Source organism: Girardinichthys multiradiatus, chromosome 20, assembly GCF_021462225.1.
Source record: "Girardinichthys multiradiatus isolate DD_20200921_A chromosome 20, DD_fGirMul_XY1, whole genome shotgun sequence".
Classification (NCBI taxonomy): Eukaryota; Metazoa; Chordata; class Actinopteri; order Cyprinodontiformes; family Goodeidae; genus Girardinichthys; species Girardinichthys multiradiatus.
In genome coordinates this window covers 49,715,603-50,229,704 of record NC_061812.1, presented here as the reverse complement: position 1 = coordinate 50,229,704, position 514,102 = coordinate 49,715,603, and the positions used below count along the sequence as shown (strand labels likewise).

Below are 514,102 nucleotides of genomic sequence, written 5' to 3'. Positions count from 1 at the left end.
GTTTAGAGTATCTCCGCAGTGTGATTTTTCCTTATTAATTGGAAATGACACCGTTCATGAGGTGTGGGGGCAGCTCGGCATTTTCAAAAGTGATGAGATACAAAACTTGATGCTTTAAATTTAAATGCAACATAATTGGTAAATCTCCCTAGCAAAGTATAGAAACAAGGAAAGTTTAGAATATAAAAAATTATGTTTGTCCAGGAGCAACTTCAGCAAATACAGTTTTGGTGTGACTGGATAAGGCTGGTCCATAAAACTGTCATGTTCTTGTTTACTTTCCTGACCTACATGCAGAATCAATGTAGGACACTAGACTGCAAATAAGTTCAAATGATTTACAGAGGAAAGGTGAATCAGGAAAGAACTAAAGAAAAAGACTGCAGCAATGGGTCCCAACTGCATCTGTAAGAACGTATAACTTATGAGGTTGAGAAAGCTGGTTGGATGGATGTTCTAGATTACTGTTTAGTGAGAAGGTGGTCTGCTCAGAAGGATTAGGATGATTCTAGTGGTAGGCTGAAGGCTTGCTCAGAGGCGGTTTGCTTCCAGAGAGCGTGTCCAGCGTAACAGAGTTGTTTGGGGTTTGAGATCCAAAGGAAGGCTGGGTGAAGGGCTTCAGAGAGCAGGGAGGCAGAGGCTTGAAGGTGGTAGAAAGACTGCGAAGGATTGCTGTGAATGCGATTCTGGAAGCTTAATAACATGGAGCTTTCAGGTATAGTCAGGAACCAATGAGGGGACTTGAACCTAGGAGGGACACGAAAAGTAGGAAGGGAACCCAAGAGTAAAACACGCAAAAATTGATCTTCTCAAAGAAGTCAAACATCCAACAAAGGACTTCCAGATGGCCTGGTTCTACTGGATAGGTTGGGCATCAGATGAAGACTGGTTGTCAAACAGCTCCTTAAATCTCCAGAAATCGGATGAATCGGACACACCTGCAGGTGTGTCCTCACAGCCAGCGGTCTCCCCAAGAAAGATCTTCTATAGGACAGAAATCACATACACGAACAATTCATACTAATATCCACCAGGATCGGGACAACAAGCTTCAGGAAACTGTAGGTATGTAGTTTCCCAGAGGCCTTTCCGATCTAAACAGAGAAAACTAATATGCCAAAATAACTGAGCATTCCAATACAAAACAAATAAAGGCTAAATTATGTAGAATATCTGTTTAACGCAGGATATAACAATAATAATATTTCTTTAATATATGTATAGTATACTATATGTTTCTACTTGTACTGGATATATATGAGAATGACCTATTGAGATCTATTGATTCTTCATACATTCATTTGGAAGACAGTGTGACATTGGTCCCATGTTGAGTTTGCAAGAAGCCATGTGGTGGGATCAGTGAACTCTCATTTTTAACTGACTAGAGGATGCTCGAGCAACTGCCTGTAGTACATTGCTCTACTTGTGATGCCCCCACTTGTGGGTACCTGTTATAAATATTCCAGTGTCTTGAATGATTTGCAGAAGGTATTCACAAAATGTTTTAACAACAAACTTTAATGTATTTGTTTGGGGTATTGAGCAAGACAAAGAACTGTATCACTGTGAAGCGGAACCAAAGAGATAGATCGTTTTCATGTTTTTTCATCTCAAAAGTCGCATGCATTTCTACATTGCCTCCGTTACTCACATGCCCCTAAATAATTCAGGTTTAAGGGTTGTGAATAATTCCTGTGAAACAGTGTATATTTCTGGTCTGTTTGTTTATCAAATTAGGTCCAAATTGGACCATATTCACTGGCTGCTTTTCTTAGAGTGTAGAGATTGTATACCTTGATCTCAGGTTTTGGCATGCCTCCTCTCCCAGGTAAAGATGTTGAAACCGCAAAAGCAACTATAGCAAAGAGTAACGGACCTCTGCGGGAGAAACTCATAAAGCCCAGAGTTGCTATCACACTGAATGGTGTTTGTTGCCAGGAAACACATCCAAAATGGACCTTATACTATTTGGCCAGTGGCAAAAATTTACAAAGAAAATGACATCAAAGTAATGATGATCTACTGCATGGTAACAGATGTACGAATACAAGTAATACTGCTCAGTTATAGCCATACACTCTACTGTTGAATCATACTAATGTTGTAACAGATTGTGAGGACATGGCATGGAGAAAAGCAGTGGGTTTACTCGTCCAAGACTTCTCTGTCAGAATCAGCAAGCGCATGGTGATCGGTCTTCTCCGGAGGATCAGGTGAAAGGAAATGGAAGAAATGAGCTTCTCAACTAAGCCAGCTACAAGAGACTCCGAGCAATCAGAATGCTTCAGGAGCTACTGGATAATTTTGCAGACCTGTATGATGACCCGAGACCCAAATGTCCTCATTCTGTAGACATGAACTTAGATCCAGCTATGTAAACATAGGGTTTTGACCCAAATGTCATCAGAAAGATAGACTCTTCCTCTGTTGAAATCAGTCCTGTATGTTTGGTGGCAGGTAGTCAACCTTCCAGATAATGTTGTTGGCTGATTGATGTAACTTTTAGGACTGAAGCATTGCTTTTTGGGAAATGTTCCCACCCCCTTAAGTTTTCCACATTTTGTCACCCTACAACAAACCTCAGTGTATTTTGATGGAATTTTATGTGATGGACCAACACATGATAATGCATCATTGTAAAGTGGATGAATAATGATTCACAGTTTTCAACATTTCTTACTAAATACAATGTGAAAGGTGGGGTGCCGCGTTCTTCTTTGTGATCGGCTCAAGCTTAGTCAGATTGGATAAAGAGCATCTGTAAACATTGGTTTTCAAGTCTTGCCACAGGTTGTCAGTTAATGACTTTTTAAGACACAATGGAAATCCTGAACATTTACCTGTGTGTAAAATCGGTGTAAGAATGTTTTTAATAGCAGGCTGGGATGATAACTGGGGGTAAAAATGAAGAAAGGTATTTCTGTTCATGTAGACAGGAAACTTTCACATTACCTGACTGACAGTGTTTCGATCCAGCTTGGATCTTCATCAAGTTATATTGCAAACAATAAGTAATAATTTCTCAGTTTCAGAAAACCTTAGTTTTACATATAGAACACAATCAAACAAAAAAGCAACAGTTCTGCTAAAGTAATACAACACAATGATAACTGCAGTTATAATCCTTTCGGTAAGATTTATTCATTATTTTGATTGTAATACATAGACAAAATAAAAAAAGTGCTCCCTGCACAGCATTAACCCAAAGAAGACCATTATTGACGCCTGCCAACAGGTCTTGCAGCTTTCCAGGTGTTTTCAGACTCTCAGGAAAACCCACCTGCAATAAACAGTTTACTTTTCACATCTGTTATTTAAATAAGATAATAAGGGCAATTAAATAACTAATTAAACAATCTAAAATTTCATGTCATCTGTGAATGAAATCTGTTTGCTGTTGCTTTGTTTCTGGCTGAAGGGGAGACCTCACTGAATAAGTGCTTCACCGCTGGTTCAGCTAGAGTGTTTGAGGTCCTGTGGAGCATCATTCTGGACAAACGATTACTGTCAGACCAGCTAAAGGCTGAACTTAATCCACCTGTCATTACTGTTATATCAGCCACATCAGTAACTTCTGTCCCAATGTCTTTTGGCACCATCCAAGTAGGATTTCCATCTGAACAAATCTACTGTGGTGTAAGTTATGGGTTTTGGGTCTTTCTATGGTCTATTTTACTCTAAGCACCAGCTCATGTTTGTATATTGCCAGTATAAGTTTCAGGATTTAAAGGTACACAGGACAAACTGGCTTGATGAACTATGTGGAGTTCCTGGAGTTCCTCTGTGGTCCACCTCTGGAGACAGAAGTTCATCATTACCATCACATAAAGTTAGAGGAAGCCCTGAAAACAAGAGTGAATGCCTCTTAATCAAACATTTTGGTGTTGCATGCTTAGATCTTTCTGGGCTGTTATTGGGGAGAAAGAGTATAAATATGCACTTAGCAATCAATGCTGCTCCCAAGCCCCACTGCTGGAGAGGGAGCAGAGAGCTCAGAAGAGGAAGATGATGAACAAAACAGTGAGCAGAGAGCCCATGCAACAAGGACATTATTATAATGTGAAGTCTCAACTAACAGTCTGGGTGGAGACATCTTCTCCACTCACTGTTCGGAAAAACAGCTGTGACCTGGAATCCTCTAATGGTCCCTTTGGGTGCATCATCTACTTATTTGGATGCAAACATCTTCCTGTGTAGTCTAAGCTGAGATGTGAAGTTATCCTGATCAATGCAGCAGCTTTCCATCTCTAAATGAAAAACACAGAAACAGCCCTATAAAATTACAGGATGGGTTTGAGCATCCAGAAAGCAAAGATCTGAAAAAATCCTCAAATCTATGTTAAAGAAATGGTCTCTCTACCCTGGTTCCACACTGTGTCAACGTGATCAGAACAGAACCGTGTATGGGCCTTGTCACCACCTGTAGGACTAAGTGCAAGTATTTTTTCATTAAATGGTGTGCATCTGTAGTCATCCTTCTTGGAGTGAATACTCTGTAGAAGCACCTTTGTGTGCAGGTCTTCTGGCGAATGTCTCTACCAGCTTTGATCTGCAGACTGAAACTTTTGCTCATTCTTCTCTGTAAAACAGTGCAAGCTCAGTCAGATTGGATGGAGAACATCTGTCAAGGTTTCTCTGTTGGATTTAAGTCAGGACTTTGACTGGACCATTCTAACACACATCTAGGCTTTGATCTAAACCCTTCCATTGTAGCCCCTGGTTGTATGTTTAGAGTCGTCTAGCTAGAAGGTGAACCTCTGACTGAATCTTTCCCAGGTTTGCCCTGAGTTTAGCTTCCATGAACTTTGACTACTTGTTGCAATCTCAACAGATTCTCCCACCTGAGCTGTGGAGCTCTGCAGCTCCTCCAGAATTACCATGGGCCTCTTGGCTGCTTCTCAGATTAATGCTCTCCTCACCTCGCCTGTCAGTTTAGGTGGACCTCCATGTCTTGGTTGGCCTGCAGTTGGTTCATCCTACAATGTAGGCAAAGCATAAACGTATTGTGCCAGAATAATTTTTTCAGGTTTTACCTGTATGTCTGTATGTGTGTGTGTCTATGTGTGTGTGTGTGTTGATGTTTGGCTCATGTTTCTGTGCTGGTTCTGTGAAATGCTGGCAAACAGTCTTGTCTCTATCATGTTGGATGACTGCTGGGACAGTACAGGGACAACCCTGGATAAACTGGATAAAACGGATCTGAAAATAAATGCAGAAACAGTGTGTGACAAACTCATTCTACCTGTACTACTTCCATATAACTGGCAGACGTCTGACTGGCAGAATATCAGCCTGTCTGGGCAGTTTTCTGATTTTGGAGCATTTGGGAATGTGACAGACAGCAGTGATCTTAGAGAAGCTGTACTGTGACCTGGAAGACTGGAAACAATTAGAAGTCATACAGAATAACAGAACATAGCCATTTATGATTTATCCGTCCGTCCGTCCGTGGGACGGGAAGCCATCAGACTGATAATTGGGAAACATCACAATGACCCCTAACTGCAGCAAATCTGCAGCCACAAAGCTGATACAAAATCAAGATGTAAACGCACAAACTTAAAAGGTTAGGCTGAGATTTAAGATTCAAGTCGGTGAAACTACTTAACAAAGAAAATATATATATAATAAATATCTAAATATATTCTTTTGATTGTAGGAAAAGAATTAAATTTAGATGTTTGTCCAGCTTCCATTAAGGCCATTTATCAGTCACAACTTAAGGGTTTAGGTAAAGATTTAGTTCAGCATGGGTCTGGAGTTCCCCTCAGACAACCAGATGAAGCACATCTGGAGGAACTTTGCGAGGTATTCGCTCTGTTTGTCTGCATGTAGTATACATTTTCACAGTAGCAGGGATGTTCCTGGCAAAGAATATCCATCTCATAGCTGCTGTCTTTCTCTGGCTTCATTCACTCAAACACCCTCAGGGTCTTACAAAGGTTCTCATGTTTATGTGGATTTTATGTGATAGACCAACAGAAAGTAGTGCATCATCGTGAAGTGGATGTTTTACCAGATATAGTCTCTTTGGGATATATTTCTACCAGCTTTGCATATCAGCAGACTAAGGTTTTTTCTAATTCTTTACATAATAGCTCAACATAAGTTTTCAAATCTTTCCGCAGATTCTCAGTTGGATTTAGGTCTGAACTTTGAGTAGGTTATTTGAACAATTAATTTACTTTGATCTAAACCATTCCATTGTAGCTTTGGCTGTATGTTTCGGGTGGCTGTCCTGCTTGAAGGGACAGCTCCATCCATCTTCCCATCAACTCTGGCCAGCTTCCCTGTCCCTGCTGAATCCAGAAGCATGATGCTGCCACCATCATGCTTTACCTTGGGTATGGGTATGGTGCAGTTCTCTGCCACAAATAGAGTTCAGTTTTGATTTCCTCTGACCAGAGCAACTTCTTACCTGTTTGCTGTGTCTCTTACATGGATTACAAAAATAACTTCTCTGGGTCTCTTTCAACAATGGATTTCTTCTTACCACTTTACCATGAAGACCAGGGGTTTCATTTATAAATGTGGTGTACGCACAAAACGGGGCCTAAAACTGGCGTACATCACTTTCCACGCAATGGTTGTGATCTATAAAAAACAAACCTGACAGGAGACTGTGTACACAAACTCAGACCAAAGCATACACTTTTGGAAACGGGGAAACTGGTGACGCAGATGAAGAGGTGGGGGATTGAAGCCATACTGCATCATGATTCCTCACAGACATTCAGTTTCACCCCACATCAAACTTTAATCATAGATTGATGTCATCATATCCATTCAAAGTGTTATTTATACTAATGCTGATGAGCCATAACTACACATAAGGACATTTCACATAAATAAAAATGTCTATAAGCCAACTTAAATCTTAAATCAAGGTCTGTGCAACAGTTTATCAAAGTTTTACCACCATCCTCTCCCCAGTAATCACCAGGGTGATGTGTACCATAGATTAACTACGGTGGCCGGGGGGTGCAAAACACTTTTACAAGTACTGAAACAAATTTACATTTGACAAAATCAACCGGAAAGGGAATGTACCAACGCCGAGGATGACCCGGAAGTCAGCCTCAGGGGCTGCATCCTTCGAAGGCCGTATTTGTAGGCCGATTACGTCACAGCGCGGCGACGAAGGCTGTCCCAATTCATGAATCATGACTCCCTCAAATGCGGCCGACAAATGTGTCCTTATTTTGCCCGATTTGAAGGATGGGTCGTGAGTATCCTTCGCGGCCCATCATTTCCCATCATTCATTGCGGGTCGAAGCGGATTGGTCAAGCAGGGGAAGCCATGGCGGACCATAGCAACAAAAGCTATGGTCTAAATAAAGTTTTACTGCTTACACCACAGCTCACTATCTGAAGCACATGTGTTGTTTTCTGCTCCAGCAGAGTAATGAGTCAATCTCAAATTGCAATAAAGTGGTTCTCATCTGTGTAAAACCTTTTTGAAATGCTTCAACCACTCCATGTCGTGCCTCTTAAAACTAACAAAGTTAAAACCAAACAAATTAGTTACAGTGTCTTCAAACAGTATCTTTGAACTTCTTCCCAATTTTGTTTCATTGCATCCACAAACTGCAATGTATTTTATGTTGTAGATCAACTCAAAGTAGTGCATAATTGTGAAGCTGAAGAACATGATTTGTGGTTTTCTTTACGTATGAAATCTGAAAAGTGTGATGTGCATTTGTATTCAGTACTTACTAGAACCATTCTTCTCTGCAGGTCTTGTCCCTTATGGTAACTCTGGAGGAGCTCCAGACATCCACAGCTCAGGTGGGACAATCTGTCAACAGAACTATTAATCGTGCATTCTACAAATCTGGGATCTAATTTGTGAAACATTGTGTAGGATCTATAATAAAAGTGTACATACACCCAAAAGCCAAAAACGTTGTATCCCTATGAAAATCCAGACTTATAAAACTATGCGCACGCACACCAGCAAGCCATTTCCCCTTAATGAATCACAGCTATGTCTTAACGTTTAGGTACAGGTTCTGCCTCATGTTCTGCCCTTCACATGCCCACATTCAACCATAAATGGTGAATGCAAAGCAGCTCATGAATGTCAACGTGTATTTAAATGAGCTAGCTGATCAATGTTATTCTATGGTTAACGATGGCAACCACGGAGAAAAGAGTAAAGAAAGGCAATTTCACAGAGGCAGAAATCAAGGTGTTGATGAGTGAGGTGGAGAGTCAAAAAATTATGTTTGGCACCCATGGTGGAGGGAAGTCTGATGTATGGACTGGTCATATTAACAACGCCATCCAGGACGGCAGGTATTATTGCACTTAGTGCTGACTGCGATATCCCAAACCTATGGATAATTTTATAGAATTATGTTGTTCCTAAAGTGGCTTCAGGCAGAGTGTTAATTAATTGATCATTAAGTTAAACACACAGCTGTGGGCTAATTGGTGCTGGTAAAAGCCAGTTACCAGGAACGTCAATGTGGTTAACACCTGTATCTGAACAGGGATGGTGTGGTTCCAGCGGGTCGGTCTCTCCAATACTGGACACAGTTCAGCACATAGATCCAAGAGCAATGCTCTAGGGAATCTAAATCAGCAAATTATCCAGTCATCATCATGGGTCAGCAAATCTTGGTGATCCCTGAAAACGCGTTCACTCCTAATTCTTCCATTTGCAAGGTCTTCCAGCAGTGCAAGTGCATCCATCACACAGCATTACGCACGAGTGTCACCATGGTATTTAAATGTTTACAGCAATCAGGGTTATTGCCTCACACCTTATGTGTTAATTACGGTGGCCGGGGGGCGCAAAGCACTTTTACAAGTACCAAAACAAATTTACATTTGACAAAATCAACCGGAAAGGGAATGTACCAACGCCGAGGATGACCCGGAAGTCAGCCTCAGGGGCTGCATCCTTCGAAGGCCGTATTTGTTGGCCGATTACGTCACAGCGCGGCGACGAAGGCTGTCCCAATTCATGAATCATGACTCCCTCAAATGCGGCCGACAAATGTGTCCTTATTTTGCCCGATTTGAAGGATGGGTCGTGAGTATCCTTCGCGGCCCATCATTTCCCATCATTCATTGCGGGTCGAAGCGGATTGGTCAAGCAGGGGAAGCCATGGCGGACCATAGCAACAAAAGCTGTGAGTAAATTGTGGAAAATTACACTTTCTGTGACACAAATTAACTTCTACAATATTTTTAGTGCGGGAATATAACTATGTAGACGTGAAATATCTGCTTGATTTATCAAGACATCGCTTAATTTCAAACGTGCTCCGACGTGTTCGGAGTTTTCCGTTCCCACCGTAGTAACTGGCTCGCCTCGCCAGCCCTACCGGCGGTGAGGTGAGCTAAACTCGGAGAAATCTGACCGGACTATCGGCACTAAGCTCCCGCTGGCAGTCATCACAGTGAACGTTTAACACAAGTGATTTCTAACAGTTTATGTTATTATTTTAATTGTTACTGAAAATCTATTTAACATTTCAGGTGATATTAAAGTTAACCAAAATAAATGGACAGTTTTATGTAATCCAACTGTATCGCTGGAGAGTGATTGAGAATAAATAAACTTTTCAATATTAATTTTTAATGAAGAAACGTGCTATATGTTTTAAAAGTTTATTTATAATTCAGTTAGCATTATAATTTCTGATTCCAGGTACAATCCAGAGACAATCATGTTCAGGTAAAAAATAAGTTTGATTTAACTAGCCAATAAACAAATACAGGTCCTTCTCAAAATATTAGGATATTGTGATAAAGTTCATTATTTTCCATAATGTAATGATGAAAATTTAACATTCATATATTTTAGATTCATTGCACACTAACTGAAATATTTCAGGTCTTATATTGTCTTAATACGGATGATTTTGGCATACAGCTCATGAAAACCCAAAATTCCTATCTCACAAAATTAGCATATCATTAAAAGGGTCTCTAAACGAGCTATGAACCTAATCATCTGAATCAACGAGTTAACTCTAAACACCTGCAAATGATTCCTGAGGCCTTTAAAACTCCCAGCCTGGTTCATCACTCAAAACCCCAATCATGGGTAAGACTGCCGACCTGACTGCTGTCCAGAAGGCCACTATTGACACCCTCAAGCAAGAGGGTAAGACACAGAAAGACATTTCTGAACGAATAGGCTGTTCCCAGAGTGCTGTATCAAGGCACCTCAGTGGGAAGTCTGTGGGAAGGAAAAAGTGCTGCAGAAAATGCTGCACAACGAGAAGAGGTGACCGGACCCTGAGGAAGATTGTGGAGAAGGGCCGATTCCAGACATTGGGGGACCTGCGGAAGCAGTGGACTGAGTCTGGAGTAGAAACATCCAGAGCCACCGTGCACAGGCGTGTGCAGGAAATGGGCTACAGGTGCCGCATTCCCCAGGTCAAGCCACTTTTGAACCAGAAACAGCGGCAGAAGCGCCTGACCTGGGCTACAGAGAAGCAGCACTGGACTGTTGCTCAGTGGTCCAAAGTACTTTTTTCGGATGAAAGCAAATTCTGCATGTCATTCGGATATCAAGGTGCCAGAGTCTGGAGGAAGACTGGGGAGAAGGAAATGCCAAAATGCCAGACGTCCAGTGTCAAGTACCCACAGTCAGTGATGGTCTGGGGTGCCGTGTCAGCTGCTGGTGTTGGTCCACTGTGTTTTATCAAGGGCAGGGTCAATGCAGCTAGCTATCAGGAGATTTTGGAGCACTTCATGCTTCCATCTGCTGAAAAGCTTTATGGAGATGAAGATTTCATTTTTCAGCACGACCTGGCACCTGCTCACAGTGCCAAAACCACTGGTAAATGGTTTACTGACCATGGTATCACTGTGCTCAATTGGCCTGCCAACTCTCCTGACCTGAACCCCATAGAGAATCTGTGGGATATTGTGAAGAGAACGTTGAGAGACTCAAGACCCAACACTCTGGATGAGCTAAAGGCCGCTATCGAAGCATCCTGGGCCTCCATAAGACCTCAGCAGTGCCACAGGCTGATTGCCTCCATGCCACGCCGCATTGAAGCAGTCATTTCTGCCAAAGGATTCCCGACCAAGTATTGAGTGCATAACTGTACATGATTATTTGAAGGTTGACGTTTTTTGTATTAAAAACACTTTTCTTTTATTGGACCGACCCGCTGGAACCACACCATCCCTGTTCAGATACAGGTGTTAACCACATTGACGTTCCTGGTAACTGGCTTTTACCAGCACCAATTAGCCCACAGCTGTGTGTTTAACTTAATGATCAATTAATTAACACTCTGCCTGAAGCCACTTTAGGAACAACATAATTCTATAAAATTATCCATAGGTTTGGGATATCGCAGTCAGCACTAAGTGCAATAATACCTGCCGTCCTGGATGGCGTTGTTAATATGACCAGTCCATACATCAGACTTCCCTCCACCATGGGTGCCAAACATAATTTTTTGACTCTCCACCTCACTCATCAACACCTTGATTTCTGCCTCTGTGAAATTGCCTTTCTTTACTCTTTTCTCCGTGGTTGCCATCGTTAACCATAGAATAACATTGATCAGCTAGCTCATTTAAATACACGTTGACATTCATGAGCTGCTTTGCATTCACCATTTATGGTTGAATGTGGGCATGTGAAGGGCAGAACATGAGGCAGAACCTGTACCTAAACGTTAAGACATAGCTGTGATTCATTAAGGGGAAATGGCTTGCTGGTGTGCGTGCGCATAGTTTTATAAGTCTGGATTTTCATAGGGATACAACGTTTTTGGCTTTTGGGTGTATGTACACTTTTATTATAGATCCTACACAATGTTTCACAAATTAGATCCCAGATTTGTAGAATGCACGATTAATAGTTCTGTTGACAGATTGTCCCACCTGAGCTGTGGATGTCTGGAGCTCCTCCAGAGTTACCATAAGGGACAAGACCTGCAGAGAAGAATGGTTCTAGTAAGTACTGAATACAAATGCACATCACACTTTTCAGATTTCATACGTAAAGAAAACCACAAATCATGTTCTTCAGCTTCACAATTATGCACTACTTTGAGTTGATCTACAACATAAAATACATTGCAGTTTGTGGATGCAATGAAACAAAATTGGGAAGAAGTTCAAAGATACTGTTTGAATTCAATTCAATTCAATTCAAAAATACTTTATTAATCCCAAAGGGAAATTAAATGTTGTTATAGCTCATATTATGAAGGTTTCCTCAAAGAGCCGTTGTAGATGCTGATGGTTGTGGGCAGGAAGGATCTCCTGTAGCTCTCCGTCTTACAGCAGATCTGAAGAAGCCTCTGACTGAAGACACTCTGTTGTTGTAGGACAGTCTCATGAAGAGGATGCTCAGGATTCTCCATAATGTTCTTCATTTTATGAAGAATCCTTCTTTCCACAATGATCTCCAGAGGTTCCAGAGGAGTCCCCAGAACAGAGCCAGCCTTCTTTATCAGCTTGTTGAGCTTTTTTAAGTCCCTGGTTCTGATGCTGCTTCCCCAGCAGATGATGGCAGAAGAGATCAGACTCTCCACAACAGACTTATAGAAGATATGCAGCATCTTGCTGCAAACACCAAAGGACCTAAGCTTCCTCAAGAAGTACAGTCTGCTCTTGTAGTCCCTTCTTGTAGATGGCTTCACAGTTGCATCTCCACTCTAGTCTGTTGTCCAGGTGAACACCGAGGTATTTATACTCCTCCACCACCTCCACTTCTTCTTCCACGATAGAAATAGTTTTTGACTTATTCCTGTTTCTCTTAAAATCTACAATCATCTCCTTTGTTTTAGTCACATTCAAAATGAGATGATTGTTTCCACACCATGCCACAAAGTGGTCCACCACTTTCCTGTACTCAGCTTCTTGTCCATCTCTGATCCACCCAACGACTGCAGAATCATCTGAGTATTTCTGCAGATGACAGGAGTCTGTCTTGTACTGGAAGTCTGAGGTGTACAGAGTGAAAAGGAATGGTGAGAGTACCGTCCCCTGTGGTGCTCCTGTGCTGCTGACTACCTGGTTAGACTCATAACCCTTCAGTCTCAGAAACTGTGGTCTGTTTGTCAGGTAGTCTTTGATCCAGGAGATTGTTGAGGCCTCCACCTGAGTCTTCTGGAGTTTCTGACAAAGCAAATCAGGTTGGATTGTATTAAATGCACTGGAGAAATTAAAGAACATGATCCTCACAGTGCTGCTGGCTTTGTCCAGATGACAGTGGGTTTGTTGAAGCAGGTGTATGATGGCATCTTCAACTCCAACTCCACAGTGATAAGCAAACTGAAGGGGGTCCTGATAGTTTACTGTTTGCTTACTCAGGTGGGCCAACAGGAGTCTCTCTAGGACCTTCATGATGTGAGATGTCAGGGCAACAGGTCTATAGTCATTGAGGACTGATGGTTGAGTTTTCTTTGGTACCGGAACAAGACAGGAGGTCTTCCACAACACCAGAACCTTCTTCTGGGCCAGGCTAAGGTTGAAGAGGTGCTGCAGAATCCCACAGAGCTGCTCTGCACAGGCCTTCAGGACTCTAGGGCTGACATGATCTGGACCTGCAGCCTTATTCCTATTCAGTCTCTCCAGTTGCATCTTCACTTGACTTCTTGAGACACACAGGTGGAAGGGGGAAGCAAAGGAAGCATCAGCATCTTCTGATATGGTTGAAGGCAAACATGTAGAAGCAGAAGGGTCTAGGGCTGAGGTGGAAGATAAAAAATGTGAGTTGTTACTGGACAGCTGTGGGTCCTGTGTGTGAAAGGAAGGTGGAATGTGTGTTTGGCTGTGAGCAGGAGTGGAGGATGCGAAGCTTGTTTCTGAACTGAACCTATCGAAGAATATGTTAAGTTCATTGGCTCTGTCCAGACCTTCATCAGTCTGATCATCCTTCTGCTTGAAGCCTGTGATCTTCTTCATCCCTGTCCACACATCTCTGATATAGTTTTGCTGGAGCTTGCTCTCCAGCTTCTTCTTGTACACCTCCTTGCTGTCTCTTATCTTGACTTTAAGTTGCTTCTGTAAACTCCTCAATAATTCTCTGTTTCCCTCTCTGAAGGCTCTTTTTTTCTTGTTAAGCAGGTCCTTCAGGTCACTGGTGATCCAAGGTTTGTTATTGGGGAAGCATCTCACGGTTCTGGTGGGGATGATGTTATCCACACAGAAGTTTATATAGTCGGTTACACACTCAGTCATGGCATTGATGTCCTCTCCATGTGGCTGGCACAGTGCGTCCCAGTCTGTAGCCTCAAAGCAACCTTGCAGAGCTTCTTCAGCTTCCTGTAACCATTTTCTCACTGTCCTCTTTGTTACAGGTGGCCTCTGAACAAGGGGCTTATATTTTGAGCAGAGAAAAACAAGATTGTGATTTGATTTGCCAAGAGGAGGTCTTGCTGTAGAGATGCACGAGTCCTTGACATTTGCATAAAACAAATCCAATGTTTTGTTTTCTCTGGTAGAGCAGCTGACAAACTGTTGAAACGTTGGAAGTGTAGCAGAGATTGAAGCGTGGTTAAAATCACCAGAAATTGCCACAAAAGCATTGGGGTTTTGTGTCTGTAGCTTAGCAACAACTGAGCTGATGGCATCACATGCAGTGTCAGCAACAGCGGAAGGTGGAATGTAAACTGTTGCCAAAATAACACTGGTGAACTCTCTAGGTAAATAATATGAACGAAAACTTACTGCCAACAGTTCAATATCTGGACTGCAGAGATGACACTTCACAGTAACATGTCCTGGATTACACCATCTGTTGTTCACAAGTATTGCCAGTCCACCTCCTTTACATTTGCCGCTCCTCTTTAAATCTCTGTCTGCTCGTATGGTTAAAAAGCCCGTCAGAGAGACGCTGGAGTCGGGGATATGATCCTGCAGCCATGTCTCAGTAAAACACATGATACTGCATGCCCGGTACTCTGGCTGGGTCCTTTGTAGGGCTTGGAGTTCATCCAACTTGTTTCCCAACGATCTCACATTGCCCATCAAAATCGACGGAAGAGATGGTTTGAACTTCCTCCTTCTCTCTCTTCTCTTAGCTCCTGCTCTGCATCCACGGCGTCTCCTTTTCAACTCATCAGGGATTTGGGGTTGTAGCTGAAGTATTATTTGAGCTTTTGAGATATTAATCAGCTGCTCCCGGTTGTAAGAAACAACCCCGTTGCCATGGCAATGCATCATAACAAATGTCCAAAAATAGAAATTATTAAGAAAAATCCTCCAAGCTGCACAGCATCCGACACTGGAGTGGACAGTTGTCCAAAAAAAATCAACTGTATCCACCACAAGAGGCATAGTTCCCAAAAAAGAATAAATCAGAATCAAAAGTAACAGAGCTACTCCAACCTGCTGCCACCTTGAGCGGTGCAATTCTAGAAGACACTGTAACTAATTTGTTTGGTTTTAACTTAGTTAGTTTTAAGAGGCACGACATGGAGTGGTTGAAGCATTTCAAAAAGGTTTTACACAGATGAGAACCACTTTATTGCAATTTGAGATTGACTCATTACTCTGCTGGAGCAGAAAACAACACATGTGCTTCAGATAGTGAGCTGTGGTGTAAGCAGTAAAACTTTATTTAGACTTTCTCAATATAAAGCTGCCTGTAAACTATCTCATTGAGACCTCTTATCATATGAACCATCAAATACAGACATTATCCTGCTGAAGAAGTTCTGCTAGATACATTTTTCATATTTAAAAGCCCATGAAAAAATCCTGTAATCCATCATTGCCACGTAAAAAAATTGCAATACGGTATAAAAACCAGCTAAATCCAACTCATCTGGCTAAAATGAACTTTGTGGTGGTTCTTCTTCTATGGCTTTGCTGTGTTTGGTTCAAATGGTTCTTAAAGACAGGATAAACGTAGTTTTAAAAGCTACTAGATACAAAGTTCTAGCTCTATGCAAGAAGTATCTGTCCAAACAGTGAATATTTTCCTAGGAGTGTGTGGGCGGGGCTGGAAGCTTTTTCCCAGTGCTGAAGGGCCTTATTGACATATTTTGATGGAAGCTCCAGATGGTGAAATATCTGCCAGTTTGCATAAAATAGCCCTCTCCCACACAACACTGGAAAGAGCTTTGCTCAGGAAGAAATGAACTCTCTTATTATATCTGTTAGGTTTAGTCTTGCTGTGTTTGTCTCAGCCCATCTCTTCTGTAAACAGGATGAAGCCCTACAGGCTCGGAGCTAAGGGTGAGCACTCCTCAGGTGACGGTCTGTAGCAGGAACTGCTCCAAACAACCAGAACTCAGTCCTGTCACTAGCTGAAGAGGCGGTTTCCTGATGTCAGTAACAACGACCCACCAGGAAATGGTCCTGACCCACAGTTCAAGTGGGACATGAGGAGAAACACAGTGAAAACTCAAGATTCCTTTACAGAGGAGCTGAAGAAGCCCTGACATGACGGTGAAGGTACAGATGATCAGCCCTCCCTCTGGGTTTCCTTTACATTTCTGTAGGAACATGCATTATAACAACAATACAAGCTCATATTTACATAGTGGACCTAAAACAGCATTCTACAGTTAGTGGTTAATGGATAACAAGTGTTGTTCTTGGTTATTGTAGCCTAAATATAATAAACTATTGCCTGTTTAAACTGCTGTGCTTAAAATAACAGCAGTGTGTTTAAAAAGGTGAGTAAAGCTCAAAATCCTGATAAAAGCTTTTATACAAACCCAAATGCATTGGGAACACTGCAGTCCCTAATCCGAATGAAAACATGATCCGATGTGTTCAGTCTACAGGAAGTGAGGAAAACGGAATATTATGCTGTTGTTTTCTCTCCAAACGTTTACTGTCGTCCTCTGAATTCTCGGGTTTACCTCAGAACAAAATGTTTGATGTCACCCCACAGGTTTCTGTACCCCAAAAGTTCTCTAACACAAACACGCAGGATGGTTCAAAAGAGTGACGTTATTCTCCTGGAAGAAGTCCTTTTCTCAGGCAGGCATTGTGAACTGCAGCATTGTCCTGTTGAAAAATCCAGTAATTACTAAGCAAACAAGGGCCCTCAATCATAAGACATACCTGCTGCAACACCTGCACAACCTGAAACTCCAGTGTTCCATTGAAAGAAAAAGGCTACCAAATTAATCCTGTCCTTCGTAGTAAACATCTCAGGTGGGATCTCCTTGTCTTGACGGTAACGTTGGAAGCCATCAGAACCATGAAGGTTAGAATAAAATTTACTTTAACCTTCCAATGTCCCATGCTGGGTGCTCACCGCGTAAAGTCCAAACAGGCATTTCTGTGGTGTTGAAGGAAACATGGCCTTTGAAGAAGTTCTTTGTTTTTGAAGCCCTTCCCTCACTGATGTTGTCTGATGGTTATTGTGCTCAGTCAGCACCAGTACTGGCCTTAATTTGGGTTACGTATCGTCCTGTGTCTTAATGGACAGACAAAATGATTGTCTTACTACACTAACCCCAGCAGCGATGGGAGAGGCTTTGCTTATGTAGCTTAACAATCCAGCTACGTTCAAAGACAGTGAGCTTTTTCACCTGTGCCAACAGGAAGCCTTGACAGTGTGAATACTTGACAGGAAATGACAGGGAATCCATATTTTTGGTAGATTTTGGCCAAAGGCTGTGGTCAGCCTGACAGAACATGTTTGAGTTGAATACAATTCAATTCAGTTTTATTTATATAGCGCCAATTCACAACATATGTCGTCTCAAGGCACTTCACAACAGTCAGGTTCATACATTCCAATTAATTCTAACCATTGAACAGTGCAGTCAGATTCAGTTATTTATTCAAATTGGATAAAAAGTTTTTCTGTCTAAGGAAACCCAGCAGATTGCATCCAGTCAGTGACTTGCAGCATTCACTCCTCCTGGATGAGCATGTAGAGACAGTGGACAGTCAATGGCGTTGACTTTGCAGCAATCCCTCATACTGAGCATGCATGTAGCGACAGTGGAGAGGAAAAACTCCCTTTTAACAGGAAGAAACCTCCAGCAGAACCAGAACCAGGCTCAGTGTGAGCGGCCATCTGCCACGACCGACTGGAGGTTTGAGAGAACAGAGCAGAGACACAAAGAGAACAAAGAAGCACTGATCCAGGAGTACTTTCTATGGAAAGGAAAAGTAAATGTTAATGGATGTAGCTCCTTTAGTCGTTTCATCTAGAAAGAAAGAACAGATAAACTCTGAGCCAGTTTTCAAGGTTAGAGTCTGAAAGAGAGCACATATAATTAGTTACAGTAAAAGCTCAGTCAGTAGCCATGTCTAGGAGAGAGAAAGGGTTAAACACTGAAAGACAGGGCCATGTGGATCATCTGTAGAGGGTGAGCATTAAGTTGTTGCCAGCAGAAGCTCGGACGATTCCCCTCTCCAGAAAGGTGTCACAGGTAGACACAGAGTCAGGCCGGGTGTAGCTTCTAGGAAGAGAAAAGAGCAAAAACATAAAGTTAAAAACTGAAATAACAGAAAATAGTGCAAAATTGGCGAGTAGTATGAGAATGTAGCGAAGAGGGTGAAAGTGGTCATTATGTCCTCCAGCAGCCTAAGCCTATAGCAGCATAACTACAGAGATAGTTCAGGATAACCTAAGCCACTCTAACTATAAGCTTTATCAAAAGGAAAGTTTGAAGCCTAGCCTTAAAAGTAGACAGGGTGTCTGCCTCACAGACGATTCTATTCTGGATTTAACAGGGAGCCAATGAAGGGAAGCTAAAATAGGAGAAATATCATCTCTCTTTTTAATTTTCATCAGAACTCTTGCTGCAGCATTTTGAATCAGCTGAAAGCTTTTAACTGCCTTTTTGTTGACATCCTGATAGTAAATAATTACAATAGTCCAGCCTTGAAGTAACAAATGCATGGACTAGTTTTTCAGCGTCACTCCTAGATAGGATATTTCTACTTCTGGCAATGTTCGGGAGGTGAAAGAAGGAAATACTAGAAACTTGTTTAATATAGGATTTAAATGACATGTCCTGGTCAAAAATAACACCAAGATTTTTTACTTTATTACTGGAGGTCAATTTAATGCCATCCAGGTTAAGTGATTGACTAAGAAGTTTCTTTTTTAAAGACTCCGGTCCAAAGACGACAACCTCTGTCTTGTCTGAATTTAGAAGAAGAAAATTTGAAGTCATCCAAGTTTTTATGTCTTCAAGACATGCTTGTAGTCTATCTAACTGGTTGGGCAATGCAGTTGTTAATAAATTATCTGCTCCCATTCCTTCTTTTAATGCTGTGAAACTCTACTTCTGATGTTCTTGAGGTCGAACAACGGAAAATGCAAATACTTAACATTTTTTAACTGGTCTTAAGAATTTGATCAGGAGTTTATCTTTTCTTTCTCCGACCAACTGTTCTTCTGAGGAACGCCTGCAACAACCCATTTTACTCAGGTTTTCAGAGAGGAATCCACTACAATCAGCATGTCCAACATCTGCTGAATTCGTCCTTCAACAAGTCCTTTGACAAGCTAGTGGACATTTTGTTATCGGATCTGATGTGTTGGAAACAGGAAAGCTGAGAAAGGAAGGATATGAGAAACATTCTTAAGGCTAGAAGACGGTCTCCAAAACTGCATCTCATGTGGAGGGTTCCTGGTCAGCATCTGTCAAGAAGTGATTCAAGGATGGTTGGCCAAGGTTTCCTAATGACTGTGAGATGTGAAGGTGGGCCTGGTGGTCCAATTCAACAGACAAGCTTAAACTACTGAAGAGGTTAATGATGGTGCATATGTTGCTGCATAGTTACAGACAGCCTGGGGTGGATACAGTAGAGCCTCCTTCAGCAGGATAATGCTCCACGCTGCAGACCAGGAAGGGTTCAGGAATGGGTCGGGTGTTGACTTGGCCTTCAAATTCCCCAGATCGTATCCAGCAGAGCATCTGTGGGATAAGCTGGACAAACAAGTCCAATCCACGGAACAACCTGAAGGACTTAATGGATCTGCTGCATGTCTTGGTGCCAGGTTCTAGAAGAATCCATGTCTCTTTGGGTCAGGCCCGTTTTCACAGCAAAATTTGGACCAACACTATTTTAGGTAGGTGGTCATAATGTTATGAACCAACCACGCATTTGCATACATGATTCTGCTTTTTTACGTGAAAATAAGCCACCGCCTGTTAACTTCAACAATCCCAGCATGCACTGTGGGATTAGCAGCAGAAACAATGTAGTTCCCAGATCCAGTAAAAACCACAGATAATTAATTCAAATTACACATTTTATTCTAAAAGGTTCAAAACCTCACAGATGCAACAACCTTTCACTAGAACTGTAGATGAGCATCACAATTCCTTCCTGGAGCAGCAGGCTCCTTGGTTCCGACTGATGAGAACACCAGCTTTACTTTCTAGGAGACTTAATCCAACTTGGAGAAACACACGTGATCAGATTTTGAACATGTTACACTGAGCAGATTACAAGAAAACCGGACTTTCTCTACCAAACTGGCTTATTTTTTTTTTACATTTTCTTCACTGACAGATTGTTAAAGAACACTTAGGATCGTTTCCTTTCACTAAAAGCTTGATCTCATGTTTTCTCTCCAGCCACATTTGACAAAATGTAGTAAGTCTGATATGCTTAGAAAGACACGTCTAATGTCAGAGGAGAGAACTCAGTATGATCTTTCAAGAGGATGTGAGCAGATATAAGATCTGTTCTCCAAGACTGCCTTAGCGATCTTCTTGATGCTGGCATCGTTGTTTTCTGGAGCATCTGGAGAAAACACAGAATGAAAAAAGAGACAGTTTAGTCTGGATTGGGTCACAGATTACAGAGCTTTGAAAAAATATTTACACCCTTTGAACCTTTTGACATTTGTTCTCATTCATTTATTAACAGATCAACACAAAGTAAAGCATCACTGTAATGTGGAGCGAAAATGATCATTTTACAAATAAAAATGTGGCATTTTTTATTCAGCCTCCTTTGCTTAAAATAAAATCCAGGGCAGCCACCTGCCTTCAGAAAGAACCTGATCAGTAAACAGAATCTAGCTGTGAGTATAAATGCAGCTCTTCTGTTTCTGGCCTCAGAGGTTCTTTAGAGAACATTAGAGAACAATCAGCATCATGAAGACCAAGGAACCTAGCAGACAGGTTCAGGGAGAAGGTTGTGAAGAAGTTTACAGCAGGATTCGGTTCAACAACAACATCCCAAACTTTGAACATCTTCCAGAGCTCTGTTCAATCCATCATCTGAACATGGAAAGAGGATGGACCTGCAGACCTACCAAGACATGGAGGTCCACCTAAACTGACAGGCTGGGTTAGGAGAGCATTAATCAGAGAAGCAGCCAGGAGGCCCACTGTAACACTGGAGGAGCTGCAGAGATCCATAGGTTCGGGGAAGAGTTTGTTGACAGGAGAACTATTAGTCATTCACTCCACAAATCTGGTCTTTAAGGAAGAACGGCAAGAAGAAAGCCAGACAATGTTCTGTTTGCAATTTGCCACAAGCCATGTAGGAGACACAGCGAACATGTGGAAGAAGCTGTTCTGCTCAATAAGACCAAATCTGAACTTTTTGGGCAACATGTAAAACACTATGTGGAGGAAAACTAACAATATGCACCACCCTAAACACACCATGTCCCCTATGAAACATGGTGGTGGCAGCATCATGTTGTGGGAGTGCTTTTTTCTTCAGCGAAAACAGGGAAGCTGGTCAGAGCTGATGGGAAGATGGATGGAGCTAAATCCAGGACAATTCTGGAAGTAAACCTATCAGAGGCTGCAGAAGACCTGAGACAAGGGTGGAGGTTCATCTTCCAGCAGGACAACCACCCTAAACACACAACCGGATTAAAACAATGGAAAATAAGGATTAATTAAAATATATATATATATCCATCTGTTTTTATTTACATTTTATGAAAAATGTCATGTTGAAAATGATTTATAGCCTTTTCAATAATCAGTGGACACATTTTTCGTCATACTCCAACAACCAAGCCCTTCTTCTAATAGCGGAGCAAAGTTTTGCACGTTTCTTCTGGTATTTTGATGGATTATCTTTGGTGATGAGTTCCAGTTCTTTCAGGTGGCAAGGTCTCCTTCCCATCACTTTAATCGTTAGCTCCCTCCACAGATTATCAGGTTCAGGACTTGGTTCTGGCTGGGCTGCTCTAAAACATTAATATTTCTCCCAGTCAGAAGAAACATGTTGGGTACATTCAGATGAAAACCGATTTATAACCTCCACCCTCCAGGTTCCTCTGGTCAGTGTTTTGTCTCTTCTCCTGCTAATCAGTGAATCCATCATCAGACACAAAAAGTCCAGAGTATCCACCACATACTGTTTTCCTGGAGCCAAGGTCCTGGGTATGGTCCAACAGATCCTGGCCTTTCTAAATAATAGTTCTGCACATTGGAACAATCAACACAACTAAGTGTGAGGTTTTAAGACCTGGTCTTATCAGGCTTTAGGACATCTCCCGTCTTATCTTTACCTTTGAGCGGGACATAATCTGTTCTAGCAGACTGCCCCTGACTTATCCCATGGCTTCAGTCAGCCTGCTCCCCTCACAAAACAGTTTTATTGTTTATTTTAGCCTTTTCTTGGAGTAAGCATAGTTTTTACATCCTTTTGTAATTGGCATGCGTGTCTACACTCAACCATCAATCCTGAACTGTATGGCTGCTTGAACATGACACTTTTAAATGTAAGACTGCTTTTAAACACGGCCTTTCTTATAAATCAGCTGATCTTGGACAACAAACCAGACCTTATGTGTCTCGGCACAGATGCTCTGATCTCACTCAGTGAAGCTACACCAGCAGACATTACATCAACAATGAAAGGGTGAGGGGGATGAGGGACATCCATAACACTATCAGCAGCTCCGGCTCTGAAGAACATCCCCTTAGATGGATCGTCTTCTCATAGTTTTAGCAATACTTCCACTTCCAGCAGGATAGTCTACAGACCACCTAAGTAACGCAATTTCACAACACATGTCGTCTCCAGGCACTTTACAAAAGAAGTCGATTCAATCCAATCATCCAGATTCCAGAATCTCTGATCACTTCTGTATATTTTTACTGTAAATGATTTTACTGTACGAGACATCCTGAGACATCCAGCTTACAGTCAGCCATGCAGTTACCTGAAACCTGCCGTTTCATTGTTGACAATCACCACTAAATCACTATGGTACATGTGAAAAAATTGAATATCGTGACAAAGTTCAATATTTTTTGTACCTCATTTCAGAAAGTTAAACTCACTATATAGATTTATAACACAGAGTGAAATATTTCAAGCCTTTATATCTTGTAATTTAGATGATAATGGCTTACAGATAATGAAAACCCAAAATTCAGCATCTCAAAAAATTTGAATATCATGAAAAAGTTATATATTGAAAACTCATGTTGTCCTGATCAGCTAATTAACTCCAAACACATGCAAAGGTTTCCTGAGCCTCTCATTGGTCTCTCAGTCTGGATGAGGTCAGTAGGTGACACAATCATGGGGAAGACTGCCAACTGGACAGATGATTCATTGACACTCTCCACAAGGAGGAGAAGCCACAAGAGGTCATTGCTTAAGAAGCTGGTTGTTCACTGAGTGCTGTATCCAAGCATATTCATAGAAAGTTAAGTGGATGGAAAAGGTGCACCAGCAACAGGGATAACTGCAACCTTGAGAGGATTTCTAAATTTATAGAAGACAGAAGTTGTCGTCTTTGAATGACCGACTAAGCAGTTTCTTTTTTTAAGATGTTCTGGTCCAACCAGTTTATAATTAAATTGGCCTCTCATAGTAAAGTTAATAACCTTTATGTTTTTTTTTTTTTTTTTTACAGGTTTCTAGAATTTCCTTCGTTCACCCCTGGATAATTGCAAGGCAGAATAGCAGAAAAGCAGAATGGGACACAGATATTTTATGCCCCATTTTCCACTAGTCCCTGCTCAGAACAGTTTGGAACGGCTCTACTCACGTTTTAGGCTTTTCCATTAGTAACGATTATGTGGAACTGTAACTATTTTTAGTACCTGCTTGCTTGCAGTTCCAAGCGATCTGACCCATGCTGAAAACACGAAGTCAGAAGACTGTCGTTCACTGATTGACTAGGGGGCGGCATCACTAGTCACAGCATATTTTAATAACTAATATCTTCAACCGTTAAATCGTTGTACGCAGGGCTTATTCTGTATATGACCACTAAAGCAAGCTAGAATTAGGTAGCGTTAGCTTACCCTCATCTGTTCTCTGGCTCTTCTTTCACTCAGAGTCTGACAACAGCCGCAGACTGAGCAGCAGGTTCTCCATTGCTGTTTTGTTTGGGTCACATCGCATTACTTTTTGGACTGTGGGGCCACCTTGCTGAACTGAAGCCATATACCAGAAGGGACAGAGCAGACTGTACTTCTTGAGGAAGCTTAGGTCCTTTGGTGTTTGCAGCAAGATGCTGCATATCTTCTATAAGTCTGTTGTGGAGAGTGTGATCTCTTCTACCATCATCTGCTGGGGAAGCAGCATCAGAACCAGGGACTTAAAAAAGCTCAACAAGCTGATAAAGAAGGCTGGTTCTGTTCTGGGGACTCCTCTGGAACCTCTGGAGATCATTGTGGAAAGAAGGATTCTTCATAAAATGAAGAACATTATGGAGAACCCTGAGCATCCTCTTCATGAGACTGTCCTACAACAACAGAGTGTCTTCAGTCAGAGGCTTCTTCAGATCTGCTGTAAGACGGAGCGCTACAGGAGATCCTTCCTGCCCACAGCCATCAGCATCTACAACGACTCTTTGAGGAAACCTTCATAATATGAGCTATAACAACATTTAATTTCCCTTTGGGATAAATAAAGTATTTTTGTATTGAATTGAATTGCTATTGATGAGGCTGCCCACAACGGCTGAGCTACTGTGGCTAACAATTTCACGTTCTCCTACAGATTAGACGCTGTCCTTCAGTGTTAAACCCCGTCTCTCTCCTAGATGTAGCTAGGTGCTCTCTTTCACACCCTAGACTTGAAAACTGGCTCAGATTTAATCTGCTTGGGTGTTTTTCTCTCCTAGACGAAGCCACTGAAGGAACCACTACTGCCTTTAACGTTTTACTTTTCTTCCACATAGAAAGTACACCTAGATCAGTGCTTCTGTGTTTCTTTGTGTGTATGCTATGTTCTCTCCATCGTCCTGTTGGTCATGGCAGATGGCTGCTCACACTGAGCCTGGTTCCTTTCCACTGTCTCGACATGCTCATCTAGGAGGAGTGAATGCTGCAAGTCACTGACTCGATGCAATCTGCTGGGTTTCCTTGAATTTTAGAAAAACTCATTTTTAATCAATGAAATCACTAAATGACTTTTTAAGATAACAGTAGTTCTTAGGACTATCAGTCTGGATTCAGGGCTAACCGCTGTCCAGAGACAGCACTGGTAAAAGTTAGAAAGATCTTAGATGTAACCTTGATCTAGGTTATGCCTTTGATACATACTACCATACTACCAGGTAGACTTCACACCAGAGGCACCCAAGTCCAGCTCTCCAGACCTTCTATTCTGCAACTTTTCAATGCATCTCCTTTCCAAAATATCTGAATCAAATGAAATCCACTGCTATTCCACCCATTAAGTGTTGTAAAGAATCTTGGAGTTATTTTTAACAATGGAACAAAGATAGCATTTCTTCCCTTAAAGAACATAGCCAATATACTATTGTAATGGTCCTCACTCTGCTCTTCCAAATAAGCACCCGTTATCTCTTCAATGAATCCAAAACTTAGCTGCACATCTTCTTGAGAGGACCAGAATGAGAGCTGCATTGGCTTTCTGAGTCTTTCAGGTTTGATTTTAAGATGTTTTTGTTGGTTTTTTTAAGCTTTAAATGGTCCTTAGTATTTCTCTGAATTGTTCATCTATAAGCCTTCCAGACTGGGCTTTGCTGTGGAAATTCCACAGCATATACAGGTCCTTCTCAAAATATTAGCATATTGTGATAAAGTTCATTATTTTCCATAATGTCATGATGAAAATTTAACATTCATATATTTTAGATTCATTGCACACCAACTGAAATATTTCAGGTCTTTTATTGTCTTAATACGGATGATTTTGGCATACAGCTCATGAAAACCCAAAATTCCTATCTCACAAAATTAGCATATTTCATCCGACCAATAAAAGAAAAGTGTTTTTAATACAAAAAACGTCAACCTTCAAATAATCATGTACAGTTATGTACTCAATACTTGGTCGGGAATCCTTTTGCAGAAATGACTGCTTCAATGCGGCGTGGCATGGAGGCAATCAGCCTGTGGCACTGCTGAGGTCTTATGGAGGCCCAGGATGCTTCGATAGCAGCCTTTAGCTCACCCAGAGTGTTGGGTCTTGAGTCTCTCAACGTTCTCTTCACAATATCCCACAGATTCTCTATGGGGTTCAGGTCAGGAGAGTTGGCAGGCCAATTGAGCACAGTGACACCATGGTCAGTAAACCATTTACCAGTGGTTTTGGCACTGTGAGCAGGTGCCAGGTCGTGCTGAAAAATGAAATCTTCATCTCCATAAAGCTTTTCAGCAGATGGAAGCATGAAGTGCTCCAAAATCTCCTGATAGCTAGCTGCATTGACCCTGCCCTTGATAAAACACAGTGGACCAACACCAGCAGCTGACACGGCACCCCAGACCATCACTGACTGTGGGTACTTGACACTGGACTTCTGGCATTTTGGCATTTCCTTCTCCCCAGTCTTCCTCCAGACTCTGGGACCTTGATTTCCGAAGGACATGCAGAATTTGCTTTCATCCGAAAAAAGTAATTTGGACCACTGAGCAACAGTCCAGTGCTGCTTCTCTGTAGCCCAGGACTGGGGAATGCGGCACCTGTAGCCCATTTTCTGCACACGCCTGTGCACGGTGGCTCTGGATGTTTCTACTCCAGACTCAGTCCACTGCTTCCGCAGGTCCCCCAAGGTCTGGAATCGGCCCTTCTCCACAATCTTCCTCAGGGTCCGGTCACCTCTTCTCGTTGTGCAGCGTTTTCTGCCACACTTTTTCCTTCCCACAGACTTCCCACTGAGGTGCCTTGATACAGCACTCTGGGAACAGCCTATTCGTTCAGAAATTTCTTTCTGTGTCTTACCCTCTTGCTTGAGGGTGTCAATAGTGGCCTTCTGGACAGCAGTCAGGTCGGCAGTCTTACCCATGATTGGGGTTTTGAGTGATGAACCAGGCTGGGAGTTTTAAAGGCCTCAGGAATCTTTTGCAGGTGTTTAGAGTTAACTCGTTGATTCAGATGATTAGGTTCATAGCTCGTTTAGAGACCCTTTTAATGATATGCTAATTTTGTGAGATAGGAATTTTGGGTTTTCATGAGCTGTATGCCAAAATCATCCGTATTAAGACAATAAAAGACCTGAAATATTTCAGTTAGTGTGGAATGAATCTAAAATATATGAATGTTAAATTTTCATCATGACATTATGGAAAATAATGAACTTTATCACAATATGCTAATATTTTGAGAAGGACCAGTACAAGGCTATTGAGCTACCATGTTGCACAGGACTGTTCTCACATAGTGTTTCACCTACGTTTCTGCAGCTGAACTATGAAGTAATTGTTCTTGAAGAAGGTGTCGTTGCAGAATGTGTTTGCGAGCAGCACCTGGAAGAAACAGCATCACAGCAGGGTTCATGAAAAAATGCAGTGGGTCAGACTGGAAAACACCACAGTTCTATATGTTCATGAAAACACCACAGATTCACTGACATTAAATGAAGAAGTTCGTGGAACAGTTTCTTCTCCTGTTTGTGCTGTGTTTACACAGTTTGGGTTTAAAAAACAAGGTGTTGATTATCTGCCTTGGATGAAGCAGAAACTGGATTAGAGAATTTACGTGCCCTGAGCTTCAGGCTTGTTCCTGCAGGGGAACTGCTCAGAGCAGCTAGAACCAACATGTGCTGGAGGAGACCCAAAGCCCTGTTCTGCATTTCTGGTTCTGATTTGTCCTTTCATCCTGCATCCTTCACTTAAACCTCTGCTGAAACTAGCCCAGGAAGACAGCCCAGCAGAGTGGGGTAAGAGGCAGAAACTGGACAGAAATACAAATGAGCTCCTTCTGCAGCTTTTAACTTGTCCACAGTATTAAACTAAAGTGATTCTGGAACACAATGGACCTGCTGTGGATCTTCAAACCTCATGACCAGGTCTAGAAAATTTTCATTCCAAAAAACACATGACAAGTTGGTCTCAGGAGGCTGAGAAGGTCTGAGAAGTTCTCACTGTCTGGATTTCCTGCTTTTCCTTTGTGTTCATTTTAAAATATTAAATATTAAAGTTTGCTTTAATCTTATGGAAGATATTTCCACAAAAGTGAACAATATTAAATATGGAACCTTGAAACCAGGAATTAGTAGGACTGAAGGAAGTTTTGTTTAGAGAGCTGTTTGCCTTTACTCAATGAAATCATGTTATCTTTGACATTAAAATCTGTTTGATGCTCTGAAACATTTAAGTGGGTCAAAAAGATAGAAACAACAGAAAGCTGTAAGGGGTGTAAATACAGGGGTTGGACAATGAAACTGAAACTGTGTATTGGTGCATTGTCATCCTGATACACGGCACCGCCTTCAGGATACAATGTTTGAACCATTGGATGCACATGGTCCTCAAGAATGGTTCTGTAGTCCTTAGCAGCGACGCGCTCATCTAGCACAAGTATTGGGCCAAGGGAATGCCATGATATGGCAGCCCAAAGCATCACTGATCCACCCCCATGCTTCACTCTGGGCATGCAACAGTCTGGGTGGTACGCTTCTTTGGGGCTTCTCCACACCGTAACTCTCCTGGATGTGGGGAAAACAGTAAAGGTGGACTCATCAGAGAACAATACATGTTTCACATTGTCCACAGCCCAGGATTTGCGCTCCTTGCACCATTGAAACCAACGTTTGGCATTGGCATGAATGACCAAAGTTTTGGCTATATATATATATATATATATATATTCCTCTTGCGTCCACAGTTAATCCTGTTGGATGTGGTTCGTCCTTCTTGGTGGTATGCTGACATTACCCTGGATACCGTGGCTCTTGATACATCACAAAGACTTGCTGTCTTGGTCACAGATGCGCCAGCAAGATGTGCACCAACAATTTGTCCTCTTTTGAACTCTGGTATGTCACGCATAGTGTTGTGTCCATTTCAATATTTTGAGCCAAACTGTGCTCTTACCCTGCTAATTGAACCTTCACACTCTGTTCTTACTGGTACAATGTGCAATCAATGAAGACTGGCTACCAGACTGGTCCAATTTAGCCATGAAACCTCCCACACTAAAATGACAGGTGTTTCAGTTTCATTGTCCAACCCCTGTATTTTCTTACAGCTCTGTGTCTAAACTAAAGAAAAACATAATTACTGTTGATCTGTTTCTAAAGCGGGGGAGGGGAACTCAAGTCCTCAGGGGTCGGTGTCCCTGGTCCAACACACCTGAATCAAACGTATGGCTCAGTGCTGGGCCTGTGCAGAACCTGATCAAGAACAATTCTAAGATGAAGGACATTGGCCCTCCAGTCCTGGAGTTGCCCACCCCTGTTCTAATGCATCCTCACAGCTTTATACAATAGCTTGTAAAAGTATTCATACCCCTTGAACCATTCCACATATTGTCACATTATAACCACAAACATAAATATATTTTATTGGAATTTTATGTGAAAGACCAAACACAATTGTTCGGTGGAACAGAAATTATACATGATTTATTTTTTTTACAAGTAAAAAACTGAAAAGGGCATTGTGCAAAAGTATTCAGCCCCCCTGATTCAATACTTTGTGGAACCACCTTTTGCTGCAATTACAGCTGCAAGTCTTTTAGGGTATGTCTCTACCAGCTTTGCACGTCTAGTCTACTGAAATTCTTGCCCATTCTTCTTTGTAAAACAGCTCAAGCTCAGCCAGATTAGATGGAGAGCGTTTCTTAACAGCAGCTTTCAGGTCTTGCCATGAATTCTCGATTGGGTTTACTTCTGGACTTTGACTGGGCCATTCTAACACATGAATATGTTTTGTTTTAAACCATTCCATTGTAGCCCTGGCTTTACAGGTCCTTCTCAAAATATTAGCATATTATGATATAGTTAATTATTTTCCATAATGTAATGATGAAAATTTAACATTCATATATTTTAGATTCATTGCACACTAACTGAAATATTTCAGGTCTTTTATTGTCTTAATACGGATGATTTTGGCATACAGCTCATGAAAACCCAAAATTCCTATCTCACCAAATTAGCATATCATTAAAAGGGTCTCTAAACGAGCTATGAACCTAATCATCTGAATCAACGAGTTAACTCTAAACACCTGCAAAAGATTCCTGAGGCCTTTAAAACTCCCAGCCTGGTTCATCACTCAAAACCCCAATCATGGGTAAGACTGCCGACCTGACTGCTGTCCAGAAGGCCACTATTGACACCCTCAAGCAAGAGGGTAAGACACAGAAATACATTTCTGAACGAATAGGCTGTTCCCAGAGTGCTGTATCAAGGCACCTCAGTGGGAAGTCTGTGGGAAGGAAAAAGTGTGGCAGAAAACGCTGCACAACGAGAAGAGGTGACCGGACCCTGAGGAAGATTGTGGAGAAGGGCCGATTCCAGACCTTGGGGGACCTGCGGAAGCAGTGGACTGAGTCTGGAGTAGAAACATCCAGAGCCACCGTGCACAGGCGTGTGCAGGAAATGGGCTACAGGTGCCGCATTCCCCAGGTCAAGCCACTTTTGAACCAGAAACAGCGGCAGAAGCGCCTGACCTGGGCTACAGAGAAGCAGCACTGGACTGTTGCTCAGTGGTCCAAAGTACTTTTTTCGGATGAAAGCAAATTCTGCATGTCATTCAGAAATCAAGGTGCCAGAGTCTGGAGGAAGACTGGGGAGAAAGAAATGCCAAAATGCCAGAAGTCCAGTGTCAAGTACCCACAGTCAGTGATGGTCTGGGGTGCCGTGTCAGCTGCTGGTGTTGGTCCACTGTGTTTTATCAAGGGCAGGGTCAATGCAGCTAGCTATCAGGAGATTTTGGAGCACTTCATGCTTCCATCTGCTGAAAAGCTTTATGGAGATGAAGATTTCATTTTTCAGCACGACCTGGCACCTGCTCACAGTGCCAAAACCACTGATAAATGGTTTACTGACCATGGTATCACTGTGCTCAATTGGCCTGCCAACTCTCCTGACCTGAACCCCATAGAGAATCTGTGGGATATTGTGAAGAGAACGTTGAGAGACTCAAGACCCAACACTCTGGATGAGCTAAAGGCCGCTATCGAAGCATCCTGGGCCTCCATAAGACCTCAGCAGTGCCACAGGCTGATTGCCTCCATGCCACGCCGCATTGAAGCAATCATTTCTGCAAAAGGATTCCCAACCACGTTTTGAGTGCATAACTGTACATGATTATTTGAAGGTTGACGTTAAAAACACTTTTCTTTTATTGGTCGGATGAAATATGCTAATTTTGTGAGATAGGAATTTTGGGTTTTCATGAGCTGTATGCCAAAATCATCCGTTTTAAGACAATAAAAGACCTGAAATATTTCAGTTGGTGTGCAATGAATCTAAAATATATGAATGTTAAATTTTCATCATGACATTATGGAAAATAATGAACTTTATCACAATATGCTAATATTTTGAGAAGGACCTGTATGTTGCTTAAGTGTTCCCTTTATTTTTTTTTGAGCAGTGTACGTTTATGTTTGTAGTTGTAATATGGAAAAGTTCAAGAGACCCATCTACAGCTGATGTTACCTGCTCATAAGATCTACATAGAGCCCCACTTTAAAAAGAATCCAGATGAAAGCTGTCATTTAGCCGATCTCCTGTGTAACACACACACCTCATGGTCGTGATTCCTGAGGCCAATGCTGATGGAGCGGCTGGCTCTGGACAGGACAGCCGTCATGGCGTAGAGGTTGATCAGTATGTCTGCTACCCTCTTCAGGACCAGCTGTTCATCCACTATGCTCTGACATGAGGAGGGGGGGTAAAGAAACAGTATTACTGTGAGGCACTGTTGTATTTGATCCTATTCCTGTATACTTTAACACTAGGAAACCCAGAGGGAGCTGGGTGGTAAAACACTGCATGACAGACCTCAGCAGCAACATTCCAAACCTGGACCATGTATGTGAGTAGCTACTGTCTGCTTCTCTTCTGGCTCTAGGTTTTAGGCATCATGGAGCAGTATTGAACTTACGCCAGGTCTCAAGAAACGTTTCGATTGTTGGACTACAAGATTTTCCAACAGCATATCTCCCTGAATGTACAACGGATCATCACAGCTGAGACCCATCACATGGTCTCTACTGGCAACGCAGTTTTAACACAGTCCACTTGGAGCCTATGAAGAAGAACACTACTTGCTCTTTGCTTGGGGCAGTGACAGACTGTCCTCGTCAATGACCAGCCCATTAAAAGCCAATGCAAATCATACAGGCCTACTGAAGACAATACAGTCCTATAAATAAATGACACATGAAGGTTCCACATGACTGTGCCCACATTCACCCCCTCCTAATCACACTGGTTAGCAGTGCTTAAAGGCCACATATAGTTTAGAGCCAGAAAATCTAACAGGGGTATGTCAAACGGACAGGTTGCCGCTAGTTAGCAACTCAGAAAAGGACCAAGAGCACCAAGATCCGATATGCAGAAATATTTAATGAGCTTCAGGCTTAGGAAATGGGGAGAAGATAGATTTTGTCCGCTCACACCAAAAACAAGGAATAAGTCGAGGTTCAGGGATGACGATGCATCAGAAAATGCGTAACGTAACTCGTATGTTTCCGAGGCAGAGAGGAACCTTCAAGGCTTTCAGAGAAGTCTCCACATGTTGATTTATGTTTAAGAAATCTTACATTCAATGTGCTAATTTTTCTCTTCTTCTCTTTTTAGTCTAAGCTATTTACATTTTCTATGTAAGTCCCTTTAAAATGAATCAGGAAAGCAGTTTGTCCCTGGAGATCCATTTGTCTCTGACCCAGTCATTGGTTAGAAGCAAGGAAGAGCTACCCCAAAAACTTCCATAGACTGACTGTTTTAAAAGTGACCAATTGCATTTTGACAAAAACTGGGCGGGCCTTAACGAAGCCAAGTGGTGGGAGCCCATGTTTTGCTCTGTTATTGTATGCAAAGCAGCCACCTTTTATAGAGGACCCACTCCACCACTGGAGCTGGTGTTGAACGGCTTTTAGGACCAACAACATCCAGCGAGGCCTTTAAGTGACTGTAAGAAAACAAAAAGGCTGTGTTGGTTGAACATGTTGACCTGGGCATTAGTTAGTCTCACTAATCTGCATCTGCAGACTACAGTCAACCAAAAAACCTCTGGGCAACAACAGAGAAGACCTTCACCTGGATGAGCAGCAACACAACCAGATTCTGGAGCACAAAAACAAGGTCCAGCAGATCCAGGAGATGCTAAAGTCTCATCAATGTTGTTGAAGCATTTAGAGGATGGAAAGGATTCTCAGAGTGAAGGGAACTACTTGGAGATGCTGGATTTTTACCCCTCACTGCCACCTTGAAGTTCCCTGGCACCTCGAGCCTAATCCAGAAAGATCTGATGTAGCAGTTGCAGATGTAATGATTGAAGTTTGTGTCTGTTTGAGTTTAATGAGACAACAGACAGCAGTCCTCTGCAGACTGCACAATCTCTGACTCTGGTCATGTAACAAGGAACAGATAGAACCAGGGAGTGTCTGTCGTCTCGGTGATCCAGCTGCTTTCTTCCAAAAAATCAGCAAAATGTCGGAAACTGCTGGATGAGACTAGTCAGTGAAGACTAGTGAGAGTAGATCCAAGATGGTGGTACTTCTCATCATGTTGGGATAAACTACGCGTGACCACAGAGGAGAATTCCTGGAGCACCACAATGACGTTAGAGACGTTCATGGTCCAGACGGATAGAGAACGCTGATGATGAGCTCTGAGTTCTTCTTGTTGCCCTTAATACACTTCCTGCCTGTTCAGGACTGTTAGTTTGTAGGGATGCTACAAAATAAAGAGTTGGATGCAGTTTTGTTTAAGCATAAGTGATTTGTGTAGCACCACAGATAGACAACTCCATCTATGAGGACTCTGTGAAATCAGACCACCCAGCAAGTGAAAAGTACAGAAGCATGGAGATGTCCATTCTGAGTTTCAGCAGCTAAACACTGAAATCCTGGACAACGTTCTCACACAACACCAAGATGAGTGTGCTGTACTGCTGTTTCAGTGACCCCTTGACCCCAAACACTTCAGCACACAGAAACAAGTTTCTATGGTCTGACTATAAAAGTCTTCAGGGAAACTGGGGATTTTTCTTCAGTCTGCATCAGCTTAACATGGAACTCAGAGTCATCTACAACATGTCCAAAAGGAGCTGACAGAGCATGCAGCAACTTCATCTTCTCAGCTGTTTGATTGTCACTGCTACCTTGTCCACATCACCTGTTAAGGACACGTTCTCTGGTCTGAAGCCGTCAAGATGCACACCTGAAACAACTGGATCAACCATTGCAAATCATTAGCGCCTAGGTTTAGGTCCTAGACTCTGAAGACCCTTTTCATGTCAAGCAAATGACCAGATTAGAAGCAGAAATGGGGAGGCGAGGTTGTGAAAGCTGATAGTTTCTACAAATAGACCGGAGCAATTGTCTAACAGCTGATGCTGAGAGGAACAGGAAACAACTCATTCGTTCATCCATTTAAAACAATAAGGAAATCATCTCAAAAGCACAAGAATCCTGAGGAGAGCTGCTTTCCAGCAATCCGCCACGTTACCTTTCCATATCTGTACAGGAGGCTCTCCACTGTTGACCCAAAAAGGCTTACATTCTGCTCAAGCTTCTTGGCACTTTCCTTAAAACAGAGACAGATCATTAGTGAAGTTCTGGAAACCAAGAAATGAGCAGAAAACCAGCTTTTTACCTCTAAGCTGGGGTGCACCACTCCATCCTTTCCTGTCAGGCCAAGGTCCACTGATGCTCCCAGTGAGGTCCTCAGCTTCTTCCCAGCCATGTTCATGGCCAGAAATATATTTCCTTTCTTCATTTCCCTGCAAGGCAGGAAAAAAACAAAGCCTCTAATTTAAATCCTAATGACTTTACAACCTGGTGGACCATTACAGAGGAGCATGATAACACACACACACACACACACACACACACACAGGTATGAAGGACATGTGAGTATAGAGGTACATCTAAAAATAATGAATATTGTGAAAACGTTCAACATTTTTCTGTCGCTCATTTCAGAAAATTAAATATGTTAAACAATGAGTGAAATATTTCAAGCCTTTATTTCTTGTAATATTTCTTCGCTGATTATGGCTTACAAATAACAAAAATCCAAAATCATAAGGAAGACTGCTGGCTGAACAAATGTCCAGAAGACAGTACTGACATCCTCCACAAGGAGGCTAAGCCACAAAAGGTCATTGCTCACAAAGCTGGTTGTTCACACAGTGCTGTACCCAAGCATAATCAATGGAAAGTTCAGTGGAAGAAAAAAGTGTGGTAGGAAAATGTGCAACAGCAATAGGGAGAACCACAGCCTTGAAAGGATTGTGCAGCGAAATCCATTCAAGGATTTGGGAGGTCTTCACAAGAAGTGGACTGAGGCTGGAGCCAGAGACAATGTCAGAACCATCTTTACCAGGTTAAGGAGAAACAGAACTGGACTGTTGATCAGAGGTCCAAAGTCATATTTAGACCTGTTCAGGTCTGAATATGAAACACAGTCAGAGAGACTGAGAGAATCTGTTGCAGTTGATCCTGCAGCTGTGATTCAGCCCAACAGCAGTCAGCTGAAACAATGTTTTTAAATGGACTGAAGACATTAAAACAGGACATAAAGAGAAGAAGAACCGTAAACTGCTCCATGTCTCATTATTTTTAAACACATACAAGCAAAATGAATGTATTCCAAGAGTGAGAGATCCTTACTTTCAACCAAGGCTTGGATATTTATAAGTCACCCAAGATTATTCATACCACTGGCAGAACTAGATGAAAATGAATTTTTATTCAACCAAGCAGTTTGTTTCTGAGTGGAGATGAGACAGATTTATGATCAGTTCACAGATATGTTTCATTTCTTTAACAAAAACTAGCATATTAAAAAAAATATAAGATCTTTATCAACAATCCAATCCTTCTTCTAACTGCTGAGCTGCTGTTTACGTCTTTATCTTTAGTGATGAGCTGCAAGTCCTTGATGCTGGAAGGCCTCCTTACCACCACCCTAATCTTTGGCTCCCTCCATAGATGTTCTAATAGATTCAGGTTAAGTCATTTATATTACTTCCAGTCAGAACAAACATGCTGGTCAGATTAAAAGATAAGTTTAAACCTAAATCTGCCAGGGCTATGAATACTTAAGAACCCCACTGTGACATTACATACGTACTTTATTTTTCCAGTGAGCACTTTCCCAGCGTACTGCATTCCAGTGAGAGCGACATACATCCTCAGGATTTCATTCGTCCCCTGGACACAAACAGCAGCTTTACTGGGTTTATTGTTTAGAACAGACCCAGTGAGAAACAGCAGTGTGTGGGTGGCTGTGTACTGGGATAGAGAGCAATTCAGATGTTTCTGGCAGCTTAGAAATACATGCAACACATTCTAGAAAATATTTTAAAATTTAATGAACAAACATGTAAGAGCTTCATGTTACAAAGTCAGTAGTGCCACCTGCTGGTCACTTACAGCAACAACTTAACGCTCACCTACAGATGATTCACTTGGCCCTGTCTCTCCTAGATATACAGTACAGACCAAAGGTTTGGACACACCTTCTCATTCAAAGATTTGTCTTTATTTTCATGACTATGAATATTGTAGCTTCACACTGAAGGCATCAAAACTATGAATGAACACATGTGGAATTATATACTGAACAAAAAAGTGTGAAACAACTGAAAATATGTCTTATATTCTAGGTTCTTGAAAGTAGCCACCTTTTGCTTTGATTACTGCTCTCTTGGCATTCTGTTGATGAGCTTCAAGAGGTAGTCAACTGAAATGGTTTTCACTTCACAGGTGTGCCCTGTCAGGTAAGTGGAATTTCAAGCCTTATAAATGGGGTTGGGACGATCAGTTGTGTCGTGCAGGAGGTGACACAGCTGATAGTCCTACTGAATAGACTGTTAGAATTTGTATTATGGCAAGAAAAAAGCAGCTAAGTAAAGAAAAACGAGTGGCCATCATTACTTTAAGAAATGAAGGTCAGTCAGTCCGAACAATTCGGAAAACTTTGAAAGTGTCCCCAAGTGCAGTCGCAAAAACCATCAAGCGCTACAAAGAAACTGGCTCACATGAGGACCGCCCCAGGAAAGGAAGACCAAGAGTCACCTCTGCTGCGGACGATAAGTTCATCCGAGTCACCAGCCTCAGAAATCGCAGGTTAACAGCAGCTCAGATTAGAGAACAGATCAATGCCACACAGAGTTCTAGCAGCAGACACATCTCTAGAACAACTGTTAAGAGGAGACTGTGTGAATCAGGCCTTCATGGTAAAATAGCTGCTAGGAAACCACTGCTGAGGACAGGCAACGAGCAGAAGAGACTTGTTTGGGCTAAAGAACACAAGGAATGGACATTAGACCAGTGGAAATCTGTGCATTGGTATGATGAGTCCAAGTTTGAGATCTTTGGTTCCAACCACCGTGTCTTTGTGCGGCGCAGAAGAGGTGAACGGATGGACTCTACATGCCTGGTTCCCACCGTGAAGCATGGAGGAGGAGGTGTGATGGTGTGGGGGTGCTTTGCTGGTGACACTGTTGGGGATTTATTCAAAATTGAAGGCATACTGAACCAGCATGGCTACCACAGCATCTTGCAGCGTCATGCTATTCCATCCGGTTTGGGTTTAGTTGGACCATCATTTATTTTTCAACAGGACAATGACCCCAAACACACCTCCAGGCTGTGTAAGGGCTATTTGACCAAGAAGGAGAGTGATGGGTTGCTGCGCCAGATGATCTGGACTCCAGAGTTACCGGACCTGAACCCCATCGAGATGGTTTGGGGTGAGCTGGACCACAGAATGAAGGCAAAAGGGCCAACAAGTGCTAAGCATCTCTGAGAACTCCTTCAAGACTGTTGGAAAACCATTTCAGGTGACTAACTCTTGAAGCTCATCAACAGAATGCCAAGAGTGTGTGGAGCAGTAATCAAAGCAAAAGGTGGCTACTTTGAAGAACCTAGAATATAAGACATATTTTCAGTTGTTTCACACTTTTTTCTTCAGTATATAATTCCACATGTGTTAATTCATAGTTTTGATGCCTTCAGTGTGAAGCTACAATATTCATAGTCATGAAAATAAAGAAAACTCTTTGAATGAGAAGGTGTGTCCAAACTTTTGGTCTGTACTGTAGCTGTGCTCTCTTTCATACTCTAGACTTGAAAACTGGCTCTGAGTTCATCTGCTTAGCTGTCTTTCTCTCCGAGATGAAGCCTCTAAAGGACCTATAACCTTTAACATTTACTTTTCCTTCCCATAGAAAGGACTCCTGGATCAGTGCTTCTTTGTTCTCTTTGTGTCTCTGCTCTGTTCTCTCTAACCTCCAGTCGGTCGTGGCAGATGGCCGCTCACACTGAGCCTGGTTCTGGTTCTGCTGGAGGTTTCTTCCTGTTAAAAGGGAGTTTTCCTCTCCACTGTCGCTACATACAGGGGCGTTTTTAGGGTCTCGAAACATTGGGGGCTTTAGCCCAAATCCAAAATATTTAGATTTCAATAAGACTATTTATAGGTCATTTAAAGTTAAAATAATATGGGACATATTGTACCAGTTCTCTGTCTCATTTGGTTTTAGACTGAATGTAAATGATTGTGAATCAAACAAAAAAGGTTTACAATAATTTTACTTTTTATTTTTGTTAGAAGCTGAATGAAGGACAAGAAGAAACAGAGTTTAGGCCTGATGAAAAACCATTTTGCTGAAGCAAATAATGACACATTTTGAGGTATTTAGAAAAGAACTTAATCTGAATTTTTGCTGACTTGGAATCTGCAGAATTTGATTGAATTGACTTTGTAAAGTGCCTTGAGACGACATGTGTTGTGAAATGGCGCTGTATAAATAAACCGAATTGAATAGAACAGACCAAGTAAACCAACAGTTCCATTTTTTAGTAAAACATTAAAAGATCATTTTAGTATACTATAAAGAAGTGTAGCAACAGTCAGTGAGCAGAGGGGCTGATAGTGCTAGAAACAGCTCATGTTATCACTACCATGAAGCCTCCTGTAGAGAAATGGAAGGATCTAACGCTGCAGTTTTCCTGAAATATTCTTCCATGTTCCAGTTTTCCTGGTAAACAGGAGCTGCTGTTCAGCAGTGCAGGGAATCTTCATGCTCTCACAGCCTCAACTGTGAGGAATATTTGGCTTACTTTCTACCTCTGTTTTGTCATGACGGTAATGTTCATCTTCATTGAGAGAAAACAGTCAAATACTCTGTGATTGGTCAGGTTTTGTGCAACACAAAAAAACTTCCCAACCAATTTGACAGATTGGAGATTGATCCAATTATCCCAGTTCCACAGTGGGTCATCAAAATTATTTTTGAAGCACACTGAAACAACATCTTCACTCTAAGTGGTCCACCTCACAATCAATCCACCTACAAGTGATCCAGAGCTGGGGCAGTCCTGTGCACACAGCCTGAGACAACCGTGTTTAACACCCCACTGACACCACATGTTGTATCTGATCAACTCAGGGGGACCTGATGACCTCTGATCCCAGCAGCTCCTAGTGCCCACACAGTTCAGGCTTCAGTCGGCACAAGTCGCATCATTCATTGAAGTATTTGGTGGATAAGGAAAGAAAAAACGACATGGCATGGAGAACATTTCCCTGTCCGCCCATCCTGAACTTTTGGTTTTATGCTTTATAAAAATAGATAAATATGTATTGGGAAATCTGCTACTATGGGAGTGGAAAAGAATTGAATTTGGATATGAGGAACACGTAGGAACTCTTCTTAGAAAAAACATCTAAACATCATCTAAAGGATACAATCTTCTCCTTGGGGTGGTAGGTTAGCTAGTTGTCTCATCAGAAACATCAATAAAGAAACAAACATCTTGTTAGCCAACGTACCTCAAAGATGGGCAGGATGCGACAGTCCCGGACGTAGCGCTCAAAGGGGTAGTTCTTAGTATAACCCAGACCTCCAAGGACCTGCAGAGCCTCACTGCAACAAATCCAGCCTCCCTCTGAGCTGAACACCTGCACACAGTCCACACAGCACACACTGTGATGCCTTTGGCTATCATTGCTTTTAACATGAACAACTTTTGGCTGTCCAACCTTGACCATGGCGGCCTCTAACGAACAATCTGGAACTCCTGGTCGATCCATCATCCCCGCAGTCAGGTACGCCATGCTCTCCATTACAAAGGCATTAATGGCCATCAGGGCAAACTTCTCCTGCAGAAACAAGTAAAAGCATGCTGTTTAAACCTCAGCTACTGGAAGCACCAGGAGATACTAAGGTAAGACTCAGCCATACCTGGATCATCCCAAATTCACTCAGGCTTTTATTAAACTGCTTCCTGGTTGCGGCGTACTCAGAGGTCAACTCTACAGGAAGCCAGAAAAAAAAAAAAAAAGCTCTTACAAAACAAGTGTAATCACACACCGCTTCTGTTGAAAGCATACATCCTTTTTACCCATCAGCTTTTTGATCATTCCAGCACAAGAACTGCCCATACTGAACCTCCCTGAGTTCAGGATGTTCATGGCCACCTGTCCAACAAGGGCAGAAATTCATCACAACTGGAAAAAAACAAAGAAAAGTTGACCTGAAAACAGAGCAGAGTTTACCTTGAATCCACCTCCGACCTCTCCGATCACGTTTTCCACTGGAACAGGAACGTTGTCAAAGGAAACTTCACAGGCTTAAAAACAAGTAGAACATTACGTTAACCTCTACTCCACTGCGGACCTGAGGAACTTTAGTGGTGCAGGATAAAAGACACATGATGCAGACATGAAAGATTGTGACTCAATTTAACATCAAAACCACGTTTTGAGGAACACAAACATGGAACTGAAGTGTGTAGGTGTGACACCAGGACAGTTTATGGTGAACACATAAGACCACCTACATCCTGCACCCTCTGCATCAATGTGAAAATGACTTGGACAAGAGACTCGCCTCATTAACTCTGTTCAACTCAAAGGAAAGATTTTAACACACAAACATGAGGAACCATTTTTCATGGTTCCACTGAACTAAAAAAGCTGATCTTATCTGCCTCCGTAAACCAGAGGACCACTGAGCTAGTGATGTCAAACGTCTCCTTAAATCAGACAGGTTTATTACAACTGTTACTAAGAAGGATCTGCCACCAAGAGTCCCTCACAATCTGGGTTTTTGCACGATGGAGTTTTCTTTGGATACAACATCCCACCTCAAAGATATTTTACTGAAGCCCATTTACTACAATGACACCGAAACAAAGTGATGCCAGGACCATACTGCCGCAGCATTACTGACAGCGCGTTAGCGTGTTGGGTTCACCGCAGTGAAATAAAGCCCCACAGGTGTAGATATGAAAGGGCTTGATTAAAATGTAGCAGAGAGAAGGGTTTAGTTTTAGTCACAGTGAAGTCAGAGATGTTTAACTCATGAAGTTCTACATAAGGTCAAAGGTTAGATATAGTCCTCTCTGCTCATACTGATGAGTCAAATAACTTCCCACTAGAGCCACATTCACCCACTATCAGCCATACACACACACACACACACACACACACACAGATACACTGGTTAAATGCCTTGCCCAGGGGCACATTGACATGTGGCAGGAGGAAGCTGGAATTTAACCCACAACTTTCCTATTGATGACAACGCTTCCCATGGCGCCAGTTGTTTTAATCCAGAACTGTGTGAGGTGGAGATCAGTGGGGCCGTTAAAGGAAGGTTTTCCATCCAGGTTCTGTGGTTTTTAACATCTCTGCTAAACCTCTGGAGAATGTGACGCATTTTTCTTTGAAATGAGCAGCAGCAGTTTTTTCCGTACAGGAGCAGATCCAGCTTGATTAATCTAAACCTGAAATGTTGCATCAAAAACCTTTGCAAAAGTGTTGAAACCCCTCCAGGTTTTTACAGCTTGTCATGTTACAACCACAAACTTGCAAATTTTATTTGGATTTTAATAGTGCATAATTATGAAGAAGAAGGAAACTGATGCGTAGTATGCTCAGGGTGATGTTCACTGATTCTATTCCTCCACACAAAGCATTTCAGATTTGGCCAAAAAGTTTCACTTTGCTCCCTTCTGACTAGAAGAAGCTTCTTCCACAGGTTTATGGTAACTCCTTGTGGCAAACTGCAAACAGGACTTCTGATCAAATCGAGGAGACCTCATGACACTGATGGCTTTCTATTTACCACTTGTCCATGAAAGTCAGATTATTGGAGAGGACAACTAATAGTTGTCATGGCAACAGATTCTCCTACCAGAGCTATGGATCTCTGCAGCTTCTTTTGAAAACCATATATCATTTTCCTTTCCCTTCATAAATATGCACCACTTGTGCTGGTCTATCATATAAAGACTCTTGATGGTTGTCATTTTAACTTGACAAAATGTCGATATTTTCCAGAGGTGTGAATACTTTTGCAAATCTCAGAATCTGCATGCTTTCATTGAGACTCTTTCTGACCGAGGGTAGTTAGCTTCCTTCCATGTAAAAGCCCCAAATGTAACAGAAACCATTGGCAGGTATGCTGGGAAGGCTTACTGTAGGAACCCCTGATGCCCAGTTTGTCCTCAGGTTTGCCGCTGGAGATGCCCCCAAAAGCCTTCTCAACGATAAAAGCAGTAATCTTGTCTTTCTTTGCACCATCTACCTCTACCTCAGTCCGAGCAAACACTGTCATGATGTCTGCAAAGCCTCCATTAGAAATCCAAATCTGAAAATCCAAAAGAGAAGATTCAGGATCTCAGAGTCAGACCCTGGAAATAAGAACAAGCTGGGAGAGTGTTAGGATTCTGTAAGCTTGGTGTGTGTTACCTTGGAGCCACTGATCAGGTAATGTTTCCCATCTTCAGACAGGGTCGCCCGCGTCTGAATGGAAGCTGCATCGCTTCCACTGAAGGGAATTAAAACATGTGAGGCACGCCATGAGCCATCTACTGGTAAATTCTCTTTATAAAAGGTGTGAAGATCATATTTTAATTATCAAACACAAGCCCAAAATTATTCATACACCTGGCAGATGGAAAAGGTAGATCAAGCATGTTTCCACTGGTTTTAGGTGACTTATTTTTGGTGAGTCTTGGAAGGCCATCTTACCATCACCCTAATCTTTAGCTGCCTTCTCAGATTCTCAATCAGATTTAGGTCAGGACTCCAAAAACGAAAGAAGAAACATGTTGGTAACATTAACAGATTACTCTGAGCCCAAATCTGCCAGGGGGATAAACTATTTTGGACTAAATTGGAGATCATTCATAACTCTGTTGACCTAAGATTACTTCTCAGCTGTTTAGTAATATTAAAGTACACTTTTCAGACAATACAAGCGCTTTAAAGAGCTCCCCCTCTGTCGAATGAAAAGACAGCACATATATAGATGATCACATGCTGTCTGAAATCACAGAGAGGCTGTAGATCATTGTAAACATGATACAAATAGCATTCTGGATTAAAAAAAAGGCATTTCTAACAGAAATATAGTAAGGGTGCACAATATATATATATAAGGGATTGCTGCAAAGTCAACGCCAGTGACTGTCCACTGTCTCTACATGTTCATCCAGGAGGAGTGAATGCTGCAAGTCACTGACTGGATGCAATCTGCTGGGTTTCCTTAGATAGAAAAACTTTTTATCCAACTCTGACTGCACTGTTCAATGATTAGGATTAATAGGAATGTATGAACCTGACTGTTGTGAAGTGCCTTGAGAAAACATGTGTTGTGAATTGGCGCTATATAAATAAAACTGAATTGAATTGAATATAATGATGTCATCATCACTCTAAGCAGCATATTCCAAAGATCTGCCTGGACTAGAACTAATGTTAACTCATTCATTAAGCACCGAGCATCCAGGCTCCGTCTTTAATATATCTGGTGACACTTGTTGTTTAATGCAGCATAAAAACATTTTAGAAGGTTAAGAAGTGGAAAGGTCATTAATTAACTATGTTGTTTCAAAGCCTAAACATCAGACCTCAGCTGGAAGAAACTTCTCCACCACCTGAACTAATCCTGATTGGTTCGTGGTCTAACCAAGTGATTCACTGGCTGAGTGTTTCGCTTTATTTTAACAGCTGACAGGTTGGACAGTTTTCATTCTAGCTCCAGTGTGGGTTTACAAAAGTAAACCAATGTTCTCCATAACATTTATTAATCAGAGACTTAGTTGTCAAAAAAAAATCTTCTAAAGTTTGGAGGTCACTATGTTCGTCTGCCCAGATTCTCTATACACAAATGCAGATTTCTTAACATTACTCCCATTTTTATATACTCATATTTTGAATAAAAAAATGATGCTTGAAGGGTTTCTAAAAGCCAGCTTCTGCACAATCAGATCAATTATTCGCTAAATCAGTTATCTCTTGCTTTGCTGTTTTGGGTTTTTGTTTTTTATTTTATTCTTTTTTTTACTGTTACATAGTTATTTATATTTGTATACAACCCTGATTCCAATGAAGCGGGGATATTGTGTAAAACGTAAAGAAAAACGGAGTAAAAAGTTTAGCAGATTCTGTTCAAACTACATCCAGTTATCCACGACAAAGGCAAGATATTTAATGTTCAAACTGCTAAAACGTTGTTACTTTTTTTTTTCTGCAAACATTCACTAATTTTGAATTTGATGCTTGCAACATGTTCCAACAACACTGGGAAAGGGGAATGTTTACCTCTGTGTTCCATCACCTTTCCTTTTAACAACTCTTAGTAAGCATTTAAGAACTGAGGACATTAATTGTTGAAGGTTTGTAGGTGAAATTCTTCAGTTGCTCAACAGTCCAGGGTCTCCATTGTTGTATTTTGCGCTTCATAATGCTCAAGACATTTTCAGTGGTTGACAGGTCTGGACTGCAGGCAGGTCAGACTAGTGCCAGAACTCACTACATATGACACGATATGAAGCCACGCTGTTGGAACACGTGCAGAATGTGGCTTTGCATAGTCTTGCTGAAAGACGCGGGGATGTTCCTGAAGAAGACATTGCTTGGATGGCAGCAGATGTTGCTCCAAATCCTGCATGTACCTTTCAGCATTAATGGTCCCTTCACAGATGTGCAAGTTACCGACCAACACACCCCCATACCAGGTGTTGTTGGTATATGGCTTTCGCTCTGCATGGTTGAGTTTTAACTTCTAGATGTAGCGATGAACTGTGTTAACTGACAATGATTTCAGAGTTTCTGAGCTACGTAATCCTAAATTGAAAGGTATATCTTAAATATCATAAAATAACGTCTGGCAAGTATTTGTTAGGCCTTACCTTGTGAAAACTAAAACCAGAACTGAAACACTTGTGTAAATACAAAATAAATGTTACATACTTACTATGGCACAGCACCATCACCAGCAGGTGGCATGTTTAACACTTTGAAGCATATTTAACAGTATTGATTAGAAACCACAAGCCTTCTTACTTTTTGGGCTCCATACATCCACCACTCACTCTCCACTGCTGCTACATATCTAAAAACCAAACTTCCTTAATCCCCTGAAGTGTTTCACACTGCTGCATAAACACCTAAGCAGTTCTCCAAGTTCCTGTGCATCATTGCTTTGGTGTGGAGTGCTTAGGACAATATGCCCATCTACTCATTTTCTGTTGTGTGATTTAACAGAAAAGCAACACAAACAAATTGGTTCTGGATGAGGGTGTTGAATAACTGTCACTAGTGTATCTTTGCCTGAATGCAAACACATGACACAAGAACAGCCACAGAAGTTAAACACATTGTTGTTACACAGTAGTTACACTCTTTAACTAGTCCCTTCATGTATCTCAGTACAACTGTTATCCATGGTCAGGGTGTCTTTTTCCTTTTTTAAAGGCCAGTTTGGGGTTGTGAAGGTTAAAGAGGATAATGAAGAAAGAACAGGAACCTAAGTCCTCAGCATTTACAGAATACAGAGAACTGACAAACGGTTGTTGATAAGGTCCAAAATTATAAAAAACTCTGTGTGTTCAGGGTAGAAGTTCTCTGCTTGGAGAAGCCTTTTAATTAATCCATATGACTCGTTTTAATTACAGTACATTTGTACCAGGGATCAAAAAATCTCCATTTTTACTTACTAAACTATCTCAAGTATGCAACTAAAAAAGCTTCAGACAAAATATTGAACCAGGTCATGAATGAGGTGTCAGGATCCATACCTGCCAGGTTCTGTAAGACAGAACGCAGCGATGTGTTCTCCTGAAGCCAGTTTGGGGAGATATTTCTTCTTCTGGGCTTCATTCCCAGCAATCAGAATCCCCTGAAACCACACAGCTTTTAGCACATCACAGCCAACAAAAATTGGTCCAGTTTGATGATACAACCTGCTTTAGCGTTTAACATCTAACCTTCAGACCAATGGCTTGGTGTGCGGCCAGAGTGACAGCAATAGAGCCGTCTAACGCGATGATCTCGTTCAGCCGGGCATACATGGTGTGGGACAATCCCAGACCACCTGGGAATAAAAAGAAAGAGAAGGTTGGAACACAGTCCAGCTGCGTAGAAACCCATCCAGTACCAGGATGAACTCAGGCTGACTCCATGGTTTTAGAGACCAGTCGTTAGGAGAGCGAAAGAATGACGAGCCCACTGGGCTGAAGGGTCTCATGTGAGAAAATGGGAAACATTAATGTTGCTCTGCATTAAGACTACAGATTTCAATAGGTGCAGCATCTCATTGTGGTTAAGGATCATCCGTCTATTCTTCTGCTATAATTTGCTTAAGGGAAATTGTAGGTTTCTGTCCTGTGGGCCCAAACCATCAGTCCTCCACCACCATGATTTACAGCATGTAAAATCTGTTTCTCACAGCATGTTGCTGTTAAAAATTGCTGAAATTCTCCATGTTGTTATGGTCTGTCTAAATGACCCTGATGCACTACCACAATCGTCTTCAGCAAAAGAGATTTAACTTTAAAATTAGCTGAAAAATGGAAAAAAGTTTTTATTTGTTTTGCTATTTATTGTTTTGATGAAAGCGTCTCACCGTACTCTTCAGGGATCATGATTCCAAACAAGCCCAGCTCCTTCAGGCCATTCAGAGTCTCTGCTGGGATTGTTGCTTCTTTATCTATTTTTGCTGAATCAACTGGAGGGAACAAAGCAGACAAACACTCAACTGAGAAAATGATTCCAGTTCAGCTGATTCCCACACCACAGAATCTCCTTTCTCACCTTCCTCACTGAAGAACTTCTCTACTGGCGCAACAAACTGCTGAATCTCCTCCAGCTCCTCCTTTCCAATCTCTGGATAAGGGAAGACCTCAGCCTGGAGGATAAAAACAGGATGTTCTTGATGTTCTAGAGTGTAGATGCTGTCTGACATTAAAAGACTGAATAACAGTTGTGTTGTTGAAGTTTTATTATGGTTTCTAATAGTGCTGAATAGTTTCTACTGGACGATTATTTACTGACACAACATGGGCGAAACAGTGAGCTGTTGCAGGCAGTCACTACTGTACTGGTGGCAGACTGGCTTCCAGTCCTTACAGAAGGATTTAGAAGCCCTCCACAGGAGGTTAGTCAAACTCCAGTCAACCAACAACAAAACTGAGAGGCTGGATCTGAGTGAGTCGAATAGCGGCATCCACAAACTATATAATTTATAAAAACAAACATAAATACCAAAAGGGAGAGCACTCAGCCGCTGCGTCTAACATCTCGCTCCGATCTTAAAAACAATCAAGAGGCCAGATCTGCCTAACTGGGATCTATCCAGGCTGAGACTGCACTGGAGACCACAGCCTTGACCAACATTTGTCTTCTCCAGCCTCTAAGAGGTTTTCTTCCAGGATTGTCCTGGATTGAGCTCCAACCATCTTCCCATCATCTCTGACCAGCTTCTCTGTTCCTGCAGAAGACAAGCAGCCCCACAGCATGATGCTGCCACCACCATGTTTTATTGTGGGGGCATTGTGTTCAGGATGATGTGCAGTGTCAGTTTTCCTCCACAAATAGCGTTTTGGATACAAGTCCAAAAGTCCAGTGTTGGTCTACTGTGATCAGACTATCTTCTTCCAGATGTTGGTCATTTCTCCTACTTGGTTTGTGGCAAACAGGACAGAACTTCTTCAGACTTCCTTTTAACAATAACCTACCTACATGTACCTACACAGATTATCCTACTGGATCTGTGGCTAACTGCTGGTTCTCCAGAGTTGCTTCTCTGATTAATGCTCTCCTTGCCCAGCCTGTCAGTTTAGGTGGACGTCCATGTACTGCAACTTAACATACACATATAGTGTTACCTCCTCTATGAGCCTTGCATTAGACAATGTAATGCAAGGCCACCCTCTGAAAATTGGTAATTATTTATAGGAGGCTCCCTGTTTCAAATCAGTGCAATTCTGGGAAATTAGAGAGAAAACAGCCCTGAAATAGTCCTACTTCATCTGGAAACACTGTGTACCGTTACATCTTATTACAGCTTATTCCTCACCATTAATAGAAGGGAATAAGAATAATCCCAGGTTTCTTTTTAGTACAGTTGCCAACCTTCCACAGAGTCTCTTGTTGAGCCATCCATTTCCTTAGCTCTCAGCAGTAATTACTTTATGGGATTCTTTGTAAATAAAATTGATTCTATTCAAAATAAAATCATTGGCATCCTCCAGAACATGATTACTTCATCCTCAGTAAGTGAGACAGCATTGGAGTTAACTGTAGAACCTGGTGTCTGTTTGGACTGTTCCGATCCAGTTCAGCTGAAGGCAATTGATGTCTCAGGGTTATTAGAGGGACTGAACACAAAGCATAGCAGTCTCGCATAAACTCCCCGTAAATTCATTGAACTGTGATGGACTTCAGGAAGTGTGAATACTTTTGTAAGGTTCTTCATTCATAAAACGCCGCCATTGTTCATTGTTAGCTTCATCTGTTACCTTGTTGATCTGACCCAGGAACAGATCCTTGGCATAGGCTAGACTCCTTGAATGACTTCTGAAAGTCCTCCGCTGCTGTGCACGTAGAGCCTGTTTCCCCTGGTGCCACGCGTGACAGGCGAGCGTGTATTTTCCGCGTGGAAAAGCTCTGGACAAGGCGAGGAAACTGTTCACGTTCATTATGTTTTGGAGCACACAAACCTTTAACTAACCTGGGTGTGATCGGCTTTACAAAACACAGGCAAACGACCTTTTACCCCTTTCTGGCGCGTGTTGATGACGTGCGTATTTACCCTGGAGACGCCTTCAATGTCCCTCGTAAAGCACAAATGGGCCTAAAATAAACACAAAAGGAGGCACAAGTTTTTAAACAGTGTTCTAACGTATAGCCATTACTAAAGAGACATTTTAGGTTTTATGTAGTTCGATATATCATCTCACTTTCGACACTAGAAACAAAATGACAGTATCGCGATGTCGCCACTAGATGGCCCAATTTGCAATATAAAACATTACTAAGGTTGGAAAGCATCTAAACAAAGAACGAAATCGACCTTCATCTATTAAAATTAAGCAGTTTTTTTCTGCCCTTGTTTAGAATGTTTATAAAAAGAAGGAACATGTTTTACATCAGAACATCATCCACATTTTATGTAGTTATTTGAATGCACATCATGCTTAGTTGTCTGGGGAGATGAAGCCTCCCTCCTCCCAGCTGGATGATGACGTTACTGATTCTGGATGTGACCCTGAAAAGCCTGGATCTATTTTTAGCTTCGGCCATAAGGGCCAGACTGACATACAGAACTGTCATCAAGACCACCTGACACAATCAGGCAGGCTGGCTTCTCACAGCTGATGACTTCATCAGTTGTTGCAACTCCCAGAAAATTCTGTTCACTCTAATAGCTACACGCAGCTCAGTGTCCCTGCTGGCCACTAGGGTGGCCTTCAGTATCTTATTGAGATATGCTGTCTATCAGGTCATCTATATTGAGTTGGGATGTTAAAGGAGAACTACATGAATCTTAGGCATGAAGGCCAGCACAGTTATCATGTCGTACAACACAAAATTACAGAAATATAGAGCTGCCACCCAGGCAAAAGAAAAGGAGAGATATATCATGTTATCATGTGAAATCTTTATTGTTCTAACAATAAGTTCACATTTAAACAATATATCACCTTATTACAATATTCATAGGATATACAATATATAAAGGATGAAATGCTCTAACGTTTTGTTTAGCATTCAGTCATGTACAAATACTCAGTAGGCCGTCAATGAGGTCCTATTGTTAGGGGAGTCTAATCTGTACGTGTGTTTAGATGTGTAGAACGGCATATCCCTAACTGCTTAAAAGTTTGGAACTTCTCCCTCAATAGCTTCGAATTGAGAAAGCCTTTCACATAAGGAGCAAAATGTTTAAAACCTCGAGATTGAAGTCCAGTTGTTTTGTTGTTTCATCTTTATTGGATGTACCATGTCCTGGATGACTAAGTATCTTCACCAGCGTGAGAACAATGCCAATATTGTTTACACATTTTCTTAGCAGTTGAAACTTCAAGTAGCTTTATGTGTTTAAAGGGCTGTTGTACCAGACACAGTAAAGACATACAGTGGACTTTTAAGGATTTTGGTGAAAATCAAATTTGTAGGACTGCAAGTGGAAATTGTAAAGTTTAAGAGGGGGCAATCCACCTTTCTCCAGTCGAGAACCACGGTGTCATCCCATCCACTACACACACTGCAAACTGCTGCAAACTGCTTCAGTGCACTATGGAGGTTATGGCCTGAAGAAGCCAACATCATTTGCGAGCAGCAAAAAACACCCTCCCCTCCACCACGACACCTTAAGATCCTGTCCATTAACACCACAAACCAAGTGACAAGAATGCGGACACAGCTCCTTGCTTTGGGCATACAAGGATCGGGCAGCCCTTAAGAGCCTCCTATATACAACCTCATACTCCCACAACACCCCTCACAAAATACCTCAGTGGACACTGCCAAAGGCCTTCTCCAGATCCACAAAGCACATGTAGACCGGAGAGGCATTCTCCCTCACCAAGTCTGCGATGGTAAAGATCTCGTCCACTATTCCATGGCCAGGACGAGAGATACATTGCTCCTCTTGGATCAGTGAGAGTCTCCTGTCCTGGTTGTGCTGTATGGGTGCTCGGTCAACTGGTGGGTCCCATTCTGTTGCCTCCTAAGGGTGTGTTGGGTTGCCACGGCTATGCTGGTCTCTAGTGGGGTCTGGGGGACTGGCCTCCAAGGGTGAAATACAATGTGCCCCTCCTACCTTGGTCCCTCTGGGTCCCGACTGCTGCGGAGAACTGTTGCCTCCCTGATGTGTTGCAGGTTGGGTATGAACCAAACCACAAGCTTCTGAACATTCCTCGTCTGATATAGTTTCTCCCAAATTTGTTTCCAATGCTTGTAGAATATTAATCGGGGATTCTTTACATTTGTCAACTAATAAGTAAAAAAAAAAAAGACACCTGTCCTCTAGCATCCATGTGGTTAATAGTAATGTCTTCTAATGAAGACAAAGAAGGTACATCAAGATTATTTTGCTGCTTGGACAAAATGAAACTACAATCCTGAAGATATTTGTAGAAATGTTTTGTAGGAATGTCATATTTGTATTTAAGTTCTTCAAATGACAGAAATACCTTCCCTGTATAGAGATCAGACACCTTTGTAGACACCTTGGTAGACCAGAGTTTAAAAACTCAGTCTGCTCTACCTGGTCGAAAATCGTTGACAAGAATTTGTGTGAATTGGGATAATTGTTGTTTTTCCTCCAAGTAATCATGTGTTTTTTGCCCAACTACCAATGTATTTTTCAGGAAAGGATTTTTATTTTGTTAAATTAGCTTTTTCGTGTCCGATGAGTACATGTGTAAGTTTATAGGAAAAGAAATGAATTGTGACTCAACTGTTACCCATGCTGAGGGCTGGGTGGTAGTAAAGTACTATAACAGATTTGGCAGTTTTAAGCAAAACAGAATTATATCATCTACGTTCAGGACTACACGATGTTCCGTAGTTCCTATTTTTATACCAGTTATATTGATATGCTTGCGAATTGCCATAGCTAATGACTCAATGGCCAGAGTGAACAAAACACAGAAACACTTATTACAACACATATGTTGATCCACGGACAACCCACACACACAAGCATGCACCAACACACAATTACTCAAAATGGTTGAAGGTCATACAAATACAGGTTACTATAACATCATTGTGGCCTGCCTACTTTGATGCTGGATTGAATCTGGGATTAATACATTTAATCTCGCAATTAGGACATTGTCTTGACATATCCTTCTTGTAGAGCAAATCTGCCCTGGCACATGTAGGCAACTTGCTCTATATGACAGAGGCTGCGCTAGACTTTTTTGTTGACAGTCATTTCAACTAACAAGGTAAAAAGAAATCTGGTCATAATCTATTTTTACCCATCACATGATAATAATAAAAAATTCAGTAGCATTTATGTTCATGCATTTTAATGAATATTTCGTCTGAACAAGCTGAACAGAGAATCCACATCAACCAGACGAATACATGTAACGTTTTCGCCACAGTGACAAAAAACACTGATTGTAGTCCCAGTAACTATGTATAATCAATGAAATTAAACAATTGCTCAATAATATGAACAGATCACTTGTGACCTAAACGCACAGTCCCGCAACTTCCATCTGGTCTGCATGGACCTGAATTGTGAACTTGTATGTGGCGTAATCAAATGTCGGGAGTGGGATTGCTGCAGACGCTATGTGTCATGATGTTTTGGACTTTTGCCTCGGACAGACGACTTCTTGTGGCTGTTTTGATGTTTTTCTGGAGGATGAATCTGCGCTATGGTGCCGCACTAGAGACGAGAAATACAAGCTCCACTTCAGCCAACATTTTGATATCATGGAACATTTCTCCAATTGAAGTGATCAGAGGTTGGCAAGACTGTTTGAACAAGAAGTTTTCTGATCCGACAAGGACTCGGGGAAACAGCTAATTAATTTGCTAAGTCGCTATCAAGTGGTCAGGGGTATGAATTACAATATGTCAAAATGACTGATGGCCTTCAGATTTCCATCATGTTTAAAAAAACCTGTCAAAAATGGAAAATATTTGGTTAACGCGACCCCTGCTATACCCCTGGTATTACTAAAATGCAGCGACAGGTCATAAAAAAAAAAAAGAAATCAACCAAATCTCCAATTAATTCTAAAGTGGCCACTTCTTATTTCTTTCTCTTGATAGAAGGGTCCGAAAACATACTGAACAGTGACTTTAAGCCCAAAGTATGTACTGAACTAGTAGTTTTACCGTTATGACTCCAGTTCTTTCCTTAGACCACTTGTGATAGACTCAGACTACTGCAGACCAGGAGCAACTCACAGCAGCTGCAAGTTTGGAGTTACTGGAGTCCTCTAAGCAACACAGTTTAGTCTCTTTCAAACTTCATCAAATCATAATGCTGCTTATTGTTTCTACATCTAACATCAACTCTGGGGACAAAATGTTTACGAGCAGCCTGACATATCTCACTCACTAACAGGTGCCACAGTGATGAGATAATCAGTGTTGTTTTCATTGGTCATACAGTGTTTGATTTAAGGACAGTTTTTAGGAAGAAAGGCCTCTAAAAGTATGTGTAGAGAAACAGTATGTCACTATCTGCATTTTGCAGAAATTGTATTTGCTAAATTGTGACAATGAATGTGTTTCTAAACAAGTCAGACTGATGACATCTGTTTCCAGTAGTATTCAGACACGTCTCCGGTGAAATGAAATTGTATGTATTTTGGCTTGGATGTCATATTACTGCAAATAAAAAGAAAATACCACAATTTCAGAGCATCCCTGTATGTAGACAGTGATGCTGTGTACACAAACATTTGAAACTAAAATGTAAAACATAATATAAAAGCTTTAATCTAAAACAGAAAAGCAACAATTATTCCTACACTGATAAAAATTAATTATTTTCATAGTTATAAGTAAATTATTTTTAACATTTATTTTTTATTGTTTTGCCCTTTATATAGTTACACAAGTATGAGCTTATTTTAGCTGCTTAATTAGTTGTAGCCAGCCTGCAGTCTGCTGCTTGACAGACATCCTGCTTGTCAACTGTACTTTTAGACAAAGTTACCTTAAAAACAGTTATTTCTAGAAATTTCTTAAGATTCTACACTGTGATTGTCTATCTTTCTTTTTAGGTGAAAATGTAATATTCCTCTTTAAGCCAGCTGACTGACAGTTCACAGCAGTTGGTTGGTTAAAGGAAGCTTTGTGTTGCTCTATTCACTCCAACACGTATATAAATAAAAGAACTTCAGACCACTGAAACACAATGATGGAAGATCTTTGTGGTTTTGAAACTGTAACTTTTTAAAACCTTGGTAGACCTTGATGGTGGTAACTGGCCAATGTCTTGTGGCCGCTGGTCCAAATAAAGGTCAGTACCTATGTTAACACTTCAATCATAAATAGAATCAGAGGCATTTCAGCTTATACAATGTATCATTTTATTCTGTCTTCTAAACATTGTCACAGTACTAGCTTTACATCAATAGGGATTTTGTCTATTTGAAAACAGAATGCATATTGAAATAACAGCACTCCTGCCTTCCCTTTGACTTTAGAAGTGGTCTGTAAGAGTTAGAGAATGAGCAAACATCAGAAGTATGAAGACCATGTAATGTTCCTGATCCTATGATAATTCAGTCTTTTCAGAGGCAGAGAGAAGCAGCTTTATGATCATGTGAAAACCAGAGGAAGCAGGAATGTACCTTCAATATACCAAAAGAGATTGATAACAGTTATACCTAATTATAATAAGAATAATTTACAGAGTATGTACAAATGATTCCTTACTACCAACCATAAAAATATGCCATCTATTTCCAAATCGTTCTATGTCATACACTTACATGAAATATTGTTTTTTACAGTCAGTATCTTGCAATATGCACATCATTTACAGTGGAAACAGGAACACGTCGGAGTGAAATGACTGGCGTACACATCAGAAATCATGTAAACAAGCAACAGAGAGATAAATCAAAGTGATGTCATCAGATGGTTTAGTCAGAAATGCTGCTTGATAGAAATGATTAAAAAAGGACAGATCAAAGAAACAGTAGGCATCAGTGGCATGCAACAAAGCGCCTTGCCTGGAATCTGGATGGGCTGCTGGGATTGGGTCTGAAACACTTTAATTAGCTTAGCTAGAGGCAGCATGAAGGGGACTGAACAAAGCTACTTCCAGTCTGCACTGTTGTTCCAAAACTGCTCTGTGGGTGGTCAGCTTTGTGGTTTCAAATCAGTTTCAATATTTTCATACTGAGTAACTGGGTAATCATCTTCATGAAGATGTTTGAACATGAAGATGCTTGTTTCTGGGTTTTCACCAGGAACATGGACATATTTTCCACCAGGGTTTTTAAATTGTATCAGTTGTGGTGTGACAGCACATTGGCCTCCTCCCAGTATTTAAGCTTTATTGCATACGTAGAAGCATGTAAGTGCTGTCAGTGAAGGGTCTAGTTGTCAGGCCCAGATTCACTATAAAAACCCAGCAAGGAGCTGATGGAGGCCATTTATATCATGTCCGCAGGAAGCTGCTTGTTTCCACCAGAATGCATCATGTGACATGTGGACACACCTTAGGCAGGGAGGCTTTATTATATTTTTGTAAACAACTGAGTGTAAATCATTGGACCAATGTGAAAAACCTGAATGTGTTTTACTTGAAATGAAGCAAGGAACAGACCAACTCTAGGAAACTTTAAGACACTGAGCTTTAAAAAATGACTTTCTCCTTGTCTCAATTGTGTTTAAATAAAGCTTTTCAGCAGTTTAGTTGATGGAATAATGCGGACTTAGTACAACTGTCGTCATGCTGTCATCTTTCCAGGCATGTTGGCTATAGGGGTGGAAATGTTTACCACCCATTCTCCAAATTCCAATTTCTTCCTCCAAATTCTGTTTTTCAAGTTCCGGTTTTTCTGACATTCACCTCAAAAGTTTCTATAATCATTTGGTCTAAAAATAAAATGTCAGTAGTTCAAAATAAATTAAAGATGACCAGGATCAATTTAATATTGTTATCTCCGCTGTTAGATTGCAAATCTGCCTTTGTGGCGTATGGACGGATCAAAATGTACATGTATCTGGCCAGTAGCTGGTGCAAACTTCACCCTGAGCCTGGTTCTGGTTCTGCTGGAGGGTTCTTCCTGTTAAAATAAGTTTTCCTTTCCACTGTGACTACATACATGCTTGGAATGAGGGACTGATGCAAAGTCGCAATGTGTGTGCTTGACTTGGAATCTGTCTACATGACTCAAATGAATTTCCCTTTTTCATTGTAAAGTGCCTTGAGATGGAATGTGTTGTGAACTGGTGCTATATGAACAAACTGAACTGCAGTGAAGCTTTCACACCTGGTTGGCATAGCTAAAATGTCATGTCTATACTCATGTTACGTGTGTCTAAATGTGAGGAAATTAGGTTGCAGATTCGTTTTGTAGTTGTGTGCACTGGCATGAAAGGTGAAAATTTCAGTGTTCTATTGTTTCACTACCATGTCACAACCTAGTTAATATTTTTTGTGTGTAATGATCTGAAAATGAGAACTCAGTACTATTTTTGTGAGATTTTTCTCACACAGGTCACGATGGGTCCCAAACTGCCATGAGAGAGACACCACTCTGATCCAGAATCGGGTGCACATGTGTTTTATTGCTTTTGTGCTAGGACAGAAAATAAGTAGATGAAGAATGTAACTAAAGCACTCCACACCAAAGCAATGACAAATGACTGGTAACAATGACATTAAGGAGCTTGTTTTGAAATGAGCAGTGAGAAGGCGTTTCCTGTTCCAATTGATCTGCAGCAGCAGAGAACAAGAGGTGGATCATATGGAAAGTTACAAGTTAGATTTTCATGCTCTTTGCAACACTGAATTTACACAATGGTGTACATGCAGATGTCTGAATGGTGAAAGTTTATTGTTTTTGGCCTGTTTGTATTTTCAAATTAAGAGAAATTCCTCATTTCAGTTTAAGCTTTTTGGTTCTGTTAAGCATTTTTTTTTTTTTTTACATAAAATAAAACCTTGCCTTCATTTTTGTATTTGCTTTAGGACAGAATCTAACCATTGCTTTGACATATGGTCAATGTATAGCTCAGACTGGATGAACATTTTTCAAATGTGTTTTAATTTAAAGTGTGGTTTCATCAGGTTTCTGTTTAAAAGAAGTGAAAACCAACCTGAGCAGTTCATTATGTCACTTTGTTTTTTTTCTCATTGAACTGAACCATGACCTCAAAACTAAGGTACAAACTGTAACATCACTGAACTGTGACCAGCGTCACATTCCAGTCCAATATGTATTGTAAAATACTTATTTCACAGTCGATTAAATTCACTTCTTATTCGCCCTTGGTACAAATGTGCGAGGGTGACTTACTAAGAATCCTGAAGACGGAAGAAATTCCAACAACAGACGGAACAATCTTAATGTGTGCCAGTGATAAATGTTAGAATACCATTTGAAATGCTAAATTAATGCTCTGATTTACATGTGGGCAAGTGCATATGAAGCTATTACAATCTGAAGTGTGTGTGGAGGTCTGTATTTAACTACAGTTAAACAGTCTGATCCAGAAAGTTTGGAAGTAGGCAACTGGAATTCAGTTCTTTATACTTTAAGATATACACTGCCTTAGATTAGAGGAGACCTAAACTGAATATTTGGCCTACATGCAGAACACTGAATACATACCATCAACATACCATCCCCTCTGCGAAACATGGTAAAAAAAATGCTTTACCATGTACACAGTATCATGCTGTGGACTTTTTTCAGCAGGGACAGAAAGCTGTTCAGAGAAGATGGGTAGATGGATGGAGCTAAATAAAGGACCTAGATCCTAGAAGAAAACCTGTTAGAGGCTGCAGAAGACTTGAAACTTGATGTTCAGACACACTCCTTCCAAATGGACTGAGCCAGAGCTAAAAATGAGCAAAACGTTGCAGTCTGTAGATAAGCTGGAAGAAACCACAAAAGACCTGCAGTGAAAGGGGTGTCATTTTCCTTCCCGTTCACAATTATGCCCTGCTTTATGTAGGTTCATCATAAAATGCCTTGCATCACCTCTTCTACATTTCTGAAGCCCAGTTTCTTTCAGTCCAAGCACCAATGGTTTCCTGTGTCAATGATGACTGCGAACCTGCAATAGTGATGACTAATATGCATTCTACGTAAATCAGGGAAAACGTGTGATTTTGCTCTGGAGTAAAAAGTAAACTATAGGCAACCGCAGTAAGCTCTGCTCTGGCGTTCATTTTCTTAATCAACTGTGACGTGGAGGGGTCCACCAGATCCAAAACCATGTTGATACTAACTTCACGAAAACAGTGAGGAGGATATGACAGAGGACACTGTAGGACAAAAAGACAAAATTCAACATGAACAAATATCCTTAGACAAAATAAGTCAAATAAGAAAAGAAAATTCATATTGCACATAAAAATGACTAACTTGATCTATCGATATTCAAACATAATACTTCAAACAGAAAGTGCCACTGCTTCAGCTTTGCCCACTCCACCCATACTGTGGATGCAACTAGCCATCCCATAATATGTTAGCTGGATCATTGATATAAACTGCTATTTGTGTTGAGAAAAGCACGAGTGCCACCACGATCACACCATGATAGTGACTCAGTGGGGCTCACAGAGAAGAGTTGGACAGTTGGACATGACTTGAGTGAACCTGAACACAAACTGTGGAAGTTTTCACTGTGGAACCGTCACAGTGCTGGTTCCCTGCTACACACTCCACACACACATCTCCTCCATCTGCATGTTGAAAGAGCAAAATACATCTTCCTGTGGATGCTGAGAAAACTTAGAGAACCACAACCCTTCCAGGATGCAGAACAACACAGAACTCTGACTTGTTTAGCTTGTATGACTTGAGAAAATAAAAGCAGAGCAGTTTACAGCCAGTAGTGAATAACAGACATTTCACTAGCCTGCTGTGGCACCATTTCCCAAAACAGGAGAGCAAACTCCAAGCCCAAGGAATAGGTGTACAACTGTAACTGAGTCCTAACTCCAACCAACCATCCATGCTCCAGCTTCAGACGGCCTAACTAATACAAGCTTGGTATTGGTTCCTAACTATGGCGTCTCGTGTGCAGCTATACTGAGAGTTTAACTGATGCCATTTGTTTGGCAATAATTAGAATAGTAACAGCTGATATTTTTATTTTACAAAATATTATGCACAATAGACATTAAGCAATTTTTAGTGGTTACCTCAATAAATTTACATTTACAACTGCTACCAGAGATATTACAGTGCACTGTGAACTACTGCTACATTAAATAATCAGCTACAGCTTCGGCTGTCTTTGTGACACAATCCGGTTGCTTCACTGTTTAGCTTTTCTGTTAAATACATGGAGGATTTTTGATCTCGTTCCTTTTATTAACTCGAGACAAACACTACTTGTGGTCTCTGTGCATGCATGTAAATCCTTGTCTGTTGCTCCTGAAGCAGGCAGACAGGTCCTGAAATGAAATGGGAAAAGTGAGCAGAAACACAATGGTGAACAAAGTCCAGGCTCAAGTCTGGCTTCATATCTGCAGACCAGAGAAACACAGTGTGACGATCTCATCGGGTAAGAGTCTCTAAAGAAACAGTTCACTGTGATCCCCTCACACCACTGTGCTAATGCCGCTGTGCTTGGGCTTCGTGCTGCTGGGAACCTGAGATGGTGGTGGCGGCTGGCCATGGAGGTGGGGGCTGTGAGCTGAGTGGTTCCCGTGGCTGTGCTGCGGGTGAGGCGGGTAGGGCGGCTGCTGGCTGTGAGATGGGGGTGGGTGGTATTGGGGCGGGTGCTGCAGATGGGGTGGCGGGTGGTAGTGATGGTGGTGGTGGTAAGGCGGGGGATTCTGGGTCACATGGCAGAACTGGGCGTGGTGAGGATGCAAGGGGACTGGTGTGTCCGTCTCCACTCGGGCTGTGTGGTGCAGGTTGACTGGGTGCGGAGTGTGGGAGATCAGGGTGGGGTGTGGAGTCTGAGGGGTGGGGCTGGGGGACTTCACCCGCCTGGTGCCAAACAGAGATCCGAGCAGGGAGGAGGAGCTGGGCAGGGACTGTCCACTGTGGCGGGACGGGCAGTCTCGACCGGAGGGGGTCCTGTGCCGTATGTGTGGACTGCTAATGATGGAGCCCTGCAAGAGAGAAAACAATCATAAAAAACCCGGAAACATCGAGGATAAACAGTACACACCAAACAGCAAAAACATCTTCCATAACCACACAGACGCAGCTGGTGAACCAAACCACAGATAAAAAAGTATAAAAATCATGCAACATGTTGGTTTAAAAATAACCATAAAAAACAAGTTTGACACAAAATTGTTATTCAGAGGCAGCGCATTCTGGCTGCTGAAAACTATATTAATTATTGCATTTTTTACATTTGACATGTTTTAATTTGGATTTCTCAAACAAATACCCTAACCAATAAATATGGAAATATGTCCTATAGACTTTAAAAAGAGTTGTTGGACAATGTAATGTAAATCTGAAACTGTAGCAGTTTCTAAACATGTTAATTAATTTATTCATTCATTCATTCATCTTCTATACCGCTTATTTCATAATGGATCATGGGAGGAGCTGGTGCCTATCTCCAGCAGTTTATGGGCTGGAGGCAGGGTACACCCTGGACAGGTCACCAATCCATCGCAGGGCAACACAAAGACATACAGGACAAACCACCATGCACACACTCATCCACCCCTAAGGGCAATTTTAGAGAGACCAATTAACCTAACAGTCTTGTTTTGGACTGTGGGAGGAAGCTGGAGTACCCAGAGAGAAGCCACGCATGCACGGGGAGAACATGTAAACTCCACCCGCATGGTGCCAATCATAGATCCGAGCAGGGGAGAGGAGCTGGGCAGGGACTGTCTGCTGTGGCTGGACGGGCAACTGAAAACTTTGTATTTATTCATTATTCTATATGATTTTCCTCTGGGCTGGTTGGGGATGGGGGTGTGTTGGGGGGTGGGGTAGCTGTAGTGTGTTTCCTAAATGTTAAACGTAGGTCCTGCTCTATTAGTTCCTATTAGCTTAATTCCATAATAGTTCTTCCTGAATTTACTCCTTTTATTCATCAACTGAGTGACAAGGCCATGACACAGCCCAGGTCTCAATCTGATTGGTCAGAACACTCCTAGACACTCCTTCTTCCTGCAATACTAATCCTTCAACTGATAGAGAAAAATAATTTTGGTTTTCATAACACAGTAAACCAGGATGAACAACAAGCTGCTAATCTGACTTCCTGATTCAGTATTTTTTTCAATTCAATTCAGTTTTATTTATATAGCGCCAATTCACAACACATGTCGTCTCAAGGCACTTCACAACAGTCAGGTCCATACATTCCAATTAATCCTAACAATTGAACAGTTCAGTCGGAGTTAGCTTTTTATTCAATGTGGATAAAATGTTTTTCTATCTAAGGAAACCCAGCAGATTGCATCCAGCCAGTGACTTGCAGCATTCACTCCTCCTGGATGAGCATGTAGAGACAGTGGACAGTCACTGGCGTTGACTTTGCAGCAATCCCTCATACTGAGCATATTTTTTCCATCCTTAATCTAAAAAAACACCCTTAGTTATACATATAGAAAATAGCTTCATGTTATTTTTATGTTTCTGATGGAACAGCTTCCAAGAGAACTGACTGCACATATTAACCCAGCTTTTTATTGCTTTATTGTTCCAATTTAGGCAGCTTTATCCAAACAAAAGATATCTCACCATAAAACAACCAGCAAGAGCTGACCTCTAATCTTCCATGATTGCTTCATGAAAAACCTGTCCATTGCCTTTTTGCGCTTCACTGCTTTTGTGTATCCATGCTAACATCGCATGGTGGCATCTCTCTCAAAGGTCTGGAGGTGCATTGGATGGAGCTTATCAGATCCTGTTAGCCAGCTCTGTATGTGTGTCTGTGTGTAGGAGCAACTGAGGGCATTCATATTTTTCAAAATTAATATCTGATTATAAAAGCAATCAAAGAACCTTGTTTTCAAAATTTGACAGAGTAAACAAACCAGATCCCCAGTTCCCACCAGTATGGAAAGCATTTGCAGCCGACTTCAGGGGTAAAATAGAACATATTAGATCTAATTTAGTTTAATGCCAGCGTAGAAAGTCATTGTTGGTTGGGGAGGAAACACCTCATGAGTTTTGTCCTGATTGATGCTGAAACTAAACACCTGAACTCTTATTTAAACTCTTAAGAGCTTTCTAAAAAAACACTGTCTGGTTGTACACCCAATCATAGCACTACTAAAGATTTTAAACAACCTCAGATGTAATGTGGATCAGAACAGACCTTCAGTACCGGTATTACTGGACCTCAGTGCAGCATTTGATACTGTTGACCACACTATCCTACCATACAGGCTTGGACATATTGGACTTTCAAGAACTGCCCTGAAATGGTTCAGCTCCTATTTCAGCAATGAAAAGTTCTTTGTAATATGAACAGTGTTCATCAGAATGTTATAATCTAAACTGTGTTCAAAAGGCTCAATTTTAGGCCCCACTCTTTTAATATATGCACTTTTAGATGGTGTTATAAGGAGACATGGCATTAATTTCCATAGTTATGCTGATGACACACAGTTCTATATTGCTGTGTCTCCTGATGACCCCAGACCCACTCATGGATGTTTTGACTGTATTTTAGATTTTAAGCCAAGGATGCCACATAATTCTGTTGGGCTAAATCAAGGCAAAACTGAGGTTTTCATTTTTGACACATACATTCAGAGAGAAGCACTCACAACCCAACTTCAAACACTGGTAAAGAATCCTTCAGATCAGGTCAGAAACTTCATATCTGATTCAAACTTAAGGCTCCCACATAGTCAGGTGTACTGTAAGCAGCACAGATTCCGTGATGTGTGGATGGATACTGAAATATCAATACCTCTGATACCAGATCTTTATGCTCTAAAATCAATTCTCAAATCACAATATGGATCATTTTGATACTTCAGTCATTAGAGGTAATGTATATCATTACAGGAACAGAGTGGAAAGAAACTAAACTATTGGGATCTTGTCTAAATGATCCTGTTGGTGGGAAATACTTTTCCTTCCACCGAGGTAAGTATGTCAACAGCGTGCTGTCAGTCACTCAGACAAGATGGCAGAGCATAAACAGAGTCATGTGTGGAGCCATTTCATGTTTGTGGAAAAACAATGAGGAGTTGTGGGAACACAACAGACCTTGTGAAACACCTCACATTAAACCACTACACAGAATATGAAGCATTTATGGTTTTTCTTCTCAGTTCACCTCTTTGCCGCTTTGGGAGCTCTGAGCAGCTCCTTCAGCAGCAGGTTGCGGCTGCTGAGCGCAGGAAGGAACGCTTCAGAAGGTCCTCTGTCCGTTGGCAATAAGACTCAATAAAATCCTAGAAATGTACAATACTGCCAACACATATATGTTTCACCACATATATATCTGTTATTTCTATGTATTTAGTGTGCATAACTTTATTTTAGATATAGCGTTTATTTCTTTGTTTCTTTGCTGGCACGATTTGCTTTTATTAATCGTTTTCTTTAAATGATATTCCTAGATGTGAACTTCTTTATTCTGTCTTGCTGTTGCAACTATTCAATGTACTGCTTGGTGGATGAATAAAGTATTACCTTAATTTAATAATTTCTCTCACTTGTAATTTGGATTTTTATACCAATAATTATTTGTTTTATCTGTTTACTTGATTGATCATTTTGTTTTTAACCTCTTTAAAGTGCTTAGTGGTACAACTGACTGTATGAAACGTGCTCTATCAATAAAGTTTGAGTTCGATAACTGCTCATAGTTCATAAGTCTACCTCGTTATTATTTGTCATAATTTTTATTATCACTACCACTAAAGTAGTAGTTCAGTAGCAGCTCAATAAACTGTCCCCACACAGGCACTGGATGTTTTCACATCGCTTCAGTGTAAAAACCATGCAGAATGAGGAAGTTGTGGCAGGTTCTTAATGCAGTGTTCTGGGATATATTAAGCAGTCAGTGGCCCCACCGTTACTGCTGGCGAGATAGAGCATCACAGTTCCCCCAAGCGGTTTGAGCATGCAAAAACGTCCAAGCAAGGTCATGGGGGTTTATAATGGTAGCGGCATATCGGGGGTCCTGGGTGGCACATGAAGGCTGCATATTCATGATGTGGGGACCAACACGTCTTCTTTGATGAGAATTTAAAGCAGGACTGGCCTCAGGACTAGGCAACATAATACCCATGACAGTAGCTTTGTGCCAACATTTGGTTGGATCGTTGTTGGAAGGTGCTGCTATGAGGTGCGGAGATGATGGTGGAGTATGTGAAGGGAAAATAGTTGGCAATAATTGAGGGTGTAGTTCCACAGCATCTTCATTGCCTTCACACTAAAGGAAGCTTTCTAAATCAGCCCTGTTCTACTGGGTTGTACAGGTCATGAAGTGTGTAGCTGTGTTTTCATGTGGTGTGAAGGCGCCATTAGTCTATTTAAAGATACCCAAACTATGGTGTTAACGTTGCAGATAGCATGTTACATTAGATTTTCTGTTTGCAGGTAGAACAAATCTGGACTGACAAAACTCTAGCATAAGTTATATCATCCAACACTGTGATGTTCAGAAGCCTTTATGTCCAAATCCCTCAAAACATGCTGCATTAAAGGGAACGAACATCAGGAGGGACATTCCACCCCATCAAATTTTGCCTGTCTATTGGTGCCTTACTTCATTGAAAGTGTCATACTGAAGTGGACTGAGACCAACAAACAGATTGCCAGATTTCAGCTGTGGATGGTTTTATTAAATGAGGCAATGCTTCTGAAAAGAAGAGGTTTGAGAAAGATTGTGGGGCTCCACCAAGCCTAGAAGTATTGGCAAGAGAAAATTGGAGAGAAAAGTTGTGAAAGAAATTGGATATATTGCACATTCTGTGAAACAACTGAACTTTTACAATGTTTTTAGACGAGAATGTAGTTGTGTAAACCTAAAATATCTTATCAGTTTATCAAGATATCGCTTAATTAAACAAATGCGCCGATGTGTTCGTCCGCTGCCCCAGCAGCCGCTTGCCTCGCCAGCTGTCAGCTGACCGGGTGGTCGAGGTGCGATGAACCCCGAGAGAACAGCTGACTCCCGGCACATTGTTTTCAAAATCCCGCTGGGTTTCCCCAATGGGTGGAAGTTAAACAGATAGAATTCAGTCAGATGAAATCTAATATTAATATTTGGTTTATTTATTATAATAATTATTATTATTATGCTCTGCAAATAAACTGATTTAAACTTTGTTCCTAAAGTTAATGTTAGTGTTTAAGTTGTTGAAAGCTTTACAAATAAATAAAACAAATGGTATTTGTCATCAGTGTATTTTATCTACTGTTAGATTTTTATATCTATGAACATAAACAATATTTTCAACATTTTAAATGGCTGAATAATGAACAAGATCATAAAACAATATCATTTTAAACAAAACAGCATTATAAGCCATCAGCAATATGCAAAAGGGTTAATAAAAACCATGTAGTTATTTACAGTAGAGACAGCGTTATTAACCGTCAGTTTCCATGTGTTCGGCTTCACAGCTCTGCGCTTCACGCTAACACGGTTGCTAGGAAACAGAAGTTACACTGAGGTAAGGGCGGGAAACGCAACACCAGCGGCACACTATGCTAATCTGGCATGTTTAGCTAACAGCTAAACAGCTAAGTGTTACTGTTTGACCATCATTTGTTTACATGACTTCTTATAGAAGCTCATTTGACCTGGTGATTAACATCCGCCAAGCTCATGTAGCTGCACTGCTGCTGTAAAGGAAGTTTAACCTGATGTGAAACTTAAATTGTTGAATCTGCGTTTGATTAATCTGTGCCTATCCTCAAGGACCTGAATGTTCGACACAAAAAACTGAATTTTGGAACTGAAATTGAATAACAGATCTGAAAGTGAAAGTAGTCAAAACTGAATTTTTAATACAACAAAATACATTTTAAAAGCAAATGAATTCAGTTTCAAACCATAAAATTCAGTTTCTGTTTATTGAAATTAGTTTTCAAACCAATGCATTTGCTTCTTTTCCTGCTCTCGGTGGAGGTGGACGCTTTTTCTCTGTCTCCCGCACCCCTCCCATATCTGCCCTGCTTCAGCTCTGTGTCTTGTCTTTTTTGGAGCCGCTTTTTGCACATCTCCCAAATTCTTCCAAAATATGGATTTGGTCAGCTGGTTTCTCAATGCAATTGATCAAATTTTCTCCATGAGAAGACAGGGGTCGGGAGAGCCCACTTGCCCAGACGGGACATTTTTCTCCGGATACATGATGGACTCCTGGCAGAAGTGGAGGATTGTGTTTCTGTCGATAATGTCAGTCGAGGATGTGGAAGATGTGTATATAATTGGATGTTTGATATCAGGATTTCTGCTTTTTGGAGTCAGTGGTTACCTGGCATATCGAGAAATTTGGAGAATGTCAGCAGCTGTTCTGGCTATTGTAAGGCTGCCTGGCATGTGTGATGGGATCTTCAGAGCGATCAACACTCAGACTGAGATGTTACGTGAGCTGAATCGCAGACTGGATGTGATCCTTAGGATCGCAGGCAGGTTGCGGTTCCTGGACTCAGGGGTGAAATGGGATAAATCTTGGAGAAAGTTGTTCGCTCGGATCTGGCAGAAAGACCAGGAATTTGGCTGTTTGGATTCACCTTTGAGAAGCACCAGCAAGATTCTCAAGGCTGATGGAAAATTAAGAGTCAGCCTAACCCAAATAATTATTGTTTTTCTGAATCTGGCTCCCCTGCACGGCCTTGATGGCTGGCTATCTTCAACTTCTCCTGGAAGTTATGTAAACATGACGCTCTGCTCCTTCTGCCCCCTCCCTTCCCTGAGGACATCTGTGGACCTGCTCAGAACTTTGTGGCCGGTTGATGTACAATCCAACGAACCATCAAGGACAATGGCCTCTGTGACAGTGCTTCATGGACTTACTTGCACACACTCACTTGCACACACACACATTCTCAAGATAAACATATGCACCCCTCACACCACCTTCACCGTTCCCGGCATGATGTTGTTTTGTCAACTTGTTGCTTCTTTGTGCTGAGGTTTTTTGCAATCTCAAACTGTATCCTGCTGAGGATAAAGTGTGAAATATGATTTTTTTTCCCCCTACTTTCCTAATGTGGCCTCTTATCTAGCAAGGGCAGCGCCTGTGAGTGGGCAGCAAAGCCTCGGTGACCCGTCTCCCCCTTGTCTTGTGTCATGATGTACAGGTCCTTCTCAAAATATTAGCATATTGTGATAAAGTTCATTATTTTCCATAATGTAATGATGAAAATTTAACATTAATATATTTTAGATTCATTGCACACTAACTGAAATATTTCAGGTTTTTTATTGTCTTAATACGGATGATTTTGGCATACAGCTCATGAAAACCCAAAATTCCTATCTCACAGAATTAGCATATTTCATCCGACCAATAAAAGAAAAGTGTTTTTAATACAAAAAACATCAACCTTTAAATAATCATGTACAGTTATGCACTCAATACTTGGTCGCGAATCGTTTGGCAGAAATGACTGCTTCAATGCTTCTGCCGCTGTTTCTGGTTCAAAAATGGCTTGACCTGGGGAATGCGGCACCTGTAGCCCATTACCTGCACACGTCTGTGCACGGTGGCTCTGGATGCCTATTCATTCAGAAATTTCTTTCTGTGTCTTACCCTCTTGCTTGAGGGGGTCAATAGTGGCCTAATGGACAGCAGTCAGGTCGGCAGTCTTACCCATGATTGGGGTTTTGAGTGATGAACCAGGCTGGGAGTTTTAAAGGCGTCAGGAATCTTTTGCAGGTGTTTAGAGTTAACTCGTTGATTCAGATGATTAGGTTCATAGCTCGTTTAGAGATCCTTTTAATGATATGCTAATTTTGTGAGATAGGAATTTTGGGTTTTCATGAGCTGTATGCCAAAATCATCCGTATTAAGACAATAAAAGACCTGAAATATTTCAGTTAGTGTGCAATGAATCTAAAATATATGAATGTTAAATTTTCATCATGACATTATGGAAAATAATGAACTTTATCACAATATGCTAATATTTTGAGAAGGACCTGTATGTTTGGATGGGTTGTACTGGAATTCTAATTTCCCCTCGAGGATCAATAAAGTATCTTTGAATTGAATTTGAATTCAATTCAATTTCAAATTACACAAATACAAATTCAGTCAGAGCAACTCAAATTCAGTTTCTGATGGCACAAGTTTCTTCCCATACAACAGAAACCCTGATGAAAAAAGTCTGTCTTCTTCGTCGAGATTTTTTTCTTCTTGATCTTTGCAACACTGGGGCAATACTGCCTCTGAAACAATCCGTTGCATCTGCATGGCTTTGTTTGGTTCGGTCCACAAAATCTCTGTGTGAAAGCAAACGGTGCCAACTTAAGGTGTGAATGTTTCACTACTAATCCCTGGACCGGACCAGCAGTGAGAATGCACCCGTAGTCTAGGTAGCACATTCACCTTAATATTGACACTTGTCCAGGGAATATAGGTCTTATCAAAGATAGATGGATAAAGTAATTGATATCAGTACTAGATATTTTATTGACTTCCTGTTTAACTTAAACTTACATGTTTTAGACATGTTTGCCGGATGTTGGTAATTTATTGAAAGAGTGTTTTGTATAGGTTTATTTTGTATTCAGAGAGAGGCCTAAATTCTTTGAGTAAAATTAATAATTTAAGTCTACTTCTATCAGTGAGGATTTGTAGGATGTCATCATCATACAAGCCAGTTTTATATTCTTTGTCCCCTATTATGACATTTGCTATTTCCTTACTTTCCCTAATTGTCTGTGCCAAAGGCTTAATAAAAAGAGACAACAATAAAATACTTAAAGGACATCCCCGACGACATCCTCGTTCATGCAGTGCTGCTGTAGATAAACTCCCATTCATTTTAGTTTTGGTTGTTGGGGAACAATGTAAGGATTTCAGAGACTTAATCACTCTGTTGTCAAACCCAAAACCCTAAAACTGGGTATAGGTAGTCCCATCAAACTGTGTCAAGCATCTTTTCGGCATCCAGACTGAGAACTACTGCTTCAGTGTTGTACATATGTAGTAAATAGGTAATGACATGAAGAGCTCATCTGACATTATCATGAGTTTGCCTGCCTCACCTCATGCTCCTCTACAGTGAGGGTGAAGCTGCCATGAGCTGTAGTGTGTAGTGCAGCTGCCTGTGGTGGCACCACCTCAAAGCGGGCAAAGAAGAGATTCAGCTCCTCTGCCAGAAAGGCATTACCATCGGCAGCTCTGGGGTTTGTCTTGTCGGTGAGCTGCTGGATCCCCTTCCATACCTGCCAGCTGTTGTTGCTGTCCAGGTGGTCCTCGATCCTCCTCCTATAGTCTTACTTTGCCTTTCCCATGCCTCTCTTCAGGTTTGCTCGGGCTGTTCTGTAGAGACCCTTATTGCCCGACTTGAAGGCATTTCTCTCAATCAGCATTTTCGGGACCTCAATGGTCCAGGGCAAGAAGCCCTGGATGACCAACCATGGATGGTGTAGACCCTGGATGTGTTTTTTCCACAGTAACAATGTCTATGGAGGTCTTGATGCAAGTGTGGTAGTGGCCTAGCATTGTAAACCAGCTTGATGTTGCTCTATACTTCGTCGAGTATGTTAGCTTCTCTGATGGCACACTTTACATGCTGGTTGAGTTTGGGGAGCACTACCTTTAAGTCTGCATGATCGAAGTCCTGCGCTATAATGTGCACTGTGTCAGGGTGCTTGCTCTACTGGTTGCTGCTGCTGCTATATAGAAATCCAACAGTGGAGGTAGCATTAGCATCTGGTGGGATGCAAACAACAGTTACCAATACTATGGTGAAGTCTCTCAGAAGATAGACGGGCCTGCAATTAAAAGTCATATACATCAGGTCCGAGGAGCAGTGGCCGTTTACAGTAACTGGTGCACCAGCTGTTATTAATGTACACACAGAGCCCCCCTCCTCTGCTGTTACTGGAGTCCTGCGTCCTGTCCTGGCGCTGCACAGTGTAGCCTGCTAGCTCAATAGCAGAATCCAGGATGGATGAGTCTAACCAGGTCTCTGTGACCAACAGAATGCAACGGTCTCTCACAATGTTGTTTGTAGCTGCCTGTAATCTCAGTTCATCCATCTTTTTGGTAATGGATCAGGCGTTGATGAGAAAAAGGGTGGGAAGTGGTGGTCTATGTGGCGGTCTCCTCAGCCTAGCTAGTGTGCCAGCTCTACGAGCTCACTTCTGCTTCTGCTCACGGCGCCAACTTTGTTTCCGTTCCCAGGGGATGGTAATCCACAGAGATCCAGAGATCTGACACATTCCAAACAGGACGATTGAATCTTCAATCGTCCCGTTTGGTGTGTGTCAGTTAATTCTAGTAAAATACCTTCAATACGTTTCGCTAAGATTAAGTCATATAATCTGTAATCAATATTGAATTTTTAAATAGGTATGCAAGAACCGCGTTCTAGCCAGTCTTTTCCTGGTTTCGGAATTACAGATATCACTGCTTCCACCGTGAGGATGATATTTCACCTCCATGGTTAAAACAATTTCTCAATAATAGTAATATGTTCTCTCTAAAGATTTTGCATCATTCTGAGGGGGACCCATCCATGCCCGGTATTTTGTCTACCTTCAGTCTTGTCGATTTTACTTTTTGTAATTTCAGGTTATATTGTCTTATTATGTGTGGTTCCTATAGCTCGTAGGTTTAATGATGACAAAACCTTTCCTCAGCAAAAGGTTCAATTCCTTGAGGTTGGGTGGAGAGTTTGTTGTAATCATTGTACAATAACAGGTTAAATATCTGTCTAATGGTGGCACAAATTTTGAGTTGAGGGATGGTTTATTTGGTATATACTGTAGATCTTTCTGCCTCTTGTTTCTGTATTCTCCATGCCAAGTTTGTCTTATTAGCTTACTTTTCTATTCTATTTTTTCTTCATATTTTTGTGTTGCACTTGAAATGTGTCTCGAGTTTTCATATGTGTGCATTTCAAAAGGTCTATTTTTTCTGCCAAATCAGTAATCTGCACCTCTTTTTCTTTCTTTTTCTGATATGTCCGTTATATTAGTTTACTTCTAATGACAGCCTATCCCAGAGTATACCGGAAGATGCAGAACCGTCATTGTTATCAGTCATGTAATCTTTAAGATCATCTCATATTGCTGACAGAAAGGGTTATTCGGTTTCCACAGACGTCTCTGGGTATATTATCTAAATACAGTGTAAACATACTGCTGCATAATCAGAAACATCTGCAACTCCAGAGTCACAGTTTATTATCCTGTATCTTCCTTTGTGAAAGATAAAGAAATAATCAATCCTGGTTGTGCAGAATAAGGAAGTGAAAAGTAGTAAAATACTTGTCCTTAGAATGTAATTCTCTCCAAATGTCTATCAAACCTATCTCTCTAATTAGTTTTAATACAATGTTTTACAGTAGCTATCTTTTTGGTTTTATTTGAAGAATCCAGGAGAGTGTTCCAATCTCCACCACATATTAACACTCCTTATGTTTCATACATTGAATATCATTCACTGGTAGTCAAAAAATATTAAATAAGATGAGTTCTTTTTGATCTATAAAACCTTTCACCATCACATGGCTTTCTGACACCTTATGTATGTCTTATTTGAGAAGTAAACTGAAAATATACCGTGTTTGAAATTAGTATTGCAACTCATCTAGTATTTCCCTTGTAGGACAAATAATAAATGTTTCTGAATCCCATGTTTCTCACGTTCTGTTTTGGTTACGACTTTGTATTTCGGATAAGTCGCAGCATCTACAATTCCAAGGTAGCCAAAAACAAATCTCTGTTTCCGAAACCATTAAAAAATGATCTTAACATACAATTACAACAAGGTTGACTTCCAAGTCAGATCAATAATTTTTTCATTTCAAAGGTGGGAAGGGAAGTCATTGAACCCAAAGAGGCCCTTTCAGTGTAAAGTTACTTGACTGAGTAGCAGCATCAGATCAGTGTGCAGTTCCTTTAAGAACTACTTCTATTTCCTCTTTTCATATTACAAAAATCCACTTTTACTCTTCAAAAACTAGTTTTTATTAGAATCAGAATCAGAAAGCTTTATTGCCAAGTACGTTTTTGGACATACAAGGAATTTGTTTTGGCGTTGTCGGTGCAATACAATACAAATTAAACAGTATAAACATATCTACAATATAATATAAATATATGTGCACAGTTTTAAGTGAGTGAGAGTAAATATAGAGCAGTATTGGGTGCGAGAGCAGTACAACAGTGCAGGTGATCATTGTGCAAGTATGGCAGTGCAAGTAGAGCAGGAGTCCAAGCTGAGCGTTAATGTAACGCATGGAGTTGCAAGTTACAGGTGTCCTGTCAGCAAAAAAGGAGGGGTGTGGGGGAAAGGGAGAGTGTCAGGGTGGTTTCCGGGCTTTGTTAACAAGGCTGGTGGCAGATGGGAAAAAACTGTTCTTGTTGCGTGAGGTTTTGGTCCAGGTGGACCGCAGCCTCCTGCCAGAGGGGAGAGTTTCAAAGAGTCTGTGACCGGGGTGGGAGGGATCAGCCAGAATCTTCCCTGCCTGCTTCAGGGTCCTGGAGGTGTACAGTTCCTGGAGCGACAGTAGACTGCAGCCAATCACCTTCTCAGCAGACCGCATGACACGCTGCAGCCTGCCCTTATCCTTGGCTGTAGCAGCGGCGTACCAGATGGTGATGGAGGAGGTGAGGATGGACTCAATGATGGCTGTGTAGAAGTGCACCATCATAGTCTTTGGCAGGTTGAATTTCTTCAGCTGCCGCAGGAAGAACATCCTCTGCTGGGCTTTCTTGATGAGGGAGCTGATGTTTGGCTCCCACTTGAGATCCTGGGAGATGATGGTTCCCAGGAAGCGGAAAGATTCCACAGTGTCAATTGTGGAGTCACAGAGGGTGATGGGGGCAGGTGGGGTTGGGTCCTGCCTGAAGTCCACAACCATCTCTACTGTCTTTAGAGCGTTGAGCTCAAGGTTGTTCTGGCTGCACCAGTCCAACAGATGGTCCACCTCCCATCTGTACGCGGACTTGTCACCATCAGAGATGAGTCCGATCACAGTGGTGTCGTCCGCCAACTTCAGAAGCTTGACAGACTGGTGACTGGAGGTGCAGCTATTGGTGTACAGGGAGAAGAGCAGAGGAGAGAAAACACAGCTGATGGTCAGGGAGTCAGAGACGTGCTTCCCCAGCCTCACGCGCTGCTTCCTGTCAGACATGAAGTCAGTGATCCACCTGCAGGTGGAGTCGGGCACACTCAGCTGGGAGAGCTTCTCCTGTAGCAGAACTGGGGCGATGATGTTGAAGGCAGAGCTGAAATCCACAAACAGGATCCTGGCATAGGTTCCTGTGGTGTCCAGGTGCCGGAGGATGAAGTGAAGGGCTAAGTTGACTGCATCATCTACAGACCTTTTGGCTCTGTAGGCAAATTGCAGGGGTCCAGGAGGGGGTCGGTGATGTCTTTTAGGTGTGAGAGCACAAGGCGCTCAAAGGACTTCATCACCACAGAGGTCAGGGCGACGGGTCTGAAGTCATTAAGCCCTGTGGTCCTTGGCTTCTTGGGAACAGGGACGATGGTGGAGGACTTGAAGCAGGCTGGCACATGACATGTCTCCAGTGAGGTGTTAAAAATGTCTGTGAAGACTGGAGACAGCTGATCAGCGCAGTGCTTCAGGCTGGCTGGTGAGACAGAATCCGGACCAGCAGCTTTCCGGGGGTTCTGTCTCCTGAAGAGTTTGTTGACGTCCCTCTCCTGGATGGAAAGAGCCGTCCTCGGCGTAGGTAGGGGGCTGGTGGGGGGGAACTTCAGGGTGGGGGTCAGAGGTGCCAAGGCCCCTCTTGAGGTTGGGGAGGTGGGGGTGGTGGATTGTGGCTGCAGGTGTTGGGGGGTGTCGTGGGAGATGGTTGCAGGACTGTCCCTTTGTCTTTCAAAGCGGCAGTAGAACTCGTTCAGGTCGTTGACGAGGCGTCGGTCGTTGATGGAGTGGGGGGCTTTCGGCTTGTCGTTGGTGATCTGCCTGAGCCCTTTCCACACAGACGCAGAGTCGTTGGCTGAGAACTGGTTTTGGAGCTTCTCAGAGTACAGTCGTTTGGTCTCTTTCACTGCCTTGCCAAACTTGTACTTCGCCTCTCTGTATATGTCTTTGTCCCCACTCCTGAAGGCCTCTTCCTTATCCAGTCTTAACCTTCTGAGTTTGGCTGTGAACCAGGGTTTGTTGTTGTTGTAACTCACCCTGGTGCATGATGGTACACAGCTGTCCTCACAGAAGCTGATGTAGGAAGTCACAGCCTCTGTGTACTCGTCCAGACTGTTGGTAGTAGTCCTGAACACATCCCAGTCTGTACAGTCTAAACACGCCTGGAGATTCTCCACAGCCTCACTGCTCCACTTCCTTGTTGTCCTCACAACAGGTTTGCAGAGCTTTAGTTTCTGCCTGTATGCAGGAATCAGGTGGACCATGATGTGGTCGGATTGGCCCAGTGCAGCACGTGGGACGGCGTGATAAGCGTCTTTGATGGTGGTGTAACGATCCAGATCCAGAATGTTGTCCTCTCTGGTCGGACATTTTATAAACTGTCTATATTTGGGGAGTTCATGGGTGAGATTACCTTTGTTAAAGTCGTCAACGACGGTAACTAAGGAGTCCGGGTTGGTCCGCTCCACACCCAGTATCTGGTCGCCGAGCATGCGCTGTGCGACCTGCACGTTAGCTTGCGGCGGGATGTAAACACCGACCAGGATGAACGAAGCGAACTCACGGGGGGAATAGAAAGGCTTACAGTTTATGATGAAATATTAGATGAACATGAGACCTCTTACAGAGCTTTACATCTATGCATCCATCCGGATTGGTGCTATACCGGAAGCCCATACCAGTCTGTTTGAATAAAAAACCTTTAAGTGTCCGCTAAAACACTGAGATTTTATTTTGTCAGCATCACACTGAGTCCAAGTATACCTCGAAATGAACAAATGACTTTACCAGTTGGAAATTTAAGGTTTGGACCAATCCAGCTTTCAGAATTAAATCAGAAAATGTGTGGGTCACTGGAAGAGGGCTGTGGAAAAGAGAGGTCCTCACAATCTGACAGATTTGGAAAACATATTCCAGGTAAGGTGGTCACCAAGTCAAGAAGTGGAAAGCTGATAGACCAGTAAACAAGAATGAAGCAAGAAACCTCATCAGAAGAAGTTCAACACAGTATTAGTCTAGTGGTGTACTCTTGGATGCAGACATGTTCTTGCAGCTTTTTACTTTTTAGATATTTCCTTCTAACAGTTTGATTTGTTTTTCAGATGAGTTGCACAGAACAAATGTTGCATTAAATGTGGAAAATGCAACAATAAATATTAACCAATCAGAAGACTGATTGATCTGCACAGTCTTTCATTAGGCTATGAAGTTGTTGAATGCTGAGGCATGTTGAAGTTGCTCATGGATTGCTGTCTGAATGTATTTCTAACCATCATATAGTTCTGTGGTAAGTTCTTGTAAGGACCGGGTCTAACAGCCATTTAATTACCCTCTGGAATCTATCAAGTTTTCTGTTTCTGAGTTTATAAATGAGTTATCATGGTCTCTTCTTTACATGATAAATCTAAGTGTTAATGAACATATTTTGTGTTATTAATCTAAAGCTATAAATTAACTTTCAACTAAAGTTATGCAATAAAGATGGTAGAGTAAACATAGCAATATTTGTAATGAAATATGCAAATGATGTAAAAACATAGAAAAGAGAGAACATGTTGATGAGCACACAACTTATCAACGCAACTACGCACTTACACATATCCAATATGGAAAGTTGTAAGAGTAAAAGAGTCTAGGCTTGAGGGTTAGTGAGAAGATACAGTGTGTTGGTCACTTGGTCCTGAAAACATACAGCAGCTGCAACTAACAGGGCACAGTCACCTTCCACAGGTGGATTCAAAGGTCTGAGTCTAAGGTCAACAGAGCAGCACAAGGACAGGAGTCTAAACTACAGTTAGTCTAGTCATGCAGTGTGCGACCGAGCTTAATACAACAGCCACAGCATCATTTCCATTCAGCATAATGCATGCACAGTGTTCAGGTGCAGCAAACAAAAAGAGCTGCGAAACAAAAAAGCACACAGCACACAGAAACAATAAATCTAATAAAACCTGGATGTTCTTAGAGAACAACACAAATGCAGACGGAGGACAGCTCGGCAGCAGGTGCTTCCTACTTACTTCCAGATTGCTGTCTAGTGATCCTGCACTGCTGCGTCTCCCACGCTTTCCTGCCCGGAACATGTGACATGACAGATTAGACATGCCTGGTAAAAACATGGAGGTGCACACATCCCTTCTGTCTACAGCGGGAAGATGCAAACACAATTAAGAGCCACATGACTAGCTAAGCAACCGACCTTTGTCGTGCCAGTGGGAAGCTAAAGGTCAGGGAGACAATTTCTGAAAACTAACGCCAGCCATTTGGGGTATTTGAGAAGAAACGGTTTGTTTAGGTGTCAAATGGTGAGTTGAAGCGCTGCTGGCAGGAGACTCTTAACAACAAATAGGCCTGACTGAGCACTGAAGGGAGAGCAGTTAAGCATTTCATTTTCATTAGAGAGAAAGACTCCCAGCTGAGACAGAAAAATGAAACAACCCAGGTTAAGATATTGTTAATTACAGCCCTGAGTGGGATAAATGATACAGTATTAAATTCTTCAATGCTCTCAATGCAACTAAGACTATATTTAGTTATTGATCTTTATCCAGCAAGTAAATGGCTAAAACCTGAAACTGTGATGACAATTTGTATTCTGCTCCCTGAACCAGTACACTGTAGAACCATCTTTGGCTACAGGTCGAGCTGCAGGTCTTTTGGTTTATGTCTCTACCAGCTTTAACATCTACAGGCTGAAATGTTCACAAATTCTACTTTTTAAAACAGTCCAATCTCAGTCAGATTGGATGAAGATAATCTGTCATCCATTTTAATTGTTCCCTGACTCTAGTTGGATTAAGGTCTAGACTTTGACTGGGCCATTCTAACATAAGCATATGTTCTGATCTAAACCATCCCATTGTATCTCTGTTTGTCTGTTTAGGGTGGCTGTCCTGGTGGTGGAGGAACTTCTACACCAGTCCCTAGTCTTCTGCAACCTCTAACAGGGTTTGTTCATTCAATCTTTCCACTAACTCTGACAAGCTTTGCAGTTACTTCTTAAGAACTGCATCCAAACATCATGATGCTGCCACCAACATGTTGTGGTGGGAAATGTGGGGATGCTGTGTTCAGGGTCATGTGCAATGCTTGTTATCAGCCATACATAGTGTTTTGCATGTAGGTCAGAAAGCTGAACGGTACATTTTAGTCTGACCAGAGCACCTTTTGTTGCTCTTCCAAAAAAATCAGGTTTGTAGAATACACGACTAGATGTTGTCCTGGGGACAGGTTGTTCCACCTGAGATGTGGATCTCTGTACCTCCTCTAGAGTTAGCATGGATCTGTTGTCTGCTTCTCTGATGCTCTCCTTGCCTAGTCGGACAGTCATATTGTGGTAGGTTTGTAGCTGTGTAATTACACACAGCTGAAGTCAAATTACTAAAAAGGTGGCTTTTATAGCCAATTGCCTGCCCTGAATTTTATTAATAGGCATAAAATAAACACATTTCCTTCCACATCAGTTATGCACTGCTTAAAGTGGTCTGTCAAATAAAATCCCAATAAATTAGAACTCTGTATAGGGAACATGCAATAGAAAATTCAAAAGCAGGTAACAAAAAGCTCAATCCAGTTTTTTATGCAGCTGTACAATTGTACTGGCGACCATCTGTCTTTGTGCATGGCTTTTCTGCGGTGTTGCATCCTCTGCTGTATAATCTACATGAATGAACTGGAGAATTTTAATCCCTCTTTCTGCTAAGACGCTTGGATTGATCACAGTGACCTACAAAGCAGTATTCCTCCTTCCTGCTAGTGACAGAGTATTAGTAGTGGGTAGCCTCCAACAATGTACACCTAACTGTCTCAGCAATCCCATCAATCTCAATCTCTGTTTCACTGGCTCCTAGACTCTGTACTGACAGTCCGATTGTTGTGGGAACCATCCAAACCATCCTTTTCCCACGTCCAAAGAACTGAAGTGAAAAGTGTCATGCCAGCATCCAGCTTGCTCTTTTCCAGCTAAAAAGCAGAAGAGGATAGGAGACAGGGCACTATCTGACTTTACCTGCATCTGAGAGATCCCGCAGGGAGCTGCTGAGTGCGCTCCTCTTCAGTCCCTCACCAATGGCATAGCTGTCATCTAGGCTGGCTCGGCTCAGGTTGCCATTTCCAGTTTCCTTTTTTAACCCCGAACACTGGGAGATACTGGGCCTCACCACACCCTTCTGTTTCTCAAGCTCAGCTGTGCGTCAAACAAATATGCAACATCAGAGCTTGTTGTTTGGAGCACATATTTAAAATAAACAAAAATATAAAGGGAGACAATAGATAAGTTCTGCTTACACTCTATCCGGTACTTTTCCATCTCTTGGACTTCGGCAATAGATTCTCGCAAATCATCAGTAAATTTTTTGCGATCCTGAGGATTGGGGGCATTGAAATTGATGAGGACCTTGATGTCTGCTCCAGGAATGGCTGAGGTCAGGCGCACGCCATTGGGATAATCTAAAAATAGACAAAACCAAATGTCATGACAAAAGGCTGCTGAAGACAGAGGTAATAGCTGATTCTCCATGGGTCAAACATCTTCATCTATGAAAGGTACATCCTAGCTGTAAGGCTCCTAAATCTAGACATCCATACACACACACACACACACACACACACACACTTATATACACTAACAAACACACAAACACTCACCAGCCAGTTTAATGGTACACCCATTCAAATGCTGGCTAACACAAATAGTGAATCAACCGATCACATGGCAGAAACTCCATGCATATAGATATCTGGATGTTGATAAAGGACTTAAGTAAACTGAGAATTAGAATAGGTGGGACAGTGGATTTAAGTAAATTTCAATGCACCATAGTTGTGCCACATAAGATGGTCTGAGTTAAGGAGAATGGGCTAAAAAGAGAAAATACCTATTGAGTGGCAGTTGTGTGGATGAAAATGATTAGTTAATGTCAGTGGAGAATGGGTGGACTGGTTTCTGAACATAGAAAGGCAATAGTAGCTCCAATAACCACTGGTTACAATCAGCATGCGCTGAATACTCTCTTAGAATGTACAACACATGACAACCTGAAGCAGGTGGGCAGCAGAACCCACCGGGTGCCACTCCTGTCAGCGAAGAACAAAAAACTGAGGCTACAATTCACACTGCCTTACCAAAACTGGATAATACCTTTGCTCAGATGGTAGGGTCAATATTTGGTGTAAACAAAATTAAATCATGGATCCATCCTGCATTGTCTCAACAGTTCAGGGTGTTAGCGGTGGTGTCATGGGGTGGGGCATGGCACAAAGCAAGGACTTTGTATCTTTGTCACGTAATCCATACAGTTATGACATCGCTTGTGTAAGGTTTCAGTTTGGTGGTATGCTTTACATAGACCAGGTCTCCTATGTTGTAACTGTATTGTGGACTTTGCTGAGTACATATCAAGGTCATCAACATATTCCAAGGTTTTTTTTTTACAGTGTATTTGTACTGCCACACCAAGTGTGATTGATGTCTTTCTGAACCTTTATCGACAGCATTAGCGTGAAAAACCAGTCCAAGAATTCTCTTGTCAGATGGGAGAGATGTTCATCCCAGGTTTTCCTATTTTAGTTTTAGTCAACATAGCAGCAAATCACCTGCAAAAGAGTATGATTAAATCATTTCACCTGACCATTTAAATCTGGGTGGTATGGTGTGGTCCTGGTCTTGGAGCGTAGGAGGAGGCCGAGTCTGAAGACTCTAGAGAATGCTATTCCGTCATTGCAACAGAGGTCGCTGAGTTAGTAAAAAAGCTCCCAGGTGGCAGGCGCCAGGTATGTATGAGGGTTTACCTAAGAGGCTGAAGTTTGTGGACAATGTGGAGCTGTCATGATTGGCACACCTCTTTAATGTTGCATGGAGGACTCTGACAGCACAGTTGGAGTGTCAAACTGGCATGGTGGTCCAAAGTTTTTGGAAAAGCTATGAAAGGCGGTGTTCCAAATATTGAGGGATCACACTTCTCAGCCTCCATAGGGAATCTTACTCTGGGGTGTTTGAGAGGAGGCTACGAATGAGGTGGATCCAGCAGGAGTAATGTCGATATGGAACAGTGGACCAGATCTTTACCTTCGTGCAATTGCTGAGGTGGTCATGAGAGTCTGCTTGGCCTTTAAGGACTATCTGATCCTTGTACGTCTAACGCAACAGCTGTGTCTGCATTCTTGGCACAAAGTTGAGCCTGTTCCTTGTGCGTGTTGGACTCTGCCAGGTCTGCCCCTCATCACCAATCCTGTTTGTGGTGTTGATGGAAAGGATCTCAATGTGTAGTTGCAGAGAGTAGGTAAACCAGTTTGGGAACCTCATAGTCTAATCCTTGCTTTAAACAGATGTTGTGGTTCTCTTGGTTTTTTAAAGACACAACCTCCAGCGGGTACTGGTGTGGTTTACAGCTGACTTTGAAGCAGCCAGGATGAGGGTCAGCTCCTGTAAGTCTGACATCAAGCAGTGGAGTTTAAATATCTATGAGTCTTGTTCATGAGTGATGGTGAGTATGCCTGGGTAATGATACTGATCCAATGAGTCCCATTTATAGCACATGATAGGCCATTTTAAAAGAGGGAGCAATTATGCTGGCCTGAAAAAATGGATCATAATAGAAAGTCCATGGTTTCTTGTCTTTAGTGTGGTGACAGTGAAATTGGAACAGAACTGCAACTATACTTCGAAAACAAAATCAAAAATATAAAGATACTTACACTGATTTTCAAATAGCATCACTTGCATGCCGTAGAGTGAGAAGGACTGCCGAAAGCTGTATGTCACAGAATTCTTTTTCTTCTGAAAAATTTTGGTAACCTAAGAAAAAAGAGATGCACCCTGATTAGATTTATTTCAAAGTGTGTCCACCCACAGTCTCACTGTACTGGAAGAGTACTGTTTGCCATACCACTAGCAGGTCATTAAAGAGGAAGATCTCCCTTTGGTGCAGGCCTAGCTTCTGTGGTTTGTTGGGATCAGGTACTTCAAACAGTCTGCAGTAACACACCAGCCTTCTGTGGGGGAGTGATAGCACCTGCACATAATACATAATCATTTTAGAGTCAATTTGCCCCAATGCTATGAAAGATTTTTCCAATTGATACAGACAGAGCATTCCAAAAGTGTTCATACACCTTAAACCTTTTCACATATTTACCGGCTATAACCACAAACTTCAGTGAATTTTACTGGGATTTTATGCAACATACCAATGAAAAGTAGTCCAGAATTTTGAAACTAAAAGATTTATAGATGGTTTCAACATTTTCTTAAATGTGAAATGTTTGCTGTGTGTTGACATTTAGTCAGTAAATCCACCAGTTTCTGCAAAAATTATGATGTCAATGGACGCTTTTAACAAAGCAGTTTCTGTTCAATACAGTTTAATAAAAACAGATTGGTATTTATCAAATGTTTTGCAATGATTCAGAAAAGAATTCTGGTGGTCAGCCACAACTTGGTCTAACATTTGTTAAGTAAAAATGTAATTTAGAGATGGGCTTGTAATTATTTTGCTGAGAATAGTCCAAGCTGGGTTCGATAACAGCATCTTTAGAAGGGGTGGTGACAGAGCGGGTTCGGAGGGACAGATTAATAACCTCCACCATGCAAGACCCAATCAGATCAAACCCTTACAGAGAAAAACAGGTTTGGAGGATATCTACAGGGCTCAAGGGTTTCATGTGTTTTTAGAATTATGTTGATGTACTGATAATTTACAAGTGTGAAGAAAGACTGTAATTAGGAAGAAGATGGAGGACAGGAAAAATATGGAATGTGTGAAACATTAGCCCTGAAATTCCTAATTTTGCTCTCAAGGGATGTCAGAAAGTTGTTACAGCCAGACTTTGAAAAAACAGGTATGAGAGGAGCACAAATAAAAGGTTGTGGAGAAGCTTTAATCAGGGTTGGGTTTGTTAGGAATAACCTTGCTTACTATTACTTATTGATGAGCTTCTACACACAGACCAGAATGATAAAGTATGAATGCTAATGTTTTCACTTTTTTTAGGATAGGATGAGAATCCTCACTGACGCACATTATAAGGAAACATGACCTATAGTTTCACATAAAGTTTAGTGCATTGGGTTGATAATGGAGCACTCTGTAACCGGTCTGTCTACTTCTACATGTACATGAACTTTGATGACATCCTATTCTTAATCTATAAGGCCTGGTTTGTTGATGGAACCAAACATCTTCCACACGGTTTAGGAGTGTGTTCATAGTTAGATGAGAAAACCAGAATTGCAGCCTCCACTCTAATTCCTCCCAAAGGTGTTTAAAAAGGTGGGGGTCAGGACTCTGTGGGAGCCAGTCACATTATACACCTGCAGCCATGGAAGTGACTGGAACACTAGAATTCATTGATCTAGTGTGACCCAATACTGTTGGCATTATAGTGTTTGTACACAGAACAATGAGAGCAATACTTACACAGCCAATACCTTGGTGTAAAGAGCCAATCTGCAGTTGGAAAGATACAATAAAAAGACATTTTAAGGTTAATGAACACATATGGGAATTTCTGTGATAGATGTAAGAAAATAACACAAGTTAATGTTCTACTGATAGTATTGATCAGATTTACAAATCACAGCAAACTTCCCAGTATCTTTTCCAGCTCTTGTTGCTGCTAGAAGGCCATGCTCATGTTAGCATGGCCTTTAGAGCTTACAGTCAAGTTAAAATGTGTATTTCAGTAATTTAGCATGAAGGGTCCAGGCTCTGCAGAACTGATGTGTCACACTTTGAGAAAAATAGCTTCAGATAAAGAATGCTTTTCAGAGAACGCTGGCCATGGATAAGCCAGGAACGCTATGTGGCTGCTCTGGCAGATGTGGTTTTGAACACTGCTGCTCCCTTCACCTCTTGAATGGAGTACAAGATAATATGGTCACACTCTACATGCAGTAGCCCAAAGGCAAACTTACAGGCTTTTTCCCAACTATCAGTTTTTCCACTTTCTGAACCTGGGACACATGATCTTCATTAGTCCTGAGTTCTCGTTTTCGAATCCGCTCATATATCCCCACCAGCATCTCACGGGGAATGTCCTCCCCATCGTCAACCCCTGTCACAGGATGAGGAGGAGGAGAGAGGAAGGTTTAATGATTCTTTAACAGCTTTATGGATGCAAACGAACCCCTGAATTTAAATGAATTCTGCTGTTCTTTTCAATCTCAGAGTGCAAAACGAAAGTTACCTATGTAACTACGGTTCTATGAATCCTGGATGACTGCCAGAGGGTGGTGCTGAAAGCAATGAATGTTCCCTTCGCGCATGCGCAGTTCGAGTAATCATACCAACAGAGTCACACCTGTGACACACCAGATGACCAGAGGCTATATATGCCTTCGTCATCCGAGGCTCTGTTCCTACAGAATCTTGTCGCGGAAGCAAGGATTCTGAGTGACAGAATCTCTGGCGGTCTTTCGGGATTCATAGAACCGTAGTCACATACGTAACTTTTGTTCTATTTCATCCCTACTGACCGCCAGAGGGCGGTGCTGAAAGCACTGAATGACTAATACCAACCATGTTACGAGGAATCCTGAGCACATACCTCACTGAGAGGGTCCAGCGGAGCCTCGCAAAAGAACCTGGCCCAGGGGATGAGGGGCGGCCACATTAACATTGTAGAACCTGGCAAACGTGCTTGGGAAAGAACATGATGCAGCAGCACATATGGCCTCCAGCAGAACCCCCTCTGTTAAGGAATAGCACAGGGGGCAATGAGTTGACTCCTCTGTGGCAAACAGATCCACCTCCGCCTGACCAAAGCGGTCCCAGATCATGTGCACCACATCACAGTGAAGGGACCACTCTCCCGGAGCAGGGGCCTGGCGAAAGAGATAGTCCGCGACCTGATTGCGCTCCCCAGGTAAATACATCGCTCGTAGGGTGGACAGATGAAGAGAGGCCCACTCCAGAAGATCCCTGGACACCCCTAGAAAGCGTGCCGATCTGGTGCCTCACTGATGGTTGATGTGGTAAAAGACAGAGGTGTTGTCTGTTCAAACTAGCACATGCTGTCCCTCTAGGTGGGGCAGAAAGCGCCTGAGAGCCATGTGTACAGCCCGCAACTCCAGCACGTTTATGTGTTCGGAGCGCTCCCGCTGACGCCAGAGACCCTGGACCGCTCTCAAAGGAGCCAGTTGTCCAGATACGGAAGAATCCTGACTCCGGAGGCCTGCAGAGGAGAGAGGGCCGCTTTCAAGCACCGAGTAAACACCCTTGGGGAAAGGGAGATGCCGAAAGGGAGTACCCGGAATTGCCAATGGCGACCCCAATAAGCAAACCTGAGAAAACGGCAATGTTCCGCCGCAATAGGCACACAAAAGTAGGCGTCCGTCAGATCTATTGACGTAAACCAGTCTCCCTTCGCAACAGCCTGAAGAACTTCTGACGAAGCACCCTCAGGAACTGATTGAGTCCCCTCAGATCTACAATGGGGCAAAAACTGCCTGTTTCTTTGGCATGACAAAGTACATCGAATAATAGCCCCTGGGTTGCCGCAGAAGGTCTACAGCCTCGATTGCACCCTTGGCCAGGAGGGCGGAAAGCTCCTGGTCCAGTGCTTGGGATCTTACCGGGTCGGCGATACCGGTCAATTTGACCCGGCGTGAAAAGGGGGGCCGCCGTTGGAACTGTAGCCTGAAACCATGGGTCAAAGTGGCAACCACCCACGGATCCACAGTATGAGCAGCCCAGAAACTGAGCTGCTGATGGGAAAAATGTCCCGACGGCCGACTCGGTGGCATCATCTTCGACCCCCACTGCCCCTGGGAGCCCTGGGGTGGGGGCGACCAGGATTACCGGGTCTGTCTAACTGGGCGGCGGACTGGCTGACTAAAGTCCCTGCCGGGTCTCTGCCGCACCTCTCGATGATAGAAAGCCACAGATCTATCACCAGGCTTAGGTGGCAGCCGAGCACTTGGGCTAACGGAAGGACGGCTCGAGCGCTGAGGAGGGGGCATACTCCTGCGGAGGCCAGAAAGCTGCTGGCTAGTCTGGCGCGCCTGAACAGTTCGCTCCAGCGCCTCCACAGCTGCTGATCCAAACAACTCCCCCGGCACGACTGGAACACCCCTGAGGGTCCGACGGCATGCTTCGGTCAGAGGAGACTGCACCAGCCAGACCTGTCAACGAGCTTGGACGAGAAAAGACATGACACGGCCGAGCTCTCTGGTCATCAGAGCAAAGGCCTGCAATGCTGTGTCGCTAAACCCAACTACCGCAGTTGCACCACCAGCGTCCTGAAGGGATGCAGAGAGGGCAAACATGAAATGTGCCATGGAATTGCCAAGGCGGCCAGGTCTTGCTCCTGCATTGTATGCTTTACACAGGAGATCATCTGTCACACGACATTGAGTACGTGGGCATCAGACATCAGGATGTAGGGCTTCATCTGGTGACACGATCAGTGAAGTAACAGCGGGTTCAACTGCTGGCATACGGTCCAGGCCTGCCTTGACTGACTCGTGCATGGCAGCCAACACTCGGCCATCTATGGAGAGACGTGACAACGCTCTTGGGTCCCGCCAACAGGCGTGCAACTCCCTCAGGTATTCCTCTGACGGAGGGACAGGAAAGGGAGTAGGAGCCCGTCCACGCCTGACAAAGGCACTTCCGGAAGCAGACACCTCTCCTATCGGGAGTTCCAGCTGCAGCTGCCTCAAGGCCATACACATGACCTCCCGCATAGAGCCGTCACTAGGCTCACTGACTGCACTTTGCGAAGAAAATGAGCCAGTCTCAGAGGCTTGGGAGGACTGCACCTCCTCCTCATCTCTATATTGAGAGGCCAACGCGGCCAGAGACAAAACATCCTCCTCCACAGACAAATCAGGCATGGGTGGGGAAGAGAGCCCAGCGGTTGGAGGTGAGGCATCAGAATGACGCATTTGCAACAACGACTTCATCTCTGCCAACTCTGTCGACAACTGCTCAACCCTTGTGGCCAGGCCCTGGTCAGACTTGGTTCGCTTCCTCTGGGGCACAGATAATGTGGTCTCACCATGGAGCTTTGAACGTCTGAGGGGGGCCACGTGCCCAGAGGGCAGGAGGTCAGCATCATCCTGAGGGCACAACTGGGCCAACCGAGCCACTCTCAACCTCAACGCACGGGGCATGGGAACGTTCACTGCTTTCAGCACCGATGTCTGGCGGTCAGTAGGGATGAAATAGAACTGTCCTTCAGGCCTCTCAAATGAAAAGTAAGTCTCTAAAAGTTCATATTGTCCTTTATTTTAAAGCCTAATCAACAGGAAAAAATTTTGCCATGCTGTACCTCCTTACTGCTAAGACCTGTGAAATCTCTATACTCTGTTCATTGTGACTAAAAAGTGCTTCGCTGGAAAAGAGAGGCATGAAAAAACAAAATAGCTTATTGATATCAAGGTAAAACTGATCTACGTAAAACTCAGACATGCACACATTTGAAAAAGGATTACTGCTTCCTAGATTATTTTATGTTACAACCACCAACTTAAGTGCTTTTTATGTGATAAACAACACAGTAGTGCATAACAGTAAAATGGGTACATAAAATACAATTCTAATACAAAATGTAATAGTTTTTGGCTTTAATGTGGCAAAAGGCACAAGTCAAGATAAGACTTAAGGTTACGGTGAGTTTACTGTTGAAGAATGATTCCTATTAGGTAGGACACTGATTTTGTGACAGTGAGCTGGAAGCTGTGAGTGGAGAGGAAGCAAAGCACCTCGAAGGTTTTTTACAAAGTCCTCCAGTTTCATCTTCCTCTCAGGCTTCACGTTGGGGCTGTACATGTCAGTGTTGAGGAGGATGATGGCAAAAGCGAGGATGAAGATGGTGTCCGGGTTCCTGAATTGTCGCACTACACCAGGATTGCAGATGCAGTAGCGCTGGCTAGGTATGAGTAACAGAAACACACACAGAGAAAGGCAAAATGTTTTCAAATGCCAAGTAATCACAGAGAAGTCCCAACCCAGCATCTGTATGCATGAAAGAATAATGACTATCACAATGTTTGATAGGGTGGGACTGAGTCAGACCTGATGATGTTCCGACATTTAATTATTTCGGTTGAGATTAAGACTAAATCTGACTCTAATGAACATTTTGTAGCAGGTGGTTCTGTTTTTAATAAAAATTTAGCCGCTTTTCAGCTGTTTTACTGAGGGTCCCATATGAATTTAAGCCCAGTTCTACAATGCCATGCTGTAAAGTAGTGTTTAAATTGATCCACAAGAGTTAGTGTTTAGACTCTTTAAAGTTGACATGTTGATTTACCCGTTTTGATCTGAGTCTCATTCCTTAAATTTAGAAAGTAGAACTTGTTTTTTCCTTGGTAAAGTGTGGGGGACCACCATTTTGACAAGAGACAGAATGTGGAGCTAAGAATTTTGTGCAATTACTTTGATTTAATACTTTTTATAGACTTCACATTGAAGAACAAAAAACCCCCACAAATGACCAGGTTTTTGTGTAATTATAGTGTAAAGTAACAAGTGGTTTGTTTAAATTTGTAAAATGCCACATGACTATAAAAGTCAAACTTTTTGATTAATTTAAAGCTAACCTGGTTATAGGGTAAAGTTTCTGGTGTATTTCAGGAATGCTTAACAATTTAATCTCATCCTGCTTAAAAGGGAATGTTAATGTTATAGTTTTACACAGAATTTATTTGCACCTTTTGGTTGTAAATAATTATTTTTGTCTTGTAACAACAAGCCTTCCATTGTTCTGTAACCAGAGAATTATGTTATTTTAGTCAGCTGCAATACACATTTATTAAGTATTTTGAGGCAAGGTTTGGTATTTTCTATCTTTATCTTTTGCCATTATTGACTCACTTTTGGTTTGTATTTCGGATTGAAGAGGAGTCCCATAGACTCACACTGAAACCACTTCAGTCCACATTCCTAACCTGTTTACTCAGTGTTTCCGGGACCAGAACTAAACTAGGTGAGGCATCATTTAGTTTCTCTGCTCCTCAGCTCTGGAACAAACTCTCTGAAAAATGTATATGAAACTGGTGGTGCCTTTAAAGTAGGACAGAAAACATTTTTATTGATTGCAGCTTTTTGTCAAAGAATCTAACAAATGAAACATTTGACACATTTCTCTTTTATGCTTTTAAGAGTTGTATTTTAACATGGGTTTCTTTAATGCAATGTTGTTATGCTTTGTTGCTTCCTTTCTGTCTTTCCTTTGATGTCCTTTAAAGCACTGTGGATTGGCTTGTGTATGAATGGTGGTATATAACTAAACTTGCCTTGCCTTTGGAGTAATGTTGGTAAGTCAGCCACTCCTGGTACTGTTCACCACTGTTCCATGTTTTCTCTATTAGTGGACAATGTCTCTCATAACACTTTGTTGGTAGGTGCAGTTTTGTTTAGCCGAATGACATCCATGTTTCTGTGTGAAGTCAGGATGATTGAGCCTGTCAGCTGTATCAATTTACCAGACCAGCTATGGCTAAACGGTCCACTTCACCTCCACCAAGAACATGGTAAACATCTGGATTATGCATCAGACTGTCAGCCCTGTCTTTCAGTGTTTGACTCTGTCTCTCCCTGACATAGCTACTTGCTGAGCTACTACTACAACTAACTGTATGTGCTCTTTCATCCTATAGACTTGAATACTGGCTCAGAGCTCCTCTGCTTAGCTGTGTTTTTCTCTTAGATGAAGCTAATGGAGCTACTATTGCCATAAATGTATTTTACTTCTCTTCAACTCCTGGATCAGTGCTTCTGTGTTTTTGTGTTTATGGTCTGTCGTCTCAAACCCCCAGTTGTGGCAGATGGCCGCTCACACTGAGCCTGGTTGTGGCTCTGCAGGAGGTTTCTTCCTGTTAAAGGGGAGTTTTACATTTTAACTGTGACCTGAGCACAGCCCAAGCCCCACCGAGCTGCTTGTACCTCCATACATGTGGAAGCTCAGCTGTTGCTGTGAGGAGCAGCAATGCAAATGCTCCCACAGAAAAACATTTTATGTCAAAAAGTTGAGTTAAATTTGGAGCTAATTAACCACTGATCTGGCAAGCTCAAAAACAGAGGTAGCCAAAAAGATCATGTTACAATCCTGACTTCTGATGGAAATCGGTTGGAACTACAAGTGCAGTTCTGTGGAAACAGAGCTGGTTGATACTAGTCAGAAGAGAAGCTGCCAAAAAACCTGCTATTACCATAAAGTACACCACATTCAGAAAATAATTCAATTCAAAGTATCGCCAGTGGAAGTGACATATGTCATGACATTCTCTGCAAATAACATATCAGTTTAATCTATCAGTACATCCAACAGCCAACAAATAGGCCATTTTTGTGATGGAATCAGGACCGGGCTTCAGAGAGGTAGTTTTCCTGGACAGCAGTGCTTAGTGAGGCTGAAATGTCCTTTCTCACAGCTGATCTAGGTGAATTATCTTAGGTTAGAGATAGGGAAAGTAAATGAGGTGTGAATAATACCCAAAAGCAGGGAATATTTTCCTCAGCATTTCTCTGAGAGGTTAAGTGTTGGAATGAAAGTAAGCGGTGACCTTTAAGCGTTTTTTCTGTGTTACAGAACAATGGTGTTTGAAATGGGGCTAAAAGCTAGTTTGTTATATTTATAAATCATAACTGTACTGAAATATTATTTCTAGTTTTTAACCACTGTATTATTCCTTACCGTAGGCTTTCCTGAGCTGGTAAGAGACATTCGTTTGTCCCCTACGTCTTACAGATGTTTCTTACCTGTACGCCTCTATCAGCCGCTCAACCTTCTGTGCCTCTCCCTGCACTCTGATATGTGCCTGGAATTTTCGAAGCCCTTCATCCAGCTCCATCCCAGAGAAGTCCATTTCATCTACCACACAACTGGAAAAAAGAGACACAGATAAAATGATCAGTAATAACAACTGTCTGTAAAACTTTATCTTCAAGCTTTTTCTAGAGATGCACTGTAGAATCGGCTTGTCACTCGATTGGTAATAATTAGTGATTGCCTGGTCACAAACTAAATTTCCAATATTTTTCCAACCCCAGTTAAGCACTACCAGGCATCCAAACAGCACTCTTCAGTGTGAAAGACATTACTGAAGGAAGAAGACACAGCTGTCTTCTGGATCAGTGAGGTGTTTGAAAATGAAGTCAGGGGGACACAGATGTTCTACAAAGAAAATTCTATTTTCTAGATGCATGTCAGCTGTTTGTTCAGGCTGCTACGACAGGAAGTAAGTCACCCAAATCACAGGAAGCTGATCAGGTTACATCAGTTTTCTGTTTTATCCTTTTGAAGAATCTGATTCTGTCATTGAATATGCTGGACTTTAGGCAGTCTTTAGGGACATCTCACAGATGAGGTACGGGTCCACTAATGCTTTATATATTCATAGACTGATTTACAGTTTACAGTTAGTACTGTTCAGTCTGCTGAATGCTGAAGACGACTTAAACACCTTATTACTGTCATACAGCTCTGCTGTTAAAGCAGAGAAAGATAAAATGATCACCACTTTAATTGTTTTATTCATGCATTTTGAAATGAGTGAAATTCTGTCTACCAGCAGAGCTGTGTAACACAGATGGCTCTTTCTCACAAATACTGTGATGTCACCTTTGCTTCTAATATAAATAATTAGCTAAAGAATGCTGCTTAAGAATCCACATGCATAACACTCCCAAAGTATTGGGTCACCCCCGAATCATTGAATTCAGGTCTTCCAATCACTTCCATGACCACAAGTGTGTAAAATCTAGCACCCAGGCATGCACACTGCTGCTACTAACATTAGTGAAAGAACGGGTCCCTCCCAGGAGCTCAGTGAATTCCAGTATGGTACCATGAGAGGATGCCACTTGTGAAAAAGTCCATTGGTTCAATTCCTTGCTACTATATTCCACTTTCAAATGTTTATGGTCCTATAACAAAAAGGAAGCAACTAGGAGCAATTGCAACTGTGGCAGGCCATGTAAAACCACAGAGTTCAGAGGTCACCATCAGATTAGCTCAAGAATAGTGCCTAGAGGGCTTCATGAAATAGGTTTCCAAGGCCCAGCAACAGCATCCAGGACTTCCATCACTAAGAACAATCCAAAGGTTCAGATGCAGTGGAGTAAAGCATCCCACCACTGGACTCTAGAGCAGTGGACACATGTTCCCTGGAGAGGTAAATCATGCGTCTCTCTGTCTGGCAATCCAACAGACCAGTCTGAGTCTGGAAGCTGCTAGGGGAACAGCACTTCCCTGACTGCATTATGTCCAGTATAATGTTTGGTGGAGGGAGTATTATGGTCTGGGGCTGTTTTACAAGAGTTCTGCTCAGTCATTCCAGTGAGGAAGTCTCAATGTGTTTCCAGATGGTCTCTTCTGGTTCCATCGCTAAACAGCAGTCCACAAGGCAAGGTCCAAAAAGACATGGATGAGAGGGTTTGGAGCGGAAGAACCTGACTGGCCTGAATAGAGTCCTGACCTCAACCTTTTAGAACATCTTTGGGATGAATTAGAGCAGAGACAATAACTCAGGCCTCTTGTCCAGCACGAATAGTCAGTCAGATACACTCCTAAACCTTCTCTGAAGGGCTGAGGCTGTTGTGCTGAAAAACATTATATAAAGCCTATGGATTCATAATAAGATATTACTGAAGATCATCTGTGTGCCATTGCAGATGAGGGAATAATTTGTATTTAGAAGAAATGAATAAATGATTTAACAGTTTAACACCAATCAGCAAAATTATCTTGTGAGACAGCACATATTAGGCCTCCATTATTAATCATAGTTTGATTTTATTTTGCAATAAAGGTTTTATGAAACACTTTCACTTTGGATTTGTATAGAAAGTATTAAACATATTTTATTATTTCTAAATGTTAAAAAGAAATCAGAATCAGCAGCTGAATTAATGATTGTGACTCTCCTAACTCAGACTATTTGCTTTAATATCTTACAGGTGGAGATTATTTCTGAATAAGTTCTTTAGATGTGTCTGTCAAGCTTTCATCATAAGTGTCTTCTGGTCAGTCAGCTGTGATAGAGCTGCTGTGTAATGATTCATACAGAAAGTATGCATTCAGAAGCATCCTGTAAAGGTAATGCTTAAATAATGCAAAAGATCTCCAGCTGAAGATCTTCTCCTCTTCCTGTTCTTCCTAAAAAGAAACTGGGTGTTTATCTGAGCATCACACCAATTTCCTGAGTACATTTGATTTCTGGTTATTTCCTGCATTTCACTGATGTCTCAACCTTATCTGCAGTTAGAACTGCATCTGTATACATGAAAATATCTGTATTCATGTTCGTGGAAGACAACACAAAGTTCTGTGTGAGGAAATATAATACAAAACAAATCAAAAGACTGAACCGAGGTATTTGGACAAACAGAAACGGACCAAAATGAATCACTCACTCAAGAACATCTCGGTTGAATTGCTTCTGTCGGTTACCAAGGAACTCGCCAATCATCTGCCTACTCAAGCCTTTCCTCTGGAGAAGGAAGTGGGCAACTCCCACTGGAGTGTCGGGAACAAAGTTCCGTTCCATCAGGTACTGGATGCCTTTTTCTGGTTTCCTAGAGAGACCAGAAAGAGAAAAAAGAGCAAGAAAGACAAAAAAGTAGTGAGAACACAACCTGAATATGTGATTATTCCAGTGTACTTCTGCCCCGGGCCAAATGGAATGGGATGAGGACTGAGAGTGGACAAGAAGGAGCTACTTCTGTTTGAAGTGTTGCTCACACATGATTAAAGGGAACTTAAAGGCCGGCTCTGAAAGACACCAAATCCACAATCATCTATGATTAAACAGAATCAGCCAAGCCCCAATGTACTGCTTAACATAAAGTGGAGCAGAATGAGATCAGGGTTGAGCTTGTAGCTGGGTTTCATTCAAGCTCACTGCATTTAGCAGACACGCTGTGCTTTTTCACAACAAAATTTAACAAAGCTTTTGCAGATCAATCCAGGACAGAACCATCTCAGAACATTTAATCTTGATTTTAGCTGAACACTAGCTCAGATGAACAACACTAACACTGCAGTGTCATTTTTAACTTCACAGAAATAAGCTGCTAAAGAAAAGAATAAACACCACAGATTCAAAGCTTGTAGCTGCACCTTAATTAGTTCAGAATTGTTCTGTTGAATAACTCAGCTGTCCTAAACAAATCTGTCATGTCCATGTAAGCTCTTAGAGTTCTCACAAGCAATTAAGCCATGGCTCCTCTATTGAGGAGCTGGATGGGATGCCAGTAGGTCCACAATTGTACCTCTGTAAGGTGATTCCATCACTGGGGGATGGGAGCACCGTTGGTGACTAAGCACACCTTAGTGAGCCCAGATGCTGACAGATAACTCACTCACCCTCTTACAGGTGTTCCGGGGTAAAAGCAGCGTGGTCTTAAATTAAAGAAAGTTCATATCAACACCATCCATAGGTTTAAAAGGATGGCGACAAAGGGACTCTAACACCAGAGTGAGGTTCCATACCAGTGGCTTAGAGATCGTGACCCCCTCGTGAATGGACACACCAGAGGTGCTGCCCTCAGGCTTGCTGATTATCCTCCATGTTTCCTTCTCTCCTCTAGAATCTAAAGACAACGTCTTTTGGTTAAAGCTGGGATCTTAACCTCAGCATACACAAAAGGGACCTAGTTGACATTTTCCTCAACACTGCTTCTCTATTCTGGCTTTTGTGTTTGAAAAAAAGCAACAATAAATAAAATATTCCAAATACTATCTGTTGCACACATATAAAATACTAAACCTCACCCAGGTTTTACAGAATAATTTGTTATATCTCGTTCTATCATATAAAGTCAATTAGAATATGGTTTAGACAAGGCTCGTTTTTCAGATTAAAAGCACACTTTGAAAATAACAACCATTAAGCAGGTATTATACATATTCCTTATTAAGCCCATGTTTCTGTATTATCTGTAATATTCTAATCTTAAATTTGTTTTCATTAATTAATCTATAAAATGTGTTTTATTTAGAGAATTCATTTACTGAAATTAATTAACTTTTCAATAATATTTAAATTTATTATACATGACCTGTATTCTCATATTATCTCTGCAGCCCTTCTTACTTTCATGCACACACAAGCATGATAGTGAACATAATGGAGGGATTTTTGTCTTAGGACACTTTAAAAAGAGGCAAGGATTGTGATCAAAATCCCTTCATTAGATGAAAGAAGGCCACTCTACTTGTGAGCCACATATTGGCATATTAGGTAAGAAGCAGAATAGGTTTTATTGTTTACTTATTTAGAACATCTTTTAATAAAAACAGGGTGTACTTAACTGTTTTACTATGGCTGTCTGTATTAAACTGCTCATAGGTCTCATATGTTTGAATTCTGTGTTGTTAAGTGGTTTTAGTGGGGTGCACATACTTGTTGAAGAGATTTAGGCCAATGCGGTAGTGTCTCTTGCGAATGATGTCATTGCTAAATGCCGGCGAGTCCCAGCTGTTCCGAGTTTCCTTGTGGTACGTCTGTTTGCTGAGTGTCTGCTCTCTCAGGCTGTCTCTGGATGAGGACTCGGAGCTGCAGTTGATGGTGTCGTTGGAGTTTGATGTGCTGTTGATGCTGTCGTTGTCACCATCAGAGAAATCAGACTCTGACTTACTCTGACGGTTGGCTGTACCGTTGATGGCCAGATGGGCTTCCAGCTGCCGCGGACGGTGACGGGGGGCTTCTTCTTCCCTGGAAGGTCCCCGAGGCGGCAGGCTATGGCTGATGTGTTTTGGGCTGCTCTGCTGGTTGCTGAGGCTCCTTTCATAAGCGTTCTGTCTCTTTAAGGAGCTTCGGTCAGACCGATCGCTAAGCTCCACAGAGCTGTCACTGGGAGGCTCTATAGTTAGTAAGGGTAGGTGGTCCACTCGCAGACCCTGTTCTTGGCATTCTAAGGAAGGTGTGCTGCGACAGCTGGTATCTGTGTCCCCTTTTTCATCCTTGTGAGCAAGCAACCAGTAGTCCTGGGAGGAATTGAGGGAACGCTGGCGTAGGTCTAACTCTGTGCTGGAGGGCCGGTCTACAGACTGAGACATAGTCAGAGGGGGCGATAGTTCTTCTTCATCAATGTAAAGGGTCACATCACTGTAAGATGCCGTCATCTCATCTAGTTTGCGGTGCTCTGCAGCACTGTGGGAGGATTTCACTTGGCAGCTGAGCTCTCTGTCCATATCTGGGTGTCCTCTGCCCTGCTCTAATGGACTGTCTTCCCCGTGTAGACTGCGACAGTTCAACGCATCATCAATGGATTCAGCTAGAGACTTGACCTGCCTGGAGAAGGCATCTTCCAGTTCTGTGATGGCATCTGTGAAGTCACTCTGTGTGCTTGGTGTCTTAATTTGTACACCTCTCTCCCCGCCATGTTCTGACTGAACCAATGCACCTATTTTGGTGCCTTCATCTGATAAAGAGACCTGCTTTCCCTCAAAGTAGGAGCTGTGGACTTTTTCAGGTCCTTCAAAGGAAAGCTGCATTCTCATATTGGACAGAACAATCCGCCTGGACATACGGTTTTCAGACATAGAACTTCGAAGACGCTCAAAGTTCTTATTCATTTGGTACTGACGGAAGGCTGTTTGAATGGTACGTGCGGCGTGCCGGGTTATGAAACGCCCGCCATATTTGCGCTCTAGCATCTCCACCTGCAAAGAGAAAGAGGAAAGTTGTCAGTCAGGTCTATTGTGTATTCTACTGGGACCAAGCCTTGTATTTAGTCTTACCACCCAGGTCTCGAGTCGAGTCCAAAGTCAAGGCATACAAGTCTTGAGTCAAAGTCCCAAACCTTTAATTCCGATTCAAAATACAAGTAATTTGGCCATGTATGTAAGTTAATCAGAGCAATGATTTGCCAAGTTTTGAATTATTTTAAAAGGTGCTTTTGGTTGCCAGAACAACCAGCAAGACTTTTTACAATTAATTTTAATCAAAGCAAAGCAGTCAGTAAATTCAGAAAATAAAGAGGAAACTGATCCATAAACAAAAAAATGGATTTCTATGCAAATAAATGTCCATGTTAACCAACTGCAACAGTAAACAGATGCTTTTACAATATTCCATGTTTAAAATCAGATGTGCTGCTACCTGCCAGCTTAGACTTGGTTTGTGGTTCAGGCTTAAAGCTCAGAGGCTTGTGGTCCACACATTGGAACCTATGACTTTTCAGGCTCCATGATTAAATTACAGAGCACAAGCAGATGTTATCATTAAACATACATCAGTTCCTTTATTAGCTTTGATTCATACCACATATGTTCTTCTCTTTGATCACCTTCTAATCTATCCAAGCAAATTAAATGGTATTTTTTCTCAACACTTTTCAAGTCAAAGGGTTCAAGTCCAAGTAAAATCATGAGACATTGGTGTAAGAGTCTAGTCCAAAGTCTTTTCTTAAAGATTTGTTTTGTGGCACTAGTGCCCTTTATTTTGTCATTTTTCTTTGAAAGTAGGCATACAAGAAATAGGGTGAAGACAGGGGAAGAGATGTAGCACAGGCCGCCGTGGCTCGAACCAGGGGAAAGCTGCCTGTCTACATGGGCTGTTCACTCTATCATTTCATCAAGTCAAGTCTAAAGTTGTAAAATTTATGACTTGAGTCTGACTCACATGACACGAGTACACACCTCTGGTAAGCAGTAACATCAAAAGTAAAACCTTATATACACATTTAAAACCCTGAAAGAATGGTTTAACATGAACTTAATGAAGTAAGCATGATTTCAATTTGCATTTTAGTTTACCCCAATCAGTCAGTGAAAACATTAAGTGACTATCAAAAAGACACAGACAATAACCCATGGATGTATTAAACAGTATAACCAGAACCTGACAGAGATTTATAGTGTCCTGATTTTGGGCTTGTGTGAAGCTGGATGGATGTGTTGTGCAATTCTCCAACATGTGGAGGTGAACTCCATAAAAGACAGAGGAGGATGGCATGATGCAACTATGAGGTAAACTATGTATACATTTATTTCGAGTTTGACCACATGGTGTATTCAGGGGTAATTATGTTGAGGGACGAATGTTTCATAGTATTAGTCAATGAAAACACAAACTAAATAAAACCTCACTCAAAGATAACACTGGTGGTGTCTATATTAGTGGTGAGATGTCATTACAAATCATATCTAATTACTTAGAGGGTTTCTAATTAACCAACTGTGATTAATCACATATTTGTAAAATAGCTAGGTTTGAAACAATAATAAAGGTTTTTATATTCCATGTTTTGGTTAATCATTGAATCAATAGATATCTCTGATGTGAAAAACAATAACAACAATATTCATAGACAAACCAATATCCTTGCTGCACAAATCTGGATGTATTTACATTTGCGAAGAATAAGAAAGGAAGCAGTTCTTGAGTTGCCGTTTGTGTTGACAGAGTCGGCTCACACAAACGTCTCAGCAAGCTAACGTACAACCATTGGGTACAAAAACAGCCTCCACGTCTTTAAAACCCCTCAGTTTTAAAAGCAGTCTCCAGATCGTTGAAAACACAAATTATAGGCAAAGGTTCTTCAAAACATTGAAAACACTCGGAGGCCACTTCTGTAACTGAGTGTTTTCAAGGCTTATAAAACAGTTTTAAAAGAGCCTCCACCTCATCAAAGCATCCGATTATTAAAACAGCCTCCAACCCTTTGAAAACACTCAGTTATGAGAAAAGGTTCTTCAAAATTTGTATTAGTTATAAAAACAACTTCTACCTTACTGAAAGCACACTGTTTTAAAAGCAGCCTCCAGCTCTTTAAAAGCACTCAGAATGGGGAGTCCTTAGTGGCAAATGGCCTGCACTTGTACAGCGCTTTATCAAGTCAGAGGATTCCAAAACACTTTACACTACAGTCATCCACCCATTCATACACACATTCACACACTGACAGTGGTGAGCTACATTGTAGCAACACCATAGAAGTGAGGCTGCCATACAATCGGCGCCACTAGGCTCTCTGACAACCACCAGCAGGCACCAACACACGTCTTGTCCTAGGACACAATGACTAATTGAACCAGGAACTTACCGGTTACAAGACGAACCCCTACCATCTGAGCCACTGTCGCCCTGATAATAATAATAAATCCTTTTTTTTATTTCTCATTGCAGTTGTACAATCCAGTAAGTTTGTCATCTGCTTTTAACCCATGCCGTAGGGAGCAGTGGCAGCTGTGCAGCACCCAGAGAGCATTTCAGGCCTAAGGGTCTTGCTCAGAGACCCAAAGTGGCAGTCTGTGGGATTTGAACCAGGTATTTGCAGCATTCTCAGAACGCAAGCACGCTGCTCTAACCACTTAAAACACAACTTAAAATTTCTGAAATCATTTCATATTTGAAAAGACAAAAATGGAACGTTTACTTTCTTTTTTTGACACATTTGGTGCCGCATCACATGGACCACTCAGACATGAAATTATTTGATGCTATGCTTACATTCTTTAAAGCACACTTTGTGATTTGAGAAATAAAAACAGGACCTCTTAGTTTTCCCAAAAATATTTTTTGAATCCTCTGTTTTGAATCTGAAGGTGTGTATCAGGTTGTCTTGTGGGCAGCATGTCTCGGTGAACTCCTAGAAAATAGTGAACTGAATTAAGAGTAGAATTTATTTAAGTGCTTTTATTTATAGCTTATTTAAAAAAGAAGGATCATTTCCACTGAAACATTAAATAGGCGGGGCGACATGGATAGTACAGCCTTACATGATGTTTCCTTGGCTAGGTGACATTTTGAAAGATTTAAAGTTTCAGGTTCATTACACTCCAGCAGACCCAAGCAGATGATATGTCTAACTGAATCACAAGGGACCTTGCCTGACAGTTTACCTATTACTATAACGGCCAAAATAGCTCAAGAAGCAGCATCGTGGAAATAGACACTGGTGTAAATTGCACCCTCCTTGCTGCTGTCCAATAAAATGACATGTGATTTAGCCATTATGTAGTTCTAGTCCATGGTTGCCTCCTCTATTACTGCTTTTCCTGTAACAATCTGGTCCTTGTTTCTCACCTATGGATTCATGGTGTAAAATGTTTCTCTGCTTTATATGACAAGGCAGCTGGACACACTTGTCCAAAGGAACGTGACAGCAACACGCTACCACTGTCACTGCTTCACTTGAACTCCCAGCATGCTTTTCTCACCAATGCAGCTGTAGAAGAAGGCAAGACTAGACTAATTTGATCTCAGTGCCACACGGAGCTTCAGCCTGTCAGCAGCTTGTAGAGAGACATGATAAAATGACCTTTGGATAATTAACTCTGTGTAATGAGGGTGTCATGAATACTGTCTAAATATTATGTATGGTTAATTTATAGCTTTGGCAGCTTGATGTCACATTAAACAAATGAGCCAGAGAGAATTTGGTAAAATGTGATTATTTGACAGTGAATGCACACGGGATCCCACTGTTTTCCTCCAGGTCTCATGTTGGGTTGGAGTTGTGTTGGACCACATTGCAGAGTGCAGTGAGGAAGTGGCATAGAGAGTCTTTTCAAATTTATTATAATAATGAAGCTTCCACTTACACAATGCTGTGATGGAAACAGACAAGATTCAGAAACTTGGAAGGAACACACTAAGGAATAGATGGGTAGCAAGCAGTAGGATCTAGTGGCGAGAACAGAAAATCAGAGAGTATAAATGCTGAGGGAGGTGGAGAATGGACCAATGAACTAAGGGAGTCAATCCACCCCCAGTCGGTCGTGGCAGATGGCCGCTCACACTGAGCCTGGTTCTGCTGGAGGTTTCTTCCTGTTAAAAGGGAGTTTTTCCTCTCCGCTGTCGCTACATGCATGCTCAGTATGAGGGATTGCTGCAAAGTCAACGCCAGTGACTGTCCACTGTCTCTACATGCTCATCCAGAAGGAGTGAATGCTGCAAGTCACTGACTGGATGCAATCTGCTGGGTTTCCTTAGATAGAAAAACTTTTTATCCAATTTGAATAAAAAGCTAACTCCGACTGCACTGTTCAATTGTTAGGATTAATTGGAATGTATGGACCTGACTGTTGTGAAGTGCCTTGAGACAACATGTGTTGTGAATTGGCGCTATATAAATAAAACTGAATTGAATTGAATTGAATCAGGGAGAGAACCGGGTGCAGCTGGTGTGGAAACTGAAGGTAACTCAGAGAAAGTGTCTGATTAGAACTGATGAACAGGGAGTGCAGGGAGGTAACAGAAAACATCTAAGTGAACTGAAATAAGTTAACAATGAGGCTACTAAAAATAGCAGGAAAAGGGAGAAAAACAGATCTATAAGAGAACACAAACTAAAACATCCAACCAGGGAAGTAACAAACACCTAAACAACAGAATGAATCTAACAAACCTAATTGAACTGAAATAAAGCAAGTGCAGAACATGGCAGGGAAGAGAAAGTGAACAGAACTCAAAACCATAAACACAGGCAGATTAGGTTGAGCCAAGTGTATTTGTGCACACACACAACCAGTACTGGTTAAGGAGTGGGAGGCATCGGTTATTCTTGCTTCAATTATAATTGGATTGAATTAAGACAAATTTATTCCTGGGCACTGGTCCATTTATTTGTCCACATTTATGTTACAACCGGAGCCATCCAGTTCAAGTTTTTTGCCTAAAAGAGCTTACCATACTCAAAGTGTGTTTTTGTAACAGGGGTATTACTCTGTAAACATTTCCACATTTTGTCACATTGCAACAAGAAACTTTACTGGGATTTTTTAGTGTTATAGACCAACACATAGCAGCACAAAACAATGAGAAGGAAGTTCTGAAGCCCAACCACCAGTACTGGGGGCGGAATTTAACTTTTGTTCTCTTCTACTTTCATTACTGCAAGTTCCATTAGTTAAACTAAAACATATGTGGTATCCACAGAAATAGTAGAGTCTTGGCTAAAAGCTGATACACCATTTCTACAAACACCAAAAATTGTTAAAACTACAGGCAGTTGATTCAGAAAATAAACAAACTCCACAAAATGACGTAACCGCGAAATTTGCTGTTCACCACACGGCTTCTACACACACAACCAGCATGTCTGCTGTAAGCAGAGAGCTCACAGCTTCCAAAAAATACATTTTGTTGACAATCCCACCAGGTTTAACTCAACCATCAGCAAAGAAAGGCCAGAATTATCACTCCCATTTGAAAAACACAATTATTAACATAATGCTTGTTTAGATAGAGTATGTTAATTCTCAGAAGAATTCAGTTAGATTTGCACGTTATTTTGAGCTCAAACTTCACAAAACCCTTTTGGGCTTAAGAGGTTAAATAAAAGATGGCTTTAAATTTTTCTTTACACAAACATCTGAAAACTGTGGCGTGAATTTATATTCATCCTTCTCCTCCTTTTGAAAAACAGCTCAGCCAAAGTCAGATTGGATGGAGGGCGTCTTTGAACATCAGTTAGATGTCTAGAAGTCCAGATTTAGGTCTGGACTTTGATTAGGCCATTCTAGCACATGAATCTGATTTTATCGAAACCATTAAATTATATCCTTGGTTGTATGTCTAGGCTGGCTGCTCTGCTGTAGGGCGAAGCTCCGCCCTAGTCTCAGGTCTTCATCATCATTTTGCTTCCAGTTCCAAATTATATGCTACTTTGTGTTTGTCTATCACATATAAAGCCAGTAAAATACATTTAGGATTGCGGTTATAACTGGACAAACTAGGGAAAAGTTCAGGGGAAGTTAATACTTTTCAGTAATTTTAAAATCTTTGGTAAAGTTTGACCTATTGACATGTTAAACACAAATAAAAAGTAAATAGCAAATATGGACAGAGAGGCTACTCAGCTGAACAACATGAATTAATAGTTTGACTGCATGTGTAAAACATTTTGACATGTTTAACGTAGTGAGACGGCTGTGCCACCCAAAGCTTTGGTTCTTCTCCTTTATTAGCCAATGTCAAACTCTTGTGATCAATGAAAAGTCAGAGGTGGAAACATATGATTGCTTTGATAAAACAACTTGGTAGTTTAATCCTAACTAGAAAATCTGAACATTTAAATCCAATCATTTGAGGGTGAGCATAAAGAAGAACAATAAGACCTTCTGAGTATAAATGGAAGAAGAGATTTAAACCACTGAAGTCAAAATGTGTCTGCAGAGGGTTGCTCAGCACCATCCATCTTTTCTCTTTTAGAGCATTGATGACAAGTCAATGTTGGATAAGTCAACAGGGTCCACATTGGTGTCAATTTATTGGTAAACACAGAGCTTTAAGGCTAAAATGAAAGGAGTGGCTGATGAATGTCTAAAGTAGAAATGTTGAGAAATGTAGCAACAATCGAGGGTCCTTATCTCCACACAAGAAAGGACTTCTAAGCAAACATGACTAATGGAAAAGAAAAAAACAAGCAAGTTGTCTGCATCTAGACCACCTTCTGGACTCATACCTGTTTCAGCAATTATACTTAGTCAGAGCAGGTTATGAGCAGCTTGTTCCTTCCCTCTCACCTGTTTATCCTGAAGGTCCGATGAGAGTTCATAGCTCTCTGACAGCGAGCGAGAGCGCTTGATGGCCTCCTCCTCTGTCTGCTTGCGGAGGATGGACTGGGAGTGCTGAAGCTTGGGTCGGCGAGGTCGCAGGTGGTTCGGCAGGAAGATGTGTCCGTAAAGCTGGCTGTCCAGGTGGTCCAAGCCAAACCCGCCGCGGTGGATCACTGGCTTGCAAACATAGCTGCCACTGGGGTCCGCACAGGCACCCAACTCGCTGACAGGGGCATCACCTTCCACACTGTGACACACAAACACACTGAGATCAGATGAGTCCCTGGCTGAGCCTGCTCAGTGTGTCAGCAAGGAACATGTGACTGATAGAGAAGTGAACTTTGGTACTGCTGGCATGGTATAAATGCAAGTGCAAAAATTCATACTAGCAGTCTGGGTGCTACCTGTCATCCACTGTCTCCTTGAAGGCAGTCCTAAACCCCCTTTTCAATAAACCATAGGTTCCTAAGGAGCCACAGAAAGCTTCACAAACATTCAAATCACTGTAGCATTATCATCAGCAAGCAAAAACAAAGTGACTCAAGTGCATGAAACACCTTCCTGAATGTTAAGATCCACACGGATCCTGGACTCCTACACAGAACACAAACCTCAGCAGAGGATCAGACAAGCAACAGCAATCCAAAGCTGGCTGCAAACTGCTAAATACTAACCCCAGAGCTGTTTACCTTCCTCCGCAAAAAGCCTTTATACTACTGTGGCTATAGCATCCTTTGCTAGGCTGTAGGACCTGTAACTATCATAAACAACAATCTAGGTCTTAGTCTTTGGACAGACACAGTAGTGGATGCCTGGGAAAGCAGATAACAAGCAGAGTACGCATTGTAGTTTTCATTCACATCTATTTCATTGGTTAGAAAGGCATAGGTTAGAAAGCAGCAGAAGACAATGAGGGATGAAGCAGCATAATGGAAAACTGTATCAGCCTGCAGATGCAGATTTTACTCCAAGGATAAACACAATTCCTAAAGTATTCAAACCCTTTTAACTTTTCACAATTGGTTGCATTTTACCACAGTTTTCAGTGGGTTTTATTGGATTTGCATGAACTGGACCAACAGAAAGTAGAGTATGGCTATGATGTGGAAGTAAATTATTCAACAAAAATCTGAAAAGTTTGGAATTCATTTATATTAAGTCTCTTCTTACTCTGATACCCTTAGATAAAATCTAATACCGTTAATTGCCTTTAGAAGTCACCTAAGTGTAAATGTCCATCTGTGTTTAATGTAATCTGAGTCTGAATGCAACTGTTCTGGTTCTGGTCTCAGAGGTTTGTAGGAGAACATTAGAGAACAAACAGCATCATGGAGACGAAGGAACCCAGCAGCCAGGTCAAGGAGAAAGTTGTTTACAGCAGAGTTCGGTTGTACAACAATATCCGAAGCTCTGAACATCTCACAGAGTTCTGTTCAATCCATCATCTGAACATGGAGAGGGCGGACCAACTGCAGATCAACCAAGACATGGAGGTCCACCTAATCTTACAGGTTGGGCAAGGAGAGCATTAATCACAGAAGAAGCCAAGAGGAATATGGGAACTCCGGAGGAGCTGCAGAGATACCCAGCTCAGATGTCTGTTGACAGGATAACTGCTAGTTGTACACTTCAACAATTTGGCCTTTGTAGAAGAGTGGCAAGAAAAAAATGAATGAACGCTAGAAAAAGTCTTGTCTACCACAGACCATGTAGGACACAATGCAGACATGTGGATGCAAAACCTAAATGCAAAAAAATGTGTGGAGGAAAACTAACACTGCACAAATACTACGACCAAATCATAAACATGGTGAAACATAGTGGTGACAGCATCATGCTGTGGGGATCCTTTTCTTTAGCAGTAACAGGGAAGCTGGACAGGGTTGGAAGTGAAGATGGATGGAGCCAATTCCAGGACAATTCTGGAAGAAAATCTGTTAGAAGCATCAGATTACCTGAGACTGGGGCAGAACAACGACCCAAAACATATGTCTGAAGTGACAGAATTACTGCAGTTCCCCTAATTGAATATTCTAATCATTTATATGAAGGTGATCTGACCTAGACCTTGAATTTTGTTCAAGCTTCAATGCAGCTGGGAACCACAAGTCAACAACTTATTAGTGACTTAAAAACAAGTTTAGGATGGTGGTTCGCAAATAATGATATGTACTGTAGGAGAAGAGGGGTCCTAGGTCTCTCCTGACTCCGTCCACGGGGCAGAACACCAGTATCTACTGGGCCTGTCAAAATCCATATAACAGAGTGTAGTATATAGCTGAGTATATAGCTGAGTATGTGTCATCTGACCATGGATCAGTAGGATAGTGAATCAGTCAGAGAGAAAAGTCTACCAAATGATCAAATAACCTCTAGAAGATGCCTTTAAGAAGGGGCCAAGCATTAAGCTTTTCATCTGCCTGCTATATGAATATTAACCTTTGTATATTAGAGCAAGATTCTAAAGTAAATATGATGAATAAAATTCCACTGAGTTTATCATCAGTGTAATAAATGAAGCAGAGAAAGTCAGAGAGGAAATCTATCTGGAGACCATCTATCATTGCTTATAACCTTGTCAGAGCTCTGTGGGGGAATGTGTCAGGGTTAGAAAATAAAGCTAAAATAAAACCTTTATTGGGAAAAAATGAAGCCTGGAAAAAGCTCATAGCAAAAAACCAGTGAGGTCTGTCAATGTCCTATACAAAGGGTTTATTCACCTAACGTGTTCCAGAGAACAGAGAAACAATAACATGAATACCGAAATAGAAGAAAGCTACGTGTCACATTTTACTGAGAAACATGATTTCAGTCCTAATATAAAAACTGACCTTCTCTGTCAGGTTTTATTAGCAAAAAAAAGGCGACATAATCAGGTAATTAGGCTGACCTAGCAGTGCATATTTAACTGGAAAGATCAGAGAATTTATTTGGAGGAAAAGATTTGCATTGAGAAAATGACAGCACTGAAAACCTGCTTCTATCATTGGTTGAAGTGGTTATTTATTAGCTAGTGGGCTTATTATTGTCAACCTTATTTACTCTAAAGGTAAGTGTAGCAAGTTAAAAGTATAAAAGGTACTTTATAATTCAAATATAATGAACCTAATCTTCTGCTGTGACAGGAGCTGAATCTTTGCAGCCAACAGCGCTTTACTGATAGAATTCTCTCAGACTGCACAGAGGGAAGAGCAAGCTAAGGTCAGAGCAGCAGACCAGCTCAGAGACTTTCATCCAGCCTCATTATGATGAAAAGCCTAACCCCTCACCAGGAAATCCCATTTAAGGCTCAAGCAGGAGGAGCAGAAGCAGCGAATATGTCAATTCACACAGCGGTTCACTCTGACTGAGCTATCCTTTCATAGAAAAGCAAAACATGGATTACTGTACGTCCACCACTGTAAATGGATGTTCCTGTAATATCAAAGAAAATGTTTCAGTGCAGTACTACAACACAAAGTGACATAACCTCCAGATTATTCCAGCTATCACAGTCTTAATGTTGCCCATCCATTCAAACAGCAGCTCTTATTCTATCAAGCTGTGATGATGAGTATTCCTTCAAAGGTAACCTGAAATACATCCCAGTTGACCTCTGTTGGGACACTATACAATGCACCATAAAAACTCAAGTCTGGAATTCTTTTTGATTTTTTTTTTAAAGGCAACAATACTGATAAAATAATCCACAAAAACCTCAGTCAAATACACCAGGGGCATGGCACGTCTGACCCTACCACTGTAAGGGCAAACATCGCTACACAAGCAATGCATCAACTAAAAATAGATTAGCAAACAGATATTAAAGATTATTTTCCTGCGACATCCAGGCCACAGAAGTGTGATTTATTAAAACAACAAACAGATCAAATTTTGTTGAGAAAACATTGCCGAATCAACAACAATTAAAAATCATGTTTCTAATGAGTGGTTGTTATGTTTGAAGCTATTTTAGCTTAACGCTAGAGCAGAGCAATACAATTACATCACATGTTTTTGGTTGAGAAAAGGTTTCCAAAGGAGGAGACATCATTTTATTGGTCCTAACCTTAACCTCACAAGGTTAGGGAACCTTGCAAGTTATTTGGCTAAAATGGCTTCAAAACTTCCTGGTTTGGGAACTGGCTTGGTTACCGTGTATGCACACATTCATGTTTAATCTAAAATTACCTTATTCAGATAAACTGTAGTCTGCTTTGTGCTGACAACCCTGGGGTCTGATGTACAAAACCATCAGAGGACCAGAGGAAACCTTTGTGCACATGCACAGTCTCTACTGAGGTACTAATCAGAATCAGAATCAGCTTTATTGCCAAGTTGGTACATACAAACAAGGAATTTGACTCCAGTACACTTTGCTCTTTGGTTTTGCTTTTGCATCACAGAATATACATATTTACAATGTACAATATACACATATATAAATAAAAAGGTGCATTTGCAACATCTGTATGCTGTTGTTTTGTACTCTATTGAATGTTCAACAGATAAACAGCCTGGGGGAAGAAACTGTTTCTGTGGCGGCTGGTTTTAGTAAGACGTTCAATATCAAAACAACCTAAAATTTACTAACTAAGAGAAAAGGTAAACCACACAGAATGAATCTCTGACCTTAATTTTATTTGGTCCAGACCAGACCTATGTTCCCAGTCTAAACACTGGCTTGAAGCTAGAAGTGTCTTTGTCAGAAACAATGCTTGCATTACAGTAAAACGGGTCAGAGTTGTTTATCTTGTTCCAAAATGACCCAAAGTTATATAGTACAGAACTAAGTATGAAGAAGCCTAAATCAGGAGCCCTTAAACATCTCTGGCTAATAAACCCAGCAGTCAGTTAGTCTGGGGTTTACATTCCCCTGACTATAAGAAAAAAGATATTAACAAGACTCAAGGACCAGACCTCCAGTCTACCTACGCTGACCCAGTCTAGACTCTAGGTCAGGTTTGAAGTCTTTTCTTTACGGGCTTAAGTGCAATTTTAGCCAGAGTCTGAGATTCTAGTCATTATCTCTGCCTCATTTCCCCCTGTAAGCTTGCCTTTTAATACAAAAACTAACAAAGTGTTCAGCTGTCCAGAGATAGTCCCTGAAGTGCCCCCTGCTACATTCACTGCTCAGAAACATTAAGCAACACTTGGAAAACACATCAGATCTCAAATGGAAAAAAATCCTGCTGGATATCCATACTAATATGGAATGGGTCATGTGCTAGGAACAACAGGATGCCATATCATTTGATAAAAATTAAAATTATCAACCCACAGAGGGCTTAATCTGAAATCACAGAGACATTTAAACCAAAACACTGATATGGCAGGCTAGTCCAATTTGTTGAAATGTCATCGCAGCAACTCAAAATGGACCTCATTAGCTTGTATGGCCCCCTATGTGCTTGTATGTATGCCTGACAACATCGGGGCATGCTTCTTATGAGATGATCGATGTTGTTCTGGGGTATCTTGTGACGCAGGATGGATATAAACGTGATACTACATAGAATTATCACATGAGGTCAGGCATTATCATGCACCAGGAGGAACCCAGGACCACTGCACCAGTGAAGGGTCTAACTATGGGTCCAAGGATTTCATCCAGATATCTAATGGTAGTCAGGGTGCCATTGTTTATTCTGTAAAGGTCTGCGTGTCCCTCCATGAATATGCCTCCCCAGACCAACACAGATTCACCACCAAACCAGTAATGCTAAACAATGCTACAGGCACGTTCACTGCAGCTTCTCAAAACCCTCTCATGTCTGTCACATTTCTCTGGCAAAAGCCAGTCGCTCCATGGTGCCGGGCAGTGAGCACAGGGCTTTATAGAGGCTGTCGGGCCCTCAGGCCTCCTTCCTGAAGTCTGTTTCTGTCATACCTGCTTGTGTTTTGAGTTCTTGAGTTTGTGTTTTTGTTAAATTACCTGGTCTAGTCTTTCGTTTTGTCTCCCTGCACCCCTAACCCACACCTGTTCTGTGTTTTCCCCTGATTGTCTGGTCACGTTTGTCTTTGGTTCCCCTTGCTGTTCAGTTATGAATTTAAACCCGTTTGTTTCCTTTTTTCCCCGCTGTTTCCTTATGTTATTTGTATGTGCGATCTCGTGTTTTGGCTATCCTGCCTGTGTCCTGCCATGGATAATAAAGACTCATCTTACCTGAAAACCTCAAGCTTCAAGAGTTCTTCCCTGCATATTAGTCCAACAAGAAACCAAATTATGACAGTTTCTAATGGTTTAGTCAGAGACATTCACACTAGTGGGCCACTGAAGGTCACTTTGTAGGGTCCTGTTAGTACTCATCTTGTTCCTCCTTGCACAGAGGAGCAGAGACTGGTCCTGCTGATGGGTTACGGACCTCCGACTGCCCTGTCCAGCTCTCTTAAAGTAATTGTCTCCTGGAATCTACTTCATGCTCCTTAGACTGTGTTAGAAGAAACAGGAAACCTTCAAGCAATGCCACGTATTGATGTACCATCCTGGTGGAGTTGGACTGCCTGTCCAACCTCTGTAGGGTCTACGTATCGCCCTCTGCTACCAGTAGTGACACTGACTCTGGTCAAATGCAAAACTACTGAAAGGCAGTAAAATGAGGAGGGAAAAATGTCTGTTGCTCCCACTTGTAAAACAATCCTGTTTTGGGGGTTGTCTCATTGTTGCCCCTTTTGTGCACCTGTTGTTCATTTCATTAACACCAAATAGCTGACACTGATTACCAACCCTCTTTACTACTGAGCTGACCCGATCAATATACAAGAACTTTGAAAATTATACTCTGATTAAAAGCTTTTCCTTTCATTTCTTTGCAATGCGTAATAAACATATTTGCAGAGAGCGCTGGTGCCACATGTTGACTGGAGGTGTACAGCTCTTCCCTGGAAGATGCCATCATGATGTTGCTGTTCGTGGAAACTCTTCTCACTGGGTCACAGTGCAGAGAACAGTCACACACAGCCATCCTCTTCCACTTCTGTGGTATTTACTGTGGCAGTCAGGCGTGTGAGTAATTAGTCAAAGCTGTGATTGAGTTAATATGATGTCACTAAAATCTCAGCTGAATATAGCTGTTTGGCATTCAGATGGAAAATCAAACACTAACTTAAAGCCTAGAGTTGCTATTCCTAAATATTCCCTGTGATGAAACCCACCTTATTAAGGACCGTTAATCCAATATGCATTAAAAGCACTTTTGTTGGACTTCAATAAATGCTCTCTCAACAGAACCTGACTGCCCTCCACGTGCACAGAAATACACACGGGTAAAGGCAAAAATCTGCATCACCAGGTGACAATTGAGCCAAATCACATAGGCAGAACACAGCCACTCACCAGCTATCTGAGTCCAGCTCCACAAAAGACTGGGTCCTGTCTGAGGTACACTGCAGACACCACATACTGTCCTCTGAGCTCCCTACAAAACCACCACAGGCCCCCACATGTTTGTTACTGCGTCATTAGGGTAACTGGACCAGTTGTTGCATTGATCCTGCTGTGTCCTAACAAGGAACTGCTCCCCCTCTTTCCACAGTTCTTCAGTTTTCTGGCCTCCCTTCACAGACTTTTGAGGAGGGGCGTTCACAGGAAGAGGGAGGGAATTTCCTCCAAAGGAAACTGGGTCGTGTGGCTGCTGGAGCTCTGGTGTCGCACAGATTTGAAGGCTCTTAAATACGAAGAAAAATACTGGTGAGAGAGTGAGAAAGAGCAAGCCATGCTGGTGATGTTATTTATTAATAGTCTGAGAATGGCATACAGGATAAGGTCCTGGAAAACAGCTGGATACACAGTTGCATCCAATGTGGAGGTACAGCTGCAGTAATGTGAGCTCTAGCTCAGTCCAACTGTCCTCAGACATCAGCCATATGGTGCAGCTGTTTATCACAACTTTATGAATGTATATTAAAAGCCTGTAGAGGATCGTTAAAATGATATCTATCATGACAACAGCACTCCATAAGAAGCAACAGCTGACCTGCTGACACTTTCCTCAAACAAACATCCAAGTTAAACACAACTCTCCCATCTTGGGACTAATATTTAGAATGATTCCTCCCTGAGCACTTTTATTCCCAGCCATGTCTCCTCCCAAGCCAAGCAATGACAGGCCACCTAGTTCTGTATGCTGACATCACCGACCAAAAACAGGCCTGCATCAACAGGACTAAAAATTGTATCAACCAGCTAAATCCCTGTGAAAACACACCTAACAGGGATGGATTGGCAAGAGATGCATAATGACAACAAGACTCCCTTTAGTACATCATCCAGACAATCAAATATAATAAGTGTTTATTTTGGCTTTAAGAAAACTAGCTCCACGAGGTGAGATCTTGCATGGAGCCCCAGACTAAGGGATACTGACCATCTACTTGAATGTCATACATTTTCTTATAATTGCTCCAACAGTTGTTGTCTTCTCACCAAGCTGCTTGGCTATTTTCCTGTAATCCATCCCTGCCTTGTGCAGATCAACTATTTTACCCCTGATGTTCTTACACAGCTCTCTGGTCTTGGCCATTGTGGAGAGGTTGGAGTTTGTCTGATTGAGTGTGTGGACAGGTATCTTTTATGCAGATAATGAGTTCAAACAGGTGCAGTTAATACAGGTAATGAGTGGAGAACAGGAGGTCTTCTTACAGAACTAACAGGCCTGTGAGAGCCGGGATTCTTACTGGTTGTTAAGTGATCAAATACTTATGTCATACAATAAAATGCAAATTAAGTACACAATGTGATTTTCTAAATTTTTCTTTTAGATTCCGTCACTCACAGTTGAAGAGTACCTTTGATAAAAAAAAAAGACTTCTACATGCTGGAAAACCTGCAAAGTCAGCAGTGTATCAAATACTTGCTCTCCCCACTGTATGTATGTATGTACAGTGCGTTGGAAAAGTACTCGTCCCCCTTGAACTGGTCGACCTCTTGCCACATTTCAGGCTTCAAACATAAAGATATAAAATTCAAATTTTTTGTGAAGAATCAACAACAAGTGGGACACAATCGTGAAGTGGAATGAAATTTATTGGATGTGTCAAACTTTTTTAACAAATAAAAAACTGAAAAGTGGTGTGTGCAATATTATTCGGCCCCCTTGCGTTAATACTTTGTAACGCCACCCTTTGCTGCAATTACAGCTGCAAGTCGCTTGGGGTTTGTCTCTATCAGTTTTGCTTAGAGAGACTGAAATTCTTGCCCATTCTTCCTTGCAAAACAGCTTAAGCTCAGTGAGGTTGGATGGAGAGTGTTTGTGAAGAGCAGTCTTCAGCTCTTTCCACAGATTCTGGATTGGATTGAGGTCTGGACTTTGACTTGGCCATTCCAACACCTGGATACGTTTATTTGTGAACCATTCCATTGTAGATTTGGCTTTATGTTTTGGATCATTGTCTTGTTGGAAGATAAATCTCCGTCCCAGTCTCAGGTCTCTTGCAGACTCCAACAGGTCTTCTTCCAGAATGGTCCTGTATTTGGCCCCATCCATCTTCCCATCAATTTTGTCCATCTTCCCTGTCCCTGCTGACGAAAAGCAGGCCCAAACCATGATGCTGCCACCACCAAGTTTGACAGTGGGGATGGTGTGTTCAAGGTGATGAGCTGTGTTGCTTTTACGTCAAACATATTGTTTTGCATTGTGGCCAAACAGTTTGATTTTGGCTTCATCTGACCAGAGCACCTTCTTCCACATGTTTGGTGTGTCTCCCAGGTGGCTTGTGGCAAACTTTAAACGAGACGTTTTATGGATATCTTTGAGAAATGTCTTTCTTCTTGCCACTCTTCCATAAAGGCCAGATTTGTGCAGTGTACGAATGATTGTTGTCCTATGGACAGACTCTCCCACCTCAGCTGTTTTGTAGGTGTTGCCCTATAATTCCACACAGTAACTTAAATAAGGCAAAATAAGTGAACAATATAGAATATGAAGTGCATCATAATTCAGAAAATGCTTAGCTTTGCTGACAACGGCAATACTTCTAGATAAAGTTGGAATAGTATTACAATGATGGACTGATAGGTTGTGTTTTGCTCTTTTCGTTTAACCCAATTGTAAATGCAGAACCATAGTCTGGCAGTAAAGGAACAAGGTTATAGGAGTCTTGAGCTCATTCTTAGCCCCTGACCGTATTAGCCATCAATCATCAGCAGAGAGAAGATACTGCAGGTGTTTCTATCCATTTGCCTTGGTGTTCCCCTCGTGACCTTTGAGATCCATGTAGTGAATTACAATAGCTGAACCTGACAGCTTGTTCTCTACATGACCAGACACACTGAGATTTTGTGAGTTATGTTTTAGGTTTAGTTATGTTAATTTCAGAGCCAGTAAAATGATTATTGTTTCATGTCTTTGCTTTAACTTATTTTGTGCATGCACGTCATTGGTTTCATTGGCATGTAGAAGCAGTGGATGTGATTAAAAGCTGCTAGAGATTTCAAAGAACAGCTGTTCTTCAGAAGTAGCTGAATAATGGCAAAATCCCAGCACTGGCTCCACCTGGCTCCATGGTTGACTTAGAGGAACTGTCTCAGAACCTCAGCCCACATAGAGTATGAAACTGTCCTGATCTGATTTACTGTATTTGTTCCTGACCAAAGAAAACCCAATCTGACCAATTCCTGCTTACCTCAGGGTGTCATGTTGTGGTTCTATTCCACACACTGCACTGGGCTGCTTCTCATTTAGCAGGGCCTAAAACAGAATCTTTGACAGACACAACGTTTTCTGCTTCACCTCGTCAATAAATAGAGCGCTCTGCATGAGCAGGTTAGCAGGAGAGTAATCAGTCTGCATCCCAGATGCGATGTCTGTGATTGAAAATGCTAGCACAGACAGACACATGACACGGCTCCAGGGATGTGACCTTAAACACAAAAGACCACTCAATCTGATTCCAAATTCAGACCCTCAGAGTACCTGTTGGACATTCACCTACAGCTGTCCAACTCTCCAGAAGCCTCTTTGTGCCCCTGAGATGGCTTTGACTTGTCTCTCCCATCTTTCTGCTGTGCTGGCGTTCATAGTTTTTCAGGAAGATTAAAAGTGACCCTTTAACTTTTTAGGTTTTGTATACATAACTGGGGAGTATTTTACTGCATAATGATTCAGAACTCAGAAATTCTTAAAGGTTCATCTAACCTTTTAAAGTCATTACATACTAGTTTTATTTAAAAGAACACAAGAAGAAAAAGCTAATTAGTGCAACGAAAGAGCAATTTATGCCTTTCAGGGTTTTAGAGGCATTCTTAAAAGAGGCCAGTCTTCAAGAGATTATCAAAGGTACTGGGACCACCAGCTGTTCTGATGGCATGCAGTGAGTCTTTGCTGGCACAGAGCTTTGAGTAAGGATGATGATGATTCCAAATGAGAAGCATGCAGCAGGGAAAAGGATCAGAAATATGTTTAAGGGAAATGACCAAAGTCGGTGTTGGTAGCAAAAACTGGTAAAACATCCATCCCAGCAGCATAAATCTAGCATTCAGCTTGTAGTAACAACCCAGCAGTTTTTGGTGACCAAGGCCAACAAGATGCTGGACTTAGATTAATGGTGCTAATTGCTCGGTCATAACACTGGTCACAAAAAATGAGGACAGTCAAAGCAAAGCTGTCAATATATGAAGCAGGAGAACTGGACCTTTTGCTTGCAGAATATTAGTTGTAACCAAATGACCAAATTATTGTTAATGAATCATATCAAAACAGATTAAATATGCTAACATTAGCCTAGACCTTCAGCATATCACATATATGTTTAATAAATTATAAAGATGTGTGTGTTTCAGATGGCATGTTTTCAGAACATTATGACCTAATTAATTAATGTTAGAAAATTCAATAAAATCTTTCCTGCAAAAACTCTGACTGGGATACAACTCAAGGATATTCAACATGGCATAGATTGTATTAGGTTTAATGTGAAATTAGACTGGAACTAATCATGAGCAAATGCTTAATCTACAATGACTTGGCTCAGTCAACAACACAATGCGAGTGACTGTCCACTGTCTCTACATGCTCATCCAGGAGGAGGGAATGCTGCAAGTCACTGGGTTTCCTTATATAGAAAAACCTTTTAAACAATTTGAATAATAAAAGGAATTTGACCGTATTTTTTGATAGCTAGGATCAATTTGGAATGGATGTAACTGACTTGAAATCTTGATAAGATATTTGCTGTGAATTGGCGCTATATGAGTAAACTAATTTGAATCAAAAAACCAAATTTGATGAGCCAGTTGTATAACTTTGCTCTAAACTAATAAACTAAATTCATTGACTTCAGTAATTTTCTGTTAGATTTAGTCCTGGACTTTGGCTAAGAAATTCCAAAACTTTACCGGTCATAAAGTTATTCTATTATTTATTTAGATGAATGCTTGGACTCACGATGTTGCTAAGAAATAAAACTTCTCTCCTTCTTCAGCTTTGTAACCTGAAAGTTTTGGTTAAAACTTGACAGATATTTGGTACTGTTCAGAATGAAATTCACCTTGACAAAAACCAAACTACCAACTAAAGAAAAGTACCTCCAGACCATGATGCCTCCACCATGTCTCACTGTGGGTATGGTGGTCTTTTGGTAATGTTTAGAGTTATTTTTATGTCAAAATACCTTGAAGAATTGCAGTCCAAAGTTCTAGTTTGGACTTCTGTGAAATCAAACTGTCCACTTAGGAAGCAACACTGATTGACAATCAGCTTCACATGCTGTTGTGCAAATGGAAAAGACAACAGGGGGAAATATTTGGCGATTAGCAAGACACACTCAATAAAGGAGTGGTTCTGCAGGTGGGCACCACAGACCACTTCTCAGTACCTATGCTTTCTGGCTGATGTTTTGGTCACTTTTGAATGTTGGTGGTGCTTTCACACTCGTGGTAGCATGAGACGGACTCTACAACCCACACAAGTGGCTCAGGTAGTGCAGCTCATCCAGGATGGCACATCAATGCCAGCTGTGGCAAGAAGGTTTGCTGTGTCTGTCAGCGTAGTGTCCAGAGCCTGGAGGCGCTACCAGGAGACAGGCCAGTACACCAGGAGATGTGGAGGAGGCCGTAGGAGGGCAACAACCCAGCAGCAGGACCGCTACCTCCACCTTTGTGCAAGGAGGAACAGGAGGAGCACTGCCAGAGCCCTGCAAGATGACCTCCAGCAGGCCACAAATGTGCATGTGTCTGCACAAACGGTTAGAAACCGACTCCATGAGGATGATATGAGGGCCCGACGTCCACAAATGGGGGTTGTGCTCACAGCCCAACACCATGCAGGACGCTTGGCATTTGCCAGAGAACACCAGGATTGGCAAATTCGCCACTGGAGCCCTGTGCTCTTCACAGATGAAAGCAGGTTCACACTGAGAACATGTGACAGACGTGACAGAGTCTGGAGACACAGTGGAGAGCGATCTGCTGCCAGCAACGTCCTTCAGCATGACCAGTGTTGCAGTCGGTCAGTAATGGTGTGGGGTGGCATTTCTTTGGAGGGCCGCACGGCTGGAGTGTGTCAGCAGTTCCTGCAAGATGAAGACATTGAAGCTATGGACAGTCATGTCTCGCTCCATCCACCAACGTCACGTTGCACCACAGACTGTCCAGGAGTTGGCAAATGTTTTAGTCCAGGTCTGGGAGGAGATCCCTCAGGAGACCATCCACCGTCTCATCAGGAGCATGCCCAGGCGTTGTAGGGAGGTCATACAGGCACGTGGAGGCCACACACAATACTGAGCCTCATTTTGACTTGTTTTAAGGACATTACATCAAATTTGGATCAGCCTCTAGTGTGTTTTTCCACTTTAATTTTGTGTGTGACTCCAAATTCAGGCCTCCTTTGGTTAATAAATTTGATTTCCATTGAGGATTTTTGTGTGACTTTGTTGTCAGCACATTCAACTTTGTACAGAACAAAGTATTCAATGAGAATATTTTATTAATTCAGATCCAGGATGTGTTATTTGAGTGTTCCCTTTATTTTTTGGAGCAGTGTACATTCTGACTCCTTTAGAAGAAAGGACTTCTGCTTTAAAGCCCTATTTATCAGTCCAGACATACAAACAGGAGATTGGTGTCACATGTAGAACATTACCAGTACTTGGCCTAAATTCCTGCAGCTCCATCAGTGTTGCTCTCAGCCTTCTGGAAGCCTCCCTTCATGGGCAGTTCTAGACAGAGGCCAATAGGTGCCAGTGCCCCTGTAGAAATGGTCATGCCCCCTGTTATTGCCCCTGTACTGAAGACATAATACTAAATCAATTTCTTATGATGATATGTGCCTGGCATAGAAACTTTAACTTATTGGTCCCTTGGACCAATTTTATTGTTTAAACATTACAGTTTTACTTTAACAGTGAATTAAAAATGAAGTTGTTGCACTTTTAGCTTCAGCTGTACTGAGATAGGATCACAGTCAGATCAGGGGTCTGCAATCTGCAGCTCCAGAGTCACAAGTAGGTCTGTGGCTCACCTAATATATCAAACAAAAACATATTGCTTAGTTTTTTTGTTTGATTCTTTTGTTCTGTGCCCCTATGAAGAAACACCTTGGCCCCCTGGTAAATCTGGTCTAGTACCACCACTGCCTCCCTGACCAGTTTCTTTTCTTTAGTTTTGCAGAAACCTCCAGTTTCGATAATATCCATGTTGCCCAATACCTTCTCAAAATACTGGTGACTGCCCTCACTGCTTCATAGTGTATGTGGGTTTGTTACATTATTCTCCTGACTGTGGTTGTTGTTTAGATTGTTGTTGATATACAATGTGAGCGATGGAAACCGAAGTCAAATTCTGTGTTTGTGCACAGAAACCTGCCACTAAAGTTGATTCTCATTCCGAAAAGTTGCTTCAACAAAGTGTTAGTTTTGGGGAGTGCAGAGTTATGCAACCAGGTTACAAAAACGTTTTTAATTACTTCTACTCTCCACCTTAGTTGTAGAAAGATTAGATTATGTTTGACATGATTCATTTTCAATCCTCTGAGCTTTAATGAAAAGTCCATCCTAAATACACACAAACAAACCAGCTGTTAAAACAACAGTTAAATACATCCATGTGTTTCCCATGAACCTGCAAATACTTGAAGTAGACATTGTAGTTTATTTGTACAAGGACATGATTATCTACGCAGCATTTATAGTTTACAGCCAATGCAGGATAAGAGCATTTGAACAAAATGCCCTTTCTGCATTTTTCCCAACTCCCAATGCGTCACCATCAGCTGAGTGTGGCGCAGGCCAGGCCCAGTAGAAAGGCTTGCTCTCTAGCTGTCCGCTCTAAAGCCGTTTGGCTCCTGTTCAACCCTGTAATCCCTGAGCTCAGAACCCACTCACGTGTGGCCTGGCGCTCCCAGCCTCAGGCCTCCACGCCAGAAAAAGAGGAAAAACTGAGAGAGGGAGGATTAGCTTAACTCACCACTAGCTATCATGATACTCCTGACAGCATGAGGAACACACAGGGCAAAATGCTAACTTTTACAACAACATTATTAATGTGCAAGGATCTCCATGTTTGGGCATCCAATGAATGAAATCATATATTTTTAGAAGATAAAGGGAGCAATTAGCAGACTAACAGCCTAAAAACAGCACTGATGGTCATATGGCTCAATATCTGTCAGCTGATTCGAGAGCTGTGGCAGCTCCTCTGACCACACTGCAGTTATTTAGTACATCTCTGCTAATCCTCCAGCTGTAGCTGTTCTGCCATCCTGCTGCCGACCTGCCCAGAAGCACAAGAGCAAGAGCTACTCTATTAATCCAAATAACTGCACTCACTCACAATATAGTTACAGTCCCCTTTGAAAGTGTCCATATCCCTTTTTCACATTTTGTCCCATTCCAACCACATACTTGAGTGTATGTTATTGGGATTATAGGTGACAGACCACTGCAAAGCAGAGCAGAGCTGTTGAATGAAAGGGAAGTCTGTTTTTACAATAAAAATCTGAAAAGGCATGTATTTGTATTCAGACCCTCTGAGTCAGGAAGGCCTGGAGAGTGTAATGGTCTCAGTGAACAGCTGTTTTTAAGTCTTACAGTAGGTGGTCAATTTAATTTAGGTCTGGACTTGAATTAGGCCAGTCTCAAGTCTTCTGCAGCCACTAACAGGTTTTTTTGAAGCATTGTCCTGGATTTAGCTCTATTCATTTTCCCATCAGCTCTGGCCGGTGTCCTGCTGAAGAAAAGCATCCGCACAGCATGATGCCACCACTACCATGTTTTACCGTGGGGAAAGTGTCTTCAGGGTGATGTTGAGGGTTAGCCTTTCTCCACACATAGCGTTGTGCATGTAGCCAAAAAGATTTTGGGCTTCGACTTTGGTTTCAACTGATCACAGTACCTTCTCCCACATGAGCTACAAAAACATTTAATTTCCCTTTGGGATTAATAAAGTATTTTTGAATTGAATTGAATGTTTGGTGTCTCTCCTACATGGTTTGTGGCAAACTATAAACAAGAGTTTTCTAGCTTTATTTCAACAATGGCTCACTTCTTGCCACAAAACCATAAAGACCAGATTTGGGAAGTGTATGACTAAGAGTTGTCCTGTCAACAGACTCTCAAACCTGAGATGTGGATCTCTGCAATTCCTCTGGATCAGGGGTCAGTAACCAAGGCTCTCTTGGCCGCTTCTCTGATTAATGCTCTCTTTGTCCAGCCTTTCAGTCTCCTTGCGCAGCCTTTCAATTTAGGTGGATGGCCATATATTGGTAGGTCTGCAGTAGTTCCGTAGACTTTACTTCTTGTGCTGACATTATATTGCACACAACTGTTCTCCTTGCTAATTAAATGACTGTAGAAGGCAACAGGTTGCACTGGATTTTCTTTCGCATCAGAGTAAAAAGGGCTGAACACAAATACATGCCACATTTTAATGTATTTTATTTGTAAGGCATGTTGAAAGTCATTTATTAGTTTTGTTCCACTACTGTTTTCACTAATGTTAGTTGGTTTGTCCCTTACAATTCCAGTAAAATATATCAATGCATGTTGTTGTAAATTTGGTTCAAGGGATGTGAATACTTTTGCAAGCTGCTATTGTACAACAACAGGTTGGATTGGCAATGAATAACTATTATTAGGTACCAAGGGCAATTATTACCAAGTCAGAGGACCACCTGATTATCAGGAAGTAATAGCCAAACAGCTCTTAGTCTCTGTCAATTATTGTTCTATGAATACCTGCAATAGATGAAGGAGTGAACTCACTCACTGGCGTTCTCAAACAGCAAACCCTACACACATATATAGAATAAACATAAACAACTTAATTAACTGAGGACTTAGGGATGAGGCCAAATTTGCACTGAAAACGTTTGGACAATTGATTCTTAATGTTGTGTTAACCAGCCATCACAGTGACTGGCTGACTGAATAAAGCAGTGGACTATACCAAGATGGTAATAAACTCACAATTTGTTCAACAAACAACAGGTGTTATGATGTCACATCCGTAATTAGTGGTTCATCTTAAAAACGAAGAAAATAGTGGCTGTGGCGCTATTTAGAAACCCCCCTCATTCCCACATGTACCTTTAAGTACCATTAACACAAATAATACAAAACAAATAATGTGTGTATCAGCATGGTGATACACCATCCCCACTGCCATGGTGGATCACAGCACAAACAGAGCAAGCTGCGTTGTGAAAACAGCAGAACTAATGGTGGCTACCGTCCTAGCATTATCTGAGCTTTAGCATAAGCAGCTATGACAACGGAGACACAATTTAGAATGTTTATACAGACTATCCAGACTTATATTTAGGGTTAGTGAAAGAAAAGAAAGGGAACACACAAATAAAACGGAACTGACAGCCTCTGCCCCAGCTTGCTCTAAGCATCCTCCGGCCCGACACATATTAAGCATCAAAACAAAGCGCAGTGTTTTATCCTGAACCAATATTCTCTGCCCAGACACAACCTCTTTCTGTGAACCATGCTGATGAACAGGAGAGCTTGTTGAGTTTAGCAGGTCAGATGAATAGAGAAAGAAACACCACTGATGCTTATCAGATGCATGTTTAATATTACTGATGGTACAGGATTCCAAAATGACTAAATTAAGAGAAGAGTCTTAAACTGCGTGTAACCCTGAAGTAACCCAGTCCGATTTAATCTCTTTTACAGTAAACAAGATACAGCACTCACTCAGGTTCCTCTCTGACAGAGATCCTTGCATGGTGTTTGGGTTTTACTTCTGTATTTTGGCTCCACAGCATTTATCATAAGTTTTTATCTTGAGAGGAGTCCGTTGTCTTCAAGTCTGAGCAGCATTCACACAATCCCAGTAAACTCTCAAGCTATCTGATGGATCACAACAGGAAGCATCAATCTGATTTTGTGTAAAGGTGCTGCTGACGGCTGAGTCACAATTCCAGTTTCTGAGAGTTTTTATCAATAAAGCTTTCTTCTCAACAAGTCCAGACGTGCCTGCTGGTAACCTGGAGAACACTGCAGATATGGACGTGATCAGCTGGAGGAAAACATGAGGGGCTCTCTGTGACTTCAGGCGGCATGACCGATACAGCTACACTCCTAATCAGTCTTAATTAACTAAACACTATATCAAATAGATGGAAGAAAATAAATGTCTCAAAATGAAGAAAAAATATAACAGATTGAAACATAATATATTTAGGTTCAAAAGATCAGTGACACTTAAAATGTTTTATGCTAAAATAACCAGACACACCCTACCAAAGGCAGTGATATAAGTCAGGAACTAACTTTGATTCACTGGGTCCTGCTGTCTTTTTCAGCATCTTTTAAAACATCACATCATTTGTTTATCTGACAGGAAAAGAGCTGAATGTGACAGTCCATTTGTTCTTCATCACTTCCTTCTGTTGGGCCTGGCTTTCCAGTTATCATATTCCCATTCTGCCATCTCACAGCAGCACAGCCATGCATTTTGCTAGGCTCCAACAACTTCACTGTCATTTACACCAATACCAGGTGGCCCGGGAAGAGGTGGGCCAGGTTTGTGCCAAGAGTTTCCCCTTCTCATTTAAGGCATTTTATAACTTACATTGTTATTTCAGTTTGAATGAACACAGAATGATAGTTTCATGACATGGAAGTTTTAGGTGGGGCCTATGTATACAGAAAGGACATTTGTAAATTTTTACAAATATGTCATGACCTTAAGTGTCCTATCTGCTGATTTAATAAACAATTGTACGCAACTTTAAGATATTCATGTGGCACCGCTTTACCAAATTCCAGAGGTAGTCCCAAAGTGTTAGTGAAATTAAATGAATTGGAATGTTCAAAAACAATTCAGGAATCATCAACGGTCAAGTAAGTGTGCCATACAGTTGAAACTATCATTGTCCAAAGATAGGGTAGGTTGCCATGTACTCCCAAGAAAGAAGCCTCTGCTCCAAAACTAACACCTTGAAGTTGGTCTGAAATCGCATGGACAAGAAAATGCCTTCTAGAAAAATGTTTTATGGTCTGACAAATATTTATTTATTTATTTATTATTTGAAGAGTTATTTGGCCAAACTGAAAAGCAGTATGTTTGGAGAAGTCCTGCTAAACCTTTAACACCTAAACATGTGGGCAGTATTATGCTGTGGGGATGTGCTGCATATATATGGTGGCCAGATGGATGAAACTTGGACTCAACAGTGAGACCAAACAAGAAATAAGCCAGGCTAACAAAAGACTTCACAACTGGCCCTAACCTTAATTTATTGCAGATGTGTGCTCAAGGCTTTAACACTGTGTCTGAGGCAGGAAACAACCTACTTTAAATGAATTATACCAATTCTGCCAATAAGCCCAGTTAGATATCAAGCCAAATTATGCCAGAAACTTGTAAATGGCTGTAAACATGTGGATGTTAAACTTGTTGAACAACATTTAACAAATGTATTACTTTTGGTGTTTGGTTGTATAATTTTGACACAGTATGCATTAGAGAGTTGTTTTCTAAATAGCTAAAGATGTTTTTTGTTTGATCATCCCACCCTGAAAAAACATCAGATCAGTAAATATTAGCCCAAAAACAATATTACATTGATGGCCATGACAAAAGCATCTTAACTTCTGTCTGGTACTGTAAATCTAATCAAAACCAAGTTTTGTAAGAGTGGGTGTCCTCAACATGAGCCTCTCTGTTTGTATACCTGACACAGCTCATGTCATGGTCTGATCAGGCTGAATCTCCTGCAGAACTCCCCACAGACCTGCACCTTTCACGCCCTTTCACTCCTGTCCAATGCTCATCATCGGCACTGAATAACAAGTGCTACAGCCAAGTAAGTAATCAGCAGCACGCCCCACTGTACACTTTGAGCAGAACGATTAAGGTAAACTCATGTAGTCTGAGATTCTACATTCATGGCTATAACAGTGTACTGAGCTGCTGCTGCCTTCAGGGCGTTATAGCCAGACAAGGGGAAGAGGTTCAGGAGTCCAGAGAGCGAGCAGCTGCACCAAAGGACAGCCTAGAAATGTAAGCGGACGTATACAAGCCTTTACATGCCATTCTTTGTCCTCAATAACAATGATACATATATTGACACTCTGTTTAAGTGAAGGACCACAGCTTTCAAATAAATGAAAATCCAGCCACACATAGATCACACAGGATAGAGAAGATGTGAACTTACCTGCATTATTCAGAAAGTCAAGTGAAAAAGTCTAACTCTCTACAAAGCTATATTTACCTCAGACTGTTTGCTCCTTAGTCAGGACATGTGTCCACAGCAATCACAGCAGGACCCCTGTTCCCCACACTGATGAGGTTCCAGAGACGCCTGTGTCTAACTCAGGTTGGCAAGCCTAGTGGTTGCCACCTCGTCAATACCAGCCCCACCTCCTTTCTGTGGTGGAAGACACACGCACACACTGACTCTCTGTGTGTACACCCCAGGCATTGTTGATGTTGGCATCTGCAATAAAGGCTGCCTTTCACTTTCCTGTGTGATGCTGTGCCTTCCTGCCAGATTTTTCACCTCTGTGAAGGAGAGCAGCAAGGCTGGAATAGAAGATATGCTGTGTGACGGTGCCGGGCTGGCTGTGCACACCTGTCTGTCAGCAGAACTGAGCGGCAGCCTGGCGTGACACGTTTGATCATCCAAGCTGATTTGGGAATAGATTTCTCTTGCACTGGCTCTCTGAAAAAACTAAAGCATGGTACTGCATTTTCTTCTAAATTTAACTGTTGCAGTTGTCACATCCACATGACTATCATTCATCTGACACCAGATAGGCATCTGCTTCACAAAATGAGAAACATGTTGTTACACAAACTGTTTTAAAAGGAGCAGCCAGTTGGTCCCCTGGATTCTCTTTCTGTTACCCGACACCCTGGATGACCCCAAAGATCCATAGGTGTCGGACGCTACTGCTGAGCTACAGTTACCTAGTGAAGGGAACAAATCAGAATAAGAAAGACAGCAAGTTTACATAAAGCTCCACTTTTACTCTACCTTCTGAAACTTTGTGATATTATGGTGTGATTGTAGGCTTGATTCTACTGGCTAGTTTTGTTTTTGTCATCAAAGGTAAGGTATTATTCAAGATAAAACAAATGCAACCCTCCATTGAAGTATCTGTATGACTGTACTGCTTATCTAAAATTTAATGCGTTTCAATATGTTTGATTGCTGCTTTATAAAAAATCCATCTCTGTGGGCCCTACACCATCAGTATACTTTTATTTATTTATTTATTTACTTTTAAAAGCACTGTTCTGAAAAAAGCATTTGCACTATGTATGTAGTTGTAGTTGTGTTACCAGCATTTATTTAATTAAAAGTTAATAAATCTTTCCTGTAATATCTTGCTGCGTTAATAACTCATGTTTCAACGGGGAAACCTACTGCTTATAGACAACTGCGGCTTATTTATCTACAATTTCTTTTTTCTTTTAAACATTAGTAGGTGCGGCCTATATATAGGTGTGCTCTATAGTCCGGACCAGCCCAGGACCATTGGACTCAATAATCCAACTACAAGTTAAAATATTTCAGTCAGCAAACTCTTCAACTAGGATAGCAACTCAACTAAAACTACTAAGCAAAAATAAATAGAATAGGTAAAACTAATAGCAATACAAAAATAAATAAATTATAACCAATAAAATCATGCAGTGATGTCACATTTCATGTGATTATTTCTGTTTAAGAACCAGTGTTTGTTTTAAGAACTTTGGAGTGAGGTCAAATTAGTTTTAAACTAATTAAAACAACAATCCGCATGTGTTCAAACAACCAGTTTACCTTGCAAATCAGAAGGGTAAATAATTATTTTAATAGAAATACTCTAAAGAATGACTTTGGAACAATTGAATTTTTAATGTTGTTAACTAGCCATCACAGTGGATGATTTTGAAATGGAGAGGTATGCTTCTGAAATTGGCGGTGAGAAACATTTATTGCTGCTCACAAATTGGTGAACAAATAGACAGACGTGATGATGTCACAGCTCAGTTATCACAGAGAAAAATAGCTTATTTAGTAACTCCAATAAGTCACGCACGTGGTAGTTAACTACCATTAAAAGAAATATTAATGTGCGTATGTGCCCTGGCGATGAGTCACAGCTGACCTGTAGACCACTCATTGTAGTTAAGTTTGTCAAAGCTTTAAAGCTCAACTCAAACAAATAAACTAGTCTCAAGGCTCAGAGGCCTGTTGGCGCTCTTGCTCAATGGCCATTAGCATTAGCTTTGGAGGTAGCCTGCTAACACTCAAATACTTTAGCTTTTAGTACCACCAACAAGCAAAACAACAATGAAACAAATATTTAGATTGACCTTCATCAAACAGGAAACTTGTGGGGTGACATCAAATATTCTGTTCTGAGGTTAACCTGAGAAATTCCGAGGAAATGAGTCCAATGGTCCTGGTCTGAAACACCTGTTCACAGGTGACAGAATTGAGTCGACTCCATGCAACACAGATCTGAAGTAGTTTTCAGAAACAGTGTTTATATAACTGAATATTAGATCAGGAATTCACAGGAAAGCAAAATCTGCAAGCAAAGAAAAATGCTAATACTGGTACTGTCCTGATCACAGTTACATGCAAGTAACAAGATAAATGGAGAAATGAAGCTGATACAGATGGTTGAGGGTGGTCTGTGAGTAGCTCAGCACTTTTCGCATGGTATTCTATGGTATATTATCATATCGTCCATGTTTGCCATTTATAAAGTCAGTTTTCATGTTATAAACAATGGTCAGAAAATGCAAGGATTTGTAGCTTGTTCTGACTAAACAAGTAAATAAAATCATGTCCAACAGTTTCTTACTACATCACTCCAGCTTTTAACCAAGAATCAGGTAATGATAGTCAGGTAGTGACATGTACAACTACTAAGTCAAATGACTCCTTATCACTGTCTCCACTGAGACAACTACAGGACGGGTAATCTACCATATAATAAATACAATACAACTTTATTTATAAAGCACCTTATAACAACAAATCAATTCAATTCAGTTTTATTTATATAGCGCCAATTCACAACACATGTTGTCTCAAGGCACTTCACAACAGTCAGGTACATACAGGTACAACACAGTTGACCAACTGCTGCACATTGATTAAAAAACAAAGTAGAACACAAAAATACAGACTTCAAAATTCAAGCAAGCATAGAAATAATAAAATCAATAAAAATAGTAACAATAATCACCAGTAAATAAAATAATAAACAGAAAGTGAGTCGGCCAGTCTGGTTTGCCAAGGCAGCTCATTCCACAGTCTGAAAGCGCTCGTTGACCTCTTTGACTTCGGAACGACCAACAGTCACTGATCTGCTGACCCGAGTGAGCGTGAGGGAGCATACAGCTGGATCAGGTACTGATCCATACTGAGGGCCTAGATCATGTAAGCATTTAAAAATAAATAAAAGAACAATCGAACTGGAAGCCAAGGTAGTGATGGTTAAACAGAAATGATGCGTTCTTGTTCTTTGGTATCAGTAAAAAGGCGAGCAACAGCATTTTGAACCAGTTGAAGTCAATTAATTATTGACTGGCTCAGCCCGACATAAAGAGAACAGCTGTAATCTAAATGAGTTGTAAAAAAAAATCTCAAAATGATGCCTTGAAAGAAATGGTTTGACTTTGACTAGCTGTCTCAAATGATAAAAGCTGGACTTGATCACTGGTTTAATCTGTCCATCAAATTTAAAATCATTGTCCAGGTTTGTTGCTGTCTGAGTCAAATATCAGATCAGCGTGGACATTTAAAGCATCACTGGGCCTAAACAACAAAATCTCAGTCTTTGGTTCATTAAAATGTCATAAAGCTCAGCAACATCAATGCTTTGATTTCTGCATTACACCATAGAGGGTGCTTTACAGAGAACCACTCTTCATGTGCATAAAGTCCATCTGTATCCCTTATTTCACATACATGTGCTTGGAGAAGCTTAGAATATACTGCTTCATCACATGCTCAGAGACACTAAGCTCTTATAACCACCTTCACTTTCCGAATTTATCATACCAAAAACAGCCCACCCTGTAGGACACTGTAGCATATGCAATGGACAAATTGAGAGTCCCATCTGACCAAAACACTCAGTATTAGTACTAAGCTGCATGGGCCTAAGTAAAAGTCATGAACACTAAAATTAACATGGCTCCTGGGAGAGTGGCAAATAACTTCCTAAATCCACTCAAGACAGTAATGCTAAATATGATGAAATGAGACAGTATCAGTGTCGGATTCAAGGCTTGTATTGGAGAAAGGAGCTTTCACTGACTCTTTCTGTCCCCAGGCAGACATTTTTCTCACTGTAAACATTTCCCTTTCAGATTTGACCTCTGGTGGGCTTTTCATCACTAACTTGATGTTTCCCAAACTAGAGTACACTCCTCTGCACAGGTTACATGTGCCAGCCTGCTGTGCTAGGGTGTAGAAAAAAAAGAAACTTCTCCTAAATGTTTTAAGGATGACAAATCTGAAATGTTCAAACATGCAAGTCACGCTCGTTTAGTACCGCACACGCATTTCTAGGGCAGAACCGTGAATGCACTCATTTGCCAAGGTGTGATGCAGAGACAGTGGTTGCTAAATATTATAGCTTCATGTGTTTGACAGTAATGTGCATCATTACTTAACTGGTGATAAAATATGTAATTTATGTCAGTAAATGTGAAGGTTTTAACACACCTCATCCATGTTTCAGTGTGCCAAAACAACCTAAAGGACATCTAATATAAAGACTCAGGATGGTTGAAAGGATTAGTTGTCTCCCTGGGGTGAAGCCAAATTTTTATGCAACCTTTCATTACAGTAAAAAATGATTTGGACAATCAGCAGAAGTTATCTCACTGTGCTAGACAGATATAGATTTTGTGGAGTTGTTGATGTGAAGTATGGTGCTGCTAGCGTTAGCATAGTTAGTGCTATCTAACCATACGTCAGGACAGAAATATTAACTCTGGTAAATCAACAGGAGGGCTTTGCTTATACATCAGAAACAGAATCTGCCTTACATAACACAGGAAATACAGGATTATCTACATCTACAGGGAGAATCGGGCCTTCAAGTCAGGGGACACTGCAGGAGTCAAGGCTGCACACAAGAATCTTAACCAGACCGGCTCGGCCCTGGCACAAGGAAGGATCTCAGCTCATCTAACAGAGGAGGCTGTGGAAGTCTATCCACAGCATGACCAACATGGACTCAAATTAGAAACCTGTGTCTGCCACTAACAACATCACTAGAGCTAATGAGCCACATACGTTATTATCATCATTTTGAAATGGATAATCAGGGAGAATTAAGTCAAATTTTGGTGGGGTTAATTGTAATGTGAACAAAGACAGAATGTTACTTGACCCGGAAAAAAGGACCTGATGGTATGCTGGCTTTTACTTTAAAGACATTCTCTGAGGAACTCACACCAGCTTGGCATCAGCATCAGGTGGACAATAATTGTAGACCAATGGCTCTAATGTCCAAGGTGATGAAATCCACTGTTGATTAATGAGCTACAGATGGAGCCACATTTGGATTAATATCAGTTTGAATACAAGAAGAAATTGGAGTACAGATGATGCCATTTTAACTGTTATTCACCTAGTTTTAAAACATCTGCAAAGTCCCTCTATAGATGCAGGGTTGTTTTTTATTGATTTTAGCTCTGCTTTTAATTCCATTCAGACATGCATCCTTTCCTGTCTTTTAGACTAGAGTAGGTGAAACTGAACCCGCAGCACTGGTGTCCCACAGGGCTGCACCATTTCGTCTTTATTATTCACACTTTACACTAATGACTGTTATGTCCAAGCAAAATCAATAGTTTGTGGTAAACCAATGACACTGTTATGCTCAGTCTGCTAACCACTGATTCCAACCTAAGTGGAGTGAATGCTGCAGTGACTCAATGCAATCTGCTGGGTTTCCTTAGAAATAAACTTTTTACCCATTTAAAAAAAATAAACTGAATCTGACTCCCTTGTTTGATAACTAGAGTCAATTTGGAATGGATGTAATTGACTTGGAATCTGTCTGCAGGATTGGATTGAATTGGATGTTTTGGAAAGGCCCTTGAGATGTGTTGTAATCTTTTGTACTAAATAAATAAACCAAATTGAAAGTGAATTGCTGAACACTTGGTGAGCAGCAACTGCTGGAAGCATTGAAAACTGTGGTAACTTGCTGTTTTCCTTTCCTCTAGAGAAGATAACTGGTGTGTCAGACTTGCTCCAACAGCAGGGATCTTCCAACACAGGCATGTCTCCTGAGGTGATGAGCACAGTAAGCACATTGAATGGCTTGATTGGACCTGCTGATATGAACTTAACTGTCAGGTTGGAACACCACCTCCCACAGTGTCTCCCTCCCCTTCCCTCAGGTTACCTGTTCACATAAAAGAACATGACATCTGATTTTCATACTAATGCACTAAAGTGAGAATAATCAAATTTAGCACGCACATAAACAACAGTTCCAGAAAGAATTCCTATATAACATAGGAGTGACATAGACGTTATTACCAGAGATGTTCTGAGAGGTCGGCTACTGTCTGAAATCATCAGATTTATACTTTGATGAGCTCTGACTGGTGACCGGCTGGTCAGAAATGGAAAAAGTACAACCTTTTTGTGATTACTGAATGCGTCATACTACTAGGTCATCCTGACAACTAAACTCTTCTTCCTGTGTTTCTGCAGGAAGAAGACACAATGAGATAGCTATTTTCAGCATCTGTAAAGTGTCTAAAGCAAAAGCAGAAGAGACACAGAGATGTTAGACAGTATTTGAAAGGAAACAACACAATAAATAATGCTTTGAATCATCAGGACCGTGAGTGATAGATGCAATACATTTTATTTTGGACTTTCTGAGTCAAGGGTGGCTACGTAAAAATACCTGCAGATTTTTCTTCTTAATATCTTGAAAAGCATGCATTGTATTCCTTCCACTTTGTGCTGGTCTATTCCATATTTAAAATCCCAGTAAAATGCATTTAACATTAGAATGGGACAAAATGTAGAAAAGTTCAAGGAGTGTCAATACATTTTTGCAAGGCACTGTACCTTGTGAGGGGGATCCTTAGTCAGATATAAAAAAAAATCTCCTTTCCTTAGAGATATGAAATTTATTCTCTATAAACCCGAACTGAATATGGAAATTAACTAGTTTCCATTTCTCCTAACACTTTTATTCAGGGTGATGCCTGTTTTCACTCTGAAGAAAAGCAGCAGCCTGTTAAAGATTTATGATCTAACCACACTTGTGACAACATGTGGAGCATTTTCACCTGCAGTGTGTCTGCTGACCTGCAGCAGCCAAGATATGACTCATTTCTACTTTGGAGTAAAAGTAAAAACTAAAGCAATGTGACTCCTGAAACTGGTGAAACACTGGATCTCCAGTCTACCTGTTAGATGGTATATGGTCCAAATGAGAACAATCCCTCAGGGCTTGTTGCTTCCACACGTTGGGAGCACTTGTTGACACCAGTCCCAGGAACCCAGTGAGCCAAGGCTTGGCACACACAAACCATCTGTAGTCTGTGTGGCCTGATATAAGAAAACAGCTCATTACAGTGCAGTGGCATGTAAAGGGAAGTCAGCCGGAGGCTTTGTGCTTATACGCAAACCTCCAGGGTTGTCAAGGAAACATCCAGTTTGTTTTCTACTGGAAATTACAAACCCATCACAGATTACTGCTTTAACTAGCATCTGGGATGTTATAGTTTTCAGTCAAAATCACCAAGCTGTTTTAATAATCTACAGTTTGAAGTACTTTCTATGTTGTGTTAAAAAAAAAACAACACACTTTAGGGGTAGGGGAATAAAATCCTAATATTCCATTAGACGCTGCATCGCGGTGTGGACATGGATGATCCTTTTTTAAAATTTTTAAACCTTTCCTGACAACACTCAGCAAGGTGATAACCTTCCCAAGCCTTGATCAATTAGCTCTGCAAACGAGGAGTCTAGAATAATCCTCCTGTTGCAAACTTTATTAATCTTAATTTAAGAAGGTCACAGGTGTTATGTCAGTCTGTGTTCCTTCATCGATATGCGACTCCCCCACGGCTCCGTACCCACCCTAGTGGTAAAAAAATGCGCCTGCTCATTGGTTGCTTGTTCCCGGCTTGTAGCTCTGCTCCTGCACAGGGTAACTACGGCCAGTGTGAAGGCTCAAACACCGTGTTTTGGCAAAGTCAACCCACCACTACTTGCTTCAAGCTAGTGTTCTCTAATCAGATAAACTTACACATAGCAGTTTATTGCAATATATATGCATATACAGGTCCTTCTCAAAAAATTAGCATATTGTGATAAAGTTCATTATTTTCTATAATGTAATGATGAAAATTTAACAGTCATATATTTTAGATTCATTGCACACTAACTGAAATATTTCAGGTCTTTTATTGTCTTAATACGGATGATTTTGACATACAGCTCATGAAAACCCAAAATTCCTATCTCACAAAATTAACATATTTCATTCGACCAATAAAAGAAAAGTGTTTTTAATACAAACAACGTCAACCTTCAAATAATCATGTACTGTTATGCACTCAATACTTGGTCGGGAATCCTTTTGCAGAAATGACTGCTTCAATGTGGCGTGGCATGGAGGCAATCAGCCTGTGGCACTGCTGAGGTCTTATGGAGGCCCAGGATGCTTCGATAGCGGCCTTTAGCTCATCCAGAGTGTTGGGTCTTGAGTGTCTCAACGTTCTCTTCACAATATCCCACAGATTCTCTATGGGGTTCAGGTCAGGAGAGTTGGCAGGCCAATTGAGCACAGTGATACCATGGTCAGTAAACCATTTACCAGTGGTTTTGGCACTGTGAGCAGGTGCCAGGTCGTGCTGAAAAATGAAATCTTCATCTCCATAAAGCTCTTCAGCAGATGGAAGCATGAAGTGCTCCAAAATCTCCTGATAGCTAGCTGCATTGACCCTGCCCTTGATAAAACACAATGGACCAACACCAGCAGCTGACACGGCACCCCAGACCATCACTGACTGTGGGTACTTGACACTGGACTTCTGGCATTTTGGCATTTCCTTCTCCCCAGTCTTCCTCCAGACTCTGGCACCTTGATTTCCGAATGACATGCAGAATTTGCTTTCATCCGAAAGAAGTACTTTGGACCACTGAGCAACAGTCCAGTGCTGCTTCTCTGTAGCCCAGGACTGGGGAATGCGGCACCTGTAGCCCATTTCCTGCACACGCCTGTGCACGGTGGCTCTGGATGTTTCTACTCCAGACTCAGTCCACTGCTTCCGCAGGTCCCCCAAGGTCTGGAATTGGCCCTTCTCCACAATCTTCCTCAGGGTCCGGTCACCTCTTCTCGTTGTGCAGCGTTTTCTGCCACACTTTTTCCTTCCAACAGACTTCCCACTGAGGTGCCTTGATACAGCACTCTGGGAACAGCCTATTCGTTCAGAAATTTCTTTCTGTGTCTTACCCTCTTGCTTGAGGGTGTCAATAGTGGCCTTCTGGACAGCAGTCAGGTCGGCAGTCTTACCCATAATTGGGGTTTTGAGTGATGAACCAGGCTGGGAGTTTTAAAGGCCTCAGGAATCTTTTGCAGGTGTTTAGAGTTAACTCGTTGATTCAGATGATTAGGTTCATAGCTCGTTTAGAGACCCTTTTAATAATATGCTAATTTTGTGAGATAGGAATTTTGGGTTTTCATGAGCTGTATGCCAAAATCATCCGTATTAAGACAATAAAAGACCTGTAATATTTCAGTTAGTGTGCAATGAATTTAAAATATATGAATGTTAAATTTTCATCATGACATTATGGAAAATAATGAACTTTATCACAATATGCTAATTTTTTGAGAAGGACCTGTACAGGGGTTGGAGAATGAAACTGAAACACCTGGTTTTAGACCACAATGATTTATTAGTATGGTGTAGGGCCTCCTTTTGCGGCCAATACAGCGTCAATTCATCCTGGGAATGCCATATACAAGTCCTGCACAGTGGTCAGAGGGATTTTAAGCCATTCTTCTTGCAGGATAGTGGCCAGGTCACTACGTAATACTGGTGGAGGAAAACGTTTCCTGACTCTCTCCTCCAAAACACCCCAAAGTGGCTCAATAATATTTAGATCTGGTGACTGTGCAGGCCATGGGAGATGTTCAACTTCACTTTCATGTTCATCAAACCAATCTTTCACCAGTCTTGCTGTGTGTATTGGTGCATTGTCATCCTGATACACGGCACCGCCTTCAGGATACATTGTTTGAACCATTGGATGCACATGATCCTCAAGAATGGTTCTGTAGTCCTTGGCAGTGACGCGCCCATCTAGCACAAGTATTGGGCCAAGGGAATGCCATGATATGGCAGCCCAAACCATCACTGATCCACCCCCATGCTTCACTCTGGGCATGCAACAGTCTGGGTGGTACGCTTCTTTGGGGCTTCTCCACACCATAACTCTCTCGGATGTGGGGAAAACAGTAAAGGTGGACTCATCAGAGAACAATACATGTTTCACATTGTCCACAGCCCAAGATTTGCGCTCCTTGCACCATTGAAACCGACGTTTGGCATTGGCATGAGTGACCAAAGGTTTGGCTATAGCAGCCCGGCCGTGTATATTGACCCTGTGGAGCTCCCGACGGACAGTTCTGGTGGAAACAGGAGAGTTGAGGTGCACATTTAATTCTGCCGTGATTTGGGCAGCCGTGGTTTTATGTTTTTTGGATACAATCCGGGTTAGCACCCGAACATCCCTTTCAGACAGCTTCCTCTTGCGTCCACAGTTAATCCTGTTGGATGTGGTTCGTCCTTCTTGGTGGTATGCTGACATTACCCTGGATACCGTGGTTCTTGATACATCACAAAGACTTGCTGTATTGGTCACAGATGCGCCAGCAAGACGTGCACCAACAATTTGTCCTCTTTTGAACTCTGGTATGTCACACATAATGTTGTGTGCATTTCAATATTTTGAGCAAAACTGTGCTCTTACCCTGCTAATTGAACCTTCACACTCTGCTCTTACTGGTGCAACGTGCAATCAATGAAGACTGGCTACCAGGCTGGTCCAATTTAGCCATGAAACCTCCCACACTAAAATGACAGGTGTTTCACTTTCATTGTCCAACCCCTGTATATACTATATATACAGGTCCTTCTCAAAATATTAGCATATTGTGATAAAGTTCATTATTTTCCATAATGTCATGATAAAAATTTAACATTCATATATTTTAGATTCATTACACACTAACTGAAATATTTCAGGTCTTTTATTGTCTTAATACGGATGATTTTGGCATACAGCTCATGAAAACCCAAAATTCCTATCTCACAAAATTAGCATATTTCTTCCGACCAATAAAAGAAAAGTGTTTTCAATACAAAAAACGTCAACCTTCAAATAATCATGTACAGTTATGCACTCAATACTTGGTCGGGAATCCTTTTGCAGAAATGACTGCATCAATGCGGCGTGGCATGGAGGCAATCAGCCTGTGGCACTGCTGAGGTCTTATGGAGGCCCAGGATGCTTCGATAGCGGCCTTTAGCTCATCCAGAGTGTTGGGTCTTGAGTCTCTCAACGTTCTCTTCACAATATCCCACAGATTCTCTATGGGGTTCAGGTCAGGAGAGTTGGCAGGCCAATTGAGTACAGTGATACCATGGTCAGTAAACCATTTACCAGTGGTTTTGGCACTGTAAGCAGGTGCCAGGTCCTGCTGAAAAATGAAATCTTCATCTGCATAAAGCTTTTCAGCAGATGGAAGCATGAAGTGCTCCAAAATCTCCTGATAGCTAGCTGCATTGACCCTGCCCTTGATAAAACACAGTGGACCAACACCAGCAGCTGACACGGCACCCCAGACCATCACTGACTGTGGGTACTTGACTTCTGGCATTTTGGCATTTCCTTCTCCCCAGTCTTCCTCCAGACTCTGGCACCTTGATTTCCGAATGACATGCAGAATTTGCTTTCATCCGAAAAAAGTACTTTGGACCACTGAGCAACAGTCCAGTGCAGCTTCTCTGTAGCCCAGGTCAGGCGCTTCTGCCGCTGTTTCTGGTTCAAAAGTGGCTTGACCTGGGGAATGCGGCACCTGTAGCCCATTTCCTGCACACGCCTGTGCACGGTGGCTCTGGATGTTTCTACTCCAGACTCAGTCCACTGCTTCCGCAGGTCCCCCAAGGTCTGGAATCGGCCCTTCTCCACAATCTTCCTCAGGGTCCGGTCACCTCTTCTCGTTGTTCAGCATTTTCTGCCACACTTTTTCCTTCCCACAGACTTCCCACTGAGGTGCCTTGATACAGCACTCTGGGAACAGCCTATTCGTTCAGAAATGTCTTTCTGTGTCTTACCCTCTTGCTTGGGGGTGTCAATAGTGGCCTTCTGGACAGCAGTCAGGTCGGCAGTCTTACCCATGATTGGGGTTTTGAGTGATGAACCAGGCTGGGAGTTTTAAAGGCCTCAGGAATCTTTTGCAGGTGTTTAGAGTTAACTCGTTGATTCAGATGATTAGGTTCATAGCTCGTTTAGAGACCCTTTTAATGATATGCTAATTTTGTGAGATAGGAATTTTGGGTTTTCATGAGCTGTATGACAAAATCGTCCGTATTAAGACAATAAAAGACCTGAAATATTTCAGTTAGTGTGCAATGAATCTAAAATATATGAATGTTAAATTTTCATCATGACATTATGGAAAATAATGAACTTTATCACAATATGCTAATATTTTGAGAAGGACCTGTACATATAAATATATGTACCATGCCCCATGCTAGCACAGGCCCCCCATTAGCAGACCCCTTGGATGACATAGATTGTTCTGAATCAATTAACAATTGTCAAAACTCTAGAAGGTGGAACTTGAAAGCATGGAATTGCGGCACCAGGAGACTTCACGGTGAACACGGCACCCTCTGTACCTTTGGGAAAAAGATTTAAAGAGCCACATCATATGCAGGTTGTGTAAAAGTAGTAGGAAATATTTTGTCTTACGTGACAAATATGAGGAACCATTTTACATGGCAGAAGCTGAGCTTATCTGCCACTGTGAACTAGAAGAACATTGAGCTAGCAATGTAAAAACTCCCCCACACCACAATAACACCACAACAAAGTGACAGGATCACAGATGGGTAGATGGTGCATCAATAGTTGATTTATAAATCACATTGTAGACTTCTGAACCATAACCCAATCAAATGGTAAAGTGATTGGTAAAGACATAGTTGACACAGATAAGTTTGGGATAAAAAGTTCAAATGCCAAAATACTGACCCTAGAAACCCTTTACAGCTCCTAAATTCAATGGTTTGTTCCATCTGGCAAACAATCAGTATAAAAACACATTCCCACTGCAACAATCATAACACTTTATACTTACTGCAGCTATAATGGATTTTGTGATCATGGTTGTTAAGAAAACCAGCAACCTTCTAAGTTGGAGTTGTTTTCCTACTTGGATATTCAGATTGTTTGACCATCCAATAGTAAAACAAAGCCCTGATCTAAAAGGACTCAGATCCGTATCAGAAACAGCTCTCTGTGTGGACATCCCTATAAAGATAGCCTGTGGTATTCATAATGTCCTGCTAGTACTGAAGCACCAACTGTTCTCCCACACCATGACACCACCACCACCAGACTGAAAGTTTGATACAAGACAGGTCTGATTCATGCTTTCAGGTTGTTTTACACAGTATTACTTTTATATGATTAGCTTAGTCACTATTTTTGTTAACAAGCAGTTGAACAGATGTACCTAATTATGTGGCTGGTGAGTGTTTAGTTGAGGGGAAGACGTCCCGTGGGAAGGACTGACATCACTGTGATGTAAAGATAATTCATAGTTGCTGCTCTTAAAACTTAGTAAAACTCAGAATGACACATGTTTGAACATTTTCCGCCAATTACTCAAACCTACAGATAAAACCACAGATTCATGTTTTCTTACTTTGACATTTAATCAGACTAAATCTTTCCTGTTTTTGCAAAGTTAGGAGTCCAAAAAGTATGTCATTCTACTAAATATCAGCAAACTAAGAAAGGTTATTTCTTACTTTCTTCAATTTCTAAAATTTACATCAATTTCTTCAGTTTTTTGTAGAATTATGTTCAACCATCTGACTTGGGTGTTTTGGAATTTTCTTCTTCAAGCTTCTCACAATAATTTATTGTGTTTTATTGTTCATACTATCTTTGTGAAGGTCTTTGTGATTTTTATATGTAAAAAGTGCAATTTAAATAAAGTTGACTTACTATGACCTCTCCAAAACATTGACTTTATAGGTCCTAGAACAGTATTTAACATATTTGGTGGTTAAAACACACCATGATGCTGCCATCCCCCACTTCCAAGTTGGGATGGTGCTTTCATCACTTTTCCTTTCATCAGACCACAGGACATGTTACCTCGTCTTTCTGGGTCTACTTACAAACTGTAAACTGGGTTTTCATGTTGCTCTTCCTCTCTGAATGGCCTTTCAGCCCTTGTTGCTGCAGGACTTGTTTCACTGTGGATTATGAAGCTCTCTTAGGAGCTTCAGCAGCATCTTCACAAGGTGTTTGGCTTTTGTTCTGGGTTGATTTGCCCTTCTCACATAAAAATCTGTTTATCACTGGGCACAGAACCTGTGTCCCCTTCCAATGATGTTTATACTTTCATATAGTTGTTTTTAAGACATGAATGTGGAACCATCAGACATCTGGAAATTGGACCCAAGGGTGAACAAAACTTGGCTGATTTTCCCATGATGTCACACAAAGAAACAGAGTCAGAGGTGTTGCCACATGTGTGCCTACATTTAACTCAGAGGCCGTGGATTAACAAATCAGAAACTTACTAAGCCATGACATCATCATCTGGTCTTTGCCAAATTGCTTAAAGGCATATTAATCCTACAGTATGAAAACATCTGATTTTGAAGAAAGTAATAAAATATCTCTTCATTTATTCTGACATTTAGCAAATGGAAATAATGTTGGTAATCTTAACTGAGCTGAAACAGAACCATTTTAGTCTGATTTCATGTCAGAAAGTGAGGAAATGAATGGTTGTATGTCTTTTTATGAAGGCAATGTAAATATCTGGTTTCAACTGGATCAGATATTGTAATAATCAATCTGCTCCCTGAAACATAAGTTCAGGTTGAATTTATTTATAAGGCACATTTAAAAAAAAGATCAAGTTAACCAAAGTGCTGGACAAAACAAAAAGTGTGGTGCAGCAAAACTTCAACAAGCATTGTACAGGTCCTTCTCAAAATATTAGCATATTGTGATAAAGTTCATTATTTTCTATAATGTAATGATGAAAATTTAACATTCATATATTTTAGATTCAATGCACACTAACTGAAATATTTCAGGTCTTTTATTGTCTTAATACGGATGATTTTGGCATACAGCTCATGAAAACCCAAAATTCCTATCTCACAAAATTAGCATATTTCATCCGACCAATAAAAGAAAAGTGTTTTTAATACAAAAAACGTCAACCTTCAAATAATCATGTACAGTTATGCACTCAATACTTGGTCGGGAATCCTTTTGCAGAAATGACTGCTTATATGCGGCGTGGCATGGAGGCAATCAGCCTGTGGCACTAAGGTCTTATGGAGGCCCAGGATGCTTCGATAGCGGCCTTTAGCTTATCCAGAGTGTTGGGTCTTGAGTCTCTCAACGTTCTCTTCACAATATCCCACAGATTCTGTATGGGGTTCAGGTCAGGAGAGTTGGCAGGCCAATTGAGCACAGTGATACCATGGTCAGTAAACCATTTACCAGTGGTTTTGGCACTGTGAGCAGGTGCCAGGTCATGCTGAAAAATGAAATCTTCATCTCCATAAAGCTTTTCAGCAGATGGAAGCATGAAGTGCTCCAAAATCTCCTGATAGCTAGCTGCATTGACCCTGCCCTTGATAAAACACAGTGGACCAACACCAGCAGCTGACACGGCACCCCAGACCATCACTGACTGTGGGTACTTGACACTGGACTTCTGGCATTTTGGCATTTCCTTCTCCCCAGTCTTCCTCCAGACTCTGGCACCTTGATTTCCGAATGACATGCAGAATTTGCTTTCATCCAAAAAAAGTACTTTGGACCACTGAGCAACAATCCAGTGCTGCTTCTCTGTAGCCCAGGACTGGGGAATGCGGCTCCTGTAGCCCATTTCCTGCACACGCCTGTGCACGGTGGCTCTGGATGTTTCTACTCCAGACTCAGTCCACTGCTTCCGCAGGTCCCCCAAGGTCTGGAATCGGCCCTTCTCCACAATCTTCCTCAGGGTCCGGTCACCTCTTCTCGTTGTGCAGCGTTTTCTGCCACACTTTTTCCTTCCCACAGACTTCCCACTTAGGTGCCTTGATACAGCACTCTAGGAACATCCTATTCATTCAGAAATTTCTTTCTGTGTCTTACCCTCTTGCTTGAGGGTGTCAATAGTGGTCTTCTGGACAGCAGTCAGGTCGGCAGTCTTACCCATGATTGGGGTATTGAGTGATGAACCAGGCTGGGAGTTTTAAAGGCCTCAGGAATCTTTTGCAGGTGTTTAGAGTTAACTTGTTGATTCAGATGATTAGGTTCATAGCTCGTTTAGAGACCCTTTTAAGGATATGCTAATTTTGTGAGATAGGAATTTTGGGTTTTCATGAGCTGTATGCCAAAATCATCCGTATTAAGACAATAAAAGACCTGAAATATTTCAGTTAGTGTGCAATGAATCTAAAATATATGAATGTTAAATTTTCATCATGACATTATGGAAAATAATGAACTTTATCACAATATGCTAATTTTTTGAGAAGGACCTGTATATGTACTTTTTCAATGGTTACTGAAGCAAATGTAAGTGGCTAGTAACCAGGAGTGCAGGTAGTAAACATTTAGTCTAGTTTGTCTGATTACACTCAGCAGAGCACCAGAAACAATAACACAAAGGTTTAAACTAATGACTGAGATCTGATTTCACAACATAACCATGATCTAGAATTTTCCTACTGTTACACGTTTAAGGTGGGAAGGGTGAACTTTACCTGTTTCATTTTGAAATCTGACTTTATGTATGGAACTCGTGATAAAATCATGATCTGGATTTTATTGTAAAAAAATGGAGATATGACCTTTTCATTATATTGCCCATTCCTACTTGGTGCCATGGAGATGCTTAGAAGCAAACTGGTAAAAGCCTCCTGTGCAGAACCTTCCTCCAGTCAGTTTTTGACTTGAAAACTAATATTTCTGATAGTTTAAAGGAGAAAAGGTGAGTATGGAGATTGGTCTAAAGTTCTCACACAGTTAAGTGCCAAGACCAGGTTTTTTCCAAAGGAGGATTTTACCACTGCATGAGGGACAACACCAGAGGTGTGCCTGCTGTTTACACTGGTCAGCACAGATGCTGAAATTGTGGAGAAAACCATTTTGAAAAGGAGTGCTGGGATCTGATTTGATAGTTTATATGAACTACTAACTTATATAAATATGTAAGTGATATATGCTGGGATAGCATAACTGTGATAGATTACCTGCATGAAATACATTTTTCCAGTGAACCTGGTGAAAATGAAAGTAAAAGTCATCCCCAAAAGCAAAACTCATCACTGTTGACTCAGGATGTTCTGGACTCGAGTCATTGTCCTGAAGTGGAGTCTCACTGGGTTCATAATAAGCAACAGATCAGCAGAGCGAGCCTCGCTCCATCCCGTACCATACGCCTTTGAACTACAGGATGAGTCATCAGAAGCTTGTCAGAGCTTCTTGGCTCCCTCTCGCCTGCTCTCAATCATCCTGCTAAGATCTCCTTTGATAAGTGAATGATTTATTGAACCCATGCTCATGCATTTTACATTAAAACATCCTAAATATTCTAGCTTCACTTCTCTGATGAGAAAGACCTCCTGGAGTGGCTTGGATGTGTTATCATGAGTTTGGCTCTGCAGCAGAGCAACACTTTCAAAGCCGGCAGAATGAAAAGAGTTCCTAAAGGTTGGACAGAGTAAACAAATTCCCCCACGATGGCTGAGATAAACTGAAGCTAAACTGCTTAAAAAGCTGAATTCCCATGGACTTGTGAGAGTGAAACGTCAGCCTTCGACTTTTTTCTTTTTTTAAATTCATAACCGCAGAGGATTTTTAGATTCGTACAATTATCTGATACAGAGCAGCTTAATGCTGTATAATCTACCAAACCTGAAAATCATGTCCCCAGGGATAAAAACAGAGAACTAAAAAACTAGATCTGGCCTCGGATATAGAATTATATCCTCCAGGATCACAAAAGTCTCCCATAATCCTATGCTAAGGGCCAGAAGCCCCAAGTCATTATTGATGAGTTAACCTGAGTTCTGCTATTGAATGATATTAAGATCTGCATGTGGGGAGAAGTCGGATTCTGTTTCATTTGCAGAAATGGGGAGTATGGCTCAGGAACTGCAACCGTCTAGTCTCCGATGCAGAAGCTGTGCAGGTCAGCAAAGAGGAGTCTGGTGTAACGCACTATTCCTGCACCTTTTTGAAGGATCAATAAAGAATTATCAGAGAGCTGAAAAGACGAGTCAGGATGAAGCAGCAACAACAATAAAACAGCACGTGCAAAATGGTGCCTCCTGGTTGGGGCAAAGCAGACTCGACAATGCAACGGCCTCTGCATTGGGGGGGCCAAAAACAACAACAACAGTCTCAGTTTCTGTTCTTGGTAGAGGACGCAACATCAGCTGTTATGACATCAGGACAGGGGGTAGGGGTGGGGGAGGGCAGAGCCAAAGCAGCTGCAGTGGTGATCCCTGCCAGACACCTGCCTGGGCAGCAGCAGGAAACAAGGAACACTCACAGTCAAAAGCTCACTCTCACTTCAAGTGCAAAGTTGTCCGGAGATGTGCAGGGATGACACGGCAAAACAGGAAGAAAGTAACAGAAGAATGAAGAGTAGAAGAGGTAACCCTACCGCCGAAGGAAGACGTTGAGTGAAGCAAATTCCAGGAGGGACCAGGAGGATGGAAGCTGCTTCAGAGAGGGAGACAGACCAGGCCCTCACCTCTTCTCGCCCCCATCAGCAGTACCTCTGTTCACACAGCTCTCTGAGCCCTTCCCTCCCCCCTCTCTCTCTGTCTCGCTCTCTCTGTCTGTCTCAGTTTAACACCCACCCCTCCCACCCGGAGGACTTGTGTGTCCAGCCAGATGCAGAGAGGAGAGTCCTTGCTACTCGCTGGCAGCGCTGCAAGGTCAAGATTTTTCTCTGGGGTAAGGTAGGAGGGGCACCCCTCTGCACCCAGAGAGTGAGTCCTTGATTTATTATTCAGTCCTTTCTCCCAGCCTGGCGTTTTTCTTTCCCCCAGGTGAAGGAGTGGTAATTAATGAGATGAGCTGCTTGGAATCTGATTGCAGGGAAATGTGCCCATTTTTCTGGCACTGAGGTGGAATATAGTAAGGAGGATGTGTTATAGCTGCAGCAGACAAAAATCACCTTTAAGAGAAAATGTTCATGCCTGTCCTCCATTTCATCACAAAATATATTCCACTGAATAAACTAAGCAGGTCTGTGTTAAGATAGTCAGTACAACACTTTGGTACAGGTGTGGTGCTGGCGCAGTGGTAGCACTTAACCCATGTATATAGAGGCAACGTGCATCAATGCGGCTATCCCCTGGTTCGAGCCCCAGCCATGGTGACCTGTGACGCATGTCTTTCCCCTCTTTTCACCTCATTACCTGCCTGCCTACTTTCACAAAGAAGACAAAATAAAGGCCAGTAGTGCTGCAAAACAAATCTAAAAAAAACACACACTTTGGTACAGAGGATTTTAAAAGCTTGCTTGGCAAAATAGAATAAAAACATTAAAGAAGTTATAGGTTTTGAAGACTTTTTTCATGTCACATATTCCACATAAGCTGCATAGTGGCGCAGCTGGTTGCACTGTTGCTTTGCAGCAAGAATGCACTGGGTTTGAATCCTGGCCTGGGGTCTTTGTGTGTGGAGTTTTCATGGTCTCCCCGCACATGCGTGGGTTCTCTCATGGTACTCTGGATAAATCCCAGAGTCCAAAAAAGCATGACTGTTAGGTTAACAGGTCTCTCTAAATTGCCCTTAGGACAAACAACCATGTACACGATCCTACCTGAGTGTCTTTGTGTTGCCCTGCGATGGACTGGTGACCAATCCCCCCCCCCCGGCCCTGAGCTGCTTGAAATCTGATTACAGGGAAATGTGCCCAACTTTCTGCCACTGCGGTTATATATAATAAGGAGGATGTGTTATAGCTCCAGCAAACAAAAATCACCTTTAAGAGAAAGCACAGCACAGCGGGTAGTGACAATGGATGAATGGATATTCCATACTTTTCCAGACTCAAATTTCCAAGGTGCTCAGACCTCTTCACACCAAATTTTAACCATAAATACAAATGTTCACCATTAATTTATGATTTTGCTACAGATGATTTGTTTATCAAAAGTGGAAAATTTTAAGGTTGGTGAAAAAACACTTGTAGAGATCAAAGAGGCGTGGGATTACAGCATTAAAGCTGCAGTAGGGGAGTTGTGAGCAAACAGTGGACTTAGCCTAAAAATGTAAACGAGCACACCTTACAGGTTTCCACAGCCTTTTTCTTCTGCTGTGGTGTAGATATTTATTGTTGTTGATGCATAATTAGAAACATTAAAAACCTCATAGCCAGGTATCTAGATCAGAAAGGTGTTGCAAATGCTAGTGAGCTAAAAAGCCAAACTTAAAAAAGTTCATAAGCTTTACACACACAAGCTTTATTGAGACAGTTAATGGCATACTTTATCCTGGGATATTGGTCTCAACAGAAACTCTTCATCCAAATGATCCAAATGTACTTGTAATGTACAAAGATCTAAGAATAATAATGTGTAAAAAATGAAAATATTGAGTCGCTTTTCCTCATGATGAACTCTGAATTGTAAGCGGACAGCCTCATAGCCTACAACACATCCGTTCTCTTTCCAAATGAGAGTTTGCAGGCAGACAATCAAAATAATCATACAGCAAGATATTAATATCATTTACCAAGAAATTAAAGAAAGTTTACCGTTGATCAACGTAAGTTTTACACATTCTGTGCTAATCTTTAAACCAAAGTAGCATATAGGGATTTAAAACATAAAATGCAGATATTGTCCATTTATTAGTTGTTAACCAACATTAGCTTATAGTAGGGAGCACAATCAACCACTGGTTTTCTGACTTATGATAGGAACAGGGTCCAGTTTGGTGTGGTGATGATTTCTCAAGTTACATAGAATGGATCACATTAGCTTTCAGCTAAAATTCCTGCTTTGCTTCATGGGAATCATTGTTAGGTTAGCAGGTGTACAAACCTCTCTGCATTAATGGTGGAACCTTGGGTGCTGGACCTTTAATTGGTTCTGATTTGTTCCGACACACTTTCACTGAATACAAACTTTCACTCATGCAGACGGGGAGGAAATGTTTCATTAAAGTGAAGTTTGTATGTGTGAGACTTCATCTGGAGAAGTAAGTGGACATTGTCCTGTTTTCATCATCATCACGATTTATTTATGTATAAAGAGCTTTACAAACCGAAAGGCAATGAACATGCTGTACAGGTGAATAAAGAACTAAAAAGGAAGATAGAAAGAACAAAACCATAAAAAAGCAATAAGCAATAAAACCCTAGGTTCACAATATTAACAATAAAATCAGGAATAAAAGGCATAGAAGAAACAAGGACTGGCCTAATGGTCCTGCTCTCTGGAAGTTTTTAAAAGAGATTTAAAATCATTTCAAGCAGACCTCACAGAGAGTGGAAGACTATTCCAGAATCTATGAGCTGCAGCTGAAAAAGTTCTATCTCCCATGATTATGAGCCGGGTCCTGGAAACAACTAAGAACATCTGGGCCCGTATTCACAAAGAATCCTAAAACTAAAAGTAGCTCCTAGTGACGTCACTCTAAGAAAAACCTGGACTGAATAATTCTTCACTGAAGAGAGATTCTTTAAAACACAGTCTGAGATTCATGAAACCTTTATATTACCGTGAAAGCAGAAAGAGAGAGAATGTACAATGCTTTTGGGCACCAGACAAGCTTATAATTCAATTCAATTCAAAAATACTTGACTACTTTATAAATGTCCACAGATGCACTAGACGTTTCAAAGTCGAGGGTGGGTGTCCTGTGACTTTTGAATGTGTCCCAAGTCCAACACACCTGAATCAAATGACTGAATTTCCACCTCCTGGTAATGAGTTAATTATGTGAGTCAGGTGTGTTGTTGTAGAGACGCATCTAAACATTGCAGGACACGGGCTCTAAAGGACTATTTGATATCTGTGGACTAGTCAGACCTGGGCTGGAATATTTTCCACTGATTACAAATTATTTAAAATACAGATTGTGACTTGTGGAAGCCTTTATTTGCGAAAACCAGAATAAAAGAATTATTAGCTTTCCCAAAATAGATCTCATCTAGTCTCGTTAATCATCTTAGCAGCAGCTTGTATGGTTACACCTCTGTCAATCTGCTCTCCAACTCAGCCATAGTAACACCGTAACGGTACAAAGCCTTTCACATGTAGGTCTCCTGCATGCAAAATGGCTGAGATCATTTCTTCATTGCTGCCCAAACAAATCAAACCCAGCTGAAAAGCATGTGATGATCAGACAAAGTAAAATACAGAGCAGTATGCACATCAGATGAAAAGACTTACAGTAAACCACGGCTGGCATGGAGCAGCATTAATATCCTGAGTGAGCCTCTCTATCCAACTGGGAGGAAGTCTGCTGGGGGTTGTGCCCCCTCTAACCCTGGCACTAACAGGTCTGTCGCCATGACGAATGTTACAGCAGTAAGTGTGTGGGCAGTGCTAGGACAGATAAACAGACTGGAGTGAGTGGAACCTACTTTCTGGGTTCCTACCACTGAGCCTAAAGGATTACTGATAATGGGATTTCCCTCTAATGGCTCCCTCTGACAGGTGGAGTCCCTGTTTAACTCAAGTTATGTGTTGGCTTTAAAAAACACAGCTGAGCTTCAGTGAGCTTTCTCTCCTGCTGCTGTGAAATACATACGCCATCACTGTGTACACCTGTTGAGCCTCATGGTCTCAGACAGATGACCTGCAAACTCTGAGAATGCCCCATCTTTAAAGCTGTCCTCATGAATATAACTTGTCTTTATTTAACTACTGTTTGTTTTATTTGAAAATAATAAAGGTTTTGGACAGAATATGCATATGAAACTATTTGTGTATGTTTTTATTAGAATCAACTTTGGTTGTTTATACTTTGGTATAATGGTAGTTAACCTATATGTATAAATGTATATATATATTTAAAATGACTACTATAATATCTCAACTTCATTTTATTTAAGAACAGCAAAGCTAACAGTTTGTGATGCAACCTGACTGCCTGGCTTAGCCCCTCCTCACTGTGACAATCCCATTACTTTGGGTTTTAAGCTTTCTGGGAAGTACAGACATGCTGCATCACAAGATTACAATACAAGCTGTGAAGGTTATAGCAGACAGGATGTGACACATGTGATGGTCTGACAGCATTATGTTGTAGAAATCTATAGAGTGATAACCAAAGAGCTAAAAATGTCATAGAACTGCACGAAAACAGCAATGAACATTGAGATTAAGGATTTCGGGATAGGGAGGAAGATGCTTAAAGGCTCGAGGGCATTAAGCTGGTCTGTGTAAAGCTATAATAGCTATACAAATATCAGTAGTAAAGCTTTCTATATTGATTATTTGAAATCCTTAGACATGGAATCTGCAACCTGCCGCATCATATGTGGCTTTTGATAACTTGCTGAAAATGCTAAAGAGCAATGTTTTCCAAATAACGGTAACTTAACATTAGCAGTGTAAGAAATATTCTTTTTTATAAAACATTTTTTGTCAATGGGTAGCAAACAATGTGCTCTTTTGACAAAATGTTTTATTAAAATGGAATGTCTCATCGAAGAAAATCAGAATCAGAATCTTTTTTGGTCAGGTTTGTGTGCACAAACAAGGAATTTGACTTTGATTTCCATTCCTTATATCATATATCAACATCCAAAAAGCCAATTAAATAAGGACAAGGAGCAGTATGTAGAAGTGTGTGTTTTATATATATATATATATATATATATATATATATATATATATATATGATATAAATTTTATCACGCTAAAAGTGATATGCATAATGTAGTAACGTTTTACATAACTTTAATGGTTTTCTTTATGTTTATGACTCTATACATTGTACATAGAATCTCAGTGAAGGCATCAAAACAGTAAATAAAGACATATGCTATTATGTAGCAAACAAAAAAATTGTAAAATAACTTTAATTATATATTAAATTGTAGATTCCTTAAAGTAGCCACCCTTTGCTGTAATGACTGAAATATTAGCCTCTGGCCGTCTCTCAATGAACTTCTTGGAAGTTCTTTTAAGACTCTTTGAAAAACCATTTCAGGTGACCACATCATAAACCACAGGGAGAGAATACCAAGAGAGCAAAGCAGTAATCAAAGACAAGGGTGGCTATTTTGAAGAATCTAAAATATAAAAATGTTTAGAGTTATTTCACACTTTTTGTTTACTATATAATTCTATGTGTGTTCATTCACAGTTGCGTTGCCTTTGGTGAGAATATACAATTTAAATAGTCATGAAAAGAAAGAGACCTATTAAGTAGGAAAGTACAGGGGTTGGACAATGAAACTGAAACACCTGGTTTTAGACCACAATAATTTATTAGTATGGTGTAGGGCCTCCTTTTGTGGCCAATACAGCATCAATTCATCTTGGGAATGACATATACAAGTCCTGCACAGTGGTCAGAGGGATTTTAAGCCATTCTTCTTGCAGGATAGTGGCCAGGTCACTACGTGATACTGGTGGAGGAAAACGTTTTCTGACTCGCTCCTCCAAAACACCCCAAAGTGGCTCAATAATATTTAGATCTGGTGACTGTGCAGGCCATGGGAGATGTTCAACTTCACTTTCATGTTCATCAAACCAATCTTTCACCATATATATATATATATATATATATATATATATATATATATATATATATATATGTTGGGACCCAGCCATGGATTTCAACATTAAACTCCGGTACGAACTCTTCAGGAACTTTTCAAAATAAAGTGCATTAACCTCCTTCCGCCACAGCCAGGAAACAGGATAACTGCGGACTGCGGACTTCCTGTGACGCCACTACCCAAATAAAAGCACAGCTGTTGCTACATCCGCTCTCTTCCACACCGGTGTTCATCGGGATAGGACGGGGACAAAGCCCGCTAATGTCTTTTGCTGGCGAAAAGACATAAACTCTTCAAACTGGATTCAAGAGTGTCATAAGATCACGCGATCTTATGACATGAACATTGCATGGTAATGTTGCATCACTCTTTTGGTCATGGTTTTCAACCATCTTTAATCCACTTGTTTATATTGTACATAGCCTATTAGACTTCCCTTTTCTTTAATTCTGCTTGGTAGTTTAGTTGGATTGTTTTAGCATAGTTAAGAGTTTGTTGATTGAAATATGTTTGACTTTGAGTTGACTTATTTTTGTTAATAAAATTCTTGTATTTTAAGAAATTGTGTGAATTAATTCTATATATGTGCAGAGTTTATGCTGTTCAATAATGTCACAGCTCGTCTCACACCTTTCTAGTTTGTCCTAATACCATCGCCTTACTGGGCTGGTATTCACAGGACAAAATATTAATATAAAATATTAAATAATATTCTCAGATTAATAATCACAACATTGGGCAGTGGACATTGTCATGAACAGCTTGCACTGTACATAAATGCGAATGAATAAACCACAACTGCACATTATTGATGTAACAAGTGATTAGCTTAAAACCAGCTGTCACTGGTCACAATAGGACTCAAAACATCAGAGTTCTAACATCAGATGTCACTGATTATATTTAAGAGAACATTATAACTTGTGACACTCCAGGAGTTCACAATTTTAGACTTTCGTCAAAATTAACTCCAATATCTCTGTTCTAGTAACAATCAACTATGCTACATAGGCAATTTTTAGATGTTTGGACTCAGTCTGGTTTCTTCTGTGTAAGCAATGACTTGAGACTTGGTTTAACTGCAGTTAACCTCACTGTCCAGACAGTTGCTGCACATCTGTATCCAGAGGCTCTGTTTTGTGCAAGACCACAATTTGAAACTGAATTAAGTTTGCAATTAGTTTTAGGATCTGACCTAATTTTGATGCATGTATCCATTCAGGAACTTTATAGTTTGTTTTATGGTTTGAAAGAACAGAATTTTTGCCAGATTAAATCCCCTCGTACTCGTACTCGTCGTCTTCCGCTTATCCGGGACCGGGTCGCGGGGGCAGCAGACTCAGCAGAGACGCCCAGACATCCCTCTCTCCAGACACCTCCTTCAGCTCATCCAGGGGGAGCCCAAGGCGTTCCCAGGCCAGCCGAGAGACATAGTCCCTCCAGCGTGTCCTGGGCCGTCCCTGGGCCTCCTCCCGGTGGGACGTGCCTGGAACACCTCCCGAGGAAGGCGTCCAGGAGGCATCCGGTATAGATGCCCAAGCCACCTCAACTGGCTCCTCTCGATGTGGAGGAGCAGCGGCTCTACTCCGAGCCCCTCCCGGATGGCCGAGCTCCTCACCCTATCTCTAAGGGAGTGCCCGGCCACCCTACGGAGGAAGCTCATTTTAGCCGCTTGTATCCGGGATCTCGTTCTTTCGGTCATGACCCAAAGTTCATGGCCATAGGTGAGGGTAGGAACGTAGACCGACCGGTAAATTGAGAGCTTTGCTTTTCGGCTCAGCTCTCTCTTCACCACAACGGACCGGCACAGTGCCCCATTACTGTGGCAGCCGCACCGATCCGTCTGTCGATCTCCCGCTCCATTCTTCCCTCACTCGTGAACAAGACCCCGAGATACTTAAACTCATCCACTTGAGACAGGAACTCCCCTCCAACCTGAAGAGGACAAGCCACCCTTTTCCGGTCGAGTACCATGGCCTCGGACTTGGAGGAGCTGATCCTCATCCCAGCCGCTTCACACTCGGTTGCGAACCGCCACAGCGCATGCAGTAGGTCTTGGCTAGAGGGGGCCAGCAGGACCACGTCATCCGCAAAAGGAAGAGACGAAATCCACTGGTCCCCAAACCAGACCCCTCCGGCCCTTGGCTGCGTCTAGAAATCCTGTCCATAAAAGTTATGAACAGGACCGGTGACAAAGGGCAGCCCTGCCGGAGTTCAACATGCACCGGGAACACGAGGGACACAGTCGAATGCCTTCTCCAGGTCCACAAAACACATGTGAACCGGTTGGGCAAACTCCCATGAACCCTCGAGCACCCTGTAGAGGGTGTAGAGCTGGTCCAGTGTTCCACGGCCGGGACGAAAACCACACTGCTCCTCCTGAAGCCGAGGTTCGACTATCGGTCGGAATCTCCTCTCCAATACCCTGGCATAGGCCTTACCAGGGAGGCTGAGGAGTGTGATCCCCCTGTATTTGGAATACACCACCCCAATCTGCCAGTCCAGAGGCACTGTCCCCGACCGCCACACAATGTTGAAGAGGCGTGTCAACCATGACAGCCCTACAACATCCAGAGACTTGAGGTACTCAGGGCGGATCTCATCCACCCCCGAAGCCTTGCCACCGCGGAGCTTTTTAACCACCTCGGTGACTTCAGCCTGGGTGATGAAAGAGTCCAACCCCGAGTCCCCAGCCTCTGTTTCCACCACGGAATGCGTGGCAGGATTGAGGAGATCTTCGAAGTACTCCTTCCACCGCCCGATAATGTCCTCAGTCGAGATCAGCAGTCTCCCACCCCCACTATAAACAGTGTTGGCGAAGCACTGCTTCCCCTCCTGAGGCGCCGGACGGTTTGCCAGAATCGCTTCGAGGACAACCGGTAGTCCTTCTCCATGGCCTCACCGAACTCCTCCCAGGCCCGAGTTTTTGCCTCTGCCACAGCCTTGGCCGCAGCACGCTTGGCCTCACAGTACCCGTCAGCCACCTCAGGAGTCCCACAAGCCAACCACAGCCGAGAGGACTCCTTCTTCAGCTTGACAGCATCCCTTACTGCCGGTGTCCACCACCGGGTTCTGGGATTGCCGCCGCGACAGGCACCGCAGACCTTACGGCCGCAGCTACGGGCAGCAGCATCGACAATAGATGCGGAGAACATGGTCCACTCGGACTCTATGTCTCCAACATCCCCCGGGATCTGGTCGAAGCTCTCCCGGAGGTGGGAGTTGAATACATCCTTGGCCGAGGGCTCCGCCAGGCGTTCCCAGCAGACCCTCACTATATGCTTGGGCCTGCCAAGTCTGTCCAGCTTTCTCCTCCTCCAGCGGATCCAACTCACCACCAGGTGGTGATCAGTGGACAGCTCAGCCACTCTCTTCACCCGAGTGTCCAAAACATGCGGCCGAAGGTCTGATGATACGACAACAAAGTCGATCATCGACCTCCTGCCTAGGGTGTCCTGGTGCCAAGTGCTCTGATGGACACCCTTATGTTTGAACATGGTGTTCGTTATGGACAATCCGTGACTAGCACAGAAGTCCAATAACAAACACCACTCGGATTCAGATCGGGGAGGCCATTCCTCCCGATCACGCATCTCCAGGTGTCACTGTCGTTCCCCACGTGGGCGTTGAAGTCCCCCAGCAGAACAATGGAGTCCCCGGGAGGGGCACTATGCAGCACGCCCGACAGGGACGCCGAGAAGGCCGGGTACTCCGCACTACCACTCGGCCCGTAGGCTGAAATGATAGTCAGAGACCTCTCCCCAACCCAAAGGCGCAGGGATACGACCCTCTCATCCACTGGGGTAAACCCCAACACGAGACGGCTGAGCTGGGGGGCAACAAGCAAACCCACACCAGCCCGCCGCCTCTCCCCGTGGGCCACTCCAGAGTAGAAGAGAGTGCAACCCCTCTCAAGGAGATGGGTTCCAGAGCCCACACTGTGCGTGGAGGCGAGCCCGACTATTTCTAGTCGATATCTCTCGACCTCCCGCACAAGCTCAGGCTCCTTCCCCCCCAGCGAGGTGACATTCCATGTCCCTAGAGCCAGCCTAAGCATCTGGGGATTGGGCCGCTGAGGTCTCCACCTTCATCCGCCACCAAATCTTCTTTGCACCGGTCCCTCACGGTTCCCCTTGCAGGTGGTGGGCCCACTGGGTGATGGCCTCGCGTCTCTCGTTCGGGCTTGGCCCGGCCCGGTCCCGTGAGAAGAAACCCGGCCACCAGGCGCTCTCCGACGAGTCCCGACCCCAGGCCTGGCTCCAAGGTGGGACCCCGGCTCCGCCGTACCGGGTGACGTCACGTGCCAATTGTTGAACCACTCTTTGTCTGACCCATCACCTAGAGCCTGTTTGCCATGGGAGACCCTCCCAGGGGCATTTAGGCCCCAGACAACATAGCCTCTAGGATCATTTGTATTGGCCGCAAAAGGAGGCCCTACACCATACTAATAAATTATTGTGGTCTAAAACCAGGTGTTTCAGTTTCATTGTCCAACCCTTGAGTCTGCTGCATGTTGGAAGCAGTTCACTGATCTTCAGATGTTAAACAGGGACTAATACTGATCCCTCATAGATGCCTGAAAACAATTGCCATCACATTTTATTAGGAAAATGGTTCATTTTGAGCTACAGTTACTGTTGGCCTCAGTGCACTGTGGCTGTAGCTCTTGTTCAGGAGATTCTCTCAGGGAGCTCCTGTATACCAGGTGTTTTCATTCTGATGGTGCTAACCCAGGAGATGTGAAAACACAGAGGCAGGGACTGGTGTACACTGAGAAAAACACTAGCTAAGGGCCACAACACAATGTAATGATGCTAATGAGGATAAAGCAGCTCATAACCTTTTCTCTGTAAGCCTCTGAAAGCAGGGCAGCTTGTGACATCAATGCACAGGATCAGCAGCCCTGCCTCAGCTGCTGCACCATGAAACAGTGTGGGAAGATGATAACAAATATACAAATATATATATATTTGTATATATGTATATAATCCATGCAATTGTTACTTCCAGGCTGCACTATCGTAATTCTTTACTATCAGGATGTCCACAAAATGCAGTTAAAAGCATTCAGTTGATTCAAAATGCTGCAGCAAGAGTTCTGATGAAAATTAAAAAGAGAGATCATATTTCTCCTATTTTAGCTTCCCTTCATTGGCTCCCTTTTAAATCCAGACTAGAATTTAAAATTCTCCTCCTCACATATAAAGCCCTTAATGATCTAGCTCCATCATACATCAGAGATCTGATTGGTCCATATGTTCCTAACAGAGCACTTCGTTCTCAGACTGCAGGTTTACTGGTGGTTCCTAGAGTCTCTAGAAGTAGAATGGGAGGCAGATCCTTTAGTTATCAGGCTCCTTTCCTGTGGAACCAGCTCCCAGTTTTAGTTCGTGAGGCAGACACCCTGTCTACTTTTAAGGCTAGGCTTCAAACTTTCCTTTTTGATAAAGCTTATAGATAGAGTGGCTTAGGTTAACCTGAGCTATCTCTGTAGTTATGCTGCTATAGGCTTAGACTGCTGGAGGACATAATGACCACTTTCACCCTCTTCGCTACATTCTCATACTACTCTCCAATTTTGCATTATTTGCTGTTATTTCAGTTTTAACTTTGTTCTCTGTCTTTTCTCTTCCTAGAAGCTACACCTAGCCTGACTCTGTCTACCTGTGACACCTTTCTGGAGAGGGGCATCGTCCGAGCTTCTGCTGGCAACAACTTAATGCTCACCCTCTACCGATGATCCACATAGCCTTTTCTTTTAGTGTTTAACCCTTTCTCTCTCCTAGACATAGCTACTGACTGAGCTTCTACTGTGACTAACTCTATGTGCTCTCTTTCAGACTCTAACCTTGAAAACTGGCTCAGAGTTTATCTGTTCTTTCTTTCTAGGTGAAACGACTAAAGGAGCTACATCCACTAACATTTACTTTTCCTTCCCATAGAAAGTACTCCTGGATCAGTGCTTCTTTGTTCTCTTTGTGTCTCTGCTGTGTTCTCTCTAACCCCCAGTCGGTCATGGCAGATGGCCGCTCACACTGAGCCTGGTTCTGCTGGAGGTTTCTTCCTGTTAAAAGGGAGTTTTTCCTCTCCACTGTCGCTACATGCCTGCTCAGTATGAGGGATTGCTGCAAAGTCAACACCAGTGACTGTCCACTGTCTCTACATGCTCATCCAGGAGGAGTGAATGCTGCAAGTCACTGACTGGATGCAATCTGCTGGGTTTCCTTAGATAGAAAAACATTTTAACCAATTTGAATAAATAACTGAATCTGACTGCACTGTTCAATTGTTAGGATTAATTGGAATGTATGAACCTGACTGTTGTGAAGTGACTTGAGACAACATGTGTTGTGAATTGGCGCTATATAAATAAACTGAATTGAATTGAACTGAATATATATATATATATATATATATATGAAATAGATTTTATCACACTAAAAGTGATATGCATAACATAGTAAAGTGTGATGATTGAAGTTTTCATAGTAGTGAGAGACAGTGGACTGAGCAGTAATTGTGCTCTACATTAAATTCCATTCAAACAAACATTCCTGTGTTGCTAACTGACCAGTAGAGGGCCTCCTTGTTCCAGTGAAGAAGCCCTATGAACTCCAGCTGCCTAATGAAAACGGTGAAAATCCGCAGACATTGTGCACTCCTCCATCTTCCATATGTTCCACATGCTCATGCTCCTGGACCTCCAGACATTCCGCTGCCTCTCCCAGCCAGTGATACTGATGAGAACAGGGCTGAGGGCTGAGGGAGGTTGCTTTCAGCTTGGTCAGTTTGAAACAAAGAAATGTTTCCTGAATTTTGCCTGTTTCTTCTTCTACCAATTAAAGTTGGACACATTCAAAGTAGTTGGGGGGATGGGGTGCATCTCCATCAGCCACTCAGGGGAGCTCATTAGAGCCGCCTGCAGCCCAAAGGTTCGCTGTTGAGCTGGCAGTACTTCTGACACCACATCAGTACCATCAGATTTAAAGCCAGTGAAATAGCTGCAAAGAGAGAGAGCACCTCTCCTGACAGCCTGTCACAATAACAAGATGTCCAGAAAATGCTAATATTCCTCTGTAGAAGACGTTCTCAGAGCGGCCGCATGGATTCAAGGCTTTTTTATTCAAAGAACCAGAGGATGATAGTGGCTGCAGACAAGCTGATAATATCAGTTGTAGAAATCATGCAGCTCTTCGTCAGAGGAACCTGACGATGATGCAGGAGGAATCACCCTGAGAAGCCTTCCCATTGTGTTTAGGTGTATATGCTGCATTACAGGAGCATGCAGGAAGTTCAGAGCTGGACCCAGCGCTCAGCTTGCTGGTTGGAACGGTGAAGCAGGGTGTGCAAAGAGCTATTACTTTGTAGAATGCACGTTGTGTAGTACGGCATGGTTAGAGCATCACCACGGCAACAGGCAGCAGATGTTTGTGTACAGAAGCAAAGGCAGCTTTAATGAGAGTTTACTGTCCCGTGCAGAGAAATGTTGGCTCCATCCTGCTGTCAGGCTGCTGAGAGCAGACATTGTGTACTGCTTGAAGGATGAAACTGGCTGCAACCAAGAACGATCTGAACTGAGCTGGCTTTAGTATTGTCCTATTATACAACAGTGCATATAACATTTCAAAAACAGCACTTTGCCTTCCTTTTATGGATTGTGAGGTTACTACTATACCTTGCAAAAGTATTTATATTCCCTGGACATTTCAGTATGTCACATTACAACAACAAACTTTAATGGATTATATTTGGATTTTTATGATAGACAAACACAAATTGTGCATGAACATGAAGTAAAAGAAATAGTGTGGTGTGCCTGGGTATTCATCCTTCTCTAAGTCAATGTTCTGCAGAAGCACCTTTGGCCTCAGGTCTTTTGGTTTGTGTCTCTACCAGCTTCAAACAACTACAGACTGACATTTTTGCTCCGTCTTCTTTGCAAAATAGCCCAAGCTGAGTTAGATTGAAAGGATGGAGAACATCTGTGAATATCCTACCACTGTTAATTAGTTGGATTTAGGTCTGGACTTTAACTGGGTGATTCTAACACATAAATATGCTTTGATCTAAACATTATAGCTCTGGTTGTATGTTTAGTGTGGTTGTCTTGCTGGAAGGTGAACCTTCACCCCAGCCTCAGGTCTTCTGCAGTCTCCATCCATGTTCCCATCAACTCTGACCAAAATGTCTTTAGGGTGATGTGTATTGTTAGTTTTCCTTTACACAAAGTGTTTTGCATGTAGACAAAACTGTTCTGGTGTTTTTTGATCAGAGAAGCTTATTCTACATGTTGACACTGTCTCCTACTCCCACACGATTTGTGGCAAACATCCAACATTACTTCTTATGTCTGCCCTGTGAAGACTGTCCTGTGAACAGAATCCCACACCTGATCTGTGGAGGTCTGCAGCTCCTCCAGAGTTACCATCGGCCTCTAGGCTGCTACGCTGATAAATGCTCTTCGTGCCCTTCCTGTCAGTTTAGGTGGATGTTTTAGAACCTAACCCTACTTTAAACTTCTCCACCACTTTCTGACTTACTTGCTGTGTTCCCTCAGTCTTCATGATGCTGTGTGTTCTCTAATGTTCTCTAACAAGGCCAGAAACAAAACAGCTGCATTTATACTGAGATTACATTACACACAGCTGGACTATATTTATGAGCCTGGTGACTTTTTAAGGTTGCACTGCACCTTATTTAGGACTATCAAGGTAACCAACAGGGGAACCTTGCAGAGTCAGATGTCAAGTACTTTCATTGCGGAAAGAAAATTAAAATCAAGCTGCCTTTAAACACTTGGTTAAGAGTATATTTAAAGTGTTCTTCACTACAGAACAACATTTGGTTGAGACCTGAGTTTAAAAACTTCTCTGACAGACCGTAGAAAGCAAACAGTGAGATCTGTTTGGATACAGAGAGCTTTCTTTCCAAGGAAACACAGATTGAAACAACATGAGCTCATTCGTCTAAACATGCTCCCGTCGCTGTGACTGGACAGAGATGAAAGCTGCTGTCACAAAAAAGAAACCCAACACTGACTGTGAGCAGCTGAAAAATGGCTGTCTTCAATCCAGAGCACAGTGAGAACCCATCACAGGAGCTGCTGCAAAACACTATTAACAGCCATTATATTCCTAGTTAGGAGGTGATCAGATAATCTAATACGGATTTCTAATAGGTCAGCTGTCTGCAGTGTTATAATCCTTCAGCTGCACAATCCATCAGATAACCTTTACAGGCTAAAATGAGAACCATCTACAGAAAACAGCATATAAACATGCAACCTATATGATTAACTGCCATCATCTCCATCTTCATCGCTCTATTCTTCAGTCAAAACCAGTAACACCTCCAACCAGAGCTTGTTTTTCCCGCAGTCTCATATAACCCAAGCACAGCCACACCCACAAAGCCACATTAGAATCTAATCAGACATTAAAAGGCTGTTCATTAGGCCAAGAAAACACAGAGTGGTGTGTGGAGACCACTATCTGAGCAGCAGCACTGCCCACTAATTAACCATTGGTCCACCACCTGCTCCAGAGTAAAACCACTATATCATCCCTCTGCTTATAAAACATGCTTTCCACACAGCTGGCTCTGGTTTTTATCACTATTTAGGACTGTCTCTTCATTTGTTAATCTGTGATTATAAGACAATTTAGTCACCTTATTGTATCTTTCGTCTTGTAATTGTCATCAGGGAATTTTTATTTGAACAAAAGCTATTCTGTTCTTGAATCCACTGTTTAACCCTGGGTTTTGTTTTTTGCATCAGAATCAATCATATAATTCACAGTATACAGATGTGCCAAACCTGTTCTTTTAGCCTCTACATTGATGATAATAAATGATTCCTTGGGATTTGTGAAACTGTTACTATTGTCATGAAGACAAAAAACTTGGAATTCTTAGTTTTCCCCCAAAGATTAATTGAATTTTGAATAATGTAGGTTGGTGTTTGGAAGAAAAGGCCAATTAGCAGGAATTGACTGAGTGTCCTTTAACGCTAATTGCTTGTGGTTCTAACCCAGGCATAATATACATGTCAGAAAGATGAAGTGTTGCGTAAAGTTTACTAGGAGACTGGTTAGCTGAGTGAACGTGGAATGCTGAGTGGAGGAGTGGGGTCAAATGACTCAGTGGCCTTTCTACATACGCTGGTTAATGAAGACCTAAATCAGGATCTGTCTGTGATCCCTGTATCAATGCTGTGTGAAGTGAAGTGGACGGAACTTATAAAGCGCTGTTCCAGTCATACCGACCACTCAAAGCACTTCAGTCTAGAGCCACATTCACACAATCGCACTTACATTCATTCACCAATGCACACGTCAGTCGACAACTCGGGGTTAAGTGCCAGTATGGAGGACCAATCCTGCCATAATTAAGAATGTATACAGAAATTAATAAATTACTCAATAAAATAATTAATGGGCCCAAAAGCAGCTAGAAATATAAATTAGTGCACCATTAAATGCAACAAAATAATAAAAAGAAGAGATTTACAGGTCCTTCTCAAAAAATTAGCATATTGTGATAAAGTTCATTATTTTCTATAATGTAATGATGAAAATTTAACATTCATATATTTTAGATTTATTGCACACTAACTGAAATATTTCAGGTCTTTTATTGTCTTAATACGGATGATTTTGGCATACAGCTCATGAAAACCCAAAATTCCTATCTCACAAAATTAGCATATTTCATCCGACCAATAAAAGAAAAGTGTTTTTAATACAAAAAACGTCAACCTTCAAATAATCATGTACAGTTATGCACTCAATACTTGGTCGGGAATCCTTTTGCAGAAATGACTGCTTCAATGCGGCGTGGCATGGAGGCAATCAGCCTGTGGCACTGCTGAGGTCTTATGGAGGCCCAGGATGCTTCAATAGCGGCCTTTAGCTCATCCAGAGTGTTGGGTCTTGAGTCTCTCAACGTTCTCTTCACAATATCCCACAGATTCTCTATGGGGTTCAGGTCAGGAGAGTTGGCAGGCCAATTGAGCACAGTGATACCATGGTCAGTAAACCATTTACCAGTGGTTTTGGCACTGTGAGCAGGTGCCAGGTCGTGCTGAGAAATAAAATCTTCATCTCCATAAAGCTTTTCAGCAGATGGAAGCATGAAGTGCTCCAAAATCTCCTGATAGCTAGCTGCATTGACCCTGCCCTTGATAAAACACAGTGGACCAACACCAGCAGCTGACACGGCACCCCAGACCATCACTGACTGTGGGTACTTGACACTGGACTTCTGGCATTTTGGCATTTCCTTCTCCCCAGTCTTCCTCCAGACTCTGGCACCTTGATTTCCGAATGACATGCAGAATTTGCTTTCATCCGAAAAAAGTACTTTGGACCACTGAGCAACAGTCCAGTGCTGCTTCTCTGTAGCCCAGGTCTGGGGAATGCGGCACCTGTAGCCCATTTCCTGCACACGCCTGTGCACGGTGGCTCTGGATGTTTCTACTCCAGACTCAGTCCACTGCTTCCGCAGGTCCCCCAAGGTCTGGAATCGGCCCTTCTCCACAATCTTCCTCAGAGTCCGGTCACCTCTTATCGTTGTGCAGCGTTTTCTGCCACACTTTTTCCTTCCCACAGACTTCCCACTGAGGTGCCTTGATACAGCACTCTGGGAACAGCCTATTTGTTCAGAAATTTCTTTCTGTGTCTTACCCTCTTGCTTGAGGGTGTCAATAGTGGCCTTCTGGACAGCAGTCAGGTCGGCAGTCTTACCCATGATTGGGGTTTTGAGTGATGAACCAGGCTGGGAGTTTTAAAGGCCTCAGGAATCTTTTGCAGGTGTTTAGAGTTAACTCGTTGATTCAGATGATTAGGTTCATAGCTCGTTTAGAGACCCTTTTAATGATATGCTAATTTTGTGAGATAGGAATTTTGGGTTTTCATGAGCTGTATGCCAAAATCATCCGTATTAAGACAATAAAAGACCTGAAATATTTCAGTTACTGTGCAATGAATCTAAAATATATGAATGTTAAATTTTCATCATGACATTATGGAAAATAATGAACTTTATCACAATATGCTAATATTTTGAGAAGGACCTGTATTTCACAATAGATCAATAAATCAGATATAAATATATATTTCTATTTCAATCCACAAATACTATATGAACCACTAATTTTCATAATTTTTTCTTGAACTCTATCTTTCTCCTTTGTTTAATACAAGTGAATTTCTTGATGTTTGATTTTTACCAGCTTTTTTATTTCTTCCATATTTATTAGCACCCAGATATATTTAAAACATGTTTTTTCTTCAAAAATAAGTTATTTTTCGAATCGCTTTTCTGTATTTATTTCATAAGCACCGACATATTTTCTCCTCTAATATATCCCTGATGTATTTTCTTACTCAACAGCTTTCTCTGAGCCCTTTTATTTAAGTCTTTTTTATTATATTACTCTGTCTCTGTATTCTCTTTTCTGTTTCAACATGCAGCAGGAAATATTAACACAAAGGGGGCGGGACAGAAATGGTCTTTGGAACGGCGTCAACGCCTCAGCTTCTTTTATTGGCTGAGGTCAAGCCTCTAGGAAGTAGTTGCTGAGTCTCATAATGACTGTCTGGTTCTGAAAAGTAGCTTGCTGTGGCTAATTTTTTGTCTTGTTGTTGCTAAAGAAATCAGGAGTGTTGTGGATTGGTTGGTAGATAGTGCTGTTTGTCGGGATAGTTTACTGTATCCTGTTTACTCTATCTGAGAGAGTTTGCTGAAGTACTACCAGGCATTAACATTTAAGGACCCGCTTTCAAAATAAAACCATGCCTTAGTGATGGACTGTATTCCTTGTCTAGCCAGGGGGAAACATACTTTAAGAGTAATTTAATAATTCAATTTCTAATGATACTTCCATAAGATATTCAGCTATACATATTTCAGAAATAAAGCCTGGTAAATATCACCAAATTAATAATCTTTTTAAAGTAAACTGTCATTCAGGAATGACTGTCCTGAGTAGGAGTTCATTTTTAAAATTTGTTTTATTCATATTTTATATATGGAATTTTTGAATTAGGGTTTCATAAATTTGGGAAAACTACCTAAATCAGTGTTTTTCAATAAACAAAACTGTCTTTTATTCCAGGAATTAAGAGTAAACAATTAACACGTTACTCAAAAGTGTTAGTCATATTTGCTTTGGTTCTGAGAGGGATAACCCCCGAAGAAAACATCCCGCCTGTAATCCACCAGACCACCATTAGGTGGCACACTGCTGCAATCCGAGTAAGTGGTCACGTTGGACAAACCTGTCATGACCAACCGACAGCCGTGGACAGATTCCAAGTCAAGTACATTCAAGTTCATTCTAATTGATCCTAGTTATCAAACAATGCAGTCAAATTCTGTTTATTATTCAAATTGATTAAATTGTTTTTTTAATCTAAGGAAACCCAACAGATTATATCAAGTCACTGACTTGCATCATTCACTTCTCCTGAATGAGCATGTAGTGACAGTGGAAAGGAAAACTCCCCTTTAACAGGAAGAAACTGCCAGTAGAACCAGAACCAGGCTCAGTGTGAGTATCCAGCTACTATGACCAGGGGTTTGAGACAGAGAATACACACAAAAACAATGGTTATGTGACACCACAGCACTAAATCATTCAAAATGAATCACAGAAAAAAACATTGGTTTAGCCATACACATGATTACATTATCACTGTGGTACACAAAAACAGACTCGGGTAAGTCTAATCAGATGAAAAGAGTTGTTCCATGCTAAAAACAATGTGTGTGAAATTACTGAAGACCTGTCACCTTGATACAGAATAAACAGAGATGCCAGTACCACCACTTGCACCTGACAAGCCAGCCAGTACAGATCTTGACATAACAGCCTGCAGTTTTCTCATCAAGTCACTGGTAGGCTCTCAGAACACCAATACACAAAGATCTTCTCTCACTTTCCCTGTACAACTTCCTCTGCTAAACTCCAGCAAATCAAACCCACACTCACCATATGTCTCTCCTCACTGCTACCACTGTTGTTGCGATGGTTTTGTATGAAGGATCCTTTCCCCCCTGCCTGCCTCAGGTAGACCAGCCAAGAGTCCAGCTAAGATCTCACTGCGGCTTCTTTTTACCAGCCACAGTTCAGAGGGGGATGCTGCCACAGCCACCAGCTGACTGACTGCTCTGTGCATTCTGCAGAGGGTCCTCTGTAACTGTGCATCCAGCTGGAGGCATCAGTAGAAACGGCCGCAGCCGTTATAGAAGGCAATGTTTCTCAACAAAACATATCCACTGATCGAACAAAACCCGCACACATTCTTTTCTGTAATCAAACACCGACTGGCAGCTATGACAAACGTCTGAGTCTGCAGATAAAATAATTTGATGTGGCTTGCAGCAGAATTAGCCAGCTTCCTCTGTTTCATTGACGTCTTTCATTACACTTCTTCAGGGGAGCTACGTGCATCTAAAGCTGCACTGTGCCAAGAACTCAGACTGACCCTAAACCTATCTCAGGCTTTTATGAGCTCCAGCAAAGCAGGTTAAGAGTTACCTGCTGACAGTGAGTAGTATGCGTGCATGCATATGTAGGAGGGTGTGAGAGCACTGGGGGGCATCCACACATATATATCCACCCCCCACACACACCAGATGGAGTAGGAATGTGGCAGAGAGTAAATGTAAGGTATGACTCCTGTCTTCAGGAATGTTCTGCAGAAAAACAGCACCGCCGTCTTCTCTCACTGCTACGAGAGTCTCCATCTGTCACACTTAACAATAACACAGGGAAAGTACTGCGGTGCCTTGAACAGAGATTACAAATGCAACCATCACATTATGAGTAAAGGAGCTGTGCATCAAAGTTACATTTTTGCCTTAATTGAGTGATAATGGTACCAAGGTTCATGTTTATGGTTCATTTAATGGTCTTAAGGTGAATCACCTCCTCTACAGAACTCTGAGATTTTTTGTTTAGATTATTTAATCTAACTGAGGCATTTATGAGATACCAGAAGAAATGGTAAATGTCTAACAACAAGGTTACATTAGACTATTTGCCTGCACATAGACAGGGATCAAAAATCCATTAAGATGCCTGGACTGACAGAGTGTCTAAGGAGGGAAATTAGTACATAAAGCAGGCCCATGGAGAGTGGCAGTACAGGTCACAGTGGTTTCTGGTTGGTGGTTTGTTACTGCTGATTCCGACTGCTTTGAGTCAACTAATTTCAGCCTTGTTGTGGTGAAATCACTGAATGGAGCCATTAAGACTTGAACCCATCCATTGCTGTGTCCTGTGGTTGGTTAGACTGTACCCAACAAAAATACTAGAGGACACTACATGGAAGACAGACGCCGTCTGCTGAAGCTTTAACTAGTTTTTAACTTTATTTAATGAGTAATGAGCTGATCAACAGAACTTGGTAATTTTATTAACCTACTGTGTAACCAAGCAAAGTCTATGCTTTTTCTAAAGGTTGTACGCTCGCTTTGAGGACCCTGACACTGCCCCAGCACCATTTACACCACCACCTGGTGACATGCCCCTCAGCGTGACCACAACAGACATGAGGAAGACCCTCCAGGGAATCAACCCCTGCAAGGCTGCAGTGACAGGCCTACATGACTACCGATCTGTAGCCCTCCTACGTCCGTCTACTCTTCCTGGATTTCTCCTCAGCCTTCAATACCATCATCCCACAGACCCTACTGCAGAAGCTCTCTTCTCTTGGACTGAGTCCTACACTGGGTAATTGGGTCCTGGACTTCCTGACCAACAGACCTCAGACTGTCAGGATCCACAACATCATTTCCTTCTTCATCACCCTCAGCACTGACTTGCCCAGGGCTGGATATTGAGTCCCTCCTGTTCACTCTGCTGATGCATGACTGCTCGACGAGACATCCCAGCTGTCATATAGCGAAGTTGCAGATGACACAGCAGTAGTGGGACGAATCACGAATAATGATGAGTCCAAATACATAGAGGACATGGAACACCTGGTGCAGTGGTGCAGAGAAAAAAACCTCTGCATCAATGTGAAGAAGACTAAGGAGATGGTGGTGGATTTCAGAAGGGACAAACACCCTCTCCCTTCCCCGTACATCGGAGGAGCAGCTGTGGAAGTGGTCCACAGCTTCAGGTACCTGAGTGTGCACATATCATATGAGCTCACCTGTAGTGCCAACACTTCCTGTCTGGTCAGGAAGGCTCACATGCATCTCTATTTCCTCAGGAAACTGAGGAATGCTGAACTTGGGAGCTCAGTCCTGAGGAGCTTTAACCACTGTGCGGTGGAGAGCATTCTCCTCACCTGCATCGCTGTATGGCAAGGCAGCTGCACTGCTGCTGGGAAGAAGGCTCTGCAGAGGGTGGTAAAGACTCCACAGAAGACTGTGGGGTGCAGTTTTCCCACCACCTCGGACCTCTACACATCACAATGCAGGCGGAGGGCCCTCCGCAACATGAAGGACTCCACCCATCCCCCCACACAGACTGTTTCAGCCCCTCCCCTCAGGAAGGCGGCTGAGGAGCATTCAGAGCAAGACCACCAGGCTCAGAAACAGCTCCTTCTCTGAAGCTGTCAGTAGGGTACCTTTCAGATTTGAACCGATACCGTACTGATACTCGGTACCTGGGAATCGATACCATCACTCAACGGTACCAGTTTTTGGTACTTTTGCGTCTTCAAATAAAACTCTTCAAATAAAAGTCAGCTTAGCAAGTTAACACAGTTTACTACTGTTAAAAAGTACTGGGTGTATAACAGTTTCTTCCAAACAGTGTTCAGGGTGGCTTTAGAAAGAGGGGGTAAACACGAATCATATCAACCCTGAAGAGGGTTTCTATTGTTTTTATGCATTTCCAGTCAATCTGGAGTTTGTACCCCTCTGTGTTGAGAACGCTTCACCTTCTGTTGCTAAAAATAGAAAGATCAGGGTGTGTTTGGTTTCATCACATAGTGCCTACATGGGTGGGGCACAAGTTATTCTGTAACTAAGTGCTACCTTTAGCTATGCTCATCTGGGAAATCTGAATGACTTATTTCATTTATGTGGATGTGTTTTATTATGGAAGAAGTCAAGACATTGAGAAAACAGTAGGTGGATTTGGGGGGGTGGCGGAGGGAGGGCTTGCCCATGATGACACTCAAGTAAGACCCACCACTGCTTCCAAACACGGAGATTAATGTGACATGATTTTTACTAGCTGTAGCCTGAAACTACTCTAAACAGAATAAGCTGCAGATTCGTCCTGGGCAGGGATATCTGGGTTTCCCTCCCGGATGGATGGATGGATGGATGGATGGATGGATGGATGAATGGATGGATGAATGAATGAACGAACGAACGAACGGACGGACGGACGGATGGATGCCAGATGACAGCATGTCCTAGGCAAGGGACATGATCTGAGATTACTGAATTAAGTAAATAAATTAGGAAATCTAAGTAAACTTCAAATGGATATGGTAAAGATCATACAGCAATATTTCCATTTTTAAATAACTTTTTATTTCCTAAACTACAGTATATCTTAATATCACTAAAACTGCATCTTGTCTCTTTAAATAAACCCTATCATCTGATTGGTGAACCTACACAGCAGGCTTTATTGACGGGTCCCTTTTCTCCAGCCATAGACAGAGACAGGAAAATACGCAGCCGGGTCAGGCAGCTGCTCCAACACTTTGGTAAAAAGAAACAGTACCACTACTGTTCCCTGATTTACACGCCACAACCTGCAGGTACACCTTAGGAAGAACTTTAATTTTAGTCGTACACACGGCAATAATCCTTTAAATATGAACAAGCAGCAAATGCCCCAGACATTCAGTGAGAATCCTATGTAAGATTACATCCATGTTGTACTTGTTTCCGCATTATTCAGATACAGAACCGATAAGGCGAACATAATGAGCTTAAACCATAACAGAAACCAATCAATAAAGGGAGGAGAAGCCACAGGCCTCTGGATCCAGTTGATGGCCGTTCCTGGGTTGCATCGTCATGCTTGTACTCTGTCACACAGCAGATTTGTTTGATGGCAGCTTCAGAGTTTGATGTTTCCATTTCACGCCACAGAGATATCATGGACAAAGTCACTGACATAAAACTGACTGCTACACGCCATATCTGCTGCAGGGTAGATCAGCATGAGTGAACAGGCTGCTGCTGCTGGTCCACCAGCTGCACAAAACAGTAAACCAGAGACCCGGATATACAGACAAATCAACATCACACACTCTTCACTTTTAACAGTTTTAAATAATACAACCTTTCTGAGATTATGGCTGATCTATTGCTTGCTTTACTAAACTTTGGTTTTCTCTTTGCAAATGCAATAAAAATACCAATTTAAGCAGGATTTTAATTTATTGTAGAAGATGAAGAACACAAAGTGGGCATGGAAAAGTTAACAATAGCTATAATAGTGACCTCTAGCTAAATTTTATTAACTTAACTCCAGCTTCTTCTAGATCAATCATGGCCTCCTCTTACACTCAACAATACAGTAACCTTTACTGTTGGCCTAAAATCCGTTAAAATAGTCCGGCTTTAGGACAGACAGAACCGTCACGTTGGACTGAGATTCAGCGCAGGTAAAGACATCTTATTATGTTACAACCACCAACCTTATGTATGTTATTGGGATCTGAATTGTGAAGTGAAAGGAAAACCTGCTGACCAATAGTTTTAATATTTTTAAAAATACAAATCTGAGAAGTGTGGTGTCAAGGGGTGGTCATTTTTCTTCGAGCCTATACTTTGTAGAACCACCTTTGGCTGCACATTCATGTGCAGGTCTTTTGTGGTTTGTCTCCAGAGGTTTTGAGCATCTTCTTTGATTATTCTTTGTAATATAGCCCAGTCAGATTTGATGGGGTGCATCTGTGAACATCAGTTTTCAAGTCTTGTCTCATATTCTAAACTGGACTTTGACTGGGCCATTCTAACAGCTGAATCTGTTTTGATCTAAACAATGTAATTGTAGTTATGTTGTATCTTTAGGGTTGTTAACCAGCTGGACGGTAGACAACGACCCCAACATGTTTTTATTAGCTCCAATTAGCTCCATCTAGTAACATGCTGAAAGCTTGGGATATTGTTTTAGAACAGTGATACTCTCTAATTTTTTCACAAGAGCCATATTGGCACACCAAGGTCAGGAGGAAACAACTGTTACGGCAATTTGCCAAGTCACTGACATGAATAGACCGTTTTAAATAAATACTGGCTACCCCACAATAAAAACAGCACAGTCAATAAATTTTCAATTAAACTTTAATTGAAAATTAATCCCAACATGTTCCATCCAGATCGAAACAGAACACACTTTAATTATTAAAGCACAGTGGATTCTTGCCTTGAAGAACAAATAAAAATTCGTCTGCCCATTTGTCCTGAAATGTTCTGTGCTCATCTGTATTCTACGTACTTCTCGCTTTTTATTGTGGATGTGTACCTGCCTGCTCGTCCCCTCTCCTGCGTCATCTTCATGTTGAATTTCATCTCCTTCGTCCTCTGAATCGTTATCGTCTGTGTTCTTTACGACACCGTGGCTCTGTCCATCTGTTTTTTTGTCCCTTTTTTATTAGAAAACGACCCATTTTGCGCATGTAACCATAATGATGTTAAATGCTGCTGAGGATGTGCACTCGTTTCACATCAATCATCAAGCGTGGCAGTTATGTGAACATGCCGTTAAGAAGCTACGTCGTAGCTTCTTAAAATGAGCTATGTCGTAAAAATGTATTGATTTTGCTGTGTTATAGTTATATAGGATTATGAGCTGCGAGCTGCAAGATCAAGCATAACGAGCCGCATGTGGCTCGCGAGCCGCACAAAGAGTATCAATGTTTTAGAAGCTAATCCTGCTTTACACTTCTCACTGACATGTCTACAGTGTTGATATTGCAGAATTACAGGCCCATTTCAAATCTTCCACTTGTTGAGAGTTGAAAAAAATGGCTACATGAAACAAAAAACGTCATTCATCTTTTGTACTGCTTATTCCACAGTGGGTCACGGGGGAGCTGGTGCCTATCTCCAGCAGTCTACGGTGAGAGGCAGGGTACACCCTGGACAGGTCGCCAATTCATCGCAGGGCAGTCGGATTAATATGACATGTTGTTTTATTAGCTTTAGCCTGAAACTACTCTAAACAGAATGAGCTGCAGATTTGTCCTGGGCAGGGACCCTTTCTTCCAAGTTGATCATGATACACTTATTAATAGGCTGGAAAATGAATGGGATTATCTGGTGCTGTGATAAACTGGTTCAGATCCTATTTGTCAGACAGGGACTACTTTGTGGTGTTCAGTAATCATAAATCTCGGTGAACAAATAATTATTTGTGGGATTCCTCAGGGTCCATTCTCAGTCAACTTTTATGTAACATCTATATGATGATGACCAGTCGCTCAAACTGGTATATGCTTTTATTTTCAGTAGGTTACTACAACAGTGTCTTTACTGATCTCTGTAAAAAAAAAAATCAATCAGGCAGCTGCAGCTCATAGAGTCCTGACCAACACCAGGAAAATTTATCATATCACACCAGTTCTTAAATCACTACATTTACTCCCTGATTTTACAACTCTGAATTGGTCTTTAAAGCACTAAATGGTCCTGGGCTGAAATATATTTGCTGGTCAGGTATGAACCGTGTGGACCCTTCAGGTCTTCACAGGCCTGCTTACTCAGTCCCAGCATCGGAACTAAACAAGGTGAAGCAGCATTTAGTTTCCTTGACTCTGAAACAAACTCCCTGAAAACCTGAACTGAAACCTGGGCAGTAACTTTTGGTTCCTTTAAATCAGGATTGAAAACATTTTTATGTACAGCGGCTTTTGATAAAAGAACCTGACTAATGAAAATGTTTTTCCTTTATGTCTTTAATATCTGTATTTTAACCTCATTTTCTATTATGCAATGCTACATCAGTGTTTGTTGGCCCTACATAAAAAGGTATATGCTTCTACCATGCTCCCAATGCTTCAATCAGGACACTGTTGCAATGGTGTGGATTTGTGCATGTCTGTATAATACACATTGTTCAAGGACAAGATCATGAATATAAAGTACAGGACAGTTTAGAAAAAAAGAATTTGGTGCATTATTACTTTTTTTCTGGGTGTTCTCCATCTTTTCTGTCTGACTCTTCCTCCACCTTTAGTCTCCTGACAGTTCTGACTGATTCTTCTGCATCACTTCTGGATAAAATGCTTCTTGCTTCACTACATTTTCAGCTTTCTGAAGTATCACAATTGGTTAAAACAAGGAAGTACCGAGTCCTGTGAGGAGAAACACTGAATAAAACTCTACTTTGAAATGTTTCATGCTTAATGAAGCAGGTCTCATCCAACTAAAATACAGTGCAGCAGTACAGAGGAAATGGTATTTAAGTAGAAAACCGAAGCATTGTAGCGTGCCCTGGTGTAAGTAATCCTCTCTGACACATGAGAACAAGGATGGTGGGGGATGGGTGTGTTTTAAAGACTATCCATCCTTTCAGATGCTCTAGTCACCATTTGCATAATCCAATATTACCCTTGTTTGATTATTAATTGCTGACTAGAAAAGAGAGTCTGCTCTCTTTATCTGACCTAAACAGTAGCTTTCTTCCTAGTCCTAAAACAATTTACCCCCGTTTACTCTGAAACCCTTAGTGCAACCACCTGCCTTCAGAAGTCACCTAATTAGAAAACAGAATCCTGTGTGTAATGTAATTGGAATATAATAATATAATATTTGGGCTCAGTGTTTCTTTAGAGAACATTAGGGTGTATTTACACCAGGAAAGTCATTTGGTCCGCTTGTTTGGTCCGGACCAAAAGCGAACTTTATTTTTTTCATTTGGTGCGGTTTGTTTTCACATTGTACTTTTTGCAAGTGAACTATTACTTGTAAACAAAGCCACGCGGGTGATGATCATTCTTCCCATTGGACAGAAATGACGGGGGCGGGACAGAGCACAGAGCCGGAAATTTAGGAAAACAGCTGTAGACATGCAGCACCTCTGTTCTGCATATTTGTGCCGTTATTAAAGCTGCAATATTATTGTGAGAGCGAAGAACAGCTCATTCAACACAGACTTTGAGATGTTCCACTTATAAGTTTGGAACCCCGTCGGAGAATGGGTGCTGAACGCCGACGTTCTCTATGTGCCTTGTCCCACAACAAGCCAGTAGCGTTGCTAAGCAACACACAGCTTATCAGGTATGATTACCTTACAACACACACCTTTGCTACTGGCTACGGTGGCCTTTTATGTCCAGAGAGATGCTTTTTGTAGTTGGTTTGGATCAGGGCCGGTTTGTATTCAGACCATAATCGAACCGCACCAGAGTCCGTTTGGGTCTCGGTCCGGTTGTTTGGTCTGGACCAGGGTTCGCTTGAGTGTATTCACACCTGCACAAGGGAGGAAACGAATTCTGGTTGGTTTAAAGCGGACCAAAAGTGGCAAGTGTGAATACACCCTTAGAGAACAAACAGCATCACAAGACCAAGGAACACAACAGTCAGGTCAGGAAGAAAGGTGTGCGCTTCAAATGCAGGGTTAGATTATACAACAATGTCCCAAGCTCTGAACATCTCACAGAGATCTGTTCAACCTATCATATGAACATGGAATATAAGACCTACTGCAAACCTACCAAGACATCAACGTCCACCTAAACTGACAGGCTGGGCAAGGAGAGCATTAGTCAGAAAAGCAGCATGGAGGCCTATGGTAACTCTGAAGGAGTTATCTACAATTCAGGTGGGTGAAAAACATTAGCAGTGCACTCCACAAGTTTAGCCTTTATGGAAGACTGGTAAGAAGAAAACCATTATTAAAGGAAAGACAGAAAACTCTAGTTTACATGTTTGCCTCAACACATGCCCCTTTTCCACCAACGTGGTTCGGAGCCCATTCCAGAACGTAATTTCGAAGCAGTTACGCATTTTTTCACTGATGAACGGGGTTCCAGGGGGCAAACTCTGGTTCAACTCAGGCACCGCAGAATAGTTGGTTCTTCTGAGCGAACCGTAACATCACCTGTGGGCAGGTGGAAGCCACAAACAATGGAAGCAACAAGTATGGAGGCAAAGACGGAGAAAGTACCATATAAACATAATTTATATGTTTACAAAAACACACTAAATACTGATTGTACAACTAGTCATCTCTGTTACACTCACGAATGTTGAACAAATGCAAATGAAAACATTCTACATACCATTGTTCTTGCACGAAGTCACTGACTCCTTTTACATATTAACTGTAGTTTATGGATGCTCTCTTTTTGCATTAGAAGGATCATTGCACACAGCTCACCAAGCTACACTGTCTTGCTACCACGTTTCCATCCATATTGTGTAATGCCCACACTTAATGACTCATGCTTGGTGCCGAAAACTGGTGAAAATGCGCATCGGTGCTCAACAAAACACCAAAGTTCGAAGGCAACGAAACCGGTTAAAGAACAAGAGTTCCTTTGTGGTAAAACACTAACAACAAACATGTGGAAGAAGCTGCTCTGCTCAATGAGACCAAAATTCAGACTTTGTAGCTTGCATGCAAAACATTGTGTGGGAAAAATACTAACACGGCGCATCACCCCAAACACAAAATACCCATGGGGAAACATGGTGGTGGCAGCATCATGATGTGGGGATACATTTTTACAGAAAGTAACACAAATCTGAAGAGGTTGAGCACAGACAGATCCAGTTGTAAACGGGACATCAGCACTGGGAGCATGTGTCACCTTGAGTTTCTGAGCCAATAACAGAGCAGCATCACACCAACCACAAACTGAATGTTATAGGCTGTAGAAAGCAAATCACAACAATAGCTGTCCCAATCAGAGTAACTGACTTTCCTGACACATGGACCTTTGTCCCCAGTTTAGCCCCTCTCAGGATGACAAAAACACTGGGGGCTAAACCTTGGTTCTGTCTATCATTCTAATATGATCCTTTGTATTCATGTTTACATGAAATAAGCTGAATTACCACAAAAGCAGGAATAAAAAGTTTTGGATTTTATAATAAAAAACATGTTTTGTTTTTTAAGTAGCATCTTACCTTTTATAGAAAGCATGCAGAGGATGCAGACAAAGGAACTGCCAGTAATCCAAACATAAAGCTTTGAACTTCCACATTTTCCAAGACAGGTGCAAAAACTAACATTAAGAAGCGTTGACCTTCTAAAAATACAGCAGAATCACAGAAAGAATCCCAGTCTAGACTGTTTGGAAACAGCAATGACAGTCCATGTGGCACAGCCCCTCCTCATCATCATCCTGTGTATCTGGGCCACATAGAGGAGGTTGAACCAACATCTCACTGGTGCCTTTGTTGATGTTGAGTTGTTCTCAGAATCCGTTCAACACCACGTCTTTCTCTGCTGCTGCTGGGGAACATTTGCCCCAGCACACCTCTGAGGCAGGAACAGAGGAGGTGGCTGTCTCCATCAGAGTTCAGTTACAGCTGCTCCCATTGTCTAAGCAGCCACACTGACAAGGTCTGACTGCGCTGCTCCTAGCCGGGCCAACAAAGCACACAAAGGCCTCCCCCCGGTGGCCATATCAATTAGGCTTTATCAGATGCTGCGCAGCCTCTGCCATGCTAACCCGCTCAGAGTTGAGCTAATCAGCCACAGCACCAAGGGGCCAGGCCGGCACCCATGAGGGCCCGACCTCACACACAAAGCCTCGGCTGGCTGCCAGAGACACCTAAAACATAAAATGAAAAAATGCAAGAGGCATTGACCCTTTCTGTAACCTTTGCATTATTTATAAGAAAAGTGGGCACTCCTTTCATTTAGTGTGAAATTAGAGCATCAGTTTGAAATGCTTCTTCATATTTCTCCTCTTAAATAAATAAATGTATTTTAGTCAGACAACTGAAATCCATCAAACATGTTTTTTTTAATGGAGAAAAAGCTGCCTGTAAACCTCATCAGAGCAGTGGTACTCAAGGTAGAACAGACGCTACAGATGCATTAATAAATTAATCATGAACATAGCACCACACATCATCAATAAATGATGGTAACACATTTTACCAAGTACAAATCTACCAGTTTTAGGGTGTTTTGCAGAGAAAATATGTTTTCCAGGCTGGATGATTTACACCAAACAACATTCATTCAACTGAAATGTGTGAAGAAAACACCCCCATGCCATGGTCACTCACTGTCTGACACCGTGGCTCTGCTGAATCAGAGCCATGATGACTGAAAGTGGCTTTCAGCCCTGCCTCCATGGGCTCAGAGAGAACATGCTGATGTGGGGAGCTGAACAAAAAGATACAGCAATTATTCAGCTAAGCACGCGGTTTTGAAGTGAGAACAGACAGCATACTGTAAAAGATTGTGAGTCATGAAAACTGCAGAGAAAACCTACAGTACTGGACTGATGGCGAGGACCAGAACTCAATAAAACACATCTCGTTTTAAAGTGTTATGGCTGAAAGCTGAGATTTTTTAATCAGGCGTCTGGAAGGTGATTGGTACAGTGTAGGGATCTACTGTAGCTGGAAGGCACAGAGCTCTCTGAAGATTAGGCACCCTGTATCCAGAAGGTTGAGGAATTAAAAGACAGCTTGAAAGGAAAACTACATATTTTTTTAACTGGGGTTCAGAGCAGTCAACATCTTTCCTGCAACAGATATGTCGCTTAACGTTTTTATTAGAGATGCATCAAGAAATCAATTTCTAAAAGACAAGCTTGATCCCTCCAGATTAGTGGCATGCTGCTTGGAAGCTCAAAAATCAGATCCTTTTCTGGTCCATGAACACATCATTCTAAGTGTTTCCTTGTAGAGCTGATTGGTTTAAACATTGCTTCTGAGTAATTAAAAATGTTATTTTCATTTCAGGTGATGTGAACTCAGAACGTGTAAACAGATATTTAAAACACACTGTATATGACATATTGAGACATTTCATATTGACACTAGGAGTAGTAAAAACACTTTCCATTGTGTCAGTGACAGTGTGTTAGTGCAAAGTCTAATGGAAGAACATGTAGTTCTTTAAAGTCTGAGAAGCATGTTACTCATGTCACCCGGCTGTGAGTTGAATGGAATGAGCTTGAGAAAAAACATTATGCTAATCAGTGCCTACTCTATTTGGCACCTGGGGGAGGACGAGGGGCTCACTCCAGCTAAGCTTTGCTTTAAATCCAAGGCTTTTTAACTGGTTTGTGGGTAGGCAGTTATTCTCAGTTACACAACATGGCATCTTCAGCTGGTCCTGGTCATTTTGTCCTTTCACAATTCCGTAAATTTATAGCTTTGGTTTTGTTTGAGACTTTTTTGGATCTGAAAAGGAGGCATCTGCCATGCGACATATTGTACCTGGTATGCATCAATTAATTCCTGCTGGCAGGAGGTTTCATATTCTCTGAAAATTGGCAATTTCGGATAATTTTCTATAATCTACTCTAAGGACATGTAACTACATGGCAAGAGTCGACTGGTCCCAATTGGCCAAACCACAATAAATGAAAATGGGCTATAATAAAAAAGGCTTCAAAAAATAAAATACAATTAAATTAAAGGTGGGATTTGTTTATATTTTATCTCTATTATTCATGAAAATAATTAATCAAAGGGAAAAATAAAATGCTACGCAACACTTTAAGAACATAGGTTAACATGGGATAATGGGTGGGTACAAAACGAGGGCACACACTGGTGAAGGAATGACTTGACCCGGATAAACCATCAGCAGGTCAAAACTAAAAACCGTGGACATGTTGTGTATTTGAACATGAAGACCTGGTTGATGAACAGAAAGACTAACAATGTTCTGTTGAAGAGAACTTCTGGTATTCAGCTGGAATACTACTGTATCAAGCATTCCACCATCATCTCGGTCCCCAAGAAACTGTCAGAGTCTGGTTGTCTCCGTACCTGCTGCTTCCATTTTCCACCTCTAGGGGCTGCGGAGTTGGAGGACCGAGGGTGTGACAGGTGTTCATCATTGACTCATCAGTTCAGAGGACTATATGAGGGCGGCTCACCAGCACTTCTTTGCCTGAGTGTTTTTGCCCTCCGTGGTAGTACTCCCTGGTCACCTACCTTGTATCTTGTGATTGTTTTATGAAGGATTTTGACTAACAGTTTGTTTACCTTGTCTTAGGTACCCAAGCCTTGCTCCTTGTTGGAGATCTCAAGAATACCTCTGATCACAGTCTGGACTCTGGATCCATTCCCGGCAGCAGCCCGCCCTGGAGACCCCTCTGTCTGGTGAAGCGAACGCTGTCCACCCTCCTACGGTACCTCCTGGATCACCAAAGAAGCCCCAACGGAATCAGCACAACTTCACTGTCCCAGACTCACAACCATCTCCCCCTGGTGGATCGCCCAACCAGAATAGTAAGCCTAATCTCAGAATTAGCAAGTTTGGTACCCCAATCTGAACTCACCTTATTGTTTTCCCTTCCAGTCAGACAGCCTTCCTGGAAACTTGACTCCTTGTGTATTTCATGAGTTGTTAATAAATTGTTTGAACGTTTCTCTGTTTGAGTGTTCTCTGCATGTGGGTCAGATCGACCTTAAACCTATGACAGAGACACACCATCACAGGATTAAATGACTACAGGCCTGTCGCCCTGATGTCTGTAGTCATGAAATCCTTTGAACGACGGGTGCTTAAGCATCTGAAGGTTATTAAAAGTCCCCTGCTGGGCCCTCTGCAGTTTGCTTACCGGGCAAACAGGTTGGCATACGATGCAGCCAGCTTGGGTCTACACTTCATTCTCCACCACCTCCACCTGCCAAGGACATACGCCAGGATCTTGTTTGTGGACTTCAGGTCTGCCTTTAACACCATCAAACTAGACATCCTAAAGCAAAAGCTCATAGTGCCAGCCTCCACCTGTCAGTGGATAACCAGCTTCTTGACTAACTGGCAGCAGCATGGGAGGCTGGGAAGCATCTTCTCCAACAAAAGAATCACCAGCACCGGTGCCCCTCAGGGGTGTGTTCTCTCTCCTCTCCTCTTCTCTCTGTACACAAACAACTGCCTCTCAACGGACCTATCTGTGAAACTCTAAAAGTTTGCAAATTATACCACAGGAGGTGGATCATCTGGTCCACTGGTGTGGCCAGAACCACCTGCAGCTAAAACTGCTTTAGACTGTGGAGATGACGGTGGACTTCCAGAGAATTTTCCCCACACTTTCTCCCCTCACCATCGTCAACAACACTGTGTCTGCTGTGGCCCTAGGAACCACCCTTTCTTGGGACCCAAGATGGCCCTCACACATAGACACTGTTAGGAAGAAGAAAAATGGCTGTACATACACAGAGATGTATACACTGTTCCTTTATCTCATTTACTTTTTTTTAAATTTACTCTAAAGTTTATATATCCACACTATATGTCTGTTTGCTGTGAACGCTTGAAACTGCAGTTAAGCTCCTTGTTTGTGCACATGATCTTGGCCAATAAAGCTGATTCTGATCCCGATTACTCTCCGAGAACCATGTGCTGTCAGCTAAAAAACTAATTACCATGTTCTCTTTGATTTATGTTATATTCAAGTTTGAATTGAATTGGGTTCTAATGTTTATATCTTGCTGTAAACACTGTCTATTTCTGAAAGGTGCTATGGAAATAATTCTGACTTACTACATGTTCACCCTGTTGTTGAAATAGAAATACAGACTAGCCAAGTAATTCATACATCAACATCTGCTTCTGCAGTTAAACTGACTTTCCCCAGAATGCCTCAGACCTGATCAGCAATAGATTTTCTTTTCACCCTTTCTGACAGTGAGCTTTACATCCCAACCCAGTGTGGCTGAACCGAAAGGGCTGGTGAAGGGTGGAATGAAAATCCAGCGAAGATTTCAAATAAGGAACTTTCTCACCATTAAACACAGAACCAAACACAAAACCGAACTGTCCTGAATCACACACCAGGCCAGCAAAGTAATTGGTTCGGTCAGGAAGTGTGGTTCTTGCCATTCCAACTGCAGACAGGGAGACAGGAACAGCATAGAGATTTGAATTTTAATGGAAACAAAGAAGTAAACAAAACCTTACAGCATGGCATGAGGAATAACAACATAGCATGAGATGGATCAGGACATGGAGCATGGCAAACAAACGGAACGGAAGAATCAAACAAACAATGACCAACAGGAGCTTAAATAGGTACAGAAACAGGGGTGGGCTATGGACTTATGAGGTGGCGAAAGTGAGCAGCATCTACTTAATAGCATATGGTTGTGGCTGAGGGTGAGGGTCTTGTGTTCTGAATAGAACACAAGACATGGGCAGGTTGGCAAGACAGGATTGACATGATGAAAACACAAGACATGAGCATGATCCAGAAAGCAAGACTTGAGCATGATTTGAAATGTTTCCACCATGAATAAATGAACAGATGTGTATATATGGAGTGTGAACCAGGTGGAACAAGGAGACAGATTAGCTTGGAGCAGGTGAATTGAATAAAGATAATTGACAGAAACAAAAACAAAGTTCAGGCGGGCATCCATGAGGCCTCCTCAAACCCCTCGTCTCTGGGTTCAGAAGCCAGAGCGAGGACATGCTGCTCCTTGAAGCCTCAGGAACAGGGTCCGGCAGTGCCTCCTCCTCAAACCCCTCGTCTCTGCATTCAGAGGCCAGAACAAGGACAAAACTCTCAGTGGCGTGAGTAGAAGCTGAGGTGTTGGCGAGACCCTCAGTGGCGTGAGCAGAAGCCGAGGCGTCGGCCGGACCCTCAGTGACGTGATCAGAAGCTGAGGCGTCGGCCGGACCCTCAGTGGCGTGAGCAGAAGCTGAGGCGTCGGCCGGACCCTCAGTGGCGTGAGCAGGAGCTGAGATGTTAGCCGGACCCTCAGTGACGTGAGCAGGAGCTGAGGCATCGCCGGACCCTCAGTGACGTGATCAGAAGCTGAGGCATCGGCCGGACCCTCAGTGACTCGAGCAGGAGCTGAGGCGTTGGCCGGACCCTCAGTGGCATGAGCAGGAGCTGAGACGTCGGCCACACCCTCAGTGACGTGAGCAGAAGCTGAGGCGTCGGCCGGACCCTCAGTGACTCGACCAGGAGCTGAGGCATCGGTCGGACCCTCGGTGACTTGAGCAGGGGCTGGAGCCACAAGCCAGAACCTCGGAGTCAGGCTTGGAGTCAGGCTTCATCCCAGGCTGAGGTGTGTCAGGCATGGAGTCTGGCTGTGTGTCATGTTGTGCGTCAGGCACAAGTTCCGTGAGCGTGCATAAAACTTTAAACCCTGCTCCAGCTCAACAGGTGTTGCCTCAGAACACCGGGCTGATGCGAGCGAAGACGGCATGGGCGGAGCTGCGGCGAGCCTGGGAGACAGTGCTGTGGCAGACAAAGATGCGGGATTACTCACTGCAGCCCTCACGTCAGTTGGCAGAGAAACCATTGCTCCAGACTTCTCAGCAGATGACATGGGAGACTCCTCCTCACCGGCTAAAAGGCTGAAAATGACTCCACGCCTGCGTTTTCTGCGGCGGGAGGAGGACGTGGATTTGACCGCCAAAGCAGGAGCTGGTGGAGAGCGTTGGAACAGAGGAGAGCAGCCCTCACAGATATCCTGGCGTTGGGCTGCCTCACGCTCCATCTGTTCCAGCAGCAGAGGAGAAGGCAGAACCTCCAGGTCGGTCAGCAGATGCCTCATTGCCTCCTCCATCTGACGCTGAACCCACCGATCCCTGGCGCTCGCCTGCCTACTGTCCGCGAGGTCCATGTTTGGCGGAAACATTCTGTTAGGACTTGCAAAATGGAGGACCCCAGAATGCAGACGAGACGGCAGCATGATGGTGAATGAAAAAAGGATTTAATTGACAAAAACTCACTACAGAAGGTGACCGCAAAAACAGACATGGGCAGGTTGGCAAGACAGGCTTGGCATGATGAAAACACAAGACATGAGCATGATCCAGAAAGCAAGACTTGAGCATGATTTAAAATGTTTCTGCCATGAATAACTGAACAGGTGTGTATATAGGGAGTGTGAACCAGGTGGAGCAAGGAGACAGATTAGCTTGGAGAAGGTGAACCTTAATAAAGATAATTGACAGACAGAACAAAACGTGGCTGGAACAAAACAGAGACTCTGGAATACAAACTAACAGAAACTAGAAAAACATGAAACTAAAGCATAACCAGGAAAATAATAAACAGAAGCATGATTCAAAAATTGTGAGACACATATAAGAAAAAATCAGAAACCAAACAACACCAAATCATAACAGAAGCGAAGGAAAGAGTTTTCTCAGGAGATTAGAAAGAAAATTATAGACAAGCATGTTAAATGGTTATAAGGTGGTTAAAGGTTATAAGACCATCTCCAAACATCTTCATGTTCCTGTGACTACAGCTGCACATATTATTCAGAAATTTAAGATCCATGGGACTGTAGCCAACCTCCCTGGACGTGGCCGTAGGAGGAACATTGATGACGAAACAAAGAGACAGATAATACAAACGGTAACAAAATAACCCAGGAAAACTTCTAAAGAGATTAAAGGTGAACTTCAAGCTCAAGGAACATCAGTGTCAGATCGCACCATCCGACGTTGTTTGAGGCAAAGTGGACTTAATGGGAGACGACCAAGGAGACCATTGTTGAAAACAATTCATAAAAAAGCCAGACTGGAATTTGGCAAACTACATGTTGACAAGCCACAAAGTTTCTGGGAGAATGTCCTATGGACAGATGAGACACAAATTTAACTTTTTGGCAAGGCACATCAGCTTTATGTTCGCAGATGGAAAAATGAAGCATATGAAGAAAAGAACACTGTCCCTGCTGTGAAACATGGAGGAGGCTCTGTTATGTTCTGGGGCTGCTTTGCAGCATCTGGTACAGGGTGTCTTGAATCTGTGCAGGGTATAATGAAATCTCAAGACTATCTCTAGAGAGAATGGTGCTGCCCAGTGTCATAAAGCTTGGTCTCAGTTGCAGGTCATGCAACAGGATAATGACCCAAAAAACACATCTAAAAACTCCCAAGAATGGCTAAGAGGAAAACATTGGACTATTCTGAAGTGGCCTTCTATGAGCCCTGATCTAAATCCTATCAAGCATCTTTGAAAGGAGCTGAAACATGCCGTCTGGAAAAGGCTCTCTTCAAACCTGAGACAACTGGAGCAGTTTGCTCATGAGGAGTGGGCCAAAATACCTGCTGAGAGGTGCAGAAGCCTCATTGACAATTATAGGAATTGTTTGATTGCAGTGATTGCCTCAAAAGGTTGTGCAAAAAAATATTAAGTTAAGGGTACCATAATTTTTGTCCAGGCCTGTTTCATGGGTTTATTTTTTTTAAATAATTCTGTTGAAGCATGTTTGAAAAGCAATGTCTGACTTTCATTTGTTCATTTTCATAGAATTTTTATTCATTATTACCTTTGTCAGATTCAAGTTATTTCTGTGACCATTGTGGGTTTTTCTTTCATTAACCGAGAGATACCAACAATTTTATTCCTGTGTGTAGGATCTGATGGGTACCCCTGACCCATCCTCCCTGGAGTTTATTAAAGACATCACTCTTTTACATCAAACAGTGTCAGATACAGGTTTAATATTTTTTTTCTAAATTCTCTTCCTGAACTGTTATAACCAGTCAGCACTGGTGTTACTGTGACCTCCAGAGGCAGAGGTCAGTAAACCAATAAATCTGTCCCCTGATGTCGATGCTTGGATCTAAAAGCCCCCATGAGCCTGCCACCACCCAAGGGACCCCTGCCCATATAATTATAGCTATTGTGAGCCTGAGCCAAGCCAGCTGAGCCAAGAGCAATAGTAATGAGTTCAAAGAGGAGATGCTGTACTTTACATTTTCATATGCTCACTAGACACAATGGACCCCTGCTTCTGTCACAGATAACTGAACCTAAGACTTCACTTATTCAAGACCCAGACTTTTAAAGAATAACCTTACCTTTTAAATTATTTCTACAAATCATGGTTTTATACTGGAGGTGTTGGAAATACAGCGTTCATTACAATGAATAGTACCTTTTGGGTAAAACCTGAGCTATTTGGAAGGAACAGGTTCATGTTCAGCCATTTAAATGGCTATTGCTACAAATGTCAGTTTGTTTAAAGTTGAGTTAGTATGAATGCTACACAGGCTGAAAGATGGTTCTTCCTTTCACTTGATAGTTAAAGGGTTTTTTCTGAAAAACTGTTCTGTGAGTTAATCCTCAGTACACTGTCCTGAGCCTTAGTACAAAAATGTTTTCTCAGTATGAGCTTGTTAGAAAAGTAAATACCTCTTCTGAGTGGTGAAAGCTGACAGCTTAGATGCACACACCTCATCAGCAGATTGTAACTCTGTCAGGATCATTTTGAAAGAAGTACTAGAACTGGAAGGTACAGTAACAAAACTCCTCTGATGCTTCTGCACAACCCGAGCAAAATCCAAAGGCTTACCCTGTTTCTTGATGGAGCTGGAGTGGACACAGCTGGTCTGTTGAACTGATACATGCAACAGACTCAACCAATATGGATTTTATTCTGCTAAACAAAACAGCACTTCCCAACATAGTGTTGTATCCCAGTAATATGAACATTTGTAGTTGTTTACATCTGACCAGTTGTTCGCTGAGAATTCAGGCTCAGAGTGAGATGCAGTGGTGCAAAAAGTGGGTATGCGCTATATGCTGCCCCTAGGGGGGCTAGATGAGGTGCCAAAGCGATGGTGGAGAAATTATTTTTTAGTTGACATTTTCTGTATTTACCAGCTGTTAATGCATGTGTAAATGATATGATCAATAACAGAGGCACGCCACTGAAGATGCGCCCATCCGCTCCTTCACCTCCCCTCCTGTGCCCCCCTCTCCCCCCTTCATTCCCTCCTGCCCCCCACACAATGTAGGCTCTCCAATGTGCGCCCCCTCGAGAACCAGCTGGAGCGCGATTGTTTTAATTTGAATCGCGTTGTCATCTAAGGACAGGGAGGAAAAGATGGAGAGGCAGAAAAGAAAGGTCTTGGGGGCAAAAAACATAAAACGGAAGAGGAAGAAGGATAAAGATGTACGGATGAAGACAAAGCTTTTCAATGTGGTTGAAAGACAGTTGGTAAGTTATGTCAATGTATTAAGAGGAGGATGGTAAATATTCAGGTTAGCTAAAACTACTACTAGTAAAATGACAGGTTACTGTTGTCTGGCAACTCTATACTGATCAGTACAATAAAACAGATCATGACAAGAAAAATAAAAGAATGTGTTTGTGGTTATTTGGTTGGTTAGACAGTAATCATTTGTTTAACTAGATTATGAATCATAAAACAGATAAATTATAGAACCTAGGAGTGACACACTTGAGTTTATACGTCTTCACTGGGATATAACACTACAGTGCTGTTGTGATGTATCTGTGATATCATTAAAATTAAAATTCCATGTTTTTATATGTGGTTTGACTGCAGTATTTTTCATGTAATTCAGCTGTCAGGATGGAGAGAAAGAAAAGACGAAGAGAGAGAAAGAATTAGGCCAGGCAGGGGAAGGCGAGATGTTGGTCTAAGTGTAGGAAGCAAGTGATTAATTTTTAAATAATTTCTATGTTGAAAAAGTGCATTAGTAAGATGTGTAAAAAATTTAAAGCTATTAAATAAGGCTTGTTTGACCACATGACTTAGCAGAGAAGAACACAGGCAAGGGGTGAAGCATTCCTACCATGCCTCTGATGGTTGCATCTGCTCAGAGATCCTTTAATAAACTCAAGTTTCTAAAAACATACCTTTGTTCCAGTATGAGCAACGATCGCTTGACTCTGTTAGCATTGATCTCTATTTAAAACAGTGAGGATTGGTCTATTTCATTTGATGCTATGCTTGACAAATGGGCGAGTGCAAAAGGCATGACGTAAAAATTTAGTTTTAACATTCTTGAACAGAGTATATATATATATATATATATATATATATATATATATATATACAAACATACAGACACACACCGCACGTACATGCGTTTCTTGTCCTTGTTTGTTTAAGTGATTTTACATATTGTGGTTGTTGTTTGGATTAATGTTGATATACGATGTGAGTGATGGAAATCAAAGTAAAAGTTGTTGTTAGTGCACAAACCTGGCCAATAAAGCTGATTCAATCCTAGCCTCCGTTCCCAAGTTAAATATGATGCATGTTTGGGACTATTGTCTCTGATCTCTTGAAACACACAACTATATTCAAATTTCAACCATCTAACTTTTGTTTGAGGTAATGTTGAAGAACGTTGAGGTAGTCCTTTTTGAAAACTTCATCCACTTTGTGTAATGCGTCAGTACCATTGGTGGCAAAAAAATATATATAAGATGACAGAAAATATTATATTTGTCAGTAAACTAGACCCAATAAGTTGAATAAAGTCCAAAACTAGTAGATGCTGTTGAATGACTTTAAATGTTTCTTTTTAGGCTGTCCTATTTTAGCCATATTAGTACCGCCCTCTCCATGTTCCTGCTGGGTTTCTAAAAATGTTGTAATCTCAGCAGCAGCAAAGCATTAGAACTGTGCTCCCCCTGGTGGCTTTATGCTCTAAAGGCCCAACACCACTGCCTAAACATATCAGCAAAGGTGACTGAAATGTTGCTGAAACTGTCAAACAGACCTATCATTCTTCATAGAAAACGGATGTGCAACATTTAATTTTAAGTTAGAATTTTTATGCAAATGATTTTGTAATTCACTGCTGTTGGATTTCTACAGTATGCCTTTGATGACTTGCAGATTTGTCTGGAGCAATTGAAACTGGTCTTAATAGTTGAAAATGCCAAAAATAACAAGATTTTGGAATCCATCTGTTCCCTGGCAGAACATCCTGTTAATTAGAACTACTTGAGGTAAAACTCTCCAGCTAGTCACCAGTTACAGGTCCCTGGGATTCATTTTCTATGGGGAGTTTTCTTTCAAAGTTCCACTCAAAAATTTGATCTCCAAATTAAGGGTGAAGCTCTGTTTTTATTAGTATTATTTATCACTGGTTGTAGCCGCCTCACCCACCACTGTCAACTGTATGCGATACACACATTGGACAAGTTTACAAGGTTCTTATTGACTTGGTTCTTACTTATTTATGCACTTTTCTTTAGAGAACTGGAAGCCATTATGACTTATGATCAAACATTATGTATTTCTCTGCTCCTTGTGTTCCAGCTGAAATGGGAAAGAAAGCTTTAGGTTTTTCTGGCCCCTCTGCTTAAAATGCCCTCCAATCTGGACTGAAACTGTCAGAACTTGTTCCCTTAACTTTTTTGGAAGAGGTCTTGATCTCAGTGGTCACAAATGAGCTTCTGTAACCTTTTGGCTTGCCGCCCTGTTCTCACCCTCAGGCAAGTAGAACCCAGAGCCTCGGTGCGACGAGTCCATCATTGAAGTACCACTGAGTAACATTGACAGACGATGCTACAAACAAGATGAAAGGTGAAGTAAAATGTCAGCCAAGCCACTTTTTTGCCTCTCATCTGCTAACTGCTGTCCCGTCCTTGGTGATCTTATTAAGGGTGAGCTAAAATATGGAAAGGAGACAGGAACTAGGTCAGTGTTCCTACAGCAACTGCATATTCTTGCAGTATAGACTTGGCCATAAGAAAAACCACTACACCTATGCAGGTTAAAAATGTATTTGCCCGAACTGTTTGTAGAATTATGTTTCAAAAACATGTGGCCAAGATATCTGTGCACGTGCTTAGAGAAGAAAATGGCCATAGCAAAGTCATACAAATTAGATTTATCCTCGTTTGCACTAAAAGAGAAGGACCTTATGAGCAGCAAGGGTGTGAAATCAGATAAATTCAGATTTTTCTTATCAAAAATAAAGCAATCAAAAAATGTACAAGTCTGTGCCGCAGAATTATTGATTCATACCAGAATTATGTTTAGCAGAGGCATATGTGATGTCATATATCTGCAGTAGATTTTATTGGATTAAAACATTTTCTTTACCCATTTACTTTAAAGAAGATATCTGATGACATACTGCATAAACATTCCATACACTGCACAAGCACTGTCTCATTACAGTAGCCTGAATATTATGGGAGCAGAAAAAGTGTAGGACTTTGACTGAACCGATGACTCTACAACAAAAAGCTTCTAGCCTCAGAAATGTGCCATGACTACGCTCAGGTTTTCTCAGCAGGATTGCTGTTGCACTTAAAACAACAAAACTGAATCAATCTGAACTGTATGTGATTTCATGCTAACTGTCTGCACAGAACATTAAACGGCACAAGATCCTAACATCTAGATCGTAAAGAGATATAAACTTTCTGAAGGTTGAGGGTCCCCATAGTTAATTGTGCTTAGCTGGTTGAATACAAGAGTCAATGATAAATGGAAGCAATGGTTCTGTTCAGCTGTGGTGGGTCAGACGGTTACTGATTCATAGAAGAGCTATGACAGTCATTAATCTCCAACCTGAGCTCTGTTAAAGGACCTCCTTGTATCTCCACCCAAGAGAGGGCTGTTCTGGACCAAGCGCATTTTGTTTGGGCCAGATGAGTGAGTTTAAGCCTGTTTCATCTTCCAATGTGTCCTTTGGGAGAAGATGCTTCTATCCATAGGTTTGCAGATGTTGCCCACAACAGTTTTTTTGGCCACCAGGACCTTTCAGCAGGAGATTGTGGATGTTCACATCTAAACGTACTCCACTGTGGGGTGCTACATTGAGAGGGGGATGGGTCTGCCCGGGATCAGCAGGAGGAGCCCTGAACAAGCCAGTGAAAGTGTGCTATGTCATTCTTGTCTGTGAATGTCTGTAGAATATTGAGTTGGAGAGTCAGCTTTATTTGATGATCTGTTGCCAAATGAACCATTACAGATCTGAAGGCTGTCAGAGGAAGAAAGCTCCTCATCCAGTTCTTATGTAATGAACCTGTTCAATAATTGGATTTGGCAAGCATGCTAATGAAGTGTTATAACATCGTACAACACTCCAAAAGACATTATTTGTGTGTGTGAACTTTGTTTTTGTGTTTCATTACATTATTAAATCTCTGCTGCAATGCTCCCAGTTTCCATTCCAGGGAAATATTTTAGTTTTTTTATTGTCTTTTGTTCACGCTGTGAGTGCTGCCACCAAATCAATGAATAACTAAGGGCCTCTGATCTAAATGAAACCTGTTTGCAGTCAGCAGATTTGTCATGGATAGAAAACGAGGTGGTACCAGTTAGAATGCACTGTTTCAAAGGCTGTATGAGGAATCTATGCCAGTTTCTTAACAACAAAGAACCAATGATTTCCATAACAGATCCTTGTTAAAGAACTCTATTTCTCTAAAATGGTTTTCCCAGAGGGAGGTGAGTATTTAAGGTAGTGCCAGAATATGCAGGGTTCTGGTGAAAGCCAGACCTTGTAAATCATTCCCAAGTCGCTTTCTTGCAACAACTGACATTCATAGCAATCTGTTTCATCACTACAAACATGCCCAGTTGCAGCCAAAGTGAGCAGCCAAATTGGAAATCCCACATATCACGTTTCAAATGACTGAGAATCACAAAAACAATCCTTTCTGATCTGATCATTTTTCTTGGATGGAAAACTAGCGTCCTGAATAGATGCAAAATCCAATCTAGCAAAGATAACGAGTGCTGCCAAAGTTTGCCTAAAACTTCCAAAGAGGTTTAGAAATTAAAGAGGACAAATACAGAACATCAACACACATCAAGAAAAGGAAGAGGCTTTGGACTCCATCCACAAGTATATGGCTCCAATTCACAACACATGCTATCTCAAGGCACTTTACGATAGAAAAAGTCAATTTAGTTCAATCATCCAGACAGATTCCAAGTCAAGTACGTAGTCAGTTGATCTCAGATATCAAACAATGCGCTCAAAGTAACATGGATACCCTCAACTGAGTATGATCTTCCTCAGTCATTTGATGCGTCGGCCTTCAAATATCAATAAATAGGAAAAATGTAAGTAAGAACTGTGCAGAGCTCTACCCAGACTTCCCTCGGTTCATGCTATATTCAGATATTTGTCCACAAATTTTAGGAAAACAGTCACAGATTCAGAACCTGTGGTACCTGTATTGCTTAAGATTGTATTCTGGCTTAGTTTACTCTTGAAACTTAGAGGCTCACCGGTAAAAAATGTTGTACACTGAAAACATAAAATATCAAAAGAATATCATAAATTGTATATTAACAGAAGTTTAAATCATAATATCAGATATGTTTTTTAGATTTAGCAGATTACTTGCTGGTATTTAAACAAACAGGCAGTGTCAGTCACAGTAGCTTGCTGACAGTCTGTTGTCGGTCCGTCAGGAAGCTGTTGATCCACTGACAGGTGGAGGCTGGGACGTTGAGCTGGGTGAGCTTCTGGTGGAGGATGTCTGGTATGATGGTGTTGAAGGCCGAGCTGAAGTCTACAAACAGGATCCTGGCGTACGTCCCTGGGTGGTCGAGGTGTTGCAGGATGAAGTGTAGACCTAAGTTAACAGCATCATCTGCCGACCTGTTTGCTCGGTAAGCAAATTGCAGGGGGTCCAGCAGGGGGCCTGTGATGTCTTTCAGGTGCTTCAACACCAGCCGCTCAAAGGACTTCATGATCACAGACGTCAGGGCTACAGGCCTGTAGTCATTTAATCCTAGGATGGTGGGTTTCTTGGGAACCGGGATGATGGTGGATCGTTTGAGGCAGGAGGGGACCTCACGCTTCTCCAGTGACTTGTTGAAGATCCTTGTGAATATCGGACCAAGTTGATGTGCGCAGGCTTTCAGACATGATGGGGAGACATTATCAGGTCCTCCAGCTTTCTTTGTTTTCATGCGCTGAAAGAGCCTGTTTACATCTTCCTCAGAGATCTTTAGTGCAGGCAGAGGATCTGAAGGTGGGGGGTTGGTTGTTTTATGGGAAGAATTTGTTCCTGAATGGGATGTAGAGGAGATGATTTGAGGTGTGAATGGCTTCTTGTCATGATTTGAGGTGTGAATGGCTTCTTGTCATGTCTGCAGTAGAAGCCATTCAGACGGTTGGCCAGAAGACGACTCTGTTCAGGATGGGTGGGGGGGCTCCTATAGGCAGTCAGGTTTCTCAGACCAGTCCATACAGCTGAAGTGTCACCAGTAGAAAGGCTGTTCTTAAGCTTCTCACTGTAGCTTCTCTTGGCTGCTTTGATCTCTTTTGTTAGTCTGTTCCTGGCCTGCCTGTACCGCGCCCAATCTCCACTGCTGGGTCGGTCTCATCCTCCACACGTTGCTCAGATATATAAAGTTCTCCTAAACTGTCTCTCATTTGCAGCGAGGAGATGATTCCTGAATGTAATCAGAGCTATGGACTGTACTCATACTGCTATAAGGGTCCCATCTGTAAGTGAAAATGCTTTTGGGAATAAAAGATATTGTCTTTTTATATATGTGCAACCTATTTGTGACGCTCTAATGTGTCTCATAAATGCAATGGCACATTGGCCTCCTCAGCTCATGATTCCTTTATAGTATAAGTGTTGAGAACAAACCTTAGCAGACTCCATTCGCAATGGCTGACTTCTGGGTGATTTTCTATTTATTTTATGTGGCGACCTGAATGGTTTTACAGATATAAGATATTTCACATATTGTGCGTGGCGACAGTCTTCCTAATAGAATTATGGGAGGCATATTCACGTCATTACAGTGATCAGCATTGAACTGTAATTGAGCTTATTGCAGCAGCTAGTTCCGTGTGGATTTGATGCAGAAATTGTAGAACTAAACAGGTACGAGCCAACAAATGTTTTATTTCCAGTTAGTTTTGAGTCGCTGATGTCATTCAAGTAGTTATTGGATTGCTGTAATTCACAAAAGTACCTCATGATATGAAGACAGTCTCTCTTTGCATTTTTCCGCCGACAGGAACCAATTCTTTGAGTGTCACAGCACCGTTGCTATGGTTATTTGGACACGTGATGAGTGACTTCCGGTTATCTATACTACTTTGCATATGTATTTAGTATAAGTGCCACGTGTACCAACATCAAATCCACCGCAAATTGGAATGTATGAAGGCTATGTGTGTGGTGACACGCACAGTTTAGTACATCTGAACTTTTTTTGTGCGCCGCAAGTTTCAGAATTTCTCCCTACCGCAAACGTTTAATATGAAAGCTGCGCACTCTTTCGTACATGAGGACCCAAGCCTTTCTCTTTCTAGATGGGGGCAAAAACAGGAGTGTTTGTTAGTTTTTTAAATGTATTTTTAATTTGGTACCAAACCTTCAATGAATGCTCTACTACAAGTCTCATCCCTTTAGATGATCTGGGGCATCTCTTTGTTGCATTGAGTAATGCTGGGAGGGTGGTATTAGTGATATCCTGTTATATGGCTAACCATGGTGGGGTAGTATCCTTAGGTTCTACATGCTAAGAACCCTGCCAATGTATGAGCACCCGTACATTACCTGCCCAGGTCCTGCCCAGGTCCACCAAGTTCTTTAGACTTTCAAACATGCTTCTTATGTATGTGATTTATATCCCCAGACAAATGGGATAATGATTAAATCCAGTGTTTTACAAATTTCTTTAGATAGGAAAATGGGTATATTCTGGAAGAAAGTCACCATTTTAATAGCATTAATTTGGCCAATCATTAACATAGGGGGTGTTCGCCAAAATTTAAGGACACTTTTAATTTTATCCACCAGAACTGTATAGTTCAGTGTGTAAAGTTCATCAGATTGTTAGGGGATTATAGTACCAACATACTTAACTTGGTAGGTCACTTTTACTGGTAGATACCTGAGGAAGATGGGGTCTAAGTCCTCACTCGGAAGCATAAATTCACATTTTTGCCAGTTTACAGTATACGCTTTCCAACATTTTTATGTGGTCCAGTAATGTTGGGAAAGATTTTTCATGCTGTGACAAGAACAGAATTATGTCATTGGCATATAATGCTATGTAGTGATCTATTTTGCCCAGATGTATTGGGATAATTTTAGGATTGCCTTTAAAGCTCACTGCAAGGGGTTCAATACACAAAGCAAACAGCAAAGGGCTCAGAGGGCAGCCCTGCCAAACACAGACACGGTTTGAAAGGGTGAGATCTGTCTGAGTTAGTGAGGACTGATGCAGATGGGTGGGCATAAAGCATTTTCACCCATAAGGACAAACCTTCCCCTCCACTTATGTGAGTTAATCAGTACAATAATTTGGCTATTTTTGAAATATTTTAAAAGGTGCTTTTGGTTGCCAGAAGAACCAGCAAGACACAGTGATCTTTAAAATCGCTCGAAAATCAGCGCCGATGTTGCGTCTTACAGTAAATATTAACGAGGAAACTGATCCACAAACAAATAACCAGATTTCTGTACAAATAAATGTTCATGTTATCCAACTGCAACAGTAAATAGATGCTTTCACAGCATTCCATGTTCAACATCAGATGTGCTGCTACTTGCCAGCTTAGACTTAGTTTGTGGTTCAGGCTTAAAGCTCAGAGGCTTGTGGTCCACACATTGGAACCTATGACTTTTCAGGCTCTATGATGAAATTAGAGAGCACAAGCAGATGTTATCATTAAACATGCATTAGTTCCTTTATTAGCTTTGATTCATCCCACATGTTTTTTTCTGACTCAAATTTACTTTTCTTTGACCACTTTCTAATCTATCCAAGCAATTAAATTATGAATATTAACTTCAGTGGTGTTAGATTATGAGAATTCTCTACAAACTGGCTGAAAATTAGTAAATCTGCATGTGGAAAAAACAAATAAAATAAAACTATTTTTTGCATAATAGTGTCATTAAACCTAAACTATACCAATGAGAACTGCAAACACTACATTTGTGACATATTAATTAAACCTGAATAAAAATAACACAGTAGATGTTTTCTGTCCTATTCGACATGAAGGTGAGGTGGGGACATTACAACTAAGAAAAAAACACTTCCACTATGACTTCAGGTATCACTGTTGCTCTCTGTCTTAGACCATTTTGTACCAAGTCCATCACCAAACACAATGGTCACACATTTATTATGGTATCCCATATTTAATGTCGGTGCAGCAGCTGCCAGCCCTCCTCTCGCTGTATCCAGACTGTGGTTTGATAGCTCTTTTGATCTTGCACATCCTAACAGTGAATGAAATGGTTAGTATTTGAGGCTACTGCTGGTGTTCAGATTTTCTATGAGCCAAACCTTCCGTCATCGGTCTTTGAATTTCTTGGCAGGTTGAGTGTCTATGAAGAGCAGGATCTTCATCTGCAGCCACATGCAGAGAAAACACTGAGCCAAGCCTAGCAGCAGATCCATCACTTTGGTATAAAGAAACAGTACCACTGCCAGCAGGAGACAAAGCAAAGCTTACTGGATATTAAGGACACAATGGAAGGCCTGAAAGGCAAGTGGGAAAAATGTTTTGACAGGCTTATTTTTCTGTGTATTCTTGTAGTAGTTTGCTCTGCCACTAGAGGCACTGGACTAAAACCACCAACCTTCACCAACAGCTCTAATGTTCAAAACGATAGTCAAAAACCAATGTCTAATTTTCTAAAGGAGATTAGTTTAAAGTAAAATAAAATAAAGTGAACCGCCACCTTAACGTGGTGGAGGGGTTTGAGTGCTCGAATGATCCTAGAGGCTATATTGTCTGGGGCTTAAATGCCCCTGGTAGGGTCTCCCATGGCAAACAGGCTCTAGGTGACGGGTCAGACAAAGAACGGTTCAAGAACCCCTCATGACGACATGTCCCACCCTGGAGCCAGGCCTGGGGTTGGGACTTGTCGGAGAGCGCCTGGTGGCTGGGTTGCTCCTCATGGGACCCGGCCGGGCCAAGCCCGAACGAGAGACGCGAGACCATCCCCCAGTGGGCCCACCACCTGCAGGGGGAACCGTGAGGGACCGGTGCAAAGAGGATTGGGCGGCGGATGAAGGTGGAGTCCTCGGCCGCCCAATCCCCGGATGCTTAGGCTGGCTCTAGGGACGTGGAATGTCACCTCGCTGGGGAAGGAGCCTGAGCTTGTGCGGGAGGTCGAGAGATATCGATTATAAATAGTTGGGATCGCCTCCACGCACAGCGTGGGCTTTGGAACCCATCTCCTCGAGAGGGGCTGGACTCTCTTCTACTCTGGAGAGGCCCACGGGGAGAGGCGGCAGGCCGGGGTGGGTTTGCTTGTCGCCCTCCAGCTCAGCCATCTTGTGTTGGGGTTTACCCCAGTGGATGAGAGGGTCGCATCCCTGCGCCTTCGGGTTGGGGACAGGTCTCTGACTATCATTTCAGCCTACGGGCCGAGTGGTAGTGCGGAGTACCCGGCCTTCTTGGCGTCCCTGTCGGGGGTGCTGGATAGTGCCCCTCCTGGGGACTCCATTATTCTGCTGGGGGACTTCAACGCCCACGTGGGAATCGACAGTGACACCTGGAGAGGCGTGATTTGGAGGAATGGCCTCCCGGATCTGAATCCGAGCGGTGTCCATAATGAACACCATATTCAAACATAAGGGTGTCCATCAGTGCACTTGGCACCAGGATACCCTAGGCAGGAGGTCAATGATCGACTTTGTTGTCGTATCATCAGACCTTCGGCCGCAGGTTTTGGACACCCGAGTGAAGAGAGGGGCTGAGTTGTCCGCTGATCACCACCTGGTGGTGAGTTGGATCCGCTGGGGGAGGAAAAAGCCGGACAGACTTGGCAGGCCCAAGCGCATAGTGAGGGTCTGCTGGGAACGTCTGGCGGACCCCTTGGCCAGCGATGTATTCAACTCTCACCTCCGGGAGAGCTTTGACCAGATTCCGAGGGATGTTGGAGACCATGTTCTCCGCATCTATTGTCGATGCTGCTGCCGTAAGCTGCGGCCGTAAGGTCTGCCGTCCCTGTTGCGGCGGCAATCCCCGAACCCGGTGGTGGACACCGGCAGTAAAGGGCGCTGTCAAGCTGAAGAAGGAGTCCTATCGGCTGTGGTTGGCTTGTGGGACTCCTGAGGCGGCTTACAGGTACCGTGGGACCAAGCGTGCCGCGGCCCGGGAGGTGGCAGAGGCAAAAACTCGGACCTGGGAGTAGTTCGGTGAGGCCGTGGAGAAGGACTACTGGTTGGCCCGAAGCGATTCTGGCAAACCGTCCGGCGCCTCAGGAGGGGGAAGCAATGCTTCGCCAACACTGTTTACAGTGGGGGTCGGGAGCTGCTGACCTCGTCTTTTTTTTTCTTAGCCCTTCAAAAAGGCAATTGAAAATTTTTTTTTCTGTCGTCTTATTTTTCTAAGTGCACATTTTTGCAATACCTCTTCTGTCCACAAACGGTGTGGCGCGGCCAGCCAGCCAGCTAGGTTCAGGTGAGTGCTGAAAGTTATATTTTGTTTAAAAAAAATCTACAAGTCTGGTTTTTAGGATGTTTTTAGAAAAGAACTTTGACCTTAAAAATCCATATGTGGAGTCAGTTCTTAAAATATTAGCCTGCTTTTATATTCACTACAGTGTTTTCAGAGAGGCAAAGGTCCGATTCAGATGGAGGCTTCAGCGGGAGTTGAAGCTCTCTCACCCCGCAGAGTACGGCTTGTTCTCAGATCAACGTCATTTTACCACTACTTGTTTAATGTTCATAGTTGGTATATGTCAGATAGAAGGCTTTGTGATTGATCATTAAAGGCAGCTAAATATAAAAACTACTTCTTCCGTTTATATTGTATGATAATTGAATGTTCCTGAACACTGTTGTGCTGCAACACTTATTAGGATGAACAATCCCAATTACAACATGGATTTCTTCTTTACAAGGAACATAGAATCTGCTCTGATTGATTATTAATAAACACTGATTTAAATATTGTTCTCAGTAATCATAGCACACCTAGACCATCTTGAGACCTGCAGGTTTAAGCTGTCACACTAATAAATATGCTACTTCCTGATCATTGTATCCTTCAAAATAAGTGTTGCTACAGCAACAACTTGTTCCCTTTCATAGAGAGAGTTTGATTGAAGGAATATTGTAAGATGTATTATTAAACCACCATGATTTTGGAATTGTCCCTATATTATACCCTATTGGCAGTCTCTGAAGAAAACCTTGAAGTTGAGATTTCTATTCAAATTTGACAACACCAAGTAATCCCGTTTTGTTTTTATTTCTATTAGAAATTGCCTGGGCAGGATAGAGTAGGATTTTAGAGAGATTTAGAATCGCCACTTAAGTTGTATGTGCATTCAATGCCTTATTGAAACTTTGATTGCTGTTGGACTCTGAAAGCCGACGCGCTTTGCAGCTGTGTGTGTCCAACTGTGTTTGAACACCTGAGTGCAGACTCTGGTGAACTTAAAGTTGGACTGCTAGAACCTCATGGTGGAATACTCACCATTCCTTTGTCTTCATTCTTTGTGCTTTTCCACTGGTTGCCGCCTAAACGTTTTATGACCCTTTGTGTTTCACTGAGCTCCAACTTTGGGGTTTTTATTACTGCAGCCTGGTGGAGGCCGCTCCCAAAGCTTTGCTCAGTACCATATTTTCTCTTGTTTTGCCATAAATGCTAGTTTAACTTCATATACACTAAATGTTGTTTTATCTTGTTTAGTTAGTTATTTTACCCCTTTTGTGTAGAACCTTTGCATGCTTGATTAGGTGAAGATTATTGAATCAGAATAGCGAGGTGTATCAGGGCTGCTGATTTAATAAATATTCATGTAGATAAAGAGAAAGCGTTTGTGTTTATTTTGAGCAAGAGTGATTTGTCTGTCAAAATAAGGTCAAAGTTACCCCAACTTAGGTGAAGCGGATGATTAAACAGTGACATCTAGTAATAGTTATCAATTATTACTGAGAATTTAATAATTGTAATTATCAAGGGGTCTGAGCCATAATTACAACACCAGAGGACATCTCTGATTTTGATTCGTAAGTAATGATTTTTGGTTAAGAAGTAAAAATTTTTTCAAATTATGATCTTAAATTATAATTCTTGATAAATATAAATTAATCAATAATCATAATTCTTACACTGTATTACATTTTTTGTCTGATCCACTAAAAGGATTCTGTAAGACAGGATTGAAAACAATAAGAACAATTGAAAAGAAGAAATCAAACCTGGTTTAATTTGTGTTGATTATTATTTATGTCCAATGATGATATAAAGGCTATTTCAAATGTCCATCTCTTATATAGCATTCCTGTGCTGCATTATATATTTTCTAGAGGACATTTTACCTAAATTTCTGGATGTATATTAAAACAAATAAACAGTTAAATAAAAAATAAAAAACAAGAAAAATTATAGCAATGTATTTAGGGTGAAATATGTCCAGCACGGATTCTAAAATCATTTTATTTGACCTCAGCTCGGAATACCAAAGAAGACCGAGGCGTTGGTAGTTATTGTTGAGCAGTAAACAAAAGGAGGAAGATGAAGAGTATGAAGGCATGGTAAAGCGTATTCGTCACTCCATGTTTTCACTGTTGCACAACTGTTGTTTGGTGTGTGAAGCTCTCTCGTTTGATCTGATTTCTCTCTACTGTGATATCTCTTACTTGTTCTAATATATAAACACTTACTTTCTGTTGCTACTTTTAACGTTTGGGGACTCTGTGTTTTACACGGTTTTTCTAGTAGTGGTAAAGGGTCACTAGCTTAGCGTTAGCTTTAACTCCACCATGGCTACCCGTTCTGCTGTTTCTCTCTCTGAGTCTCCTCCTCTCTCCTGCTCTCTGTGTCAGATGTTCAGTTACTCCTCTGCCTCCTTTAGTAATAATGGGACCTGTAATAAATGTTGCATTTTTGTAGCTTTGGTGGCGAGGGTGTCGGAATTGGAGGCCCGGCTCCGCGCTGTTGAAAAACCAGCAGATAGCCGAGGCCCCTTAGCCAGCGTGGAGCCACTGAGGGTAGCTCCCCGTAGCAGTCCTCCAGCAGAGCCCGCGCAGCCGGGGCCTCAGGCCGGCTGGGTGACGGTACGTAGAAAGCATAGTCCTATGATCCCAGCCCACAGTTCACCACCAACCCGTCTGCGTTTCTAAAAGATTTTCCCCGCTCAGTGACACACCCGCTGAGAAGACAACTCTGGTAATTGGCAGCTCCATAGTCAGAAACGTGGCACTAGAGACACCAGCGACCATAGTCAAATGTCTGCCAGGGGCCAGAACGGGCGACATCAAATACCTGAAACTGCTGGCAGAGGATCAGCGTAAATACAGTAAGATTGTTATTCACGCTAGCGGTAATGACACCCGGTTACGTCAATCGGAGGTCACCTCAGTTAGTGTTGCTTCGTTGTGTAAGTTTGCAAGAACAATGTCGGACTCCGTCATTTTCTCTGGTCCCCTCCCCGATCTGACCAGTGACGACATGTTTAGCCGCATGATGTCATTCAACCGCTGGCTGTCTAGGTGGTGTCCAGAAAACAATGTGGGTTACATTGATAATTGCCGAACATTTTGGGGAAAACCTGGTCTGATCCAAAGAGACGGCATCCATCCCACTTTGGATGGAGCAGATCTTCTTTCTAAGAATCTGGCAGAATTTATTAGTTCTCCAAAACTCTGACAACCCAGGGTTCAGACCAGGAAGCAGGGTCATAGTTTAATACTCCTCTCTGCAGCTTCTGTACTGCTACCCTCCCATTACCCTATTAAGACAGTGACTCGCCCACGGCCAAAATTCAATAGATTTAAAAATAATCTAAAAGGAGGAAATCAGGAAAATCTAATAAAAATAAACAACTCAGACTAAAAAGAAAAATAAAGCAAGTAAATGTGGCTTACTGAACATAAGATCTCTCTCTTCAAAGACATTGCTAGTTAGTGACCTGATTTGTGACAATCAGATTGATTTATTTTGCCTCACAGAAACCTGGCTGCAGCAAGAGGATTATGTTACTATAAATGAGTCAACTCCTACTAATTATTTAAATTTTCACATTCCTCCAAATACTGGGCAAGGAGGAGGAGTAGCAACCATCTTTCAGTCGGATTTATTGATTAGCCCCAGACCAATCAATAGCTACAACTCTTTTGAATATTTAATCCTTAGTTTTCCTCATCCAAATTGCAAAGCACTAAAACCACTTCTGTTTGTTGTTTTGTACCGTCCACCAGGACCTTACTCTCAATTTTTAGATCAGTTTTCAGACCTTTTATCTGATTTAGTGTTAAATACAAATAAGGTTATTATAGTGGGGTTTTTAACATTCATGTTGACACTGAAAGTGATAGCCTAAATATAGCCTTTAATGCTATCTTAGACTCAATTGGCTTTGCTCAAAACATTAACAAACCTACCCACCTTTGTCTTCATTCTCTGGACCTTGTGCTGACATATGGCATTGAGTGTAAAGACATAACAATATTCTCTCATAACCCTGTCCTGTCTGACCATTTTTTAGTAACCTTTGAGTTTAATTTGACCGGGTACTCCACACCTGAAAGAAAATTTCATCATTGTAGATCATTATCAGAAAATGCTGTAACAACCTTTAAAAAATCTGTTCCATTTTTAATTTCCTCATTATCACAGAAAAACACAGTGGAGGGCAATAATTCTGTTTCTGCCCCTTCACAAATTTATTCTCTTGTTCATAGTGTTACTTCATCATTGCGTGGTGCATTAGACAATGCAGCCCCCTTGAAAAAGAAATTATTCATAGGAGGCTAGCTCCCTGGTTTAATTCAGAGCTGCATACTTAAAAGCACAATGTTAGAAAATTGGAGAGAAAATGGCGCTCTACACACCTAGAGGATTCCTACTTAATCTGTAAAAATAGTCTACTGTTGTATAAAAAGACACTTCGCCAAGATAGAACAGCTTATTTCTCATCATTAATAGAATAGAATAAAAATAATCCTAGGTTTCTCTTTAGTACAGTTGCTAAACTTACACAGAGTCATAGCTCTGTTGATCTAAAATTCTTGAGAAAATTGTTGCTAATCAACTGTGTGAGCATTTACACAGCAATGACCGAGTTTCAGTCAGGTTTCAGAGCTCATCATAGCACTGAAACAGCTCTGCTGAAAGTCTCTAATAATATTCTTATGGCCTCAGATAATGGACTTGTGTCTGTACTGGTTCTGTTAGATCTCATTGCTGCATTTGATACAGTCGACCATAATATTCTCTTAGAAAGGCTGAAATATGTTGTAGGTATCAGGGGAACAGTGCTAGGCTGGTTTAAATCTTATTTGTCTGACAGATTCCAGTTTGTTCATGTAAATGATAAATCATCTTTAAACTCCAGGGTTAATTGTGGAGTACCACAGGGTTCAGTACTTGCCCAATTCTCTTCACTATATATATGCTTCCAATAGGCAGCATAGGATAAATTTTCACTGTTACGCTGATGATACTCAGCTTTACTTATCCCTGAATCCTGATGACCCCAACCAGTTAGATAGATTACAAGCATGTCTTGAAGACATAAACACTTAGATGACTTTAAATTTTCTGCTTCTAAATTCAGACAAGACAGAAGTTGTCGTCTTTGGACCGGAGTCTCTGAAAAAGACATTGCTTAGTCAATCACTTAACCTGGATGGCATTAAATTGACCTCTTGTAATAAAGTAAAAAACCTTGGTGTTATTTTTGACCAGGACATGTCATTTAAATCCCATATTAAACAGGTTTCTGGTATTTCCTTCTTTCACCTCCGGAACATTGCCAAAATTAGAAATATCCTATCCAGGAGTGACGCTGAAAAACTAGTCCACGCATTTGTTATTTCAAGGCTGGACTTGTCACCGTCTGGGGCTGATGTGGACCAAAGTGCAGACAAGAGCTGGGCAGCAGCATGTTTAAAGGAGGCTTCTTCTTTATTCAAAGAGTAATCCAAAAAACATAGCAAAACACTGCAGGTACTAACATAAGTTGAAATCCAAAAAAACTTACAAAGTTTACTCTGCAGGAACATGGTAAACACAGCACTTAGGCGAGGGTAGTGAACAAAAGGAACCAGCAACGAACAAAGAAACTAGACTAACTAATATAGAGAAGATAACAAAGGGCAGGTAAACAAAATAACTAGGAACAGGTGTGACATGGAAGCAGGGAGGCTGAAGGAACAGGTGAAACTAATAAAAGGACTTAAGCATGGGAGAAGGGACTAACAAACAATACAGTGAACAAACCTAAGCAAAACTATAGACAAAGATAAATAAGAACAACAAAATAACCCATAAAGAAACCCTAACTATTAAAGTAAACAAACCTAAACCTACACTGACTGAACTAATTTAGAAGTAAGCAGAGAAAGCGAGGTCTAGAATTAATGTAAACAAAACGTAAGCAACAACTAAAGTTAACCTATAAGGAGGGACTGGATAATAGAGATAAACTAGAGGAACTAAGCTGGAGAACTATGATAACAATAATACTAATAATTATAATCATAATCATCAAGAGAAAACTATACTAAGTAATAAGAAAGCCACCACTAAAGTAACTAAGAGCGAGGGGAAGGAAACAACAAACACTAGGAGGAAGTAAAACTACAACAAAACTAACATCAAATTAACTGGAGGAATAAACAAACAAAACAACTAAGGCCAAAGAATAAAGATACCCAACTGAAAAGCAAAACAAACACAAAACCAAACAGAGTCCAAAATGTCGAACCCTGACAGGACTATTGTAATTCTTTACTATCAGGATGTCCACAAAATGCAGTTAAAAGCCTTCAGCTGATTCAAAATGCTGCAGGAAGAGTTCTGATGAAAATTAAAAAGAGAGATCATATTTCCCCTACTTTAGCTTCCCTTCATTGGCTCCCTGTTAAATCCAGAATAGAATTTAAAATTCTCCTCCTCACATATTAGGCTCTTAATGATCTAGCTCCACCATACATCAGAGATCTGATTGGTCCATATGTTCCTAACAGAGCACTTCGTTCTCAGACTGCAGGTTTACTGGTGGTTCCTAGAGTCTCTAGAAGTAGAATGGGAGGCAGATCCTTTAGTTTTCAGGCTCCTCTCCAGTGGAACCAGCTCACAGTTTTAGTCTGTGAGGCAGACACCCTGTCTACTTTTAAGGCTAGGCTTAAAACTTTCCTTTTTTAAAAAGCTTATAGTTGGAGTGGCTTAGGTTATCCTGAGTTATCTCTGTAGTTATGCTGCTATAGGCTTAGGCTGCTGGAGGACATAATGACCACTTTCACCCTCTGCGTTACATTCTCACACTACTCGCCAATTTTGCATTATTTGCTTTTATTTTAGCTTTTAACTTTATGTTATTTCTCTGTTTTTTCTCTTCCTAGAAGCTACATCTGGCCTGGCTCTGTGTTTAGCTGTGGCACCTTCCTGGGGGGGGACATCGTCCAAGCTTCTGCTGGCAACAACTTAATGCTCACCCTCTACCGATGATCCACATGGTCCTGTCTTTCAGTGTTTAACCCATTCTCTCTCCTAGACATAGCTACTGACTGAGCTTCTACTGTGACTAACTCTATGTGCTTTCTTTCAGACTCTAACCTAGAAAATTGGCTCAGAGTTTATCTGTTCTTTCTTCCTAGATGAAACGACTAAAGGAGCTACATTCATTAATATTTACTCTTCCTTCCCACAGAAAGTAGTCCTGGATCAGTGCTTTTGTGTTCCTTTTGTGTCTCTGCTCTGTTCTCTCAAACTCCCAGTCGGTCGTGGCAGATGGCTGCTCACACTGAGCCTAGGTCTGCTGGAGGTTTCTTCCTGTTAAAAGGGAGTTTTTCCTCTCCACTGTTGCTACATACATGCTCAGTATGAGGGATTGCTGCAAAGTCAACGCCAGTGACTGTCCACTTTCTCTACATGCTCATCCAGGAGGAGTGACTGCTACAAGTCTCTGACTTGATGCAATCTGCTGGGTTTCCTTAGATAGAAAAACTTTTTATCCAATTTGAATAAATAACAGAATCTGACTGCACTTTTCAATGGTTAGAATTAATTGGAATGTACAGGGGTTGAACAATGAAACTGAAACACCTGTCATTTTAGTGTGGGAGGTTTCATGGCTAAATTGGACCAGCCTGGTAACCAGTCTTCATTGATTGCACATTGCACCAGTAAGAGCAAAGTGTGAAGGTTCAATTAGCAGGGTAAGAGCACAGTTTTGCGCAAAATATTCAAATGCACACAACATTATGGGTGACATACCAGAGTTCAAAAGAGGACAAATTGTTGGTGCACGTCTTGCTGGCGCATCTGTGACCAAGACAGCAAGTCTTTGTGATGTATCAAGAGCCACGGTATCCAGGGTAATGTCAGCATACCACCAAGAAGGACGAACCACATCCAACAGGATTAACTGTGGACACAAGAGGAAGCTGTCTGAAAGGGATGTTCGGGTGCTAACCCGGATTGTATCCAAAAAACATAAAACCACGGCTGCCCAAATCACGGCAGAATTAAATGTGCACCTCAACTCTCCTGTTTCCACCAGAACTGTCCGTCGGGAACTCCACAGGGTCAATATACACGGCTGGGCTGCTTTAGCCAAACCTTTGGTCACTCATGCCAATGCCAAACGTCAGTTTCAATGGTGCAAGGAGTGCAAATCTTGGACTGTGGAAAATGTGAAACATGTATTGTTCTCTGATGAGTCCACCTTTACTGTTTTCCCCACATCCGGGAGAGTTACGGTGTGGAGAAGCCCCAAAGAAGCGTACCACCCAGACTGTTGCATGCCCAGAGTGAAGCATGGGGGTGGATCAGTGATGGTTTGGGCTGCCATATCATGGCATTCCCTTGGCCCAATACTTGTGCTAAGGACTGCCAAGGACTACCGAACCATTCTTGAGGACCATGTGCATCCAATGGTTCAAACATTTTATCCGGAAGGCAGTGCCGTGTATCAGGATGGCAATGCACCAATACACACAGCAAGACTGGTGAAAGATTGGTTTGATGAACATGAAAGTGAAGTTGAACATCTCCCATGGCCTGCACAGTCACCAGATCTAAATATTATTGAGCCACTTTGGGGTGTTTTGGAGGAGCGAGTCAGGAAACGTTTTCCTCCACCAGTATCACGTAGTGACCTGGCCACTATCCTGCAAGAAGAATGGCTTAAAATCCCTCTGACAACTGTGCAGGACTTGTATATGTCAATCCTAAGACGAATTGACGCTGTATTGGCCGCAAAAGGAGGCCCTACACCATACTAATAAATTATTGTGGTCTAAAACCAGGTGTTTCAGTTTCATTCTCCAACCCCTGTATGTACCTGACTTTTGTGAAGTGCCTTGAAACATGTGTTGTGAATTGGCGCTATATAAATAAACTGAATTGAATTGAATTGAAGATGGAGGGAAGCTAAAATAAAACAAAAGTTAATACTAAAATAGCTCAGAGACTTGATGCGGCTGTGTCACTGCCACCTGGAGCTCAGAGATGAACCCAATCACTGATTCACCCAGCAAGACACCAGCTGGAAGGTCAGCATGATGAGCATCACCAGGCTGGTCCTGATGAGGGACAGACAACAGAGGACATGTCACCTGAGCTACAAATGCAGGTAAGTGTCCAGGCAGTTCAGTGCTGTCAGATTTAAAGCATTAAATCTTACCTGTTGACCTGGTAATACAAAAGTAACTAAAGTTAAAAGATAATCAGGAGTTTACCCAGGTGAATTGAGTCTTTTTGAAAATGAAAACAAAAACATGTTTCCTGTTTACAGTAACAGCAGAGAGTCAGCAGTTTGCTGCTAATAATTTAATGAATCAACTGTTTAGAGTGTAATCATCAGACGTCTGGCTTTCAGCTACCACTGTGTATGACTTGGTTTACACAGAACAGAAACGTCCAAGGTTTCCATGAAAAGGCCAACTAATATGCAACCCGGTTTGTATCACATTACTGCAGGTGTTTGTTTTCATTGCTGATCAGACCCCATTAGTTCAGGTGCTAACTAATCAAACTCCTAAAGCTTTATTTGAACCCTTCGTGTTAACACAAACTCATGAGCAACAGAACAATTAATCTGTTCTGTTGTCTATAGTGAAAGTCACCAGTGGTTATCACTTGGGAGTGTGTTTTTCCTCAAGGCCTTCACTAATTTCTGAAATGGAGCCGATTTGTTTCCCCACCGAGGTTCAGAGAGATTCCACAGGTTCTGTCATATTGATTGTTGTTTTTATTCAATGTTGTAGCTTTAAAAGAGAAAGTCTACAAATGAAGTTGACATCATCTGTCTCCATCATCTGTCTGTGAGGTGAATTGGCAGAATTGGTGTGTGGTAAGGCGTATTGCGTCACTTCCTATTTTCGCTGTTACACTCGGTGGATTGTTTGGTGTGTGAAGGCTCTGATCTGATGTCTCTTTACTGTGACATATCTGACTAATTCTAACACATAAGCACGTTAAAACACATTTTCTGTTGCTGCATTTAACGTTTGGGGACCCTCTGTGTCCTATCCGGTTTTTCTCGTAGTTGTAAGTAGTCGCTAGCATAGTGTTAGCTCCACCATGGCTACCCGTTCTGCTGTTTCTCTCTCTGAGTCTTCTCCTCTCTCCTGCTCTCTGTGTCAGATGTTCAGATACACCTCTGCCTCCTTTAGTGATAATGATATGTGTAATAAATGTAGCATTTTGATAGATTTGGAGGCCAGGCTCCGCACTGTTGAAAAACCAGCAGATAGCCAAGGACCCTTCACCAGTGCGGAGCCACCAAGGGTAGCTCCCTGTAGCAGTCCTTCATCAGAGCCCGCGCAGCCAGGACCTCAGGCCTGTTGGTTGATGGTACGTAGAAAGCATAGTCCTAGATCCCAGCTTGGTCATCACCACCCATGTGCATTTCTAACAGATTTTCCCACTCAGTCCCAGACCAATTAATAGCTACAACCCGTTTGAATATTTAATTTGTTTTCCTCATCCAAACTGCAAAGCACTGAAACCACTTCTGTTTGTTTTTTTGTTACATCCACCAGGCCCTTACTCTAAATTTTTAGATCAGCTCTCAGACATCTTATCTGATTTAGGGTTATTATAATGGGGGATTTTAACATTCATGTTGACATTGAAAGTGATAGCCTTTAATGCTGTCTTAGACTTAAATGGCTTTGCTCAAAACATTAACAAACCTACCCACCTTTGTCTTCATTCTCTGGACCTTGTACTGACATATGGCATTGAGTGTAAAGACATAACAATATTTTCTCATAACCCTGTCCTGTCTGACCATTTCTTAATAACCTTTGAGTTTAATTTAACTGAGTACTCCACACATATAAGAAATTGTCATTATAGTAGATCATTGTCAGACAATGCTGTAACAACCTTTAAAGAATCTGTTCCATATTTAATTTCCTCATTATCACAGAAAAACACAGTTGAGGGCAATAATTTTGTTTTTTTCCCCCTCACAAATTGATTATCTTGTTCATAGTGTTACTTCCTCATTGCGTGGTGCATTAGACAATGCAGCCCCCTTGAAAAAGAAGGTTAAAAAAAAAGAAGGCTCCTTGGTTTAATTCATAGCTGCGTACTTTAAAGCACACTGTTAGAAAACTTTAGAGAAAATGGTGCTATGTCTATTGACACTAGTTCAGGGAAGGCCATATCTGTCTGGCTGTTCATCCATCCATTTCTCTCACACACACTCCTTCATCCATCCATCTATCTATCTGGATGAAAGTATGTATCTATGTATATACATTGCTTGTCAGAAATCCAGCCCGTACCATCGTCAAACAAGCATGTGTTTAATAAAGACCACCAGAACAAAGCTTAAGAGACACACATGAATTCTACTGGGTCCCAATGGCTGTCTTTTGTGTACAAAATGGTGACTCTTGTGCAGTCTGAGAGGAATGGACAGAAAACCATAGTTCTTAGAGAAAAGACCGATGCACTAGTTGAAAGTCCCCATGAACACCTACATTTTGATTATTATTATTAATGTTCTGTGAACGGTGTGGGAGTAGAGGTAATTTGTTTGCAAACTTTCAGAATTGCCTCAGCTCCTGTTCTCTCCTCTTGCAGGTCTTCACACAGCTGCTCCTGCTCACACTGCCAAGGGTCAGCTCGACGCCTCTGCTTCAGCCTCCAAGGGTCCTTGCAACGCCTCTGAGAGGATCAAAGATGACCAATCTCCATCTCAAGGTCCCATGATCTCCCTGGGGCTTAGGGAGAAATTGACTCTTGCCCTGGTTCCTGAGCCCAGTGACGAGGGGTTCGAGGAGAAGCCAGTTCTTGTTCTGGTTCCTGAGCTCAGTGATGAGGTGTTCGAGGATGAACCGCCTCACTTTCCAGAGCTAGAGGTCAAGACTCCAAAGCTCTGGCCAGAGATCAAGACTCCTAAGACGAAATACTTCACCTTGGGTCCCTGACTTATGGTCAGCCTCCTGACAGGGTTCGTCATGGGTACTTCTGGCTGCCTAGCTGACCTCCTAGACTGCAACATTGGCCTCCAAAATTCCTGCCTACCCGTGGCCAGCCTCCCGAACCTTTGTGTACGCTGTCATTGCCGGCCACCAAGGTCTCTATGCCTTTGCCGGCCTCCAGGTCCTCATCTACACCGTCGCATTTCTGTTTATTTTGAGTAAGAGTGATTTATCTGTCAAAATAAGATCAATGTTCCCCCACCTTCAGTGAAGCGGTTGATTAAACAGTGACATTTAGCGTGGTTTTGGTTAATAATTATCAATTATTAATTATAATTTACTAATTGTAATTATTAAGGGCATTGAGCCTATAATCACAACACCAGAGGACATCTCTGATTTCTATTCATAAATAATGATAATTTTTGGTTAAGAAATTATATTGTGAATTAGGATTTTTAATTTTAATTTTTGATAAATATGAATTAATCAATAATCATAATCCTTACACTTGAGACGACATGTGTTGTGAATTGGTGCTATATAAATAAAACTGAATTGAATTGAATATTTTGCATTTTCATTGTTAATATTTGTGTTTGGCAGAGAAGGTTGCAGACCTTCACCAGCTTCACTGTCTTTCAATGGGTTTAAACATCCTCTTTGCCTGAAAACATCTACGAAAAGCGATCCATCCCAGAGTCGAGAAAACTATTAAAACATCTACATATTGACAATTTTATATCAAATCCTTAAATATTTTTCTCACTTTGAGAATGTTTTTTGTAATAGTTTTGCTGACTATTAGAAATCCTACACATTAATGGGACAGTTAAAGCGCGACTGCTGTCTTTGCCAACAGACTTTAGCTAATAAAAAACCTTTTATGGACTAGAACTTTATTAATAACAGCATATATAATCTTAATATGCCTTTAATGACATGACTTGGTCTAAAAGACCAATGAAACGTTAAAGTGTTTCAGCATAAACCTTCCTCAGGAAGTCAAACAGATCACAATGAATCAGCGTCCTTTTAAAGAGACAGTACATTAGTGAGTACTCAACCAGTGCTCAATCCTCCATCAGCAACACCTTGTTACCCAAAGAACAGCAGAAGGCTTATCTCGTGGTCTACAGCTGTGGCCAAAGCCAGGTCAGAGTGAACACAGCAGCCAACAACCACAGAACAGACATTAAACAGTAAAGAAAACACATTAATTAAAAAAAACTGTAGAATCTGAATCTTTCCTGAGGCCTGGCAAGTTTATGGCTTTAATTTTTAAGTCCAAAACATAATGGTACACCAGTATGTGTAAACTGTAATACCCCATTATTAATTTTAAGAGTTTAGACATGGATACTGCCCAACCCCACAACAGGCCTCCTCTAGCTTGTTCAGTGTTACGAGTTTGAGACAGCACAGACAGTACAGATGACAACTAAATTCAGGGGAATTTAAGCAATATGTTTGAGCTGAGCAGCAGGGCTGCTGCTTGGTAACCATGACTTCACCTCCACCCATCACGATGTTGTGTCATGTAAGAAACCTTGTTATCTAGGTTATCTTCCCTGAAAACAACTTCAACAACATTCAAAGTTAGGGGAGTCAGTCCATTCACTCTGCCTCAAGTCAATCAGGACATTTTCAAAACATGTTGGTCTAATTTAGTTAAGGCACACCAAACCTGTCCTGAGCTCTTCGAAGTAATTTGACTTTAATTGTGAATCTTTAGGTTAAAACTAAACTTAGAGAGACCGATTTTTAAAAAATGGTAAAAACTTGGTGTTTTATTCTTAATGAAATTAAAATAAGGCTTTTGGCTGAAAATGAAATAACTGGTAATGTGTTTGCTCCCATTATGACTGGTTACATTTCAACCTACATCTGGCTGTGCAGATGAACAGGAAGGCTTTAAGGCATTTTATGTTCCCAAAAAACACCGATGAGAGGATTTGGTCATCTTTTTATTGTTGTGCAATTGACATTATTCCAAAAAAAAAAAAACCCTCGTTAGCATCTCATACTATGTGCTCAGGATACTTTCAGAGCAAAGTCTTACCAGTTATCTATCTCAATAAGATTGTTTCCTGCAAACCTAGCTATTGACTGACAGCCACAGTCTCAAAGCAGTGTTCAGAACCCGACCACTGCGTGCATGAGGTGTGTGTGTGCAGGAATAGCTCAAACATTTAACTATATCTGCCTCAATGCAGATATAAGGTAATGTGAGACTACTTTCATCTTTCATCCAATGAGCTGTGCTGCACAATGCTGCCATGAAAGAGACTCAGCAATTAGATCAATTCAGCACAAACACATTGAAGCAACTAAAAAGCCTATTGCAAAATGATAATGTTCAGATGAGGCCATGTTAGTTAATTAGACATTCCTATTGTCATGTACAATCTCAAAGTTTCTATTTGTAATAACTAACAACCAAAACCAGCTGTATCCCATTAGGCTGTGGTCAATGCAGATCTGCTACACACTAATGCTTGAACCAAGAGGCTGATCTGAGCTGTTTATATAGCCTCAAACCCAAAAGCAAGGATGGGAACTGGAGAGCAGCAGGTTTAAGATTACATTAACATTTGCCTCGTTATTTAGTCATTTTCCCAGACAGTTTAAGCATTGCACAAAGCATGTCTGACACAAGCAGACATTTTTCTAGATGTGAAGGTGCACACTGAGCCAGGCATTAAACTTTAACCAGGAAGACTCCCTAAATATTTCAGCAGCCTGTTCATTACAGTGATAACACTTGATGGAGGACCAGAGCTAAGTGTGTGTGTGTGTGTGTGTGTTTGCGAGCATGTACATTTTCAGTAGTTATCAGCTATTTAAATCTTTTTTGGTTGTTTGTTAACATGGTGCATCTTACTGTAATATATGAACTTGAAGAAGATGGGAATTTTTTACCTTTTTTTCAAGTCCCTTTGTGTGGTCAGACACTGATGTTGGATGAGAAAGCCTGATTCAAAGTGTCCACTTTAATTCATCCCAAAGATGTTCTAACAGGTGGAGGTCAGGACTTTGTGTAGGCCAGTCAGGTTCTTTCACATCAAACCCTCTCATCAATGTCTTTTTGAACTTTAATTTATGAACTTGTCATGAGTGATGTAGTGGTGGGCCCCAGAATGCAGATGACAGCAAGCAGCGGTGGTGAGTAAACTGATTTAATAAACTCACTTAAGCAGGTGGTGGCAAAAACCGGCATGGGCAGGCAGGCAAGACAGGCTTGACATAAACAGCATGAACTGAAAACTGTGATAACAGAGCCAAGTGATCCGTAATGTTTCCACGAGGAAAGAACAGAATGAAAGTGTATAAATGGAGCATGGTACAGGTGAAAAACAAAACTGATTAACATGGTACAGGTGGACTGAATGAGCTAATTAAAAACAGACAGGAGACAACATACCGTGGCTGGAGCAAAACAGGAAAAAGGGAGGCAAAAAAGGAAAAAAAAAAACCTGTGATGCTCATACCCAGCTCTGAAACAGCTTTGCTGGGCTGACATCACCAGCCCTATGCAAACAATGCCCACCCTTGTTTCTGTAGATGCTCACAAGTTCAGGGTCTTAAACATTCTCTCTGCCTCATCACAGAGTCAACCCCAAATCTGTCAGAGTGTAACCTTTGAACAAGTACTCACGAGTGGTGGTGGCGTCTATGAGACATGGCAGAGCTGATGTCCTCAGCTTCTGGCCTGGGAAAACAAGAGAGCAGAAAGATTAGACACGATCAGACCAGGTGGATCTAACCTGGCACACTTCTCACTGAAACTTGGTCAGGAATGACGGCTCATGTACAGCAGTCTCCTGATGGCAGACACACTCCTTTTGCATTTGACCCACTAACTATACATTTGAGAACAGAACTCTTCTTTGATAAAGTTCTTTGCATTGCAAATATTCACATACCTTCAACCAACTTCAGTTAATTTTATTAGGGTTTTATGTGACAGACCAACCCACTGTAGTGAAGAATCATGACATGAAATAAGAAATTATATGTGGTTTTCAAAATCATTTATACATACAAATTTGAATAGTGGGGCGACTGTGGTGACGGTGGTAGGGGTTCGTCCTGTAACCGGTGGGGTTGCCGGTTTGAACCCCCACTCCATGTCCATCTCAGTCATTGTGTCCTTGGGCAAGACAATTCACCTGCCTTGCCTACTGGGGTCAGTGGGGAGCTACATTGCAGCTCACCACTGTCAGTGTGTGAATGACTGATTGTAGTGTAAATCGATTTGGGGTTCTTAGACTTGATAAAGCAGTATACAAGTGAAGGTCATTTAGAATTTTTACCATTTCTCTGAGTCACAACTTTGTAGAACCACCTTTGGATGTCTTTTGGCATATGTCTCTACCAGCTTTCAGATCTACAGACTGATGTTTTCACCAATTCTTCTTTGTAAAACAGCTCAGTCTCAGTCAGATTGGATGGAGTGCACTTTTGAACATCAGTTTGGAAGTATATATTTAGTTCTGGACTTTAACTAGACCATACTAACACACGAATAAGCTTTGATCTAAACCATTCCCTTGCAGCTCAGGCTGTATGTTTACAAATACAAATCAATACAAAAAGTGTAGCATGTTAAAGTTGCTTTGGGGCTATGTCTATATCAGGGTTGAACATTTACAAACTGAACTTTGCACATTTTTCTTTGAAAAACAGGTCAAGCTCAGTCAGATTGGACTGAGAGCATTGTAAACGTCAATTCTGAAGTATATATTCAGTTTGAACTTTGGCTAAGCCATTCCAGCACATGCACATGCTTTGATCTAAACCATTCCATTGTATCTCTGGCTGTATTTAGGGTGGTTGTCCTGCTGGAAGGTGAACCTCCACCCCAGTCTCAGGTCTTCTGCAGTCTCTAACAGGTTTTCCTCCAGGATTGTCCTGGATTTAACTCCATCTTCTCATCAACTCTGACCAGCTTTCCTTTTCCTGCTGAAGGAAAGCATCCCCACAGCATGATGCTGCCACCTCCATTTTGTATTTATTAAGAGATTAAAACTGTGGCTTAATTGCCTTACATTTTAAATTTGTGCAACACTTACTGTTGGTCAATAATATATAATGTTAATATAATACACTGACGTTTGTGGTTGTAATTGCAAGAAAATGTAAAAAAATACTAATTGCAAAGCACAATATTTAATCAATATCTAACACAGCTGTCTTGATACAAAACTGTGTTGCAAATTAACCAGAAATGAAATCTCAGACAGTGTTACCTGAATTTAAATGTACTGTTACATACATCTCTCACTTTTAATATGCGGTTTTTAAAAATCTCTCTGTATAATGTTTTAAACACCAGCCAATATTTATTGGCATCCAAAGTGTGTCGAGAATGCTCTCTCTTTAAAGGACTGAACATGACACGCTCAACAACAGATCACTGTAATACTGTAGTGAGAGAGGAAGAGGGGATTGGTTCACTGGTCTCTATGGAAACCAATGGCTTTGTAGAGGGCAGGTCCACAGAGGAAAATGCTTCAGGGAATAGAGTCATTCTGTGTTTCTCATTCAGAGTGAATGAGTCCTTCACAGTGAAATGACTGCAGATTTACAGGAGCTAATCATAGCTATGTTGCTTCAAAGTTGTTATCATGGCAAATTTACAGAGAGTTCCTAAAACAGAGAATTACACCAAGCTTCTAGAATATTTTTCCCTCAACTTTATAAGACTCACAAGTGTGTTGCCATATCTGGTATGGAATCATCAAAAATAACCACAAGGATTTCTGAGCATGAGGACTGGGGGCTCAAGTTTGAATTTATCGTGGACTGTTTCTAATCTACACATTATTCATACTGTTTCAAATACATTATATTATTAAAAGCAATATAATCATTCATAAACATACAGTCATAGTTGATAAATTAGAATATGAGTTCTGATGAGGCTTGCTTGTCAGATTAAAAGTACCTTTTGACAATAACAACCTTTAAGCAGGTATTAAACATACTTTTCATTAATCCCACATTTCAGAAGGATTTTCTTCATTGGGCTGATGTAATTATTCTCATCTAAAATGTCATGTTTCCATTGGCTATAAGGAGAAAATCATCATAATTAACAGAAATAACGGCTTAAAAACATTAGTCTGTGTTTAATTAATCTATATATTGTTTTTAACTCAGTCAATTGGGATACTGAAAAACACGACCATTTCAATAATATTCTCATTTACTGGATATGACTGTGAATAAACTTCTGAATACATTGCATTTCATTTGGTGTCCACCTTTTGCTGCTATAAAAGCTTGGACTCTTTCCTTCAAGGCCTTACATAAGTTTAAGATTATTTATGTGAATTTTCAATTGTAAACAAACTGTAGCTCCAAATGTTGATTTAGCTTTAAACTGTTCACAGCACATATAAGGGTTAACAACAGATGTCCCCTTGTTCTGCAGCTCACATTTCAAATGTTTCAGTATTCTAGTGTTGCCTGTGAAAAATGACCTGTCAGGTATCCAGTCTTTGAGCCAGGAAGCGTCTTCACATTTGGTTTGCATGAACTCTTTGATTTCACCTAAAATCATGGTTATCAGAGACGAACTGCTAAGCCACCAATTCCTCTAAGTACTCACAGGGACGGGTGGAGATAAAATCTAATTTTTAGAAGCGTCACGATGCAAACAGAGACAGTTCTGGATCAATTTACAAATGTCAAAACTCCATTATCTTCATGTTCATTCATCAAGTCATTTTGAGAAACACAAATGCCTGAATCCCAAAGAGATTTATGTGCAAGAGGGAGCTACCTCTGCACTAAAAGGATGATTTGGACAAGAGCCATACCATAAGCAGCGTGTCTAAAACCTAGACTGAAATCCTTAGAAAAGTGACCAATATGGGGAACAATATTATGCATGGAGGCAGAAGAAAAGCAGCCATTGTACCCTGCCACCAGCAGCCAGAGGAGAATCGAGCGGGTGATGACATAGCTTCCCCCTGACTCGGGAAAAGTGAAACTAATTATAAAGTTCATTACAACTTTAACTACTAAGGACCTGCAGCTGTGGACAGTTGTTAAGAACCAGGACTTCTGTTGTCTTTGGATATGACAATGATTGCCTATCATAATCATATTTATCACCATCTCTATAGAATCACCTGAAGAAAAGAGATACTATAAAATGATATATATAAAAATATATGAATTCATTTAATTGACAAACAAAGACTGTTATGAGCTGGGAAACAGACAACATGGCTGGGTAAACAGCTGTCTACTGGGGAACTCAACATTCAAAACAGTATGAAGATGTTTGAGCATAAGCTGTATCTGTATTTACAAAATGAATAATAATTTGATAAAAAATATCCTTAATTTGACACATAATTAATAACAAGAGCTTAGCAGTTAGTTTATACCTTTCTGATGGTGGCATTTCATAATCCGGATCACTGGTTTCCCAACCTGGATACAGACTGACTCCACTATCAGCTGCCAACATGTCCAGTAACTACACCTACTATTAAATCATTTGCTATGTATTAATATGATTTCTACAGAAAACAGTGATTAATCTGGTTGGACTGCTAGTATTTTGAACATAAGTGTATAATATGCATATGTTGGAACTGATTTTGTTGGCTGCCCTGGCTTATGCGGGTTAAAGCAATTTTAAATAATAAAATATTTTTTCCACATGTTGTTTGTGTCAAGAGAGTTTTCTAAGAACAGGCTCTGCAGGAGACCCTGAGGGTGACCTGGTGCCCACCAGAACAGTCTGGGTTACCTCTGCTGTAGGGCATCCTGGAAAACAAAGTTGTTTTAGTATGTATCTTGCCTAAGGTGAGACTTAAAGGGAAGATGTTTAGCAAATGCTGGTGACACTGACACCTTTCAGTTACAACAATCAGCACCAGAGTAGAGATGTGCAACCTCTCAGATCATGGATGCATTAAATGGTCAGGATGTAACCAATCTGCCTAGCAATAAAGAAACCACCAAAATAAAAATGTATACAATCATTTAGCAGACACCATGCCCTACATATCTTCATCTGTATAATATTTATATTAATATATGAATATGGCCACATATTCCTCACAGGGATGGATAACATACAGAAAATATTGGACATAACATGCAAAGGAAGAGAGAAGCAATGAGACATCAGTCACCAATGAGCCCATTGCAGCAGTTGTCATGGCAAAGAGTGAAAGTAAAAGATCATGTTTCCCATCTCTAGGGTCTAACTGACATTTTGTTTTAATATATTCATATATACACACACCACAGGGATCTTAGCCATGGTTCCAAGTTCAGCAGCCTCTAGATGATTGGTGAACTTAGTGTTTGAAACTTTTCTGAGTTCTCATAGAGAAAAAGAATAGGTTCTGTTTTGTGAATCATGCTGGATCCCTGACTGCATGTACTTACTCCTCAGAGTACAGTTGATTTGATAAATCCTTCTCTGAGCAGAGCGGGTGTCATCTGTCTTCAGGGGTACAAACATTATGCATCTTTGGGGCTTTGCACCAAACAGTCACATCTGTGTTGTGATCTAGAATGTCCTATCAGACTTGTTCTGGTACCACTTGATGTGTTTCAACAACAATTGTTTTTGTCTCAATTGCAAGACCACCTCACGCAAAAATACAGAGCTTGGCAAAAAAACCTTCAATTTTTGTTACAATAAGAGCACAAACGTTATACATTTTATTTGGATTTTAAGTGTTTAAGTGTGATCAACACAAAGTGGTGAATGATTGTGAAGTGGAGGAAAAATGACAGATTTAAACTGTGTTGAAAAGTCACTTTTTCAGCAAACACAGTCCATCTGTGTGTGATTTAATCTCAGTATAAATTCAGCTCTGCTGTGAAGGTCTGCTAGAGAACATTAGATAATAAACAGCATCAAGAAGAACAAGGAACAAAGGTTAACATGAAACTTTAAACCTGCCGAAACATGGCCGTTCACCTAATCTGACGAGCCAGTCACAGAAATCATTAATCAGAGAAGCAGCCAAGCGGAGCTGCAGAGGTCCACAGCTCAGGTAGAAGTATCTTTCTACAAGACAACTATTAGTGCACTCCTCAAATCTGACCTTTATGGAATAGTTTCTTGTTGGGAAGGAGAGGAAGCCTTGAGAAGTCCTCTTTGCAGTTTGTCACAAACTATTAAGGAGACACAACAGGTGGAAGAAGCTGCTCTGATCACATGAGACCAACATAAAACTTTCTGGCCTACATGCAAAATGCTGTGTGGTGAAAAACTAACACTGTATGCCACCCGAAAAGCACCAACCCCATGATAAAAAATGGTGGCAGCATCATGCTGTGGGGATTATTTTCTTCAATAGGGACAGAGAAGATGGTCAGAGTTGATGAGAAGATGGAGCTAAATCCAGCAGGACAACCACCCTAAACACAGCCAGAGCTACAATGGAATAGATTAGATCAAAGCATGTGCATGTTCTGTTATGGCTTACTCAAAGTTCAGAACTAAATATATTCTTCAAAATTGATGTTTACTATGCTCTCAGTCCAATCAGACTGAGCTTCAGCCATTTTACAAACTAGAATGTGCAAAGTTCATTTTGTAGATGTTCAAAGCTGATAGAGACATGGCCCCAAAACAACTTTAACATGCCACACTTTTCAGATTTGTATTTGTAAATAAAACTGAAAACAATGTATCCTTTTCAGTTCATGTCACAGTTATGTACTACTTTTATGGGGGAATAAATGCCAAATATATAGAGCTTAATTTTCAATTTAAGAGCAGAATTTCCTATCTTTGCACTCAATACTTCTCCTCCTGCTTGCCTTCTTCGCCTCTCTGCACAGATCAAAACGGTGCCCTCAAGTCCTTCTTTCATGCTCGTGAATTATTTTTGCTCTTTCTCAGATCGAAATGGTATTCTTGCCTAGAAACCAGTTCCAGCCAATAGAATGACAGTGTGCAAATGCAGGGTCACAGCCTTAGTCGGGGTGCACTTGTTTCCTTCTAGTGGGTGTGCTTGTGTGGCAACAATAGATCACTACATGTTAGACAAGATGTAGCGATCAAACATGAGCGTGGAAACAAAGATTTGAGGGAGATCACAATATATTGAAAGAAATTTGATTCTTGTTAGTGTTCATATAAAGGTGCATGTCTTTACAATCAGAAATAGACTGCACAAGCTGACCTTCATGCTCTCTAAGAAAAACATGAAGACCAGACTCAAGTTTACCAGAGAACCTAAACAAAGACCAGGACTTTTGGAGTAATGCTCTTTGGACATACGAGTCTAAAACTGAATATCCACCAGAACAGAGGACATGTTGGGTTAAACCAAAAAGAGCAGTCCAGGAAAGCCTCATAGGAGCTGTTAGGCATGGATCGTAGAATCCAGCATATATCTGAAGGTGTTTGCTGAAAATTTGAGAAATCCACCAAAGGACTGTCTGAGAATTAACAAAAGGCAAGTCTTGGGCCAAATTTTGATCAATAAATTAATCTTCATTTCTAAAGATTGTTCATACAAAATGGATGTAGCGAGAAGTGCTTTAGAGGAATCTTGGAAAATAAAAACATAAAAACAAACCCCTAACCAACCTGCTCTAACTGATCACTCGCATGCATGCACACACTCACACACACTCTCTCTCTCACACACATGCACACACACACCGCTTAAACATTGTCAGAACAATGTCAGAGATGGTAGATAGGTACAGAAACTTCTCACTGCAAATATTTCAGCTATAGCTGTTAGCAGTTTAGGTTGTCAGAACTTTTTCCTTGTTTAGAAAACACATTTTTGTAGATATCTTTACTTTAATGAGTAAAACAAGATTCAGTTTTGGTGTTCAAGTGCAATTAAATTACTTTCTTCTTTCAAAAGAGAAATAAAATAAGATTAGTCATCAAAAAGTGAACATAAGCTAATGAAGAACTGAATATTTGATATGGAAACCTAATTTTTCACATGATTCTACATCTATGGACTGCAACAGAGAGTCTACTATTTTGATTTTGAAACAGCAAAATTCATTTAGCATCACCAATAGGATCTTATATGGGCTTCTCCACTATAGGAGGTGAAAAGATGATGGAGGATAATAAGGTATATTCTGGATTCATATTGCCATGATAGAGTGGAAAAAAACACGAAGGCTCAGAGGTGGAGGCCATTTTCTATAATGAGTAAATTAGCGGCTCACAACATTGCAAAACCACATCAGTCCAGTGACTGTGGTGCCCAGCTGGTATTCAAAAAACTCAAGGAGCAGAAAGAGAAAGAGGAGGTGATGAAATAATTCAATTACAACACTGTTCACAGGGGTTCATGATATAGCTGCTTCCTGATGAAAGCCATTCTCCAGATTATCTCATTGGTTTGCTAATCACTTCTGGGCAGCAGCATGAAGACCAGGAGTGACTGAGAAGTGTGTGCCTGTATGCTTTAGGTCTGATCTCTGGGGTCAGGACCTTATCTAGTCCAACTGTCCTGCCCAACATTCCCACCAGAGATCCTGAACGGATGAAAAGATCCTGCAGCAGGAATCATTTGGCACTTTGCTGTGTCATCCATATGCCTGCTAGAGTTATGCTTTCAGTTCTTGGCACCTTTAATACATCCAATTACAGCAATAAGTGTTTGAAATTCAGAAGATAGATAGATAGATAGATAGATAGATAGATAGATAGATAGATAGAGAGAGAGAGAGAGAGAGAGAGAGAGAGAGAGAGAGAGAGAGAGAGAGAGAGAGAGAGAGGAGAGAGAGAGAGAGAGAGAGAGAGAGAGAGAGAGAGAGAGAGAGAGAGAGAGAGAGAGAGAGAGAGAGAGAGAGAGAGAGAGAGAGATAGAGAGAGAGAGATAGAGAGAGAGAGATAGAGAGAGAGAGATAGATAGATAGATAGATAGATAGATAGATAGATAGATAGATAGATAGATAGATAGATAGATAGATAGATAGATAGATAGATAGATAGATAGATAGATAGATAGATAGATAGATAGATAGATAGATAGATAGATAGATAGATAGATAGATAGATAGATAGATAGATAGATAGATAGATAGATAGATAGATAGATAGATAGATAGATAGATAGATAGATAGATAGATAGATAGATAGATAGATAGATAGATAGATAGATAGATAGATAGATAGATAGATAGATAGATAGATAGATAGATAGATAGATAGATAGATAGATAGATAGATAGATAGATAGAGAAGCACAGACAACAGTCAATACTGATGTCTGGATGTTGTTAAATAACATTGCGCCCATATTTGGGAATAAAACATGTTTAAATCAGCTGTTTTGATATTTAAACAAACTTGTGTCCCAGCTGTACCTGAATGCAGCATAAGCAGCTATTGGGAAATTCCCCTCTCATCAATGGAGATTCCTCTGATATGCATTTTATACAATGTATGGAGTCTGGGCTGACTGGATGCCACAGGCATCCATCTGTTCTACAGCTGATTTTTCACCAGTATCCATGATGTTTACATTCAGCTTTATTTAGGCGTATTTCCAGATCAATATATTTGACACCTGAATAGGCAGGCTTTTTATGCATAAGATTAAGGGTTTCATTTTATTTGAAATTCTTTGTCATGCTGCGGGTGTCATTTTATATATTATTTTTATGTTTTAAAATGCTACATGTTTACTTTTTATTTTGTAGGACAGAGAAAAATTAAGAGTTTGCTTAGAAAATGTATTACTCATAAAAAGTAGTAATAGAATAATTGACAACAAAAGGTCAATACTTGACCTCCAGCTAGTTTTTGTCAACAAGTGTCTTTTTTCATGTGTGAAAACATTCTTTATTTCTGTCCTGACAAACTTGTTTTAGTTTTTTCAAAGGATTTGGAGCTGTGGAAGGCCAAGACTGATTCCTCTGAGGGAATTTGCTGAAGTTGTTTTACCCAAGCAGTGTGCACATGCACATGTCTTTATACAGACAGATGTCCCATGTCACCTTCTAAGATGATTTCACACTCCAGAGCAACCAATGCTGTCATTGACATCTTTCAAACAAACAAAGGCATAATTTAAATAATCCCATGAATATGTTTTGGCTATGGTCCTATATGGGTGTGTTGTGATCCAACAGGGGGCACTGTGTTTTCACTCACTGAAGTTTGTCCCAGCTTTAAAGCACAGTGACACTGTAGATACACTTTCAGTCTGAAATATTCATATTCAGTCCCAAACAGTGGATTTGGCACTGTCTACAGACTGAAGTTGTAGAACTGCTGAAGTCCTACCACCAGTCATCAACAAATTAGTTGATAACATACAGTGCCACAGTTTACCTCCTTACAGATTTCTTCTGTTTTGGCTTTTTTTTAAATATTAGATTGAAATGTTTCAGATGATCTAACAAATTTGAACAATAGATAAAAATAACCCGAGTAAATACGAAAAAGCAGTTTTCAAATGATTTCATTAAAGTAAAAACAGCTATCCAATACAACTTGGTCCCTATTTGAAAAAGTAATTACCCCTTAAACCTAGTTGCTGGTTGTTCCACCCTTGAAAACTGGCAATGAGTTTTTAACATCATTGTAGAGCAATTTTGGCCCACTTCTGCTTTGCAGAATTGATTTAATTCAGACACATTTGAGGTTTTCCAGCATGAAAAACCTGTTCACAGCATCCTATTTGGATTTAACTTCAGATCTTGACATTTATTCAGATTATATTTTTTCTGAGCCACACTTTCCAAAAACCTTTGTCTCATCACTTCACAGAATATTTTCCAAAATGTCTTGGGGATCACGAACATGTTTTTTTTTGTCAAATGCAAGTCTGACATTCGGTTCTTTTGGATCAGCAGTGGTTCTGGCAGTGGTTTCATTGAGCTCCCCCTTCAAAGCCATTTTTGCTCTGTCTCTTTTTTATTGTCTAATCATGAACCCCAGCCTTGAGCCAACGTCCATTCTGTAAGGTAAACGATCTGACTGCGCCACCCAACATGTATTGCAGCTCCGACGTCACAGGTGGAGGTGATAAATAGCTACCTCAAGCTAATGCTAACTGCTATCTCAGTGTGAACCACTATTGGTCTCACACAAAGGAAGTGATCTCTGGAGAAACTCGCAGGTGGGTTTACCTTCCTTCTCCACTGACCACTGGCCAAGTCCCTGAAGAGCTTGACAATGCTGGAAATCTTGCTGATAGATCCAAAGATTTATATACCAAACAATTGCTGCTACCCAGATGAAGGTGAAAACCCCACAAAGGTTTTTCCAAGGAGACGAATTTCCTCCTTTTTTGTTTCAGTTGACTGCCAACTTTCATCGTATTTTCTCTGTTTGGACGACAGAGACACATGCCCACCAATCTTACTCCCGTATAAAATTATTTCTAATCAGAGAGAGTTTACTCATTTTGAAATCCCTTCCTATTCATAATATAAGAAAAAAAGGAAAAAGCAGCTGAAGTGGAACTATAACAGAAATAAAAGATTTGGAAACAACCTATGCTACAAACCAAAAAGAAAATCTGGTAAATGAAACAGAATGAAAACAGAATACAATGATCTGCAAATCCTGTTCAACCTATATGCAATTGAATACACTTCAAAAACAAGATATTTAAAGTTTAAACTGATAAACTGTCATAGCCCAGTATGTAACAATAGACAAGATGGAGCAACTAAATTTGAAGCTAGAACTAAATGGGTTATCTGGGGAAAAGTTGATACATTTTTATTTATGTCAATAACATGGGCTTCCAGCTGTCCTGAAACCACTAAATATAACAGAAGCTGTCACATCAGAAAGTGTTGTCATCTACATGGACCACAGAGTTCCAGTTAGACTTTGTAATTTCTTGAGCACCAACACATCTCTGCCTTGTGGAGTATGTCCGCATTTTAGTCTAAACCTGCTCTGATGATCCCCTTATCATGTTGGACCTGGAAGATGACCAACAACAAAATATGGCAGGGAAAGAAAATATCCATATAGCTGGGCCACATTTTGGGCTGGTGGTGAAAAAATGCTCTAGACTTAAAGGACACCTACACCCCCTTTATGCAACATCCAGTAAGGTTCTCAGTGAAGGTTAACAAATGATTAAAAAACAACATTGCTTTGCAGTTGGCAATACAGACCTTGGACAGCTTTCTGCTGTTACTCATAAGATTAACACTGGAGATGCAAGGATTGTGTACCAGCTAGTCAGACAGATGCCATTGGACATCAAAAGTAAGGATGAAAAACATCTCAGAGAAGGAGAGAGTTATCTAGTATGCAAGTAATAACCTCACTCCTACCCAGCAGAGATACTTTGTGACCCAAAGGGAGTTGCTGGCAATTGTCAAATACACATGATAGGTCTACCACTTTTTCCTGGGCAGGATGTTTCTCCTTTGAATATGACAGACCATGTAAAGGATGTTCCCACTGTCAAAAACTGCACAAGCGGTGGGCCAGATTTGAGGAAGATGTTCATGATGTTTTCCCCTTGGTTCTAAGGCATATTTCTGTACTAGAAGTTGGAAAAAGCTCAGGGGAGCAGCAGCTACGAAATGGGAATACTGTACTTTCTGTTCTGCATAGCTAGAAAGAGGCACAGAGTCTTCCAAATTGAAACTTCAAAGCCCAGCAGTGAGAAAATAACATCTGTGCTGGCCACAGGTAGAACTGCATCCACAGGTCCTATGGTAGCGCTGGACTGTTTAAAACCATCCCTACTGTTGCTGGCTCCCGCTTCATTGCACATGGAAGTCATGTAGGCTTGCTGTCACCCACCACAGTCTAGGCAAAGCCAAGTTAGGAAAAGCCACAGTTAGATAAAGCCAAGACCCTACAACATCTCAGGCAGAGATACCATTGGTATGGCATGAGAAGAAACGTTCGCAACTGCATCCTACAGTGCCCTCAGTGCAAAGGTCTGAAATCATGCAGTCCTACAAAGAGAGATAAGCCACAAAGTTAACAAGCAGGGGTAGCTGTGGACCAGTTGCACCTTGACATACTAGGCCCCCTTTCCACCTCAACCTGGAATGGAAACTACTTGCCAAAACTACTTCACCTTTCTACCTCCCTGTTGGATGGAGTAAGGGGGAGTCAGGTTTTGCCTAAACCAGCTCAGTTATGGTTGAGGTGCAAACACACCCTCCTTTTCTGCTACCTGTGTGACCCATTCTCTTTTCCAATGGTTATAATCAGTCAGACAGAGAGAGGTATCCCAATCATTGTGGTTTTTAGTATAACAATGGCCATCATTGCCAACAATGGCCCCGCGCCGTTCCGGACCCTTTGTGGGGTGCCTTGAGACGACATTGTTGTAAATAAGAGCTATATAAATATATAAAATTAAACTGAAACTATCTCTGTAGTTATGCTGCTATAGGCTTAGGCTGCTGGAGGACATAATGACCACTTTCACCCTCTTTGCTACATTCTCACACTACTCTCCAATTTTGCATTATTTGCTGTTATTTCAGCTTTTAACTTTATGTTATTTCTCTCTCTTTTCTCTTCTTAGAAGCTACACCTGGCCTGACTCTGTGTCTACCTGTGACACGTTTCTGGAGAGGGCCATTGTCCAAGCTTCTGCTGGCAGCAACTTAATGCTCACCCTCTACCGATGATCCACATGGCCTGGTCTTTCAGTGTTTAACCCTTTCTCTCTCCTAGACATGGCGATTGACTGAGCTTTACTGTAACTAATTATATGTGCTCTCTTTCAGACTCTATCCTTGAAAACTGGCTCAAAGTTTATCTGTTCTTTCTTTCTAGATGAAACGACTAAAGGAGCTATAGTGTATCACAAAAGTGAGTACACCCCTAACATTCCTGCAGATATTTAAGTATATATGTTTTCATGGGACAACACTGACAAAATGACAGTTTGACACAAAGAAAAGTAGTCTGTGTGTAGCTTATATAACAGTGTAAATTTATTCTTCCCTCAAAATAACTCAAGATACAGCCATTAATGTCTGAACCACCAGCAACAAAAGTGAGTACACTCCTATGAGACTATGTCCAAATTGAGCACTCTTGTCATTTTCCCTCCAAAATGTCATGTGTTAGTATTACTAGGTCTCAGGTGTGCATTGGAAGCAGGTGTGTTTAATTTTGTAGTACAGCTCTCGTACTCTCTTCTACTGGTCACTGAAAGTTCTAACATGGCACCTCATGGCAAAGAATTCTCTGAGGATCTTAAAAGACGAATTGTTGCACTACATGAAGATGGTTCAGATGGTCTGAAGCATGTGTGGCGGTGATCAGGTGAGGAGTACAAAGATAAGTGTGTGATTTATTGAAGAGGCTGAGGGTAAAGGTGATGGACTGGCCAAGCATGTCTCCAGACCTAAACCCAAGGGAACATCTTTCGGGCATCCTCAAGCGTAAGGCGGAGGAGCACAAAGTCTCAAATATCTGCCAGCTCCATGATGTCGTCATGGAGGAGTGGAAAACCATTCCAGTTACAACCTGTGAAGCTCTGGTGAACTCCATGCCCAGGAGAGTTAAGGCAGTTCTGGTAAATAATGGTGGCCACACAAAATATTGACACTTCAGGAACTTTCACACTAAGGGGTGTACTCACTTTTGTTGCCGGTGGTTCAGACATTAATGGCTGTATCTTGAGTTATTTTGAGGGAAGAATAAATTTACACTGTTATATAAGCTACACACAGACTACTTTTCTTGTCAAAGTGTCATTTTGTCAGTGTTGTCCCATGAAAACATATACTTAAATATCTGCAGGAATGTTAGGGGTGTACTCACTTTTGTGACACACTGTACATCCATTAACATTTACTTTTCCTTCCCATAGAAAGTACTCCTGGATCAGTGCTTCTGTGTTCTTTTTGTGTCTCTGCTCTGTTCTCTCAAACCCCCAGTCGGTCGTGGCAGATGGCCGCTCACACTGAGCCTGGTTCTGCTGGAGGTTTCTTCCTGTTAAAAGGGAGTTTTTTCCTCTCCACTGTCGCTATATGTGTAACGGGGTTATATTTTAACATCACTATTGATTTGAAGTTTGTCAAAATTGGTTTATTTATTCTTCAAATTCATTTTATTTAATCAACAATTAATTTTTTTCCTGACTTTTATTGCTATATAAATTTTTTATGTTACTCTTGTCAGTTGATGGTTACCATAGCAACCAGTAACAGTCAGCTCTTCCCCTTTTTCTGTTGCTGTCTGTTACTGTGGTATGTATTAGGATCAGCTCTGTGTTTTCTTAACAAATATGATTTTTTTAACATATATTTTAGATTAATTTAATTATATACATTTTTGCCATATTTTGTAAATGTTTTAAACTGTTATTATAATTCATGTTGTGTATTTCAGCTGTGTTTAATGTTACAACTGCTAACTGTTTTATCAACTGTTCATTTGATTACTCAGTAGTTTGTCTAGAGTTATTTATTGTATTTTATTTAATGTATAGGGGCAGAAGCTGCTGGAGCTGCTAACCACCAACTTGTTTATTTGTTTCTTGTTAGAATAAATACAGAGAACCAGAATGTGTCTGTCGTGAAGTCAACCTGCTGGATCAGAACGAACAAGATGGGTTACACATGCATGCTCAGTATGAGGGATTGCTGCACAGTCAATGCCAGTGACTGTCCACTGTCTCTACATGCTCATCCAGGAGGAGTGAATGCTGCAAGTCTCTGACTCGATGCAATCTGCTGGGCTTCCTTAGACAGAAAAACGTTTTATCCAATTTGAATAAATAACTGAATCTGACTGCACTGTTCAATGGTTAGGATTAATTGGAATGTATGAACCTGACTTTGTGAAGTGCCTTGAGACGACATGTGTTGTGAATTGGTGCTATATAAATAAACTGAATTGAATTGAATTAAATAACTTCCTAACTCGTCTTAGAGCCCCATACAGATCAAGGCCACAACTTTGAAAGTGTGCTTTTCAGAAATATCTGCCAACTTTTCCAGATATCCAAGACCAGAAGCACACCATACCACCCTGCTTCAAATAGACAGGTGGAAAGATTCAGTAGAACTCTTCTGCAGATGATCTGCTGGTATGTTGACCAAAATCAGAAGAACTGGGATGAGCATCTGCCCCTTCTAACAGCAGCATACAACAGTGTGCAGAACTCCCACACCGGTTCCTCGTCAAATATGCTGATGCTGGGGAGACATATTCATCAACCACAAAACATCTGGCTTGGTCTGGCAGTGGACAACTACTATCCATCCATGCTAACAATACCTTTGAACAACAGCTTTGACTTTGTCTTTTTAAGCAAAAAAGGGTTGCAAGGCTCTTCTCTAGCTATGTTAGCGGAGTCGTAAACATCCATCAGCAGATCAGGGTTTTGTTTCTCAGACATGGTTGTTCAGGTGAACAACTGCAAGGAGGGGAGGGGCCGAGTGTCAGCATTTCTGCAGCACTACAGTTTGAATTTGTGCACCAACTCGAGGAGATGAAAAACATCTAAGTTTCTATTTCTATTTTCTTCATTTGTGTTTTTTTAATTACCTCTGTTGTTTCATTTTCTGTATCATTGTAATGTTTTTCCTTATGTACAGCGCCTTGAGTGCCTTGTTGCTGAAAAGCTCTATATAAATAAACTTGACTTGACTAACTTTGTATTGATTTTGATACAAATTAGTATCATTAAAGAATTACTTTCTTTACTACTGATTATATCAAAATATTAATTATTTTAACCACCCTAATATTTGGTTCAAATTTCCAGATGCATGAAGGTTCCACATTCATCTGTTAAAACAATTATATGCAAGAAAAAACAGCATGTGGATGTCCAGCTATCATACTCTTCAGGAAGGAGATGGGTTACGTTTCCTAGAGATAAATGGCTTTTGGTGTGAAGGGAGCGAATCAACCCCAGAGCAAAAGCTAAACACCACGTGAAGATGCTAAGAGTCCATTCAGAGAGGAAGAAGCCATTACTCCAAAATCAACTTAAAAAGCCAGATTTGAACAGTTTGTAAATGCACTCAGGAGCAACAAGCTTAATTCATGCTGTGGTCTGATGATACCAACATGGAAAAGAACAGTATCGCAACTGTTAGGAAGAGTGGTGGCAGTATAATGCTGTTTTGCTGCATGAGGGACTAGCGCACTTCACAAAATAGATGGCATAACAGTGAAAGGACATTATGTGGAAATATTAAATCAACATCTCAAGAAAGCTTGGGCACAAATGGGTCTTCCAAATGGACAATGTCTCTATGCATAACACCAAATTAATTATAAAGTCACTCAAAGGCAACAAAGTCAATCCTAAGTCCTGATCTCTGTCCCAGAGAACACTGTTGGCAGTGCTGAAAAGTCAGGAGCAATGGGCCTCCTGAGGGTCATTTGACCAGTCTTACGGTTTAAAGATAATTCTACCAAATACTGGAGGAGGTTTTGGTAACTTCTGAATTAGAAGAAAATTTTAATAAATTCCCTAAAAGTTATTTTTCTCATGCTTCTGTCAATTAGCAAAGAGAACAAATTCTGGCAATCCTAACTGACTTAAAACAGAAACAGCTGAGTCTGATTTAATGTCAGACACTCAGAAACTAAAACATTTTTATATAGAGTATGTTCATGTTTATTTAAACAATGATTTACAGTTTCAGACACTTATAAAAGAATAGAGATAAAGAACCTTGTTTCTGTATTAAGTCCTCAGTACCAGCGTTCAATGAAGTATGAGAGATCTGGTGCTGAGCATGAGTTAATGTAGTAGTGACATTTATCTACAAACAAATGCATAAAGTCTAGACCGAAAGCATTTCAGTCTCTATGGGAAATGTAATGACCCATGAGCAATGAGAAAATAACCTGAAGGCAGTGATTAGACCTGGGAACCTTCTTCCATCCAGAGCAGAAAGCTCTTCTTCTCGGTGCTGATAGTGACTATGACTGTGCTGTTGTCAGCCCTACTGATGCTACAGTATGTCACAGCCAGAAAACAATGTAATGATGATCAAAATGATACTACCAGCAAATGGAAGCCATTATCATTACATTTAATTATCTAGCTCTATGCTGTATGCCAAGAGTGACAGGGAGCTGTCTCAGCGAACTGAACAAAGAGCAGAGCAATCACCTGGGTCACAGGAATGGCTGCTGCTCAACAAGAGGTAGTCTTGTTTATTTCTTCTCACCATCATCTTGTGGGCTTTGCACAGATTTTTTTCAGCTTCTTTGGAATCTCTTAGCCTGTTGATGGCCACAGTCACAACTGGATTTGGATATTAAATCATCTTCAGCCATCTTCAGGGGAATTAATCAAATCTGGCATTAACTTAATAAAAGATGAGGACCATCATTGCTTCCCTCTGCTGACTGAGTCCAGCTTATAGTCTGGTCTTTAATCACCCATGCCCCTTTGTGTCTTTCAGTGGGATACAGAGGAGAGCAAAAATGGGGGCAAATGGGTTGGAATATGGCTTTATCCCTCTACCTAATTTTAGGTATGGTGACAGTACAACATAAACCCAAAGCAGCTGTTCTGTGTCTGGCCTCAGAGGTTCTTTAGAGAACATTGAAGAACATGAAGACCAAAGAAACCCAGAAGAGAGGCAAAGGAGAAAGTTCTGGAGAAGCTTACAGCAGGGTTCGGTTCTACAACAATGTCCCAAGCTCTGAAAATCTCACAGAGTTTTGTTCAATCCAGCATCTGAACATGGAGAGGATGGACCAACTGCAGACCTACCAAGACATGGATGGCCACCTGAACTGACAGACTGGACAAGGAGAGTTTTAATCAGAGAAGCAGCCAATTCGGGAGGAGCTGCAGCATGACACAGCTCAGGCGGGAGAACATGTCAATTAGAAAGCTGTACATTTCACAAATATGGTCTTAATGGAAATTTGGCTTAAAAAGAAGACTGTGTTAAAAGAAAGCCATAAGAACGTATATTTTCCACATGCCATGTATATGGAAGAAGGTGCTCTGCTCAGATGACACCAAAACAGATTTTTTCTTTGCCTACACGAAAAACACTATGTAAAACTAAAATTGCACATTACGTGAAACTTGGTGGTGGCAGCATCATGTTATGAGGATTATTTTCCTCTGCAGAGACAGGGATGCTGTGTAAGTGGATTGAAAGACGGAATCAGCTAGAAATAGAAGTTGCAGTAGACTTTAGCCTGGGGCAGAGGTTCACCTCTCAGCTGGACAACCACCGTTAACGTACACCCAGAGCTACAATGGAATTATTTAGATTGAAGCATATTTCATACGTTAGAATGGCCTAGTAAAAGTCCAGGGCTAAAGTCTTGTGAGAATTGGAATGATATGAAAACTCATGATTATCTAATCTGAGTAACCCTAAAGGACCTGCAGCTGGAACTGCAGCTAAAGGTCGCCCTACTAGTATTGAATTAGAAGGCCTGAATACTGTTGGGACCCACAGCCATGGATACAACATGAAAGATGTGGTACAAACTTTTCTGGAACTTTCAAAATAAATTGCATTAACCTACTTCTGGCACAGCCAGGAAACGGGGTCACTCCAGACTTCCTGTGACGTCACTATCCAAATAAAAGCGCCGCTCTTGCTACATCCTGCTTCTTCCATCCGGACTCCGCTGCGAGGCTGGCCGGAGAGACAGCTGGCTAATGTCTCTTTGCTGGCAAACAGGCATAACTCTTCAACTGGATCCATGGGTGTCAAAAGATTACACAATCATATGCACAAGTTAAGTACGAATGAATCACTGTATGTGTATCCGGTATTCATTCAAGAACGAGAATAATTAAGGTACAAGTATTGCCTGATTTTCTCTCTGAGGCCTGCAGAAGCAAACTGTGTTCCAGAGAATTCCCTGCAGAGACGCTGTCTCTACGAAGCCGAGTGGAGCTGTTTCCCGGTCTCAAGGAGGACAACAGAGACGTATCACCATGGTAACGTGCAGCTTGGTCGGCCCGACAGCGAACCCCCCCCCAAACAGCTTTGGAGGTTAGCTGAAGCTAACCTTCGTTCAAAGTGGATGTTTCTTCAAACTTCGTCGCCCCGGACAACGTTTCCCCAGCACGGTTCGTGAGGCTAGGTTTGGGCAGAGTGATAGAGAGATTTAGGATGAAATGATCTGAACGTTTTTCATTTTATGAAGTTTGGTTTTGTGTTGAACTCAGCTACCTTGGTGCTAGCAGGCTATCTGCAGCACACGTGCTCAGTTTTGTGTTCTGTGTTTGTGTGTTTTTAAACTTAAGACAAACTGTATTTAAAGGGTGATATTAAACACAGAAGATTGATCATAACGCGCCGTCCACGCTTATGCATTTTAACCCTTTTATTGACGGTATTTTTAAAGGTGTGTGTTTGATTCTGGTGCTAAGCTATCAGCTTCTTTTGTTAACTTTAATTGCTAACAGCTAAGAACACGTGCTTGCTGCTAAATAATATTTACCCAGAAAGGCTGTTAGTTTTCAATCCAGTAAATAATAGTTCCCTAAACATTATTTTACTAAACTTGATAACTAAGTAAACACCACTAAGCCCGTCTCTCCAGAAAGATATGGCTCTTTTCCAAAATATTTCCTTAAATATTTTACTATTTCCTTAATAACATTTATTTTAATAAACAAAGGCAGCTAATGAGACACCGTTGAGAATTAGTCATCCAGAAGGTTGGTTTCATTCAGCAGATCATTATTTAAAACATTATTTTATTAAAATAATATTTTATTTGATCTTGCATTATGAATGGTTGTCTAAACGTTTGCTGATTATTGCCTAAGTTAGTTCCAAGACTAACTTAACTTCATTTCCAGATTCTTCAAGATAATCCTTGGTTCTCAAACATAAACATTACATGGTAATGTTGCATCACTCTTTTGTCATGATTTTTAACCATCTTTAATCAACTTGTTTATATTGTACATAGTCTTCGTTATTCTTTAATTCTGCTTGGTAGTTTAGTTGGATTGTTTTAGCATAGTAAAGAGTTTGTTGATTGAAATATGTTTGACTTTGAGTTGACTTATTTTTGTTAATAAATTCTTGTATTTTAAGAAATTGTGTGAATTCATTCCATGTGTGTGCAGAATTTTGCTGTCCAATAATGTCAGAGCTTGGCTCATCCTTTTCTATTTTGTCCTATTACCACTGCCTTACTGGGCTGGTGTTCACAGGATAACCCTTAACAGACCGAAATATTATTTGATAAAATATTAAAATATTAATATTAAATATTAAATAATATTTTCAGATTCATAGTCACAACAATACAAATGCATGCCACACATTTCAGATTTTTATTGGTAAAATAATGTCTCATTCCACTTCACAACTATACACTGTTTTGTGCTGGTCTAAAATCCTAATGAAATGCATTGAGGATTGTGGCTGTAATGTGCCAAAATGGAAAGAAGTTCAGAAGGTATTGATACTTGAATGCATTGCAGAAATCAGGTCATGGATGTCAGTAAATTTCTTACACCTGAACAAGAAAAAGATTCATGGTCATATTTTTTGGGCCCAATGATGTTTTTAACATTAGTATTGACATTGAGTCGGTATCTGACACATATTGCTACAGACCTGGGTGTTAGATTGGGCAGTGATCTTAACTTTTATGCTCACATTAAATCAGGTTCCAACTAAGAAAGCAGGCCAAAGTTAAACCACTCCTGTCATGGTATCATTTTGAGATTTTAATCCATGCTTTTATTACAACTCGTTTAGATTACTGCATTGCACTTGCGGGGCTTAACAAAATCTCTGTGGGTTGACCACAGCTGGTCCAAAATGCTCCTGCTCGTCTTTTCACTAGTACGCTATAAAAATAAAGCTGAGCTCATAGTTTTCCAAGACATTGTATCTTTGTTGTATTGCCGACCACCAACCTAAATGTCATACAGAGTAAGTACCCTCACAGCAAGCACCTGAACTCGTCACTTGTTTTCAGGATCTCGTTCTTTCGGTCATGACCCAAAGTTCATGGCCATAGGTGAGGGTAGGAATGTGGACCGACCAGTAAATCGAGAGCTTCGCTTTTCGGCTCAGCTCTCTCTTTACCACAACGGACCGGCACAGCCTCCCCATTACTGCGGCAGCCACACCGATCCGTTTGTTGATCTCCCGCTCCATTCTCCCCTCACTTGTGAACAAGACCCCGAGATACTTCAACTCCTCCACTTGAGGCAGGCCCCTCCAACCTGAAGAGGACATGACAGTCGAGAACCATGACCTCAAATTTGGAGGAGCTGATTTTCATCTCAGCTGCTTCACACTCGGCTGCGAACCGCCCCATTGCATGCTGTAGGTCTTGGCTAGAGGGTGCAAGCAGGACCTCGTCATCTGCAAAAAGAAGAGACGAAATCCACTGGTTCCCAAACCAGACCCCCTCCGGCCCTTGGCTGCGCCTAGAAATCCGGTCCAAAAAAGTTAAGAACAGGTGGTCCAGTGTTCCACGGCCGGGATGAAAACCACACTGCTCCTCCTGAAGCTAAGGTTCGACTATCGGCTGGACTCTCCTCTCCAATACCCTGGCACAGGCCTTACCAGGGAGGCTGAGGAATGTGATCCCCCTATAGTTGGAATACACCCTCCGGTCACACTTCTTATGAAGGGGGACCATCACCCTGGTCTGCCAGTCCAGAGGCACTGTCCCTGACTGCCACACAATGTTGAAGATGCATGTCAACCATGACAGCCCCACAACATCCAGAGTCTTGAAAGAGTCCAACCCCGAGTCCCCGGCCTTTGTAGTACCCGTAGGCCGAAATGACAGTCAGAGACTTGTCCACGACCCGAAGGTGCAGGGACGGTCCTTCTCATCCACTGGGGTAAACCCCAACACGAGACGGCTGAGCCTGGGGGCAACAAGCAAACCCACCCAGCTCACCGCCTCTCCCCGCAATCCACTCCAGAGTAGAAGAGAGTCCAATCTCTCTCGAGGAGGTGGGTTCTAGAGCCTACGCTGTGCGTGGAGGTGAGCTTCACTATTTCTAGTAGATAACTCTCAACCTCCCGCACAACTCAGGCTCCTTCTCCCCCAGCGAAGTGACATTCCACGTCCCTAGAGCCAGCCTAAGCATCCGGAGATCAGGCCGTCGAGGTCTCCACCTTTGTCCACTGCCCAATCGTTTGTGCACCAGTCCCTCATGTTCCCCCTGCAGGTGGTGGGCTCACTGGTGGATGGCCTCGCGTCTCTAGTTCGGTCTTTGCCTGGCCGAGTCCCACGAGCAACCCGGCCACCAGGGCGTCTCCTACGAGTCCCGACAGGCCTGGCTCCAGGATGGGACCCCAGCTCCGCCATACCGGGCGACGTCATGTGCCTCAATTTTTTGGTCATTCGTGAAGGCGTCTTGAACCTGAACCTGAATTCACTAAACAGCAATCTGACGAATGTATGAAAAATACCATGACCCTTTCTGTTTCCTATAAATAATATGTAATAAAGAAAATGGGTGAAGTTGTAGATACTGGTAATAATCACATTCACAAAAACATAAATATCAAATACATTTTTACTCAGGGAAACGCAACTCATCTGTTCTTTTTCTGGGACTCAGAGTGAATCAAATACTAAATATTTGTTCCAAATGTTTCTTCTTCTCTATTCAAACAGAAAAAAATAAATAATCTGCTCTGAATCTACATCAATTTGATGCACTGCTAAACATGACAATGCCAGGTGCCACATTGCTTTGCGTCATTTAAGAACTTCCTAAGCAGCACTTCCCAATATTGGTATCTAAATCTAATTACAATAATCAAGTAAAACAACTCTTCACACTAATTAGAAAACAATCTATCCATCAGTGACAAAGGTGAAAGTTTTTTAGAAATTGCAGGCTTGTGTTGAAAGAATAAATGTTTGTCAAATATATTTCTCAGACTGTCTTTTTGTTGCACATTGATCCTTGTTATTTTTTTAATTTATTGATTCTCTCCAGGAATTGAACATTTTTGCAGGGATTCAAAGCTGTCCAGATCAAACTGTCCACATAAACTCACTGAACTGATTCCTCTTACTGTCTTTAAATAGCATGGAAGCAACACACTGCCGCAAATAAATTCTGACAAACAAATAGTTTACAATTTTTCTATCCAAGAAATGTTGTGAAACATTACCTGAGGAAAGCCAATAGATGTAAAGTAACTATAGGGATGAATTTCTCAATCCGATCAAAGTTACCGGCTTAGGGTCCTGATAAATGTTTGATAATAGAATCCCTAATAAAACTTGATATATGTTTTGGTCAAACGTCTGAGCGAGAAAAACGGCCTAATTTCGTATGGTCAGTTTTTAAATCTCACAGCTTAATTTGACAAATTTGGCTTTTCCAAAAATCTAAGTAATTGATAGCCAGTTCCAGTCCTCAAAGATTGGTGTCCTGTACGCAGTAAAGACGTATATGTGGTCCAACACGACTGGATCAAACAACCTTCTAAGCATGCCTTGTTAGAGGCCTACAAATTACCCATTCATTTAGATCAGGGCCAGGGGTATCCAACATCCATTATGAAGTCGATGTCCTGCATGCTTTTGATGTTCCCCTGTTTTAACATACCTGAATCAAATGAATGGTTCCTTTCCAGGTCTCTGCAGAACTTGACATGCTGAGGAGATAATTTAGTCTTCACATTAGCTGAGGTGGAGCAGTGACACATGGGAAACCTGCAGGAAACCGGCCCCTCAGGACTGGAACTGTACTACAACAATGACTTTACAGTAGGAAAAGGACTGGGTGTCTGTCTTTGTCATTGACCTCACTCAGATGCTTCCTTTTATTACTCCGCAATTATATAGCATCTGCAGTTATTGCTGACTTAATGTTTACTCACTATTGATGATACACTTAGCCCTGTCATTCCCATTTGAGTCTGACTCTCTGCACTGAGCATATACAGTAGTTATAAATATCACTAAGTCTGTTATGTCCAGTTTTTACATGGCTTAGATTTTAGTACTGGCTCAGAGCTCCTGTGTTTAGCTTCTCTTTTAATTAAAACCACTAAGAAAACAAGATGATGCTCTGAATGGCAGCCTCGGCACTTCGCTCTCTTGTACTTTGTATTTTGTGCATTTATTCTGCTCTCTGCCACCATTCTTTGATCATTTTCACTACAGAGGTACTCCTAAGCATCAGACACTCCTCTCTATGTATTTTTTCTCTATTTTTCATTGACCCCAGCTTCACTGAGATCATTGTTGGCGGCACAGCAGCTCTCTATGGGATTTACACTTGTAAAGCTTCTGCAATAGCGACTCCGCACACCCCGGCCCTCAATTTACCTCGCTAACAAAATGGAAGATCTGGTGCGTCGTGACTCTAAAAGCTTGGCAGATCTGACAGCCTCTGTTTTACTGAAAGTTGGCTCGGTGAGCACACCCTGGACTAGGTACTAGAGGTGCTGGGCTTCCACCTGTTCCGAGTAGGAGCTCTTGGTGTACTGATTTCACAGTATTACAAAAGACATGTAATCTTTACCTAGAGATCTTTTTTATAAATTGTAAACTTTTTTATTCACCAATTGAGTTTTTGTATCCCTCTCACAGAAAATTAACTCGCTAGGCTGATAACAGAGGTGGAGAAAAAACACCTTGTTCTTGGGTATTTTAACAGCACAATCCTCTCCAATAAACTTCCAAAATACATACAGCATATTAAGTGTCCTACTAGGAATACAAACACACTGAAACACCGTTACACAGTCTTAAAAGAAGCATATTGCACTGTCACCAGGGCTACTTTGGGACTTTTGGATTGCTGTCTGCCTCCCGTCATTCACCCCTATAGGCAGAAATAAAAACTTCTCAGCCTGTAGTTTGTACTGTTGGGAAGTGGATGGACGAATCAAAGCAGATGTCATAAGCCTGCTTTGACTGCACAGACTGGAGAGTTTATGAAGCTGTAGCCACTGATCTAAACCAATTCACTGAAACTTTGACACCACACAGTAGTTTTTGTGAGCATATGTGTGTGTGCAGACCAAGACCGTTTATACAGAAAACATGACAAACCATAGTTCACTTAACATCTGATGAAGCTGCATCAGAACAAGGCCCTGTTCTCAAGCAGGCTATTGTATAAACAGGAGCAAACTGACCAAGGAGATCAGAGCTCACACAGTTCCAGGCTATCCCTGTTGGAATGAGAAGCACTGCGATTACCACCTGGTCCAAACATCACTGCTTCAGTCTTGTTCTCATTGAAATTCAAGAATTTGTGGAAATCCAGGCTTTGACTTCAGTGAGACACTGAAACAATGATTACAATGATTGATCTGATCCAATCCACCTGTTCTTACCATGTCCACTTTTTGTCCTAACTTTTACACAAGGGGCTCACAGTGTTTCACAAAGATGACAAAAATGGTTGAAAGAAGAGAGATATTTTAGTCTGTCACATTATTAAAATACTGATGTGTCAATCATTAGTCTGGCAAAGGATAATCAGGGCTTTGCTGAATTAGTAACATATCTTCTAACAGTGGGAAGCAGGCATGGCACCACACAGTGGATATAAAACAAAAGCATAAAGTCCTTCAGTTCTAAGTCCCAATGTCTCAGAAAATACTAAGCAAAATGGACTGTACAAGTATTGTAAATATGACCTCAGATGAACAAAAAAAAATTGTTTGATCATTGTTATTCAACAGAAAATGCAGAGGTAGTGTCTGACATCGTTGTGGAGAAATTTTCACTCACATTTTTGTTTTGAATTTATTTCTATTAACATTTTCAACGTAAAACAGTTCCCTGATTGGGCAACATATGTACACACAAAAAAGGGTGCATCCCAATCATTGTTATTCAATGATGTGTTTTTGTGTTTCAAAAAGTGTAATATAGGTTCCCATAAATAAAATAGTATAGGTTCCAACTTCTGTGCCTTTCCTTTGACAATATAGGTCAGTTTCTCCAGTAATGTAAAATACGACATTTATTTCAACCACATATTTGTTGATGGTGAGCCAATTTCTCCTCCATGTTAAAGCAATGATTCTTCTCGCCTAAGAATCCAACATCAGTCCATATTGAAGAGGTGAGGTTCTTTGGGTAGATACCCAGTCGACAGAATTTTGCATCACGAGGCACTAAAGTTTTTCTCACTTCTGCTATATGTGGTGCAATTGTGACTCCTAAATACACAAATGTTTTGTTTGCATTTTTAATTGATGATTTTATGATTTGAGATTCTCTTTCCTCTTAATTTAAATATAACATTGATGAATCTCTCAACTTGTTTAATGAGATTTGGAATACTAATTGCCAGATTTGATAAAAAAGACAAAAATGTTATCAGCGTAAAGAGTACAAGAATATAAAATGCTCTTGAAATCCAGTTTGAATGCCAGTCAAGGATGCGTGTGCCCTCACTGCAATAGCCAATGACATAGAGGGCATCCCTGTCGGGTAGATCAAGGCAGAGATATGGGTTTAGAAGTCATTCTATTTGATACAAAGCTTGAATTGGGTCTGTGTATAAGATTTTGATCTACTTCAGAAAAGTATTACCAAAATCAAACTGGGGTAACACACTGAATAGGTATTGCCATTTAATTCTATCCAACGCTTATTTTGCGGTATCTTTAGTATCATTGTTTTTAGAAGTTATGTATAGCACTGTCCTGGTATAACACACTTTGGTGACCAACAATAAAACTGCTTTGGTCCATATACACTAAGTTTGGAATATAATAATTTACTCTTTTAGCAAGTACTTCACTACTTTTGTATCTGAATTGATTAAGCTCTTGGTCTGTATGATGAATGGTGGTTTATCTGGCTTCAAAATCTATTGTTAATTCCGTCTCTAAGTCTTGTTTGTCTTCTTTAGCTAACCTTTGAAAATTCAGATGGTTAAGAAAGTCCTCTTGCTCATGTGGCTGCTGACCACACTGATTGATACAGTTGCTTATAGTACCCTTTAAAGCTGTTTAAAGCTCTTAGATTTGAGCATTTTTATTCTATGTGCTGATATCACATTCTCTTGTCTCACCTGACGAGACAGGAGTGTAGCGCAGATTGCAGGCTTTTGCCCCCAAAACCTGTCGAGCATCTCATATGCATTATCCCACTGGGTGCTCACATCTGTTTTCAGCGTATTTTTCGGCAGACCAGGTAGCTACTGATTCCCCTCAATCCTTAAATATCTATATTAATTTTCACTTCTTCTATCCCCATGGGAAACAATTTCTCTGATCTTTACCTGTTTTTCTTAAGTGAGGCACAAGAAATGTGCATAATGAGCTGCTCTGAAATGACACTAAAATATTTATAGTGGATCTATTCTGCAAGGGATGATCTGAATAATAATGACAGGTTTTGCATATTTGAATCTTACAGGCTACTTTTGAAGCTATCAGTCCCCATCCAGAAGCCTGTGGAACTCGGTACAGCCTAGTGTTACTACCTGATACTATTATGTCAGTCACAATAAAGACACCATTAAACGTAACACTGCATTGTAAGTAGATTTCACATATCAGCGGTTTTAATTTTATGCCTCATAGATACAGTATATATAGCTCTCAAATAGAGCCCATCACCCTCATAGGTTTGATTCTTTCCTGGATGGGGCGACTCCTGCTTGAAGCTGTTAAGATTAGGCCTGTGGCACTCAAACTAACAGCTTTTAAGAAACCAGTTAAATAAACTTAGAGTACTTTTTTCCAAGCCTTGCACATTTAAATCATACATTTTAATTTTGGGACCAGTGGCAGTTGTTTCATATGTATTCAGAAACCAAAGGCAGGATTACACATGAATTAGACTGACGTGGCAAGCTAGTCTTTAGTCCTGGAGATGAATGCATCTACTTTATGCTCTCAGTGTGTGAGTCAGTGTAAAATATACAAATTTATCACAACATCCTGTACATTCAGTGTATGTAAGTGCTATAAATGAGAGTTTAGCTGTGGGGAAGAAGAAGGCAGATAAAGAGAGCACACAGCAACATCAAAGCAGAACCGATCTCTTTCCATCTTCATTTAATCCTAAGTGAACATGGAAACCAGCTGTCAAGCCGCCAATAGGGTTCTTTGTTCTGAGTTCCACATCTATGTACCAGTAATGATAATTTAGATATAGGACCGGACAAGAAACAGTTAAAAAGTTAATTATTCATTAAACTCAAGAAGGCAGATTTTGTTTAAATTTGCAGGAGTGGCCTAATCAGATTATGCAGCTTAGAGTCTCGTTGCCCTTTGATTTTCACAAAAGAATCTATTCAAGTCAGACAACTTAGAAATCTGTAAAATGTCACATGATCAGGATAGAGTAGTTGGAATTTTTTTTCATGATTTAAAACAGGCATTTGACACACATGCAATTTATGTCAGAAGGCCTGTCAAAAAAGACACCTCTACTGACATTTACTTTAAAGTAGACTTTGGTGCACGCTTTCATTAAAATTTGTTAAATACAGAAAACACTGAAAAATAAAACTGTCATATCCCAAGCCCTAAAGGAAACTGTTATTGATTTTATGGGTTCTGACAACAGAGTGAAAGGATGTAGAGATGTATTTGACACTTTCACCAGGTCGGCTGAGAGAGATAATCACACAATCAAAAAACGATTGGCTAAAGTTTGTGCTGATACAAAAATGAAGTGTCTGGATGCGCTGCCCTTGGTGATGTTTTACATAAGATTATCACCCACTGAGCTCATGGGTTTAACTCATGAGCTGCTGACAGGAAGAACCATACCCTGACCTTTCACCTCCTCTCTTCAGTCAGGGTGTGAACCCAGTCTGGATTCACAGAGAGAGCAACTGACATGTTCAAAGATTTTAATCTGCTGTGAAGTTTTTGTCTCATAACTGTTAGGAATAACCTTTATTAATATGCTCATAGCTGTTTTTCCCATTTACACTATAGTGAAATAAAATATAAGTTCTAATGTTTCCCTTTTGTTATAATAGGATAAGAATGCTCATAGACATACAGGGGTTGGACAATGAAACTGAAACACCTGTCATTTTAGTGTGGGAGGTTTCATGGCTAAATTGGACCAGCCTGGTAGCCAGTCTTCATTGATTGCACATTGCACCAGTAAGAGCAGAGTGTGAAGGTTCAATTAGAAGGGTAACAGCACATTTTTGCTCAAAATATTGAAATGCACACAACATTATGGGTGACATACCAGAGTTCAAAAGAGTTCAAATTGTTGGTGCACGTCTTGCTGGTGCATCTGTGACCAAGACAGCAAGTCTTTGTGATGTATCAAGAGCCACGGTATCCAGGGTAATGTCAACATACCACCAAGAAGGATGAACCACATCCAACAGGATTAACTGTGGACGCAAGAGGAAGCTGTCTGAAAGGGATGTTCTGGTGCTAACCCGGATTGTATCCAAAAACATAAAACCACGGCTGCCCAAATCACGGCAGAATTAAATGTGCACCTCAACTCTCCTGTTTCCACCAGAACTGTCCGTCAGGAGCTCCACAGGGTCAATATACACGGCTGGGCTGCTATAGCCAAACCTTTGGTCACTCATGCCAATGCCAAACGTCGGTTTCAATGGTGCAAGGAGCGCAAATCTCGGGCTGTAGACAATGTGAAACATGTATTGTTCTCTGATGAGTCCACCTTTAATGTTTTCCCCACATCTGGGAGAGTTACGGTGTGGAGAAGCCCCAAAGAAGCGTACCACCCAGACTGTTGCATGCCCAGAGTGAAGCATGGGTGTGGATCAGTGATGGTTTGGGCTGCCATAGCATGGCATTCACTTGGCCCAATACTTGTGCTAGATGGGCACGTCACTGCCAAGGATTACCGAACCATTCTTGAGGACCATGTGCATCCAATGGTTCAAACATTGGCAGTGCCATGTATCAGGATGACAATGCACCAATGCACACAGCAAGACTGGTGAAAGATTAATTTGATGAACATGAAAGTGAAGTTGAACATCTCCCATGGCCTGCACTGTCACCAGATCTAAATATTATTGAGCCACTTTGGGGTGTTTTGGAGGAGCGAGTCAGGAAACATTTTCCTCCATCAGTATCACGTAGTGACCTGGTCACTATCCTGCAAGAAGAATGGCTTAAAATCCCTCTGACCACTGGGCAGGACTTGCATATGTCATTCCCAAGATGAATTGACGCTGTATTGGCTGCAAAAGGAGGCCCTACACCATACTAATAAATTATTGTGGTCTAAAACCAGGTGTTTCAGTTTCATTGTCCAACCCCTGTACATTACAAGGATAAATGGCCCAAGGTTTGTCATAAATGACCTGAGGATGGGGCACTGGGGTTGATAGTGGAGCAGCTGGTATAACTGGGTTGATTAGAAAGCTACAGCACACTTAGATTAAGTGTGAACACCCGCTACTACACAATCTAACAGATAGACACCACAATGGTGACACATAGTGTACTGATAATCACTGAGGGAGGGCACATCCATTGCATTTGAGTGCCAAATATAAAAACTATATGTAACCTTCTATTGAGGCTCTTCATCATCCTTTTACAGACTGCGACGGTCTGAGACGGGAACCTCAGCACTGATCTCTGTAATCATTCCTCTGCCTAAATGAAGATTAAAGGAGCTAAAAGTTAGAAACTGGTGGGAATGTGGGAAATTGTGGAATAAATTGCATGAAGGGTTTAAGGAGTGTTCAACTATTTAATCAGTTCGATTAACTTCATTAAAATAAATTATAAATTCCTATGTGCTTCTGAGTTATTTATTTATGGATGATGTTTGTAACTTAGATTGTAAATTAAAGTGATACAAGGCCTTGAACGTTTACTTGCTGCTGAACAGAACTGATTTATGGGGAATAATTGCTTTAATAATTAATAATAATTGCTATTGACTGGACAGGAAAGATGTGCCCTGGTTACCCTCTCTATCCAGGATGCCCTGACACCAATTGGCCCACTTCGTCAGGGGAACCTTTCAGAAAATGTGTTTTTGAATTGTATATGTCTGCTAGAATACAAACTGCTTCCTGTTAGAAACTATTCTAAGCTTTTAAATGACACCAAGGCAAAACAGGAGAGACAGCTGAAGGCTGTGTAAACAGGATGTTGTAATAATTTCTTGTCAAATTAGAATAGCTTTGGATATGATCCTAGCAAAGGAAGAACCGTTGTGTGTTTTTGGAGAGGCTTGTTGTTCTTTTATTCCCAACAATTACAGCACCTGATGGATCTCTAACGAAGGCCCTAAAAGGATTGTAATCACTCTTCATTGAATTAAAATCGCACTCAGGAATCGATGAACAATTCATTCAAACATTTTCAAGACGTGGTTTGGAAAATGGGGAAACCTACTGGTGAGTATATTCACTTCACTGACTGTTGTGATGATCGTAGTTTGTGCATGCTGTTGTGCAACGTGTATTCGAGCTCTCATCCTTAGGGGCATAACTACAACCATGGAGTCAGAGGGGATTGGGAATGCCGACCGTCTATCAGATGCCAATGGTTAAGGGGTCGGGCCCCTCAAATCAAGGGTGTAAGAAAAAGGGGGCCGTGATCAGGCTCACAGGATTGACAGAGGATAACCCATAAGTGAAAAGGGGGGCCGCCGTCTGACCCGACATCCTTTAAGTGATTTCTGTGACTTAATGAATAATGTTGATATTAAAGGAATCAGAATACTTGATTTAATGGTATGAATGCTGTATCAGATAAGTTAATGACAGATTGATTAAGTGAAATTAGTTAAGCACATGTCATGAATGAAAGTATTAATAGGACCTCTCAGGTTATTTTTTATTAGGAGTTTACCTCTCCATAAGTTGATTTTTAGGACATGTTAGGTAATAAATGAAAGCTGCTTTAAAGTAAAATGTTTTTTAATTGTGCTAAACATGTACATTGTTCTTGATCATGATGAAATATTTTTGACTAAGATCCATTTGATGAAGCCACTATGTGGCCTGCTTTAATGATAGTAATAATAGTAGTTGATAATTACCTACAATTGGGCGTAACCTGCCGGTATGAACATATGATTCCATATTCCGTTTTAAGACTAACCTTTTCAGGTAGCTGAATGTGCCAAAAGACGCTTAGGGATGTCGCTCAGTGGGCAGAGAAGATGGACGAAGACAATCAACACTTAGGGTCTACATTAACTGAATCACATGTTTGACATAATTTTCTGCTGTGCTTCAGGCTGTTGTCCTTTCTCTCTTTTCTCTAAATCATACACATACAGGTTTGATGGGGTTAGACTTGTCTCCACTAGGTGTATCAACTGTTGCTTAGACACAACCAGGGGTCTACCGGAGAGATGGCGTTCCTCCTTGTGGGGGGAGGAACCACGTGACAGCTGGAAGGAGATTCCCTGGTCATATATAGGTTTAACACACATACAGGGTTGAATGATTGTTTCAGGGTACCCAGTTGCAGGTGGTCCACTACCCAGTACCTAGGGGGTTAACTGATCTAAATTAGTGAGGTGCCTTTAAATGACACCTCATCAGGGGGGTTGTTAGGAATAACCTTTATTAATATGCTCATTGCTGTTTTTCCCATTTATACCATAGTGAAATAAAGTATAAGTTCTAATGTTTCCCTTTTGTTAAAATTGGATAAGAAGCTCATAAACACACAGTACAAGGATAAATGGCCCAAGGGTTGTCATGAATAACCTGAGGATGGGGCACTGGGTTTGATAGTGGAGCAGCCGGTATAACTGGTTTGATTAGAAAGCCACAGCACACTTAGATTAAGGATGGACACCTGCTACTACATAACCTACCAGATAGACACCACAATGGTGACACATAGTCTACTGATAATCACTGAGGGAGGGCACATCCATTGCATTGGAGTGCCAGATATAAAAACTATATGTGACCTTCTATTGAGGCTCTTCATCATCCTTTTACAGACTGCGACGGTCTGAGACGGGAACCTCAGCACTGATCTCTGTAATCATTCCTCTGCCTAAATGAAGATTAAAGGAGCTAAAAGTTAGAAACTGTATGAGAGACGTTCGTTTAAGAGTCTTTAGATAGATTGTGTGATTGCTTCTGGGGACCAAGGACTGGATGAGCTCCGAGGCGTCTGACCGCCAACAGAGTGCGGTAGCTCAGACAGGAGTAGTTCAAATCATATCCTATAAATCTAATGAACAATGTGTTGTTGAGAGATCATTGCTATGAAAACATAAAACAGGTGTTCCGCAAGGCTCAATTCTTGGTCCACAACTGATTTACCATATTCATGTCGTAGTGCCACATTTAAGTTTTCAGATGCATGCCGAGGAAACTGTTTACATGTGGCTAGTAAGGATATTGCATCTGTTTCAACATAGCTGTTTGAATATTTGGAATCCGTTGCAGCATAATTTGATAAGTCATGGTTCTTATTCAATGTAAACACAACTGCTTAAAACTGCTTTTTCTTCAAAAGGTAAACAGTTGTACTAAAACTTTCTGTGTTAAATATGATCATAACCAGGTTATTGTTTTTGTCCTGATTGTGCAGCAGGGCTGGTAGGTAGACGCGGTGAAATAGCTGCAATTCAGGGCCTTGCGGCTCTTTATGCGTTCTAAAGACTTTGATACAATGTGTGCTTTGATCTAGACTTGAGAAATAAAGGGTTAGGGTTGCAACAGTAAAATTACAAACAGGATACTAATAGTAACAAAAACACGTGACATTTATGATTCTTCAAAAATTTATTTCAACGTTCACGTTTTACAGCTTCAGTCTGTGTCTTCAAAAAATGCACATAAAATACTGTTTTAAGATCAAAATTTTTTACTTCTTAAAGAGGACATATCATGCTTTTTAAATCCTTCCCTTTTACTTTTAAATCATTCAGTTGTGGTCTATATAAAGTGGAACAGCAATGCTTTGCTTTGGTCTGAACTCCTGGTTATTTTATCTCCACAGGCTCCTCTTTTACCCCCTGAGGTGCGTTTAAGAGCAACTCGTTTTGGTGCGGTCTCTTTAAATGTTGTTGAGGCACTTCACACTTCGCACTGCCCCCTTCCTGGTCAAAGAGCATTTCACTTTCACTTTCTATGGCGCTGGGGTTAGGGTGCACCGTGTCACGTGACACGGTACAATGACTTCCTGTTTGGCTTTCACGGGACTTGTGAAGTTAAAATGCCGAAAGAAATACATCCAAAATGTTTTCAGAGAGAGAGAGACTGTAACTGTTATCAGCAAGAGACAACAGGACGTCACAAATACCTCAATCAGTGGGTGAAATGTCCACAAATTCGTCGCGGCACACCGCATGTCATAGCAGCCACTGCATGTTTGAATCAGCTAATTAATTTACCCTAATATAACTAACAGGATTCAGAGACAGGATGGAGATCAATGAATAAAGTTATGGTTTTATAGCAGTTTGCTTCTGAAGTGTTTCTGTGAAGATCACTGCAGAATGACTGCATGCATTCTCCCTTCTCCTCTTCGAGATGCAACAAGACATGATGTCACCTTTACATCAATGTGCACATTATTTTAGCCCATGAATTAGAATTTGGAAATGCAGACCTCAAAACGAGTTTTGTGAATTGCTGCACTTCCCCTAAAACTTGCCAGAAACCCATAATAGAAAGGGGAGATAAATCTTTCCATCTTCAATATTATGATGTGGTATAGATGATCTTTGTTTTATTTCTATTAATGTGACTGGATCTGAGGTCTGTAGATATTATCACTGTATTTTCTGAAGGATTTCTCTTTTGCCCTTGAATTAAAAGTTCCATATAGGAATACAGTTAACAAGAGTGATATTAAAACAACCTGGTGTGTTCATTTGTCTGTATTTTGAAATTGTTGATTTAATTGTGTTTTTTCATTGTCCACTATTCAGGCTGAAGTAGATGGTGAACTGTCACACTTACCCAGCTCTCAGCAATTGAAGGTATTCACCTAATGCTTCATACGCTAATTAATCATTCAATATTTGTATTAGTTCCATGGGTTTGGGTAACAGAAATACATTAATGTTACTACAGTGGGAATATGATAAAACCACTTCCATTGTTAAATGGATCAAGTCAATTTATTCCAATTTTGGACTGTTTAACATAAATCATTGTACGTGGCAGTTTGTGAATATTTATTTATTTATCGCACGCTTCGGCTTTGTTGCTTGCCCATGTCAGGACTGTAACCTTCAGAGTAGTGTTTATTCTACCTTTACTGGACACAAAAGCAAAGTGCATCTGATGTACAGCAAGACACCATTCAAACAGGAAATTGTTTCAAAAAATTTAGAAGAAGAAATTTCAACACATGCGTGTGTTCAGCTAGAGGAGAGTGACCCTGAAGTTGGTGATATTGACTGTGAAGTTGCTAGGCAAAATGAAGATGTAGTGGACTTAGAGAATCAGTTGGAACGTAATGTAGCTACTCTTTTCCTGAAAATGTCATCAATTCTTAACATCTCTGAAACTGCCCTGCAAGAGGTCTTAGATCATATTAACTAAATTTATTGGTCATCACAGCCATTTCTACATTCTTGTATTCAAAGAATTCAACATACGCATTGGCAAATGTTGATGATGCTCGACTTAATGAGATAGCTCAAGCAGTCATTGAGAATAATGTATTCCTCAAATTCACTTCCGGTGAAGGATCGTTGTCAACTGCTAACAGGCGAAAATCATATTTCAAGGGAATTCTCTTTTGTATTAGGAATCGAGCAGAATGTTGTGAATGTCCCTATACTAAAAATGCTGCAAATATTACTGAGCAATAGAGAAATTCTGGAGAAGACCATGTCACGTGACACAACGTTTTAATACCAATCTTACAGAGATGCTGCCCGCTTACAGTGCTTTCTTGAATGAGGAAGAATTCAGGATCACTCTCCAACTGTATATTGATGATTTTGAGGTGGCTAACCCCTTGGGAACCTCCAGAAAAAAGCCCAAACAACTGCCATCTACTGGACACTTGGCAATTTACACCCTAAATTTTGCTCGTCTCTTCATTCCATTCAGCTTGCTCTGCTTTGCAAGATCAACAATATCAAAGACCAGGGTTATGCCAAAATTCTGCACCCTCTTGTTCAGGACCTTGTTTTTCTTGAGCAACAAGGTATATCAGTTGAACAGTTAGGAGCCACTGTTAAGGGCAAAGTGTTGGTTGTTGCAGCAGACAAAGTGGCTGCCCACTCTTTGGGAGGGTTCTTCGAAAGCTTCAGAATAAGCCAAGTTTGTCGATTTTGTATGGCCAAGCGGGAGGAAATGCAGGACAACGAAGTACAGACAGGCTTATTTCAACATAGAACAAAAAAAAACCATGACAAACATGTGAAGTGGTGTCACAGATTTTAATCAAGGCTCAACAATACGGTGTGAAAGAAAGCCGTTGGCATACTGAAAGCTTGCAACATTTTCATGTCGTTGATGGTTACCCTCCAGATATTCTGCATGGTCCTTTGGAGGTATTGTTCCAGTAAAGTGGGCTCTGTGCTTAAAGGCACTGATATCGAAGGGAACTATCTCCCTTGAGGCCCTGAATGATGCTATTAAACAGTTCCCATATACATTTGCAGACAGATTAAATCAACCCCAGCTCATTCCAAAGACTTTCTTCTCAATAGTCAACAATTGAGGAAATGGTCATAAAAATTGGACTCTTCTCTGACTTACACCATTATTAATTGGTCAAAACATTCCAGAAGGTGATGAAACCTGGGAGGTTTAATGACCTTAAAAGGTGTGGTGTAATTGGCAATGTCCACAGGTTTTACAGAACTGTCTTTGTGATTTCTTGATAGCAAAATCTGACCATAGACACTTGTTTCAGAAGGTTTTCCCAGGTGAAAAGCTATGTCCAAAGCACCACTACGTTGAGCATTACCCTCAGCTCATTTGAACCTTTGGTCCGATCTGATGTGTGGACAATGCGCTTTAAGGGGAAACACAAGTTCTTCAAGAAAGTTGTGCATCACTCTCACAACTTTAAAATCATTCCCTTTACTTTAGCAAACAGACATCAGAAAATGATGGCCTTCCATGTAGCTGCCACAACGTTTTTTTACACCATCTATTGAAATTCACAGAGTGAAGTCTGTGATGGTTTCCTCATTTCCAGAAAATGTGCAGAACTGGCTCAATCAAAGAAACAACCAGCTGAACACAGTCCTCGTAGCTCTCTCTACCATCATTGATAGCATCAAGTACAGTTCTGACATGGTCATTTCTGTTGAATCTTGCGCAGGGCTCCCAGAGTTCCGAAAAATCTCAAAGATTGTTATTATAAACACAGATGAAGCATTTGTCTGCATACTGATAACCTCATGGTATGATGAGCATCTTAGAGTGTATGACCACTGCAGCAGCCATTTGCCCATCTTCTCAGTCACCCAGCTGTCAGATATGAATGATGTGTTTCCTGTGTCACTTTACAGAGTTCATGGCAAACCGCTTATTACACTCAACGATATTAGGATAAGTGGATTAAACACTGAGATGTTGTATGTCTCAAGATAATGTTCTCATTTTATCACAGGAGGTGACATCGAGATGGACCAAAGATTGATGCTCCGAGTTGTCATTGATGATGATGATATAAGGAAGCTGACCTTACATGAAAGACCAGAATCCAAAGAACTAAAAACACAGCTGCGGGATAAACTGTCACTGCAGTACAACTTCAAACTCCAATATGAAGATCTGGATTTCAGTAATGTGCAATGCAATTTGACTGAAATAACAGATTTGCCTGCAAGAGCTACGCTGAAAGTAATTCCTTTTTTGACTTTCGTGTTGACCGCCCTGCCTTCATCCACCGAAGAATCAGACTGCAGCACAGTAGACACTGAGATCTTGTCCCCTGCTGAATTGTCACTTTCGCTTAGAAAACAGTAGCCAGAATTCTTCGACATACCCAATTTCTCAGTGGATGTACAGTATAGGCTGAGACAGGCATACCTTTCATTCATGAAAGACAGTGTCCCAATTGCTCCATCATGAGACATGAAACATGACATACTTGGGAAGCTCACCAAAACAATGTACAGTTTCAAGGCATACCCGGACGATGACGACTTCAGCAGTGTCGCAAAATCACTTATAAATAAGCACTCCAGTCTCACTGAACCTGGTCCCCAGTCAGGGTGGTATGGGTGGAAAAATAGCCTAAAATTCAAGATGGCAAACTATCGTACAAAGCTACAAAAAGCAGGATGTGATGATGTAATGATCAATGGGCGTAGATGAAGTAAACTTAATCCAGATGGAAAAGCATCCAGCAAGAATGTCAAATGACCAAAAAGGGGTGAAGCCAATTATTTGCCTAATTTACCTGATGGACATGATGAAAGAAGCCTTGAAAATGCTAGGAAGATTGTCATCGAGGAAATCAAGAAAAAAAATCCCATTGCCACTGCAGTCTCGCAAATGATGGACCAAATATTCCCACTGCGCAGAAGGGAGATACAGTAGCCTGCTGTGCAGAGCACGGTTGAACGTTGGCCAGCACTTTTCACTGAGAGACAGGTAAGCTACTTGTTCGTTTTGGCCCGCCAAGTAAATCTAATGTAATTTGTTTGAGTTAACATTAATTACTTTTTGTGAGGCAGCAAGTTTGCATATTTTTTTTAAGTAAAGTCAGCTTATTATATTTTACAGTGTAGCGTTTTTACCAAATACTTTTTATGTTGAAGTAATGCTATTCTGACAGGAGTGCAAATTGTGGGTATTCCACCCACCTCTGCATCATAATGACAAAAACAATAACTTTAGGGCAATCTTAAGTTAGAGTACTCAGCATCATTCGAAAACCACAGCAAATGTCTCTCACTTCCCTCCACACACATATAACAACCCTCCGCCTGCATGAAACATTTGCCTTTATATTAAATTGTATATAATGGTGACACATGCTAACCTCTTGTAGCACAAAGATAGCTCATTTTTGCTACTGTAATGGTGAATTTTCTCCTTATGAGACAAAAAACTGTGATTTTCATTCATAATTCATTCTGCTAGCTCTAACATTTTCCGCTACATCTTACTGGGCTGTTAGCTAACATGACCTCCTCCTTAATCTGGCCCTGCTGTGTCTAGTCTCCCCTCTCCTCCTCATCTGAGGCCACGGTCTTAAAGGCTACATCTTCCTCTGTGCTACAGGTGTGTGTCAGCCAGTCTGTACACTTGTGGTGCCAAACATGTCGGTAATTTTTGCACATTTTGCTGTGTCTTCTCTGCACTCTTCTTGCGTTTATTTGGTTTGTCCATTTTCACAGGAAGTGACTTTTCTAACAACTCCGGTCAGCTTGGCTAAATGTGATCACCTTGGCGAGGAGAGGAGAGGGGCTGAGCGGGACAAGTAGAGCTGAGAGAGTTCAAGGAAATATACAAATGGGCCGCTCGAAGGCCAGTCCATCCCTGCCTGGGTTGCACCAGACCTGGTGAATCTTGTGCAGGAGAAGGTGCTCTGTGTGCAGGGTGAGCTTCTGGTTGAGGATATCTGGGTTGATGGTGTTGAAGTCCACAAACAGGATCTTGAAGTACGTCCCTGGGTGGTCGAGGTGGTGCAGGATAAAGTGTAGTCCCAAGATGACTGCATCATCTGCCTACCTTTTTGCCCGCTTTGAAAACCACATTTGGTCCAGTATGGAGTTAAATTTGTCTCAATATTATTCAATCAAACAAAAAACTAATCTCAATCAAAAAAATAATATTCAATAAAAAAAAACTAATCTCAATCAAAAAATATTAAGTTGTTATCAAAACTTTCAGAGTTTTTTCTCAAAAAGAGAAAAAAGTTATTTGCAAAACATAAACTTTTATTTGCGCAGGTCAAAAATCTTTGGTTACGAGTCTCGCTTTTTTGGTTTTGACGCTCTCTATTTTTGGTTGAACTCAACGAATTTTGAGTTCTGGAAACATGAACATCCTGGGCGGGGCCTAAAGACGAACGCTGTAAGACGTTTCCCTATTGGTTAGCGCTGACTAAAGCAGCAGACTCTGATCCCCCGCATCTCTGAATTTCTGCTCGAACTGCAGAGCTTGCAGCGTCGCTTCAGTGAGGAGACATCAACTGTACAGAAGAAAACTGCGGTCAAGTGAGCCGAAAGTCAGAAATACGCGGTCACACCAGCCGACACTAGCTCTCTCTTAAAGATTAGCGTCACGCATACAAGGTGCATTATATATACTACACTTGGGGTAGTTGTGTATTTCTCCAGAAACCTACAGTGAAATTATGAAATACTAATTCTGGTTATAATATAGATGACCCTCTAATATAATTGAAGAGATTGTGTTGTCACCTCTCATGGTTTTGGAGAAATAAATTTCTGAAAGTGGGACAAATGCATATAATGGTTGAGCATTTGAGGTATTTTGACAAGATATTTCTCCAAAACTGTACAGTAAAATATTTATTCTTTTACATAAAACATGAATGTGAAAGTTGTAAAAATGTAAGTAATATAAATGTTCTGTAGGTTACTTTTCTGTTTTCCTCTTATTTTCTCAACCGTTGCCAGGATCGGATCCTTTCTGCTCCATTACCGTAATGCGCCTTGTATGCGTGATGCTAATCTTTAAGAGAGAGCTGGTGTCGGCTGGCGTGACCGCGTATTTCTGACTTTCGGCTCACTTGACCGCAGTTTTCTTCTGTACAGTTGATGTCTCCTCACTGAAGCGACGCTGCAAGCCCTGCAGTTCGAGCAGAAGTTCAGAGATGCGGGGGATCAGAGTCTGCTGCTTTAGTCAGCGCTAACCAATAGGGAAACGTCTTACAGCGTTCGTCTTTAGGCCCCGCCCAGGATGTTCATGTTTCCAGAACTCAAAATTCGTTGAGTTCAACCAAAAACAGAGAGCGTCAAAACCAAAAAAGCGAGACTCGTAACCAAAGATTTTTGACCTGCGCAAATAAAAGTTTATGTTTTGCAAATAACTTTTTTCTCTTTGTGAGAAAAAACTCTGAAAGTTTTGATCACAACTTAATATTTTTTGATTGAGATTAGTTTTTTTTGATTGAATATTATTTTTTTGATTGAGATTAGTTTTTTGTTTGATTGAATAATATTGAGACAAATTTAACTCCATAGTCCAGCAGGGAGCAAGAAAGGTCCTTCAAATGCTTCAGCACCAGTCACTCAAAGGATTTCATAACCACTGACATCAGAGCAACAGGCTTTTAGTCATTTAAAGATGTGATGGTGGTTTGTTAGAAGCATCAGACCTCACACAGCTCCAGAGACTTGTTGAAGATCTGAGCGAACATGGGGGCCAGTTGGTCAGTGCCAGCTCTCAGGTACAAGGGGGAGACTTGGAGCTTTCCTGGTCTGTTGACGCTGAAAGAGCCTATTTACATCTTCCCCAGAGATCTTAAATCCAGGCAGGTGGTCTGAGGAGAGGAGGATGGTTGGTGCATGTGGCGCTTGTGTTAGAGTGAGATGTGGACGAGTTGGTGGGAGGTGTAAATAGCTGGTTTTCAAACCTGCAATAGAAGCTGTTAAGGTCATCTGCCAGACGAAGCCTCTGCTCATGGTGGGGGACTGGGCTGCCATTGACAATGATGTTTCTCAGACCATTTAAAACTGCAGCTGTGTAAAAGGTTTTGGTTAGCACAGACGTCCTCATAAATGCTGATGTTGGAAGATTCAGCAAGCTCATTCAGGTCCATGGCTGAAGCTTTAAAAAAATTCCAATCTTTGCAGTCAAAGCAGGCCTGGAACATCTGCTTTAATGGCTCAGTCCACTTACTAAATGTCCATCGGGCTTAGAAATTTTTATTTCTGCCTGTAGATTTTAATGAGATGAAGCAGACAGTAATCAGAAAGTCCCAAAATCCGCACTTAGTCTGCTTGTCTTCAACAAATTGTGGGCTTTTTTATGCATCATCTTTAGAAGAGGCTTCCTTCTAAAGATGATGCAACAAATAATCAGGACTGCAGAGAGAATAATCAGAGCTGACCTTCCCTCCATCCAGGACTTATACAGGTCTAGGGTCAAGAAAAGAGCTGCCAAAATCTCTGCCAACCCCACACACCCTGCACATAAACTGTTTAGAGTTTTACCTTCAGGCCGCCGCTACAGAGCACTGACTGTTTACTAAAACCAGCCGCCACAGAGACAGTTTCTTCCCCCAGGCTGTTTCTCTGATGAACATTCAATAGAGTACAAAACAACAGCATACAGATGTTGCAAATGCACCTTTTATTTATATGTGTATATTGTAAATTGTAAATTTGTATATTCTGTAATGCAAAAACAGAACAAAAGAGCAAAGTGTCCCGGAGGCAAATTCCTTGTTTGTATGTACGAACTTGGCAATAAAGCTGATTCTGATTCTTCTGGGAAGACAGCCATGCAGACCAATTTCATGCAGTGTGCAGCGTATGGTCTGAGCACTGTCAGGCTGAAACCCCACCCCTTCAACCGATGTGGCAGAGCTGGCAGCACTCATACGTTTATTTTCATAAGAAAACCTCTGGATATGGTGCTGAGCATGTGCACTCAACTTCTTTGGTCTACCATGACGAGGTCTGTTCTGAGTAGAATCTGTCTTTTTAAACCGCTGTATGGTCTTGGTCACTGTGCTGCAGCTCAGTTTCAGAGTGGTAGCAATCTTTTTATTACCTAGGCCATCCTTATGAAAAGAAATTACATTTTTTAGATCCTCAGGAAGTTCTTTCCCATGAGGTACCATCTTGAACTTCCAGTGACCAATATTAGCGAGTATGAGTGTGAAAGCACCAAATTTAACACACCAGGGATGGAAAAAAGCTAATGGACACAATTTGGACGTTTTTACATTAGGGTGAACTTACTTTTGTTTCCAGTGGTTTAAACATGAACAACTGTGTTGAGTTATTATAAAGGGAAGAACAAACTTACACTGTTATATAGGCTGTACACTGACTACACTGTATCAAAGTGTCATATTTTTAGTGTTGTCCCATAAATAGATATAATAAAATATTTACACAAATATGAAGGGCGTACTAACTTCTGTGAGATACTCCATTTTGTAGGCTCTTACTTTGAAGTAAGAAAGGTTTAAAGTTCTTCAATTTAATTTAGTTCAGTTTATTTATTTAGCGCCAATTCATACAGACAGATTCCAGCTAACGTGCGTGATGATCGTTCCATTTGCATAGAAATGACTAGGGCTGGACAGAGTGTAGACTTGGAAATAAAGGTAAACTATCATGGAAGTAATGCTTGATGCATTTCTGTTCTGCATATTTGTGTAGCTGTTACAGCTATATTGTGAGGGTCAAGAGCGCTGTTTAACCTGTGTTGAATGAGCTATTCAACACAGGTTAAACAGCGCTCTACTTCTAATTTTGGAATGGCATCAGAAAGTATGTGCTGCAACCCGAAGGAGACAATGTGCTTTGTGTGCCCTGACCCACAGCATGGCAGCAGCATTGCTAAGCAACAGATGGCGGATTAGATATGACTCCAATGCATTCACTATTCCTAACATTCGCTATGGTGGCTTCTTAAGTCCAAATACAGAAAATATTATTTGCTGTATTTGGAAATACAGCAGAAATACTGCCAAACATGGCAGAGTGAATACACCATAATATTGTCAGATTCGTCATTAGCTTAGTTATGATGGACTGGCTGTCTGTCCATTCTGGAGAAGCCCAGAATGGCTGTACAGTGTAGGGCTTTTGGCGTGGCTGGTTTATTAACCAAAAAGTTACACTGAGAGCTTCTAATAGCCAACAGCAACGCTGCCCCTTCAAGAGCATGCAAGAGTGTGTTTAGGTGACAAACACAAATATGCACACTACCATTTCAATAAAGAAATTATTTGTCCTCATGTCAACCAAAAGTTGTGTTGTGACATTTTACTGTTAAATGGTGATGACATAAAAGTCCTGACCTTGGACTCAGGAATGTATGTGCAAAGGAGTCCTTGAAAAAGAAAAGAGCAAATGAGATTAAAAAGACACTGGAACTGATAAATATCACAATATCGGCTAGACACTGGCATAATCATCATACATTCTCTTTACCTGAACTTGCATAAAAAATGAAAAGAAACAGTTCATAGAAGATAAAATGATTAAAGAAAAAGGAAAGTAAGATGACTAGATGAAAAGAAAAACGCTTAACTGATGAGTGCTGCAGAGAGACACAACCCTAATGTGACTTTATGGTGCACAGAAAACTGAAGCAGTGATGTCAGCTCAGGGGACAGTAATATAAAATATGAAGAGCTCCTCAGTGTGTACCAGCCCTCACCTGGCCAGTGAGATGATCTCCAGTAACAGAACATAATTGTGTAGTTCAGAAAGAACCAATTTCCTCAAACAGAACAATCTAACTCACAGTTTACACTTCAGTTCCACATGGTTTCATCTTCTGCTGCTTTACTGAGGAACTTTCTGAATTATCTCAATGCTTTAACTTTACTGTCTGTCTGCTCTGAAACTGTCTCAAACCCTTCTCATCTGTAACCATGGAGACTGCTGAACTGCATTCCAAAAGGGTCCCGATGAGGATTTAAATCACCCTCAGCTGGCCTTGAGGCAATCTGTGATGCTGTTTAATTAAAACGTAACAGAGATGCACATTAGTACATTCAAACATTACATTTGTGTTGTTCCTCCTCATCAGAATTGTGTATTTGCCGCTCACAGCTTGGATGCGGTGCTTACACAGCCAGGTGACTCCAGTGATGAACACCTACTGCCAACAGAGGCTGACATTTCAACAAACAAACACAGCAAAGCTCAGTCAAACAGCCAGAGCGGGATGTCCTATACTGGGCATTTTTCCCAGCAAGAATTCCTCTGTGAAATCTGTCGCTTTTTTTAATAAAAAGAAAATACCTGTTATTTTGTTCTTGCAGCCATGGGAAAGAGAAAACTATTTCCTTAATCTGTTCTTGAAAAGTATATATAGGTATTTAAGTATTTGTCATGTTTGCCAATTAAAGCTTGGATCCAGCTTGCATCCAAGCTGCGAAGGGCAGCTTAGAGCCATGGTTATGAAGGTGAGCTCTTTAGGGTTAACACCCTGTAATATTTATGTTTGAGGCTCTTATTTTGAAGTAAGAAAGGGGATAATTCTTCAGATGCCCTGTTGCGTTGACAGTGTTGACAAATATTGTCAGATTTATCATCAACCTAGCCAATGGTGGACTGGCAATTCTGTTTCTCAATACTGGACAGAAGCAAAGCAGAGTGTGAGCCTACTGTGTGTGCATGCGGACACAGGTGGGAGCAGAGTTACATGAGCGAGACAGAACTTTGAGGTTAAATTGGACATCTGACTGATAATGGGTTGACAGGAAGTTAGAGACACAAATGTGATGACTCTTCAAGATGAGAGCTGCTACATGTGTCGGCCCCCCTTACACAGTTATAGAGTTAATCGTCAAGCAAGTAGCAGCTTAGACCCATAAGGAAAGCATCCTTGCTCATGTTGAGGCTGAATCAGAATCAGAATCAGAATCAGAATCAGAAAAGCTTTATTGCCAAGTACGTTTTTGGACATACAAGGAATTTGTTTTGGCGTAGTCAGTGCAATACAATACAAATTAAACAGTATAAACATATCTACAATATAATATAAATATATGTGCACAGTTTTAAGTGAGTGAGAGTAAATATAGAGCAGTATAAGATGCAAGAGCAATACAACAGTGCAGGTGATCATTGTGCAAGTATGGCAGGAGTCCATGCTGAACGTTAATGTAACGCATAGAGTTACAGGTTACAGGTGTCCTGTCAGCAAAAAAAGGGGGGGTGTGGGTGAAAGGGAGTGTCAGGGTGGTTTCCGGGCTTTGTTAACCAGGCTGGTGGCAGATGGGAAAAAACTGTTCTTGTGGCGTGAGGTTTTGGTCCGGATGGACCGCAGCCTCCTGCCAGAGGGGAGAGTCTCAAAGGGAAGGAAGAAAACCTAAAACTGTGGTAAAAACCATGAAAGAAGAGTGAACTATTGGTTACCAGAGTTATGGTGAGCAGTTATGACGACAGATGGAAAGGGAAAAAAAGAAAAACTTTAACCCGTATAACCAACAGAGAACTCAGTGGGCCCCAAGCTACATTATGAGCTGGTCTTTCCTGACAGGAGCTCTAACATCTCGAGTCCGTTATACAGGCTCAGTTCATCAGAATCTCTGATCTGGAAGCAAATCTTATGTTAAAGACTACCATATTTTAGTTCTGTTCATGTGTTGCTTGTTATTTTTATGGGGTTGCATTACTTTTATCTGTTCAGCATCGGGACACTTTCTTAAAGAAACACAAGAAACCATGGCTGACAATCAGTATTTAAAACTTGCACTTTTTAATCTAAATTAGGTTCTTAACACTGCTGGAGGAATAAGATATCTAAAATGAGAAAGGAAAGTACAGGTTGCTATATTGCAAGAGAAACATCTTACTTCTGGGGAGCATGAATAATTTGAGAGGATGGGCTTTTCTAAAGTATATTACTCATCTTATATATCAGGTCAAAGGACTCACCTTATTATCACAGAGAGTCCCATTTAAAATTATCTCTGAAACTAAAGACAAGGAAGGGAGATACTCATTGATAACAGCTAGAATAGATGGTGTCCACATAACACTTTTTAATGCATAGGTTGATCCAGGTTAGTCACGTCTCATTCTTTAGAAAAATATTTTATATAATGGGACAATCATCTGGTATCTGTGGAGCGGATTGGATTATAAGACTCCCAAGGCTTGACTCCTTGAAACAAATTCCCCAAATGTCTTTACAGAAGAAAAGTAAGTTCTTCATGTCAGAATATGGCATTAAAGACATTTGGAGGAATCTATGCCCAACAAGCCATGATTATACACATTTGTCTCATGCACATACAGTATACTGTAAAACAAATTACTTTTTAATTTTTTACAAGAAACCGCCATAGGGTTTGAGATTGGCAACGCTGACTTGTCTGTCCATGCTGACTATTATTAAACCTTAAAATAAATTCTGTCTCCAAAAACACACAATGGACACTGAATAGAAGTGTGCTGAATGACTTACAATTTAGCAAACTAATCAAATCTTACATAAAAAAATTCCTAGAAGAAAACCTTAAAGGTGAGGTGTGCCCAGAAATTGTCTGGGTCACATTAAAAGCTGTTGTGAGGGGTAAAATGATATCATTTTGTGTCCAGAAATGAGAGTAAATTCATCTAAATGATCAGAGCTAAACAGAGAATTAAAAGAGGTTGAGACAAAACAGGAGAGAACACAAACCAGAGCTTAACACAAAACCTGTTGAGACATATGGTCATAAATTTCACCAGAAAGGCATTCCCAAACTACTCCTTTGCAGTTTTGTTGCACTCTTTTATGCCGTAAAAGAATCTTATTTTTCTTTAGATATATTTCAGCCACTATCAGTGAGAGACAAAGCAGAGTCAGGAGAAGAAAGTCATCAGATGGCAGAGCAACGTGCGGATGGCCATCTAATTTGACCAGAGTCTATTTTAGCCGGATGCCGGAGTCAATATGCATGAAATGAATGGCCCGGAAATGAATGAGCACCACGCCCGGACTTTCAAAATAATTCACCAAAGACAGACTAGATCTCGCTATATCAATAAATACACATATATATTTATATATATACATGTATATATACAGGGGTTGGACAATGAAACTGAAACACCTGTCATTTTAGTGTGGGAGGTTTCATGGCTAAATTGGACCACCCTGGTAGCCAGTCTTCATTGATTGCACATTGCACCAGTAAGAACAGAGTGTGAAGGTTCAATTAGCAGGGTAAGAGCACAGTTTTGCTCAAAATATTGAAATGCCCACAACATAATGGGTGATATACCAGAGTTCAAAAGAGGACAAATTGTTGGATATCCCGACCTCTGACATAGTTTCTTCGTGTTTGAAGCAGTTTGCTGGAAAGTCTCATCGATCACAGCAGGCTGGGATTGGTGGGACCAGCCCATTCGTTCCTCTTCAGTTTTCCAGCTCTGATCCAGGCAGCTCTTACCCTCTTCACTTCAGGAAAATAGTGCAGACTAATGGCTGCTGTCGTAGTATTGCTGCCACCATCAGCAATGCACTATTTCACCATATTTATGCTGTTTTTAACGCAACCTGGCTTCTACCTGAAACATTTATCATTGACACTCACATAATGCAAGACCGGAAACTTCCCGTTAGACGTAATTTCCGGGCGACTTTGTACTTGCAAAATATAACAACAAAATATGCTTGTTTTGTGTCACAATTGTCTTTTATCACATCTTTAATCCTAATACAGGTCCTTCTCAAAATATTTCCATATTGTGATAAAGTTAATTATTTTCCATAATGTCATGATGAAAATTTAACATTCATATATTTTACATTCATTGCACACTAACTGAAATATTTCAGGTCTTTTATTGTCTTAATACGGATGATTTTGGCATACAGCTCATGAAAACCCAAAATTCCAATCTCACAAAATTAGCATATTTCATCCGACCAATAAAAGAAAAGTGTTTTTAATACAAAAAACGTCAACCTTCATATAATCATGTTCAGTTATGCACTCAATACTTGGTCGGGAATCCTTTTGCAGAAATGACTGCTTCAATGCGGCGTGGCATGGAGGCAATCAGCCTGTGGCACTGCTGAGGTCTTATGGAGGCCCAGGATGCTTCGATAGCGGCCTTTAGCTCATCCAGAGTGTTGGGTCTTGAGTCTCTCAACGTTCTCTTCACAATATCCCACAGATTCTCTATGGGGTTCAGGTCAGGAGAGTTGGCAGGCCAATTGAGCACAGTGATACCATGGTCAGTAAACCATTTACTAGTGGTTTTGGCACTGTGAGCAGGTGCCAGGCCGTGCTGAAAAATGAAATCTTCATCTCCATAAAGCTTTTCAGCAGATGGAAGCATGAAGTGCTCCAAAATCTCCTGATAGCTAGCTGCATTGACCCTGCCCTTGATAAAACACAGTGGACCAACACCAGCAGCTGACACAGCACCCCAGACCATCACTGACTGTGGGTACTTGACACTGGACTTCTGGCATTTTGGCATTTCCTTCTCCCCAGTCTTCCTCCAGACTCTGGCACCTTGATTTCCGAATGACATGCAGAATTTGCTTTCATCCGAAAAAAGTACTTTGGACCACTGAGCAACAGTCCAGTGTTGCTTCTCTGTAGCCCAGGTCAGGCGCTTCTGCCGCTGTTTCTGGTTCAAAAGTGGCTTGACCTGGGGAATGCGGCACCTGTAGCCCATTTCCTGCACACGCCTGTGCACGGTGGCTCTGGATGTTTCTACTCCAGACTCAGTCCACTGCTTCCGCAGGTCCCCCCAAGGTCTGGAATCGGCCCTTCTCCACAGGGTCCGGTCACCTCTTCTCGTTGTGCAGCGTTTTCTGCCACAATTTTTCCTTCCCACTGAGGTGCCTTGATACAGCACTCTGGGAACAGCCTATTCATTCAGAAATTTCTTTCTGTGTCTTACCCTCTTGCTTGAGGGTGTCAATAGTGGCCTTCTGGACAGCAGTCAGGTCGGCAGTCTTACCCATGATTGGGGTTTTGAGTGATGAACCAGGCTGGGAGTTTTAAAGGCCTCAGGAATCTTTTGCAGGTGTTTAGAGTTAACCCGTTGATTCAGATGATTAGGTTCATAGCTCGTTTAGAGACCCTTTTAATGATATGCTAATTTTGTGAGATAGGAATTTTGGGTTTTCATGAGCTGTATGCCAAAATCATCCATATTAAGACAATAAAAGACCTGAAATATTTCAGTTAGTGTGCAATGAATCTAAAATATATGAATGTTAAATTTTCATCATGACATTATGGAAAATAATGAACTTTATCACAATATGCTAATATTTTGAGAAGGACCTGTATGTCAATTACTGCCCAATTCCTTCAATATTATGATGTTTTCTTTCAATTTCTGCATTCGTGGGAAAAGCGTGTCACAGGCACTTTAAGGATCTGATGCTAAGTTTGCCAAACTACTAGCGAGTAACTTATGAGAGCAACAAGCGGATAATACAATATATAAAATAAGGGATCCAAATTCAAAGAGGTGTGTTTAACAAGGTTTTCAAAGTTATTATAAACAGTTTTACACACAACCAAACTTAAAAGACAAGCAACAAACCAAACACTTCCTTGAACAACTTAATTTACCTGTTTTATCTGATGATCAAAACCAGCAGCTAGTGGCTAATGTTACAGAAAGAGAAATACACAAAACTATAGTCTATACACAAAACCAACTGCATGGATAAAAGTTAACGGACATTTATCAAGCACTATCAAATTAGAACGTAGAACAAGACAGGGATGTGGACTCTCACCATTACTTTTCCCGCTTTACATAGAACCACTAGCTCAATAGACAAGGTAGACCGATAGCATAAAAGGTAGAGCTTATTCAGGTGATGTACACAAGATGGCGATATACATTGATGATGTGGGGTGAAGGTTGAGATATACAGGGGTTGGACAATGAAACTGAAACACCTGTCATTTTAGTGTGGGAGGTTTCAAGGCTAAATTGGACCAGCCTGGTAGCCAGTCTTCATTGATTGCACATTGCACCAGTAAGAGCAGAGTGTGAAGGTTCAATTAGAAGGGTAAGAGCACAGTTTTGCTCAAAATATTGAAATGCACACAACATTATGGGTGGCATACAAGAGTTCAAAAGAGTACAAATTGTTGGTGCCCGTCTTGCTGGCCCATTTGTGACCAAGACAGCAAGTCTTTGTGATGTATCAAGAGCCACGGTATCCAGGGTAATGTCAGCATACCACCAAGAAGGACGAACCACATCCAACAGGATTAACTGTGGACGCAAGAGGAAGCAATCTGAAAGGAATGTTCGGGTGTTAACCCGGATTGTATCCAAAAAACATAAAACCACGGCTGCCCAAATCACGGCAGAATTAAATGTGCACCTCAACTCTCCTGTTTGCACCAGAACTGTCCGTTGGGAGCTCTACAGGGTCAATATACACGGCCGGGCTGCTATAGCCAAACCTTTGGTCAATCATGCCAATGCCAAACGTCGGTTTCAATGGTGCAAGGAGCGCAAATCTTGGGCTGTGGACAATGTGAAACATGTATTGTTCTCTGATGAGTCCACCTTTACTGTTTTCCCCACATCCGGGAGAGTTACGGTGTGTAGAAGCCCCAAAGAAGCGTACCACCCAGACTGTTGCATGCCCAGAGTGAAGCATGGGGGTGGATCAGTGATGGTTTGGGCTGCCATATCATGGCATTCCCTTGGCCCAATACCTGTGCTAGATGGGCGCCTCACTGCCAAGGACTACCGAACCATTCTTCAGGACCATGTGCATCCAATGGTTCAAACATTGTATCCTGAAGGCGGTGCCGTGTATCAGGATGACAATGCACCAATACACACAGAAAAACTGGTTAAAGATTGGTTTGATGAACATGAAAGTGATGTTGAACATCTCCCATGGCCTGCACAGTCACCAGATCTAAATATTATTGAGCCACTTTGGGGTGTTTTGGAGTGTGTCAAAATAAGGTGAGATCTTTCCATGTAATCCATGCAACATTTAGTATCTGCTCACAGTTAACTCTATAAAAATTACAATAAACACCCTTATGTGTAATCCATGCCATAATTATTAAAATACACAGTTGAAGCAGTACAGAGTGAAAACAAGCATATTCTCATATTCTGGGACTGAGAGACTGGAGAGGCCTGTGTGGAGCTACATATTAACTGTCTTATCTTTTGCAGAAATATAAACAAGTGTATCCAAAGAAATGATGTATGATGATTTTACATTCTTTTACAAGTATTAAATGAAATCAGTAATCTTTGATTATCAAGTTATTTGAGTCACTGTATTTTTGGTTTTTCATTGGTGGTAAAAAGTTTTGTTGCCTGGTTCTAAGATTTTTTAGGAGGTTTTTATAGGTTGCCTTAGTCAAGTTTCTTTAAACAGCACCCTCGGGGCTCGTGCCGAGTCACTAAAATTAACCTAGCACATATACCAAGAGCCAGTTGTAATATTAGGGAATGAGCAGCCGTGAACAAAAGTGACTGTCGAGGGTGTGGATGACTGTGATAGGCTACTCGGTCGCCCGGACCTCCAGTTGAAGAAGGGCGAGACTTTTGTATGAAGGCTGTCAGAGGCTAGGCGAGTCATTTCCCGACACCAGCTTAAACATAACTTTCAGTAAACCTGCTTAGTAAGATCTTTCAGGTTTAGGGAAGTCCGGACCCGTTTGATGGAGAGCTGGATTGAGCAGTCCTCTTAGACATAGGGAAGTAGGAGGGAGGGGTTAGCTCATCGGACAACAAAATGTGTGATGCTATCATGTTAATATGGACCAAACTCCCTGAGGAATGTTTCCAGTACCTTGTTGAATCTATGCCACGAAGGATTAAGGTAGTACTAAAGGCATAAGGGGGTCCAACCCTGGTACTAGCAAGGTGTACCTAATAAAGTGGCCAGTCAGTGTACCATAAACATAAAATGCCAGGGATTAAAACAAAATTTCAAACACACAAAACTAAAGAATATTAAAATGTTGAAAATGTTTCATGTTTTCAATGTCATTTTATTATTGCTGTCCATTATTGATAAACTATGGTGCTTTATTTACAAAAGTGATTAATGAAATTAGGGTTACAATTGGAGAACCTATATTTATTAATATAAAATTTTGACTTTATAATTAGCAGGTTAATAACATAAAAGTGGGAATTGAGTTTAGTGTCAATATCTGTGTAAGCAAACAAGACATTCTTCCAGTATAAGGAAAAATTAGGGTGAACATTTTCAGAAAGAAAACATGAAAGTTTTCCCCAAAGTTGTTTGTAAATGAGAAACACCAGAATAGATGAACTACTGTTTCCCTGTTGGCTTTAGAAAAAGTATATTTTACATTTATAAGTCTCCGAAGAAAGGGACATAACCTGTTAAGCATTTTTCAGGTCCCCACTTACCACTTATATTCCTAAAGTCAGTAATTATATTCAATTTTGCATGATACTTTTGCTAACTTCAAAAAGTAAAAGGAATGTTGTTCTCCTTTCTATAGCTACTGTTTTCTAGACATCTCAATGTCCCTTCTGCTCTCCTGTATTTTGCTATCAAGCATTTCCTGTAATTTATTTACCTCTATTTTATCGTCCTCTTTTGAAGATTATGGAGAAAGCTAAGAGAAGCCCGTATCCAGTTTTTTGTTCACAAAACAGCATAGAAACATACCACTGGGTTTACTGCTTTACTCCCATTGAAAGACTATTTGCTTATAAGCTATGCAGTTATACAGTTAGAGTTATACCGTTCATTAATTCCTTCTATTGTTCCTTAAGATGCACTAGATCAATAAGCAGCAAGAATTTTAATTGTTATTTAACATTTAAGTTTTTACCAACTTGCATCGTGCCAGAGTTGTTGCTTTAAAACTGCATGATTAATTTGCAATAACTAGGTAAGGTAATACCAGGTGAACTCATATCAGATATCTACAGCAAAATGTTTAGGTAAAAAGGTTTTATTAGAACAACAACAACAAAAAAGAAAACAGATAATCAGTCGGTTACTATGAATTAATGGTCAGTCAGTCATTTTCTACCGCTTATTCCATAGTGGGTCGCAGGGGAGCTGGTGCCTATCTCCAGCAGTCTATGGGCGAGAGGCAGGGTACACCCTGGACAGGTCGCCAGTCCATCGCAGGGCAACACACAAACAACCATGCACACACTCATTCATACACCTAAGGTCAATTTTAGAGTGACCAATTAACCTAACAGGCATGTCTTTGGACTGTGGGAGGAAGCCGGAGTACCCGGTGAGAACCCACGCATGCACGGGGAGAACATGCAAACTCCATGCAGAAAGACCCCAGGCCGGGAATCGAACCCAGGACCTTCTTGCTGCAAGGCAACAGTGCTACCAACTGCGCCACCGTGCAACCCAATTAATGGTATCAAACCAATACATTTGTACACTCATCTACTCCACTGCAACTGCTGGTGGCGCAAGGCATTGTGGGATATCTTGTTGCATACAACCCCTGCCCCTTTAACAATCTCATCTTTTTGAAAGTGTAGACCCGAGAAAGTGAAACTACTCAGGTAAAACTGTACCAAAACACGCAGATGACTTTTAAAAGCCCGGGTAATGGCTGAAAGGTACTGAAACGGTTCTGAAAAAACCTGAAAAATTTAACACACCTTCTGGTATCAGTAAATGGCACTGCTGGTTTACTTGATTAAAGGATAAAATCAGAGTGCTTTTTTTTCTGAATGAAAGGATTCAAGAGAACAGAGATTCATAAAAGAAGTGACATACTGACAGTGTGTGCAGTGGCATATAAAATCCCAAGAAAATATATAAAATTATGTTACAATTTCATGTGAAACTTGAGCATTTTCATAATCTTTTCCATAATGTATTATTTGAGATTATTTGACTCAATAAATGAGCTTACAGATAACTTGCATTATAAAATTTCAGACAACATTAATGCCATTGCTCCCTGGAAGGTAAAAGTTGAATCTCATTGAAGAAATGTTTCACTGTTGAGAAGTGAAAAAACGGAGTGCTGAAAAGCCAAACAAGGAGTCGAAAGACTGGACTCCAGGTTAACTCTGACATCTTCTGACATCTGACAGAAAAACTTTGCAGATATAAATTACAACTGAAGAATATAAGAAAAATCTTCCTTTTCTGAAATCATCAAGAAAAGCATTATTAATGCTCGTGCCTTGCTTGCTACGGTCGACAGGCCAACAAACCCTCCTGTGTCTGGAGCATCTGATCTACCAGGGCCTGCAATGAATTTGCTAACTCTCTTACTCTGTTCAGAAGATTAGAGGAGTAGTCTCTACATCAATATCAGGTCCAGAACCAATGCTGTGTGCAATAAAAACTAATTTGGACAAAATGACACAATTCTACCCAATCAACTACAAAAGCTTAGAAGAAGAAGTTGCTATTGCAGAATTACAGGTCCATCTAAAATCTCCCATTCATCAGTAAAGTTAATGTAAAAGCTGTGTTTCAACAGGTAAACACCTTCTTAACAATGACCGGCCGCTTTGACGTCTTCCAGTCATGTTTCCGTGTTCACCACATTACCCAGAATGCTCTTGTCAAGGTGTTCAGTGACATCCTCATAAATGCAGACTGTGGAAGAACCACAGTGCTGGTACTGGACCTCAGTGCAGCATTCAACACTGTTGATCATGGTATATTACTGGAGAGACTATAGAACTGGGTCAGTCTTTCTGGTTCAGCACTGGGCTGGTTTGAGTCTTACCTGAAGAACAGGGTCTTCTTTGTGTCAATAGTTTACATCAGAGTTGACTAAGATCATATGCGAGGTTCCAAGGAGGAGCGATCAAGAGTCAGCGCATTGCTTCAGTTATTACAGCTAGAAACCACAGATCATACATGAAATCTGGGCGTAGGGATGGACTGAACGTGAGCCTTCAGAGGCACATAAAGTCAGTCAATAAGTTGGCCTTCTATCACCTGAAGAACATTTCCAGGATAAAAGGACTAATGTCCCAGCAGGTTCTTGAAAAACTCATCTGTTTATCTTTAGTCTAATGGATTACTGCAACAGTGTCTTCACAGGTCGGCCTAAAAGGTCAATCAGACAGCTGCAGCTGATCTGGAACGTTGCTGTCCGTGTTCTCACTAGAACTAACAAAGTAGAGCTTCTAAAGTCCTTACACTGCCTCCCTCTATCTCAGAGAACAGACTTTAAAATACTTCTGTTAGTTTTTAAGTCACTGAATGGCTTAGAACCAAAATACATTAAAGAACTGTTGTCATATGAACCTTCAAGGCCAGTCATGTTCTGGTTCAAGTCTACTCTGCATCCCCAGAATCTGAGCCAAACATGGAGAAGCAGCATTCAGTTCTAATGCTCTACTAATCTTGAACAAACGTCCAGAAAACTGTATAAAAGCTCAAATCCTGAGTTTTTTCTAAATTAAGGTTAAAATCCATTTGTTTAGAGTTGCATTTTACTGTTAAAAATTATTAATTTCAATATGTAGTCTAACTTTACCTTTATTTATTGTGCCAATACTATTTAAATATTTTCCTTATTTGTTTTCTTTTCTAATGTTTGCATGTAAAGCACTTTGAATTGTATTGTTGCTAAAATGTGCTATATTGATAAACTTGCCCCGCACCTGAATTTCCCCAAGAAGGGACAAATAAATTATATTTCTATTCTATTCTATTCTATTCTATTCTATTCTATTCTATTCTATTCTCTCTCTGGTCTCTGCTGTTTACACATGAATAAATGATTAGTGTCTTTTTTAGGGCACAATGATGTAAGAAATTGTCACTCATTCTAAAAAAAACATGCAAGTTTCCCAAGTGAGATAAGGATTCGGTTTGCTTCCACTTAATGCATCCCATTGTACATGTAAAGTGTTGGGTTGCGTATCTCCCATGTCCCTCAAACTTAACAGATACAGAAAAGTCCTTCATAACATTTCATACCATTTAAACCCCAAGTGAAACTACTGTGACACATGCGGTGAACCAGAAAGTTTTGGTCCATTGTTTATTTATTTTTATCTACTATCAGACTATTTTAAACCCGCAAAGCTCTTTCCTGTCTCCACAGATCACAATACTAGGAGAGCTGCATACTAGATTCAAACATGGTTTCTGCTCACTTAAACTGAAACTGCTTTCCTGGTACCAGAGACAAAAAATGCATTCCAGTCTGGATAAAGCAGAGATTTTCTGCTAGTTTATAGGAAGTCTTAATACTAAATGTCTCTACTGCCTCAGGGGATTCTTTCATTGCAACAACACAAATGATTGTGGAAAAGACTGAGTGGCAGTGTCATATTTGGCTCCCTTAACCCATTAAAGCCACAGGCAACCTGTAAACATGTACAGTTGAAGCTTAGTTAGAAGCATTTATAACATCTATTATTTGTTAGCAGTGTAATAAAAGCAATGTAGCTGCTATCAATGCTCCATCATCCACACTCATTTCTTCTGTAATAAACACAGGTAGTTTGTGTTTTAGTACCAACCATGCACTGATCAGGATTTTTTTTTTGCTTATTTCTAATCTCCGTTTTTTGTAAAACTTTGATCTGCTTATACAGATTTTATTATTGATTGATTTTTTTTTTTTTTTTACAATTCTTTGAGAACTATAATATAGGGAGATAAAAGAATAACATTTAAAAAACTTTTTCTTGCCTTTCTTCCACAAGCAGCTATTATATACTGATATTAGGAGCAAAGGTCACGCCTTGCGTGAGAGAGACGTAAAGGAGATTTTGAAAAACAAGGTTTGCTGTGCCCTGTTCAATTTTAACCGAGCATGGCACAGAACCATACATTAAACATTATTAATATAAATATATAACTGTATAAACCTACAATAAAACAATCATCCCAATATAAGATTTTACAGCTCTATAGCAGCCCCACTTTGTAACCAGAGAGGTGATACCGTTCCCTGTGTGTAGTCAGAAAAGAGTGTGACATAAGGTTACCCATCAGTTAACTGATGTATAAATATAAGTCCCTAATCAGACCATTTCACGAAACCTTTATCTAAGATGTTAGGGTTGATGGATTTCAGATGTCCAAAACTTGTTCAAATGGAAAGAGCCCACGGCAGTTTAAATGTGACTCGTACTTTGTTCCAAAATTTAAGTGTGGTTGTACTCCACATTGACAAGGCCTTTATCACAATATCTTTAATGGTAATACATTTAATAGTTCAGAGCATATTGTTTGTTCAGTTTTCTTGAATGAGAGTCACCTCGGATCCACAAGATTAGTCGCTTTAATTGTTCGGCCCAGAAATAGTTTTTTTTTTTTTTTTTACCACCAGGAGGCCTGTCCAGAGTGTACCCCGCCTCTCGCCCGTAGACTGCTGGAGATAGGCACCAGCTCCCCCGCGACCCACTATGGAATAAGCGGTAGAAAATGACTGACTGACTGACTGACTGACCACCAGGAGGTTAAATCCTCTTCCTCCTGTTCACTCTGCAGTATTTTGTATTTTATGCAAGGACGTTTACTTACTGTGCCATATGACTTTTGCGTTTATTTTATCCAATTGGTCAAACGTCGATTTTAGTATTACTGTTGGTAACATTTGGAACAAGTATAACAATCTTGGTAAAACATTCCTGCAGATAGTTTCTTTGTGACCAAGAAGGGAAATAAGTAAAGCTGACCACCATTCTAGATCTTTTTCAATTATATCCAGCATTTTACTGTATTGAACATGGTACAAATCATGTAAAGAAAGAGGGATATTGATACATAAGTATTTAATGCACCCCCTAGGGCACGTAAAACCACCCTGCTGTTTTATCCACAGTGGGATTGTCTCTGTTTTCTCAACATTTATTTTATAGCCAGAAAAATACCCATATACAGAAATCATTCCCTTTAAACGTGGTGATGCTGACTTTATCAAATACAATATAACATCATCTGCATACAATTATATTTTATGTTGCTCTTTACAAATCCAAATCTCTTAAATATCATCTTCGTTTCCGATGAGTTGGGCCAATGGTTCAATGCTAATTTCAAACAGAAGGGGTGACAAAGGCCGTTGCCTGCATCCACACTGCAAATTAAACCTTACCAATCTGAGAGCATTTACTCTGACAGCCGCTTGAAGGGATGAGTAAAGTTTTAGTATCCAATCTACAAATTTAGGTCCTAATTTAAACCTCTTTAATGCCTGAATTAGGTATGTCCAAGACACATGATCAAATGCCTTCTGAGCGTCCAATGAGATTGCGGCTGTTGCTTTTTGATGAGATAAAAATTTCAATAATTGACGTACATTATTTACAATGGTACATCCCGGCAATAATCCTGGTTAGGTCTGGGTGTATGATTTGAGTTATAATGTTAATGAATCGTCTAGCCAGAATAGCTGTTAGAATAAGTACATCTCAGTTGAACATGGATATTGGTCTATATGAACCACAATCATGTAGATTCCCTTATTATGTAATACAACTATTGTTGCTTAAAACCACAACGGCGCCATTGTTTTGGTTTCAAGTGCATTATGATATGCATCCAATAAAAGTGGAGTAAGAATATCTGACAGCATTAAAAAAGTAATTTATGAAACCACCTGGACCAGGACATTTATTATTCTTTTCGTAACTTGTTTTATTTCCCCATTGAAAATTGGCATATAGGGATAGGGTTAGGGTTAGATACAGCTTCAGATAATTCAGGGACATTTACATTTAGCAGATAATTTGCTATACTGGCCTCATCAGAACAAGTATCAGTGTCTTGTTATAAAACAAACTGCAAATGTTTCAGCTATCTCCCTTGGTGTTATGATGGATTTATTTCCCAATTTTAGCTTTTTAACTACATTTAAGGACCGCTGTTTTTTAAGTTGAAAGGCCAGCAGTCTGCTCACACACTTGGTCTTGGAGCTCTATACAAGTTTTATTTAAATCATTTAAAATGTTAGGTGCCCTATCCTGTTTGTGTTTATGATCCATTTCTCTGATTCTATCCTCTAACTCTTTCTGTTCACTAACCTTTGTCTTTTTTGTGATTGCATAGGAAATGATTCTGCCTCTTAAACCTTTGTGCAATCCCACAGCATTATAAGATATGTTTTAGGTGTTCTATTTGTGTCTAGACAGCTCTTAAAGTGGAACTAAACCTGACTCTGCGATGTCTGAAGCCAGCGCTTCCACGGTAGTGGAAGAACAATTCCAAAACCTGCCTCGCTACGGGGGTGTGGCGGAATGAAAGGGTTTTACCCAAACACAGGGACTTATCCGGGTTGCGGGGGCAGCAGACTCAGCAGACGCCCAGACGTCCCTCTCTCCAGACACCTCCTCCAGCTCCTCTGGGGGGAGCCCAAGGCGTTCCACGCCAGCCGAGAGACATAGTCCCTCCAGCGTGTCCTGGGCCGTCCCCTGGGCCTCCTCCCGGTGGGACGGGCCTGGAACACCTCCCGAGGAAGGCGTCCAGGAGGCATCCGTTATAGATGCCCGAGCTACCTCAACTGGCTCCTCTCGATGTGGAGGAGCAGCGGCTCTACTCCGAGCCCCTCCAAGCTGTACCATTTGAACCAAAAGGAAATTTCAACTGCAGTAACCACTGTTCAACCCAATGAATGCAGCACTAAGATGGTTTTAGGACAAATATTGCAGAATTAAACAAGTTTAAGAAAAATAGCACAGTAACATAAAGAAAGCACACTTAAGGTCTGGTTTATCTGCAAAAAACGTTCATTTGTGGTTTATTTCCTCTTTAAACTCTGTTTTAATAAGAGCAATGAGATCCTTATAATTTAGGAGAGGTGTTAAAACTCCATTGGTGTCATGCCAATATACCACATCAGAGCAACAGGTGCATGGTGAGCTATAGGCAATATTGTGATGTCTTCAATTCTGTGTAGTTCAGCTTTGGCAGTAGAAAAGTAATCAATCAAAGAAGCATGTTGGCAAGACAGACGCTTAAGCATTTTTCCCATTCTAGATATGGGGGTTTGCGAGGAGGACTGTCTTTCTAAAATTGACATTATGCAATTAACCCCCCCTAATCAAATGACCAAAGCTATACTCCACAATCATATTGAAAGCAGACTTAAACTCCGGTATACAGTATCTTGATTAGGAGCATATACGTTTATCAGTGAAACTGTCATTCCACCCATTCCATCAATTATCCCATTCACCAAAATAATGCTACCTTCCCTGTCTATCTTTATGTAACTAAAGGTATTCTGTTTCTGCTCTCGGTGGAGGACGCTTCTCTCCTGTCTCCTGCTTCAGTTCTGTGTCTTGTCTTCTTTTCGAGCCTCTCTTTACATATCTCTAGAATTGTGAATTATGGATTTGGTCAGCTGGTCTCTAAACGCAATTGATCAGATTTTCTCGACAGGAAGACAGGGTAAAGGAGAGCCCTCTTGTCCAGGCTGGACATTCTTCTCCGGATACACAATGGATTCCTGGCAGAAGTAGAGGATTGTGTGTCTGACAATGATGTCAGTCGAGGATGTGGAAGATGTGTACATAAATGGATTTCTGATAACAGGATTTCTGATTTTCGGAGTTTGCGGTAACCTGGCATATCGTGAAATTGGGAAACATTGGCAGCAGTTCTGGCCATTGCAAGGCTGCCCAGCTTATGTGAAGGAATCTGTAGAGCTATCAACACTCAGACTGAAATGTTAAGGGAGCAGAATCACAAACTGGATGTGACCCTACAAGATCCCAGTCTGGCTGCGGTTCCTGGACTCAGAGGTGAAATGGGATAAATCTTGGAGAAGTTGCATGCTTCGCCGTTGAGAAGCACCAGCGAGACTCTCAAGGCTAATGGAAAATTAAGAGTCAGCCTAACCCAAATAATTGTTGTCTTTCTGAATGTGGATCCCCTGCACGGGCTTGATGGCTGGCTATCTTCAACTTCTCCTGGAAGTTACGTAAACATGACGCTCTGCTCCCTCCCTTCCCTGAGGACATCTGTGGACTTGCTCAGAACTTTGTGGCCGGTGGATGAACATTCCATCATACCATCAAGGACAATGGCCTCTGTGACAGTGCTTCACAGACTTACTTTGCACACAGTGCACTCCACGTTTTCTCTCGTATAATTTTGGACATGTCCCCTTGTATAGACACAAGAATTTCAGCTGTTATTTCCTCAACCACACCTGGGTTCTCAAATTGTGGGTCCTTGTCTTTAGGAGTGGGCTGCCTTGTGGGCCTAGCATTAGTTGTTAGCTCAGATGTTCAAACGTCATACTTGAATTTGCCAAGTTTATCCACCATCTACTGAGAAGCGTGTGGTAGTATCTATCACTTTGCAGCGTGAGGCTATTATGAGACCAGTTGTTTGCATGTTTTGCAAGAAATAGTTTTTACATGAAAATGTTAACAAGTCTGCAGGAGCTCCGAAGTATCCGTTCTTACTCCATCTTGACTTGATAGCGCGCCCACCATTTGACTAATATTTTATCTTTAAATGTTTTCATTTTACACAGTTTTAGCACCTTATATTAAACATTAGCATGTTTTGTAAGGCTAACAACACTAAAACCTCAGTTCTGTGTGCATGTTTCATGACAGAGAAAAGGTTAAAAGCTCAAAATAATAGAACAGAGGAACTTTTGGCCTTTGTTAAGTAAAAGATGCAATTTAGAAGCAACTATATTTTCAACAACATCCTGAGACATAAAGTTGGTTCAGGCAGTGAGACTATGGAGAGATATTCATTATTGCTTCCTCTGACTTCATTTGTAAACACCACACTGATACTAAATAGCTAATTTTGAGTCTTCTTCACTCAGTAGCGCTCACATATGGTACGTTTACTGTATCTGAAAAAGATCACATTTGACAAGTTATCGGAGAGGACCAGTGAAGCAGAAAATCGATGTGATCCGGTCACTAGCTAATTCCTTGGAACATCTCTATTTAGGACCCAAAGTAATGCATTATGTTTCTTGGTAGTTTCATAAACTAGCATAAGAGCATCAGTCAGTAACAGTAGTTTAACATTATATGACTTTTTCATTATCCAAAGAATGTATGCAAGTTTACCCAACCAGGAACCTAGATAAAACTTTAAGTTTAGAAGTTCTGTAACAGAATTTGAAGACACTCAGCCATATGGATTTGGCTTTCTAATGAAAAGCTTCATTCATAAAAAACATGACATTTAAGTTGTTGATACTAATTAAAACGAAATCAGTTTCTGTCTGTATGTTATTTCTGTAACCTTAGAATTTTTTGTATATTAATTTCTGATCCCAACAAATTGAAATAGGCAAGCATGACTAATCAGAGTGCTGTGGAGCGTGAGCACAGCAAACATGTGATGCTGCATGGTGGGGGCAAATGATTAGCTGATTACAGCTGCACCAGATAATCTGACTAATGCCATACCCATCCTCCACACCCTTTGGCATGAGCTATCCTCCACAGTGCTGGCACAGCATCAGATCAATGTGCACATGCGTACACAATCCAGCTGGTTGCAAAGAAATGTTAAATGAACTTCAGAATATGTGACACTGTGAGTCAACAGCAGCAGACATTATTGTGGTTTGGTACGGCCAGCATCTAGCTCTGTGTGTGTGTTTGTGTGTGTGTGTGTGTGCGTGTGTGTACTTGTACTTGTTGCTGAGTGAGAACCAATTTTCGTATTTTTATCGCAAAGTGAGGACATTTTGACAAAGTGAGGACATTTTCCTGGTCCTCACTTTTCCAAATTCCGTTCTTGGGACAGGGGTTAGGTTTAGGACTAGGGTATGAATTGAGTTATTGTTAGGGTTAGGTATTAACTGGTTAGGGTTAGTGTTAGGGTGAGTGTTAGGCACTAAAAATCAAGGTAAATGAATGGAAGTCAATGGAAGCAACTGAAAGGTCCTCATAAAGATAGTAAAACACGGATGTGTGTGTGTGTGTATCTGCACACTGACAGTTTGTGTACAAAGGAGGGAGGGTTTTGTTTCCTCTTAGGCACTACACGAGTGAACCATGAATCTATCAATTACAGTTTGGCACAGTGGACTCACTCCTTCCACAGGGCTCAGAGAGGCACACTGTATTGATATCTGCACCCTTCTCTTAGAGATCTGAAGTGGAGACACCAAACAGGAGTGCTGCCTTGTAATGCTTCCTGGGCACAGTAAGGCGAGTGAACAGCAGCATGGAACTGCTGCCTAACACATATTATAAAGATATTAGACCTGTAGGCAAAATGTCTACAATTGAAGCCAGACACAAAAAAAGACAGGTTTTCTCAGGGCGTGTGTATTAAACCAGACTAAATCTTTGCTGTTTCATGTCTCTGCTCTGAAAACTCATCTTTTTTCTTTGGGAAAAGAGATGAGCATTAGAGAGCTCATTTATTTGTTGAAGTACTCGTACTCGTACACGTCGTCTTCCGCTTCATCCGTGACTGGGTCACAGGGCAGCTGACTCAGCAGACACACCCTGACGTCCCTCTCCCCAGACACCTCCTCCAGCTCCTCCGAGGGGAGCCCAAGGCGTTTCCAGGGCAGCCAAGAGACATAATCCCTCCAGGGTGTCCTGGGCCGTGTCCTGGCCCTCCTCCCGGTGGGACGTGCCTCGAAGACCTCCTGAGGAAGGCGTCCAGGAGACATCCGGTATAGATGGCCGAGCCACCTCAACTGGCTCCTCTCGATGTGGAGGAGCAGCGGCTCTACTCCGAGCCCCTCCCGGATGGCCGAGCTCCTCACCCTATCTCTAAGGAGTGCCCGGCAACACTACGGAGGAAGCTCATTTTTGCTGCTTGTATCCGGGATCTCGTTCATTTGGTTCAAAAAGAAATTTCATGGCCATAGATGAGGGTAGGAACGCAGACACACCAGTAAATCCAGAGCTTTGCTTTCGGCTCAGCTCTCTCTTCACCACAACGGACCGACACAGCGCCCCACTACTGCAGCAGTCGCACTCATCCGTCTGTCGATCTCCTGCTCCATTCTTCCCTCAGTCGTGAACAAGACTCCAAGATACTTGAACTCCTCCACTTGAGGCAGGAACTCCCCTCCAACCTGAAGAGGACAAGCCACCCTTTTATTTATTTGTTTTTTTGTTGAAGTTGTGTATAACATCTTTTATATGTCTTCTTCAATTTGTGTTTTAATGTTTCAATATATCTGTTTAGGACTTTGGTCCGTTGTGTTGTTTTTAAAGTTCTTAAAAATAAAATTGGCTAGGCCTGGCAAAGCTTCTGCACCCTGAGCCCCTGTAGGCCATGGAACTCTTGGAACTAACTTAGGAAATAATCAGCAAACGTTTAGACAACCCTTCACAAAGCAAGATCAGATAAAATATTATTTTAATAAAATAATGTTTTAAATAATGATCTGCTGAATAAAACCAACCTCCTGGATGACTAATTCTCAACGGTGTCTAATTAACTGCCTTTATTTATTGAAATAATATTTGAAGAAATATTATTAAGGGAGTATTTTGGAAAAGAGCCAAATCTTTCTGGGGAAATGGGGCTTAATGGTGTTTACTTAGTGATCAAATCTAGTAAATGATGTTCACTAGCTTGAAAACCAACAATCTTTCTTTTGAATAGTCTTTAGTAGCACATGTTCTCTACCGGTTAGCCGTTAAGCTAACAAAGAAGCTTAGCACCAGAATCAACACATACCTTTAAAATACCAGGATTAATAAAAGGGTTAAAATGCATAAGCGTGGACGGCGCGTTACGAGCAATGTTCTGGTTAAAACCACCCTTTAAATAAAGCTGATCTTAACTTTAAAACATACAAAGAACACAGAATCAGCGCGTGCCGTAGCTAGCCTACTAGCACTAAAGATAGCCAGGTTCCACAAAACAAAACTTCATAACATGAAAACGTTTAGATCATTTCATCCTAAACCTATCTGTTAATCTGCCCACACCTAACCTCTGACCATGGTGAGTAAACGTTGTCCAAGGGCGATGAATCTTAGATTAGAGAGGGAGTTTTATTTTGTTAATATTTTGTTAGTTTCTTTAGATTCTGAAGTTCCTGTCCATTTCCTCAGTATTTGGGGCGATGAAGTTCAAATAAACGTCCACAGTCAACAAACGGTTGGCTTTCAGCTAACCTCTGCGTTCGCTCTGTGAACAATAGGGTTAGCTCCGGAGAGTTTGGCGACTCGTTCGGTCCGTCAACCAGCTGTTCGTTACCGTAAACACGGTGGTGCAAGCCGTGGTCTGTTCTTCAGACTCGGCTTGTAGAAACAGCTTTTCTGCCGGGGATCTCTCTCTGCGACACAGTTTTGCTTCTGCGGGACTTCGGAGATAAAGGTAAGCAACTCTTACACCTTAATTTCCCCGTTCATGAATGAAAATACCGGATACACAGACAGTATTTCATTCTACTTAACTTTGCATATGATCGATGATCGTATGGCTTTGGATCCAGTTGAATTTTTGTCTTTTTGCCAGCAAAAGACATCAGCGCGCTTTGTTCCCTCCTATCCCGATGGTCATCGGTGTGGAAGAGAAAGACTTGTGGAAAGGTGGGGGCTTATATGCGGGCAGTGTCATCGTGGTAAATCCTCTGCTACCCCCCTTTCCCCTTCGGAATTGTGCTTTTATTTGGGTAATGGCACCACAGGAAGTCCACAGTTATCCCCTTTTCTGGCTGTGCCGAAAGAAGGTTAATGCACTTTATTTTGAAAAGTTCCAGGAATGTCCGTACCATAGTTTTAGTGTTGAAATCCATGGCTGTAGGTCCCAACAGGAGTAAAACCAATTTTAGCTTCAATGAAGTTGGAGAATCTGGAAAAGAGCTACACTAAATGCAAGTTATATAAAACTAAACTGAAATATTTCTGGAAACCCAACTAACATGAGAAACCACATCACGTTTCCAACCAGACGACCAACAATTAAGTGATATCACAGCTTCCACCAAATCTGGAAAAGTAAATAACAGCTAGGTAAAACTTTTGCTGTTAAGAATTGGCAACCAAATTGATTGCTGAGAACCAGAGCTTTATCATCGCAAACATTGCAAATTTTTAAGCCACATTTCTGAATCCAACTATAAATACCAACAATGCTGACAAATAACAACCTATCCAGTATGGGGTCCACTGTGAAACTTAGATCCTCATACTGATGCCTGCATATCTCAATGAAAACTGAAGCTGTAATGCAAGTGAAAGAGACTACCACCATCAGTTCAATAGAATACAGAGTAGTGGACAGAAATTGCTGACCAAAGAGTCCCTGTCCTAGAAGCGTATCTAAGATGTGAAGTGTATCAATTCAATATAGTCAAAAAGTTATATATTTTTTGTCAGTTATTTTAGAAAGTGAAACTTACGTATTACATGCAGTACAGACCAAAAATTTGGACACACCTTCTCATTCAAAAAGTTGTGTTTATTTTCATGACTATGAATATTGTAGCTTCACACTGAAGGCATCAAAACTGTGAATTAACACATGTGGAATTATATCCTGAACACAAAAGTGTGAAACAACTGAAAATATGTCTTTGATTACTGCTCCGCACACTTTTGGCATTCTGTTGATGAGCTTCAAGATGTAGTCATCTGAAATGGTTTTCCAACAGTCTTGAAGGAGTTCCCAGAGATGCTTAGCACTTGTTGGCCCTTTTGCCTTCATTCTGTGGTCCAGCTCACCCCAAACCATCTCGATTGGGTTCAGGTCCGGTGACTGTGGAGGCCAGGTCATCTGGTGCAGCACCCCATCACTCTCCTTCTTGGTCAAATAGCCCTTACACAGCCTGGAGGTGTGTTTAGGGTCATTGTCCTGTTGAAAAATAAATGATGGTCCAACTAAACGCAAACTGGATGGAATAGTATGCCGCTGCAAGATGCTGTGGTAGCCATGCTGGTTCAGTATGCCTTCAATTTTGAATAAATCCCCAACAGTGTCACCAGCAAAGCACCCCCACACCATCACACCTCCTCCTCCATGCTTCATGGTGGGAACCAGGCTTTTGAATGAGAAAGTGTGTCCAAACCTTTGGTCTGTACTGTAGATATATTACACTTTGAGTGAAATATTTCAAGCTTTTATTTCTTGTAATTTGGATGATTATGGCTGACTATGGAGAGGCACAGAATCCACATAGCTTGAAGTCCATTGTCATCTGTTGGTGTTGGTCCACTATTTTAGAGCACTTCATGCTTCTGTATCCCTGGTTAACATAGCCCTCATTAAATATAAGTCTGTCATTAAAAACAGCCATAAAACAATTCAAGACGCGTGATCAAAGAGAATAAATAGGTCGACACGGTTAATAAAATAAAATAATTAATAGAGGCAGCAACACTACAATTTATGTTAATGTTATTTTATTTAGTTAAACAACTTGCAAATTCATGAGTTTATATTTTGTTAACGTAAAATTGTTAGAGATATGTGTGAAGACTCTGAAGGATTCCGTTGCAGTGAAACACACGTGACCAGCTCGGGCCAACCAGGATGTTATGTCTCTTGGTGCTAGAAAACGTACGGTAAGAAGCAGATGGAGCTCTGCTGTGTAAGAGAGAGAAAACACAGAGCAAAGTGTCTTTAAGAGTTACCTAAAGGTATTTTTGTATATTCAAGTTTCATTCATATTTAAAGTCACCTGGTGTATTCTTTTTATTTATACAATTTCTTTTGGTTATTACACTGGGCCATTAAAGTTCTGCTGGAAAATTGGACTGGGAAAAGCCGTGCTGATAGCCAAGTTAGATTCCACGAGTGAGAAACAAAATGGCGAGCCACAACCTAGAGAGCCCTTGGATTGTGCACTAGCAGGAGTTAGTCGCCTCTGCTGGATTTTGCATTTTTGCTGGAATGATTTACCCATGCTTTTTTATTGCTTGTGTTTTTTCCAAATGAAGTTGTTGGAAGTGTGAACATTTCTGTTGGGTTAAACTTGAAACCAGAAATAATTAAAACTTAAAATTAGAGAACTTAACTTTGAAACCCCACTGAGTTACCTCAAATAGATATGAAAGATAAAACTGTAAATCAAAATAGATCAACAGTAGCAACTTGAACTTAAATAGAAACAATAACCTAGGTTGAGAAAATAATATTCTTTCAGGCTTAATTAAAGGTTTAACATCTAAAAGGGAATTATATAGGTCACCTAAAATAAAAAAGGGTATATTAACTATTTTAATGTGAAACTTTATGTAAACTGTATGTCAACTGTTTTTGTTTATATATTTCTTCTTCTTCGACAAATAATAAGCCGGCAATTTAAATGTATTCCTCTGGTCTGTGGTCATTGATACACCCAAGCTGTTCCTACTCCGGTAACCGAACCTAGCACTGGTCCTAGTGTGTTCTCTAGTGTACTCTAGGTACTGCTACAACATCATAAGTGTTATACTTCCTTCTGCTGAAACCTGTATGGGGATGCTGATTTCATTTCTCCACAGGACTTGGTACCTTGCCACACTGTCATACGTACCAAAAGCTGGTTCAATGACCTTGGTGTTACTGACTAGGTATTAAACTGGCCTGACCTGAGCCCTATAGAAAGTCTACCTGAGCCCTATAGAGAGTATATGGAGTACTGTTGAGATGAGGATGAGAGACACCAGACCCGACAATGCAGATGACCAAAGCAACCTGGGCTTCTATTACACTTCAGCAGAACCACACGCTGATTACCTCCATGCCACATGGCATTGATGCAGTTATTCATGCAAAAGGGACTTATATCAAGTATTTGATGGCCCATGACTTTCTTATATTTTTTTAGAGACAAGCTTTAATGCTGAGGAATCAGATTTCTCATTCTGTTAGTAGTTCGTCAGATTACGCACTTGCTTTTTTGTCTGCTGGTGTTGGTCAAGGGTTCTCTGATTTCAAGGTCATCTCCCAGTCTGGTGTTACTCCAGATGTTAACGCTGCTCGATGTACAACCTGTCCCTTAGACCCTCTGCCAGCCTGGGGCATTAAGGAACTGTGGTTAGTATTAGGACCCTATATTTTGTTTATATTAAATACTTCATTGACTACCAGAGTCTACCCTGCTTGCTTTATATCAGCTGTGGTAGAATCAATCCTGAAGAAGCCTGGACTAGATGTCGACTCAGAGACTATAGACCCATTTCACAACCATTGTTTCAGTCTAATGTCTTTGAAAATTTATAAAGTTAAATCTTTATTATCTACAGAAAGTCAGAACATTCATTTGAAACTCCCTTTCAGAATTCTCTTTAAGCAAGTAGATTTCTTAGGTTGTTTTTGTCTTATTAGTTAATTTGTGTTACTGTGATCACTGACAGATCTAATCCTGACAAAAATAAAATACTGTTTAAAGAGACTGATCTGATGTTTAATACATAATGGTGGTTTCATAGACTGGGTGTAAGCTTTAGTGAGACATTATCTTTTCCGATTCACTACAGTATAAACCCCTAATTAGACACATAAGGAATGAAAAGATGTGGATGGTTTGCGCTGGCCACTCTGCTGCTTTTGACTTTCTGTTTCATCTGCTTTGTGGTTAAATCAAGGTGCCCAAGAGGCATACCCAAAGCACCTCAGCAGTTTCCTTTTGATTTGGACAAGAAGCAGCTGTACTCTGAGTTACCCTTAGAGAAGGCTGCGCCAAGCCACCCTACAGAGAAAGCCCATTTCAACCACTTGTATACATTCACTCCTTTTTATACTGTAGCACTTTGAGATTGAAAAATGTAAAGTGAAGTACAAATTCAATAAATTATTATTATTATTATTGTGATCTTGTTCTTTCTCCTCATCATGACCATAGAGGAGGGTCAGAACAAAGAGTAAATCAAGAGCTTTGCTTATTAGATCAACTCTTTCTTCACCACCGCAGTGCTCACATTACTTGGTTCAAGGCCCCAAATGTTTTTATCCATATCCTGCTCCATCATTCAATCACTTGTGAACAAAGACCCAAATACTTATAGGGATGGAAGCCTTTAAGAAAATATAAACCACTTCCAAACCAAAAACGTAACCCTAACCCTAAACACAACACACACAAACTATATTTAGGTTATATAGTTGTAAATTATTTTTCCTTTCCAAGTCTGTGAAATGGATGGGTCCTCACACTAGCACAGTTCATCATGAAGGAATGACCTGGTCCAAATAAAGGAAACAGCCATGAACACACAAAGACACAAAGAGAAGCTATTGAAAGCACCCAGAAGTAAAAAATAACACCAGAAGAAAACTTTTGACCATATGGGAAAGGTAATTTTGGCTAAGGCTCGATATAATGTCACATTTCATATTCAGAATCCTGCTCATAGGGAGAAAACATTTTACTTTAATTCAGATTGTGCTGTGATGTGTTAAATTGCTCCTGTGTCAGAAAATAACAGCCCTGCACAAAGCAACATTCACCCTTATCATTAGGGGCAGGCAGCAGTGGGAGGGAGGTGTGTATTAAGGATGGGAATACAGCTATTCCAGAGACACCCCATACCATCCCTTCAAAAACTTATAACTTATTACTTTAGACAAAGAGCAGACATCAACAACACTGACATGAACATGAACATTAAAGACCAAAATGTGAAAGTTGCCTGTGAGCATATAAACTCAGTGCAGTGCAGCCTGTACAGCACTGCAGGCAGTCAAGAATAACCTGAATGTGTTTTAATGGGTTGGCTTGACCTTTTTTCCTCAAAGTGCAGACAGCAGAGAGGCATTGACTAATGAATACATCCCCACTGATTTTATATCACGCCCTCTGTTTTCTGCATGCTGCCCTAAGGGCAGCAATCAGAGAATTTGTGCAAATAAAAGCACCCTTTGCAGCCCCAAGCGTTAGATGAACAGATGGAGCATTGTTATAGTTTTCTTCCATAAGGAGTCGTCATGGTTTGATTAGTGGTGAGAATCTCTGGCAACCACAATCCACAAACCTGCTTCAACAGCACCCCAACATATGTGTATCACTAAAGGTATTGATCCACTAATCACACATAATATTATGACCACTAGCCTAATAGTGTATTAGTTCCATGCTTTGGTGCCAAAATGGCCCTGACCTGTCGAGGCATGGACTCCACTAGACCCCTGAAACTGCTGTGGTATCTGGACGTTAGCCGCAGATCCTTCAAGTCTTGCTAGTTGCAAGGTTGGGCTTCCATTAATCTGATTTGTTTGTACAACCCATTTCACAGATGCTCCATTGGACTGACATCTGGGAATCTGAAGGTCAAATCAAGACCTCAAATTGGTTGTTGTGCTTTTTAAATTAAAGCATGATTCATCAGACCAGACCACATCCATTTTTCCACCGCGTGATGCAGTACTATTGCTCACACAGTCATTGTTGGAGGCAAGAAAAACAAACAGCAAAGTAGTGTTGCCAGGAAAAAAGACGTGTATAGTCATTAAAGTGTTGTTTTGACCCGGTAACAGACATTGGCTGTCAACATGTGCTCATGAAACCAAATTGAACCAATCAGGATGGACAAATCGTGGAAGAAGAAATGAGAAAGAACCAATCAGGACTGTGGTAACTTCCTGACAGTGTATGTCTAAAAAGCGATGTTAATCATGAACATGCAGGCTTTCCAAGGGGTTGGGGGGAGAAGGAGTATCAAATTGAAAAGCTCCATTGGCCTTTGGTAACTTCATCCTAGCACAGTTTTTAATGAGTTAAATTTGATGTTGAGCTTTTCAATCGTTTCTCCTTTGTTCCAAAGACAGAACATAACACAGAATTTCAGATGAGACGCTGTATACACGACACAGAAACCAAACCCGTTGTTGTGGAAGTGTTAAGATACATCAAGAATTCAGTTGGTGAGTGGAATTACATTTTTCAGCTTGAAGACTTCGATTGATAACTGGCCAGCTGGAAACATAAAATCCAGTCTTCTTTCAATCAGTGAACATACCATATGCAAGACTGTCCCAACAGCAATTGTTTTCTGTTAAATTTGTTACTGTGGGGAGTTATTTTCAGTATCACTGAGCTGTTTGACAGTGAAGCCAAAAGGAACACAAACTTTATAAGAAACAATTCAAAAGAAATATGTTTATACTACGGAGCTATGTGTGCTGTTCATTCAGGCTAAAGCAACAGTAAACTTGACTTCAGCAGGTGCTGGTCATTTGTTCCTTTACCATTTCACATTTTTGCATCATTGGTCATTCAGAAATAACATGATAGGCTTACTTATCATTTACTGAAAAGAAGAACATTTCCTAAATGAGTTCTCAACAGACAATGCCCAAATAAAAACAAAATTGTTTCTTAAAATAATTTGTGTGACTTATACCACTTATGGTTTTTATGTTTCCACACTTACATTTCTTTACATAGAGATCTGACTTTACACAGACCTGTGGACCTGGTCCAGATAATCATTTAAAATGACAAATAGCCTTGGTAGAATTGCCACCATATTGTGTTAGAGGGGTTTTTATGCCCCTATGACCCTGAGGGCAGTGTCAAAATATTCCCTGAGGGGAGGAGTCAGAAAAAGTGATTCAAGCAGACAACATAATATGGTAGATCTTGTCCAGATTGGGGAGAGACTAGGGCACCTTCCCAGAGCAAGGCCTGGGGGCAAAGCTCGCTGCCAGGAGCCTGGTGGGGAAGCCCTGGCTCCTGGAGCTTGGGTGGGATAACCCGGAAAAAGCTACTGGAACCCCTCTTCACATGGGCACACCATCTAAAGGGGAGGGGCGTCGAGGTTGAGTGCTATGGAAGGTGGTTGGCAGGTAAGAACGGTAACCTAGTTGTTGCAATTCCTGCCATCACAGTCTGGCTCTAAGAAAATTGATTTTCCCCTCTTTGCCAGGTAAGGAGCCAGAGCTTGCATATGAGGTTGAGCGGTACTATCTAGATACAGTTTGTTTCACCTCAAATCACAGCTTTGGCTCTGGAACTTAGCTACTGGGATGAGGCTATACTTACTTACTTACTCTGGGGGTTGCCAAGGGAGATAGATGGTGGGCATGTGTGGGGATACTTACAAGTCCTTAGCTGAGTGCTTTAGGGTTGGAGTTCTCTTGGGTGAGTAAGAGGATCGGCTCTCTATGGCTTCTAGCTGCCAGTGATCTTTCTTATCTTGCTTATTATGGTTAACAATCATGCCATTAGACCTGTGGCTTTTGTGTCTCCAACACTCAGATGAAGAGACCCCCCCCCCTCGTGAGTCAGGAGTTGGAATTGTTTCTCCACTGCACAATAAGTGCAGACTGGACAGATGTCCAGAAGACAGTCATCAAGGGCCTTCACAAGGAGGGTAAGCCACAAAAGGTAATAGCTGAAGAAGCTAGTTGTTCACTGAGTTCCGTATTCAAGCATGTTAACAGAAAATTGAGTGGAAGGAAGACATGTGGTAGAGAAAGCTGCAACAGGGAGAACCGTGCCATGAGAGGATTATGAAGCGAAACTCATTCAAGAATTAGGGGAGCTTCACATGGAATGGACTGAGGACTGGAGTCAGTGCATCAAGAGCTACACACAGATCAATACTAGATTTGGGCTAAAAATGTTGCATTCCTCGTGTCAAGCCACTCCTGAACCAGAGACTATGTCAGAAGAGTCTTACCTAGGCTAAAGAAAACAGGAATTGAACTGTTGCTCAATGGTCCAAAGTCCTCTTTTCAAATGAAAGTAAATTGATTTTGTGCTTAAAACATTCTTTTGTGATTAGTCTAATGTGATATTCTAATTTTCTGACACATTGAATTTTGGGTTTCTTTATCTGTAAGCCGTGATCATCAAAATGATAAGGAATAAAGTCGTTAAATATTATACTCTATGTGGAATGAATGATAAAAAAAATGTTTTAGTTTCTGAAATGACTGGCAAAAAGTATTGCACTTTCACACAATATTCGAATTTTTTTAGATGTACCTGTATTTCAATCAGAATCAGAATCAGCTTTATTGCCAAGTTTGTACATACAAACAAGGAATTTGACTCCGGTACACTTTGCTCTTTGGTTTTGTTTTTGTATTACAGAATATACATATTTACAATGTACAATATACACATATATAAATAAAAAGGTGCATTTGCAACATCTGTTCAATGTACCACTCCTGCTACATCTTCTTTAACCTATCCCCTAACCCTATGTGTTTTAATATATTTTTCTTTACAATTTATGTTTCTCTGTTTTTAAGACATGCCAAACAGTTTCATTGTACTTCATTGTACTTTGTACATTGTACTTTTACACAATATTCAAATTTTTTTTAGATGTACCTGTACATACTGAAGCAACAGGCTTTTAAGAACCTCTGATTGACATACAAATCAGACCTTACCCAACAGAACCCTCTAATCTTACATGAGACTTAGCCTTTTGAATCATTTATATACAAAACTTACTTTGATAAAACAAAATAATCACCTCCCTTAAGTCCTAAATTGTTTGTTCTGGAGAAAAAAATCTTCTGTCAGTCAGCCTATTGCTTACTTCAACTCACAGTCAGCCTCATGCATCAAAAGATGAATTTTCCCCTGGCTCATGCTGCTGATATTTGGTGCTGAGAAGATTGGTGAGTGACTGCTTTATTCAGAGTGTGTGTGCACATATAACAATGCGTGGATCAATCCCTGATGGAACACCAACATTGTGTGGACATTCAGCACTATGTGGACATTTTGCCTGGTCCACACAAGGGGAATTGGGTTTTGTGGGTTAGGGTTAGGTTTAGGACTAAGGTATGAATTGAGTTTAGGTTAGGTTTAGGGTAAGGTATATGCTGGTAAGGGTTAGGGTAAGGTCAGGGGTCGGCAACCTTTATTACCAAAAGGCCAACGTTGCTCCCTCATCCAACAAAGAGAAATAGACTGAAGCTGCAAAACATAACACAGCTAACAAACTTTAAAAATGTTAAATTTGTTTATTATTTTACCTTTTACAACAATAGAATTCATAAACAGAAGTGCAGTTTGAGTCTGTAGGCCTACTTAAAAATAAATTCAACACTGAACTACGCAGGCCTTTTTAAGTCCTTCTCGTATTTGGTTAAAATTTGACTAAAACATAGCCCACTTTAATTAAAAAAATGTAGTTGCAGCTTAGCTGGTTTAATGACGTAAATATAAAATAAAAGTGGATTTTTGACAAGTCCATTTCAGTGTGCTCTCATCCTCTTCGGGTTTCAAGCGAAGCACCTGAACATACGATAAAAAACTACCTCGTCAACACCGTGTCTAAGCGATCTTTTTTTAAGTGATGGCTAATTAAATGCTACTGTTTATACCCATTTAATGTGACTTCTGTTTCTGAAGCTCTATGCTGATCTTCCCTTTGTCAGGCTTGTAAGATATGACTTTGATCTTCAGGGTTGTTGACAGTGAAAGCAAAATCTGTCCATGCAGAATTAAACTCTTTGTTTTCTTCTGAGATTTTTCTTTTTTGGAATGTATTCATGGTTAGCTTACCGCAGGGGTCGCAACCTCAAGGCCAGCGCTATAGATGTGGGCGTGATGTACATTTTGATTCACCGTTTATAAAAACCTTTTTAAAATTTGACATTAATGTATCACCTTGAACTCCAACATAACTATGCATCAAAATAATATAAATACATAAATTAAATTAATATTTCCATTATTTTTTATATAAAATATTTTTTAATAAGAAGACCTGGAGATTTACTTTACCGATCTATAAATCACGAAATCAAGCAAATCAAGAGCAAGTCAAGAAAAACCCACAGAGGATTTCCAAAAGAGACACATTTTTCCTCTTTTGTTTAATTCCGGTTGACTGTGCACGGTCCATCATTTTTCCCTTTTTCTGTCGAAATTGGAGAAGCTGGTCGTTCCTGAGTTTGACACGGACACGTGACAAACGAAGCCCTGCTTCTACTTGCTGCTCAGAGAAGACAGCACCAAGTCATCCCGTTCCTTTGTTGGTATATTGGGGAAATTTACTGCCAAAAATTAAGAGGACATATTTTCAATTTAAGAACAGGATTTAATTCTGCATGTACTCAAACTTTGTAATGTTTGCACTAAAAACTAGTAATGCTTGCACTCAAAACCTCTGCTTTCTTTCAAATATACTCTGTTCTCTCTGAAATCTTTGTTTCTGCGCTCTGATCTAATGCTTCTTGCATAGATAAGTTCTCCTCCTGCTTGCTTCATCCTCCATGCGTGCAAACTTGGTCTCTGCTTGGATCAAAACTGCGCTCTCAAGGTTCTTCCCTGCTCGCAAATTCATTTTGCTCTCTCTCAGATTAAAGTCGTATCACCTCCTAGAAACCATATCAGCCAATAGAATGACAGTGTGCAAATGCTAGGTCACAGGCTTAGTTGGGGTGCGCTTGTTTCCTTCTACTGAGCGTACCTGTGTTGCTACAATTGATGACTGAGAACATATTGCATTTGGTTCAGAATTGCTCCTGAATTTGACGCCTCAGCAGAGTCTGTAACAATGGTAGAAAGTATAACATTCTATTATTGTTTTATTGTGAAGCAATAAAAGTTGCAGATCTCTCTGCATTATTTATGATTGTTACACATCATTCAGCAGACTCACTCAAATGAAAGTTGGAGTTTTTTTTATTGATACTAATATTTGAAATTCAGAGTGGCACATGACCGCTAATTTTGGCCAGTGCTGTTTGCTTAATCAGCTAATATCTTTTTTAGTTATTCCTAATTTAGTTTGACCTCTGATTAACTTTCTGCTGCTTTCTTTCACATGAAATCTTGGCAGTAGTAAACTGTAGTGAGCTGGTTGGAGCAGTAACCGTGGCTTTTTCTGTATCTGCTAGCTGAGACATAATGTGGGTCAACGCTCCCTTCCTTTACAGATACAGACACATTCAAAAAATGGGCAACCAGAAGGAATGTGCTAGTTTTTTTCAGTCAGCCGGTATTTACATATAAATATGATCTCTTCCTCTGTGTGTCATTTGTTTCTGTTAAGAAAACAGCCGTTAGATGATATGTGCAAAGTCTGCAGAAACCAAAAGCAAACCTGCATGGAGAAGATGACTTTGATTAGGTTCACATAGATTTGCTCACACAGCCAAGAGCGCCTATTTTAAAATGTGTCATTAATTCACTCATATTGCTTTCCTCGTATTTAAAATACTTTTATGAAATCTACGGACAGGGTTGCTTTTGTAAAGCATGCTGTTTAACCACTAATGTTCATAACAGCAGATCTGTGAGGTGCAGCAGAGTGAGCAGCAGTAACAGACTGTGCACATCATGTTGCTGTACACAGCAGTGAGTGCAAGGTGGAGCATGCAGCAGCTGCCACTCCTCGCAGTAGAGACATGTTTTCTCTGTGAAGTTTCTCTGCCTTTGAGATTTTTCAGTTAGAGCCGGTCACTGGTCAGGGCTGAAAATCGTTCGATTCTGGTTACCAGTCAATTGACTGGTGCATCTCTGGTGAAGAGGTGTCATGTTATCTGCTTACAGACACACATCTCAGTGTTCCCTAGAAAAATCTGCCAAAAACCAAGCTATTCATTGTGTGTTCGTAAAGGCAAAGTTAAACCTGTGCTAGTTCCAGGACAAAGAAAATGGATTTCATCAGTTCTCTCCTACGGTTTACATTTAGAACAGAAACGCTCACATCTACGCTACGCTGCAGGACAGAGCTCTAGCATTAGGTTTTGGAGGAAATCTTGAACGGATCCAGACTATTTTTTAGCCTTCACACCAGCGTAATGTCATTGTGTCGTCAGTGTAACACTTCAAGCTTAAGGCTGTAATTCAAAAACTAATAAAAAACTGAAAATGGAAGAATTAGGAGAAAGCAGCGGGACTCTGCACAGACATGTAGCACCTTATACTTTCAGTTGGTAATTTTACAGTTTTACAGTGATTCCTTTCATCTTTGTTTCGATTCTACATAAGGAAAATTCAGCTCTTCTCTTTCTTTCTATGATCAGAGGCATTGTAGAAGTTGCTAAAGATGGAAACAATGTAAATGAATCCAACATTTACATACAGATTTGGACCGTGTTCATCTGGCTGCAATGCTACATTGCATCAGTGTAAAGTCGGCATGCAGTCAGGCTGCCAGTCTGGAACTCATTACATACTCTCTTTATTGATTGATTGACTGATTTCTGGCAGCACATTATATGGTACAGTCATTACAGAATGCAAATATCCATCTGCATTGTTTTTATATTTCCATAGTAAATGGATTAAATGATGTTTTCTTCTGTTTTACCTAGAAAACAGTGCAGAATCACAATGTGTTTCCATGCTAAGGGAAAATAAAATGTAAAATCGAAGTAACATATAATATTAAAACATGTTTAAATAAAAGTGATAGACATAAAGAGTTTTTCTTTACTTTTTCCTGCTGTCTGTTTCATTTTGTATTTTTTTTTACAGTAAGTAATAATATGAATAACCTATATTCAACTACCTATTACATAACTGAGCTGCAGCATGGGAGGTGTAGTGTTTAAGGGGAGGAGTTCTTTTAGTAATGTGGTATTTCATCTGTGACCATTTTACTGTGAACCATGTCTGACACATGTAAATTGTATTTAAAGTAAATCATGTAAAATGTTTAAGAAACTGAACAAAGGAATCAGTCTGTAGAAACGGAGTTCCTTGGAACATTCTAGGAGCTGAGTCAGTAGCTAAATCTTCTCCTTCCTTTATCCTAAAAACAAGTTTTCGTCTACATTTTTATGACTGCTTCCAAAAGCCAAAGTTTTTTTTTTCATTTTTACTCAGTTTAGGGAAGATTATAAGTGTGAGATGGCTCGAAGCATTCAGGTCTGCTCCTGCCAGAAGATTTTCCTTTAAGGCATGTCAGCTTTCAGAGCTCGCTCAGCTGGGTCGGGATCAGGATCTCTGGCTCCACCAACAACAGATGCATTTTATCCTGTTCACTCATATTTAAATTATGTTGTATGTTTGATCTTATTGATTGGATTATTGATTGCAGTTGTAATAGTCAATATTACCAGGATATAAGAGCAAGACTGCTCTGTTGCAGCTGGATCCTCATTATTTCCCCACCCGAAGTAGAACTGATGAAAAGTTGACAGTTCTGTTTGTGTTCTTAAAGAGAAACTAATCAGCACCTTGATTCTCACTAGTGGGTTTGTTTCTATGAGCTCAATTACAGCATTCTTGCCGGTTGATATCCTCTCCATCTCAGTGTTGTGCTCTCAATGTCTCAGATTTAGCTTTTTGTAGAAGATCAAACTTTAGTTGTTCCTCCTGGCAAAAGTCACCAATGTTTGAAAGCAGGAACTGAGCTGTAATTCTTCACTGTTAAAGGGTGGCTAATGGGCTGGCTTTCCGTGGCCAGCCTATCACTGCCTCAAAAAGGCAGTTAATTAACTTTCCATCAGCTGAAAAAGGACTCATGAGTGATAAAACCGGATGCAGGCCATGTGGTGTGAATATGTGAGGTCCAGTTCCCAGTCCTACCGGGAGGCTGATGTCCCAAACAGAATCCACACCTAGAGCTTCTGGAGACCATGCTGACACTGTCAGTTTAAGGTGCATCCTCATGAACATGTACCGATATAACATTAGGTTCCACCTTATTTAGACATAACTGTGCTAAATACAGTAAATTAAAGAAGCACAAAGAAATCAGAGTGGTGATCAGTTAGTTGGAAATTCAAGAATCCTACCTGCACCGGCTGCCGGCTGTACTACCAAGGCATGGCAGAGGGACAAATTTTGACTCTGCTGATTTCAAGAGCACGTGAAAGCAGTTAAACATTGAAAATACTCCTTTTTATGCCCACAAGACAACAGCCACGTGGAGCACTTCAATGCCACTTTCCACAGTTTCTGGCCACCACAGTGGAGTGATTCCCTGGGAGTGGACTGTGATGCTTCCATCTTTTTTTTTTTTTTATGTTTACCGTGTCCTGTCCAGCAGAGTATTGCTCAGAATTGTTGTCTGACTGCCAAGAAATTGCCCAACAGATTTACTTTCACAAGCAGAGCATCACAGCTAATGCTTTAAAGGCTCTGCTTGATATTTATAAAAGAAACTTTATTATAAACTTCTTTGGGAATATTTCAATTGTTACGGACACGGAGACTGAAATAAAAAGGAAAAAAGAAGGGAGAAAGGGGAGAAAAGGAGGAAAGAGTGGAGGAGAGAAAGGATGAAGAGAATACAAGATTACACCCTGCTTGCTTATACACCTGCAGCTGTTTTTTTTTTTTATCAAAATAGTACACGGTAATTCTGAATGTAAAATGTACTTAGTGAGAGGTGCAGCCCAATATAGAACATCTGTGTATCTGTCAACACCTGAAGCTTAACACCTGTGAGTATGGGTGTGGACGTGGTGGACGTGCTTTTGTATACAAGGTTTCTCCACAAAAATATGCAATAGTGAGTGTGAGGACCCACCGACCTGTCCCGTGGTCCCTGGACGGACACTGAGGAGATCCGAGCCACAGACATCCAAAGGCCCCCCAAAGCACAGGAACCCCAGGAGAACCACAGCCGGGACTACCGCAACCCCCCCAGAGAAGAGCAGTGGAGAGTCCCAGGGGAACCACCTAGCAGCAACAGTGCAGAAGCCCCAGGGAGCCGCAGAGACGAGCCCACAGGCCCTGCCGGCAGCCGTCCACGCCCGAGCAGATCCAGCCATGGACCCAGAGGCCTAAGACCCCGGGACACAACACCCCCCAAGCAGAGGCCCGACAGAACCCAGGGGGCCAGGCCCCGGCAAGCAGCCACCGGGAGTGAGCCAGCACACACCAAAGCACCCGGCCCCGGACACCGAGAACCACAAGTATACCAGCGGGCAGAGACTCCAACCACCGGCAGGCGGTGTGGCGGGGAGGAAGCTGATCCAGGAGAGGGAGGGAGCAGTCCAAGACTCAACCTGTCGCAAAAAAACCCAAAAAAAAAACAGGCACACACAGTCACAATCACCCACTCCCACCCTCATGCATACACATAAAATCACTCACACCCAACGTAAGGATAAACAACAATGGACGTCATACACTCACTCACACTCCCCATGCATAGTCTATACTCCCGGGTCCAGGCGCTGGGTCCAGCCCCCGGATCCAGGAGGTGGTCCCCTTCCCTCCTGGGGCAGAGGCAGGCAGACAGCGCCGGTACTGCCCAGACCCGGGCGACCCCTGCCCGGTTCCCGCCCCAACGCCCCGAACCCAGTCCCCAACAACCCCCATCCACCTCCGGAGAGGGGGCTATGTACAAAAGAGGGGTCTACATGGCCCAAAGCAACCCGCCAACCGGAGCCGCCCCAGGGCGGAGCAGTCCCGATCCCCCAACGAGCTCCGATCCCAACCCCATGAGTGTCACATCCCCAGTGAACCCCAACAAGAACCTCCCGACAGGGCCACCCCCAACAAGGACACCGATATCGAACACATCCCCCGAACCCAAACGGCACAAATCTCCACCCCCACAGGGGCACACCCCCACAGGTGAACTGTGTGGCCGAGAAGCCGATGAAGCCACACCCACACAGCGCAAGCTCCACACAGCGCAAGCTCCACACACAGCCCTGCTCTAAGAACCCCCGCTGCACCCCGCTCCCCCACCACACAGCGCACCGCAATGGCAAGGTAAGGGCCCCGCGCAATGCCACCCCTGCCCACTGGCGCAACAGGGTAGACCCCACCCAGCACCGCACCCACAACCGGACCCCCGACCCCGCACCATGACGGGACAAACTCATCCACCAAGAGGTCCCCGGCCAGCGGCAGGCACCCAGGGCCAGTGACCCCACCACGCCCCCCTCAGCAACAAAAAAACACTACATCACTGCCACTGCAACGACCGCCCAGGGAGAAACACTATCCAGCTCAGCTCCACCATCGCCGCCCGGCTGATCCAAACGCCAGTGACCCCACGCCCTAGAAGTGGACACAACCCCTCCACCCCACAGGCCGCAGCCCCTCCACGCCAAGCCCCAGCCCACCGCCCCGATCCCCCCTCGGACAAGACAGCCAGCAGAGCAGCACACTTCCAAGCCCGCCCAACCCCCCCAGACAGCGCCAACAGCCCCAGCCCACCAGTCCACGAGATGCTTCCATCTAAGGTCGAAGGCCAAGGTGGATCAGCATGGCAAGCTCCACCATCACCATGCCAGGACCCCACTGGACAATAGCTGGGTTTTTCAAGACATCTCCACGGTTGTAGCTGGTGAGAGCAATGGTGGCGATGCTGCCACCAGCTGTTGATGAGGATTATTCAGATATGGACTTTGGACCTCAAAGGAGACACAGATCTCCTGACTGATTTGGTCAATGGGGCAGTTGTGGTGGATTGCTGCCCAGTTTGGCCAATGGTAAAACAAAACAAAGAGAGAAGGTCAGAATGTGTTTCTGTACCAAAAAAACATCTATCTATCTATCTATCTATCTATCTATCTATCTATCTATCTATCTATCTATCTATCTATCTATCTATCTATCTATCTATCTATCTATCTATCTATCTATCTATCTATCTATCTATCTATCTATCTATCTATCTATCTATCTATCTATCTATCTATCTATCTATCTATCTATCTATCTATCTATCTATCTATCTATCTATCTATCTATCTATCCTGCATTTCTATAGGTTTTGTATATAGGTTTTGTAATTTGTGCCTAAACAGTGCTGTTATCAGAAAACGTTTAGTTTAACCACATAGTATTTGCCTAACCACTTCTTTCACAGGTATCTTCTCCATCAAGAATATTTGTGCTGGAGTAACGTTAGATGTGTTTATCCATCATCCAGAGTGGGGGTAGTGTTACAGGCGCAGCCTTTCCCCTTTTGGGCAAGGAAGGGCAGTAGAGAGTAGTATTATGTGTTTCTGTTATATAAAGTGGCTCAATAGAAGATATAATTGTGTGATTTACAACCTCCAGGACAGCATAAGTTATTACAGGTTAACAAGTTGCCAGACAAGCTGTACTTGTTTTTCCTTGATAAAGAAGAAGAACTGTTCAGAAGTGTTCTGCAGCCTCCTCTATGCTCTGTCAGTGGGATGGGTCCAGACACGAGCTTCTTACCAGCAAACAAGCCAAGGCAGGCATCAGGCAGAAGTATCTCCACTACAGTTAGGAGAAATCTGTTTTATAATAAGCATTAACATCCTCATCCACCCCTGCTGTGAGACTGGAGCTGTGCACAAGAAAATAGGCTATTACTGTACAAAATATGGTCAGACGAGGGTGTAGCGGGGTTAAGCGCGCGACCCATATACGGAGGGTTTAGTCCTTGACGTGGCTGTCCTGGGTTCGAGTCCCGGCCCCAGCGACTTCCCCTCTCTATTCGCCCCCATTTCCTGTCTAGCTACTGTCAAAAAAGAAAAAAAAAGATAAATACTGGAAACAATAAAAGGCCACTAGTGTAGCAAAAAAAAAAGCCTTGATCAGAACTCAAGCTGATACCTGGGATAAGATCGGATCATCTCTGTCAGAAGTACCCTCAAACTTTTCTTTCATTCCAACCCTATGTGACATGGGACGGCTGTAAAGGCTAACCGACCTGTAATGCCCGCCTGTCTCTCTGTCCAGATTCATGCTGTTGGCTTAATTATCCAGTCTACATACCTTTTTGTATCAGCCCGACACCTACTTAATTCAGACCACAGTTCTCAGACTGATTCTAGCTGATAGTTGTTCTTGTTCTGTAGTAAATACTTGCTAATAGAGGAAGACAGTTCAAGAGCTCACAATAATCACAAGTGGTTGCACAGTCTTTGTTCCCTCTTCTACACAGGTAATTAGAGTCAATAAACATGTTGAGCAAACATGACTCATTAGGGCTTCCACCATTTCACTTCTACAGTCCACAGGGATAGGCTGGAATAACCATCTAACCATCACTGCTACCTCCACCCCACAAAACGGCCTTAGGAACCACACTCACGCTCTGTGTTAGATGCTCTATAGATATATAAAGTCCAAAATAAAAACCCTTTGAAACTGCCATGTAACTTTGAAGCCTATGTCCCACTGCTCACTGTTCAGGATTTTTCAGAACAGCTCCCAGGTCTTTGCTGAGCAACAGTAATAAACTCCAAGGAGCATCCACAGAAAATATGACTCCAGAACAAGACGTTTCTATACCGCAGGTCTGAGAATGCAGCAAAGCTGAACTGAAGCTCAAGTTTTTTTTCCTCACTTCTCTTTAAACCACTACTTCCAACTACAGAGGGATGTCAGGAGGAAGATACTCGCCTTCTTTATTCAAAGACAAGCCCTTGCCATTATAGCCATAACTTGGCGGCTTTGTATTAAATCCAGTTCATTTACTCTGATTCCATTTTGAGGTCACATATCAACCTGAGTGAAATAAGCAAAAAGGAAAGAAAAAGACAGACAGAAACACTTCACAACAGAACAGGAAGAGATACAGTCCCTTACAACAGTATTCATACATGGTTTCACATTTTGTCATCTTCACTGTATTTTGGGGGGATTATATGTGATAGACCAGGTGTGCCTGCAGGATTTTATCGGATGGTATGCACAAAACCATCACCGCACCTCACCCACACGAACACAACTACAACCCTGATGCACATCATGCGCGTGGTGCACTAAACCAAACATCACACCTGACCCACACAAATACAGGCCACCTGCGCGTAGTGTGCATGGCACACAAAACCAGTAACAGTGCACCACACACCTGACTGTCAGGTCCTGAGCCACACAAACGTGCCACAGGTGCTCAACCCGCATGTCATATGTGACCCATTCATGACCAAACGTATGCAATGTGACGCACACACACACACAAACATATATAAGCCTAGATAGCATATTGGTTTCTAATTACACTAAATAATAAAAAAAGGAAGAAAAAAAGAACGGAAAACCACAACTTTTTATTGAGAATTAACTCTCCTGCCTGTCGCATCAAACTACCAGCGAACCTCCTCGCTGCCGATGTTGATTTTGGGGTGAATGTTCATCAGGGCCAGAGCAGTGAGCCTGGTGTCTGACAAGGCACCTCAGCATGCTGAAGGTCCGCTCTACTGAGGCAGTGGACACTGGCATAGTCAGAAGAACCTTTACTATTGTATGTACATTGGGAAGACGAGGCGGCACCAGTCAGAAAACAAATGTAAACTAACCAATGAAATTTTAGTTTAGGACGCACGTGCGCCCACACTTACAGACGCACACAGTTGATGTACAGGACATTTTGACACAAAAGACCATTTTGGTAAGAAAATCAAAGCAAGGTACCCACAGAGCATACAGCCGTACAGCTGCAGGCAACGTCATAGATCGACAGAAAGTAGTGCATAATAAATGTTTAAATTGTAAAATTAAATGCATTTCTGCTTAACAGCTCAGACTGGATGAAGAACGTCTGAATTTTCAAGTCTTGCCTCAGATCATTAATTGGATTATGGTCTAGACTTTGAATGGTCAAAGTGGAACTTCTGCCACAGTTAAAAGTATTCTGCAGCCTCTAACAGGTTTTCGTCCTGGATTTAGCTCCATCTATATTCCCATCAACTCTGACCAGCCTCTGTGTTCCTGCTGAAGAAACGCGTCCCCACAGCATAATGTGATTCATGGTGGGGTAAGTATATTTAGGGTGGTACGTATTGTTTGTTTTCCTCAACACAGTATTTTGTATTGGAGAGGAGAGTCCGGCCGATAGTCGAACCTCGGCTTCAGGAGGAGCAGTGTGGTTTTCGTCCCGGCCGTGGAACACTGGACCAGCTCTATACCCTCTACAGGGTACTCAAGGGTTCGTGGAAGTTTGCCCAACTGGTCTACATGTGTTTTGTGGACCTGGAGAAAGAATTTGACTGTGTCCCTCGTGATGCCCTGTGCGGGGTGCTCCAGGAGTATGGAGTCGGGGGCCCTTTATTAAGGGCCATCCGATCTCTGTACAAGCGGAGCAGGAGTTTGGTTTGCATTGCCGGCACTAAGTCGGACCTGTTCCCGGTGCATGTTGGACTCCGGCAGGGCTGCTCTTTCTCACCGGTCCTGTTCATAACCTTTATGGACAGGATTTCTAGGCGCAGCCAAGGGCTGGAGGGGGTCTGGTATGGGGACCAGAGGAATTTGTTTCTTATTTTTGCAGATGACGTGGTCCTGCTGACCCCCTCTATTACTCCATTAGAGATAGGGTGAGGAGCTTGGCCATCCAGGAGGGGCTTGGAGTATAGCCGCTGCTCCTCCACATCGAGAGGAGCCAGTTGAGGTGGCTCGAGCATCTATACAGGATGCCTCCTGGACGCTTTCCTCGGGAGGTGTTCCAGGCACATCCCATCGGGAGGAGGCCCAGGGGACGGCCCAGGACACGCGGGAGGGACTATGTCTCTCGGCTGGCGTGGGAACGCCTCGGGCTCCCCCCGGAGGAGCTGGAGGAGGTGTCTGGGGAGAGGGATGTCTGGGCGTGTCTGCTGAGTCTGCTGCGCCCGCGACTCCATCCCAGATAAGCGGAAGACGACAAGTACGAGTATGAGGGATGTTGTTGTAGAACCTAATCCTGCTCTAAACTTCTCCACAATGTTCTGCTGTGTTCCTTGGTCTTCATGAGGCCGTTCGTTCTCTAATCCCCAACAACATAAACATGTGAGGCCAGAAACAGAACAGCTGCATTTTTACTGAGATTACATTACACACAGCTGTACTCAATTTACAAATCAGATGTCTTCTGAAGAGAGTCGAGTACAGATGTAAAGAGGGATGAATAAAATGCTTGCTACTGTTTTCTGCTTTTTCTTTGAAAATAACACAGACCATTTTCCTTCTATTTTACATTTACGCACTGTTGTGTGTTAATCTATAACACAAAATCCCAATAAAACACATAGAAGTTAGTGGTTTTAATTTGACAACAGAGTAGCAGTAGCATGAAAAGGTTGTAAACTAGAACTAAAATTAAAACTGATAGACACTGCCAGGAACCTGGCTGGGACAGTCTTTCCCCAATAAATAAAAAAAGTCTTTAATTTACCCGAAGGATGCAGACTTCCATCTCCGGCAGGGGTAACTTCTTCTACACAGGGGGGCAAAAAGGTTTTGGTGGATCTCAGAGACTTGTGCAGGCAATGAGGCGTGTCGCCTTGTAACAAAAAAGAGAAAAGCACTTTCAGGCACATCATAATGTACATTTCATTAGGACCACAGAAACACAGCAGCATTACTGCATTCACAGTCACTCAGCATGTAATGCATGGGCGGTGACATGGTCATGCATGAGCCGTGGTGAGGTCTATCCTCAACAAGGGCAGTGCAGTAACTCCCACTTAACAGAGTCACAGCTGACAGAAAGAAAGATTACTTCAATCTGCTGTCTGCAGCATTTTAACGCCTTCAAATCATGAGTAGGAGCTTTCATATATGCATTATCACTAGAGGCTGAGTCAGCACAACAGCTTAGTGGGGAGAGCAGTTAGGAAGCAGCAAGCAGGAGGAGATGTGGAGCCAGGAGGTAAGACCTCTTCAGAATGTACCATTGTTTCTGCTATTTGAGATTAAGACAGAGGTAGCAGAACAGCAGACATGGACAGAAAAGGCAAGCCATTGTAGAGACCATAGACAATTAACTTTCTATCATCTAGACCAGAGGTCCCCAAAGCCCAAACTCCTGTCTAAATCAGGACCTTGAAAGCCTTTTGTCCGGACCATAAGCAATTTATATTTACTATGTAGATACAGACATTTTATTCTTGCCGGCTGCCACGTCTAACTTTTGAACAGGCACGACAGGCAGCAATGTGGGTCCGCAACATTCTGCTCCACATTCCAGGCCAGCTGGTGGCGGAAATGAACCTCATTGTTGTATGCCAACCGCCAGAAAATGACAAAGAAGAAGCGAAGCTGTGCAGGGTCCTTGAATGAGGGTTACTAATGCCACTTTTCCACTGGTTCATTTTAGGCAGCATGCCTCCGTTCCACTTGGTTTCTACTCAGCATGGTACCAGTTATGTTTCCACTGATTCGCAGACTGCTGGAGCTATGGCAACTGAAGCTCTGCCTCCAGCCATCAGTGTAGCGCTGTGCTGCTATTAACATTATAGTTAATAGCTGCTTAGTTACTAGCTTGGTAGCTCACGCTTGCTGACAGTACAATGACTTAGTGGTGCACAGATCAGTGAGTAAAAGAATATGACTTTGTCAAAAATAGGTAGAGCGGTATGGAGGACCAATCCTGCCATAATTAAGAATAAATGCAGAAATAAAAAAAATACTCAATAAAATAATTACTGGGTCAAAATGTTGCTAGAACTATAGCTATAAACTAGTGCACAACAAAAAACATAGATTTTATTCAATAAATTATCAATTAATCAGATGGAAATATATATATTTCTATTTTAATACACTATTTTTATTTAAACCACACATTTTCAAATCATATATTTTTCCTTTTTTTAATACAAGTGAATTTCTTTACTTCTTACTGAGCCTGTTTTTTTTACCCAATGGATTTCCCTGAGCCCATTTATTTCAGTCTTCCATTTTTTTTTACATTACTCTGTCTCTGTATTGTCTTTTCCTCCTCAACATGCTCTTGGAAAAACACAAACAGTGTGGGACTGAGACACCGGGGGCGGTCTTTGAAACAGTGTCACCACCTCAGCTTCTCTCCTATTGACTGAGGTCAGGCCTCTAAAAAGCAGCTGCTGAGTCTCATTATGGCTGCCTGGTTCTCAGAAGGAGCTGGAAGAAACAGCTAACTTCTGTCATGTTGCTAAAGAATTCAGGAGCGGTGTGGATTTGGTGGTAGATGGCGCTGTTAGCCTCATAAAGATGTTTATTTTCTGTTGTGCGACTTGATCAAAGGTGTGTAGTACTTTCGTTGTATTCAGCTTGGCTCAGTTTGGAATTTCGAACTGGAAAAAGTAATGCCGTGATGGGATGTGGTATCCCTGGTCCAATGTGTTTATCAGACCGATGAAGCCCTCCCGGCTAACTGCAGTCATGTGCATCGTGTCCTTAGTCAAATATCGTGCAATGGCCTCAGTTATTTTTTGTACCGCTTCAATGTTTTTCTCATAAGGAGTTCACTTGCAATATATGTATGCATATAGATATACAAATCAAGACGTAGCACAGACCAAACAGGCACACAGGCAAAGATGGCCATCTTGCTTTGGCATTTAAGACACAGTGACGATTTAGGGCTTCATTGTTTGTGATGAATCTCATAGCGCCATGATACACACTGTCCAGCATGTGAACCAATAACTGAAAGAAGGGTTGGCTCCACCACTTTCTGTTTTACCTTAAAGAAAAACAAAATAAAATATCATCCAAGTAAAAGCTTCAGCTTCTTTGTAGTATTCTGAATCTGCACATTAAAAGTCAAATGATCATTGATCAAAAACCCTCAAATATGTCATTGTAGATGCAAGCTCAATTTGTTGACCATTAGATTCTGCCCATGCAGAATTCTGCTAATGTATAACCTCTAATTTAATGTTATTTCATGATTATGTGCTTTGATTCTGAATTTGTGCAGGGGGACCTGCATATGAACAATTTGACTCAAACTTAAAAAAGAAAATACTCCAAATCAATTCAACATCATTGAAAATAGCAATCCTATACCAGTCAAATTAATAATTGGCATCCAAAAAACCTAAAACTACGCTTCTCTACAAAATGTGGTTTAGTTGTAGGAAGCCTTGTGTCTCTCAGGACCGCTGTTACACAGTGATCACTCCCATCATGTGGAAAGACACCTGCTGTCGCATATTTAGAAGGCATATTAGTTAAACTAAATGAGTGAGTGTTGAGAACATTTGGGGTTGGGTTTAGTTGGGGAACTGATTGTGTGAGATTTAGAGAATTACATTATTATTTCAGACTACATGAAATGACTTTCTGATCAATCATCAAGCTGCATAACATTTTCATACTTGGAGATTTTAATTTGCAATTAGGCCAATACCTTTATTTCCACCTCTGACTCTTAACCTTAGACGTGTCTGCACCTACTCATAACAAAGGCTGTATTCTGGACCTTGTTTTGTTCTTGGGCCTCGATGTCACAAATCTCTTTGTGGTGAATATATTATTAAATGACCATTGTTGCAAATATTTTAATGTATGTGTCAATACTGGGGCGCAGCGGTGGCACAGGGGTAAAACAAATTCAGTGGACTGAAGCCAGATTCAGAGGCTTCTTTCCTTAATGCAGCCCATTGTGGATTTGACTCCCAGCCCCGGCGACCTTTGCTGCATGTCTTCCTCTTCTCTCCATCCCTTGCCTCTCAGCTTACAGTTGAGAAAATAAAAAATATAAAGGCCACTAGAGCCGTATAAAAACAAAAATTATCAATTATTATCAATATTGATTTTTGCTCGCCCTGAATTCCCTATTTACAGACGAATTATTAATGATCACACCTCACAAAACTTTCTCCTCTCTATTTGACCCTATCTGGTTGGATTCCAATATGAGAGATATGGACTTGTTTGTTTCATCTATTAATATTGTACCCATATTCTGGATCAAATAGCACCTGTGAAATTGGGCACTGTCTACCCCTGTTACACTGTTATCCCAGGGTTACAGATGTAATCCACACTTTGAAGAGAAAGTTTCATAAGGCTTAACACCTCTGGAAAAATTCCAGGCTTGAGGTACATAAACTGCAATTTAAAGGCTTAATTAACTCTCTGAATAAGTTGATAGAAAATGCAAGAACCAAATTCTATGCAAACCTCATATGTGCCAAACAAAAAAAATCCTAACGTCGTATTTGACACAATTAAGAAGATTGTATCACCTGTGTTTTCTGCCACTCTTGCTTTTTCAAGAGGATTGAAAAAAGTTTTTAAGCTTCTTTGTGGACAAAGTTTCCAACTTTAGATCAACTTTCTTTCCCAGAACTTCCTTCAGTCTGGATCCTCCCCTGTCAACCACTAATTCTTATTTCTGTACACTGGTGCGGTCAGAACTACCTTGAACTGAACCCACTCAAGACTGTGGAAATGGTGGTAGACTTTCGGAGAACACCACCCCCATACACCCCCCTCACCATCCTCAACAACACTGTATCGGCCGTGGACCACTTCAGGTTCTTAGGAACCACCATCTCTGAGGACCTGAGATGGTCTTCACACATAGACACTGTTCGAAAGAAGGCCCAGCAGAGACTGTACTTTCTGAGGCAACTCAAGAAGTTCAACCTTCCACAGGAGCTGTTGGTCATCTTCTACACTGCCATCATTCAGTCTGTCCTGTCTTCATCCATCTCAGTGTGGTTTGGCTCATCCACAAAACAGGACAGGTCCAGACTGCAACGAATAATCAGGACTGCAGAGAGAATAATCAGAGCTGACCTTCCCTCCATCCAGGACCTATACAGGTCAAGGGTCAGGAAAAGAGCTGCTAAATCTCTGCAGACCCCACACACCCTGTAATGTAACTGTTCAGAGTTTTACCTTCAGGCCGTCGCTACAGAGCACTGTTTACTAAAACCAGCCGCCACAGAGATAGTTTCTTCCCCCAGGCTGTTTCTCTGATGAACATTTAATAGAGTACAGAACAACAGCATACAGATGTTGCAAATGCACCTTTTTTATTAGATATGTGTACATTGTAAATTGTAAATTTGTATATTCTGTAATACAAAAACAAAACCAAAGAGCAAAGTGTACCGGAGGCAAATTCCTTGTTTCTATGTACAAACTTGGCAATAAAGCTGATTCTGATTCTGATCATGGGTGTATTTCAATCTGGTTTTTGTAAACTGGACAACAAGGAAACTGTCTTATTGAAAATTTCAAGTGATCTGCTGATGGCAGCTGACTCTGGAGTGTACACCGTTTTTATTTTATTGGATCTTATCCCAGCGTTCGACACTGTGGATCATGACATTTTGATAAATAAACTAAAGGACCTATTTGGTTTTCATGGTTTTGTTTTAAATTGGTTGAAATCATATCTTTTACTGTTTTCATGAATGAGTTGTCTTGTGGTGTACCCAGGGATCCGTTTTAAAACCCTCTTTTTAATGTATCCTTACCCCTTAGGTAAAATCATCAAGTGCTATAAAATGTGTCTTATCACATGTATGCTGATGACATTTAACTGTATTACTCCAGTAAAATGTCTGAATTCTACAAACTGCATGAACTTTGCTAATGTTTGTCGGAAATCAAATTGTGGCTCTACAATAACTATCTGCAGATTGATGGCAAGAAGATGGAAACTCTGACCATTGCTCCCACAGATAAAATCCTGGTTATCAGGAAAGGAAGCGTGTGACCTTTTTATCTGCTGCTGTAAAAGACAGCGTCAAAAATGTGGGTGTTTTCTTTGACAGTGCTTTATCTCTTGAGATTCATTGTAAGCATCTTTTTATTCCCTAAGAAACATCTCTAAGCTAAGATATTTTGTATCAAACACTAAACTAGAAATGGTTATCTATGCTTTTATTTTGTCGGCCTTGTACCATTGCAACAGTCCTTTTTACGTGTTTAAACAAGGCATGTCTGGAATGCCTTCAGACTGTGCAGAATGCGGGCTAACGAGAGAGGCTACATAAACCCAGTTCTAGCCTCTGTCATTCTCCAGGCCTCTTACATCATCTAGCCCGATGCTGCTGACGGTCCACCGGACTCATTTCAAGACCCGCAGAGATTGGGCTTTTCAGGCGGTGGCTCTGGACTCTGGAACTGCATTCCACTGTTTCTGAGCTCCATAATCTCTACTAACTCTTGAAAAAAAAAAACACCTACAGATATACTTATTTAGACAGGCTTGTAACCAAATTTGTTGTTTTTATCATTTATTAAATTGTTTGTCAAGCACTTTGTGAAAGTTATCTGTAAAAGGTGCTATATAAATAAATATTTCTCACTTACTTCTCCAGAAGCTCAATGACCTGAAGACCTTCAAGAAGAGTGGGATGCCAAGCCTCAGCAGAAAATAAGTCGACTTGTGAACAGCATGAGACGTTGTTGTCAAGCTGGAATTGATACTCAGTGGCACATGACATCTTATTGACACTTTTTGTTGTGGTATACCCACCACTGTTTTTGGCTTTGTTTAAATACATTGTTTGAGATGAGGAAATCACCACTGCATGATTCAACTTAATTGCCCAACTTTCCCTATATAATATCACTGTAGCATGAACGTTTAACATTTTCTGGAAACGTTAACCCGAAGGCCAGTAGACTGTCACTAAATTATGTAGGACACTTTTCCTGGAATTAAAGCACCTATTAAAGTATGTCTCCACCAGCTTAGGGACTGTATGGACACTACGTGTAGATTTACATGTAAACATTGTGGACCACAACATTCCTCCCTGCTCCCCTCTCAATTTCCTGCTCCAAATTTAAATACATTTGGCTTACAAAATATGGTTAATTTCAGCTTGGATGGATCAAGGGAATCCATGTATTTTCTTTGATTTGAAGCTACACCACCTATTAACAAGAGATTTACTACAAATATTATCTCCGTTGCCCAGTTATGATCTCTAAAATACCTGCTTAAAAGTAGGTTTCTATCAGTTCTGATCCTGGTTGTCTTACTCATTAGTAGTTCTAGAACTACCGTGAATAATAACCACAACTATTATCATTTGGCAAGCAGTTTAAGGCCATCCCCTGATTACTTCCAAATGATTGCTCATGTACAATATCAGCATAATCACAAAGATTTGATTTTGATTGTGCTCCCAGTATTTTTGAGGAGATTACTGTGCACATCATCCATTGTTTTGCTGGCAAATCAGGAAGAGCAAACGGTATAAGAATTTCTTTAAAACCAACAGGGCCATCTGGTTGAAGGTTTGGGTCATGAAAAGGACATCTAGTGTAGCTGTGGTACTAATGCACTGCACAGAACAAAAGAACATAATATAAATCTACCTATGAACTATTTGAACTTCACCTCAAATAAACAGATGACTAGGTAAAAACAAACCCATATTTTTAACATGACAACACTTTTTCTAAGGTTTCAGTTGAGTCCCTGAGAAAATAAACTACGAATTTCCAAATCTATTTATGTGACTTTGTTGGATTGGTCATGTTATAGTCATATTGTTTTATCCAGCTTGTCAAAAATGTAGTTAATTAGTTTTATTTACAGCAATATAACTTTCATTTGTTCCAGGGAATATCCTGAAAAATTCCATAAATTAATCCCTAACACATTCTTTAGCTTCTACAAAAGCATTTCTCTTTAGTAAGGTAAGGCTAATTTATTTGTATAGCACATTTCAGCAACAAGACAATTCAAACTGCTTCACAAAATAAAAATAAAGGAATGCAAAGAACATATAAAGAAAGGTTGGACTAAATTCATTGGAAGACATTAAGTTAATGATGTTTCTGTTAATAGTTTAAAAAGGAACAGTCAAATGTAGCAAATGGGTCTTGAACCTTGATTTAAAGGAGTAGTAAGGCAGCTGCATGTGAATCTTACCTGGATAAAATGCTGCTTCTACCAGCCTGAAAACTATGTGTATTAACATACTCTACAGAGCAGAGGGGTTGTGCTCTTTGTGACCAACAGCTACCAGAAATATTTTCTCTCTCATTGAGGTTAGTCACACATGGATATTTCCCCCTGCTGGCCACATAAGCCTTCTGTTATCAGGCGAGTACAGATCCTCTGCCTACATTTTTCCAGTCGGTAAACATAGAAGATGGTTGATGGAATAATAGATTTTAACATTGTAGCACATGTCAAAATTGTGCAGAAATACACACTGTGGCAGCTGTTCTTACAAGAAACCAGAGTTGAGGATCAGAGTTTAGTGTCCAACATTATAAAGTAAATGTGTTGTTATTGTAGTACTAGAACTACCAAAAGGTACTGCAAGGTGCAAATTTCGAGGACAGGTACAAATACCCTGAGGTGTACCAGCCCAAAGGCAACCATGAGGAGACTCAGAATAAGTCAGCCACATACCCACACAGAGTATGGCAGTCCCTGAGACATGGCTGAACTGGAGGTGTAACTTGTACTAGTTATTATGGCATAATCAGGCCATCTACTTCCCCACTCGGTGCAGGATTTTTCTTTGTTGCCAAGAAAGATGGTTCTCTCCGACCCTGCATTGACTACCGGGTACTAAACCAAATCACTATTAAGAATAAGTATCCTTTACCCCTGCTGACCTCCGCATTTGAACCTGTTCAAGGCTCCGCCATATTCACCAAGCTCAACCTCCGCAACGCAAACCATTTAATCAGAATCCATGAGGGTGACGAATGGAAAACCGCATTCAAAACACCTATTGGCCACTTCGAGTATCTAGTCATACCCTTTGGGTTGACTAATGCACTTGTGGTTTCCCAGTCCCTCATTAATGATGTTTTAAGGGACTTCCTGAACCAGTCCGTTTTTGTCTACCTCAACGACAAACTCATCTTCTCAAAAACCGCAGAGGAACATAAGAGACATGTTAGGTTGGTCCTGCAACGGCTACTGGAGAACAGTCTTTTGTAAAACCCGAGGTCTTCAGTGACCTTCTTGAGCTTTATTCTTGAGAGTGGGCGGGTGAAGTCTGACCCTGAGAAGGTTCAGGCGGTGCTAGATTGGCCCGTCCCAACTACCAAGAGACAGTTCCAGCGTTTCCTGGGGTTTGCCAACATCTACCATCGCTTTATTAGGAGCTACAGCCAAACTGTCGCTCCACTCACCAATTTAACGTCGACCAAGAGACAGTACAGTTGGAGCCCTGAAGCTGATAATGCATTTACTGTTTTAAAACAGAAATTTGCTGAAGCCCCCGTCCTCTCCCAACCAGGCCCATCCCAGCAATTTGTTCTAGAGGTCAATGCTTCTGATGTGGGGGTCGGGGAAGTCCTTTCAAAGAACTCAGGGCCTGATAACAAAACCCATCCATGTGCTTTTTTTCTCGTTGTGTCACACCAGGCAAAAAAAATTATGACACGCATGCCTTCCACATCGCCGCTATCCCTTCGAGCGTCATTCCCGGCCCAGCACAGTAAGCTACCCATTCATTATTCTTCAAACATCTGACAAGAGACACAGCAATTTTCCCTACTAATCTCACCTGTCCTTCATAGTACGCCTAAATCTTGCTCCTGTTACTGCCCCGTGACTTTGCTCCTGTCAGAAAAAAAAGTTTATTAAAACATTACTGGTTTCTGCTCGGGGTTCTGCATGTGGGTCAGAAAATTACAACCTAATATGTCTTGCGCACTACAAATAGCTACCCAAGCTAGTCTCAGTTTAACACGGCCCACATGTTTACTTGTGAAAATTGCTTTTCCATTTTGTATTTATATAACAATGTTTTCTACCTACCTACGTTATTTTACAAATCAAGTGGGAACTAGAACACTACATAGGAGAGGCCTTTATTCCACTGAGTAGCTACCCTCTGAAGTGGTGGAAGGAAAACTGCACCCAGTGTCCAATGCGGTCTTAACGAGCCAAAGTGTACTTTTCCCGGTAACATACCTGTTACTTCCGTCCCCAGTTTACATGTCTTTTCAACTGCAGAAGACATCAGCTATGTTTACATGGACATAAATAATCGGAATAAACGGCCGATCAGACTAAAATTGTTATGTAAACATGCCAGTCAGAATATTGTGATCAGAATGAAATTGTAATCTGCTTGAGAGGGGTGGTTTATGCCGATTGAAATACCAATCAACATGCATGTATACCCTTGACTGGATCAAGTTATGCTGAATGAGGCAAACTGACCTGAGTGCACATGCGAACCCCGCGTCAACGTGACGTATTTCCGCCTTGAGTGGCTAGCCGCTCTGGCTAGATGCTAACAGAATATTCCGATCATCCATTTTATTCCAATTACTTACGTCCATATAAATGGTACAATGTGATTATTCTTTGTTTTTTAATCTAATTACATTTTAATGCGATCGTGAAATTCTGTGCATGTAAACGGGAGCTAATTTTAATGAGCAAAGGTTTCGGTTACTGCCAGAAAATGTGGGTATACTTATTTTCCTGAAAAAAACATGGCAATTAAATATGCTGGGGAATGTAGCTGTTACCTGTAACACTGTCATTGAGGAAATATGTCGGCAGTTTAAGCTTTCAAAAATACCTATTTTTAAAATGTATTTTATTTCTGTTAAATTTTTGGAAGCATCAGTTTAAAAGTTATATTTACAAATGAGAAGTCAACAGGTCATGCATCATTGAAGCAATGTCCTCAGGTCTGAAGAGATTCAAGAAATCAGAAAGACTTCAGTTTGTGGCAAAATCTATAAAAGTGCAGAATAAAAGCCCTAAATTTGATCTCTGATTATCCCCTAATGTATTCTGGCAATAAGCACGTTAAATTCAGCTGATGTCGCTTCAGTCTTCCACCACTGTGTATATATGTTAAAAAATCTTTTACAAAAATTGTTAAATTCATCTAATTACTTTTGAAATAAGTCCAAATTAATACTTGATATCTGGTAATATCTTTAGATGAAAAACCTGATTTGTAAACCATTGTCATTAATACAAGAAAAAAATTGATTCTCATATTAATCAGTGATTGTTAACCCTCACCCGTGTTCTCTCTCTCCAACTTCGTAAGTTTATGTATCAAAATCAAAGTAATAAAATTTTACACATTATTATTAATGTATATGTAATAACAGTTACTTTACTAAAAGGCATTATATCATTTTACACAAATAATTGTTTTATTGTTAATATTTATGGTTAATAATGGTTATGTTCTGTCAAAAAAAGGGAGACGCTGGTAATAGAATGAGAAAAGCCTGCATCATATAATCTACAGGCAGGAGGAACTAAGGAGGAATTTCATATCGAACACCAACCCCATATAAAAGCAGTTTCTTCTTAAAGATAGCATGGACATATTATTTGTGGCAGCACAGGAACAGGCACTGACCACATGTGGCTAAGCTCAATAGAGGCAACAGTCACAGATGTAGCAATCTCAAGCAACATCAAGGCAAAGGAAAGGGAGAGGAGGAAGTAAAAGCTCGAAAGTGAAGCCTAAAGTGGTTCCAGGGGTCATCTGAGCATCAAGACTGTGATTCTCCAACTCTAAGGTTGGACTACGCAGATGCCAGAAAGAATGTGAAAGATGCCAGGGGTGCAGAAATCCTTAACAAAGCTCAGCTACTGTTGAGAGAACTCAATCTTAGAGGCCTCTGGACGTTCACAGGCACAAAACCAGGTCCCAACCAGGCTGTCATAATTCTGCTGTGTGAGTGTGAGTTTTATGTGCATGCTTGACATCTTTATTTAACAGAGGATCTTTGCTGAAGGCCACATTCATCAGTGGCAGAATACACACTTGAAAGTAATCTTCTCAGACCGTTGGAGATATTAAGAGCTGTGAGACAACCAGTCTTTTCCTGATGCTCAACCTAACTGGTTGAGCATCTTCTTTCAGGCCCATGTACATGCAATCACACTGACAGGCTGTGGGAAAGGGGACTGAGGTGTGTGACAAGTCTATACCTTCAGATATGAGTCAATACCTCCTTCTTAATCAGCACAAGGTAATCTGGAAACATCGGCACAAAATAACAAGCATTGGAGGCCTTTTTTCTATGAACATAAATCCTACCTCCTACACATTCCTCCGTTAGTTATGCAACAACGAGTCAGAATGTAGTTTTAAGGGGATTTGTATTACGTAACATGGAAATTCAAATTCATTCTTTCCACCAGATTCACTAGATCGTTACTAAAGCAACGGGCATTCCTTTCTCACGTTTCCTTTCCTGACAAATCCAGATCAACTGGAAATAATCAAACCATTGCTGTTTCACCAGGAGCTGTTTCATCAGTAATCAGGAGAGGAAACTTGATTTCTAGAAGACAGTTGAGATGTGTCGGTTTTGACCAGATCAAATTATTTAATCTTAATTACATTTAAACCCATTGTGTAGTGCTGATCTGAGAGGATCAAGCAAGGGCTTACACTATTGTGCAGACAGGATCCAATTAACCTTTAGTATGAAGCGTCTAGAAATCGGCTTTACTGTCACTTCAGTCTCTATATAAACTATCCCATTTAGTTATCAGCTTCAAGACAGAGAGCCTTTCATTTGTTTGACTCGTGAAGAAGAAGACTTAATTATCCATGGAGGAAAAGCTGATTAACGGTGAGATAAACTAAACGATTCTTGGAGCTGATCACACCTTGGAACAGTCTCGTGGAACTGTTGTTGCAGGAAGGCTGCTCGGCTGTGCACCACTCCTTATCCTCATCCCAATCGTTCAATACATGAGTATAATGCCAGCTTTAGTCTGTGTTGTGCATGAAAGATAGGCAAAGAAAGAAAACTACAGGACAGAATTATGACGAATTAAGGCAGAGCTGCACATTTATGTTTCTGTGGTCTACATGAGCAGCAACCTTGTAGCAAAACTTAAATACAGTGAAAATATACTAAGATATTAAGAATGAAATTTCCAAGCAAAAAGACTTGGATTGGAAACAAATAATTAATTTCACATGTTATATACAGAATACCAAAGATATAAAAAGAAATAACATTACTTTTGCTCAGAGGACATCATTGAAATAACTTCTTCCATTAGACGTAGCAACAGGGGCTCATGGTGTTCTTCATAATCTGTATGATTCTCTTCTTCAGCAATTTCGCTCCATCAGCCAGACTCTCTGATGTATCCAACAGCTGTACTGGCGAGGGATGTCCTTAACTGATCAGGGATCTGATCAGATCAGGTATCAGAGAGTTTGATTCCAGTTACTGGACTGTTGTCATAATTGAGACATTTTTAAATTTTCCCAATTAGAGATGCTGACTCTCCTCAACTCCTGATATGTGTTGTTGGTGTGACTTCATGCCAGCCAAATCCACTGTGTTAGCTAGTCGGCTAATGTGTAGGTGTTTTTAACTCTTTACAGTCAAATTCATAGTGACAGAGAAACTGTATTGACTGCTGCTGCATGTGCCATTTGTGTTATATGTGACCTGTTTCACACAATACTCAGATATCACAAGCAGGGATGCATGATACTAACTTGAAACTTCACAATATTTTGTGGTATTTATTGCGAAAAATATAAAAATAATTTAAAATTACATTTTCACTGTAAAATGTTTTTTCACTGTAATATATTCAAACCAAAAAATATTATTTTCAACCAAAAATGCGACTTTTATTGTTGCTCTTATTGACAAAACTGTGGAAAAATAGTTAAACAGCAAAGGTAAGAATCCCCGTTATACTCTCAGTTCTTAGCTGAGATGGTGAAGGATTAGAAGTTGCTGACGAGTTGCCAAAGCAGAGAGATCATGGGATTGTCTGTGCAGCACATTCTATGCATTGTAGTTTTATGCTACTGCTCAGATGCATCAATTTTGTTTTCCTCCTTTTCCCGCAGGTTTATAGACTAACTCATGTTGGTGGGAATGAATGGTCAATGGTTTTAATGAATAACAAGGTAGCAGTATAGTTAATGTTACAGTTAGAAAATAAAATGACCATTAAACCCATCTTTAGATGTCTGAGATGCTGCAGATTTGAACAGAAAACAGTGAAAATACTGTGAGAATATCTTAACCAGCACAGAACACCAAGTTTTTAATGCTGCTCTACTCTGGACCTTCTAAATGTCCAACTGAGGCTTTTTGAAGACGTTTGGTCCTCACTACATGCAGAAGAACAGTTCTCTACTCCAGCAGATACTAGCTACATAGCAGCTAATGCTAATTCAAAATAAGTCAATATTTAGCTGGATGCTTGTGCTCCTGGTCTGGTTTGTTCACTTAATTTGTTACCAGTTTGGCAGATGTATTGGACTATAGATCTTGCATCATTTGTTTTACAAAGAACTTTAAAACAGTCACAGCTGCAACAAAGTGCTGCACATGTTGAATCAAGAACCATTTAAAACATAAAGCAAGGAAGGAACTAATTGTTAAAAACAACAATAAAATCAATATAAGAATATGTGAACAGTGAAGGGGCACGTCTGATATGGAGAGATGGTCATTCCATAAACACCAGAGGCTCTGTCCCCTCAAAGTTTCCTTTAGGACCTCGGAACCTCCAGGAGCAGCTGCTCAGCTGACCTGAGGCATCGAGCAGGAGAATATGGGGAAGCAGCTCAGAGAGGAAAGATGGGCAAGACCATGCAAACATTTTTATAACAAACAAGAGGATTTCAAAATGAGCCAGTGGAGGAAACCAGAGTGGGGTTGATGTGGTCCTCTTACCAACTCAAGTTAGAAGCCTAGCAGAAGCCTTCTGGAGACATTTAAGGGAGGACCAGTTCACTCCAAGGTAGAGAGCATTATAGTAGTCAAGCTGGGGTGTAATTAAAGCGTAAATTGCTGTTTCAAGATTTTGTTTTGAAAGAATCTGCTTAATCTTTGCCAGCAGCCTAAGATGATAAAAAGCAGACTAGACAACAGCTCCAACCTGGTGATCTAAGTTAAAATCACTGTTCATTTTAAAACCCATAGTCTGCTTTACAGCTCACGCCAAAGAGCTCAGATTAACAGGGGGAGGTTCACAGGACCCACTATGACCAAACACCTTCACTTCTGTTTTTATAGTTAAAATTTAAGACGTTTACGGCCATCCAGGCTTTCATTACTTTGAGACACAATAGTAGTGGTTTAATTGAGAGGGTTTCTTTTTTTAGTGGCATTTATATATTTCTGACAGTCGTGAGCATTTTTGGCAGGGCAGCCAAAATAATAACACAATACCTTTTTAGCATCAGTGCATAAACCACCCTGAATTTCGAGTAGTATTATTTTAACCTAGGTAAAACATCTTCCAGTATTCTCTCTGCTCATAAAAACCCTACATTCTGAATCCTAGGTGCATGGTGTGCTCAGGCTGCAGACTGTAATTTATCCCTGACAGATCTGTTATACAGGAGACATTCTGAGTGTGTTAATGAAGGGGGTAAATGATGAAAATATTACAACTATACACAGTACTGATATTGTTAACATTTTTTTTAAAGTGCAACCCTTCAGCCTGGATGGGATCCAGTAGTTAATTCATCTACAGAATTAGCTACTGGCAAAATGGCAATCAAGAAAAGCAATGAAGAAATGGTTTTAAAACAGTACATCTTACATAAGCAGTTTAAAAACTGGGGAAAGCAACAAACAACTCAAAAGGTTTGAAAAAAGAGCACCAGAACACTATCTGAGTTCTGGTTTTATAGACGGTATTTTCTGGTGGTGTCATTGGAATTATTTCACTGTACATTCCACTTAATTTAACTCCACTTCCAAACCAAGTGATTATTACATCATAAGTTGTCAAGTCAAAATCACATGCATTATCAGAGTGTTGCTATGTTACCTTACAAAGGCAACAAACATTATTAGATGTTTTGTGGGACCTACTTACATTTCCATGAAAAGGCAGCACAAAATTCAGTGAACCTGTTCTTAAGTAAACGTAAATGTGAGTTTGGGGTTGAAAAGTCTTCAACAGTTGAGTTATGATGTGAAACGTTTACTTCACTGTCCAGGTGTCCCTAAATATAGCAAATGACCAATGTGAGTTACTGGTAAGTCTAAGAGGCAGGAAACACTGCATGTTGTTATTTGATCAGTTATTGAATTACAGAATATCATCATGAGGGACAGTGGAAGCAGAAAATAATGACATTAGAAGTAATGTGTGGGATCCAATGATTATGGTTAATAACCATCGTTGGCCACTGCTTTTCAAATCTTTAATTCAAATGTTTGTTTGATAAATGGCCCTTTTTTTCCTTTATTCTTCAACAAGTATTACAGTTACAATTTAACAAAATATCGACAAATCTGAACAAGAGTCGTTAACCAAAACAGCCAGAACCAGAACAGGTAACTAATAACATTTAAAACCACCCTAAAAATAAAAAAAAAGAGCCTTATGAGTACCAGCCAAGATGCCACCCACAACTGTAATCTGGCAGATAATGCAGTCAACCTTGAACTAAACCTTATCCTACAACACCGTCACCCAGGTACATATACTAGGATCCTGTTTGCAGACTTCAGCTCGGCCATTAACACCATCTTTGATCTCATCCAGGATAATGGCAAGTATGCAAACAGACAGGAGCTGGATCAGCTGGTCCACTACTCCGGGCAGAACGACCTTGAGCTCAACCCGCTTAAGACGGTGAAAATGACGGTGGACAACCAGATAACACCCCCACACTCCCTACCCTCACCATCCCCAATGACAGCGTCTTTACTATGCATCACTTCCAGTTCTTAGGAACCACCCTTTCACAAGACCTGAAATGGTTCTCACAAATAGAGTTTCCAACCGAATGTCCACTGGAGACTGTACTTCCTGCGGCAACTCAAGAAGTACAACCTTTAAGAGGAAAAAAATTGAATAATACAGCTGTTAGTGAAAGCTGGTAGTTTTACTTCAGTACCTCTAGTGGCAGAGCAAAGTATTACAAGAACAAACCTCATGCCTTACAGGGCCGAACAAAAAATAAAATTAATCTAGATTTAGTTTTTTTTTACTTGCATCTAACTTCTAAAAAAAAAGATAATTTGATCACACTAAGGAAATGAGTCTGTAGTTTGTTTTTTCATTCACTTGCCTTCCAGGGCTCCCGTAGAATGGTGATTTATGTTAGGAAAAAAAAAGTTTTATACTAGAAGGTGAAAAGTCACAAATTGACTTTAATTAGTGCAAAGTTAAAAAACTTTTATCTTGTCTTACTTTATTTATAAATAAACTTGACAAAGCTCTGTAACACAAAATTAACTCTTTGTAACTTCTTTCATTAAATGAAGAAAATTATTTTTTTTTCAGGGCCAAACAGAAGAGTTAGGGAAAGGGAAGATACTAAAATATTGAATTGAGGATTCTTTCTTTGCAAAGAAGATAGAACTAGAACCAGATGCAGAGGACAGAACAGCATCATTGTCTAAAAAGATTTCAGCAGTACAATGTACTGTACCATGTGAGAGAATATGACATGAATGATTAATATTAAACTACAATGGAGAAAGATTTCCTTTAAAATGTATCAAATGTGGAGGGAGTTTCTGTAAGATTTAGAACAGTTTAAGATACAATGCTGTTGCTTTATTTAACCTCAAAAAGACAAAATGACAAGTTTGAGAAGAAAAAAAAACAGTATATTTCTTTTAAAATATTAGAAAATCTTGTTTTACAGTGCTTCCTTCATCACACACAGCATTACGCTGCACCTGATTGTAACATAAATTATTCATAACCACTGATATACAGAAGGCTAGAAAAACATATTTCTACATAGCTGAAGCTATTCTTTTATCTGTTTATATTATTGACACTAAAGAGAAACAAAAGTTGCAAAAATAGACCAGAAATCAGCTATAAAAATCTGATGCATCTGGTGCATCTCAAATGATCACATATTTACATTGCAGCTCCAATATATCTGAAGGAAATGAAGTGCAGCTAAGATGCTCATTAAATACCTTAGTTTTTTTAACAAATTTTTCAAACAAACTGAGTTAAACATGGATTACTTTATATCTCTGTTCACATGCCACTGTAATGGAATAACTTAAATTGTTTTTGTCCTTCTGAGGTGATGACCAAGTCTGAAATGACAATGACTTCCACCTTCCTTTCTGCCCCCCCTGGTTGGTCATCCCAAGGCATTTAACAAACTGAAGGGGAAATGTGTCTGAACAAAAGGTGTTTCGTTTCTCTTCCTGTCCCTGGAACCCTGCTGGTCCAACAAACAATTTGTTGCAGAGGAGCCGAGATGTCTGCGTGAAAGCTAGGTTGATTCTCACCTCTGCTCTTCTTAGAGGGGGTGCCAGGCCACATGGGGTTTTTGCCAAACTGATATAAGGAAGTGTCAGCCTTTACCTCATCGGATTTGGTCTCGACTCTGCTCAGTAGCACGTCTGATGCTGTAAGACCTGTCCCCCCTAAATGAATAAAGTTGATTGAATGCGTATAATCATTCTCTTTCTTTAGAAAATACAATTTTTCTACAACACCATACAGCAAGTGTGAATTGTGCATAAGGAATAACATGGATGTAGTTAAGCAATGGCAAATTCAAAAAATCCTCTTTTATGTTCTAAGATTTTCGGTCTAAAATTCAGCAACAAATGTTTAATAATAATAATAATAATTTATTGATCTCACAATGGAAATATGGGCTGCCATTGTGCGGCACCCGGGGAGCATTCAGGGGATAAGTGTCTTGCCAAGGGACCCAGAATGGCAGGCTGTGGGATTTGAACCTGGGTACTTGTGTGCTCTCCAGGACACAAATGCCCTGCTCTCTAACCGCTAGGCCACCACTCCCCCTTTATATCAACTGATATAGCATCGGATTTGGCTACAAGGTTGCATAAAAAGCACAGAGAAAATTATTTCCTAGCTGCTTAAAGTAAAAGATCTATATGTCCTTCATGTAGTCCAAAGTGTGTGTAATGACGGATATCAGCAGGTCTACTGAAATTCAGTTCAATCCAATTCAAAGACCCTTTATTGATCCTCGAGGGGAAATTAGAATTCCAGTACAAACCATCCAAACATACATCATGACACAAGACAAGGGGGGGACGGGTCACCGAGGCTTTGCTGCCCACTCACAGGCGCTGCCCTTGCTAGATGAGAAAAGAGGCCACATTAGGTAAGTAGAGGGAAAAAAATCATATTTCACACTTTATCCTCAGCAGGATACAGTTTGAGATTGCAAAAAACCTCAGCACAAAGAAGCAACAAGTTGACAAAACAACATCATGCTGGGAACGGTGAAGGTGGTGTGAGGGGTGCATATGTTCATCTTGAGCATGTGTATGTGTGCAAGTAAATGTGTGCAAGTAAGTCCACGAGGGGTGCGGGAGACAGAGAAAAAGCGTCCTCCTCCACCGAGAACAAAAATAAAAGAAACAAAAAAATACACGAGGAACCATTCTGTGCACTCCTGACCTTCCCTTGGAAAACTAATGGGATTTTCCTTAATTTCTCCAGAGTTGGACTAGTTGAAAGACTTTAAACCCATACTCCTTCATTACGTTCAGGTCATACCCCCGACATGCAGGTAATAGGGCTCTTGTCTTTCTTTCTTCTTCCTTTTAGCTGAAAAGTGTCAGTGTTTCTGTTAATGAGTGCAACTTATCAGCTCTATTGAATTTCATCCTATATGCTGTGGCAAATGCCGGCAGAGGTAGCAGAAGCTTGACACCTCCATCCCTGATAAAGCCACTGAAGCCCAGAAAATCCTACGTTAATGGCATGAGATGTTGTGCTTTGTCAAAACTGCTTCCAGATGACATGCAGAGCAAACACAGCTGAAATATGTTGGACTGAGAAAGCAAAGGGAACAGATCAGATCAAAAGCAGAGAGGTCAGCAGGAACAGGGTGCCTAAAGGAAATCAAAAGCTGTCATTGTGAGAGCAGCAGAAAGAATAGCCTGTTGTTTGTCAGGACCAAATCAACTGTGTTGTTACTGTAAATCATTGGTCCTGATGGCAACAGCAGCAAGAGAGAAGAAAATTACAGTCTCATTTAAATGACATGGCAACTGATAAACATGAGACAGGCTCAGGCTCTTTGCCCCAACAAACACAACATATAAAACCTCCTGAGGAGGAACGAAAAGCTGAGCCAGCAACTAGAATATGACTTCATTTACACTAAACATGCTAAGGTGGCCTTATCAGTACAAGCAACAGAAAAAGTAAAGAAAGTTCAAGGGTCAGGAGGAATAAAAGGTTTACCACACTAAGGTGAGTCATGACCATCAGTGCTTGACACTTTAAATTTAATATCCTATCAAATCTTGCTTCCAAGCAGTCCTTTGCAATTGCAATGCTGTAGAAAATAATACTGCCATGATGACTGTGATATGATATATTGAGCAGCTCTACTGCAAACTTATCAAGATACGGTCATCCACCTAAACTGAGAGGCCAGAAAAGGAGAGCATTAAACAGAGAAGCAGCCAAGAGGCACAATGTAACTCTGGGGGAGCTGCAGAGATCATTCACTCAGGTAGGCTTACCTGTCCACAGGACAACTATTGCACAAGTCTGGCCTTAATAGAAGATTAGCAAGATGAAAGTAAGAAGAAGTTTGCAATTTACCACAAACCATGTAGGAGATCCAGCAAACACATGGAAGAATGTGCTCTGATCAGTTAAGAGTGTATGGAGAAAAACTAAATATACTCATCCTAAACACAATGTTTTGATTCTTATCTTCAGTAGGGACAGCGAAGCTGGTCAGAGCTGATGGAAAGACGGATGGAGCTAAATCCAGGACAATCCTGGAAGAAAACCTATTAGAGGATGTAGAAGACTAGAGATTTAGGTGAATCTCCACCTTCCAGCTGGACAACCACCCTAAACATACAGAGATAGAATTGAATGGGCTGGTTCAAGGCTGGTGCGTTAAGAGGGCATAATCAAAGTCCAAACCGAAATCCAACCGAGAAAATCCAGCTGAAAAACCTGCATTCCAGTTTGCATTTGTAACTTGTTAAAAACAGAAACAGCATCAAGAGGAACAAATACTTTTAAAATGTGTCCAGCACACCTTCTAGGTAAGATTTATGAAAAACAAAGAATGGACTGATAGGAGTAGTAACCGATGAGAGAGAGAACGTACACAATTTAATAGAAGTAAACAATCACAGTTGTTTAACAAGACAAAATGGATTAGGTGTCAATCTATCACTAAAAGAGTTAGGTCTAAATTATATTAGCCAAAAGAATAATAACCCAGCTATAACTTATTTTACCTTCAAAATGGTGGAAACCCTGCTAGGCCAGTATCTAACACTTTTAAACTTCTGCCTACTCGACTTTTAAGTATGTTAACCATAAACAGCATAATACCATAAACAGATGGATTTTTTTAAGTTGAGTTCTGTTACTTGACAATAAATAGACAACTTCTTACCTGCAGTAGAGTCTAAGTCTTGTTTTTCTTAAATTTGATGATACTCATTAGCTTTATAGCTTACCTGTAGTCAAAGCAGGGTTCTTTAGAAAACTCAGATCCAAAAACTGGCATCAAGGTTCATGTAAACACTATTACAGAAACCCCTGAACAAGTGTAGAGTTATTTATAATGAAGAATTTAAAACAAGTACTGGAGAGGGCAACATTCAAGGCATACATGGCCTCAAAACCCTAGCAAGCTCCTCTTTCAAAATGAGTATGATGTCCGGCTACATTATGAGACAGGACCTCATAATGTTAAAGACAAGTTCACCTTGAAAAATAAACACAAAAAATGATGCTATAGAATGCCATGAGGCAAAGGTACTCAGCAGGATTTGTGGAAGATGGGTCAGGTTCAACATGCATCATTGTGAAAGCAACATTTTATCTCATAGAAAGCAAGGAAACCACAAAGTGGCAATTTTATTAAATAAAATAAATATCATAAAGATATTTGTAGAGTTATCTATTTAAAGCACAAATCAATCAACCCTGATGAGCATGCATCAATGCTGCATTAGTTCCAGTTACTTATGGGATGTTTTTCCCTGACATTCAACTTAACCCCAGTAGCTTCCATGCCATTTACAGCAAAGATCATTATCCTGACCATTTTCTATAACCAGACCCTTCTAATCAACTATAAAGTGCAAATATCCACAGATGGATGCCATCATGTTTTAAGTTTCTATATTGAAACACAGTCTGTGTAGCTAAAATGATCTCACGTCTAGATTTTGAAACCAACTTATACTCCAACGTTAAATTTAAATATTTCACCACATAATGTAGATGTTGGGCACAGCCTAGCATGAAGCAAAGAAAGATTTCCCACCAGCCGCAAGGCAGTTAAAGCATCTTGGAAAGCAAAACTCAGTCCAACTAACTTTCACTGAGCTGACTGCAGGCTATGCAAAGCCAATTAAATGATATGAGCTTAGCTGAATGCTCTTTATTAACATACGTCCAAAGGAAACTATTTAATTATAATATAAAACTCTTCCATAAAGCTTCATTTCTCCATCCTTCACACAGAACACATTATATCCCTGTGATAGTACCTACAACACTCTTTAAAGACAAAATTATTCCTGTATTATGAACTGCAAATTGTTTCCCATGACTTCAACTTATAACTTGATAATAATTCTTCTGTTTTATTTCCCTTAAATGCTGTTCTGCTTCATCTTCTGCTCTCACATCACACACTTTAAAAACCATTTAACTAAAAAGGTAGTAAAATTAGCAATGCACAGTGCAGTGCCTTCCATCCAAAGAAGGCAAGACTGATACTCTATATTCCAAAACCCATCTCTCTCTTAAAATACATGAACATAAAATTCTCTTAAGATTAATTTACCTGAAAATCCAAAACTTAAATACTAATTAAACTCTTCCATTAAAATGAAATGCTATAATAATCTGTTTCGAAATAAATGAAGTCTCAGCAAAAAAAGATAATCAAAAACAAAATGCTCACACTAGAAATGTTCTCTGTTCCTACTGCAAGGGGGATGAGTCCTAAACGACTGACCAAACATTATATTTCAGTGACAACTGATGCTTTTAAAACTATTAAAATCATTCTGAAATAAATACAGACTATAGGCTTTTTTTTCTCATTATTATTCTGGTCAAACAATGTTCACCTAATTAAGCATGAACTATTCTACAAAACGGGTAAATTGACAATCAAAACTAAAGATGCGTACTGAGTATAGATGGAGATCAAACCAGCAGTTTATGGACAGAGTGGGAACGGATGAAAGCTTTGGATTGACTTGGAATATGGAAACAAAACTAATGAGCATTGGAGAGTTTTCCACATAGGCAGTGCCTTTAGGAGCCGCTAAGCTCTTTACAGGCTAACAACTGAGAGTGAATCCCCCACAACCATAGTGATCCTAGGTCACCTCAATCTATACCTCACCCTGCCCAAACTAGAATCCAAAAATGTAAAAAATAGGAAACCTCTGTGAAAAGGGGTGCAGGCAAGTGGGCTTCCTTCTATGAAGGGATGCAGTTATAAGTGGCAAGTGTTGCGCATCTGCAAACACTCTAAACAGTCACCTTCTCCTCCTTTGTCGGAAACAGGGAAAATATGATGAACCTTTGCAGTCAACTGGAACAAACAAGGAGGAAATCTGTCTGCTTGAGGGACCCTCTGTAGTGTTTTCATCTTCGAAGGGGTAGCGGCTAACGGTTTTCCATCGGGAAATAAATCTTCTGATCTTTTTATATCTGACAGATTCCTAGCTTTGTCAAGCTCTTCCGGGGTTGGCCAGTGTGGAGGAAAAGTAAACCTGCCAGCAAGTTTCTATTTCTCCAGAGATCGCCTCCGAACGCAGTATCAGCAAGATACTATGCCTGGAAATGGCACCAAGCATCGGCTTCAGCTGCTATTTATCACTTCTGGCAGTGACGTCAATACATGCTACTACGGGAAACAAACTGCTACTACAGGTGTGGTAGCAATTTGTTTCCTGTCTTAATGGACAATGGCCCAACAAAAGCTAAACATAACACAAAATTACATGTAGCCATTTTAACATTTAAAAATGAATAAAAATATCCACAGACATCTCACCAGAAATCAGGATATATTTAATCTAAGATTGAAAATAAAGTACATGACTAAACTAGCTTTGGACATCTATTATACACCAATGAGGTATTACATTGATACCATAACATCATTAATATGACCCTATAATTATGACTGCCCAAACAGCTCTGACCAACAGTGGCATGGACTCCCCTAGAACCCGAGGGTTGGTATCTGGCACTAAGATGTTTCCAGCGAATCCTTCATTTCCTGGAATTTACAAGGTGGGAGCTCCATTGATCAGACTTGTTTAAGTCTGGTTTAAGTCTTATTTGACAGAGAGGACATTCAATGTGAAAATCAATGACTTCTCATCCTCCACTGTTCCTCTGTCTACTGGTGTGCCTCAGGGCTCAATCCTTGGACCTGTTCTGATCTCACCCGACATGTTGCAACTGAGTTCAGTTTTAGCCAGACACAACGTCCCGTTTCATTTTTATGCAGATGAACTACAGGTCTATTTCCCAACTGTCCCCAACAACACAAGTGCATTTGAATGGAATGGTACGGAAATATATTAGGGAATGGTTTGACAAAATTTCCTCCACCTAAATGAAAGTAAAACAGAATGTATTTCATTTGTGGCTAAAACATTTCCAAATTTTGTAACAGATCTTGGTACTTTGGCTCCTTACTGTAGACCTGTGCATCCCACAAATGCTGGATTGGACTGGGATCTGGGGAATTAGGAAACCGAGTCAATACCTCATACAGGTTGTGTTAATCCAACCATTCCTGAACCATTTTTCTTTTGTGGTAGGGAGCTTTACACTGCTGCAAGCGGCCACAGGGAATAATGTTTCTACGAAAGGGTCTGCAACAATGCTTAAATAGGTTCTACTTGTCAAAGTAACATTCACATGGATGGTAGAACCCAAGGTTTCCCAGCAGAACATCCCTCAGCCATCATAATTTGGACCTTTTCAACCTTACCTATTATTCCTTCTTCTAACTCATCAGGTTTGAGGAAAAAATATGTAATTGCTTCTAATGTATCCAACTAATAATCAGTGCTGTTTACATAAAATGTAAGTGGTCATACTGTTGTGCCTGATCAATATGTAGACATTTCTGGGTTACAATAAAAAAGTGGAGAGAGCACATTAAGGGATCAAACTATGAGCCTCTAGAATCACAGTCTGTTAGTCACTGAGATGGCAAAATAGTAAAACACATCCTTAGTATTTGCACATGGACCTTTTAAAGAATTTGATTGTCCTTCAAAATAATTACCTTTTTCTTGGAATCAAAACTGCTTGATCTAGTTGTAAACTTAGCTATCGAAATATTATTGAGTCACATCTGAATGAAGTCTACATACAGCATCAATATTAAATTCATGCTTACAGAAGAGATGTTCTGAATATATTTTTTTCCAAGTCCAGGTCAAGTCTCCAGTCTTTGAGGGACAAGTCCAAATCAAGTCTCCAATCCCTAATGCCTCAAACAAACATTTTCTCATCAAATCCATGACATCTAACACACCGCTGTAGGTTCCACCTCTTAGTCTTTTTAATGACTAAGTTAACAGCTGTTTAACCCTGTCTTCATATTGTCCACTCCTTCATTATCTATTGCGCTAAATATGCTTTAGAAGTTTTCTTCTCCTCATTCTGAGCTGGAGGAGTTTTAATAATATTGGAAAACCATTTATAAATCCACATTCAAAACCTTTGCTTTCAATTCTAAATAGTGAAGATGTTGAAATTGAAGGTATAAATTACCACATAATAAACGAGACAAAGTGTAGTAAGTAAATAGAAAGTGTTAAACTTCTAAATGAACGGAATAGGAAGTGCTTTTATTTTGATGTTATTTTTTTATTATCCAGGCTCATTTAATACAGCATTTGTTTTGTGGTGACATTCATGCGGTCGTTATTATAAAGCTACAGCTAATACGTACAGATTGCTATGAGCACTTAAAATCCCATGATAATTCACTAAAGTTACTGGCTGTTAATCAAGCTCATCATAAGATCGTAAGATAAAAACTGGTCCAAGTCAAGTCACAAGTCTTTAGGGCACAAATTAAAGTCAAGTCTGAAGTGTGTTATTTTTCCTAAGTGCTATTTGAGTTGGAGTCTTAAACTTGAGTCCTAACCTCTGGGACTGTTAAATTAACCTAACAAGAGAGCTACAGAATGTGTCCACCATTCATGTCAGAAACTTTATGGTGCATCCATCATAACAATGTCAGCAGCAGTCTGCGAGAGCTCTGGCAGCTTGGTCACTAAAGCCTGTAGGAGGTGTGAACATCACTATCTATTCAACTAGCCAAATATATAATTGGTATGCAAAGATTTAGTCCAAGCCACCTAAAATATAACAACCTGCAAAATATTGCATCCATGTAGTTGACATTGAACATCAATATCAACTGCTTGGATGAAACATTTTACACCAAGCATGCATTGGATCCTTAGCAATGGTTCATTCACTAGCTGAATGACATCTACAGGTCCTTCTCAAAAAATTAGCATATTGTGATAAAGTTCATTATTTTCCATAATGTCATGATGAAAATTTAACATTCATATATTTTAGATTCATTGCACACTAACTGAAATATTTCAGGTCTTTTATTGTCTTAATACGGATGATTTTGGCATACAGCTCATGAAAACCCAAAATTCCTATCTCACAAAATTAGCATATCATTAAAAGGGTCTCTAAACGAGCTATGAACCTAATCATCTGAATCAACGAGTTAACTCTAAACACCTGCAAAAGATTCCTGAGGCCTTTAAAACTCCCAGCCTGGTTCATCACTCAAAACCCCAATCATGGGTAAGACTGCCGACCTGACTGCTGTCCAGAAGGCCACTATTGACACCCTCAAGCAAGAGAGTAAGACACAGAAAGACATTTCTGAACGAATAGGCTGTTCCCAGAGTGCTGTATCAAGGCACCTCAGTGGGAAGTCTGTGGGAAGGAAAAAGTGTGGCAGAAAACGCTGCACAACGAGAAGAGGTGACCGGACCCTGAGGAAGATTGTGGAGAAGGGCCGATTCCAGACCTTGGGGGACCTGCGGAAGCAGTGGACTGAGTCTGGAGTAGAAACATCCAGAGCCACCGTGCACAGGCGTGTGCAGGAAATGGGCTACAGGTGCCGCATTCCCCAGACCTGGGCTACAGAGAAGCAGCACTGGACTGTTGCTCAGTGGTCCAAAGTACTTTTTTCGGATGAAAGCAAATTCTGCATGTCATTCGGAAATCAAGGTGCCAGAGTCTGGAGGAAGACTGGGGAGAAGGAAATGCCAAAATGCCAGAAGTCCAGTGTCAAGTACCCACAGTCAGTGATGGTCTGGGGTACCGTGTCAGCTGCTGGTGTTGGTCCACTGTGTTTTATCAAGGGCAGGGTCAATGCAGCTAGCTATCAGGAGATTTTGGAGCACTTCATGCTTCCATCTGCTGAAAAGCTTTATGGAGATGAAGATTTCATTTTTCAGCACGACCTGGCACCTGCTCACAGTGTCAAAACCACTGGTAAATGGTTTACTGACCATGGTATCACTGTGCTCAATTGGCCTGCCAACTCTCCTGACCTGAACCCCATTGAGAATCTGTGGGATATTGTGAAGAGAACGTTGAGAGACTCAAGACCCAACACTCTGGATGAGCTAAAGGCCGCTATCGAAGCATCCTGGGCCTCCATAAGACCTCAGCAGTGCCACAGGCTGATTGCCTCCATGCCACGCCGCATTGAAGCAGTCATTTCTGCAAAAGGATTCCCGACCAAGTATTGAGTGCATAACTGTACATGATTATTTGAAGGTTGACGTTTTTTGTATTAAAAACACTTTTCTTTTATTGGTCGGATGAAATATGCTAATTTTGTGAGATAGGAATTTTGGGTTTTCATGAGCTGTATGCCAAAATCATCCGTATTAAGACAATAAAAGACCTGAAATATTTCAGTTAGTGTGCAATGAATCTAAAATATATGAATGTTAAATTTTCATCATGACATTATAGAAAATAATGAACTTTATCACAATATGCTAATTTTTTGAGAAGGACCTGTAGTTCTGGTCACCAGGTAATGTTTTGGCATTTCTAATGGTTTCTGAAATAAAGTCTAATGCAGCGAAAGGACAGACTTTAGCAGTCAGGTTAGGAGGACATAAAGACAGAGGAAGCCCAGATTTAGAGCAGTACTTCCTGCTATAAATCTGGACACATTTCCACTGTTTCACAGGAGGATAATGTCCTAGTGAAACAATAAAGATTTCTGGAATTTTCCTAAAAAAGGATCATCTAGTACATTCATCTGAAGGAATGTTAGCAACAGTATGCTCTCATTATGCAGCGGTGAGATTGTGTTACTCAAGAAATTAAATGTTCATTTGAAGTTTTCACACATACTACATTTTTACACAGTCTAATTAATAGTGTTTTTGGATGGTTTTAGACTCTCAGCTGTGTCTTTAAACATAAAAATCTACTCAGAGCAACTGTCTCATGGATAATAGTTTGGTCGGATTTTTTATTCTAAGGACACAATTAGGAGAATAAACGAATGCTAATTGCTGTGAATGGTACACTGAGCCATGATGGAGGACCCTGCAAATGGGATTGTAGTGGTGCTACAGGCTGACATTATGCTTGTGGAACATCTATATCATCTTTATATGATGCTTTTCAGTACATCGTTAATCACTCAGTCTACTGCATTGTGAGAACCTATTATGTTCCCTTTTACTTTCCAATGTTTTCAATATATCAGAGCGCCATTTGATGAAATTTGGCAAAATCTATACATTCACAGATATTACACATTCCTGTAAATCATATCATGAACTATGAAATCTGCAGTGACAGACAGCTGTTTGAGAAGTAAACAAAGAATTTGTTGGCACCTTATGTGAAATATGAGTCCTCACTTTAGCACCAAAATGATGATCCTTTGCTTTATTGAAATATAGTATCAATCTGCCTGTGAGTTGGGTACCAAACAGTAATATGGGCCCTCTGCCAGCAGGTAGTGTGTGTGAGGTGGAGAAGAGCAGAGAGAGAGAGAACATATGAAGAGTGGTGGTACTTTAACTGAACACTGTGGGTCAGCTTGGGCCAAACAAATATGTTCTCAGAGTGGATGGCTTATAAACCCGAGCCCTACTCAGTAAAGTGGGTAGCACTTCATGTCTCTCCTGTAAGGCTGATTGGTCATTTCAGTGGAGTATCCCAGTGTCTGTGTGGTGTAGCTCAAACCACCTGACAGCATGTTTCTGGCTGAGGAGCAGAAAGCATTGCAGCCACAAGTGTGTCAAGCACTTTATGTAGTAATGCAAGATTGAAAACCATTAAAAAGACTCAGAAATCCTTTCTAGCATGAAGAGCGAGAAGGTGAAATATACAGTCATATTCAATAATTAATAATATGCGTTTTGATGAGGGGGATGCACGATGGCGCAGTTGTACTGTTTGCCTTGCAGCAAGACGGTCCTTGGTTCCACTCCCAACCGGGGGTCTTTCTGCATGGAGTTTGCATGTTCTCCCCGTGCATGCGTGGGTTCTCTCCAGGTACTCCGGCTTCCTCCCACAGTCCACAAACACGACTGTTAGGTAAATTAGTCTCTCTAAATTGCCCTTAGGTGTGAATGAGTGTGTGCATGGTTGTTTGTCCTAGAGAACAGACTTTTTATTAAAGCAGAAAAGTGGGAATTTCACAAACCTTCATTAACCTTTTTAGGTTACATCCTTGAGGGTGGGCAGGTTCGCTCTGATCCAGACAAGATCAAGGCCGTAATTGACTGGCCAGTTCCGGATACCCACAAACAACTCCAACGATTCTTGGGTTTCGCCAACCGAAGATTTATACGGAATAACAGTCAAACAGTCAAAGTTTTCTGCCCATCCGGGTTCTAGTCGTGCTATTGCACTCATCTCTAGATGTTTTTGGTGGCCCTCACTCCATAAAGATGTAAGGGAGTATGTGCTAGCCTGTACCATCTGCACCCACAAACCACCAGCCAGTCTTTTGCAACCTCTCAGCATCCCTAAGAGACCATGGTCACACATTGTATTGGATTTCGTCACAGGACTTCCAACATCCCAAGGTATGACCACAATTCTCACCATTATCGACCGTTTCTCTAAGACATGTCACCTTGTTCCTCTCAGGAAACTTCCATCAGCCCTTCAGACAGCACAACTACTAATCAAACACGTCTTTAGACTTCATGGCATCCCCCAGGACATCCTATCAGACTGCGGACCACAATTAATTTCCCAGATTTGGAGACAGTTTTGTTCAGCTCTTGGAGCTAAAGTTTCTCTAACTTCTGGATGTCACCCACAGTCAAATGGACAAACCGAACGCATGAACCAAGAGCTTGAGTCCACCCTCAGATGCCTCACGTCCACAAACCCCTCTGACTGGAGTAAGTTCCTACCTTGGGTAGAGTACGCACACAACATTAAAATTTCCGCTGCTACCGGGCTATCACCTTTTGAAGTTTCCTTAGGTTATCAACCACCACTCTTCCCTGCTAATGAAAAAGAGATCTCAGTCACATCAGTTCATCACCACATCCGTCGTTGCAAACAGGTCTGGCTATACACAGTTACAGCCCACCAACGTATGGCTGAGCAAAACAAACGCTATGCGGATAAGAGATGCACACCTGCACCCCAATATTCTCCAGGTCAGAAGGTCTGGCTCTCCTCTCAAGATATCCCTTTCCGATCCATGTCCAGAAAACTTGCCCCACGCTTCATTAGTCCTTATGAAATCGAGGCTCTTGTCAGTCCCACAGCAGTCCATCTCCGCTTACCCTGTAGCTTTCGCATCCATCCCAAATTCCATGTGTCAAAGAAAAACCTGTCTTGACCAGCACTTTGTGCCCTCCAGCCGAACCCCCTCCACCGTCCGGGACTTCCAGGGGCACCCTGTCTATTCGGTCCGATGGATCGTGGACTCCCGTCGGCGGGGTCATGGGTGGCAGTACCTTGTTGACTGGGAGGGCTACGGTCCATGGGACCGTTCTTCGGTGCCCCGTTCTTTTATCTGTGATCTTTCATTGATCTCTGATTACCATTCTTCTCCCATCTACTTCTTCTGGGCCACCAGGTGGCGGCCGTTGAGGGGGTGGGGGTTGGAATGATGTCCTGGGCTGTTCTGCCTGCTACTTAATTTTCTTGGTCTCCAGTACGGTGGAGGTGAAACAGTCACAGCTGCATCGCATTGAGCCTCATCACTGAGGAGTATAAGAGGAGCCTGCTGTCAGCACTTCAATGCCTGAGTGTTAACCTGCAGTGGTAAAACTCTAGCCTCCCAATGCTCTTGAGTCCTTGCTTAAATAGAGAAGACTTCTTACCTTCGTGTGTGCTTCTCCTCAGGTTGCTCTTAAGTCCTGGATCCAGTTCCAGTTTGTTCCTTGGTTCCAAGACGCCTACAAACCTTCAAGTTGAGTTATCCGGACAAAGCTCCAGCTGGCAGCTTCCTGGCTCCTCATTCCCTCGGCCTCTTCAACTAAGAGATCCCTGCTCACCCTCCACCGTGCTCACCATCCAAGATCCTTACCTGGCGCTGAACTTACCTTCATTCCTGATCACATCCAACCCGCTGAAATAACCTGGCACTGTGCCCGCCACCCAAGTACCTCCACCTCATGCTGGACTCATCAAATCTCTGGATTATACCCACCTCATGTAAGCAGCACTGCATCTCTGCTCCCATGCTTCAACATCCTATCTCCCCCCAGGCAGTTCTTCACTCACCACCTGTCAGCACAAGAATTCTTATCACACTTCAAGTTCCACTATTCAACCTGTTAACCTACCTGTCGTCCTCTCCACACAGTTGAAGTGTTCCCGGTCCCAGATTCCTGTCTCCATAATTCACTTTGAGTATAATAAACTTACAAACCTTTTTTCTGGATGGATGGAAGTTTTGATGAGACTTGTCTGTCAGATTAAAAGTATTTTCTGAAAATAACTTTGAGGCAGGTATCAAACATAATTGTCTTTAAGCCCACATTTGTGTATTTAAAATGTTTTTTATTGGTTTGAAGTAATATTCTAATCTTAAATTTTGTGTTTTCAACATCTATAAGCAGAAAATTATCAGAATTATGTTAGTATCCTTAGGTGTTAGGTTTTGTTTTTCATTTGTGTTCTCACCTTTTCCTAGTTTATTTATGTTTTAGTTATTGCTATATTCATTGTTCATTGTTGTTGAATAGCTGTGGCTTATTAGTTTACTCCTTTGTATTTAGTTTCCTAGTTTAATCTTGTGTTCCTTGTACATTTAGAATAATTAATATTTGCTTCCTGCTCTGGGTTTGTTTGTATCTCTATTCACTATGTTAATTAGTGTTTGTTCCTCAGCTTCCCTGCCTCAGCTGTTCCTCAATATCTCCTGACTGACTAACCTGCATCCTATGTCCTTTTCCACACCTCCCTCAGTATTTAAGCTCCTTACCTCTCATTGTTCGCTGCCAGATTCTTCCGTTTCACTGCCATGTTCTCCGGTTTTCCATTGAGTATTTGTTTCTTCGCCCATGCTACAACTCAATGCTGAACTGTCGGCTACATTTTCTGCAAACTCACTGCTGGATGTGATTTATAAATGTGCAGAAGGAGCTCAGATGTAGCTTATTTTCACCAGTTTATACACAAATTGACAGGAAATCTTGTAATTCTTTAATTTTTGTTTTCAGTTCAATTCAACTCTAATTATGAGCAAAGAACCTGCAGCACATTCTTCTAATTTAGGTGTTTTAGTCATGAAAAATTGCTGTGGCAAGTTAAACCTCAAAGAAAAAAAAAATTTAAACTGGCCTGGAAAAGCCTGATTTTCTATTTATTGTATTTGGCTCACCATGATAATGTTCCATCATGAGTTTAGTCAGAGGAAGTCTAAATTATACAAGTCTAAATTATACAACAGCAAAACAGATATGGGTGCAACAAGATCACCCCCTCAGTAATAATCTTCAGTTGCTTCAATCTTATTGCAGGTATCTCCTTCCGAGGTATAGGACAAAACGGTTTTAAAAATCAATTGTTCCTGCGGTCACAAAAAAATTTTATGATTTTTTTAAACTGACCTGATACGTTTTTCATATGTTTAAATGGATGTATGGTATGTGTTATATCAGGCCGACTGTGTTACTTTTGTCCTACTGTGCTGCACAATAATTGCCCCCTTGTGTATAATAAAGATGATGATGATGATGAATGCAGCACTTGATTCAGTTATGTACAAGTTAGTAAATGAAGTCTCTAATGTGTTTATGCACTCTATATAACAGTGTTTTCTATGCCAAATGTATGACTGCTGTCCTGGAAGGCGAAAGCAGCAGAATTCAGCTTTTGAGAGTGGCAAATGTGAGAAAAACAATCAAATGGAAAATTATACACATACTGGTGAATCTTTCTCATCTGCACTTGCCTCAATCTTGACATCCATATTAGCATTGATTATGGCTCACAGTTCATCAGTCATATTGCGACTAAGGTCTATAAGGCTTAACTGCTTCCTCTGTTAGCCCTTGCTGATAGTTATTCTGGCACATACAGTCAGCCCTTTGACCCCCTGTGATGTTGTGTTACCTGGATATTCACTATGCAGAACCAATAGTTGTTTTTTTTCAGCAAGCTTTTAAAAACTTCTCCGGTTTAGCAAAATCTTGTGTTAAAAGTTTATAATTTTTTTTTAAAGTTTAGAATCCTGCTGTTTTTTGTACTATTTGTAAAAAAAAATGCACCTCCGGCTTTTTATATTAAACCCATAGAAATTAACTCCATATCCGACTCGCAAGCAACATATCGGAAATTTAAAAAAAAAACTTTTTGGAAGTGCAACCAAATTCTGTAAATAATGTAAATAGACCAGAAACTAAATATACATGGCAGCATTACTGCTCCAGGAGTTTACTGTCAGTTCCTTGACAGTCAGGTGCTGATGACGTTGGGCTGTCACCGCTGCTTTGGTTCGCTCTGCTCAACGCTCGCCTTATTACTAACAAATGGTTTGCTCTGGATTAGCTTTTCAACAGGAAAAGTATGAATTTTGTGTTTCTCACAGAGACTTGGCAGAGGGAGGAGAATGTCCACTAAAACAAGTCCTGTCCTGTCGGCTATGCATTCATAGGAACATAGAGACTTTTTCCTTTTTTAGGTCACAGATAAGGTCTTTTCATTTAACATCTTTTACTGTGTTTAAATTTACCGCTCTGCTGGTCCTGCTGGTCTGGGTTTACAGATTTTTATCTTCCATTATTGAATTTCAGAAAGTTTTGAATATTGGATATTTTAACATACACGTGGATGACTAACTATAACAGTAACTGAATTTTTATTTCTGACTCTTAATTTCTTTCAACATGTCTCTAGTCCCACACACGAAAGGTCACACCTTGTATCTTGTTTTGTCTCTTGGGCTAAACATCACTAATTGATGTGTTATTGATGTTAATGTGAGTGATCATTGCTGTATATCTTTTGACCTTAGCTTTCGTTTGGACCCATTGTCAGCTAAATGTAACGTCCTGAAAAGAGTAGTTACTCAAGAATAAGTTATTTAGAAGTTCTGCAACTTGTTTGATCCATTTTTGCTGAGGCAGTGCCCTGGTGTTGCTACACTATATTGTAACAATCATTAGGCATATTTCTTAACATTGTTGGTACCTTTGAAAACGTTATACCACATAAAGAAGTTCTTCCATGGATAGATGAAACAATTCAGAAATCCAAAAGAGACTGTTGTAAGGTAGAACACCTTACAACAGAACACCTTGGCTTTAAATTGATTAATAAAAACGGCCAAAATGGAACATTTCTTAAATCCTATTTGAATAAATAAGAAATATTTTGTAGTGCTGTTTGAAACAATAAGCTCTCTTGTCTCTCCCATGATCCCTACACTACCAGTCTCCTCTAAAATTGACAGTAATGTCATTTTGCAATGTTAATATTGTCAAAGAAAGCATTTGTCCACCAATGTGTCATAAGTTTGTTTCTGGCTCTCCACTTTCTCAGTCTCTGAATGTATTTGATCTAGTCACTCTATATGACATTTTATCTTTGGTTGATTAAATGAAAACATCTACATGTCGAACGTCTCCCCGCAGTACCTTTTTAAAAAGGTTTGTCCTGCTATTGGCCCTCGTATTGTAGAAATTGTAGTTTCAATAAAAATGTAATTTGGACCCTAAACAGCTTAAAACAAGCCTAATTCCAAGATCCTTTTTATGTCAAAGTTTCTAGAAAAATAGCAGCAGAACAGGTAATTTATTTTATTGAAAATCACAAAATCTTTGACAAATTTCAGTCTAGCTTTCGTAAGCTTCACTGCATATAAACTGCTTTACTCAAAGTTTCTAGTGACATTTTAATGTGAACTGACAGTTCTCCTGGACCTTCCATGCTTTTGAAACTGTTGATCACAATATTTTGATTAAAATGCTCTGAGATGTACAGGGGTTGGACAATGAAACTGAAACACCTGTCATTTTAGTGTGGGAGGTTTCATAGCTAAATTGGACCAGCCTGGTAGCCAGTCTTCATTGATTGCACATTGCACCAGTAAGAGCAGAGTGTGAAGGTTCAATTAGCAGGGTAAGAGCACAGTTTTGCTCAAAATTTGAAATGCACACAACATTATGGGTGACCAAGACAGCAAGTATTTGTGATGTATCAAGAGCCACGGTATCCAGGGTAATGTCAGCATACCACCAAGAAGGACAAACCACATCCAACAGGATTAACTGTGGACGCAAGAAGAAGCTGTCTGAAAGGGATGTTCGGGTGCTAACCCGGATTGTATCCAAAAAACATAAAACCACGGCTGCCCAAATCACGGCAGAATTAAATGTGTTTCCACTCCTGTTTCAGAATCAGAATCAGAATCAGAAAAGCTTTATTGCCAAGTACGTTTTTGGACATACAAGGAATTTGTTTTGGCGTAGTCGGTGCAATACAATACAAATTAAACAGTACAAACATATCTACAATATAATATAAATATAAGTGCACAGTTTTAAGTGAGTGAGAGTAAATATAGAGCAGTATAAGATGCAAGAGCAATACAACAGTGCAGGTGATCATTGTGCAAGTAAAGCAGTGCAAGTAAGCAGGAGTCCAAGCTGAGCGTTAATGTAACGCATAGAATTACAGGTTACAGGTGTCCTGTCAGCAAAAAAAGGGGGGGTGTGGGGGAAAGGGGGAATGTCAGGGTGGTTTCCGGGCTTTGTTAACCAGGCTGGTGGCAGATGGGAAAAAACTGTTCTTGTGGCGTGAGGTTTTGGTCCGGATGGACCGCAGCCTCCTGCCAGAGGGGAGAGTCTCAAAGAGTCTGTGACCGGGGTGGGAGGGATCAGCCAGAATCTTCCCTGCCCGCTTCAGGGTCCTGGAGGTGTACAGTTCCTGGAGCGACAGTAGACTGCAGCCAATCACCTTCTCAGCAGACCGAATGACACGCTGCAGCCTGCCCTTATCCTTGGCTGTAGCAGCGGCGTACCAGATGGTGATGGAGGAGGTGAGGATGGACTCAATGATGGCTGTGTAGAAGTGCACCATCATAGTCTTTGGCAGGTTGAATTTCTTCAGCTGCCGCAGGAAGAACATCCTCTGCTGGGCTTTCTTGATGAGGGAGCTGATGTTTGGCTCCCACTTGAGATCCTGGGAGATGATGGTTCCCAGGAAGCGGAAAGATTCCACAGTGTCAATTGTGGAGTCACAGAGGGTGATGGGGGCAGGTGGGGCTGGGTTCTGCCTGAAGTTCACAACCATCTCCACTGTCTTTAGAGCGTTGAGCTCAAGGCTGTTCTGGCTGCACCAGTCCAACAGATGGTCCACTTCCCATCTGTACGCGGACTCGTCACCATCAGAGATGAGTCCGATCAGGGTGGTGTCGTCCGCAAACTTCAGAAGCTTGACAGACTGGTGACTGGAGGTGCAGCTGTTGGTGTACAGGGAGAAGAGCAGAGGAGAGAGAACACAGCCTTGGGGGGAACCGGTGCTGATGGTCAGGGAGTCAGAGACGTGCTTCCCCAGCCTCACGCGCTGCTTCCTGTCAGACAGGAAGTCAGTGATCCACCTGCAGGTGGAGTCGGGCACACTCAGCTGGGAGAGCTTCTCCTGGAGCAGAGCTGGGACGATGGTGTTGAAGGCAGAGCTGAAATCCACAAACAGGATCCTGGCGTAGGTTCCTGTGGAGTCCAGGTGCCGGAGGATGAAGTGAAGGGCTAGGTTGACTGCATCATCTACAGACCTGTTGGCTCTGTAGGCAAACTGCAGGGGGTCCAGGAGGGGGTCGGTGATGTCTTTTAGGTGTGAGAGCACAAGGCGCTCAAAGGACTTCATCACCACAGAGGTCAGGGCGACGGGTCTGAAGTCATTAAGCCCTGTGGTCCTTGGCTTCTTGGGAACAGGGACGATGGTGGAGGACTTGAAGCAAGCCGGCACATGACATGTCTCCAGTGAGGTGTTAAAAATGTCTGTGAAGACTGGAGACAGCTGATCAGCGCAGTGCTTCAGGCTGGCTGGTGAGACAGAATCCGGACCAGCAGCTTTCCGGGGGTTCTGTCTCCTGAAGAGTTTGTTGACGTCCCTCTCCTGGATGGAAAGAGCCGTCCTCGGCGTGGGTAGGGGGCTGGTGGGGGTTGGAGGTGCCAAGGCCCCTCTTGAGGTTGGGGAGGTGGGGGTGGTGGATTGTGGCTGCAGCTGTTGGGGGGCGTCGTGGGAGATGGTTGCAGGACTGTCCCTTTGTCTTTCAAAGCGGCAGTAGAACTCGTTCAGGTCGTTGGCGAGGCGTCGGTCGTTGATGGAGTGGGGGGCTTTCGGCTTGTAGTTGGTGATTTGCTTGAGCCCTTTCCAGACAGACGCAGAGTCGTTGGCTGAGAACTGGTTTTGGAGCTTCTCAGAGTACAGTCGTTTGGCCTCTTTCACTGCCTTGCCAAACTTGTACTTAGCCTCTCTGTATATGTCTTTGTCCCCACTCCTGAAGGCCTCTTCCTTATCCAGTCTTAACCTTCTGAGTTTAGCTGTGAACCAGGGTTTGTCGTTGTTGTAACTCACCCTGGTGCATGATGGTACACAGCTGTCCTCACAGAAGCTGATGTAGGAAGTCACAGCCTCTGTGTACTCGTCCAGACTGTTGGTAGTAGTCCTGAACACATCCCAGTCTGTACAGCCTAAACACGCCTGGAGATTCTCCACAGCCTCACTGCTCCACTTCCTTGTCATCCTCACAACAGGTTTGCAGAGCTTTAGTTTCTGCCTGTATGCAGGAATCAGGTGGACCATGATGTGGTCGGATTGGCCCAGTGCAGCACGTGGGACGGCGTGATAAGCGTCTCTGATGGTGGTGTAACAGTGATCCAGAATGTTGTCCTCTCTGGTCGGACATTTTATAAACTGTCTGTATTTGGGAAGTTCGTGGGTCAGATTACCTTTGTTAAAGTCACCAACGATGATTACTAAGGAGTCCGGGTTGGTCCGCTCCACACTCAGTATCTGGTCGGCGAGCATGCGCTGTGCGACCTGCACGTTAGCTTGCGGTGGGATGTAAACACCGACCAGGATGAACGAAGCGAACTCACGGGGGGAATAGAAAGGCTTACAGTTTATGATGAAGGATTCCAGGTCTGGAGAACAGTGCTGTTGAATCACTGTCACGTCGTTGCACCAACCACTGTTGAGGTAAAAACAGATTCCTCCACCTTTCGCTTTGCCGGAGAGTTCCGTGTCTCTGTCCGCTCTGTAGAGCTGGAATCCTGCCAGCTGCAGCGCGGAGTCCGGTATTAATCCACACAGCCACGTCTCCGTGAAGCACAAAACTGCTTCCACTCTCCTGGTGGAAACAGGAGAGTTTCTGGTGGAAACTCTCCTGTTTCCACCAGAACTGTCCGTCAGGAGCTCCACAGGGTCAATATACACGGCCGGGCTGCTATAGCTAAACCTTTGGTCACTCATGCCAATGACAAACGTCGGTTTCAATGGTGCAAGGAGTGCAAATCTTGGGCTGTGGACAATGTGAAACATGTATTGTTCTCTGATGAGTCCACCTTTACTGTTTTCCCCACATCCGGGAGAGTTACGGTGTGGAGAAGCCCCAAAGAAGCGTACCACCCAGACTGTTGCATGCCCAGAGTGAAGCATGGGGGTGGATCAGTGATGGTTTGGGCTGCCATATCATGGCATTCCCTTGGGCCAATACTTGTGCTAGATGGGTGCGTCACTGCCAAGGACTACCGAACCATTCTTGAGGACCCTGTGCATCCAATGGTTCAAACATTGTATCCTAAAGGCGGTGCCGTGTATCAGGATGACAATGTACCAATACACACAGCAAGACTGGTGAAAGATTGGTTTGATGAACATGAAAGTGAAGTTGAACATCTCCCATGGCCTGCACAGTCACCAGATCTAAATATTATCGAGCCACTTTGGGGTGTTTTGGAGGAGCGAGTCAGGAATCGTTTTCCTCCACCAGTATCACGTAGTGACCTGGCCACTATCCTGCAAGAAGAATGGCTTAAAATCCCTCTGACCACTGTGCAGGACTTGTATATGTCATTCCCAAGATGAATTGACGCTGTATTGGCCACAAAAGGAGGCCCTACACCATACTAATAAATTATTGTGGTCTAAAACCAGGTGTTTCACTTTCATTGTCCAACCCCTGTAGTAGGTCAATCAGGTGTGGCTCTAGATTGATTTAACTCCAATCCTTCTGGCTAAACATCTAGGCCCTGATTTTCAACAGGTTTGCGTGTACAAGCTGATCTATAACCCCGGTGCTAATTGTAATGCGTGTGTAAAATCAGCAGAACAGCGGGCACAAACTTATTAGGATGTCTGTCTTCATGAGTATGCAAAACATGTAATAATGACCCAAACACACAAATATATGGGAGGAGGAGATGCAAATGTAATCCTTTACCTCCCGCAACGCGATTTATCAAACCTGAAACAGATTGCAGTGCTGTTTTTGCATTTAGATTTAGCACGTTTGAAAAACAGGTGCTAACTGGGACACAAAAATGCCTGCTGTCATTTTGGCCCGGAGGAGGCATAGATAGTCTGACAGACGAAGGAGAAAGACAATCTTCTGTACATGTGTCCAAAATAAAAATAATAAAAATTTATGAGAATAGAGGATTCTATGTAGGAATATCTAAAGTCTGGGGCCAATCACAAACAGAAGCCATGACATCGCTCCTATAATTAAACTCCTTGCAACACTTTTTTTTCTTTTGTCTGGATCATTCCAGCGCACCATCGCTGTTGGCACCTGTTATCCATTGCACTTACAATCTCTGAAAATTGCACGCAACACGCCCACTTATTGCAAATGCAATTTCTTTTTTTTTTTGGGACCTATTTTCTTTTTTTTGAATGTTTTTCTCTCGAGTCCAAATAATTAGTCAGTTTTATGACCTGTCTTATCATTTCTATGCTGATGATATTTAGATATGTTCTTTTAAGCCAACTGAATATTAAAAGTTGTCTGCCTTCATAAACTGTAATAATGTAGTACTAAACAACTCTGACAACTTATTGCACATGAACTCTCATAAGACAGAAACCCAAATGATTGAGACTGAGAACAGAATACCCAAAATTAAAGCAACTTCTTGGTGTATTGCCTCTGTCCAAACAAACATTAAAACCTTGGTACTATGTTTGATTCTGCCATGTCATTGGAGTGTCATTTTTGTGGATTGATAGGAAACAGTTTTTTTTAGCTAAGAAATATTTCGAAGCATCTAATTCTGGTGTCAAAAGCTAAATTAGAGATGATTTTGTATGCTTTTATCTAATCTCCTCTTGATTATCGTAACAGCCTTTTAAGGTGTTTGAATAAGTCAGTTCAGAATGCTGCTGCTAGACTTTCAACCAACATATGAAAAACACAGCACATTACTCCAATCTCTTTACAATGGCTAATGGTCCATTTTAGAATTACTTTTAAAATTATAGTCCATACTTTTAGAGCCCTATGTGGTCCAACCCCAGCCTATATCACTTACATTCTAGAGCCATGCAGCTCTCCTTGCAGTCTGAGATCTTCCAGTTAAAGGCTGGTAATGGTTCCACAAACACATTTTAAGATCAGAGCAGATAAATCATTCAGAGCTGTGGCCCCTAGATTGTGCAATGCATTGCCTTCATTTACTTGGGAGTAATGCTCGCAAAACATAAATTATCTTTTCAAACTTATTTGGGATGCGTTGAAAAAAAGCAGCCAGTTTTTCAAGCAAAATGTATGTCAGGGACAATAACAACAGAAATGGTGGAGAGGAACAATATCTGATCAATTATTTAGTGGCCGTTATACATACGCCAGGATCCATCAGTCAGATCACTTAGCTCAAAGAGAATGCTGCAGACTTCTTTCCCTCACACAGAGACACTGGAGTCGATATATAATTCCCATACATCCAACAATATTCCATTAAGTAATTGCTACCCCAAATGCCTGCTTATGAAATGAAATTGTGCTACAAGGAAAAACGTAATTCTTCAGTGGAATATTCATTGGAACAATCAATTGACTACATTTAAAAAAAAAACAACAGTTTAGACAAAATATTTAGAATGGGGTATGTGGAGCATTTTGCCAATCAGTGACTCATTTCGAGAATTCAGTCTGGTTAGTAGAAACAAATGAGACCACCACTGAGAACAGTTTTGGAAGCCTTTAATTTTTTCCTTTGCTTTCTCAGTTTTTGTGTGTGGCACCACAGCAGATTTGGCTGGAAATTCTGGTATATTGATTTGCAGCCTGAAAAAAATGAGGAGAAGGGATCTGCTGGTGTGTCAGTGCAGACGGAGCAAAACCTGTTGAGCTCTATGTCAGCTGCACATGGTGGAAGGAGTAAAAGGAAAATTGGAAAGTGACTTCAAACATATTTATGTCAGATAGAAAGTTTTTATTACTTTCTTCAGATTCTGAAATTTCCATGAATTACTTCAGTATTTGGTAGAAATTCTTCAAACTGTGTATGACTTTGGTCAAAGTTTTGGGTTTCCTTCTACAACCTTTTCACAGTAGTTTGCTGGAATTTTGGACCATGGCTCCTGACAGAACTAGTGGAACAGGGTCAGATTTGTAGCCCACCTTACGTACACACATTGTTCAAGCTCTGTGTTTGATATGTTATGTTGATGCAGATATTAGTTAAAAACTGTTTCTCCACAATATTTTAATGGAAACCTCCTAATCAAAAAGAACTCTCACTTTTTCCTGTAAATAAAAATACGCATTCCCCTAAAAATGGCTTTTAATGTAAACCTAGTGGACTTTTTATTATTTTTCACAGTTTTATACAGACAGCTATGCAGGAGGAGAGACCACAGTTCCGTGCTTGGATGCAGTTTTCCAAACGCTCCCTGTGACCCTCTTCGCCCTTGTGTCCTGCCATCCTCTACTCCACTGTCTACCCATCTTCTACTTTGTATAAATATTTTCTTGTGATTATACAGTCAAGGTATGAATTCCCTGTACTTCTTGACTGATTATCTTTTTTTTATTTTAATAAATACAATTTTTACAAACGACATTTTGTCTCTGTGCAGAAGATATCTGACATGTGTTTACCTGATTATTATAATAGTAAAAGAAAACTTAAGTGTGTTGGTCAGTGTTTAGTAGTTATTGTAAATGAATCATGCAGCTGTAAAACAACAACTCTGTCCTGATGCAGGTTAGTAAAACATTTTATATAAAATAATAATTTAAACTTCCTGCTTAGGGATCCAGTGCAGCTTAAGGAACAATGGAAGGAATTAATCAACTGCATAACTCTAAAACTGCTCATAATCTATTTAACAGTTCAAACAACAAAAACATTTATTAACTAATAGTCTTTTAAGGGGGGTAAAGGAGTATAGCCATCTGCTGGACTGAAGGTGTATTGCAGTGCTCTTCACAACTTCCTCATTTGTCGCTAAGCTGTTTTAAATAAATAGTCCGTGGCTTTTCTGAGCAATGGAAACAGAAAAACACCCAAATCCCCATTCTTTTTACCCAGATAAAAAAAATCCAGGGGCCTTTGGTGGAAAAGGGGCTTAAGTGACTAAGATTAGGACATTGCGATGTAATAGTTTTTACAGCAGAAAGACTGAAGTACAGTAAAGTTCCTGTTTTTTTTATCTCTTTCCTTCATGTAAAATCTCAGTTACATTAAATATCTACACAAAAAAACTCTGCCACAGTATTAGCCAGTGCCACTATGAATTGTCAGTCAGTCAGTAGTCTAGCAGTCTACGGGTGGGAGGCGGGGTACACCCACGATAGGTCGCCATTCCATCGCAGGGCAACATACAAACAACCATGCACACACTCATTCACACACCTAAGGGCAATTTAGAGAGACCAATTAACTTAACAGGCATGTCTTTGGACTGTAGGAGGAAGCCGGTGGGAACCCACGCATGCATGGGGAGAACATGCTAACTCCATGCAGAAAGACCCCCGCCGAGAATTGAACCCAGGAACTTCTTTCTGCAAGGCAACAGTGCTACCAACTGCTCCACCGTGAAGCCCCGGTATAAATTGTGAATTCTTTAATAAGTTTCTTTTGAAATAACAATAAAAAGCTGTTGTACAGTAATGTATTACCCAGTGTCTGTGTGTGACTCTGCTCCTAAAATAAATTAATATCTGTAAATTAAGGTCTGGAAAACATTCCCTAAATACTGTTCTTTATCTTTTATTACAGTTCTTAAAAAAAAGGATGGGCTAAAATCAGTATCAGCGGGTCAAACTTCACAGAAACTAGAGATCAGATTGATTACTACTTTAAATGTGTCAGAAAAAGGTTAGTGAAGTGGTAAAAACCGGAGCTCTGGCACCGAAAACCAGATCTATCTCAGCCCGTTATCATCTGGGCCAACAAAAGAACCACTGTCCTAAGCAGTTAGAGACGGGTTCCTGGGGAGTAGCAGCCAATCAAAACACTGTGAGCACCATTTTTAAAACTCCAGAATTCAAATTTGTTTCTAAGCATCAAATTTAAAACATAAAAATAGTCAAAACGCAGCCATTCAACAATATTAAAATGTCAGAATAGCATCAGAACAACTGAAGCTGATTGTCTTTAATCTTCCTGCAGTTTATTTTGAACTGATTGTCACAGAGTTTAAGTGGGTCAGTGCTCCTCTTATAGCCTCGCTAATAGCCGATTTATTTTCTATTGAATCCAGAAACGTTATTTCTGACTCGGTCCTTCAAAACTGCTGGTCTTTTAACATCTCCAGCTGGTGTTAATATATCTTACTCTAAATTCTGTCCACAACACACATTGATCACCCAATCAGGATTGTGAAGCATACATGAGCACCAGTGGTTGTTTAACAATGTTAAGAAACTTCGGTGGTGATATTAGAGCTTCTGTTTGCAAGAATACTGGGATAAATAATATTATCCATCGTAAATGGACTGAATTTATATAGCGTCATTCCAGTCATACCGACCACCTGAAGCACTGTACGGTAAAGCCACATTCACCCAGCACTCACATTCATACATTGATACACACATTGGCAGGCAACTTGAGGTTAAGTGCCTTGCCAAGGGGCACATCAAAATGTTGGAGGAGGAAGCTGGAATCAAACCTAAAATTTTCAGAGTGCAAGACAACTGCTCTTCCCATTGAGCCACAGCCGCCTTCATTCACGTGGTCAAATTGTGTTCAAGCACTTTGATCCTTCATAAAAGCAGAACCAAACACAGGGAGGATCAGATAATAAATGAATGAGACAATCCGGATATAGTCACTCTGACTTGGTTCTCGGATGGTGGAAAAGCAAACCTCTACAGAACCAGTTAAGAACGGCCCCTAGAAGCAGCCCCGGTTAAGAACTGGATCCTTTTGCGTGGAAAAGTCCTACAAGTCCAGTTATTAGGCAGCTCCTTGTGAGAGCACTGGTGAAGCTAGCTTTATTATCAGAAATCAGAAACCTGTTTTAAGATAAAGGGAGGTTCAATCCCTTGGAGAATGTTCTTCAGAGATATGGAGACCCATGTGACACAAGTCATAGTTGGAGCAGAATTTCCTAAGCAGCATTTTCCTGCTTCCTTATCTCTATCTGCTTTCTGTTCCTGCTATTCAGACACCTTCCAGGGCCACACTGCAGCTCTGACCTCACTTCCTCAACCATGTCCTGCTCTCTGCTCAACCTTGCTAAATATGCACTAACAGAAGAGAAGGACTTTTAAGCTATGAATGTGTAGGTATTGCACTTGGCCTGAATGACATTAAGTGAAGTGAAAAATAATTGATGATACACATCAAGTAACATCTGTTTATTTGATGGACTCAAACAGAAATACTGCTGCTAAGATCTCTGGGGTTGTGTCCAAATGTTATAACTCAGTTACCCCTGTTAGTTGACACTGTTTAGGAAAGCTAATCTTCCGGGCCTCTCAACTTGTTTGAAATGCAAGTGTTCTAGCTGGCTAGAAATGGTACTTAGAAATAGTCTTTGTGTCTAAATTAGAGACCGGAGTCAAAAATCTTCTAGAGAGAACAAAGTGAAAGGCTGGAGCTAATTCAGCCAAAAACAAAGTTACAGGCAGAATAAAGCAGTGTGACAACCCTGGGATTGACTCACTTGGTCTTTCCTTCATGAGGTGCAGTTGTAGTTCCATCAACCCTCAACCCCAGCTTTGTAGAATGCTGTCAGGATCCTGTTTGAGGACACGTGTCACATGAAAACTGATAATTAGCACACAGTGACCTGCTGCAGGCTTCAGTGTGAAAAACCATCTATTAATAATGAGACATCAGTTCATGAAATAGCGTTTTGGATTTCTCTGTTCAGAGGATGAGGAGCAACAATCTGTGATCTGCACCTTCAGCAAGAACACTGGTAGATCTACAGTACAGTTGAACTCTGCTGGACATCTCACTAAATGAATTATAACTGCATGATGATATCTGATGACTGGGAACTAGCCCAGGCTCACTGGTGATGCAGACTCGAACAGAACCAGAATGGGGTACGTACCTTTTAAATAAACTAAAGTCTAACAACTATATCACAGCTATACCACCAAGAATCAATATAATGAGTATATATGGATGGGTGGGGAGAGATGTGGCCTCAAAATATCACAATATTTATAATAAATATAGCAAAAACAACAACAACAAAAAAATGAATTAACTGATTTAAAGTTGGTACTAACTTTCAGGATAGATGTTTCCATTTTGCCTTCATCTATGTTTAATAATAAACAGTGAAATCTGTTGTGTTTTTGCATATCCATAATGTTTCCATCAGTTTTTCAACATTTCAAATAAGATTTAAATCTCATGAAAACCTCTAAAGACCAAATCATTTATAATTTAAAACTCTTGACAGGGCAGACTTTCTATTACCATGACGAAACAGATCCCTCTGCCACAGAATGTTTCGGACCATGAGGCAGTTCTTACTCGTCTTGCGGATTTATAAGAAGATGTGCAACATTCTGACAAGAGCAATCCCCTCCAGTTTTATACTTGATCCTTGAAGCTATCATTAGATTTGGGTTTGAGGATCTACGGGCTCCAGTTAGAGTATGCATATTTTGGAACAAACCTTTTTGGTCTGGAAATATTTCTGAAATAATAAAAACAGTTTCAGATAGGTTGTTCAGAGTGAGCCTCAAGAAACATTAATTGGTTCAAAACAACATACATTTCTTGAGGCAGGCCTGATAGATGAGTTCAAAAGTCTAATTTGCTGCCTGATCAGAGGATCTGGTCAGAAACCTGTTCTTCTCAGAGTTCAGCCAATGTCAGTTATTTTCCACCAGTTTGTAATTTTTTTAGCCACTCAAATAATTCAGACAGTTTGAGGAACTTAGAATTTTTTGTGAAGGTACAGCTGAATCGCAAATATATAAAAGTGAAATGAAATATTATGATCTGTCCAAGGGGGGTTATATATAGCAAAAAAAAAGAAGTGGGTCCAAAACAGAGCCTTGGAGTTCCCCATATATTAGATAATTAGAGTCTGCCATGATGTGGTTTATACGGGCACTGAAGTTTCAGTTTTAAATGTAAGATCTAAACTAGAGTCATGTGTAGGACTATTTTAATCCCACCCTGGCTGAATTTCTGACCAGTACCGCCTGCTCTCACAGCCCCTGTCATCCCACCTGCTCCAGCAATATTTCTGACGAATCTAGCCTGCCCTCATCAACACTTTCATCGATGCACAGGATCATTGAATGTTTCAAAAAAGTTGATCAATAACAGAATAAATAAAATACATTCAACAAAAATCTCTCAACTTTGAGTTACAAATTCTTATGTAAACTGAGGCCAAAAAATAAAAACAACATATCAGTATAGAAAACATATATAAATAAAATTTATAAAACAATATCATCAAACAGATAAAAACAGAGCGAAACAATAAAAAAAAGGTGGAATTGGAAATTGCTAAATGTTAATACATACCAATAGCTCAGAACATACAAAAAACTAGAAATATGACAGTTAAATATAACTGGAACCTCTGTCTTACTTGAAATTACTGTTCAGAAAGAGCATATTGCTGAGAGACTCTGGTGTAAGGCTCAGCGGCTTTCTCCTAAAATATGCACACAGACAGTAAATGCCCTCTGATGGCGCACTGGACTCACATTCAGAATGAACCTTAAAGCTCTGATAACGCAAGAAAAAGTTCTTTTTTGATATTGGATTAAGGACTTGCTTGTCCGGTTTGAGGTATTTTGTTATTTCTTCATCAACGGGCTTTGGGCCTGATTTGAAAGAAGAATCTTCTTCCCCCTCTGCAAACAGGTTGGGGTTTTCCTTTTCTCTTGACAGGAGGCAGTGCATCCTGTACTAGGCCCAGAGATTTAAGTTGTTATTTATATGTTTTTATTTGAATAAATTTGATTATACAATGTATTTTTCTCCTGTCACCAGTCTTGATTTTATTACCAACCTCAGTGGTACTCTCCAGCCTTCCAACAAGCCTGGGACCTGATGTCTAAGGTTTCCAATCCCACGTGATATGCTTTGGGTTGGGATTGGATCCCAATCCCGATACATGGCTCTAATCTACACCATCCAACAGTTCCAGAGATCTCCACCAAACTATGCAGTGTTACTTAAGACGGTGTAATCAACACTGTCAAAGGCTGCTGAAAGGTCTAACAACGCTTTAATAGTAAAGTCCTGCAAGGAAGTTTATAAAAGTTATTTTGGTTTCATCTGCAGTGATAATTGCACACACTTCAATGTTACCGATTATGATTAATGCAGGGTTTTCTGTTTCTCACACTGAGGCAATCAGTTGAATAATATTTAGGGGACAATAGTTTTTAGACTTTAATCAATTCTACTCTACTTTTTAAAGCAGAGTGATTTGTTTGAGGGTGCTGGGAATTCCTGATTGAAAAGCTTTTATTAATCTGAACTCTGAACTGAACTAGATGTCATGTACAGAATGGCACATGACAGAAATACAATGGAAACATAAAGCTAAATCTATAATGGTTATCAATGATTTTCAAGGGGTGCCCTGAGAAATTATAGCAATTTCGGTATAAAAACAGTCTTTAAACACTTGATCTTAGATCAGCCTCTATAGAGCACAACAGCAGACAGGAATTATCTATACGTTATATGACCGTGACAACGATATCGCGATCCGACACTTCACATAAAAGTGATATCTGTAGTATTGTGGATGGAATGGTATGACACAGCCCGATATACCATATCATAAAAACATCGGTCTGTCAAAGAAGTACCTTCTTTTACAGATTTAATGGTTATTTATGCTGTAGCCAAAAATTCTGTTTCAGTTAGGCTCCGATATCTAGTAGCTTCCTGGAGGCAGCAGGTAAGAGACACTGAAAAGACAGTAGTAGAAATCCAGGCTGAACTGAGGGACAGGAGGTAGGGGGGTGGAGGGCTTGTGCGCTGTCATTAGCAGGTATTCCAAGCGGACAGATAGTCCCAGTTGGAAGTTTTCCCTGGAAGCCTTTAGTGAAATGGCAGAAAATATGAGCCGCATTATCAATCACAGGCGGGGGGCAGCTGGTTCCGTGCATATTTGTCACACATGCTTTTAGCTATTCCATCACTCACATAACTCAACACACACACATTTACACAGAGCCTGCAGCAAAGAGAGGAGAGAAAAACGCATGAGCGACTCAGAGAAGAGCACACAGATCATTACCTAGACAGCACTTTCATTCAGCTCATGGCTGCCTGAGCAGATTGGACTTCTGATGCCATACTGTGTCCAGCCGAGACAGACAACGACAGGAAATGATAAAAATCACAGAAAATAAAACAGGTGGTCCACCATGACAGGTTGAAACAGAACAGGATAAAACTACAACAAAGTAAACAGGCTTCATTTAGCTGCTCCTGTTCAGAAGTTCTACAGAACAGAGAATGTCTCAGAAACATGACAGATAGAGGACTGGACTTCTTGTACATATAAAACTGTGTTTCATACATCTGTGAAAATGGCCTGCTGTGAGTCTGTGGGGATTCAGCTCACACAAAAAATTTCTGATCTAAAGTTTTGATGCCAAAACCGATTTTAGCTGATTTCTCTTTAAGAGCTAGAACAGCCGTTCTCAAAGTCTTTGCTCCAGTCCGGATCGGCACGGAACAGTATGTCAATCTGCAACATGTGAGGTAAATTGCAGAATTTGACATTTCAAAAGGTGTAATCTTATTGAGTTTGGTAATTTGTGCATTTGATGTAACAAATGTCCAAATATCAAGGCGTCTCATAAGTGAACCCTTACACTGACGGTTACAGTGAAAGATCGGGACCAGAGCGCAGGTCTTTCTGCTGTTATCTCTCAGCTGGTCTGTTCTGTGACCCAATCAGTGGACGTTCAGGTCTCCATCAGACTGACAGCTCTGACTGCAGCAGAACTCTGTTTATTAGTAAGTACGACCCTCACAGCAAACTCAGTGTTACTGCACTTTCATTTTATTTATTTAGTTCATTCTTGTATATAAAGAAAGGTACTTTTATTTGTTCAAACAAATTTAAAGTATTTCACCAAGCCTTCCTGCTGTAACTATCAGTAATTATTTATATCAGGAGCAAAGGCTGTAAAACAGGGTTTTTAAGATTTTAAAACAAGGACAAAGCCATAATAGAGACGGCCTTTTAAAATCTCTTTAACATTTAATATTAACAACTAGTGTGGTCAGCATTACAAATCCCCCAGTGCCCATGTGTCTAACTGGAAAAGCATCTAATAAAAAACATTTATTAAATAAGAGAATAAAATGAGTAGTTTTAGTATTTTAGCTTTAATAATCAAAAATAGAACATGTGAGATTATATAGCAATAGTAGCCAAAGATGTTTAGATGTTTAGTTAAACAATATGATCACATATGATACAAGGTTTGTTTTAATACCATGATATATTTGATTAACTTTATCAGGCCATTATGATCCTTTAGGAGCCCATGCTATGCCAGGGTAGTGGGATATTGTAGAACCAGAGAGGCAAACCTCTGGCCTCGGGGCCACATGTTGCCCTAAGAACCATTCTATCGGCCCGCTACGCAATTTCAAATTTACATATAAAATAAGTAAAACCTTAGAGGAAAAAAAATATATACAATGTTATTAATAAAACTACTTGTTATTTCAGGGCTCAGATATGTAACTAATTGTTATATATCTGAGCCCTGCTTAGGGTCAATCAAACAACTGAACAGGCTGCAGGTTACCAGTTCAAACCAGCACATTAGGAGAGTGTGATGAATGCATGAATACAGATGTCAAAATACCAACAACAAAAAATACATAAATACCTGTTCAAATTCAAAAGACAATGTTTTTCCTATTTAGTATAAAAGGAAACATAAAACTGAAAATAATAATCTGTACATAGAAAATCTACTGTATATGTCTCATGTTATCTTTGGACCTATTATCTTGTTGTTATATAATTATGGGATTTGAAAGGCAGCAAATATTTGAAAAAGAAATGAAATAAACTCAAAACATTTACAAGAACTAAGAACTAAAGTTTAAAGTTAGAACAGTGTTAACAGTGTCTATTTGTCACATCATGCAGGTGTTCAAAGTTTGGTCAATTTTCTAAAGGTCTGGATTATCAGGTCTGGTCCAGAGAGAAAAAAGGTTCTCCACCTTAGTGCTGGAGACATTCCATTCAAAGAAGGATTAAAAAATCTGAGCAGTTTCAGATCTGCTGAATGAAACGCAGATCCTCTTCTCTTCTTTATTCTTATCCCTTTATTCACTTACAGTAATTTTATCCCATCATTTCAGTGGCTGCTTGATTAAATTCCATTAGGGACAAATACAATACTGGACAAAAACTGTAAAACAGTCATCTAAGATGATGTCTTGGTTCCTTTAGCTGTTATAATTAGATGAGGGTAAAATATAATAAAATCAGCATTAAGAGCTTGTTAATAAATTACCTGCAGACTCTTTCATACCCTGTCTTTATTTCACTGGCTAGAACTATTCCTGTGAATAAATGAAAAAGGAATAAATTATTATGATTTAGCTTTTTATTATTGTTATAATTAGTTTTTATGTTAGACTTTTTTTTTTTTACTTATATATAAGGTTTCTTAAACCGGGACCTGAGTCTGAATTTCATGCCTTAACATGTAAACGTGAGCTTGTATGACAAGAAAAGATCCTTGAATCCTAATAATAAATATAATTTTTAGCAGAATTCAGATTAAATAATGACATAGCTAAAGTATTATATAACTGTAACCTTGGTGCCACCATAATCCCTTCCCTCAGCCAGCTAGGGCCTAAATCTAGACCAGTGTCCTGTACTTATAAGTTCATCACAGTTCAGATTGGCCACAGCAGCCGGCCCGTCAGTAGCTTGGGGGATTAAAGGCATACCACAGAACACCAAAGCTACAGCGGCCCAGGCTGCACATCTGTGACCAGATGTCAAAGATTCCAGGAACTGAATGTTACAACTCTTCATCTTGAAGTTGGGAGATGACAAGGGGTCACAGGACACACCTCGATGTTTTTCATATCCTCAGCGGTGTAGGATATATGTGTGCAGTCTGGCAGATTGTGAACGGTATGCAGATCTACACAGTGACAGAAGGGCAGGGAAATGAAACTAAAACACTGCTGTTACACAAGCCTTCCAGCAACATGTGGAGATTTATCATCCTAAAACCTGCTAATATTATCAAATAAAAAATGGCAACGCATTGGAGATTTCATATTTCTACCACATTTCAATCACAAATATTTATATATTTAGGTGTGATAGACTAATACAAAATATTGCATCACTCTAAAGTTCAATAAAACCATACATTGATTTCTTTATTTCTTTGGAGCATTCAGTAGTGCAGCATTCATTTGCATTCAAGGCTTTTAAAGCCTCTAACAGGTTTTCTTTCACAATAGTTCTTCCCAGTCCCTGTTGCAGAAAAGCATTCCCACAGCATGATGCAGCTATCCCCAACGTTTTCCATGTGAACGGAGATTTAGATTAGATCCCTGCAGCTCCTCCAGAGTAACCATGGGTGTCACTTGGCTGCTTCCCTGATAGACATCCATGTACTATTATTACCATTTACAAATTTGTCGCCCTCAGGAGGAAATTGGTCGTGCTCAATTTTATCAAGGATATGGATACGTAACCATGGCACACTTTTTAGATTTTTATTTTTAATGTGAATATGGTGCATCATCTTCCTTTAACTTCACAGCACTTATTTGTGCTTGTCTGTCATGTAAAATCTCATCCTGCTGCTGCATGATGTTCAAGCTATTCATTGAGTTCTCCCAAAGATAATGCTTTGTTCAACCCTAACCAAATGTATCCTAAGAGTCTCTTATTATTGCATGAAGATAACCCAATACCTTGCATATTTACACAATTCAACCATGTTTTTCATTTTTGTAAAAACGGTATATTTACATATTTACAAACATATTTTTATTGCCATTTTGTCAGCAGTGTATTGCAGAAAAGTTTATTTCAGCTACATCAGGTAGCAAAACTAAAACCAGTCTCGTCAAATCATGATCTGGAGATAATAATCCATGCATTTATCACAATGCGTCTAGATTACTGTAACTCACGAAAAGCTGGGATCAGCCAGGCCTCTCTCATGCCTTCAACTTGTCCAGAATGCTGCTGCTCATCTTTTAACAGGAACTTGCAAACACGAAAGTATCTCTCCCACTCTGTCTTCACTCCACTGGCTGCCTGTGCGCCAAAAAATTGATTTTAAAATTCTACTCTTAGCTTTTAAATGTCTAAATGGCCTTGGTCCTCCATACCTCTCTGATTTGTTTCAGCCTTATGTTTTTATGTTTCACCAAGGGCTCCTAGATCATCGGAACAGCTTCTATTGAATGTACCAAAAATTAGGCAGAAACTCAGAGGAGATCAAGCATTTCAGCTGTGGCACCAAAATTATGGAACAAGCTGCCATTAAATATCAGATAGGCCTCTTCTCTTACTGTTTTTAAGTCCCTCTTAATACACGTCTATTTTCACAAGCGAGTTTGTTATTCCTTCTTTTATTGCTACAGTTTGTTGTGTGATTTTACTTTGTTTTTATTTTTAGTTATGTTTCGCTATTTTTATTATTTGTGTCTTGATTATACCTTTATTTATTTATTTATTTTTAGTTGTCCTTTATGAATAAAATGGATTCAGATTGGATTGGATTTCTCTAAAAAAATTGAGAGCAATGTGGAACGGAAGCCAAATTCCTTTGTGCGCACAAATTTGGCAAATAAAGCTGATTGTGAAAAAAATGCATTCAAAATGTTTACTACTCAGTCTTCCCATTAGAGCCCCTGAATGTTTGTAGCTTTTTCCAATTTAATCATAAAACCACATTTACAAAAAGAGGGCTTATCTAAAATATAACTGATTTCTATGTTAATAGGTATAAATGGCAAAATCCCACAGCTCCCTTTACACATCAGCCTGCTGGAAGGAGAACACTGTAAGTATATCTGATGGAAATTAACCAGGGAACTGACCCATCTCACACTCAAATGATTATTCCAAAATAAGTGCTTGTACCATCAAAGCAGCAGGCCAAATATGTGCTAATCATTGGGAAATGTATAGTCTGTCTGCCAATGCCAAAATATCAGACCTCACTAAATCAAACCACCGTCAGTCTGGTCTCTCACGAACAAATTCTACCCATTAATGAAAGGCAAATTGCATAGCTACAAAACACATCTATTGTTTGAAAAGGTAAAAATGTGACCGGCACTGCATGAAAAGTGGAATTTTTGGCAGATAATAGCACATAAAATTTCTGTGGAAGTTGGTTAATAGCAGTTAATGGGAATTTATCATCACCAAAAACTGTCAGGAACTGTTAGGAATTGATGTGGGCTTATTTTATCAGTGGACTCCCTGGTGGCCCAGGACCCGCACCAACCCCTGGCAGCAAAACCACCTAGCACCAAGTAGGAGGGACCCCCCAGAGCCCCAGCATGTTCTGTAGGTGCCAGTTCACCGTAGCAGTTAGAACCTGGAAGGACCAAGGTAGGAGAGGCACATTTCACTTCACCCTGGGGGCTACCCCCCTAGACCTAGACATCTAGAGGACGGGACACCCACCAGAGTCCAGCATAGCCCCCACAGTCCTCAACCACCCCAACATGCCTCCAGGACCCATAGGCCTCCAGACAGGGGCCCACCACTCCAGGACGTGGCACGAGCACCCACACAAACAACGCTCCACACACAGCATAATGAGTAACACATCATCAACATATAAACACATTTTGTGAATAATATTAAATGTTTGGACTCCATAAATATTTTTGCTTTGACGAATTGCAGCTGCCAGTGCTTCAGTGAATATAGTGAACGGTAAGGGGGAAGAGTGCCTTTCTCAAAACTGAATCTCTACATGGTTTTTACACAAGCATTGGTTGACCTATATAGTAGTTTGATCCAGGACGAAAAACTATGTCCAAATTCAAATTTATGTAAGGTAGTAAATTAAAATTTTCAGTTAACCTTGTCAAAAGTCTTCTCTACATCTAATGAAACATTTAAACCACTTTTATTTTGGATGTTGCAATAGTCTATTAGATTGGGGAGTCTTCACATATATTATTTATATGGTCAGGAGGGGTTATATTTTGTGGCTTGTGGCCAATGTCTTGGAGCTTCTGGAGTTCACTTGCTGCTAAAGGTAACTCCAGAGCCTATTTCAATTCCTCATTTAATTTATTAAGATTGATCTCATTTAGAAATTCTACGGCAGGATCAATATAATTTGATTATGGAGTTTTGTAAAAAATTCTGAAAACTGTATCAATTTCTTTTGGATCATCAGTTGGTATATCGTCAGTAATTTTTGAAATTATTACTTTTTCTTTATTCTTTTTCAATTGACTGGAGAAATATGATCAGTTTTCCAACCACAATCTCTGTATTTGAAATTGCATTCTTGCCTCTATTATTTATTAAGATCTAATTTTAGTTTTCATATTTCATTAAGTTTTTTCTACTTCTTTGATTTTCCATTCTAGTTCCACTTTAGCTGCTCTTTCTTTTTTTCCTATATGATCAATAAAAACTTATTTTCCTGTGAATAACAATTTTTGCTGCCTCCCACAGGACACCAGTTGATAATTTATTTTTTTTAATCTGTCCACTCCTTCCCAAAGAACCTGGTGACATCTTCTTCCTGTGGTACATGTGTTAAACCTCCAAGGTTTTACTGGTGATGTGAATGTTTTTTCCATCACCATCATAGCTACTGGTGCGTGGTCGCCTAAGGAAATGGGATGAATTTGTGCATCACATAACAGAGTTGCTGATTAGGAAGAAGTCAATAAAGTAAGAGTGGCAGACGGGAGAAAAAAGTAAATTCCTAATCTGATGGATGACATGAGTGCCAGGTATTACACAGGCCATAATCTTCCATATACTGCTTTAGTATTTACTGACTGCAAGTCAGGAAGTGCAGATGATCTGCTAAGCCTGACTAGCTTTGTGTTCAGAGTAAGGTAAAAATCTCCAACCACCACAAGTGCTGTGCCAGTCTGAGTTGAAAGGGCAGAAAAGAGACTGTGATAAAAGTTGGAGTCATCCACATTTGGACCATATACATTTGTTGTTTTTAGTTATGTCAATAATGAGATATCTATCTTCTGGATCAAATATGCTATGTTTGCATGTAAAATGTCTTCTTCTAATAATTAAAGTAGCTGCTCCTCTCTGCTTGGAATTATAGTTAGTTAAATAAAAATGAGTATATTCTGGTGTACTTAGTGTATTCTGCTCAGATTCGGATATGTGGATGTCCGTAAGTAAGACCATGTTTGTGCTTTAAATTTTCTGGTTGATTTTGCTCTTTTTCATATTATTTCCAATTCCACATGCATTCCAAGTGACAAATCATTGCATATCATTAAATACAAGGTCTAAACAAAGTCTGTACCGTAAGTGTGGGTGGCGCACGTGTGTGTGTGTGTGTGTGTGGAGGTTAAAAAAAAACAGGGGGGCTGGAGAGACGCACACATAAAAATCTGTCACAATAAGTTGCACGTTCACCTTAAACTTATCAAATGCCAATTACTTTACCATTTATATAATCAGTGTTTATTGTTTTATCTTACCTGCAGTTATATTCATGGCGTAATCTCACAGACACAGAACAGCTGTCCATTTCCTTAAAGCCTGTCATCTGTAACTACAGCTGAGCTCCTTCAGCAATGTGCTTCTTCCTCACAGGACAAAGAGCACGTCGGTGGTCAAGAATCTCTTTTGCAAACTGATCATTCACAGTGTAGTTCGTACCATGCAGTTCCCCATCACAGCTTTTGACTTGTTGTTTCTGTTTGAAATGTTTGACCTTTGCTTAAATGGGTCTCGTCAGGCTGCTCTCACTTTGTTCCCACTTACTTTCAGCATGGTGTTTCTCAGCTGCTAGCCTCGCCACCAGCTCCTGGCCTTACTTAAGTGATTCCCTCAGGGCCTGAAATTCCTTGTGCAGAACTTGTACCAGGGCCAGTCTGGCACCAAGGCTGATAAGCTTCTGGTTGATTGAGTCTCTATAATCTGTGAAGTTTTTCTCTGGTGGAGTTGTAATACTGGTAGAGTATTCCGACCAGGTATGCTTACATGTAGGAGTAGCTGCTGGCTTCTGAGGTTTCCCAATTAGGACTCTGAAAATACTCCCAAAGTATTTTCAAAATTCAAAATGAAACTCAGAAAGACTCATTTCTTAGGAAGCCATGTGTCTCTTGCACAACTCCGAGGTGAATCAAGGGCACAATGATGCTTAGCACAGGTAAGAATTACAGACAAAGCATGGAGTCTACTGTGTGAAAGCGAATAATTTGAAGTTATTTTTTTTACTGTTTTTTAAAAAAATCAATTTTTTTAGCCGTTGAATACATTTTGTTGTGTACATGGAGTCTGTAGGACTCCAGAAATGTTTTTTATTTAGTGTCTCTTATTTCCCCACGTCAAGGACGAGTGCCTTCAACAACCTCCACCAGTATCAGAAAGGATTTGCCGAAACATTTTATACATTAATTAAGAGGTCAGTTCCTTCTATCTATTGCTGCAAATAACACTAAAATGACAGCAAACTTTATTTTAAACATGAATTTATTGTGTTAATATGATGTCCTGGCCATTGTTCTGATAGCAGCAGCATCGTCCCTTCTGCTTATGTTAGTGCTGTGTGCTGCTTTCAGCTCCTTGAGGACAAAACCATACTGCGTGTTTTGAATAGTAATATTATATAAACAGTTTTGCATTGTTTTAGTTATTTTTGTCTTGTTTCTGCACCGCTATATAATTGTACATCTGTTCTCCAACTACAAATATGGCTGAATGGGCTAAAGTAGAACGCTCTTTGACCTGTAGGAGGGCAGGGTGTGAAGGGCCTAAACAGTATTTAAAGAGACAACACCAAAACGAGTTGCTCTCAGACGCACCTCAGAACAGGGGTAAAAGAGGAGCTCATAGAGCTACAATAAGTGAAATGAATTTAGACCAAAGCACTGCAGTTCCACTTTATGTAGACTATAACTGGATAATATAACAGTGAAAAGGAATGATTTACTGGCATGATATCTCCTCTTTAATCGCATGTTTGTTTTCGCAGACTGTGTTCGCTTTACAGCGCGGCGGTCGAATTGTTTTTGGTCAGACCTCTGCACACAAGTCCACATTTACATGGTGTGGACAATGATGTCATCGTCTGTAAGAATCTATTACTGTGGTGTGTGTGGTTTTGTTGTTTCAATATTGTTGTTGATGTATGTACTGTGGTCACGCTATTTATAGAGCTTAAAAATGTTGTTTTCCAGTTGCATGCGAGATCCACTCCGAGACGGTACGCTGGAACTTCTGCTACAATCAGCCAGATCTCGTGGATGGGGTGACAGCCAGTAAGAATTCTGCCTGGTGTCAACAAAGTAGGAAGCAGGAAAGATGCATTGTGTTGCTCGCCAGCACTATTGGGATGGTTACTCTGGGTATGTATTTCATCATGAACATGTCCACAAGCAATTAATTTATATTACATTTTTATAATTAATATTCCAGATCTCTGTTGGTCAATGTGAAATTATTGCGATCTACCAGGACATTTTAGAGCACTTCATGCTTCCTTCCGCTAACAAGCCTTTTGAAGATGCTGATTCCATTTTCCAAGCACTTAATATCAAGCAAACTGGCCTATTAATTTGGGTTTTCATTACATGCTTTAATCACCATGGTAACACCAGCAAACAGGCCTGACTTGAATCCACAGAGAATCTATAAAATGCTGTCAAGGGGAAGATGAAAGACACCAGAACCAACAATACAGACTCAAGTTAAAGTGAAAATGTTCATATTAGTGTAGTAAAACACTGTGTTACCAAATATTAACAATCGTTCATTCATTTGTTCGTTCATTTATAAAGCTCTGTTAAAACCAAAAGGCAATCACTGTGGTAAACAGGTAAATAAGGAATAAAATGGTAGATAAAGATAATAAAATGAATAAGCAATAGAATCAGCTTTAAAATAAATTAAAAGCCAGTTTAAAAAGATGAGTTTTTAAAAAGGGATTTAAAACCATCTAAGGTTCCAGCAGGCCTCATAGAAGGAGAGAGACTGTCCCAGAGCCTAGGAGCTGTGGCTGAAAAGGCTCCGTCTTTGTACTGATTCGCATCACACTGCGAGCATCTCATTCGTCCTGACTAATTTATAGCAACCAACAGCTGCATCCTTCTCACATGTATCTACATAAGGTTGGTGTTACACTTACATTCATCATTCACCCTTAAGTTATATCAGTATATAATTCAGTTTCAGTTAAGAATGGATCTTTAGGAAGTAAGTGGTGCCCATTATATAGTAGGCAAAAGTATTAACCCCAGCTTTTTTATCAGCCAGATATTATTTGAAGTGAGGCAGCTGAGCAAAGATGATGAGATGAGTCACAACAATTTGGCAGCCATTGAAAAAAACAAACCAGTAAGGTTTTATTTGTCAGGAACTTGTCGCCAGGGCACAACTCTCATTATCCAGAGGACACATTGAGAACCTCTTCACCTACAAAGGAGCTGGGAAAGAGCTCTGCACTCCATGTTTGGGAGATAAGGGTGCAGCTGGTAAAGACAGCACAGAGGAAGTGAGCAAATAGGTGCAGATGAAGCTGCAGATGTTTGATAGAATCAAGTCTTTGTCACTGGCTGTTTCAGAAAGTGCCAATTATAAATCTTTAAAGGATGAAAACAAGCATTCTTCTGACAGTTGCTTCTTAGCATCTGACTGAAGAATTTTTGGAAAGCCTATAAATGCCTTTCCCAGGCGGCACGACTTTGATAACAAAAGAACACGGAGTGGCTGATCTATTTGGGATCAGTTTGAGGTGAAACTGGCTGTTAAGAGGAGATTTGGACAGATCCAAAGAGATAAAATGATCTTTAATTGATAGGAGAGTCCTTGGACCTGAAAAGTGTTTTATATGTTTAGCCAGCCTTATATTGTTCAGGTCAACAGCAGGTCAACCTTCTGCCTAATTAGTTTGCTGAGGTGCATGTTCTAGGATGCTTCATCATGCAACCTAACAATGACTCAGAGTGCCACATATACAGCAGGATAAATATAGCAGATGCATGACCTCACACCCCTGCAAACATAGATAAATGTAGCTTTTAGCCTGTCTGCCTGGTAGCAAATGAGCTATTCTCCATGAATCCAGTGCTTCAACTCTTCAGAAGGGTTTAAAGTTCATCATGATTTCAGTAGCAATCTGTAGATCTCTGCTTCACTCTTTCAGGATGTATCTTCTCATCAGGAAACAGTGTAGATTAGCCCTTTTCTTTCAGGATCTTATCTCACCACAGGAACCTCTCATCTGTTCCACTGAGAACTTCTCATCATATTTTAGAGCTGTTTCAGTTTCTCTGGCATGTTGGTTGTGAAATGCAGCATTATGGTGATAAATACAAAAATACAAAACACAGATTTTCCTTCATCAACTTTTTCAATGGCTGACTGACTGGAATTCACTTTATACGACTTCATACTGGCATTCATTAATGCCTTGTCAATACCTTTGACAATTTTAGAGATAATAAGAATAATAGTAATAGGCCTAATGCAAAAGTTTTTCTTTCTATCACAGTTAGTGGTTGGATGATGCCATTTATTATCGAACAGTTGTATTTGCTGTTTTTAAATCATAATGACAACAGAAAGTACCCAAATAACCCTGATCAAAAGTTTAAATAACCTTGGCCTGATGACACACACAAGTTGATTGAAATGGGTTTAAATGGCTTCTAAAGGGGATCTGTTTGCTTGTTATTATTGTGTGTTAGTGTGTGTGCGTTTGCAAGTCTAAAAAGTGATCAGAAAAATAAAAGTCTCACCAAGTGATCTGCAGAAAAAGGTAGCTGAACATTTTTAAACAGGAAAAGGACTTTAAACAATTCCCAAAGAACTGAAAATGTCAAACGCCCTTTTTCAAATTCTAATTAAAAAGTAGAAAATTTGAAATTCTGATGAAACCAGGCCTCAACTGCCAGGAAAACTGTTCAAGATGCAAGAAATTCAGATAGGTTCACATGACATACAGAAATCTCTGAAAACAGACACAGTATGAGGAGCCACTTCTTCACCAGAAGAAGCCGTTTCCACATCAAACACAGTAACTATTTTGGGCTCATCCGAGTGATGAACCCAAAATAGTTACTTTATGGACACATCTATCAACACTCCATCTGGAGAGCCATTAACAAAGCTTATGATGATAAAGTACACCATTCCTACTTGTGAAACACGGAAGTGGATCACTGATGGTTTGGAAATGTGTGAGGTACAAAGCCAAAGAAAACGCTAATGCACGATGAATGCAGGGAAATTTGCACTCATCAACCCAGAAGCTGCACATGTGAGTACCTGGACATCCCAACGCGATTCAAAATAGAAGGTCCAGTCTACCCGTCATTGGTTCCAGCAGGAAAACTCAAAGTTCTCTTGGCCTCAATCTTATTGAACTGCTTTGGGGTGATGTCAAACTTGCAGTTCAAGCAGGAGAGCCGAAGAATTTATAGGAACTGAATACCTGTTGCCAAAAAGAATAGGGAGCTTCAAAATCTAAGAAAATAAATCTAAGAAAATAAAGAGCCACATCCGCAAGGGGCAATACATGGTTTTAAGGACAAGCGTTAGGTTTTGTACATTCTGGATCCTGGTCTTTTGGGCATGTTGCCATTTTGATTTAAAAAGACCAAATAAAACCATGATTTGTTCATGAATGGCTTCACCAGCAACTAACCATGAAAAACATAAAACCATTTCTCTAAAAATCAGCCAAATAAAAAAAAAAGTGAAATCTGCCAGGGTATGTAAACTTATTTGCACAAATGTACATGTGGCCTCAAGGATGGAGAGCGGGTGGGGCAGCATTATGCTGAGGGGATTTTTTTTTTTTTCCAGCAGGGTCATAGTTCATAGGAAGATGGATGAAGCTAAATACAGGTAAATCCTGAAAGAAAAGCTGGAAGACTGGAGACTGCATTAGTTCTATGATTCTGTGAGACAGTAGTATTTAGGTTATTATACCTTGAAAATGTGATACAGTCCCACCACTAATTACAAAGGACATTGCTACAACAACAAAAGAGAGAAACAAAATCAGCCAAACACAAATTTAATTACTTTTTGTGCCAAATTTAGTTTATTGCTTAAATGATCATTATTGAGAAAATGGGGGAAAAAAATACTGTGATATTTTTTATTAATGATAAATATTGCTAGTCATTACACCACTCATTCACCTAAGCTGACAACCGTTGGCTGTCCGAATTAGGTCAAGTCAATAATGCCCTTTACAAGATCAGGGCTTCATCTGCAATGATGAGCATAAATTGTCACGGTCAAGGAACAAATAAAGGAAACTCTTGATTTACTGGTCCACCTACGTTTCATCTTCAACTGTGGTCTTTAGATATGGATTATCTGCTTTAGAGGTAAGCTGATGAGCTAGGTCATACATGAGGAGGACAGGCACTCTGTCAACGGGAGGTGGTTGGGATGGTTGGTTTGGACATCTAATTAGCATACCAATTAAACGCCCCTTCGAAGCTTATCCAGACAGGTCACACTTGAAGAAAACCTTTTAAAAAATGCTGACCCAGAACTTATCGGGGGGACAGCTCGGGATTCAAATAAAGATTCTGGACTGGAAACCATGGGTTTTCCTGCTGTGCCGTAATCTAACATTGGAAAAGAGATTGGCTGTCTGGATGGATGTGGGAGAAAAAACCATGCACACAGCAGAGTTGCTTTATTTCTGGTTCCATGACTATAAAACAAGCTACAAAATTATACCTTGAGAACAAAGATATCACTTTTTACGTTCAGAGCCTTCAGTCAAATACATTCTATCAGGCTGCAGAACTCGTGAAAATCCTGAGCTAATTCCTTTGAATGAGGGCTTGTGAAGCAATGTCAAATCTAACACTGTGCTGGACTATATAAATATGTATGGTCTTATTCTATCTAGTTTTTATTAAACCGTTATTTAACCAGAGAAACGACCTATTGAGATCAATATCACTTTCACAAGAGTGACCTGGACAAGAAAAGGTGTCTGCACACGTCAAAGCGGACAAGACAGACAACAAGACAAACATTAAAAATATGTAACGTGTGAACCAGGCGTTATTCTAGTACTGAAGGTTGAAATCACTTTTTCTAGCTCATTTTAATAAATGTAAAAGACACTGAAAGAAGATATTTCAAACTGCTTGTAGGTTTCCTACACAGCCTTTAAAAAAACCCAACGGAACTGACTTTAAGCTATGTGGAAAATCTTTGATGTTAAGGCTGTACTAGCTTTTCTTTGTGCCGAGTGATGGGAAATAAAACGGAACATGCCTGGCTGTACTGTCAATACATCAAACACATCTGCAGGCCCAAGGATAGTTTTGGCCTCAAGCACTAACTGAAATGTTCTAAATATTTGGAACATTTCTGGACAGAACATGTGTACAAAGCAAGTCGATGTTTTAAAAAGAAGTCCTAAGGAGACTTTAAAACCACAGAGTCAGTTTCAATCTGAAATAAGAATCTGTAATGTTTTAAGTTTTTTTAACAGTTCCAGATTTCAAGATAAAGAAAACCACTGAAATGATTTTTGATAATAACCCTACCCCAACAACAAGCCTAGTAAAGGCGTAGTTTAAAACTTCAAGGTGATAGACAACAGAACATTTCCAACATACATGGCTTAAATTCACAGCCAGGAGAACATGGTGTAGGTTGTTTTGGATATGTAAAAAAACCAAAACAGTATCTGACCAGAACAAATAGGTGCATTTTCAAACAGTCTGTTACTGAATAGTTGGAGTGATGACACAGCAGTAAAGGAGGAATTTTTCTGTTAAATGGAGGGCAAAGCAGTTTGGCTGGCAGGAACAAGCTGTCAAAGCAAACTGATTTATTATGTCATTAACCACTTACAATGTAAACAAGCAATAATGAAATATACACTACCAAACATTACTTCCTGCCTAGTACACAGTCTGAAATTCATTATAATCTGCAGTTACTTTCTTTTTCTTTTATTGTTTATGACAATAGTATGTTGCCACCCTGGTCTGCTACATTAGGAAAAAATTATGATCATGACTATTTTGACCAATATTAAAGCCTCAATTTTTGTCACATCGTTTTGAAACACATAGCTTTTGTTACACTTAAATATTTTAACATATTCTGTTAATTTAAATTTTTCTAAATTCAATTTGTTTTCCATGTTTCCACTGCTTTTTGGATGATTCATCTTTGGTGACGAGCGTCAAGTATTTGAGGTTGGAACGTCTCCTTGCCATCATCGTAATCTTTACCTCCTTCCACAGATTTTCTACCAGATCCAAGTAAGCACACTGGCTGGAATGCTCTAAAAAGACAAAAATGTTGGTAAAATACTATAAACCAAAATCTGCCAGGGGTGTGAATACTTTTGGTGTATCTCTTTTTACAAAACTAAAAGGCTCAGTGAGAAGAGTGGTCATCTTGCATTCCAAGGGCTGTGGGTTTTGATTCCAGCTTCCTCCTGCCACACGTTGGTGTGCCCCTGGGCAAGGCATTTAACCTCAAATTGCCTACCGATCTGCGTATTGGTGTATGAATGTGTGCGTGTTAGTAAGTGTGTCCTGGGGGAATGTGGCTCTAGTGTAAAGCGCTTTGAGTTGCCAGTATGACTGGAAAGGCGCTATATAAGTTCAGTCCATTTACCATTCCATTTAAAAAAAAGCACAAGTCTTCTCCTGATGGTATTGGAGGGTGTATTCTGAAGAACTGTGTCCCCTTCAGTTAGCAATATCTCTTGCTTTATTTTCAATAAGTCACTTCAAACACTCAAGGTTCCGCAGCTTTGAAAGGGCTCTGTTATTATCCCTGTTCCTAAAACCAAATCACATCATTCTTTGAATGTCTTCTGACCTATTGCATTCACATTATGAGCAACAAAATCATTTGAAAAGATCATTAAGCAGCTTCTTTTAAACAAGACTAAAGGCCATCTGGATCCATACCAGCTTGGCTACTGGGGTGGAAGGGGTGTGCCAAACTCTTGAATTTGATTTTAAGACATCTAGAAGGTACACAAACCCTCACCACACTTCTTTTTATTGATTTTTCTTCTGCTTTTAACTGCATCCCCATCTTCTAGCTGGGAAGTTAAAGTACCCTTTTAACATTGATTCTGGCCTTATATGTTGGCTTATAAATTTCTTAACTGTCAGGTCTCAGCAGGTGAAAATAAATGGGGTTCTTTCTGATGTTCTCTTTTTCTCCACTGGGTCTCCCCAGGGCTGTGTCCTGCCACCTCTTTTATCCATTTTGTAGATCGATGATTGTCGCAGTCAGCACCCTCAGCGGCTAGTCTTAAAGTTTGCCGACGACACAGTTATTGTACCCCTCCTCAGCAGGGATGACCCTAAACACAGGTCAATGGTCAGGGAGGTCACTGGAGTGAGTCTTACTTTTTAAAGATTAACGTCCCCCAAACAACAGAGATGATTGTAGAAGGAACTGTACAGTACCCCAAACTGTAGCGATTTCTGCCAAAAAAGAAAACGTTTAAAACAATTGCAAGTACATGGGGACAGTAATAGATGACAGGGTGACCTCTGCACACCATGTGGACTCTGTATAAGAAGACATGTATGTGCATATTTCATTCTTGTTTTATTGAGTGCGTTCTAACTTTTAACATTATCTGCTGGTTTTGACTTTAAACTGAATAGACTGTAGAATAGTCAATCCTAAAAGCAACCCTAAAAGCAAAACAGACATTGGTCCAACAGGATCAGCCTCTCAATAATTACTTCCAGTTGCTTCCATCTGGATGCAGGTTTCTTCTTCCCAGGTATGGGACAAATAGACTTAAAAAATCATCAATCCTGCAGTCACAAAATTCCTAATGATCTTTAAAACTGACCTTATATGCTTTGTTATGCTTAATGTATGGTAAGGTGTTATGTCAGGCGGACCGTGTTTCTTTTATTCCTACTGTGCTGCACAACTGCCCCTTGGGGATAATAAAGATGATGATAGATTTTGATCGACATAAGTTGCAGAAATCAGTACAATCATTGGCCACAACTGTTCTTCTATTGACAACATAATGTTAAAAGGTTGGAACAAATCTTCGATTGTTGAGGAAAAAACAGCCCCATCATCAGTTTATATCCACATCCGCATTTCATAGTGCACTTTTCCGTCCATATTTTTCACACCTTGAAGTAACAGGGGAAGAGTGTGGCCAAATAATTTAGTTAATGTTTTTATAAAGTCAGGTAATTTGCATTTGTGATCATTTTGAGCTGAAACTGAAATACAAGTTTAAAAATGTGAAATGCCTTATTGGCAACACCCGAAGTCTGTATCAGTCACATGGTCTAAACGGGTCATCTAGAATGTGTCCTGCCTGAAACGTTGTATGTTTTGTAAAATGCCTTAAGATAACAGGTGTTGTGAATTGGCGCTACATAAATAAAACTGAATGGAATTGAATGTGTAAACCATGCCCAGTCACCGACTGCCTTCCCGGATAAGAAATGGTGAACTGTTACTTTTTTTTCCTGCTGCCATTAAGTAGAAATCTCCTTTGCACTCAAACCTTATTGGCAGAAAACAGGAGCACACTTATAGACAGGTGCAGTATGCAGATGAACTTATTTTCCTAGAGGGTGGATTTTCAGACGTAGTTACAAATTCATGTCACACTTTAGGAGGAGTCTAGGACTGAATCCTGACTTTAAATTTTACAGACCCTTTCTACCCAGCAGCATACTGCAATACAACATCTGCCTCACTGAACAGGGACACCGGATTCAAACCTGTTATTTCGCCCTGCTCTGTGAATGGATCCTGAGGTGAAGAAACAGGTACAGCATGGCTGTTTCAAGTAACCCAACCTGCCTCCAAGGTGAAGGTCATTGTAAACACATGGACACACCAACAAAGCTGCAATTATTTATAGAAGGTAATCAGTGTCAGGAGACTTTATTTATTAAAATAATATTTAAAGAAATATTATTAAGGAAATAGTGAAATATTTAAGGAAATATTTTAAATAAGAACCAAATCTTTGAGAAATGGGGCTTAATGGTGTTTAATTGGTTATCAAGTTTAGTAAAATAATATTTATCATGAAAACTAACAACCACTTTTCTGTAAATGATCTTTAGCAGGCAAGAACGTGTTCTTAGCTGTTAGCGATTAAAGCTAACAAAAGAAGCTTATAGCTTATCATCAGAATCACACACATACCTTTAAAATACCACTAATGAAAGGGTTAAAATGCACAAGCGTAGATAACGCGTTATGGCCGATCTTCTGTGTTTAAAATTACCCTTTAAATAAAGTTTGTTTTAACTTTAAATAAAAAAAAAACACAAAGACAGAACATACAAACTGAGCACATATGCTGAGCAGATAATCTGCTAGCACTAAGATAGCTGAGTTTTCAACACAAACAAAACTAAACGTCATAAAACGAAAAATGTTTAGATTATTTCATTCTAAACTACTTCTCTCTGTCCAAAACACAACCTCTTACATGAAGCGTCCTGAGGAAAAGTTATCCGAGGCGACGAAGTTGAGAAAAGCTTCGACAGTGAACAAAGGGTTAACTGCAGCTAACCTCCGTAGCTGTGGGGTGGGACAGTTCGTTCTGTCGGCCAGCCAAACTGTATGTTGCTGCTGTAACCACAGTGATGCTGTCCCGTTGTCCTTCCTTCAGACCGGGAAAAACTGTTCCACTCGGCGTTGTAGAGACAGGGTCTCTGCTGGGAACTCTCTGTCGACCTCAGAGAGAAAAGTCAAGCAACGCTTGTACCTTAACTACCCCCGTTCATGAATGAATACCGGATACACAAACAGCAATTCATTCCTACTTAACTTAGTGCATATGATCGCGGGATCGTATGACACTCTTGGATCCAGTTTGAAGAGTTATGTCTATTTGCCAGCAAAGAGACATTAGCGCGCTGTGTCCCTCCGTCCAGTTCCTCTGGGGACCTGCATGGAAGAGGTCAGTTTGTTGCAAAAGCGGGGTTTTTATTCGGACTATGACGTCACGGAAAGTCCGCTGTTACCCCCGTTTCTGGCTGTGCTGGAAGTAGGTTAATGCGATTTATTTTGAAAGTTACAGAAAAGTTCTTACTGGCCTTTCATTTTGTACCCATGGCTGTGGTCCCAACAGTGGGCCAAATGCTTGATGTGGCTTTAATTGATGGCAGCCCAACCTACTTTCTATATAATTCAGCTAAAGATTATTTTTCTAGTTTACAAATGAACTATTTATATGAAAATAAAATGTCATTCTCAAATTGTGAAGTAATTAGCAAGTAAAACCTAAAACAAGATGGTGATGCAAAATATTGTACACATTTGATCCTGATACACACACACTATGTAAAACTGGCACTCAAAAAAAAACAATTCAAAAGGCAATGTTAAGGACAGATGGTCCTTTTAAATACACCAACATAAACTGAAAGATAACCTGTTTGACAGCAGCTCAGTCTCTCACTACAATCGGGTCTTATGAAACCAGGGACTTACCGTGTGTGTGGATGTGTGTGTGTGCGTGTGCGCACATCTGAAAAATAGCTAAATACTTAATCTGCATTTACTAGGGGATGGGGGCTCGAAGAAAAAACAAGTGACGCAGCCTTGGGTAAATCCAGCAGGCACATTTTGAATCCATCCATCATACTGTTGTAACCTACATGTAAATTGGCACACAACGTCTATTCTAACTGACGAGGCAAGCGGGTGCAAATTACACCTCCGAGGCATCCCATTATGATCCACCATGATAACAGATGAGCAGCAGTCAAGTCAGTGTATAAGTCTATGAGCCGGCAGAGAAATGGATTCTGCATGGTGATAGATTTATGCACCTGATAAAATCTGAGAGGAAAATGTTATCATCTGCTCTCAAATTGACAGAAGCAAAGAGAGAGTGCAGGTCGATGTGATGGAAGCATCTGAGTTCCATGCTGTTCTGCTCAGTGAAGAAGAAATGCAGCAATTACAAGTAGAGCAGCAATCAAAGGTAAAACAAAAATCGCAAACTACTGCTAAACACCAGAAATGCATTTCCACACAGACAGCATTTCAGTATTGTATAATTTTGAAAATAATTAGAATTATTGCTGGAAATAAAATAGCCCCTCTTCCAGTTCTATACTTGCTATACTTTTATCAGATTAAAGAAAATATAACCTCTGATGGGCAGCGGCACATGGACATTGCTTGTATGAGCTCAGCAGCCACTGAAACATTGAACCGTGTGAAAACTAATGACAGCCAATCTGACTGTAAACCCAGCTGCAAGCTAAGCAGCAGCCAGGTGGGTTGGTCAGAAAGACTGAGCTATTAAAGCAGAAGTTCTGCTCAGGATCATCTATGTGATAACAAACACCTATTCAGCAATGACCTGCCAGAACCAATCCTCCTCATCCAGGAGGTGTCACAAGGCCATTTCCAAGTCCATCATTCTACACTGAAAATTATTATAAGTTGACAACATTCATGACAGCTGCTAAATTTCTTAACATTGGACTTTTATGATGATGATACGTATCACCATGTTTGTACAGTATGCCCTGCGGCGTGCATGACTTAACATATAAATCATCTCAGGGAGGACACTCCATTTTATCAGTGAAGACATCAAAAATGTAACAACCAAAACTATAAATGGATGAATTGAGAATTCAAAGTATTTACAGTTTGTTATTGTCCAAGTCTGTGAGAATTTTGGCCTCAGTTTCCTGTTCTTAGCTGACAGACGTGGGGCCCGGTGCGGTCTTGTCCTGCTGCAGAATATCTGCTTCAAGGTTCCAGAGATGGTGTTCTGCATTGCTTCGTTATAACCAGTGGTTATTTGACCTACTGTTGCTTTACTATCATCTTGAACCAGGGTGTCCATATTCTTCTGACAATATGTCAACAAGGTATTTCATCTACACAGGTGGTCACTTAAAAAAATGACCTCTACAAAGCAATTTCTATAAACCTGAGAGATGGTTGTGTGTGAAAATTCCAGAAGCTCAGCATGTATTCACTGATTCACTGTTCATGTTAAAGAGCTTTTAAATTCTTCCTTCTCACACTTAAATCTTTTTATCTAGCGGCACAAAAACAAGACTCGTACTCATCGCGGAGGCAGCAGACTTGGTAGAGACACCCAGACGTCCCTCTCCCCAGACACCTCGTCCAGCTCCTCCGGGAGGAGCCCGAGGCGTTCCCAGGCCAGCCGAGAGACATAGTCCCTCCAGCGTGTCCTGGGCCGTCCCCCTGGGCCTCCTCCCAGTGGGACGTGCCTGGAACACCTCCCGAGGAAGGCATCCAGGAGGCAAAAACGAGACAAGAAGACAACAATGACAACAAAAGACAACAAAAACAATGCAAAACTGTTTATGCAATAATACTATTGAAAACACACAGTACGGTTCTGTCTTCAAGGAGCTGAGAGCAGCACACAGCACTAATAAAAGCAGAAGGGACGATGCTACTGCTATCAGAACAATGGCCAGGACATCCTGTTAACACACAATAAATTCATGTCTAAAATAAAGTTTCTAGTCATTTTAGTGTTATTTGCACCTTACAGCTTTGCTGTGTCCATCATTTCAATAAATAGAAGGAACCGAGTCCTTAATCAGCTGAAGTCTTTCAGCAAATCCTTCTCAATACTGGAAGAGGTTGATGAAGAACTCGTCCTTGACATGGGGGAATAGGAAGTTCCTCATGGAGCATTTCCATGAAAAATAAAATTTAACCAGGCCCTTGAGGTTCCAATGCTGGCTGACGGTGACATAATTTGTGTGGGATAATACACCCAACAACCGAACATTTAGATTTATCCACTTGCAGCTTCAGCAGACTTGAGCTTGGACTACAAAATGAGAGCGAGAAATAAAAATGGCAGATACGAGAAATTGGTCAGCTGGTAGTCCATAACCTTGTTTAGCTGTTCCACAGCAAATACTGTGTCATAATAGTTGAAAAAAATGTAAGAGGATAGAGAAAACTGAACGGATTGAAAAATATGAAAAACAGAATATACAAATATCTACGCAGCATCCGGAGAGACTAAATTAAACTTTTCTGCACTCCTACAGACTCCAAATACACAACAAGATGTATTTAATTGCTAAAAAAAATGATTTTCATCACTCAAAACCCCAATCATGGGTAAGACTGCCGACCTGACTGCTGTCCAGAAGGCCACTGTTGACACCCTCAAGCAAGAGGGTAAGACACAGAAAGAAATTTCTGAACAAATAGGCTGTTCCCAGAGTGCTGTATCAAGGCACCTCAGTGGGAAGTCTGTGGGAAGGAAAAAGTGTGGCAGAAAACGCTGCACAACGAGAAGAGGTGACCGGACCCTGAGGAAGATTGTGGAGAAGGGCCGATTCCAGACCTTGGGGGACCTGCGGAAGCAGTGGACTGAGTCTGGAGTAGAAACATCCAGAGCCACCGTGCACAGGCGTGTGCAGGAAATGGGCTACAGGTGCCGCATTCCCCAGACCTGGGCTACAGAGAAGCAGCACTGGACTGTTGCTCAGTGGTCCAAAGTACTTTTTTCGGATGAAAGCAAATTCTGCATGTCATTCTGAAATCAAGGTGCCAGAGTCTGGAGGAAGACTGGGGAGAAGGAAATGCCAAAATGCCAGAAGTCCAGTGTCAAGTACCCACAGTCAGTGATGGTCTGGGGTGCTGTGTCAGCTGCTGGTGTTGGTCCACTGTGTTTTATCAAGGGCAGGGTCAATGCAGCTAGCTATCAGGAGATTTTGGAGCACTTCATGCTTCCATCTGCTGAAAAGCTTTATGGAGATGAAGATTTCATTGTTCAGCATGACCTGGCACCTGCTCACAGTGCCAAAACCACTGGTAAATGGTTTACTGACCATGGTATCACTGTGCTCAATTGGCCTGCCAACTCTCCTGACCTGAACCCCATAGAGAATCTGTGGGATATTGTGAAGAGAACGTTGAGAGACTCAAGACCCAACACTCTGGATGAGCTAAAGGCCGCTATCGAAGCATCCTGGGCCTCCATAAGACCTCAGCAGTGCCACAGGCTGATTGCCTCCATGCCACGCCGCATTGAAGCAGTCATTTCTGCAAAAGGATTCCCGACCAAGTATTGAGTGCATAACTGTACATGATTATTTGAAGGTTGACGTTTTTTGTATTAAAAACACTTTTATTTTATTGGTCGGATGAAATATGTTAATTTTGTGAGATAGGAATTTTGGGTTTTCATGAGCTGTATGCCAAAATCATCCGTATTAAGACAATAAAAGACCTGAAATATTTCAATTAGTGTGCAATGAATCTAAAATATATGAATGTTAAATTTTCATCATTACATTATAGAAAATAATGAACTTTATCACAATATGCTAATTTTTTGAGAAGGACCTGTATAGTATTTAGACTGCCATTTCAGAATGTGAACATAACTGACCCTGTACAACTTGTGAAATGTCTTCATGAATCCAGGCACCTGACTTACCCATCAGCCCATCAGAACACATTAAGTCAATCAAGATTTACGTTTGTTACGTTAGTCAGCCTCTCTGTCTGATTGTGCCACAACCCAGTCGCTATAACAACCATGCCAGGAATGTGACAGCTCAGTGCTCAGCACTTTACATTGTTCCCATTGGGGTAAAAATGACTCTCTCAGCAGGTTTACGGTACCCTCTACTTGTGTCATGCCATAAATTGTTCAATAATCAAAGACTTAAAGAAAGTAATTTCAGAATAATTCTTTGTAAGAAATCCTTTAAACGTCTGTTCTTCACTTTTGGATACACTTCACGAGCCAGCAAATTATTACTCTCAAGGCTGTAGTTATAACTAGAAAGCTCTCTATGGATCACTATGGTCCAATTGACATTCAAATAGTATAATATGGGTGAGTGTTGGTAAGTCTAACGGTAGTTTGCATTGAATTGTTATATTTCAGCCACACTGTAGGAGTGTCAAGCAGAAATGGCCCTCTTTGAGGTCATTTTACAGTATCTCTCCCAGCAGGAGGTCAATTGCTTATTATTGTTTGACCAGGGGTTTCAATCTGTTGTATCTGTTCATAAGAGTCAACCAGCCAAAATGTGAATCAGAACCAGAATGGTACAATATATAATTACAATACAATGAAGGATGGATGGATAGATAGATAAAGGTTTAATTGATGTATAATAATACAACAGTGAAAGGAACAAAACATTTAAAGAGGAAATAATACATATAATATCCTTCATACTGAAAAGGAAATAATTAGAAGCATAAAATGATCTTCGCTCACCCCTTCTGTATAAATAAAACGATGTGTATGATGGCCTTTTACACATTTACTGGAGGAATACACGGGATCAAAATGTTTCATCAACAGGTATAAAACTGTAGTTGGCCAGGCAACATTTGGATGCAAAACAGGCATACAAACTAGCAAAAAGGCAAACATATTCAGACAAATACGGAATACTTTGAAAATGTATCCTACAGGAGCAAAATGGGAATAAAAACTGCATAAAATTCTTCCTTCTTCTGTTTAAATAGACAGTTGAACAAGCTATCTGTCCACCTACTGAGCTGTAGTGAAAACTGCATAACTCTGTTTGATACCCTAGGGTCACACTGTTTTGCTGACCCATCATTAACAGGAACACCTCAGCATGTCCTAGCAGCTTGTAGGTCTAGATATTACCTTGACATACATGTAGCATTAACATCCTCTTAATTGCTCCAGAGCTGTCTGAATAAATCCCTGCATTGTGCCTTATTGCTATCATTTTAGCACAAGCCATTATGCTGCAGTGTGTACAGCTGTTTTCCTCCCACTATGCTGACCTCCATTGGTGACCTTAGTAGAGTGTTACACTATTTCCAGATGCTCTCATATACAGGTACATTTAAAAAAAAAAAAAATCAATAAAAAAAAATTCAGAAAGAGAAACTCATTATATAGATTTATTAAACAGAGTGAAATATTTCAAGCATTTGTCTGGCAATTTTGATGATTATACCTTACAGATAATGAAAACCCAAAATTCGGCGCCTCAGAAAATTTAAATATTGTGAAAAAGTTAAAGATTGGAAACTCTAATCTGCTAATTAACTAACCAAACACCTGTAAAGAATTGCTGAGCATCTAGATGATCTCTCAGTCTGGCTTCAGTTGGCTACACAATCATGGGGAGGACTGCTGACAGTACGGATGTAAGGAGAAAGATAACTGGACTGTTGATCAGTGGTCCAAAGCCCCATTTTCAGATGAAAGTAAAATGTGCATTTAATTTGGAAATCGAGGCCCCAGAAGCTGGAAGAAGAGTGGAGAGGCACTGAATCCACATTGCTTGAAGTTTCATCAGTCAGTGATGGTTTGGGGAGTCATGTCATCTGCTGGTGTTGGGTCCAGTGGGTTTTCTGAAGTTTACAGTCAACGCTGCTATCAACCAGGTCATTTTAAAGCATTTCATGCTTCGTTCTGCTGACAAGCTTTATGGAGATGCTGATTTCATTTTACAGTAGGACTTGGTACCTGCCCACACTGCCAAAAGGTACAAAAAGCTGGTTCAATGACCATGGTGGTACTGAGCTTGGCCAGCAAACTGGGCTCCTAATTCGGTTTTCATTATTGTAAGGCATTCTCCCCATGGTATATTTTTGTAAATGTACTTGCAGTTGTTCATTTTTTTTTAAACCAGTGAACCACCTGTTTAACTATTTTCAAAATCCTATACTTAATTTAAAAAACGCACAAATATAAATAATAAGTAAATAATGAGGCCTAACCTCTGGAGTACCCAGAGAGAACCCCAACCTTTCACAAAGGAGAACATGTAAAGTCCATGCAGCCTACCCAAGATTCAAACCCAGGACTTTCTTGCTGCGAGGCAACAATTCTAACAGCAACAGAACAGTAACAGAACTGCGATTTTTGTTACTGGAAATATTGAGCATTGGACTATTTCATGTTTTTAGGACATGAAACATGAATATGTAGCAGATGAACTGGGGTAAAACTGATGTGAATGTACACTAGCTTTGTTTCATGGGAACTGTTTTAGGATGGCACTCCTGTAGCCTGACAGAATAATCAGGGCTGACCTTCCCTCCATCCAGGACTTATACAGGTCAAGGGTCAGGAAAAGAGCTGCTAAAATCTCTGCAGACCCCACACACCCTGCACATAAACTGTTTAGAGTTTTACCTTCAGGTGGCGCTACAGAGCACTGTTCACTAAAACCAGCCGCCACAGAGACAGTTTCTTCCACCAGGCTGTTTCTCTGTTGAACATTCAATAGAGTACAGACAACAGCATACAGATGTTGCAAAGGCACCTTTTTATTGATAAATGTGTATATTTGTATATTGTATATATGTATATTATGTAATGCAAAAACAAAAACCCGAGCAAAGTGTACCGGAGTCAAATTCCTTGTTTGTTTGTACGGACTTGGCAATAAAGCTGATTCTGATTCTTTTAGTTAAAATGAATTCACTTCAGTAATATTCAGGAACACTCCGAGCCTCAGAAACATGTAGGTAATGGTTTCCTTAAAGATATGAGGCTCTCATTTCAAATTATTTCTGTAACAGTGCTGATGTGAATCTTTATCTGAACACCTCTGCTACATTTAATACTTTGCTGGCTGAATGCATGGTGGCTGCTGTGGACCAATACATGTCAAACGCGCTGAAAAATGCACTTCTGGTTACTATGGACGTCAACTACAGCCATGCCTTAAAAAAAACACGACATGACACAGATTGGTTCTTATCATTATCACTAAAAACATATTTTAAATTGGAAATCCTATCAGATTGACATTATTGACGATGGGGAGAGCAGAAGAAAGAAAGGATTCCAGTCCATTTGGAGGTTAATTAAGTTCATAATTTAGAACCATGTTCTTACACTGTTTCAAAGCTTCACCTCAGGGAAAGTGAAGGCGGTCTTTCAGCTTGCAGGATGTGAACTCGTAGTGTTTGGTTTTACAGCATAAGAATATATTTTAGTTTTAGCACAGATTGTCGTTGGCATCTGCTGTGCAATATCTGTCAATGGATGAGAAATTATATAGGCTTTTCCTGATGCACTCCCTCTCCAGAAGGTTTAACTGCAGAAAATCACAAAAAACCAACTCGGGTCAACAAATCATATTTCATGCATACAGCAGGATCCCATTTAGCTGGGTGACTTCCTTATCCCACAAAGATTGAAATAAATATATTCCTAGAAATAAAAATATCTTTCTTCTAGTTTACTTTTAAAAGTAGTACCCAAAAACTATCCTCAGAGATTAAAATCTCCATCTTCGTTTGTAAGAAACTTTTTTTATTCTTATTTAAATACCTCATATCCAAAGGAAAGCTCATGTTGGGCCCACGGCACTTGTAGCACGTTTGCACTTAAAGTCAAAACTGAGTTATACTCCTGACCACTCGTCGTATGTCTCCTGGCAGTGTTCGTTCCTGACTCCTGATTTGCAGTGTGTTCTGAAGCGCTGACCAGTGAACACTCCTGTGAACACACTGAATTAATGTGTCCTTGTCTTAAAAAGAACATTCTGCTAAGAGCAGCCTTTGTAGCTGCTGAAGGACGTACCTTTCATTGTGTCAGCAACAGTGGCATGATAGAGAGCTGTCCAAGTTCATCTTACTGAAGCATTTGTACTTTATAATGAGATCCAATGGAAATAATAATTGGAGGAAACAAGATATGTACAATGAAGGGTATTGGTGGAGTTTTCCACGGCTAGTCTGACCCCCACTGACCATGGCAGCAAACACCATGCATTTTAATTTCACTGATATTTACTCTCCAAAACATATTGTCAGAACCTACAGACTCAACTGCTAGGGAATCTGTTACACTCCACTGGTCCCAGTCACAGATCAGCCCAGTCTTACATGAAATCTGTCACATGTACAGTAGTACTGATGTCACAATAAAGACAAACACATGTGTGAGATGTTCTGCTGTTCCTTTTCTCTTAGAGTGCTCAGTGTATAATGTGATGCCAACCTGCAAACCCAAATTATTATTTATGAAGAGAAATCGTGTTATAACAATCGGTTTTCTTCTATATGTGTGGGTGATGATGGTACACTTGAATACAAGCCACTCCATTGGACTTTAATGTGTCACTCCATATAATACCATCTGCTGGCTAACTAGTAGGTAGCATAGCTAGAAACGCCAGTACTGCTGTAGTATGAGACTCTAAGAGAACAATTATTGGCAACAATTGAAAACTAACAACTAAGGACTGTTACTTTTTTTTAAATATAAATTTTACGTTCTGAGGAAATTGTCAATAATCATCTGTCTACTAAACTGCATCATCCATCACATGATATTTTTACCATTACTATATTAGTCTTCAACATACTGCAACAGCAGTAACTGTTACTGTAATGAACAAAAAGGGCATTCTGTCCTGCATGTTTTAGACATTGTCCTGCTTAAATGCACCTGGTTCCTGCAGAGTTGGTGACGGGCTGAGGAGATAACCCAGCTATTTGACTTAGTTAAGTTGGAGCAGGAATGCATCTAGAAACATGTAGGACACGGACGACTTGAATTGCCCACCAATGCTTTATGTTGTGACTGTAAAGCTGTAGAGGCTAAGGAACCTAAGGATAATGAAGATCCTGAAAACGCTGAAGATGCTGAAAAAAGATTTTCTACCTCACAAATTGAGCAAAACATCAGATATGTAAAAGCTCAAAATAACTATTTTTTCATGTGGAAGCATTGTTTCTGGTTCGTCAATTGTAATGTATCAATCGGTTCAGTGATGACCCAGATTTCTTTTTTTTAATCCATGGACAGTATTTGTTTTTTTTTTAGAACATTGTGCTAAACAAGATGGATTAGAAATGGTCTGAAGGATGAAGATGAAGAGCTGATTGAGAGAGGACCATGTAGAGAGCAAAGGCTACATGGTCCTGGTCCAGCAAACCAGTGGCTGAATTCTCTCAGTACTTACAAACAGTTTGTATTTCAGTATGAGCAGCAAAAATGCTGCCACATAAACAAGTTCAAAGTTGTTTAATGCTTTTATAACCAAGTGTCATGAACCAGCATGACAGGAAGTGATATTTTGTGTGTCAACACACCAGGGACACTCTGGAGCCATGTAACAGGGTGTTGAATCACTCACCTTCCTGTCTGGAGGGATTATTACTAGCTTACATTTATGTTGGATTTGTCTCGGCAGTCGGAGCTTGGAATAACGTCGGAACACAGGAAACAATGGGATTTCCTGAAATGTTTTAGCTATAATAGTTAATGGTGTATGAGTAATGGATGACGCATTTTGAAAAATTCTGTTCATTTTTTATGTTTGTATGTGTAAGGGTTTTTTATTAATAAAATAAGTAATTTTTGAGTAGTAGTTTTGGTCAAAATCCCCACCCCTAAACCACACATTGACCAAGTTTTTCTGAAATGAGTCTGTGTCCCATATCAATATCATTAATATCCATTACATCTCTGAAGAGCTGCGTTTGTGCCTGCTTCATCGGTTAGCACAGATTGGAGAGAAAAGCAGCAGGTTAGGACCCACTGTAGCAAGGAATCACAAATGAGAGGTGCTGCTTTTCTCCTCACAACCTGGACTCACAGAATCACCCATTTCTCAGGGTGGAGATGGACATATCATACCGTGTGTGTGAGTCTGTGTGCATGTGAGTTGAGTGAGTTAGAGAGAGAGAGAGAGAGAGGGTGGAGGGTAGGCGGTTCAGAGGACCTGGGAGAAATGGAGCTTTCCCATCGGTTCCCCAGTCAAGGCCACAAGAGTATGCTGGCTGTGGTCAGCACAAACTGAACAGCTGACGTGGCCCGGATATTGACAGAACTTTTTGCATCTGCCAGACTGAGGTATTTGTCTGAAAAATAAAACGAGCATGATTTTCTGCCACAATCCAAGAGGATTCAGACACAATTATACCGTGTAGATGCTCAGGGGCACACGTTCCCGTCCTTCTCTTTATTTTTAGACCCAAACAAATGATGAGCAGGCACATATGATAATGATGTCACCGTCCAAAATAGTCTGACAAAACTCAGCACAAACAAACAGCCGGTTTACTGTTGTGCATTCACGTTCCACAAGCAGATGTACATTTTGTGATGGCTGAATTTTAATCTGCAGTTGATAATATAAATTTGTGAAATGTGTAAAGTGTTGTCATATTGTTTATTTTATAATATGTTCCACATATCAGGTGGCTAGAGTCAGCTTTGTAAAACAGGATCATTTAGTGGTAATCCTGGGTGCTTTTTATTGTTTATAATACTGATGATTTGACACAAAAACTGTTTCGTCTTCTGCAGGAGTACTGGTGTGCAGCTTCTAAGAGTGTAAGCTCCAAGTCTTAAACTACTGACTGTATTTTAGGAAGGTTTGCATTGTAAACTGCATCTTTGCAAAAGCTAAACTCCAAGGTTGGAAAAAAAAAAAAATTCATCCATTCATTTACTATATCTGCTAAATCCTGATCAGCAAGGCTGCACAATCAATTGCCAACCTATTAATATTAAAATATCACTGTAAGCAATCAGTATATCACAAAGAACTGCCTGGACTACAATAAAACTAGTACGACCTCAGCTTAGGGGTTTCTGGTGCCCGTTTCCAGCGGTCATTGGGTCAGAGATCATTGGGTACACCCTGGACAGGTCTCCACAGACACACAGGACAGACAACCATGCACACACACTCATACCTAAAGGCAACTTCGAGGAACCAAATTTCTTTTTGGTTCCTTGAAATTTTACTCTAAGCCTTTTCATTCAACTCCCCCTTAATTTGATACCATCAAATTAAAACCAGTGCAACCAACCTCGTTCAGATGACAGAAGTTGTTAACCAGAGTCCAGCAGTGTGTAATGTAATCCAGCTGTTCTGTTTCTGGCCTCAGAGGTTTGTTAGAGAACATTAGAGAACAATCAGCATCATGAAGACCAAGGAACTCAGCAGACAGGTCAGGGTTTACAGCAGGGTTCGGTTTTACAACATCCGAAGCTCTAAACATCTCACAGAGTTCTGTTCAATCCATCATCTGAACATAGAGAGAGGATGGACCAAATGCAGACCAACCAAGACACGGATGTCAATCTGTTCACAGGACAACTACTAGTCACGCAACTCACAAATCTGGTCTTTATGAGATAATGACAAGAAGAAATTCAAAAGAGGGATTTTTTACAAGCTATGTTGGAGTCACAGCTAACATGTGGAAGAAGGAGGTCTTCTCTGAAAAGATCAAAATGCAAGCTTTTGGTCTGCATATAAAACACTAGTGTGTCATAAAACTGGCATCATACAGCACCCTGATTTGACCATCCTCACAGAGAAACATGGTGGTGGCAGACTCATGCTGAGGTTTTTTGTTTGTTTGTTTTTTTTTACAAAGTATTGACTCTGATGGAAGGGAGGGATACAAATACACACATTTTTAATAAAAAGTGTATATTAGTAAAAAGTTGACCATCTTCTCGTAAAATGGAAATAACCTGCTGGAGTCTGAGGTTGTAATTAGGGATTGGCAATATATTTGATACATAATGCTTTTGTGGCACATGTGATCCCTAAAGTGGCCATATTGTAACATTCAGGTAGAAATTTCCATAGCAACCAACTAGTAAGATAAGGAAAATATGTGAACAAAACTGGACTTTAACCACAAAGTCCACCTGGAAATAACATTTCAGATGATCTCCATTGAAACTGCTCGGGTTTAAAGAGCCCCTTTTCCACTGAAAGCCCCAGGATTTAAAAGGCCCAGGACTTGTTTTACCCGGGTGATAAAAATCCCAGGGAATCTCGTATGGACCACTTATTTAAATCAGCCTTATGAAGTATTGGGAAGTTGTGAAGGAAACTACAAAATACCCCCACTTTAGCAGACTTATTGGACAACACACTATTTTTTCTTTTATTATGATCAGGTAAATTTATATCAGATAACTACAGAAAATGTTCTTAGTAAAAATGTTATTTATTAGAATAAAAAAAACTGATGATCAGTCCAGAAGTACAGGGAACTGAAGCTTAGACTGTCTAATTATAAGAAAATATTAATATGACGTAGAAGATGCATAGAGAGTAGAACAGAAGATGGCAGGATCATAGAGCTTCTGCATCCAAACCTGGAACTGTTGTATCTCCTCTGCTGCATAAAGCTATGAAAAATAAATAATATTTTAGCTTAGTGGAGTTCATACTCCACTAAGTTAGGTTTACATGAGAAGACAGTGTTAAGGAAATGTGTAGTTTGTAAGTACATGGAAAATTTTATATGCTCTGATCATCAGCAATGCATTGAAATATTTGTGTTACAGAACTGTGGTGAAACGGTTAATAAATTAATGCTAACAATAACTTAAAATGTAACAAATTTCCAGCAAATAATATTGCGTTTTATATTCTGGTACCTGCAGTCACCACATACATACTAAACGCTCTATATTCACTCTCAGCCGTCAAAAACTGATAACAGGTAGCGGGAAATTCCAGAGTGCTGGGCCGAGATCAGGCAGCAGTTAGTGGGGACGTCTCCGTCCAGCCGCCTGGTTGGCTTAGCAGCCAGACCACCCTGTAAGCGGAGCTCCACTGCTCTGAAAACTCCGAAAAACATTCAAATGTAGGATCATTCTGGATGAACTGAATGCACAGATGAAGTTTTGAGGTCTTCCTTCTCGCAGACAAACATCTTTAAACTACTTTTTGTGGCAAATTAATGGTATAAAAACGAATTATTTGTATTATTTGTAGCTTCAGTTGCCATGCCTCGCTGCACACAACCCCGCCCCTTAAACAAAGCCCAGGGAAAGCTGAAAAGACCTACTCCAGATACCATTGACCCATGAAAGTAAAGCCCCGGGAAAGTGAAATTACCCTGGTAAATTTGTTTCACAACAAAACAAAGTCTGGGGCTTTATACAGGCCCAGTGGCTAAGGAAAAGGGGCTAAGGAAACCTATAAACTGAGAAACAGATGATGAACTGCATTTATTACTGCCTTCGTCAAGTTATGAGTAATTAAGTAAATGGTATCGTAAATCATTTGTTCAGCTGTGTAAAACAGCTTTTAATCTGATTTCTGGGATGCTGCTGAATTAGCCAATCATTAACTTCCTTTGAAACTGTATTTTAAGATTTATGTTGCCTCAAACACTGATTATTTAATGAAGTTTGAGGTCACGTCGTACAGAAGTTATTATAAACGTAAACAGTACAACGTTCTGTAATAAAACAAAGCATATCTGTGTGAACAGTGTTCACAGACCAGTGCTTAAATAAAATTTATTAAAGTATGTATTGTGATTAATCTAGGGCTGAAACAGCTAATCAAATTAATCGGGGTTAATCGATTATTGAAATAATCGTTAACTGATTTATTGATGAAATAATCATTAACTGGAGGTTCTCTTTTTGCTACCAAAAGAGTCCTGATCTCTCAAGACATGGACTCAAACTGGAACCAGAAGGTGTACATCTGTCACTTAGATGTACAGCAGATTCTTGAAGACATGCAAATTACCAGATATGGAATGCATGGGTAGGATCTGTTTGTCCTGTACATCCCAGAGATCCTAAACTAGATTGAGATTTAGGTCAGAAGGGTCTAACTTATATATTATCCATATTAGGATGGTAGGACCCAGTGTTTTTACAGGAACATTGCCCAAAGCATCTTTACCACATTGCTCTGTGGTGCATCTTTACCACATTGCTCTGTGGTCCAGTTCTGATGTTCACATGCCCATTGTCGGCACCCTCCGTAGTGGCACAGGGTCAGCATGGGCACCCTGACTGGCCTGCAGCTGTGGACACCCATAAGCAGCAAACTCTGATGCACTGCATCATCAGACACCGTTCAGAACCAACATGAACTTCTTCAGCATTTGAACTACAGCAGCTCGTCTGTTGGATTGGACCAGCCTTTGCTCTGTCCATCAATGCCTGCTGCCAGTTCATCACTTTTGATAGATACCAACCACTGTAGCCCAAGTAGGAGCTGCTGTTTTAGAGGTGCTCTGATCCAGTCATAAAGCTTTAGAATTTTGTCCTTTATGAACTAGCTCAGATTATTACACTGCTAATTTTTTATGCTTTATTGATCAATGTCAACTTCAAGGACAATTTCCCACCCTCTCAGATGAACTTTTTCAGTTATTTGGTTTAGAAATCACATATAACACAGATTTGTTACACACAGAGTAAGGGTGTGCAATATGTCTAAATGAAGATATGCTATCTTAGATTGTAAAGAACTAGAAAATATTTAACTTACTGCCAAAGTAGCAAGATTGTAATTGCAGTAAGACACATTCTATGCATTGCAGTTCGAGGCTAGCTTGGACACGAATTTCATTTCCCTCCTTTTTCTCAACTTTATAAAATAAAAACTAAATGCATGTAAGGCTACTTTTAAGGCTAGGCTTAAAACTTTCCTTTTTGATAAAGCTTATAGTTAGTGGCTTAGGTTATCCTGAGCTATCTCTGTAGTTATGCTGCTATAGGCTTAGGCTGCTGGAGGACATAATGACCACTTTCAACCTCTTCGCTACATTCTCACACTACTCTCTAATTCTGCATTATTTGATGTTATTTCAGTTTTTAACTTTATGTTCTCTCTCTTTTCTCTTCCTAGAAGCTACACCTGGCCTGACTCTGTGTCTACCTGTGACACCTTTCTGGAGAGGGGCATCGTCCAAGCTTCTGCTGGCAACAACTTAATGCTCACCCTCTACAGATGATGCACATGGCCCTGTCTTTCAGTGTTTAACCCTTTCTCTCTCCTAGACATGGCTACTGACTGAGCTTCTACTGTGACTAACTCTATGTTCTCTCTTTCAGACTCTAACCTTGAAAACTGGCTCAGAGTTTATCTGTTCTTTCTTTCTAGGTGAAACAACTAAAAGAGCTACATCCATTAACATTTACTTTTCCTTCCCATAGAAAGTACTCCTGGATCAGTGCTTCTTTGTTCTCTTTGTGTCTCTGCTCTGTTCTCTCAAACCCCCAGTCAGTCGTGGCAGATGGCCACACACACTGAGCCTGGTTCTGCTGGAGGTTTCTTCCTGTTAAAAGGGAGTTTTTAGTCTCTACTGTCGCTACATGCATGCTCAGTATGAGGGATTGCTGCAAAGTCAACGCCAGCGACTGTCCACTGTCTCTACATGTTCATACAGGAGGAGTGACTGCTGCAAGTCACTGACTGGATGCAATCTGCTGGGTTTCCTTAGATAGAAAAACATTTTATCCAATTTGAATAAATAACTGAATCTGACTGCACTGTTCAATGATTAGGACTAATTGGAATGTACAGGGGTTGGACAATGAAACTGAAACACGTGGTTTTAGACCACAATAATTTATTAGTATGGTGTAGGGCCTCCTTTTGCGGCCAATACAGCGTCAATTCATCTTGGGAATGACATATACAAGTCCTGCACAGTTGTCAGAGGGATTTTAAGCCATTCTTCTTGCAGGATAGTGGCCAGGTCACGACGTGATACTGGTGGAGGAAAACGTTTCCTGACTCGCTCCTCCAAAACACCCCAAAGTGACTCAATAATATTTAGATCTGGTGACTGTGTAGGCCGTGGGAAATGTTCAACTTCACTTTCATGTTCATCAAACCAATCTTTCACCAGTCTTGCTGTGTGTATTGGTGCATTGTCATCCTGATACACGGCACCGCCTTCAGGATAAAATGTTTGAACCATTGGATGCACATGGTCCTCAAGAATGGTTCGGTAGTCCTTGGCAGTGACGCGCTCATCTAGCACAAGTATTGGGCCAAGGGAATGCCATGATATGGCAGCCCAGACCATCACTGATCCACCCACATGCTTCACTCTGGGCATGCAACAGTCTGGGTGGTACGCTTCTTTGGGGCTTCTCCACACCGTAACTCTCCCGGATGTGGGGAAAACAGTAAAGGTGGACTCATCAGAGAACAATACATGTTTCACATTGTCCACAGCCCAAGATTTGCGCGCCTTGCACCATTGAAACCGACGTTTGGCATTGGCATGAGTGACCAAAGGTTTGGCTATAGCAGCCCAGCCGTGTTATTGACCCTGTGGAGCTCCCGACGGACAGTTCTGGTGGAAACATGAGTGTTGAGGTGCACATTTAATTCTGCCGTAATTTGGGCAACCGCGGTTTTATGTTTTTTGGATACAATCCGGGTTAGCACCAGAACATCCCTTTCAGACAGCTTCCTCTTGCGTCCACAGTTAATCCTGTTGGATGTGGTTCGTCCTTCTTGGTGGTATGCTGACATTACCCTGGATACCGTGGCTCTTGATACATCACAAAGACTTGCTGTCTTGGTCACAGATGCGCCAGCAAGACGTGCACCAACAATTTGTCCTCTTTTGAACTCTGGTATGTCACCCATACTGTTGTGTGCATTTCAATATTTTGAGTAAAACTGCACTCTTACCCAACTAATTGAACCTTCACACTCTGCTCTTACTGGTGCAATGTACAATCAATGAAGACTGGCTACCAGGCTGGTCCAATTTAGCCATGAAACCTCCCACACTAAAATGACAGCTGTTTCAGTTTCATTGTCCAACCCCTGTATGTACCTGACTTTTGTGAAGTGCCTTGAGACGACATGTGTTGTGAATTGGCGCTATATAAATAAACTGAATTGAATTGAATGTAGCAAGACCAAATGTTTGCTCGTTTTAATAAATGCCATGGTAGTAGTACAGCATTAGCATTTTTGGCTGAAAATAAAACTAACATTCAGCTGGATTGTCTGGTTTGTCTGTTTAACTAGTTATCTGCTGGTATGATTTATCTGATTCCTAGTGTTGAAACCTAGAAATAAATATATAAATTGTATGATATCTTTGTCATATCACCCACATAGAGTGATGTGTTTCAAGAATTTATTTGTGATATTTTTCATTATTCTGGCTCACATGAAAACCCAAAATTCTGATTCTCAGACGATCAAAATATTAACAAACCAAGTAAACAGGTGTGACTATATGGACCTACTGAACAGTAGTCAGGGCTTCTTTTGCATAAATTACTGCATCAATGCAGCGTGGCAAGGAGGAGATCAGCCTGTTCTTCTGCTGAGGTGTGACAGAAGCCCAGGTTACTTTGATAGTGACCTTCAGCTCATCTGCATAGTTAGTTCTGGTGTCTCTCATCTTCCTCTATACAACAATAGATTCACTGTGGAGTTCAAGGTCAGGTCAATTTGCTGGTGTTACCATGGAGATTAAAGCAATTATTGGTACTTTTGGCAGTATGGACCGGTACTTGCTGCAAAATGAAATCAGCATCTCCATAAAGCTTGTCAGCAGAAGGAAGCATGAAGAGCTCTAAAATTTCCTGATAGATCGCTCTGTCAACTATGGACTTCAGAAACCCAAGTGGACCAGAACCATTAGATACAACCCAAATCATCAGTGACTGTGGAAACTTCACACTGGACTTTGAGTAGTATGGATTCTGCACCTCTCCACTCTTCCTCAATCTACCTTAATCTGCAAATAAAATGCTAACTTTACTTACATCTGAAAACAGGACTTTGGACGACTGAGCAACAGTCCAGTTCTGTTTCTCCTTAGCCCAGGTGAGACACTTGTAGTCCATGTGAAGGATCGGTCTGTGTGTGGTGGATCTTGATGCTCTGACTCCAGCTGCACTCCACACCTTGTAAGGCTCTCCAAACTCTTAAATGAGCTTTGCTCCACCATCAATTTAAAACTCTTTGTTGCTTTTGTATTACTTATCTACTATGCTTTTTCCTTTCATTAAACTTTCCATTAATTGGATCCAGCCCTCTGTGAACATCCAGCTTCTTTAGCAATGAAGTTTTGTGTCCTTGTGGAGGGTGTTAGTAGCTGTTGGCTAGACAACTGTCTGTCAGCAGCCTTCCTCCTAAATGTGTTGTGCAGAACAGGACATTTCTGTATTAAGGACTTTTTTTATTGGAATAATGTAATACTGTAACAACTGTAAAATCCGAAACATAAAATTAACAGAAATAGACACTTCAAATACATTACTCTGTGAGTAATGAATCCATCTAACATCCATCTTCCTGTATGATATATATATATATATATATAGCTGATCATATTGTAACTTCTTGAGATGTGGCCGTTTTAGGGCAGGTAAAAGAGATCAGGGTCAGTGCATTCCTCCCTGCTGCTGTCCTATGACTGATTAAGCCCATCGCAACATGACAAAACTAAAGTTTTTGTGACATGGCAGCAACAGAAACCCACTGGGTTCTCCTGCCATGAAGGAAACAAGGTCACAGCCAGGGAAACAGTGATCAAATGTAGTTTGCGCTCTATAGTTTAACGCTGTGCTCTGCGTCCATTACGCAATAAGCGGCTACAGCTTCCATCGGCTGGAATAATCCTTCACAATGCGCGAAAGACACACATATGATGATCTGAGCCATGAAAATGTGTTAAAAAGCTCCAGACAGTTACTTCTCTGCAGCAACACAACACAAAGGATGCAATGCGAACTTTGCCAGCGCCCTGCTCAGCAGAACCAAGCGGAACATAACTTACTTTTCCTGCACGACATTCTCCTTGATGGCCCCCAACGAGGAGAGGTTCCCCTGCTGGAGTCTGCAGGTGGCCAGGTGCCTCTGGTGCTGATCCTTCAAACAGGCGTTTTCCTTGCACAGATCCGTCACCTGGAGCTCCAGCTCCTCAATTCGGACTCTCTGCTTCTCAAGCAGATCCTGCTGGGTCTCGATTATCTTATTCAGCTCTTGAAGGTACTCCGCCGCCTTGCTTGGGTTCTCCGTCGGATTCTCCATCTCCCTCAAACCCCGCTGTGCGTCCATGAAAGCGGCTTCCACACGAGCAGAAACGCACTCCCCCTTTCTCCAGCTACTTTCTCGGGCTCACTGGGATCGAGACAGAGTGTGGTCCAATCCGCTGATCCCGCTCCGCCACGACATCTCTGCTGTGCTGCGTGGCAGCGGCGGTTCTGTAGAAACCTGACCAGTTCTGATGCGCTGGTGTACACCGAGCTCTGCGCCGCGACCAGCCTCCAACCCACCGCCCCGCGCGCCAGAGAGCCGTTTAACCCTCTATTGTCCGGCAGCGGCGTCCGGCGTTGCGCTGACGGGTTCAGCGGCCTCCCTCACCGCTAAGCAGGAGGCACGCCCACCGTGTTCAGGCTGTAGGTTTCCGTACGTGTAACTGTTCAACAGGTGGAGAAAGTTTCCACGGAGACAAACCCGGTAAAGCTGCAATCCTGTGGTTCTGGCCATAACACAGCAGAGGCGAATCAAGCAGTTTTACGGGGGAGGGGGGACAAGGATTCCCCTCGTCTAATTGTAAAATAAATTATGTCAGACTTTCTATATTTATACATTTTCTTTACATCCGCTCTCCAAATAAAACTTTGAAAAAATACATTTAAAGCAATAAAATGGAACAACCGGCATTCATACCCCTGTGCCCACATTTCCAACACCCTTTACTGCTGAGAATGTGCTTTTAAATTGGACTGGGACATGATATCAACATGGCGCAGTACCAGGCAGCACTGACATGGGCCAAGGACCCACATGGACAGTTAGCCATCAGGTTCAACACAGTGACAGAATTTTGCTTTATTATCCTCTTTTTCTTTCAGGGCATGTTGCTGATTTGTGTCTGTAAGTATAAAATAATTCCATATTACTATGCAAAGTTTGGCATTCTTGCAGCAAACACCTTAAAATTGTGAAAATCTGTTTTTTTAAGTGAAATATTCTTAAACACAGCTATATTACTGTAGAAACATGGAAATATGTGTTACAATTTTGACTATTAGTGTTTACTGTTGGCAGAACCAAGCGCATAGTGAGGGTCTGCTGGGAACGTCTGGCGGACGTATTCAACTCTCACCTCCGGGAGAGCTTTGACCAGATGCCGAGGGATGTTGGAGACATAGAGTCTGAGTGGACCATGTTCTCCGCATCTATTGTCGATGCTGCTGCCCGTAGCTGCGGCCGTAAGGTCTGTGGTGCCTGTCGTGGCGGCAATCCCTGAACCCGGTGGTGGACACCGGCAGTAAGGGACGCTGTCAAGCTGAAGAAGGAGTCTTATCGGCTGTGGTTGGCTTGTGGGACACCTGATGGGTACCGTGAGGCCAAGCATGCCACGGTCCAGACGGTAGCAGAGGCAAAAACTCGGACCTGGGAGGAGTTCGGTGAGGCCCTGGAGAAGGACTACCGGTTGGCCCTGAAGCGATTCTGGCAAACCGTCCAGCGCCTCAGGAGGGGGAAGCAGTGCTTCGCCAACACTGTTTACAGTGGGGGTGGGGAGCTGCTGACCTCCACTGGGGACATTATTGGCCGGTGGAAGGAGTACTTCGAGGATCTCCTCAATCCTGCCATCACGCATTCCCTGGTGGAAACAGAGGCTGGGGACTCGGGGTTGGACTCTTTCATCCCCCAGGCTGAAGTCACCAAGGTGGTTAAAAAGCTCCGCGGTGGCAGGGCTTCGGGGTTGGATGAGATCCGCCCTGAGTACCTCAAGTCTTTGGATGTTGTGGGGCTGTCATGGTTGACACGCCTCTTCAACATTGCGTGGCAGACGGGAACAGTGCCTTTGGATTGGCAGACTGGGGTGGTGGTCCCCCTACATAAGAAGGGTGACCGGAGGGTGTGTTCCAACTACCCGGTATTGGAGAGGAGAGTCCGGCCGATAGTCAAACCCCGACTTCAGGAGGAGCAGTGTGGTTTTCGTCCCGGCCGTGGAACACTGGACCAGCTCTATACCCTCTACAGGGTACTCGAGTGTTCATGGGAGTTTGCCCAACTGGTTCACATGTGTTTTGTGGACCTGGAGAAGGCATTCAACTGTGTACCTCGTGATGCCCTGTAGGGGTACTCCAGGAGTATGGAATCGGGGGCCCTTTACTAGGGGCCATCCGATCTCTGTACAAGCGGAGCAGGAGCTTGGTTCGCATTGCCGGCACTAAGTCGGACCTGTTCCCGGTGCATGTTGGACTCCGGCAGGAGGGCTGCCCTTTCTCACCGGTCCTGTTCATAACTTTTATGGACAGGATTTCTAGAGGCAGCCAAGGGCCGGAGGGGGTCTGGTTTGGGGACCAGAGGATTTTGTCTCTTCTTTTTGCAGATGACGTGATCCTGCTGGCCCCCACTAGCCAAGACCTACAGCATGTGCTGGGACAGTTCGCAGCTGAGTGTGAAGCGGCTGGGATGAAGATCAGCTCCTCCAAGTCCAAAGCCATGGTTCTCGACCGGAAAAGGGTGGCTTGTCCTCTTCAGGTTGGAGGGGAGTTCCTGCCTCAAGTGGAGGAGTTTAAATATCTCGGGGTCGGGGTTCACGAGTGAGGGAAGAATGGAGCAGGAGATCGACAGAGGGATCGGTGTGGCTGCCACAGTAATGGGGGCGCTGTGCCGGTCCGTTGTGGTGAAGAGAGAGCTGAGCCGAAAAGTGAAGCTCTCAATTTACCGGTCGGTCTACGTTCCTACCCTCACCTATGGCCATGAACTTTGGGTCATGACAGAAAGAACGAGATCCCGGATACAAGCGGCTGAAATGAGCTTCATCCGTAGGGTGGCCGGGCACTCCCTTAGAGATAGGGTGAGGAGCTCGGCCATCCGGGAGGATCTCGGAGTAGAGCCGCTGCTCCTCCACATCGAGAGGAGCCAGTTGAGGTGGCTCAGGCATCTATAACGGATGCCTCCTGGACGCCTTCCTCGGGAGGTGTTCCAGGTACGTCCCACCGGGAGGAGGCCCAGGGGTCGGCCCAGGACACGCTGGAGGGACTATGTCTCTCGGCTGGCCTGGGAACGCCTTGGGCTCCCCCCGGAGGAGCTGGAGGAGGTGTCAGGGGAGAGGGACGTCTGGGCGTGTCTGCTGAGTCTGCTGCCCCGGCGACCCGGTCCCGGATAAAGCGGAAGACGACGAGTACGAGTGTTTACTGTTCAAGACCTTAACTATAAACACAAATGAGGAAAAAAAATAATTTTAATTAACTAAGAAAAATTATTTTATCAAGCTCAGAAATATAATTATGCATATTGAAAGAGCTTGTTTTTAGATAGATAGATAGATAGATAGATAGATAGATAGATAGATAGATAGATAGATAGATAGATAGATAGATAGATAGATAGATAGATAGATAGATAGATAGATAGATAGATAGATAGATAGATAGATAGATAGATAGATAGATAGATAGATAGATAGATAGATAGATAGATAGATAGATAGATGATAGAAAGTAAAAAAAGAAAGAAAGAAACTTTTTGTCTGTCCCAAATTGTGACAGAAATTCTTCTTTGACAGGGCTCCATCAACAAGCACTCCCACATAATTTTACAAACACATTTAAAACACAGATGAAGGCACTAAAATCACAGAGAAGCACATAAAAACACATAAGAGGGGAAGTATTATTAACAGTTGCTAAAAGCTGTTGAAAATGCAGTTATTTTAAGGAGTGTAAAGTGGATATTGCAAATTGAATGACTGATTTCTTGTAGATGTTTTTACCCCTTATTATAACAAATTCGCCTCCTGTCTTAATACAGCTAAGTGCCTGTTGAAGGATATTCTACACATTGCAAGGATCCTATTGGAAGCACTTTGTTTCCTATAGGAAGCTAGTAGCCTATGATATGCCCGAGGTAGGCCTACCTTTACATATTAGCTTCCTAAAATTATAAATTATAGAAACAAATAAAATTATATTCTATTAAGAATTCAACAGACATTCCAAATATCTTTGGTGACATCTGTTAAAATATTTTTGCTAGTCATGAACTTCATTACTGATGTTTGAGTAGGCTCTTTAACTATTTAGAATATTAATAATAGACATCCTTAATAACATTTTTACAAGTTAAATTCTTTTTTGAATGACCACAATAGTATTGCAGATATCTAGAAAAAAATTTTTTTTTCAATTTGGTTCTGTATAATGAAACATATTACTAGTAACCAGATAACAGAATTATAGATGTCTGAAATAAAAGTTTCTTTTCAGCTAACTACAAGATGCATGTGTGGATAACTCCAGCCGCAAGCCAGTACACATGAAAGGAAAATGTGATGTCATTTGTGTTACAGAAAATGACATTTGGGCTATTTAGAATGTCAATTATGAATGGGAGGAATATCGTTCTGGTTGGCAAAATTTTCATTTTTACTTGGAAGAATTCATTTATGAAGTGAAAATGTATGGTAAAGGTTAATCAGGTAAACACAACAGACTGGCTTGGTCCCTCAGCCATGATTCAAATCTCTGGAATAATTTGCCACTGTACATAAAGGCAGGAATCATCCCTAGTTATTTTCAAATTTCTCTTAAAATCGCATCTTTTCTTTCTGGTTTTTAATACTAAGGTGTTGGTTTGATATTGGTTTTATGTCCACATTTGAATTTTATTGGTTCTACTGGTGTTATAAGAGCCATTCTCTGTCTGCCCTCTGCGGCTGCAGAGGGCAGACAGAGAATGGCTCCCTTTCTGTTAATCTCCTCAGTTTCCTTTAATCTGAACCCTAATGGGCAGGGTTTAGTCCAGTGCGCCTCAAACTTTATGTTCAAAGGTCCATATCTGATTATGTGTATAAAGTCAAAAGTTGTTCAAGGTGCAAAGAACTTTCAAGGAGCAAAGCCCTTTTAAGAAATTTGCATACAATACAGTATACAAACTAAAGAAAAGGCATTTTATTTCTCTGTGATCCAAAGCCAGTATCATTTTTGATAGGAAATCAAGATGATTGTTCTAATTTTAAAGAAATTTTACCTGGAGACTTTATTCAATAAATACTTTTCATCCATCCATTCATTGTCTTCCTCTTGTTGTGCAATAACATATTAAAGTTATTCAATATTCGGTCTGTTAAATATTGTCATGTGAATACCAGCCAAATATGGCGGTGGTATTAGAACAATAGATGAAAGAGTGATTCGAGCACTGGCATTATTGAACAGCAAACTCTACGCACATGTCGAATAAATTCACAACAACTTCTCTCCAAAATATAAGTGTCAGGTCACAGAGCTGGGCGCAGGTTGGTAGTGTGTTGTGTGGAGTTTCACTCTCACCTGTTTCCACAGGGTGTGACAAGCAGGTACAACCTCACAGCTGTTGCTCATCAAGGACTAATAAGGTAGAGCTCTTAAGCTGCTGGAACCAGGAGGAGGTGTCAGATTGTTTGCTCACTTAGAGTTCTAATCAGACCAACAGACCTGCTTGTTTGTTCTTAGTCATGAAGATTTTTACTTTGGCTGTGCTCCTTTTCCCTAAGGTTACTTACTGCTCCATAGACCCTGGTCTGGCTTACATGTCTTTGATCCCTCCCTTGTCTGGCAGATGAATACTTGAGTGTATTTATCACTGCTGAAAGCCTCCTCTTATTATTTCCCTGGACCACCAAGCACAAGGAAAGAACTCAGAACCTGAGGATCACAGCTTATGCTCAACGATCTGCCTGTCCACCCTCCAACACAACTCATCTCCTGGAAGGAACTCCTCGCATCCCACGCCAACCTGTCAAACTCAGTTTCTGTGGCTTTCTCCCCTTTCCCGGAACAACCTCATCCACCTCCAAGCAAGCGTCTTCTCAATCCACCGCATTCACTTACCTTCATAACTCATGCTTGCCTCTTCCTCAGCGATCCGACTCGCTGTAACCCGACTCCGGCTGGATCCAATAGCAGTCCCTTCTTGATTATAAACTTGTTTAACTTTTTCTCTGTGGTGGTTGTCTGCCCTAGAATCTCCTGGTCTCACTCAATATGTCAATAAGAATTTTTTAACAGAAAAAATTTAACTACCTTCCAAGCATAAAAGAAAAAAGAAACCAAGGAACTATATACAAATTAAGGAAAAAAGGAACACATAAAATGTTTGAAAACAATAGCCAATTAAATGATACAATGATATCACAAATATGGAAGAGTATTAAGGTGCGTTCAGACCGACCGTGATTTTAGCAAATTATTCGCCTTATTCGCGTGCTGTCGCTCTCCTGACAAATCGCCAGCAGTTCACGTGGTCAACGGGCAACAACACTCCACTCCCTTCACTGCGTCATCAAATAGGAGCTTCTATCTGCTGCTTGCCTGTTTCAACTCAACATGGAGCGAGTCACTGTGCTTTATTTATGGCAAGCCGAACAACGCCGTTGACGTCCCTGGGTTCACAAGAGAGGGAACCAGTTTGGAGAGTACCACCACCTACTACAGGAGCAGAGTCTGGATCACGGTCGCTTTCAGCGGTACTTCCGTCTGTCCAGGACCCAGTTTGAGGACCTGCTGCCCCGCGTTGGGGGACGAATCAGCCTCCGGGACACCAGCTACAGGCACTGTATCCCCGCTGCAGAATGCCTGCATATCTGTCTTCGGTGAGTAAATAAATCTCAGCTCAATAAATAAACAGCAAAATATAATAAATATTTTTGTGCCTAAACATATGGTTGAGGACCATCAAAATACACCTGGCAAGAACTGATTTGACAACAGAATGTAGCATGGTAGCCATAATTATTAAATAACTATGTAATAATGGCTGATCGGCGACCTTAAAATCAGGCTTGCTGACATATGCATCTGAAAATTAAATACCTTTGAATAAAATATAATTTCCTACATGAACATAGATGTACCCTGAGCTGCTGTGAGTTTCGTTACTTGTATGACAACCGTTGAAAAGAGGTCTATAGACGCGATGCGAATTGATGGAAAAGTTCAGATTTTTCAACTCCAGCAAAATACACTGCGTTTCCATCGCAGGGTTCACTTTGGTCTATTGGCCTCAATCGCACAATTCGCATCGCATCCTTAGCCTCGCTTTGTTCCTGAACGTGCCTTTACATAGGGTTAACATGTAAATCGCTTGCACCTGTCGCGTCATTTGTGTTTAGTCTAAACGCACCTATAGGGCCACTGAAAAAAAGCCAGAATTCTAAGCAACCGGCTTTCTGGAGGAAAATGTTGGATGTAAGTGACTTTTTATGAGACTTAGAGGTCCCTGAAGATGCATTTTTTATCAATGGAAGAGCAGAAGATGAGCAAAACAAGAGAGCAAGTTTAGTGTCTTTTCCAAGAGGTAGCCTTATTACAAAAGCTAGCCACCTGCCAATATGGGTAATATATCCGATGTGTTGAATTAAGTAACTTTTAGTACACCAGAGGAGAGAAGCTTTGATGAAACTTGAGGTGAGAACATGTTTATATATATTAATCAGGAAAATGGATAGCTTGCATACAAAGCAGCTGATCCCTGGTTGTTCTGATTGTGGTCAACTAAAGATCCCTCAAACCATACTAAAATTACAAAGTGCAGTTCCTGCACTGTGTGATATGTTTTAGCTCAAGATTGGAACTCTGAGCTACCCTAATTGTCAGTACAGTTATAAACCATGTGTGGAAATGGTAGGCTATGGTCACAGATCATTAAATTAAACTTAATATGCTGTTAAAGGTTTTTTATAGAACAGTTTGATAACAAGTGCTGGTTGGGGAGCACTGTCACCTTGAACTTTGACCACAGGGTGATATGTTGTACGTGCAACCAATAGAAATGCAGAATGATGTGATAATTGGGTGGATGACAATAAATAAACAATACTATAGATAAACAAATAAATAATAAGATGATCCCGTTGCTGGTCCAAATAATGATATACAATGTTTCTTTGTGTGTTCTATGTGTAATACTTTTTACCATAAATAGTATATCTATGAATCTGTGTTATTGTACCTACATATTAATCAATCCCATCCTTCCTTTTTTAAACAAAGTAGAGGTTGGTCCATTTACTGAAAGGCTATGCTTTACCTCCCTTTTCCCATCATTGTATTTCTCCCTAATACAGTAGATAGCTTTTATGTTATTTCCAGTCAGTATTTTCCTACTCGCATAAGCAATGACCTAAAGGTGCAATGTTAAGGGTGACCTTAACATTGATTTGCAGGAAAAACGTTGAAGAAAATAATTATTTTCTTTCGGTTTGTGTTCAAATTGACTGTGATGTCATGCGTTGATGGATGACGAAACTCTGGCAAATACATCCCCTCTTACGGAGACCATATTGCCCTCTTCAGTTTCTGCAAAAGCAAGACCACTCTCAAAAAGAACGCAAGGTCTTCTGCACAAGCTTAGTGAAAAAATGAAAATCAGAAATAAAAGTGCAAAGGAGAACACCTCCCATAAAAGAACAAGACAGACACAAATGCTAAAAGAAACACGAAATGTAGAGGTTTTTATGATTTGAGTGTTTGTTTTTTTGTAATTCTGATTATGTTCTCCAAGTTTTGGATCTTGTTTCTGATCATTGTTTTGTAGGTGGTGCTTAAGTCCTTTCATTAGGTTTAGTTTCTTATGGTCCTTGTATTCTGTTCAATGTGCATATTAGTTTATGTTCTGCTATATCTGTGAGATGTTCCTTGGTGTTGGAAAAATGTATATAAGTTATCATTGTTTAGTTTAAACTAAGTTTATGTTTAAGTTCGACTTCTAGTGAAGATGATTCCTGTGATTATTTCTTTAGTGTGTAAAAGGGTTTGTGGAAAGTTAAGGAATGTGGTCTGGAGTGGATCACTCTCTGGACATGACATGTTCATACCATATATGGGAATGACTACTTTATATGTTGAAATCTTTGTAAGAATTGGCTCAACCAATTCCTGCTCTTTGCTTGTAAGAATGTGAGTTGTAAATAAAAGGCTGGTGTAAGGATTTATTCTTTGTGAGAAGGAAGTCACTGTGCAGCAGAGGACTGTCTCATCCTTGCAAGTCAAACTTACTTGGTTCATCTGTGCCTTATTCATACACTTGTCTGTGTTTATCAGCTTTCTAACTCTAACACTTGGGTTTGATTGTATCTTTGTATTCCTGTTTAGTCCCAGTTATGTTTTGTTTTCACTCATTGCACAGCTCCTACACAGCTTGTAATTAGCTTCATTCGGTCCCCCTGCACCATGCCAATCAGTCTCCCTTTTTCTCCTTTGCCATTTATCTTATATAGACACAGCTATTATGTTAATTCTCTGCAGAAACATTCACTGATCAATGTTCATACTACTGTCATGCTGAGTCTGTCCAAGCCTGTCCATTTTTCATGTCTGTCTCTGCTACCACCTATCACTGAGTTTTCATAAGTAAAACCTTTTCCTCACCACCATTCTGCCTGTCCGTCTGCATTCCGGGGTCCAAAAGCCATCACCCTCATGACAGACATATTTTTCCATTACATGGTAATGGAAAAATAACCGAACAGGTGAGGTGGCACTAGAAAAATTCAAATGGCTAAGGACACTGTATTAAAAGATATTTTCCGGGAAGGAAATAAACCTTTTTCGGTATATCTCCTAAGGGACCCGAAACAGATTTTGAGTTTGAGCTTGGGGACTTTAAACAGAAACACCGTAGTGATGATACCTGCCTGACGATTGGCAATATGTATGAAGCTGCAAAGCTGACAATGTTACGCTTCTACATTCCAACAAAACCAAAAGATCGTGAAGAAGATGACAGTGAGACATCTGAAGTCATATTTGTCTTGGATAGCAGTAGCAGTGAAATTAATCCATTGCAAGTGAGAAAAGTCAGGAGTACTTCTGTTTAAGTCCACCCTAATTCAGAACTTTCAGATGATAGCTGGATGACATTAAACTTCATATACGTATGTGATTCTGCACTGGATCTGATTTTATAGTAACAAACAGTATTTATGTGGATATTTCAAGATATGACAGCATTCACAAGAAGATGTGGGAGTATTCTGTAAATAGCTGGCAGCTATGAAAATTTCCCAGACATTAATTCAGAATGTAATGCGTTTCTTCAAAGCAATGTCTGGGTAATGGATATTGTTTAGACTCTTACCTCAATCCACTACATTTGAGTGGTTCATGCAGACTAGAGTAGAGCTGCAAAGAGACATAAAGAATGTTTCAAACGTATGCAAATTACTCCTGTGAAAAACATTTAGAGAAGTTACCCATTGTGTCACAAGACATGTTTTGGCTGAAAATATTTCAGTCTCATTTATCATTCCTAGTTTCATATGATACAGTGTAGTGGTCACAAAACGAACAAGTACGCTGTTTATCACTTTATCCAAAGCTGTCTTCACTAGATCTCTTGGTGCAAATGCACAGCAAACGGTTGTCATAATTTGTTGTGGTTTGTTTGGACCAAAGTGTAGACGAGCAACCCAACCAGGGCAAAAACAAGGACAAGAGTTCAGGTCAACCACTGAATATAAGTCTAGGATTCCGGCGACAAAGGAGCTGGTGGTCTGGAGGGTGGCGACAAAGGAGCTGGTGGTCTGGAGGGTGGCGACAAAGGAGCTGGTGGTCTGGAGGGTGGCGACGAAGGAGCTGGTGGTCTGGTGGTCTGCCACGGGGCGCAGAGGACCCTTGTACCAGGCAGTCTGGAGGTCTGCCACGGGGCGCAGAGGACCCTTGTACCAGGCAGTCTGGAGGTCTGCCACGGGGCGCAGAGGACCCTTGTACCAGGCAGTCTGGAGGTCTGCCACGGGGCGCAGAGGACCCTTGTACCAGGTAGTCTGGAGGTCTGCCACGGGGCGCAGAGGACCCTTGTACCAGGCAGTCTGGAGGTCTGCCACGGGGCGCAGAGGACCCTTGTACCAGGCAGTCTGGAGGTCTGCCACGGGGCGCAGAGGACCCTTGTACCAGGCAGTCTGGAGGTCTGCCACGGGGCGCAGAGGACCCTTAGAGCAGGCGTTCTGGAGGCCTGCTTTGGTTGAGCTCAGGAGACTTGGACCTTCTGAGGTACTCTGGAGCCTCGTAAGGCAGTGCAGGTACCGCTGGAACTCTGGAGAGCGGTGGAGGAACTGTTGGAACTCTGGAGAGTGGTGCAGGAACCACTGGAACTCTCGACGAGACCCTGGAGAGTGGTGCAGGAACCGTTGGAACAGGAAGTGGAAGTGGACGCGGTTTGTCCTTGAACCCCTCCGAAACAGGAACAGGAAGTGGAGGCGGTTCGTCCTTGAACCCCCCCCAGGACAGGAACATCTGACCGACCTTCAGCGGAGGCTGAAGGTGATGATGTTGATGATGTCTGAACCAGGTGTGTAGATGATGAAGAGGATGAAGATAATGTCTGAGTCAGGAGTGCAGATGAGCATGATGATGATGAGGCTGATGATGTCTGAGCCAGGAATGTAGATGGAGATGATGACAGATTAGCAGGAACTGAGGTGTAGGGCCGACCCTCAGCGAAGACAGAAGCAGGTGTTGAAGCTGAGGCATCTAGCTGACTTTTGGCGGAAGCAGGAACTGAAGTGCTGGCAAAACCCTTAGCGGAGACTGAGGCATGTGCAGCAACTGAGATGTCTGGCCAATATCCAGTGGAGGCTGAAGCTGGAGCTGCGGTGTCGCCCGGCTGACTTTCAGTGGCATGAATAGAACCTGAGGCGTCCGGAAGACCCTCAGAGGCAGGAGCAGAGGCGTCCAGAAGACTCTCAGAGGCAGGAGCAGAGGCGTCCGGAAGACCCTCAGAAGCAGGAGCAGAGGCGTCCGGAAGACCCTCAGAAGCAGGAGCAGAGGCGTCCCGAAAACCCTCAGTGACAGGAACAGGAGCTGAGGCATCGCCGTGGAGGCGACGCGCAGAGGTGGTTGAGGCAGTTGCGCTCTGGAGACATGGCGTGGGCTGTTCAACAACCAAGGCATCTGGCTGATGTCCAGCGGAGACAGGAGTTGAAGAAGATGGTGATATTGATGATGATAATAGATCAGCAGGAGCTGAGGCATCAGGCTGACCTTCAGTGGAGACTGAAGCAGGTGAGACGATCTTCTTAATAATCTTTTGACGCTCTGCCTCAACCATCTCCTCAGTTTAGGGACATTGAAAATAAATTCCCCATTCCTCTGGCCAGTCCTTTAGCTGGTTCAAAACCTTCAACCTCTGCCAAGGCGAGCCAGGAGAATCCAGGTCTGCTTCGGATGTGGAAGGCTCGGCAGCGGCTGTCGCGGACGTGGAAGGCTCATCAGCTGCAGACAAGGAGAGCTGGGCGGCGGCTGCTACAGACGAGGAATGCTGGGCGGCGTCTGCTGTGAACAAGGAGAGCTTGGCAGTGGGTGGTGAAGACGTGGAAAGCTCAGCAGTGGACACTGTAGACGAGGAGATACGGGCAGCAGACACTGCAGACGAGGAGATACGGGCAGCGGATGCTGTGACTGCTGTGAGTGGAAGGCGACGTTGCGAGGAGGGAGCAGCTACAGGTCGGCAGGAGACATCAGCCAGGTCAGCAGAGGCTGGTGAAGAGGCTGGAGGCAGAGAGGAGCAGTTCTGGCCCGGTACGTATCCCAACGATGCGAGCGCCAGCTAGGAACTCCCAAAAACCTCTTCAATCTCCTCCAGCAGCAGGGGAGAAGGCCGGATTCCAGTGTCCTCCCAATAAAGAGCTCTAGCCTCCTTGTCCTGCTGCTGGATCCATCGGCACAACTCTGAAGTGCGATTGTCTGCTTGGTCCTAATTGGGCTGGTTCCTATTGTTATAATTTGTTGTGGTTTGTTTGGACCAAAGTGCAGACAAACGCTTGGGTGCAGCATGGTGAGTTGAAAGGTTTCTTCTTTAATAATGATAATAACAATTGTTACTCATGTTAATGTCAAGGTGTAGGAAGTGTAATATTACCAAGTGAGGTGTAGTACCTAATTTTCACCGCTGTGATGCGTAAGTTAGAAAAGTCAGGGATACATGTTTTGTCGTCATGTTCTTTTTTTTTGTTGAGATTTTATTCAAGAAAGATTTTCACTGTTGATGTCAATGCATAAATATGCCACAGAGGCTAAAGAGGATCTCTGCCTCCATCAAATTATTCCTCCGAGTTCAGAGCAAGTGAAGCTGCAGTGCTCAACAACAATAACTTACATGGGAGAGCCAGAACAAGGACATGGAGCCTGGTAGCGACAGGGAAGAAAACAGGAAGACAGGTAATCAAGGGAAATATGACACAGGTATGGAGCAGGCTGCAGGAGAATGTGTCTAATTAAACTAATGAGCAGAGGGAAAGCAGGGACATGAGGAACTGAGCAGAAAACAAGAAAACTAGACTGAATAAGAGAACCAAGGGAAAAACAGACCTATAGGAAAATATAAACAAACACATAAAACACAAGAATCTAGAGAGTAACAACTAACAGAAGTAATCTAATGACCTGGATGAACAAAAAAGACCTGGCTAAAAAAAGTAAACAAAAACACTACACTGACATGGGCTGAGAAAATAATAAAACCCAAACTCAAAACCCTAACACTGGCAAATCATGACAATGTTTAAACGAGCTGCAAATACATAAATGATACAAACACAAAAAACAACTGCAAGTTACAAAACAAATGCAAAAGAAAAATGCTGCACATAGCAAAACAACTGCCCGTAGGAAAATACTGACTGTAAAAAACTTAAAAGCTGTCTACTGAATTGGGGAGAAATACAATAATGGAAGAAGGGAGCTAAAGAATGCCTTTCAGTCCTCTACATTACTTTAGGACTATATTAATTATTATGTTGGCTACAATAACACATTTCCATAAATATACTATTTATGGCAAAAAGTATTACACATAGAACACACAAAGAAACAATAACCACTTCCAGGAGCTGGATGTGCCATCCTCACTACTAGTTTGGGTTTGCAGGGTCTGTCTTGCAGCCTCCCCTGCCACCAAACTCAACTCACTACCAGGTGGTGATCGGTTGGCAGCTCTCCCCCTTTCTTCATCCCATTGTGCAAGACATAACGCCGCAGGTCTGATGAGATGATTAAAAAATTGCTCATCAACCTTTGGCCCAAAGTAGCCTGAAAATACTAAAAAATTTGTATTTATTAGTAGACAAGAATAAAGAAAGAGCAACAAAACTTTAAAACAACTGAGTTAAAATTCATAGATACCCATAAATACATGTAATACTTAGTGACCTATTGTAAAAACAATGAACTGCCCAGACCTAGGATCCCTATGAAATATGTTTCAGTTTTTTAAATCAAAATTGTAGGTCATTGATGGACTGGCGACCTGTGTAACCCGCCTCTCGTAAAATGATTGACAGTACTGCAAACTTATTTTTAAACCAGTAAAAACCTCGAGGTTCATTTATAAAAGTGTAATCTGGATTCCTTTGAAGAGAAAAGATAATACATAATGCCAAACAAACGTGACAGAAAAATACCTTCTCAGAGAGCTACAGTAACACCTGAAGTTGATGGTGACAATGCAAGTGTTAAAGGCACCAGACCTGGTTCCCAGTAACAGATGATGAAAAACAATGTATAACTACAACAACTAACTACAATTTCACTGTAAGCTGAAATGTTTTAGCTGAATGCTATTAAAGGAGGTTAATATAATAAAAAATCTTAAACCACATTTATTGACAGAAAGTTTAAAAAAACAACTGTCTTCTTATCTGATAAAGAAACATTACATTAACCTGAAAATCTTAAAGAAACTAAAGTCATCAGAACAGTTGTAAAAATGTATCAATCAGAAGATACTAAAAAAACTAAGGCAGAACTGCTTGCTGAGCAACTGAAAACGATATATGCAAACTGAAAACTGACAAAGAAACTGCAGTGAATGAAAAACAAAATGTAATAAATAAGCAGAAAATTCAAAACAGTACAACCAGTCTTGAAAGCTGATCTGCTGAATTAGCAAAACTGGACCACCTGCTGAAGCTTGCTTTAAAAACTGATGATATATCAAACAATCTTGCTTAAAAAAAATGAAACATGTAATCAAATTTTGGCAAAAGGATATTAGCTAAAAGATAGGAAGACATTTTACAAAACATATTCTGATAAAAATACATCAAATAAATATGCAAGTGCAATTTCTCAAATACTAGATGTAGCTGAGCAAGTTAACTGAATTTACAGTAAGTGAACTTGAGAGGCTTTTGTGAGAAAAGTAGCTTCTGTTAATGTTAAAAATTATACAATCTTAATGCTTTGCTAATGGTAGAATTCTAAATGAAAATAGGGCTGTCAGATGAAAAGCGTCTGCAAGCGAAAAGATCTTGATCAACGTTTTAGCGTTACAAGGTGACAGGTGCAGAAGGAAGAGAAATGTAATGCATCATGTACAGTTATACTGCACTACATGCATTTTTTGGTACACAATGTCATTCACAAAAAATTTTTTAAATGTACACCAACAATAAAATTAAGAGAACTCCCTTTTGGAAACATAAAATAGGGCTGCAGAGCAAGACACAGGATCTGAAAAGAACATTTTCAGATGGGATGTGTTGTTTTCTGGTGCTCTAATGGCAAACTGGATCCTATAGTACAGATTATTGGCCGATGGAAGGGCAGCCAGAGATATGACTTGAGTCAGGTATTTTACAGATTAAGAAAGTCCAATCATTAAACAACAACAGCAAAAAAAAAAGGTAAATCCTTCACATTCATTTGGTCTTTTTATTCCTTGTATTTAGAAATGCATCAGCTAGTATTTATCTTAGTGATCCAAAAATGGAAATGTGGAAATTCAAATTTAAGTTATAGATAAAGAAATCTTTAGTTGATTGTTCTGCTTTTTACACATATTTTCTTTATCTTAAGTTTTAAAGGAAATATATCATTTTATAAGTTATTACTTAATCCTCAGAAAGCCATTTAAGATCATCCCTCATTTTCAAAGGTACAGAGTACAACATGAGGAGTTAACTGTAAAACCTTGTGATAAAACACTTCAGATCGATAAGAATAAACTGAATCCTTCAAGGACCCCTCCATGAACAGCTACCTTAACGTGGTGGAGGGGTTTGAATGCTGGAATGATCCTAGAGGCTATGTTGTCTGGTAGGGTCTCCCACGGCAAACAGACTCTGGGTGACGGGTCAGACAAAGAGCAGTTCAAGAATCCCTCATGAGGACCACAAAATCCAGGCATGTGACGCCGCCCGGTACGGCGGAGCCGGGGTCCCACCCTGGAGCCAGGCCGGGGGTCAGGACTCGTTGGAGAGCAAGTACGAGTGAACTGAATCCGAGACACTGGAATCATTAACGTCACCCCAGATGCAGGTGTGCATGACATGGCAGGCCTTGCTGGATTTGTATAAAGTTTTGAGCTTGAAAGGTTAGCCTTGGTGAACAGGTAAAACAATTATCATTGTTGAAAATAATAAAGAAAATACCTAATATGATTAATGTATTATATTACAGCAATAAGTTAAGGTTTTGTGGTATTAAATTATTGCATTGATATTTACTGTAATGGAAAAAACAGATCTTTATGATTTTTTACTTAAAATGTTGTCTTCTTTTCGCCTAATATTTCAGTGTTCTTATTTACCGTTGTAATTAGAGATAAATGTTAATTAAATCCAGAAGTGCATTCTACTGTTTATGTACATGACAGTGCACGAGGGTAATTCTTTTAAAAACGTCCAGGTTTTCCCTGTTGTGTAAATGGAAAAAACTATATCTTTCTTATGGGAAAGCCCTGGCTCATGCGCAGTCTGACTGAAATCATTTGAAAGCTATGTGCACACGCACAACATAACGAATCTCGAGCAGTTTAAAACCCACGGTAGACAAAGATATTAAAAATAACAATGGTGGAATCCAAAGTATGTATGTTTGCTGCTCACTCTTTTAAGTCTATTGACGATTATCAAAAAAACTACAAATTTTAAAGCACAAAGTTAGAACATTTGAATAAAATGGCAATCTACACAGCTAGGAGTCCTACTTAATCTGTAAAAGTAGTCTATTATTATATTAAAATATGCTTCAACAAGCTAAACTGACTTATTCTTATTGCTGCTAAGCTAACTTATTTCTCATCATTAAGATAAGTTTATTTTTAGTACAGTTACCAAACAGTCCTAGCTCTGTTGAGCCATCTATTCCCCCAGCTCTCAGCAGTAATGACTTTATGGGATTCTTTATAAATAAAATAGATTCTATTAAAATTAAAATCACTGGCATCCTCCTAAACATGACTACTTCATCCTCAGTAAGTGAGACAGCATTGGAGGTATCTAGAACCCGATCTGTGTCTGGACTGTTTTCATCCAGTTCAGTGGCGTCCACAGACATTTTGGGGAGCAGGTGCTCAAGTGGAAAAAAAGGAAACCTTATTCGGCACATTAAGCTTTTTAGTGTGATATTTATTAATAGCCATATGCTGCCTGATGCACATCTTTAATAATGTTTATTATGCTGCAAAATGGTCAATGTTCTGCTGTATACAAGGTCACACTAAATGAGATATCCTCAGAAATAACCAGTGACTATTCTACAGCATAAATCAACTATACCCAGAAAAAGAGTCATCAATTCTTCATAGTAAAAATGAAACCAGCAGCAGAGAATATGGTCATAAGAAGAATAATCTATGCTTCTGCATGTAGCTAGTGCAATAAATGACAGAAATGATTCTTATGGTAGTTAAGATTAATGGGATGGTTAAAATCTCTCTGTTACATTAACCTGGGGCACTGGTATTATAGGCGTTTAAATTCAGAAATGTTATCTTGGGAAAAACACAATTCACTGTAAAAAAAAGATTTCAGGAGGGAACTTTTTTGACCAGAGGAAAAAAGGGCAGGTACTCTAGCACCACCTAGTGCTAGTCAGTATTGGGTCTTCTTATTTCTTCTTAATTACGATTTTTAATCATAATTTTTGATAAATATTAAAAATCAATTTTCATAATCCCTTTCAATATGGACGTTTTGCTCCAAAATCTAGGAAAGCCAAAGAAGAAAAAAGTGCTACTAAAATTGCTTTATATTATCAAAGGTTTCCAAACAAAATCCATTCAGAGGATAGCCTGAATCTGTTAGACCTTCAGAATTAGATAGATGAGATTTACTGTCAAAAAGCAAAGGATCCAGAAAGAGACGGCTGAAGGAAGGAGCAGAATTCAGCATATGTTTTTAGACTTGAAAAATATTATGCAAAAAATTATTCAATTAGTCAACTAAATATTAATTGAAATGACAGAAAATACTAAACTCATTTCAAACTTTTGTACTAATTTTACAGTAACATTTATAGTTCAAAATATGATGAAGAAACCACAAAGTGTCATGACTTGAGGGTGTTGGAGTTTTTCTCTGCTTCGACTTATGTTCTTCAAGTTTTGTTTTGGATCTTGCTTCTGATCATTGTTTTCCAAGTGGTGCTTTAGTTCTTTCCTTAGGTTTTGTTTCTCATGATTCTTGTATCCTTTTCAAAATGCATTCTAGTTTATGTTCTGTTCAAAATGCATTTTAGTCTTTGTCCTGCAAAACGTCCCTCTGTTCATGTTCTTGTTACCACTCCCTGCTACAGCCAGTCAGTAATCTGCTTCATTCAGTCCATCGGCTCCTTGTAATCAGTCTTACTGCTTTCACCTTTGCCCTGGTCTATACAGGTCCTTCTCAAAATATTAGCATATTGTGATAAAGTTCATTATTTTCCATAATGTCATGATGAAAATTTAACATTCATATATTTTAGATTCATTGCACACTAACTGAAATATTTCAGGTCTTTTATTGTCTTAATACGGATGATTTTGGCATACAGCTCATGAAAACCCAAAATTCCTATCTCACAAAATTAGCATATTTCATCCGACCAATAAAATAAAAGTGTTTTTAATACAAAAAATTTCAACCTTCAAATAATCATGTACAGTTATGTACTCAATACTTGGTCGGGAATCCTTTTGCAGAAATGACTGCTTCAGTGCGGCGTGGCATGGAGGCAATCAGCCTGTGGCACTGCTGAGGTCTTATGGAGGCCTGCACACGCCTGTGCACGGTGGCTCTGGATGTTTCTACTCCAGACTCAGTCCACTGCTTCCGCAGGTCCCCCAAGGTCTGGAATCGGTCCTTCTCCACAATCTTCCTCAGGGTCCGGTCACCTCTTCTCGTTGTGCAGCGTTTTCTGCCACACTTTTTCCTTCCCACAGACTTCCCACTGAGGTGCCTTGATAAAGCACTCTGGGAACAGCCTATTTGTTCAGAAATTTCTTTCTGTGTCTTACCCTCTTGCTTGAGGGTGTCAATAGTGGCCTTCTGGACAGCAGTCAGGTCGGCAGTCTTACCCATGATTGGGGTTTTGAGTGATGAACCAGGCTGGGAGTTTTAAAGGCCTCAGGAATCTTTTGCAGGTGTTTAGAGTTAACTCGTTGATTCAGATGATTAGGTTCATAACTCGTTTAGAGACCCTTTTAATGATATGCTAATTTTGTGAGATAGGAATTTTGGGTTTTCATGAGCTGTATGCCAAAATCATCCGTATTAAGACAATAAAAGACCTGAAATATTTCAGTTAGTGTGCAATGAATCTAAAATATATGAATGTTAAATTTTCATCATGACATTATGGAAAATAATGAACTTTATCACAATATGCTAATATTTTGAGAAGGACCTGTATATACTCTTCATTTCTGTTTATTCCTTGCTGGTTTTTAGTTCTGGTCTTGCTGTGCTCAGTCGGACCATGCCTGCGCTGTTCTTGCTAAGCCTGTTAATGACCTGTTCCATGCCTTGTCTGCTTTGTTCCTGCCACATCTACCCTACTCCATGCCTGCAAGTTTTTGCTTTTCATTTATTAAATCTTTTGACTCTCCATGCCATCTGCTCCTGCCTCAAGAGATGTTTTAAGACTTAAATAAAGATTTAAATTCTATTAATAAACCTGATTAAAAACTATTGTGACAGCACTCTTACATTGAGGCAATTTATGGACTCTATTAGCTCAATGAAGACCAATAAATCTCCAGGAACATATGGCTTAACCTCAGACTTCTAAAAAGCCTTCTCCAATTAGCTGGCTCCATTTCTGTTAGAAGTCTTCTTAGAGTATAGAAAATAATGCTCTTCCTCCTAGCCCAACACAAGATAATATTTGGTTAAAAAGGGTACAAATTACTAATCTGATAGAGCTATTAACATTTTCCTCTTTGTTAAGGTATTTGACTCCATTTTGTGCATTTTAAAATTGACTTTCACCATTTTACTCGTATCAGAGGAACATGCAACTCAACTATTCTGAATTAGTCTCGGAGGATAGCTTTATCTTCTGTCTAAATTTCTATAAGCCTTTTGTTACAATAGAACATCCATTCATTTCTTACCCATTAAACAAATTTGGTTTTGGAAATTACTACTGTAAAGCTATTCAAACTCTTTATGCTAATAGTTAATCCTGATCCCAGCTGGTCCGTTCACTTTGTTCTGCTGTCCAGATAGTCTTTTTATGTCAATAACTTATCATAAGAGGCTCAGAGGCTGCGTCAGTGCAACCGCCTATCAATTTAGGTCAGAATTCTGTCACACACAATGTAGCTGGTTGCTGTTTTGACCTCTAAGCATAAGTATTCACCTCACTGCAGGTATTCACAGAAGGAGGGTATTCACATTCCAAAAAACCCGAAAGAGAACAAATCAGTGGTTGCACAGAGATCTATTGTGTCATGTTCTTACATAGGCTGAGGGAATCTCAAGGCTCACATATGCTGCTTTTTCTTTACATTTAGATAACAAAACTAGTCAGACTATTGATAAAATGCTCTTTCATTTTATTTGGAAAAGTCTTAGTAATTATATCAGAAAAGTGTTGTCATGAACAATTATGATGCTGGAGGACTTAACTTTTTGGATCTTACTGCCTTGAAATATACATTAAAATAAGTTGGGCAAAACATTATCTTAAAAATCCCACTTTGATTTGAAATTTTATTCTTCACTACATCCATTCCTTTTTTGGTGGCCTAAATTTTGCTCTAGGTCGATTATAATGCCAATAAATCACCTGTAAAATGTGTGGGGTTTCATAGGCAGGTTCCTCAGGCATAGTATTTAATATACAACCTGAATCTTTCACCACACAAGCATTTCCAATTGAATAAGACACATCACCAATCAAAATACATCACTGATTTTTAAAAATTGTGTTCAAAATTAAAATGTACTAGTGAATAAGTGATTTAATGAAGGAGGATGGTTACAGTATTAACCTATAGTGTATTTCCGTCAACATATCATTTCCCTGTCACTCCTAAAGAATTTCCCATACTACTAAATGCTATCCCAAATGGAGTTGTTGAGAAATATAGATCAGCTATCACTTTGGTGCAGTGACTCTTTGAACCCAATAGATTCAGAAGTTGAGACCATATGCTTTTCCTTCCATCCTTGCCATAAGAACACATTCATATGTGCTCTCTTTCAAAAACGTATAGTTTTTATTGTCAGGGTTGTTTCTTTCTGGAATCTGTTGGTGTTATCTGCTGGAAGAAAGTTTGGTTGCCACCTCACAAATACCTAGTTAACAACAAAGTTGACGAGGTCTCATTTAAAAATTTTACACGGATGTTATTCTGTTACCAGCCACATGCAGAAACTCAAAAAGGAAATGATTACAAACTGCTCTTTCTGTGACCAACAATCAGAAACTGTTTACATCTGTTTTGGAATTGCAATCGCATTAAGATTTTCTGCCAGGACCTTCACAGATTTATTGTAGATGACACTTTTGAAGATTTCATGTTTTGGGAAAATGTAATGTTTGGTTTGTTTAGCACTTCTGTGAAAGAAAAGAACATTTTTAACATAGACCTTTTCATTATTATTGGCAAAGAATTTTCTTTTTCATTTTTTTTTTTCACACTTAAAGGCTCACAAAAAGAACAAGTTGTGTATGTTAAATAATATCCATCCATTTTCTATACCCTCTTCTTCTGTACAGGGGAGCTGGTACCAGTCCATCACAGGGCAACACAGAGACACACAGGACAACCAACCATACACAGGGCAATTGAGGGAGACCAATTAACCTAGCAGTCATGTTTTTCTTCTGGACTGTAGGAGGATGCCAGAGTACCTGGAGAGAACCCACACATGTATGGCGAGGACATATAAACTCCATCCAGAAAGACCTCTGGCCCTGGACCTTCTTGCTGCAAGGCAACAGTGCCAACCACTGCCCCACTGGGCAGCCCATGTTAAATAATTATCTTTAGTTTGTTCATAGCCCTTGCTTGTTGTTTTATCGTTCTTTCAATCAAAGTTTATTTATATAGCAACTTACAACAATCCAACTGATGCTCAAAGTTCTGTACAAGTTTAAAGTGTTAGATGTTAAAATGCATAACACAATTTAAAGAAGATGTATAAAACATATGTATAATGTAAATTTCTAAAAACTAAAGAAAATATATTAACTCAAAAGATATGTTGAAGTACACAGCTGGTAAGATAACAGATTTAGTATTAACCACAACAAAACAATGTTTCAACTCTGTTTCAAAAGTTTGTCTAAACAAATGTGTTTTAGCTGTTAAAGTCTCCCAGAAGAACTTTGTTTGCATACTGTATACACTGTTCTTGTTTTACTTTTGTCAACCTTCTTCGGTTTTCTTGCTCCAAATAAAGTTTTTATGACGTAAAATGTTAAATGTCTTTAGTAAGCATGCATCTTGTGTGTGAGGATCTTTGATAAGGGAGGAGTTAACAGAAACAACAGGCTAATGTTAGCTTGTTTCCTGTCTGAGTTGACATGTGGTGGATATTTCAGCTCAGAACATCTCTTTGTGGTTCCTGTTATTTTGTGACCAAAACGTCTCCTTATAGTTATTGGTCACCTTCATGAATTAGACTCATGCTTTCCAGGTTGTAGTCAGTGAGGAGTGTTACAGCAGCAGGCTGCTGTGTTCAGGTCTCATCCAGACGGCCAGTGGTGAGTTTGGTGCCTAAAGCGAGATTATGGTTTGGCATTGTTGAAGTACCCCTTTAAAGGGGTCTTCTGCGCGTTCGTTTATTCACCGTCACCTGGAGGAATTCACAACACATTAGAATAAATCACACTCAGACATCGTTGTATTCAATTTTCATACCTGGACCCAGGGACAGAACTCATGTGGTCAGGACACACCGAGATTTCTCTGCTCCTCTCCATGGGCTCATGTCTTTTATTAAAACACACACAAAAATGGGCAACGCCCTTGTTTACAATATTTTCTACACATAGTCACGTACACATTTTTCCGGCTGATCAAAATTTAGACAGGTATTGTCCAACAGCTGCATCCCGTATCTTCTGATATAAGCAGGGAGTACTTCAGCCAGTTGTACTACAGGTCCTTCTCAAAATATTAGCATATTGTGATAAAGTTCATTATTTTCCATAATGTAATGATGAAAATTTAACATTCATATATTTTAGATTCATTGCACACTAACTGAAATATTTCAGGTCTTTTATTGTCTTAATACAGATGATTGTGGCATACAGCTCATGAAAACCCAAAATTCCTATCTCACAAAATTAGCATATCATTAAAAGGGTCTCTAAATGAGCTATGAACCTAATCATCTGAATCAACAAGTTAACTCTAAACACCTGCAAAAGATTCCTGAGGCCTTTAAAACTCTCAGCCTGGTTCATCACTCAAAACCCCAATCATGGGTAAGACTGCCGACCTGACTGCTGTCCAGAAGGCCACTATTGACACCCTCAAGCAAGAGGGTAAGACACAGAAAGAAATTTCTGAACGAATAGGCTGTTCCCAGAGTGCTGTATCAAGGCACCTCAGTGGGAAGTCTGTGGGAAGGAAAAAGTGTGGCAGAAAACGCTGCACAACGAGAAGAGGTGACCGGACCCTGAGGAAGATTGTGGAAAAGGGCCGATTCCAGACCTTGGGGGACCTGCGGAAGCAGTGGACTGAGTCTGGAGTAGAAACATCCAGAGCCACCGTGCACAGGCGTGTGCAGGAAATGGGCTACAGGTGCCGCATTCCCCAGGTCAAACCACTTTTGAACCAGAAACAGCGGCAGAAGTGCCCGACCTGGGCTACAGAGAAGCAGCACTGGACTGTTGCTCAGTGGTCCAAAGTACTTTTTTCAGATGAAAGCAAATTCTGCATGTCATTCGGAAATCAAGGTGCCAGAGTCTGGAGGAAGACTGGGGAGAAGGAAATGCCAAAATGCCAGAGGTCCAGTGTCAAGTACCCACAGTCAGTGATGGTCTGGGGTGCCGTGTCAGCTGCTGGTGTTGGTCCACTGTGTTTTATCAAGGGCAGGGTCAATGCAGCTAGCTATCAGGAGATTTTGGAGCACTTCATGCTTCCATCTGCTGAAAAGTTTATGGAAATGAAGATTTAATTTTTCAGCACAACCTGGCACCTGCTCACAGTGCCAAAACCACTGGTAAATGGTTTACTGACCATGGTATCACTGTGCTCAATTGGCCTGCCAACTCTCCTGACCTGAACCCCATAGAGAATCTGTGGGATATTGTGAAGAGAACGTTGAGAGACTCAAGACCCAACACTCTGGATGAGCTAAAGGCCGCTATCGAAGCATCCTGGGCCTCCATAAGACCTCAGCAGTGCCACAGGCTGATTGCCTCCATGCCACGCCGCATGGAAGCAGTCATTTCTGCCAAAGGATTCCCGACCAAGTATTGAGTGCATAACTGTACATGATTATTTGAAGGTTGAAATTTTTTGTATTAAAAACACTTTTCTTTTATTGGTCGGATGAAATATGCTAATTGTGTGAGATAGGAATTTTGGGTTTTCATGAGCTGTATGCCAAAATCATCCGTATTAAGACAATAAAAGACCTGAAATATTTCAGTTAATGTGCAATGAATCTAAAATATATGAATGTTAAATTTTCATCATGACATTATGGAAAATAATGAACTTTATCACAATATGCTAATATTTTGAGAAGGACCTGTATCTCTCATTTTCACACACTCCTGCAGTTCTCAGTAATTTTCCACTTCACCTCTCCTGTGAGAAATACTTCTTGCAGGCCACACAATACACAATGTCTTATACTAACACATGTTACACATTTTATTTCCCACACTGGTTATGAACATAGTAATCATAATGATGCACACACATAATATATCTCCACAATGTTCCCCTTTTGAAGTCTCCTAAGACTTCACCACTACTTGAAGATGCTTCATAAAAGAGTTGAACAATCATTACAACCTGTGGAGCAGAAGGAAATGTTTGTCACCATGCTTTTTGACCCTGCCTCCAATGCCATGCCATGTGCCCAGGGACTATTGCCTGTCCGGCCTTTGTAGTCCCACGGATGCTTACAACCTTCTAAGTCTTGACAGGGAGTATTGACCCCTCTAACTGGAGGGTGTCTATCCGTGCTTTATTCCATAGTCTGTCCAAATATGCCAATGTAATATTCTACCATCCTTCTGTTCCCTAGACAGTAATACATATCAGACGCCCTGTCAATTTCAAAGGTACCTGCAAAGTAAAATAAGGATTAACAATATGGTGAAACACAAAAGACCTCTTTTTTTTTTTTTTTTTTTTTAAAGTTCAGAATGTTCAGTTCAGTTCTTCGGTGGGAGAGCAGCTACGACCACCAGTGAAAGAGAGGAAAGCTCAATCACATCCACCTCTTCTGTGTGATGTCCTGGTCTTCACTCACAGGTGTAGACTGACCTGGAGCTACGTGGTCTCACAAGGGGATTATTCTGCCCCTATTGGTGGGACCACTGATCTGACGGTGCACCTAAGGTGTAGACTAACCTTTAGGTGTAAATGAACGCTTTCTCACCCTAGGGGATTATTCTGCCCCTTGAATTGGGTGAGAAGGGTCTTCTGGTGTGCTGGTGTTGTCCCTCAGGTTCTGCTGGACCTCTGGCAGCGATCTCTGTGGTGCCTCTGCTGCTGCACACTGGCTCCAATGATACCACGTGTCTCCTTTGCCCTTGACCCTCACCGCATGTGAGGTTCTCTCTGTGACCTGGAATGGACCCGTCCACCTGGGCTCTGACCACGTCCGTTTGATGACTTTCAGAAGGATCCACTCCGCGTCTGAGGTGGTGGCTCGAGCCTCGGATGGTTGGGCGGCCACCTGTTTTGAGAATGCTGCAACCAAGCTGTGGAGAGATCTATAGTAATCACGGTGAGACATAGATTGTTCGCATTCAGTCAGAAAAGGTAACCTGGTTTTTGGGCCTGGAAAAGGTCTTCCAGTCTGTAGTTCATGGGGCATCAACCCATGTCTCTGGCTCACTGAGCTTCTTACTGACATCAAAGCTAAAGGCAATGCTGTGATCCAATTTATTTTGGTCTGTGCACAGATTTTAGCCAATTTGGTTTTGATTGTCTGGTTCATCCTTTCCACCTTCTCTTGAGATTGGGGATGGTACACTGTTCCAAAGGAATGTCTCAGTCCCAAGAACTTTTCAACCTCTCTAAGTTCTTAATTTTTGAAGTGTGTGCTGTTATCTGGCCTTTGGCCAACCGGTGAACGCATCCACACACACCAAAAGATATCTGAACCCATTCACTCTCTCAGTCATGTCTGTGTAGTCTATGATGATTTCCTTACCTGCTACCGGGTCCACAGGGAACTTACCTGGTGCAGGCTTCAGAGTGGGTCTCACATTGAATTGTTGGCAGGTGCTACACGAGCTTATTCAATGACCTACCGTCTGTTTCAGGTATGGATGCCAAGACTCTTCATCATTTGTGCAGTTCCTGCATGTCCCGGTCCATGTGCTTCCTCCAGCGCTGCTGTGGTCAACCCTGGGGGTAGGATGGGACGTCTGTCTGGACTTCTCCATAGTTCATCCTGGTCTTTTCTTCCCCCTCTTGCCTTCCAGACTGATTTCTCTTCCGGTGAGGCCCCCTTTTGCAGTCTACTCACCTCCTCCAGAGTCGGTTCTGGTGTCCATTCAACTTCAGAGTTCATCAAGATGTGTATGGGCAGATATCCAGCTTTGGTTTTGGCTGCTTGGTCTGCAGCTTGATTTCCTTGAGCCACCCTGGTGTAGCTGTTATCATGTCCTTTGCATTTTATGACCGCTACTTCTTGGGGAAGTAGTAGGGCCTCAGCTAATCTTCTCATTTCTTGCTCATGTTTAATGGGTTTTTGTCCTGCTGTTCTAAACCCTGTTCTCATCCATTGCTTTAGTTCCACGTGCACTGCTCCCGTGACATAAGCTGAGTCTGTGTAGATGTTCACTTTTTGTCCTTCCCCTAGTTCTAGGGCTGCTATTACTGCTAGCACCTCTGCTCTCTGTGCTGATTGGGTGTCTGTCAGCCCTTCTGCCTTAAGAGTCACAAAGTTCGTTCCTGGGTCTTCCACCACCGCATAGGCTGCTTTCAGACCCTCTGTGTCATGTCTAAAACAACAGCCATCTGTGTACAGGTTCTTGCATCTGTCAGTGGTTCTCCTTGTAGGTCTGGTCTGATTTTCTCACTTACCTCAACTTTTTCGGCACATACGTGGGGCTCTCCTTCTGTCTTTCTGTCTGCCATGTTGATCCCTTCATGGCTGTAGATGATATTTGGCGCCTCCAGCACCTTACTCAATCTCTGTTGTCTCAATGGTGAGAGTGTGAAAGTTTTGGAATTGACAAATGCCACTACCCCATGTGATGTTGGAATATGTAGTGGATGTCCCATCACTACGTGGGCTGTTTTTTGAATTATTTTTGCCAACCCCGCTGCATGTCTGGTACATTCATGGTGTCTTTGTTCCATGTTGTCAAGCATCACGCTAATATACATTAACACTGTTCTTACTCCCTCTTTGTTCTGGAACAGCACTCCGTTTGCGGTGTGTGCTGTTACAGAAACATCCAAGTGAAAGGGCAATGTGTAGTCTGGATGTGCCAAGTTAGCAGCTTGGGAAAGGCTGGTTTTAAGAGCAATAAATGCTTCCTCTGCTTTTGTTTTCCATTCTAGAGGCGCTGTCAAATGGCGCATGCCCTGTTTCTTCACTAAGTCGCGGAGTGGGGCAGTTAGGTCAGTGTATCCTGGAATAAATGACCTGCTGTATCCGGTGAGTCCCAAGAAGGAAAGCATGTCCTTCACCTGGACCGGATTTGGATGAGAAAGGACAGCAGATTGACGTGAAGGGGACATTCCTGTCCCGGGCTGAGAGATTATCCTGCCCAAGAAATCCACCTGTTTCTGGCAAATTTGTAGTTTGGCTTTGCTGACCTTGTACCCAGCTTTTGCTAGGTGTGAGAGTACCACAGCCGTGGCCTCCAAGCATTCAGAAACAGTGGGTGTTGCCAAAAGAATGTCATCCACATATTGAATCAATGTGGTGTTCGGTGGGAGGGGACAGTCTTGGAGGGATTCCTTAAGGACCTGATTAAATATTCCTGGTGATAGAGCAAAACCCTGCGGCAAACGAGTGTAGCGGTACCTGTTTGACTTATATGTGAATGCAAAAATATCTCTGCACTCCTCAGCTAGAGGCAGGCAGAAGAAAGCGTTGGCCAGATCGATGCAGGTGAACCATGCATGTTCGGGGTTTAGATTGGTAAGAGCAACATAAGGATTGGGCACTGGAACTGTAGGAGTGGAAAGTGCTGCATTTACAGCTCTCAAGTCGTGGGCCATTCTCCATTTCCCAGTGCCCTTCTTTTCTACTGGTAAGATGGGTGTGTTCCAAGAAGAGCCGTACGCCGGTTCCAGCACCCAAGCGTTCCACAGCCCTTCTATGGTGTCAGAAATTCCACTTTCAGCTGCTGGTTTGTGAGGGTACTGGGATTTCCAAATGGGTCGGTCAGTGTTAAGCTGGAAAGTGATGGGAGAGCACTGAATGAGTCCCACGTCCGTGGGGCCCTCAGCCCAAAGTGAAGATGGCATGCTCTGAACTACAGCTGCAGCCATTGGATGATCTGTTTTTTCTCTCCCATGATGTCTTTCAAGTTGCACATGTTCCAAGGTTCCAACGTCTGTGGACATGTTAGTAATGCGGTAGGTGTTACATGAGGGGGAATAAGATAGATTGGGTGTGGATAAAGAATGTCAGTCAGTGAGAGCTAGGGAGCGTTTTAACACTCCTCCCAGCTCGCGGGCTTCGTGAGCAGGGTGGAGCGCCAGTGAAACATGGGGTACACCATCAGACCACATTTTAAACCAGTTCTCCTGTTCTGTAGACAGCTGCACGGAGGCTACGACACCTTCAGGGGCTACATAAATGTCTGCGGTGGCGATCTCCCAGGAAGTCCCCTCCAGCTCCTCAGCAAAGCTTTCCTGATAACACCTGATAACACTCACAGTTATTCCTGTCATAGAAGAGGGTGACATGTGGCGGGTCAGGGGGAGAGACGTAGGGCGCCAGGGTCGAGATCCAGGATTTCCACCAAAGGAAGGACGAGGGAATGCCTCCGCCTGCTGTGGATTCTGGATGCAGGAGGACCCAATATATGTCAGCCATAGGGTCAGCCAGGGGTTGTATGAGATACTGTCCATGAGAGAGGCGGGAATCGTTACCACAGGCTAGTTGAGTTCCATTGGGCAGATGCACAGACAGTCCATCAGGTCCACATAAAATGGTGGCACCCATTTTAATCAAAATGCCCAATAAGTTGACAGGGGTGTCCGCTGACACCAAATAGCTGTGGTTCAAAGTCTGTCCCCCTATCTCGGTTTTTAGGGGTTTGGTGTAAGGTAGGACCTGTTTAGCCCCAGAAAGCCCCATGACAGTGGTAGTCCTTGTGGAGCGGGTGATAGGAGGGGCTCGTTGAATAGTTGAGCACGTGGCCCCAGTGTCCACCAAAAAAGGAAGAGTTTGTCCATACACTGTCACGGACAGTAAGGGGTCCTCAGTCCCTCTGTCCGGGGGGTTCTGTGGGGGCCCTCAGTAGTGGTCTGGCCCAAAGCTGGGTTCATCCCAGGCTGGCAGCTGAAGTGGAGGTTGCTGCTGTTGACCTCCACGTGGTGGACCACCCCGTCCTTGATACGGTCGTCGCCCTGGGCCTCCTCTGTGTTCATACCCACGCCCATATGCCTCAAGGTTGTACGGACTGTCTGGGCTCCAATGACCCTGCTCCTCATAGTGGTAGCAAACGTCAGCACCCCCCATCGCCTTGGTGGTCCTCCACGGAATCCACTGCCCCTTGGCCCGCCCCTGCCCCTGAACCGGCCTGGTTGGGCATGATAAGGACCAGAGGTTGCAGACCTCGGTGCAATCGTGTCCTGATGGTCAGGAAAGGGAGGAGTCTGGGGGACCTGAGACACCCCACCTTCATACATTATTATGAGGGTTTTACTGTCTTTTTTCCTTTTCTCCTGCTTTCTGCTTTGCTTCAGCTAACTGCATTTTTAGCAATTGCATCTGCAGGGTCTTAAGTTCCTCCTCATCTTTTTTATGGTCCTCTCTTATTTTGGACAGGTGATGGATCAGATGGCGATTCCAAGTTCCAGTGTCCGCTCCAGCCATGTCAGGATTGTCGTCCATACTGGCTTTTACCTGTTGGGGCAGTCTCGTTGTGCTCCCTCATTGGCCGGATTAGTCCCTGTCTGAGTTTGCCACATGGATTTACACTGGTCCAGGTATTCCCTGAGGTTAATTTTAGGGTCCCATTCAAACTTAGGGATGGTGCGTCCCCTGTTTACAGGGTATGCTGTTCTCAATGCATCACCTAGCCAGTGGACATGCTGGGTGAAGAGGTCAGAATCCGGGGCTCCTGAGGTGTAAGCAGCAGTCTCAATCTCTCTACATGTGTGGTGTGGCATGCACCGTCCTGCCACTGCTCTATAATCTCCCAATGCTAGCGTGGTGCCTGCTGTCAGGGTGTCTAAAGTCTGGAGCCACACTGCTGCTCCTTCAGTTATGGGGGGCAGTTTGTCACAGAGAGCCGTAATGTCACCCAGAGAGAAAGGTTTATACCTACAGGGGGCTCCAGAGCCTTGTTGCTGTAAAAGGGGATAATTGGTTTTTGGGGCATAACTAAAGCCTTCTGGTTTAGCTGCAGCTTTGCGGGTTAAATGTTCCCTTAACTGTACAACTGTCTGACTGTGTATTGGGGATCCGTCCTCAGGATGGTTTTGCTGCGGATCTGCTCTGTCTTCTCCATCTTTCTGTGGTATGCTGTGCCTGTTTTTCTGCAGCTCTACAGCTGGGGTAGAGGTGTAACAAGGTGTGGGTGTGAGAAAAGGATTGGGACACAAAACCCTATCTGGCCTCCAGGATCCACTTAGCAGTAAACCCACTGATCCCACCGGATCAATCCCTGCTCCTTGTGAGCCAGAGCCTGGGCGTGGCCCCCGTGCCCCAGCCTCTGAAATTTGAGAAGGTGGTTGGGAGGATTGTTGTGGGGGTGAGCGAAAGGGATTTGTTTTGCTCAGGCTTCTTTGTTGTTGTTCTTGTCTTTCTCTTACCTCTCTGTCCTGAAATGCTGCTTTTTCTGCATCCTGAAATGAGCCAGCAGATGCTGACATAGATAATCCGGAAGCTCCACTGACAGATCCAGCCCCCCCTTCTGGAATCTCTAAGCCATGCAGTACAAGTGCTCCATTCTCTACTTCCAATATAGGGTACAATCCACCAGGGGGCAGTGTGGGTGCACCAGTGAGGGAGCTGCATGGGGAGGAGGGTCTATATGGAGGAGGTGTGTCTGAGCTGATTTTGACCCCTCCTTCTTGTCTCCTCCTCTGGGTTCTTTCTGCTTCATTGTGTGATTCCTCCTTGGAATATCAAAAGCATGTCTCTCCAGAAGCGTTCCTCCTTTTCAAATTTATCTTTGTTGGTCCTGTACTTACCTTTGGACCAGACAGAAGCTTCATTCAACTTACTTTGTGCGTCCTGTCTGTTTTTCTTTGCTGTGTTCATTTTCTTTCTAAACCAATCACCTAAATTCCACTTGTCCGTCAAATTAATTCCATCCGCCTTCATTGGTTTTCTTACCTGTTTTTCGATCTTCTTTTTCATTTTTTCCATTTCCTCCTTACCTCTCGTTTGGAGAAGCAGTGCTTGCATGTTATTCAGTTGTGTGTCCAAATCTACCCATCCTGATGTTTCCAGAAATTCCCCTTCCATGTTGTTTAAAATCCTGTGAAATTAATGTGCAATCAACGCTTCACAATATGCATATAAAATCCGCTTATCACTGTATTGTCGTTAACAACACAGTGCTTTTACTCAACTGCAATGGTGAGCCAGCTCTGTGTGGGCCTCACCCAGTCAGACAACATTCAGTCAGACAGCGCTTGTCACTACATATACTTATATCTAGTACTTTGTCTTTTATTTTACCCCAAATAATCATCTAGCTCAGTCGCACACACTTTCTGCCTGTACTTCCACAATTCAACAGCACTATCTGTTAGACACTCGCACACAGGAAATGCACAAATATGCAGAAACAATCCACTACAAAACAACTTCACCCTATATTCAATAAATGCATTTTATTTTCCCTCAAATAATCAAAAATCCAACCGCATTTTTAATTCAGAATGAGTGTCCAATGATTTAACATCGACTGCAGTACCAGTCGCTTGTGTAATTCCTCCATGTGTCCACTAGATGGGCCTCTAACCCTGCGTAACATTTCTGAATGGGCCTCTTAACCTCTTTTTTTTTTTTTTTAAATCTGCATCTCTAATCCTTTTTAATCATTTGTGGTTTGCTACGTCACGGGCCTTTAACCCAGCTATATCTTATTGATTCGTCAATCAATAAGTTGGGACGCCACACCCAACAATATCACCTTTTTTTCAGCTTTAAATGAGGACTCTAACCTTCAAGCTGCCGTATTTTGCCGACACTGTCAGCAAATCTTACCTGACTCCGGCACCTGGACTCCACAGGAACCTATGCCAGGATCCTGTTTGTGGATTTCAGCTCTGCCTTCAACACCATCGTCCCAGTTTTGCTACAGGAGAAGCTCTCCCAGCTGAGTGTGCCCGACTCCACCTGCAGGTGGATCACTGACTTCTTGTCTGACAGGAAGCAGCGCGTGAAGCTGGGGAAGCACGTCTCTGACTCCCTGACCATCAGCACCGGTTCCCCCCAAGGCTGTGTTCTCTCTCCTCTGCTCTTCTCCCTGTACACCAACAGCTGCACCTCCAGTCACCAGTCTGTCAAGCTTCTGAAGTTGGCGGACGACACCACCCTGATCGGACTCATCTCTGATGGTGACGAGTCCGCGTACAGATGGGAAGTGGACCATCTGTTGGACTGGTGCAGCCAGAACAACCTTGAGCTCAACGCTCTAAAGACAGTAGAGATGGTTGTGGACTTCAGGCAGAACCCAACCCCACCTGCCCCCATCACCCTCTGTGACTCCACAATTGACACTGTGGAATCTTTCCGCTTCCTGGGAACCATCATCTCCCAGGATCTCAAGTGGGAGCCAAACATCAGCTCCCTCATCAAGAAAGCCCAGCAGAGGATGTTCTTCCTGCGGCAGCTGAAGAAATTCAACCTGCCAAAGACTATGATGGTGCACTTCTACACAGCCATCATTGAGTCCATCCTCACCTCCTCCATCACCATCTGGTACGCCGCTGCTACAGCCAAGGATAAGGGCAGGCTGCAGCGTGTTATTCGGTCTGCTGAGAAGGTGATTGGCTGCAGTCTACTGTCGCTCCAGGAACTGTACACCTCCAGGACCCTGAAGCGGGCAGGGAAGGTTCTGGCTGATCCCTCCCACCCTGGTCACAGACTCTTTGAGACTCTCCCCTCTGGCAGGAGGCTGCGGTCCATCCGGACCAAAACCTCACGCCACAAGAACAGTTTTTTCCCATCTGCCACCAGCCTGGTTAACAAAGCCCGGAAACCACCCTGACACTCTCCCATTCCCCCACACCCCCCCTGTTTTTGCTGACAGGACACCTGTAACTTGTAACTCTATGAGTTACATTAACGCTCAGCTTTACTTGCACAATGATCATCTGCACTGTTGTATTGCTCTTGCATCTTATACTGCTCTATACTTACTCTCACTCACTTAAAACTGTGCACTTATATTTATATGATATTGTAGATATCTTTATACTGTTTAATTTGTATTGTATTGCACCGACTACGCCAAAACAAATTCCTTGTATGTCCAAAAACGTACTTGGCAATAAAGCTTTTCTGATTCTGATTCTGATTTTAACACGTCCAGTTAACGCACACTCTTTTACAGTTTTGCAGAGTAAAATGACATTCAGAACCAACTGAGACCTGGTTAATTTAGCCTATATATAAATTCAATCGGAGAGTTAATAAAATAGGCTCTGCCTCACCTTTTAGAAGATTAATGGGCGCCCTGGTCTCAGAAGTTTCCATCTGTCACACAATCTTGTTGTCCACGTCGGGGGTCGCCAAATTGTTGAAGTACCCCTTTAAAGGGGTCTTCTGCGCGTTCGTTTATTCACCGTAACCTAGAGGAATTCACAACACATTAAAATAAATCACACTCAGACACCGTTGTATTCAATTTTCATACCTGGACCCAGGTATGCTTATCTGTTTAAAAAGGGTTCCAATGTTCAAGAAATATTAATGATTACTGTGTAAAATGCTGTTCTCTGCTTTGTAGAAGCAGGTGTATTTGATCGTTTGGGTCAAATGGTAGAACTGGACTTTTTATACTTCTCTCATTAAATATCAATTAAATAATGTTAATCTGTTATTCAGACATTTATAGTAAGTATATTAATTAGAAAAAAAGGCTAAATAAATGACTTGAAATCACAAGCTGGATCAGAACCTGATTCAGCTCTCTGCTGTGCATGACGAACCCTCCCTAATACTTATTACCAAGCTCACTCTCCTCAATGTGCTATACCTGTTACCGGGCCAACAGCTCAAAGTCCGATCATTTAGAGATAGAACAGTGGTTCATTACTACAAGTATAATCAAGTAAATTATTATACATTACAGTACTGTGCAAAAGTTTTAGAGTTCCAGAGTTCTTCCTCGTTTTCCAAAGTTAGTGTTGCTGCTGCTTTTATTGTCTCTTTAAGCTCTTAATGTTGGTACAAGAAGAAATGTTATACTTGTTGCTTGGAATGCAATTTGCTAGCCAATATGTCCTCCTGAGGAGACAACAAATAATTCTTGATTCTGTGGCCATCTTTTTAACAGATATTTCTTACATAAGTACATCAACATAGTGTGTACTGCATAACAATGAACTAAGATTTTGTTATTGAATATTAAAGACTGAGGAAATGATTCACACGCTTTTATATTACCTCTGACATCAAAACTAGACATCTAGTCAGGTTACATCGAAGCTGGATAGCTGGGACTGATGTTACTGGAATACTGGATCATGGCACAATTTGTTGAAATATTTATATCTTCTTTCAAAATATTTCATTTGGATTGTTACATTTATACAATTATGCTTTGTTACACATGATATAACAGTGTATAATATAGGCCAGGCCTATCACTTTTTGCTATATTTTCAATGAGGTTGCGCTAACCTTTAATAATGATACATCGAGACAATAATTGCCATGTGGTGTTTCCTCCATACATTGAAGGTTTTGGGAGAGTCAGATAATAAAATATGAAAACTTCAAAAATAAGGACCACCCTGGGACACTTGACATTATGATATCCATCCTATTATTTTTCTTGCAACATTAAAGGTTCACAGTTAACTGTGGAGCCATTTAATTTAAAAGTAATTGTGGGCACAATACACGACACTACATTACAATCCCAGTTTAGGAATAGTATGGGGATGTGCAAATAAATAGGTTCTTAGACAGAAACTAAAACTTATTTTTCAAAGGGATTTCAACTGACAGTTATCTTCAGAGAATATGGGAAAAGCTATTTGGTCACAGAGTTGGGTATTGATGCAGTGATTAAAGTGATACAGAAAGCAAAAGTATGTCTGACCCCTCTCACACATAAAGCCCTGAATCTTTCTCTGAGGGTCCACAGCTCACATCTGATCACGTGAACCTGTAGCAGCTGTCGCTGCGCTTTTCCCCAACGACTCAGTGCAAACACACCTGACATTTAGTTAGTAATTGCTATTCTGAATGCTGTTGCAGAGCCTGCATCACTCTGTGAGCCCAGCAGCAGGAGAAAACAGAGCATGTCCTCAGTATAGTGTACAGCATTGATTTGGTTTACTGCCAAAGAAGCAATCAAAACACAAATAACAGTATAGGAGTCTAGATTTACATTCCTTTAATTCTTTTTTAACATTTCATGCACAGTTGTTACCCTCATCTGGTCTGCTCTTAGTTTGACTAAATGCTCTTTATTGTGCTCTTAGAGGGAGAATGATCTACGTTCAAACCAAAAATCAATGTTTAATACCAAGCCTATGCTTGCTAGTATTAAAAGGCTTCAGGGAATATCTGGTTCCATAAAGGTTTCTGCAACACCACTCATCCCTGTGGTACATGTCAAAGTAACATCCAAGTGGATCGTAGGACCTAAGCTTTCCCAGCAGAACATGGCCTAAAGCATCACACCGAAGGTAGGTGACATGTCCGACCATCTATGTACTGCAAAAGAAATCCGGATTCATCAGACCAGACCACCTTCTCCTCTTGATCTATGGGAGGGGTCTAATGTGCCCATCGATGTCACATTCAGGGGTCAGCACTGGCACCCTTTCTGGTCTGCCCCATGAGCAACAAATTTGATTCACTGTGATTTCTGAGATCTTTCTATCAGAACCATCATTGACTTCTTCACTAAAGCAGGTCATGAATTGGGTTTGACCACAGGCCAACCTTTGGCCAGTAAGCCTTGGCCACCTTTGTCCCTGTCACCAGTTCACAACTGTTCCTTGCTCGGACCACTTGTGATAGGTAAGGACCACTGTAGACCAGGAATACCTCCAAGTAGCAGCACAATTGGAGATACTGGAGTCATCTAGGCAACGCAGTTTGGTCGTTTTTAAACTTACTCAAAACCATAAGATTGTTATTGGTCCTGCATCTAAAAATAACTCTCAGAACAAAATGTTCATAAATTGCCTGATATATCCCACCTACTAACAAATGCCAGGAAATAATCAGGAATATTTACTTCACCTGCCAGACATAACATATGGTTATAATGTTGTGGCTGAATTTTAACTGCAGTTTTACACAATAACCTCTGCCCTTCATATACCATATCAACTATTTATGGTTGGGAATGAAATATACATTGTTTTCAGTTTGCAAAAAAAGTGATTGGTCTGCATCTGAGTTGCTGTGCAGGTCGACCAATCAAATGTTAGGGTGTTTTTAGTGAGACACAGCAGCAATAAAAAGGAATTCATGGTGTACTTTTTGCGCAGGAAACAAAAACAAATCAAATAATAGATTTTAAGTATGATTTTATAATGTGTTAGATTCAAATTTTGATTAGATACTGAGTTTAATTATTCCATTGAGTAATAAATTAAGATCTTTAAAATATATTTAAATGAAAAGCTAATTATTTGTGCGATATACTGCATATATTTTGTGGTGCAATTATGATGATTTGATTATGAATACTTATTAAACATTATAATTTGTCAATCAATCATTTATTAATTGTGATTGTTGTGCTACTAGCACCTGCTATAATAACATCACCAAATCACGTTTACACAAAATAAGCACAAAACATTTCTCTTTATATATGTGTGAATTTTTTTAACTAAAATATTTCAACCTTACAGTCACATATCTCAGCTAATGAAATCATTCACGTAAAACTAGTAACACTCACTAAACTACTGAGCAAGGGAAAAATAATAATAGTAATACAAAAGATGAATTAATTGATGAGTAATGGACAACTGGAAAATATGGATTTATCAAAGCTTTGGATCAAACAAGAATGTGAGGAACCATGATGAACAGCCAGGCTAACCTCGCAGGCCAAATAGCATACAGCCCGGCTAGGCAAGGCATGGTTCACTAACCCACTAACTCCGAACAATAAAAATCAAACTCAGTGGCTGTCTTGAAAGCCGGTTTATGGAACCCAGGTTGACCTTAAAAAAACACAGTGAAAACACCATCACTTAGCAGAAGCTGAAGAGAAGCGGCAGCTCCAAGGTTGACGCCAACAGTTCGAAAACATGCCTACTGTAAATGACACAATAATGATCCTGAATCGTCCTGTTCTCAACCTAAGTTTTCTCCCTGACAATGCTGGGAAATGTAGTGTGATCAGTCCTTCGGTGATGGCCCAACAATATCCAATTCTTTTCAAATGATCACATATAACAATGTACTTAATAACTTACAAGTAGTTTGAGATTTGTGTTACAGTTAGTCTTCTATAGCAGGAATGTCATTTAGAATCTGCTCAGAGGAGGACATTTTGAAACTCCAAAGTATGGAGCCGATAGGAAGGGGAAGAAGGGAAGAGAAGATGAATCCTGTCCTTAAATGGTTCATTAATGAATGTTCTACTAGTTGCGGAACGCCATGCATGGGGGTCCATCTAAGATTATCTTGCCCTGGGCCCAGGCAAGGTTGTCAGCTGGCCTCATCCTACACACAAGTAATAGAGCCAGAGTAAGAGGAGAATGTATGTCAAGTATGTCATTATCAGTAACTATTGCCCTCTAGTGGTGAGCAGAAGTAAGAAGTCAGAATAGAAAAGAAATATCCATATTTGTCCCTCAGTGGGGAAATTTAAGCGTATCAGCAGCAAAGTGACAGGCAAAAGGAAGCACACAGATACATATAAAGACAGGCAATAATATTAAATAATAGAATAAGATAGACTGAACAGTAAAGTCAGATGTACAATGTAAAAAAAAACCAAAAAAAAAACCACTTAAGATAAACAGCAAACTCAGAATCTAAGAAATGTGCAACTGAGAAACATAATTTGAAAATTTACAGACTGCTTTATATATCTGTGCAAAAATATTAGACTATTAAGAAAATGGAAAACTGTTCAAATAACAGCAGGAATGTAAACAACTTATTGTGTTTGTTTGGAGCAGTGGTTATAAAGTCTATCAGCTGCTAGGAGGAAATAACCTACAACACCCTTTCATGTGGCGACTGTGGCTCAGTAGGAAGAGTAGTTGTCTTGTGGGTTCGATTCCAGCTTTTTCCTGCCATATGTCGATGTGCCCCTGGGCAAGGCACTTAACCTCACGTTGCCTACTGATCTGCGTATCGGTGTATGTATGTGTGGTGAATGGGATTGGGTGAATGTGGCTCTAGTGTAAAGCGCTTTGAGTGGTCTGTACGACTGGAAAAGGGCTATATAAGTTCAGTCCATTTACCATTTACCATGTACTTAGGATACCTGTCTCTGAAGGAGCTCTCCAACGCTGTAACAGTGTCATGCATGAAGTTGGAGATGATGTTCAACAGAGATGTTATTGTTCTCCTGTCTCCTAACACCTGCATCGGATTGAGGGGACATTCTAGGACAGAGCTGACATTCCTGATGAGATTATCCAACCATTGCCTATCAGGTGTAGATAAGCTGCTCCAACAGATAACACCACAGAACATAGGTTTTCTAACTTTATGTTCAAATGTCTGAATCTGTTGACAAAATATGATTACATTTGCTTACAAATACAGAACATTGGACACTTTATAGCTTCAAATGTTTAGCTGTGGCTACGTTGCTCTGTTTTCTGACAGTAAAATGCAATGAGCTCCAATTTATAAGAAACCTAAACTTGAACAACTTCATTAATTTCCATGCCTCAACAAATAAATGTAGCTGACTTTACACACAAGAATAAACAAAATAATTAAGCTGAGGTTAAAGTGCAGCAAGGACATAAACATAGCTGAGGTAAAACTTCCAGTAACTGAATACGGAGAATTACACCGATTCAATAAGATGCCCACACCGTATAAAATGACCATATAAAATGAGCTTTATTGTTTTTATCTTGATTTGTCTATTTCCCAAATTCTATTTTTCATAACTACATGTATTCCAGAGCACATGTACTCATAAGATATTGAAGATTTGTTACATCAAAAGAACAGATTGCCAACCTCTGTAATATTGCACCATTTTACATGTGGCTAGGCTTTTTTCTGTGATACAGCTAGCATTTTTCACAGCTAAATCTGGGTCCGCATTAAGGTGTCATTTGGTCTGGATCTGGACCAGAGTCCGGACTTTAGGAAAGGCTGTCATAGCAGACATCTGATGCCAGCACAGAGTCAACAAAGTTCTTCGGAAGCAACCTCTGCACTCCAGAAAACTTCAGTCTCCTCAGCAGGAAGCATCTGCTCTGCCCTGGAAAGAGCATCAGTGTTGTGGCTCTAGTCCAGTTTATTGTTCAGGTGAACACCCAGGTACTTATAAAAGCCCACTATCTCAATGTCAGTTTCCTTGATTTTCACTGGTGTCAGTGTGGTGGGTCTATGCTTGTTGAAATCCACCTCTAGCTCCTTGGTTTTCACCACATTGATCTGGCACCAGTCCATAAACCTGTGGCCACTGTCTCTACAAGGTGTTGTCCTCACCTTTGACATTGTCAAGTTTTCCAGATTCAGCTGAGAGCTATTGTAGATCGCAGTGCAGAGCGTGGATACAGAAGTTCGGGAAGATGGTGAAAAGGAACGTACCAGTTACCTCCCTGCCACACCACAGTGATGCAGTGATTTATGTAAAATGAGCCCAGACAAAGTATTTAGTGCATAGAAATAAACATACTTTTCAGAGGCAGGACATTTCTGTTTAAAATATAATTTTTAATGATCTTAATTAAAATTCAACTTTTCTGACAGGTTATTCTGTGTTTTCATACTTCACTATAATACTTCACTCTGTGTCATGACTCTATATAATATATGAGATTCACTTTCTGAAATAAGTGACAAACATACCGTCTGGCAAGCAGACAAACAATGGAAATCAGTCTTGGCTATAATTGTGTGCATTTACATTTGTGCTGAGACTTTAGGATGTTCCACTGGGTGAGACTACTCTTCATAATATTTAGGAACCTTGACAGAGTTTGGCAGCAGGTCCATGTAATTCTCCTTGGCAGCACATTTTGGATCTATGCAGTGTTTTAAAAATAATTCCGTTTCTTTTATTTCAAGTTATTTCAAGTATGTGGGGTTTAAAATTATTTAACCCTGTTCGTGTGAATACTCTTTACTTATATGTTCAGCATTTTAGAAAGAAAGAACATAATCCAGATTAAAGCTAAACAAATAAAGGTATGCCAACATTTCACCAAGTCACAGAATAGTCACAGGAACCTATCACTTGCACCAGACTTCAGTTTGATCTTGTTCTCCACTCACAACAACAAAAAAATCCTCTAGTTTCTTGCCCTTTAACTTTCAGTCCATCCACAGAGTATCTCCCTGTACTCCCTGTCATATCTTCTGCTTCATCTACAGGTCCTTCTCAAAATATTAGCATATTGTGATAAAGTTCATTATTTTCCATGATGTAATGATGAAAATTTAACATTTATATATTTTAGATTCATTGCACACTAACTGAAATATTTCAGGTCTTTTATTGTCTTAATACGGATGATTTTGGCATACAGCTCATGAAAACCCAAAATTCCTATCTCACAAAATTAGCATATCATTAAAAGGGTCTCTAAACGAGCTATGAACCTAATCATCTGAATCAACGAGTTAACTCTAAACACCTGCAAAAGATTCCTGAGGCCTTTAAAACTCCCAGCCTGGTTCATCACTCAAAACCCCAATCATGGGTAAGACTGCCGACCTGACTGCTGTCCAGAAGGCCACTATTGACACCCTCAAGCAAGAGGGTAAGACACAGAAATAAATTTCTGAACGAATAGGCAGTTCCCAGAGTGCTTTATCAAGGAACCTCAGTGGGAAGTCTGTGGGAAGGAAAAAGTGTGGCAGAAAACGCTGCACAACGAGAAGAGGGGACCGGACCCTGAGGAAGGTTGTGGAGAAGGGCCGATTCCAGACCTTGGGGGACCTGCGGAAGCAGTGGACTGAGTCTGGAGTAGAAACATCCAGAGCCACCGTGCACAGGCGTGTGCAGGAAATGGGCTACAGGTGCCGCATTCCCCAGGTCAAGCCACTTTTGAACCAGAAACAGCGGCAGAAGCGCCTGACCTGGGCTACAGAGAAGCAGCACTGGACTGTTGCTCAGTGGTCCAAAGTACTTTTTTCGGATGAAAGCAAATTCTGCATGTCATTCGGAAATCAAGTTGCCAGAGTCTGGAGGAAGACTGGGGAGAAGGAAATGCCAAAATGCCAGAAGTCCAGTGTCAAGTACCCACAGTCAGTGATGGTCTGGGGTGCCGTGTCAGCTGCTGGTGTTGGTCCACTGTGTTTTATCAAGGGCAGGGTCAATGCAGCTAGCTATCAGGAGATTTTGGAGCACTTCATGCTTCCATCTGCTGAAAAGCTTTATGGAGATGAAGATTTCATTTTTCAGCACGACCTGGCACCTGCTCACAGTGCCAAAACCACTGGTAAATGGTTTACTGACCATGGTATCACTGTGCTCAATTGGCCTGCCAACTCTCCTGACCTGAACCCCATAGAGAATCTGTGGGATATTGTGAAGAGAACGTTGAGAGACTCAAGACCCAACACTCTGGATGAGCTAAAGGCTGCTATCGAAGCATCCTGGGCCTCCATAAGACCTCAGCAGTGCCACAGGCTGATTGCCTCCATGCCACGCCGCATTGAAGCAGTCATTTCTGCAAAAGGATTCCCGACCAAGTATTGAGTGCATAACTGTACATGATTATTTAAAGGTTGACGTTTTTTGTATTAAAAACACTTTTCTTTTATTGGTCGGATGAAATATGCTAATTTTGTGAGATAGGAATTTTAGGTTGTCATGAGCTGTATGCCAAAATCATCCGTATTAAGACAATAAAAGACCTGAAATATTTCAGTTAGTGTGCAATAAATCTAAAATATATGAATGTTAAATTTTCATCATGACATTATGGAAAATAATGAACTTTATCACAATATGCTAATATTTTGAGAAGGACCTGTACATTAGACTGTCATGTCAAAGGCCAGTACAGAAGCGGCTATAATGCCAGATCCCACATGTCCCCGAAATGAAAGTAAAACCAACTGATGTTCACCTATGACTCCTCTACAGACAGCGATAAAGAGAAACCTTTCTCAGGTGAACAGCAAAGCTCCGGAGGGAGTTTTTGTTATTCTTGCAGTCTCGCAGCTTGTGATTCAGCTGACTGCTGAGAGATCATTCGTCACACTTTAAAAATGAAATGGCTTTTTTGCCAAACCTCAGCAGCAGAATTTCCTGCTTTAACTTCCACATAAAACCCTAAAGCCGCCAGGCAGAGGAGGTTGTTTTCCACTGTGGTGACCAATGGCAGTTTTTGTTTTAGTTTTTAGAACCTGAACAATAATTTTTCTGACATGTCAAATTAGAAATCCACCTTATAAACTGTCTTATTCTGTTTATGGACGTTACTTAGATTAAGATTAATTTATTGTGTACAAAGTTGGCTAGCTTAATTTTTATATTACTGTATTTTTCCTCTGGACACATTTCCATATCTTGAAAATGAATGGAGAATACAGCTCTTTGCAAAACTATCCATACCTCGTGAACTATTACACAATTTATGTTACACCACAGACTTCAATGTATACTGCTAAAACAAAAGAAAATAAAGGAACGCACATCAGATCTCAATTGAAAAAAATAGAATGGATAGTGTTATGAACAACATGATGCCACATCTTTTGATAAACATAAAAATTAGCAGCCCACAGAAAGGCTTAATGTGAAGTATTTTTTTTTTGTTCTCAAAATGTTTGTAGTATCTTCCCACAATCAAAAACAAAAACGTTTGTCATAGTGTGACATTTTGGACTTTGTTGTGGTTTTATGTTTTGACTTTAGTTTGGTTTTGTAGTCATGGTTGTTTGTTTATTTCCTGCCTCCTAGTGTTTGTTGTTCTCTCTCCCCTCGCTCCTAGTTCCTTTTGTGGTTGCTTTCCTATTTCTTGTTATGGTTTTCTTCTTCTTCTTCTTCTTCTTCTTCTTATTATTATTATTATTATTATTATTATCATAGTTCTTTGTCTCCCTGGATTCTCTTGTTTAGTTTCTCATTTAGTATCTCGTGTTTTATTATGTTAGGTACTTGTTCTCTTTTCTAGTTTAGTTCTTCGGTTTAGTTTCTATAGTTCCAGCCTCCCTTATGGGTTAGCTTTAGTTATTGTTTGCTTTTGGTTTGTACTTATTCTAGTTTCTCTGTTTCCTTTAGTTAATCACTATTCTAGGTTCTTATGTTTCTCCGGTTATTTATCTTTGTCCATAGTTTCATTTAGATCTGGTTTCCTGATTCTTGTTTATTCCGTCTTTTGCTCATAGTTTTGTTTTGTGGTCATGTTCCCCTGGATTTATGTTATAGTCTAGCTCTCGTGTTCCCTTTTGTTTTATAGCCTTGTCCTCTTAGCTACCATTCATATTCCCTCAGTTCTCTGCAGCCTGGTTCACACCTGTTTTCCATTCTCCTCTGATTACCTGCCTCTGTGTCTCATTGGTTCATACCTCACTCCCCTCTGTTTATAAGCTCTCTGGTTTTGGTTGTTCTTCGCTGGTTCCTTCTGTTACTACCCCGTTCCCTTCCACGTCTAGACCTTGTTTATGCTTCGCTCCTGCAGAGTGGCTTTATGTAAGTTTTTGGGCTTAGTACTTTTGTACACCTGCAATGATTTTGCTACGATTTGGTTTGTTTTTGTAAACGTTAAGGATTTCGACTATGCTACACTTTTGCTACTTTTTGTAAAAGACTTTGGAACGAAGACGTTTTCCTTTAACATGCTGCTGTCCAGCTCTTTCCTGCATGTTGGTCCTTCCCTAAACCCTAACCCTGAAAACTTTATTCAAAACTCCTTTCTGTATTTAGGCAAGTTTAATAAATAAGTCTGTTTCTGAGTAAAACATCTCTGAATAAAAGGATGTTTATGACCCTACTTACTATCATACATAATAAAACAAAAACATGCCTAATAAAAGAACAATTACTAAAACCGCCCATCCACATCAGCACCATTTGATGGAAGGCCAAATTTGTGCCATTCTTGACCTGCAGTTGGGCCATGAAAACATTTTTGTATGGGCCACAAAAGGCCTGCGGGCCACCCTTTGAACACCCCTGATGTAAACCAATCCATTGTAGCTATGACTTCATGTTAAAGGTTGTTTCCCTGCTGGAATGTAAGAGACTGATGTTGAGATCTCATTTCCAAAGTCCTGGTCATGTCATGGAATCAAATACATTTTTACTTGGTCGTTTCTTAGTCTCAGACATGCAGGACTCAGCAGTTTTCTTCAAGTCCGGCCAAGCACACAGCTGCAGCGGCATCCGGTGTTTTTCTTTGGCTGACTGTACAAAACCTGGCAGAAATGCAACTCAAAGAATAATTTTTGCTTTGAGTCATAAGCCTCCAATAAGACCCTTAAACATGCTACCAAAAATCCAAGTAATATATATTTTTAGGCTCATTAAAACAACTTGCAGGACTTGAGAAAGAAAGTGGTTTCAATGCTGGATGGATTATGTGTTCATGTTGTAGGAACATTAATCACCACTGATTAAACAATCAATATTTAAAACTATTTGCTAGGAGCATCATGACCAATGCACTGCATACAGAAATAAAGCAGCTCCAATAATGTGTTTCATTTAAATTTATTTATTTACATTCACCCAAGAATGTTATTGTACAATGGGTAGGCTGATCAAACAAGGCTTGTGTTTATTTACAATTCAACAATAATATTTGGGAATGGAGTTTTACTTTTCTCAATAATAAGTGGAACAGTTTTGTATTGAAATTAAAGCAATCAGTTGCTTCTTATAACTGCATCATTACTTCCAGTCTCAAGAAAAATGTTGGTCAAATAAAATATTGCTTGATTTCTAAATCTGCCAAGAGTATGAATATTTCAGGACTAAATGTGTATTTGTTCATTTAATATGCTAAAACAGTAACAAGGCCCCCTTCTGAATAGATGTAACTTGTCTGTTTTCTCTACTTCTGCTGCTGTTATTTCAGTTCATTAGAATCATCATTCATTCTCGTTTAAATACTTTCTTGGAGTCCTGTGTTAGATGTTTTGCTTTGTTTTTCCATGGAGCTCTGGTTCCTCCCGGTTTATTTTCTTTAGTTAGTTCCATTGTTATTTCTGTTCACTTAGATGTTTTTTTGTTCCCATGATTTCCCTGCTCACCTGTATTAATTAGCCTGCTTCCTTCAGTTGTCTTACTCTCTCCCTCACCAACTGTTCCAGATTTCTCCTGATTAGCTCCCATTGTTCTTTAATCCATTCTCCACTCCACCCCAATATTTACAATCTACAGTTTTCATTTCCGGCCACTGGATTGTACTGTTGACTACCAGCTCCATGCTAGTTACTTTGTTCTTATGCCTTACCCTGCCTCTCTGTAAGTTTTGCCTGTGTTTAAGTGATTAAAGATCTGTTTTACTCACCATACGGCTCGACGCTCCAGATCTGCACATTGGTTCTAAAAAACAACGGTGCATCATGACACCCTGTCATCAAACCTTTTGACAGGTGACCTTTGACTTTTAAGGGGGGTTATGAGGGGATCATGTGGTGGCACGTGAGGAGACGTAATATTAAAAGGGAAGGGTGTGTTTAAGAACTCATCAGATTATGACTATCTTGTGGAGCTGATTCGAAGCTTGGGGTATTGTTTATAACCTCACCTTACTTGTCACTGATCTTTACAGTTAAATAGGACTCCATATCTACACCCATGAATTAGTTAAAATAAAGGAGGGGCAGGCATTGGTGTTTCTACTTTAAAACACAATTTAAGCAGATTGGAGAGAAAATTGGTTAGGGTCTACACACCTACAGAAATCCTACTTAATCTGGAAAAATAGTCTACTGTTGAAAAAATCAACACTTCACCAAGCTAGAACAGCTTATTTCTCATTAATAGAAGAGTGTACAGTTGTCAAACTTACACTGGGTTATAGCTCTGTTGAGCCATCCAGTAATGCCTTTATGGGATTCTTTATGAATTAAATTGATTCCAATAAAAATAAAATCATTGGCATCCTCCCGAAGATGATTACTTCATCCTCATTAAGTGAGACAGCATTGGAGATAACTGTACAAACTGATCTGTGTTTGGACTGCTTCGATCCTGTGGAGCTTCCTGAGTTATCAGAAATATTAGCTTCATCTAAATTTGTATGTTAGATCCAATCCCAACCAAATTATTTAAGGAAGTGTTCCCTCTGATTACCAGAACCATTTTAGATATGATTAATCTATCCTTAGTAAATGGATATGTACCACAAGCTTTTAAGGTAGCTGTAACTAAACCTTTGCTTAAGAAACCTTCGCTTGATAAAGACGATTTAATAAATTACAGACTTGTATCCAATCTTCCATTTTTATCTAAAATTCTTGAGAAAATAGTTGCTAATCAAATGTGTGAGCATTTACACAGCAATGACCTGTTTGAAGAGTTTCAGTCAGGTTTCAGAGCTCATCACAGCACTGAAACAGCTCTGCTGAAAGTCACTAATGATATTTGTATGGCCTCAGATAATGGACTTGTGTCTGTACGTTTCCTGTTAGATCTCAGCATTTGATACAGTCGACCATAATATTCTCTTAGAAAGGCTGGAACATGCTGTAGGGATCAGGGGAACAGCACTAAGCTAGTTTAAATCTTATTTGCCTGACAGATTCCAGTTTGTTCATCTAAATGATCATCTTCAAACTCCAGGGTTAATTGTGGAGTACGTTCAAGGCTTGGGCCAATTCTCTTTACTATATATATAGATATATATATCTATATCCCCTCCTTGAACCGCCACCTTAACATGGTGGAGGGGTTTGAGTGCTCAAATGATCCTAGAGGCTAATGTTGTCTGGGGCTTAAATACCCCTGGTAGGGTCTCCCATGGCAAACAGGCTCTAGGTGACGGGTCAGACAAAGAGCGGTTCAAGAACCCCTCATGACGACTACAAAATCGAGGCACGTGACGTCGCCCGGTACGGCGGAGCCGGGGTCCCACCCTGGAGCCAGGCCTGGGGTTAGGACTCGTCGGAGAGTACCTGGTGGCTGGGTTGCTCCTCGCGGGACCTGGCTGGGCCAAGCCCGAACAAGAGACGCGAGACCATCCCCCAGTGGGCCCACCACCTGCAGGGGGAACCATGAGGGACTGATGCAAAGAGGATTGGGCGGCGGATGAAGGTGGAGACCTCGACGGCCTGATCCCCAGATGCTTAGGCTGGCTCTAGGGACGTGGAATGTCACCTCGCTGGGGGGGAAGGAGCCTGAGCTTGTGCGGGAGGTCAAGAGATATTGACTAGAAATAGTCGGGCTCGCCTCCACGCACAGCGTGGGCTCTGGAACCCATCTTCTCGAAAGGGGCTGGACTCTCTTCTACTCTGGAGTGGCCCACGGGGAGAGGCGGCGGGCTGGGGTGGGTTTTCTTGTCTCCCCCCAGCTCAGCCGTCTAGTGTTGGGGTTTACCCCAGTGGATGAGAGGGTTGCATCCCTGCACCTTTGGTTTGGGGAGAGGTCTCTGACTATCATTTCAGCCTACGGGCCGAGTGGTAGTGCGGAGTACCCGGCCTTCTTGGCGTCCCTGTCGGGGGTGCTGGATAGTGCCCCTCCCGGGGACTCCATTATTCTGCTGGGGGACTTCAACGCCCACGTGGGAAACGACAGTGACACCTGGAGAGATGTGCTCGGGAGGAATGGCCTCCCCGATCTGAATACGGGCGGTGTTTTGTTATTGGACTTCTGTGCTAGTCACGGATTGTCCATAATGAACACCATGTTCAAACATAAGGGTGTTCATCAGTTCACTTGGCACCAGGATACCCTAGGCAGGAGGTCAATGATCGACTTTGTTGTCGTATCATCAGACCTTCGGCCGCATGTTTTGGACACTTGGGTGAAGAGAGGGGCTGAGCTGTCCACTGATCATCACCTGGTGGTGAGTTGGATCCGCTGGGGGAGGAGAAAGCCGGACAGACTTGGCAGGCCCAAGCGCATAGTGAGGGTCTGCTGGGAACGTCTGGTGGAGCCCTTGGCCAGGGATGTATTCAACTCTCACCTCCGGGAGAGCTCTGACCAGATTCCAAGGGATGTTGGAGACATAGAGTCCGAGTGGACCATGTTCTCCGCATCTATTGTCGATGCTGCCGCCCGTAGCTGCGTCCGTAAGGTCTGCGGTTCCTGTTGCGGCGGCAATCCCCGAACCCAGTGGTGGACACCGGCAGTAAGGGACGCTGTCAAACTGAAGAAGGAGTCCTATCGGCTGTGGTTGGCTTGTGGGACTCCTGAGGCGGATGACAGGTGCCGCGGCCCAGGTGGTGGCAGAGGCAAAAACCCGGACCTGGGAGGAGTTCGGTGAGGCCATGGAAAAGGACTACCAGTTGGCCCCGAATTGATTCTGGCAAACCGTCCGGTGCCTCAGGAGGGGGAAGCAGTGCTTCGCCAACACTGTTTACAGTGGGGGTGGGGAGCTGCTGACCTCGACTGGGGACATTATCGGGCGATGGAAGGAGTACTTCGAGGATCTCCTCAATCCTGCCATCATGAATTCCCTGGTGGAAACAGAGGCTGGGGACTCGGGGTTGGACTCTTTCATCACCTGGGCTGAAGTCACCGAGGTGGTTAAAAAGCTCCGCGGTGGCAGGGCTTCGGGGTTGGATGAGATCCACCCTGAGTACCTCAAGTCGTTGGATGTTGTGGGGCTGTCATGGTTGACATGCCTCTTCAACATTGTGTGGCGGACGGGGACAGTGCCTTTGGATTGGCAGACTGGGGTGGTGGTCCCCCTTCATAAGAAGGGTGACCGGAGGGTGTGTTCCAACTGCAGGGGATCACACTCCTCAGCCTCCCTGGTAAGGCCTACGCCAGGGTATTGGAGAGGAGAGTCTGGCCGATAGTCGAACCCCAGCTTCAGGAGGAGCAGTGTGGTTTTCGTCCCGGCCGTGGAACACTGGACCAGCTCTATACCCTCTACATGGTACTCGAGGGTTCATGGGAGTTTGCCCAACTGGTCCACATGTGTTTTGTGGACCTGGAGAAAGCATTGGACTGTGTCCCTCGTGATGCCCTGTGGGGGGGTGCTCCAGGAGTATGGAATCTGGCGCCCTTTACTAGGGGCCATCTGGTCCCTGTACAAGCGCAGCGAGAGTTTGGTTCGCATTGCCGGCACTAAGTCGGACCTGTTCCCGGTGCATGTTAGACTCCGGCAGGGCTGCCCTTTGTCACCGGTCCTGTTCATAACTTTTATGGATAGGATTTCTAGGCGCAGCCAAGGGCCGGAGGGGGTCTGGTTTGGGGACCAGAGGATTTTGTCTCTTCTTTTTGCAGATGACGTGTTCCTGCTGGCCCCCTCTAGCAAAGACCTACAGCATGCACTGTGGCGGTACGCAGCCGAGTGTGAAGCGGCTGGGATGAAGATCAGCTCCTCCAAGTCCGAGGCCATGGTTCTCAACGGGAAAAGGGTGGCTTGTCCTCTTCAGGTTGGAGGGGAGTTCCTGCCTCAAGTGGAGGAGTTCAAGTATCTCGGGGTCTTGTTCATGAGTGAGGGAAGAATGGAGCGGGAGATCGACAGAAGGATCGGTGCGGCTGCCACAGTAATGGGGGCGCTGTGCCGGTCCGTTGTGGTGAAGAGAGAGCTGAGACGAAAACCAAAGCTCTCAATTTACTGGTCGGTCTACGTTCCTACCCTCACTTATGGCCATGAACGTTGGGTCATGACCGAAGGAACGAGATCCCGGATACAAGCGGCTGAAATGAGCTTCCTCCGTAGGGTGGCCGGGCACTCCCTTAGAGATAGGGTGAGGAGCTCTGCCATCTGGGAGGGGCTCGGAGTACAGCCGCTGCTCCTCCACATCGAGAGGAGCCAGTTAAGGTGGCTCGGGCATCTATACCGGATGCCTCCTGGACGCCTTCCTCAGGAGGTGTTCCAGGCACGTCCCACCGGGAGGAGGCCCAGGGGACGGCCCAGGACACGGTGGAGGGACTATGTCTCTCAGCTGGCCTGGGAACGCCTTGGGCTCCCCCCGGAGGAGCTGGAGGAGGTGTCAGGGGAGATGGACGTCTGGGCATCTCTGCTGAGTCTGCTGCTCCCGCGACCCGGTCCCGGATAAAGCGGAAGACGACGAGTACGAGTACGAGTATATATCTATATCTATATATATATAGATATAAATATTAAGGGGTTGGACAATGAAACTGAGACACCTGTCATTTTAGTGTGGGAGGTTTCATGGCTAAATTGGACCACCCTGGTAGCCAGTCTTCATTGATTGCACATTGCACCAGTAAGAGCAGAGTGTGAAGGTTCAATTAGCAGGGTAAGAGCACAGTTTTGCTCAAAATATTGAAATGCACACAACATTATGGGTGACATAACAGAGTTCAAAAGAGGACAAATTGTTGGTCCTTGTCTTGCTGGCGCATCTGTAACCAAGACAGCAAGTCTTTGTGATGTATCAAGAGCCACGGTATCCAGGGTAATGTCATCATACCACCAAGAAGGACGAACCACATCCAACAGGATTAACTGCGGACGCAAGAGGAAGCTGTCTGAAAGGGATGTTTGGGTGCTAAACCTGATTGTATCCAAAAAACATAAAACCACAGCTGCCCAAATCACGGCAGAATTAAATGTGCACCTCAACTCTCCTGTTTCCTCCAGAACTGTCCATTGGGAGCTCCACAGGGTCAATATACACGGCTGGACCAAACCTTTGGTCACTCATGCCAATGTCAAACGTCGATTTCAAGGAGCGCAAATCTTGGGCTGTGGACAATGTGAAACATGTATTGTTCTCTGATGACTCCACCTTTACTGTTTTCCCCACATCCGGGAGAGTTACAGTGTGGAGAAGCCCCAAAGAAGCATACCACCCAGACTGTTGCATGCCCAGAGGGAAGCATGGGGGGTGGATCAGTGAGGGTTTGGGCTGCCATATCATGGCATTCCCTTGGCCCAATACTTGTGCTAGATAGGTGCATCACTGCCAAGGACTACCGAACCATTCTTGAGGACCATGTGCATCCAATGGTTCAAACATTGTATCCTGAAAGCAGTGCCGTGTATCAGGATGATAATGCACCAATACACACAGCAAGACTGGTGAAAGATTGGTTTGATGAACATGAAAGTGAAGTTGAACATCTCCCATGGCCTACACAGTCACCAGATCTAAATATTATTGAGCCATTTTGGGTGTTTTGGAGAAGCGAGTCAGGAAACGTTTTTCTCCACCAGTATCACGTAGTGACCTGGCCACTATCCTGCAAGAAGAATAGCTTAAAATCCCTCTGACCACTGTGCAGGACTTGTATATGTCATTCCCAAGATGAATTGACGCTGTATTGGCCGCAAAAGGAGGCCCTACACCATACTAATAAATTATTGTGGTCTATAACCAGGTGTTTGAGTTTCATGGTCCAACCCCTGTATATAGATATCTATATCTATATCTATATCTATATATAGGTATAGATATATATCTATATATAGATCTATATAGATATAGATCTATATATATATTTATTCAAACAAACATTCTTTGTTTGATTAAATCAACCAAAGAAAGTTTGTTTGAACCTTTGCTCAGGTTCTTTGCTTAGAATCTGAGCAAAGAAGAGGCTGCAAAAAGACTTTGGACCCTAAACACGGCGCCAGATCAATTGTAGAAAGGCAGTTTAGTTCCACACCTTAGCAGCTGAATCAGGATGGAACTTCCTCTCCTAAAGGAGCCTTCTTTAACTCTCTAAATGACACTCTAAAGAATGAATTGGCCTGCCGAGATGAAGCAAATTCTCTTGAAGAGAATAAATTTACCCATCCGCATAGATAACCACATTAGGGAGAGAGCCAGAGAGAGGAGGTCTTTAAACACCTCACCAGGTCCCAAAATTCAGCGACCTGAAAATCCACTTTCATCTGAACCTATGCAGATAAGTAGAGCTTGACTGTCCCCCGAAGAAAGACAGAAGCGTTTACACGCTGGTCAGTGTCTTTATTGCGGTATGCCCAAAAGATCGGACCGCCAGTAGAACAGGGGGCGCTGGCGGGAGCTATCCATCAGACTAATTACCCCCATTTCTTTCAACAATCCACCATCTGTATAAACCAGGAACAGGTTCCTATAATGGCCCTGCTTGATTCAGGATTAGAGCAGAATTTAATAAATCCTGAGCTGGCTCTAAAATATAATATCCCAGTTCAAGAATTCAGTTTTCCTATTAAAGTAACTGCTCTGGACGTGCGGACTCTTAACTATGGCGCGGTATCAGTGCCAAAATTAAGACTATTGCTCACCCGGTGGTGGCTACTTCCTTGTTGCAGGAGGCTATATCCATTGCAGTAACTGAGCAGTCGGAGCCGGTAACTGAGGGGCCGGCGCTGGCAAGTGGTGGCGGTAATGCACAGATGCATCAAAAATGAATGGAAAAATAGGAGTGGCAGTCCTAATCAAGATGTCACCATGATGAAACTTTTGTTGAGGCTCGGCTCCAAACACATACATGGATTGCACAAACTTAATTAAGAAAACGCTTACACAATTTTAAGGACACAATCTGCCAAATATAGAAACGCTTGGAACACTTTTTTCTGACATTTGTATAGTTCACCAATTTTGTCACTAACTCTGACAAAATTGAATCCTCTGCAATTTAAACACTTGGAGAATATAAAAGCACTGAGAAAATGTAAACATTGTACAATTCAAAATACATCTGCAAAATTCACAGCATGCAGAATTTAAAAAGGTAAGGTAAGGTAAGGTAAGTTTATTTATATAGCGCTTTTCAGCAACGACACACTCAAAGCGCTGTACATACAATTACAAAGCAAATAAACACAGATACAGACACAGAAAAACAAATCAAATGATAAAATCAAACAACAGAGGTAATTTAAAAAAGTTAAATAAAATAAAGAGAATAGAATGATGGACAAGAAAATGAAAGGAAAATTGGACTGAAACTAATCATGCCTAGTCAAATCAGGTCCAGTCAAAGGCCACTCTAAACAAATAAGTTTTTAGTCTTGATTTAAAGCAAATTAGGGTTTCTGCGCTTTTACAGTTTTCTGTCAATTTATTCCAGATTAGTGGAGCATAAGAACTAAAAGCTGCCTCTCCATGTTTGGTTCTGGTTTTGGTTCTGCAGAGTAGATTTGAGCCGGAAGACCTGAGAGGTCTGGGTGGTTGATACACTGACAACAAGTTTGTAATGTATTTTGGTGCTAAGCCATTCAGTGATTTATAGACTAACAGAAGCATTTTAAAGTCTATTCTCTGAGCTACAGGGAGCCAGTGTAGGGACTTTAGAACCAGGGTGATGTGCTCCACTTTCATAGTTCTAGTGAGGACGCGGGCAGCAGCGTTCTGGATCAACTGCAGCTGTCTGATCGACTTTTTAGGCAGACCTGTGAAGACACTGTTGCAGTAATCAATTCTACTAAAGATGAACGCATGAATTAGTTTTTCAAGGTCCTGCTGAGACATTAGTCCTTTAATCCTGGAGAGGTTCTTTAGGTGATAGAAGGTTGACCTTGTTACTGTCTTTATGTTCCTCTGAAGGTTCAGGTCTGAGTCCATCACTACACCCAGGTTTCCAGCCTGACTGGTAGTTTCTAGCTGTATTAACTGAAGCTGTGTGCTAACTTTTAAACGCTCTTCCTTTGGTTCAAAGATTATTACTTCAGTTTTGTTTTGATTCAGCTCAAGAAAATTTTGGCACATCCATGCATTGATTTCTTCTAAGCATTTACCCAGCGCTTGAATGGGTTCATGGTCATTTGGTGACATCGTAACGTATAGCTGTGTGTCGTCTGCATAGTTATGATAACTTACGTTGTTGTTTATTAAAATCTGAGTTAGGGGGAGCATGTAGATATTGAATAGGAGGGGCCCTAAGATGGACTCTTGGGGAACGCCACATGTGATTTTTGTGCTCTCTGATGTAAAGTTACCTACCGACACAAAAAAGTCCGTCCTTCAAGTAGGATTTAAACCAGTTGAGTGCTGTACCAGAAAGGCCGACCCAGTTTTCCAGGCGCTTTAATAAAATGGAGTGATCAACAGTGTCGAATGCTGCACTAAGGTCCAATAATACCAGCACTGTGGTTCTTCCACATTCTGCATTTATACGGATGTCGTTGAACACCTTGGGGAAAACACCTGACAAAAGGGACGTGTTTATTATTTGTGTTAAATCAGATGTTATTACAGGCAAAGCTTTCTGAAGGAAAGCTGTGGGTAAAACATCGAGACAGCAGGAAGAAGAGCTTAGTTGTTGTACGATTTCTTCTAAGTTTTTGTAGTTTATTTGGTGAAATTGGGAAAGTTTGTCAAAATCAGTTCTAGTTGGAGACAACATTGGTACTGGAGTTGATGTGGATGTGCTGACTACCCCTCTGATCTTTTGGGTTTTTTCAGTAAAGAAGTTAGGAAATTCATTGCAGGCCCTGGTAGAGTGGAGTTCAGATGCTACAGTTACAGGAGGGTATGTTAACCTGTCGACCGTGGCAAATAATGCACGAGCATTGTTAATGTTTTTGCTGATGATCTAAAAAAAAAAAAAAAAAAAAACATTAACAATGCTCGTGCATTATTTGCCACGGTCGACAGGTGTTTTTGCTGATGATCTCAGAAAAGCCCCTCCTTGAACCGTCACCTTAACGTGGTGGAGGGGTTTGAGTGCTCAAATGATCCTAGAGGCTATGTTGTCTGGGGCCTAAATGCCCCTGGTAGGGTCTCCCATGGCAAACAGGTTCTAGGTGATGGGTCAGACAAAGAATGGTTCAAGAACCCCTCATGAAGAACACAATATCGAGGCACGTGACGTCGCCCGGTACGGCGGAGCCGGGGTCCCACCCTGGAGCCAGGCCTGGGGTCGGGACTCGTCGGAGAGCGCCTGGTGGCCGGGTTGCTCCTCGCGGGACCCGGCCGGGCCAAGCCCGAACGAGAGACGCGAGGCCATCCCCCAGTGGGCCCACCACCTGCAGGGGGAACCATGAGGGACCGGTGCAAAGAGGATTGGGTGGCGGACGAAGGTGGAGACCTCAACGGCCCGATCCCCGGATGCTTAGGCTGGCTCTAGGGACGTGGAATGTCACCTCGCTGGGGGGGAAGGAGTCTGAGCTTGTGCGGGAGGTCGAGAGATATCAACTAGAAATAGTCGGGCTCGCCTCCACGCACAGCGTGGGCTCTGGAACCCATCTCCTTGAGGGGGGCTGGACTCTCTTCTACTCTGGAGTGGCCCACGGGGAGAGGCGGCGGGCTGGTGTGGGTCTGTTTGTTGCCCCCCAGCTCAGCCGTATCGTGTTGGGGTTTACCCCAGTGGATGAGAGAGTTGTATCCCTGCGCCTTCGGGTTGGGGAGAGGTCTCTGACTATCATTTCAGCCTACGGGCCGAGTGTTAGTGCAGAGTACCCTGCCTTCTTGGCGTCCCTGTCGGGGTTGCTGGATAGTGCCCCTCCCAGGGACTCCATTATTCTGCTGGGGGACTTCAACGCCCACGTGGGGAACGACAGTGACACCTGGAGAGGCGTGATCGGGAGGAATGGCCTCCCCGATCTGAATCCGAGTGGTGTTTTGTTAGTGGACTTCTGTGCTAGTCACGGATTGTCCATAACGAACACCATGTTCAAACATAAGGGTGTCCATCAGTGCACTTGGCATCAGGACACCCTAGGCAGGAGGTCGATGATCGACTTTGTTGTCGTATCATCAGACCTTCGGCCGCATGTTTTGGACACTCGGGTGAAGAGAGGGGCTGAGCTGTCCACTGATCATCACCTGGTGGTGAGTTGGATCCGCTGGAGGAGGAGAAAGCCGGACAGACTCGGCAGGCCCAAGCGCATAGTGAGAGTCTGCTGGGAACGCCTGGCGGAGCCCTCGGCCAGGGATGTATTCAACTCCCACCTCCGGGAGAGCTTCGACCAGATCCCGGGGGATGTTGGAGACATAGAGTCCGAGTGGACCATGTTCTCTGCATCTATTGTCGATGCTGCTGCCCATAGCTGTGGCCGTAAGGTCTGCGGTGCCTGTCGTGGCGGCAATCCCAGAACCCGGTGGTGGACACCGGCAGTAAGGGATGCTGTTAAGCTGAAGAAGGAGTCCTATCGGCTGTGGTTGGCTTGTGGGACTCCTGAGGCGGCTGACGGGTACCGTGAGGCCAAGCGTGCTGCGGCCCGGGCTGTGGCAGAGGCAAAAACTCGGGCCTGGGAAGAGTTCGGTGAGGCCATGGAGAAGGACTACCGGTTGGCCTCGAAGCGATTCTGGCAAACCGTCCGGCGCCTCAGGAGGGGGAAGCAGTGCTTCGCCAACACTGTTTATAGTGGGGGCGGGAGGCTGCTGACCTCGACTGAGGACATTATCGGGCGGTGGAAGGAATACTTCGAGGATCTCCTCAATCCTGCCATCACGCATTCCGTGGTGGAAACAGAGGCTGGGGACTCTGGGTTGGACTCTTTCATCACCCAGGCTGAAGTCACCGAGGTGGTTAAAAAGCTCCGCGGTGGCAAGGCTTCGGGGGTGGATGAGATCTGCCCTGAGTACCTCAAGTCTCTGGATGTTGTAGGGCTGTCATTGTTGACACGCCTCTTCAACATTGCGTGGCGGTCGGGGACAGTGCCTCTGGACTGGCAGACGGGGGTGGTGGTCCCCCTTTATAAGAAGGGGGACCGGAGGGTGTGTTCCAACTACAGGGGGATCACACTCCTCAGCCTCCCTGGTAAGGCCTACGCCAGGGTATTGGAGAGGAGAGTCCGACCGATAGTCGAACCTCGGCTTCAGGAGGAACAGTGTGGTTTTCGTCCCAGCCGTGGAACACTGGACCAGCTCTATACCCTCTACAGGGTGCTCGAGGGTTCATGGGAGTTTGCCCAATCGGTTCACATGTGTTTTGTGGACCTGGAGAAGGCATTCGACTGTGTCCCTCGTGATGCCCTGTGGGGGGTGCTCCGGAGTATGGAATTGGGGGCCCTTTATTAGGGGCCATCCGGTCCCTGTACGAGCGGAGCAGGAGTTTGGTCCGCATTGCCGGCACTAAGTCGGACCTGTTCCCAGTGCATGTTGGACTCCGGCAGGGCTGCCCTTTGTCGCCGGTCCTGTTCATAACTTTTATGGACAGGATTTCTAGACGCAGCCAAGGGCCGGAGGGGGTCTGGTTTGGGGACCAGTGGATTTCGTCTCTTCTTTTTGCAGATGACGTGGTCCTGCTGGCCCCCTCTAGCCAAGACCTACAGCATGCGCTGTGGCGGTTCGCAGCCGAGTGTGAAGCGGCTGGGATGAGGATCAGCTCCTCCAAGTCCAAGGCCATGGTACTCGACCGGAAAAGTGTGGCTTGTCCTCTTCAGGTTGGAGGGGAGTTCCTGCCTCAAGTGGAGGAGTTTAAGTATCTCGGGGTCTTGTTCACGAGTGAGGGAAGAATGGAGTGGGAGATCGACAGACGGATCGGTGCAGCTGCCACAGTAATGGGGGCGCTGTGCCGGTCCATTGTGGTGAAGAGAGAGCTGAGCCGAAAAGCAAAGCTCTCAATTTACTGGTCGGTCTACGTTCCTACCCTCACCTATGGCCATGAACTTTGGGTCATGACCGAAAGAACGAGTTCACGGATACAAGCGGCTGAAATGAGCTTCCTCCGTAGGGTGGCCGGGCACTCCCTTAGAGATAGGGTGAGGAGCTCGGCCATCCGGGAGGGGCTCGGAGTAGAGCCGCTGCTCCTCCACATTGAGAGGAGCCAGTTGAGGTGGCTCGGGCATCTATACCGGATGCCTCCTGGACGCCTTCCTCGGGAGGTGTTCCAGGCACGTCCCACCGGGAGGAGGCCCAGGGGTCGGCCCAGGACACGCTGGAGGGACTATGTCTCTCGGCTGGCCTGGGAACGCCTTGGGCTCCCCCTGGAGGAGCTGGAGGAGGTGTCTGGAGAGAGGGACGTCTGGGCGTCTCTGCTGAGTCTGCTGCCCCCGCGACCCAGTCCTGGATAAGCAGAAGACGACGAACGAACGAACGATCTCAGAAAAGAAGGATTCCCTTGCATTTTTCAGTTGTAGATTATATCTGTATAGTCTCTCTTTATAGATAATATAGTGAACCTGGAGTCCAGTCTTTCTCCACCTGCGTTCAGCTTTTCGACACTCCTTTTTTTCACTTCTGACTGGTGGAGCACTTCTCCATGGAGACATTTTCTTCCCAGAAACAACTTTCACTTTAATTGGAGCAATTGAATCAATGATGTCCGAGAGTTTAGAATGAAAGTTTTCTACCAGCTCATCTACAGTGTTACAGGGCAAAGTGGAGGTAGAAGAGTAAATCTGGTTAAAGGTTTCAGCAGCACCGTCCTTAAAGATGCGTTTTCTTATCATGTCTCTTTGGCAAACTGAGTCATTGCAGATGATGCTTTCAAAAATAACAGAAAAGTGATCAGATAGAGCAACATCAGTTACAGACACCTTGGAAATGTTTAGACCCTTAGTGATGATCAAGTCCAAAATATGTCCCTGTTTGTGCGTTTGCTGTTTAAGATGTTGAGTCAAACCAAAATTTCTAAGAGTGTCACATAGATCTATTGGACGTCTGTCTTCAGGATTGTCCATGTGAATGTTGAAGTCTCCCACAATAATTAAACAGTCATAATAAACACATATCACAGATAAAATCTCATTAAAATCACTCATAAAGTTTGTTTTGGTCTTGGGAGGCCTGTAAATATTCAAGAACATGGTTCGGACAGGGCTCTTTACTTGGAGAGCCAAATATTCAAAAAAGTCAAATTTGCCCAGAAATACTTTTTTTACCCTCTAATAAATCTTTAAACAAAGTGGCCCCCCCTCCACCTTTTCTTTGCTGTCTGCTCTCACAAAGTAAATTGTAGTTCGGAGGCGTCGCCTCTATCAGAATGGGAGCTTCATTAAATTCATGTAACCATGTTTCTGTTCAAAACATAACATCAAGATCGTGGTCAGTAATGAAGTCATTGATTAAAAATGATTTTCCTGACAGAGATCTAATGTTCAGTAAACCCAGTTTATATGACTTAGTTGCTGATATTAACTCTGTGTCTGGTTACACCTGACAGTTTATGGCTTTCATTGATTGTTTATTACTGTCTCTTATCCTTTTGGCTTTGTTCTTTCTGTCACGTATAAGCACAGAGATTTTACAGTTATATCCTATTAGGGGCCCAAGGTTTTCCTGGACATGCTCATTTCTGATAGAGTTACCACTGGAGCCCAGACTGTATCACAGAGAAGTGATTTGAAGGTCCTGATTAGGAGGTGGTGCAGGTCTTCATTCCTTAATTGTTTTCTAATAAAAATAAACAGTAAAATACACTTAATAATATTCATAAATCAATAAAGACATGAATAAAACAGCTATACATTAAAAAACAAAGAGAAAAGGTAAAACAGAAAAACCAGTCACACTTAGATAAAACATTTAGTAACAAAAGATTCAAGAAAATCTGTTTCTAAAAGAAGTATGAGTGCACATTTGTGGCCAAAAGAGTTTCTAAATATATCCTAAAAACAATCATTTGATCCAGTATATTTTAGAGCTGTTTAAGGTCTGCACCGCCCTTGTCTGCCTCTGATCCTCTGTGTGCATAAGCAATCTAGAACATTGTTTTTATCTGCTTCCACCCTGCCATCACCCTAATCATGCCTCTCGCACTCCACTTGTTTTTGTTGTAGAAAAATTTGTTTTTTACCAAGACAGACCGATGATTGTCACTCAGAATCAGCTTTATCATAATCTTGCAAGAGAGAAGGATTTTTTGCAGCATTGGCGATGCGCTCAGTAGTGCTGCCAAATTGTTCTGCCTAGACAAAGCAAAAGTTCTCCTAGAAGCTACAACAGTTTTCAAGGTAGCTCTCATGAGACCTGTTGTCCCAGACATTATCTTAACAGTGTGGCCTACATATTATCTCACATAGCTGCAAGCAGAAGGTTGAGAAACCATTACTCTAAGACTAAATAAGAGAAGAATGGAACAACACTGAGGGGTTCTAATACTTTTGTCAGTTCATGTAGAGAATCAAAGAGCAAATCAAGCAAGGCACTAAAATTTTCATAACATTGTCCTGGCTTTATATGCTGTGTGCTGGCTGACAACCAGTGCCAGATTATCTAAAGCCTTGTGTGAGTAAAAGGCCAGCGCTCCTTCCCTGCTTCCCTGCCTGATCTCGATCTCGTTTCTGCCTCCTGGATTTCCCTGTTCAGCACTGCCCTAGTCAGATATCTGCCTGGCTTCAGATCTCTGGACTTCGACCTTGTTTCTGCCTCCTGACTGCCGCCTGCTGCCTAATCCCTGGATCTGACTGCCTGTATCTGCCTCTCCATGTCTGATCCTGTTTCTGTGCCTCATCTACTGATTCGAGCCAAGTCCCCTCATCCTGTCACCTGTTACCACGTCCTCGGCTTCGACCCTGTTTCTGTCCCCTTACCACTGGATTCCACTTATCTACTGGATTACATTAAACCAAGGAGTCTCATTCACAGTCTCTCAGATTCTCTGTGACATCATCCCGCTGTCACCAGCCTACAGTCCTGAGAAGCCAAAATCAGCACTCTTACTCTCTCACAGATTCTGAAAAGGTTAGTGGCTTTTTCTTTGAGCTTCACCTTGCCCACAGTACTCTGCTCAGCCACTAACCTATCTGTCTGCCCTCAGAGGTTCCTGGTCTGGCCGCTGGTGGCTTCCTGCCGAGCTACATCTACAGATCTCAATCCTTGAAACTTTCATCTGTTGTGTCTGGCTGAAATTTCGGGTCACTTATTCAGTTGGTTACAAGAGGAGCAGTTAATGTACTTCAGAGGACCCCTTCTTTGAGAGAGAAAGCAGTCTGGTCGAAGGATGTTTTGCAGAATAGAATTTGAACATTATCACTTGAAGATGTTCAGGTAGATCTGTGGTCATTGTAAGAGCATCTTGTTTTCTATGCTGTTTTTACATAAAACGGTATTCAAAATACTGTTTTACTGAAACTTCGCATCTACACCAAACTAATTAAAACTGTTAGAATCCAAGATATCACCTTAAATAAATAAAAATATTAGGACAGTCTCTGTGTTTACATCCAGTCCCTTGACTTTCAGCTTTTTTTGGATTATTTCTAAGGCTGCCTAAATTATCTCCCAGTTCTGATGTGGTTTAGTTCTGGAGCCTCCTGGGTATAGCTATCAGTATCACGGTCTGAGGTTGTTTTGGACCAAAATGCAAACAGTCGCTTGGGCTCAGCATATTGAAAACAGATCTTCTTTAATTAAGGCATGGAGATCAGAAATTACAAGGTCGTAGGTGATTCACAGAAGAGAATTCACAAGAAGCATAATCCAAAGAGCTCGGGGAAAGACGTGACAAACATGGTATACATGAAATGAGGAACCAGCGAAGAATAATTAGAGGAACCAGGTATACAGGTCCTTCTCAAAATATTAGCATATTGTGATAAAGTTCATTATTTTCCATAATGTCATGATGAAAATTTAACATTCATATATTTTAGATTCATTGCACACTAACTGAAATATTTCAGGTCTTTTATTGTCTTAATACGGATGATTGTGGCATACAGCTCATGAAAACCCAAAATTCCTATCTCACAAAATTAGCATATTTCATCCAACCAATAAAAGAAAAGTGTTTTTAATACAAAAAACGTCAACCTTCAAATAATCATGTACAGTTATGCACTCAATACTTGGTCGGGAATCCTTTGGCAGAAATGACTGCTTCAATGCGGCGTGGCATGGAGGCAATCAGCCTGTGGCACTGCTGAGGTCTTATGGAGGCCCAGGATGCTTCGATAGCGGCCTTTAGCTCATCCAGAGTGTTGGGTCTTGAGTCTCTCAACGTTCTCTTCACAATATCCCACAGATTCTCTATGGGGTTCAGGTCAGGAGAGTTGGCAGGCCAATTGAGCACAGTGATACTATGGTCAGTAAACCATTTACCAGTGGTTTTGGCACTGTGAGCAGGTGCCAGGTCGTGCTGAAAAAGGAAATCTTCATCTCCATAAAGCTTTTCAGCAGATGGAAGCATGAAGTGCTCCAAAATCTCCTGATAGCTAGCTGCATTGACCCTGCCCTTGATAAAACACAGTGGACCAACACCAGCAGCTGACACGGCACCCCAGACCATCACTGACTGTGGGTACTTGACACTGGACTTCTGGCATTTTGGCATTTCCTTCTCCCCAGTTTTCCTCCAGACTCTGGCACCTTGATTTCCGAATGACATGCAGAATTTGCTTTCATCCGAAAAATTACTTTGGACCACTGAGCAGCAGTCCAGTGCTGCTTCTCTGTAGCCCAGGTCAGGCGCTTCTGCCGCTGTTTCTGGTTCAAAAGTGGCTTGACCTGGGGAATGCGGCAGCTGTAGCCCATTTCCTGCACACGCCTGTGCACGGTGGCTCTGGATGTTTCTACTCCAGACTCAGTCCACTGCTTCCGCAGGTCCCCCAAGGTCTGGAATCGGCCCTTCTCCACAACCTTCCTCAGGTTCCGGTCACCTCTTCTCGTTGTGCAGCGTTTTCTGCCACACTTTTTCCTTCCCACAGACTTCCCACTGAGGTGCCTTGATACAGCACTCTGGGAACAGCCTATTCATTCAGAAATTTCTTTCTGTGTCTTACCCTCTTGCTTGAGGGTGTCAATAGTGGCCTTCTGGACAGCAGTCAGGTCGGCAGTCTTACCCATGATTGGGGTTTTGAGTGATGAACCAGGCTGGGAGTTTTAAAGGCCTCAGGAATCTTTTGCAGGTGTTTAGAGTTAACTCGTTGATTCAGATGATTAGGTTCATAGCTCGTTTAGAGACCCTTTTAATGATATGCTAATTTTGTGAGAATAGGAATTTTGGATTTTCATGAGCTGTATGCCAAAATCATCCGTATTAAGACAATAAAAGACCTGAAATATTTCAGTTAGTGTGGAATGAATCTAAAATATATGAATGTTAAATTTTCATCATGACATTATGGAAAATAATTAACTTTATCACAATATGCTAATATTTTTAGAAGGACCTGTACAACAGATTTCTTATCTTTGTCAACTATATATTCTACAGGCATTACAAGGGGAAATTCTTTAGACACAAAAGATGCACTCTTTTTGCTGGTTGCTAAGGAACCATCCGCAAAATGTTGTCATAACGTTGGTCTCAGAAACAGCAGTTCTCACCTGTTTTACAGCTGACTCATCTACCTCAGAGTCATACTTCTTGAGAATCATATTCACCTTATGATGCAGACGTGGCTCTGACAAATAATGTATATCAAACGCTGTTTGATAACTTCTTGTACAGAGCGCTCAGGTACATGGAGAATAGTCTGCATCTTCAAAACAAATTCAGCTAAGCTGTGCTCTAGCTGCTTTTTTAAATCCCAAAGATCTATCTCATAAGTTTCTTCATTGGCATCATCTATCTCCCACATGTCTTCAACTGGCATTGCTCATTTGCAACACCACACAATGTTTTCATAATTTATCTCAACATTAACTATTTCATTCTTCAACATCTTCCAGTTGTCCTTTTTATGTGCTTTACTTTTATGTTCACTGAAAGTTGAATACGCACTGCTCTCACATCTGCAGCCTGCATATGGACACTGAACCTTTTGGTTAACTTTCAAGTGTCTGCTTCGGAGGTAGCTGAATAATTCAGCTTCAGAGCAGGGCACAGCTTCATTTTGTCCTGGTTGTTCCTCATTGGTTTTAAAGGGAACACGAGATATGTGTGCTTGAAGGTTGTTTAAGGACTTGAATGTACACAGACAGTCCTGGTGCAAACAAGGGAGTGGTACTGTCCTTGTATAGCTTCCATATTTTAGAGGGTAGTGCTTAAATAGCAGCGCCCTCTTCCCACTAATAAAACCACAATATTTACACTTCCACTCCATTTTCTTATGGTTAAAGTTACATGAACCAAGTAAAATTACATTTAGTTAACAGTGTAAAGCTTCTGAAAACAAGTAGTCAATGCCAGCTCCTCAATTCCACTCCCTCAAAACCGAAAACTGGATTTTCCGGGGCAGGTGGGTCATGTGAGTTGTTTGAGCTCAAACACATAATCACAATAAGCTATGCCATCAAAAAGTGTAGTTTACTCAGAAATAATAAGTAAAGTAAAGAAATTACAGATATTTAATTAATACTTTAATAATTTGTTTAAGTTCAAACAATTGATAGTACTTAAAAACATAATTACACTAAAAAGGGACTCAAAAAGTCTAATCAACTTAAACAGGTAATGTCAGTAAATTAGACCTGTCTACGTAATATGAATTCGGTTTCTTTGAGTCTAAACAATATCTGGGTTTACGGTTTTGGAGGGAAGAGGAATACAGGCCCTGGTCTTAATGACTTTGTCCAAGAAAAAAATAAGAAAATTATCTCAGAGTTCTCTGGAAGCTTCTAAGGGGACAGGTTCATGAGCATTAAAAGCACTGTTAATTGTATTATAAAGAAGATGGGAGCTATGAGTGTTAGCAAAAATAATGACAGAAATATTTAACGCTAGCAGTTTTCACAAGTTTGACTTGGGGCAACCTATAAAACCTCCTAAAAGCATCTTAGAACCATTACCTAGTCTTTTTGCTGCCAATGAAAAACCACAAAATTAAGATGACCCAAATAATTTATTGTCACAATTTATCTAGAATTTTAAATGCCTTATTTAATTAGTACCCCTTTTGCAAGGGTCAGTAATAGCATAAACTTCAGCGACACATAATAATCAAATAATAAAAATGGATCAATCAACTTAACCTATCCTCTACTGGTGCTGAAACTGATGAGTTGGAAGAGGAGGCTTTGAAGAAACTCATCCATACACCCGATGTAGATGACTTCTTTGGGAGGCAACGAGTGAATTTCTTGGGCAGAAGGCAACCATAGTTGTCAGTTTTTTTCCTCCAAGCAGACAGGCACTTGTAAGGATTATGATTATTAATTATTGCTCCGTGCACGATGACTAGTTCTAGGTCATTTTTATTTTTATTTATTTGACATCTTGAATCGTTTTAAGGATCTAAAGAACTTCATATACTCTATGTGTGGTGACAGTCTTCCTAATAGAAATATGGGAGGCATATTCAGGTTGTTGAGCTCAATGCAGCCGTTAGACAGCACCGTTTAGATCGGACTATGACTACCTAACAATACCTAACAATAGTACTCGTACTCGTACTCGTACTCGTACTCGTCGTCTTCCGCTTATCCGGGGGCAGCAGACTCAACAGAGATGCCCAGACGTCCCTCTCTCCAGACACCTCCTCCAGCTCCTCCGGGGGGAGCCCAAGGCGTTCCCAGGCCAGCCGAGAGACATAGTCCCTCCAGCGTGTCCTGGGCCGTCCCCTGGGCCTCCTCCCGGTGGGACGTGCCTGGAACACCTCCCGAGGAAGGCGTCCAGGAGGCATCCGGTATAGATGCCCGAGCCACCTCAACTGGCTCCTCTCGATGTGGAGGAGCAGCGGCTCTACTCCGAGCCCCTCCCGGATGGCCGAGCTCCTCACCCTATCTCTAACGGAGTGCCCGGCCACCCTACGGAGGAAGCTCATTTCAGCCGCTTGTATCCGGGATCTCTTTCTTTCGGTCAAGACCCAAAGTTCATGGCCATAGGTGAGGGTAGGAACGTAGACCGACCGGTAAATTGAGACCTTTGCTTTTCGGCTCAGCTCTCTCTTCACCACAACAGACCGGCACAGCGCCCCCATTACTGTGGCAGCCGCACCGATCCGTCTGTCGATCTCCCACTCCATTCTTCCCTCACTTGTGAACAAGACCCCGAGATACTTAAACTCCTCCACTTGAGGCAGAAACTCCCCTCCAACCTGAAGAGGACAAGCCACCCTTTTCCGGTCGAGTACTATGGCCTCGGACTTGGAGGAGCTGATCTTCATCCCAGCCGCTTCACACTTGGCTGCGAACCGCCACAGCAAATGTTGTAGGTCTTGGCTAGAGGGGGCCAGCAGGACCATGTCATCTGCAAAAAGAAGAGATGAAATCCTCTGGTCCCCAAACCAGACCCCCTCCGGCCCTTGGCTGCGTCTAGAAATCCTGTCCATAAAAGTTATGAACAGGACCCCTATCAATAATAATAAAAGAAAAACATATATGCGCATTTAGTGTCTATGAAGATCAAACATGTAGTTTTATGGTCAAAATGTGTAATTTGGGTCAAATGGAAAGAGAAGTCCTCCTGTTGTGCTGATGTCTTGATTGCAGCGATCAGTTGTTAAAACGGTAGGGCCACGCCCCTTTAGCCACAACCAGCTGATCGCTCCAAATCTTAACATCATAAACTCTGAGGCGGGAACTCAGTGGAAAATCTCCAGCAATAAAACTGGAACAAAGAGTGGTCGGGCGAGGCCCAGACTGCAGTTGCTTTGAATGAAAAACTTTTAAAAGTCCAAATTCTAACTCCTGCCTGATTTGGGATCAGCCAGACAAAAACATGAACACGCACAATTCAGCAGCGCTTGCGCACCAACTCAAAACACAGCTCAGCATAACATAATTCAATCAGTATTGCAACAAGTTAATACCTCAGGTTAACTACTGGTGATCCTACATCACCTTAACTATGCCTCATCCTGCCCAGACCTCTAAATGCACCTATCCGGTTTAATATGAAAAGAACGAACTTACTTTGACATTGATTTCTGCTCTCCGCCGGTTGAGGAGGGATCAGGTCTGAAGAAAAAGGAGGGGAGGGGGACCACGCGCCCGTGATCAAATAAAAAAAAAAAAAAAACGGTAATTTCTCATCCGTCCAGGAGGGGAAAAGATGAAGAACCATTAGTCGACTACATACACAAGGAGGGAAACTCATCTCCTTGGACATAGAACCTCTGTGGGTTTCCACCTGCGCCGGGTGTCAGCGTGGTCTTTGATCGATAAATATATCTCCTGATCTTCTCTTATCAGACAGATTTCCAGCTTTCAAGCTCTTCCGGGAATGGCCTTGTGGAGCAAAAGTTTGCCTGCGAGCTTTTGTCTCTCCAGATATGCGCCTCCGTTGCGCTGTCCTGTGTGACAGGCGGGAAATGGCCACGAAACTCTGCATCTCAGCCGATTTATGCTCCCAGTAACGTCAGAGCTGCGACGTCTCTTGAGCTGCGCATGTCACAATGTGCGACCAAAATGGATGGCAGGTTCTTCCATTATTTCCCAATACCTTGCTATTGCCTGATACTTAGTCTTGTGGCTATAAGGACTTTTTGTGGGGTTCTTTGGCCTTCAAGATACTCGCTGTCAGCATCCGGCTGGCTGTCGTGACTCAGTATCAGCTCCCACCTGGCCTCCGTAACTCTCTGTCAGCATTCAGCTCCCTTCCTTAGCTTTTCAACATTAAACTTCACACATTATCACACTTTCCACTCTTAGCATTTTACTTCGGTTACAATTCAAAACCAACACTTCATTCTTTTTGTTCATACATCACCATTGATTAACATTATATCTCTTTCATATATAGTTGATTGATAGTTTATAAATGTAAATGTTTTTAATCATCAGTTCACAGTCATAGTTCAATCATATTATTATTTTTGTTTTAACTTGATAGTCAAAGATCACTCATTACATTTATTACCGTAGAAAATCACCACACATCTTTTTGTTAGTACCACTTATAGTTGTACTTCTGTAAAAGATGGTTAATACATGACTCCATATATGCCTCTTCAGTATTTCAGTCCCATAATGTGAATATATGCTTGTTTTACTTATTATTGATTTAACTGTCAGCATTTAATAATTATTGCATGGATTACAAGGAAAGATCTCACCTCATTTTTAAAACTAGGACAAACTAGCCGTCAACCTCAATAGCTGCCTCCCGTGCATATAATTATGCATATAATAGTTTGAATATATGTTAAAATGAGAGCTTCAAATAAATTGGTTTCTGTCTGTATTTTTATTCTTGGTCCTTTCAAAGCACAGTGACAATTAAACTTTTTATCTTCATGTATATAAACTAGTCTTATTGTGTTTGCTCATTAAAAATCTCTATTTCATCCAGTTAACAGATTCCACAAGGCTTCCTGTGATAAAAAATTCATAAGGTTTCTGATTTAGGAAAAAAAAAATACAAGCCTTCCTTAATGTGATGGAATCACTGCCTCAGGTCTTAAATAGCTCATAAACATTGCCATATGGAGTATGGCAATGTTGTATATCAATAGCCACAATCTGTTGAATATATTATTGCCAATACATCCATTTTCTCTTTAAGGTGCTTCTTTGTTGCCTTATAGTGTTTGTAGCAATACAGTTATGATAATAATAATAATAATAAAAAGCTTCCATTACAAGCAGAATGATGTATGCAGATAGGCTCCAGTCTGTCATCTTATCACAGAAATTTCCTCTTAAATGACATGAAAGATTATGTTTTGGGTGAGAAGAAATATGTCCCATCAAAAGCGGGGAGCTTACTGTGCAGACGTATTCATAAAAAAAAAAAATAAAAAAAAGAATTAGACAGATTCAGGGATAGACGGAGCTTTTTTACGGTAACTGTTTGATGTTGAAACAGACAGTTGTGGTTGTATTTAATAGACTATTAGCTGCATTAGGAACAAGGTCTTATGTCTTTACTAAATCCTCCATTTTATCCTGACTACCTTCCAGCCAGGAATCTGGGGCTTTAACATTAAGCTACCTGACCAATTTGTTTCCAAATACAGTTGCATTTTACACAACATCTTATGAAGTAAGGTTGTATTACTATGGCTTCTAGACCGAAATCATAAAATACTACCTGTTGGATTAAAGAGACAGTTCAGATTTTTATTATGTTAATAGATTAGTTCCAATAGATAGTTACCATGGTCTTTATGTAAAGTAAATACAGATTGGTTCTTCTTGAAAGCTGAATTTATTGGGGCCCACGATAATGGAAAAGCAGAATTTTACCACCTCCTCTCTCAAAAACACAGTTCCTTGCTAAAGTATTAATAACCCCGCAGGACAACCTTCTACTTCACAATAATGCTGTACTTAATAAAATATATTAAAGTTAATTCCGTTTTAATATTGTGACATTTGTAATTGCTACTTTTAAACTTTTGAACTGCCACCAAAATGAAATAACATTTTCATGTTGTTTTACAGTGGCAGACATTTCCTTCTGTCTTGGCCCTGCTCTGAAGTGCATTTAGCTTGAAAACATACTTGTTTTGTTTTGTTCATGCTGAACAATTACTGAGAGCGTCACATTTTGTTGCACACTTACAAGGTCGTCGAACATGTTTTTTAAAGAACAAAAATCTCCTCATTAAATCATTTAGAGGTGATGAAGTTGTTATTACATTTTTTTTTTCAATCGGAGGCTTGATGAAAATATTGTAAGCTAAGATTGTTAAGACAGTGCACCTTGAAAAGCTCTCCTAAAGATTAAACAAAGCAATGAAAGAAAAATGAGTAAAATACATTAGGTGTGCTGCAATTTGTCTAGTCAATTATTGCTCGTCAATAGTGCCATCACCACACATTGGATGCATCCTGCTGAAGTTCACAGAGACAGAACAGATTATTGGACTTAAGTCATGGATAGTTTTATCGGATATGTTGGCTACTCTGACTAGAACAGGTTTGAAAAAGATTGCTGGACACAGCATCCTACAGTGTCGCCTCTGACCAGACAATACCAGTGAGAGCTCATTAATAGAAAATAATAGGGCATTTGTTGACGCATATCATGTGTTGCCACTGTGTGATGCCTTTAAAAGTTAATCAGTAGTCTCAAAGTCCCCTGCTGCATAACAAAAACCTATTGTCATGAACCTACTGAGGAGGAGGTGGTGTTTTTGAGTAGGAAACTGGGTAAGGCAAATTTAAAATGTTTCAAATTTTGTGCTGGTGAGAATCAATTAGCATTAAGAGACACTTAGGAACACAGTTACTGTTGATGTATTCTAATAAAGGCAGCAAGTCAGGGGGCCTCCAGTAGAGAACATAAATGAAACTTGGTCTGTTTTGCCATTATATCCCTAGCTGATGGAGACACTACAAACACAGCCTCAAACAGCCCAAATTAGCTCATTACTAGAACTTAAACATAGAACTGAATCCCACTCTACATCAGTGAACTGAGTAACAGTGTTTAATGGTGTTGCACTGAATACTGACACGATGTGCAACCAGCTAATGACTAAACCAGCAGGTAACCCTTCATGGGGTGATCACATCAGAAATGTGATTTTTGTCTTTGTTGCATGGTGATTGGAGGATGTTCAGGACTTGACACAGTTTTAGAGAACTTACTAAGAATTAATTGAGGAAAAAGTATGTGAAAATGTTCATGATATAGAAAGTACATTTCTCTGCTCACTTCTGAGTTACTGAATGGGTGTTAATCAGAACTGCAGCCTAGTTATTTTGCTCTAAGCCCAGTGTTTTTCTGCACTGTAAGTCAGTTTTTATGAGTGTCCTAGATCTGATATGTAAAATCTGTTTCTGAAAGGTTGTTTTATTAAGGCAATTAATTAGGTATATTCTAATGAATTATATAATTTCTGTGTATTTTCTTGTTGCATTGAATCAAACTGAATCACATCAAATCATATCGTTTACCCTAAAATAAGCGAATCAAACTGTATCGTCATTTAGATGTGAATTGGTTCAGGTTTTGTCGTTTTATTTCATCAATGGATTTAAAATGAATCGACTCATTGACAGTGTATCAAGATGCATATCTGATTGCCCACAGACCAGAGATGCACAACTCAGTTAAATGCAGGATTATTATGAATGTAATATTTAATTTTAAGATTTTATTAAATAATAATTCGGTCTGTTAAGTGTTGTCTGATTAATACCAGCCCAGTAAGGTGGTGGTTTTTCCCCTAATGAACTGGCAACCTGTCCAGGGTGTGCCCCGCCTCTCCGTAGACTGCTGGAGATAGGCACCAGTTCCCCCGTGACCCAGTATGGAATAAGCGGTATAGAAGATGAATGAATGAATGAGTGAATGAATTAATAAGGCGGTGGTATTAGGAGATTAGTGAAAGGGGTTAGCCAGGCTCTGACAATACTTGTGGTGGAAATTAAACCTTTAAATAATCTTGTGAGGCAACCAGTTGGTTATAGTAAGATTAAATATTTATTATCTCTTGCAACAGGAGAGTGCCAGACCAAAATCTTCAGCTTTACAATGGCACTCTGAAAAAACAGTCACCACTCATTCCTTATATTAATCCCTAGGACGCCCCCCCAATTAACAAAACGAAGTCAACTCAAAGTCAAACATATTTCAATCAACAATCTCTTTACTATCCTAGAACAATCCAACTAAACTACCAAGCAAAATGAAGGAATAGGGATTATTAGGGATTATTATACTCTACCCGCTGATGTATTGGTTTTTGTCAGTGTCCAAGCCTGGGCCCCCTGGCTCTGCTTGCGCGGTTATGTGCCCCTGGTTCTTGGGTCTCTGGTCTATGGCTGGATCTGCTCTGGGGTAGACGGCTGCCATGGGCTCGTTGCTGCAGCTCCCTGTGGCTTCTGCACTGTGGCTGCTGGGCTCACCTCTGCTCCTCTCTGGAGGAGTTGTGGTAGTCCCGGCAGTAGTCCTCCCGAAGTTCCTGTGCTCTGGGGGACCTTTGGATGTCTATGGCTCAGATCTCGTCCATGTCTCTCTCGGGTCCAGTGGGGCAAGTCTGAACAACAACTCTAGATCAGAATGTTATTGTATTTTGTTGAGACACCTTAAAAAGACTATCCCAATCCTTACTCCATTGCAGTCAGCGGCGGTAATGCACCAAAATGTTGCTTTCCAACCGACATAAAGTTAGAAGAAGAACAGGAAAAAGGAGGAGGTTTGGAACTGACATGAACCATGTGACTGCTTGAAGCCATACTGGGAAAGAGAAAAAAAAGATGTAAGAAGTTTTGGATGGATCATTAGAACGATGACAGAAGAATTACAAATGCAAAATGTAGAAATAAGTTAGACACTACCTCTAGTTGTTATACAACCCTGGATTTTACTAGAAGCAATAGTAGACATTAATTTATTGGAAAGGAAAAATGAAATGACATGTATTTTAGATTCAAATACAGTATGGGAATATATAAACAGTTATCAGTTCATTCAAATTTACACTGATGCATAAAAAATAAATGAAAAATAGGAGTGGCAGTGATAGTACCTTTCAGGTGTGGATTGGAAAACAAATCAAAACTTGTTTGTCATTCAGATAGCAGGCCAGATATTTTATTAGAAATACAGCTTACATTATTCAGGATACAAATGATGGGTTTAACAATAGCACATATTGGATTAAAAGGAAATAAATGGTAGATACGATGGCAACTCAAAACCATTAAAATGTTTTAAACGAACATTACAAAATCTACACTTCTACAAACCTAAAGCCAAATTAACATTTCAGAAAACAATTCAACTAGATACGAAACATTTTTACAAGTACTGAAACAAATTTACATTTCAGAAAACAAATTTACATTTCAGAAAACAACATTTACATTTCAGAAAACAAATTTACATTTCAGAAAACAATTTAACAAGATGCAAAACACTTTTACTAGTACTGAAACAAATTTACATTTCAGAAAACAAATGAATATTTCAGAAAACAATTTAACAAGATGCAAAACACTTTTACAAGTACTGAAACAAATTAACATTTCAGAAAACAAATTTACATTTCAGAAAACAACATTTACATTTCAGAAAACAAATGAATATTTCAGAAAACAATTTAACAAGATGCAAAACACTTTTACTAGTACTGAAACAAATTTACATTTCAGAAAACAAATGAATATTTCAGAAAACAATTTAAGAAGATGTGAAACACTTTTACAAGTACAGAAACAAATTTACATTTGACAAAATCAACTGGAAAGGGAATGTACCAACGCTGAGGCTGACCCGGAAATGATAACGGTTGCACTCATTGTGTTCTTCAGGGGCTGCATCCTTCGAAGGCCGTATTTGTAGGCCAATTACGTTACAGCGTGGCGAGGAAGGCTGTCCCAATTCATGAATCATTCCGAGACTCCCTCAAATGCGGCCGACAAATGTGTCCTTCTTTTGCCCGATTTGAAGGATGGGTTGTGAGTATCCTTCGCGGCTCATCATTTCCCATCATTCATTGCGGGTTGAAGCGGATTGGTCAAGCAGAGGAAGCCATGGCGGACCATAGCAGCAAAAGCTGTGAGTAAATTGTGGAAAATTACACTTTCTGTGACACAAATGAACTTCTACAATGTTTTTAGTGCGGGAATATAACTATGTAGACGTGAAATATCTGCTTGATTTATCTAGACATCGCTTAATTTCAAACGTGCTCCGACATGTTCGGAGTTTTCTGTTCCTGGCGTAGTAACTGGTTCGCCTTGCCAGCCTTCCCGGCGGTGAGGCAAGCTAAACTTGGAGAAATCTGACCGGACTCCCGGCACTAAGCTCCCGCTGGCAGTCATCACAGTGAACGTTTAACACAAGTGATTTCTAACAGTTTATGTTAGTATTATTTAGGCCTGAGCAGGAAAGCCTGCAAGGGCCTATTGTAATCGCAAGAATTCTTCTTTCTTTATTATTATTATTTTTGTTGTTTAATGCCGTCATCAGTGGACGTGGCCAAACGTCTCAGCCACGCCCCCAAACGTGAGATAGGCCAAACCGTAAGTCGTAGAGATCTGATTTGGCACACAGGTAGAGCTCCTCAAACCAAGAAAAAAAGTATCTTGGGGGTATGCCCTAACATGCACAGGAAGTCGGCCATTTTGGGTCAAAGGCCAAGTTTTGGCCGTTTTTCACTTTTACTCACCTCGAACTTTAACAAACTCCTCCTAGGGATTTTGAGCTATCAGCTTCATATTTGGTCAATATGCAGTTAAGGAATGGGGGATTAAAAGTTTTCAAAATCGTGAGTTTTCGGCCATGTTTAGGGAGCGTGGCTGGGGCACGAAAATGGCATTCGCCCCCAAAGTGAAATAATGCAATAACTTTCCCACAGAAACGCCAAATCAAACCAAAATTGGCATGAAGGAGGACCTTCGGGTTCCCGACGATCCTATGGGGTCATATGCTGACATCATCAAAGCCACGCCCCCTGCGAACAGGAAGTCACTATTTTTACTGGGAAAGGTGGCTATCTGGCTGTCTACACTCAATCAACTGTCAGGTGACTGATAACTAGTGGGTCTAACTTCGTTTGAAGCACAGTGACTTTTCATTAAAGGGCGTGGCCATGGTGGTGCGGTGAAGTTGGACGTCACGCCATGGCCATACGTATGGCTTTAATTTCCACATACATCATCTGATCTGCACCAAATTCAATGCGATTGATCCTAGTCCAGTCCCCAACAGATATCTGATGACATATTTGGTAGGCGTAGCCTAATTCGTCCACAGCGCCCCCTAGAAAACTTTAAGAAATCAGCCCCAAGCCATGCTTTGACCGAGGAATCTGAAATTTGGTACACATATGTAACTTCTCAGGACCCACAAAAAAGTATCTTGGAGCATTGGTCCAAACCCCACAGGAAGTCGGCCATTTTGGATTGAATTTGCCATTTTGATCCCATTTTTGCTGTTTTTAGCCCACGTATCTGAGCAAACTCCTCCTACAGCTTTTGACTTACAGACTTCAAAATCACTCAGTATACTCTTAAGGCACTGGGAATCAAAAGTTATCAAAAGCCTTTTGATACATGAAAGTATGTGGGCCTGGCCAAGCCTCAAAATATAACTTCTCGCCATTAAAGACGAAATTGATATAGCTCCTACGAGGAAAGTCACAGAGACCTGAAACCTTCTAAGATTGATCTGCCTCTGGCCCTGAACAATATTCACTGATCAGATGCTGACATTATCAAACCCCCGCCCCCTGAGAACAGGAAGTGTCATGTTTTCCTTTAGAGAGTCAAGTTTTGATGTTCTTCACCTAATCAATGTGAGACTGTTCCAAGTCACAGATAACATGATGGTCTTAGACAGTCGCCAGTACTGACTGCTTTAGCTGGAGGGAGTGACTATGATGGCGTGGCGAATTCTGATGTCACACCACAGCCATACGTTTGGCTCTAAATTAAACATGCATGGTCCCTAGGACATTACAAGTGCTCTACCTCCCTCATACATCATGGGATCCACTTGAAATGTAGTACACATGATCATGAGTAAATAATGGACATGTTGACACAGTCAATTGATGACATCACTTTAGCCAGTTTCAATAACTCCTATCTTTCTAACTTTCATAAATATCCATCCAGTTAACATACTTCTTTCGGTTTTCCCTCTATCCTTTTGTTTGTTTAGGACAATTCTAGAGAAGATGGGCCAACAGGGGAAGGTGTGGCTTTGAAGTGTTCCCTTTATTTTTTATATATATATATATATATATATATATATATACACACACAGTACAGACCGAAAGTTTGGACACACCTTCTCATTCAAAGAGTTTTCTTTATTTTCATGACTATGAATATTGTAGCTTCACACTGATAGCATCAAAACTATGAATTAACACATGTGGAATTATATACTGAACAAACAAATGTGCAACAACTGAAAATATGTCTTATATTCTAGGATCTTCAAAGTAGTGTTGGAGTTATCCCTAAACTCCTGCATGCTCGTTTGTTTGGTAAAGCTAAGACCTCCTATACTGTTATTAATAAAAAACAAAGTAATAAAAGAAACACGGAGACTGCAGTCTTAAGATGCCTGTAGAAGGAGAAGATCGTCCGAATCTTTCTGAAACTTCCGAAACTTCTGATTACTTCCCCAAGAACAGCAGTCTTTATTCAAAAGCCAGGCGTATACTTGTACATGAAAAAACATACATTTTAATCGACTGTCTAATTTCATATCTGGAGCTGTCTGACACCCATTCAGCTGACTTTTCGACACTTCCTGTTTTTCTACTTTTGACCTTCATTTACATATGTAGAAATATAAAAATATCTGTTGTCACTGGGCAGAAGTCTTGCATATAAAAATATATTGTTGTCACTGGGAAAAAGTAAGTCTTACATACAGAAATATGTTCATGTCGTTAGGCAGAAGATTTACAGAGACACATCCAAAAATATCTTCAGTTACTGGGCAGATGATATCTAAGTCCAACACACACAAATATAAGCCTGTTTGGAGGCCTCTAAGTTACACAATACATTTTATTTCACACATTATTAAACATACTTAAGCATAGCCATACCAATCCTATAAGCATAGCATGAATATTTTCCAACAGTAGCCACCTTTTACTTTGATTACTGCTCCGCACACTCTTGGCATTCTGTTGATGAGCTTCAAGAGGTAGTCACCTGAAATGGTTTTCACTTCACAGGTGTGCCCTGTCAGGTTTAATAAGTGGGATTTCAAGCCTTATAAATTAGGCTGGGACCATCAGGTGTGTTGTGCAGGAGGTGGATACAGTACACAGCTGATAGTCCTACTGAATAGACTGTGAGAATTTGTATTATGGCAAGAAAAAAAGCAGCTAAGTAAAGAAAAACGAGTGGCCATCATTACTTTAAGAAATGAAGGTCAATCAGTCCGAACAATTGGGAAAACTTTGAAAGTGTCCCCAAGTGCAGTCGCAAAAACCATCAAGCGCTACAAAGAAACTGGCTCACATGAGGACCGCCCCAGGAAAGGAAGACCAAGAGTCACCTCTGCTGCGGACGATAAGTTCATCCGAGTCACCAGCCTCAGAAATCGCAGGTTAACAGCAGCTCAGATTAGAGAACAGATCAATGCCACACAGAGTTCTAGCAGCAGACACATCTCTAGAACAACTGTTAAGAGGAGACTGTGTGAATCAGGCCTTCATGGTAAAATAGCTGCTAGGAAACCACTGCTGAGGACAGGCAACGAGCAGAAGAGACTTGTTTGAGCTAAAGAACACAAGGAATGGACATTAGACCAGTGGAAATCTTTGCTTTGGTCTGATGAATCCAAGTTTGAGATCTTTGTTTCCAACCACCGTGTCTTTGTGCGGCGCAGAAGAGGTGAACGGATGGACTCTACATGCCTGGTTCCCACCGTGAAGCATGGAGGAGGAGGTGTGATGGTGTGGGGGTGCTTTGCTGGTGACACTGTTGGGGATTTATTCAAAATTGAAGGCATACTGAACCAGCATGGCTACCACAGCATCTTGCAGCGGTATGCTATTCCATCCAGCTTGCGTTTGGTTGGACCATCATTTATTTTTCAACAGGACAATGACCCCAAACACACCTCCAGGCTGTGTAATGGCTATTTGACCAAGAAGAAGAGTGATGGGGTGCTGCGCCAGATGACCTGGCCTCCACAGTCACCGGACCTGAACCCAATCAAGATGGTTTGGGGTGAGCTGAACCACAGAATGAAGGCAAAAGGGCCAACAAGTGCTAAGGATCTCCGGGAACTCCTTCAAGACTGTTGGAAAACCATTTCAGGTGACTACCTCTTGAAGCTCATCAACAGAATGCCAAGAGTGTGCGGAGCAGTAATCAAAGCAAAAGGTGGCTACTTTGAAGAACCTAGAATATAAGACATATTTTCAATTGTTTCACACTGTTTTGTTCAGTATATAATTCCACGTGTTAATTCATAGTTTTGATGCCTTCATTGTGAAGCTACAATATTCATAATCATGAAAATAAAGAAAACTCTTTGAATGAGAAGGTGTGTCTAAACCTTTGGTCTGTACTGTATAACTAAGAAAATTAGGAAGCAAACAGATACAAATTATTATTAGTTTGTAAAAAAGAACTAAATCATGTAATACAGGTCCTTCTCAAAATATTAGCATATTGTGATAAAGTTCATTATTTTCCATAATGTCATGATGAAAATTTAACATTCATATATTTTAGATTCATTGCACACCAACTGAAATATTTCAGGTCTTTTATTGTCTTAATACGGATGATTTTGGCATACAGCTCATGAAAACCCAAAATTCCTATCTCACAAAATTAGCATATTTCATCCGACCAATAAAAAAAAGTGTTTTTAATACAAAAAACGTCAACCTTCAAATAATCATGTACAGTTATGCACTCAATACTTGGTCGGGAATCCTTTGGCAGAAATGACTGCTTCAATGTGGCGTGGCATGGAGGCAATCAGCCTGTGGCACTGCTGAGGTCTTATGGAGGCCCAGGATGCTTCGATAGCGGCCTTTAGCTCATCCAGAGTGTTGGGTCTTGAGTCTCTCAACGTTCTCTTCACAATATCCCACAGATTCTCTATGGGGTTCAGGTCAGGAGAGTTGGCAGGCCAATTGAGCACACTGATACCATGGTCAGTAAACCATTTACCAGTGGTTTTGGCACTGTGAGCAGGTGCCAGGTTGTGCTGAAAAATGAAATCTTCATCTCCATAAAGCTTTTCAGCAGATGGAAGCATGAAGTGCTCCAAAATCTCCTGATAGCTAGCTGCATTGACCCTGCCCTTGATAAAACACAATGGACCAACACCAGCAGCTGACACGGCACCCCAGACCATCACTGACTGTGGGTACTTGACACTGGACTTCTGGCATTTTGGCATTTCCTTCTCCCCAGTCTTCCTCCAGACTCTGGCACCTTGATATCCGAATGACATGCAGAATTTGCTTTCATCCGAAAAAGGTACTTTGGACCACTGAGCAACAGTCCAGTGCTGCTTCTCTGTAGCCCTGGTCAGGCGCTTCTGCCGCTGTTTCTGGTTCAAAAGTGGCTTGACCTGGGGAATGCGGCATCTGTAGCCCATTTCCTGCACACGCCTGTGCACGGTGGCTGTGGATGTTTCTACTCCAGACTCAGTCCACTGCTTCCGCAGGTCCCCCAAGGTCTGGAATCGGCCCTTCTCCACAATCTTCCTCAGGGTCCGGTCCCCTCTTCTCGTTGTGCAGCGTTTTCTGCCACACTTTTTCCTTCCCACAGACTTCCCACTGAGGTGCCTTGATACAGCACTCTGGGAACAGCCTATTCGTTCAGAAATTTCTTTCTGTGTCTTACCCTCTTGCTTGAGGGTGTCAAGCAAGAGGGTAAGGCTGGGAGTTTTAAAGGCCTCAGGAATCTTTTGCAGGTGTTTAGAGTTAACTCGTTGATTCAGATGATTAGGTTCATAGCTCGTTTAGAGACCCTTTTAATGATATGCTAATTTTGTTAGGTTTTCATGAGCTGTATGCCAAAATCATCCGTATTAAGACAATAAAAGACCTGAAATATTTCAGTTAGTGTGCAATGAATCTAAAATATATGAATGTTAAATTTTCATCATTACATTATGGAAAATAATGAACTTTATCACAATATGCTATTATTTTGAGAAGGACCTGTATAATTTTATTTTATTTTATGTAATATAGATATTTATCCATCACGAACCACACTCCATACCAGTTGGTGGCGGTAATCCACATTTCAAGTTTTTGCCAACCGTCAATAAATACCAGAAGAAGAAGGCGAAGAAGAAACAGAAGTAGTAGAAGAAGAAGAATTTGAAGAAAAAGTCTCACGTGACCGCCTCTCGGCTACATCAAAGCGTGTCGTAACTCTCCTTGTGGGGCTCTCACAGTTACCGCTGGTTGTCCTGTTCTAAATACATCTAAAGATGAGCTGGAGTTTTGCACAACTCTTTTAAAGGAAGGATTTGACAAGATACGGCCCCCTTAGAAGAAACGTAAATTCAATTTCTTCCAAACATACTCCTTCTACTTTAAATATCTGTGTAAGTAAGCAGCGTATCTTACGTGCCTGTAAAAGGACCAGCGCACATTTTGCGTACGTGTTTTACGTAAGAGTGTCTCGGGAGTGAGACGGCACAAACATTGGTTTAAAGACGTTATTGGGTCTGTCGTGGTGCTGTGAAACAGCCTCAGATGGTTCCTGTGACTGCTCTGCGGTTTAATTTCAGCGTCTCTATGACGTCGTAGGAGAAGCAGGTGAGTCACTTCGGCTGCTGCTGTAAATAAGATTGCAAGCGTTTTTAATAAAGCCGGTATGACTACGCTATGTCTTTTCAACCACACACCCAAAGCTGGAATCCACAGCTCAGTGAGCCTGCACCATTCACTGCATAGCTGTATGTGAACCTGTCTGTTGCGTCTTTTCAAACGGCACACTTCGACTGCGCATGCGCACGGGAGATGTACGCTGTTCCAACGTGTCATTTGAGATTTATGGTTAGTATTTATAAGGTTACATAACTGTCAGCTGGTAACTTTTTCGTGTCTTTGTTTTCTGTCAGATCATTTTAGCTATGCTGGAAAACATGTCTGTTAAAGCAGATAATGAAAGTAAAAAGAGGTAAGAAGCTGAATCATTTTCATTAATGCTTATGATCTGAAATAAGTACTTTAATCTTACATATCCTGGTGCTGTACTTATCACATTTGATATTTGTCTTTTAGATTTCACCACACTGATTTGTATGCCAGCATCCCTCCAACATGTCTGCCCATCGTGTACCACCCTGATTACAACATCACATTCATGGGCCTGGAAAAGCTCCACCCATTTGACTCAGGAAAGTGGGGGAAAGTCATCCACCTCCTGAAAGGTAGGAGAGTTCGGAAGAGGTTGTTTGTTGTGGGACATCCCCCTGAGCTGCGATTTGCAATTTTACCCACTTACAAATAATGGAGAGATCTGTAATTTTCATCGTAGTTACACTTCAACTGTGAGAGACTGAATCAAAAATTAATTCCAGAAAATCACAGTGTATGATATTAAACTAATTAAATTGCATTTCATTGCATGCAATAAGTATTTGATACAGTAGAAAAATATAACTTAATATTCATTACAGAAGACTGTTTATAATTCCAGAGGTCTGAGGTTTTCTGCAGTTCTTGACCAGGTTTGCAGCAGATTTTGGCCCACTCCTCCGTACAGATCTTCTCCAGATCATTTACGTTTCAGGGCTGTGGCTGGACAACATAGAGTTTCAGCTCAACCTGAAGAGTTTCTATCGGGTTTAGGTCCGGAGACTGGCTAGGTCCCTCTGGGTCCACTCTCCTTGAAATGCTTCTTACTGAGCCACCCCTTATGCCCCATTTCCATTATTACCTAATCTATTTGGGTCGGATTGGTTTAACACGATTTGATTCATTTTCCTTTACAATTGATTACCATCTAACTGGGGGAGGAATCGTTAATAGCAAGGTGGCCCCACGGTCCAAAGTGATGTGATGGAGACACAAAAAAACACAGCAACAGCCTAGGCTGCTGCTCTGTTTATGGCTGTTGTCAGACTCAGAGCGAAAGAAGAGAGCCAGAGAAGGTTCTGGGCAGCAAGGCCCGAAGCACTGTGGATAAGCACAGGAGAGAGAGGGAAGCCATGCCAGTTCAAAAGGAAGGATACAAACTAGAAGACGTGTGAGGGTATGCGAATGCTGCCTAATGCTAACTTGCTGAATTAATGCTCATATACACAATAAACCCAGTGTAAAATGATTTAAAACTTGAAAATATTAGTACCTGACCCATTTTCAATGCTCTTACTTTTTCATAGTTTTTTTATGTGATAGCACAACACAACGTGGGACATAATTCTGATTTTGATGTTTGTTTTTTTTCTTTTTGCTAATACAAATCTGAAAGGTGTGGTATGTATTTACCCCACTGAGTCAATACTTTGTCAAAGCACCTCTGGCTGCAGTTTCAGCTGCTGGTCTTTTGGGGCATGACTCTACCAGCCCATCTATAGACTAAAATGTCTTGGTCATTCTTTTTTGCAAAACTGTCAGATTGGATGGGGAACAGCTGTGAACATCAGTTTTAAAGTCCTGCTAGAGATGTAAACCATCACCTTGGAGAACTGGCTGAATGTTTAGGGTGGTTATTCTACTGGAAGGTGATTTTCCATGCCAATCCTCTAACGTGTTTTCTTCCATTAGATTTAGATCCATCCATCTTCCCATCAACTCTGACCAGCTTTCCTGTTGGAGTAGCTGAAGAAAAACATCCCTTAAAGGAAAAAACATATGCCATGGATATTTATGACACCTTCAACATTTCATAATGTAAAATCCTCATAGAAATGCAAATAAAAACAATGAATACTTATAAATACTTCTTTTCATCATATTGTTAAAGAAATGCACATTTTAAAGAGAGATATTTGCTGTATGCCTTGTTAGAATATTACCTTAAAAAGTAGAAATTGACTTTGAATTCCTCACAGACATTTCCAAAAGCTTCCTCACTCTTCTCTTGTACTGTATGGTTCCTCTCCCCAGCCATGTATGTTGAATTCCTCCGAGTTTGATTGGGTCAGATCAGCCAGTGCTTGCGTTTATTTTCCACAGTTTCAGCTGCCATGTATGACCATCCTGACCTGTTCCAGATTGCAAGTGAAAGTTGTTTGAATATGTCTTGCTTCTCCTCTGCCATGACTGCATCTGTTGTGGCAGCTAGATTTAACAGGTGGAATGCACATCTTTATGCGTTGGCAGCTGGTATTCAAGACCCCTCTCTTGGTCCAGAATGCTACATGTGTCCAACTAGCCTGCTTTGGGCTGTTCACAAGAATCTTTGTCTGACTCTGACTCTGCCTTCCCGTTCTGGCTTTTCTCTCACCACACTAAATGCTCGAGCCACTGTCTGGTGTGGTTTTTAACACTTTGCTCCTAATTATATACTAACAATGAATGTTATCATTGTTAGTATATAATTAGGACAGATCTCATCTCCAAAATTTCCTCGTCACTCTAATGAGCTGTGACCCCTATGAAGCTTTTCTGGTGTGCCGTCCAACAATCTTCAGTACTGGCAACATAGCTGACATTATTAAGATGCAACGTTAAATTGGCAGCTTCCTTCATTTCAGACTGGAGTGTGGGTCTGGAATTGACCTTGCATTGATGATTCAGTGTTGCAAATGTTGTGGAAAATTCTTTTTAATGCTCTGAACTTCCCTTACCTCTCTCCCCTCTGACCTCTGTGTTTTGTTACGCTAGAGGAGTTGGTCTGTCAAACCATTATCAGAGATTTAATGGTTAAAACCCATGCTTTAGGGTGATGTCTCAGGAAGAGCCGATGGTTTGTTCCTAGATAACTTTGTCACCTCTGACCCGAGGAGTGTCTAGGGCCATAAAACACAGAGTCTTTGAAGTTGAGATAAAACTGTCATGTTCTGGTATAAATACTGTGTGTAAATGTTGATCGGGTCTCTGCTTCACTGACTAACCTCAGTGATAGAGTCATTCAAACGCTGAATGCCTTTGAATAAAACTTATAAAGACAAAGCCCGGTTTTGATCTTTTAATGAGTAAAATTTCTCTCCTACTTTGATAAGAAAATTCCACGACACAAACAACCACAGCAATAGGATGAAGACCCTCTCGCACAAAGTTACAGTAACTATGAGCTAATCAACCTTTGCTTGTTGCACACGTGTGTTTGTACTCTCTGCCGATACATTTCTTATCTTTGTTTGGAGTTTCTGCTGGTTCTAAACTTGCTTCTGTGTTGCCACTAAATCACTGAAGGGCTTTAGTTTTTGACTGATGTTTCCTCTGTTATGTCATTTCTAGAGAAAAGTCTTCTAATAGCACGCAGTATTTGCCTTTAATCAACCATAATGCAAAATTCTTACAAATCTACCAAGTGGGAGAAATCCGATAAATAAAATATTAACATGTATCTATATGCAATACTCAAATGTCATTTTGTTATCAAAAAGGCTCATATGTTTATGTGATGTATTTAAAGCTTTTCAGTATGTTGGCAGCAGAGATCAGTACTGATGATGTTCCTTGTTTGGAGAAGCAGGGAGCTACACTGCTCAACATGGAAAAAACATCTCAACATAAAAATACATTAGATACTTTTCAGAAAAAAGAATCTTAATTATTGATGTTTTAATGATCCTTTACTCAGCAGTGGAATACACACATTTTTCAAACTAAAAGAGTGCTGAATGCTGTCTGCTGTGGATAACCTTGACGAGCAAAGTACCACTAAGAGCTACATTTAATACAAATAACTACCTTATTGCTTTATCATTGCTGTGTCTTTAATTATAAAATCCCTTTTACATTCAAATAATGGTGTTTTTAATATGACATACAGGACTGTGCAAAAGTTTTAGGCAGGTGTGAAAAATGCTGTAAACAAAGAATGCTTTCAAAAATGGTAAATGGACTGAACTTATATAGCGCCTCTCCTGTCATACAGACCGCTCAAAGCACTTTACACTAGAGCCGCATTCACCCAATCACACTCACTAACACATTCATACACCAATACGCAGATCGGTAGGCAACTTGAGGTTAAGTGCCTTGCCCAGGGGCACATTAACATACGACAGGAAGAAGCTGGAATCGAACCCACAACCTTCTGATTGCAAGACAACTACTGTTCCTACTGAGCAACATTGGAAATGTCAATCATTTATTTTCATCAATCAACAAAATGCAGTGAATGAACAAAAGAGAAATCTAAATCAAAGTTTGGTGTGAAGGAACTCGGCTAGTAGGTTGTTCCAAACATCTTGGAGAACTAACCACAGATCTTCTGTAGATGTAGACTTTCTCACATCCTTCTGTCTCTTCATGTCATCCCAGAAACACTGGATGATGTAGAGATCAGGGCTCTGTGAGGCCATACCATCACTTCCAGTAAGTCTTGTTCTTCTCTACGCTAAAGATAGTTCTTAATGACTTTGGCTGTATGTTTGGGTTCGTTCACTTAGCATTTTGTAAGTTGATAAAAATAAACAATCATCATTTATATTTCTGAAATCATTCTTTGTTTACAGCATTTCTCTGCACCTGCCTAAAACTTTTGCACAGTACTGTACATTTCCAGTTTTCTTCTGCCAGCTTATGTTTTTAGGGTTCTCTGCAGGTGATCATCTTTCACAGCATCCCTCTGTCACACCAAATCTTCTGCATCCTTCACTACACCAGTGGAGCTTCTCTGTGGTATTTCTCTTCCCCAGAACCTGGCAATTCAGATCTTCATCCCATCCTTTGTTCAATAGTTCTACTATCCTTCATATCTAATGGTTTTAAATACCTCACCTCCTCATCTGATCCTCTGTTTCAGCTTTAGCCAATTTAAATAATAATCAGAGTAAGTACCAGATAAAACTGATATTATTCATATTTATTGCAAAAATATTATTTAGCATGTTTACATGGTCATTTATGGGTTTTTCTAGCACCAGCAGCATCTAATTGATGTGCCTCCATGTTGGCACCTGGTTACTAACCCAGTCATGGATCACTGCCCTTGCTTCCAGTGTTTTTTCTTTAGTTTGTATTTTTACTTAGTGATGGATGGGATGTCAAATGTGACAGAGTAATATACTTAAAACATACTGAAGTAAAAGCTATAGCTCAGTTTTTGTATGCCACTTAAAGTGCAAAGTACGGATTAGTTGTACTTATTCACAATAAGTAAATGTAATTCGTTACATTCCACCCCTGGTTTTCCATCACACATTGATTTTTGCATGTAGGTTAAAAAGCTAACCAGAGAACCGTCCTCTTTGTCTTTCCTCCTTATACTTAGAATTAAAATACACTAGGTGACTTCTGAAGTGCAGTTGGCTGAACTGGATTTCATATAGGTGACTCCAAGAAAAGGGTTGAATAAAAACGCCTAACAGAGCTGCTGCAGTTTTAGCTACGATCTGGAAAAACTCTGGTTCAATCAAGACCAAAGAAAAACTGCCCAAAGAGGATTTATTGATGCTTAGGAGTTGCCCTCCTGTAAAAATGGCTGTGGTATCGAAGTAAGATACAGCAATAAAAAACCAAAATACAAGCAAGCGAAGTACCGAGTCAACCATCCGTGGTGCCATCTTGAATGGATGAGAATACTGTGATCGACTGTATCAAATGCAGCACTGAGATCTAACAGAACCAGAACAGACACAAGTCCATTATCTGAGGCCATAAGAATATCATTAGTGACTTTCAGCAGAGCTGTTTCAGTGCTATGATGAGGTCTGAAACCTAACTGAAACTCTTCAAACAGATCATTGCTGTGTAAATGCTCACACATTTGATTAGCAACTATTTTCTCAAGAACTTTAGATAAGAATGGAAGATTGGATATAGGTCTGTAATTAATCGTATTGATCAAGAGAATGTTTCTTAAGTACAGGGTTAATTACAGCTACCTTAAGAGCCTGGGGTACATATCCGACTGTGGCTCAGGGTATGGGATTCATCCTGTAACTGGTGGGTTGCCCGGTTTGAACCACCGCTCTGTCTCTCTCAGTTGTTGTGTCCTTGGGCAAGACACTTCACCCTCCTTGCCTGCTGATGGTGGTCAGACGGCCAGGTGGCTCCGATTGTATGGTAGCCTCACTTCTGTCAGTTTGCCCCTTAGCAGCTGTGGCTATAATGTAGCTCACCGCTGTAGGTGTGTGTATGGGTGAATGACTGATTGTAGTGTAAAGTGCTTTGGGGTCTCTGGGGACCTGATAGAGTGTAATACAAGTGTAGGCCATTTACTAAGGATAGATTAATCAAATCAAGAATAGGTCTGATAATCAAAGGGAACCCTTCTTTAGATAATTTGGTTGGGATTGGGTGTAACATATACGTTCAAAGTTTAGATTAAGCTAATATAGGTAAAGCGGCATTTTCTCTTCAGTTGCTAATGTGCTTTAAAGTACGCAGCTCTGAATTGAACCAAGGAGTCAGCCTCTTATGAATAATTGCCTTCTTTTTCAAGGGGGCTGCACTGTCTAATGCACCACACAATGATGAAGTAACACTATGAACAAGAGAATCAATTTGTAAAGGGGCAGAAACAAAATTATTGCCCTCCACTGTGTTTTTCTGTGATGAGGAAATAAAAAATGGAACAGGTTTTTTAAACGTTGTTACAGTATTGTCTGTACTCAGTACTCAGTTAAATAATACTGAGTAAATCCAATTGAGTCTAAGATAGCATTAAAGGCTATATTTAGGCTATCACTTTCAGTGTCAACATGAATTTTAAAATCTCTCACTATAATGACCTTGTCAGTATTTAACATTAGTTAAGTCTGATAACTTATCTAAAATTAACAAATAAGGGCCTGGTGGATGATAAACGGAAGTGGTTTTAGTGCTTTGCAGTTTGGATGAGACTGGCGACCTTTCAATGGTATACCCTGCCTCTCACCAATAGACCTGTGGAGATCGGTACCAGCTTCCACCCGACCCTGTATGGAAGAAGCAGGTGTAGAAAATGGATGGATGGAATTTGGATGAGGAAAACTAAAGGTTGAAAATTAAAAAGTATTGCAGCTATTAGTTAGCCTGGGAGTAATCAATAAATCGGACTGAAAGATGGTTGCTACTCGTCCTTCGTCCGGTATTTTCAGAATCAGAATCAGCTTTATTGCCAAGTTCGTACATACAAACAAGGAATTTGCCTCCGGTACACTTTGCTCTTTTGTTCTGTTTTTGCATTACAGAATATACAAATTTACAATTTACAATATACACATATCTAATAAAAAAGGTGCATTTGCAACATCTGTATGCTGTTGTTCTGTACTCTATTGAATGTTCATCAGAGAAACAGGAATTATAATTTTGAGCAATTATAATTAATTATAGTACTAAAATAATAGTAATGGGTGGGTAAGCTGCAAAAAGGATTGTTAAATTATGACCCTGCTTCCTGGTCTGGACCCTGTCCTCTCAGAGTTTTGGAGAGCTAATAAATAAATAATAAATCCGACCAGATTCCTAGAAAGAAAAGCAGTTCCGTCCAAAGTGAGATGGATACCGTCCCACTGGGTCAGACTAGGTTTCCTCTAAAATGTTCGCCAATTATCAGTGTAGCCCACATCGTTTTCTGAACACCACCTACACAGCCAGCGGTTGAATGACAGCATGCGGCTAAACATGTCGTCACTGTTCAGATCGGGGAGGGGACCAGAGAAAATTAGTACGACATTGTTATGTCAAATTTACACACCGAAGCAACACTAACTTAGGTGACCTCCGATTGGCGTAACCAAGTGTCATTACAGCCAGTGTGAATAACAATCTTACTGTATTTATGCTTATCCTTAGCCAGCAGTTTCAGGTAGGATTTGATGTCGCCCGTTCTGGCCCCTGGCAGACATTTGACTATGGTCGCTGGTGTCTCTAGTGCCACGTTTCTGACTATGGAGCTGCCAATTACCAGAGTCGGCTTCTCAGTCAGTGTGTCATGAGTGGGAAAAATCTGTTACAAACGTGGACGGGTTGGTGGTGTCCTGTGGACTGGGATCTAGGACTATGCTTTCTGCGTACCATCACATAGCCAGCCTGAGGTCCCGGCTCATTCCTCAGGAGTGACTAAACATCTGACACACAGAGCATTAGGGAGGAGGAGACTCAGATGGTCTATATACTTTATAGTTTTTTTGCTTATTGTTTTATTGGTAATAACTATACAGGTCCTTCTCAAAATATTAGCATATTGTGATAAAGTTCATTATTTTCCATAATGTAATGATGAAATTTTAACATTCATATATTTTAGATTCATTGCACACTAACTGAAATATTTCAGGTCTTTTATTGTCTTAATACGGATGATTTTGGCATACAGCTCATGAAAACCCAAAATTCCTATCTCACAAAATTAGCATATCATTAAAAGGGTCTCTAAACGAGCTATGAACCTAATCATCTGAATCAACGAGTTAACTCTAAACACCTGCAAAAGATTCCTGAGGCCTTTAAAACTCCCAGCCTGGTTCATCACTCAAAACCCCAATCATGGGTAAGACTGCCGACCTGACTGCTGTCCAGAAGGCCACTATTGACACCCTCAAGCAAGAGGGTAAGACACAGAAAGAAATTTCTGAACGAATAGGCTGTTCCCAGAGTGCTGTATCAAGGCACCTCAGTGGGAAGTCTGTGGGAAGGAAAAAGTGTGGCAGAAAACGCTGCACAACGAGAAGAGGTGACCGGACCCTGAGGAAGGTTGTGGAGAAGGGCCGATTCCAGACCTTGGAGGACCTGCGGAAGCAGTGGACTGAGTCTGGAGTAGAAACATCCAGAGCCACCGTGCACAGGCGTGTGCAGGAAATGGGCTACAGGTGCCGCATTCCCCAGGTCAAGCCACTTTTGAACCAGAAACAGCGGCAGAAGCGCCTGACCTTGGCTACAGAGAAGCAGCACTGGACAGTTGCTCAGTGGTCCAAAGTACTTTTTTTGAATGAAAGCAAATTCTGCATGTCATTCGGAAATCAAGGTGCCAGAGTCTGGAGGAAGACTGGGGAGAAGGAAATGCCAAAATGCCAGAAGTCCAGTGTCAAGTACCCACAGTCAGTGATGGTCTGGGGTGCTGTGTCAGCTGCTGGTGTTGGTCCACTGTGTTTTATCAAGGGCAGGGTCAATGCAGCTAGCTATCAGGAGATTTTGGAGCACTTCATGCTTCCATCTGCTGAAAAGCTTTATGGAGATGAAGATTTCATTTTTCAGCACGACCTGGCACCTGCTCACAGTGCCAAAACCACTGGTAAATGGTTTACTGACCATGGTATCACTGTGCTCAATTGGCCTGCCAACTCTCCTGACCTGAACCCCATAGAGAATCTGTGGGATATTGTGAAGAGAACGTTGAGAGACTCAAGACCCAACACTCTGGATGAGCTAAAGGCCGCTATCGAAGCATCCTGGGCCTCCATAAGACCTCAGCAGTGCCACAGGCTGATTGCCTCCATGCCACGCCGCATTGAAGCAGTCATTTCTGCCAAAGGATTCCCGACCAAGTATTGAGTGCATAACTGTACATGATTATTTGAAGGTTGACGTTTTTTGTATTAAAAACACTTTTCTTTTATTGGTCGGATGAAATATGCTAATTTTGTGAGATAGGAATTTTGGGTTTTCATGAGCTGTATGCCAAAATCATCCGTATTAAGACAATAAAAGACCTGAAATATTTCAGTTAGTGTGCAATGAATGTAAAATATATGAATCTTAAATGTTTATCATGACATTATGGAAAATAATGAACTTTATCACAATATGCTAATATTTTGAGAAGGACCTGTATATTTATGTTCTCATATTGCTACAGGTAACTGTACAAATGTTTGTACTAGTGTTTACAGAGCATCTTTCATGTATTAGTCTTATTAGTGTCTGGCTATGTTGCAGAGGAGCAATTCATCACAGATGGGAACATTGTGGAAGCCCGCGAAGCCACAGAAGAGGATCTGCTGGTGGTTCACACTAAAAGCTACATCAATAGATTAAAGGTACATTCTTTCTCTGTCAGCATGGCATTTGTTTCACCTGACTGTTTTTTTTACTTCTTTCTCAAATCAGTGTCAGCTGTATCTTAATAACTTATAAAGTAACAGCCTGAACTAAAGCCTGAGCCTATTGGCACACAGTTGTGTTCTTTCGCATACTAAAAACCCAACTATTATGCATATATTATGAAAAGTTGTCATCTTCATGCTGTTACATGCTTTTCAGCATTCTCCTTTTTCTGATGTAGTGGTCGTTTGTTGTGGCAACAATCACTGAAATCCCACCTCTGCTCTTTTTGCCCAACCCATTGGTTCAGCGGAAGGTGCTGAGACCTTTACGGACCCAAACAGGAGGAACAATAATGGTAGGTCTCTAGCAGCCTTGTTCAGCTGTAATACTCAAGTTTTTTTTCCATTTTCTTTCTCCCTTTTGCACTTGTTTTTTGGGAAGATTTGATCAAATTGATTAACAGTGATGATCCCTAATACAATGCATGTCCCGGCTTTGGGCCTCTTATGGGGCCTCTTTAGAATAATCTATAGAGTACTGGATTACAAGAAAACATTAGCTGCAGCACTAGTCTAATGTTGATCAAATAAAGAGACATACTGTGACAATTGTACAAGTGTCGTTAAAAATGGTTAAAACAAAACATTAAAATCTATGCATATTTCATTCAAATTAAATTCAAATTAAAAAAATATGGAATGGTCGATTTAAATGGGTATACAAGTTATTTAGAATGTGACTGCCCCTGAAAGACAACATATACAGCACTATTAGACTCTCAGCGAACTATTGTGTACCTGACAAGAGCGAAGCACATGAACCTCCCAGTATGAATAGGGGTGGGTTCTTCTCTTTATGTGCAGAATGCATATATGGTGAGGCTGTCAGCGAGGAGTGCTACATTGTGCTTAAAAGGATTAGTTACCATTACTTCCTGAACATCTTTTATTAACAGCTGAACACTGGAACTGGAGTCACTGTAGGAAATTAATGAAATACTGCAGCAGTGTGTGCTACAGTATGCTAATGAGCTTAAATGTGCAAATATGAACTTTACAAAATTAACACCAAACATGGGTGTGGTGATTATATGTATTATGAAAGTCTTCTGTGCAGTTAGTGCACTCAGTGGGGGAACTGCTCCATTTGTTGGCGTAATTCAGCTTCCCAATATGTGAAAGTAAACTAGATCTTGAAATACAGATTGAAAGCACTGCTTATGAGGTTTCCTGCAGTAATGTTAAAAACAATTTTATTTGCCCCGCTCAAGGTGGCAGCAGGTTGGAGTGGCTCTGTTACTTTTTTTATTCTGATTATTTCTTTTTAGCAGCACAAACTCCTCTTGTGGTGGATAAAATTTATATTTTTTGAATGATTATCCTCTCCAGTGTGGGATGCTGTGCAGCTGGAAGGATTTTTGCTGATAACGTTTTTCTTTTGGACATTTGTTATGATTTGTCACCATGGCAACGGGGTTGTTGTTACAGCCGGGAGCAGCTAAATAATATCTCAAAAGCTCAAATAATACTTCAACTACAACCCCAAATCCTTGATGAGTTGAAAAGGAGGCGCTGTGGATGCAGAGCAGGAGCAGAGAAGAGAGAGAAGGAGGAAGTTCAAACCATCTCTTCCATTGATCATGATGAGCAATGTGAGATCGTTGGGAAACAAATTGGATGATCTCCAAGCCCTACAAAGGACCCAGCCAGAGTATCAGGATGCAGTATTATGTGTTTCACTGAGACATGGGTGCAGGATCATATCCCTGACTCAAGCGTCTCTCTGTTAGGCTTTCTGACCATATGAGCAGACAAAGATTTAAAGAGGAGCGGCAAATGTAATGGAGGTGGACTAGCAGTACTTGTGAACAGCAGATGGTGTAATCCAGGACATGTTACTGTCATGTGACATTTCTGCAGTCAAGATATTGAACAGTTAGCTGTACGTTATCATCCATATTATTTACCCAGAGAGTTCACCAGTGTAATTTTGGCAACAGTATATGTTGGGACCCAACCATGGATTTCAACATTAAACTCCGGTATAGACTTTCCTGAACTTTCAAAATTAATTGCATTTAACTGACTTCCAGCAACTGAGGAAGGGGGGTAGCATCAGATTTCCCATGATGCCACTGTCTGAATAAGAGCACCCCCTCTCAAACAAGCCAACCTCTTCCACACGGCCTTCAAGAGGGACCGGATAGGGGAGACAAGCGCACTGATGTCTCTTTGCTGGCAAACAGACATAAACTCTTCAACTGGATCCAAGGATGTCATACGATCATATGCAAGGTTAAGTACAAATGAAATACTGTCTGTGTATACGGTATTTTCATTCATGATTGGGGAAATTAAGGTGTAAGAATTGCTTACTTTCTCTCTGAGGCCTGCAGAAGCAAACTGTCCCAAAGAAGTTCGCTACAGAGACGCGGTCTCTATGAAGCCGAGCGGAGCGGTCTCCCAGTCTGGAAGGAAGACAGAAGAGATCCCATCACCGTGGTTACGGTAAGGTGCAGTGTGGTTGGCGGACAGAACGGGACGTCCTTCATCCACAGCCGCGGACGTTAGCTAGAAGCTAACCGTTTGTTCACAGACCAGCCGACAGAACAGCTACCACTCCCCACAGCTAAGGAGGTTACCTGTAGCTAACCGTTTAAAGACTGTGGACGTTTCTTCAAACTTCGCCGCCTTGGACAACGTTCCTCACCACAGTTCATGAGTTTAAGTGTTTGGGCAGAATAACATAGAAGTGATTTAGATTGAAATGATCTAAACGTTTTTCATTTTATGAAGTTTGGTTTTGTTTGTGTTGAACTCAGCTTTCTTGGTGCTAGCAGACTATCTGCAGCACACGTGCTCAGGTTGTGTTCTTTGTATGTTTTCAAAGTTAAGACACACTTTATTAAATGGTGATTTTAAACAGAAGCGCTTATGCATTTTAACCCTTTTATTAACCCTTGTATTTTAAATGTATGTGTTTGATTCTGGTGCTAAGTTAGCAGCTTCTTTGTTAGCTTCAACTGCTAACAGGTAAGGACAGTGCCTGCTGCCAAATAATATTTACCCAGAAAGGTTTAGTTTTCAATCCAGTAAATAATGTGTCCCTAACATCATTTTACTAAATTTGATAACTAAGTAAACACCATTAAGCCTATTTCTCCAGAAAGATTTGGCTCTTTTCCAAAATATGTCCTTAAATGTTTTACCATTCCCTTAATAATATTTCTTTAAATATTATTTCAATAAATAAAGGCAGCTAATTAGACACCGTTGAGAAATGGTCATCCAGAAGGTTGGTTTTATTCAGCAGATCATTATTTAAAACATTATTTTATTAAAATAATGTTTTATCTGATCTTGCATTGTGAACGGTTGTCTACAGGTATGCTAATTATTGCCTAAGTTAGTTCCAAGACTAACTTAACTTCAATTCCAGATTCTTCAAGATAATCCTTGGTTCTCAAACGTAAACATTGCATGGTAATGTTGCATCACTCTTTTGGTCATGGTTTCAAGCATCTTTAATAAACTTGTTTATATTGTACATAGTCCATTAGTCTTCCTTATTCTTTAATTCTGCCTGGTAGTTTAGTTGGATTGTTTTAGCATAGTAAAGTTTGTTGATTGAAATATGTTTGACTTTGAGTTGACTTATTTTTGTTAATAAATTCTTGTATTTTAAGAAATTGTGTAAATTCATTCCATATATGTGCAGAGTTTATGCTGTTCAATAATGTCAGAGCTCGTCTCACACCTTTCTATTTTGTCCTAATACCATCGCCTTACTGGGCTGGTATTCACAGGACAACCCTTAACAGACCGAAATAGTATTTGATAAAATATAAAAATATTAAATAATATTCTCAGATTCATAATCCCAACATATACGTTCCACCTTTAGCTTTTGCCGACACTGCATGTCTGTTGATTTTAACCATGCTTCACTCTCTGCTACACCTCCAACATTTTAGCTGTGTGTCTGCTGCTCTACCAGAGAAAATGTTACATTTGTTTTATGCAAATGTCAAAGACTCATACATCTCTAAAACAAGACCTCCTCTAGGCAAATCAAATCACAATGTTGTTTTTCTCTGCTTGAAATATAAGCCCTTGTTCAGAGGTGACCTGTAATAGAAAAACTGTGAGAAGATGGTCACAGGAAGCTGAAGAAGCCCTGTGAGGTTGCTTTGAGGCTACAGACATGGATGCACTTGGCCAGCCACATGGAGAAGACATCAATGCCATGACTGAGTGTGTATAAACTTTTGTGAACGGTGAGATGCTTCCCCAATAACAAACCCAGTAATCACCAGCAACCTGATGGACCTGGTTAACAATTTTTTTTGAGGAGTATACAGAAGCAACTTAAAGTCAAGATATGAGCCAGCAACGAGGTGTACAAGAAGAAGCTGGAGAGCAAGCTACAGCAAAATAATATCAGAGATCTGTGGTCAGGGATGAAGGAGATCACAGGCTTCAAGCAGAAGGATGATCAGACCGATGGATCTCTGGACAGAGCCAATGAACTGAACACATTCTTCAAAATGTTCAGTTCAGAAACAAGCTCAGCATCTTTCTCTCCTGCTCATAGACCTGTTGCCCTGACATCTCACATCATGAAGGTCCTAGAGAGACTCCTGTTGGCCCACCTGAGTAAGCAAACAATGAACCATCAGGACCCCCTTCAGTTTGCTTATTGCTGTGGAGTTGGAGTTGAAGATGCCATCATACACCTGCTTCAACAAACCCACTGTCATCTGGACAAAGCCAGTAGCACTGTGAGGATCATGTTCTTTGATTTCTCCAGTGCATTTAATACAATCCAACCTGATTTGCTTTGTCAGAAACTCCAGAAGACTCAGGTGGAGGCCTCAACAATCTCCTGGATCAAAGACTACCTGACAAACAGACCACAGTTTGTGAGACTGAAGGGTTATGAGTCTAACCAGGTAGTCAGCAGCACAGGAGCACCACAGGGAACTGTACTCTCACCATTCCTTTTCACTCTGTACACCTCAGACTTCCAGTACAAGACAGACTCCTGTCATCTGCAGAAATACTCGGATGATTCTGCAGTCGTGGGGTGGATCAGAGATGGACAAGAAGCTGAGTACAGGAAGGTGGTGGACCGCTTTGTGGCATGGTGTGGAAACAATCATCTCATTTTGAACGTGACTAAAACAAAGGAGATGATTGTAGATTTTAAGAGAAACAGGAATAAGTCAAAAACTATTTCTATCGTGGAAGAAGAAGTGGAGGTGGTGGAGGAGTATAAATACCTCGGTGTTCACCTGGACAATAGACTAGAGTGGAGATGCAACTGTGAAGCCATCTACAAGAAGGGACAGAGCAGACTGTACTTCTTGAGGAAGCTTAGGTCCTTCAGTGTTTGCAGCAAGATGCTGCATATCTTCTATAAGTCTGTTGTGGAGAGTGTGATCTCTTCTACCATCATCTGCTGGGGAAGCAGCATCAGAGCCAGGGACTTAAAAAAGCTCAACAAGCTGATAAAGAAGGCTGGCTCTGTTCTGGGGACTCCTCTGGAACCTCTGGAGATCATTGTGGAAAGACGGATTCTTCATAAAATGAAGAACATTATGGAGAACCCTGAGCATCCTCTTCATGAGACTGTCCTACAACAACAGAGTGTCTTCAGTCAGAGGCTTCTTCAGATCTGTTGTAAGACGGAGCGCTACAGGAGATCCTTCCTGCCCACAGCCATCAGCATCTACAACGGCTCTTTGAAGAAACCTTCATAATATGAGCTATAACAACATTTAATTTCCCTTTGGGATTAATAAAGTATTTTTGAATTGAATTGATAGCCAAACAGACATCCCACCCTCCTTTGACCCACAGCTGTCCTGTAACCCCTCAAATGTCTTTTTTTCCACCTCAGCCATGGACCCTTCTGCTTCTACATGTTTGCCTTCAACCATATCAGAAGATGCTGATGCTCCCTCTGCCTCCCCTTTCCATCTGTGTGTCTCAAGAAGTCAGGTGAAGAGACAACTGGAAAGACTGAACCGGAACAAGGTTGCAGGTCCAGATTGTGTCAGCCCTAGAGTCCTGAAAGTCTGTGCAGAGCAACTCTGTGGGATTCTGCAGCACCTCTAACCTTAGCCTGGCCCAGATGAAGGTTCCAGTGTTGTTGAAGACCTCTTGTCCAGTTCCGGTACCAAAAAAAAACTCACCCATAAGTCCTCAATGACTAAAGACCTGTTGCCCTGACATCCCACATCATAGAGGTCCTAGAGAGACTCCTGTTGGCCCACCTGAATAAGCAAACAATAAACTATCAGGACCCCCTTCAGAGCGCTACAGGAGATCCTTCCTGCCCACAGCCATCAGCATCTACAACGGCTCTTTGAAGAAACCTACATAATATGAGCTATAACAACATTTAATTTCCCTTTGGGATTAATAAAGTATTTTTGAATTGAATTGCTTATTGCTGTGGAGTTGGAGTTGAAGGAGCCCCACAGGGAACTGTACTCTCACCATTCATTTTCACTCTGTACACCTCAGACTTCCAGTACAAGACACACTCCTGTTATCTGCGGAAATACTCAGATGATTCTGCAGTCGTAGGGTGGATCAGAGAAGGACAAGAAGCTGAGTACAGGAAGCTGGTGGAACGCTTTGTGGCTTGGTGTGGAAACAATCATCTCATCTTGAACGTGAATAAAACAAAGAGATGATTGTAGATTTAAAGAGAAACAGGAATAGGTCAGACACTTATTTCCATCAAGGGAGAAGAGGTGGAGGTGGTGGAGGAGTATAAATACCTCGGGGTTCACCGGGACAACAGACTGGAATGGAGATGCAACTGTGAAGCCATCTATATGAAGGGACAGAGCAGGCTGTACTTCTTGAGGAAGCTAGGTCCTTCAGTGTTTGCCGCAAGATGCTGCATATCTTCTATAAATCTGTTGTGAAGAGTGTGATCTCTTCTACCATCATCTCCTGGGTTAGCAGCATCAGAGCCAGGGACTTAAAAAAGCTTGGCAAGCTAATAAAGAAGGGGGGCTCTGTTCTGGGGACCCTCTGGAACCTCTGGAGATCATTGTGCAAAGAAGGGTGCTTCATAAAATGAGGAACATTATGGAGAACCCTGGGCTTCCTCTTCATGAGACTGTTGTACAACAGAGAGTCTTCAGTCAGAGGCTACTTCAGATCTGCTGTAAGACAGACTGCTACAGGAGATCATTTTTGCCCATAGCCATCAGATTCTACAATGGCTCTTTGACGAAACCTTCATAATATGAGCTACAGCAACCTTTAATTTGCCTTCGGGATTAGTAAAGTATTTTTGAATTGAATTTATTTCAACTTATTTTATTCAGCTTTTTTCATCTTTGGATGGCAATAGAAAATAAAATGCATAAATCAGATACCCCATAATCACCAGAAACTAATCAGGGCTGGCTCCCATACTGTCTGCTTAGAAAAAGATTGGCCCTTGAGAAGATTAAGTTGATTTTGTTGTTTTGCTTGTACTAGATGCAAGAGCAAGTGAGATCAGATGTGGCTTTTGTTTCACCCAGAGCTGTATACTCTGAGTCTGGGGTGTGATGGAGATGAAATTTAAGAGCTATTGTAAGATATTCTTCTTTTCCCTTAGACAAAGTGGAGTGTCACAGCCATGGCCTGGTGTGAGCATACATGCTAATGAGTGTTATAACTCTTCCACCAGAGAGCCATATTGGCATTTTCACACAATGTATTCCCATGAGCTCTATTATAGACTTGTCATGTTTTATACATAGAAGAAAAGCACTCCATTAGGTACAGGAAAGAAACTGTGTTCTGTCTGACTGCCTGCAATTTATCTATATATATTTTTAGCTCATTTCATTAGAACACTGTTGCAGGTTGAAGAGTGAGGGGAAAACCAGTTTCTAAAAATAACTTGCTTAAAAAGTGATTTATTTATTTATTACGTATATTTATGTAGCAAAACAATTTAAAGTTTCAGTTTAAACTGTAAGATGCTTTCTTAACATAGCTGGGTTTAAAAATATTATAATATTATAATATTATTATAAACTCACGTTTTGTCAACACTTTATTTAACCTATTCAGTTAACACATGGTGACTCAGCCTGATCACATGGCAGCAACTTTATGCACTAAGGGAGGGCACACTGGGAGCACCGCATTGCTGTGCGCCTTGTCACTCATATGAATGACGCCTTTAATACACATTAGAAGAGTCAAAAGACTGGTCAAAATCAGTTATCCATTTATGCAACCGGGTAGCATAGTCTACCACCAGAAACAAAAAAACGTCCTACTACACCGGAATGAATTGTTTCTGCATTTGGATTGGCTGGGCGGTAACGATGGAGCTGAGCTGGTTGGGGCTGTCGTTGCAGTGGTGGTGACCTTGTGTATTTGTTTGTTTGTGGAGCATGGTGAGGGCTGCCAGCCCCGGGTGCGCACCCCCCTCCCAGGGACTACATGTTGGGTGAGTTGGTCCCATCTTGGTGCGAGGGATCCAGTGTGGGTATGGAGCCAGACTAGGGTAATTTTCCTGTCTGTATGTCCTGGAACTTAAGGAGTTTCCCTGACGGATCTGCTAAGGTGTAGTTATTTGTGTAGAGGGAGAAAAGGAGTGGGGAGAGAACACACCCTGGAGGTGGCTCTGGTGCTGATGGTTCTTGAGCGGGAGAAGATGCTTCCCATCCTCGCCTGCTGCTCCTGATAAGTTAGGAATCTGGTGATCTACTGACAAGTAGAGGCCGGCACTATGAGCTGGATAAGTTTCTGATGGAAGATGTCTGGGTTGATGGTGTTGAAGGCTGAGCTGAAGTCTACAAACAAAATACTTGCATATGTCTGTAGTTGGTCAAGGTGACATAGGATGAAGTGTAGACTGCATTTGACTGCATTGTCTGCTGACTCGTTTGCCCGGTAAGCAAAAGATTTCATGGCCGCAGATGTCGGAGCAACAGTCCTCTTGTCATTTAATCCTGTTGTGGTGCATTTCTTGGGGACCAGGATGATGGTGGAGCATTTAAAACAGGAGGGATCATCATACAGCTCTGGAGACTTGTTAAAGACATGAGTGAAGATGGGGGTTAGTTGGTCAGTGCAGGTTTTTAGGCAGAGAGAAGAGACACCATCAGGACCCGGAGCTTTCTGTCCATTCAGATTCTGGAAGACCCTATTAACATCTTCTTTGATCTTCAGTGCAGGCAGGGGAGAGAGGAGAGGGTTGTAGATTTATTGGTGGGAGATGCAGGTAGGTGTGGGAATGATGTGTTTAAGGCTGGTAATCAAACCTACAGGAGAAACAATTCATATCCTCAGGGCAATAGTCTGCAAACTCCTCCACACTGAAGTACTGTTGTCAGCTGAGAAGCTGTTTTTTTTTTCACTGTAGGATCATTTTGCTACTTTGATCTCCTCTGCATCTCTGTTGCAACCTGCTGATGACACACTGTGACACTCTAAGCTCAGTGGCCACTTCCGTCAGAGAACATCTTATTTGAAGCCTTGCAATGGTGAGGTACTGGTGACCAGCTGTTCGGTGTCACGGTGACACAGTTGGTAGCACCCTGGGTTTGAATCCTGGCCTGGGGTCTTTCTGCATGGAGCTTGTTCTAAGGCAAAAACATGGCTGTTAGGTTAATTGGTCTCTCTAAATTATCCTTAGGTATGAGTGTGTATGGTTGTTTGTTCTCTGTGTGTGTGTGTGTGTGTGTGTGTGTGTGTGTGTGTGTGTGTGTGTGTGTGTGTGTGTGTGTGTGTGTGTGTGTGATGGACCTGTCCAGGGTATACCCAGAGTCCCAGTCAGTGAACGCTGGAGATATGCACCAGCCCCTAATGATCCTGCAATGATGAAGTGGGTCTAGATAATAAATGTATGGATGAATGGATTTGTATACTGACTGAATTTTCTTCTGCAGGCTGGAAAGCTGGCTGTTGAGCGAGGATGGGCTATAAATGTAGGTGAGTTTTCAGTAGAGACATGGATTCTTCTTATTTTCAGCTCTCATTTCGTCAGGTTTCAAATTTATAACACTATTTAAATTTATTAAATGTTATCAGTGGCTGAATACAGTTTACCAGGATTTTCTTTATTTAAAAACAAAGAACAGATGTTATAATGGATACTTGAGGGTATTTAGCTCTGAAACACAGCAAAGTCAAGTTAGTCTAGTTGCTAATACAATGATGATGTGAAATGAATCAGTGCAGATCAAAAACCCAAGTTTGATCACCTTGTTGGCGGTGGCAAGGACTGCTGAACAGGCATGACCAGCAGGGCCTGAAACCTACCTATCTTTGAGCAACGTGGTCGAAAAAAAAAGAAAAAAGGAGAGAAAACTAAAGAAAAGTAAGAAATTCATAGCCACATCCTTTCAATGAATGCATCACTGTGTCTAAATAGCTAACAAAAATTAGCAAGCAGGTTAATTTAGAAATGCATTGGGTGTTGCTTTGTCGGCTTTTCGGGGATGACGCTCACCTGTGGGGGCGTGCCCATGTGCTGTGGGGAGGGGCCGGGGTGGGGGATTGGTGTCCAGCACCGGACCAGGTTCAGGTGCTGGGGCGGTCTGCCTGTCTCCACCCCCGCAGGAAAGGTGACCATGAGGTATCGGCACCTGGACCTGGGAGTAGAGTATGTATATATACAGTACAGACCAAAGGTTTGGACCCACCTTCTCATTCAAAGAGTTTTCTTTATTTTCATGACTATGAATATTGTAGTTTCACACTGAAGGCATCAAAACTATGAATTAACACATGTGGAATTATATACTGAACAAAACAGTGTGAAACAATTGAAAATATGTCTTATATTCTAGGTTCTTCAAAGTAGCCACCTTTTGCTTTGATTACTGCTCCACATACTCTTGGCATTCTGTTGATGAGCTTCAAGAGGTAGTCACCTGAAATGGTTTTCCAACAGTCTTGATGGAGTTCCCAGAGATGCTTAGCACTTGTTGGCCCTTTTGCCTTCACTCTGCGGTCCAGCTCACCCCAAACCATCTCGATTGGGTTCAGGTCCGGTAACTCTGGAGGCCAGGTCATCTGGCGCAGCACCCCATCACTCTCCTTCTTGGTCAAGTAGCCCTTACACAGCCTGGAGGTGTGTTTGGGGTCATTGTCCTGTTGAAAAATAAATGATGGTCCAACTAAACGCAAACCGGATGGAATAGCATGCCGCTGCAAGATGCTGTGGTAGCCATGCTGGTTCAGTATGCCTTCAATTTTGAATAAATCCCCAACAGTGTCACCAGCAAAGCACCCCCACACCATCACACCTCCTCCTCCATGCTTCACGGTGGGAACCAGGCATGTAGAGTCCATCCGTTCACCTCTTCTGCGCCGCACAAAGACACGGTGGTTGGAACCAAAGATTTCAAACTTGGACTCATCAGACCAAAGCACAGATTTCCACTGGTCTAATGTCCATTCCTTGTGTTCTTTAGCCCAAACAAGTCTCTTCTGCTTGTTGCCTGTCCTCAGCAGTGGTTTCCTAGCAGCTATTTGACCATGAAGCCCTGATTCACACAGTCTCCTCTTAACAGTTGTTCTAGAGATGTGTCTGCTGCTAGAACTCTGTGTGGCATTGACCTGTTCTCTAATCTGAGCTGCTGTTAGCCTGCGATTTCTGAGGCTGGTGACTCGGATGAACTTATTGTCCGCAGCAGAGGTGACTCTTGGTCCTCCTTTCCTGGGGCGGTCCTCATGTGAGCCAGTTCCTTTGTAGCGCTAGATGGTTTTTGCGACTGCACTTGGGGACACTTTCAAAGTTTTCCCAATTGTTCAGACTGATTGACCTTCATTTCTTAAAGTAATGATGGCCACTCGTTTTTCTTTACTTAGCTGCTTTTTTCTTGCCATAATACAAATTCTAACAGTCTATTCAGTAGGACTATCAGCTGTGTACTGTATCCACCTCCTTCACAACACAACTGATGATCCAAACCCATTTATAAGGCTTGAAATCCCACTTATTAAACCTGACAGGGCACACCTGTGAAGTGAAAACCGTTTCAGGTGACTACCTTTTGAAGCTCATCAACAGAATGCCAAGTGTGTGCGTAGCAGTAATCAAAGCAAAAGGTTGCTACTTTGAAGAACCTAGAATATAAGACATATTTTCAGTTGTTTCACAATTTTTTGTTCAGTATATAATTCCACATGTGTTAATTCATAGTTTTGATGCCTTCAGTGTGAAGCTACAATATTCACAGTCATGAAAATAAAGAAAACTCTTTGAATGAGAAGGTGTGTCCAAACTTTTTTTCTGTACTGTATGTATACAGGGGTTGGACAATGAAACTGAAAAACCTAGTTTTAGACCACAATAATTTATTAGTATGGTGTAGGGCCTCCTTTTGCGGCCAATACAGCATCAATGCGTTTTGGGAATGACATATACAAGTCCTGCACAGTGGTCAGAGGGATTTTAAGCCATTCTTCTTGCAGGATAGTGTCCAGGTCACTACGTGATACTGGTGGAGGAAAACGTTTCCTGACTCGCTCCTCCAAAACACCCCAAAGTGGCTCAATAATATTTAGATCTGGTGACTGCGCAGGCCATGGGAGATGTTCAACTTCACTTTCATGTTCATCAAACCAATCTTTCACCAGTCTTGCTGTGTGTATTGGTGCATTGTCATCCTGATACACGGCACCGCCTTCAGGATACAATGTTTGAACCATTGGATGCACATGGTCCTCAAGAATGGTTCGGTAGTCCTTGGCAGTGACGCACCCATCTAGCACAAGTATTGGGCCAAGGGAATGCCATGATATGGTAGCACAAACCATCACTGATCCACGCCCATGCTTCACTCTGGGCATGCAACAGTCTGGGTGGTACGCTTCTTTGGGGCTTCTCCACACCGTAACTCTCCCGAATGTGGGGAAAACAGTAAAGGTGGACTCATCATAGAACAATACATGTTTCATATTGTCCACAGCCCAAGATTTGCGCTCCTTGCATGATTGAAACTGACGTTTGGCATTGGCATAAGTGACCAAAGGTTTGGCTATAGCAGCCCGGCCGTGTATATTGACCATGTGGAGCTCCCGACGGACAGTTCTGGTGGAAACAGGAGAGTTGAGGTGCACATTTAATTCTGCCGTGATTTGGGCAGCCATGGTTTTATGCTTTTTGGATACAATCCGGGTTAGCACCCAAATATCCTTTTCAGACAGCTTCCTCTTGCGTCTACAGTTAATCCTGTTGGATGTGGTTCGTCCTTCTTGGTGGTATGCTGACATTACCCTGGATACCGTGGCTCTTGATACATCACAAAGACTTGCTGTCTTGGTCACAGATGCGCCAGCAAGACAAGGACTAACAATTTGTCCTCTTTTGAACTCTGGTATGTCACCCATAATGTTGTGTGCATTTTAATATTTTGAGCAAAACTGTGCTCATACCCTGCTTATTGAACCTTCACACTCTGCTCTTACTGGTGCAATGTGCAGTCAACGAAGACTGGCTACCAGGCTGGTCCAATTTAGCCATGAATCCTCCCACACTAAAATGACAGGTGTTTCAGTTTCATTGTCCAACCCCTGTATATATATATACAAGAAGAAAAAAAAATCCTCACTGAGAACAAAGTTACCAGAGTCAAACTCCTTGTTTGTCTGTAGTAATTTGGCATTAAAGCTATCTTATCTGATTCTAAAATATATATATATATATATCCTTGGCATTTGAATAAACAAATCGAACATTTTGCATTTTGTTTAGAGCAGCTGACAAACTGTTGAAAGTGTAGCAGAGAGTGAAGCGTGATTAAAATCAGCCGATATTGCCACAAACACATTGTGGTGTTTGGTCTAAGTCTTAGTAACACCTGAGCTGTTGAGATCACGTGAAGTATAGGCAACATCAGATGTTGGTACGTAAGTGGTTGCCAAAATAATACAGGTGAACTCTATAGGTACAATTCATGGATGAAAACTTACTGCTAAGACTTCAATATTCAGGCTGCAGAGACAACACTTCACAGTAACGTCCTGGATTGCACCATCTGTTCACAAGCACTGCTAGTCCACCTCCTTTGCTTTTGCCACTCCTCTTTAAATGTCCGTCTGCTTGTATGATCAGATAGTCCATCAGAGAGATGTTGGAGTCGGGGATATGATCCTGCAGTCATGTCTCAGTGAAATACTTAATACTGCATTTTGATACTCTGGCTGTTTCCTTGTTAGGGCTTGGAGTTCATCCACATTTTTCTCAGTGATCTCACATTGCCCATCATAATAGTTGGAAGAGAGATTTTGAACTTCCTCTGTTTTCTCCCTGGTTAGCTCCTGCTTTGCATCCACTGTGCCTCCTTTTTAACTCATCTGGGATTTGGGGCTGTAGTTGAGGTGTTATTTGAACTTTTAAGATGTTAACCAGCTGCTCTTGTAACCTATGGTTGTGCATCATAACAAATGTCCAAAAGTAAAACAGTGTCCACAAACGTCCTAGCTGTAAAACATCCAATACTGGAGGGAATAATCATTCAAAAAAGCTATTTTTACATCTATAAACAGAGGAATTAGTTTTTTCAAAAGAATATCTCAGCTTGTTTAATAGCCCTGACACCAACCCTTGTTCTTTTTTTACCAGGAGGAGGCTTCCACCACTGCTCCAGTGACAAGGGAGGGGGCTTTTGTGCTTATGCTGACATCACGTTGGCCATCAGGGTGAGGCTCAAACAAACACTGGTCATTTTACTATGACAATAGAAGTAACTCTCAATCAAATTCAGCCATGAGCCATTTTATCAGAGAATATATTTACAAACAAATTAAAAGACTACCTCTGATAAATATAAAATGCATTTTATGATTAAAATTTGATGTAGTACGTCTATGTATCACCAATTCCTGAAGAAGTAATGCTAAGGTATTAAGGCTGTTATGGTTTGCGAGATAGAACCCCAGAATGCAGACGAGCAGGCAGCGTGATGGTAAGTGAAAAAAACAAATTTAATAAAAAACAAAAACTCACTCTAAAAAGAGGCAGGAACAAAACAACGAACGTGTAGACAGAACAGGCAAAAAACAGACTTGGCCAGGCTGGTCGAGACACGCGTGACGTGACTACAGGACAAGAGCAATATCTGAATAATGTTTCCGCAATGAACAATTGAACAGGAGTGTATACAGTGCCTTGCGAAAGTATTCAGCCCCCTTGAACTGGTCAACTTTTTGCCACATTTCAGGCTTCAAACATAGAGATATAAAATTCAAATTTTTTGTGAAGAATCAACAAGTGGGACACAATCGTGAAGTGGAATGAAGTTTATTGGATGTGTCAAACTTTTTTAACAAATAAAAAACTGAAAAGTGGTGTGTGCAATATTATTCGGCCCCCTTGCGTTAATACTTTGTAACGCCACCCTTTGCTGCAATTACAGCTGCAAGTCTCTTGGGGTATGTCTCTATCAGTTTTGCACAGAGAGACTGAAATTCTTGCTCATTCTTCCTTGCAAAACAGCTGGAGCTCAGTGAGGTTGGATGGAGAGCGTTCGTGAACAGCAGTCTTCGGCTCTTTCCACAGATTCTGGATTGGATTGAGGTCTGGACTTTGACTTGGCCATTCCAACACCTGGATACATTTATTTGTGAACCATTCCATTGTAGATTTGGCTTTATGTTTAGGATCATTGTCTTGTTGGAAGATAAATCTCCGTCCCAGTCTCAGGTCTCTTGCAGACTCCAACAGGTTTTCTTCCAGAATGGTCCTGTATTTGGCCCCATCCATCTTCCCATCAATTTTGACCATCTTCCCTGTCCCTGCTGACGAAAAGCAGGCCCAAACCATGATGCTGCCACCACCATGTTTGACAGTGGGGATGGTGTGTTCAGGGTGATGAGCTGTGTTGCTTTTACGCCAAACATATCATTTTGCATTGCGGCCAAACAGTTCGATTTTGGTTTCATCTGACCTGAGCACCTTCTTCCACATGTTTGGTGTGTCTCCCAGGTGGCTTGTGGCAAACTTTAAACAAGACTTTTTATGGATACCTTTGAGAAATGGCTTTCTTCTTGCAACTCTTCCATAAAGGCCAGATTTGTGCAGTGTCTGACTGATTGTTGTCCTATGGACAGAATCTCCCACCTCAGCTGTAGATCTCTGCAGTTCATCCAGAGTGATCATGGGCCTCTTGGCTGCATCTCTGATCAGTCTTCTCCTTGTTCCAGATGAAAGTTTAGAGGGACGGCCGGGTCTTGGTAGATTTGCAGTGGTCCAATACTCCTTCCATTTCAATATGATTGCTTGCACAGTGCTCCTTGGGATGTTTAAAGCTTGGGAAATCTTTTTGTATCCAAATCCAGCTTTAAACTTCTCCACAACAGTATCTCGGACCTGCCTGGTGCGTTCCTTGGTCTTCATGATGCTCTCTGCGCTTTGAACAGAACCCTGAGACTATCACAGAGCAGGTACATTTATACGGAGACTTGATTACACACAGGTGGATTCTATTTATCATCATCAGTCATTTGGGACAACATTGGATCATTTAGAGATCCTCACTGAACTTCTGGACTGAGTTTGCTGCACTGAAAGTAAAGGGGCCGAATAATATTGCACGCCCCACTTTCAATTTTTTATCTGTTAAAAAAGTTTGACACATCCAATAAATTTCATTCCACTTCACGATTGTGTCCCACTTGTTGTTGATTCTTCAAAAAAATTTTGAATTTTATATCTTTATGTTTGAAGCCTGAAATGTGGCAAAAGGTTGAAAAGTTCAAGGGGGCCGAGTACTTTCACAAGGCACTGTAACTATGTGTTATTATGGGGGCCGAATACTTTCGCAAGGCACTGAATATGGAGAGTACACCAGGTGGAGCTAGGAGACAGATTAGTTTGGAGCAGGTGAACCGGATAAAGATAATTAACAGACAGAACAGAACGTGGCTGGAGCAAGAACAGAGACTCTTGAATACAAACAAAAACTAAAGCATGACCAGAACCAAAAACCAAACTTGACAAAACACGAACAAGACTAAAACATGACCAGCAAAATAATAAACAGAAGCATGATTCAAAAACTGTGAGAGAAATATAAGAAAAACCCAGAAACCAAACAACATCAAATCAACACAAAGGCATATCCAATTATATATAACACACAGCCATATTCTATAGTCATATCCAAAGCCGTTTTACAGACAGGAAACGTGTTTTGTTGATCTGAAAATCTTTAATTATGTAGAAGAAAAACATGAATACAGCAAACCTTTATTTTTATAGAACAGTCAAACTGCAGTGCTGAAATCATATAGAGTTCAAGCACTGTGCACATGTGCAATGTAGTACCTTCAGCCTCCACACATCTCCAATACTCAGTTCAGTTGAATTTAGTTTCATAAATCACCAAATTACAACAAATGTCAAGTGAAGGCACTTGACAACTTAGTTATATCATATTATCATATTTAGATTTAAGTACATAAAATCCATTCATCCATCCATTCATCCATCTATATTCTATACCCAGGCATACCTGGGTATAGACAACCTGTAGGGTTGCAGGGAGCCTATCTCCAGCAGCCATTGGGCAAAAGACAGTAGACGCCCCATGCACACACTAACTCCTAAAATAACTTTAGAAAGACCAATTAATGTAACATTCTTGTTTTCGTACTGTGAGAGGAAGCAGGAGAGAACCCATACAGAAAGGCTCCATGCTCGGGTTTGAACCCAGGACCTTCTCACTGCATGCAACAGTGTTGCATACAGTCCAGTACAATCCCAGTTATAGCTCAGTAAAATCAGTTATCGTTTAAAGTTGATACGTTTTCTGTCTACGGAAGCCAAGCTGATTGCATCAAATATGAAAGATTCAGATATACTATCTGATATGAAATATTAATAACATAATTGATAATTAGTCATGGTTATTTTAAAACTGATGTATTTCACCAACATTACGATATATCAGACATAGAATTAAGTTCTGGAAACCCATTTTAATCACTGAAATTTTGCCTCTAAATCAGAGTTAATTAGTAAAACTAAGAATGAGCAATTTATATGATGTCATTACTCATTAACATTCCTTATTTTATATTATGAATTTACCAGGTAAAAATAAGAAAATATTTTTTATATGTTGATTGACAGGACTTTTACTCTTTTCTAATTAAACAAATAGTAATAATGTTTTCACACCTAAAAGTTTGCAGGGAAACCTTTTTACAAGTCTTGAAGCAGCTAAAAATGTTGAATATTGCCTTGTGTTGCTGTGAAAGAGGAATGACTGAAATGTTCACATGAAGCTATCACCAGTTTTTAAAGGAAACTATATTTTTATTTTTTTATTTTTCTTTGCTCAGTTTCTCTTTGAGAGAGTGGAAGGCATCTCCAGAGCCACCATCATTGACCTTGATGCTCATCAGGTAAGTAAATACATTACCTCTTCTCTCATATTGATAACCAGCCTTCTCTCCTTTTACCACCACTAAAATCAATGAGCTTCTGTGTGATCAAAGTTGACCATAATCTTCATATTCAGTGGAATGTAATTATTTTTGAGTGCTTCCAGCCAGTGAGTTGAATAGAAACCTAAACCTATGAGAACTTTTCTTCTTTGTGCGTTTGGTCTTTCTGGCACTGCTATCGTTTTTATACTGAACAGCCCCTTAATGTGATGGAGGGGTTTGAGTGCTAGCATGATGACGGAGGTGATGTCGTCGGGGGCAAAAATGTCCCTGGTCGGGTTTCCCATGTCAAACAGGCTCTGGGTTACAGGCAGACAAAGCGCGGTTCAGAAGCCTTCAAGAAAACGAAGAGAATGAGGCATGAGACATCGGCCAGAAGATGGGGCCCCAATCTGAGGCCAGCCCAAGCCCAAAAGAGTTACACGAGAACATCCCCCGCTGGACCCACCACCTGCAGGGAAAAAAATGAGGGTTTAGTGCTAAGATCAGGCACTTAGACTGGTTTTGGGGATGTCGAATGCCACCTCACTGGGGGGAAAGGAGCCCGAGCCTGTTGCTGATCCATCTGCCCTTAAAGCAGAAGGACAATAATGTTTTCAATGAATGCTTTCAATGAAAGCATTATTGTATTGTTTCGAGGGTATTAGGATATTAAAGCTTGACATTCCCTAAACATCTTAAATTTTGATGAGAAGAAAACCGAGGTAATAATGTTTGGACCAAGTGGCTCAACCTCTGTTGATCTGGGACACCTGACAGTATATTTTAACAAACTTTCACTGATTTGTGTTTTAAATTGGACAGTCAAATTAGCAAAGTTGCAGGGTTTTATCACTTAAGGAAATTCTTTGAAACAAATATAATTATAATGCTTTTTGTTGTTCTTTAGATTATTGTAATGGACTTTATATTGGAATGAGTCAGTCCTTGCTCTGCAGATGGTTCAGAACACTGCTGCACGTCTTTTAACGCGTCCTCCAAAACAGGACACCACCCCTGTTCTGGCCTCACTCCACTGGTTGCCTATGCATTTTAGAGTTCATTTAAAATTTTTGTTTGTTTTTAAATGTTCGCATGACCTTGCCCGCCATACCTCTCTGAGCTTCTTCATCCCTACTTACCTTCTCGGCCCCTCAGGCTGGCCTAACTTCAATTCCTGCAGGTAGCTTGGTATAGAAGGAAGCTCAGAGGGTGCAGGGCCTTCTCTATTGCTTCTCTTCAATTGTGGAATAACCTACCACTGCACATTAGAGAGGCTCCTTCACTGCATACATTAAAAACTCATCTTAAAACTAAGGATGGGTACCGAATTCGGTACTTTTATAGGTACCGACCAATTTCCGTCGGTACTACTGAGTGCCGATTTATGTAAAATCAAACGGTACCATGTTTCGGTAACTAAAGGCATCATTGTGACACTGAGAGTGGAAGAGTGGCCAATTTTCCATGCCGGACATGAACGCAGCATTGCATGCACAAGAGCGTAATGACGTCAGTAGCCGCTGGTACAGTCAAAGCAAGCAGGGCTGATACATAGAAAGCACTCAAAAGTATGGCTCCACTTTTCAAAGATTACACTCGCTGCAATATTTGTGATACAATGTGCAAGGTCAGCGGCAGAAATACTTCTAATCTGAGGAAGCACCTGCAGCGTTTCCCCTCCACCATTCAAGGGGGACGACCCGTCCTGCCAACCAGACCGCCCGCCCCCCAAGAGGATCCCAGCATGTAGTACTAGTATGTTTTAACAGTTAATGTCATTCGTTTTAATAGAATTAAAACGATAGGAGTACACAAAATAGCCCAAGTGTTTCATGCCCTGCCTCTGACATGCAGCTAAAGTCCAGTCATTACCGAATAAAAGGTTCTGATCTGGCTTGGCTGTCGGAGGTATAATTATCCCCCTGGATCTATAAGACTGAGCTTGGTAATTAAATACATACATGATAGATAGACAAAAGAAAGAAATAGATGGAAAGAGACAGACAGATATAAGGTGTGATAAAGAGACAGAAAGATGGAGAGAGTTAAAGAAAGAAAGAAGATAGATATAAACATAATATGTAAATACAGCAGGTAGAATATAAATATTTCAGTTCTTTTTCCCATAAGCATGTTCTCTCGAATATGTAGACAGCTTAAACAGGCTGCAGTCAGAGGAAACCATGGGCCCAGCCATTTATATATTCTTTTGAGTGTGTGTGTGTATACACACTGACCTGGTTAAGCACAACATTTTTGTCAAGGCTGAAAAGACAATTTTCACCTGCATTCAGCACCATTAGCACGCCGGCATTCGTTAGCGACTCGTAGTCTGCAGCCAGCATCATGGCGGGGTTTTAATCTGTGCATTACACTGTGTAGTCAGCTAAAGGTTTTAATGTGGAAGAAATGTTTGAAACAACTGCGATGTTACAATAAAAACAGCTGGATGTTGTTTTGATATATTCATTTAAGTTTATATATATAAAGAATTAAAAATGTTTGAGATTTTATCATTAAACTAATTAACATTTATTACTACATAAACGGTACTGAAAACTGGTACCGTTGAGTACCGGTATCAATTCCCAGGTACCGAGTATCGGTACGGTATCGGTTCAAATGTGAAAGGTACCCATCCCTACTTAAAATCCATTTTTATTCTTTGGCTTTTAGTGAGACTTAGTTTGACCATGTTTGTTTTCTGTGGTTAAATCTTTTTTTGTTTTTATGCCTTATTTATATATGCATTTTCTTTTAATGAATGTTTATAGTTTGCAGTTATGTGCAACACTTTGTTTTAGCTGTGGTTGTTTTAAAGTGCTTTAAAAATAATGTTAGTCTGTTATGGGAGGTCGAGAGATACCGGCTAGAATAGTCTGGCTCACCTCCCCGCACAGCCTGAGATCTGGAACCCATGTAGAGGCAAAGATGACATAGTATTATGAAAATAGGATCATTTTCATTTGTTTCATGAAATGACAATGTATACATCTGTTTTATATAGGAAAGGTAACCCTAAATGACTTCTGTTGTGATCTACGTTAGTCAGAAAAAAAATGTGACATCATTAACTTGACCGTCTGGTGGGTGGATGGGGTCACTGAAGGTGCGGGATGCGTCTCCAATATAACAAAAGGTGAAATCATGTAATACAAATGTCTGAAGGCGTGTCTCATTTCTGTGTTTTACTACCAATGAGTTGTTTGTCTTTATGTCTGGGGTCTTTTAAACCTATTTTCAGTTTTGTCATTTTTAGTCCAATACTTAACCATTTTTTAATTTGGTAAACTGTACGTATATTAGGGTAGTAGACATGTACTAAGACAGCAAGACAGCGGTGAGGTGTGTGGTAGGATTTACAGATGGGTTTAAGGTGGAGGTGGGATTACATTAAGAAAGACCTCTGATACCCTTCTTCTTTGGTTGATTGACAGATGAGGTGATGTACTATAGTTGTTTGCAGAAAACATTTGTTCTGTGTGAGAGGAGGGAACCAGTGGAAGAGAGTCTGGTTACATGAAAGGGATGCTCATGAAAGAGCTAGTGAATTAGAGGGAAACAGATGAACCCACAAGGAGTAGAGGAACTGAAGGTTGATGAGTCTAAGTACATAGGGTCAACCATTTAAAACTGAAGCTGAGGATGCAGACAAGGTGGAGATAGAGATATAACTGTATGAGTTAAAGGGAGTGAGACCTGCTATAATGGAAGGTTTGAAGATAGTTCACATTTTACACACAAAAGGTGTCAAAATAAGGTGAGATCTTTCCATGTAATTCGTGCAACATTTAGTAACTGCTCACAGTTAACTCCATAAAAGTTACAATAAATATCCTTATATGTAATTCATGCAATAATTATTAAAACACACAGTTGAAGCAGTGGGGAGTGAAACAAGCATGTTCTCATATTCTGGAGCTGAGAGACTGGAGAGGCCTGTGTGGAGCCACATATTATCTGCCACATGTTATCTGTGTTATCTTTTGCAAAAATATAAACACGTATATCCAAAGAAATGATGTATGATGATTTTATATTGTTTCACATGTATTGAATAAAATTTGTAATCTTTGATTAACAAGTTAAAAGATGTATGATTGAAATGTGGTTAAGAACTGAGAATTAGAGGAAAAACATTAAGGTTTGACATTCTCAATCAGCTATATATGAAAGAAATATAACATTAATCATTTGTAAAGCATGAATAAAAAGAATGAAGTGATGGTTTTGCAATGGTTTTTTAAAGTGAATGCTGAAAGCTGAAGAATGAAATGTGTAATACTGTGTAAAGTTTAAAACTGAGCAGAATAGGTTGCGCAATAACTGAGAAACCTAATAAGGGGCTGACTGGTGAAGGCATCAAGTGCTATAAAAACAATGCTGAGAGCAGAAACGGGGTTGTTTCCTCGCAGAAGACCAACGGACAAGTTCGGACGGAGAAAATAAGCTTGGATGGAAAAGGAACAGAGACACAGCCCCACTGATCGACTGCATTAAAAAAGAGGATCAACCCGTGGGCCCAGAAAGAACTGTGCCTCAAGATTAAGAATATGATTTCATCTAAAGCCTTTTTATCCAGACAACAGAAGTGAACTTGATCAGTGAACAGCTGATTGCTCTAAGTTTCAGGCTTCTGGAAGTCCTGAATCAACCTCATTTATGTGTCCGGGTTTCCTTCAACTCTTCAGCTTCTGGAAACTACTGTCTTCGGAGACAAATAACAACAAAGATCCTGTTTAACCATCGAAGCCTGGAGCATCAGTGCCTGCCACTTAAAGGAAGAAAACTGAAGATTAAGTCATATTCCCTTCAAGAAACCACTCGTTGTTACCAGAAGAATTCTTCTCCATCAGGTTCATGGATGAGCCTCCGTCTTCAAAGCCTCATCAAACCCACTAGTTTCAGCATCAGGGAAAGACAGGTTGAGTTGATGGATTCATTTCTATTATTGAAATTATTTTGTGATGCCGAATTTAAGCTGTTACTGACCCCTGCAAGAGCATTACTAATTAAAGAAAGCATATAAAATTCTAGTTAATTGGACATTCAATTATTTGAGTCACTGTATTTTTGGTTTTTCATTGGTGGTAAAACGTCTTGCTGCCTGGTTCCAAGATATTTTAGGAGGTTTTTATAGGTTGCCTAAAGCCAAGTTTGTTAAAACAGCGCCCTTGGAGCTCATGCTGAGCCACTAAAATTAACCTAGCCCATATACCAAGAGCCTGTTGTAAATTAGGGAATGAACAGCCGTGAACAAAAGTGATTGTCGAAGGTGTGGATGACTGTGATAGGCTACTCGGTCGCCCAGACCTCCAGTTGAAGAAGGGCGAGACTTTTGGATGAAGGCTGTCAGAGGCTAGGCGAGTCATTTCCCGACACCAGCTTAAACAGAACTTTCAGTAAACCTGCTTAGTAAGACCTTTCAGGTTTAGGGAAGTCCGGACCCGTTGGATGGAGAGCTGGATTGAGCAGTCCTCTTAGACATAGGGAAGTAGGAGGGAGGGGTTAGCTCATTGGACAACGAAAAGGCAACAACCAATAGAAAGAGTTGGTTAAGCCTCTGAGCTATGATACATAAATAATTTCTAGGATATAAAGCTTCTTGAACCCAAGGAATGAAGCAAGGGAGCAGCTTGCATTCACTAATTTGACCATTAATTCCTCTGGTTTTCAAAGTCTTTGAGTGTCAGATAGGCCATCTGTCTGATTGATGAAGCTTGGCTAAAATGACATCATGTTATAAAAAAATCAAAGTCTTGCAATGGTCCAATCAAAGTTTGATCCTTAACCAGTCATTTTTGTCTTTAGTAGAGGTTGATTTAATCAAATTTAAAACGTTTTAAGGTTGACGTTTGCTTTACGTTATTGTCTGGTGAATCAGTCTTTAAAACTGAAAGGGAGAGCAATGCAGGTTGGTAAGGTAGAGCAAAATATCCCAAAACACAGCTTCATGTTGACCTTTTATTCTTTATCGATACAATAAACTAAAATGTGGCCAGCGGTAAGGCTGCAACAATGACTCAATAAAAGCAATAAAAATTGATTATTAAGTGTTGGCAATGAATTTCATAATCGATTTGATCGTGCGATTTCTGCATCAGTCGCCATGTCACAGAGGTGTTTACGTCACCTTCAGAGCTTTGTCAATGCGGGCGGACTGAAATAAAAGAAAAAGAAAAAAACCGTAACCTGCGCAGCGAGCTGAACGGAGCGAAGTGGAGGCAGAGTGGAGGCGGTATTTTCAAAGGAAATTAAGTATATTCTACAAATGACCGACGCAGAGAAAACGGTTTAACCCAAGTCCTCAAAAGTGTGGGAGCACTTCACGCTTCACAAAACTACACTGCATTTTGTTGATGAAAATAAACAATTAACACTTCCATTTTTGAAAGCATTCTTTGTTTACTGCATTTCTTACTGTGAACCATTACGATGAACAGGACAGCTCGTTGAGCAGGTCCACTGAACAGAGGAGACCTGGCAGTCGCTCTCAGTCTAGCAGCTGGGGTGAACATCTGCTCAGACTGTTGCAGGCGTCGGTTGTGAGGAGCCGCAGTTTAAAATGCTGTCTTCTTCAGGACAGTGAAAGAAACATCACTGCATGACTAGAGACAAAATAGGTCTTCTTGGAGAATCACAAAAAGCAGACTGTATTTTACTTTGGGTCCAAGGTTTGTTCCAAGATGCAGTTTTTTACTCGACCAGTGAGATCAAGACGTTCATGCAGTTGTCCTCCCCAATGCAGCCTGTGGAGAGATGAGTGCAAAGGGAAAGGACACTGCAGAGTTCTGTAGCTCCTTCATGGGAGCTCTCGTGAAAAGAGGTCAATACTGTGCATTCTCGGATTTAGAATTTTTACCAGCTTTGTGCATAGTTCAGTCCTTTTTGTTTCTCTCATTGCTGGGCCAATACTCTCTCACATACACTGTCAAACTAACTTACACTATAATACTCTCTTACATACACAATCATAGTCACTCAAATACACTATCACAGTCTCTCTCAGATACATCATCATAGTCTTTTACACACACCGTCACCTTCTCACATTATCATCTCAGAACACTGCCATAGTCTGCCTCACATAGACTATCGTAGTCTTTTTTTTTTACTAAAGCATAATCCAGTTTGAGTTAGAATATTCTAAGTGTCCTTGGGAAAGTTAGTGTGTGTGTCCAAGGGAAATAGGTGTGCAAAGAGTAAAGAGGTGTGCGTAAAAGTATAGGTTTTTCAAACCCAAACTAAATTCTCTTTTAATGAAAAGAAAAACTGTTCAAAACTAGTTGATGTTTTGTAAAACTTAGAAAATTGAAAAACAAAGATCCAAAAAAGGCAGTTCAGGACTTTAATTTGTAATCCGGCCCACATGGGATCTGTGCAGTTAATAAACTTAAAGAAATAAATTTGACCATCTTTCTGGTACTGTTTTTTACAGGGGAATGGACACGAGCGAGATTTTCTGGACGATACCAGAGTGTTCATTATGGATATGTATAATCACAACATCTATCCAGGGGACCTATACGCCAAACGTAAGTTAGAGCGCTGTTGATTTTCCACCCAAAGTTACATTTTTCTTCTATAACTCTTCCTGAATCCAAATCTTACATCTGGCCTGGACTCACTGCTGAGCATTTAGCACATGCTGAAACCCCAGCACTGCTTTGTATTCCTGGATAGAGGTCGAGGCTGGAGAGCTTCTGTCTTCACTGCCATCCCACTGATGTCACTGTGTGCTACTACTACAACACAATAATCCCATCTTTTCACAGATGATTCTGTTAATACATCTGTGTTCATCTGACAGGATGTGCATCATAATTTTCTGTCCACATTCCATCATTCCTGACATTAAAATGCCTTCATCCTTATGTATTTTCTCTGAATTTAATTGCATCCAAGATATTTTATTAAGCAAGGCAGGGCAAGCAATAAGACAATGGAAAGTGCTTTACAAGATGAAAAAAGTATATTTACAGTACATTTTTGCTTACCGAGCAAGCAGGTCAACAGACAATGCAGTTCCACTTGGGTTAACACTTCATTCTGCGCCACCTCAGCCACCCAAGGATGTACGCCAGGATCCTGTTTGTAGATTTCAGCTCGGCCCTTAACACCATCAACCTAGACATCCTCCACCAGAAGCTCACCAGGCCTCCACTTGTCAGTGGATCACCAGCTTCCTGACCGGCAGCAGCATGGGAGGCCGGGAATCATCTTCTCCTGCTCAAGAATCATCAGCACCGGTGTCCCCCAGGGGTGTGTTATCTCCCCCCTTCTTATCTCTCTTTACACAAATGACTGCTCCTCCGCTGACTTGTTTATGATGGTCATCTTCTACACTGCCATCATTCAGCCTCTTTTGTGCTCATCCATCACTGGGTGGTTTGGCTCATCTACACAGCAGGACAGGTCCAAACTGCAACAAACAACTAGGTATGCAAAGAGGGTCATCAGGGCTGACCTTCCCTCCAACCAGAACATCTACAGGTCTATTGTCAGAAAAACTAAAATCTCTGCAGACCCCACACATCCTGGACACAAACTGTTTAGATGTAGTTGGCGCTACACAGCTCTAATGGCAAAACAAGCTGCAACAAAGACTGGGGGAAGACGTTTCTCTCTGATGGACACAATGAACACCTCCGTCAGATTAGTTAGCTACCCTGATGGAAACAAGTAAGCATATTTACATATATCTCAACCTGCCTTCCATTTTTCATATATAGATTAAAATTCACACACCCTTGTACATACTGTTTCTTGTTCTAATGTATGTGTTTTTACACATTGTGGTTGTTTGGATTGATGTTGATATATGATGTGAGCGATGGAAACCGAAGTCAAGTTCTTTGTTTGTGCACACAAATCTGGCCAATTTAATTTATTCTGATTTTGGTTCTGGATGCAATGACCAAAACATAAGAAAGGACTTTGCAGTCACATAATAAAATATATTAAAGAAAAGTTGGACAAAACAATAAAATTAAGGATGTTTCAGTTAAAATTGATCAATCAAAAACAGATCTAAACAAATGGGGTTTTAACCTTGATTTAAATGATCTCAGGGTTTCTGCATTTTTGCAGTTGTCTTGTAATTAGTTCCAGATTAGTGGAGCATAAGAACTGAAAGCTGCTTCCCCGTGTTTGGTTCTGGTGATGCAGAGTAAACTTGAAGCAGAAGTCCTTAGTAGTCTGGAAGGTTGATACAACAACAATAAATCTTTAATGTATTTTGGTGCTAAGCCATTCAGTGACTTAAAAACTAACAGAAGTCTTTTCTCTGAGATACAGGGAGCCAGTGTAAGGGCTTTAAAACGACTTTTTTCAATTTTAGTGAGGATGCAGGCTCACTACTCTTCTTATTAAGGTCAAATGACAATGCATTCTGGGTTGTTTAGGATAAGCTGCAGCGCAATATTCTGTTTGATATTCCCCTCAAAGACTAATTTAAGTTAAAAAACTAAAGCAAAATGTATTGGAAAAAATGGGGGTTTATTTGTTAGTGATTTTCGCTGCATTTGCAGTTGCATTTTATTTGAACATTCAAACTTAAAAGGAATTATAATTAAGCTTGTTGGTTATTTTAAATGTTGTTCAGTAAAATGAAAGATTCCATTAGTGACCAGTCATGTTTTGTTACATAAAAGAGAGAGTTACTTACCTGACCCTTGCTGTAGTTGTACATTATGAAATGGGCTGTAAATAAGCACCTGTGGGCTTAAATGTCTCCTTAACCATCCTTGTATTAATGTATTCTATCTTCAGGAGCCATAAAGAGGAAGGTGGAGCTGGACTGGGGCACTGAAGATTTTGAGTACCTTCAGAAGGTTGAGCTTCACGCTGGGGGAGCGCTGAACGAGGTCCACCCTGATATCATTGTTTATAATGCAGGGACAGACATCTTGGATGGGGATCCCCTCGGAGGCCTCTCCATATCACCACAGGTACACCACCTTCTCTGATAGCTTTCCCTTAAATTTTACAGAGAACCTTCAGGTGCTGCTTCTCAAAGCTTTTTATTATTCTGTTCTTCTGTAGGAAAGGAAAAATAAAGGATAAATAAAAGTGTCTGTCTGTCTGTCTGTCTGTCTGCCATAACCAGTTAAAATGGCTGCCTACTCTAAATTATAAACCAGAAAGCAAAAATATTAGTTCATGATCATATTATTATTATCCTGAAAAGACTTTTTTTACCATTAGAAAGTATACCTTTTAGTAAGGTTTCTTACTTGACCTATGGAGGCAGAACTGTGTTATACACCCATCACGCTATTTCATTTCTGCCTTGCATTTCAGTTGTATAGTAAGATAAGCTGCCTTCGGTAAATAACATTCCAACATTGCCTTCCTACTCATTAGTTACTGCATGCTGCAGAGGGTTTTTTGGAAGTGTTAAAGAGAAACGATTTTTTAAGCAATTAGAAGCTATTGGATTTTAAGGTGTTTGGAAGGTCTTCCTTGCAGCTTAGAGGGGCATTATTATTGTGTAAGTTTTGGCAATTCTCTTGTTGCACACAACTTTAACATGGTTAAGTACAGAGGCAGCACACAGTTGGTGATAAATAGTTTATTTATTTATATTTGCTGACTAGGCGACATTAACTAAAATCGTAGGTTCAAAAGTGAGCGCAGATAACCCAGTGTGAAGGCCGACCAGCTTCATCTGTGGTTATTTCCAACCATTGGAAGGCTTCTTTCCATGGTGGATCGATGCCAGACCTTCGTTTCTTTTGCTTGTTAAGGCCTCTGCGTCACCCGATTTGTGGTTAGCAGCTACCGGGATGAGCAACGTAACGTGATATGATGCAGTTTATACCTATCCTTTGAAGCTGACATGATTTTAGAAATCTTCACTGTTAGTGGTCGCTCAGGGTCATAGGGTGAAAGGAAAAGGGAACAGGCTCATCGCATGCGCAATAGCCGACATATAAACCACACGGAGAGGGAGCCCAGATGTCGGTCAAAGGGCCGTAATGTGCAGCGTAACGGTGACAACTTTCAGCGTAGCGGGCCGCTGAATGCGCTGGGAGAACCCTGCTTACATTGCTGCTCCATCGCTCTTTCCTGCAGTTTGGTCCTACAACAACCTTACAAAGCCTGACAAGAACTTATAGGAAGGCACAAGCCATTGAGTTATCTTGAAATTTATTCAAAATTCTGTTGTCTGCAGTAGATACAGTCTCCTTCAGTTTAAGAACGTAAATCATGTACATACACAAGTTAAAATCTCCAACATATAACCAGGTGTAAGGGCAGCATGGCCAAAATGCCATTGTAGCCCAAGTACTGGAGGCCATATGTTCTTTCCTTTCTGTTTGACTTCCTCCTACCTGTGTTTTCATACAGCACACCTAATGTTCTTTCTTTAATAAACATCTTCTTTTTTTTTCTTTCCGCTGCTGTGGAAAGGCAACCCCATCATTTTTAATAAGTGGAGATTGTAATACATTTATTGTAACTTAGTTCTACATGGAACGCCTTTAACTTCCACCCATTCTTTGTTGTTTTTAGTTAGTTAGGAGTATCTAGTCTTTTTCCTCTCATATGCCTCCTCAACACCATTTAACAATAACGGTTTTGTTGTTTGCTTTTGCTTTATGGACCACAGCACAATGTCTGACCACAATCTTCAGAGGGAAAGCAAGCTTTTTGTCCAGAACAACTTCCATTTTTACATTTTTATATCCTGAACAGGTCGTAGAATGTTTGTATCTCTTGATGTTGTGTACTGCTCTTGCGGTTGGCCCAACAAATGGTGTAAATTGAGTCTTTCCATTGATGTTGTGGAAGAGCATTTATGATGGTTCACCGTTCCAAAGAAACCAAAGGTTTTCTGTCAGGCTCAGAAATAATTACCCACTGTGGCTAATAGTCAGCAAATTCAATCAGCCACATACAACGTTGATTAGCCACCATCTGATTACAGCGCTGGTTAAAAAAGAAACTTCCATGGTTTAAACTGAACTCAAAAGTCACTTATTACAAGCTTAGACAAAGACCTTTGAGGAGAAACCGCAGACTAAAACAATCAGTAGAGCAGTGCTGGTTGTAAATATAAAGCAACTCATTAAATGTTCTTGTCACTGTGTCTAGCTACTGGTAACTAGGTCCTGCTTCTCACTGACCAGCAGTGTTCTCTAGAAACCAGATGCTGGTTAGGTTGTAACAACTATTACACAGATCCATATTCCCTGATGTTACTGAGCAGAAGATTTCTCACAATCTACAAAATCTGACAAGTTTATTAGGTGAAGCTGTTCATTGGTGGATGCTGCCTTTCATTTTGGGATGAGGCCTTGCGAATGATTGTAGAATTGCACCGCACAAGGTGGCAACATGTTGGAGTACCTCTGCTATTTTCACTGCTTTATTCTTTCACAAATCTACCTTGTTCAGGTACCAAGAAAATTTACTGATCAGTCCTCATTGACTATAAAGCTGTCACTGATGTCCCACATCTTAAAATTCCTGTAAAATCTGCTGCTGACCTACGTGAGTAAGCACACAACCACATATCAGAACCCCTGCGGTTTGCTTATCACCATGGAGGTGGAGTTAAAGAAGCTATCATACATTTGCTCCCCAAACCCACTTTCATCTGGGCAAAGCAGGCAGCGCTAGGAAAATAATGCTCTTTGATTTCTCCAGAGCATTTAACACAATTCAACCTCATTTCAGAATTTGCCAGAAACTCCATAAGACTCAGGTGGAGGCCTCAACAATCTCCTGGATCAAAGACTACCTGACAAACAGACCACAGTTTGTGAGACTGAAGGGTTATGAGTCTAACCAGGTAGTCAGCAGCACAGGAGCACCACAGGGGACTGTACTCTCACCATTCCTTTTCACTCTGTACACCTCAGACTTCCAGTACAAGACAGACTCCTGTCATCTGTAGAAATACTCTGCGGTCGTATGGTGTATCAGAGATGGACAGGAAGAGAGCTGATGGACTGATTTGTGGCATTGTGAGGAAACAATCATCTCATCTTAAAGGCGAACAGAAACAGGAGAAACAGTAATAGGTCAAACACTTTTTCCATCATGAGAGAAGTGGAGATGGTGGTAGAGTATAAATACTTCAGTGTTCACCTGGACTGGACTGGAGATGCAACTGTGAAGGTGTCTACAAGAAGGGACAGGGCAGACTGTACTTCTTGAGGAAGCGTAGGACCTTCAGTGTTTCCAGCAAGATGCTGCATATCTTCTATAAGTCTGTTGTGGAGAGTATTGTCTCTTCTGCCATCATCTGCTGGGGTAGCAGCATCAAAGCCAGGGACTTAAAAAAGCTCAACAAACTGATAAAGAAGGCTGGTTCTGTTCTGGGGACTCTTCTGGAATCTCTGGAGATCAATGTGCCAAGAAGGATTCTTCATAAAATTAAGAATATTACGGACAGGCCGAAACATCATCTTTCTCAGATTGTCATACAACTGTTTTCAGTCAGAGACTTCTTGAGATCTGCTGTAATACTGACTGCTGCAGGAGATCCTTTATAGCCACAGCCATAACCATCTACAAGAACTCTTTGAAGAAATGTGGATAATATGAGTTACAACAACAAAAATCTTTGCGAGCAATGTTTTACGCACAACTTGGAATGTACAAAAATGAATGTTGTGTGAAAATGTGCAGAAGCCACGCAAACCTTTCAGAAAACTAAAACTCACCGAAATCCACTAGAATATGACTCCATTCAGTTTTATTTAATTCATGGAGCATCATACTTGATGTGTTTTTTATGAAGAAAATGAAAAGAACCTCAGTTCGATGTAAATTGTAGAACCTCTTTTGTTTTTGTCAACTGTGGGTTTATTGCACATCGATCTGTTTGCTGAAGGGCATAAAATACATGTGAATCATCTAAGGGGCACTTTCATTCTCACTGAAAAAGAAAACTGTGTCGGATCAGCAAATTAATTCCAAACAAGTCAGGTTTGATGATTCCTACGGTGGTCAAGCTGTAGACAATCACACATGAGCATAAATAGCTGCATAAAGTTGCACGTAACTGTGGAACGATGGCAGCTTTGGCTCAGCTGGAGAATGGAAGACTTTGGAAGGAGCATTTTATTCAGAGATCGTACTCACCTGCTGGTACATGATGATGCATGGCTTATTGGCCAGTTTAGATTGCCCAGGGCAATTATTTTGTAGCTCTGCAAAGAGCTGGTCTCAGTGTGAGGGAAACCAGGAGGACCTGTGTGTCGCCAGTTTCAGTTCTCACTACGCTGTGGTCCTTTCAACCGGCACTTTTTCAGAGGGAGCTGACTGACGAGTCGAGTTTTTAAAACTCATCCCTGAGCTAGGCCATGCCAGCCATATGGGTCGGTCTCCTCCTCCACACGTTGCTCAGATATATAAAGTTCTCCTAAACTGTGTCTCTCATTTGCAGCGAGGAGATGATTTCTGAATGTAATCAGAGCTATGGGCTGTACTCATACTGCTATAAGGGCCCCATCTGTAAGTGAATATGAATTTATGAATAGAAGGCATTTTCATTCAATGTATGTGCAACCTGTTTGTAACGCACTAATGTGTCTCAAAATGCAATGGCACGTTGAACTCCTCAGCTCATGATTCCCATAATAACACATAGTTACAGTGCCTTGTGAAAGTACTCGGCCCCCTTGAACTTTTCAACCTTTTGCCACATTTCAGGCTTCAAACATAAATATATAAAATTAAATTTTTTTTTGAAGAATCAACAACAAGTGGGACACAATCGTGAAGTGGAATGAAATTTATTGGATGTGTCAAACTTTTTTAACAGATAAAAAACTGAAAGTGGGGCGTGCAATATTATTCGGCCCCTTTACTTTCAGTGCAGCAAACTCAGTCCAGAAGTTCAGTGAGGATCTCTAAATGATCCAATGTTGTCCCAAATGACTGATGATGATAAATAGAATCCACCTGTGTGTAATCAAGTCTCCGTATAAATGCACCTGCTCTGTGATAGTCTCAGGGTTCTGTTCAAAGCGCAGAGAGCATCATGAAGACCAAGGAACACACCAGGCAGGTCCGAGATACTGTTGTGGAGAAGTTTAAAGCCGGATTTGGATACAAAAAGATTTCCCAAGCTTTAAACATCCCAAGGAGCACTGTGCAAGCAATCATATTGAAATGGAAGGAGTATCAGACCACTGCAAATCTACCAAGACCCGGCCGTCCCTCTAAACTTTCATCTGGAACAAGGAGAAGACTGATCAGAGATACAGCCAAGAGGCCCATGATCACTCTGGATGAACTGCAGAGATCTACAGCTGAAGTGGGAGATTCTGTCCATAGGACAACAATCAGTCGTACACTGCACAAATCTGGCCTTTATGCAAGAGTGGCATGAAGAAAGCAATTTCTCAAAGATATCCATAAAAAGTCTCGTTTAAAGTTTGCCACAAGCCACCTGGGAGACACACTAAACATGTGGAAGAAGGTGCTCAGGTCAGATGAAACCAAAATCAAACTGTTTGGCCACAATGCAAAATGATATGTTTGACGTAAAAGCAACACAGCTCATGGTGGTGACAGCATCATGGTTTGGGTCTGCTTTTCATCAGCAGGGACAGGGAAGATGGACAAAATTGATGGGAAGATGGATGGGTCCAAATACAGGACCATTCTGGAAGAAAACCTGTTGGAGTCTGCAAGAGACCTGAGACTGGGACGGAGATTTATCTTCCAACATGACAATGATTCAAAACATAAAGCCAAATCTACAATGGAATGGTTCACAAATAAATGTATCCAGGTGTTGGAATGGCCAAGTCAAAGTCCAGACCTCAATCCAATCCAGAATCTGTGGAAAGAGCTGAAGACTGCTCTTCACAAACACTCTCCATCCAACCTCACTGAGCTCCAGCTGTTTTGCAATGAAGAATGGGCAAGAATTTCAGTCTCTCTGTGCAAAACTGATAGAAACAAACCCCAAGAGACTTGCAGCTGTAATTGCAGCAAAGGGTGGCGTTACAAAGTATTAACGCAAGGGGGCTGAATAATATTGCACGCTCCACTTTTCAGCTTTTTATTTGTTAAACAAGTTTGACACATCCAATAAATTTCATTCCACTTCACAATTGTGTCCCACTTGTTGTTGATTCTTCACAAAAAATTAAAATTTCATATCTTTATGTTTGAAGCCTGAAATGTGGCAAGAGGTTGAAAAGTTCAAGGGGGCCGAATACTTTCGCAAGGCACTGTATGTGTTGGCAACAAACCTCCAGCAGGCTCCTGTTCACGATGCCTGGCTTCTAGGTGATTCTCTGTTTTTTTTTTATGTGACGTCCTGAATGGTTGTAAAGATTTAAGGTACTTCACATTGTGTGTGTGGTGACAGTCTTCCTAATTGAAATATGGGAGGCATATTCACATCATTACAATAATCAGCATTGAGCTGTAATTGAGCTTAGTGCCATGTGGATTTAATGCAGACATTGTAGAGCTAAACAGGTTCGAGCTGACAACCTGTTTATTTCAAGTCAGGTTCTTCTAGTCGCTCTAATGTCATTCAGGAAGTTGTTGGTTTGCTGTAATTTATTAAAAACATCCCTCATGGTGTGTACACACCGTTATTTTTACTGCCAACAGGAACCAATCTTTGACTGTCACAGCACCGTTGCCATGGGTATTTGGACATGTGATGAGTGGCTATTTATACCACTTTACATATGTATTTATGGGCGGGGACTGGGCGGTCCATGTGCCACATGCAGCTACGTCACATCCACCCAAATTGGGATGTATGAAGGCTATGAGTGCGGTGACATGTCTGCGGACGGTTTCGCACAACTGAATTCCTTTGTGCGCAAGAAGTTTCAGAATTTTTTCCTACTACCAACCTTTAGTATGAAAGTTGCACACTTTTGTACATGAGGCCCCAGATCACTAAAATATACACTGCTATCAGCTTAATAACAATCAAAAATACAATTACACAACTCCAAATAAATATACCATTTAACATGGCATCGGTCGAACTTCTCACTTTTGAATACACATGCCTAATTACTCTGAGGCTCGCAGCTACTTTATGTGAATAACAGAAATAAAGTGCAGTGCTTATTTGTCTCTATAAAAGTAAAAGAAACTCCTAAAATTGAAGTTTCTGGGATATCGTGTTGTTTCAACTACACAACCCCGCGAGACTTCCAAGGTGCAGGGTAACGTTCTGCTAACCTAAACCCTGGCTGATAAACCTTATAGAAATTAGCAGAAAAGTGCACAGAAACTGCTTCACAGTATCATCTACTGATAAAATAATATGTAAAACCTTACAAAGTAGGTTTGATGTGTTTTCACCGTGTACTGACCTGAAAAAAAATACAAGCAGGAGAGAGCAATGATGACCGGAGTGTTGCTTTTATCATCCAGATTGTGTTTGAGGAAAACAGGAAGTTCACCGTAAAACCAACGTGGGGCAACACCTCCAAACAAAAGTTCCACTTTGGTGTTACCATTCCCCATTCTAATTAAGCTCAGGAAAGCATAGAATACAATAAATATATGTCAAAATGTAATATTACACAATAATCAAAAACAAATTTTTAGATGCCTCACACACAACACTGCAGTTCTTGTTTCAAACAGATGGCACTGCAAAACAAATCTGGCTGAAATCACCAATCAGTAGCAGAAGAAGACTCTTTAGAGAAGTATTCCTAATATACAACTCTAACGATGCAGTTTGACAACATAAGTGATCACTTAAAAAAGAAATACCTAAAACAATTATTTTCCAATACATATTTCCTGTTTACATTCAGACGTGCATATGCTTGTTAAAACAAATGTTTGTTCAGACTCTGGCAGACTCCAAAAATGGGCATGTGCATTACTGCCCAAAGACACCCACCTCCCAACAGGGGAACCACTGGCATTTTGAACTTGAGGATGGCAATGGAAGTCATAAACCAGGTGTACAGTGTTGGGTCCACGTTATTCTCCCATGCTCTGTTGTACTTTACACAACACATGCACAGTGATTTATGCAGAACACTTTTACATCCTGGCTTTATAGTATTTTCTAAAAGGGGTATTTTGGATGATACTTACATGATCCTTTGATTGGCTTCTAATGGCTGAAATCTGGATGGTTTCACTTATTGTAGTGCCTGTTAGACTGCATTCACTTGTTATAATTACAGAGCATTTAGACTGAAAATGCTGCTGTTAGATTGCATGAGCTGTTTCTCTGTCCTTGCAGGAATATGTTTCCCTTTCGAAGCAGCAGTGCCCGACAAAATCAATTAATGAGGAAATTAGAAATGTTGCTGTGGGCAGATCCACATGAGTTAGATTTAGATTTATTGCATTCTGTGAACATACTTCCTGCCTAGGACCCTTCACATTCCAGCAAATAATTAGAACAAATAATAATATTACAATAATATTACCAAATGTGTTAGTGGTGGTGGAGTGCTGATTTAAATTGCACAACTAATTTTTTGTTTAGGCTAGTAAATGGCCTGAAAAAAGTGGTGCAGATCTTATAATAATTGTCGGAAATTCTGGTTAGGCATGTTCTTCTGTAAACGTCTGAAGGCTTGAAGAGACTGACAGCTTTTCCTTCTTTCTTCCTGCCAGGGCATAGTTAAGAGAGATGAGATCGTGTTCAGGGCTGCGAAGCAGCGAGGGATTCCCATCCTCATGGTGACATCAGGAGGATACCAGAAGAAAACGGCACGGATCATTGCGGACTCCATTCTTAACTTACACCAGCAGGGTCTGATTGGACCCGAAGCCATGGAGGGGGAGGGATTGTCATCACTGGCAACCCACTTGATGTGCAGCTCTGGATCTGCAGGATCAGTACACACCGTTGTGTGAGCAGCAGTGAGCCCTAAGCTAACACTCCCAGGTGTGACATTTTAAAAGGGACTGAAGTAACTTTATGGTGTGCAGTTTGTTTCAGAAATTAACAATAATATTCTGTAATCTCAGAGTCCATGAAAACTGGTTAAGTAATGGGTGTTTGCAAATACACAAAGATTGTTTATGTAAATAATGGAGAAAAAAAATGAAGTTAAACAATGAACTTTATTATGTTTCATAACCATGTGCCATAGAATGTGTTTATTGTGTGTTTGATGGCACATCATTGAGAGGGACTCTTTCATCTCAGGAAAAGCAAGAAAAAAAACAATGACATATATTAAGGTTTCATGTACTCAGATAAAAGTATGTTGAAAGCATCTTATTTGCCTGCTCCCTCAGTTTGTTATTATGAAGATGAAAAACGTTTTCAACACTCAGACTATAATATTTAATGGAACTTTAATGGTTTCATTGCCCAGAAATATAAAAAACATTAATTTGGGTTTAAAGTCAAGCTTTTGTTAATATGAAGATAATCTTTTACTACCGTATTTTGCTGTCTAAATCAGCTGCGATATCAGTAGTAAATATTATCTCTAGATAACATTATTTTTATTACATTAAATGTTGTACTAAATAAATCCGTTTGACATGTTTGTATCTTTGAGTTACTTTTGCCCATTATAAGGCTTTGGTGCGCCCTTATTTCAGATAAATATTATAGGTTTATTATAAGTAATTGTGAAATATCTTGTCTTATGGTTTCAGGCTAGGGATGGGTACCTTTCACATTTGAACCGATGCCAGGTACCTGGATATTGATACCTGTACTCAACAGTACCTGTTTTCAGTACTTTTGTGTGTGTTTATGTGGTAATAAATTTTAATTCTTTTAATAATAAAATCTCAAAAATTTTCAATTTAACATATTTACATTTCAATATATAAACTTTAATGAAGATATAACATCCAGCTGTTTGTCTTGTAATATCTTAGTTGTTTCAAACATTTCTTCAACATAAAAAACCCTTTACTGACCACGCAGTGTTTTTTCTTAATAATGCACAGATTAAAACCCCGCCATGTTGCTGGCTGCAGACGACAAGCCGCTAACGGATGCAGGCGTGCTAACGGTGCCGAATGCAGGAGTTGTAGCCGTAGATCTCAGGCTGATGTCGACTGTCTCTTCAGCCTTGAGAAAAATTTTTAGCTTAACCAGGTGCTTCCTCGGATTAGAAATATTCCCGCCACTGGCCTTGCACTTCGCGTCACTGATATTGCAGCGGGTGTAATCTGCATCGCATTTTGAAAAGTGGAGCCATGCTTTCTATGTATCAGCCCTGCTTGCTTTGACTGTACCAGCGGCTACTGACATCATTACACCCTTGTTCATGCATGCTGCAATAATGTCCTGCATGGACAAATCGTCCACTCCCTCAGTGTCACAATGATGTGTTTAGGTACCGAAACATGGTACCGTTTGATTTTACATGAATCGGCACTCAGTAGTACCAACGGAATTTGGCCGGTATCTATAAGAGTACCGAATTCGGTACCATCCCTATTTCAGGCACTCCTAAAATGGACCATATTTATATTTGCTGGCGACTGTACCTCCTTAAAGGCGTCACTGTTTGAGCACCACAATCCAAGCAGGCCCAAAGTAAATAGAATCAGGATCAGATTGTGTGCATAAACAAGGAATGTTTG

General features: G+C 41.3%; 3 protein-coding genes and 1 long non-coding RNA gene across 17 annotated transcripts; 2 read left to right on the top strand and 2 right to left on the bottom strand.

Annotated features, from left to right (window-relative positions):
• The first annotated feature begins 9,093 nt into the window (after positions 1-9,093).
• On the top strand, positions 9,094-33,982 carry LOC124857005. Of its 2 annotated transcripts, XR_007035473.1 has the most exons (4): positions 9,094-9,143; positions 11,856-11,937; positions 16,145-16,392; positions 32,130-33,982. It is a non-coding gene; the product is annotated as an uncharacterized LOC124857005 (long non-coding RNA). The 2 variants fall into 2 exon arrangements; XR_007035472.1 differs by lacking the exon at positions 32,130-33,982 and having other exon boundaries at positions 16,145-17,705.
• On the bottom strand, positions 20,157-49,329 carry acad9 (acyl-CoA dehydrogenase family, member 9). Its single transcript, XM_047348029.1, has 18 exons — positions 49,048-49,329; positions 47,342-47,435; positions 47,154-47,255; positions 46,516-46,622; positions 46,327-46,427; positions 42,992-43,070; positions 42,719-42,890; positions 40,793-40,866; positions 40,639-40,714; positions 40,479-40,549; positions 40,277-40,396; positions 40,067-40,195; positions 36,362-36,441; positions 34,880-35,006; positions 34,733-34,810; positions 31,803-31,931; positions 27,497-27,569; positions 20,157-20,667 (listed from the first exon to the last, which is right to left on the bottom strand). The coding sequence occupies exons 1-18, from the start codon at positions 49,225-49,227 to the stop codon at positions 20,567-20,569; spliced, it is 1,893 nt and encodes a 630-aa protein (XP_047203985.1). The 5' UTR covers positions 49,228-49,329; the 3' UTR covers positions 20,157-20,566.
• A 7,466-nt stretch (positions 49,330-56,795) lies between these two features.
• On the bottom strand, positions 56,796-384,393 carry iqsec1b (IQ motif and Sec7 domain ArfGEF 1b). Of its 6 annotated transcripts, XM_047347008.1 has the most exons (16): positions 383,842-384,393; positions 296,728-296,835; positions 209,202-209,255; positions 102,880-103,159; positions 94,808-96,069; positions 92,817-92,978; positions 90,162-90,284; positions 87,161-87,327; positions 83,369-83,508; positions 82,872-82,901; positions 81,342-81,467; positions 81,151-81,250; positions 78,742-78,903; positions 78,464-78,640; positions 76,476-76,525; positions 56,796-60,326 (listed from the first exon to the last, which is right to left on the bottom strand). In XM_047347008.1, exons 1-16 carry the CDS (start codon positions 384,120-384,122, stop codon positions 59,808-59,810), a joined length of 3,741 nt encoding a protein of 1,246 aa, XP_047202964.1. In that variant the 5' UTR covers positions 384,123-384,393; the 3' UTR covers positions 56,796-59,807. The 6 variants fall into 6 exon arrangements, with proteins under 6 accessions (XP_047202964.1, XP_047202966.1, XP_047202967.1 ...); XM_047347010.1 differs by lacking the exon at positions 296,728-296,835; XM_047347014.1 differs by lacking the exon at positions 76,476-76,525 and having other exon boundaries at positions 60,175-60,326.
• An 80,049-nt stretch (positions 384,394-464,442) lies between these two features.
• hdac11 (histone deacetylase 11) lies at positions 464,443-513,317 on the top strand. Of its 8 annotated transcripts, none has more exons than XM_047347945.1 (11): positions 464,443-464,888; positions 465,194-465,252; positions 465,357-465,505; positions 475,041-475,159; positions 475,474-475,521; positions 485,083-485,125; positions 489,768-489,844; positions 493,490-493,552; positions 501,015-501,111; positions 503,348-503,526; positions 512,162-513,317. In XM_047347945.1, exons 2-11 carry the CDS (start codon positions 465,206-465,208, stop codon positions 512,402-512,404), a joined length of 1,065 nt encoding a protein of 354 aa, XP_047203901.1. In that variant the 5' UTR covers positions 464,443-464,888; positions 465,194-465,205; the 3' UTR covers positions 512,405-513,317. The 8 variants fall into 8 exon arrangements, with proteins under 8 accessions (XP_047203901.1, XP_047203899.1, XP_047203897.1 ...); XM_047347943.1 differs by having other exon boundaries at positions 464,444-464,626; positions 475,405-475,521; XM_047347941.1 differs by having other exon boundaries at positions 464,444-464,674; positions 475,405-475,521.
• Positions 513,318-514,102: the final 785 nt, after the last annotated feature.

What these genes read in the sequence shown, in the direction of transcription:
- hdac11 (XM_047347943.1), top strand. Translation starts at nt 465,206, where the DNA reads ATGCTGGAAAACATGTCTGTTAAAGCAGATAATGAAAGTAAAAAGAG. An exon ending in AGGGGACCTATACGCCAAAC is followed by an intron (nt 501,112 to 503,347) that starts GTAAGTTAGAGC and finishes TTCTATCTTCAG; the next exon opens with GAGCCATAAAGAGGAAGGTG. An exon ending in GCCTCTCCATATCACCACAG is followed by an intron (nt 503,527 to 512,161) that starts GTACACCACCTT and finishes TCTTCCTGCCAG; the next exon opens with GGCATAGTTAAGAGAGATGA.
- acad9 (XM_047348029.1), bottom strand. Translation starts at nt 49,227, where the DNA reads ATGAACGTGAACAGTTTCCTCGCCTTGTCCAGAGCTTTTCCACGCGGA. An exon ending in ACCTGATCAGTGGCTCCAAG is followed by an intron (nt 42,891 to 42,991) that starts GTAACACACACC and finishes TTGGATTTTCAG; the next exon opens with ATTTGGATTTCTAATGGAGG. An exon ending in TCCTGTACAGATATGGAAAG is followed by an intron (nt 31,932 to 34,732) that starts GTAACGTGGCGG and finishes TCCTCATGTCAG; the next exon opens with AGCATAGTGGATGAACAGCT.
- iqsec1b (XM_047347008.1), bottom strand. Translation starts at nt 384,122, where the DNA reads ATGGACGCACAGCGGGGTTTGAGGGAGATGGAGAATCCGACGGAGAAC. An exon ending in TTCAACCGAGATGTTCTTGA is followed by an intron (nt 90,285 to 92,816) that starts GTGAGTGATTCA and finishes TCTTTTTTCCAG; the next exon opens with TTGTGTGGTAGATGAAATGG. An exon ending in GGAAAAGTACCGGATAGAGT is followed by an intron (nt 78,641 to 78,741) that starts GTAAGCAGAACT and finishes TTTGACGCACAG; the next exon opens with CTGAGCTTGAGAAACAGAAG.